General features: G+C 35.2%; 29 protein-coding genes across 36 annotated transcripts; 18 read left to right on the forward strand and 11 right to left on the reverse strand.

Moving 5' to 3' along the window:
- Window positions 1-71,957: 71,957 nt before the first annotated feature.
- Window positions 71,958-83,535, reverse strand: LOC136812272 (ATP-dependent RNA helicase DHX33-like). The gene is made up of 9 exons (XM_067068761.1): window positions 83,283-83,535; window positions 82,831-82,975; window positions 81,340-81,541; window positions 79,861-80,166; window positions 76,931-77,019; window positions 76,224-76,406; window positions 75,327-75,512; window positions 74,762-74,904; window positions 71,958-72,968 (listed from the first exon to the last, which is right to left on the reverse strand). The coding sequence occupies exons 1-9, from the start codon at window positions 83,475-83,477 to the stop codon at window positions 72,300-72,302; spliced, it is 2,118 nt and encodes a 705-aa protein (XP_066924862.1). The 5' UTR covers window positions 83,478-83,535; the 3' UTR covers window positions 71,958-72,299.
- A 3,403-nt stretch (window positions 83,536-86,938) lies between these two features.
- Window positions 86,939-94,625, reverse strand: LOC136812273 (tyrosine-protein phosphatase non-receptor type 2-like). 2 transcript variants are annotated; one of them, XM_067068763.1, is made up of 12 exons: window positions 94,481-94,625; window positions 93,157-93,259; window positions 92,666-92,730; window positions 92,189-92,224; window positions 91,898-91,996; window positions 91,048-91,179; window positions 90,403-90,554; window positions 90,029-90,083; window positions 89,167-89,344; window positions 88,493-88,642; window positions 87,580-88,015; window positions 86,939-87,234 (listed from the first exon to the last, which is right to left on the reverse strand). In XM_067068763.1, the coding sequence occupies exons 1-12, from the start codon at window positions 94,541-94,543 to the stop codon at window positions 87,033-87,035; spliced, it is 1,671 nt and encodes a 556-aa protein (XP_066924864.1). In that variant the 5' UTR covers window positions 94,544-94,625; the 3' UTR covers window positions 86,939-87,032. The 2 variants fall into 2 exon arrangements, with proteins under 2 accessions (XP_066924864.1, XP_066924865.1); XM_067068764.1 differs by having other exon boundaries at window positions 87,048-87,234; window positions 87,585-88,015.
- A 6,818-nt stretch (window positions 94,626-101,443) lies between these two features.
- LOC136812264 (F-box only protein 21-like) lies at window positions 101,444-124,466 on the forward strand. Its single transcript, XM_067068752.1, has 16 exons — window positions 101,444-101,493; window positions 110,247-110,444; window positions 112,580-112,819; window positions 113,270-113,382; window positions 113,768-113,857; window positions 114,191-114,336; window positions 114,808-114,885; window positions 115,068-115,126; window positions 116,185-116,290; window positions 117,237-117,301; window positions 117,720-117,837; window positions 118,060-118,182; window positions 118,465-118,535; window positions 119,135-119,292; window positions 120,414-121,591; window positions 124,277-124,466. Exons 2-15 carry the CDS (start codon window positions 110,290-110,292, stop codon window positions 120,569-120,571), a joined length of 1,680 nt encoding a protein of 559 aa, XP_066924853.1. The 5' UTR covers window positions 101,444-101,493; window positions 110,247-110,289; the 3' UTR covers window positions 120,572-121,591; window positions 124,277-124,466.
- Window positions 124,467-127,645: 3,179 nt separating this feature from the next.
- Window positions 127,646-161,293, forward strand: LOC136812274 (Bardet-Biedl syndrome 4 protein-like). The gene is made up of 16 exons (XM_067068765.1): window positions 127,646-127,858; window positions 135,288-135,491; window positions 136,503-136,582; window positions 140,218-140,281; window positions 141,081-141,192; window positions 141,722-141,813; window positions 142,244-142,406; window positions 142,661-142,715; window positions 143,154-143,222; window positions 143,653-143,805; window positions 154,889-154,980; window positions 156,025-156,104; window positions 156,635-156,704; window positions 159,504-159,630; window positions 160,312-160,410; window positions 161,047-161,293. Exons 1-15 carry the CDS (start codon window positions 127,798-127,800, stop codon window positions 160,375-160,377), a joined length of 1,488 nt encoding a protein of 495 aa, XP_066924866.1. The 5' UTR covers window positions 127,646-127,797; the 3' UTR covers window positions 160,378-160,410; window positions 161,047-161,293.
- LOC136812234 (uncharacterized) lies at window positions 149,068-150,714 on the reverse strand. The gene is made up of 3 exons (XM_067068711.1): window positions 150,493-150,714; window positions 149,910-150,085; window positions 149,068-149,307 (listed from the first exon to the last, which is right to left on the reverse strand). The coding sequence occupies exons 1-3, from the start codon at window positions 150,698-150,700 to the stop codon at window positions 149,068-149,070; spliced, it is 624 nt and encodes a 207-aa protein (XP_066924812.1). The 5' UTR covers window positions 150,701-150,714.
- A 1,207-nt stretch (window positions 161,294-162,500) lies between the features above and the next one.
- On the forward strand, window positions 162,501-169,136 carry LOC136812265 (uncharacterized). Of its 2 annotated transcripts, none has more exons than XM_067068753.1 (5): window positions 162,501-162,629; window positions 166,069-166,125; window positions 166,895-167,060; window positions 167,874-168,100; window positions 168,505-169,136. In XM_067068753.1, exons 2-5 carry the CDS (start codon window positions 166,072-166,074, stop codon window positions 168,841-168,843), a joined length of 786 nt encoding a protein of 261 aa, XP_066924854.1. In that variant the 5' UTR covers window positions 162,501-162,629; window positions 166,069-166,071; the 3' UTR covers window positions 168,844-169,136. The 2 variants fall into 2 exon arrangements, with proteins under 2 accessions (XP_066924854.1, XP_066924855.1); XM_067068754.1 differs by lacking the exon at window positions 162,501-162,629 and adding an exon at window positions 163,937-164,082.
- A 1,432-nt stretch (window positions 169,137-170,568) lies between these two features.
- LOC136812266 (serrate RNA effector molecule homolog) lies at window positions 170,569-173,494 on the forward strand. The gene is made up of 4 exons (XM_067068755.1): window positions 170,569-170,637; window positions 171,039-171,152; window positions 171,371-172,006; window positions 172,344-173,494. Exons 2-4 carry the CDS (start codon window positions 171,102-171,104, stop codon window positions 172,674-172,676), a joined length of 1,020 nt encoding a protein of 339 aa, XP_066924856.1. The 5' UTR covers window positions 170,569-170,637; window positions 171,039-171,101; the 3' UTR covers window positions 172,677-173,494.
- A 4,583-nt stretch (window positions 173,495-178,077) lies between these two features.
- On the forward strand, window positions 178,078-200,295 carry LOC136812267 (centrosomal protein of 89 kDa-like). 2 transcript variants are annotated; one of them, XM_067068756.1, is made up of 18 exons: window positions 178,078-178,094; window positions 178,470-178,574; window positions 180,414-181,419; window positions 182,224-182,297; window positions 182,783-183,044; window positions 183,330-183,559; window positions 184,157-184,224; window positions 184,512-184,627; window positions 185,103-185,283; window positions 185,728-185,791; window positions 186,043-186,085; window positions 186,406-186,466; window positions 187,071-187,170; window positions 194,745-194,876; window positions 195,500-195,546; window positions 196,515-196,637; window positions 197,105-197,228; window positions 199,932-200,295. In XM_067068756.1, the coding sequence occupies exons 2-17, from the start codon at window positions 178,497-178,499 to the stop codon at window positions 197,187-197,189; spliced, it is 2,670 nt and encodes an 889-aa protein (XP_066924857.1). In that variant the 5' UTR covers window positions 178,078-178,094; window positions 178,470-178,496; the 3' UTR covers window positions 197,190-197,228; window positions 199,932-200,295. The 2 variants fall into 2 exon arrangements, with proteins under 2 accessions (XP_066924857.1, XP_066924858.1); XM_067068757.1 differs by lacking the exons at window positions 178,078-178,094; window positions 178,470-178,574; window positions 180,414-181,419 and adding an exon at window positions 179,093-180,350.
- LOC136812268 (ankyrin repeat and sterile alpha motif domain-containing protein 1B-like) lies at window positions 188,448-189,742 on the reverse strand. Its single transcript, XM_067068758.1, has one exon. The coding sequence runs from the start codon at window positions 189,657-189,659 to the stop codon at window positions 188,619-188,621; it is 1,041 nt and encodes a 346-aa protein (XP_066924859.1). The 5' UTR covers window positions 189,660-189,742; the 3' UTR covers window positions 188,448-188,618.
- Window positions 200,296-202,889: 2,594 nt separating the features above from the next.
- On the reverse strand, window positions 202,890-206,189 carry LOC136812224 (solute carrier family 66 member 2-like). Its single transcript, XM_067068702.1, has 4 exons — window positions 205,945-206,189; window positions 204,339-204,472; window positions 203,851-204,067; window positions 202,890-203,061 (listed from the first exon to the last, which is right to left on the reverse strand). The coding sequence occupies exons 1-4, from the start codon at window positions 206,187-206,189 to the stop codon at window positions 202,890-202,892; spliced, it is 768 nt and encodes a 255-aa protein (XP_066924803.1).
- A 2,998-nt stretch (window positions 206,190-209,187) lies between these two features.
- LOC136812278 (uncharacterized) lies at window positions 209,188-486,229 on the reverse strand. 2 transcript variants are annotated; one of them, XM_067068769.1, is made up of 14 exons: window positions 486,200-486,229; window positions 222,365-222,502; window positions 217,450-217,561; window positions 215,734-215,829; window positions 215,459-215,561; window positions 214,409-214,645; window positions 213,685-213,847; window positions 213,001-213,096; window positions 212,473-212,567; window positions 211,190-211,411; window positions 210,779-210,951; window positions 209,954-210,466; window positions 209,620-209,686; window positions 209,188-209,317 (listed from the first exon to the last, which is right to left on the reverse strand). In XM_067068769.1, the coding sequence occupies exons 2-14, from the start codon at window positions 222,448-222,450 to the stop codon at window positions 209,253-209,255; spliced, it is 2,028 nt and encodes a 675-aa protein (XP_066924870.1). In that variant the 5' UTR covers window positions 222,451-222,502; window positions 486,200-486,229; the 3' UTR covers window positions 209,188-209,252. The 2 variants fall into 2 exon arrangements, with proteins under 2 accessions (XP_066924870.1, XP_066924871.1); XM_067068770.1 differs by lacking the exons at window positions 222,365-222,502; window positions 486,200-486,229 and adding an exon at window positions 218,059-218,250.
- On the reverse strand, window positions 244,162-246,042 carry LOC136812270 (ras-related protein Rap-2a-like). Its single transcript, XM_067068759.1, has 2 exons — window positions 245,899-246,042; window positions 244,162-245,028 (listed from the first exon to the last, which is right to left on the reverse strand). The coding sequence occupies exon 2, from the start codon at window positions 245,006-245,008 to the stop codon at window positions 244,247-244,249; it is 762 nt and encodes a 253-aa protein (XP_066924860.1). The 5' UTR covers window positions 245,009-245,028; window positions 245,899-246,042; the 3' UTR covers window positions 244,162-244,246.
- On the forward strand, window positions 257,814-261,666 carry LOC136812271 (craniofacial development protein 1-like). Its single transcript, XM_067068760.1, has 7 exons — window positions 257,814-257,969; window positions 258,498-258,744; window positions 259,090-259,948; window positions 260,115-260,173; window positions 260,536-260,608; window positions 260,818-260,897; window positions 261,119-261,666. Exons 1-7 carry the CDS (start codon window positions 257,861-257,863, stop codon window positions 261,207-261,209), a joined length of 1,518 nt encoding a protein of 505 aa, XP_066924861.1. The 5' UTR covers window positions 257,814-257,860; the 3' UTR covers window positions 261,210-261,666.
- Window positions 262,094-271,512, forward strand: LOC136812225 (sodium- and chloride-dependent GABA transporter 1-like). The gene is made up of 10 exons (XM_067068703.1): window positions 262,094-262,368; window positions 263,098-263,275; window positions 265,742-265,908; window positions 266,330-266,500; window positions 266,771-267,036; window positions 267,467-267,705; window positions 269,047-269,171; window positions 269,542-269,783; window positions 270,192-270,439; window positions 270,978-271,512. The coding sequence occupies exons 2-10, from the start codon at window positions 263,103-263,105 to the stop codon at window positions 271,216-271,218; spliced, it is 1,872 nt and encodes a 623-aa protein (XP_066924804.1). The 5' UTR covers window positions 262,094-262,368; window positions 263,098-263,102; the 3' UTR covers window positions 271,219-271,512.
- On the forward strand, window positions 271,835-280,263 carry LOC136812277 (uncharacterized). The gene is made up of 7 exons (XM_067068768.1): window positions 271,835-271,984; window positions 272,512-272,643; window positions 273,072-273,221; window positions 274,198-275,768; window positions 275,919-276,915; window positions 277,633-278,046; window positions 278,556-280,263. The coding sequence occupies exons 1-5, from the start codon at window positions 271,870-271,872 to the stop codon at window positions 276,438-276,440; spliced, it is 2,490 nt and encodes an 829-aa protein (XP_066924869.1). The 5' UTR covers window positions 271,835-271,869; the 3' UTR covers window positions 276,441-276,915; window positions 277,633-278,046; window positions 278,556-280,263.
- On the forward strand, window positions 276,829-280,263 carry LOC136812226 (probable basic-leucine zipper transcription factor R). The gene is made up of 4 exons (XM_067068704.1): window positions 276,829-276,915; window positions 277,633-278,046; window positions 278,556-278,666; window positions 278,818-280,263. The coding sequence occupies exons 1-4, from the start codon at window positions 276,829-276,831 to the stop codon at window positions 279,910-279,912; spliced, it is 1,707 nt and encodes a 568-aa protein (XP_066924805.1). The 3' UTR covers window positions 279,913-280,263.
- LOC136812283 (large ribosomal subunit protein uL3-like) lies at window positions 290,686-293,880 on the forward strand. Of its 2 annotated transcripts, XM_067068776.1 has the most exons (7): window positions 290,687-291,091; window positions 291,715-291,831; window positions 292,293-292,392; window positions 292,633-292,693; window positions 292,961-293,072; window positions 293,187-293,264; window positions 293,591-293,880. In XM_067068776.1, the coding sequence occupies exons 1-7, from the start codon at window positions 290,723-290,725 to the stop codon at window positions 293,819-293,821; spliced, it is 1,068 nt and encodes a 355-aa protein (XP_066924877.1). In that variant the 5' UTR covers window positions 290,687-290,722; the 3' UTR covers window positions 293,822-293,880. The 2 variants fall into 2 exon arrangements, with proteins under 2 accessions (XP_066924878.1, XP_066924877.1); XM_067068777.1 differs by lacking the exon at window positions 291,715-291,831 and having other exon boundaries at window positions 290,686-291,091.
- LOC136812285 (transcription factor Sox-17-beta.1-like) lies at window positions 294,274-307,565 on the forward strand. 2 transcript variants are annotated; one of them, XR_010847334.1, is made up of 4 exons: window positions 294,274-294,376; window positions 294,662-294,717; window positions 295,755-295,843; window positions 307,498-307,565. XR_010847334.1 is itself a non-coding variant. In XM_067068779.1 (4 exons), the coding sequence occupies exon 4, from the start codon at window positions 301,309-301,311 to the stop codon at window positions 302,230-302,232; it is 924 nt and encodes a 307-aa protein (XP_066924880.1). In that variant the 5' UTR covers window positions 294,274-294,376; window positions 294,662-294,717; window positions 295,755-295,843; window positions 301,275-301,308; the 3' UTR covers window positions 302,233-302,673. The 2 variants fall into 2 exon arrangements, 1 of the variants encoding a protein (XP_066924880.1); XM_067068779.1 differs by lacking the exon at window positions 307,498-307,565 and adding an exon at window positions 301,275-302,673.
- LOC136812293 (uncharacterized) lies at window positions 307,717-309,352 on the reverse strand. Its single transcript, XM_067068787.1, has 3 exons — window positions 309,267-309,352; window positions 308,788-309,044; window positions 307,717-308,460 (listed from the first exon to the last, which is right to left on the reverse strand). The coding sequence occupies exons 1-3, from the start codon at window positions 309,267-309,269 to the stop codon at window positions 308,313-308,315; spliced, it is 408 nt and encodes a 135-aa protein (XP_066924888.1). The 5' UTR covers window positions 309,270-309,352; the 3' UTR covers window positions 307,717-308,312.
- On the forward strand, window positions 335,579-338,013 carry LOC136812287 (membrane-spanning 4-domains subfamily A member 8-like). Its single transcript, XM_067068781.1, has 4 exons — window positions 335,579-335,741; window positions 336,197-336,455; window positions 337,012-337,223; window positions 337,613-338,013. The coding sequence occupies exons 1-4, from the start codon at window positions 335,633-335,635 to the stop codon at window positions 337,894-337,896; spliced, it is 864 nt and encodes a 287-aa protein (XP_066924882.1). The 5' UTR covers window positions 335,579-335,632; the 3' UTR covers window positions 337,897-338,013.
- Window positions 342,782-350,177, reverse strand: LOC136812281 (uncharacterized). Its single transcript, XM_067068773.1, has 6 exons — window positions 350,063-350,177; window positions 349,601-349,815; window positions 348,085-348,191; window positions 345,051-345,808; window positions 344,105-344,249; window positions 342,782-343,446 (listed from the first exon to the last, which is right to left on the reverse strand). The coding sequence occupies exons 2-6, from the start codon at window positions 349,794-349,796 to the stop codon at window positions 343,180-343,182; spliced, it is 1,473 nt and encodes a 490-aa protein (XP_066924874.1). The 5' UTR covers window positions 349,797-349,815; window positions 350,063-350,177; the 3' UTR covers window positions 342,782-343,179.
- LOC136812291 (uncharacterized) lies at window positions 366,210-371,852 on the forward strand. Its single transcript, XM_067068784.1, has 4 exons — window positions 366,210-366,509; window positions 366,967-367,220; window positions 368,014-368,218; window positions 371,620-371,852. Exons 1-4 carry the CDS (start codon window positions 366,422-366,424, stop codon window positions 371,766-371,768), a joined length of 696 nt encoding a protein of 231 aa, XP_066924885.1. The 5' UTR covers window positions 366,210-366,421; the 3' UTR covers window positions 371,769-371,852.
- Window positions 376,177-382,481, forward strand: LOC136812286 (uncharacterized). Its single transcript, XM_067068780.1, has 4 exons — window positions 376,177-376,435; window positions 379,096-379,354; window positions 381,334-381,551; window positions 381,936-382,481. Exons 1-4 carry the CDS (start codon window positions 376,270-376,272, stop codon window positions 382,199-382,201), a joined length of 909 nt encoding a protein of 302 aa, XP_066924881.1. The 5' UTR covers window positions 376,177-376,269; the 3' UTR covers window positions 382,202-382,481.
- Window positions 387,985-389,169, forward strand: LOC136812294 (uncharacterized). Its single transcript, XM_067068788.1, has 2 exons — window positions 387,985-388,187; window positions 388,583-389,169. The coding sequence occupies exons 1-2, from the start codon at window positions 388,091-388,093 to the stop codon at window positions 388,852-388,854; spliced, it is 369 nt and encodes a 122-aa protein (XP_066924889.1). The 5' UTR covers window positions 387,985-388,090; the 3' UTR covers window positions 388,855-389,169.
- LOC136812280 (nuclear receptor-binding protein-like) lies at window positions 400,956-459,278 on the forward strand. 2 transcript variants are annotated; one of them, XM_067068771.1, is made up of 17 exons: window positions 400,956-401,105; window positions 412,512-412,634; window positions 413,120-413,161; window positions 413,364-413,423; window positions 414,108-414,197; window positions 416,446-416,486; window positions 416,615-416,712; window positions 417,159-417,239; window positions 418,010-418,066; window positions 418,346-418,410; window positions 418,769-418,861; window positions 419,370-419,453; window positions 420,013-420,064; window positions 421,171-421,270; window positions 423,925-423,975; window positions 457,866-458,016; window positions 458,206-459,278. In XM_067068771.1, exons 1-17 carry the CDS (start codon window positions 400,986-400,988, stop codon window positions 458,434-458,436), a joined length of 1,539 nt encoding a protein of 512 aa, XP_066924872.1. In that variant the 5' UTR covers window positions 400,956-400,985; the 3' UTR covers window positions 458,437-459,278. The 2 variants fall into 2 exon arrangements, with proteins under 2 accessions (XP_066924872.1, XP_066924873.1); XM_067068772.1 differs by lacking the exon at window positions 417,159-417,239.
- On the reverse strand, window positions 464,208-472,614 carry LOC136812282 (RING finger protein 212B-like). The gene is made up of 16 exons (XM_067068775.1): window positions 472,484-472,614; window positions 471,979-472,043; window positions 469,199-469,282; window positions 469,002-469,058; window positions 468,835-468,881; window positions 468,285-468,377; window positions 467,799-467,890; window positions 467,552-467,612; window positions 467,166-467,310; window positions 466,833-466,893; window positions 466,442-466,469; window positions 465,992-466,042; window positions 465,613-465,692; window positions 465,316-465,368; window positions 465,145-465,176; window positions 464,208-464,880 (listed from the first exon to the last, which is right to left on the reverse strand). The coding sequence occupies exons 1-16, from the start codon at window positions 472,593-472,595 to the stop codon at window positions 464,847-464,849; spliced, it is 1,095 nt and encodes a 364-aa protein (XP_066924876.1). The 5' UTR covers window positions 472,596-472,614; the 3' UTR covers window positions 464,208-464,846.
- A 5,077-nt stretch (window positions 486,230-491,306) lies between the features above and the next one.
- Window positions 491,307-493,543, forward strand: LOC136812284 (uncharacterized). Its single transcript, XM_067068778.1, has 2 exons — window positions 491,307-491,837; window positions 492,337-493,543. Exons 1-2 carry the CDS (start codon window positions 491,322-491,324, stop codon window positions 492,844-492,846), a joined length of 1,026 nt encoding a protein of 341 aa, XP_066924879.1. The 5' UTR covers window positions 491,307-491,321; the 3' UTR covers window positions 492,847-493,543.
- A 3,162-nt stretch (window positions 493,544-496,705) lies between these two features.
- Window positions 496,706-510,391, forward strand: LOC136812292 (core-binding factor subunit beta-like). Its single transcript, XM_067068786.1, has 6 exons — window positions 496,706-497,123; window positions 499,305-499,391; window positions 501,321-501,434; window positions 503,905-504,021; window positions 505,400-505,546; window positions 510,000-510,391. The coding sequence occupies exons 1-6, from the start codon at window positions 497,046-497,048 to the stop codon at window positions 510,045-510,047; spliced, it is 591 nt and encodes a 196-aa protein (XP_066924887.1). The 5' UTR covers window positions 496,706-497,045; the 3' UTR covers window positions 510,048-510,391.
- Window positions 510,392-515,990: 5,599 nt separating this feature from the next.
- On the reverse strand, window positions 515,991-518,294 carry LOC136812235 (uncharacterized). The gene is made up of 6 exons (XM_067068712.1): window positions 518,274-518,294; window positions 518,014-518,095; window positions 517,605-517,618; window positions 517,233-517,528; window positions 516,611-516,707; window positions 515,991-516,488 (listed from the first exon to the last, which is right to left on the reverse strand). The coding sequence occupies exons 1-6, from the start codon at window positions 518,292-518,294 to the stop codon at window positions 515,991-515,993; spliced, it is 1,008 nt and encodes a 335-aa protein (XP_066924813.1).
- Between the last annotated feature and the right edge of the window lie 7,076 nt (window positions 518,295-525,370).

Below are 525,370 nucleotides of genomic sequence, written 5' to 3' on the forward strand. Positions count from 1 at the left end.
GACAAAAATCTGTTACTTGTATATCCAGTGTATAATAAATCCTTGTTATAACCATAGAGGTATAAAGAAAAACAGGAGTTGAATGTGTCGGTAATTGGTCGTTAAAGTCTTTTGATTTCTTTTATAAAATGTATCAAATGAAATTCTAAGCTCGCCCGATGAAATAAGACTTTTTAGTAGAACTCAAGTTTGCTATGAACATTCTAATAATCAGTTTTGAAGATTCTCGCCTTTTAATATACGAAAATTAGATAAAAAATCGTCCACGAAGCAAGTTTATGTTCCATTTCGCTATCCGTTCAATTTTGTTTCAAAAATATATTTTCTCAAGTCAGAAAATGAAAAGTTCTTTATAAGCACACACGATTTCAGACTCAATGTGTAGACATAAAATCGCTGGAGGATTTTGGAGGAAAGTATCAAGCAATAGAGTTCACCTTAAGGAAAACATTGGTCTAAAAATCTTATCATTTGATGAAGGATTGCCAAGTTTACAGGCCTTTTTTTAGTCCAAATATTTTCTTACACTGATGTCAGAAACAATGAATCACGTCTCATCTAATTTCTAAAGCTTAAATGAGCCAATAGGATTTCACCTATGGATAAAAGAGCTCATTAAGAATGCACGATATATGAGATTATGAGCATGCATACACCGTAATTTTTTTTAATCGTAGGGCGAGCTTGGTTACAATAGCATACTTCTCCTGTTTCTTTATACCTCCATGTTATAACTATGTAAAAGGTCAATGGCTTTAATAAAAAACACCTTGTCTTACGCCAAATTAAATCCTTGCTAAATTTTCAAAAATCGTTCATTCGCCAAATTAAACCCCTGCCAAATTTTACAAAATTGAGCATTTGTCAAATTAAATCCCCGCCAAAAATCGCATTTTGATCATTCGTCAAATTAAATCCACGCCAAAACTTATTCACCTAAGGTAACTCTCCATCTTGACCTTGAATAAATATATCATACATCACATCTCTTGAAAGTAGTAAGGACACGCCCAACATTCATCCTGTTTTTCTCACTGCTTGAGTTTACACTTTCTCTCGTCTATTACTTCTAAAGCTGTTGTAGATAAGGCTAGTCAGGTCTTTTTGCATGAAAAAGATTATTCTTCGATTTGATTTCTTGTACAAAACTTTTCATTAGCGCCCCTTTACATGTAAACTAGAACCTGCATTTAAATAAATCTCGCTGCTCTTCGCTAACTCCAGTAAACATATTTTGAAGAGCTAAGAGTGTGATTTTTCCGTGCCTTGCGTGCCTTCGTGCCCTTCGTGTCTTTTGAGAGAAACTTCGTGTCTTTGCAAAAAAGGTTCGTGTCTTTTTAAAAAAAAAAATCATGTCTTTACAAAAAGGTTCATGTCTTTTGATAAACTTCTTGCCTTTTGAAAGAAACTTCGTGTCTTTTGAAAATACCTTGGAAATAGTTTGTGCCTCTTTCTTTCTCTTTTGCGTGCATTAATAAATTGTACCTTGGATGATCATATACATAATCTTCTATTTATTTCAACCTTCAAACAAGCGATTCTTAAATTTTTTAAACCTTCTCCAATAAGGAGGGGTGTTTATTTGAAAAGCATAGCTGTAAAGAAGTCTAGTATGAAGAAGAAAACTTTCAACTTTTTCAAAAAATGGAAACATCAAAGACAAAACCCACAAAACGAAAAGACATGACAAAAATCTAGAATGAATATTCACGGAGAATCTATGAGGTTGGAGTGGAAAGGGAAAATTTCATGACGTTGAATTCGTTAATGCAAAACTAGTAATCTAAAACGATTACAAGACATCCCTGTGCCGTGAAAAAAGTTCCACCGAGCTATGAGACGGGGGAGTTATTGAAAATCTTTAGCTTTATTCTTCTCTAAGGCGAAAATTAAAAAAATGTAGTGTTTCCGGAAACTGGCTGGATGCAAAAACCTAATTTTCTGACTCGGCCGTAGACTTCGTTAGTAGTTGATGCATTAGTATCTAGGGCTTACTTCATACTGTTTGTACATAAAGGTTATCTTTAAAGTTCCATTTCAATTATGTTAAGTTATCAAAAATAGAAAAAACAGTTTTTTTCCGGTCGGCCGCATGAGACCTTTTCCCCTTGACCCGTATTCCTGAAACACTGCATTTTTTATTTTCGCCTAAGCGCAAAACACTGATCATTAAGTTAGCCAAAGCAATCGTCGAGTTAGCCAAAAGAACATACACCGCTGTATCATAGACCCGCTGTCATTGACCCGGTCAGATTCATCCTGGTGAATAACCCGGTGGAAAAAATTACTAAAAATGGCCTAATTTTCAAGCCCCAGTGGAAAAGTGAGTGTCCCTGGTCAAATTTAGTTAAAATTTTCAAACGTAGTCAAAATTCAGAAAGTTATGGCTCAAAACCAGGGAAACCTCGCACTATTGAGATCATCCTGGTCAAAAAATGCAACAACAGTATAATCCTGGTAAACCTCCAACATTTTTATCGTTTCTTTCCTTTAGTTTTTTTTTTTTTTTATATAATATAGGTTACACGGTACACTAACGAACAAATAAGACGAAATACTACTGACAAAAAATAATAGCCTTATCCCCCCGCTAGGCACCAAGAAGGGATATCGCCAGAGGTTCCATCAGTTTATCAACTTCACACGGTGAAGTCTGTTTTAGGCTATTTGACCTTTTTCTGCTTTTTATGTGGCCTTATTCTTGCTAACTTTGAACTTTATAAAGCCTCTTTTATGGCAAAGAATTTAATGCAAAGTCGTTATCGTTAATTGTTTTGCGAGACAATTAAGCCATAGGCTTGTCTTTAGTGATCATCAGATAACCAGTGAATAACTTATTGCTTAAACAACAAACTGTTCAGGTTGTACCTGATGCAACAACCACAACTGTTTATGTTATCAACGTAATACCATTTTCATATAACAACAAACCCAGATCATAGTCATTATAAAGAACCCCGGTCTGGTAATGTATTGTTTTAGCTTTTTGTTTAATTTTCTTTTGTTACCAACAAAAGACAAGTTGCGATTTGCATACTTTTTGATCACGTTACCAAAATCTCCTCTTGGGATTGGTCTAATTTATAACCACATGATCGAAAAGTTTGCAAAATAAATTGATTTTGGTACGTAAGCTCCATCTTTTAACAATAAAAAGATACAAAAGCCTTCCAGACCAGTGTTTTTATAATGACTATGCTGAGATAATCAGTGGAGTACTTCATCGCTTAAACAACAAACTTGAAATTTAACGCAGCTTGTGTCTTTACTTAAGATGCAACAACCACAAGTGATTATGTTATCAACGAAATACAATTTTCATATAACAACAAACTCAGATAATACACCCCTGTGTCACAGACCCACTGGGACCCCATCCCCACTGGAAAATTTGACAAAAATTTGGTCCCCGGTGGGAAAATACCCTGGAATCTCAGCCCCCTGGGAAATTGACCTTGATTTCACCCCCACTCGAAAATCAATGTCTAAATGCACTCCAAAACCATTCCCACTGGATTCTTTAACCATGGAACAAAATAATTTCCATCCCCATTGTGATTTTGATAAGGATTTTTATCCCCGCTGAAGAAAAAAAGTTCCACCGGGGCTGTGAGACAGGGGTGTGATAATCAGTGAAGTACTTCATCGCTTAAACAACAAACTTAAAACTTAACGCAGCTTGTACCTTTACTTATGATGCAACAACCACAAATGATATGTTATCAACAAAATGCAATTTTGATATAACAGCAAACTCAGATAATCAGTGGAAGGAAAAAATTAACGCAGCTTATATTTTTACTTAAGATGCAACAACCACAACTGATTATGTTATCAACGAAATACAATTTATTATATATTTATTATATATTAAATTTTTTATATAACAACAAACTATATAAGAACAAAGGGTATCAATGACTAAAATATTAAGAACAATTTAAGAACAATTTTAAGAACTTTGCGGACTCAAAAACACCCGATTTCTTAGGAAAATGGGTGAAAATACTAAAAAAACACTGAAAATAAGATCATGTTAAGAACATTTTTAGGCTTAAAACTCAAAAAGTAAGAAAGTAAGAGTAAGACAAGTCCCAAATTTTGAAGATCATTTGAAGATACTGAAATCCACATATACCGCACAAAAACATCAATAAGTTTATAAGGGCTCTGACCATAGTCGAAGAATTGATTTAAATATTTGAACATAAAATTTATCTTTTAGGTCCTTTAACACTTTGGACAAATAATTGCCTTTATAAATTGCTTTTTGATTAAATACCTTAAGAGTAATTAGGAATTTGATTGCAAAAATGACGTTATGAACTTTAAAAACACGTTAATAATATGTTGCATCAGCTTTTATGGGTAATTATAATCAACCTTTTTGTTTCGAAGTTTTTTCAAACTGTCCGCAAAGAATTGAACTGTTTTAAATTTTTTGGAAAATTTTTCTAAAATTATGCATAAAAAAAATTCTGTTTGCACTGACAGCTAGAGTACATACCCTTTGAATAACTGTTTTAAAAAACAGTCCTTTTATCAGATTTGAGTTAAGTTAAGTTTGTTTTAAGTTGAAGATGTCTCAGATAAAAGATTGATTAATTAATTAGATAAATAGAACTTCGACTCTTTACTTTTTTCTTTATATAGAAATATTGGGGTTGTTTTAACCTTATGGTCTAGCCTGATTTCTCATTCCCACAGCATGATAACTTACCTATCTTCGTATATAAGCTGACTGTTCAAATACTCTACAATAGCAATAAAAATGGTTGCAGAATAAAATTTCGCTGAAAAAACAATATTTTCTTGTTTTGTATACAATACGCAGAAGAATATCATGTAGCGCCGTCGTTTCACGAAAAATCTTTGCACAGGCTTTGAAATTTGACAGACTAGAAAACGTATTGTTTACTTTATTTCCCGATATTTTCCGATTAGGTTTAGACAGCCTGCTTTTTTTGCATCGAAAGACCACATGTGAGTTTCCATCATTTTGATTGGCTTGGTCAAAGATTACATAATTTTAGACCAATGAAATTCTTTTAATGGCATGCGGTTGGAGAAGGAATTTTTCGTATTATTTTACAGTCTGGTCTGTAAATTATTTTCGGGATAGACCATAAGGTACACCATTGGGATACCCCATGGTACGGCACCATTTTTTAAAACAACCCGAAATATTGTATAAATTGTATAAATAATTGGTATAAATTTTTTTTAATTTTTCTGGTATAAAATGTTTAAAGTTTTCTTATGAGTTTTCTTATGAGTGCTAAGGAACAATGCTTCTTACCTCTATGTTATAAACCTTGACAGGTACGAGCCGGGAAGTATCTCATCCATTTGGTGGACTAACTTTCTTGGGGTTTTTCTTGTTCCTTATGGTAATAAGAATATTTTAAGCTTCTGGGCCACCTGGATTTCTCACCTGGGTATCCATAATGGTGGATTTTTGGCCATGTGACCCCTGTAGGCAAAACTGAAATTTCTTCCAACACAAATACAGGCTTATCATATATCAAAATTTTGATACTGATTAATTTTGAGATACAAAGTTGGGTCTGAAAACTTTCCTATCTCGGGATATAAATCACTTTCGTTTTCTCAGGTTTGGCTGCAGTTGTAGGCGGGCTTTCATGGAGTGATGCAATTCTTTTAGTAATATCTCAAGAAATATGCTTTCAAACATATCAAAACTTTATGTGCTCTTAGAAAAGGCATGAAAAATAGTTTTTGCAAATTTTCAATAAGTTTGCAGTAAAAATGTGTATTTTACAGACCAGAGTACAATTTCCTTACCTTACCCTGTTAATATCGCTATGCGGAAACGTCTTGGAATGTGGAAACACTATAATATTCATAGCGTGATCAAATCAAATAAATAGAGCTATTGATGCGTTAAATAAACATGATCGTCTAATACTTTTTCTTTTTTCTCTCTCAGTCTCTTTAAACATTGTTGGTTTAAGCTCTTTTCACACTCGCCACTTTTGTTTCATGTTTTCCTCCTGTTAAAGGAAATATTGGTTAAAACGGCTTTTCTCTAACTTTTTCAGTGCTAAGATTTTCCAACCTGAGATCACAATAACGATCACTCTCTCTTTCTAATTCGAATGATTTTCTTTATTGATCGCTCTCTCTAATTCGAATGATTCTCTATACCGATCTCACTCTTTCTCTAATTCGAATGATTTTATTCTCTCTCTCTCTTTCACTAGTTTGAATGGTTCTTTTTGTCAATTGACCACTCCTTCTAATTCGAACACTTAGAATGAAGGTTTCCGCATTACAGAATAGCATATAGGAACACTTAGAATGAAGGTTTCCGCATTACAGAATAACATATATACGTTGAATAATGGTTTCCGCATTACAAAATTGCCTGGAATAGTGGTTTCCGCATAACAGAATACCCTAAAATGGTTTCCGCATAACAGAATAATCTGGAATCATGGTTCCCGCATAACAGAATAATCTGGAATGGTGGTTTCCCTATAACAGAATAACCTGGAATAGTGGTTTCCGCATAACAATAATATGAAATGATGGTTTCCGCATAACAGAATAACCTGGAATAGTGGTTACTGCGTAACAGAATAGCATAGATACTTGTAATAATGGCTTACGCATCATAGATGTACCTGGAATAACGCACAATAACGGTTTCTACAGGATAGCATAGAAAAAGCCAAAAGAGATGGTTTCGATGTAAGAAAAATAGTCTAGACATGATCTGAATAGGCTAGAAAATGTTCAAAAAATCGTTTTTGAATAACAGAATATGTTTAGATTATGTTCAGAAAAAAGGTTTCTGCATAACAGAATAGTCTAGAAATGTCTAGAAATATGGTTTCCGCGTTACAGAATAGTAGGAGGAAAGGAGAGGGGCCTAGAAATTCAGACCTGTTAAGATGTGGGATGTTAAAAACTTCCATCCACATATTTTTCCAACGGAAAAACAGGAGACTTGTAACTTGAAAAATCTCTCAGAAGGGGCCTAAGAAATTTACTGAAAACTAAAATATTGATAATTCGATTTTCACTCCACTTTTCAATGATTGCCACGAGATTTCTACTCCCTAAAACGTTCAAAGAAGTCTTTCGTGATGTACCGAAATTTTACTCCTGAGACAGGGGTGAACGACAAAGGAAGAAAACAATCTATAATTGACTAGTGTAGATAGGCCTTTATGTTTCGTGATCAATCATGAGTGTTATTTACTTTTCATTATAAAAGGAAGAAAGTGTTGTGTAAACACAATTGATTTTTTTTCTTAGGTTTCCACATTCCATGGAGTTTCCGCGTAGCAATATTAACATACCCTTTTCTCTCAAAATTGGCCTTTTTGTCTGAAATGAATGAATGAAATGATTTTTAATAAGGTTAAGAGTACTTGGGGAATATATAAGGGCTAAATGTGTCTGGTCAGCACTTTATAAGCATGTTTTGTTTTTGGTAATAACTATATCTTTATTATTCATGCATGTAACGAGAAATCTGTGTAGCCTGTCTTTGAGACTTCGAGAAGTGCTTAAAACTTCCAGAACTGTGTAGCTACCAAAGCATAAAATTTTGATAAAATTAATCTGGCTTTGAGCTCACCAAGCCTGGATAACCTTGTACGCGCAAGACGTCAGACTTTGAATTATTTTCCAAAAAAAGAACAAAGCCTGAAAGTTTTTATTTTTTGCATGCTTGCTAGACACTAGCACAGATTTGTTACACAGTCGCTGAACGGCCTGAAGAGTTTTTGTCCACTCAACGACCCTCACGTGGTATGGGTTAGTCCTAGAAAAGTAGCATTATTACTTTTCATTAAGTGAAACACAGCATCAAGTTGGAGCTAGTCCTGATCTCCTAGACGACGGTCAATACTTGGTACACTACTGCGCCTTCACATGGGATAAATCATAGCTGGACGTCTATCTTCCATTGTGTTTTTGAAATGAGCTTCGTTGCCGCCTGCATTTTAAAATTGGTATAAAAAATCCGATAATATTCCGTCACAATGCTATTTCTTAGAATTACAGGTAAAATGATTAATAAATAGCTTGATAGCTTGAAAATCTATACTTTAATCGTAGAAATTTTAGCGAGACTAATTTTTGCGTATATTAGCGAGTCAGGGAAATTTTTATTTTTTTGGGTTTATTTTAGCGAATCACGATTTCGCGTAGATAAATTTTAGCGAATACTCGTCTGATAAAAATTTTGCGTGGAGTAATTTTGACAAGGGCAATGATTTTGGAGAAAAAACCAATGCACGAAATATTTCCCTGAAAAAAGTTTCATCCTTTTCAATGCATTCACATGTCTTTGTAACACATTTCTTGACTGAGAACGGATAAACTCGGAAATTTACGCCCCCATCCCCGGTTACTTGGAAAATTATGAAAATGATAAAAAATGAAAGAAAAACATTCTGAATTTATTTTAGCGCATCAGCTTTTCGAAAAATTTCGCACGGATAAATTTTAGCGATCTGTCGATTCGGCATGTTTTAGCGAGATTTACTTTAGCGAAAATAGGGAAAACTTGCTAAAACGCTAAAATTAGTCTCGCTAAACTTTCTACGATTAAAGTATATTAATACACTAAAACGTGTGTGTTTACAACGCTTTGTAAAAAGTTTTCGAAAATCTAACAAAGCTCTACAAAGCCTCCTCTTCATGACGTTGAACTTTTTTCTCCTTTCTTTTATAAAATCAAAATATTATCATCAATCGGCAGCTATCTTTCTGCCATTAGGGTTTTTTAGATGTATAGCGATTTGCTGGATATGGACACGGAGCGTGTGACGCTGCGCATACGGCTAGTTACTGCGTGTATACATTTGAATCACTTTTGTCATTCCAATTAGTTTTTTTATTTTATTTTTTATTTTTTTATACTCTCGATCCTATATACTCAATATTATTTTCATATTTTTGAGTCAAAATTTAGAAATATTAGTCGGAGTTTTAACAAATGACGATGATTTCGCATCTGTTATCTTTGTTATGATATAGATAAAAGACTTGAGAAGAGTAGAACAACAGAGACTTTTGTCGAAGTTTTGACGTTGTTAGCAAGGTATTCCCGAGGAAGATCATCAAAATTTATTGTTTCATTCTATGTTTTAACGAGGTGGCTACGAAGGTAGCAGTGCTTTCTACGAAAATATGTTCTGATGAAGCCACAGAAACCAGATGATTAAATATAAAGCCTTAAAACCTCATAAAGGGGAAGGAAAATGAAATCACCATCAGCAAGCCATGTCCGAAACAAATAAGAATTTTAAAATCAATATTTCTTAATATTATACTTAGATTTTTGTAAGAAAACGAGGATAATTTTGACATGTAGCTTAAGAGGAAAAGACAAGCATTATTTTATGTGGCAATAATAACTTCTTGAAAGCGCTTTTAAAGTATATTCACGATAAGTGTGCACTCTTTTTTCTTTAACCTATAGCTTTTGAAGGAATTCTTCGATCTTTATAAATTTGGTATCGTTGGAGAGATATTTGTGAGTGGAACAATTTGAAATAAAAAAATCTTCAAAAACATTCTAAAAATGAAGTTCAAAATGAAGAAGAAAAAAATGAAGATCTTGTAGAAAAGTGCTATAACTTTTATTTTCACTTGAGGGATTTTTTTATCTTTGGAGGTCATCACTGTGAAGAAATTTCACTAAAATATTTATTCAATACAAAGTTATGATACAAAGTTAATAAAGTGATTGACCCGAAAAAACAGCAGAAAACAGCGTTTTTAGACGTCGATTAGCTTATAACTTTGTTTTATATCTTTTGACTGAATGATTATTTTGGAGAAATTTTTTCACAGTGATGACGTTCGATGATCAAGGTTTCACTTCGTGAATAGACTTTAGTTAGAACTTCTAGAGTCTTGCTTCTTCTACTAGCTGAGGGTGTTGTGTTGCATTCATGTAGTTAAAGCGGATATACAATGATGCATTGGACCTGGACCATTCTACGCCTCTTATAATTGTAACAGTAACCAGCATAGCCCCGAGCAGGTTCACAAATATAGCTCTATCACTAGGCTTCCATTACAATGGCCTAGGCTTATCGCCTCTAGAAGCCATATTATGCCGAATTTTTGTGGCCCTAAAGGCAACACAGATTCTAAGCCCTCTAAATCTCGTTACATGCATGAATAATAAAGATAAAGGAATTGGCGCATTTTGACGGATTAAACTCAGTAAATTCTCAAGATCGGGGATTTCTGTAGTAATCAAAAGCCTTTTAGGAAAAGCTCCTAGAAGCACTTAAATCGATTTACGATTAACATTATTCATAATTCTTTGTATGTGTCAATCTAAAGAACATAAGGTTCTCGTTTAATGTTGAGATGCAATGAGAGAATTTTTCATTAATTGTTTGGAAATTTCACCGTTTTCGGGATCATGTCTTATCGTAAATCATACTTATAAATGCTGACCGGACACATTTAGCCCTTTTGTTGCTAAGTACCCCTCTGAGTGAGATTACGAAGAAGTGATTGGCTCTAAACCCTGTTGGGAAACATTTCACTCATTCATTTCAGAGAAAAAGGCCAATTTTGAGAGAAAAAGATCTTTTTTCGACGGTAAGGAAAATGTACTCTGGTCTGTAAAATACATATTTTTACTGAAAACTTATTGAAAATTTGCAAAAACAATTTTTAATGCCTTTTCTAGGAGCACATAATGTTTAAAAGCATATTTCTTGAGATATGACTAAAAGAATTGCCTCACTCCATGAAAGCCCGCCTACAACTGCAGCCAAACCTGAGAAAACGAAAGTGATTTATATCCCGAGATAAGCAAATTTTCAGACCCAACTTTGTATCTCAAAATTAATCAGTATCAAATTTCTGATCGATTGATAATTATATGATAAGCCTATATTTGGGTTGGAACAAATTTCAGTTTTCCCTACAGGGTTGCATGGCCAAAAATCCACCATTATGGATACCCGGGTGAGAAATCCAGGTGGCCCAAAAGCTTAAAATATTCTTACTACCATAAGGAACAAGAAAAACCCCAAGAAAGTTAGTCCACCAAATGGATAAGATACTTCCCGGCTCGTACCTGTCTATAAATCTTGAGTTGAAAGTCTTGATTTGAAAGTCTTGAGTTGAAATGGATGGTATTTTAGAATTCTTGGGGTTTTATTGACATTCTAATTTTATTGTCTCTATTTTCTTTTTAGATGTCTATTGTGTTATTGTTTAAAACATTGCTCTGTTTATCTCATTGGCTAAAATTTCTTCTTCATGTGTGTCACGTGTTAATATAACAACCATAGTGAATTTTAATATTTTTCCTGTATAAAATTTGATCTGATCTACGCAGTAAAAGCATGGCATATTATATATTTTCTGTTAGGCCAACTATTCTTGAATCTAAAAAGGTAAAATTCGCGATGAAAAAAATTGATGAAGATGAAAATTAAGACTTTTGTGAAGAAGAGTATTTCAACTTTAAAGAGCTTATTTTCGGCAAAGAAACAACATTTTGAAAGATTTATTGGACTAAATGAGGCATCTTTTGCCCAACAAAAAATAGATTTTCGGTAAATTTTTATAAAAGCCTCAAAATCTTGAAAATAGTGGTTTTTGACCAATTTTTCATCCCAATTTTTCGTAAAAAAAGAGTGATCATCTATTTAATTTTACAGACAATTTAAAAATAAATTCGAAACTCCGGACACCCTGTATATTGTACATAATGTATAGACGACTGGATATAGAAAAACCATATTTGCATTTCGTGATAAAATTTCAACCAATGAGAAAGCTTTGATAAAATCAATTATAACTTATAAGAAAGGAACCATGATAAAATCAAAAGGATACACCAGAGAAAAAGGGTTGTTAGGAAAATCTGCAAAGGAGGTTTGCGAAATGAGTTTTGCTCTTTTTAACTCCGGGCCAATATGTCATGGATCAAATCCTTAAATGTTTAAAGAGGAAGAAAATTTGAATTTGTCAATGGTCATGGACAGTATGAAAAAAGTTTCTTCTGAAGTTTTGTATTATATATCTTGATTTCAATTCAACTTACACAATTTTGTCGATTTTCTTTTGTTTGATTTTGAGTTTTTCTTTGTAATTTTTGAAAAATAACTTTTAAGATATTACTTTGATATTTTTCTAATATTTTTCTAAGTATGGTTATTAGTTCCAGAAAATATAATTGTGAGATGTACTCATTTTTTTCTGTTGGTGTATTGGTTTGCTTTCCTTTAATTATTTTGTAAACTGAGGCCTTAGCAAATGTTTAGGTACTGTTTAATTTTTGGTAAGATTTGAGCTTACCTTATGCTCATTATAAAAAAACATGTACTCAAACAATGTTGGTCTGTTTTTCGATGAGGAAAAATTCGGTATCGTTCACATTTGTGGCTATTGTGGGTAATATTTTCCACTGTATTGATTAAAATAGATACTTCGATTCGCCTTTTGCTATTGTGTGCAAGCGTTATTTCAAAAAGTTAAATCGGAAATTTAAAATACATTCATTCTTGCACACTTGCAGTCAGTGAAAGTCTCTTTTTGGGTTGTGCGAAGTACGATATAATGTCTTTTTATAAAAACATTGGTTAAACAGTTAACAAAAACAGTTAAAAAAATTCACTCCATTAAGATTTAGTGAATATAGACCAGCGATCCGATCTTGAGATATTTCATTTATAAGGTGGGTAAATATGCTGAAAAACTGATGACTCAGCAAAAAATATCGGCCGATAATTTTCAATATTTAAACCAAAATATCTCGAGATCTAGACATCGAAACCTAACAAACCATACCATTTTTGGATACTACTAATTCAGGGCTATCCAGCTCTGAGAATATTTTTTTCTGAAAATACCTCTAGGAAAATGCTGACGTCATCGGAAAATGCCAAAAACGTCGATTTTTCGCCTTAAAAATGCCATTTCTCGGCAACAGGTGATCGAAACTTAACAAAAAACCCCATTTTCTTTATCTACTTTTCACGCTGAATCCGTTGGTAGTCTCAAATATTTGATTTTCAGACTTCGAAAAAACCGTTAGTAAAGGGGGGACCCTTGATAAGTTCTATCGATTAACTAAAGGGGGGGACCCTTGATCAGTTCTATCGATTAACTAAAAATCGATTCACTCAAAAACTGCAGAAGATTCGAAGGGCAAATTCTTTTTGTCAATTCTACACCCTATAGGGGCATAATATCAAAATTTTGCCCTGATCTAAGGGGTACCCTACGCAGTGACACAATTCAGTACCTCGGCCGCTGGTCTAATAAGTTGTTCTTTCAGAAATACTAATTAAAAGAAAGGGTGTGGTGGACACCTGAACCGGCATCACAAGGCCTGTTAAGCCACCACACCCAAAAGAACACACGAGAATCAACATCTTGAATGACGAAATAATGTAATTGGTATTGACTACAATGTTGATGGTGTGGTCCTTTGTTGGATACTATATGGGGGGGTTTTCAGGGGTCTTAAATACCGTCATACCGACCAAATTTTGGGTCAAATACCGTAATACCGTCGGTGAAGGAAGCCTAATACCGATACCGATATTATATTTATGTTTTTTTTCGAAAATAATGAATTTTCAGTTATCAAATCTATTGTGTAGTAACAAATTAAAAACTGTACAAACAAGTCTTGTACTTTATGAGGTCCCTGATTTTGCTTTTACATCTTTGGTTAAACGATTGTGACCTTATTGGGCTAAATTTAACCTTTTTATGGTCTCTTTTAAACAGATTGACCTATTCTTATACCATTAACATATAAACGACTGGACATCTATCTCCTTTGTTTTTTTTGTAGAAAGGGCTGTTAGCTTCGTTGCCGCCCCGTTAAAAGCATAAAATGAAACAATAAATTTTGATAATATACCGCTTGGGAATACCTTGCTAACAACGTCAAAACTTCGACAAAAGTCTCTGTTGCTCTACTTTTCTTAAGTCTTTTATCTATATCATAACAAAGATAACAGAGGCAAAATCATCGTCAGATTGTCAAAACTCCAGCTGATATTTCTAAATTTTGACTTAAAAGTGTCGAATAATTTTAGAGAGTGTCGCATTCTAATTTTGATATGCTTATAACATAGGCTCTCAACTTTGGCAAGCTATTTTTTTCTAGCCATAAAAAAATTATTGGAGTGACAAAAGGGATTCAAAAGTATACACGCAGTTGAAACTCCGCATTTCAGAGTTGAAAAACGCTGATGGAATATATTGCAAACTTGTGAAAAAAATCAAGAAAAATCTTTTTGTGCGTTACGAGTAATGTTCAAGCTCTGTCAATCCTTTTACCTAAATAATTCAAAGAAACAGAATTATGACGGAATATTCATGCTTATACCAAACATTTTCGCCAATATATAAAGTTTTTTTGCTAATTTTGTGACCTTATTTTCGATATTGTCGACCTTTTAAGGCCTCTTTTACAGCTATTTGAGCTTTCATAAAGCAATATTTTAGGTCTGCCGCGCCAAAGTTACTTGCTTGTTACGGGAGGCAAATGCAAAATGAAGCCTTTCCCCCAATAATTTTTTCCTCGCAGACCCGTAAAATGTCTTTTATATCTAGAATTAATTTAAAATCGAGGTTTGGGCCAATCATGGTGTTAGAAGCCGTAGACTTCAACACAGGCTTCATAGAGGTGGCGCTGTGGTGCAACTAGAGGACGTGAATTTTAAAGTTTAACCCCCCTATCGGAGGAAAGAAAATAAATGGGATAATAAGAATGCGAGCGAAGCGATCGCGAAAATTTTTCGACAATTGTCACTCTCCTTTGAAAAACGGCCTTAAAACGCTATTGTTAGCCAAGTATGCCTTGTTTGGTCACACAATTTCTGATTTTATTTAACACTGACCATTTGTTGACAAAAATATGGTACGGTGAGCGACTTACCTGCCGTACCCGGTGTGGCGTTCCAAGAGTTTCGCCCAAGAAAAAATTTAAAATCGTGATGTGAATTATTTTTTAATCGTTCGATGCTGCACAAGATGATTTAAGAACTACCTACTTTTACTAATTATTGAAGGAGTAAATACCGCCTTTACTGTCTCTAAGTCACTGCAGTATTAGTGTATTGTATTCATGATATGCACCACTGCAATGTCTTCTGACATTACGTCATGGAACCAATAGCTCATTGGTTGGAAGTGACGTAAAAGCAGTCAATACGTCACTTTCAACCAATCAGCTATTGGGTGGAACGGAAGACATTGCAATGGTGCATATCATGAATTGTAGTAGCAATATAAGTGAATACAGAGAGACGACCATATCATTTAGTGCTTACGGAGAAAATTTTATCTAGACTCATTCGTTGGATGCAGTATTTGCATCACAAAAGTTGTCATTAAAAAAATGTTCCCGCAGAAAAATAACGAAAATATTTGTTTAGATATTGTAAAGTTTTGCTTATTTCAAGGACACTTGTATAGGTATAGCGTAGCTGGACTGAGCACAAATTTATTTTCTTTGAACCATGTGTGTCGTCGTAATAATAGACATTGTCTTTCTTTGACCAATAAGAGGTCGTTCTTCATGTTTTTTCAACCAATCAGAAATACTTTTTAATAAAAGTACTTCACAACGAAAAACCATCGTCAGACAGATGGATTTTGCACGGAAAGTTTGTTGCTAAAGATATTTTATGAAATTCCTTTGACATGATTGCAATAACAATCAAACAATTACTTTATGATGAGTTTTATCACACCTTTATACAATCAAATCATTAAAAAAGAGAAAATTTTCTTTCTCGTGAATGATGCTTAGATTTTGCTTTTAGCAGCTGTAGTATAATGTATTCCGTTCCTTGTTCGACATCTTGCTATAGCCATTATAAGATTTGGGTACTTTGGTGAAAGTTTAAGCGAGTTTAGGCTATTTTTTACTCATTTTTTCTTCGTCATTTTCAACTTCAACTTTCTAAGAGTTGTTTAAAATATTTGTTACACCTTGAAATAAGTTTTAATCTAAAAAAGTTGAGACTTTATTATAATACATTTTTTTGCTCAGTTTGAAGAGCTCTATCACGTGGTATAGGTTTTTTTTGATTTTGAAGACCCCCCAAAAATCACAAATTTTCAGGGCTTACAATTTTGCCTAAAAACGCAAAAAATCGCAAATTACGCAAAAACTGCGGGTTTTCAAGCTTGGTAACATTCAAATTCCGAATCAGCACCCTCAAATTGACCAAGAAAGATATGAAAAGATTATTCACCGACATTTTGAATTTTTTCTTTATTTTTGAAACAATAACAATCCACTGGCCACGGCCTAAGAAGTGTTCAATGTTAATAACTTTAAATTTATACTGTATGGTTTGAACCAACCTGATCAATCTCGTAGAGGATCTCAAGGTGTTGGCTTTATACTCAATCAAAAAGCTATAAAAGCATGGAAAGACGGTGGCTGTGAACTCTACAAAATAAGTGCCCGTATAATTGCTTTGAGACTGTTGCTCGAAGAGCATCAAAAGAAAAGCGTTGGCCTCATCCTTGTTTCGGTATATGCACCCATTAGAGTAGCCGATGAAGCTCAATGGAGTACGTTCTTTAACCATCTTGAACACTGTGTATTAAAGAAACACCCAAATGATTTGCTTTTAATCGGCTCAGACACCAATTCGAGTATGGGTAGTGTTACCAGAGCTGATGACAGTCCCTCATTATGACATTTCGGCATACCATACGTCAATGACTCTGGCCATATATTTTCATCGTATCTTGAGATTAATAACTTATTGGTAATTACAACATGTTTTCGTAAACGAAGGTACGCTACCTGGATTCATCCAAGATCTCAACTCGGTCAGATAGATCACTTCATTGTCAAAAAGTCAAATACACTCTTCTCGAGATGCATAAATCTATTGTTGTCCTCGTTTTCAAACAGATTTCATTGCTATAAAATTACATGTTCACAATGATAACTCATGATAACCTCATGAAACATTTTGAATTTCAAGTACGTTTGTTTTAGAGTTAATGTTATCCTTTTGGGAATTTAAATTGGTTTAAATGTATAATTTCATAGCTTAAATAATATATTTCCTTGACAAGTTAAAAATTGTACATAACTCCAAGTTTCATGCTCTCCTAGCAATCGTCAGATGTGAATAAAATCAAAACATACTTCTCTTTTTCTACAAAGGTTAAAACATTGAAAAAATTGAAAAGTTATAAAAAGTTAAAAGGTGATAACAATATGCGTGCCAATTAAAAATTAATTTGTAATTGTGAAATAAAATGCTATGGTGGATCCGGAGGGACCTTTTTAAAGTTTTTTAATAGATATTTATTGACGTGTCTGCAGGTTGAAATCAGTTCAGTTCTCTTGTTAATTAGTTTTTGTTTTGACGTAATGATATGGTATTTTTCCGTTAAACATAAATTGCAAACTTTACCACCATTGTTGTATGGGCGGGCTCGGTCGATTATCTTCCAGTGGAGCGTGAAGGGCGTGTTTTGATTTTGGAGACTCCACACGTATTTTGACAGTTCTGCTGAGTTTGCCTTGTCTTCGTGACGAAACGTGAAGTTATGTTGATACCAACGTGTTTTAAAAGAATTTTCCGTTAGCCCAATGTAGTTGACTCCTTCTTCATTCTCTTGAGATTTTACGGTACACTGGTATATTACTTGTTTTTCTAAGCATTAATTAATATTCTCATAGCAATGAAATCTGTTTGAAAACGGGGACAACAATAAATTTATGCATCTCGAGAATAGTGTATTGATTTATCGACGCTGGTGTTACACAAAGTGTTGTTGATTCCGACCAAGCTGTTATTTGTAAGCTTCGTTTGATCGTCAAATTGAAAAAATACTCTGGAGCTAGGCAACGACTTATACAAATTACAACGATTTGAAATTTAATGAGGTCAAAGACAATTTTTGTAACAGAGTTTTCGAGAACTTTAACAAGCAACCAGACGATAAAAGTAAATACAATCGTTTGGCAATCTCTGTTACATCTGCTGCAAAAACTTATCTCTGCCGTAAACCAAAACCGTCACCTGGCTGATTTGACTCCTCGAAACACAACCTGTTACCTCTAATAAATTGAAGGAATCAAGCTCTGACCAAGAAGTTTCTGTACCCAGCTTGTTCTTGCGTTAAAAATCTCAGTCTTGCCCACAAAGAACTAAAGGAGGGGGCGTACGGGGGTCGCAGACACCGAAATACCGACGCATATTTCTTGGATTACCGTCAACACCGACAGCAAAATTTGGTAAATTCCTTAATTTTGTCACCGCATGGCATGTTTGACACCGAAATACCGTCACTTTTTTCTTCAAACACCGAAACACCGATAGAAAAAAGGGTTAATACCGTTACACCGTCAAACCCGTACGCCCCCCCCCCCTAAAGCAGGCAGTTATCAAAGCTAAAAATGACTGGATCCCCACAAGTCTGCAAACGATGCTTGTATCTCTAGAAGAGGTACGAAACGATTTTGGGACAGTGTCAAAAATCTCAAAGCTGAATTAACAAAACTTCAATCTAGCAACGATAGAGCCATGATGAAGAGTGATCGGTAGATTTGCAAAACCCTTGAAGAGAATGCAGAAGTATTTCGAAGTCATTTTCAACAACTGTACGGTAGGGAACCTTCATTTGATAAATCCGTTTTTGATTCTCTTGAGCACAAAGAGCCCTTCTCAAATTGCGATCACACCCCCAATGAGGACGAAGGCCCCGGAGATTCAGGAATTTACCCACAAGTATGGAAATCCCTTGTACAAGATGAAAACGGGATGCTTTTACTGAAATCCGTCATTATAGATTTCTGGAAAAAGGAAGTTACACCGGATAAATGGGAAATCGGATCACTCAAAGTCCTCCCCAAAAAGGGGGATGTCAGACTCCCAGGGAATTACAGGGGTATTATGCTATTGGAAACAGCTTACAAAGTAATCGCCATAATATTACATAATCGCCTCCGTCCAATCGCTGAAAACTTAGACCACGAGGGCCAGTGTGGTCTTAGACTCGGCAGAGGATGTAAAGACAGCATTTTCACCGTCCAAATGGCCATGGAAAAGAGGAGGGAGCAGGGTCAAGAGTCTTGGATTCTTTTCTTAGACTTGGTCAAAGCTTTCGATCGAGTACCACGGGAACTAATTTTGGTTAGTTTTAGAAAAGTTTGGAGTTCTAAAGAAATTTATAATACTCCTAAAGTCGCTTCATGCTAATGTTCAAATAAAAATTTATTGTTAACGATGTTCCTAAATCAATTGAAAGTATAATCGGTGTAAAACAGGGGAATATCCTCGGTCCCCTGTTGCTCATATTTTACTTGGCCGCAGTGATGCTGACTTGGCGTTGAAACCACGATCGTTCTGTCTCCATCTTTCACACAAAAATGGACGACATCTTAACCGGTAGGAAAAACAACACCGTCAGAGATTGTGAGAAATTTGATCTTCCTGACTCCGAATATGCAGGTGACACGGCCGTCCTGTTTCCACCTCGTGAAGAAGTAGAGCATTCATTGCCTCCCCTACTCGCCCACTTTCTAAGATTTGGTCTTGAAATACATGTGGGTACACCCGAAAAAGTATCGAAGTCGACTTTCTAAGATTTGGTCTTGAAATACATGTGGGTACACCCGAAAAAACATCGAAGTCGGAAATTTTGTTTGTATATGCCCCAAATCATACCTACAAAATGCTAACTTCATGGGTCCGGGAAAAACGTCGCAGAGGTGCCCCAGATTACACTTATGGTCGTGAAGTGTATAAAAGCACTCAAAAAAGTGAATGTTGGTCGAAATGAGTGGTATGATTGTGCTAAGGATAGAAATGTTTGGTGTAATGTGATTAATCGTGCTACCTAGATTTTTACTAATAGTTTATTGTTGGTATTATTTTAGATTATACAACTTCCTTTCTTTATTTGTCTAGAGCTGTGATCCTTTTCCTTAGGACAAGACCTATGCCCTATGCTCAGGGTAGGCTCATCTTCTTCTAGCAGAGGGAGGGGCTATATTAATGTCTAGTAGTATTTTGTAGTATATGTTCGAAGAGTACCTTGTGTTTATGTTTCAATGAAGTAAAGAAAATGTGTGGAAAATGTGCTCTAAGAGTCACTTTTTTGGCTTGTCTCGGGTTGGTCTAAAATGCAGGGTAGCCAATTGGGCTAGGTTGTGGGGTACCTAAATATTTTACAGACCAGAATAGAAATACCGAAAATGAATGCATAGAACCACATTTTACTGACCAGGGAGCATGAATCTGATTGATACTTAGATTGATCATGTATGATTCCAAAGATAAGCAAAGATATAAATTACCACGTGTTAATGCACGAGGAGTAAGAAATAGAGCTTCATTATAATAGAGCTACAGGTTGTTTTTTTAATAAGGAACACGTTTATAAGGAACTCGAGACTGAAAATGGTCCAAAAAATGAGGAATTGTTAAGGAACTGCTCAGCCTGAGAATAAGAAAACAAGTTTTAATAAATCCAATTTTTGCGAATCCAAACTTAGCAGCTATGTAAATAAGGAACTCGATAAGGAACTTTGAGGCTGAAATTCTCTGTAAAAATAAGGAACTCCAGGCTCAGGAGCAAAGTTAAGGTTCCTTATAAAAAAAACAACGTGTATTTCAAAAGACCTTTTGTACCTATTATAAGCTGCCATATTTAAAAATTTTGAAAGGAATTAATTGTTTGAAACATCTAAACATGATTTAAATTAAGTAATAGATTCAATAACAAAGGATTGTTAAGATATGACAAGATTAGAGATCATATGGCCCAAAGGCGATTCCAAAGCTATTATCATCGAATTACAGCTTCACGGAAATGACAATTAAAAACATAAATAAAATCTAAATCTAAAATATTAAAAACTGTTTTGTGTATATTTTTTATTCGGGTCTGTAAATTTTCAAACGAAGCCAAGAAGGAAGACAAAATGGCGCCAGGTCTCTTGAGAAGTAACAAAGTTCAGTTTGGACCTTTGGAAAAAAGGCTATTATGGCTGAAGTTTGAAAGGAATCTTAAATTTTATTACATGGAATCATTAACAAGATGTTGTAATAGTTATTTCCACATTAAACAGGTTTCAGACTTCAAAAGTTTAGGCAAAAAGAGGTACCCCATAACTTAGCCCAATTGGCTACCCCATTACCCTGCTTTTTAGACCAACCCCCTTGTCTCTCTAGGGGTAACTTTATTCTCTGCTAGGGCCAGTTTTCTCAGGTTCAAATTGATATTCTCCAACCCTAGTACTCCCACTATGCGAAATTTTCGACTCTTAGGCGCCTCATTGTTACATTTTCAATAATCAAATTGCTCTATTATATTTAGTAAATGGGGAAATAAGGCTGGAGCTCATGCTTAGCAAAATTTTGATTTCCAATTTAAAAAAAATACAATGTGCTTATGCTTTTCGATTAGAAAGTTTTCAAATTCTTCCCAATTCCATCTTCTTTTCGGTAGTAAACTGTTGAAAATTCTATTGAAAGTTTTAGATATTACAGTGAAGAGCACAGGCCAAAATCGACCTTTGCCGACCAATCCAGATTCTATTCAGCGTGCAATCGACGCAGAGAAAAGTAACCATGTCGAACATTGTCAGGGGAAGCTGGGGGCATGCCCCCCAGCGGAGTTTTTTTGAGGGGGCGCCAAAGACCAGGGGTGACAAATCAATAAATGAGACTCGGACAAAATAACCTTTATTTCTTTTCCCAAAACCTTTGCGCCCTTAGCTTGCTAGCTAGCACCCCATAGAATTCAGAAGCAGAAAAATCTTATAGTTACTGCATAAACTATGTGGCCCCAAAACGTCGATTAGATCTAAAATTTCTCTAGATCCAGAGAAAAGGAAGTTTTACAAAATTTTTTGATGTATGCAAAACTTTAACATCTTTATTTACCTAAAATTATTTTTCAAAATTTTTATATTGAACAATATTTTTAGATTGCTTAAAGATAGGTAGCTTTTTTCTAATGGCCCCCAAAACGGAGGTTTGAACATTTAGCGATTTCTCAAGATCTCTTTAAAATATGAACACAACATTTTGACCATAGTTTGGAAACGTGAATTATTAGAGGGTTTATTAGTTAAAATCTAATTACAGTATGAAGCCCAGTGATAAAAGTGGGAGAAATATGAAAATATAATAGTTGAGTGTTGTGATGAGAGAAAGAACACAATATTTGAAAAATTTAAATTGCAAAATGTGTGCCAAAAAAGAGAAGAAAAGTGGAAAATACAAGAAAAGAAGACTAGAAGAAGTGACAGCTCTAAGAATAAGGATGACGAAATTTCTGAATTTCCTGATTTTCACCTTGATGGTGGTAATGCTTATTAGCGGCTCGGCCAGTGGTGTCTTCTTTTCCTTGCATGAAAGTACTCAGCTCCTCCACATCCAATTCAATCAAAATTATTGCACATGTATTAAACACTTGCGCAAGACACCATTTGAAAAAAAAATTGAGGGGGTGCCATATTCGAAATAATAGGGCACCATCTAAAAAATTGACTTTGGCCCCTGCAGAAATATTTTCCCACAGCCCCACTGATGACGACAACCCAAGATCTTGGACTAAGTTCAAAGTTGATATTTTTTTCGCGTCGTTGAAAACACAACTCAGAAAAGTCATACAGGGTGTCCCTAATTAAAGTATCGAGTTTGAACATGCGATTGAGTAGAAAAGTTTTATGTGCGTGTTCACAAAATTGTATTTTAAGCTCTCCCTCTTTTTCTTTGTCATTACGATTAATTTATACGTTGTAACTACCTTTTGTAATAAGCCTGTGTGATGGAGAACGTTCTTATATTTTAGCGATAACACACACAAACTTTTCTACTCAATCGCATGTTCAAACTCGATACTTTAATTAGGGACACCCTGTACAGGGTGTCCCTAATAAAAGTATCGAGTTTGAACATGCGATTGAGTAGAAAGTTTTAAGTGTGTATTCACAAAATTGTTTTTTAAGCTCTCCCTCTTTTTTCTTTGTCAGTTATACGTTGTAACTACCTTTTGTAATGAGCCTATGTGATGGAGAACGTTATTATAATATATTTTAGCAATAACACACACAAACTTTTCTACTCAATCGCATGTTCAAACTCGATACTTTTATTAGGGACACCCTGTAGAGTGATAGAGAATCATAACATAAAGATTTGTCTATTATTTTGATTCCATTGAAGTAACATTACCATAATTAATCGTTTAGTAATTACTGCATACATTTGGGAATCATGTAGAAGAAACTCATTTCAATTACACTTGGAGGTGTCTGGGGAATTCGTCAATAGTAAACATGTATATTGATACAGTCTGCCTAGACATTAATATGGTGATATTGCTATTCATCTTCGATTCTTTCTACAGTGATTAGATTGAAACAAGAATTTCTTTACTTTGTCTTTAGAGGTTGATATATTCTTTGAAAACTCAAACTCTGATACTCAGAGTATTTAGATATGGAGTATACCTAAATATCTTTAAATCTACAAATAATTTTCAAAAATTATTGCTTTCGAAAACCCACGAAGCTTCTGATTGGTCAAGCGCTGAAATTCTATTGTAATGGCACGTGACCTAGGTAGGATTTCCTACCTTACCACGGCACACCTTTCAGCAAAAGTACGCCATCTAGCCCTTCGGGCTTTATAAATCTATAGGTAAGTCTATCAGCAGTTTGCTTATTTATAAGCATCCAGGTTGCTAAGGCTTCAGGGCTCAATTTAGCCGATATTTTCCCTATCTCGTAAAGTAAATGCTTTAAAGATAATCCAACCATGACAAACGCTACAAGCATAAATAAAAGTAAAATATTGGAGGTGGTCAAAACAACTTTCCAGAAAATGAGCCATGGGCCGAAAATTGGATATGCTTAAAAAATAAATGTGTATTAGCCTGTCTTATAGGATTCGTGTTTTGAGTACATGGTATATTTCTACCTCATTGTAAATTTTTATGGTTGAAATCTCTTTTGCGAATCGATATTAAAAGTTTTACAAAGGTAAAAACAATAGGGAAGAGTTAGTGAATTCCCGAATTCAATTTCTTTCAACGTCATCCTCGTCATTCCCTCTGTAAATTGAATATAAAAAAAGCATGTAAAAGATGCACGAAACTCACAAAATACCCACTCATTTCTACAGACGGACGTAAAAAATTTCATCTTATATTTTTCTTCAGATATGATCCAATCGAGTTAAAGATCCACTTTAAATCAGTTTGATTTTAGAGGCGTGATGGCATACCGTACATTTCCATATTTTAATTTGTATGTCAAATGAAAATTGTTATTTAGGTGTATGGCAATGGGTGTGTGTATTACACTAGGCTTGGATAGTGGTAGTATTTGAGCATTCGTTTTGAACTATTCCTATCGATGATCTTTACTATTGATTTTGTCGTATATATTTTTTCTATGGATTGATTTACTAGTTTTGGGTTCAGTTAAACTTTTCCTTTTGAAAAGGTAGTTTCTGGCCTTCATTACCAGCTCTGTATTGCTTTCTTCATATTTCAACGCGCACTCAGCAAGAATATAAGATGTCAATCATCCAGGATCGTGGGTGAAGGCTGAACCAATCAAATCACAACTAACAAATGGTAAACATCTAGCACTGAAGATGGTTTTACCGAAATAGACCAGCAGCCGAGGTACTGAATTGTGGCACTTCGTAGGGCACTCCTTAGATCAGGGCAAATTTTTGATACTTTACCCCTAATAGGGTGTAGAATTGACAAAAAAAGTTTGCCCTTCGAATCTTCTGCAGTTTTCGAGTGAATCGATTTTTAGTTAATCGATAGAACTTATCAAGGGTCCCCCCCCCTTTACTAACGGTTTTTTCAAAGTCTGAAAATCAAATATTTGAGACTACCAACGGATTAAGCGTGAAAAGTAGATAAAGAAAATGGGGTTTTTTGTTAAGTTTCGATCACCTGGTGCCGAGAAATGGCATTTTTAAGGCGAAAAATCGACGTTTTTGGCATTTTCCGATGACGTCAGCATTTTCCTAGAGGGATTTTCAGAAAAAGTTATTCTCAAAGCTGGATAGCCCTGAATTAGTAGTATCCAAAAATGGTATGGTATGGTTTGTTTCGATGTCTAGATCTCGAGATATTTTGGTTTGAATATTGAAAATTATCGATATTTTTTTGCTGAGTTAGTAGTTTTTCAGCATATTTACCCACCTTATAAATGAAATATCTCAAGATCAGAACATCAAAAGTTAACAAACCATACCATTTTCGGATACTACTAATTCAGGGCTATCCAGGAGGCCCCCCAGCGGTTTTCGTGATGGCGTGATTGGCGTTTTTTAAGTTCGTGATTTCGTGATTTGAGATTTTAAAATGCGTGATTGCGTGATGGGAGGAACGAACGTGATCGTGATAAATAAGAAATTTAACTCATGATTACGTGATTGAGACTGTATTTCGAGAGCGTGATAAACATTTTTTATCCAAAAATCATTTTTGTTTACTTTATAAGAATCCGAGGCCGTAAATATACGTCTGGGTAAACTAATTCGAGATGGACAGATCCCAAAAGATCGAATATTTTATAAATATCTTGATAACATGACAAGAATATTTTACGAGTCCAAACATCCTTATGATAATGATGTGACCGAGTTTTTCGCATCGATCGTCCATCTTGGTGGTGAGAGCACTTACAATTTTCTTCGAGGGCCGATGGGTTTTGGTAACAAGAAAGCAAATACGAAAGAGACCTGAATGAATTCTGGAGGACCTTCTATTGAAACTTTAAGGTATGAGAATTGTTCTTGCGTAATTCTTTTTGTTTAGTTACGGGTATTCAGCGTATGTAAACCAGGCACTTCAGGCAAAAGGTTTTCTTAAGTGGCGTCAAATTTTTGCTTTAAAAAGAGATTTTAAGTCAAATTTTCGTCGGTGGCAACATTCTGCCAAGGGCAGCTCGCAGTTTCCTTATCTTTAATTTTGAATAAAGCAATGCCTTTTAATTTTTTCAACTCGCACCAGAAGACGTTTGACGATCTTTCACGGTCGTATACGCAAAAGCAAAATTTCAGTTTAGGGAGTGGTTTGGTCATCGATACAGTTCGATGAAGACCGTAACGTTAATGTCGGATTGGAATCAACTGATTTAAATTATGAATATTGTGCATCCAAACCTTTCATTGAGAGAAAAACATTGGTAGAAAACATTGTTTGCGAGGCCGTGGTTTCATCTGTCACTAGCTTGGATAACGACGTCTCTCTACCAATTGCTGTCAATTACAGCTCGAAAAATGGAAAGTCAGGTGATAGAGTTCGTTCATTAATCAAGTAAGACTGATACAAATGTAAACTGTGCAAGAAAAGTAGAAGATCCAGAAATGATATTAGCAAACGATACATTCAACATATGCGAAAGCTACTGTGAAGAGTGCTTCAAAAATGACAACGTGTGCGCTGAGTGTACATTAAAAGGGCAGACACATGTTGTCCCGTCGCTCAGAGCCTGTGAAAATTGTCTCAAGTATGACATAAAATGTATTAAACGGGTAGTACTTGTTATAACCGTCGATTGCGAATCTGGTAATAAACTTTGTTTAAAACAGCTTCAGCAAGGAATCACTGACAAATCTATTGATCCGTATCTTTTACTGCTTTCACTTCTTCCAGACGTACCGCATGTACTTAAAACATGCAAGGCTAGTTTCGCAAATTGGTATCTACAATTGCTCAATGAACGTGGTTGCCTTTCATTGTTTTATACCTTGAGAAACAGGGCTGATCCTGAGGTTCGAAAGCAAATCCAATCTCATCTCAAAAGTAATGACTTTGTTCGCAACAGGGACCGTCAAAATCCTTCAGCTGTTCTCGCTCTCTGTAATCCAGCTCTCCTGACATATATTGAAAGTTTAGGTATGTTATTCCATTTGATCGAAGCCAACACCTATAACTATTGGTTTTTCCTTATTAAGGACAACTTTTTTCAAATCAGGACAGGTTTTTTCGGAACAGGTTTTTTGTTGAAACTCTTAAGAAAGTTAAAAACATCTAAAGGCTTTTGATATAAAACATATAGCAACACCTTTTAATAAAGTAGTTTTCACTTAACATGATTCAGAAATTTTTGATATATATTCTCATTAAAAACTTTCAGACTATGTGACGCACACAATAGTCCCAGAAACAATCCGTTACACGCAGCTGGATCGTAAAGAAGCATATGCAAACTTATCGTCGGTAGCAGTTGGTATGCATGGATATTTATTATTCTTATGTGCAAATGAATCAACAATATATAAAGTTAAATTGCATAATCCTATCAGTGATATTATCAAGCTGTTTGATGTTTGCGATGGTGACAGAATCCGGTTATCAAAGTGGTATTGTTTATTGTTTTGGCGGGGCGGATCCTCGGTTTACTTCAATCCTGCCGATAAAGCTTCTGATCCAAAAGTAGCAGTAAATAAAATTACTTCTAAGAAAGCTATTTCTGAGAAAATGGCTCTATTCAATCTTCCTTCTAATGGCACCCTCACATCTTGTAGAGAACGTCTACTGAGACAACAAAAAGCTGTTTACCAGCAAAAGTACGAACACCATAAGGAAAATGAAGTGTTGTTTTATGACGGTGAAGAATGTGTTGGTTATCAACCCGAAGCTCTATCATTCATCAGTTCTGATGGAGTGTATGTCGCTTTTGGAGATGTGAAATTTATTTCATTATGTTCTATGAAATCTAATTCGATTGGTATGGAGGCAAACATCAGCCATAAGATAACTTATCTCTTTGAATGGAATCAAATAGTGGAGATTGAAGCAATGGATACTGATCTTATTGTATCTCACAACAGAGGTGTATCACTGTTGAACTTGGAGACAAATTTGATCAACCAAATTCTTGTGGATCAAAGTCCTAAATGTATCGTTTCATACAAAGATGGTTTTCTGTTCCCTTCTAAAACTTGCCCGGGGGGGGCACTGACCTTGACGACCGACGGGGACGTGCCGCTGGAGTTTCAAAAGTCGATCCTGTCAGAAATGAAATTTGATGAAAAATAGACCCTGTCAGAAGAAAAATTCGATGAAAAACCTACCCTGTCAGATTCTACTGTGAAAAACCTACCTTGTCAGATTCTATGTTAAAAACCTACTCTTTATACACGTTTTTCGCGTTTTTCGTAAAATATAACGTGATATCAACATTTCCAGGCTTAAAAAGCATTACAGCATTACTACAGCATTGCATAAACATTAAACCTCAATACCTGGAAAACCGACCAAAAGAATCGACGACGAGAGTTATGAAATTACAAAGTAAACATATCTTTAATATTATTCAAAATCATCACTCTCTACTTCCACAAAATGTGTTTCAAAGCTAGAAAGGTCATACAATATTATAGATGTACAAGAACAAATAGAACGCTAAAGTTTCAAAAAACGTAATAATGAACGTAGATAAATTTCAGAAATCCGTTTCCAGGATTACCGTAGGATCACATAAGATTCCGATTCCCGCTCTAGCATTACTGGCGCTTTGTGTGGGAGATGCACGATCCCTGCAAGACTCAGAAGTCTTCGATTTCGAACCACAGATATCTAAGCCCGAAGGGCTAGATTTGCAACTTTAAGCTTTCTCCAGCAAAAAAAAGTGAAGCAAAAATTTGACTTTTTAAATTTCATGCCGATGGATAGGATCTAGCATTTTAATTGTTTTCGGAGCGCGAGATCAAAAAACGTAGGCGACAAACGCTATTTCAAATCTCTCAAACCGGTGAAATTGCATATTTTAGTCACGTGACTCTGGTAGGAAATCCTTCCAAAGATGAGCTTCACTTTTTGATAAAAGCCGCAAATCTAGCCCTTCGGGCTTTACAGATATCTGTGTTTCGAACTCGAAAAGAATACAATTTTCAAAAAAAATTTCCGAAAACAATGTTGTTAGTACCACTATTCAGCTGAACATTTATTCTAAATAGTTCAATAGAGGTATCTTTGAAATTAGCATCGATCCCTTTAAGAGGGCGCAATGGCGGGCGTGTGTGCGAGACAACAGCAGCAAAGCGCCTGTGTTGGCCGTGCGATAAGTATTTGCAAAAAGCTGTTTGCCCCTCGCAGGAGTCTGCTCACCGCCGCGTCAAAACGATTTGCAAAAGAACTCTACATGCAAAAACGGCAAAAACAGACCCTGTCAGACACACATCATGAAATTGCGCCCCTGTCAGATCAGGATTTTGCAATTTTAGATACCCTGTCAGTAATTCTGCAACACTGAAAAAGGTACCCTGACCAGCGGCACGTCCCCGTACCTAATTTTGCCTAAGTGCCCCCCCCGGGAAAACTTGCTTGTATTATTGGAACAAAAGTGGTCTTGAAATCTTTGCTGGAAAAAAAGACACAGAAGGAAGCCGGGATGGTACTACCGCGTACTGCAGGTTTTACGAATGCACTGGGATTGCTGTCGAATTTGATCACGTCATTTACTGTGCTGACAAGCGTGTTGGGTCAATCAAAATGTTGACAACCTTAAAACAAACTGCACAGTTTCTAAGGGGCTTGGAAGAAATTGCCGATGCATTTTCCGTTCATGAGAAGCATCAAACTTACTCCTTAAAGTAAACAGGCAATATCATTGGTTACGAGCTGTGATGAAATGATTTCTACAAACATCGAATCTATTCGGTCTGTAGTCGACCATCAAAAAAGCCTTAATGGTCCAGAAGGAAGTCTTTCAGCAGCAACAACAGAGTCTATTAAGATCTTGCTGTGTGGATTGAAGAAATTGAAGGAGAATGTTGAAACATACCAGTATCAAAGAACCAATCTATTAAGTTGTATGACATTGGCTGTTGAAAATTTGCATGCCACCATCAACAAGAAACAAGGAACACAAACCATGGTACAATATGCACAATCATTTTCTTCTTCTATCAAAGAATCTATCAAGGCTATTTCAAACTGGAGCACTCACTATTTTACAAGCAGGGAAAGATGGTATCCTGTTTCCGAAACAGCAGTGAAATTGGAAGATATAACATTTCCAAAACGAGGAAATAATACCAAAACAAAATTATCTCGAGATCAAAAGCAAGAAATGAGAGAGTGGGCATCAATTAATGGTGCATGGAGAAGAGTGAACTGTATACCTCTTGTGAACTGTATATATTGACAAACTGATTAGGACTATACGTCCTTGTACCATAATTATGGCCTCATAGTTTTTACCTTATTTTTCATATTTCTTCTTGTCTTATATTTTTAGATCCAAACATTCTAAAAATTAAGAAAACATAAAAGTATTAATCAAATGAATGACTTTTGTCCATGTTTGGATCTTATTCACTAATTTTTAATGGAGTGAATTTTTTTATTTGTCCATGTTTGGATCAACTTAACTTGATTGGATGAGTATTTTGTATTACTGAACACAACAAACACCATGGTCGTACTTTCCTGCCCGATCCCAAACTGTGGTTACACCACTGAGGACGTAGACGTAATTGGTTCTGCTGCCTTACTGAATGCGCACACCACCATACACGCAATGAATGCTGCCCAGCCACGTGCCGCACCTGTCGTACGTGCCCCAAAGCTTGAACGTCCAAAGCTCCATATGAATGCCACAACTGAGGATTGGAATGCATTCACACGACGTTGGCAGACCTATCGTACCGGTTCCCAAATACCCGATGTAGTTGCGTCTGGCCAGCTCTTTGAGTGCACAGAGAAACAGCTTGGAAATATTGTGCTCAGAGCTAAACCAAACTTCACTACGCTTGCCCTTGATGAAGCGCTTGAAACATTGAAAAAGCTAGCAGTTATTCCTGTTGCGCTAGGTGTTGTACGATCAGAACTGTTGGCCATGCACCAAGGTTCCGACGAACCCTTCCGAACATTCGCTGCCAGGGTTCAGGGTAAAGCAGAGACATGTGAATTTAAAACACTATACGATGGTTCTTGTAGCAACTGCGATACTGCTTATCAAGGAGAGGTTTATTATACCGACGAAGTAATCAGAGATGTTCTCCTGAATGGCATCGCGGACATTGACATTCGGCGTGACGCTCTTAGTGCTGATGATATACAAACTAAACCTGTAACTGACGTGATCGCTTTTGTTGAGAACAAAGAGACAGCACGTAATGCAAATCCCATGTCCTCGGTGACAGCACTTTCAGCTTACCGACGAGGCTATCTTCCAGATGACCAGAAACGAAGCACCGACACGCGTCACCGCAATCGTGTACCCTCCCCGAGTGAGGCTGACAAATCGAAGACTGCCAATTGTCCAGATTGCCACAAGGTGTTCAACGTATTCAAGAAGAAACCAAGAGGTTGGAACCGTAAACCCCACACTCGATGCGAACCATGCTAGAGAAGGAACAGAGACAACCAACAGAACCAAACCAGCCAGTCCAATGCCATCAGTAGCTACGACTCACTTGGCCAAATCTCAACCATATCCCACTCCGAGTCCTCAAATGTTGCTGCCAACTTACGTCCACAACCATCGAAACCGCTCGAGCATCAAATTTTCACAAAAGGAGAATGGCGACGTGCTCGTATGTCATCCCACCCAACAGTCAACCTCCGTCTTACACTTGACAAAAAGAACTCCACACCCGTTGACGTTACAGCCGTTGCTGACACTGGCGCTCAGTCCGACATATGGTCCCTAGAACACTTTCTGAAAGCGGGATTCAAAATGTCAGACTTATCACCTGCTACACTCTCTCTGAACGCTGCCAACAAATCGCCCATTCAGATAAATGGAGTTTTCCGTGCCAAAATGACAGGTGCAGTGGGAAGTCAAAATGAGATATCTTGTCGTTCCATGATATATGTTAGTCGAGACATTAAGTGCTTATATTTGTCATATGACTCTATGCTTCAACTGGGTATAATAAACCGAGACTTCCCAGCCATTGGATCATTCAAAAACAACATTTCGAACAAGAAAGTGTCTGCAGACCCTCAGGCTAACGTAACCCTGCCTGTGGGATCCATCTGTGGTGCAACCAACGATGATGGGGGCATATGTGATTGTCCGATAAGAACTATACCACCACCCCGTCCTGATGAATTACCCTTCCCTTGCACCCCCGAGAACAGTGCTCAAATGCGTGATTGGCTTCTTAACCGCTATGGGAGCTCTACATTCAACACATGCCCACATCAACAACTTCCTCGTATGGATGGCCCACCCGTTGAGATTCACATCAAGGATGATGCTGTCCCCGTCGCCCACCACAAAGCGATACCTGTGCCAATCCACTGGAGAGATCAAGTGTACGCCGACATTGCCCGTGATGTTGCTCTCAATGTGATCGAACCAGTACCGCTTGGGGAACCATCCGATTGGTGTCATCACATGGTTGTGGCAAGGAAGCATGATGGCTCTCCACGTAGAACGGTTGACTTGTCTCCATTGAACAAATTCTGTAAACGCGAGACTCACAACCCCGAACAACCATTCCACATCGTCCGTCGTGTTCCTCGTGATACCTGGAAAACTGTAATAGACGCTTGGAATGGCTATCACAGCCTTCCTTTACGTAAATCTGATCGCCACTTGACAACATTTATAACACCAATCGGTAGATTTCGTTACAAGCGTGCACCGCAAGGCTTCTTATCTTCAGGTGACGGTTACAACCGACGTTTCGACACCATCCTGACAGACTTTAACCGCAAAGAACGTATTGTTGACGACACCCTTCACTATGACACTGACTTAAATGAACATTGGTGGAGAACTATTGACTTATTGACTCTTATTGGAAACTCAGGTGTTGTTGTTAATCCTGAGAAATTCCAATTTGCACAGAAAGAGGTTGATTTCGCTGGCTTTCGCATTACGCCAGACAGAGTCGAACCTCTCCCAAAGTATTTCAACGCTATTCGTAATTTCCCAACACCGTCATCAACGACTGATATTCGAAGTTGGTTTGGTCTGGTGAATCAGGTATCCAACTACGCCCAGCTTCGAGACCTTATGGAACCATTTCGAAAGTTCCTCTCACCACGAACACCATTTGAATGGAACGCAGAGCTTGATGCAGCTTTCGAATCATCCAAACGAGCAATCATCGATGCCATCAAGGAAGGTGTAGAAATCTTCGACATTGGACGCCCGACTGGTCTTCGCACCGACTGGTCAAAGAAAGGGATTGGATACTTCTTACTTCAGAAACATTGTTCATGTGACGATACCGACCCAGACTGTTGCCCCGGTGGCTGGCGCATCACGCTGGCTAGTTCCCGATTCCTCAAACCGTCTGAGAAACATTACGTTGCGATTGAAGGTGAGGCCCTTGCCATTACATGGGGTCTAGAGCAAAGTAAATTTTTCACACTCGGCTGTCCCGATTTGACCGTCATTACCGATCATAAGCCTCTGGTAAAGATATACGGTGACAAGAGGCTTGACGAGATCAGGAATACAAGACTTGCTCGATTAAAGCAAAGAACACTACCTTGGTATTTCAAGATCATTCACCTCCCGGGAAAGACCAACCCAGCTTGTGATGCTACATCCCGCTATCCAGCACCTACGGAAGAGCAAGATGACATCACCGAATCCTTGGTACTCGCCTCCATCCAACGTCAGACGAATAGCATCACATCAATCACGTGGGATCAGCTCGTCGAGGAAACCCAGAAGGATGACTCATTGCAATCGCTAATCGAAGCCATCCATGCAGGATTTCCACCAGAGAGTCGGAATTCCCCTTTATTATCGCAGTTCTGGCAGTATCGTGAAAGCCTCCACGTGTCTGATGGTGTAGTTATTTATGATGATCGTGTTGTTGTACCATTATCACTTCGCCCATCCGTCCTTGAAGCGCTGCATGCTGCCCACCAAGGCGTGTCAATGATGGGATCTCGTGCTCGAGCCATTGTTTTCTGGCCTGGAATGACAGCTGACATCGAACAGGTACGAAAGAATTGTCGAGAATGTATTGTTAATGCCCCTTCACAACCAACATCATCTGTTGTACCCTCCCCACCACCCTCGACACCATTTGAGAAAGTATTTGCAGACTTTTTTGAAATTGCTGGACAACACTACCTTGTGGTCGGTGATCGCTTGTCAGCTTGGTGTGATGTCTTCACTTCCCCTCATGGATCGCCACAATCTGGTGCTGCTGGACTGATATCGTGCCTTCGAAATTACTTCGCCCGCTTTGGTGTGCCCGAAGAGATCACCACGGATGGGGGACCTGAGTTCATTGCATCCGCCACTGAAGAATTTCTCAAGCGCTGGGGTGTATCTCATAGATTGTCATCTGCATACTACCCACAATCGAACGGACGTGCCGAAGTAGCAGTCAAATCTACCAAACGACTCCTCCGTGCCAACACCGGCCCATCAGGATCACTGGACACCGATAGATTTCTTCGAGCGATGATGCAGATGAGAAACACACCCGATCCTGATTGCAACATCTCACCAGCACAGATTGTCTTTGGCAGACCCATCAGAGATGCCTTCGCGTTCGTCAACCGTCTGGTCAAGTATGATAATCATCACATTCGTCCCATGTGGCGTGACACATGGGAAAAGAAAGAGTTATCAATGCGAAAACGTTACTTCCACTCCATCGAGAAGCTAGACGATAAGACAGTGAAACTTCCTCCTCTTCAACCTGGTGACCGTTGCTACATCCAGAACCAATCAGGCAACTACCCTAAACGTTGGGACCGCTCTGGAACAGTTGTTGAAGTCCATGGATTTGAGAGCTACACGTTAAAGGTTGATGGCTCTGGTCGAACTACTAAGCGTAATCGAAAGCATCTTCGTCGTTTCTCACCCATCGATAGTGGTCCAAATCACAAATCAACTCCACCATCGTTGCCAGCCCCAAAATCAACGCGTTTATCTTCGATTCCGCCTTCCGTACCGTTACAGCCTTCATCGATAGCGACTCCGTCATTGCAACCAACTGCATCTGTACCACTGCAGATCCCTTCTCATAACGACAGCCCACCAGACGGTCAATTCCAGATTGATACCACACCGCCTGTGGTCGTCCCATCGACACCCAACCCATTTATGTCCCCCATCCCAACGGGACAGGGTCAAGTAGATACTGTGCCATCCCCCCAACCTACTGAACTACCATCACGACCAACCCGCGTCAGACGATCACCAAAGAAATATGAACCCGAATCCGGTGAATGGGTTTAATTCGACTTCGTCGAACTGGAGGGGGATGGAGAAGAGTGAACTGTATACCTCTTGTGAACTGTATATATTGACAAACTGATTAGGACTATACGTCCTTGTGCCATAATTATGGCCTCATAGTTTTTACCTTATTTTTCATATTTCTTCTTGTCTTATATTTTTAGATCCAAACATTCTAAAAATTAAGAAAACATAAAAGTATTAATCAAATGAATGACTTTTGTCCAGTGCAGGCGTAAGACAACGGAGTGGAAGGCAAGAAACAACGATGGCTCAAGCAGGCACTCTACCCGAGAATGCATATTACGAAGAACTCACTCCCAATTCTGAAACAGTTAAAAGAACTACTAAAAATACAAGAGATGATACAAACGAACAAGTACAAGCAGATGACCGAGATGAAATCCCAGAATATGAATCCGAAAGTGATAATGATGACAATGAAACAATTGTGAATGGCGATTCAAATCATATTGATTCGATTTCAAGTGATGCAACCTTTTTACTTGGACGATCTTCTCGATACGGCAGAAGTATTACATTTAATAAAAAATATATTGCTTAGGTTTACAAATTGTATTTTTTCATTTTTCATTTATGTATTTCGAACAAAGTCTAACTTTGACCATCGCACGTGGTTTGCATGAAGCACTGTAAACTAAACAAAAATTATTACAAGGTTACCATCGAGTTTACATTGCCTTTGATACTCTTTTGATAGTAACCGAAGTAACAAGTTTGGTGTTAGTTATACTCCCGTTATATCTAGCCATATAAAAAAAAAAGGTTGGCGTGATCGTGATTTAAAGAAAAATTTTGCGTGATAACGTGATTTGGACATTTTTTTTGCGTGATTGCGTGATTTGAGAGGTGACTGGGGGGCCTCATCCAGCTGTGGGAATGAATCTTTCTGAAAATGCTCCCAGAAAAATGCTGACGTCATCAGAAAGCGCCAAAAACGTCGATTTTTCGCCTTAAAAATGACATTTCTCAGCACCAGGTGATCGAAACTTAACAAAAAACCTTATTTTCTTTATCGACTTTTCACGCTGAATCCGTTGGTAGTCTCAGATATTTGATTTTCAGAATTCGAAAAAACCGTTAGTAAAGGGGGACCCTTGATAAGTTCTATCGATTAACTAAAAATCGATTCACTCGAAAACTGCAAGAGATTCGAAGGGCAAATTTTTTTTTGTCAACTCTACACCCTATTAGGAGCATAATATCAAAAATTTGCTCCACCAACGTTAATTTTGTTTGAATCTTACACACTATGTATATTACTAACAAAAAATACACTACATAATAAAAATAAAACGTAAACACAAAAGGGTTATATATGTACTGTAATTTTCTACTTATATTGTTATAATTTTTCCCGTACAGTATATGGCCCCCAAAACGGAGACGGCCCCCAAAACGGAGGTTTTCATTAAAATGAAGATTCTGACTTGTAGATTTATCAGAATTAAACGATTTTTGTTTATTTTGAAAGAATGATGGTTATACTTAAAAATGAGCATGTTTTTGCTGGTTTGAGACAGATTCAAAATAAAATATTTGCGTCTAAAGGATATATTTTAACACCAAAATTAGATAAAAATTGCATATAACTCACTCTAGCTCCTTGGATATTGAAAATAAGTTATGAAAACGGGGTATAGGAAACTTTCTACACCTAATACCGTTCAGAAAATGCAACTACATCTGTGACTTTAGAGGCTGGGTAAAAGATATAGCATCTTGAAGGTCAACCAGTATTTTGGAGCCCTAGAATCAGCATTGACAAAACCGAAAATTCTAAATATGAGAAAAAGCAAAAAATCTTGGAATTCTATTCCTATCACCTTGAGTTAATAGTTTATAACAAAAAATTACCATTATATATAAAATTTTTCGCTGAATCAGCAAAAATGGCAAATTCTGTCATTTTTTTGCAAAATATAGGAGAAAAATATCTTTAAAGCTTAATATTTTCAGTTTCAGTTAAGCTTTTTTTCTAAAATTTTCACAGCTTATTCCATACATGAATGGAACTATTTTCAAAAGAGATTTGTTTTCAAAAACTTGATTAAGACGTTGTTAAATCAAAATTGTCATTTTGAAAATTTCTAAATTTTCAGTTTGGACTTTGCAATATCGAAATCTTGAAATATTTCATAAAAATCATAAATTTTACATCCATCGGGTCGTAAATTTAAGGGAAAACACAAATATGTTCATAGTTTTCCTCCTATTACCACTGGGCTTAATAATTTGATTTTAAGTACACCTCCGTTTTGGGGGCCCCAAACCTGCATTTTGACAACCAGGGGTATACTGTAAAAATTTTATCAAATAAATTTATGCCCGAAACCGTCTAAATCATATTTCGAAACTATGGTCAAAATTTTGTATTCATATCTTAAAGATATCTCGAGAAATCGCTAAAATTTCAAACCTCCGTTTTGGGGGCCACTAGAAAAAAGCTACCCATCTTTAAGCGATTGAAAAATATTGTTGAAATTGAAAATTTTGAAAAAGAACTTCAAGGAAATAAAGTAGAGATGTTAAAGGTTTTCATGCAGCAAAAATTTTTGTAAAATCTCTTTTCCTCTAGATTTGAGAGAAATTTCAAATTTGATCGCCGTTTTGGGGGCCACATACTGTATATAAAATGTTTACATCACAAATTCTGCTCGCAGGATTTTAAACTCTAGAGGTTATCTAAGATAACAGCTCGCGATCGCGAGCCTCGCACGTATTGTTGCACGAAGGAACAACAACGTTAATTGCGTAAAAACGCTTGCTACGTCTAGGATAGGCTAGTCGTCACAGGTTGAATTTTAGAGAAAGTTCATGCTGTAGTGGACTCTAAAAGAGAACAATTGTCAATTTCCAATCCATAAAAAAAATTATTTCTTTCAAAAAATCCTATATATATTTGAATGGCCAAAGATTTAAATCAACTCTTTCCAAAAAGATATACATTTTGTATTTGTTGAATTTTAAATTTCTTTTGAAGTTTAATTATGTAAAACTAGGCACATCAACTGTCTAGATAATCAAATAGTTCAAATAAAACTTCAGATAGTGGGAGTGTCTAAGTTAGCCCCAAATCTCATTTCAATCAAGTTAACCCATATACTTGTCAATTCTGGAAATATCTTCCCAAATATTTTCCAATAGCATTGTAAGCGATATAAGAAGAAAATTGTTGCATTGTCATATTTCTGGTGTCTTTCTCATAACTGTTTCTCACCAGTTCTTTACTCAATTTATTGCTTAAATCTTTCGTACCATGTAAAAGGTTATTTATGAAATTATCGAATTCGAATTTTGAGAAATGACAAGGACTATGCCAGCAATGAATATGATATGCTTTCCAAATACTTTCTGTTGAGCATGAGGAATCATCAAATCTTCCTTGATTTTGGTCGGAAATTTGTGGTAGCATGTGGTTGATCGCTATTTCTCCACCATATAGCAAAGAAACTGGTCTCCACCAGCGGATCCATTCACCCTCGATATTTTTAGTAAAATTGATGGTTTCCAAGCCTTGAGCCTTTGGGTTGAATTCGTTCAACCAAACATAGCGGGTTGTATCGTAAGTCTTATTGGCGATGGCGATAAACTGTTTTGTTTCGGCGCACCAAGTTGAGCCAATACCGTGTCGTCCACGATGGGTCATTCCAAGTCGCTTAGAAACTTCTTTCAATCGTTTCATATTGAACGGATCACTATAACCTCCACGGCCAAACAAGAAATTGGTCGGTTTTAATAAAAACAAAGCAGGGCTTATAAAAACATCGTTATCCGTTCGAAGAAGATATTTATACTTTTTTGACAATTCAGCGACGTCTCTTCTCTTAAACATGATGAATGAGTTTAGCGGGCCGTACCGGATATCCGTCTCAAAGGGTTGTTCAACGGCCCAGCATTTTTGTTTGACAGCATTATGGACTTTTGAGATGTTGGTGATTTTAGTGCAGAATTGCTCAAGATGGGGACAAATAGTAGGGTGACAGAATGCAAGAAGATCGATGCTATTGCGCGATTTTTCTGGAATGTTTTTGTCTAAAAGTTTCTCCTCTTTGTCTGTGATATGTCTCCATGACGCATATGCGAAAGCCAAAAATTGTCTGGCATGAGATTCGGAATTCGGGATGTATAAAATTGCACCGAGGTAATCCCGAGATGTGGTTGGATCGTTAGTGGTCGGAGTTTTAGTCGTTGTTGCTGTTGGTAATTTCTTCGTCGTCGGTGATTTCGTCGTTTTTGGTATTTTCGTCGTTGTCGTTGTCGTTGTAGTTGAAACTTTTGGTGTCGTTGTCGTTGTAGTTGAAGCTTTCGGTGTCGTTGTCGTTTTCGTTGTCGTTTTCGTTGTCGTTGTCGTTGTCGTTGTCGTTGTAATTGAAGCTTTCGGTGTTTTAGCCATTTTCACATTGACTTTCTTAGTTGTTGACAGCATCAATTTTTGCTCGTTTGGATTTTTAAAGTTTTGTTTAATACTTTCTTTCATTTTTTTTTTCTTTGGAAGTGAGATTTGCACCCTCTGTTCTTCTTCAATAACGGCAACAACTGTGTCACGTCTATTGGTTAACACTTTTGGTTCTGAAATATATTATAAAGACGGTTTTTTACTCCTATGTTCGGGGGGGGGTCGAGTAAACGGGAAGTTAGAAAATTTTCGAGATTTTGATAAAGGGGGGAACCTAATTGCCGGGGAGGGGGTTGGAAATTGCAATTCTGTAAATCCAAAAATAAGGTAAATATAGGTTAATATCAGGCTATTTAGAGCAAAAGGGCCCTTCTCTGATTTCCTGACTTCTCTTGTCAGCAGAAGAAAATATTCTTAAAAATTAATAAACGGGGGGGGGGATTTTAATAAGGTTCGGGGGGATTCAAAAATCTTCGAAAAATTAACAAGTGGGGGAGGACCTGTTTATTTGGAACCTAAGAGTATGTGACGATTGAGCTAAATATCAAAGATTCTTGAAATCTTTGGAATTCTTTTCGAGTTTATCAAAATGACAACACGAAAATAGTTCAACGATCTTAATCTAATAGCAAATCATTAAGGATTGGAACAAGTTCCTCAATTAAGTAGCTTGCTACTAAATGGGTGTCATTTCCCGTTTCTTGTGTGGGTATGTGATTTGTGCATAAAAATGGGGTTAAGCCAAATAATATTATTTTATTTTGATACAGATTTTCAAATGTTTTTGCTTTGCAGCATGAACATATAAACGACTGGACGTCTATCTTTTATTGTCTCTTTGAAGCGAGCTTCGTTGCCGCCTGTATTTCAAAATTGGTATGAAAAATCCGACAATATTCCGTCATAATTTTATTTCTTTGAATTATTTAGGTAACAGGATTGATAGAGCTTAAACATCACTCCTGATACACAAAAAAACTATTTTCGAATTTTTTCTCAAGTTTGCAATATATTTTATCAACATTTTCAACTCTAAAGTGCAGAATTTCAACTGCGTGTATACTTTCAAATCCCTTTTGTCACTCCAATTATTTTTTTTATGACTTGAAAAAAATAGCTTGCCAAAGTTGCGAGCCTGTTTCATAAGAATATCGAAATTAGAATGTGACACTTTCTAAAATTATTAGACACTTTTAAGTCAAAATTTAGAAATATTAGTTGGAATTTTGACAAGTTGACGATAATTTGGCCTCTGTTATCTTTGTTATGATATAGATAAAAGACTTGAGAAGAGTAGAACAACAGAGACTTTTGTCGAAGTTTTGACGTTGTTAGCAAGGTATTCCCAAGTGGTATATCATCAAAATCTATTGTTTCATCTTATGCTTTTAACGAGGCAGCAACGAAGCTAGCAGCCTTTTCTACAAAAAGACAAAGGAGAAGGATGTCCAGTCGTTTATATGTTCATGTTTGCAGCAATCATTATAACAAACGAAATTGTAAAAGATGTTACAATTTAATTTAAATTTCATTAAAATCAAGAACATTAGGACTTTTTGAAAAAAAATCGCTATAAATTCATGGTCGAACAGGCTTGGAGAGCTGAACGAAGAATATCAGTTGCATATTCTATACGGTATATTCTTACAGTCCCGGTAGGATATTTCCTCGGGTAACTTAGGCTGCCCACATCCCCTCCGGTTGGTCCGAAACGCAGGAGACAGGACGCAGGAGACAGGACACAGGACGCAGGTCATACAAACTACAGACCGGAAAATTGTAACACACTCGTAACATATAATGTATAAAATGTTTCTAAAAACATTATACGCAATGGAAAATTATATATTATACAAAATACGCTATTCAAAAGATTTTTAAATGACATGAATGACACAATGCCATCAATCCTAAATATTGACAAAATGACATTTAAATTATGTAAATGATGACGCTAGCACAAAATACAAGGTGTGTACATCAGTTTACAGCAAAATGTTTTTTCATGCTCAATAGGATGCGGATGGTGCAAGTAGATATAGATTTTATATTTTGAAACATTAAATTGCTCCAAGAGAGCTGTTTTAGAGATATGAAAATAGTGACGTCATTTTCATCAAAAATACGAGATAGGAAATGAAAATATTGATATATTAATAAAATACAAACCTTTGACGCTATTTTAGTCAATTTTTGTTATCATACCCAAGGTGATGCGGGAGATATAATGAGATATGATATAGCGATTGTGAAATAGCTATTTTCCTGTTGGGGCTGTTTAAAGATGAGATAAATATTTTTAACACATGTATTTTGTGTATAACATATATGTCACATTGAAAAGATAACTGCTACTATACATGCGTGATTGATGTGTAATATATAATACAAGTATTACAGGTCCGTGTTATACACGGCACAAAATACAAAAGCACAGGGCAAGCATGTGGATAGATTTTGACCTTTAAAAAGGTTCTAGACCAATAAAATACCTTCAGAATGATATTTCTAACAATTACAAGTGTTTTTCAAACATTTTCTTTGTTTTTTTACAGCAATTAAAGCTGACCTGTCAGCACTGACCTGCGTCCTGTGTCCTGCCTCCTGGGTCCTGTGTCCTGCGTTTCGAACCAACCGCATCCCCTCTGATAAGTTTTGATATAGGGGATGCGAATCAGGCTCACAAAACCGTTCCGAACTTAGCAAAAAATCTGCTAACCAAAAAAAGAGTTGAATGATAGAGAACTTTGATTGACAGTTTGTCATCTTTTGTTATCTTGAGAGTTTTGTTTGCTAATTCAATTAATTTCGATAAACAAAAAGAAATAGAGGAGAAAGAGAGATTTCTAGCCATATGTTCTTTTTATTTGAATCTTTATTTGATTTCTATTTACGTCATCAAATAACTCAAACAATACACATCGAGTTTTTTGAAAAATACAAGTCGCCAAAATCCTGCAAAATACATAGCTATTCGGTAATTTTCTCGGAAGCGATATCAGAGCCTGATTCGCATCCCCTATATCAAAACTAATTTGGGGATGCATGCAGCCTACGGGTAACTTAATGCATGTCCCAAAATTGCATTAATTTTTCGCCCCCAGTTCCAGCTCATAAACCATAACAAATTATATATTTTAGGAGCATAATTGGATGTAGAATATCGGTTTCGGAGTTGCTTAAATTTTTTCTCAGTATAATTAGAGATATTTTAAGAAAACCTGCTTATGACGTCATGATTGATGACGTCTCAAATACAAAAAGTTGAATAACTCAAGCAATATGAATCAAAACTTTATGAAATTTGGACCAGTGATAGAGCACATTGAGATGATTGAAAAAAAGTTCAAAGTATTTCCCAAAATTGATGATGTCAGTAGAAATTACAGAAATTCGAATTTTTACAATAAAATGCTGACATCAGCTAATTTTCATTTTTTTTGAAACAATTCTCCTCTCCTTGGTGATTTCTATTATTGGTCCAAATTTCATAATGTTTTAAGCATTAATTCTTAAGATATTCAACTTCGTCATGAAAAATGACGTCATAATTAGGTTTTCTTAAAAAAACTCTAATTATGATGAGAGAAAAGATTAAGTAACACAAATCCAACATTCTATATCCAAAATAAATAATTTGGGACATGCATTACCCGAGTTACCCGAGTTCATTCATTTGGGATGGGAAAAATAGTAAATATTTTGCATTAAGGATTGGTTTATTTGATTATTTTCAATGATGATATTTTGGCTAATTTTTTTCAGTGGGAAGTGGTCCAAGTGGGTCTGTGAGAAGGGGGTGTCATTGTTAACTCAAGGATCCAGGCAACTTACTCGAGCTATAAAAATCAATAGAGACTTCACTGTAAAAGCATAAACGCTGGTCTCTACTTGCGCGCGCCGCGATTGCACTTTATCTGGTTGTACGCTATTGGTCAAAAGAAAAATGAAGCTTTTCCATTGGCGCGATCTGACGTAATGGTTGAAAAAAGTGGAAATGTATTCAACTTCTTTTTCGAGCGCGAGCTTCATTTTTCTAATGTAATCTTTTTTTTTTCTAAGCAAAAATGATTGAAGCCAAAAACTGTGCGATCGCAGCGCGCATAAGTGGAGACCGGCCTTAAAACACAAATGCCAACTTACCGGCGTTCGAATAAAAGACTAGGTGATACGTCACTTTCGTTGCAAATACTACAAAGACAATCTTCAGCAAGTCTCTAGTGTTCAACCGAGGCATTATTTGTCTATTTCCTTTCCTGTTAAAATAAATTCAAGAGCATAATGTTAAATTTTTTTAAGAAAGAGACCCTCTGAAATATTCCGCGAAGACTCCGTAATTTTCTACTTGATAATGCCAGTCAGGTCCGAAACTACAGGGGGGCGTGAATGACAAAATATGCATTACATTGAGTTTCTTTAAAAGCACTGGCGGATTTGAGACAATAGAGCAAGTACGTCGGGAAAATATGCGAAGGAGTGCAACGCTCGTCAATTGACAATGAAATTACAATTACAAGTCTCTCCCCTGATAAGTTCAACAGGTTCTAAAACCACCTATGATAAAGGGTTCCTAGAACACGAAAGAATTTAAAATAAGTCACCCAAAGTGTTCAAATTCCCACATATCTGTCGATTTCAAAATTTTAATATAAACCCATGTCTCTGTTTTAGCGGTTAAATGTGTCTAAAAATAGAGCCTCTTCGTACACTGTAAGGATTTTCATCATCATCATCCTTCGACCTAGGTCCGAATGGACCTAGGTCGGAAACAAACAATAACCCTCCCTCCACACCTCTCGATCAGCCATTGCAGTGCCCAGTTCCTCAATCTCTAGCCCTGTTTCTCGTTTCAAAGTATCAAGAAAAGTGCGCTTTCTCGAGCGCCTAGTGCCCGCAGGACACCAAAGTAAGATCTCAGACACCATTTCGTTTTTCGCACGGAAACAGTGACCTGAGAAAGAGAGCATCCTGCTAGTCAGGACAGAGGAAATTCTTGGGAGTCCATGATATATCTCTTGAAGGGTTGGGTGGTTGCGCCAATCAAGATTCTGGACTCTTTTCAAAAGATTTGTATAGCAGCCATCAAGGCTCTTCAGCATGGTTTTTGTCATGGTCCAAGTCTCCGAGCCATATAGAAGAATGGGCTCGACAGGACTTCTAAAAGTTTGAAGTTTAAGAGCGTTAGACAAATTAGAGTGCCATATCTTGTTTAACTTATTACAAGCTTTCCAAGCTAGACCTTTCCTAATTTTAAAATCGTTTTCAGAGCTGTTAATATGAGAGCCAATATATTTAAAATCCTTCACAAGTTTGATATTGACACCATTCTTGGAAGTTAAAGGGAGAACAATCCCAGAGGAGCTGATAAATTCAGTTTTTCCAGCATTGCAATAAAGACCGACTTGACTGGCCGAAGTTTCAAGTGAGTGAAGAAGACTTTCAAGATTTTGAATACTCTCAGAAACTAAGGCAAGATCGTCAGCAAAGTCAAGATCGGTCAGAAAAAGGCCGCGGTTACGCTTGCACAGGGGAACTTTAATTTTGATTCCCTTGTCATTAGATAAGTCAACAGAAATTCTTAAAACATAATCTAAAACAATGATAAAAAGAAAGGGAGCTAAGGTGTCACCTTGTAGAACTCCAGCGTGAATGTCAAAAATATCAGTGTCTCCGTCAGCTGTAATGACCTTTGCTTTGGTGGACACGTAGAGTGCCCTGATGGCTGAAATGAGTTTCTCTGGAATGCCGTACAATTTAAGAATTTCAAACATTTTTACACGAGATATGGAATCAAAGGCTTTTTTAAAGTCAACAAAGCAAATAAAAGCATCTTTGTTAAGTTTTCGCATTTCTTCCAAAATACGCCTGATGGCTAAAATCTGTGTAAGAGTACTTCTTCCCTTCCGAAAACCATTTTACTTTTTACAAGGATTTTACTTTACCCCATCAGTGAACTTCCAATTTTGCTGGTCCAAGGCACGAAAAGAATGACGATTCACCGGCCTGAAAATTCAGTTTCCTGCCTTAAGTACTCATTCTTGCTTAATGATACACTTGGCTCAGAAAATATCCAAGAAATTTCAAGATGCACAAAAATCAAAGGGTGCGCGAAATACCTATTTTACGTGTTGCGCGAAAATAAAAAGCGCAAAAATTTCAGGCACGAAAATAAAAGGCACGCAAAAATTCAATGGAATTAAGATTTCTTTAAGGGCTCTGACCATAGTGAATGTTTCATAATTGCCGTGTTTAAAATGTGTTTTCTGACTGAAGTAACCAACAAAACTATGGCATGTTATACATTTTCTGTTAGACAAACTATTCCTGAATCTGAAAATTCTAAAATTGCATTGAAAAAATTTGATGAAGAAGAAAATGAGGACTGAGTATTTCAACTTTGAAGAGCTTAGTTTCGGCGAAGAAAAATCATTTTGAAAGATTTTTCGCAGTAGATGGTGTATCTTTTACCGAACAATAAATATTTTTGCGGAAAATTTTTGTAAATGCTTCTTTGTCTCGAAATCTTCAAAATAGTGGTTTTTCATCAATTTTTCATCTGGATTTTGCTTAAAAAAACAGTCATAACTTTTGACACATCTTTTTAGAAAAATTTTCCGCAAAAATTATAATAGTTCAATTCTTTGCGGACAGTTTGAAAAAATCTCGAGGCAAAAAAGTTAATTACCCATTAAAACTAAGCACTTTTTGTAAAAGAGGGTGATGCAACATATTATTAACATCTTTTTAAAGTTCATAACGTCATTTTTGCAATTAAGTTCTTAATTACTCTTAAGGGATTCGATTAAAAAGCAATTTATAAAGGCAATACTTTGTTAAAAGTGTTAAGGAACCTGAAATATAACTTTTATGTTCAAATACCAAAATCAATTTTTGGACTATGGTCAGCGCCCTTAATTTAACTTTAAACTACAGTATATGGCAAACCCTTGCACAAAAAATCGGGTATAAACTAAAGCTCCTATTAAACTTAATTTTCTTTATACCAATCATTCGGGTGGGTACTCGCTGTCATTTAGCAGTATGGATAAGGTCAGTGTAGTCAGTATCGCAGATTTATAAAACCCGAAGGGCTAGAGCCATCGGAGACAAAAAAAGTGAATATGGCAAGAAATATAGTTTGTATTGTTTTTGAAAATCTGCAAAGCTTCTGATTGGTCAAGTGCTGAAATTTTATCGTAATGCCACGTGACTTAGGTAGGATTTCCTACCCAACCTCGGCACACTTTTCAGTAAAAGCACAACATTTACAAATCTGTGGTATCGCTTAAGGGCTCTGAGCATAGTGAATTTTGATATTTGTCATGTACAAAATATAACCTTCTGCCTCGTGTAGCTAACAAAACTTTGACATGTTATACATATTCTGTTCACCGGTGATTCTGTTAGGCCATCTATCCTTGAGTCTGAAAATTTAGGAATCTCAAAGAAAAAAATTGATGAAGAAGAAAATGAAGACTTTTGCGACGAAGAGTATTTCAACTTTGAAGAGCTTAGTTTGGTCGAAGAAGAAATATTTTGAAAAAACGTTTGTGGTAGATGGTGTATCCTTTACCGAACTAAAAAATATATTTTCAGAAACTTTTTCTAAAGCTTACTTGTCGTGTCTCAAAATCGAAAAATTTAAAACAGTTCAATTCAATGCGGACAGTTTGAAAAAAAATTCAAAACAAAAAGGTTAATTACCCATAAAACTTAGCCCTTTTATAAAAGAAGGTGATGCAATACATATTATTAACATCTTTTTAAAGTTCATAACGTCAAATTTGTAATTAAATTCTTAATTACTTTGATGGGATTTGATCAAAAAGCAATTAATAAAGGCAATTCTTTGTTAAAAGTGTAAAGTAACCTGAAACATAACTTTTATTCTAAAATACCAAAATCAATTTTTTGACTATGGTCAGAGCCATAGAGTTTAAAGCCCGAAGGGCTAGAGTTCAATCTCTGACCTTTCTCAGGCAAGAAAAAGTGAAGCCTTAAAAAATGTGCCGCATTTTTGACGACAGATTGAATCTAGCAATTCCTTTGTTTACGATTGATGTTTTTTTTGAAATTTAGCGGTAAATTTTAGTTTTAATCTGTCATTTGTGTAAAAACCAGGCGAGCCGCTCAAGGCTGCACAACTTTGGTAGGATTTGTTGGCTTCAAATCCTACCAAGGAGATTGACTTCTAGCCCTTCGGGCTTATACTTCATTGGTCAGAGACCTTAATAAAATGTCGGATCAAACAATTTCCGCACGCGAATGTAATCCTTCCTAAAAGCTTTATTTAAACATAATCTAGTAATAGAAATCATTATTAAAAACAATGGATTTTAAATGCCATACAAATGAGCAGATCAATTATGTTTTATTTATCTAGGGTTTAGTGATGCTTTTGTCGTAAACTCGACATTGACTTTGAATGAATGAACTATATGAGCTTGTTGAAATGATATCAAGATAAAACTTTTGGGGCAAAAAGACGATGGTTCAACGCCGGTTCAACGCTGGTTCGACGAGGCTTTGTAGAGCTTTGTTAGATTTTCGAAAACTGTTTACAGAACGTTGTAAACACACACGGTTTAGCGTATTAAAAAAAGAGAAAGAATAAAAAATAACCTCATATATTTTGTGATTCTATTTATAAATAGACTGATTCGGCTATATCCAGTTAGGCACTATCTTCAACCAAATCTCAAGAAAGCTGCCTGTTCCTAACTGACTAATTTTCGCCAATGAAATAAAAGCAAACAAGAAACTATGCTCAGGTCCAAACGGGTACACTATATAAGCTAAGCAAAGTCTTACTAAATCATCCTGTACCTAATGTTTCTGCCATTTCTTAGAAAAATCACACGGAGTCGGTCTATTTCAATGTAAGAACTTATTGAAAAGTATACCACCGTCTATCCAGAGTTATTTATTCCAGTCTCATAAAGCATATGCTTATTTTATGCCATACTTGGTTTACTAAGAACTAATTTTAAAAAGGAATATACAGTTATCGAAAAGGTAAACTGGTTATCTGGTATTAGATACAGAAAATCTCATCCGACACGCTAAAGCTCTGAAGATCTGGAAAATTTTCAACAACTGAGAGATTTAGAGATTACGTAATTTCGCAAGATCCTGTCAAGGATTTTCCAGCGGGAGACTTGGTAAGAAATCCCTCGTTTTCGTGGATTGGCTGGTCCAACCGAAATATTCTTAAGTTTACGCGCAAGGGCAGTTGAACACTGGGGATACGGCACATCAATCATCTCCGATGGGAAAATGACCCCCCCCCTTTTTGAGCGTTAGTCTGGGCGGCCACCAATCTACCATTAGAATATCAAATAAGTAAACTCGGCAATAAACAAAAAATAAACGGACATACAAAAGAAATACTTTCCAGTATATATTCGTGAGGCTACAGTGACTTTCAATCTCACACGCTAGAAATTATTTAGCAACCATGCCACCATGCAACCTCATACTCATTTAACAAAAAACTTTCCAGTACACATCTCTTTATTAAAAGTGATTACTCATTAGAGAATAGTTCAAAGCATAAAACAAAAGCACAAATGGACGCCTGCTAAAAAATGCTTAAAATCATTCCGCCTTGTTGATTTGCTATATATTTTGCTAAATGAATTGTAATTTATGCTTTACTGAAAAGTACCATATTATAACTTCGAACTAAAAGTTGATTAACATCTAATTAATATCTAAATATCGCCATAGCAACAAATTTTATTTTAATAGCTTTAAAGCAGTCCCTCCAGAAGATTAAAACTTTTTACATTTTACAACAGCATTTTAAACTTTTTATTATTTCTTATTATCTCTACTCGGGTGAAACAAGGCATATCCAAAATAAATTTTGCGTGACGCGCATCGCTTCCCATTATCCCTTAACTTCCATATAAAGCTCAAAAGAATCGTATCAACGATAGGATTTCGAAAAGTGCTGGGTCAAAAATTGATATTAAGCCAATCTCAAGATATCGGCCAAAAACAAGTTTTGACGTTATGAAGTACATCGAAAAAACACGTCAAAAAGACAATTTAAATGACGTCATTATTGAAAATATAATAATTCCGATTAACTTACTACAATCAAAGAAAAATTTTGACTGAAGATGTTGATTATTTATTCTGAAATATTTCATAAAAGAAATTGAAAATTCATGATGACGTCAGCATTTTTTGACGTACTTTAATTTTTCCCGACAATAAATGACGTAATTTAAATATTCTGAAATTGTTTGAACAAATATTTCAGAATCATTAATTTACAACTCCAGTCAAAATTTGGAGTTGATTGCATTAATAGAATTAAAGTTATCACTGTTTTTCAATAATGACGTCATTTGAATCTTACTCGTGACGTGTTTTTTCGATGTATTTTATAACGTCAGGTTGACTTAATGTAAGTTTTTGACGCAGCGCTTTTCGAAATCCTCTCGTTGATACGATTGTTTTAAGCTATATATGAGAGTTAAGGAATAATGGGAGGCAGTGCGCGACACGCAAAATATATTTGGGACGTGCATTGTTTCACCCGAGTATTTTGAATTATTATGTTCCCTATGGGAACAAACAAATTCTACTTTTTGTACATTTTGTTGAGATTTTTTTCGAAGTAGTTTTACACTTGACCATAGTTGCCAAGTTTCAAAATTCTGAATGCAGGACTAGGTGTACGAGTGAAATGAGTGAAAAATTGAGCTTGGCATTTCCAATGGGGTTTTGGGGGCAGAGAGCCCGAAACCCCATTAGAAAAATTTCAATTTTTTATCATTAATCAATCTTTTTCCTCGTTATTGGCTGTGTTTCTTCATTTGTGTGTGACTTTGAGCGTGATTGTACTGAATATTTTAAAATACAGGACAAATAGATGATGCGGGCGTTCAGTGGGACAAAAGGTCGATTTGCGTGCATGTCACTTGGTAACTATGCTTGACAATCGTTCAGCGATATATTTTTTACTTTTACCATGGAGATATTTTTTTAATATCTACATGCTTTTACAAATAAAATTATGAAATTAAATGAATACTATAATAGCTATTGTATGCGAATTACTCACGTCAGCAAAAAAAACATCTTATAACTGTGACCTTCAAAAGCCCTATGGACGGTTAGCTAATTCCATCCTTTTATATATTGTGATAATCAGACTTAAATGGATTAAGGAAATATGATCAAGTTAGCTTCTACAAGGCTGGATATATCTTAATTGCAAGTAATCCTTTTAAATGTTCAATTGAAAGTCTCCAGAAGTGAGGAATAAATACCTATTAATGATTGAAAAAGATAAAGAGAATTTTCAAAGATTGATTTATGCACTTTTTCCTCAATTAGATGACAACTTTTTTAATAAGAACAAGAAAGCCTATGCGGTGCAAAGGCCCAGCGGTGTTGGCACTGTCAACATATTTTTTCGTTGCAGAACCGGCATACAACAGGAGCGAATTTTTTCAATGTAAAAGTATAGACTCGAGTCGGGCGAGTAAGCTATATATTAATACGCTAAAACGTGTGTGTTTACAACGTTCTGTAAACAGTTTTCGAACATCTAACAAAACTCTACAAAGCTTCTTCTTCACGGCGTTGAACAATCGTCTTTTTGCACCTCATGCAGATTTCCTACTGCTAGGAAATTTCCTACCACTAGACTTTCAATCCATATAGCCCAAGTTCCCTAAAGTTGTCTTATAATGCGCAAAAGCATAATTGTTTAGTAATGCATTACATTGTATTGCGTTTTGATATTCTCCAAATATTAGAATATAAAAAACGAAAGCTGGATATTGTTTCTTAAACAATTTTTGAACAATTTTGACGTCTACTCTTGTCTCCGCTAATTAAATTTGAATAATTAAATTTTTTATTACAGTGTAGATAGACCTTAAACTTCTTAAAATTTTCCTTTTTGTTAGTATTGGTTCTTATTTTACGTGTTCATTTGTTAAAGTTTCACTTTTGTTGTTGAAATTGATATCAGTTAAAATAAATTATGTCTTCAAATTACCCCCCCTCTTATTCCATTCACCCCACTTATTAGAATTAAGAAAATTTTCCTACCCCCCTGCTTATTCGGACCCCCCCGTCTATTCGGGAGACAAGAGTAGGTCTGGTTTTTTACTTTTCGTTTTTCTACGTCAGTTTTATCATTTTGTTATGTTTTTGATTATACATGGTTGTTATTAAAATTGAATATCTTGAGTTTCACTTAAGCTTTTGAAACAAAACTTTCAGCAGCACTTACTTATATGCTAAGGATTAATTCGATGTAAAAATACGTCAAAAAATTAAGTTTAAAACATGTTTTGCACAATCACCAGGAAATGAAGAAACCTGGTAAAGACACAGCAATGTTTTTGCTATTGATAGTTGGCCCTATTTATCAGTTACAGATTGGCAAAGTTTCGTTTGAAATCCATAAACCGTTTAGAAGTTAGATATAATTTAGTAAACACAATTGACGTCAAGAAATATCGCTAGTTTTGCATTCTGGTCCTTAAAATAGACACTTACATCAAACAAGTACATTCAGAAACTTCAGACACTTCAGTGCTACATGATGATATATGTTTGCACGTGCCTCTACGACTGTCATAGTTGACCTCCCCCAGCTCCCGGACTACATGCTTTTCACTTGCATTTTGATCTACCATTGAGTTACGGTCCATGTAAAACCCGTGATCTACAAACGGGGTGGAAATATTTGACACAAAAGGGAAATTCCCTTAAAACCTTAAACAGCAAGTGATTTTTAAGTGCTTTGGTGTACGGTTAGAAAGTAGAGTTTTAACTCTGAGTTTTAATATTAGACTTAAGAGGACTTTTGGATTTATAAGCTTATAAATGTTCTAATAAGGCTGAGAATAGCCTGGAAGCCACTCAACCCCTCCCAAATCAGAAAATCCAATGAAGCAAAGTGGAAATACTGCAATGTACTCCAAGTACTGCAAAGGCATCACTGCAATTCTCGCCCGACCTTTAAATTCTGAAAATAATCCTTAAAATACCAAAATCGCCACTATATTTCGGTGCTGATTGTAGATTAATTTCTGCTAATCCAAAAAAATAAGATTTCACTTCCAGCTCTTTGATGGCAATTTAGTTGTATTCTTCTATGCTTCTTTTGTTTCCAACGGTTCAGGCCCAGTGGGCACAGAAAGTCCGGAGGACGCCTATATGACTTCCAAATCACGTCCGTCCGTCCAAAGCCCGTCCCCGTCCAATCGCGACGTCCTTAAGACGTCTTTAATGGACTTGATTTTTTCAGGACATCTAATAGGCGTCCGTAATACGCCCAAAATTATGTTATTTAGACCGGTGATTGGAAGTCTGGTAGCGAGTGTATAAAAGCATGACTGTAGGTGGTGCAATATTTCGTGACATTGATTTTGTAAATGCAAATAATGGAGCGTTCAGCAAGAATTTCACAAATATATGAAGTTCATTTTCATATCTTTCCAATTCAGACATTAAAAAATGTTCATAATATTTTACTTACTGTCAGTTAATAAATAGTTAGTTCGAATAACCCCCCGACTACTTCTTGAAAATAAAAATGAAATACGGTGATCTGATTGGCCCGTTATAGACAGGTACGAGCCGGGAAGTATCTTATCCATTTGGTGGACTAACTTTCTTGGGTTTTTCTTGTTCCTTATGGTAATAAGAATATTTTAAGCTTCTGGGCCACCTGGATTTCTCACCTGGGTATCCATAATGGCGGATTTTTGGTCATGTGACCCCCGTAGGCAAAACTGAAAATTCTTCTAACCTGAATATAGGCATATCATATATCAATCGATCGGAAATTTGATACTGATTAATTTTGAGATACAAAGTTGGGTCTGAAAACTTTCCTATCTCGAGATATAAATCACTTTCGTTTTCTCAGGTTTGGCTGCAGTTGTAGGCGGGCTTTCATGGAGTGAGGCAATTCTTTTAGTCATATCTCAAGAAATATGCTTTTAAACATATCAAAACTTTATGTGCTCCTAGAAAAGGTATTAAAAATTGTTTGTGCAAATTTTCAATAAGTTTGCAGTAAAAATGTGTATTTTACAGACCAGAGTACAATTTCCTTACCGTCGAAAAAAGATCTTTTTCTCTCAAAAATGGCCTTTTTGTCTGAAATGAATGAGCGAAACCCGGGGGGGGGGCACTCGATCTGAAAACGACCATACGTTCGGCCCAAAATTTGGTTTCTAAAATCGGACCCTTACAGTGCAGTGAATTTCCATGAAAAATCATACCCTTACAGTGCACTTTTTCAAAATTTTCCAAGAAAATGTGGAATTTTTCCTCCAAAATTGACCAATTTTGTGCCAATTTTACCAAAAAAATAGCCTTTTATCACAATTTCCTACCCTTACAGTGCAGTTCAGTGCAGTTTTGTAATTTCTTACCCTTACAGTGCACTAGCTGAACTATGAAAAACCTACCCTTAAGGGCCGAACGTCTGGTAGGTCATTTACCTTGAGTGCCCCCCCCCTGGCAGGCGAAATGTTTCCCAATAGGGTTTAGAACCAATCACTTCTTCGTAATCTCACTCAGAGGGGTACTTAGCAACAAGTAAGGGCTAAATGTATCCGTTCAGCACTTTATAAGTATGATTTACGGTAAGACATGATCCCGAAAACGGTGAATTTTCCAAATAATTGAAAAATAATGAAAAATTCTCTCGTTGCATTTCAACATTAAACGAGAACCTTCTGTTCTTTAGATTGACTAATGCAAAGAATTATGAATAATGTAAATCGTTACAGTGTGTATTTTACAGACCAGATTTAAGTGCTTCTGGGAGCTTGTCTTGTTCTAAAACGCTTTGGATTACCAAAGAAATATCCGAACTTGAGAATTTACTGAGTAATCCATCAAAATTCGCCAATTCCTTTATCTTTATTGTTCATGCATGAAACGAGATTTAGAGGGCTTAGAATCTGTGTTGTCTGTAGGGCCAAAAAACGTCGGCATAATATGGCTTCGAGAGGCGATAATCCTAGGCCATTGTAGGAAGCCTAGTGATGGAACCATATTTGTGAACCTGCTTGGGGCTATTCAGGTTACTGTTACAATTATAAGAGGCGTATAATGGTCCAATGCATCATTGTATATCCGCTTTAACTACATGAATGCAACACAGCACCTTCAGCTAGTTGAAGAAGTCAGACTGTAGGAATTTTAACTAAAAGCGCTTTAAAGAAGTTATTGCCATCAAAATATCCCCGTTTTCTTACAAAATCTAAGTATAATATTAAGAAATCTTGATTTTAAAATTCTTATTTGTTTCGGACATGGCTTGTTGATGGTGATCCCATTTTCCTTTCCCCTCATGAAGTTTTAAAGTTTTAGAATCATCTGGTCTCTGTGGCTTTGTCAGAACATGAACAAACGGCTGGACATCCTTCTCCTTCGTAAGCACTGCTAGCTTCGTTGCCGCCTCGTTAAAACATAAAATGAAACAATAGGTTTTGATGATCTACCTTGGGAATACCTTGCTAACAACGTCAAAACTTACACAAAGTCTCTGTTGTTCTACTCTTCTCCAGTCTTTTATCTATATCATAACAAAGATAACAGATGCGAAATCATCGTCATTTTTCAAAACTCCGATGAAATAATATCGAGTATATAGGATTGAGAGTATAGGATTCAAATTATGATATTCTTATGACACAGGCTCACAACTTTGGCATACTTTTTTTTTCAAGTCAATAAAAAAACTAATTGGAATGGCAAAAGTGATACACGCAGTTGGAATTCTCCATTTCAGCGTATAAAAAAAAATTGAAAATAATTATTTTGTGACTTGAGAGTAACTAGCCGTATGCACAGCGTCGCACGCTGCGTGTCCCAATCCAGTAAATCACTATACATCTAAAAAAAACCCAACGGAAGAATGATAGCTGCTGATTGATGATAAGATTTTGATTTTATAAAAGAAAGGAGAAAAAAGTTCAACATCATGAAGAGGAGGCTTTGTAGAGCTTTGTTAGATTTTCGAAAACTTTTTATAAAACGTTGTAAACACACACGTTTTAGCATATTAATATATAGATTTTCAAACTATCAAGCTATCTATCAATCATTTTACCTAAGTAATTCAAAGAAATAGCATTGTGACGGAATATTGTCGGATTTTTTATACCAATTTTAAAATACAGGCGGCAACGAAGCTCACTTCAAAGACACAATGGAAGATAGACGTCCAGTTATGATTTATCCCATGTGAAGGCGCAGTAGTGTACCAAGTATTGACCGTCGTCTAGGAGATCAGGACTAACTCCAACTCGGTGCTGTGTTTCACTTAATGAAAAGTAAATACTACTTTGCTAGGACCAACCCATACCATGTGATGGTCGTAGGGTGGACAGAAACTCTACAGGCCGTTCAGCGACTGTGCGACAAATCTGTGCTAGTATCTAGCAAGCTTGCAAGAAATAAAAACTTTGGGGCTTTGTTCTTTTTTAGGAAAATAATTCAAAGTCTGACGTCTGGCGCATACAAAGCTATCCAGGCTTAGTGGTCTCAAAGCCAGACTAATTTCATCAAAATTTTATGCTTATGTAGCTACGCAGTTCTGGAAGTTCTAAGCACTTCTCGAAGTCTCAAAGACAGGCTACACAGATTTCTCGTTACATGCATGAATAATAAAGATATAGGAATTAGAGGATCTTGACAGATTTTACTCAGTAAAATTCTCCAGCTCGGGTTTTTCCGTGGTAAGTCTAAACATTTTAGGGCAATACCACCTAGAAGCACTTAATTCTGGTCTCTAAAATACACACATCGATTTACATGTATTCTTGATTCTTTGCATGTGTCAAACTAAAGAATAAGGCTCAACTTTGTTTAATGTCGAGATACAATGAGAGACTTTGTCAAATATTTGAGTAATAGCTTTGGAAGTTTCACCGTTTTTTGGATCAAATCTTACCAAAAAAACATGCTTATAAAGTGCTGACCAGACACATTTAGCCCTTATATATTCCCCAGGTACCTCTCTGAGTATAACATGAAGAATCGAGTGGCTCTAAACCTTATTAAGCATCATTTCACTAATTCATTTCAGACAAAAAGGCCAATTTTGAGAGAAAAAGATCTTTTTTCGACGGTAAGGAAATTGTACTCTGGTCTGTAAAATACACATTTTTACTGCAAACTTATTGAAAATTATTTGCACAAACAATTTTTAATGCCTTTTCTAGGAGCACATAAAGTTTTGATATGTTTAAAAGCATATTTCTTGAGATATGACTAAAAGAATTGCCTGGGTTATATAAAGGTCAGTGGTTTTTACCCGCGGACACTTTCCGTGTATAAATAAGCCTTCGGAAACCCCCATAAATAGCGGGAATGCTATTATTATTAGGGAGATAATTTAATGTTGTGTTCTCAAGACTCTCACGCTTACGATTTTATCCCCCTTATATTTCTTTTGATGAAAGAAAAGAATCGGAATTTTTTTTCAATGTAAACAAATATGGCGGAATCCGAACCAAGCAAGAATATTTTACCTAGTGCTCTTTTGTCTAAAACAGAAAAAAATCAAAAACGAAAATCTCACGGTTTTTGCCTGAATCTCAAGGTTTTCTGAGGAAAAAAATAAAAGTCTCAAGGTTTTGGCCTTTCACAGGTTGGCAGGTCTGCTGTACTTTGTGTTGTTTTTCAGGCATTTTTAGTTGGGTTTAATTAGCAAGCGGTTGGCCTTTTCAATTTTTAGAAAAATATTTTCTCTAATGTGTAATTGATTCAGAAACGTTCTTTTTTTAAAAACATTCGAATACGAAATTCATTTTGAACATTCGAATCGCCAAAATTTCGAATGTTTTGTTTTGATTCTTTTTCTTGAAACTTTTTAGTGAGCCAAGTATATAAATGTGGTGCTCTTCAGTTTATAGAATGTTGGGATAAGATTATTATTTTTGCCAATTTCATTTTTAAGGAGTTTATGCTGAAAAGATGGAGCAAAGACTTTTGATTGATCATTTTCTCAGGTGAGTGAAATTTCTAAGACGATCTTTTCTCTAATAATTGGCTAGAAAATTCTGAAGATTAACTTGCATCATAACATATATAATGAGTTTCTAAAGTTTCATTTTTTTGGTAAGTTCTTTGGGAAGCAAGTACAAATTTTTTTTTCTGAAAGAACAGAGGAGACAAAGGAGACACAAAAATATTTCTCTGGAAAATGCAAAAATAACTGATTGTTCAAAGCAAGGTATGCTATTCTTTGGTGTGTTTTAGGTACCACAAGTCAACTTTATTATTGACGAATAATACACCCCTCTTTCAGTGACCCGGTGAGAAATTCTTAACCACTTAGGAATGAAATAAAGGAGGTAATTGAGATCAGATTAAAGTTTCTTGACCCTCAACCCTCAACCCTGCTTTCTGTTTTTATTTTAGGACGAGATTGAGATATTTCAGGCTCTTTATCTAATTTTACTCTTGAATTTCTTGCAATTCAATTTCAGCTTAGCACTGTTCTTAAATTGTTGTAGCTTCATTACTATCTATTATAAAAAAGAGCTTGTAGTTATAAAGGTTTTGGGGGTTTTCTACTCTTTCCCAAAATCAAAACTTTTCTTTCCTCATTTTGTTTTCCAGATTCGATCAGCACTATTGCATAAATCTAACTCGTCAGTCCAGCTGAACAAAAATATCATCAACATGTTACAGGTAAACCTCATAGATATTAATGTGATAATCGGATCCATCGGATCTGGGATCGTAGTTTCTAAATACCCTCTTTATTAAGTACCAAGATTTTGGGTAAAACCTTTCAAGGGAGAAACCTGTACCCTCAGATTTATATTAGGCCGTGGCCAGTGGATGTTATTGTTTCAAAAATAAATAAAAATTTCAAAATATCGGTGAATAAACTTTTGATATCTTTCTTGGTCAATTTGAGGGTGCTGATTCGGAATTTGAATGTTACCAAGCTTGAAAACCCGCAGTTTTTGCGTAATTTGCGATTTTTTGCGTTTCTAGGCAAAATTGTAAGCCCTGAAAATTTGTGATTTTTAGGGGGTTTTCAAAATCAAAAAAGACCTTTACCACGTGATAGAGCTCTTCAAAGGAGCAAAAAAATGTATTATATCAAAGTCTCAACTTTTTTAGATAAAAAGTTATAGACGATTTTAGGGTCAAAAATTGATTGAAAACAGGGAATTTCCCCACAATCTGCATAATTTATGCAAAATTATAGCATTTTTTTACCACAAAAACGCCCATAACTTTTGATTAAGAAAAGAAAAAAATGTTTTCTCTTTCGAAAAGTAAATATTATGTCTTGGGAAATCCCTCTGATTGGAATGTTTACAAGAAACTCTTCTAAAGAGGTTTTCGCTGTTTTAGCCTCTGCAAAGGAGAGTTTTAGAAAATATAAAATCGTTCTGTAAATTACACAATACTATTATGCATTATGCAATATGCATCATGTTTCATGCATTTTGTACCTGCCGTAAAAATAATGGACTGAAACTCGATGGGAATTACTATTCCCATATTTTTTATGGCTAAGGATTTCAATTCTTTTGTTTTTAAGTCAGAAGATTCAGCGGGGAAGAGAAAAATAAAATAAAATTTTGCAGTGAGGATCGGTTTATTTGATTATTTTCAATGGGGACAAAAATTAGAGGATGATTTTCAACCGGGGCCAATTTTTCCAGTGGGAAGGGGTCCCAGTGGGTCTGTGTGAAGGTAAAATTAAGGAAGGACAAATTAACATCCTTCGTCCCATAGGTTAATAAGTTATTTTGGCACACTGCTATCCGGAGGGTTATAGTCAATAATTATCCTAAAAAAAAAACATTCCTTTGTTTGATTTTGTCATATTATTTGTAATTATTTTCATAAATTATTATTTTCCTTTCAAACGTGTGTTCGCAGATCGATTTTATCAATGTCTGACTGAGCCGACTTGAAGGAAAAGAAAGAAACCAAACTTAAACACAAAGAAAAGCATGTCAAACTTTAATGCCACCAAGTATTTGAAGACGTCCGATGTATTCACAAGTAATAACCAGAGTAGAAGTTAAAGACTGTTATTAGACTTTTTCAAATTATATATATTTCATCACGGCGTAAAATTTGTACGTAGTTTTTTTTCACCCTGTTCAGATACTCGCTTCAGTTGTTTGCTTCAGAAGATAATAGTGAGGTTAAGTATACCGGGATAATCACGACGACGGACGAAAAATGTAATAGGCTAGTGGAAATACGAAATTTGATTGGTTGAAACTCACTAGCCTGTTAAATTTTCGTTCCTCGTCGTGATTTTACCGATTTACTTAACCTCACTAATAGTTTCGACAAAATACAAAATCTTTCTGTTTATTTTTCTGATACCTTTGTTGTTATGTTGACGAGAAAACTAACTGAATTTAGTGATATATTGTCAACTTGGAATAATTCAATAAACGAAATTAAAATTATTTTGAAAAGAAACATAAATACTATCTCAACAAACTCTAAAGGCCGTAAAAGATAAAACCTTCCAAGGAGAAAGTTCTGACATCTAAATGAAGTCTGTAAAAAGGTCAAAGTGATGAAATCACTCACTCGTACTTGCGTCTGACAGGTTCAATAACCTAGAAGAATATTAAAACTTAAGTCGAATTTAAGTCACAAAACGCTCGATGCTGGAATTTTTCAATTGTATTTACACAATAAATTGAAGTTGAGATAAGAATTGTTTGATACTCAAAGTTTCACGCAACTTTTCGTCACGATCTTTCAATTGTATTTATAAGATAATTTTGAGTTGTAAAAAATTGCGTAATACAATGTCGGTCAAAATATATTGGGAATTTTGGCTAATTCCTCGTTTTCAGCAATTTAAAGTTCGGGCGAAAAAGTCACTTTTGAGCAAACTGATAAATCTATTCGAATATTTTAATTCGGGAGGGGTTTATAGACTTCCAGGCTATATTCTGAGCCCTATTGGACCAGTCTTGGACTTTTGGATCCTCAGATCCTAAGCTCCAAAGTCGTAAGTCTGAGCGTTAAAACTCTACCTTCCCAACCTAATTTAGAGCGCTTCCAAATCGTTTTTTCTCAAATATTATGACTTTGATTGTATAGTTGTAAGTTTTTTAATCGTTTAATCAAAGTCGATGGAAAAAAGAAACCAGAATGTCTACTATGAAGTCTGTCTCAAAAGAGTGTGAACACATTATGTACCCTTTTAGCAAAAAAGTAAAACATAGAAGCTGAAAATAGGATTTTCTACGACGTTCTCGCGACGTCGACGACGTTTATCAACGTTACTCAAGTGACGGTTGAGCAATAGGCTTCTGCTTCTGCTCATCCTCTTAGCGAAAAAAGTTTCTTATAGCCTTTCTGCGGTTATCTTAGATAGGAAATGAGAGAAAAAGAGGTTATATCTGACATATAGTGGATGCTTCAATTTCAGCCCATATAATGCACATGCGTAATTTATCGTTCTTTAAACAGTTAGTGGTTTAAACAGCGTAAAGTACAAAGAGTAATGGGGTCTTTACCAGTTAGGGTCACGGTTGGACTTGAGAGTTACAATTTAGGGCCGAAGGCCCTCTTCTTAGAGGCACTGAGTAATTGGGAGTGAGGAGTGAATGGAAGAGAGTGAAGTGGAGTGGAAATTGGAGCTTACACACTTCCTCCTGATGATCTGGTTTTAGAGGAGCTATAACACAAAATTCCTTAAATTTCTTTTCAAATCGCAAAATGTAATAGTCTTTCAAAATATGGGCTACCGTTTGCTTGTGTTCTCTTAATTTAACTGCCATCCTTCAACGAATACTTCAATTCTAACAAACAAATTATACACCGTTGAAAAGATAATTTAGAGCACTTTAATTTCCTGGAAAAATATAAACAAATTAAAATGAAAAATGAATTGGAAAGAATGAACTTTTCGTCCTTTAGAGCTTCATTTTTGGTTACAAAGGAGCCTACCGATTTCAAAAAGTTTTTACATCGAAGGTTACATCGAAGGTAGCTCATGTGAGTGAGTGGAAAAACCCATTCTTTGTTGTTTTGTTTTTCACTCAAACGGCAAACCTTCTAAGACCTATAACTTTCTATTCAATAAATCCATTTGAAAAATAAGTTATATCTGAAATCAGGAGGCTTCAAAGTAACCAAAGATAGTCTTTTTAAAGTCTTTCGAAAATTTTTGTCATCAAATCACCCCTTGAAGTGAACCAAAAAGATATTTCATCGGGAAAAACTTCACTTTAGCCCAAGTTTCCACTGTACAGTAATGTCTTTACACACACCCTCTTCTCACAGACCTACTGAGACTCCTTCCCACTGGAAAAATTTGCTAAAATATCGTCCCTGGTTTTTGTACCCACTGAATATAAGCAAATAATCCTCATTGCTAAATATTGTGCTATTTGTTCGATCTCCGCTGAATTTTCTGACTTAAAAATGAAAAAAGACTCCAATCCCCAGCCATGAAATTATATATTCGCAATTTCCTTTGTGGCGACGATATCCAACTCTCACCAATTAAATCAGAAACCTATTCCAAATTGGCCATGATTGAATGACAAATTGCTGGCAATTAAAGGCTAATTATATCTTTATCGATCCAAATTAGCTAAAATTAAAGGCTTAGTAATTTTACATCGCCTTTTTTGAGCCCTGCATGTTTTCTAAATTACGTAAGACAAAAAATTGTTACTCAGTTATTATGAACAACTAGCCGGTACCCGGCGTCGCACGCCGGTTAAGCTGTAGCTGAACGCACTAAAAGTCCTTTGGATGTTGAAGCTGGCTTAAAAAAACGATCAAATCAACAAAAAGATATCTTCAAAGTTTGACTCTAACCCTCCCCAGGAGATCTTTTTCTCGCTTCGCTCGTATTAAATATATGACGTGCCGCGCGTTGCAAAATTAAAATAACGAAAGGTGAGAAATGAGCTAGATCTTCGCTTCATCGCGTAAATAATTTTTAATTGTTCGCTTTAATAGTTTCAACCTTTCGCGTCAATAATTTCTAACTTTTCGCTTCAATAATTTTTTAACTTTTCGCTTCAATGTATTTAACACTTTCGCGTCAATAACTTCCAACTTTTCGCTTCAATATTTTTTGAACTTTTCGCTTCAATGTATTTAACACTTTCGCGTCAATAACTTCTAACTTTTCGCTTCAATATTTTTTGAACTTTTCGCTTCAATGTATTTTACTCTTTCGCGTCAATACGTTACAACTTTTCGCTTCAATATTTTCAACCTCTCGCGTCGATAATTTCTATTTTTTCGCGTCCAAATTTTCCAAATGTTCGTCAAAATTTTTCTATTTTTTCGCGTCAATAATTTCAAATTATTCGTGTCAAAATTTTTCGATTTTCGCTTCAATAATTTCCAACTTTTCGCTTCAATGTTTCTAAACTTTTCGCTTCAAGTTTTTTTAAACTTCTCGCGCTTCTAAAAAAAGACTGAGACCTAGAAAATCTATGACGTAAGTTTTTCGCGGGCTAGCCCAGTCCTCAAGGCTAGCTCCGTCCCGTGTGCGCTACATTTTGGGGGTTCTTGTGCAAACTACACCACGTGCAGGTAGTCGAAAGAAGAGTCTGGTTTGCTCGAAATTTTTTTGAGAATACAACCGAATTTCAAGGGATAACCGCTAAGTTTTCACTGGTAAGGCTTCAGTTTCTTGATCGGATAATAGTACAAAGACCTCACATTTTACTTTAATCTGACAATGAGGAGAAGACCCTTTTGTGCATCATGACTTGATTGGGCCATTCCTTAAAATTTATACAGGGGTATTGATATCTTTTTTCACTACCCCCCCCCTGGAAATTTTGAATAACAAATTATCCCCTGGAAATCAGGGGTAGACCCCTTCTGGAAAGAGAAATTTAAAAAAGGGGGATGAAAATAAGTATCCAGACGATCTCAATTGAACGGAATGGACGATCGAACCAAATCGACCGATTGAGATTCTAGGTAAAGTTCGGTTGGTTCGATTGCCATTTTAGCGTTCGATGTTTGTTCGATGTCCGTCGATTACGTTCGATGTCTTCAATCGAATCAATCGAATCTGAAAATAGCGGTAATATTCGATTGAGTTTTGATTGCGTTCGACAATCAAATTTCAATCGATTAATTGCATTCAATGTTGCTCGATTGGTTCGATTGTCGATTCCGTTCGATTGAGATCATCTGGAAGTATTGAAGTCAGTTTATGAATAGAGAACCCCCTGCTGGAAACCTTCAATCTCGCCTTCAATAACCCTCTTGGAAAATCTGAAAAAGGAATAAAAACCCCTTGGAAAACCAATGCTCAGACCTCCTTGCTTGGAAAAGTTTGTCTATACCCCTGATGGTGTGGTTTGAAAATGGAATAGCCCATTGAGACCACTTGAGCAAAAAGGTTTAATTCCTGGGGCCAGGGGGTGCCCCTTACGGAAACTAAATGCTTGTATTCCATTGAAAACGAATATAAAATGCATTAAAATAGAATAAAATTCTACGTTCAAAACTTTGATGAATTTCTAATTCATTGGGTATCAAAATGTATTTAAATTCTAGACTTTAAATTACATATAAATGTATAATAAAAGATTACGTTGAACTTGAGCAAAGAAAATACAATTCAAATGTTGTTTCAATTGAATTCATTTTCCATTAACTTTTTTAAACGTAGTAAAATTATATCTTTAATGTGAACCACGGATTCACTAAAATAAAATGCAATTCAGATGCTCTCACAAATAAAATGCATTTTTTATTCGATTTTTTAAACGCATTTAAACTAAATTTTTCGATATGCTGATGAATTGACAAAAAAAATGCAGTTCAAATATTTTTAAAAATAAAATGCACTTTCCATTCGATTTTTTAAACGCATTGAAACTAAATTTTTCGATATGGTCATGAATTCGATAAAGTAAAATGCAGTTCAAATAGTTTTACAAATAAAATGCACTTTCCATTCGATTTTTAAACGTATTGAAACTAAATTTTTCGATATGGTCACGAATTTGATAAAATAAAACGCAGTTCAAATAGTTTTACAAATAAAATGCACTTTTCCATTCCATGCTGTTTTAATTTTTTTTAAATCAAAAAATAAGTAAAAAGATAAATTAGTAAAGATTTATACCAGAGTAAATAGTCACGAGACTAAATGCAACCTAATATATTTTAAGTAAAACTATAGCCAGTCTATTTGGTATTCAGAAAAGAGATAGAATGATTAATGGTACAGGGATTACCAAAAATTTCCATTTTCACCTATTTGAATTCATTGCAGAATGGAGATTTTTCGCAAGCTTTCAAATAAAATGTTACCAAAATTCTTGAAACTTAATTGAAATCCCATGTTCTTTCTTTCAGTGTAACTTTCAATTTCAAGCTAACCTTTTCTGTGGTGAAGTGAAAGACCCAGCGTTTTTGTAATCTTAAAACCATATTTACCACAAAAGAATGCGGCTATCGCGAAATCGCACCCTTACAATGAAGATCGTAATCGTCAAAAATAAGGCACGCTGATGACAGTACAGTATTTCGCCATCAATTTTAAATCTTTAATCCATGTTTATCATGTTTTGTTAAATCTCCTCCTTGATTAACTCTCTCGCAGCTGTTCACAAGCTAGAGGAAACAGCCCCTAGAAACAGACTCGGTGGGACCCCTCCTCACTGGAAAAAACCGCCAAAAATGGTCCCGGTGATAAAAATACCCTGAAATTTCACTAAATTTCATCCCCATTGAAAAGCTACAAGAGCTCTCATTGCCGCTCGGAAAAAAACACTGAGGCCATCCTCACTGGATTTTTGAGCTGTAAACATTAGAATTTGAAATCCCCACTCATTTAAAAACAAGCGGTTTTCCACTCCCATTGGCATAGCTCATTTTATCTTCACTGGCTAAATAACTTTAACAGGGTCACTGAGACAGGGGTGTCAGGAAATGGATCTGAAAATAATATATAATGTTATATTTCATTGAATATGCTATTTTTCATGAGTTAAAAATTACAGTTCATTATGGTAGGTTTCAAAATTAAATGATGTCAGAAAGTACTTTTTAGGAGTTCTGTCTTTTTGAGAGCACGACCAGTGCACGAGTTTTAAAAAAATCAAATACAGCTTTTTGTGCACAATCCAGGGCGGGTCGGAAAATCATTTAAAATTTTTAAATTTTAGTGACCCAGCCGCCCTCACGATTCATAACGAAACTTTTTTTCTCTGAACCAGATAAACTTTCGATGAGTTTTTTATCGGATAAAAAGTGAATATTTGTCTAACAACAAATACTTTTAATATTCGAAAAAAACTTGGAAAAGCGAGCGCGTAGCAGCCATTCTAGAAGCTCTGCGCGCAAGATAACAGAATATGTTAGCTTTTAGTTGCAAGTAGCGCATGATCCTGAAGTAGGATGAATTCTTCCGCAAATTATGAACAAAAGTTTTTTATGTTATTATTATCACATATCATAGTATTTCAAAAGAAATGGCGCAACTTTTTTTCTGATTTTAATCATAAGTTTTTTGTCTGACAAAAAAAATGAAAATCTTGGGTCAAATTTTCTGTCTTACTTGTAAAAACGAGACTAGCACAGTATTTCCATGGATTTGTAAGTTGAGTTAGTTCACAATAATAAGGACAGAAATTTTGTTTTTATCACAAAAAAATGATCGTTTTTGATGTTTGATTTATTCTTCAATGCAGAAGAAACTTAATCAAAATTGTAAAAATTTGTGACAATTTTTTTACGTTTAAAATTCTTAGATACGTTTAAAATACATTTATTTTTTTCGAATAATTTGCGTAAATTGCTCTGCTCCATTGAGAATTGTAGCAAATTAGTTAGCGAAATTGTTTTGTGTATTGGCGGTTTAGTTTGATTAAATTACGAGCAATTAGAACACAAAAGATTTGAGAAAATTGATGTTTAAAAGTTTTATTTTAACAAGCCAAGTTGTCAGTTGTGTCAGTCACATGTCCGTCAGGCCATGAGCTATGTTTAGAAATGATGTTAAGGAAGAGTCTCTTCTTGGCTTAAGTTTAACAACTCCAATCTTATTTCCAAAATTTATTCATTAATATTTATTTTCTTTCTAACTTTCAGGTAAAACCATAATATACCGACGGAATACTGACACACAATTGAAGGATGATTAAAATCACGATACCAAACAAAAGACGAAGACGCCATCTTATTTTTCAGTTTTTTAATTTTTAATCTTTTATTAGAATTTTCGTTGTATTGTAAATTTCAACTTTAACTTCTGTTTATTCTACTAAATAAAAAATTCCATTTGCAACTCAAACGATTAGACTTGTATCCTGTATCTCAAAACGCAGTTAATCTGAGTGAATATTAGCCAATAACCCATCGAATACAGCTCAACAATGTATACCCCTTAAAAAGCATCGATAAACCTCGGAAAATAATCAGAAAATGCCCCGATAAAATCCCTATAAGGACCCGAATACTGGTAGTGGTATTCTTACAAATAAAAGAGAAAAATAATGCATTACAAATTCTCAATTCTTATGAAAAATCTTTCCTATAAGAAATATTTCGGATATTGAAAAGGCATTTTAAATTTGGATTTTCAATTCATTTGAAATCTTGTCCGCTATTTAAATTGCATTTTAATTTTGACGCCGTTCATTAAAAATGTATTTATAATTCTCCTCAATTCTCTTTTTCATGTTAAAAATGTATTTGTAATTGTGAAGTATCAAAAAATTATAAAATTGTTCAAAAAATTAAATGCATTTTAAAAGAAATCCTAATGAATTATATATCCTATTTTTTCAAATGTTATTTCAATGCAATTAAAGTGCATACTGTATGCTATTCCATAATGCATTTTATTTGCAAAGTTTTTACTCTAGCAATGCGATTTAAATTCGTTTAACATTTTTGTCCAGGTCCAGGTTTCACTACATTTAAATTGCAATTAAACTCAAATTTCAATGAAAAATTCGATGCATTTAAAACGCGTGGAAGTTCCGTAAGGGATGGTACTTGAACAAAAAGGGGTAGGGGATGTTACGCCGGTCAGTGTACAGAGGCAGTCAGGACTAACCGCCTAGATAGGAACAAATTTCTTGATTTCTAAAATACTCCTATCTAGGATATATGGTACTTATATAGGTATTTATCTAGGCATATTTTTTATTCTAAGCGAGGAACATTTTCTTTCTTCTCCAAATTTTTCATTTCAAAACAAAATCGCATGTTCAAGCTATGACTAATAGTTGTAATAATACAAAGTGGTTTCTTCTTCCAAAAATCAGCACCTTTGTATGGCAAGCGAAAATCACAATTTCGAGAAAAACTAGGTTTTTCTGCCAGAAACCTGGGTTTTCTGTCAAAAACCTGGTTTTTCGGGTGAAAACCCTAGTTTTTCTAAAGAAGACACAATATCTCAGAAAATTCAAGTTTTTTGATAGAACATGTCTCCTTTGGTCATTGTTGTTTTGATGAATTACTAAAAGACAAGAAATCTCGGTTGACGAGAGATAAGATTTGGAAATACTTATAGAATGACAAAAAAGACGGGGGTAATGTTATTATAATATGGGTAAAATTGCCCCTTTTTTAACCTGACTGAAATTCGAGCCGTTACTAGCAACCCTGCGGGACCCAAGGCGCCGAGTATGCACCCGGCACAGTGACAAGCCGTTACCTAAGCAATTCCAAACATGAAACAACAAAACCCCCGGAAATTTAAAATGTCAGAGAATAAGCAATAGACAAACATAACCATGAATTTCTGGAAAAAAAAGACCAATACGCTTCTTTTCAGAAAATCTAAGTTACTTATTCGGATTTTACGGCAGACGATTTTTCGATATTAAAAGTGATCATTTAAAAGCGCGATTGACAAACCAGAGTTTTCTCTTGAAAATTTATAAGCTCTGGGAAAACCGGGAAAACCTAGGTTTTCTACAGAAAAACTAGGTTTTTCACCCGAAACCCAGGTTTTCTGCAGAAAAACCTAGTTTTTCTTGAATTTGTGATTATCGCTTGCCATACCTTTGGGGGGTGGAAGGGTGGAAAATCTTAGATTTTGTAAAAAAATATCCTGAATAGGAACATTTTAAGGCTCTTTTTACTAAAAAACGGGATTTGATGTGTAAATAGACGCTTAATAAGCAGTGGAATCTGCCTGGAAACTTAAAAATGCAATAACTCAATACTGCATTGATGAATCTTTCTGAAATTTGGAACACAGTTGGAAAATACCTAAATGAAGACATAGATAATAATTGATACATGCAATTTTTTCTAGTTTTAGTGTAAAATAAAAATTTTTATTCGTTATACCATAAATTGGTGATAAAAGAGATGATAAAAACGACGTTTTCTTATCAAACACCCATTTTTTAATCTTCTCTCGGCAAGCTACACTGCGATCTGGCCTTGGAGAAAATCGGATTCATGATAACTCTTTTCTCTCACTTGACTAAAAATGGTCATTTGATGTATTTTTTTATTGAAATGCGTCATGAGAATACAACAATTTTGGCTTCATTACTATTTCCTTTGAATTAATTTTTAGCCTGAAAATAAAAATTTCCTAAGGGATACACGAAAATCGGAATCCATATTATGAAAAATCGGTTGAATCAAAAAACAGGAAATAGCGATTTTTATCAACATTTTAATGATATTCAAAGGATAAAAGTAAAAAAATGAGGTTGTTTAGGTTTTTCTGAGTTCTAGGGCGACTTTAAAAAAAATATTGCCGGGCCCAGATCGCCGTGCTAAAGCAATAAAGGTCGGGAAAATTTCAAAATCCTGGGGGTGATGGGACTTGGGCAAAACAGGTGACGAGCCATAAGGGTCCCCTTTTTCATTCCTAAAAGGTTTCTCTAGGGGTACAAATTCGTAAGTTATTTTCTGAAAGGGTCCCAAAATCATGAAAATCAGAAATTTCTCTCTAAAAGAGTTGCGACTTCCGAAAAGTCGACCAAATTATGCTAAAAATCAACAAAATTTGTAGAAAATCGATCAAAATTTGGGGTCCCAAAAATGTCCAAAATTTGTACTCACTTGTTAAAAAAAGTGGCGTTTAGCACTAGTCGCAGGCGTTTAATTTTTTAGCCATACTAGCAGCTTTTTGAACAAAAAATGGACAGGCGTATAACACTAGTCGCCAGCGTCTAACGAGTGTACTATACATAGGAAGAAGTCTGCGAATCAGACTAACTAGAGGTCTCAAACACTTAGACGCGATTTTTTTAACAAGTGAGGAAGGTCGTATTTTCGAACTTTTGCTCGTATAGACCCGTCACCTCGCAACCTTATACTTTTGACAAAATATATTCAAATAATCTGCGATGAAAAGCTTGTATAGAATGTGTAAATTGAGTACTTGTACGTGGGTTGTTTAAGAAATACTTAGTTGCATCGGGAAGAGGAATTAAAGATTGAAGCAAAAAGTTAAAAACGTGAAAAAAATATTGAAGCGAACCGGGCCGAAAACCTCGTTGACTGACATCTTCAACTAATGACCTCATCATACGGTTTAAAAACAACTTCAACAAAAATTCATAACAACAACAATAAAATTCTAACCAAATTTGAGGATTACCCTACACAGAGCCATTGCACTTTGCTCGAATATGTTAAATAATTTCTTAAAATATTGAAGCGAAAGTAAGAAGCGAAAAGTTAGAAATTATTGACGCGAAAGGTTGAAACTATTAAAGCGAAAAATTAAAAATTATTTACGCGATGAAGCGAAGATCTAGCTCATTCCCCCCCCCCCATTTCGTTATTTTAATTTTGCAACGCGCGGCACGTCATATAAATACGCCGTCCAGTTTTCGACAATTTGAGAAAATGTCATGGTAAAGAGGAGTGAAATGTAAAAATGACAATTCTTTAGGAAAAAGCGGGGAAGCCACATCGTCTACAAAGAATAGTGCAACTTTGTTTTTATCCCCGTTTTTAACAGAATTGAAAAGATAAATAAGTCAATTCTAAATTACTTTTTTTAAACCCTTGTCATAACTTTTCGAATTTAAACATGTAATAAAATGACGTACACAGTTTTTAACAGTATCAACCACTTGAATGTTTTTATATGAAGAAAGAGATGGACTTATTTCTTCTCTTGCTTTTTATCGCCCTTTGAATGCTGTTATTGTTCGAACGGACAAACTTTTTAATTTTTATGTTTTGATTTACATTTGAAATGTTCTTTTCTATAATAAAAAAAACTTGTTTTGTTTTGAAAAGAATTCGAATGTCATTAATAAATACGATCGTTAATTACATTCGAAAAGAATTTAAACAAAAGAAAAGAGAAAAACAAAAAACGGGCATGCCTAGGCAGAAATTAAAATTACTAAATGTAGACGGGCCTTAAATTTCAAAACAAAGGCTGAATAAAGTCTAAACCAGGCTCTATCCGATCTGTCAATCAAAACAAACTTACCGAGAACAAAACATTGCTTGCGAAATCGAAAGTGACACACAGACAGAAAACAAAATGACATACGCGTTATACTATTAATATATAGATTGTTATTATTATTGGCAAAACCATTCATTGACAAAATTAGGTAGATTTTTTTACTATACACTTTTTTTTTAAAGAACCAGTAAAATTTTGCTGAGACTCGGCTGTTCTTATTTCTTTGGCACTTTGAGCCTCAAATTTTTCTTATCCTGTTCTTAATTAGGGTTGTAATTGAGTTATTTTAGGCGCTATACTCAAGTTTTACTACTTTGCCCCTAAATTGCTTGAAATTGAGTAATTTCAGGCTCAGCATTGTTCTTATTTTTTTGGCGATGTTGAGTATCATTGTTCTTATAAAAAAAGAACATTTTAAGAACATTTTAAGGCTTTGCAGACTCGAGAACACCAAATTTCATTGAAAAATGGACACAAATACTCAAAGAATGGCGAAAATATTCGAGCTTTATTTTCCGATCTTTTTAAAATTTTTCTTTACCATAATATTCCACTCCTGTTTGTTTTTTTCAACAAGCACAAAACCACTATCGAATACACTCTTTTCGAGATGCATAAATTTATTATTGCCTCGTTTTCAAACAGATTTCATTGCTATAAAATTACATATTCACAATGATAATTGTGTTTTTACACCTCATGAGACATGTTGAATTTCAAGTACTTTTGTTTCAGAGTTAATGTTTGCCTTTTGGGAATTTAAATTGGTTTAAATGTATAATTTTACAGCAATGAAATCTGTTTGAAAACGAGGACAACAATAAATTTATGCATCTCGAGAAGAGTGTATTCGAATCTTATATTGTCTCCACTGCAAATTATATTGAGACAGACTTTAAACTCTATCATAAAAATACTATAGCACCTGAAGTTAACTTCATTTTAATTCTTACAAAGCATGGAAAGTTCAGTACTTCTTGTATGATTGTATTTCCTAAAAAATTCTACAAAAGTCGAAAATACCAATACAAGAACAATATAATATCACCGACAAAGAAATCAATTCAAAACAAATTATCATCATTATGGCTTCGTGATTATGTCTCTTGAGAAATTAAATAACTTTTTTATAAGTAGGAAGTAGTTTTAATAAAATCCGCTGGGAGTTAACAGTGCTTATTTCATCCCCAACAGTGCTTATAGTCCTTTATATTATTAAGATTGGTTGAAAAATTTAGGTGGTATACAGGGGGTATATATTGTTTTGAAAGTCACTTCGTCTTCGAATTACAGTACTTTATAGTATAATGCAATCATGAGGTTATAGTCTCAGGTAAAAGTTTACAATTCTCAAAACGCGATGGACAAGCTTCGATCAACCATAGCGGATCAACAACACACAACCCTCTCATGTATCTTTTCGACGTTTCAACCAATTCGTTAAAAACAACAAAAGAAGGTTTCTCTCGAAACAGAACAGACGAAGGATGGATGTGAACAATTGTTTTTTGCATCAGAGTCACGTAAGTTCCGTCAGATTGCCTCTCCGCACTATTGAAAAATAAGCCGGAACAAAGTGATTTCCGTAGCGATTTGTATTGATCTTGCTTACTACTCGTTAACGGGATTTCCAACTTATGACAGAGTTCTTTTAACTGATTTCTGATTTGCCGCACAGTCTTCATAGTTTTGCCGTCGATGAAATTTTCACGGCACCACATTTGGTTACCTTTCATTTTCTTGTATTCGCGAAACAATTTCAATGCCGATACCTGGTCACCCTCACTAGCTGAAAACCGTTGCAAAACCTTACGACCACGCTCTCTTTCTGATGGTGGAATGTAGGTGAGTGAGTCCACAGATAGGATGGATAGAACCGTGACCATTTCCTCTACACAATCGTTCTCTTTGGCAGCTAAGATACATTTGGAGAGAGCTGGATCGAGTGGGAACGTAGACATCTGTTTTCCTTGAGCAGTTATCTGAAAAATAGTACAACAAAGAAAAAGTGTGAATATTATCACTAAAGGCTTCCAAAGAAGATATTTTAAAAAGTAAAAGAACGATAAAAATAAATGAGAATATCTACATCATGAATATTGCCCTTATGTATTGCAATGAAGTGATTGTGAATACAGTCGCTCTCATGAATATCTACATGCTTTTTTATAAGAGCATCCAAAGTTTTTGAAGCCTTCAGATGTTCTTAGATTATTGAGTTTTAAGCCTAAAAATGTTCTTAACATGTTCTTATTTTGACCATTTTGTGAATATTTTTGACCATTTTCCTAAGAAATAGGGTGTTTTTGAGTCCACAAAGCCTTAAAAAGTTCTTAACATTTTGGCCAGCGAAGCCTTATGTTCTTATATAGTTTGTTCTTATAAAAAAACGTGTACATAATATACTCTCACGTGTACTGATAAATAAAGTAAGACGATTGGTGAATTTTTCAAACCTGTAAGAGGGGGCTGGAAGGGCCCATTTGAAGAAAAAGAATTTGCTCATGACAGAAAAAATTATTTTGAAAAAAGTAACACCCAAATCTTTGACATAAAGTTTAATAGTGTCTTTTTGAGCAGTGGGTGCATCTTGCAATTCCTGCATTAATAACACGCATGCGTAATTTGTCGTTCTTTTAAACCACATGTCGTTAATTCCCGTGATAAACAAAGAGAAATGGTAGGGTGGTACAGTCACTTTCGGTCGGGGTTGTGGACGACAAAATATGAAATTTGTCGTTCTTTTTGTCTATTTTTAGTAATGCAGGAATTGTAAGATAGAGCCTCTCGAATATTAGACGCTTCACTCGGCAAATGAGCAGACCTGTGTGGGTTACATGTTTATCTGATATTCCGATGGCCCGCGCTAAAGCTCTACATGAGTGGGCCAATTTCCCAACGGAGAGGAATGATGACCGGCCTTTGATGTATCACATCCCCAGTCGGGTTTAACTGCCCTTGGTCGTAATTCTAAAAATATTTCGGTTGGACCCCCCCCCAATCCCCGAAAACGAGGGCTGGGTTACCAGGCCTCCCGCTGCAAAATCCTTGACGCGGTCTTGCAAAATCCCGTAATCTAAACCTTCCAGATGTTGAAAATTTCCCCAACCTTCAGAGCTTTAGTCGGATGAAAATTTCTGCACCTGGGTGCCAGATAAGTTACATGTCGGTTATTGTGGTGTGTGGTGTGTGGTGCGGGGAATCCCGTTTTACGCACGCGATGAGGTATATGCACTCGCGCAAAATTCAAAGTGTCATCACAAATCAAAATGTACGGTATCATAGTATCTGTGTGTCTTGCTTACACAGAACTGGCGGTGTCTAGACAGCGCTATGCATTCCTTCTTGAAAGAGGCAGTGATCCTACTATGTAAAGAGAAACTATTCACCAGTGGGGAAGGCTCATACTATAAATACCCGGGGGTACTAGGTTTGCAAGGTGATGGGTATGTCTGGGCCAAAAGTCGAAAATCGACCCTTAGATAGAGGAAAAATTGGCATTTTTGGGACCCTTAGAGAGACTTTTCTCAAAATTTTTATCGATTTTCACTCGATTTCTGTCCAAATTTGGAAAATCACGAAATCCTTTGAAAGAGGAAATTTCCAATTTCGTGATTTTTGGATCCTTATAGAGACTCGACTTTCTTTTTAATGGTTGTTTTACCCCTTTGAGAGACTTTCGAGGGTGTAAAAAAGGTAACCTTATGGCTCGCAAATACCCGGCACCCATTTTGTCTAAGTACCCCCCCCCCCCCACCTCGGGATGAGTACTCACTTGTTGGCTTTCGATAGATTCAACGGCGCTAAGTTGAACGAGTTGACGAAGAGCATCTTTCAGCGAATCTTCAGAGGGTGGACTCATAAAATCGAACGAGATGACGTCACGAAGGCCCATTGCTAACAGGTTCAAAACAACACCTTCAAGAGAAAAATAATCAAAAGATACATATTAACCTAATTAACCTAATTAAGCTAATTATCGCAAATAATGCATTTTTTTATTTAGGCAAGAACAAATCTTACAATAAAAATTGGTTTTAAGGGTTTTAGTCTAGCTTATAGAAATTATCAAAGAAAACACATTTTGCAGCAATTGCAAGCTTTTTAAAATTTGGCAAATTAAATTAAAAATCATGTATTTTATCAATTTTTACATTATAATGCGATCTTATCACTGAAGATGTTAAATACATTAAGAGAACTAATTTTAGCGAATTACGGCAGCCAAAATGTAAGAATTGACAAAATACATGATTTTTAATTGGTCCACACAAATAGAACACAATCATGGTGGTTATTATCTCACATTCCTACACGACAGTTGAATTTCAATCACTTACTTCTCAGATTACATCTCTTAATCTCTGGCACCGTATTCTCATCCAAATAACGAAAAGAATCTTCAGGATATAACCGGTAACATATGCCAGGACACTCGCGGCCCGCGCGACCATATCGTTGACGCGCTTGAGCTTTGGAAACTGGTTTGACCTTCAATGTCTCCATACCAGTTGTTGGGTTGTAATCTGTTCGAAAGAAAAAGACTACAATTGCAAAATGGGCTTTTCCAGAAAAAAATCGTGCACCCCCTGATGAGGAGGTCCATTTCCGTTCCAAGGGGGTAAGGTTTGAAATACAGTGGAATTCCATAAGGGTAGACGAAAATCCGTCAAAAATAAGCGGAATTCCTAGGGGGTAATGATTGAAAATTTGTAAAAATTCGGAATTCCAGAGGGGTATGATCCTAAAATTGCCTGGAATTCCAAGGGGGTAGGTCACAAAAGGTTGGACATCCTCGACAGGGGGTGCACGGATTTTTCTGGAAAAGCCCAATACCTTATTTTCTCTATGAACGTCTCTAATCATATACATACTAAAATATTTGCCAAATTTTTGTCAGCTGAAACTAAAAAGGTTGTATTTTTAATAAGGATCACATAAAATGTGGTTTTGCAACCGCTGAAAAGATATTAAAGAGTAGAAAGTTCTCGAATGAAAAAATTAAAAATGAAAAAAATTAAAAATGAAGATAAAGAGAACGTCATATATAGCTCGTGAGTATTTTTAAAATACGGGTTTCCTTTGGCAAGATTACTGTAGTATTTCTGAATCAATATCAAGATCGGTCGGTATCTTACCAAAGGATGACACGACTTTAGAGTAGACTGTCTGGATTACGCAAAACAAACCCTGGAACGCCCATGTGAGTTAGAGAAATTTGAAGCAAATGACAATACCTTTGGCTTTGACCATACCACAATCAACAACATACTTGACGTTTGGAATAGTGACGGACGTCTCGGCTATGTTGGTGGAAAGAATGATCTTACGAACACCGTCTGGTGATGGGGTGAACACTCTCATTTGTTCACGGTGTGGTAAAGAAGCGAACAGCGGACACACTTGAAAATTACTGAAATCTGGAAGAATTGCGAAACGTTTTTAATTCAGTTTTGACTTTAAATGATTTGTTTAAGGGTAGTAGAGTCGATAAGATTCTAAAGTAAAAATCGTTGAAATGATGCCACTTTAGAGGATCGTATAACTTTCGGTACCAATTCTGACTCGAATCTGTCTGTTTTGGGTGACATCTGAAAAATGTTCGTAGACTGTCCATAATTTAAACAATTAGATTTCTAGACGTTATTAAAGTATACGGAAGAAAAGGGAATTTTCCAAAAAAAATATTCATGATTTAAACTATACATATTAGTCTTTAAACCAAATGAAAATGCGTTTCATTAGAGGAATTAGATAGACTTTCTCTTGACAGGAAGAATTGAAATTAGACCGCTCCAACTGGCAGGTTGAGGGAACAGTTAAGTCAATCCTAGTTTTTTTTCTTCAGTTTCAGAAGAACGGCACCTCCATACTTGAGTTTTTCAACAATAACAATCACAACAAAACGTAACAAGACTCAAAAACCTTCTCCAGATGTACCTACCATCTTTTACATGCTCGGCAATCTCTTTCATTGTTTTGGCGAGTGATAAGATTTCCTCTTGTCCAGTCAAAAACACCAAAATGTCTTGCCTGAAGTAAAAGTATATAATTAATAATTCAACTGAAAAAGATGACAAAAATCTCTCAAAATGATGAAACTTTTACATTGAAATTTCTTTGTTTTTTGTTTAAAAGTCAACAAGCTAGATGGACCTACCTGATGATGAAAGTTAGATAGCAATGCGAGGAGAAAAATGAAAAGAAATCAGTCAGAAAATATAGCGTTTAGCGAAAATGCATAACGCAATAAATTCATCATTGATTGTTGATGGGGGGGGGGGAGGGAAGGGTTGTAGGTAAAAAATAAATAGAAAGTTCTGGTCGCAAAAATAAATTTTATTGACAATTGAATCATTTTTGTGTGAAAAACATAGAAATATAAGGAAAAAATCCAATGAAAATATGCAAAAACGGCGATTTCCGGCGAAAATAGGTTGTTCCGGCGATTTTTAAATAGTTCCGGCTTCAAAAATCAATTTTATTGCAAATTGAAACATGCTTGATGGTGGGCATTGCTATTAATAATGTTTTTGAATAAAAAAACAACCAATTATAAGGAAAAAGTCCAGAAAACCCAGAAAAACGGCGATTTCCGCCATATTATCGAACTCGGCCATGTTTTGAGCGTTGCGAATACGCATCTTTCTGCAAAAAGTCAGAAAAAACTAAGGATGAAAATTCGAGAAAATGTCAAAAAACCGGTCTTTCCAGCATATTTCCGGCATTTTCGGCCGGAAAAAATGTTTTTCGAAAATCAGGATCCGTGACATTTTAGGTATTGTCATTTTGCATCAGTGTGCAAAATTTCATAAAAAATATGAAGTACAGCTCGAGAAATTCAAGAAATACTGTCTTTCCGGCGAAAATAGGTTGTTTCGGCGATTTTTAAATAGTTCCGACTTCAAAAATCAATTATATTGAAAATTGAAACATGCTTTGATGGGCATTGCTATTAATAATGGTTTTGAATGAGCAAGTGATACTTTTATGGACCTACCTGGTTATGCATTTAACAAATATAATTGATATCTACGTGAGCATGACCGTTAAACAATCATTCAAAACACAAATAGTGACGATCTATTAAAATTAGTCATTTGTTTCTTATAAAAAAAACTTTTAGAAACCAAAATTTCATGCTCTTGAAATAATCTTTCATAATCAAGACTTCGCAGGAAAAAAAAACATATATCTCATTAAAAAATTGAGTAATTTGGCTAAGAACATTGATGTATGCTTATTAATAGTGATTCTTATAAATAAAGATGCGTTTTTTGAGCTGAAAAAATCTTTTTTTAACAAAAATCTGCTTGAGCCATCTTTTACCTACTTTCATGTTTAAAAATCAGAAAAAAACAATGATCCAATGTTTCACAACAAAGTCCAAAAAAACCTTTTTTTAGCCGTTTTGGCCCAAAAACATTTTTTTTCGAAAATCGGGCTCCGTCTCATTTGAGGGTTTAAAGTTATGCATCTTTGTGCAAAAAATCATAAAGAATAAAAGAGCCAATCTCGAGAAAAGCTAATACCTAGTAATTGATAATGTGCTTATAAAGAAATATCAAATTTGGCCAGTTTTTCTATAAAAACACGCTAAGCAACCAAAATTTCCTGTCTAAACACACATACTCTCTAAAAGTAAGCCCTCGTGAGCAAAAAAACATCTATCTCATAATTAAATTGAGTAATTTGACTAAGATAAGAACATTGATGTATGCTTATTAATAGTGATTCTTATAGATAAACATGCGTTTTTTGAGCCAACAAAATTTTTTTTCAAAAATCTGCTTGAGCCATCTTTTACTTATGATGGTACCCTACTTTCATGCAAAAAATCAGAAAAAATTAATGATCCAATTTTTCACAAAGTCTAAAAAACCCGCTTTTTAGCCGTTTTTTGGCCCAAATTTGCCCAAAACATTTTTTTTTCGAAAATCGGGCTCCGTCTCATTTGAGGGTTTAAAGTTATGCATCTTTGTGCAAAAAATCATAAAGAATCAAAGAGCCAATCTCGAGAAAAGCTAATACCTAAGTAATTGATAATGTGCTTATAAAGAAATATCGAATTTGGCCAGTTTTTCTAATAAAAAAACAAGCTAAGCAACCAAAAATTCCTGTCCAAATACATATACTCTCTAAAAGTAAGCCCTCGTGAGCAAAAAAAACATCTATCTCATAAAGAAATTGAGTAATTTGACTAAGAAGATTGATGTATGCTTATTAATAGTGATTCTTATAGATAAACATGCGTTTTTTTGAGCCAACAAAATTTTTTTGCAAAAATCTGCTTGAGCCATCTTTTACCTATGATGGTACCCTACTTTCATGCAAAAAATCAGAAAAAATTAATGATCCAATTTTTCACAAAGTCTAAAAAACCCAATTTTTAGCCGTTTTTTGGCCCAAATTAGACCCAAAAATTTTTTTTTTCGAAAATCGGGCTCCGTCACATTTTAGCCACCACCATTTTGCACCTTTGTACCAAAAATCAAAAGATTCCTATGATTCAATCCTGAGAAAAGTTGGTAACAGACCAACGAACGAACGAACGAACGAACGAACGAACAAACATAGGTTAATTTATAGGACCTCCACCGGGGTAGGTCCAAAAAACAACCAATTATAAGGAAAAAAGTAAATGAAAATTTAGAAAAACGGCGATTTCCGGCATTTTTGGGCATTGTTAAAATACGCATCTTTGGAGCAAAAACTCAGAAAAAACTAATGATATAATCTTCTGATTCAAGACTATGGTAAGAATCCAAAAGCAAAAATTTTAAAACATCTGATTATCCTTTTAATGTAATATAACAAGGAAATTCAACATTAAAGGACAAAACTGAATCGGTAAAAGCAAGATTAATTTGTTACCCTGGTGGTTTTTCACGATGCAGTTGCATGGCAGTGACCAAGGTTGCATGCGCATAATCTTTTTGAATCTCTTCTGTATACTTGATTTTGATTGGATGTCGTCTTCCTTCCAAAAAACAAATTTTGGCACCACTAAAATATCGTTCAAATTCTTCCGCTTGAAGTGTGGCTGACATGATTATAATTTTCAATGGTTTCAAACCATTTTGTTTTCTCCGTTCCTGTTGAGCTTTTTTAACGACGCCGAAAAGAACATCTGTTTGTATGGAGCGTTCGTGAGCTTCATCTAAAATGACCACTGAATAACTGGAAAAAAGAAGATCAAAGAAATTATCTTAGTATTGATAAGGCGAGACCAATTTAATTTGTTGTTCTATGGGCAGATCGTTAGCAAAATATGAGTCGGTCGGTCGGTAAAATAAAAACTAGGTCACAGTTTGCTTCAGAGCAAACTGGTGCGACCGCTGTTTTACAGAGCAATTAACACTATTTTCAGCAGTCAACAGAACAACATCCATCACAAATCATGTATGATACTTCATAAAAAATGAAAAAAAGCAAATGTAAAATGCAATAACTAACAATGTCGAAAATAATTGCAGAGGACCGAAAGAAGTTATTCAAAATTACTCCAAGAAGTACATCTAAAAACAAAGACTGCCTCTGAAATCAAAACGCTTGCATCCTAGCTAACACGCTGAACTTTCTAAGCCACCGTACCATCCACCTATACCTCTCTGGGCCACCGTACAAACGGGATATCTCTTCGATATTTGCGTGGTTATCTCCCTAATATTCAGCCACCAAAAATGAAAATTAAAGATGGTAACTCAAGCTGCATTAGTTAGATTCATTTCAACTTTTTTTAGACGTACATTTTTTTAAATGACTAGTATTAGAATATGTGGCATAGGAAATTCAATATTATTATTTTTTCGTTTGCAGCAAATGCTGGGTCAGTTGTTCCCGTAGAACAACAAATTAAATTAGTCTCGTCTAACAAAAACGTTTGCGTGTCAAAATAATTGTAGATTTCAATTCAAGTTAACAAGTAAGGAGAGTCTGGTGGGGTGCAGGCGGTGGGGTGCAGGCTTATCTACACACTGCCAATGATTATGGAATGCCCAACACACTTTGAGCCCTTACGTCACATCAACAGCCTTCACCCCCACCACCGGGAAGGATACCTTGTTAAACGCCAGCCATAGCTAAGGTCAGAAAAACACAGGATCAAAAAAGTCCCTCGCTAAGTATTTTTCGTTGAAAGATTAGAAAACATTTGAGGGATATAATTCCTGTTTAGGGTCCTTTTTCATATCTACTGGTATACTTGATATGAAAAACACACGAAAAACACCGGGCATTTGCCACCAGTTTCATTGTTTAAATTTGAAACTTGTGGCAAACGCACGATGTTTTTCGTGTGTTTTCGTAAGTCATGAATATCAAGAATTTCATATATATAGTAGTTAGTCATACCGTTTTAATAAAGGGTCCAGCAACGCTTCCCTCAGCAACATACCATCCGTCATGTATTTCAGTTTCGTTTGCGGACTAGTGACATCTTCGAAACGAACAGTGTATCCTACCACGTCACCCAATGGACAGCCCACCTCTTTGGAAACTCGTGATGCCACTGAAATGGCGGCAACCCTTCTGGGTTGGGTGCAGCATACTATACCTTAAAACGAAAAAATGGTTAAGAAATGATTTGGGAAGTCTTTTTGAGCAAAAAAAATAATTTGAATCGTTACAGTAAAGTCAGTAAAGTTATAGTCGTTTGGGAGAACGCGACGGTCTATTGAATAACAAATTACTCCAGTATACTTTACTTTCCTTCAGCCAGTACAAATGGTAAATGGATAAATGATCTTGTCCCTAGGTAACACCTGTGTTGTAAAAGATAAATCAATTATATGACGTTATCATCAACAAAAATTTCTGCTGGAGTAATAACTAGTTATTCAAAAGACCGTCGTGTTCTCCCACACGACTATAGAAGGTAGGGTATTAATAAACTACCCGAGGAAAATTGTGTAGCACAATATTTCTTTACTTTAAAAATACTTTGAGTTGTACGGATGCCAAACTTGTTAAACAATCAGCATAATGATGAAACAATAACGAAAAAATAACAATAACAATAACGCCAACGTCAAAGAAAAATTGCTCACAGAATGGGAAAAAGATCTCCATAAATTGTAAAATGTTAAGCATGATTATTTCATAGATGGTAAATATATTACTGTAAATAGAAAAAAAAACAACGATGAAAAATTAGCGTTGGTATATTGCTGTCTATTTTATTATGCCTTCATACGTTGACTCATCGACAAATAGTGGCGAAGGAGTTGATTGAGAACTGCATCATCAGTATGCTTATACAACAACAATACATTCTTTCAGAGATACATAAAATGATTACAGGACTCTATTTCATTAAAATATAGGCTACGTCATATCTTCCTTCGTTTCATAAAACTCTTACACTTCGGGATATGCGCACTGCTCTTGTTTTGAATATTGAATTTCTCCGGATACATCGCATGCGCACTGAGATTTTGATGAAATAATAGAGAGCTTCGAAACCTAAGCCAATCAGCTGTGTTTTAAACATTCTTTTGTGTTAAATCTCTATCGATAAACTTCTTTTGTTTAAAATTTCTATTATGTTTAATCCCATTAAAAAGCGAATTCCCGGTGGGGGGGGGGGTCACTAGTGGCCGCCCATAGCAGTGCCTATAGACCAAGAGTAAGGCCTAAAAGCCTGGAGCTGTCTATTAGTGTAGACTAATTAAAATATTGCTCCGATTTTACTCTGATATTTCCATTTTAAATGTATTCTGAAAAGCCTTTATCTATTGCTTCAAAAAGTGATAAAAATTGAAATTTCTTTGTAACAAAGTTTTGGAGAAAAAAAACCTGGAAAGTGTATTAGTAGTACCCGCGAAGAGAGTATTTCTGACAAACCTCTACCAGAATATTGGTTCAGGATGTATTGAGGTAGTTGTGTTGTTTTTCCACTTCCAGTTTCCGACATCACAATAACCGTCTCGTTTCTCGCCACCTCTTGTATCAACGCACCTTTGCCAAAGAAAATGGGCAATTGTCGAACCTAAAAAAATAAAAATGAGTCAAAACAAAAAATGAGAAGCGCATCTGATAGGAGTGATACTAATTGCGTATCACTTTCAACGAATCGACAGTTTCCCGGAGAGAGTTAATCTAAGGAAACCTACATTTAGTAAAAATAGACAAAAAGAACGACAAATTTCAGAAATAACGACAAATTTCGTCGTCCAAAGCTCCCGTCCACTCAGATAATTTGTCCACCAACACACGCGTGTTACAAGGCAAAACTTTCCAATTTCAGACTGCTTTTGCCCAGCAATGAGCTTGCAAAAATTAAATTTCAACTATACCTCTCGCATTAGTTCTTGACGCTTTTGATCTAAAACTGCTTTCTGTTCATAACCAGGCGGTGTTTGCAAAAATCGTTTTTTGTGATCTTGGTGATTTTGGGCGTTTCCGCCATCATCGGGTGTCGCATTTTTCCGTTTGTTTTGATTGAAGTTTTTGGCAACTTTCATAAAATATGGATGATTGTTTCCAGCCATTGTGATCGTGGTATATTGTGTTATTTTTTAAATCTGAAATTTTCTATATGGTATCTAGCTGAAAAAAAGAAAGATATTAATGTCAGTTTACTTTAAAAGTATCGTCCGTCTTGGGGAACGCAGAACTGCCAGAAAAGAAATACAGCATGATAGACCTTTTCATAAATTACGTCACGAAAATCACTTGCCTCGTATTCAAACAATTTCCATGGTGATCATGTCCCTTGAGACATTAAATGATCATTAAAATCACTATGGCAATAATTTCAAAACGAAGTAAATGATGTTCATGACGTAATTTATGAAAAGGTCTATTACACGCTTTGATCAATTTGACAACTCTTTGCAAATCCACATCACGAGTCTTCCCAACCATCCAATTCCAACTATCAATTTTATCGCAAAGCACAAAATGCAATATATAAGACACTGAACTGAGATTCAACCGTCCCTCTTTTAAAAGGTAGACGGCAAATTTGTTCTATCGAGACCATTCTCTTCCTTCCCGCTATTTTTTGTTTTTATCGTACAAAGTTCCAACACCGAACTGTAGTCTAATTTGTTGATTTGCCGGACTATTTTTCATTACAAATGGTCTCTTGAGAGAAAAAAAGCTCGATCTAGTGTTTTGAGATATCTGTGGATTTGTAGTTTATAAGGATCCGATGGTCTATTCATGATATGCACCATTGCAATGTCTTCCAAGGATCCAACAGCTGATTGGTTGAAAGTGACGTATTGACTGATTTTAAGTCACTTACAACCAATCAGCTGTTGGTTCGTCAATTCAATGACTTCATACATCTTTATTCTTTCTTTTAAACTCGAACCCAGTCAACTTTCATCAACCCACACATCAACCCATTATTATGAAAGGTGTAAGAAAAAAGTCAGTAAACTTTTTCATCTTTTATATTTTGAAACTACAAAAATTGTATTAAACCTAATTTCTCTTACACGATTTTCTTAAAATTCAGGATTAAACGTTATTTTCTTAAATCTAGTATTCCAAATTTTAACCTTGATAAATATTATATTAGAATAAAACATAAAAAAAAACATACGTAGTACAAGACCATGTTCGCATGTGACGGTTCAGTTTCGCTCAAAAACGGAATGTAGCCATTCTATTGGTGAGAAGTGACGTAACACTTGAATGTAACCATTAGAATGGCTTCATTTAGTTTTGGAGCAAAACGGAACCGTGAACATGATCTCAGCATAAAAGATACTTTATTTTGAATACTACGAACATGAAGACTAGTATGAGAAAAAGTGGAAAGTTAAACAAATACACCCGGGTTGCAAAATTATATCAATGCAGTCAAAACATGCGATTACTCGAAAAAGTTCACGTGATTTTATTCCCATGTTACTTGCTTTACGACTTACAGCTGATAACTTTAGTAGTGTCAATAAATTCGAACCAATCAGAAATAAATGTCATGTAACAAGCACATAAAAATTTCGAATAAAAGCGTGATTTGTCTTCAGACTTTAACTTTGCAATCTGTGTATTTATTCTCTAAGATTTTTCCGACAAAGCAAAGATTTCTTAGAATATTCAGAATAAAAAGTTACGGAATATCTTCTTTGCCCCGAGCGTAAAACTCCTTCTCTTCCATCCAAATGTATGAGAACTATCGTTAAAACAAAATCAACAAAAATTTTAGAAAAACAGAAAAATTCTTAGATTAACATAACAAAAGGACCAGTAAAATAGTTTTAACATAAAAAATAAAAATGCTTTTTTATGAGAACCGTGTCATAAAGTATAAAAAAAATGCTACAATGTAAATGGGGAATAAAGCTATCATGAATATAAAAAACTGTTGGAACGACAAAACAATAAAATGACGCGTTAGTGAAATATACATAAAAATAATGAGACATCAAAAGGCGTAGTGGTATAGTGGTTATCATCCTCGACTCCCGCCTGGGGGGCCCGAGATCGATGCCCAATCCTTCGTGGGTAGGACCCATCCCGGATGCATTCGGAGGGATCATATCTATCTATCTAATGAGACATCAATTGACTTGAAATTCGGTTTTCAAATTACAAAAATATTCGAGTTACGAGTTGAGGTAATAAAAGAGGATTGACTATATTTTGCACTCAGGGCTCATTAAGATTGTTTTGAAGAGAAAAATTCTAATAAATACCCCTTGATTGCTTCCCTATAATACCTGTGTTTTCAACCATTTCAGAAGCTTCATCATTATAATTGTTTAAAGGAGACAAAAATAAAATGATGATGATTAATTGCTGCGAATAGATCTTTTCATAAATTACGTTACGAACATCACTTGCCTCCTTTTTCAAATTATTGCCATAGTGATTAAATCCCAGCAGATTTTATCAAAACTACTTTCTATTCATAAAAAAATCATTTAATGTCTCAAGGGACATAATCACCATGGTAATTGTTTGAAAACGAAGCAAGTGATGTTCGTGACGTTATTATGAAAAGGTCTATCTAAGTTCTGGAGAGAAAAATGTAATACGAATCAATGCTGGCAAACAAAACAACCATTTCCTATATTAATAACAAAATTATAATTATATAACTCTATAAAATAAATCTTCATTCCCATTTATAAAGCAATAGGGTTCTATTAGTTAAATTATCCAAAAAGCACGGTACACGTTTTTTTTGTAAGAACATCCAAAATTTTTGAAGCCTGCGGACGTTCTTAACTTTTTGAGTTTTAAGCCTAACAATGTTCTTAACATGTTCTTATTTTGATCATTTTGTGAATATTTTTTACCATTTTCATAAGAAATGGGGTGTTTTTGAGTCCACAAAGCCTTAAAATGTTCTTAACATTTTGGTCAGCAAAAACTTATGTTCCTATATAGTTTGTTCTTATAAAAAAACGTATACTATGCTATGCTAAAAATGCTAAACTATTTAAAATTAACATTTTAACATTCGCTCATAATATGTCTCTGTATATACACACTCACTTCTGAAACGTGTCCCTTTGTACATGATGTCCCCTTGGATTAATAAATTTTAGGCAATTTTTAGTGCGAATGTTCTTACCCGTAAGGGAATCTTGGTGGGGTGTAATTAAATATTTTGTGGAGCAAAATGTGGGTTGTTAAAAGTGTAGGGGGGATTGAAATTTTTCATTTTAGGTATTGTGAATACTGAGGATATCGGTGGCGTAAATGAAATAGATTATAGATAGACAAGGGGTGTGGTGAGTAGGTTGATGGTAAAGCACCCGGTCAAGCTTAATTCATTTTTTGATTATTTTCAAGAAGGGTGCAGTACGTAGTGAAGCAGAGAGGGTGGATCGTTTCTAAATTTGTCTTCATTTCCAAGCAGCCAAAGTCTCGTTTTTGTCGTTGACACTTATTACAATCCATTATCGAAAAGACCTTTAACGTTTTTAAACTCACCATAACGACCAAACAGCAGCTCTAGAATCACACTACAGTAGAAAAAAACTAACACTGTTCAGCGTGGTGGTGGAGAAGAAAGGAAGGCAAAATACGGTAGAAGACACTTTCCCAAAATCTCTCCATTTCGTAAAAAGACGATTTCTTCAACTTAACCATTTGTATGCCAAGACGACACAAGAGGTGACGACAATAGCGACACCGACATATAGTAGCATTGTATTGTTCTCAAAAGCTCCCTTCTTCGCCTTGTTCTCGCTATCCTTCATCCGCTGTTTTATGTTGTTTATGAGTTCTTGTGTGGCTTCTTTCTTCTCGCTCCTCTCCCTCTGCCGCAACTCGTTTTCTCTGTAGAAAATAAAATTATATGTGTGAAGAAGGAGATTTGGGTGGCAGAGCAACATACGCATTTCGTCCTTATTAGGACTCGTCAGGACTGCATATTGCACCCTGGCTAGGCAGATCGAATTGCCTAGCATGTAATTCAACTGATAACAATTTGTAAGTAAACAATTCTTGTATCAGAATCATATCAAATTGGAAATAAATCTTTCAATGATAAATTCGTTTAAAATATTTCAAAAAGAAGAATAGACAGACAGATCTAGGAATGCATACAAATATATACATAGGTAAACAATTTTCAGATCTTTGCTCGGGAAAAAAGAGAAGATGAAACAATAAAGTAAATACCTTGCCTTGGATCCAGCAGCTGTCGAAATCTTAGATTTCTGTTGAGTTGGTGGTTCAGGTAAGGGTGAATCTTTATCAGTGGTGGTTGGCGCAGTAGTTGAAGATTCTGGTAAATCAGCCACTTTATCATCTTTTTCCATATTAGATTGTGATTCTGATGTATCTGTCTTACCAGTATTGTTCTGATCAACTTTGGTCAAATCTAACTCTTGGTAGACTTCGTTATCATCCTCCTCTGAATCTTTACCTGTCAAATCCAATTCCTGGTAATCTTCTTCATCTCCATTGGATTCAACCACACCATTGCTTTGTTGTGGTTGTTCTTGGGAATCTATTGGTGAATCTGGTATAGTGTCTTCGTCCTCCTCATTGTCGTCAGAAACTTCAGAAAGATCGATCACTTCATCTTCACCACTACCATCAGATGATTCTAAATCTATTGTGTCGAATTTTACAGGTTATCGTTTTCTTTTACACATTTAGGATAGTCTAACTTGTTTACAGATATCGCGTGAAAGTGTGACCACAGTTTTAGAGCCAACTAGTACGCCATTTTGTTTTCTATTTTACAACATTTTTCCGAGCCTTTCAATTTCAAAACGTCGACCCTGGTCGACCAGAAGTGAAAGCAAGTAGCGAACTAGATTCAGATTTCTAAAACCGCTAAAACTGAATACACTACAGTTATAACGGTCAAAATAACGGTCAAATGTGGGGTTTTTCAAAGTTTGAAAGCAACCAATGATGATCTAATTTTTCGAAATAAGGAAGATCAAGCTGAATAAAACGCGAATAAGCTTATCGAAGTAAAGATTGTTTTGAATACACAACTGCGACGGCTATCACATAACTTTTAGTTGAACTCTTTTGACTCTAAGTAGAGCTGGTAAGATTAAAAGAATCGAAAAGTTACCCGTGATTTGATTATATTTGCGGACGTCATCCTCAGGGGTGGGCGTGTTGGTGGCGTGTGAGGCACGTGGTGGTTTTTTGGGCGGTACTTTGTTATGTTTCGATTTTTCTGGTAAGGCTGGTGGCTCTGCCTCATCCTCATCACCCTCTTCTAAGAAAGAAAGGAAAATTATATCTTTCTATACAAAAGTAGACAATAAGTGAAAACCAGCAGGGCCTTTTAATTGTGTCTCTCTCGGCCAAAAGTTTTTAAATTTAATACAACAATAGTATGCAAAATATCAGAGCAAAAGAACAATTTGCAGCATTAGCATGTTTATTTTGAGATAATCCACCCTACAAAAGGTCAATCTCATAAACAGATCATCTTGAAAACACCACTCTCCTTCTCCACTAGGGACGGTCAATGTGATAATCTGCTTTAAACCAAAATATTTAGTTTTAATATTTAAGTTTTTTGTTAAAAGATCAACTTTTAATTTTGGTTACATTGCTTTGCTTTAGACAATCAGCTCAAAAGTTTGCTGTGTCGAAGAATGGATAGTTTTTAAGGCCAGGATAAATAGATTTTCACTGAAATGTGTTAAAGAAACTTTCTATAATATGGCATCACAAAGGATCCATTCCTAGCTCTCATTCAATAAGGCCTATTAACAGAATTACACTTTTTCTTACCAATTTCTTTGGGAACATCACTGAACAGTGAGGGGAACTTATCATGGAGACCTGTCAATATTGCCAAGTGAGCGAATCGGAACTGTTGAGGTGTTTGAACCAAGCCACAACGAAATTGACGCAATGCTAGCAACATCTTTCTCACGTCTAACGAATTTGGACTGTTCTTATCCTCACACTAAACCAAAGAAAGAAAGACTTAGCCCTATCTTAGACAGCGGAATTTCCACCCTTGTTGATGATTGAAATTGGTAGAAAATTGTTCAACTAGAGCTTTCAAGATGAACAAAGCAAAACTTAGGTTAGACAATTCAATTTGAAATTAATTGACGGAAAATTTTAAGAATATCATATTAACCCTATGTGTACTAGGGGGGGGGGCTGTTTCTGTTCGACGGTGAAACTTATGAATGTTAATCACTTCTTAAATAATTGACCTTTTAGTATGATATTTTCTGTAAATTCGTAACTTTTTTTTGCTTCAAATAAAAAAATTTGATACCTAAATGATTTCTACACATTGAACATGATGACATTTCTGACAGTAAAAGGTATCACAAAAATTGACACATTTCCAATTTTAGACTAAGGGTACTTTTTTCTAAAGCCTTTTTGTTAGAAAACAAAAGAACAAGAAGGAACAAAGGAAATTTTCGATTTTTGCTAACTTTTGGCATGATGAGTGACGTCATCAGCCTCCCTAGTTTTGAACCATCCCTAAAAGCCTGGTATGAATAGGGTTATTAAGAGCGTTTTGATTGTCATACTAAACATTGTCAAGGTGAAACAACGAAAAAATTATTTTCATATTACTGTTGTATAAAACATCTCTTTCGAACAAAAGGGATAAAGATGTTCTTACAAGTTTAAGGGCAGCATCCACTAAAATTAACGTTCCTGAACGTCCAATACCAGCACTGAAAGAGGAATAAGCAGTTTGAGAGAACAGATAGTCATTTTACAGTTTAATAAGTTAATATTTTGGGAAAGACGACACCTTTTAAAAATAAGCACAGAATGTACGTGTGAGCAAACATTCGACTTATTGCTATGTTGCTGGGCCTTCGTGTCGTTTCGGCTTCTTGTCTAAATAAGTGCTGATGCTCTCGTCTGAGGGCTTAACAGTCTCTTAATGTTTCTCTGGTCATCCAAACAAAATCTACGTTCAGCAGGGAGTTGAGAGCGATACACACTAAACTCCCCCGCCACTAACGGGGGACGATTCTGAAGGTTTACCTGCAATGTATAACAGGTGGTCTTTGATTTTGAAAAACATCATCCCTTCTTAACGTATTGAGAAACTCAACAAACGAATTTGCATCATCTGGTACACCAAAATCGGGCCAAGTCATAAAATGGTATTGCTTTATTGATTTCGTTTCTCCCGTCTATAAATAGGGAAAGAATAAGCTTCTAATATCTATCTCATAAAACTTTTTAAAACTTTCCTGTGTGAATTTCTATACAAATTGCTTATCCTTTTGTATGACTTATACTTAGAAAATCAGCCAAAATCCTCCAGCTTTATTCTGGAAATCTTCTAAGATCATTGATGGGAGTTTCACAGAATCAAAATTTAAAAAACCTTTCTTTTTTTCGAGAATAAGGCTGAAGGATTTTGGCAGATCTTCTAAGTAAAACCCAAGACAAGGATTAGCAATTTGTATAAAAATTCACGCAGGAAAATTTTAGAAAGTTTCATTAGATAGATAACAATGTCCGTAATGGCAGGAGACTTAGGCATAACATTTTAATCCACTTTAAATGCTATTTAAAAAAATAAAAGAAACCATAATGGGTACAGTTCCTTATTTTATAATCTGCTATAATAATGATCACAATATGAATCGAATGAAAATAGAAGATATCTAATTCTGTTACCAAGACATAAGTCAATTGTAAATCTCTGATGACATAGTGTTGTTTCATGACCGTCTGTACATTTTGAATTTGGAAGCTTCCAAATTCTACAACTTCATCCTCACCCATTGGCCAATATGGATGACATTTTATCTGTAGAAAAAAAAACATTAATAAGTTCAACTTTTTGTTGACATTATTGTAAAGTCTGACGCTATGAATTGTTAATTAGAATCCCCTTAGAATTGATTTAGGAAAGCGGTGAAAATTCTGAGCACTTTTTTGAAAATCAATATTTGAAAAATTCCATTTATATATCACAAAAAATGTTGGAAATAATATGTAGATGGTGAAAAATGTCAGAATTATTTTCTCTTTATGATTAAAATGGGGGGGGGGGTTTGTAGGGGTTCGAAATACCATTTTCCCGTCAAAATTTTTGCTGAATCCCGGAATCCCGAAAATTGAAAAAATAATAACACCGTCACACCGGCTTGTACAGGGCAAAAATGTACCTAAATACCGTCACCGTCTGATTTTAAAATACCGTTTTCCCGTCTCTTTTTTCGTCAAATCCCGTAATACCGTACTAAAAAAGGGCCAATCCCGTCACACCGTAAAAGTACAACCCCCCCTAAAATTCCTTGAAAATAAATGTTTCATGAAAGGTTAAGGGACTTCCCTAACAAGTTTCGAGGGCCTTTGACAGGCATCGACCACTTATGGTGGTTACTCAGTTGGTCAAAACTTAAGTTTTAATCCAAAAAACGGCTAGTGACTAAAATGCTAGGAATTTTGCCTGGAAAGTATTCTTTTTGAGGAGAGAGTCAAATATTATTTCAACGATAAAAAGAAGACATGTCATACAAACCATTTGCTTCTCAACAATACGACAAAGCATGATGACTGATGTACTATCATTTTCCCAAATCATCCGCCAAAAATCCCCAGATGTATTTTGAAGTGGACCCTTAAAATGAGATATTAAGCAAGGAAGGTGACAAGATGTATCAATTACTTGTCTTCAAATTTTTAAAAAGTTTAGAAAATTAAGTATTATTCAAAGTTCTCCCAATCAGTAAAAATAACTACCCGTATGACAAAATGCCTTTTTGCTTTTTAAAAGATAATGATAATACCAAAAAACTTGAAGGATCCTAACCTGTGCCAAAATGTATTTTCTGTCAACGTCTGAAACCTAAATTGAAAGAAGATTTTATTGGTTGGTTGGGTCTAGAATCAAATCAAATCTAGAACAGAATTCAAATACAAATGAATGAAAAGGAATGTTTTTGTGCTTCCCAAACCGTCTTGAACTGTCCCCCTTTGTAGTTACTAACGTCAGGAACGTTCCAGAACATTGAATGCTCACAAAATGATCCTTTGAGTTCAAAAGTTAAAATTAACTCAATCGAAGCATCGCTTTGAAACATTCAAAAATGTTCATGAAGGTTCAGGAATAGTCATGATTGCCCATGAAACACATCCTAATAAAAAGTAAATGCAACATTAGGGAGCTTTCTCTAGTATTCTTAGAATATCCAGTGATGTTGTTATTTCAGTTCATTTCATTTTTATCTAAAATGTAGAATCAGAATTTAATCTGGATATCTAATTATTATCCAATAAATAAATATACCTCAACATAATTAGCATTGATATAGTCAGTGTTTCCTGTTTTTAGATGTACTCTTGTGTCATCGTCTGAAAGCAAAAGAAATGTGGTGGACCGTTTTTTTTCTATTAGCTTGTGGTTATATCTGACCATTTCCAACTTCAAAACTGCCTCTTTGAGGCGACTACCACCAGCCATTCTAATTCGTGTCGGCATTTGGCTATGTCGACGCAAATGCTGATGTAAATTTGGCTTTTGCCGACATAAAAGTGCTTACTGTACTATAGAACCCAGAATTTTTGCCGACGCAGGTTAATCTGAATAAGAAAGGCAGACCACTGGGAGAGGTGTCTTCTTTGCCTGTCAGTGGGTTCTAATGCCCTTTAAAATTATTGCACTGAAATTTATGTTAGGGAGGCTTATTCAATGTTATGATAACTGAGGGTTATCTTAAAAGCCCATCTCGCACTATATCATTATTTTCTCATTGATATGTATTAAGATGATAAACTTACATGGTAAAACATCTCTATATCGATTGAGTGAACGGTTTTGTGGGGCTTTGGCTGCTTTCAATGTTTTGTGTTCAATTTGCTGACTTGTCTCCAAATGCATCATCTATATGGTAAAAATATTCAAAAACATTTTTGCAAGGGATTGAAATTTAGAAATACTACTTTAACTATAAAAAGGTGGGAGGAGGATACTTAGTAGGTTATATTATAAGGGTATCGTCCTTTTTACTTACAGCTTAACTATTCAAAGAATGACATCTACACAGCCATATTTTAGCTAAAAAACTTTTTTTTAACTAACCCATATTGCTTGACCTAGAGAGGGATGAAAATTTTTGACAACAAAAATAAAAGACTTCATGAATCAAAAATCAATGAGCAAACAGTAAATAAATTAATCAGAAAAATGAAAAGCCTTTACATAGTGTGCACCCCCCCCCAGAATAGTGGGGGGGGGGGGGGTTTTGCTGATTTGGGTCGAAAATTTTCAGGTGGGATTTGGGGTTTTCCAGGTTTAAGGTGGGAGAAACAAGTTAAGGTGGGAGTTAATTTCTTTAGGTGGGACTTTGGGTGTTTTGGAAAAAGTTAAAGTAAAATTTCTTATTTTCAGTTTTTATGATTTTATGATATATTTTTTTATATACTTCATAAATGTATATAATAGACATAATATATTTTGGATTTAACACACAGGTTAAATTGCGGCTTAACTTTTATTTGATAAGCGCTATATACAGTATTCGAATGGCAACTGAGTCTACTGAGTCTACTTTGCTAATAGCCATGTGACATCATGTTCAAAATGGCCATCACATCTCCCTGTTAAAGGCGACGCTCTAACTGAAAGCTGACAGGATGAAATATTTTACCTCCCTCCCTCCCTGCAGTTATGGTTGTAGGCGATCCTCACTTATTTATACTAATATTGTAGTTATCGGGACAAATTTTCCCCAAAACTTCTTATTCGAGGATTAGCCATAATTTCATGCCAAACTTATATCTAACGACTCACACTTACTTCTAAGCCGTCTGACTACTTGATTGGTTTCTACCCCTAATGTAGGTCATAGGCAAATGGAACGTTAAACATATGTAATATATTGCATCTTCATATTACGGTAAAGAAATTTTGTTTTGTTCCTCGAATTAGTATATATTTTTTTGTTTTTAGCTGGGATCTGGGAGTCTGGGCTGAAGGTGGGAACTTTAGGATAAGGTGGGACCTGAATTTTCAGGTGGGACCTGCAACCCCCTTGCACACTATGCTTTATACATACAATAGGAGGAACTTATTATTGTGCCACATAGCGATGTATTGACTTACTTGAAACATTGGGTTCCATTGTTTGTTTGTATCATGCTCTCTTACTTCTTCCAAAAGAAACATTTTGCAATATAATAGTTGGCCAAGAGCTTCAAAACATAGCAATTTTCATAGATAATTTTATGTTTTACTATTTTTTTAATCACCTGAAGAAAAAAGAAAGATATATTTTGTTTTGACCAATAGATAAACTTTTTCATCTTTCCATCCCCATATATGGAAATAATTACCTCTATTATTCTACAGGTTTTGTGAATATGGACGGAAACCTTTAGATGGTCATTTGAACCAAAAACCCTCTTACTGGCAAGAGGGAAATGATATATTTGTATCTCAACTGGACGGATATCCGTCTACAGACGGAAAAGTTGCAACACTGAATATAGGAAGTAGCATTACAACAGAGCTTTTGCTAGTCAAGATGTCACACTGAATAATTAAATTGTCAAATGCAATCGAACAGCCAATTCATGGGTAATATTTGATTGTTTGACCTGTTTAATTGATAATCAATTGCATTTAATAGAGCTTTTACTAGTCTGTTCATCCACATGGTCATCAATTACATTTGATTGAATTGCGCCCCCGTCCAAGAAAATCTTTCTTTTGTTCTTAGAAAAATCTTTTGTTTTACAACTGGCAAGCTCTGTTGTGTCCGGAATGAGCTCCCATCACATGGGAGTCCTTCATATAAAATGAGATTAACCCAAACAATTATGGCATTGTCATATTACTACTGTATTACACAGATTATAAACGTTTACCTTTAGAAGAAAATATATAAGCTCTTTTGTGCTTTTATTAATACACCCTTGAGAGTTGACAGTTATGCTAGGCAGTTAGTAAAGTAGTTGAATTGTTATTGTAATCAAAATTAGTTTTTATCAGACACAAACAAAAGTAATCTATAAAAAAGACTCTCATTTCAACAATACAATATGCTTACATTAGTTGAGTCATAATATAAAACACATCAAAAAAAATATTCCCCATGCAATATTTAAGAAAATCTGCAATAAAAACAAAAGTGGTCTCTTTGACTCAATGCTTCTGTAGTAAGTTGCTCCAACGAAAAGTCTTCTTCGTCGCAACTAATTTGGAAATTTATTACCTACAAAATAAGTTTTGTTAAAATTGGCACGTATTGGTGCACATTAGCATTCTATGAATTAGTTTGCCATAACGCTGGGAATCTTCTCTGTATGGCGTGCTATAAAGTATATATAAAGTGTTATTTCTGTAATATGGAGCAGTTCTGGCCTGAATGATATTCTAAGAGCAATCTATACTTTATGGACCTTGACCTTGACCCTGACCCCTTGAAAAAGGCCGACCCTCTACTCCTGGAAAAAAGCCAACCCTCGACCCGGTCCATGAGCGGCTTTCTGCCTGATTAGGCCGCTCGGGCTGATATTAAGGGCCGATAAAAGTCTGCTACAGAAAGTGGCTTGTTAAAGCGGCCTTAGCAGCTTTATAAATCGGCCAAGTTACCAGGCTGCTGTTTTTCGCTGGCCGCTTTTAGTCTGTTTTCGTTTGCCGGCATTATGTATGACTTGACAGCAAAAAGTTTTATCATCTAGTGTCTTTACCCTTTTATTGACTGTTGAGAATATTTACGTTTGAATGTTTTTCATAACATGCGAATCTCTTCAAAACGTTCAAATAATGACACTAAATATTCGAAATTTTATAGAATGTTGTGACTAGACATTTTTTGAAATAAAAACAAAAATAAATGACAAAGCGAAGGTAGAAGAAAAAAGTTCAAAGAGTAGTGATTGGTTATCTTTTTTGTGTTATATACGTGGGACTTTTAGAAAACCAGTTATTTGTTAGCTCCAAAGTGAGATTAATTTACTATGAAGAGTAAAAAACCCTTTCATCAAAGATAAAGAAGAAAGGTAAAGTAATCAATTTTTATTCTATATTGTTTTGATTAGAATAATAGAAGGCTGTAAACAAACGTGCAATAAAGAACAGTTGGTCAAACAGAAGAGAGCCAAACATGCGGGTCAAATTGAGGCAGGGGTAATTTATAGTTGCGAAGGACACATAAAATAAAAATATTGAGAATATAAAAGGAGGCCAAAGAGAAACAGGGGTGTCTCTTTGTTACAAGAGAAATCAAAATTGGAGGAGGTCAAATTGAGACAGGGACATTGTGATTTAAAGGGAGAAGATAATCGTGATTAAAGAAGAGGTCAAACTGAGACAGGGGTGTCTTTTTTGCAAGGAAAATATAAATAGAGGAGGTAATATTTGGACAGGGAGTCTTTTTGTTAAAACAAAAGAGTAAATAAAGACAGAATAAATTGATCACAAATGAAAACCACAAAGGAAAGGAACAGTCTTGCTTATAAATGATTTAGAAAAAGAGTCCTTTCACTACGATAATGATTAGACAGTTGCTTAATTTAATTAAAAGGTAACATAATTTTGGTATAATTAATTAATAATTACAGTAATTAATTAATAATTACTGATTATAAACGTTTACCCTTAGAAGAAAATATATAAGCTCTTTTGTGCTTTTATTGATACATCCTTGAGAGCTGACAGTTATGATCAAACCAGTAGAACAACAATCAAACCAATCGAATATTACCCAGAATTTTGACGTTCGATTGAGATTCGATTGCGTTCGACAATTGAATTTCAATTGGTCGATTGCGTTTGATTGGGTTCGACTGGTTCGATCGTCGATTCCGTTCGATTGAGATCGTCTGGTAATGATAAACAAAGTAGTTAAGATGCTGCGAATGCGCTAGAAATTGCTCACAAAAATCGGCAATGACAAAATTTTTGAGCAAATGAAACGTCATCAAAAGGAAAAGTCCAAAGAATTTACTGACTCTCCGACTCAATTTTACTCTCAATTTTCAGGAGAGTAGTCGGTCGGGCGACGCGAAACGAAGATATTTGTGATTGCCGCCTAAAGCATAAACCTAGGTTTACCAAGCACAACAAACCGACTTCTAGACTTATTTCATCAGCAAAAAGTGTTTTCAAATTCAAGGTGGTGTATAGATGTTCAGCAAAACCCCAGATTATCTTTTAGCATTCTTACCGTAGGACGGGGTGAATCGGATACCCGGGGTGAATCGGATAATTTGTTTAATCGCCTCTCATACTTCACTGACGATGTCTTTTTCCATTCTGTTTTCAGATCCCGTTCACTGATCGATCAAGCTATCGGAAAAATATGGCTTCGAAGATTTGGAACATGTTCTTCGGAAATTGAAGAAGAAAACCTTCTGATTTTCGGACCCTTTTTTGAAATACCGAATAAGAAATAATGAAGCGACCGTGATTAAAGATTCCTTTGGCATTGTGTTCTACGAAAGCCAGTTGTATACAATCTTTGGTTCACTAAACGAAAAGCAATGACTATTCTTCGTATTTTCATTCTAAAGTTAGGGCGGAAAATTGTTCGCGTTAAAACACGAATCGCCCATTTGCGCCCCAAGTTGAAGGCGTTGTAAAGTGATACGGAACCGAGAAATGAAAAGGAGTTAATTATTGAATAATTAAGAAATATCAAATGCCATCATCATGTCATTTTTAATTACTGCCACACTATCCCAAGAGGCTTGTTAGTGTTCAGAGTAGCTAGGAATAAATGTTAAAATGTTAATAGTCACTCATTGTTCATGTGAATACAACGTCTTTGTATATTTTGTATAGTGATAATTTAGCAGTTAATATGTTATGTATTATTTTCCCGAAGAAGATAGTGGAAAGGGTAAGGCTACAAACACTTTACAACAGGATAAGAACGTTTATTAAAGAAATGGACGCCTCGATCTCTCGTCCTTCCTAGAAAATGTCTTTGACGAAAGGGATTATTTCTAAAGGCTTGATAATGAGACAGAGTACAGTATGAAGCAAGACATAATTTCCTGTTCGTTCATATGCTGTTCATTCTCTCGGAGGTCTCGCATCCCCTGGCTTAAATCATCTCTGAGACAGGGGGTGCAAATATTTCTGCAAGCGGAAATTGGAAAAAGGGGCAAACAAGTATGACACGGTGGAGCCCTTTCCTAGTGGAACAATTGGCAATAAATAATCGGCCCGGTGAGAAAATATGCCCCAGACATTTAAGAACCCGAGAAATTTTTATTTTCTATATTCCTTACTTACCGTTTTTTTGTCCTTCATTTTTCCAAAGGGTATAAAAGTTCTAATCGGGCACTGAGAGAGACAATGTTATAAAGTTTCTTTCGCTAAAAAAATAATTAAAAAGTACATATTTTCCAAATAAGAGCTTAAAAAGTTTGCTGCCAACTACGAGTATACTAATGCATCTGAGCATTGACTACCATATAGAATTAATACTCTTTGTGTTCATGGCGAGTCCACGCTGGTTCTGAATTCTTTAAGTGCCACCATAATATACCCCTGTCTCAGTAACTCAGTGAAAATTTGAAATCGACCATCGCGGAGAATTTATGAAACAAGTAAAACTTCACACATCGAGTCTGTATTTGTAATTGCCGGAGTACGGGAAAATTCACTTTTTTCCTAGAATTCACTAATATATTTTTTTCAATTTTGACTGGGTTGACCTAGTTGTAGTATAGGTGTCAAAATACCGACAGTACTCTAAAGGGCCATAACCTTTAAAAGAAATACTTTTTTTTGCTTCGTTTTTGCATTTTTAGAATCTTCCTCAAATTCTGCGTCGATCGGTAGGCAATTTGCAGGCACTTAAAGCAGAACCAAGGCCGCTGGAGCCTTTGAAATGCAAACTTTCGATGAAATTCAATGAGGTCAAAATTCTTAAAGTGGCTTGGCAGTTAACGTGTACGTGTCAATTTGTACGTGCCGGTTTTTATCGGGACGGATCCTTGACCGGGTTACTGAAACATGGGTGTATCGTACGTCTTCTTATCATTTTGTCAACAAATCTTAGAGGCAACCAGAGCGTTATTGATAATCTTCTCCCGTCTCTGAAGTATCTGAGATTGTTCAGTACATGAAATAAGGAGAAAACAAAAATATACGATGATCGGATTAATTTCTTTATTCTTTTTATCGACTCAGCTATCACACCCAGTATCGCTGCGAAAGTAGAAAAAGTTAGCTTTTCACGGGGCATTTGTAGCGGTGGAATGATACTTGAGACAGGGGTATTCAATGGACGATAAAGTCAAAACAGTGTTCATTTAAAATGTGCATAAACAACGGGATATGAACACTGGGTTTTTGCCGAGCGTATTTTCTATTAACCTAACATGGCCTGTGAAACATGGGTGTGGGTATGGATGTGCTAGACTCTTCTGAGGTAAAAAAGAAATACGCACCTGCTGGGTGTGATAATTTTCTGCTTTTAGATTCAACGCTATCTATCGTAACCGCGGAAAATAACGACCATATAACATGTGTTTGACTCTATCGATCGATGCTTCGATGAAAATTTGATATTTTCGTAAGTTGTCCAGTTTCTCTAATGCTTTTCTTTTTTAATCATTTATTTACTTCTCCCTTTTCATTTTCTCTGGAACGAAACGCAAGCGTTAGATAAAAGAAACAAACTTGGATTTAGCTAAATGTAGTCGGACCTTTCAGATACGTTTCATTTTCTTACATCAGTCAGGCACATCCTGGCAAATGAACGGGGTATTTTTCACTTGCGACCATTGGCAAATGAACGGGGTCGAAAATGAAAGTGACGTAATGGCGCCGAATACCCAGTTTAATTGAACCGGTTTGGAAATATTTTGCTTCATTTCAAAGAACTGCATAGATGAAATTTTTTTTCCATGGGTCAATTTTGTCTTCGAAGATTGAAGAAACTTTTAATGAAAAAATAAAGTTCCCAGTTTTCTTCCTTTTTCCCCTTTTTCAGTTTGAAGTTCATTTTTATTCATTTTCACGCTTTTAGCCTGAGACGTCCTATCTCATTTACACTGGGTGACGAATACCCCATGCAAATGCTCACCCCGTTCATTTGCCAGGATGTGCCTGACTGTACATTGCACTTTTCTATCGTGCATTCAACCAACACTTTTCATAGCGCACACTAATCAAAATTTTATTATCAATGATACTAAACGTACTACCCAAATGTATCTCTTAGGTATTAAATTTTTATGACGCTCCATCTAATGAATAATTATATTTGTGAGAATTGCATAAATTCAAATTATAACTTCGGCAAAACGTAATTTTTGAAAAATGGTATTGCTCCACCACAAAATATAAAGAGTGTTTGTTTATGTTTGGAATGGCGCCCCGTCAAATTCTATCCACTTCACCCCGAAACGAGTGACTCGATTTTCTTGTATTCGATTGAAGATTGTTCCTCGTAGAAGAAACTTTTGAAAATGAAATTTTCTAAACTCGCGAATTAGACCCCACTCGTCAAGTTCTGCGGTATAATTAGGTGGTAGGTCTCGTCTGGAAGAGGCATTTTGCCCAAAACCTTCCAATTCTATCCGATTCACCCCGTCCTTACGGTAGTGACTTTCTAGTATTTGTTGATATATATTCAATAGACTGCATTCTCCCACAAACAAAACAACTATACTAAAATCTTACCACTGTTCCTGTTGGGAGCTATTATTGACCTGTCAATAATGTGAAACTAGCTAATATTTATGGTTGTACTTTCGGTACTTTTCTTTTCAAACTTTTATACCTTTTAAAAGATTTCCAATGAGGCATATATCTTTTGAGTAAAACGACGCCGCTAATTCGAGGAACGTCGAAGGGGTTCGACAAATCTGTGCCTGCCTCTGGACGTGTCTCAAACATGGCTCAAACTTTAGTAAAACCGTGTTTTGAAAAAACGTGTTTGGATCGAAAAAGTGTAGCTTACTGTCTCAGTTGCATGACATTTTTCACGGGTGTGTAGAAATCCGGATACCTAAAACAGCGGAGATCTTGTTGCCGCCATATTTGTTTACAGATCAATAGTGGTACTGCAGAAAATTCAACTGGATACTGGTAAATTTGGAATAAACAGCACAGGGCCAAGCAGCCCAGACCAGATGCCAGAGCAGAAAAATTAGGTAAATTTCATACTTCTCATACAAATAAGCCAATGGATGAATCATTGATCAATAGGATAATCTATTGTAGGAGATTTTTGATAGGGTTGTACAGTCAACGGTTCTAGCTAACTTGGGTAGCAACTCCAGAAGATTTTTCAAGTTTTAATTTTTTTTTCAAAATCTATCCTATCTTGTAGAGCTTTGAAAAAGAAAGAAAATGAGGGGTCATAGGCCATCAGAGGATTAGTGGTTGTAAAGATATTCAAATTTTAGTGTCAAAAATTTGACTAAAAATGTCAAAAAAAAGGTTAGGAAAATAGCTTGGAAAAATTCGAAAAATGTGTCAAAAAAGAAAAAAAAGAAATTTTCCAGTCATGCTTCTTAAATTTTGCATATCTCTTTTTCTAGTGTAGCTAGAGACCTCAAATTTGGAGGGAGAATTCTTTGATGGTGTTAAAATATTATTATATAAAAATATTTGTAAAATATTTAGCTATATAGTATATTTATCAAAATAACGAAAGATATATCTTTTTTTGAAAAAAGAAGACATTGCATTGTTTTATTTTTGTTTTTGAAGAAAATAGCTTGGAAAAGGTTGAAATGAGTCAAAAAAGGTGGTAGGACCCATTTTCAAGGGGCCTCTGGAAATGGAGGAACAAAAACTTATGAGTAAAGAATAAGTTTTTCTGAAAGGAGAAACCCCAAATGAAAAGAAAATCCATTTCGGCAAAAATAAAAACTTTTTTTTGGGACATTCCCATGCTAAAGAAGCAAAAAAGTTAAAAAAACTACATGAAAATGAAAGAACTAGAATTAGCGATTGTGATTTTTGAATTCCTCACCCTTTTTCTGATAAACATACAAAGTTTCAGCCTCCAAATACATTTTCCTCTGTTTCCAGACACATTTGTTCTTCGATAGTTGCAAATTTTTTTTCTCCCGTCGGCAAACAATTTTCAAAATGTTGCAAAACGTTCGGCATTTTACCAATTTGCCGTCTACCATGTGTCCACAGTGTTATATACCGCTGGAAAGCTAAGATCATGGGCTTTCATTTAGTAAAAACCGGAACGCTTTAGCATACATAGAAAAAAGTGCGAAGGGTTCAAAGTTCACGGAAAAATGAAACACTTGGTTTGACGTCAACAAAAGTTGCATGACTTCTGGAGTCGCTAACTTGGGGGGCGATTGGTTGATTGTATGTTGAAACATGGGATGGGATTATTTGTTGTTGATATCTCTCTGGTCTGAAAGACCTGTCAGTCTAAGCTTAAACTCCTATATCAGCATTAGAAATTAGGCTAGTCTTACCTCTTTTATCTTTCCCTTTGTTCAATACAATGCTGACAAAGTTGACACAACACATTGTATTGACAAAAAGCAGTCTATAGCTTACCTGAGATCAGATTGTGGTTGTTTTCTGCACATCACACTAAAGCTCTAAAGGGATGTGTGAAAACATAACAATCTGACGAATATGCAATCTCGAAATCGTTAGGACCGTGTTCGTCTAAAAGGACTAGGAACGACAACAAAGTTGTGTGATTGTGTTTATGAATAGGGCGCCGTATCAGTTTTTGAGTTTCCAGCGCACAGCAAGATTCTTGTTGTAGAATTTTCCGTGGGAGGACTAATTTCCTCAGATGTATAATTTTCAAGCACCTTCAGAGGTTTACCGTGTGCGTAAGAAAATTACGAACAGCTGTTATCAGGTTATCTATAGCAGAATGTTAATTCTTCTTTCAGAAAAAAGAATACCATAATTTGGTCTAATGTCAACATCCGTCTTCTAATTCAGACACCCTCTTTTATAGATAGGAATAATAGGAAGGTTGAAATCACTGATAGACTAAACATTTTTTCCTCTCATCGCGCTAACGAAAGTCAATCAGCGGTTCTGACCTTCCGCAGTTTCTATTGTTCCTATCTCTAAAGAAGGGTGTCGAAATTAGAAGACGGATGTTGACATTAGACCAAGTAACGGTACTTTGCAGCCTAGAACAATGTTAAATTTTGTTTCCACACAAATTCGTCACATTTGTCTCGGTAGCCTCATACCTCAATTTCTACGGGAAATCGAAATTAATTTCATTCAGCTTGTGATGTTTGAGAGCTTGGATGTTGGGAAGCTGCAAGGATAAAGGTAAACAAATTTTATACCGTAAGTTGGTCACCTCTCACCGACACCTCTCTTCTAATTCCGACACCCTTTTTTTCCGCTGAATTTTATAGAAAGGTTGAAACTGTTTTTCTTTGCTTAGTGGTCAGAGAGGAATAATCCTTTTTTAATGCAGTCAGGACCTCCTTTCACTTTATCGATATTACGCGAACGGCAGTGTGCGTTAAATTATTTTGGTTTCACTTTCGATTTCAAGCAAAGGTCTTAGCAACAGGACGCCCGTACATAGCAACCGGGCTGGGTAAAAAAATCTAAACATAAAATCCAAAAAAAATACCGATCAAAGTATAGAGCACTAAAAAATACCCCCTTTCTATATTTAGTTTGTTCTACCTTGGATCAGGGAGGTAATAAAAACTAGATGGAGTAACAACTTTTCTGTAATAGCCAGAGAAGTCATGAAACTCTTTAGAAATTTCTTTCAAATCGGCCTCCTTTGATTACCAATCCTTGATAGCAAAAATCAGTCAAGATATAGATTATAAGAACTAAAGTAAAGTTATTCTGTCCAACGAAACCTTGTATTTTTAGGTAAAATGCGATTTTTTTTCGAGTTATAATTTCTTTATAATTTTAAAAGAAGTTTTTATTTTATCGGGAAACTTTCGAGAGGTAAACTTCTTCAAATTTTGCGAATTTTTTGTTGTTTGTGGAAGGTTCTTTGCTATAAATATCTTTAGATCTAAAATAGCAGCTGCTTCAAAATTTTGATAGAATATATAGTTGAAAGATTGACATTAGTAAATGTGTAAAAATGACAAAAATTGCCGAGGATTCCCTGAGCAGCAAACATTTTAAATTCTCGATGTTCTGTGCTTATTCTTGCAAGGTTTTCTTATGTTTTATAAACAAAACTGTCATCACACAATGAACAAATTAAAAATGTAGCGTGATTTTATTCAAATTCTCTTCGACTCAAGTATTCCCATGAGCGAAAGCAAAATTAATGGCTTTTTCCCAAAGCAACAAAGCAACAGTTTGCTATCAAGGATACAATACAATAGAATAGTAGGAGTGGTATCTCCATCTATATTTTTATTACCTCCATGCTTGGATTATAACTGAAAATATCTTCAAATAACCTTTGTCCGCTATCAGCCCGCTTGGTAATCTTTGCCCGTTCCGTTCTTAGATAATGAATAAGAGAGGTGCGCTTAGCTAAGCCGTGCTTGCGGGCGATAAAATTATGTTTTACACTTGTCTTGTATATTTAAGTGGTATTTATCGTATTTATCCAATGAAAAGTATGTTGACAGAATATGCACGGCGCTGACAAAATATGCACGGCATTGATTATGACATCGATTGATTCAACGCCCGTTAAAGAAAATAATTTGTAAATAGTTCTTTTTATCGTGAAGTTTAGAAATACGAACAAAAAAGAATCAAATTTAATTATTTGTTTCCTATTGAAATTATATTAGCGACTAGCGTTAGAATACGGTAAATTTTCACGAAAAATATTTTGCAATGGCTGTATGCCCAATCGCGCCCACAGGTAAGTTCCAATTTTTAATTATTGGGAAACCGGTTCACCACGTGGATAAAAAACGTACGGAATGGAACCTGACAGAAGGTTTTCAACCAGATTTATTCAGATAAAGCTATAAGAGGTTATTCATTACTGTACTTGTGGATTTTAAAACCTACATAAGCTGACATAAGCAAAAACGAAAGTTGATGGGAAGGAAAGAGTAAACGCAAGACAGAAGATTTGGTTGTGTTGGTCAGGCATGTTTTTATTCTATCTGAACTAATATTATAAAAGACCAAGGAGGTCCCGACTGTTTCAACCAGTGATTCAAGCTTTCATATTATTTCTTTCTCTAAAGAAGGGTGTCGGAATTAGACGAGGGATGTCAATATTAGACCAACTTACGGTAATCCCTGTACTGTAACTCCTTCGCAGTTGTTTAACAAATTTCAACCAACGAGATTGCCGCATTTCACACGGCACTTCTGTTTGGCACCTATGGCGCCTTTGTGCCTTTCACGACGGGCAACTGTAAAATCCCACCCTTCATACATTTGTTTCAATCCGTGATCCGTAGCTTAGGTTTTTTCTCATCTTCAATTTACTGTAGAAAGTCGGAATTTGATGCGAGAGTTAGATTATCAGTGCTGAAAGAAATCATTGAATAAACGAAGAACTTAAAAATCTTATATATTTTCATTTTGAATTGAAGAATAGGTGCAAAAAAGTGAAACATAGAAAAGTTTCATTTTTAATTGCATTAATCGAAATGGGGGATTTTGAACATTTTCTATGTTTAGTTTTTTGCACTTGTACACTCCTGTAACTATGGGCGAGCACCCCGTTGCTAAGATGTTGGCTTGAAATCGAAAAATGACCGTAAAAAAATTCACCGTAATCTTGATATATGAGTTTAAGTCTATATATACTGCCTGTATTTTCACTTTACTTTTATATCTCTTTGACAACAAATTTGTTTTAATAATTCCACCAAGTTTATCAATCATACTTTCATGATAACTTTCTCTGATAGCACGCCCTTTTTAATTTTTTGTTTTCATTCAAAAAATGGCCAGACGCCGATTGGAAAATCAGGTTCACTTTTTTGCACCAATCCTTCAAAATACCAATATTTAAGATTTTTAGTTTGTCTTTTATTCAATGATTTATTACGCCACTTTATTGACAATCTAACTCTTGCATCGAATTTGTAAACCTTTTGTCCTGTTCCACCATGGTTGGGCGACAAAGAAAATTTTTGTCCTCTAAACGTCCTAAATAGGTGGTTTCTTGCATCTTAGTAGCCTATAAATTCTAACTTGATTATGAAAAAACTCAACTTTTACCTTCGAAAATTATTTGTTAGACTCATTACCTTCATTTCTCTATCTTGCATTATTTACCTTTCACATTTTTTCTTTATAAAATTGAGTTTTTGCCACCGAATAACGGTGGTAAAAAAGTGCTTGGAAGTTACCCTGTCTTGGCTTGATGAATTTTTCGCGGACTTGCTTTTATCCTTCATTAGAAATAGTCTAGACCTTAGGATCACGGATTGAAACATATGTATAAAAGAGGTGTTGTGAAGGGTGATATTATATATTACATATTACAGCCGCCCGTTGGGCAAGGCACTGAAAGGCCATGGGCTCCAAAAAGAAGGGCTGTGTGAAATGCAGCAATCTTATTGGTGGAAATTAAATAAACAGTCCGCAAAGGAGTGCCATAAAGCAACAATCGGTAGAAGAGACCTTTCGTTTTTGCTGCAGATTTCAATATAAACTTCCCTCACAGACTGACAGACATTTTATCAATGTGTTGTGTCAACTTGTCAGCATTGTATTGTTGCAAATGGAAAGATAAAAGAGGAAGACTAAGCTAGTTTACTAATTATCCTGATACAGGAGTTTAAGTCTAGACTGTCAGTCATTTGATGGCTACGCAAGTGTTTCCCTCCACTGATGCAAGTTACCCGACTTCACGGTATTTAATACTTCTTTATTTTTCCTTTGTTCTTTCCTCTTACCAGGAACGTAGTGGTCTAAGAAAACGGCTATTCTTTTTTAGAATCAACCTTACAATCTAGTTTTTATATTTATAAAAACTAGATTGCTGACGTGTGGAAAGGAATGGCGGCGTGACTGATCCTTTTGTTTCGATAATAACATCAAAGCGGGAACTAATTTTCTTCTCGTTTCTTTCTTTCCTTTTTCTTTCTCGTAAGTTCGCGCTTTCCCTCCAAGTCTTCAAGAGTGGTTAGCTCAATCGGTTAGAGCGTCTATCTCACAAGCATGGGCTTCCGAGTTCGATCCCACTGGGTGTCAAATTTTTCAATTCTTCAAATTTCTTTTTTTAATTCTCTTTCTATTATAATGAAGGTCAATCAAACAAGTAACTAGCATATTACCTCCGCTCTCTGTGTAAGGTTTAGATAAGCTATGATAGCATCACTTAATAAGAACTTTTTGAAGTTTTTTTTTTCTTCAACCTTTTTTTTACCACAAGCGATTATTCAAGGCTGAGATATAGAAGAACGGGAATAGGCGTTTGCGCCTGCGTTTGGTGACTGACAGTTTCAGTTTCAGTTTCACTACTTTCACTTTCACTTTCAGCCAGCGAGTGAGTGAGCGATTCTTTGTAAGAGAATCGTCAAATAACTTCTTTCAGAATCATTCTCGTTTTATACTTTAAAGACAGAATGATAATTGATTTCCGGGTCAAAATGTTTGACACTTGATCCAATCGTTTGCTTATCTTTCTTGCGTGGTCGTCATTTGAATTTCAGTATTCAAGTCTTATAAAATACGGTTGTTATAAGGGTATTAAACTCCTCACTAGGAGGGAACAGATCATAAATTCGAATTGAACGCGTAATTACTAATAGCAATTAACATTACATAACGCATCGATATCTCTTCACTCTCATGAATTGTGATTCAAAATTAAAGTGATGAGCACAAAAACAAAATCAAGAATTGGAAAATTTGTCACCCGGCGGGATCGAACTCGGAAGCCCATGCTTGTGAGATAGACGCTCTAACCAATTGAGCTAACCACCCTTGAAGACTTGGAGGGAAAGCGCGAACTTGGGAGAAAGAAAAAGGAAAGAAAGAAACGAGAAGAAAATTAGTTCCCGCTTTGATGTTATTATCGAAACAAAAGGATCAGTCACGCCGACATTCCTTTCCACACGTCAGCAATCTAGTTTTTATAAATATAAAAACTAGATTGTAAGGTTGATTCTAAAAAAGAATAGCCGTTTTCTTAGACCACTACGTTTAAAGTATTAGTCAGGTAGAATTAGATCATAAACCACCAAAACCGGGACAAAAATGGTGCAGAGATGAAATTTTGCACATAGGTCCAGGAATATAACGAAATATAATGATTTAAAAATCGAAAAAAAGTGCTGACTCAGCAATAATAAGCGTTTTAACGATTTTTATAATCGTTATATCTCGCCAACGGCTGATCTAAACATATTGAACCATATATTTTTCTGAAAGCCCGTGATCAGGGCTACATGATGAGCATGTCGTTGTTCCAATTTATTGCTCTTAGTAAAAATGCTGACGTCATCAAAATCGTCATTTTTTTGGACTTTAGAGGTCATATCTTGGGACCACGTGGTCCAAACTTCAAAAGTGACCCCAATTTTTTCATCTACTCATCAAGAGGGTGTTCCCTGTCTAGTTATTTTTGACATTTGAAAATCATTAAAAATCAGTTATCAAGGGTCCCCCTTAATTAATTGTAGAAAAAAGTACAATGCTCGCCATTATGGATTTAAGGGTGTTGCCATCTTCTTGAGGGTAGGGCTTTTTTTTTGGTGAATCCTGACATGTTCCTGGACCTCTGTGCAATATTTCATCTCTACACCATTTTGTCTGGTTGGGGTAGTTATGTAATTCTACCTGACTATATGTTCACTGTATTTTGCAAGGAAAGTATTTCTTTTTTAAATTTCGCTGCCTCTCTGAGTCAAGTCCAGAGTACGCTTGAGCTGAGGTGAAATTTTTTTTTTAAGTGAATATCTTGTATATAATATAGAAATGGGTTCAGAATGGCCCAATCAGCTGCGATGTTAGTTATTTCTCTTTAAAAAGACAAGGCAAGTAATTTTCCTTTAAAAATACAGAAATCAGACGTTAGTTATTTTCCTTCAAAAATACAAGACTGAGATGAAGAAGGAAGGCAGGGAAACTGGTGAATTATACCCTAACCCCCCCTGCTGGGAATTCTACAAAGTTTCAGGCTATATTTTTTTGGGTGCTGGCAGGCATTATGGATGGAAAGATCCATGTCAAATTTCAAGCTCGTACCTTTCCTGGTTAGCTCACAAGTCGGCTATTACAAGAATACTAACCTTGAGGGTGATCTAGTGGTCTTCAGTGGGAGCATTGTTTGCACGGGAGGTCGTTGGTAGTCCGACACTTTCTAGTCCGACAGTAAAAATGTCCGACATTGGATTTGACGAATGCGTCAGTATTCCGACAACAATTTTGTCCGACAACGAGTAAAAAAAAACATATTCATAAAACGAAATATAAATCGGCGAAGAGGGGGTTCATCTTTTATAAGCAACCACGTGCTTATAAAAATCCAAAGTTCAGACTTATTTGAAGTTCGGCCCCTAAACCGGACTTTTCTTAAATTTTGGGAAGCTTTTTAGGATTAGGCTTCCAAGAGTCAAGAAATTGGATTCAGCTGTTTTTACGACCCTTCTTCTTTGATTAAAGTTTGTGTTTTAAAACCCTTGTAATTCTGAACAAGCGAAAAGGGACCCTTAAAGGTGGTGCATTCTTTTTGTTATAAATTATCTTTACGCAAATTTGATTGGTCCTTTGTTTCTAATTATGCGAAAATGCCGCCAAAATGAACATATTAATATTATCTCAGTGAAAAACCCTTATTCAACATTCGACACTCTAAAATCTTTCGTTTTCGGACAAAACTGACGTCGGAGAAAAGACTTCTTAATTGTAAATTTATTTTAAAGATTCGGACTATTTTACTGTCGGACTAGAAAGTGTCGGACTAGTGACATGCACCCGTTTGCACTCTTTGTGCTTTGTGTCGCATTGTATAAAATCTGATTCTTTCTTTACCTTTTAGATATATATTAAAGAGAAAAAGTAAAGAAAGAAAGAAAGTATAGATGGACTTGCTGGATTTTTCAGATGAAATTATTGAACAAATATTTCTTACCCAGAGAATCTCTCATCAAGATTTGGGAAATATTTGTCAGGCATGCAAACGTTTAAATGAGATAGCATCCAGTAATGAATTATGGAAAGTTAAACTGTACAACAGGTAATGTAACCTGGATTCCAAGGTTTTTAACTCTTTTTTTCTTGTCAATTCGATTTTGTTTCTGGATTGCCGAAAGGTCTCTGTTAATGGTTATTTCTCAGGATCTTATTGAATATTAAATGCACAGTCAACTTTAAAAAATAGTTGATTGCTGTTTGTTTGCAGTGGAATAAAATCAGATTTTACAGCTGTGTACAGGGCCCGGTTGTTCAAAAGTCGATTAGATTAAATTCCAATTAGCGCTAATCGCGATTAGATTTCGATTATTTATTTATTTTTTTATTAAAGGATTGAGGTTCATGGCACGCCGTGGGCCTCTAAGAACCTGTCTTTTTACAATTGCTTGTTGTTACAATTTTCTTTAGGTAAACTTTTGTTCTGGGGGTTCCCCTGACTTTAAATTGAATATTTTTGTCTTTCATTTGAGCATTGAGCTCATGTGCTCTCTTGCACAATTCTTTGATTGCCAATCGTTCAATAATTGTGAGGCCTTCTGTTACTCGATAGGATGAAGGAGGACCTTTGTATGTCGTGATGGCTCTCAAGACTTTGTTCTTGTCTTCTAGTTTTCGGACACTACCTTGATTGGTCGATACCTCCCTTCCTCCTCTCTCTCTTCCGTGAATACTCCAATCCTCTGTGTGTTTATAAGTTTTATGTCCTTGATACCCAGTTGTAATCCAAGGATTCTGTACTTGATAAATTTCTCGTCGTAGATTTTCGTTGTATTCTCGGGATCCTCCAGATGTTCTTTGATTCCATGGAAAATTAGGTTACATGCTGTGGATCTTTGTTTGCCGACTGTTTAACATTGAGTTATTTTCTCCACCTTATTTGATTTACGATTCATCTGCTTGGATACAGCTTCAGCATAACTAACATCTTTCGCCTCTTGCTTCTTTTCGATTAAGATGTTCTCGATCTTTGTTTCTATCTTTTTCTCGAGTATGCTCATCTTTGTTTCCAGGCTTTCTTTGATTTCTTTTGTAAGAAAGTTCACATCATTTGATTTCAGTTGGAAATTTCTTCATTTTGTACTTTCATGATGTTTTCACATGCTTTAATTTCCTTTTGAAGTCCTTCGATTTTGCTTTGGTGTTTTAGCATGTTTCAACTCGTTCAATCAGCTCTGGCGTAGCCTGGAGATCCATGCTATGATTTTTTATTCTATATACTGATGGCGAAATATATAGCATGGTATGGGCTGACAGTTTGAATTTCCCATATCCTAATAACGGTTGAAAACACAGCCAATCAAATCCTGTTATTGTTTCACTGGTCACACTTTCTTAAAGAAAGCGCGAGTTCCGAAATTTGGTTTTTATTTTAGTAAGTGAGGACAGCGCTAAATTAGAATTTCCCACTGTAATTTTTTTGAGGCCAAAATCAGACTCACAGCTCTGACCCGTCAAGTATTCATCAGATTTTAAAAAAAATACGCAGATAGGTTCCTGTCTAGCTCTGGCGAGATCTTAACTCAACTTCGGCATTGAAAATTTCGAGATTTAAACGTTAAGCAAATCTGTATTTGGTAGATTGGTAGCTCAGAACAATCATACTGAACATCTCGGTGGCACTTCCTACAGGTCAGAGTGTCTTTTGTCTTTTGGTGTTGTTCCTTCTCTAATAATGCATTTTTCTGGGGTGCAAACCTCATTTTTAAGCGGCAATTCTTGGTCATTTTCATCGATTTTTTCCTCCATTTTCCTGGCGAGTTAATCACCAATTAGTTAATCCCTGTGATTAACTTCCGTTGTTCGAACGCCAGATTAACTAATCGTGGACATTTTGCCTGTGTTTTCAAAAATCTTAATCTTGACGTCATTTTTCGAATGTTTTCGTTCAAATTTCTCACTTCTATGCAGCGACTTCACTTATTTTGTAGGAAAAAGCTTCTTAATCCTCGTTAATCCTGGGTCAGAGCAGGATTAAGATTTGGCTGATTTAATCGGAATTTAATCCAAATTTAAGCCTAATTTTTTCGAACAACCGACGGTTCTGTGCTAATCAGCTCTAATCGAGATTTAATCGAAAATTAAGCTAATCGGCCTTTTGAACAACTGGGCCCAGGTGTATAGTTGTTAAAAAATTTTATAATGCACGCTGTATCAAATGTGCATTTTTTTCTTTTTCAGATGGCCTACTCAATGGGTCAGTATTCCCAAAGAATCTTTCAGAGATGTATACAAAGAGAGAAGCGCAAATGACGCAATGATAATGATTGAGTTACGGAAGATTATGAGAGGATCTTTCCATCTTAGAAGTATTCCTCATAAACTCATGAAAGAAATTTCTAGAGTGAGTGTCTCTGAAAGATCTTTTATCATTGATGGATTACTAGCAATCATTAACAATGCAGACCTGAAATATTTAAGGTATTCATCATTTTGGACACTAATTTTTTAACCTTAAAGGATCCAATTTAGGCAAGAACTAATATTGCGAGCAGCAAAAAAGTTTTAAACTGAATTTGGGGATGTCTTGAAAAAACATGACAAAATGTAAATTTGGTGAGAAATTTATTTTATTTTTGTTATTTTGGCAGCATTTTTCAAAATTAGTTTCCTTTTAAATATATTTCAAGATTTACATTGGTAAGGGCTACTAATTTTGCATTGTATAATATGTAGATAATATTCAAGATGTTGCCAAAGTTCAGAGAAAATCTACCAAAATCCGAATTTGAAAATGGGATTATAACTTTTACCAAACTATTCACAATCGTTATTACTTAATTCGTTAATCAAAGGGCAAGAAGACTTTGTGTCTTTTTTTCAAAATTTTATGTGCAGAATAAAAATAATATGATAACAGGAAATTCTTAGGATGGACTTGGTATATTATGCAAGAAAAGTGTACGATTATGTAAGATGTCAAAAAGCAACTTCTAATTTGATGAATTGTGTCACTAGGGATGGTTTTCATGATCTATTTGAAGGTATGGTTTCTTTAATGATAAAGCTCCAACTGGCTGCTTTTAGCACTTTATGAAAACTCTCAAAAGTTATAATTGGAAGTTTGTTGTGTCTTTGATTAAGAGATTTAACGTCAGCTATGTACTATGAAAGATTCTTCTTCAAACATCTGGCAAGGCGGAAAATGCTTTTTCCACAATTTTGCACTAAGACATCTTGATTACCCAAAATTATTAAATTGTAGTTTCCAACCATCCTAAAACTTGATGTAGTATACTTATATCTGGCTTGTTTCCAAAAAGAACATATTATTCTGGAAATCATTTTGATAAGTCAATTTAGGTTCAGAATTTTTTCATTTTTAAGTTTAAAATTTTCATCATTTAAAAGCATTTTCAATCATTTAAGGTATCAAATTTCTTGCCATTGGTCTTGAAGTAGATTATTTGGACAACATTCATCAAATTGAGGATTTAAAAAACATGTTTGACGAAAAAGGTAACAACATATCGATTAAATTCGTAATTATTAACTAATTTCTTTTCTCAGGTTCTGGAGAAGTAATAAAACAAAACGTCTGTAAAAACATGAAATATTTCGAAAATCTAAATGGCGTGTTTTGGAATGTATTGATGATTATGATTTTGGGGCCCCAATTGGGGTACCCTACCTTTTTAGGAATACCCTTTTTGAAGGGTAAGTAAGGGTCATAAAATGCAGTAGCCCAGAAAATAGTTGATGTAACCTGTTTATTCTCGCCATAGCTCTGTCGAATTCTAAGCTAATCAATACCACTTCAAACGTAATCTTTTTTTTTTGTCGATTTTTTAGTTCTGGGCACCAAAGAATACGAATATCCATCAATGTCAACTCAAGAAGACATCAAACGAATTTTGTGGATGTTCAATGATTTCTTACTCAAAGATGGTACATTTGCACAAAAAGCTTTTCTTCTCATGTCGGATACAGACCGTAAGGTAGTCCTTCTTGGTAGAAAATTGATACTTTCTTTAAAATGTTTTCATTGATGATTAAAATGTTTTCAATGATTTCTTACTCAAAGATGGTACATTTGCACAAAACGCTTTTCTTCTCATGTCGGATACAGACCGTAAGGTAGTCCTTCTTGGTAGAAAATTGATACTTTCTTTAAAATGTTTTCATTGATAACTGAACGTTTGTTTTGTTGTTCACTAAAGCTATTTCTAGATACTCTTGAAATGGATTTAATCAAGATTAATTAAGATAAAGTTGTTTTTTGAAACGCCTGTCCAAGAAATTCAGAATTCAACTCCTGTGTTGAGATCATTGGAAAAAGTAATCTAATAATTGATTCAGTAGGCGTTTCCAAGAATTGGAAAGTTTGTTCAGTTTATCCAACTTTGACGATGTGGAGAAAAAAGTTAAAAAAACCTCATCTTTATGTTCCTAGTGTTCATCTGTTTCAGTTCTCGTCTTCGGCTCTAAAATGTTGTTTTTACATCACACTGGCAAGAAAACTTGGCCTCGATGTCAATGCTGTTAGGGTAAGAATAAGATATTCATAGAATATTCTAAACTGGCGCTCAAATGAAGTGACTATTCGACCCCATCTAGGTGACATTCATGATTCTAGAAAAGAAACATTCTCCACAACCACAGCCCTTCGCATGTCTCACAAAGTTTCAACAACAAAAAAACATAACATAATTTACATTTTTTTCTTTAGATTGATGATACCAGTGCTCGAAAAAGTCAATTTTTTACATCAATAAAACCAAGCATCGGGTATCTAATTCTTGTTGACTTTATTATACCTACTGAGTGCGCCAAGAGAAAGTATAAATGTTTGTCAAGATATTGCGAGCTTACGGTTAAAAATTTTTTATTGATTCTTTTTTGGACCTACCTCGGAGGTCCTTTAAATTAACTGCATGCCGGAAATATGCTGGAAAAACCAGTTTTTTGGCACTTTCTCGAGATTTCATCATTAGTTTTTTCTGATGTTTTGCAAAGAAAGATGCGTATCAGTAATGCCCAAAACATGGCCGAGGCTGATTTTTGAGAAAAATTTGCTGAAAATCCCTGTTTTTGCAGGACTTTTTCTTAATATGTCTTTGTTTTTTTCACACAAAAACATTATTGATAACAATGCTCAACATCAAGCAATTGTCAACAAAACTGATTTTTGAAGCCGAAACTTTCTAAAATTCACCGGAACAGTTGAGAATCGCCGGAAAAACGGTTTCTCTTGAATTTTTTGAGCTGTACTTTATATTTTTTCATGAAATTTTGGACACTGATGCAAAAATGGCAATACCTGAAATGTGACAGAGCCCGATTTTCAATAAACATACATATTTCTTTTTTCCCTACTCCCCTTCCCTCTCCCCCAACAACAATCAATGATGAAATTTAATGCATTTTCGCTAAACGCGGATTGTTTTTATTTTTCTCCTTGTTCTGCTATCTAACTTTCATCGTCAGGTAGGTCCATTCAGCATCTAGCTTGTTTATTCTATGAATGAAAGCTCAACTTAAATTTTGGTTTACAAAACTTTAATCACTCAATCAAAAGTTATGTTTAAAAAACTGGAAATTTTGAAAATTTTAACTACCCAAAAAATTCATTAAAAATTTGGTGGTTAATTGGATGAAAGGTTATAATGGTATTTTAAGATGAACGAAAAAGTCACGTTCAGAAGTTGGTAAAAACGTCAAATATTGACCTTTCAAAATGAAATGGATGCGTATTTCAAGACTATAAGAGTTGGGGAAAATTTTCTTCAAAGAGAAATTTTTTTTTGTGGCGCACCTATTAAATTATTATTTTTTCACCATTCTAGAGACACAATTTACATTGAATTTCGTTCTGGTATGTTAAAGATGGTTGATGAACAAAGTAATCTCCTTGCTAGACTTAAAGCAACTGAAAATGCTACCAAAAAAGATGTAAGGTCCTACTAATAAATGTTTTTAGATTAAAAATTTGAAATATGCTAACCACCTTTTTAGTATGTCAGTCAGTCACCTCAAAACTTTGGGACAGGCTGGTAACCTCAAAAATGGTCGGATTCGGCTGAAATTTGGGTGAATATCTGGGGGTATTTTTTTTTCTCCAAGATTTTGATTTTTAGGGGCTTGGTCACAAGTTTCATCCTCAAAACGAGGCTAAAAACTTTTGGGCAGGCTAGAGACTTCAAAAATTGGTCTTGCACACTTGTTCATTGGGTGAATATCTGGGGGTGTTTTTTTTCTTCTTTTTTTCGGAATTTTGATTTTTAGGGGTGTGGTCACGAGCTTTAGCCTCAAAACGATGCTAAAAACTTTGGGGCACGCTGGAGACTTCAAAAATGATTTTGGTGAAATTTAGCTTACTGTTCCTTGGGTGAATACCTGAGGTTGATTTTTTCCTTTTTTCGAAATTTTCATTTTCAGGGGCGTGGTCACGACTTTTTCACCAAAACGAGGCTAAAACTTTTCTTTTATCAAAAATCTTATTTTTTAATTTTTTTTCTTATGTTTACAATGGGCCTACGAGTAATGCGGTTAGCACGTTCGACCATGGATATAAGAACATAAACTAGAAAACAAAACTTATTTTACACCTGCTCAATTCTTTAATTTACTTGCAGCATATACAAATATAGTACGTGAGACGTGAGACGTAATAAAATTATAGAGTGTACAATTCAATCCCTTGTTCTGATAAAGTTTGAAAGGCGACTTTCCTATGTCTGTTTGTCTGAGTAAAGTTTTGACATATGCTCACTCAAATAATCGCAATATTATTGCTTGGGTAGTTTGGTTGAAAAATAGTTGTTCGTAGTGAGACTGATACGGTGAAAATTAAAGGTAATTAGTTTTGAAATGTTTTTTGTGTTTCTTGTTTTGTCAGATCTTCGTATGTTTACTGCACGATGTGATTGAGTTTTATAAACACGGAGGACAAATTAGTGGCAGGTATGTGTACGATTTACAAACTTTATTACTTACAACTATTCTTCAAAAATAATTTCATGAAAATTGGCTTCTTACACCGTTCTTACGTTGAAATGAATCCTCTATCTTTGAGGAAGCCGTACACGTTTCCTTTTATAAGAACAAATTATATAAGAACATAAGGCTTCGATGGCCAAAATGTTAAGAACATTTTTAAGGCTTTGTGGACTCAAAACACCCTTTTTCTTAGGAAAATGGTCAAAACGAATACTCACAAAATGGTGGAAATAAGAACATGTTAAGAACATTTTTAGGCTTGAAACTCAAAAAAAGTTAAGAACATTCGAAGGCTTCAAAATTTTTGGATGTTTTTTAAAATTTTAGGCAAATCCAGAAGATACAATGTAACCCATTTGATGATTGTTTTTTAACATTTTAGGCAAATCCAGAAGATTCAATGGCTCATTGAAACACTTTTACAACTTTCACCTACAGAAGATGAATCTAGGTTGTTTTTGACACGGATTTATTTACACCAAAACTCCAACATAGATGAGGTTAAAAAACATTTCTAGAACTTGTCATGCACTTAAAAATGTTTTCTTATATATCTTCATTCTGTTTACAAAGTAGCAGGAAAGTCTGGTTTCACGCCAAAATGAAAAAAGAGTAAAGATGAATCTTCCAATTTTTTGAGAAATAGTATAAAGAACCCTGTTTTAGCAAAAATAGTCTTTTTGTTTTAGTTTGCTATTTTTAACTTTTAATTCCTTTTCCAGACATTGGAACATTTGACTTATTTAATATCTCATGGGAATTTGCCAAGTGAACCAATACACCAATTGTTAACTGTCACCAAACGTCTCGAGGAAGAGAAAAAGAACGAAGAAAAAACTCAACCAGTTTGTATCAGACAAAGTTTTTACCATATCATAATTCTCATTTTAAACCGTAGTCTAATGATCACCAATCACCTTTATGCGAATTTTTGCATTCTTTATTGATTTAATATTATCATTTATATTTAAGATTTCAGTTAAAATAACCAATTTTGAATTCGAATTTGGACGACTCATTTTGATATGAATGTTTCTGTCATAGTCCTTTGAAAGTTTTAAGGAACCTTTTTCAGATTGTTACTACCGTATATACTATTTTTCATACTCCTTACATTTCTCTTTCAGAAACTGAGATCGTCTACAGAAGACAACCAAAAGGTGGTGTACAAGATCGGAATGATCATGAGACATCGAAGGTAACTGCAAGTTTTTATATTTAGCCCCACGTGGTTAGGTCTGGAAAACTTTCTATTCGTAACTGCAATCAAAGAGGCTTTAATTTTGCGCAATTAAAAAAGCTTTAATTTTGCGCAATTAAAGAAGCTTTAATTTTGATTTTCAACCCCTCGGCGATTCATGATATATGCACTATAGCAATGTCTTCTGAGATTACATCACGGACCCAAAAGCTGATTGGTTGCAAGTGATGAACTGAGAGATTTTACGTCACTTACAACCAACCAGCTGTCGGGTCTATGGTGTGATATCGAAGACATTTCATTAATGCGTATCATGAAGAGGACCAGGTGCCCGGATTGAAAGTTGGAAGCCAACACCCCAATTACTTGAGGGTAATTTAATCTTATCGCTACATGCTGCCGCTGTTGATAGTAAAGAACGAACATTTTTTAGTTCCTCTCCCCTCCATGTTGCCTCTTTAATGCCTATTTTCCACATATCTTCCACATAGCATTTCTTAAAATGAATTTTACTATAAGGACTGGTAAAAACCTAAACATTGACCTTGCAAATATTTTATATATTTACTGGTTTTACTTTCTCAATATTTTTGCAGGCTTGGGTACATGTGTGTTATATACGGTTGGGACAATTTTTGTGATATGCCGTATAATTGGCAACGTCAGATGGGCGTTTTAGATATGTTGAATGGTCCTAATCAACCTTTCTACAACGTCATGGTCAATGATGGTTCCAACAGATATGCAGCTCAAGGTATCCTTCCGTACTACTGTAACTTCAACAGCTTTAATACCTTTTTATATTTTTATAGAATATTTTCAAAAACATCATTTATGTACGTTCAATGGTCATTCTTCATATAATTTTTAACGTCAAAACAATGATCTCAACTGAACGTTTGTAAACCTGATGAAGACCTCCACTGAGGAGGTCGAAATATTGTTTAAAATGAAAATTTATATGAAGAATGACCATTTGGGCGTACATAAATGATTCAATAATATTCTCATCTGAAGTATGACAATTCAAGAATTTTCAAAAACAACATCGGATTTTACCCCATGTTTGTTGGAATTGGCTTTCGTATTCGACCACGTGTTCTATTTTTGACGTTGCCTGATCTCATTTATCAATATTATAAAGAAAAGTAATTCTTACGTAACGCAGTCACTGACCTTTATATATCCCTGGACCAAGCTATATCCACCATCTTTGATCGAAGTTTTCTTTGAATTGGTACCCACAAAGAAGCCATTGTAGTGTTGAAATTAACGTCTACCGGCGCTTCATCATCAAAAGTATTCCAGGGAACGTAGATCTAGCGCTATCGATGCATTTACACCACTATTGAGTAGTGTCGCCATTAGGGTACCACTTATCAAAAAACTCCGATCAAAGTTTTTGCCTGGCCATTATTGAATAACTTGGTCCAGGGATATATAAAGGTCAGTGAACGCAGTGCGTCCGGGAGAAAATCAGTGATCGAGTTGAATTCATGTATAGGGAAATATCAATTCAATTTATATCGCCTATTTATTATACTTGATTTTGTTTTTTCAAAAACGTGTTTTATTACTTTGGTAATTGCTTATCCATTGATAAAAATTTCTCTCTCATTACAATCAAAGTATTTAAGATCTCCTCTGCTTTTTTCCGGACAGACTGTAGAAAGGAGTGATTTGGCAACAGCTCTTTTTATTCATGTTATTCGTGACGTAATGTTTTCTCCGGAAATACTCCGGTTTTAGCCAGTAGTGACAACTTTAAACAAGACAAAACTTGTATAAAATTTGCCACTACTGGCAAAAACCGGGTTCTTTTCGTAGAAAACATTACGTCATGAATATCATGAATAACATTTTTTAAACAAATAGAAAGTTTGATGATGCACGCAAATCCTGGTGAAATCGCTCACGAAGAGATTGGCAAATACTTCTGCTCAATCATCAATAGCTGTTACTATAAACCCACTGAAATGTTGAATGAAATGTACCCTGAGGATTGCGATTGGTTTGGATGCCCAGATGTTTGATTAATGGATTAGCATGATGCTTCCTGACTTTATGTAGTGCAGTATCTTATGATTGATGAGATATCTCATTTGAGGACAAAAGTAATCATCTTAAATGATTGTATATTCCACTCCCTGTTGAGGAGCTCCAACCTTTTTGTGAACTACCCCTTGGAATTCCAAGCAATTTTAGAATTATACTCCTCTGGATTTCCGAACTTTTCCAAATTTTTAATCATTACCCCCATGGAATTGCGCTTATTTTTGACGGATTTTTGTTTACTGCTATGGAATTCCACTGTATTTCAAACCATAACCCCTTGGAATGGAAATGAACCTCCTCGACAGGGGGTGCACGGTTTTTTTCTGGAAAAACCCGATGAAAAGAATTAAACCACAAGGCTACGGATGACGTAACGTAACTTTTTGGTTGAGTATTATGTTTAACGGGATACTTTTCTTGAAAACAAGTAAAAGTAACTCGCATATGGCATAAATAGTGAGTTTATGCATGTGTGTTATTCAGCGACGGAGACGGTTAGATTCTGATTTGTCTAGACCCTGATCAACCGAGAACGACGGTAAACAAGCATATTTACTGGTCCACGAATTAGAACTGCGTATTATTCCAAATCGCTTCAGTCACAACGCCGTCCTCAAAAGTACAAAACATGAAATTGGTAGTGTTTGATGGCAAGGTCTGTAAATTATGTTTTCAATGTTAAAATACTAAGATATGGTTTATAATAATGAATACGAGATTCGTTTCGCCCGAGGACGAAATCATCAAGTAAAAGTGAATGTATTACACAAAATGAATATAAAAAATGATTGATTACAATTAGTTTGGTTTAAACAGATTCAATCATTGAGCCTTCCCTTCGTATTAAAAAGAAACAAGCCAATAAAAACCTTTCGTTTATTAAGAACCGTTTGATATGGTAAATATTTGGTATAGATTAACCCTATAAATGATTTTGGTAAAAAATTTTGCAAGTAAAAAAAATGAACTAATATGAACACCAACAAGAAGCCCGTTGGGCGTGAAGGCCCAGCGAAAAGTAACGTGTTGAAATCGAGCGTACAAAACAGCATATGTATGACCCCGTTGACAATGGATCAAAGTGAAGACAGGAAAAAAATTTTCAAAATAACAGCGGTACTTCTCATTGGTTAAACGCTTGAAATTGTATTGAATGGTCCCCTACCAACCGGGACTACACAGGCGAATAAGGCTCATCCGGTTGAATACTCTCCTCGGGTACCTAATAGCTGGGGGTTTTGGAACAAGCGGGGGGGGGGGGAGGTTGGAAAAAATCTCAAAACTTAATAAGTGGGGGGGGGGTTGGAATAAAAATGTCTGTGGTGGGAAACTTTTGAAAAAGAGGCTACATGTTTTTTTTATAAGCATATGTTTTTTTGGGAAACAAGCTCAGTTATGCTTAGAGATATTTTAGACTCAGGCTTGAAGTATCTTTATCATATGCTTATTTTTCCGAAAAATTCTAGTCTCCAATTTTTCCAAAATCTGTCATTGCTATACATGAGGATAGGGAAATAAGTAATGACACTAAGATTTGTCATTACGTTTTGCAATAGAAAAAAAAATTTTCACTTACACACCTCAAAAGCAAGCTCAGTAATATGCTTGTAATATGCTTATTTTTTAGACAAATTTAGGTCTTGGTATGCTTATAAACGTTATGCTTATAAAAAAATATGTAATACAGCAGAATTAGGACAAAAGAGGGAACTATTAAAAACATTTTCGCAAAGATCAATAAGCGGGGGGGGGGGTTGGAATAAGAATGTCCTGGGTAGAAAATTATTTTCGAAAAATTTATTTGGGGGGGGGACAGCTATTAGGTACCCAAGAGTACGATCGTTTCAAAAATCGTCAATTTTTTTACCCAAATTTTGCCTTTACATTTTTGCCTGTAACGTCAGTCTTTGGCCAATAAAATATTTTACCAGACCTTAGCAGCGGACCCCCCTCGCGAAAATGTCTTCAGCTACATTCAACTTTCCAATAAAATTCTAGCCTGGGTATCCAGACTCAAAATTTCAGAAAAAAAAAACAATACAAAGTTTCTAAAGTTTTGGTGTAACTAAAAAAGTCGGGTACAGTTTGTTTGATACTGCCTGTGAGTGAACCCTTGTTGACAGACTATCAAAACTTTGAAAACCCAGGTAGACACACATAATTAACTTACCATAAAACCTCTTTCACAAACTCAAAAAACTTTCAAAACTACTTTAAACTACATCAAAACATCAGCCACATTTTATAAAGGCTACTTTCCAGCGGCCATTTTGTTTAGAAATGAACCTGTATTTTCATTTTCGTTCGTTTATCTTTTTTCACAAGGTCAGCTTTTTCCATAAATTATGCGCACCCATAGAAAAACTGGAAAAATATAAAAAAATCCCGCAAATATTCTGCTTGGTGAGTGGGCTCACCTGCAATCACATATGCAGGGAGAAATATCCCTGCAGGCATGTTAGTTGGACCAGACCGTAAACCAGAAAAATAATCTTAAAAAAACTAGACGATAAAATAGTTTACAGTCTGCATATCCAGGCTAATAAAATTAATGTGGTTAATGTTCGAGTTAACAATTAATGTGACAGATCCAGAAATGACCATTTTCACTGTTCATGCATTGCAACCATGAAAAATGTTCCAATCTAGTTCAAATTTACCCATGAGCTGCATTTAAGTGTCCAGTAACAGATTCCAGAATCAGTTTATATACTTTAAATAATTATGTGATCGATGTGAGTCGAGTTTGAAACCGACCGACCGTTTTAATGCGACAGATCCAGAAATGACCATTTTATTTAATGTGTAGAATCATGAAAAAATCTTGTTAGTCTCCATTAACATATTCCATAATCAGCTTATTTGAAATAATTCTATGTCGAGTTTGAAAAATCAAGTCACCGCACCTTTCGCCAAACGAGACAGATCCAGAAAAAATAATTTTCACGCACGCGTAGCATCATGGAAAAAGTTCCAATCTTGTTCCAATTTACACATGAGCTCCATTTTAGTTTCCATTACCAAATTCCAGAATTAGTTTACTTGAAATAATTATGTGTTGAGTTTGAAAATCATACCACGTCCCACCACTGTATGTTGTACTGACCGTTGTTAACATCGACAGATCCAGAAGTGACTGTTTTCTTCTGTAGCATCAAGAAAAAAGTTCCAATCGTATTCAAATTTACACATGAGCTGCATTTCAGTTTATTTATTTCTATATCAGAATCATTATTTCCTAAAAATAAAGTCTTTTTGAATACAAGAAACTAAAAAAATGAAAGTGATTTAAGGTAGAATTTCACTCATAAAACTTTATGAAAACTTGAGCAAAGACTATAAGAATGTTGAAAAAGGTTTATAAAGAAAATCTTTACAAAATTTCTTTGGTTTGAAAATCTCTTGACCACTAAGCAAAGAAAATGTTCAAGAAAGTATGAATCAACCTCCTCGCTTCGACCGCCATCTTGTTTTGTTTTGAAAATTGTTTTGAAGGAGCGCGGAATCAGAAAATATATCTTTTATAGCCAGTATCAGACTTTAGCAAGCTTTTCTATCCAGACGGCAAAAAGTGTGGTACTGGTTTTAAGCGCCGTTTCTACCAAAACGGACGGACACACGAACGAACAGAACGTTGCAAATGAAAGGCCCACTCGCTTAGCGCTGGGCCAATAAAACACTAGATGGACCTGAAACATACCATCTTTTACTTTGATTGGTGATTGACGATTCGAATGGGTTGTGATAGTTATTTCCCTTATGATAATTAGACAACATTTTCATTCAAAATTTGTATACCCCACGAAAACTTTTTGTAAATTTTTTACATAATGTAATTAAAGTATATTTTCTGATAAAAATTGACTATACTTGAAAAAGGGGTTGGGTAAGGTCATGATATGAACCAAAGAAGCTTTTTTTTTTTGGGGGGGGGGGTAGGCGAAAAAAATATCGAACCAGTTTTTGTTAACGATCGTGACGCGACGACTTTCCTGTGATGTTTTAACTTATTGGTCCTTTTTACGTCGACCCTTATTGGTGTTATTTTTGCGAAGCTGGCGTAACAAGGGCCGATGTAAGGGATCAGAATTAAATTAGGACCGGGCTAAAAATGTAAAAGGAAGTGAGGTTTGGCGTAATAAAGTCCGGCGTAATTAGGGCCGATGTTAAACAGGCCATACGTCCTCTATAAAGTTAAATTTATAATTGTTTTAATTAGATGAAAGTGTGGGAAAGAACGTTCTAAATGATATCGTTAAGCAGACATTATGCCCCCAGTATGTTTTTCGTTACGGATAGGAAGTGTTTAAGACCGTGTTCAGACATTACGGTTTAGTAATTGATTTTACGAAACGGAGCAGTTCCGTTCCGATGAAAATAGTGGAGAAAAACCGTTTTGATTTTTTTTTGCTTTGCAACATTTTCTCTTTTGTTTCGAATTTTGACGTTCACACCATGTTGCGGAGCGATACGAAACCGTAACGCTTGAACATGGTCTAATCATGGAATTATTATAGAGACTCTGGATAAACATCGAATGAAACGGTGGAGAGCGAAGTATGTTTTTCAATTGTTTCAGAAAACAATCAATGTACAGGCTTTGTCCGCAAAGGACAACTGTCATGGCTGCTCGAAGGACTCTGATTTTGAAAAATGATTAATACTGTTATTTCTAAAAAAGTTCTCTAACTTTTTCTGATCGTACTTTTGCTGGCTAAAAGTTTGAAAATAAATGCTAGAATACCAAGCGAAAACATTTATGAAATCTGGTGTGAGAAAAACATCGTCAGACGAGTAAAATCAAACAAAATGCTTATAATGACACAAAATTTTGAATTGGGAATATCTTTCTAATATTTCTCCGAGAAAAGCTGAGATTGACATATATTTGGTCTGAAGATCTTTTGGTGGCACGTGGTGGCGCGGTGGATTTTTTCAGGTTGAGGTTTAAAAATTTCTGGTGTCAATATTCAATTTCTTATACATGGCATGTTTTTTGCATCTTTCTCGGAATTTAAAACGTCATAACGACGTATAATTAGTAATTAACTAGATGAGTTTGAATCTCGGAGGAGAACTTAAAGTCTCTTTTGGGAATTGGATAAGTGTATTTTGATGAGAACTGCAATTAAAATGCTACGAAAAATCATTTAATGGTGGAAGGAGGGTAAACAGTAATGTCATTTACTGCGGACAAGGCTTGTACATGAGAAATTGGCAAAAATCAGCCCGTTGTTTTTCCAGTGTCTATAATAATTCCATGGTCTAATAAAGTGGTTTTGGGACATTTTGGAGCAGTTCTACTCTTGTAGAAAAGTGAAATTGTTTGACCTGGTATTTTGGAACTATTTTTTCGTTTCGACTGTGAGGTTTATATTACGTGTCGTAGGAAGCATTTTGATTTATTTCTTCGGAGGGTGTTGCAAAAGCTTAGTGACACTGCGAGGGCCAAGCATGGTATGTCCCGAGCTAAAAATAAATATACACCAAAGGCAATTAATTCAAGCAAACAATTTGTATTTCCTCTTTAATGTTTTGTTTTAGTCGTTTTTTAAGAAAAAGCCCTCCATCTTGCAGCCCCAGATTGCTACGGTACTGAATTATGATCTGCAATAAAAAAAATTCCTCCAATTGAAATATTCTTTTACCCTGTTGTTATTTTGTCTGTTCAATGATTCAAGTCATAATGTCTAATAATGACTCTAAGTAAACTTGCCAATACTTGCCAAGTTTATATCTCAAATTTACTTGTTTTCCAATTATCTTTCGAATAAGCCCAAGATCCTCGATTTTCGAGTACTTTCGTTTTAGGCTAAATTGTACACTTTAGGACCAAAGTATAATGCCCAAAATGAGCAATTTGGGGTAAAATTTTGAAAAATCGGTCGATGGCTTGAGAACTTTCTAGGGTTGATCTGCCGAAAACCGAAAAAAAACAGAGATTGGAGTGTTTTTCCGGGCGGAGCATGGCTATGTGACTGACTAAACAATATTATTCAGTTTATTTGCTATTGTTTTCTCGTTTAGATTATTGAATTGAACACAAAAATAAAATAAAATAAAAAAATAAAAAAAACACAAAAGTTGAAGTTACAATGAAGATACCAGCTTTGGTTTTGTGTGTTTGTATTTCCATTTAACCATTGACGAAAAAGGTATATTGGTAGCTTTAAAACAGATCTGGAGCCTTGAGGTATCCATAACTTTCACTTTTGTTTCATTATCTAAATGGTCTATGTAAACGGTAGCTCCTACGCTGGCCATTAAATCTGCCTCTGCCTAATTTTATAGCTTTTGTTAATGAGCTGTTACTCTCCGGGTATCTAATAGCCGGGGGGTTTGGAGTAAGCGGTGGGATTGGAAAAAATCTCAAAACATAATAAGCGGGGGGTTGGAATAAAAATGTCCTGGGTGGAGAATGTTTGAAAAGGAGGCTATCTAGTTACAGAAGAATTAGGGCCAAAGAGGGAACTTTCAAAAAAAACTTTCCCAAATATCAATAAGCAGGGGGGGGTTTGGAATAAGAATGTCCTGGGTGGAAATTTTTTGGAAAATTAATTAGCAGCCCTCCCCCCGGCTATTAGGTACCCGAGAGTAGTTATTGGTGCGCTGTAAATAACGATAAAGCTATTTAAAATTCAAGATTTGATTCAAAACAGTTAAGATGGACTAATTTTATTCAAGAGCGATGCTTGTAATATTTTCTTTTCCTAACCATGCCTGAAAACGGTCCAAATTAATGTCGCTTTTAAGATGGGTAATATAGAATACCACGTATTTCCTATTAGTAGATTCATATAAAAAAGTCACGAAAAAACGTCAAGTAAAGCTCTGATTGGCTGAATATTGCACAGATTATTATTACCATATTTTTTTCAAAATTCCCCAGAGTATGAGGTAATCTTTGCACACCCCAGATAGAGAATGCACACAAGAAGTGTGTTCTATGTTTAGCAAAGTATGTAAAAAAACACTCTGGTGCCAAGTATTCATTTCTCTGAATAGTGAAAATAACTAATTTTTAACAATAATTCCAATGTTTTTATTCTTGTTTAGATTATTTAAAATTGAAAAAAGAAAAAGAAGAAACGAAAATTAAAAACTGACCAAACACTTTTTGGAAGCGAGAAAAACGTTGAAGATATCTGCAGTCTTAATTTAAGTGATATTTTGACGTTGTGTCAGATTCGATTTTCATCAAAGTATGGATGAGGGAGTTGACGGAAGCCCAAGAAGAGATATGGATCAACCACAACCGCCTTCAGGTATCATTCGTTCTCTTCACCGACTTTTAAATACCCCTGGACCAAGTTATATCCGACATTTTTGATCGAAGTTTTTTTGAAAGTTGGTACCCGCAAAGAAGCTATTGTAGTGTTTGAAACTTTGCCTAGCGACAAACAGCGCTACATCATTAGTGTACAAGCGAAACTAGATCTAGCGCTTTCTCCGTGGGTACCGATTTCAAAAAAACTCCGATCATAATATTTGCTTGGCCGACATTGAGTAACTTGGTCCAGGGATATATATAAAGGTCAGTGGTTCGCTTTCACTTTCGTTTTGTCAGGTTTGAATGTAAAAGTTAATTGAAGTCGAAATGAATCATGGGTAATCAGGACTGATTGCGTTTTAATAACGGCTTCCCGTTGGCGCCAGATGTAAAAACATCCAAAAATTTAGACGAGCACTACAGGAAGTCGTTATCGAATCACGATGGTCTTGATTACCCATGATTCCTTTCGATTGTGAAAATGAACTTCTTAACATCAAATTTTCGAATACTTTTTTATTACAAATGCACTCACAAGGCCCAAATAAGGGATCTGCAGCTTTCGATTCTTTATTCTAGTGAGGTTTAAAAGCAGGTCAGTAGTGGTTCTTTTTTTTTTTATTTTTTTAAATATTTCCTTTCCAGAAGGAAATATTTATTAAAACGGTAATTTTTCTCCTTCTCCTTCTCCTTCTTCAAGTCTAACGCCGGTTTTGGTCAATTTCGTGAGTTTGTACATGAGTCTCTTTTTAAATCAAGCTCCGGTGGTAAAAACAGTAGAATGTTCTTTTTTTGACGCGGAAGACGTCATTTCTTTGAGAAACTTCTGTGGTAAATATCCGTACGGCGCTCTATTCTCCTTGTCGATCCGGCAACGTCGGCCGTTTCAGAAGGTCGTGTGTAGATTGTAAATGACTCTCCAGGATTTTTTCTACTTTTTCTACTTCCTATCTTCCATTCTATCTCTTCGTCTTTTCTATTTTCTGACTTTCTGAGACTTGTTTTCTGATGGTTTCTACTATCAAACTTTCTCCAAATATCGACCCGACCGGGATTCGAACTCACCAAATGAAAGAATCTCTGATCAGAAACCCAGCGCGCTATCCGTTGAGCCACACTCGCACAGCAGAACACAAAATTTGTAAATACTTATAGAATGACAAAAAAAGACGGGGGTAATGTTATTGTAATATGGGTAAAAGTACCCCTTTTTTAACCTGACTGAAATTCGAGCCGTTACTAGCAACCCTGCGGGGCCCAAGGCGCCGAGTATGCACCCGGCACAGTGACAAGCCGTTACTAGCAACCCTGACCCTACCTAACTGATAATAACAGAACCCCCGTCTCAATGGAACCACCATACCCCCGTCTAAACGTTTCCGCAGTTTGAAAAAATTTTCGCCTTGGTAGTCATTTACAATATACCCGACACCGTTTCAGAAGCGTATTGTTGATTGGACCATACTGCTTTGTTTCTAACTGTCAAAACAAAGATGGCAGAAAATAGACAACAACTTTTGCTCTTTCGCTACCTTTCTTTGCTGTTTATATGCTTTGATGAGTTGAATTGGATCATGATTTTTGTACGATTGTCACAAGGAATGGTCGATAGTGAACTTTTCTTAATATTCCTTTCTGGATTTGATGTTTTGTTTACATTCTGTTGGTTTGGCTGGAATGAGAGATGATACAAATCTCTTGGTCTTGGAAAAACAGGATATTTTATCAACTTTTATAACAAAATAACTTCAATTTTGTTTGTATATTTACATAAATTGTACGAAGGCAAGTGACTGTTAATAAATCTGACCATGTTATACCTGAAAAATTACATACTTGCAATATGAAAAAAGTTTGCACCCAACGAATGCAAATGCAACAATGGGAATGGTTGATGAACTGATTTTAGTTAAAAATTTAAACGTGGAGCAAAATTGACTGGTTAATGATTGAATTTCCCTTGGTTTTTTATCTACAACAATGAATTAACTGCTGGGGTTAGTGACAGTTAGTGAAAACTTGTTGCGGTTATAAATTTCAAATTTTAAAGCTGATATACCGGATCCGGAACACCACGGCCCCCTTAAAATGTTTATTGCATTGAATATGGATGTAAATAATTTGAAATCACCTCACATGTACAATTAAATTTTTTTTTGAACTTAGAGATTTTCTTCCCCGCGTGCATTTTAAAACGTGGAAAACTTTAGTTGTGAATTTAGAGATCTTTTGCAACTTGTGTTTTAAACGTTGAGATTTTCTTACCGTCAACTGCTCTTAACTTGGGACTGACATAACATGGGACGGCAATTTGTCCACCATTTCACCGAACCTCCAAAGTTATTTGATTTGAGTTAATGAACGGCGTATTAAAAAATGGCAAGTTACACACGCGTAATTTTGTTAATCCCATCGGGCGATAGGCGGTTAGGCAGCAGGCGTTCTCTAATTCTCCAATCGGCGCTATCAGTGAAAGTTATCGTGACATGTTATTAAAGGAAGTATGATTGATAAACTTGGTGGAGTTATCAAAACAAATTTGTTGTCAAAGAGATTTAACAAGTTAGTGAAAATACAGACCAGATATCAAACAGTCCCATGTTTCGACCAATCGTCCCAAGTTAAAGCAGTTGGCGGTATGTACTGTATGTACATTTAATAAAACGTGGAAACTTTTGTGATAAATTTGGAGATTTTCTTACACGTGCATTCAAAACGTAGAAAACATTTGTCGTGAACTTGACATTTTCTTCCACATGCATTTAAAAAATGAAGAAAACTCAAGTGATTTCCTGGCATGACAATTTATTTTATTTTCTGACATTTTTTTGGAAATTTTGATTGTTTCCAAGTATGTGAAATTTTTTGCTCTTGTAGCATGCTTTTGGAAATCATAAAATGGCTTCTGTTAGGGGAATTTCTTCCTATCAACATTCTTTCAGATTATGAAATGTTTCCCAGTATATAAAAATTAGATTTTTTTATTTGCATTCTGTCGGAAAATATATGAAATTGTTTCCCTGTTTTGAAAGATTTTTACTTTTTAGCACGTACATTATTTCAAAAAACTCCGAAAGTTACTGTATATACTTTAAATTTTTACATTTTTTACAATATTTTATATGAAAGTATAATGCAAAATATTTCATCTCATTTTGAAAATATATAAAATTTTCTTTGGTTTTCTTACGGTGAAATATTCTCCTTTTTGTCATTCTTTCCGCTTAAAATAATAATTATATAATCAGGTCTTTTCATGTGTTCAACAACACTCTACTTGGTGACCGCTAGTATAATACTAAAATCCATTTAAAGTCCACCTAACGAAAATTAAAGTTCCAGCCAATTTGATTACTGCATTGTTGTTCTCAGTCGGGTTCAGCTTGGATATATTTCGTGATCCGTAGCTTTGAACCTACAGTCATCTTATGAATAATCCTGTAAATACTGGCAATATCATAAATATGGAATTTTGAAATTCTTAGGGACTTGTGTTGCTTGATGTTATCTGAAATCTTTTTAGGACATCAATTATTATTTTAACATTTGTAAAGGAAATATTTATCCGCATCTTTGCGGCTCTTGTTTTCTTTATTGAAACATAAACATAGGGTACACTGCGAACATATACTACAAAATACTACCAAACATTAATATAGAGAGAGCTATGGTTGGAGTAGACAAAAATAACGCACCACTGAACCTTCCAGATTCATGGATATATGTATTCAACAACAGAAATGATTATAGTTTGATTTGAAATTGAAATCAAGCTTTCATTACTGTATAATAAAAGCCGACAAAAATAACGGTTTAGTGGAAGAAAAAAGAATACTTAAGTCTTGTAGTTTGTCGAACAGAGATTGTCTCGCATGGGAATATATAGAGCAGTGCAGAAAAAAGTGCTGAGTGTTTTCAACTGAGTTAGTTCGACAACCACAAAAAGAGTCTAAACAAAAGTATCACGAAAACCATGCCTAAATTTGTGCTCGTTGAGAAGACTAACCCCTATCCGAAGTCGATTTAGAAGGACTACATCTTGATTGCCAGAAACATCAAAAACACGAGATTGTTTGGGTCTCAAAAATTGCATTCTCAAAGGTCTCAACAGCAGGTAGATTTCTTTATTACCGTCCAGGACATTCCACTCGGATATGCAGTGAGGAAAAAAAGTATTACGAAAACGCTCAGTTCGTATATTAAGAGGATAAATAGGATTTCTTGTTCTTATGCTAACTGGCGCTGTAAGCCTTGCTGGCAGATAGTTACGTAAGTAAGACGGAGCTTGGCTATTTATGATTTTATAGAAAAATATTATTCTTCTGGCAAAGCGTCTGTCAGCAAGGCTTTCAAGGCCAAGTTTAAGGCTTGAAATAACGACTTCAAGTGGGTCGGACAAAATGTCCGGAGAAGTGTCATTTTATCCGTTTTAATCAATGGGTCGTCTAATCGAAACAAAATCAGTAAAAATGATCTGCGTTGAACCGAAAAAAAAACAGTAAAACGGGACCTTGAAAACCTTGAAAACCTTGAAAATGAGCCCCCCAACCTTAAAACCTTGAAAACTATCAATTTTCTGGGAAAAACCTTAAAACCTTGAAAAATCGTTAAAAACCTTGAAAAGCACTTATTCCTATTCATCCTTTTTATCATACAATCTTTTCACTAGGGCATTGGCTGAGTAACTCCTATAGATTAGTTTTGAGTTTGAATGTTCTTAGCTTTAAGTGCTAGGCTTTTTCATTCATTACTGTATGCTATATTATGTTGGTTATTATCATAAACATAAAAGTACTGGACATCTATCTCCTTTGTATTTTTGAAATAAGCACTGCTAGCATCGTGGCCGCCTCTTAAAAACATAAAATGAACAATAAATTTTGATGATATACCTAATGCTAACAACGTCAAAACTTGGACAAAAGTCTCTGTTGTTCTACTCTTCTCAAGTCTTTTTTCTATATCATCCGACTAATATTTCTAAATTTTGACGCAAAAGCATGGAATAATTTCAGATTTCAAAAGACACACAGTTGAAATTTTAGCGTTGAAAAATGTTTATCCAATATGAAAAGATTTCGTCAAATTTCGCCTTCTCGATACTCTAAAAAAATCTATTCGCCGACCAATCAAATTTTGCAGCTAACTTATTTCTATCCAGACATTCAAAAAGTAAGACTAAGTAAGTACGTTCCTAAACTGTTTCCATGAGGAAATTTCCAAAAAACCGCCTGCGGCGCTAAACCTTTATAACATTTAGAGAATTCCATATTCACCTGTTCTGTTGCGATTCTGTCACAACGAATGCAACATATTCTTTTATTATTAGCTGAGTTTTTTTCACTATTAATCGAATGTTCCCCAATTTTCAAATCGCTTCAAGGCCATTATTTCATTCATATTACGTCACGTCACGCTATTTAAGAACTGGGTCTCCAGAGTATTCTGGTTGACGTCTTGGAATAATGGCCGTTCATCAATGAAATTCGAGGATCGGAAATAATTTGCTTAAAACAACTCTTTTGACAATTGATTTTTGTAGAAAAACAATCAAAAACGTTTTTTAGCAATTTGATAGAGTCAAAATTAAAATTTTCTTTCGTCGGTGCAAACCATGATTGAGCCTCCTTGACCACTGTAAACATTTGGTTTTTACTTCTGATTCTTTATTGAGACAGTTGGAACACTAGTAAATATTTATTTTTGTGGTATCATTCTCGAGAGGGAAATAGGAATTTCACTGGGGAAATAATTCCCCGGCCACCAAAAGCGAATAAATTTTATTGCCGTCCTCTATTTTTCTTTCGCCTACCACTCTGAAATAAAACCAAACCCATGTAGAGCTAGGTCAACTGAGTATCAAAAAACCTTGAAAAGTGCGAAAATTTCTGCGAAAAAACCTTGAAAACCTTGAAAATCCCGAAAAAAAATCTGTAGACAACCTGTAAAAATGTTTTGAGGGGACCTCGAAAAAATAAAGTTAGAATTTTTTCTTCCTCCAAAGTCGAGACGAGATATTCAAGCCAGATATTCAAGCCGCAAGTTTTTATTTTTATTTTTGTCAGAAAAACAATAAAATTCCAACATAATGCGTTGCAATTCTTTATTCAGATATTTCAGATCCTTATCAAAATAATCAAATTATGTAGTAAGGTCACAAGATTTTGAGGTTTTACTTAAGATAAGTATTTGCAGAAACCAAGAGATCTCGATAAGTAATCTCGATAAGAAATGAACCTTCAACCTTTCCAACAGTACGCAAGCAAAACTGATGGGTTAAAATTTGCCCTGCATTTCGGACGGCGGGTTGAATCTACTTGTGTTTTTGCGTTTTTTCATTTTTTGCAATCTGGTAGTAGGTACTACTTTCAGTCATTTAGATTCATCTACGGTGCGCAAGGTCGTGAGTTCAATCCCCGGTCGGATCATACCAAAGACATACTTCAAGTCTAGCGTCTGTATAAAAATCACTTGAGCGGCGCAACCGATGTAAGAATTAACAGACTTCAAATCTTAAATAGGAGATTCAACTTTAGTTTCCGGCTATATTCTTCTAGTCTCACACCATCTGATTATCCCTTTAAACGCATGCAGAACAAAACATTGGTATAATTCATAAGGTAAAATTCAACCTGATAGCCTGAAAGTTTAATTCCTCTAAATTTTTCGTGAGTACTAAATTTTGCGAAAATTGCCAGAATTCGCAAAAATTGGGAATCTCAACCAACGCAAAATTTAATCAACTTTAATTTCTTTTAGTGTTTTGTTAAGTCTGAAATGAAAATTCTAACAAAATGATAATAAAAAAATATATTAATGCTTCGAAAAATTCAACAGCTTTAGGCAGGAATGAGGAATTGATTCCACGAACAAAATTAGAAATGAGAAAGAAAAACAGAAAGATTAAAATTGATTATTGAAAGCATTGAAAGAAATGACAAAAATTTGGTGGCTTTAGATTTGAAAGTAACGATAGATTGGGTTTGACGGAGATCGTTAGGTAGATTATTCCAGACTTCGGTACCATTATGAAGAAACGTTTTAGAGTTATACACGCTTTCTTTTATAAGAATGTTGTAAATCCATTTCATCATGGATATTCTTAACTTTTTTTGGGAAAATCAGTTTAAAATATTCTTACAGCATTCTTAGGTTAGGATCCTAATTCAAACTAGATTTAACATTTAGTACATACTTCTCAAGCATAAAATGGCATTTTTGTGAAAGGAGTGAGCCTTAATTTATAATTGAAAATGCTCTAAAAATGACATTCTTAGTTTCTGTTGCCAAATTCCATGATCACAATATTCTTAGCATATTCTTTTGGCCATTTTCATCATTGACATTCTTATAAAGTGTATTCTTATTAAAAAAAAGCGTGTATTTGTTTCTCTTGTTTTTTTTAACTTACTTTTTCATAATAGCGCCACCAGTGGATACCAGTGTAAGTGATCTTCTAAAAGCGGCTGAAGAGGGTGGAGCCACCCAGGACAATGGAGGAGGAGACGGTGTAGCCAGCGCTGATAATGTCGGCGGCGGTGTTGGTGTTCAACCACAAATCAATATTGCTACTGGCGTCAATAAAAAACCAACCGAACAAAAAGTGAGCACCCGAAGACCTGGTAGAGGTAATAACTGAAATTATTTTTCACGAACCATATTGGTTTTGACTATATGGAACGGTTGCCAAGGCGTCTAAGGTGTCCGGCGCCACAAAAATAGTGTATCTGAATTTCAGTTATTCAATTTCGGTAATTGAAGTTCTACGCTATACGGATTCTCAATTTTGTTAGTCCAAAAGTTGTAGTGTCGACGCTCTCTAATTCGATTTTCAAGGGGAATTGGATTTCCATCGAACAAGGGAATAAATAGTATAGCGTCGTTTACGAAAGTTTCTTGTCGAGGGTGACTTTTAATTTCATCGAATAATGGACCGTATCGAATGTTAGAACGTCGTATTAAAGAGTGTCATTTGTATGTTATGTATGTTAGTCCAGAAATTGTAGTATGTATGAATTAATGATTTCAGAACTCATCAAAACGTTCATCCAGAGTTGAGATTCAAAAATCATTGTTGGACTTGTTTCCAGGACTACCCTTAACAATAAACATAATATTTAGACATAATTAGCATGGGGTAGTGGTTTGGTTTATAACTTAGGGTTTAAGCTTGATATTGAAATTGGTCTTTTAAGGGATGTATTGGGCCGTTCTATTTTATATCCATACAGGGGGGTGGACGAACATTTCCAGGAGATAATAGGAGAAGAATTTCCAGATGGTGTTGTTTTTCATTTTTCCAGGGTATTAAAAAAGTTATACTAAAATTACCAGGGGTTAAAAGACCGATTTTAGTTCGTCCAACCTCACTTTCAACGTATGAGAAGAATTTTTCCAAGGGATCTTTTGCAATCTTTTGTCATTTTCCAGGGGGTATCCACACATTTCTAAGAATTTTGTTTTGGTTCGCTCACCCCCCCCCCCCCCCCCCTCCTCCTGTATAGAAATTTAATGAAGCAGCCCGTTTAAAATGCGTGAAAGTTATAGTTGAATTGTGAAAAATAAGATCCACGACTCCCGAGAAGGTTGTTTAGCCAGGATAAAGAGAGAAATTTTTATTTCATATTTTCGTTTGGCAGCACCTGATATTCCAGTTTTCGAGAGACGTAATTGGTTGATCCACATGCATTACGTACGTAAAGACTATGACACTTGTAAGGTACGCTCTTCGACTTTTTTTCACACTCTTTAAGGACCCCCCCCCTTAAGTGCTACCCCCTCCCCCTTAAGTGCTCCCCCCCTTAGGAAATTCATTTAAAATTTCACTCCCTAGATATCGCCTGTAAATATTGCTGCTACCAAACAAAGCTATGTTCTTTCAGGTTCTTTCGGAATCAGGTTTCAAAAACTTACTAACTACATCAGAGGAACGCAGGGAGTTTTTTTGGACCTACCCCGGTGGGGTGGAGGTCCTATAAATTAACCCGTGTTCGTTAGTTAGTTAGTTAGTTAGTTAGTTAGTTAGTTACCAACTTTTCTCGAGATTGGCTCATTCAATTTTTCTGATTTTTTGCACAAAGGTGCATTACTATAAACCCTCGAATGTGACGGAGCCCGATTTTCGAAAAAAAATTTTTTCCGGCCGGTAGAACCGGAAATGTCCCGAAAAAAGCGGTTTTTTGAGATTTTCTCGAGATTTTATCATTAGTTTTTTGCGATTTTTTGCACATAGATGCACATTAGTACTGCCGAAAAGGTGTCGAAAACCGTTTGCCGAAAAAAAATTTTTTCCGGTCTGTAGAACCGGAAATGTGCCGGAAAATCGTCGTGTTTTCACATTTCCGTCACATTTTTTCAACTTATTTAATTGTTCTTTACAGAAAAATGTTTCTTTATGATGATTGCCCAAAATTTAGCATCGTTTTGATTTCCAAAAAATCATCATTTGAATCCGGAACTCCTTAAAAATCGCCGGAACAGCCGAAAACCCGGCATATAAAACGGTTTTCCTTCATTTTTCAACTTATACTCGACAGATTTTCATGATTTTTTGCACAATGATGTAAAATGGCAATGCCCAAAATGTGACAGAGCCCAATTTTCGAAAAAAAAATTTTTCCGGCCGCTAGAACCGGAAATGTCCCGAAAAAAGCGGTTTTTTGAGATTTTCTCAGTTTTAATTTTCTCTGAATGATTGATTAAAGTGTCGATATTATTTTTCTTTCACCCGTTAACATCGATGCGTTTCTTAATTGCTTTCTCCGTTCCAATAGATATATAAATCGAAATTTAAAATTATACATTACTTCCATTAAATTCTAATTATTCGTTTTATAAATAGGTAGGTCCATTAAAGTATTACTTGTTTCATGGGAAATTTAATTTGCAAAGTCTTTATTATAAAGATTGTATTAGGTGACACACGATTTATTAAAGGTTACATTTAAGGAGAAGCTCCTATTTAATCTCATGCTGTCTTTTTATGTGACAGACTGTAATATATATCGAAACTTTAATTCTATTATAATTCGAACTAATTTTAAATCATCATTGGTACAAGTCCTTAAGGAATGATCTACAATACGCCATTTCAAAGTCGAAATGGATCATGGGTAATCAGGACTGATTGCGCCCCGATAACGGTTTCCCGTTGGTTAGACGGAAAAAAATCTTCAACATTTTTCAAAACATTGGACCAGTAGTAAGTCGTTATTAACACGCAACGGTCCTGATTACCCATTACGCTTTGCGACTGTGAAATGGCCTATTAAAATCTTTCTTACCGTCCGTCCGTCCGTTAGTTACCAGCTTTTCTCGAGATTGGCTCATTAGTTTTTTCAGATTTTTTGCACAATGATGCAAAATGGCAATACCCAAAATGTGACGGAGCCCAATTTTCGAAAAAAAATATTTTGGGCCAAAAAACGGCTAAAAAACGGGTTTTTTGGACTTTGTGAAAAATTGGATCATTAATTTTTTCTGATTTTTTGCACGAAAGTAGGGTATCATCATAGGTATAAGATGACTCAAGCAGATTTTTGCAAAAAAATTTTGTTGGCTCAAAAAACGCATGTTTATCTATAAGAATCACTATTAATAAGCATACATCAATGTTCTTAGTCAAATTACTCAATTTTTTATGAGATAGATGTTTTTTCTGCTCATGAGGGCTTACTTTTGAAAAATATGTGTGTTTAGACAGGAAATTTGGGTTGCCTGGCGTGTTTTTATAGAAAAACTGGTCGAATTCGATATTTTTTATAAGCACATTATCAATTACTTAGGTATTGGCTTTTCTCGAGATTGGCTCTTTCATTCTTTATGATTTTTTACACAAAGATGCATAACTATAAACCCTTGAATGTGACAGAACCCGATTTTCGAAAAAAAATGTTTTTGGGCAAATTTAGGCCAAAAAACGGCTAAAAAACGGGTTTTTTGGACTTTGTGAAAAATTGGATCATTAATTTTTTTCTAATTTTTTGCATAAAAGTAGGGTACCATCAAAGGTAAAAGATGGTTTAAGCAGATTTTTGCAAAAAAAAATTGTTTGCTCAAAAAACGCATGTTTATCTATAAAAATCACTATTAATAAGCATACATCAATGTTCTTAGTCAAATTACTCAATTTTTTTATGAGATAGATGTTTTTTTTCTCTCAAGTGTTTAGACAGGAAATTTTGGTTGTTTGGCGTGTTTTTATAGAAAAACTGGCAAAATTCGATATTTTTTATAAGCACATTATCAATTACTTAGGTATTAGATTGATTGGCTCTTTCATTTTTTACGATTTTTTGCACAAAGATGCATAACTATAAATCCTCGAATGTGACGGAGCCCGATTTTTGGAGAAAGAAATTTTGGGGTAAATTTCAGCTAAAGAAACGGCCGTAAAAGTGTTTTTTGGACTTAGTGAAATATTGGACCATTGTTTTTTTCTGATTTTTTGTATGAAAGTAGATAAAAGATGGCTCAAGCAGACTTTTGTAAAAAATGAATTTTTCAGCTCAAAAAAAGCATCTTTATCAATAAGAATCACTATTAATAAACATACATCAATGTTCTTAGCCAAATTACTCATTTTTTGGAGATCTCTTTTTGCTCACGAAGTCTTGAATATGAAAGAATATTTATAGAGCATGAAATTTTGGTTTCTAAACGTTTTTTTTATAAGAAACAAACGACTAATTTTAATAGATCGTCACTATTTGTGTTCTGAATGATTGTTTAATGGTCACGTCACGTAGATATCAATTATAGTGTTAAATGCATAATCCAGGTAGGTCCATCAAAGTATCACTTGTTTTTTCAATCAATGTCTTAACACAATCTCTCTTATGATGCAATGATTGGTTCTGCTATGTTTTTGCAAGCACAGCATTTTCTTCTTAGCGCTATAGATCTCATTTTTATACTATCAGTCTGACTTTAAAACAATCACAGCCTTAGAATTTAAAAATGGTTAGGAAAATGTGGGTTTTAAATATGCGCAAAAGTCATTAGCGACCGTAGTGCAGTGGTAGAGCATCCGGCTACGGTGCGTAAGGTTGTGGGTTCAACCCCCAGCCGGGTCATACCAAAGATTTCCAAAATGGTACTTGATGCCTCTCTGCTTGATGCTCAGCAATTCAGAGAAGGATCAAGGGTAAGTGGAGCAATCCAGGGAGAAAGAGTGGCGCCCTCCCCCTTCCTTTGGGTAGATAGCTATCGAAAGAGGAGCCTTCGGGTCGGCTCCGACTGCGGTCGCAGACTTACTTACTTAAAAGTCATGTAAAGTTAAAAGAACAGCTGAGTCTCAGCCGAAATTGTCTGGTTTTCACGAAAAAATGATACAATTTATCTCTTATCTTAAAGGCTTTAATTGAAGAATCACTGATGGAATCACATGGCACTTGTGAATACGCATTATACGTCAAGGGTATAATTTATTTCGTGCTACTCTTTTTAACGCAATTACTGGTTGAAATCCCAGTATAAAAAGCCCTATTGGTTATTGGTTCATTTTCAACAGACTGAAAAAAAAGATTCTCTTACTATTAACTCGCCCAGATAAAATCAACTTATCAATGCTATTTTTACTGAAAAAGTAATCTCTGTAATTGAACAAATTCCTGAGCAACTTTTTATGCTACGGTCCAAAAATAGTGATTTATTTCAAACCGATTAATTAAGTGACTGACCGTTTTAGTGTTGATGCAACCATTATTTCGTGATAAAATTTAGGAAAATGCCTTTTATAAGCATAGGCGTAGCGAGATACCCTGCAAAATCTCGCTACGCCTATGAAGAAGAGAAATATAGTAGTGTTGTGGTTTTATCAGCCTTGGCTACATTGCAGATGGTCAGAGTTCGATTCCCACTTAACTGGTGAATTCTCTCACAAGAATGGGCTTTTCCAGAAGTTTTCCGTACCTACAATATCAATTTTTCGAGTTGAATAGCTCCCTGGATATTCAACCTGAAGCAGGATCGCCCCCTGGATATCCAAGTGAATAGATTGGATAGAAGGGTTGAGTATATCCATGCATTCCGTCCTGCACCCCCAGGATAATAAGGGATTTTGTCTTGTACCCCCTGATATCCTCTCCTTCTTATAAGATATCCCCCTGGATATCTAGATAGCATTGAACCCACTGGATGTCCGATATCCTCAACAGGGGGCATGGACTGTGGAAAAGCCCAATCAGATTACAGACTTTAAACAATTCTTCTTTTAGCTTTGATTCTTCGAGAAGAGGGTGATATCCAGCAATCATTGGACGTTTTCCAGATTTGCGTTCAATACAATTCCAACAATCCGGATAACCTTAAACAAGTGGCCAGGTCTTTGTAAGTAATGTTGTTTTAAAGGTTTTGTTTTTTAAATAGCGGTGATATCGTTTGCTTACTCATCAATTTTAATAAGCTTTTTCGCATTCGATTGAGTCGGATGTGGAGCAAAATTGGTCAGAAAGAGGAAAAGGAAAACATTTTTTGCTTATATCAGCATAACATAACAATAGGAAGACACTTTTTCAATATGAAATATGTGTCTGATATGAAACGGGAACACTTACGTAAAAACAAAACCTTTAAATAATACGATATCTAAAAGGATTAAAAAAGTAGATTTTTGCTAATTAAAGGGTTAAAAGTTGCTCTTCTGATTTCATTTTTCGTTTTAACACTTGTAATGTTTTCACAAGTATTCCTTACCAATCCAAAACAGGGCGGCATCGACGGCGGTGCTTCTAGGTCCAGATCTACGGTGCATAACCGAAAAAATCAAGCGATCTCACGAATTGCCAAAATTACTCTTACTGGGTTAAAAGGAATATCTTTAATGAAACTAAGCTACGATCTATTTGGTTCATTATAGATTTTTATTGGGTCGACACAAAGCATCACTTCAGGTGTATAAAGAAGCCAGCAAACTTTCCATTGACGATTGGGAAATCTTCCATAACCAAGGTTCGTTGTCGAAAGTTCTTAATCTCTTTCGTGACCAGGCCGCTATAGCTACAGCAATTTTTAATTTAAGTTCTAGCTAGGTCACAAATGCAAATTTCAAATTCAAACAAATGTGTTTCAATTACATATATCATATTCACTAGATAGACTAACTGTGTGTGGAAGTGTGTCCCAGTTTTGAAACCGACTAGTCTGCCATGTTTTTTTTTCGATTTTACCTTAGATTTTCGAACGTTCGAATTTAAAACATTCGAATAGCGCTGTTGACGAATTGAAAAAATGGCAGTCTAAACCTAGACACGCTGTAAATATACGGGTAGCCTGATCCAGTCAAAAAGTTAGAGATCAGTGGTTTCAATCATAAATTTATATCATAATGTGTAGATGTATGACCACCACTACCATTAATTTTTTTTATGTCCTTTTCTAGGTGTTTGTCTGATGTATTTGAAGCAGTTTGAGAGAGCGAAAGAATTATTACGCAAAGCCTTACATACCAGCAGACATGATATCACATACATGATGCTTGGCAAATGTTACTTAATGGAAAATGATTTAATGGGTGCTACTGAAGTCTTCAAGAAAGCTATCGAGTATGTTCTCAGTCCCTGTTATTAATTGTTTTCATCATTTTGCCATTAGGGGTCTTATTTAGATCTGATTGTTCGTTTTCACCAATCCCTTGAGAGCTTCGTAACGCGGTGGGTAGAAAACAATCTAACGATCTGACCTTATGTTTTCATTTGAAAACTGTGGAGGGTCAAGGATATAAGTTGAGAAGTTCTATACTCTAAAACTTTTATCTATAGCTTGAGATATATTGTGTACCATATTCATTATGTTTCAGATTTTCTCCAGAGAATGTGGACTTGATGACCACACTGGGTGTCCTGTACCTTCAGGTAAATCTTGTCTATTAATATTTTAAATACAGACGGACGACTTTCTGCCTTGCCTTTCTTCATTTTAAATAAAGTTAACTTAAAATCGACTGCCAAAAGTCAATACGGTGGCTTCTTATTTTGACGTTAATGTAGTGGCTTAATTCAACCTTGTTTTTAAACAAGAATTTTAAACTGCAAAGTTTCTGTCTTTATTCTGCCTTTTTTTATATTGAAAACGGAAAGGAAGACAGAGAGATGGCTGTCCAAATTTGTTTTTACGACGTTAACTTTTCCTATGGAGCTTTAGCACGAAAGGACAATAATTCGGTTGCCTAAACCTGCACAATAACGTTAACGTACTAAAGTTTTTGTAGACCTTTATGTTAGATCGGGAGCACATCATATCTAATTATCATAATATTTGGAAATATATATTTTGTTATTGATTGCTTTCAGACTGGGCATAATCAAAGAGCTTTCGATCAATTTGGAAGTTCTTTGACTTATGAAGTCACAAATGTAAAGGTAATGAATGGTCATGTCATTTTTTATTTGTCAGCTTTCATTGGAGATATATATTTGTCATGCAGGACGATTTTCATTGCTGGCTTTTTACGAAGTTACCGTGAAATTACCAAAACTCACGTTTTAGAAATGGGGCGTTTATGAAAAAGCGTCATGAATTCGTAGTTTTAAATGTCTTCATGCTGAACTTCGCTTATTTCTGTTCTTAAAGTACAATGAATCGATTGGTTTTAATGGTAAATGATGAGATGAAAATCATCACACCGCCATAGCACTCTCTTTATGTTAGATTCTTTTATTTTTTGGTTACCTGTTTGACAGAACACAGACTCAACATTTACTAAAATACTAATCGTGTGTTATTATTTGGGATTTTGGGATTTGGGATTTTGACGAAACCTTATATTTCATTCTTTCCATCTTTTTATAGGCCATTTTAGCCGCGGGAGCTATGATCCAAGATAAAGGAGATTTTGAGGTGGCGTTGGTCAAATACAGGACTGCAGCCACTCAGATTCCCGAATCACCTCAGTTATGGAACAATGTTGGGATGTGCTTCTTTGGAAAGAAAAAATACGTTGCAGTAAGAAATTTTCTTTTGCATTATTATCCTAACAACGGCCTAAGCAAGATGTAACAAAATATTTATGGCTAGTATTTTAAGGGAGTCGAGTTTGCCCTTCAAAATTGAGACAAATACATGCATGTAAACATGTGTTTTTTTTATTTCGGAGGAAATTTGCCACTATTTCAGAGTTTGATGATTAGGCAGGGGAAGCACTTGATGAACGAAAAAATAACCCTTTCACATTTCCGAAAACCCCAATTCATGTGAAATATTCAAAGCTTTTTTAATTGAAAAATACCTCCTAAATTCTGTATAAAACAATCAAAAGCTTGTCGAATTTATTGCCAAAACATGCACCCACATTCTTGAATTGTCATACTTCAGATGAGAATGTTATTGAATCATTTATGTACGCCCAAATGGTCATTCTTCATATAAATTTTCATTTTAAACAATATTTCGACCTCCTTAGTGGAGGTCTTCATCAGGTTTACAAACGTTCAGTTGAGATCATTGTTTTGACGTCATATGACATATCCACACAAATTGATGAAGTTCTTCTCTTCTCTTCTCCTATTTCATCTCATCTCTCTTATCTGAGGAAGGGTCGGTAAATGTAGATATACTTTGACAGTTAAGTGTATTAAAGAGATTACTAATAATATTATTAAAGTAATATTAATTAATTTACACCTTTTCGACCGTAGCTGCCAATTGCCTAGCCTATCTCTATCCCAACACGCGATTTTTTGATCACTCTGTTGGTCTATCACTTGTTACCACTTTCGCGTCTACGATGGAGAACTTGCCCGAATTTGTCGATGCCGTGTTTTTTTTATAAAATTCGACGTCACTAGCGACGAAAAAAGATGGCGGCCGAAAACATAAACAAAGAAGGGCGGGTGGAAAGGAAAAGAAAAAACTTGAATGTTGAGACTTATTGCCGAATTTTTTTTAAATATTGTGAGGTGTGTCGCTGTGTTGATTGTACAAAATGTTACAAAAATTAAACACAACAAAAATGTATTGAGTGTTGTTTATAAAATTTCACTGCCTAAAAAGTAAAAAGCAGATAAAGTAACATTGAAAATAAATTGCTCAAATTTTTTGAAATAGAAAATATAAAGCTTACCACCATACATAAAAACGGAGGAATACAAGAATTAAAAAAAAAATTATGCACCTGAAACGACAAAAGATTCCTACCACTTTGTAAAAAATATGCAAAATTCCCTTGAAAAGAGTAAAAAAAGTATAAAATATATAAATAAGATTTACTTTGATTTCTGGATTTGTACTTCGCATTTATCAAGCTGAAACATGTTTTGATTATTTCGAAACTTTCAAATAATTATTTCTATACTCATAGTGGTCTCCGGTAGAATCCACAAAAGGAAAGAAAAGGTATCTTTTAAAGGTCTCCTATCTCGAGGATTATTCTGTTAAAGATTATAAATAAAATAATCCAGCTGTAGACCATCAGCCACATTTCCTTATGATTTCATCAAAATTATTTGGTGGACCTCTCGAATTGTGCTTGCCACCACACCACCCACGTAACATATATTCTCTTTGTTAACATTTCTCATTTATGAAATACACTACCATGCATTCTGTATGTCCACTGTCTGAATAGAAATAGAAATGACCACGATAGAAACGATCTGAAAAGTGATTAAAAACAATGTAACTCAAATCTTTCAAAATGAAAAAATAGTGCTTTATTTTGGTAACAAAAACAAGGAGCTTAAAAGTATATACTCCTGTACTTCCAAGTTTGTTCGAAGCAGGGATGATCCATGGAGCAATCTTTAACAAAAATCCAACCACTATCATTCCAGCATACAGATATGTTTGATTAATTTGTGTGTCTCACCGCACCACTGTCCATTCTTCGACAAATTCATAAAACCATTCGTCAATCTTTGCCCATTTTACCAAAATTAAAGTCTTTATGTAACAAAAATAATCCAACATAAGCAGTGCTCCAGAAAAAGTTTCTTGTAGTCATCTTTCTGCTCTTTCCCTTTATAAATTCGTATCTATTAATTTCTGGATAATTCTAGACAACTAGTGACTAGCCATTCCAAAAACTTTTTGAAGAGTGACTCTTCAAAGTTCAAAGCACAAAATAAATAAAAACACAACATTCTGCAACATTTCAAACTCTCTTGGTACGTTTTAGAATGTTTCTAAAGTCACATAATTTTCGAATGTTTTCGTTCGAAATGTAGCAAAACATCAGTTCCTACTCTTCCCGCCTCTGTTTTTGAGCTTTGTTTACAAAAACACTCCTTCGCGGTGACAAATTTTATTGATAGAGTTTTTGCTGCAGTCAAAAGCTACGGTCCTTTGGCTTGAAGCCGAGGATTTTTATTCCCCCACGAATCTCTGGGGGAATAAATGTAAAAAGTTACAGACGATACGGTGTCGAGGAAAAAGCCGTGGTCGTCTGGTACAGGCTACCAATTGCCGCGCGGGCATTTTTTATCGGCTTTATCCCACTAAAACCGTCCCAGTCCTTTTTTCGCGCCTATAGAAAAATGTGTCAAAAAAAGATATTTGAAACGAGTTTAGAGGTGTATTCTAATAATATTATTAATAAAGTCTTTATAATACAGTACTATAAGGTATTATTGTACCCGTTATCATTTCGTGATTTTGGGAGATATTTGCGGTCCTGGGAAACACGTGCGTTCTTTGTTTTACGACGATCATGTTTTCGTTTTGTAAAACCTTTCATACCCTTCGTCAATATTGTCGAGATAATCATGAAAAGTATTTGCCACTTTCTTTGCCACCAGATTTCGGAAAAAGGATTTCCCCATTATTCCTCCATAGTCGTTGTTCGATAACGCAAAGACGGAACATGTTTCTTCATCCTAATTTTTAAAACATAATAGCGAGGTTAAGCACGGGTTTATTTTGACCGTAAAGTGTGATACCGCGGGCCTGTACATAAGATTTCACTTGCATGGTTTGATTTGGCAAGTTATGTACAGGCCTACGGTATCGCACTTTACGGTCAAAATAAACCCGTGCTTAACCTCGCTAATAAAAAGAAATGGCGTAAGGCGAAACTAAAAATATGTAGTGTTTCCGGAAACGGGTGGGGTGAAAAAAAACATTTTTCTGATACGGCCGCAGACTATGGGTGCACCTATATGGTTCATCCAAGGAAATATTATAGACACTGGAAAAACGACTAGCTGTTTTTTGCCAATTTCTCATGTACAAGCCTTGTCCGCAGTAATGACATTATTTTCACCCTCCTTCCACCATTAAATGATTTTTCGTAGTATTTTTTTGCAGTTCCTCATCAAAGAGCACTTATCCAATTCCTAAAAGAGACTTTAAGCTTTCCTCCGAGATTCAAACTCAGCTAGTTAATTGCTAATGATATGTCGTTATGACGTTTTATATTGCTAGGATAATGCAGAAACATGCTATGTATAAGAAATTGAATATTGACACCAGAAATTTTCAAACTTCAACCTTAAAAAAACCACCGTGCCACCACGTGCCACCAAAAGATTTTCATACAACAGTGGAGCTATTAGACTCAAGTCTAACATATGTCAATCTCATCTCTTCTCGGAGAAATATTGGAAAGATATTCCCAAATCAAAATTTCGTGTCATTATAAGCATTTTGTTTGATTTTACTCCTCTGATGATTTTGTTCTCACACCAGATTTCATATTATGCATTTATTTTCAAACTTTTGGCCAGTAAAAGTACGAATAGAAGCAGATAGAAGTACGAAAAGTTAGAGAACTTTTTAGAACTAAGAGTATTAATCATTCTCCAAAATCAGAGTCCTTCGAGCCGCCATGACAGTTGTCCTTTGCGGGCAAAGCCTGTACATCGATTGTTTTCTGAAACAATGGAAATACAATACTTCGCTCTCCACCGTTTCATTCGATGTTTATCCAGAGTCTCTATAATAAATCCATGGTTCGTCATAAAGGAAATCAAGTTGACCGTTCAAGCTATCAAACGTCATTTGGTTAGATATCCCCGCTTGTAAATCAAGTTTTGTTCGTTAAAAAAAAATCAAAAAAAAAAATTTTTTTCCGGCCGACCGCATCAGAGTACATCACCTGACCCCGATAATGTAGATTTCTCATTTATTAGTATAAAAATGAAATGAAATTCCGCTCTCAACAACCAAATCTTTTCACCTATATTCTGGGTGTTAAAAATCGAAAAAATCTAATTTTCAGGATAACAAAATGCATTTTATAAAATGGTTTTGCTACAAAATATTTAAAAAACTTACTGTAATGGTTAACCCAATTAAAAGATACCAACATTTTACTATCACTTAGATCTAAAGCCATAAAACCAAACCTACATTCTGGGGGTTATAACGAAAATGGGAGTCAACTTCAAGGACCAAAAGAATGAGCTTAGCTATGAAAAGTAATAAATCTAACCCCTGGAAAAGGATTTCGGTAGTTCAAAATTTCGTTGAAAACGTTCAATGTTTTTTAATATGCAAACCTAACTACATCTTTCAGGTCTGATTCAAATTTCACCTACATTCTCGAGGTCAGGTGGTGTATGATAGTACTTGATTTCATAAAAAAGGGATTTAAATTGATGATGCACTCAGTCGTTTTACTCAAAATAATTTATGAAAAAGTCCATCGACGTCAAATTTCATTTACACGCTTTTTTTTATAAGAATGGTATAAATCCATTTCATCATGGATATTCTTAACTTTTTTGGGAAAATCATTCTAAAATATTCTTAAAACATTCTTAGGTTAGGATCCTAATTCAGACTAGATTTAACATTTAGTAGATACGTCTCAAGCATAAAACGGCATTTTTTTTTGAAAGGAGTGAGCCTTACTTGGGGTAATTGACAATTTGTAATTGAAAATGCTCGAAAAATGGCATTCTTAGCTTTAGTAGCAAAATTCCATGATGGTGATTATTCTTAGCTTTATTCTTATTTTTTTGGCCATTCTCATTATGGACATTCTTATAAAGTGTATTCTTATAAAAAAGCGTGTAATCTGCATTGCATAATGATAGGATTCTGAAGAATCGACAGGGTATATTGCTTTTTTGACTTAAAATTTGGCGAGAACTGATTTCGCCCTAAGGCAGGTCTCCACTTGCGCGCGCTCTGATCGCACTTTTTCGAGCAACGCTTCCACGCTATTGGTCAAAAGAAAAATGAAGCAACTCTATTGGCGCAATCTGACGTAACGGTTGAAAAAGTAAAAATATGTTCAACTTTATTTTCGAGCGCGCGCTACATTTTTTATGACGTAATCTTTTTTTCCAAGTAAAAAGAATTGAAGTTAAAAAGTGCGATCGCAACGCGCGCAAGTGGAGACCGGTCCTTAGCAACACTTGAGGTATATCTTCTTACCGTAGGTGTAACAACGTAGAAATTGCCACCGTTTGACGCGTGTACGAAACCTTCTGCTTGTGGGAGAGGCTCATCCCATTTATAATTGTGCACTGTATTCACATAAGACTTCTCGCCATACCAATCAACCTTTTGTTTAAAGTAACAAACAATAGAGTTATCTCTAGAATCTTTTATTTTCTATGAGAACCAATTTGTAAGAAAACGAGACTTGTTTTTTTTTGAAAAACATAAACTCTAAGAACAGTATGAGGCTCAAATACCAAAATTGTCAAAAATGTATACATTGCTGCTTCAATGAAGAATAATCAAAACATTTTTTTTTTGTAAGAACAGCTGTGCAATATATAAGCAAATTAATGGCGAAGATAAAATAGGGTGTAAGCCTAGATATCTAAATTTTGCCTAATTAAAAAAAAAGGAAATAATGTGCGGATGAAAGTCCCAAAACATTGGAGCATAAAAAAACATGTAGTCAAACTCATAGATTTATAAAGCCCGATGCTAGATGTCAAGCTTTAAGCCTTCGCAGGCAAAAAAAAGTGAATATTGGAAAAAATATTGTTGCTTTTGTTTTCGAAAACCCGCGATGCTTCTGATTGGTCAATTACTGAAATTCTATTCTAATGTCACGTGACTAACCACGGCACACTTTTCAGCAAAAGCTTTACATCTAGCCCTTCGGGCTTTATAGATCTATGGTCAAACTAGGTCTTATGATTTATAGTTACCTCATGAGTGTCGTTCCCGAGAAGAGTGAAATATCGATCAGCGAAAGGAAAGGATAGTGGTGCTTTCACATAAATTACATTGCCAACTCCTTCAATCTTCTTCAATTGTTCTGTGTCTTGGAACGTTTTGTCCCATTTCTTACGGAAGTCTACGTCTTCGAAACTCAACATTCCACCTTTAAAGAAGTAAAACAAAAGTTTCTTTAAAATATGATTATTTCTAACATTTTCTTTCCCTTGCCTGGGTGAAATTCACAACTAAAAAGGTTTGATCATATAATCCAGTCATGTGCATACAGCTTAAACAATCGACTCTCGATTTTCATTATTTGGGAATATTGCCTGACAAAGTATTAAGAGAAAAAAACATTCTCAAATCTAATTTTCAGATTGTACTGTAAGCTTATTCCCTGGTGCTCTTTTGGTTCTTTTACGATACTTGAGAAATTTTTTCTCCTCTAACACTAACGAAGAGGTACAGAGCGGATGAGTTTGGTTCTGTGAAAAAGACCTCGGAAACTTCCCATTTTTATTCTGGACCCTTCTATTTTATTAATAAAAGTTCTTTGACGCTAATACCTACTGAAAGCTTTTGCCGGCATATTCAATTTGAACGTGAAAACCACTTTCAAAGGTATGGTAGATTCTGGGAACATTTTCTTCCAATAGCAATCTTTTTCGCCTTTCATTATTCGGATCCAGCCCTCTTTTTTGTCAAAATCCTCTTTCAGAAATTTGATTCGCTCATATTGTTCTTGGAACGATGGATTTTCACTTAAATCGATACTCATTTTGTAATGTTTCAACTGAAAATAAGCCTTAAAGATTTCAGAACGTGTTTTGTGTAAAATTGGATTTTTAAATAAGAAATCTATGCATCAGCATTTTATATATATATTCTAGAAACATAGCCCCCACCTTCACAAAGCAAAATATCAAAGAAATTTTGCATGCAACTTGATAAATTTATTGCGCCGCAGACAAAAGTTTTTTTTTCAAGAGGGATAAAACCTTCCCCACAGCATAGACTTTTAACATAATTTATTAAAATATCTTCAACCTATCAGCTTTGCCCCAGTTCTATTACACAACACTCACCCCCCCCCCCCCCCTTAGCAAGCTAGTCCCTAGTATTTTTTGAAAAATACAAAAGGTGATGGAGTGCGCAGGATGGATAACCCACAAAAACTTTATAATAAACATATTTGGATACGTCAAAAATAGGTCGGTCTAAAAAGCATGGTAGCAAATTGGTTGTGGGGTACCCCTTTTTTGCCCAGATATTTGAAGCCTAGTGCTTTAATTTGTTAGAATACAATACTAGAACCGTCTAACAGTCATTTAAAGAAAAAAGGATTAAATTTGCTCCGTAACTTTAGTTACTGTAGTTATTTTTGTATAAAGTACTAAAATCTACTTCTGTTTATACTGAGTGAGATCATCTTGTCTTCCTTCCTTCCAAGTTGAAGACCAGACTTTCTAATTTTTCCGATCCTTAGAGAGACTTTGAAAGGTGAAAAAACCGACCCTTACCGTCCGCACATACCCAGCACCCATGTTTGCCTAAGTAACCCCCCCCTGGTTCAAAGCCAAGAGCAACGTCAATATCATGTACACGCTTTTTTTTAATAAGAATATCTTCTATAAGAATATCGTAAGAATACCCTCTAGGGTGAATTTCACAGAGTTTGATGAGAATACAGCATTTTTTATTTGGTTAACAGAAAAAACTGCATCCTTTGTTAGAGATATATTGAAGCTTTAAGGAAGAAATGTAATTTTAACCCGAATGTTCACCCAAATGTCCAAAACTCTCAAATTGATCATTTCTCATGATTGTAAAAAATTCAAGTCTAAAAAAGTAAGAATACGTTAAGAATATTTCACCCTCAATTTTGATACTTTCTTAAGAATACTTGACCCTCATCCAAAGTACGTGTAAACTACTCAACTCGTCAGACACTCTACAGCTTTATAGAGAAAAAATCACATCTTGTTGTACCATTCCGATTGATAAGATAATTACGGTTAAATATTTTTAGAATAACATTACTTTGTCTTTTCCCAACAACAAAATTGGACAGACTTCCATAATAATTATATACAATTAAACGACATTAAAATCACACCTTGTAAAGGAATTACATTTGATAATTACATGTGATCAGAAGGTCTAAGTTCAAATAGTGGAGAAAACAAACCCTGACCATGTGTTAAGTTAAATCTCTGAATATTTTCAGCATCATAAAGGAAAATTAGAAGATTTTTTTTACAAAATTTTACCCCCTGGCTCCAATAAGGATTATTATCTTTAAAAAAAAAAAAAATTCTGGTCCGTGAAATGCACGTCTACCCCATAACCTAGCCAAATTGGCTACCCCAATTGGCTACCCTGCTTTTTAGACCAACCCCATTAAAATGATAATTTCAGTCAACTCTTTGGTCGCATTCGACCAGAAAGCTTAAGTACTGGGCCTGTTCACATTGCTTGATTTGCTGTCTTGATATGATTAGCAACAACAAAGGTTAATCATAAACAACAAAGTTTAATCATACACTTTTTTTATGAGAACAAACTATATAAGAACATAAGGATTCGAGGGCCAAATTGTTAAGAACACTTAAAGGCTTTGTAGACCCTAGAACACCAAATTTCTTAGGAAAATGGACAAAACTACTCAAAACTTGGTGAAAATAATGTTAAGAACAAACATTTTCAAGCTTCAAAAGAACATCCGAAGGCTTCAAAAATTTTGGATGTTCTTATAAAGAAAATGTGTATGATTATCTTTCGCCAATGTGAACGGCAAAAAAAAGAGAGAATCTCATTTTCAGCGGTCGATAATCAGAAGGTCTGGACGCTAGTAAAATTCTTTTGTCTTTTTCTGCAAACGCTAACGCAGCTTTTTGATTTGATTTAGACTCTCGAAACAAAAATCTTTCAACAATTAATCTTTTATTTGACGTTAGTTTATACACGTTTTTTCTGGGCAAAGATTCTCTAATAAGAGAGTAATGGTGCAAAAATTAAGGAATTGTTAAGGAACTGCTCAGGCTCAGAATAAGAATTCAAGTTAAGGACCATTAAGTAAAGCGTTAAATTTGAACTTACCCACATTTACAATAGTCTGGAGTCGCTTATAATGCGTGTAATACAATAGCATAGGCGTTATAATGATAATACGATTATTGTTACGGGATTTAGTTTGTATAAACGACTGAAACAATCCGGTGTTCCGGCCTTATCCCTGGCTAGCTACGGAGAAACTTTGCGTAGCGAGAAAACAATTTATCAAGCAACAACAAACTCTCAAAATAAAATCAGCTCAAATGAAAAAAATTTTAACACACAAATCCACACACACTGTTTTTTCAAGAATTTTTTTTGAGCAGGAAGAAATTATAATTGCAATATTGCCATTTTGCTTTTGTTTGGAGTTAGTGCACAAAGGTTTCTAGACAACTAAAATTGTTCCCCCCATTACTTTTTGCTTTATTTGTACTATGTCTGAATTAGTCGTCTAGCTTGCTAGACTACATTTACAATAACCTAAACAAAAAATATATCGCTGAAACGACATTCGATGTCTTTGATGTGTCAAAAAGAGAAAATTTACAAAAGTTATACTGATACTGAATTTACATACTAAGCAAATCCTAACTTAGGATCTAAGAAAAGAAGGAACTCGATAAAGAACTAAGGGGCTGAAACTCTCTGGAAAAATAAGGAACTCCAGGCTCGGAAACAAGTTAAGGCTCCTTATAAAGAAATCTTGTAGTCAACACGCATTTTGTGTAGCTCTTAAAAAGTTGTTGAAATTTAACAAAATCGAAAATATGAACAAAAACACCGACAAAAAGCAAAAAAAGAAAAACTATTTATAGAAGCTACACAAAAACCAAATATGCACTCTCACCTCCTGCTCAGATGACGATGACCAAAACCGTCTAAAATGCCTAAACTGCCACCGCAAGGTGCACTACGAGTGCACACAATTACAGCTTTACCAGTTACAAATTTTTGCCAACAATTTTTGCTATAACGATTAATATCTATGTCAGAACTGGGTGCGGATAACGCGATCTCTAATGAGTAAAATCTGTGAGAACTCGAGTATCATATAATACAGAGGGAAATTCAAAAAAAAGACAACGTCATTAAAAAGCTCAAAAACCAGTAGCAAAGAACCGCTACCTTGAAAACGATCTAGAAAGTATCTTAACCAATAAGATGGCTGCTCGCTCCCTTAGAGCTTTAGCGTGGGCGGCCGCCAATCTGCTTTAAGATTTACGCCGCGATCGTGACGATCCATTGAATCAAGTGTCACACTTCCTTTTATAAGAATATCCAAAATCTTCGAAGTCTTCGGATATGCTTAACTTTTTGAGTTTTAAGCCTTTATTATGTTTTAAATATATCCTTTATTTTTATCATTTTGTGACTATTTTTTGCCTATGTTATATGTTTCTTCCTTTTGGTTTTGGCTCGAAAAAAGCCTTGAAATTTTCTTTTTAAAGCTGTTCTTGATATATTGATCATCGACTTTGATAACAGCACGCACTCGCCCGTGAATTCAACAATTGTGTATACCGAATATATCGGGGATTCCATAATTTTAAGCTCTCCAAATCTTAGGATCACACGCCTGATAGATATAACCACTAGAATTACTACCATGAATTTTTTTTTCTGGCTGTGGGAAATGCCATACAAAGAAGGTCACAATAATCGCCACAAACTTTTCTAAGTGTTCACTCGGCCTAAAATTCAAAAAATTTCTTATACCTTATCAGCCAAAACTTAGCCTTAATTTTAGTCAGCCTTAATTATTAGTCGGCCTTAATTATTAGTCGGCCGACTAAGGGCCGACTAAGTTTTGGCCGATAAAGTAGCTAATAAATGACTCTCGACAACCAAGTAAAAGCAAAAAACGATCCATGTTATAATTTAAATTTTCCGTCTCTTCTCCTTTTTACAGGCGATCAGTTGTTTGAAACACGCAGCCTTTTTGGCACCTTTTGAATGGACCATCATGCATAATCTTGGATTGGTATTTTTGGCAATGTCACAGTATCCTTTTTAATTCCCTATGGGAATGCAACGTCTTATGGACATTCAATGGACGGCTTCAAGACCTTTGGACGTCCTAGAAACGTTTGAAAATCAACCATTAGAGAGACCGATTTACGAAAATTTTGTCAAAGATTTTAGTCGAAATTTCAAGAATTTATGACTCTTTGAGGAAGCCAATTTTGTTTTTTTTGTAATTTTGGAACCCTTACAGAGACTCAATTTTTTTTTTCACCCCTTTGACGGACTTTCGAAGGTGTGAGAATGGGACCTCTATGGCTGGCACATACCCGGCATCCATTTTGCCTAAGTATCCCCTCCCGGATGACCGTTACTGTTTTAAAACAGAATCGCTAAAATTAAAGAAGGCGACACTTAGAGACTTTCTTATCAAAATGTCTTTGTTTTTAAGAAATGTTTTACTATTGCTGCATAAAGAGACGAGGCAAAGGGTAAACTTACTCCAACGCGAGGCTTGCTCTAATGCGCACACAAACCCACCACCTTTTTCTGCCTTAATATCCCACGGTTTGACATGGTCAATTCTGTTTACTATTTCACCTTTGTACCAAAAGCAGCATTAAAGGGGTCGGGGTTCGATTTTTGGTAAGATTGAATGGTGTCACATGTCTGAAGCCGATTGCATTTTAACGTCATTTACCCCATGTAGACTCGAACCCAGTTCTTTATTGACGTAAGGGTTATAAGTTGATTTAATAAGGACAAAAAGTTGCCTGAACCTTCAATACACCTTTTCGACAGTAGCCGCCAATTGCCGCGCTGGTATTTTTTGTCCGCTTTATCCCATTAAAACCGTCCCAGTCTTTTTTTGACACATTTTTTTACTGTCTATAGGTGTGAAAAAAGGACTGGGGCGGTTTTAGTGGGATAAAAATGCCCGTGTGGCAATTGGTGGCTACGGTAGAAAAGGTGTATTCAAATCATTGCTTCTGTATATCTTTGTATATCTTGTATCATATGTGTAGTCTATTATGACAGAATTATTGAAATATTTTTCCTTGACGCCGACCAATCAAAATGAAGATATGCTTCAGCGTTCCATTATCTCAGTGCAGCTATCACACTTAAACCAAAGATCGCTAAATTGTTCATGCTTCTTGCAGGTACACGTTTTTTTTTTTATAAGGAACCTTAACTTTGCTCTGAGCCTGGAGTTCCTTATTTTTACAGGGAATTTCAGCCTCAAAGTTCCTTATCGAGTTACTTATCTACATAACTCCTAAGTTTGGATTTGCAAAAATTGGATTCCTTAAAACTTGTTTTCTTATTCTCAGCCTGAGCAGTTCCTTAACAATTCCTTATTTTTTGGACCTTTTTCAGCCTCGAGTTCCTTATAAACAAACGTGTTCCTTATTAAAAAAAAACGTGTATACGACTCTTAGAATTATTTTTATATCCCATGTCATCCATTTTGCCAGTACCGGGCTCTTCTTTGAAAAGATAACGTCTATTATTCTGCTTATTTGACAATTGATTATTCAGCCGATTCTTGGAAAAAGCGCTGCAATCGGAAGCACCCGCCCCGGTTTTGAGTATTTTCTTAGCCATTTCTGAAATCTGAGGCTGGGATTTTTTTCTTAACTTGTTATTAGATCTTTGTCCACAGATGCATTTTGTTTTTTTCTGCTTTTAGTGGCTTTAACGTATCTCGACTCGATGGAAGATGCTCAAAAAGCTTATGAACAAGCCATTCAGCTAAATGGGTATGTTTTGATATTATAGTGGAATCACAAAAACCTTCTTCTAATACACGAATTTTGAATTAGATTTTTGCGTAGCTTATGCTTTGATCCCATTTAATTTGCACGAAAAAAAATAAAGTAAATAAAACAATAAAATTGACGTGCGACAAGCAATTTTTTAGCTCATTATTTTGAATAAAAAGAGAAATATCAACATTATATAAGGCGTTTCCATTTGTCTCTCGTTGTACTTACTTGATATTTTTTCGCGTGCGTAGTTTATTCGAAACCCGTGTATTCGATCTTCAAACGACTAGGAACTTTCTTTCAATTAAAGAAATAATTCGAAGTTTGAATCTAAAAAAAACAGTTGCCTGGTCGTTTTCATTTTACAAACAAAACAGAGCTATATACCATATTATAATTAAACTAATACGTACTTGATGTTTCCTCAGCTGAGAGAGCTGAGATATGTCATTCCCCGTACCATAACTATGAAGTTTTGCAACAAGAGGCTTCCAAGATAAACGAGTCCATCAACATAGCTTCTATTTCATTGCGCTGTTTTTACTTCTATAGATAAATTTTGAAAACTATAAGTTCTATTCCAACATGTGATTCAAAGTTGATACACAAGCTATATAATAAGTTTATCGATAAAATCTACCGTCGCAAAAAAGTTTTCATCAATGATGTTATAAATCTCTTTCATTATATAAAAGTTAAGCCATTATTATTTTTATGGCTTGCATAAGCTCGTCAATTGGCACATAATAAAATGAACTCATTTGTTTCTAACCCTAAGAAACACGATTCGTGATGTTACGAAAAAACTAAAGTCTATTCACGATAAGTGTGCACTCTTTTTTCATTTACCTATAACTTTTGAAGGAATTCTTCAATCTTTATAAATTTGGTATCATTGGAAAGATATTAGTGAGTGGAACAATTTGAAATAAAAAAATTTTTAAAAAAATTCTAAAAATGAAGATGAAAATGAAGAAGAAAAAAATGAAGATCTTGTAGAAGAGTGCCATAACTTTCATTTTCACTGGAGAGATTCTTTGATTTTAGGAGATAATCACTGTGAAGAAATTTTATTAAAATATTTATTCAATATAAAGTTATGATACAAAGTTCATAAGTGATTGACCCCAAAAACAGCAAAAAAACTGCAGAAAACAGCGTTTTTAGACTTCAATCAGCTTATAACTTTGTTTGATATCTTTTGACTGAATGATTATTTTAGAGAATTTTTTTCACAGTGATGACGTTCGATGATTAAGGATTCACTTCAGTGAAAATGATAGTTATAGCACTTTTCTACAAGATCTTCATTTTTTTCTTCTTCATTTTCATCTTCATTTTTAGAATTTTTTTAAATATTTTTTTATTTCAAATTGTTCCACTCACTAATATCTTTCCAATGATACCAAATTTATAAAGATTGAAGAATTCCTTCAAAAGTTATAGGTAAATGAAAAAAGAGTGCACACTTATCGTGAATAGACTTTAAGCTGAAATCAGATATGGAGCTAGCCCGGATATCCAAGCTCAAAATTTTAGAAAAAAGAAAATTTACCTCAACATACAAAGTTCTAAAATTATAGAGGTTGGTCTCCCTAGAGAATGAAAGTGCAAACCAGTGTTTCCAAAACTTTCCTAGCCAACCCAGGGTAGCAAAACATAAATCAATAAAAAGCAGCCTTACAAGATCTAAAACCATTTAAAACATCCAAAGATTACACCAGAGTCCATGAACAAGTTTGCATGCATTATCATGGCCAACCATGTTTTCTTGGAAAATAATCTTGCCTCTGTTTTCTTCTTTTTCATGTTTTCATGTAACAGAAAGCTGTATTTGTGTTTCAGAATTGCTCCGCGCCATGTAGATCGGCCCTTACGGCTTTAGCGAAGTGAGCGCAAGCAAGTAGATTGCATTCTCATATGAGAATGCAAAACGCTCTAGGGAGACCAGTCTGTAAACCAGAACATAAAATATCAAAAACTAGACTGTGAAACAGTTTACAGTCTGGATATCCAGGCTAATATAGAGCAAGCAAACAAAACCAATATCCCTCCCGATTTTATGATCCGATTATTTCTAAAGATATCAATTCATTCGCCAATCACGAAACTCCTAAAGTGGACGAGGTTTCGAGTGAAACTGAAGCAATTGAAAAGGAATTGTTATGTGTTCAATATAGGGGTAGACTATCAGAGAAGTTTGAAAATTCTCTGAAAAGAATCGAGGCACCTTGTAAAGTTGTATTTACTTTGAGAAAGGTGAAGACTTTACTTCCTTCACTGAAACCACCAATTACAAAAGCTCTTAAAAGTGGTGTAATTTATCAAATTTGCTGTCCACGATGTAATTCGTGTTTTGTTGGGGAAACTACCCGACATTTTATTACACACTTTAAGTAGCATTTGAGAGCATGAAACCCAGTTGGAGCACACATCACACGTCGTGACGTTGAATTGTCATTAGACGACGTCACATTTTTGACATCATCATCGAGTGAGGATGTATTGTTGATTCTACATTGTTTATTAAGGGCATACCGGAAAGGTGGGAGCCGGGAGGCGTGAGGCTGAACCGGGAGTCGGGAGGCTGAAATGGAAAGTGGGAGGCGGGAGTGCTGAACCGGGAGGCGGGAGGCTGAAAACGAAAGTAGGAGGCCCCTTGAACAAAAAAATATGACCCCCTGAACATGGGAGTAATTTTTCTTGTAGAGTAGCTAATGATGCATGAAGGCGTCGAATTTTAGGGAATTCCATCTACAACACCAATTAAATATTTCCCCATTCTTTTTGCAGCGATCACATGGTGCATTTAAATTATGCTGTTTTTCTGAACAAAATTTCAATGCAGCGAGCGGCATCACAACAATTATCAATGTATAAAAAGAAATTGGAAGCGACACAAAATATCATCGACCCAGAGGTTTGAAAGGATTTCTTGCATTTTTCCATCAAAACTCGGAACTCCCAATCTTATCTACGTCTCTTCTTGAAATAATATATTGTTTATTTCTTTGGATATCAATAATGCAGACTGCGGATGATTATTTTGGCATTGGCATTGTTGCCTTTTTGCTGCTGCTCTGTTTATTTGAGGGGGGTTAAAAAAGGGGGCGTTTATTAAAAGATTTATAACCAAGGCCACTTTAATAAAGTGAATGGGAAACTTATTTTTTGTTATTTTTAGCACAAATTTGTCAATTCAGGGATGTAGAAATAGGTCAAAATCAGTTCGAATACCAAAAGAATACAATTATTGTTGTATATAGAGGGGATGCGTTCTTTTGAAAGTGAAGTGAATTCGAAGTAAAACGGTATCTAACGAAACATTGAAAGGACTGAAGCCTGTACTGTGAGGCTGACACATGTCGCTTATAATATTTCATCTATTTAAATTAAAAGGAATAATGTTTATTAATACCATTTCACACACTTAATAGTTCGGGATGGTAGGTTTGTACGTGTTGGACTGCCGAACCTTGACCCTCAGAGGTTTTGACAGAAAAGTTGACTCTTAGAGAAACAAAACAAAATGAAACACACCAGCACCCATTTTTGCCCATGGATATCTCATGATCATTTAATTATTTTTTCTTCTTTAAAGGCCAAAGGTGTGGCGGCTAGATTGGAAGTTGCATTGCAGGTGGGAGAAGTTCACGATGCCTGTTAAGCGGATTTTGATTGTCAAATCCAAACACTAAGGGTATATGAGATTTTTAAATCAACTTTTTATTGGGCTTTTCCAGAAAATATCCGTACGTGGGTAATGGAGGATATAGCGTCCGGGGGGGTAGTGAAAAATCTACAAAATTTGCCTTGTCTGGGGGGTAAACTTGCTCTATTTTTGGGTAATTTGTTCTGTTTGAGAGTAATTTTGAATGTCCAGGGGGGCCAACTGATGCTTGTCCGGGGATTACACCTGCTGTCCGGGGGATCAAAAGTCACAATGTCCGGGGGTAAATTTCCAAAAATATTATATCCCCCACCCTCCATATTCAATTTTTTTCTGAAAGAGCCCATTTCCCTCTTCGCTATACTATCGGATAGGAAAATCCATAAAGATTTATCATGATATAAATAGAAAGACCAGTCTTCTTCAGAAAAATACATGTATTCTGAAGGTATGACCAGTAAAGTGGAATTCGTCATTTGCAAGCTTGCTTAATATAGCGTCAGTTCATGTATCCTCTACTAAAGCGGAGATTCGAAGTAAAGGTCAACATTTTTGGTTGAATTCCATTTGACGCTCTCTAGCTCGGTTTTAATCAGGATTTGTTTGTGTACCATGTTTAATGCCTTTGTCAGGGTTTTAAATACCTTTTTTTTTCCTTTGTTTCAGGTTTTATACTAAATGCAATGATTGGTATCATGCACAGCGTGGTCAATAATACAATAATATATACACGCATTCGCTATCATAACCCATAATGCAGAGAATGTGGCGGAATCATTTATGTTGCATATTTTACGGATAAAAGCGTGAAATTTTTAGAATTTTTAATTTATTTGAAGATTAGAAAGCACCGTCCTCTATAAAAATGTAAATAATGGAATTTTAAAGGGAAAGATAATGTACATTCATTAAATTTAAAATGTTTATTATTTAAATAGCTCTTGGTAATTCGAACTCGAACAAGAATTACGATTTTATCTTTGGTAATCTCAAAATTTATTGCCGTAAAACGTAATACGCTATAGTATACATGGCATACACGCTGATATAAAGTACCTCGACGGAAACTGAGTTTTAGTTCCAATTATTGAAAGATTTGAATAATAGAAGTTCGAAATAGAGAGAGTCCACTTATTAATTGTTCGTTTCTAACAAGACACTTTTTTCGAGATTAGATATAAAGAAAGATACACCTTCTAACACAAAAATTGTTTCGAATGTTTTTTCTTCGCCAAAGATAAGGTCTTCATAGTTGAAATACTGTCATTTGCAAAAGTCTTCATTTTCTTTTTCATCAATTTTTTTCATTGCAATTTTTGAATTTTCAGATTCTGGAATAGTTGGCCCAAAAGAAAATGTGTAGTATGCTGCCATAGTTTTTTTTGGCTACATTAGGCAGAAATCTATATTTTGTACAATCAAGGTCATAATATTTGAGAAAAAAGGAAAATACACCGGGAAGTTTTTGAACCACAATCGATTTGTAAGTGCTCTAAAGTAGGTTGGAAGGGTAGAGTTTTAACATGAGAATTAAGACTTAGGACCTTAGGATCTGAGGATTGAAAGGCTCAAAAATAGTCCAATAAGGCTCAGAATATACCCCTTCCAAATTGAAATATTCGATTAAATTAAAGAGATAGCCCAAAATCGACTTTCTCGCCGGAACTTTAAATCTTGAAAAACGTTAGAATAACCAAAATTATCAAAATATTATGACCTTTATTGTACATGGCAAATATAAAAAATTCCCTATGGCCAGAGCCCTTAAATTCAAATTCAAATAATTATTCCGAAAGAAATCATTAAAACTTAATCTTTTCGAAAGCATTCGAATATTATATCGATTACAAGCTCTAGAGATAAATACTAGAAGCCGTTTTGAAATTAAATATTTACGACTGATAGCCTCATTCGAATGTAAATCGAACGTTTATTGAACGTCCTATGAATACTAAACACAGATTTTTAATATGAAATTTGTTTTTGTTTTTCGAACTTTTGAAAGCAGCACGCTTTATTCACTCATGCGAAACTCAAAAACAATCAAACATTTTGTTTTCCCGCCTAAAATATCAAAACATTCGATTTTCGCGCGCGTTTGAATGCCGCTGCATATTTCATTTCACACAGTTTTCTTCTATGGTCATTGATTTATTACTACTTTTTCACAGTATCTTTGTAAATTTACTTTTTTTGGTTGGTTCCCGTATTGAATATTTTTTGGAACGTTGAAGACTTGGTGAAAAAAGGTAAGATTTTTGTTTCTTTTTATTTATCTTATTATTGAGATTTTCACCATCGTGAGCTCTCGTTTCAGTCGATGGGTGGATGCACTCAATTTAAAAAGGACTGAATATCTTTGAGTAAAAACGAAGCAAAAACACTGCAGCGAAAATTTAGCCAAATTTGAGGAAATATTTGCACTCGTTGTGGAATATGAATTTTGTTCAGGGTAAAAAAATTCAGATCTTCAAAAAGGTTACCCTAAAAGAACCCTTATTCTCTCATTTTAAATCACTCTCTCATATCGACCCTTACAGTGCATTTTATTCTATCAAACAATCTATCAAACTAAAACTACGGGCTGATTAAATAACTATAGTGGTGGCGCACTACTAATAGAAGGAAATGAATTTCCTTGAGTCTTCTGCCGCGTAAAAATTTCGAAGAAATAGTTTATCTGCGCTAATTTGGAGAAAAAATAGCACGGTAGGCAAATTTCGTTCCAAAAAAGTTTTTATTCTTGATGCGTGTGCTATAACCAATAATATAAATACCACGGGTCCTTCCTTAGTCAGAAGTGGATCTCTTCAGGAAGAAACATCCCAGGAAACTAAGGAGGATTCCTTTGATTTGTAAAGGCCATAAGTAAAATGCTGTAACCGCAGTATTTTTATGGTGCGCACTATAATTAAAGGAAAACCTAAACTTTTGCTTCATTAAATTAAATAGAAATAGGAAAATAAGTTAAAAGTACTGTACTAACATTTCAAATAATAAATCAACGAGAAATTTCAAGAATTAGCAGATAGCATTAATTGGAGGACGCACTAAAATTACTGAAATGACGGTAACAGTAATCTGATCCTCAACTGAAGTCACTAGTGTTTGGACTATTGACATTTTACTGTTTTCATAATTTTGTAGTTCTTTTTGGCCTTTCACTAGGTCAAACACAAGGGATTGTTCAAAGGATCGCATTCTTCCTGGTTCTTTTAAAAGTTTTATTTTTCCTCAAAATAATCATATGTAAATTATTCTTGTTTGAAATGTTTCAAGTTTCAAACTGTTTAGCTTATTAAAGTGCGTTTAAAAATGTTAGTAAAGCTCACTCACCCTTATAAACAGTAATTTGCAAACAGCTTTAACTGGAGTATAACCCCCTATTTTAGATTTAATATACGTAGGTTTTCTTCTTTAATTTCTACATTTTCAGGGGGCTTGGTTTTTTAAACGACGAAAACAGAACAGTGTTTAGCCATTAAACCGTAACGTTATTCTTTCGAAACTTTTTTCCCAAACTTGTTTAATTTTTGATTTTCTTGAATCTTATTTTTGAAATTGTGTTCTGGTTGTATGGGTTATTTTGGTTGAAAAAGTTTAAAAAACAATTTGTTGTTTTTTTGAAAACTGTGTTTCATTCTTCGTCAGAAAAAAACTTTTAATAATTTTGCTGGAACTCAACGCTCATTTTAAGAGAAGGTATGAGGAATTATTCCATTCTTTTTTGAAAATAAACGGAGAAATTTTTTTTCCAAATAATTAAAGTTTCTTGATTTTTCAAGGTATGATGCCACTCTGTCAATTATAAAATTTAGTACTCCGTTGAATTTAAAGGTAAGACGTCTGAGAGTAGGGGATTAATAATAATGCCAGAAATGTTTTATTCGTATTCCTTCCATGTATTGAAATCAATAATATCTTCCATCGTTCTTTTTAAATCAATCTTACATTGGGCTATTCCAGAAATAGTTTGCAAGGAGGCTTGACGTCCAGGGTGGTCTGGAAAATAAAAAATCCAGGCGTCTGGTATGGTTTTTCGCGTGTAAAAATCCAGGGTGTACAGTTAAAATTAAGTGCAAAACTAGGGTGGTCAGTAAAACGGAGTCGAAAATCCAAGGTGGTCCAAAAATACAAAAGAAAATCATAGGGGGCCTTGAAAAATTAGAAAAAAAATCCAGGGGATCAAATGGAAGATTAAAAATAATACCAGGGGATTAAAAACAATACCAAAACTGTTTCATCCATACTCTAAGGTCCAGAACAACCTGGTTTTAGTCTATAATCACCCTTTTTTGGGTGGTTAGAGGTACAATTTCCCGACAATTTCCAAACCCTAGGCAATTATGCCCTCCCTCCCGTTTATTATGTTTTGTAAAATTTCGGACATCCTTACTATCAGTAGCGTGGCGGGTCGACTAAAACTTAGGAGGCAATTTCGAAAGTTGGGATTTTGGTGCCCCCTTTAAATTAACCACGAAAGTTTTTGGGTACTTTTCTCTTTTTGGCCTAAAACAGCCTATTCTAAGTTGTAATATAAAGCAAAGAGGCAAAAAAATGAGTAATCAAAGGTGCCTTTTTCCATCCCTTGAGGGGAGGGTTGCAGTTGCCCCGTTTAGAGCAGTTTAGCTTTTTAGAGCAGTTTAGACCGGTTAATTACAATTTTTTCATGCCTTGTACGACCCAATTTCGCCGTTTGCCGGCTAAATAAGGTCCCTGAATAAATGAATGAAATGCCTTAATCCTGGCTTTGTGTTTTATATCTTGCTTAAGTTGGATAACTGACTACTCTTGTCTCCCGAATAGACGTTCTTAGAAAGGATTATCCTTTAGAGACCGAGGAAAACAATCAAATTTTTCTGTTATCTAACTTTCCCAAGTGGAGATAATGAAGATTTTTCAAAAAATGGATTTTAATAACGTTCTTCAATTGATATTCCATTGTTTGTTTGTTAAAATGGAATGAACCAAAAATTAATTCGATGATAAGATTAGAAATAACTTTAGGAAATAATTGTACATCGAATAGCTGAGAGTTGAATCAGCGCAGATCAAACGAAGGCTACCAACATACCATCCCCTCTAATTAATGTGAATAAATATATGTGAATCAGCAAAGTGTTTTGAGGCGGGAATCTTTGAAATCATCATCAGAATCTGAAAGGGGGAAAATATACACGCTTCTTTTTTTTATAAGAATACACTTTATAAGAATGTCCATGATGAAAATGGCCAAAAAATTAAGAATTATTTTAAGAATATCACCATTATAGAATTTGGCTACCAAGCCGCAAGAATCCCATTTTTAGAGCATTTTCAATTATAAATTGCCAATTGCCCCCAAATGAGGCTCACTCCTTCACAAAAATGTCATTTTATGCTTGAGACGTATCTACTAAATGTTGAATCTAGTGTCTAAATTAGGATCCTAATCTAAGAATACTGTAAAAATATTTTAGAATGATTTTCCCAAAAAAGTTAAAAATATTCATGATGAAATGGATTTACACCATTCTAATAAAAAAAGCGTGTACCACAAAGACCTGCTTAGCAAATTGTTTTGGGGTCTGAATTGGCTCCCTCATGACAATAACTCTTTTCAGGAATGAACGCAAACTAGACCATGGAAAATTATCTTTTCGAGTAACCGGGAGTTTTTTCTACTAATTTCTTTCTTTTATTTTTTAGGCGATGACAGGTCAAATATTGTGTAGCTGTTTGGTGCTTAATCTAATAGTGCTTATAGTAAGTGTTTTCCTTATCTTCATGTCCTGAAGGTTGGGAGTTGCTTGAGTAAATGAATGGATACGGGAATGTACACTCAAAAGGCTAAATTCCAGGAAAAAGCTCCGATAAGGGTCTTAAAATTCCTAATTTCTCCTCGATTTTGGCCCATATTTTCCAATATTTTTTATTTTTCCATATTTTCTAAAGATTGTATACAAGTACTATTTAACTTCAATCAATGTCATAATATTTGAGAAAATAGAGAAATTCCCACGAAATCTTACAACCACAAACGATTTGGAAGCGCTCTAAATTAGGTTAGAAGGGTAGAGTTTTAACATGAAACTTAGGACTTAGGAGGACCTTAGTATCCGAGGATCCGAAAGTCCAAGAATTGTCCAATAGGGCTCAGAATATAGCCTGGAAGTCTATAAACCCCTCCCGAATTGAAATATTCGAATACATTTATCAATTAGCCCAAAAGCGACTTTCTCGCCCGAACTTTAGATTGCTAAAAACGAGAAATTAACCAAAATTCCCAATATATTTTGACCGAGATAGTTGGCAATCTACTGATAGTGCTCGTGTGAATTGATATTAATGATTATTTATAAATATTATTATTTATAAAAATTCCAAATATCAATAAGCGGGGGGGGGGGGTGGAATAAGAATGTCCTGGGTCGATAATTTTCGAAAAATTAATTAGCGGGGGGGGACGGCTATTAGGTACCCGAGAGTACGAATTCTTTTTTAATGAATTGACTGAAATTTAATCTTGTTTAAGTCATGTCACCCAGCCAAAGCACCAAAAGAGCGTGATAGACGTCAACTGATGATGATGCAAGACCCTGGGTTGGTACAAGAAGAGGTAGCTTATATGAAAGAATGGGCTGACCAACCTGTTGAACTTGGTTTCTTTGTCAACTCTCGCCCAGCTGGTGATTCCGATGGTAAGGTTTTACTCTGTGTCTTTTTTTATCCATTAACGTGATTATCAGATGATTTTTGATATTTGGCTTAGAGATAACTTTTATGGTCCAGAGAGACCCCTCTAAATCTTTTTTGATCCAATTTTTTTCAACCAATTTCAAATTCAACCTAAAGAAAGTGTACCCAGCTGGCACACAACGTTGTTTTAACGTTCATCTAAAGTTATATGGAGGTTGTGAGCGTTATATAAACGTTGAAACAACGTTGTGTGCCAGCTGGGTAAAGACTCATTTTTAGAGATTTCAAAGTCTCAGCTTTGGAAAAAAATTGGGTCAAAAGATTTAAAGATGTCTCTCTGGACCATAAAAGGTATCTCTAAGCCAAATATAAAAAATTATCTGATAATCACGTTAATGTTATGTTTACGCCATGCCATAAAGCTTGTATTGGCAAAGCTTGACTCTAATTACATGTTGCTGATTTAGAAATAACTTTTTCTCGATAACTCAGTAACAAGAGTTCCTTTGCATTTTTCTTATCAGAAAGGGGAGGGGTACACTTTACAGCAAAACAGTGGTCTTTTTTAATGTCAGTGTTGTATACCTATTCTAATGATTTCAACTCGAGATTGTGGTCGAAGAAACTCGTTTTTTATGCAAACCGTTTCTTTTAGTCAGTGTTCTCAGGCTCTTAGTAAATTGATCTAAGAAAGCTCTTACTCAGCCCTGAAAGTATAGCTCAAACTTAAATTTGTCATTTTTCGGTCAGATAAAGTTCACCAAATCTTGCCCAGGTATTAATGAATGAATGTTCATTCGATAACTCTATTTTAGAACCTGCTCAATCAGCTGCACGCCGTAACCTGATCACTGATAAACCGTCAGCACATGACGAAGGAAGCGGTGCTGGTTCAGAATTCCGTCGTGACGAGATCTTAAAAAAACCGACGGCACCTTTGAATAATGACGAAATGAACACACTAACTGGTGAAGTTAGGAGCAAACTCGAAAAATCCAAACCCATCGAACAATCAGTAGAGGACCCTGGAGATAGAAGAAAGGTATTAATCAAATTCTTATTTTTTGTTGAAACTAATTAAATCTTAGATATTTATTGGTAGTACCTCTTTCAGGTTATAACGCAGAGTTTTACATTTGACTTTTGTTAATTCGAACTTGAACGGGGAATCTTAATTTTTCGTCGAATTACAGAGTGATTCGAATTATAGAAAGAATTGAATAATAAAGGTTTGAATGAGCAAGAGTCTATTGTATGTTCTTTTATACAAGGTACACGCTCACAAAACATTTTCTCTTTTTAAAATAGCTCAAGTAGAAGAAAAGAGATGAAGGCTTAAATATCCCTTCCCTGAATTGCTAAAACACACTATTAAGATTAAACCAGCAAGTTAGCTTCAATATATCTTTTTTTGAATGCCGTGAATTATAAATTTGTTTATTTTAGGCACGCTCTAGTGTCACGTGTCAGGGCCAAAAGGAATGGATTCAATGTGACGGCCCGTACGAACTCATTAAAATACAAGACGCATTTTGGGGCCGCGATGACACGCAAACTTGTACCAAAAGTGACGTAGCACGTGGTTTCAAGACCGGTCAAAAGTGTGTTCAAGAAAGTGATAACGTGATGAAGAAAGTTCGTGAGGCGTGCGATAATGAAAACGTGTGCGAAGTCGTCGCTTCTAACATTTATTTCGATCAAACAGACTGTCCAGATGTTTATAAATTTTTAAGACTGAAATGGCAATGTGCTCCTAGTGAATCTAGGATCAAGGAAACAGCATAGATTACATAAATTACATAATTTTATCATTCACCAATGTTAGACGTGTACACTCTTCCCTGCAGAGAGAGAGAGTCAGGTCAATTTTGACGATGCGATGGACGAATAAACGATTTGGAATGAAAATGTTTTTGTGTCCCACCACTGCACTTTTAGTTTTATGTATACAATCTGACGAATTACCAAATGGTATCAAAACAATTGAATGTTGGTTAAGTTATAGACTTTTTGAAAAAAATTAGACGTTCTTGGATGTTCTTGAAAACTACTTTACTTTTTTATTAGAACGACCAAAGCCTTTAGATGTTCTTAATTTTTCGGGTTTCAAGCCTAAAAGTTTTCTGAGCAAGTTCTTATTTTCAGCATTTTCTGAGTATTTTTGTACACTTTCCTAAGAAAACAGGTGTTTTAGAGCCCACGGAAGCCTTAAAATGTTCTTAACTTGTTCTTAAGATTTTGGCCACCGAAACCTTATGTTCTTAAAATAGTTTATTCTTAAACAAAAAACGTATACTCTTTATACAAAGTGACGGTGACGATGAAAAAGACAAATTTAATTATAAATAACTTTACTCATGACAAGTCCCACATTGACATTGAAAAAGACGCTTTTTTCCTGTTCTCTAAGCTTTTGTACGTTGACAAAAAAAACTCAGAAAAATGAAAAACCACTTGTAGACAATAACTCTTGCTGTGACGCTTGTCAGAAGTATATAATTGGGATTTACTCAAAGTAGAACCAAAGATTTTGAACGAATGAATAATCATTTTAAAGTCACTTTAAAACAGTAACGAGGCCTTCAAAATCAACCAGTCCAATTCTCAATACTGTTTTATGCTGACTTTCAAACGATTAAACAATTTTATTTATTTTATGTGTAATATAGAAAATTATTGACAAAAATTTGACGATAAGGAAGATAAGTATACTCCAGAAGAATAATTATTATCACTGTTTGATTTTTTTTTGTTCAGGGACAGCGAGGGCTCCCAACTAACACATAACGTTGTTTCAACGTTCAATTAATGTTACTGTGTGGACATTTAATGGACGTTGCTTTGGCGTTGCTTATGACAGTTTGTTGAAAAGGGTTCAATGGCCTACTAAATCTTACACTACAATCAGTTCAATAATATATTGGCACCAGCCTAAAAAAGACACTGTGTTTACTCCCTTCCCTCTCCTAAATCCCATCCCTTCTAATTTCAATGATTGAAGAAGACAACAGGGCTGCAGACTCAACCATTGAAGCTTGGGGGGGGGAAGGGTGATAAGCTTTAACATCAAAAATCAATGTTTACTACCAAATATTTTTGCAGTAATTGTAGTATTTTACCTTTTTAGACCCTGGGAGTCGATCTGATCTGATTTCTTAATAAACTAAATTCAATATTGTTGTTTAGGAAAAAATAGACAGCCATTATTGAAAAGCAGCTGTATCAAAATTCGAAATTCGAACGAATCTTTAAATCGAATCCATTGTTTTTATTGTGAACATTCGGCATGGAAATCACTCAACCATAAATATGACATTATTCGAATTATGCTAAACAGTAAAAAATAACAAAGGCTAGTTTTTTCTAGAGACGGAAAAAATAATTGAATTTTTATTTCGAATTATCAATAAAAATTTTATATTACGTCTTTGTTAAATTAATTTTTTGAAAGTGTTAAACGGTTTTGGATTGACTGAAAATTATTTATAGAGTTTGGCTTATTTTTTACAGAAAATAAAGAAAATACAAAATATTTCATATTTCCTCGATGGAATTTTGAACCAGACGTTTTGGTAACAGGTTAGTTTACTTAAAACGTTTGTTTAACTTGGTTGCGGTTTAAAGAAATGAAAAGGTTTGTCTGGTTGGGTTGGTTAGGATCTCAAATACAAATAAAAAACTTTATGATATATGATATACTGTATACAGCTTCACCGCTTCTCCTTGCATTATAACCTTGATTTTTTTGTTTTGGGAGCATTCGCATTGAGGATTTTTTCTTTCTTTTTCGATTCATATCATTCGCGAAGAGATATTTTTCAATTAAACTATCAACTTAACTGGTGTTTCTTTTGTAAAAATTTGGAAAAAATACAAAGACAATGGAGCGGTCTTTAGGGGAATTTCTAAAATTTAACTTTCAGTGCTAAGGGGTAAAGACCCTATTACTAAATATATCTCTCTTTTCTGTCTCGTTTTAGTTGACTTCAACTGAATGCATAACTGACAAACCAACAAATTTACAGAACTAAAACGACACAAGAATGAAACCTGTACTACATTTGATCTTTCTGACTCTTCTTATTTCTTGCACCGTGAGTAAACCTTTTCAGAACTTTTATTTCACAAATTTACAAATTTATAAATTAATTTCAGCATTAGTGTTGGACCAGCTACGTTAACTAAGCACTTGAAACTAAAAATATTGCTATATTTTTTAAAAATAAAACTGATTCGATGGATTGATTGAAGGTTTTTGGTAGAGTTTTAAGGTACTCATCTCTTGACAAAGCTTTCTATAACATTTTTACAGTACGCAAGTTTACTTGACTTTTTACGACTCGAACGAAAACGACGACAATTTGACTGTTGTTCACCACCTGCTATCACCACATGCTGTGCTGCTGAAAATAACGCCGCTATGATGGCGGCACCAATGGCTGAAGCTGCCACTCCATTGAGTTGTTGTGCACCGCCAGCAATCACAACTTGCTGTGACACAACAGGTGCTGCAGCAGCCCCAGCGGCTCCACCGACCGCATCAATGGACGAAGAAAGTAGAGATATGTTTAATGCATGGAATGCACCAGTCAGTTTAGGAGTCTTCATCAATCCAGAAGCTACTCCAGATGACACCGGAAAAGCCTCAAAACGTACGGAGACACCCTTCCATCAAAGTGAAGGTAGTGGATCAGGCAGTGGTGGTTCTTTTTTCGCTTCCGATAGCGCTAAAAGAGATGAAGTTCCAAAACCAGTCGAAGATAAGAAACCAGAGGAAAAGAAAGATGAAAACGTTAAGAAAAGCATCATTGAAAGCGTTCCAACTTCCACCAAAAATATTGCCATTCAAGCTGAAAAGAAAACCACGATTGAGAGTAATGAACGGAAATCAGAATTGAGCGCCAAAGCTTCCAAAATTGAAGAAGTGCAAGGTGAAAAGAACGAGAAGGTGAGATAAAGCTTTTTCTTTTCGAATCTGTCATATTGAATTTTGTTTTTTTGTTTCTCTCCAAAGCTAAAGCGTAAGTCAGGTGCCAGAGTTCGTGTAGGACAGAAGACCTTGTGTGTACTTTTGAATGAGAATTAATTGTAAATTTGGTCATCACCATCTCGTGTGTTCTTGTGTTAGAAATTTCTTAGAGCAATTTTCTTTGGCTTTTCGATAAAAAAGGTATACTCAGGGTAGCTGTTGCAAGTCTTAAGCCTCTAAAGGTTATCTTATAATAATTTTAGGCTAATTTTGCTGAAGATATTTCACCTAAAACTTTCTATTATTTTACTTCCAGCGCCAAACCACAGTCACGTGTCAAGGTCAAAAAGATTGGTTACAATGTCCAACATACCAATTAATCAAGATCAAAGATGCTTTCTGGGGACGAGATGATGAAAAAACCTGCACCAGGTCACATACCGAGCGTTCAATCTCAGCTAACAAAATGTGCGCTCAAGACGAAAGTAACACCATGGCTAAATTACAGAACGCATGTGATGGAGAGAGCGCGTGCGAATTGGTCGCTTCGCCTGTTTATTTTGACCGCACGGACTGTCCAGATGTGTATAAGTTTTTGAGAGTGGATTGGGAATGTGACCATAGTGAGTCGAGAATCAAGAGTAAATAAATTGATCATACTTTATCAGTACAATTAAATAGATCTTATACTAAATCCTTGGACATTAATAGAGTTTGGTGTGTTAGATTATGCTGATTCATCATATGACGTAAAGCAATACAAGCCAAACGTAAATTTCCTCCAAATATTGAGATCTGGGAACATGTAGGCAGTCTACTCTCTAATTAGTTTACGTCAAATGAAAATTTGGGGTTTACACAAAACGCTAAAAACACTTTGGGGAACGGAAAAAGCTATTCATTTTCTCCCCTTTAAAGAGTATCTAAAACCATTGATTTCAATGCCCCGAAGGGGCTAGATCCGAAATGAAGCCATTTAATTCCCATCCAGAAAACTTGACTCGTGTGTTTTTCTTCTAAATGCGGGGTAAACTTAAGGCTTCATTTTTTTGCTTGAGAAAGGTTAAAGATCTCTCTCTAACTCTCTAGCCCCTTCAGAGCTTCAAATTCAATGTCTAAAAGTTGAAGAAGTGGATAATTGAATAGACTCTGTCCGTTATTCTAAGATTACCCAAATTTTCATAGTGTACTACACTAATTAGAGATTTTATTGCATGTGTTTTGTGCATGGATGTAAAGAAAGTATGGCAAAACATCGGAAGAGATTTACTATGCGAGTTATGCCTCTTCTTGACATGAACTCTGGTGGAAAATTTGCCCATCTCTTTATGAAATGAATTTTTGTTTATAAAAAAAGTCATGAATAAATATTTTTGGTAGAAGTTTTTATGATAAAACCCCTTTTTGTATAACATTTGTAGATTATTGTGTTTCCATGAAAAAAGATTTTATAGTCCAGAGTGAAAACATTGCTGATATTCGATTACAGTCCGAAGGGCATTCATATGGTCCGACCAACGGCATGTGCCTCCCTTAAGGGTAGGTTTTTCGAGACCCTCGAAATGCATTGTAAGGGTGTACTTTTGATAGAGCGCACTTAAAGTGTCTTCTTTTAGCTGTACACTGTAAGGGTGTATCTGGGGATTGCTGAGTCGCAAGTCTAACTGTAAAAATCTTATATATCTTTATAGTTTTGACTCGCACCCATTTTGATTTGTTTTGCACATTGTGTCGACATTTCAGGCTCATTTTTGACTGGCATTAGAAAAATAAGATATACAACCAAACAACACTGTAAGGGTCAGAAACGATCGGTAAAATGCACTGTAAGGGTCTCTTTTCACTACTCAAGAGCTGCACTGTAAGGGCCGATTTCGAAAGCCAATATTTTGGCGGCAGATGCCGTTGTTTAGAAATCGAGAGATCCCGCACCCCCGGATTACAGTCGAGCCTCTTACGCTGATAGAGCAGGACAGGATTAACAAAATGGTTTCTCAAATTGTAGGGTAGTAGGAAAAGGTTTGTTTTTTTTACACAGCATATTTTATTCAAATGTAAGCAAATATTAGAAGATGCGTTAGTTAAGTGATGTTCGTGCGTTAAGTTAAAACTCTAACAACCTTTACTTACCGTGAAAAGCACAGGTCGAAATCATATATCGACGCTGTGCCGACGAATCGAGATTCTATTCAGTGCGCAATCAACGAAGGCAAAAGTAACCATGACGACCATCCAAGATCTTGGATGAGATTCAACTTGATATTTTTATTCCCGTGATATTGGGCGCTGTTTCATTGAATTTTCATACAATGGGAATGGGAAAAACGGCAAAATTTGAAAAAGAGCCCTTGGGAAAGCTTCTTCTAAATGAGGGTGGACGAGCTTAATTTGGTGCTTCACCCCCTTGAATTTAAGAGTAACTTCTCACCCCCTGGAAAATGAAAAAATACTCGTTTAGACCCCCTAGAAATTCTTCTCGAGTTCATGATTTGCTCCCGGGGGGGACTAAAGGTAAACAACCCACCGTACGTGTGCGGCCCTTTACCTTTAGATTCCCTTTTCCAAGCCGTGAGTGTCCCCTGGAGAGAGAAGCTTACCATAGTCTTGCCATTTCACGCTAAGTTCCACCACAGCCATTTTTCTATCGAAAAAAGGAACAAGGTTTTCCATACCTTATCGTGGAAAAAATGTCAGGGGAAAGTGATGAAAATTTTGAGGGGGTGACGAAATTTTTCCCCGACGAAATATCTCCCCGACATTTTATCACCCGACCAAAACTTGTACCCAATTTTTTTATCCCCGACCAAAACAATTACCCGAAATTTTATACCGTAACCAAAATTCTAATCTAATTTTTTTACACCTTTATTTACCAACTAAATGAGGGCTTTAAACGTCGAATTACAAGATCCATTTATCTTCCTTATTTGCCTCTACAGTATAACAACAATCCAAAGCAAAAGTTCCCTCAACAATATCAAAAACGCCCCAAAATACTCATAGTCATAATCGCAAAAATTCGAATACCTTATCGGGGAAAACTTCGTCGGGGAAAAGTGACGAAATTTTGGCCAAGTGACGAATATTTTTCCGCCCTGACGAAAATTCTCCCCGACGAAGTTTTCCCCGACAATTAAAAGGTATAGTACTGCGCCGGTTTTATAGAGGTCAGTGCTTTTGTTATTGTTTACCCATGATGGTATCCCAAGCTTCGGAATATTGAAAATCTTGAACAAATCGCTGCACTCATTCAACAAACAACATTCAATTTGAATGTTGGTCTATGATGGGTTAGTGTGTAGTACTTTTTTCTTTCGAATCATCGATTGACGATCATTGATCTTTTTTTATTTTACCTTTGCACCGATTTTTATTTTTTCTTGTACTGTAGCTGTTGCCTGGTGCCTTGAAATATGTTTTTTTTTCTTTTAAAATGATTTGTGGTGACAGTAATTAACAAATTAACAAATGGTAATGACTTCCTTTTACCTAATTTTATTTTAAATGGTTGCAATACTTTTTTGCTTGCTAGACTTTGTTTTTTACTGTTTACTGTCCTGTTTTATTGTCTATACCATCTAGTATAGAGTTCATTCAGTTCTTATCTTGGATATTTCATTATTTTTAAACCATACAGAGGTGCAGCAGGCCAGCCAGGGAAAATAGATGAGACGACTGACTTTTGTTGCATTCATAATGGCACTCATTATGAAATTTTGCATAATGATGGCTAAAATTTAAAATTTTATTCCGTCAACACTTACTGCTCTTACTTGCCTTGGGACTATCTGACAAAACATATATGGGACGGTAATTTAGCCACAATTTCACCCGAACCTCCAAAGTCATTTGATTTGAGTCAATGAACGGCGTATTAAAAAACAGTGTAGCTGGAACCTCGATATTCCAAGATTAGAAAAAGCTATACCTGTTATCTTTTTTCTTTAAAGAATCAACAAGCCATCAACATCGATTAATTCCACACATTTCCTCAGAAACTTTTAAAATCATCTGCCATTATGACTTTCTTGAAGCCGTTCTGAAATGAACCAATCAGGTTATGTATCGGAATTCCTATGGGAGTTCTTTTCCGAAATCATTGGTTTTTTATTTAACCAGAATTTTAAATTTGGGCTCATAAATACTTAAATAAATAAGTTAATAATATTCAATATACTATTTGTATCTCTTAAAAAATAAACACTTACAGAGCGACATTGTTTATCATTTGGAATACCCCCGTATTTGGACCATTCTATTGTGGGCGCAAAATAGGGCGGAAACTAAGTAGCACCCTCAGTGCAAGATTGCCGCCTCATCTCTATTCGCCCGCACGAGAATGCGAGCTAATCATTTTTTTCTCGCGCGCTCGAGGGGAAAAGGAAAGTGATCGATATTCTTTGAAGGAAAAACTTCAGAAACAAACCCAAAGACCAAAAGATGTATTTTGTGTTTAGAATCGATCCTGTGAAGATGAAAAGATTTTTGCTTTGCGTTTTTTTCGGAACGCTGAAAAACTCTAATTTCGATTTTCCTTTAAGGTAAAGAGGTTGCGAGATTTGGGTTAGCGAGGCAAAAATTGCTAAAAAGCTGGTAAAATCGTAATCCCCTAAAATTGAAGTTCCAGCCTCACTGAAAAATATATACAATTTTTCTCTTTCGCACTGATCGAGTAGGCTTTTAAATTGAAATATGAAAGTTGTTCCGTAATGGAGCACACATGAGTGTCTGGAACGAAGAAGAACAAATAAGTGGCAAAACGATGAGCGTTGTTTGACGTCACGTCACTCGTTATTTGTTAATCCCACTGAATCCCATTGGGCGACAGGCGGTTAGGCGGCAGGCATTCTGTAATTCTCCAAACGGCGTCCAGTCATTTTGAATGAAAACAAAAAAGTTAAAAAGGGTGCGCTATCAGTGAAAGTTATTGTGACATGTTATGACAGAAAGTATGATTGATAAACTTATTTTTGAAGTTATCAAAATAATTTTGTTGTCAAAGAGATTTAACAGTAAGTGAAAATACAGGCCAGATATCAAACAATCCCATGTTTCGACCAATCGTCCCAAGTTAGAGCAGTTGGGGGCAATGCTAATATAATAATTATAATTTAGGATGGAGAATGTGATGGTCTAACAAATTGCTCTAGCATATTACAATTGTCAGTACAGTACAAAAACAGGATAAATTACCTTATCCTTAGCACCTACGTAACCGCTGTGTCATGTACACTAACATTCTCCCAAATGAGCACGCGATAACGCTGTAAATCTTCCAGCATGACATGCTATAAAGTATTGGGGTTTTATTTCCATTATAAGGAGCAAATAATTTTTCCTTCCCAAATGGCTGGAGTATAATTGAATATGTATTGAACTGAGTCAATAGGTTGTTGGGTTCTCCCAAATGACTACTTTAAAACTAATTTACTCTGATTGGTGAATGCATTGTCATCATTTGAGGTTATTCACAAGTTAATTATGTAGCTATAAGTTCTGAGTAGGTAACAAACATATCCAGTACCGATAACCTCTAATACCCAGACCATCCATTAATAAAAATACATAGTAATATCAACTAGAAACAAAAGTTCGGTTTCTATGAAATTACGCTCCATTCAATAGTCCACTATTTCTAAATCTCTCAAAATTCTGTACGCAGCAGCACTAAGCCAGTGAGTTGTAGGGGAGTTACACTCATCACTCAAAAAACTGATTTGGTAGGGAAACCATCGCATGCGAGATGACGTCATTTAAATGAACTCCTTCTTAAATGTTTTCACTGAAACATGATCATTATAACATTGAATAGACCTTTTTTTAAAGAGGCAGCCATGTTGAATAATTATGTACTCCAGCATAAATACAATGATACAGATGCATAATTTTTAAAATATGCATGATACAGTAATTATGCATGGCTATATCATTGTTTTTATGCTGGAGTACATAATTATTCAACATGGCTGCTTCTTTAAAAAAAGGTCTATTGGTTGATTTATGCATGGCAGTGCTTTTATTATATATGATTTCATCATAGTAGAATTTGTGGATTTCGTAAGTCAAGGTTTGTTTTGATTAAATTCTTTTTTTTAATTAATTTTAATGATCAGAAAATTTTGTGGTTTGAAGGGGATAATTGTTGCTCCTCACTTATGAAAATAACCTCATTTGATTGTATCCCTTTAATCTAAATACCATATTGCCTCCAAAATTTTTTGATACCGTAACTTAGTGTAGTGGTATATTGCCTTGTCTAATTCCTTCATAGCAACTATCTTTAAATCTCCTAATACCATGGAATACTAGAAAGCTAAAAAAAGATTTTTTTATACTAATTTTTTCTGAATTCTTTGCAAGTTTCATAAAAATCACTTAAAATCACTTAATGTTATACTGTACTGTTTGAATCATTCAAATATTAGATCAATTCCAATGTTAGGAATAAAAATATGAGCCATTTGGGATTATGGTGAAAGATAGACCTCCACTGCCATCAAAGAATATAATGGAAGATGATGCAATGTATGCATCCATTCAAGACATGGTAAGAACACTTTCCTTAATAAAAACCTGATATCTGATTTTACGCCTGGGATGAAGTTGACGTGTCCATACATAGTCTGCAGTAATGATTAAGAATTTTTTTTCATCTTTTATTTTGGCCAACACCTTCAAAACAGATAGATTTATGCTCCTTTATTAGGCGAGCAAACCAGTCTTTTTTCTGAATATTATAAATTTTTGTTGTAATCCCTTTGACAAAATGAGCAGCTCACAGTTTCTAGTCTTGACATTTCTTTTTCAATCAGTTCAATTCAGAATGAAAATGTAATAGTTTTCACAAACATATTCTTTCTTTCAAGTCAAATTCTAATGAATGGTATATGAATTCATTTTTGAATTGCATTGAATAGATTTCACATTTTATTTGATTTTCAAGATTTATGAATAGATATTTTGAATGTTTTGTATTCAGGATTCTATAATGCACAGTCCTAACATCAATAATGAATGATCTCAATTTGCAGACAGAGTGAAGAAGGTAGTGCAGCATGTCAATATGCAGTGATTTTGTTAGCTTTGAATCAGAAACATTACTTATATGAGCGAATTGTTTTGTATTTTCTGGAACATTGAATCATACTTTCGTTACTTGGAATATTTGATTGGGAGAAATTGACAAGTGTATGTTGCAGACATTATGTTTCTGGTTCCTTTGATCGATTATTGATCATTTTGTTGCTCATTTTTTTGGAAAGTTGTATATTAGTGATATACTGCTAGACAGTTTGATTCAACTGAAGATTTTGGTTTTTGAAAAGAAATTTGTGACATCTTAACCAAATAGTAATTTTGATTTGTAAATTGTAATCTATACAAAAATCAAATCTTGACGTTTTTTGGTCAAACAAATTGAGTCATCAACAATCAACAACTTTATTTGGGAGGAGCAATATAATATAAACAATGGCAGCAGCACGAGGTGCAATGCGGCGAATGAAAGAGGAAAAGGAAAGAAAGGAAAAAGAAGAAGAAGCATTGGATGGTGGAAAAAAGAAAAAGAAAAGCAGCTTCAGAAACAGTTTCAAGAAGAAGGATAAAGACAAAAAACCACCAAAAACAAAAGAACAAATTGAAAAAGCTTTAGCAAAATCGAAAGGCATAGAAATGCCATCACCAGAGAAACCGAAAAAATCGTTAGCTGATATTTTAGGTGAATTGAAAAAAGAGAAAGCTAAATCAGAGGGAAAAGTTCAATCGCCAGATCAAGAACCTTTGATGGTTAAAAATGCTGGCAAATTAACTCCAAGTCAAGGTACACCGAATGTAGAGCAATCAAAAAAATCTAGTGCAACTGTAGTTCCAAGAGATTCCATGAAAAGTAATAAAAGTGATGGTTTTTTATCTCCAAGTCCGATATTGAATTCTCGTATTAACAGTACTGGGAATGTGAAAAAATCATCAAATCCAATGATTAGAGTATCTAAAACTCCTACAACTCCTCAAAGAAGTTCCAGTTTGGATAATCGAGATTTGATCCCACAACGAGAACGTGATCTCGATAACCAATCAGTACAACGTTCTCAGAGTCAACGTATCGAGCGTAACCATAGCAACGGTAGTCAGAATCGACCAATGAGTCAACAGCAAGTACAGCGAAATGAAAGTCAGAAAAGTTATTATTCGCATGGAAGTGGTTTTAGTTTTAACGGAGATGAATGGACACCAAGGGAACCAGAGATTCGGAGTCGTTTTGATAGCTTTGTTGATGACGATGATGATTTTGTTCAGCAAGGAAACAAGAACAAAAGAAACAACTGTAAGTTCCATTTTAATTCCCATACTAATCCCTATGTTTCTCTCTTCTTCTGTCTCGTTTCAGAAAATTTCACCTAGGCGATCTACGGGTAATCCTGGTAAAACCAAGTCACAAAAGACGTCGAATTTTGAAATTCCAACTAATAGCACAAGGAATAACAAATCCTCCAAAACCGAACACGATAATGCCTCACCTAGGAGATCGTCTAAAGGTGTTGGCAAGAATCAATATTTGACAACGGATAAAAACAACAACAGATCCTTCCAAAGATTGAACGATATTGCTCTCAATGATGATCCAATCTCCGAAGGCGAAGTCGTTATGCAACAAAGACAATTACAAACACCTGATAATGAACTATTATCAACAAACACTAGTTTAGTCTATGCCTCAAATGAAAGCTTGGATCGAGACTATCTAGCAGATCGCGCGAAATCAATGGAAGATCTTTACGCAACAGTTAACAAACGAAACCTAAAATCCCCAATCAACAACACTAACCAGAATCTAATTACATCCTTGAATAGTACCATTACAGCATCAAACTTCATAACCTCTGAAAAATTAATGGAAAAACTAGAGAAATCGAAAAAGAATCAGAATACTACTCATTATCACCAACAACTGAATAATTCAGATTCGAAACCAAGAAAATCAGCTTTAAAGAAATCACCACGGAATCAACAACAACCAACTAAAAGACAACTCGATTTAAATGACCAATCTTCACAAACATTTGTTAGTAATCAAGTATTCTCCAACACATCGCCAAGACGAACACCAGATAGATCTCCAGAAAGATCACCATCTAGAGATTCGTACACTCAAGTCAACATCCCTTTCACCACATTTGATATAACCTCCAATAAAGCACCAAGGAAAGCTAACTCTTCCCATAACACAAGCTTCGATACTGAACACTTATTCAATCACCAACAACCTTCAGAATCACCAAGACATCAACCGAACAACACTAGCAGCAAAGTCGAAGAATATGATAACCTTCATCAATCTTATTTGTTTTATCTTTCCAAAGCAGTAGATACTTTGTCTCTCATGATGTCAGTAGGTATTAAGCCAAATCTTAGAGTTTTTTGACACTTCATTCTTATATGGTATTATATCACCTATATTGATCGTCACTGAATTGCTAAAGTGTATCAGTTCTTGAAAATTCTTGAAAACATGAAAATAAGAAACAGGCAACCAAAACTAGTGCCACTTTTTACAGTTTTTAAACTACCTGAAGGGAACGGATTTTCTTCGAAATTAATCAATTTCTCGTTTTTGAGTGTAAGTAACGCCAAAGCCACTTCTGGATAATTAAGATTACCGTAAGATGGCTTTTCATTCATGGGGAAACATACCTGGCGCCGGGGAAAAGTTGGTCATGTATGCATAGACAACAGATAACGATTCTGAGACTGATTGTCCAGCCAATTGAAGCAAATTTTGTACCTACCCTGAGTGTTGATCTTTTCGCTAAAGTGTAAACTGCGAATAGGAAAGATTCCCCGGGAAAGTTTAGCCATCATACGGTACCTAATGTTGCCCATCTTAATGTGTTATGATCATAATTTATAAAGTCCGAACGGCTAGATGGAGTGCTTTTGCTGAAAAGTGTTCCAAGGTTAGGTAGGAAATCCTACCCAGGTCACGTGACATTACAAAAGAATTCCAGCACTTGACCAATAAAAAGCTTCGCGGGTTTTTGAAAACAATAGCAGCAGTATTTTTTGCAATATTCATTTTTTTTTTTTTGCTAAGAAGAGCTTAAAGCACGACATCTAGCCCTTCGGGCTTTATAAATCTATGGTTATGATATCCACGTTTTCTAAATAGTGTCTATGTACTGATATATTTTTCTTCTCAGCTTATTCACCACATCACAGGTTGAACGGTATCAAAAACATGAAAGTTATTCGTGGCATCATTAGAGATAACGAGGTAACCAGTGAATTTTATACAATGTTTCTATAAAAATGATGAACTCTCGTGGATAAATGCATGTTTTCGCCTGAATAATGCCTTCTTTTAAATAATTTATATATTTTGATTTTTAAAACTGACAGAATCACGTCGTGCGAATATCAGATAATATACTAGGAGATACATACTCTGTATCAGAGTGTTTCCACTCCCCTCTCTCACCCGCACTCCATCACAGCGGTCGGTTTGAAAAGTATCAAATCAGAAAAAGACAATGACAACAGACCCTATCTATTGCAATGAATTTTGAAATTAGCCGAAGATGTCGGATCTGTGTACAGACTAGGAGATACATCGAGTGATAACATTTGTTTTTTTTTGTAAATACTGTTATGAAAAAAAAATACTCTTTTCATTTTAACAAAATGAAGTCAACATAAAGTGGTACACTGGATGGTAAATCTAAATTTCAAACAAATAACCCTTATAAATTACATTTTCAGATATTGCAAGAACAATTAGTGGACAGTAGTACTGTTGCCGCCCCTTCCACCATCATTGATGATCCGCCCTCCGCCCTCATGGAAAATTCAAAATTGGATCAAATACGTCAACCTTATTATAATCAAGTCTTGCAAAAACGTATTCAAACGCTGGATGCAGATCGGGAAGTGTTACGACAATTAAATAAAGCCTTAGTTGAGGAGAATCAAAATTTGAAATTGAAAAATCAATCACAAATCAATAAAAGCCAAGACTTGAACGGTATGGTTGATTTTTTTTAGAATTATTATTTACTTCTTTTATTTTGAATTTTTACTGAACTGTTAGCGTTTCAATATGTTTTCAATAATTATATTGAGATAAGAGGAAAAAAATAACAGTCGACGCTTTTTGGAAATCTTCAAGAAAACAAGATTTCCTTCGAAAGATATTCGAACGGTTGATTTTTTTCTTACCTATGTTTTAGTTTGAATTACTAAGATTCTCAGAAAAAATAAAGGTTCGAATAAGAGAGTTGACTACCATTAGTTATTTTCACGATTCTAGATTCGTCTTCTCCTCGCCCGAGAGACGCAAAAACATCTACGCCCACAATACAAACATCCTTTTACGCCCAAACGCCCCAAGATTCAAAAATGAAAAATGAAATTGAAGCGCTGAAGAACCAAGTGACGTCATTAAATGAAGATTTGTTAGATTACAAGAAACAATCGGTTCTTGCTACTGAAACTTTGAACGGTAGTTACATGGAACCAACCCTTAACCTTTACAATAAGGTATAGCTCTAAATTTACCGATCTACTACTTGACTGTATTGGGCTTTACATTAGGCTGCACGCACCATTGACTTCCAAGCCCGAAGGGCTAGACTCGAGACTCCTGGATGGGAAAGGAAGTACTTATTTCCCATCCAGAACGCTCGTGCGTGGTTTTTACACAAACGCTGGATTGAAAGTAAAATCTATCGCTAGAAAAATCCAGTCCTCAAAAACAAAGGAACCGCTAGGTACAATTCTTCGTCAAGATTGCGGCGCGTTCTATGCGTGTTCTGGATGGGAAATAAGTGGCTTTACTTTTTGTTGCCTGGGAAAGGTTAGCAATTCTACTCTAGGCCTTTGGGTTTTAAACTCAATGGCACGCACTCCCTCTGATATGTTTTGATATAGAGGATACGTATCGTATATAAAATTCCAGTCCGAGATCCGTCTTTGCGTTTTTGAGGGGTATATTTTACCGAACAGGCTAAGTAAGCTTTACATTTTATGTGTTTCTTTGCTCGAAAAACGAAGAAGAGTCATTATCAGTCATTAGTCAGGAGCATAAATGACGATATCCTTCATAACGTCATGAACTCTAAATTGTTTTTCTTTTAGCGCTCCCTGTCACCAGCTTTCCCCATATTAAGACGATCTGGTAAAGGAACAGTTCCCTACGAACAATGGTAATTATAATTGTGTATTTCGTATTTTATATTAAATTTGCTCTTGAAGCCTGGTTTTTTAAACAAAAAAATGATTTCTTGAGCCTTCTCTGGGACCAGATGGAGTTTTTCCAAGCTCTTATTTGATTTAGTTGGTCGTTAACCAGTAAAACAATTTTGTTACTTTTTCTAAAGAACGCGTCATTTTTTTTACTTCAAATGACCAATTATTAAAGTATCTTATAAAAACTCCATCTCGTCTGCCTTCTCTGAGACTGCATGTTATAACTATATTCTTCTTTTCTCAGGGAAAGTTTATGTGAACAATCCAAGTTGGTCTTAGAAGAAAACCAATTACTATCAGATCAAAAAGCATTGTACAAGAAAACCATCAACGATTTAAGTACAAATTATCAAGCAGAAGGTTCGGAGACTTTCATTATCCTTTATACCTAACGTACTGATAAATTGCCTGTACCAGACGACCACGGCTTTTTCCTCGACACCGTTCAGAGTGATAAAAAAATCGCATGTCGAGATGGAGAGGCTAACTGATAAACTGAGCACGGAGGTCTATTTAAGAGGATTGGAAACAGGGAGATGAAATAAGGCACACGCAATGTCTTACACCTTTTTGTATAAGAACGAACTCTATAAGAACATATAAGGTCTTATGGACTCTCTATTGACTCATTTTAAGAGCATTCTTAGGCTTCAAACTCAAAAAGTTAAGAATATTCGAAGGCTTCAAAATTTTTGGATGTTCTAATAAAGAAAAACTTGTAGTCATGGACCGCCATATTTACATATAAAGCTGTGTTGAATGGTACAAGCAAAATGTAAAATTTGTTTAGTAGGTGTTTGTATCAAGATTCTCTTTACATCTCTCTCTTACTTAGTGAGCCGTCTGACGGCCAAACTGAACAGCGCCACACGTCATAAAAAGACCGTCGAACAAGAACTTTCGGAGAAAGAATGCGAACTTACTCTTCTTCAAGACAGATATGCAAATTTGAACGAGCGTGTTGAACGAAGTGTGGAGATAGTTGAACACGAAACTAAACTAGAAAGAATCCATAAGTAAGTAAAAATCAGACCTTTTGTTATCTCTCGGTTACGGGCATCAGCGGTTCTATTACAAATAGAGAGTTCATGTATCTACCCTTTTGACGGCAGTGGTTTGACTGAGGAGATTTGGAACAGCTCACAGTTCTAACCTACAATCCGAGGACGGTAAAAGAACTGATTTACCTTCGTCCTCAGTCAATCAGTCAGTCAGGATCTAGACAAATCAGAAACTAACGATCTCCGTCGTAGAAAACCACATATACATAAACTCGCTAATTACTGCATTTTTATCGAGCATAAATTATAACTAAACTTGTTTGAACTTTATATTGATTTCGTGCTCATTATACGTTATAGTTAAAATATTTTTCGTATTAAAAAAAATGGCTACATTGCAAAACTTTTTAGCGAGGAGTTCCTTAGTCTAATAAAATTTCCTGTTTCTTTTTCCTGTAGAAATTATATGAACGAAATCAACAATTTGAAAGTGGATATCGATGACCTTTCTTCCAAACTTGAGGTAAGATCCTATTCATTTGTATGAGAGAAGCCCTTTTTAGGGGAGCTCGCCATAGTCTATCGCTTTTGAAATAATGGTCAATTGGATAGAATTTCTTAATAATAGTCAAGTTAAAAAGGAGTTTTGGATTGAGTATTTTTGCTGGTATATAGACATAAAAAAGTGCTATTATGATATTTCTCCGCTCAATTCATAGTTTACTATTTGATTTTGATCATTTTGATCATCTTTCACTTATATATCTTTTTCAGGCTGTCAATACCGAAAAATCGAAATTAGCTATCCAAGTAACAGGTAATTAATATTAAATCTTGAATTCTTTTAGTATCCCCTTGGTACAAAGTTTGCAGGGTGATGGGTATGTGTTTCAGGGGAGTTTTGACACTCTTACAGATTGGCAAAAACAGGAATAAGCCGAATTGTTTCATTTTCAGGAACTACTTGATTTCAAGAGATTTTGAGTTTTAAGGAAATCGATTCGTTCAATGAGGTTTTTCAAATCTAAGTTGAAAGAATCGGTTTTGTGTTTAGAGTGTACTTGATTTTGATTAATCCTGCTAGCGATTTAAGCCTCGTTTAAGCAACAACTATCTATTATCGTTTTCTGTTTGCAGATCTAACCGCCACAAACAGCCGTTTAACTTTGGAATTGAAGTTAGCTGACAAAAATCTAAGGTAAGCTCTTCCATACTTCATTTTTCAAAAGCTTAATTCGTTTTTTTTTTTGACATTGTTGTCTAGAACATGCCTTAAGTCTTTCTGAAGCTAATAATGAGTGATAACGAAACTTTATTGATCTGTGTCAATGGAGTCCTGCTCCCTTCCTTTAATGTAGCTTAGAAGTTGAGGAAATAAGAAAATAACAGTCTAACTGTTGTACTTCCGAGTTCAAAAATAGTATTATTGATTGTACATATTCTTTTGAAAAAAAAGATTGTTTTTAGGGCCTGTGACAAGCTTATCGTAAAATCTACAATTGAATCTGTTCTTTAGTATAAAAATGCTAAACTAAAGTAAGTAAGTCTTCGGCCGCAGTCGGAGGTGACCCTAAGGCTCCTTTTTCGATAGTTATCTACCCGAAGGTAGGGGAGGACACCACTCTTTCTCCCTGGATTGCTCCACTTACCCTTGATCCTTCTGTTAATTGCTGAGCATCAAGCAGAGAGGCATCAAGTACCATTTTGAGAATCTTTGATATAACCTGGCTGGGGGTTGAACCAACACAATGAGCACCGTAGCTGGATGCTCAACCACTGCACTATGGTATTTTTCTCTTCAGGCGTTCTGACAAACGTTTACACTATTGCATGAATGAACTTCAAACTTTGGCTCAACAAGAATCGACAACCAAAGGAACTCTTTCTGAAGTCTTAAAGCTCGTAAGTTTCTTTTTCTTAAAATGTCTAATTGTATTACAAGTAGAATATCTGAAATTTGAAATGCTTTGAAGGAATTTTTTTTTTTTCGTTTTGAAACATTTGGACAATTAATTATTAAAGTCTGTCCAGATATAATTGGCAGTGGAAACAAGAATGCCTGTAACTTTTGATAGTCAAATATAATTATGGAAACTTTTTTTGCTTGTTTCAGAGAATCAAAAGCGCTATATTTGAATGTATTTTTGGTTGAAAAATTCGCGATTTCTAGCGGTTAAATTTGCGATTGTAAAAATTGAGCTTTTTCTCTACTTATGCTATAACGTTCATTTTTACACCAGTGGTAGTTCAACCTTAGGTTAAGAATTTTGCTAAATTTCAAGGCGAACAGAAAAGTCCTCCGGAAGATATGGGACCCGAAATACCCCTTAGTAGCACTTTTCTGTGAAATATCGAATCTCCAACTTATTACTGAAAACGGGGGTTATGTTATCTTTTTTGAACAGTGCAATTAAAAGTTGGAAAGTGTTGAGTGTTGGTGCATTGGTATTATTGGTATCATTGATTATTTCGAAACGAAGTGTAAATCACAGTATAATTGTTTTTATGGAAAAGATAAGCATGAACTTATATTGCCTTTGCTATTTTTAAGTCATTAAAGAACTTTGCTAATTCCCAAAACACTAAACACAGTTTGGCTATGAGGTCATTAAAGAGATCGTAACATGTGTTATGATCGAAAAACTGTTTTATCATGTCATTACCCCTGTTTTTAGTAATAAGTTGGAGATTTGATATTTCACAGAAAAGTGCTACTGAGGGGTATTTCGGGTCCCATATCTTCCGAAGGACTTTTCTGTTCGCCTTGAAATTTAACAAACTTCTTAACCTAAGGTTGAACTACCACTGGTGTAAAAATAAATGTTACAGCATAAGTAGAAAAAAAGCTCAATTTTAGCAATCGCAAATTTAACCGCTAAAAATCGCGAATTTTTCAACCAAAAATACATTCAAATATAGCGCTTAGATTCTCTGAAACAAGCAAAAAAAAATTCCATAATTATATTTGACTATCAAAAGTTACAGGCATTCTTGTTTCCACTGCCAATTATATCTGGACAGACTTTAGTTTTGATTCGCCAAGCATTAGTCTTAAGATTTTTAACGAAAATCAACTCTAATTGTCTCCCTAGAGAGCGCTCAAGGTATAAGAGGTGTCTATGTTATCGGAACCTTGGAAATGAAGACATACTTTCGAAATAGCTCAACTAAACAGAAACTTCATGAAAAAGCAATCTTAGGAAAAAAGTATTTTCGAATATAACTAAAAAATTCAATATTTGAAATATTTCTGAGTGAAGTCTTTTATAATGATGTCCGTGTATAGCATATTATTACATTGCCAGCCATAACAAACTTGACTGTAATAGTCAGATATAATATTCCTTCACTTAATAACAACACGGCAAAGCTAGCCTTAATCTGGATGTAAAAGATCCTGCAAAAGGGATAAATCTTGTCCAAGATGAGCTCCCACCTTTCCCTTCGAGTTTGTTTATTTTTTTCTGAACTTTGTTTTTCTCGGCTCGTTTATCTTTCAATTTCTTCATCACCTCACGGTGGCGTTTAGCTAGCTTAAAAACCTGTTGTTTTTGTCTCTCAATCTCCTCTTGTAGACTGGTCGCCTCCTCTTGATAAATGGTTATTTTCTCGTCTATTTTTTCGACTTTTTCTTTGAGTTGGCCCAACTTTTTCTCTTCTTTGCTAACGAAAACTTCATCCTCTTCAGGATCATCTAGGAGAGCTTCTTTTGAGGCTTCCTCTTGGATATCACCCAAATGTGAGCTTATTCTACTTCGCCTTCGTTCCGTATCTAACAAATTCCGTAAAGCAGTAGCCTTTTCCGGTTTAATGGTATTCGACATGTTCAAGATTTCAAGAGGTCGAACACCAACTTCATTTTGAATCTTAGAATCTGCTCCAAACCCCAAGAGCATTTGAACGACGTGGACTTCTCCATTCATTACCGCTATATGTAATACGGTGTTTCCGTCTTTATCCGTAATATCCGGACTGATTCCTTTCGTCAAAGCAGCATTTATGATTCCGGTATTCCCGATTTCCGCTGCTAAATGTAGAGCTGTTCGTTTATCATCGAAAATCGGGTTCGCTCCTTTCTCAATCAAAAACTCAGCTGTTTGAAGTTGTTTAAAATCCATGGCGAGTTGTAAGGGTGTGGCGCCTTTCCCGTCCGTTTGGTGGATATTGATTCCGGGCGCTTGTAAAATAATCTCGCAAATCTCCTTACGGCCCGATAGAGCCGCCCTACATAATATGGTTGTAGGTTCTCCATAATTTGATAGTTCGATTTGTTTATTAAAGTCTTTGAGACGTGAAAAATTAGATTTAAACGAAGGGATGTCGTTAGCATCGATGGCTTCCAAGGTTACGATGTAGCGCCGTCTGTCAGCACCTATTGAAATACGCCTCATGATTGGTTAAGATTTCTATTGTCGAATCTGTGAAAGAAGTCTCCAAAGTAATATAAAATCTTGAACTATTTACAGTTTCGAGTGCTTTTTTTACGAAACTCTATATTTCAATCAGACGAACGATTGTATGTGCAAAGCTGACTCAAAGAAATAAGTTGCAATCTCGCTCTTAACATTTTATCAACCCACATCTGTTTAAATCAGAGCTCTCTATACAGACATGTGTCTTTAATGGCTAACAGTAGTTAACAAAGTAAGAGCTCGGTGGGCTGACTGTTTCGCAAAAAAACCTATCGAGGATAAGAGAGTGGTTTATTTATCTTTCATCACAGATTTAAACTGTGGTTTAAGAATTACACCTTAACTTCTTACTCCAATAGACCTTATCGGAGTTATTTTTTTTAATCGTCAGCCGTGCAAAATTACTCGAATCTGATTGGTTTAGAGGAGTGCGATTAATCGTTAATTGCACTATTACCACTTTTTGCACTCTTCGGCGGGGGGACACTTTTGTCCCCTTATTCTTTTCTCTCCCAAGTCCTGTGTCAGAGATTTTTTTTTACTATATAATAAAAAACAAAGACATTTTTTTTCTTCAATATAAAAAAGAACAAAGAAATGTTACGTTACAATAGCTTCTTTTAATTGAAAACAAAGAAAAATTACACTGCAATGTTTTCTTTTTAAACAAAAGAAAAAAAGGAGGTTTTCGAATGTTTACAAAAAAACCTATGATTTACTAATGATTATTTACTGACGATTACCTCGGAATCGTATGTTTTGTCGTGCAATTAACGATTAATCACTCGTAACAAAGGAGAAAATACCGTAATTTGCACTCGTCCTTCGGACTCGTGCAAATTACTCTTTTCTCCTTTGTTACTCGTGATTAATCGTTAATTGCACTCCAAACCATACGATTACTAGTACTAAGCGATTGTTTTGGGGGTATTACAATATAATAGTGAGAGCTACAATGTTCTTCGTGTGCACAGACTTGTTAAAAGCAAACTAACTTTTTTAAATGATCAATTAGGTCTATAAGATCACAAAAACAAGTGGTGAGAAAAATTTTGACCATTTTGCTGGTCCTCATGTGACGTCATCACTTTTGCTGGGGCTTAAAAATGAAAGTGAAAATTAGAAGCTCATATATGGCTCAAATGAAAGATATTTATCCAAGGATTCCAAAAAATATCACAACATATACCTGAAAATCAATATTTGAGAAGCTATGAAGGAAAATAGCTCAAAAATGACGTCATCGATGACGACGTCATCGGTAATTAAAAAATCGTCGAAATCGAAAAATTTTTGTTTCATTTGAAAGAGGACCTGCTTGGGAACAAAAAATATTACTACTGAAAACCTTGAATTTCACTTGATAGGAAATTATTCTGTGAAATGCGTTTGACTTGACTCTCAAGCTTTTTAAAGATTCCTGGGCGTGCCCGAAGCTAACCTTTCACAGGCAAATTTAATGAATTACAAATTTGCTGACAGGGGCTTTTAAGGAGTAATTCAGATTTTTTTGTAGTAATATTTTTTGTTCACTAGATGGTCCTCTTTCAAACGAAACGAAAATTTTTCGATTTCGACGATTTTTTTATTGTCGATGACGTCATCGATGACGTCATTTTTCAAGCTATTTTCCTTCATAGCTTCTCAAATATTGATTTTCAGGTATATGTTGTGATATTTTTTGGAATCCTTGGATAAATATCTTTCATTTGAGCCATATATGAGCTTCTAATTTTCACTTTCATTTTCAAGCCCCAGCAAAAGTGATGACGTCACATGGGGACCAGCAAAATGGTCAAAATTTTTCTCACCACTCGTTTTTGTGATCTTATGGACCTAATTGATCATTTAAAAAATTTAGTTTGCTTTTAACAACTCTGTGCACACGAAGGATACTTTTAGAACATAGTGGCTCTCACTATAATTCCCTCGAGGAATTCCTAAGAGATTTCTATTGTAATGCTCCCGAAACAATCCCACAATGCATCGCTTTTTTAGAAAAATGAAAAACTCCGATAAGATCTTTAGAATCCAAACGGTTTTGTCTGCGAAGCTCCAAAATCACATTATCGTTTTGATTGTATACAGAAATCCTTGGATGAAAAGCATTACTCGAAATCACTTTTCATGTATGAAAGACATAAAATATCTTAATTAATCATGGCATTGAACTATTTTCTTAGTTTCGAGTTCCTTTTTACAAATTTTTTCTTTATTTTGTAAGCAAAACGAAAGCAAAGAGCGGAGCCATTAAGAATAACTAAAATGAGGTTGAGCTGAACCCAAATTATTGTGTCTTCTAAACAAGGGTTGGATATAATAATGGACTATAGGATAACAATGCTTTTGTAAATAAACAAACAAGCTTTATGCGAGACAAAGGTTGTTAAATAAAGCTTCAGATCTAAAGAATCAACTTATCCAACTAGTCTCGATAGACCTTTCCAGAGGACTCATTCGAATTTGACAAATTATATACATACCCTTTAGTCGAGATGCCTGTTTTGTTTGAACCATGTTGATAGCTGCGAAGCCTTGTCTTTAAGCGCAGTATCTGTCACACGAGGAGTGCGAGGATTTCAGGCTATGTACAACGAAACACCCACAGTGTAACTGTTTATTAAATCATCTCTCATTCTTTTATGCGGTCTATCTGTGTTTTAACTCTTATATATTATATGTATCTATTTTCTTTGCTTGATACCCAGTGCAGCAAAACTCATAAAGTTGTCTTTGAAAGTAAAAAAAACAATTTATTTTTCTTAAGTGACTCCTCCTTTAAACTCCTTGAACATACAAAAATGTAAGTAATTATTGGGCTTTTCCAGAAAAAAACCGTATACCCCCTGTTGAGGAGGTCCATCATTTTGTGGCTGGAAATGCTGCAACCCCCTGGAATTCCAGGCAATTTCAGGCTTAAACCCCTCTGGAATTCTGAATTTTAGTAGGATTTAAAAGACTACCCCCATGGAATTCCAGTTATTTTTGACAGATTTTTGTATCCCTATGGAATTCCGCCACATATCAAACCTTACCCTGTTGGAACGGAAATGGACCTCCTCAACAGGGGGTATACGGTTGTTTTTTTCTGGAAAAGCCCATTCCGATTTACGCTCCTTTGTTGATCTTATTTCAAGAACTAGTAAACTTTGAACTCCATGTATCCGATGCCAGGCTTATAATTTCAATCGAGTTTCAATGCGACAATAACTTAATCATCAAAACCCCCGTGGGCACTCGATTCCAAAACGAAATACGTGCGGCCCAAAATTAAGCCTTTGAAATCGGACCCTTATAGTGCAGAGAAAATTTTACAAAATATGAGCAAATTTGAGCGAAAAATCGACCCTTACGGTACATTTTCTTGAATTTTTTGACCATTTTCAGGCAAAATATGGTCAGATTTTCGAAATTTTACACCCTTTGAGTGTACTTTTTCTCATCTATGCTGATTTCGATCCTTACGGTGCACGTTGGGAAGCTTGGAAAATATACCCTTAAGAAGGGCCTCAGGTATGGTAATTTACCTTGAGTGTCCCCCCCGGGTCAAAACCCCATTAAGACTGTACTAAATTAGACTTATTATAATTGTAATGGCATTCTTTGTAATTAGTTTTGTAAGTGATACAAGTAATTCCATAAGCATTGATATTTTATCAAAATTAAAAACTTTTTGCCGAAAGGAAAGAAATTAATAGGCTCTTGGAATTCTAAAATTCTAGGTATAGACAAGACCCGATCAGTCGAACTAATCGAACCGGTCTTGATCGAACTTGATTCACCGAACAATTAAATTTTGATTAACGAACTAATGGGACTCTTAGATTAAAGAAATGGTGATTGTTATCAAGTACGATAACCCAATTTTGTTCGATAAGCTCTTTCCCTCTACGAAATCAACTCTTGTTTCCAAAGCCAAGTTCGGAATGTTAATCGGGAAATTTCTTCCGATAACGGATTACACACTTCCTGTATCCTCTCAACGCCATCACGGCTGTTATGCTAGGCCGTAGTATCTCGAAAGGGACAACGTGGTGATTTTATTCTGGATAGATAATTTTCTGGTTATAAATTCAGTCCGAGTATCGTCAAAATGGTAACTTTTCAAGGATCATGCGTGCGGCGATAAAATCTTTGCAAGTGATTGAAGAGGTGAGGGTTGGAAATCATCGAACTAATCGAATTTTTTTGCTAGCCGAATTAATCGAACTCCTACTGCTTTTAAAATTGTAAATGTTCTTAATCGTTCGATGGAGTTTTATCAAGCTCGATTAGAATGGGTTCGATTAATTAGGTCATTATGAGATTTAATAGGAATGGTAGTATAGAAATGATTTATTAACAGCAAATCAACATTGAGGATTATCATAGTGAAAATCTGGCGTAACAGATGTCGTAGCACTTTATTAGATTTCGAACTTATGATATATTTTTCGAAAATGGCGCCCTATTATGAAATTACGACGTCTTTACAAAAAATTATTTTAAAACTGAAAAAATTATCAGTCGATTTTTCTCACTTTAAATCAAAATACCAAGAGGTTCTATGTGCCATAAAAATCTATGCCACAAGTGGTTGCAATCAACTGTTAATATATAAATTTTGAGGGAGACAAAAGCCCTAAAAGGTGATTGGTCCCATGTTTCCGGCATGCTTCACTAAGCTTCAGCTTCCAAGTCTCTCTTTTCAAAGTTTTATTCAAAGAATTTTTCCTTTTACCTATTAACCTACATGTTACTCCATTTTATTTTCGGCCGTCCTTTTTACTCAAAAGCTATACAGCCGAACTTCTTCATCGGGCGCCGAAATCAAAGGAAAAGAATACGACAACAGCGAGCGGCAGCATCTTTTTTTCTTGAACCTCTGGTCCGTTGTAGGGTGACTTTTTCTCGTAGAATTGACTGACTCTTTAATTGGTCCCAAAAACGTTGAGGAAAGACACGATACTGGCACGTGTGGATAAGTAACAAACTAGAAGTCGATTTGACTAAATAACAGGTCTGTTTCAAAGTTGTAGGCTCGAAAAAAATGCCATTCTATATGTTGGAGCTTCAATATTTCAGGCTGAAAAGACGGCATTAGAGAAACAACAAATGGCCGTCATGGTTGAATCACAACGCGAAAAAACACAAGATGCGCTTCATCAAATACACAAAGACGATGCTACACTACAACAACTTCGTCGCGAATTAAAGGTACTCTCTTGTGATTTATTGCGCTAAACTTTTGGATCAGCACAAAGTCGTTATCAGAGCGTGGTTTTCTGTGATTCCTTTTGACCCTGAAATGGCCGATGTATACTTTAAGTTTCTGCCAATTAAGAAATTACGAGAAAGTTTTTTTCCGCAAAAAATACGCTTTTTTTGCAATTTTATACTCAGTTTTCAGTTTTTGTGTTTTTTTACCTGCATAATGAAATGATTCGTTCAAAAAGTAAAATTCGCGAAAGTTAAATTCACGAAATTTCACGATTTTGTAACCTTGCGAAAGTTTCTGCCCGCGAAAGTTTCTGCTTCTTAAAGTAAAAAATATGGACAATACCTTGCATAATTTCATGTAAACCTAGCTTTTCAGGTTCGATTGCTTGATAGCAAAATGTGTATTCCTTTTTTGAGTCGTTGGCACATGGCTTATTATAAATCTGCAGTACTGAAAATAGGTTGCCAACCCTAAGGACCAGTAGCATCTTTCGTGGACGTAACTGCATGTGAATTGGCGATTTTTAAAAGTTAAATTCAACGAAAATGACAGAAATTGCCATGGATGCTATTGTTCCTCTACTATAATGTTCTGATTGTTTTCTCTCTTGTTTCCACAGAACACCAAAGAGCGTAGGAAAAATCAATTCGGTAAAATCAAACAACAGTAAGTTTATCTATGGAGGATTTCATTTTTTTCATTTCGTGTTTGTCATTCGGTACCACTACATGAAAAAGGAAACTGTTTCCAGATTGAAAATTTCATCACTTTTCTTTTTCCCGTTTTGGTCAAGAAATTTTCATCGTCCCCGAACGGGAAATAAAGTTTTTGTAAACAAAGTAAATTTTTTTTTTCCCGATCGAGAAAAAGTTTCCAAATAGGGAAGATTCTAATTGCCTGATATTTCCCGATTGGGAAACTGGTGAACTTCCCGATTTGGAAAGTCTAGCCATTTCGTTGAGGTAATAGTTGCCTTTTCCATGTAGTGGTCCCGACTGTTTGTGATTGTTAATTTTGTACTTTTTTGGTTTAATGAAAGAATTCCTTCCGATTATTGTTGATTTTGATTCTTAATAATGTTAAGGAGTTATTATAAGTCTGTTACCGCAGTCGGAGGTGACCTGCAGTCTGGCTCTTCTTTCGATAGCTATCTATACTCAAAGAAAGGATAGAGCGCCACTCTTTCTTCCTGGATTGCTCCACTTCCCCTTGATCCTTGTCTTTTTAATTGCTGAGCATTAAGCAGAGACCCAATAATAACATTTTGGAAACTTATGACTCTGTCAGGCATTAAATTCTTGATTTTGGTAACCGTAGCCAAATACTCCACACTTTTGCTACGGTCACTCAAGGAATTTTAGAGAACGGAAGTGACGTAGGGCGACGGGTATTACACATTTGGAAGAGCAAGATTCATATCTCCTATCTCATAAGATCTCTTAGAATGCCTGTTTAGGTATTGTATTGTTTTATTTGGCATAATTACAAAAGTTTCAACTTTACGCTAAGAACCTATTTGACCAAGAACAGGTTGGCTTTCACCTTTAGATGGGAATTGCTATTTTGAGATTCTTAGAATCTAAAGTTTGGAGTTCGTTTTCTAAAATATATGTCTTTTGTTCGATTTTCTTCAGCATTGTTGATCAAGAGGAAGAGGTCAGCGGTATCATTACACAATATCAAGACGAATTGAAAGGATTACGTAATGTTGTTCGTGAAAAACAAAGATTCATTGAGAAAATGCAAACAGACAAAGAGTAAGATTTCTTTCGGTAGATTAGCCACTTTCGGACACACTCATTTTCGGAGAATTTATGTGTACACAAATCTGATGTTTACTCTTGAAATATTCTAGATTAGGCTTTCATCATGTACCTGAATTTCTAGCGAATGGTTTTATAAACCGGTATTAGGTTTTGGAGGGTTTTTGAGGGTACATATAGAGGTTTTTCATGTTCTTTTAAGTTACGGAACTTCCATCATTATTAAAGCAAAACGTTCAATTTTTGCGAAAGGGATTGCCTCTACAAATTCGAACGGTAGCTTCCATTATGGAACAATAAAATATGGAAATCCTCTGTTCTCTCGAAAAAATAAAAACCATGATTATTTATGAAGGTACAAATAGATATGTACTTCCCATTCCTTTGGTAGGTATAGGTAGCGGAAACAGAAAAGCCAAAGCCAATGTTATCAATATTTTCACCCTTCTTCTTTCTCGTAGAATGACAGAATTGCGTTTAGATGAGATGTGGAATTCATTACATCCTCCCTACAAAACGATACGTGGTTACGATGGCAGAAGGTGACACACGCATGCGCAAAAAAGATCAGGATTATAGAAGAAAGTAAGTTCTATATTTTTGTTAAATCCCCCAAAGCAGTAGGAATCGATATACCTGAATAGGTCTTCTCAAGTCTTCTTTCCCAAGTGAATAGGAAGATTGTATTTTGTTTTAGTAGACTGTAGGGTTCATGCACAGATCTGTAAAGCCCGAAGGGCTAGATCCGCAGCCTTTATCGAAAAATGAAGCAAGTTTTGGTAGGATTTCCTACCAAAGAAATCACGTGAAAACAAGCCATTTCACTGGTTTGAGAGATGCGAAATAGCGTTTGCCGCCTACTTTTTTTGATCTCGCGCTCCGAAAAAATTAAAATGCTAGATTCTATCCATCACGAAATTTAAAAAGTCAAAATGTTGCTCTAATTTTTGGACCTACCCCGGTGGAGGTCCTATAAATTAACCTTTGTCCGTCTGTCCGTCCGTCCGTTAGTTACCAGCTTTTTTCGAGATTGGCTCATTAGTTTTTTCTGATTTTTTGCACAATGATGCAAAATGGCAATGCCCAAAATGTGACGGAGTCCGATTTTCGAAAAAAAAATTTTGGGGGCAAATTTGGGCCAAAAAACGGCTAAAAAACGGGTTTTTTGGACTTTGTGAAAAATTGGATCATTAATTTTTTCTGATTTTTTGCACGAAAGTAGGGTACCATCATAGGTATAAGATGGCTTAAGCAGATTTTTGCAAAAAAATTTTGTTGGCTCAAAAAACGCATGTTTATCTATAAGAATCACTATTAATAAGCATACATCAATGTTCTTAGTCAAATTACTCAATTTTTTTATGAGATAGATGTTTTTTTCTGCTCAAGAGGGCTTACTTTTGAAGAATATGTGTGTTTAGACAGGAAATGTGGGTTGCTTGGCGTTTTTTTATAGAAAAACTGGCCAAATTCGATATTTTTTTATAAGCACATTATCAATTACTTAGGTATTGGCTTTTCTCGAGATTGGCTCTTTCATTCTTTATGATTTTTTTACACAAAGATGCATAACTATAAACCCTTGAATGTGAAAGAACCTGATTTTCGAAAAAAAATGTTTTTGGGCAAATTTGGGCCAAAAAAAAGGCGGCTAAAAAACAGGTTTTTTGGACTTTGTGAAAAATTTGATCATTAATTTTTTCTGATTTTTTGCACGAAAGTAGGGTACCATCATAGGTATAAATTGGCTCAAGCAGATTTTTGCAAAAAAATTTTGTTGGCTCAAAAAACGCATGTTTATCTATAAGAATCACTATTAATAAGCATACATCAATGTTCTTAGTCAAATTACTCTCAATTTTTTTATGAGATAGATGTTTTTTTCTGCTCAAGAGGGCTTACCTTTTGAAGAATAATGTGTGTTTTTAGACAGGAAATGTGGGTTGCTTGGCGTTTTTTTATAGAAAAACTGGCCAAATTCGATATTGTTTTATAAGCACATTATCAATTACTTAGGTATTGGCTTTTCTCGAGATTGGCTCTTTCATTCTTTATGATTTTTTACACAAAGATGCATAACTATAAACCCTTGAATGTGACAGAACCTGATTTTTCGAAAAAAAAAAATGTTTTTGGGCAAATTTGGGCCAAAAAAAAACGGCTAAAAAACAGGTTTTTTGGACTTTGTGAAAAATTTGATCATTAATTTTTTTTCTGATTTTTTGCACGAAAGTAGGGTACCATCATAGGTATAAAATGGCTCAAGCAGATTTTTGCAAAAAAATTTTGTTGGCTCAAAAAAAACGCATGTTATCTATAAGAATCACTATTAATAAGCATTCATCAATGTTCTTAGTCAAATTACTCAATTTTTTATGAGATAGATGTTTTTATCTGCTCAAGAGGGCTTACTTTTGAAGAATATATGTGTTTAGACAGGAAATTTGGGTTGGTTGGCGTTTTTTTATAGAACAACTGGCCAAATTCGATATTTTTTTATAACCACATTATCAATTACTTAGGTATTGGCTTTTCTCGAGATTGGCTCTTTCATTCTTTATGATTTTTTACACAAAGATGCATAACTAATAACCCTTGAATGTGACAGAACCCGATTTTCGAAAAAAAATGTTTTTGGGCAAATTTGGGCCAAAAAACGGCTAAAAAACAGGTTTTTTAGACTTGTGAAAAATTGGATCATTAATTTTTTCTAATTTTCTGCATAAAAGTAGGGTACCATCATAGGTAAAAGATGGCTTAAGCAGATTTTTGCAAAAAAAATTTGTTGGCTCAAAAACGCATGTTTATCTATAAGAATCACTATTAATAAGCATACATCATCAATGTTTCTTAGTCAAATTACTCAATTTTTTTATGAGATAGATGTTTTTCTTTTCTCACGAGTGTTTAGACAGGAAATTTTGGTTGTTTGGCATGTTTTTATAGAAAAACTGGCCAAATTCGATATTTTTTTATAAGCACATTATCAATTACTTAGGTATTAGATTGATTGGCTCTTTCATTTTCTACGATTTTTTGCATAAAGATTCATAATTATAAACCCTCAAATGTGACGGAGCCCGATTTTTGGAGAAAAAAATTTTGGGGTATATTTCAGCTAAAAAAACGTGACCTAACTTATAAACGTGTTAAATGCATAATCCAGGTAGGTCCATCAAAGTATCACTTGTTTTTGCTAGAGAAAGCTTAAAGTTGCCATCCAGCCTTTCTGGCTTTACAGAGATCTGTGGGTATATGTATCTCAAATTCATATTTTCTTATCTTTAGATGAAATTTGGTCATTTGAGAATTTGCGTTAACAAGTGCGACCGTTGGTCCATTGATGTGTCATCAAATCCATGGATAAAGTATGACAAGCATAAAGCATTTCAATGTTTTCATCTTCAATCAAAAGGGATTGGAAGCGACCATTTTTTTATTGCCAACGAAAGTTAAGACTCTTCGATGCTTTTTAACATTTAAAAATTTAACATTTGCTATCTCAGAATTTATGACATTCTGAAAATGAATTTTTTTTAATTTTTAATGGCATATTTTTTGTACATAAACGAATTTTGTTCATATTGTATGAACCGTAAATACATTGAAAATCTTCATCCCTGCAGTTGGGACACAACTCTAAAAATTTTAACCCTCGTTTTACCTCTGTAACTATATACACTGTACACCCCAGTATCAATGACCCGGTCTGATCCGCCCCGTTAAACCCGGTTAAAAATATTTGCCAAAGATGGCTTAATTTTAATCACCGGTAGGATAATGATTAAACCCGGTCAAAATTAATTGAAATTACCTACCCTGATCAAAACTTATTATGGTCTTACCCCGATCAATATTCATATCAATTAGGTCAAAACGGTAAAAAAGAAGAAAAAAAACAAATCTCGTCAATGAACTCAATGAAAACCAGCCTCGCTAAAATTTAGATACTTTACTAATTATTTATTTGAAGTGATAAAAATGACACATTCTTTAGAAAAAGTAACAAAATTGTTTTACTACTGGTTAACGACCAACCAAATCAAATAAAAGCTTGTAAAAACTCCATCTCGTCCCCTAAAATTGAGTTAAAAGTTCTCACCCCAGTGTGTTTTTGACATCTCAAATTCAAACCTAATGAAATTTTCCTTTTTTCATAGCCACCCCAATGGATTACAAAACTTCCCGGGTCACTGAGACTGGGGTGTATTCGTACGTTTACAATTCAGGTTCATTTCCTTACAAAGTGTTAAGAGCTCAAATTTTCAAAATTACATGCATGGTTGGCCCTCGCGGTGTCACTAAACTTCAGCCCCCCCTCCCCCAATATGAAAACGGTTCCTACGGCACTGTTGTCTAAACTTGAATTTCATCATATTTTGATCATTACTAACACTATACCATAATTCGAAATTTCCTTGCCTCGAAAAAATTTATGTTTGTGTCGAGTGTAGCTTCGAATTCTGGACACACTAGTGTACTTTATGACATCAACACCAGTTATGGCGTCATAAAGCAGTTTTCCCTAATTATTTCTCCAAAAAGAGAAAATAAAATTATTAACAGCGATTTCTGAAAACTTTACAAGCTCCTTTTTAAGTATGAATAACCATAAATAAGTTAGTTACACAAGGAAACTGAAACCCTTGTTATTTCAGGCTTCCAGGAGACAAAAACGAGAGTAATAAAATAGGAGGTTACTAACGTAATAATGATATTTTATCTTTATAATAAAAAAATGGCTGATCAAATATACAAAAATATACGAACAGAGAAGCTGTAACGTACGGAGGCTTCTATCCACCATTTGAAAATGTTTCACTTTTTTTCCAAAAAGAAAAAGTCGACGATTTTTTTATCGACTTAGCAGGTCTTAACTGAGAAATTTCTGAGATAACACGCTTATGTCGACAATTTCCTACTTAGCAAATGTTATCTCGACATTTTCCGACTTAGCTGAAGTTATCTCGACAATTTCCAACTTAGCAAATGCTATCTCAACAATTTCTCAATTAAGACCTGCTTATCTCAACAAAAAAATGGTCGACTTTTTCTTTTTAGAAAGAAAGTGAAACATTTTCAAATGGTAGATAGAAGCCTCCGTAGTAGCGAGGGGAATAAGATTTTCGTATTGAAATAAAACGTCGACATGAAAGTTCTTAGAAAACGTGTGCCATCTATAGAAATGGGTTAGATGAAAAATGAATAACTAACAAAGTTAGTTGGTCCCAAAATGAAAATTTCACGGCACAGAATTGGGTTACTGCAAATTCAAAGTTTATCCCTTCTTAAAACCTTCTCATTTTACAAAGTGTGACAAAAATTGACCTGTCATCTACCGTCATTTTACATAAGATTTCCCAGTACTTAAGATTCCTTTGCCACTTTTCTAGCGGAAAAAGACCAAAATGAGCTACGGGAAATTGAGTAGTTTCGTAAGTAATTACAAGATTTTCCATTTCTTTAGAAGAAAACCCTTTCCAATCTCATGCCAGCTATCCCGGAAAAAATAGCAGAGTAATCCCGGAAAAGTCAGGAGAAGGAAAGGGAAACTTATGTAAAACGACGGTAATTTTCACTTCCAGATAAAATCAAAAAAGCAACTATAAATAATACAGCTTTTCGTAAAAAATACAAATTTTTTTAAGACTAGATAAAATTGATTAAAAATAAATAACTGCCACCTATATGTACCTCTTGAAATTTGAATATTCTTTGAGCAAAAGAATTTCAAAAATTGAAATCTTTATTGCAAAAAGAATTTCAAGCATTTCAACCGATCAAAATGTTAGCTCGCTATCATTTAAAATATTACGTCTACAATAAAGTTTTAAATTATATATTATGATTGCATTTAGAAAAATAAAAGAAATGCTGTTATTTGCATTTCTTGCGTATAAATATTAACAAACCTAAAAAAAAGATTTATTTTGCCATAAATTTATCAAAAGCTACGTCAAAGTTTCCAGGAGGGCTAAGGATGAAATGGAAAGTTGTATTTTGGAATTTCTAGAAACCTAATTTAATGTGACTTACTTTATTTTGTTTAAAGATTTGCCTTTTCAATTTGAATATTTTCCTTAATAATGTTACTTCCCAACCATAAGTTACATGACTTTGTCAAAGCCTGGAAGAACTTTATGAAAAAAGACAATGCTATACCAGCACACCATATAATCAAGTTTGTACAAGTCAACTGAACAGTCCATAAAAAATTAAAAATCTTTTTTCTCTACACAATTATCTCTAATCTTTAGTCGTCCTTTTCCGTCCATAATGAAAGACTTGGTACAGAATTGACATATCAATAGTCACTTGCAGCAAACCACATATACCGAATTGAACGGGAGCATTCTTGATCACAAAATATCCCGTTTTGAATGTGTCGCCACAAAACCACATGCCAACCATTTTGACGCTAAAAGGGAAGAAAATGGCCCAATCTTGCCACTCATAGAGTGCCATTCATATCCCCGTGTTTTTGTTCCCAAAGGGTTCACCTCGATTGGGCTTTTCCAGAAATAGTCCGTGCCCCCTCCCCTGTTGAGGATATCGGATATCCAGGGGGTTAACAATTTTTGTTCAAAAGTGGATATCCAGGGGATTAAATATCTACAAGGGAGCGGATATCCAAGGGGTAAAGTGTCTTTTCAAAAAAAAAAGAAAATACGATATCTTAAGCACCTTTATAAGAGTGGATATCCAGGGGGTTGAGCATAGTTTTAAGAGTGGATATTCAGGGGGTCTTTACTAATAAAGTAGGATATCCAGGGGTTTCGATACTTCAATACGAAAAATCAATATCCTCAACAGTGGGGGTAAATTTTTTTCTGGAAAAGCCCATAGCAGTGGCCATTTTTTTATGTACACCATTTTTAACGCTTTTAGAATCTTGGACTAAGGAAATTTCTACCAGGCATAAATAGAAAAGGGGCTAGACTCTCTAACTCCACTCCACTGACATCCACCAGATGAAGATAATTAAACGTTCTTTTCTATAAGAATAATCTCATAAACACAATGAGGTCAAAAAACGCCAAAAAATAAGAACAAATTTAAGAACAATCTTGAGTCTGGGAGGACAGGGGAAAGACAAATTTGTAACAAAATAATTAGAACAGTCAAGTCTCAGCAAAATTCACTGGTTATATAATAACACTGGCTGTTAGACATGGCTATTTGTAAATTATCATTGAAATACACTCACCTCATGCCAGTTGTGGATTTATTTTTGAAATTCCGATAAAATTGTGGAGCACCGAGCATGGCTTCCGTGAAAACTGAAACAAAACCCAGGGTTTCCAAATAAACCGGGTAGTTGGCGAAACAAAAAGTTATAATACATCCAAACAGCGAGAACAGAATTATTGATTTCAAATAATCATTGAAATGTGTCCAATTCCAAAAATGATTCATATCGAAATCTGGAAAAAAGGGAAGAAAAATTCATATATAAAAAATAAAGAACAATTAGTTTCAAAATGAGGTCAGTCAAACTGCATTTTTCCAAGTGCCTAGTTTATCTCGCCTAAACACTCTCCTAAATTGCACTGATCTTTAGCATTCTAACTGGGGAAAACATTTCAACCTCCAACAAAAAGAAAATACTACACAAAAGAACAGAGTTGCTAAAGTCACTTAACCATCACCAGAAAACTGAGAGCCAGGGTTGTAATTTTCAACACGGGATTATACCTGTAAATTTTCTACGTTTTGCGGTGAGTTCATTTTCTCGTTTGATTCTTGTGCACAATTCAAGCATGACAAGCATAGCGAATATCATGATCACACTTTGCGCAAGTAACGGCAACTCAAATGGATGTCCAAACCTTTAGAAAGAAATATTTTTTCATATTATCATATACTGTATATACTGTATCGTTTCATAACTTAATTCTACAATACACGTTCTTTTATAAGAGCGTCCAAAATTTTCGAAGAATTGTTTTAAGATGTTCTTTTAACTTTTTGAGTTTTAACCGGGGGGGGGGGGGGGGGGTCAAGCAGTTGATCTAAAACATCATCCGTAGTAACTGATTTTGGATGATTTTTAGGACCGACCCACCCATCCTGACACTCAATCCACCCATGGATTAACTGTTTTTCAATCACAATCTTTGTATACCACCCCCTAAAACATTCTACTAGAGCATTCTGACATTCATTCTGACATTCAAGTTATTTTAATTGATGTTGATCGACTTTCTAAGTAATTTTCGATGGATTTCTTTTTGAAATAATCAAGAAAGTAATATTTCTATGAATCAGTATGAATAACTATGAAAATATAAAATCTAGAGAAAATAAATCTAGTATGAACAGGTAATTATATTATTCAAAATGATAAAACAAAAGGCAGTAAGACACAAAATTATAACAAACGTTATTGTATGCCTCAGAAAAGATTCAAATATCTCTTTTTTAGAATCAAATAGAGGTCTAGGTATTGATAGAGGTTATAGATGGGATTCATTCCAGCAGGTGCCAATACCATACAGTTTCAAACTAGTTCTGTACTATCATGTAGCGCAATTAAGCTCTATAACCATTCAAAGTCAGTTAGATCTTGTGGTTCAGGCCCAGTCCTACCCAGCCTTTAAGTGTCCCCAACGATGTAGAAGCAAGACTTTGTTGATGCAGTTTGACATTTTAAAGACAGAAGAAGAGGCAAAACTAGCACGAATCATAATAAATGAATTTTACAGAATGACATTATAAAGCAGTTAAAGTCCAAATTTTTCCCAGAATTTTTTCACTCAGGTAAGTTATGGCATGTCTCAAAAACCTGAAAATTACCATAGTTTTTGAAGACCATTAGCCGGCAGAATATGAGGAAACCAATGATTTGCAACGAAGGATACCATGATGAAGTTTCGCTGTAGGGGTGTTACCTAATTGTTCACGCCCTTATTTTCGCGAAAAACCGCAAAAACCAAAAAGTGTCGAAAATGGCCTTCAAAAATTATGGTAATTTTCAGGTTTTTGAGACATGCCATTACTTACCTGAGCAGAGACCAACCCTTTGGCAGTTAATCCACTCTTGGATTAACTGTTTAATCCACTCTTGGATTAACTGTATTTATAGAAATTTGAAAATTTCAAAACAGGCATAGTGTTTTGGATCAACTGCTTGACCCCCTGGTTTTAAGCCTAAAATGTTCTTACTTTAGATATAATTTTCATGTAAATTAATGAAAATAAGATGTTTAAAGAGTTCCCAAAAATTGAATGTCCTTCATATTTTGGCCATCAGAGCCTTCGTTTTCATATGGTTTATTCTTATAAAAATTCCTATACTCACCAAAATAATATCCTCAGGATGTTTGCAACCAGTAAAGCCAGACAAACATACGTAGAAAATCCTTCAGTGTCTTTAGAAATATAAATATCATAATATTGAGGTATGTAGGGTACCACGCCACCAAAGATCATTGCACCAGAGGCTGTCCATGACACCAGAGTCATTAGATTGATTGCTGACCAATCTTCATGACTAAATCGCTCTTTCACAGCATGTGCAAACTCAGCAACCTTGTTTGATGCCATTATTTTTTTTTGAAATTTCAATTTCAAGTGTTTTTCATTTGTTTATTTTTTCAGACTAAAATGATCCAAAAATGACATTATGAATGATAGAAAACATTTATGAATTGCCAAATGTTTTTTTCCAAAAAAAAATTCCTTTCCACACGTCAGCAATCTACTTTTTATAAATATAAAAACTAGATTGTAAGGAAGATTCTAAAAAAAAAAGCTGTTTTCTTAGACGACTACGATATAGATAGTCCCAGGCAGCCTTATCCCTCCTTCAGTAAAGCTTCCTATACCTTTTTTCCCTTCAGAAAAACCAAACATATTGGCCTTAATTGTTTGCTTTTAATTGTATTTCTATTTTAAATATTCCGCGCATGTTTTTCAATAGAGATGTCACATGACTCAAATCCTGCAGTCTTATTGGACTAGCGAAAGTGAAATTGCGCGATCTGATTGTATGAAAAAAGACCGTGTGAACTGGAACCGAAAATAATTCTCATTCTAAAACAAAATGGCAGCGAGAAAAGCACGTCTATTACTTTGGACAAAAGGCTGTAAATTCTAATGGATTTTAAGGTTTTATCTTATCTTATCTCATTTACTTTAATTAGTAGAGGCTTCTTTTCAACGTTTGGGGAATGTAAGTCTATAAAAGTTATTTATTTTTGAGTGGAAAAAAGTGTTTAAAAAAGCATTTTTTGTGCTCAGGGTTTATTTTTCTTCGCAAATTGTTGTCTTCAATCTTAAATAGATGAGCGAGCGATGGTTATGATTTTTTCACAGAACATAGTAAAACTATTCAGGAACTTAGACCTTTTTACAGAATTTCAAAAAATCTATTAGTTCTGGAGATATATTGAAAAGTTTAGACATTGCATTGGTAGTAGTTCGCGTTCGCATTTCGAGTTCCCAAACCAAACGCACGTGATTAGCACAGCTAGCGTATATCATAATTATATCGCAGATATCTTCTCTGGAACCTTCTGAACAAAGACCAATCGCCGAAAATCTACCTCCAGAACACTGGAAGTGCTCCGGAATCTTCTGGTGTTTCAGAGCATGAAAAAAACAGCACTTTTTGCTCCGGATGTTTCCGAAGCAAGCGCTGGTAGGATCCTCACTCACACATCACTTCAATGTAAATTCCTTTTACTCGTGTGTATTCAATATATTTTTTTATTTCTGCACATTTAAAAACTACTATTATACTACTAACTACTACTTATATAAATAAGAACAGATGCCAGAAGAGAGCAGAACTGAGAGAAAACTTTAAGTTTAGCTGCACATCAGAAGTACTGAAGACAAAGCCATGCATAAAACATAAATAGGTCAACTTTCAACATATTAAGGAAAATTATGTTACAAGATAAACGATACTTTCCTGTCCAGCACAAAGATATAAACAAACCCTTTCCTCCTGAAAATGGATACAAAAACCATAAAACAAACACAACAACACGTCGGTAAAAATTTTCAGTTAGAAAATAAAGTGACCGTTGTTGAAATTTCCCAATCGTGTGTTTCATAACAATATATCCCCGAAATTCCGAATCGGACTACAATCTGATGGCGGGGAAATTGCAAAAATTCACGCCCGTCGCCCGGTCTACGCCCTGAACAACCATTTAGCCAAAAAATTGAAATACTTCTGGTTTTTTAAGCAATTCTCTAATCATTTGATGCCACAGGTTTTAACAAGGTCCAGTGTCCAGAGAGTCGTCACACTTACAGTTTAGAGATTAAAACATTTATACTTATAGAAAAATAGTTATGATGGGATTTTTTGTGAAGCTAATTGGAGCAAAAATTAGCCAACTTTTACTGCAGTCTTAGTTAGCCGATTTTGCAACCTTTAAGAGGACTGGAATTAGATTTTGTGATTTTTACGACCCTTAATGGGATTTTGAAGATGCGACCTTCCCGGGGAGAAAACATAAGACTTTGTAGTAGTTTTACTCTTATAATATTGGCGTAAAAATACAGGACAGCATGAGTATGGGTGCTTTTACATCAAGATCTACAGGTACGAGACCGAAAAAGAAACTGAGCCATCTCCCAGCATGGCATTTAAGGGCTCTGTCAATAGTCAAAAGATCGGTTACGCAGATTTAGAGACAAAACTTCTGTTTTGAGTTCCTTGACACTTTTAACAAAAAATTGTCTTTATAAGTTGTTTCTGAATTTATTCTATCAAGAGTAATTAGCAATTTAAATTATAGCAATTTAATCGCACGATGGCTTATTTTTTCTTATTTGGCAAGCCCTCAAAGAGAGCAATTAATCGTTAATCTAGTGCAAAAAAAAATTTTTAAATCTTTTTCCTTCGCCGAAAATAAGCTCCTCAAAGTTGAAATATCGCAAATGTTTTTTTCAATGCAATTTTTGAATATTCAGATTCAGGAATAGTTGGCTTAACAGAAAATGTATAACATGCCATAGTTCTGTTGGTTACATCAGTCAGAAAAAACATTTTAATCACGACAATTATGAAAAATTCACTATGGTCAGAGCTCTTAATTGGTTACTCGCAAAGAAAAAATGAAAATAAAATAACTTTTATGATTGGATCCCCTAGAAAAGACGTTACTGTGATTTTGATTTCATTACTGAAACGTAATCGAATCGGTTACAAAAATGCAATTGTTCACAAACGCAAATTAATAAGTGAGTTGGAATTCTCATGCATCCCGATAAAACTTGGCATTTTAATCGAAAGTCATACAAAATAACATTATCAAAATTTCAAGTTAATAACAACACATTTTTTCATCCAATTCCTGTTATTATCATATTATTTACATGAAAATGAAATCAAAAAATAAAATATAAAAATTTTGTTTTTGTTTTTTTTGTCAAGTGGTTATTTTCGTTTTATATATCATAATAAAGCCAAAATGATCAAATATATAAAAATAGTGGCAATGCGTTAATGTTAGTAGAAAACAGCCTGCCAATAAACTATGAGTTTAACAGCATTTCAACACTGTTATAAATGAAGCATTATAACTACATGTTAATGTATATTCAGTAGTGTCTTTTTTGTGAAAAAGTTTCTATATAGTTGTTCATTGTCTACAATTTCATAGTTGTACCACGTCCTCGACCGCGACCCTTTCCTTTACCAGCATTCCCAACTCCTGAAATAAATAAACAAAGAATGCAATAATCGATGTCATTCTATCCCCTGGATTCTCTATAAAGAGAGCACCGAACTGGAGAGATATCAAGGACTACTTTCAAGTCCTTAGTAAGACCCAATTTCAAGGAAAACGAGGCGGTAAATTAAAAAAAGAATCATCTCGTGGATACCTTCTAAATAACGAGGGAATCGGGAATGTTTTGAGTGGAAAAGAAATTACGGGAAAAAGGGTCTTTCAAAAAAATTGATTAGCAGGCAACGCAGACTTAGAAATCATAAGCATACAACGAGATCACTCACCATTGCTCTTCTTAGACACGGTTGACCATTCGTTTTTGGGTGCACCACCACCAAGTGCCGGAAAGTCCTAAAAAGGAATTTATTTATTCTGTTGTATCCAGTAGAACGAATTTAAATTTCGAGGAGAGGATGCCAAACTAAAGTGTACTAATTTTTAAATGACAACAAACAAACAAGATCTCAAAGCTGAAATAGTTTATGGTGTGTTAAAATCACGAACAAACAAAAACTAGAAACATAATTCGGTCTAGAAATCTAGCCTTTCAGATGTCTAGAAATCTAGCCTTTCAGATACTGCAAAAATCCGATAAAAATAAATAAGAATGAAACATACATCTTGCATGGTCATTTTTTGCATTCCGTTCACAAGAGAACCCGATTGTTGACCCCAACCCCCTGCAGCTTGTTGCTGTTGTTGAGGTTTTTGTTGAGTTGGTTGTTGTCGTTGTTGTTGACCCCAACCCCCTGCAGCTTGTTGCTGTTGTTGAGGTTTTTGTTGAGTTGGTTGTTGTCGTTGTTGTTGACTCCAGCCCCCTGTAGCTTGTTGCTGTTGTTGAGGTTTTTGTTGAGTTGGTTGTTGCTGTTGTTGTTGGCCCCAGCCTGCTGGTGTTGATTGTGGTTGTTGTCCCCAACCTTGAGGCTGCCTATTTTGTGTTTGATTGGTAGCTGGTGTAGCTGCCTGTGCTTGTCCGAAACCTGGTTGCGGGGTTGAGTTGCTAGGTTTTTGGCCCCACCCTCTAGTTTGCTGAGACGGCTGTTGTTGATTTTGTTGAGGCGGTTGTTGGTGTTGTTGTGGTTGTTGTTGAGGTGGCGCGGGTGCGGGTGCAGGGGACACCACTTTTGGACTCTATAATGTTAGCAGAGTTTTATGTAACAAATCAAAGAAGCTGAATCATTTTATGTATTAAACAAATGCAACTAACTCATTGATTTTTATAGTACAAGCGGCAACCTTTTAACTTTTCAATAAAAATACAGAATATTATTACAATATCTCTTGGACTGTCAAGATGGTAGCAAAAGGATAACATAGTAATAAAAAAATCCGAAGTGGGTCAGATATATGGTTAAGCCTGGAAGAATTCAGAACCTTTTTGTAAAGAAATTTTAACAAACCAACCACAAGAAAGCGGCGAGAAAACAATATTTTGTAATTTACCTGTTGGATATTTGGTTGTCGTAGTGGAGTTACATTTTTCTTTTGCATGTCATACATATTTGAGGCCATCAGACGGCCCACTTCGTCAGCTTCTCGCTGCTTTTGTAGATCAGCCGCCAACCTGGGATGAACTGGCTTTGATCGACCAGATTGGCTAACCTGTTGCTCATTGTCTGAAAAAAATAAGAAACAAAATAGGAAATTTAAATCATGGAAACTGCTTCAGCGTTTCTTTAAATCGTTTATCAGCTTGTGATCTGCTTGCGGTCGAATATTAAGTTTTGTCTCGACTTGATTGCAGGTTCAAGTGAAAAAGATTTGGAAAATTTTTCAAAAAAGTACTAGGAAAGGTAATGCGATACAAAAAGAAGACAGACGAAGGATGTGCATAAAAATTTTAAAGAGGCTTACCGATGCCCGGGACCTCCATTCCGAGGAGGGCCCATTTCGAGCATTCATGCTTTGCATCTTTCTTCGTAGTACAGAAATCCATGCCTTGGTACCAAACTTGTCCGACGCGACATTGATAACCGAAACCTCCGCTAAGACCAGGACATTCTCGAAACTCTGGCAGGTGGATCCGACATTTTTGACATACGATGTTTAATAGCGAGGAATAATCAAATTTAGCAGCTGAAAAAAAACAAAACAAGTAACACCTTTAAGATGAATAAATATTTGAGCTAGAACTGCTAGAACCGAATGCTGCGGTGGAGTGCCACAACTCTCGGGTCTAAGCTTCTTACCCTTTATGGAAAATTACTCACTCAATCTTAGCAACTCATTCGCTAACCGGGGATCAAAACAACAACCTATTATTGAGCTATCCAACCTCAAAGTTTAGACTACTAAACAAGAACCGTATCAAAATAATGATAAGAGTAACGGCTAGCAGAGACGCCGCAGAAACAAGAACAAGCAACAGGCTGAATGGACCTACCTAATGATTAACATCAGATGAAAATAAGAAAAAGTGACAATAATTTTACAAGAATTCAGAATGGAAAAATAAAGCTTGTGTTGAATAATGTAAAATGGTAAAAAGGAATTTCCCCGAATAAGAAAATCACTTAAACCATTCAGGCCCAAAAAACCTTTTAAGCTGTTTTTGGCCCAAATTTGCCCTAAAAAATTTCCCTTAAAAATCTGGCTCCGTCACATTTTGGGCATTGCCATTTTGGGCATTGCCATTTTGCATCATTGTCCAAAAAATCAGAAAAAAATTATGAGTCAACATTGAGAAAAGCTATATTTTCTTATTTGGTTAAAGGGAATTTCCCCAAAATACGAAAATCCGTCTTTTAAGAGCGAATAAGAATTTTCCAGGAAAAACCACTTCAGCCATTCTTTAGAGAATCTTGCCCTCCATCTTTGTACAAAAAATCAGAAAAAAGTAATGACAGGATTTTGCACAACGTCCAAAATACCCTATTTTTAGGTAGTTTTTGGCCCAAATTTGCCCAAATAAATTTTTTCTCAAAAATCGGGCTCCGTCACGTTCTGGGCATTGCCATTTTGCATCGTTGTACAAAAAATCTGAAAAAACTAATGAGCCAATCCTGAGAAAAGCTGGTAACAGACGGACGGACGGACGAACGGACATGGGTTAATTTATAGAACCTCCACCGGGGTACCCGGAGGTAGGTCAAAAAAATCTTGGCGTAAAATATAAATATTAGAACTTTTGCTCTTACAGTTTTGCTTATCAGGTGCAAGTGGGAATTTGGCTTTGATGGCGGCTAGTTTTGCTTCCCTCCTCTCTTCCGTCCAATCGTGTGGGTCTTTTGATCTAAAAAGTAGAAACATTCTTCTTGTCTGAGTCTTTCGAATATTATTTTGTCGTTGCTAGCTTGCTTGATATTATATTGAGCCAATGATGAAAAAACCTGAAAAACTATGGAGTTAGTTAGTATTTTTTTCCGAACAGAAAATCCGTTCAAGTCAAATTTTGGTCCAAAGATTTTCCGATTTTTTGAGATTTCGGGACATAAAACTTTCTGAGAGAAGATTGGTTTGTGTAACCCGGGGACATAATTTTTGACTTAAAAATTCACGACTCGTCCCTGGTTAATCTGAATGTTATACTGTAGGTCTGAGAGTGAAATCTCTACCTTTTATAACGGTAATAGCCCAATTATTCAAGAAAAGCCCAAATCAGTATGGGAGACAAAGCAAAACGACTTTTTTCGAATTAGATCCTGTAAACATAAGCGTAAACATACGGCTTGAAATCTTCCTCCGTAACTCCCTCTTCTTGCATTCGCTGTCTTTGTTTATTGTATTTCTTTTTGTAATTCTTCTTGGCTGTTGATGACATCCTGAAGTGAAAAGTCGAAATAAAGTAAAAACATTGTAGCAGGGAGTTCGATTGACAATTTATTTATTAATAACACGCATGCGTAATTTGTCGCTCTTTTAACCATATGTCGTTAATCTTCGCAAAAAACAAGGAACATTTGAGTGGACAAACTATCGGAGTTGGGGCTTCGGACGGCGGAATATGTCGTTTCTTTAATTTGACGTTCTTTTTAGCTAAGCAGATGTGGTTAAGTTGAAGCCCGCTAGACTTATTTTATAGGGAGAGGGTAAATTAAGTTGCATTCCTATGGACATGGTACATCTAATTAATGAAGTCTTTAAGAGCGAACGGACCATTTGTTAGCATCGATGATACCGGTCAATTTAAGGCCATTGTTTAAGTTTTCTTTTAAACGGCCGTAAACAAACACAGTTAAGACTTCAAAGAGTTCAAAAAGTTCAAATGACCCTTTGTAGAAAATCCCCCTGATTTTTAGAAACATTCTAAGTCCCACTCTTATTTTTCAATGTAAACATTTCATACTTTCATTTCATTTGTATGTTTCTAGGTGGCTAAAGATCGTGACATGACGAAAAAAAATTCATACTGTTCCCAGTTTGCTGGTCTTTCCAGCAACAATTCTTGGTTCAATACACTTTGCCGTTGCGGCGACGCAGGGACAGGAGCAGCAACAACTGGTGCTTGCTCCCCATTTGGACCTTCAGTGTAACCTTCGCCGGGCACATAAGAACCATCCTCAGCCGTGTAACCTATGTTTCAAAGTATGAAGTAATAATTTAATGTTTTTTGATTTATTTGACTAATCTGTTATTCTTTCTACTTTTTAGAATAGATAATGCTCAAAGAAATGAGCGAAAGATCCTGTAAATGTACGGTGTTTTTCCCTGTCCGAAGTAATAATTAAATTTTTTTCTTTGTTATCGTAAATGTAGACACGCTTGCCCTCTGATATGTTTTGATGAAGGGGATGCTCATTGCGTATAAAATTCCTGTCCGAGAGTTACCCCCGTCTTTGTGTTTTTGAGTTTTAAAAACTTGATTAGCTTGATTAGTAAGTTTTATATGAAAGATCTTTAAATCTCATTAAATGCGTGCAGCCTAACAGAAATGAGAATTAGGATTCAGATGGCCTCTCGATTCTCAACTTTTAATTTTTAAGGGACAGGGGATCTATATCGAATTGAGATTATTTTATAGCATTTTCAAGTTTTTTCGAAATTTACTTTCGTGAATTTGAGGAAAAAATGTTTTTCGCGAGCATAAACTATCGCGAATCATAGGATAAAAATGAGAATTTTCGCCTAAAGTACCTCCATATTTGTCATAATAATATCCGTCCTCGTCCCAATAGCCGCCATCTTTATCATAGTATATCCCATCCGCCGCAACATGGCCGCCTTCTGCGTCATAGTAAAATCCGTCATCACCATAGTAACCACCGTCGTCGTCGTCTTCAGTCGGAGCCTGGTCTTCTTTGGTGTAAAGATGGATCGGCATAGCTTTACGCGCATCGATTGAGAAACTTGCTTGAGGTGACTCTTCAGCCTCTGCGTAACATAGGAAGAATTGAAAATTGGTGTTTTGAAAAGAATTGAAAAATGTGTTTTGATAAAAGGTTTTTAAAAGAAGAAATACAAAAATAAAAGCGAATGATAATCGATGTTCCATATGAAATTCTTGATACTCATGACGTAATCTTTTTAAACGGAAATACCCGAAAACACTAGGCGTTCACCATCACTTTTGAATTTAAAAAATGAAACTGATGGCAAACGTCCGATGTTTCCGTTAGGTGTTTCCGTACAAAAAGATTACGTCATGAATAGCAAGAACTTAGGTTTAATGTTCCAAAGAATTGAATTGTAAAAAGTACAAAAAAAGTTATGTTCAGGTAAACTCATTTTCAGGGCGCAAAAACAAGCGAGAGATCGTTTATAAGCTTTTCAGTTCAGTTCCAAACAAAAAGTGCCAAAAAAAGGATACAATCTAACAATACAAGGGAGGTTAATATGAGTGAAGGTAGAGAGTCTGTCACCATATTTCCCTAACACCCTGCCTGGAAGTGTTTGGGATTCGAACACAGTCCATTGCGGTGCAAGTCTGTGATCGAAATGTTCATACTACCAATCGGCAGAATGTTAGTGAGACACAGGGATAGCCTTATTCAGATGGTGAATGAATGTATGCCAAGTTTATCGTTCTACATCTGCAATTTGAGCCTTACTAAGCTCATTTGACGTCAATCGATAATTTGATTATTAGCCGGATTGAGAAAGATTGATAACGGTCGTTAATAGTTTAGAATGTAAAGAAAAATCTGTTTTAGAAAGGTACTACAGAATGTCATTTCTTTGTCAGACCTTCATCCCAATCTTCGTCGCAATCTGGTTTGACCCAGTCAGGATTGTGGTTGACCGTGGTTGCCATTGGTCGCGCAGCTGCAAAGTCTTGTGCGAGGTTGTGCTGAAAGATGAGAAAAAGTTTTATGTAAGAATATAAACGATTTCCATTTTGAATTTAACAGGAAAAAAATGACTCAGAAAGAAAATTTCTGAACAAATTAATCATAAAGACAAAAATTTAAAATAAGTAGAAGACATATTGGAGTGAAAATAAATAAAGTTAAATAAATTACTTTATCTAAACATGTCATCATATGCCATTCATATTCTGGGTAAGGAACGTGGTGCAGAGCATTGTATTGGCAAATCTTGGTCGGAAAACTGTGAAGCTAAAAAGACAAAAACTTTCCTGAAATCAATGATCAACCTTATAAATAATATATCTTATTACAAACAACTAATTATGATGGCTGATTACATTTTAGCTTAGAAATGTAAGGGAGGAGCGGGGTGATTAATCCGTAATTGCCCTGTCCGCGAAAAGAGAAAAAGGAAACCTTCGAATAGCCCTGCGACTTTTTTAAAAAACTTATCGATTTCATAGTTGTGCAATTCGAATATTTTGATTTAAGTTGTCATTTGAACTTTTATTGAAGTGACAAAAATAAAAAGGAACTTTGAAAAAAATATGTGAACAAAATAAGTAAAAAGGAGGAGTGGTTGAATTTTAATTTATTCATAATAATTAACGAGGAATAACATGGTCGTTCGGATGATTTTGGGAATAATAGCCCCTTGTTTCATTGAAAACATTTCAAATAGCCCTCACTACAAGGCTATTTTGAAATGTTTTCATGAAGCTCGGGACTATTATTCCCAAATCACCCTCCAAACTTTTTGGTAGCCTTTAAAAGTTTGCTCCACGAAAAAAGGGTTATTCAATGTAAATTGTGTTGCTGTTTGAAGGTTAAGATAAAATATTTTACTCATTTTATATAAAAATATTGCGTCGCAGGCGAAAATCTTTTAGTTTCATGAGCTTTAATTTGAGAAGCCAGGCATTAAGAAGTTAATTATTCAGCCCTACGTTAAATGATGAGATTGCAGCTCCCCCAAGTATATTAGGTCCCCAAATATTTGAAACATCTTTAGTCCCCACCTTTTTTGGGCTTTTGGTGTAACCCCCCCCCCAACTAGCAGGGGGCTGATGCTATGATATCAGAGAGCATCTCACTTGCGACATTGTTGTATTGTATCAGTTTATTTTGTGTTGACTAAAAGGTAGCGCAACAAAGGCTTATAAAGACGTCAATACTGCTTTACCATTTAAAATTGTTATAATTTGAACATCATTCTTTATACACCTTTTCGACCGTAATCGAGCGGTCAAGCGCGTGCCACTTTAATTATTTAATCATGGCGTCCTCCAGCTTTTGGGTCCCCCCTAATAAGAGCTAAAATCCCCCATCTGGCCTTTTCCCCCCACCTGTCTTTAAAATTCGTGCTCACCCCAATTGGGAAATCCCCCTAGCCGTATTGTATAAGGGTTGCGAAGTGATGATCCAGACTTGCCTCAATTCGCAAGCTACTATAGCATCAAAAAGACGCTCATAAGCCTGAATGCCCAAACACACCAGGAAGGTCTGTATTTATCCTATTACTCCCCCCACTAGGTAGATGACTGAATATCCCCCCTATTCGCCTTTCTCCCCCCATCAAGCTTGAAAATTTCACTCCCCCCTGGCACCAAAATCTGATCCCCCCCCATCTTCCTGGGGGGGGGATGATCCCATGTTAATTATTCCCCTATTGACTCGATCCAATCCTGTTTTGATCCACATTTAATTCTTTTGTCTATAGGCGCGAAAAAAGGACTGGGACGGTTTTAGTTGGATAAACTACAAAGCGGACAAAAAATGTCCGCGCGGCAATTGGCGGCTACGGTCGAAAAAGTGTATTCCTGGTTACTTTTTGCAAGACGAAGCTGCATAGGTTGTAAATGGGAGTACCTTGCTGCAGTTACGAATGTGCTTGGACCAGGTTTTGCTGTTGACTTTATGGTCTGGGTTGTACACACAAACGAAAAGCTCAAATTGATCATTCGAGTCCTGTGTTGGATATCTAAAAATAAAAATAAAAATTTGTAAAGATTTGTTTCATTTTGTAGAAGGTTCTAGTTCTTCCTCGAAACCCTCGAAAGTCCCTCAAAGGAGTACAAAAACCATTAACAAGTAATTGAGTCTGTGTAAGGGTTCCAAAATTACCGAAGCACATTTTCTCGATTTTAAACAAAAAGGATAAAACAAAATAAATTAGTTGAAAACACACAGCACAGGATGTTGTTAAGAGGCTGGTGAAATAAGGTTGAAAGCACAAAAGTAGGTGTAGACTCAAGATAATTGAAGGCCAATGAATGAGCAAAGACAAGATAATGATTAGCTTGAGTAGAGAATGGTGAGGTAGTCGAATGAAATGGCAAGAAACGGAAAGAAAATTGTTTTCAACATTAATACAATAATGACCGGTTAGTGAGAGATGTACTGAAAATATTTATTGAGATCAAATAAACGACAGAGCTTGAAAATATTAAAGTTCAGACACATAAGAGCTTCTCGTACCCTCCCCGCACCCTCTTGATAACGTCATTATAATTTTCATTATTCATCTCGTCTGCTCTCCTTTTTCATCCTTTGATTTGCTCCCTCCCCATTTTTTTCAATCGTTCACTGATGTTTTAAAGTACTTCTCGTAATGTTTTTTTACTTCAGTCAACTTCTTCATAAAACGGTAGTTCTCTACGGCTCTCTCCTAATATGACTTTACATACATGAATGATCAGATATCAAACCTTTCAAATTTTAACGATTTAATATTGCAACCGATTGCAATTGTGCTACACGTTTTTTCATAAGAAACTATATAAGAACATAAGGCTTCGATGACCAAAATGTTTAGAACAAGTTAAGAACATTAAGGTTTCGCGGATTATAAAAAACACCCGACTTCTTAAGAAAATGGACAAAAATACTCAAAAAATGACGAAAATAAAAGAACATGTTAAGAAAATTTTTAGGCTTAAAACTCAAAAAGCTAAGAACATCCGAAGGCTCAAAAAATTTTGGATGTTCTTATAAAAAAAACGTGTAATCTAATAGTCATTACCAAGTCGTAATCAGTTATTTTTTTTTAACATCTCTTTCATCACCAAAGATTTGGTATATCTAATATATGTTAAAAAATATATAATAGACAACTATGGTATATGTAATATATGTAAAAAATATATAATAAACAAATAGACGGTTCCCGTCGTCGCAAACGCCGGTTTAGCTTGCACATCTAAAGCCCTTAGGATGATAAAAATGGTATTTCTGATGCTCTTTAATTTTCTTTTTAAGGGGAATTCGAATTAGTTTTCATCTACCACGGGAGTATATCGAAGTATTTGGAAGATTTCTCGTAAATACCTTTTTATGATTCAAATTGAATACGAGAATATGATTTGAAATCTTCACCATGAAATAAGCTAAGTAAACAGTAAACTTTTAATTATGAGTTTCTTCAGGAAGTTTGAAGGCGATTTCAATTTAATCGAAAACGGAAACTTATTTAAGCAGTAAAACGTCAAATTGAGAGCGTCAAATGTATCATCAGTGTATAAGAATGGAAAATATATAAAAAATGTTCAACAGAAGTAGCCTGAAATGTCATCTTTGTTTTATCGAAAAATTTGAACTCTAGATCTGAACTCATCTCAAAATGCCAACACATCAACAAACACTTACTCGAAAACTTCGATTCTAATGATTGACGTCAATTTTTTTATATGAAGACGCTGTATTGAATTTTTTTTAAATAAACGTAGAATTTTGTTTTTGATAGTTATTTCTAATCAACTGATGAATGCGTAAGCAAGAAACTTTAAGCATTGAGAAGAAATACACCGTTTCTTAATGTTTATGTAAAAAAATGTTGCTGTATTTCAAATTTGAGGTCGAAATGACGCACTTTAAAAGAACAAATAATAAATACTTTGATTTCAAAAAAATCATGGGCATATTCGAACTTACAGGACAACATTTTATATCCACTTCTCGCGTGGAAGCCTCCTAGCATGTGCATTGACTATTTAAAAAAATCAAATTTTACTAACTTTTTCGTAAAAAGTGCCACGCCTTCTAAAATTCGAAAATTTACGTCACATGATTTCTGAATAATTGATTTCAGAATTATTGGCCCATCGCTAGCGAGTGGGCCTTTAAAGAGAGTGTCACTATTTTTTTGTCCGTGTTTCCTTCTGTCTGTCCGTTTTGGTAGAAACGGCGCATAATACCACACTTTTTGCGTCTGGACAGGAAAAAGCTTGCAAAAGTCGGATACTGGCTAAAATAGATATATTTTCTGATTCCGCGCTCCTTAAACAACAAACGTTTTCAAAACAAAACAAGATGGCGGTTTCATACTTTCTTAAACATTTTCTTTGCTTTAGTGGTCAAGAGACTTTCAATCCAAAGAAACTATGTAGTGATTTTTCGTTGCAAACTTTTTCAACATTCTGTCATATCTTATAGTTTTCATAAAGCTTTCTGAGTGAAAATTCTACCTTAAATCACTTTCATTTTTAGTTTCTTGTTTTCAAGAAGACTTTATTTTTAGGAAATAATGGCTTCTAATATAAAAATGAATAAACAGAAATGCAGCTCATGTGTAAATTTGAACAAGATTGTAACCTTTTCCATGATGCAACGTGTGAAAATGGTTATTTCTAGATCTGTCTCGTTTAACGAATTGGTAGTTTAATCTTGCAAACTCGACACAGAATTATTTCAAATACCGATTATTAAAGGAATATGGCAATGGAGACTAAAATGCAGCTCATGTGTAAATTTGAACAAGATTGGAACTTTTTTCATGATGCTACACATTAAATGAAATGGTCATTTCTGGAGCTGTCGCATTTAACAGTCGTCGGTGGCTAGGATTATTCAAACTCAACTCACATAGTTGTTTTCAAGTCGAATTGACCTTTATTGAGGAAAGAGGGAGAAGATGAACAAAGACATTACAATGAAGAAGCTCAATAAATCGATGTGGCACCATTTTTGCATTTTTTGACGTTGTTCGTTATGGAAGTTGAATTGGATGATATTTTGGATTTGATTGTTTACCTTCGGGTAGCAAGTTTCGAGCTTTCAACATTCAATTCATTTTTCATTGACTACATTATGTTTCGTTTATTTTTTCACTTCCCTATTCTAAGAAATGAAGAAAGGGAGAATTATCCTTGTCGACTTATTTTTCATTTTGTTTTGCTCAACGCAGAATTCCGAAATTCGCGAAAATAACGAAAATCTCGCTTTTGCTGGGCCTTCACGCCCAACGGGCTTCTTGTTTTCGTTAAAAAGTCACTGTAGTGGCATCGAACGTCAAATCCTTTTTTGGACGGGGGTTTTATCAGAAGGTGGTGTTAATTTTCGCGCTCAATCATAGATGAAAATTAAAGTTTGAACATGAGATTAAAACCACAACGTATCATCAACTCCTTATTCGAAAGACAATAAGATTGCAGTCTCAACACTGCACGAAATCCCTCTTTCATATTCGACCACCCCCTGCCCTGGCAAAATTTGAGAATAACAACAGCTCAGCTACCATCTTGCGTTACACACATTTTTCATAAACTCATTTAGTATAGTAAGATAGTAAGATATAGCTATTAACAAATAGTACTTTTCGTTTCACTCGTTTCTGTTGTTATTAAAAATAAATATTAATCTTACAACCCCTTACACAAAACAAAAAGCAAAAAAATCCCAGAGCAGAACCTTGCATCAATCGGTAACTGAAAACGAGGAAGAAAATCTGGTAGTTAAATACAAAATCTGGAGTGAAACCTAGCATAAAGGAGGACGCGAATAACCTGAGAACAAAACCTAGGCTTGGCCGAGCTGAATGTAAACAAAACATCAGAAATAGGCAAGGTCTAAGGGCCAAGGTAAATGAAAATGTGGATGGTGACAGAAATGTTAATGGCATAATAATGACTTTTGGAGCAATGGCAAAGGTCCATTAGAACTAGAAGAATAACGGCATCAATTGACGAAGGGGATAACAAGCTTAAGGACTTAGCCTGAAGCTCAACTCAATTCCAAGTACTCCCTTCACAAGGCGTCTACTCTTCGGAGTGAATATGTGTGACTTGGCTTTAAGAAAATTGAATTTCCGTTTACATGCCCACTGAGGTTTTAATGAAACAATGAAGAGTTTTGAAACCTACAGTAAGCCAACCAGCCATCCATGAACATTCTTTTACTTGAAAGAAATCTCTTTTGATAAGAGTGAGGGTCACTAGTGGCTGCCTGTAGCAGTGTCTTGTATAGACCAAGAGTATGGCCTAAAAGCCTTGAGCTGTCTACTATTGTCCATCTATTCATCGAATCAAACGAACTAACAACAAGAATTTAGATTTGGGTGTTATCTTTTTGAAATATTTTACACAATATTTTATATTCAAAAGGAAGAATACGAAATTGTGAAGCTTTAAAATTAAAATTAATCAAGCGTTGGGTCCAACTTCTTACATTTATAGAGCTTCTCCGGGGCCGAATATTCAACGAATTTCTCTGCAAACTTAACTACTAAATATTTCAAACTATCAATTACACTTCTTAAAACCAGCCACAGCTCATTTTTTTGAGGTTCTTCACTACCTTTACTATTTAGTTATCATTTTCTCTACTCAGGGAGAAATTTAGGCAAATATACACCCAAAAATACTACGTTAACCTTTAATTTACGTGAACTTGACTCATTTCAGATTGAGCATGGTTATCCTTACATTGCACCTATTTCTTGGCATTTTTTATACCCCATAGTTCTTATAAAAAAGTAAAAGTAAAAGGAACAACTTATGGATAAAAGTACCTAGTTCTTGATAGCCTGTACTGTTTTTCATGACTTTCATTGATTTGATGGACATCCATAGCGGGTAACATACGTTCAGCACTCATTTTGATTGTTGAATCTGTAGTGGCAGCAAGTTTATGATATATTTTTATTTCGCTGAAGAAAAAAAAAACAATGAAATGAATTTGACAGATTAAGTGAATTTTCGCCATGTTAAGTTGTGAAGTAAAATATATTTGAAAAATTGAATAAAAAGCTTTTCGGCTTACGCCATCATCAGTTATCATACAAGTAAAAAGAAAGTAACAAATTTATTGAAAAAATTGGAAAAAAATGTGAGTAATTAAAAGCAATAAAAATTTAAGTGACGATAAAATATATTACAGTATAGGGAATTATTAAAAAGCTATAAATATCATTAAGTCTCACGTGACTCCATTTCTGAAAAGCATAAGGCTACGAGTGTCTATTTGGTTATTCAAACTAGAAAAATCTTGGAGGCATTCTTTATTGCTACCAAAGGACCTAGTTTGAATAACCAAATAGACACTCGTAGCCTTATGCTTTTCAGAAATGGAGTCACGTGAGACTTAATGATATTTATAGCTTTTTAATAATTCCCTATACTGTAATACATTTTATCGTCACTTAAATTTTTATTGCTTTTAATTACTCACATTTTTTTCCAATTTTTTCAATAAATTTGTTACTTTCTTTTTACTTGTATGATAACTGATGATGGCGTAAGCCGAAAAGCTTTTTATTCAATTTTTCAAATATATTTTACTTCAATTTGACGGATATTATTACTGATTATCTGATGATCTTTTGTTGAAAAAGAAATACGGATTGAAGCAGTTATTTGCTAGAGGTTTGGAAATTTCAGATGTTTTCAGTTTTTTAAGATGTCATTGATAAAAAGATAATCTTCATGCACTCTTCTTGTGAAAAAAGAAAAAGAAAAATTGCCAAGAACCATTATTTTTCTGAAGGTTCACTATTTTATATGCAACTTTCTTTCTGGAAAATAGAACAAGCAACATGCTGAATGGACCTACCTGATGATGAGAATCTGATAAAAATAGGACAAATAGCAAGAGAGTAAAAAAGTGTAGTGAGCCGCTTGAATAGATTACAGCTCGAATTAATATTGGCCTGTGAAGTATAGTTAAAGTCGTATGTATGACTTATAGTCGTAGATACTGGGGTGAATAAATATTTTAGCGTGATTCCCTATCGACAATAAACTGCTTGTAATTTTCAAATCATATACTTCCATTATAGAGTAACATTTTTACATAAAATTGACAAGAATTTAGAAAGCCAAATTTAAAATTGAGTGGTAGGAAGACAGGCATACGCGTGACTTATTTTTGTTAATATTTCAAAGACGAAAATAAATATAAAAAGTGACTTATAGTCCTGACTGATGCTTTCTGCCTCTGCCACAGTACCAAATCCACAAAAACTTAAGCTCTAATACCTAACACATCCACTTCTATGGTAATTTGAATAGACCTTTTCGCCTTTCCATCTGCCATTTTGAATTGTATGCAAATATTATGGTTTACAGCGGCTTTTATTAACATGCGACCGTAGTGCAGTGGTAGAGCATCCGGCTACGGTTCGCAAGGTTGTGGGTTCAGCCCCAGCCGGGTCATACCAAAGATTCCCAAAATGGTACTTGATGCCTCTCTGCTTGATGCTCAGCAATTAAGAGAAGGATCAAGGGTAAGTGGAGAAATCCAGGGAGAAAGAGTGGCGCCCTCCCCTACCTTTGGGTAGATAGCTATCGAAAGAGGAGCCTTCGGGTCGCCTCCGACTGCGGTCGCAGACTTACTTACTATTAACATGCTGGTATATCAAAATTGGGGTTTTAATATTTTCTTGCACGGGAAAGAATGTGTGACGTCATAATTACTGCTTTCAGTTTGCGTGTTTTGAAAGTTGATATGTGTACTCCATCTTTGTGGAATTTTTCAATGGCATGAAAACAAAATATGTTATGTCTTTAAGAACAAATTTCTAAAAGGCTTTTGTTTTTCTGTAAATATTTCTTTTTGGATTAAGAAATTCCATCTTTTAAATGTTCTAATGATTATAATATTACTTAAGATGCTTTGTTGTCTTTTTAATCTTTGTGTAAACTTGCATATGTTTTGCATATTATTTTCCAACTAAATCCAACCACGGCTTTTTTGTTCCTATATTTTTGCATACAATTCAAGATGGGGGATGGAAACGACCCACGGCATGGCCTGAACATGTTCAGGCATGTTCGGGTCATGTTTGGACCACAAAAAAATAAAACCACATCGGCCCGAACCTTCAGTGTAATAGTAGGGGGAAATTTGTTCGTTTTTTTGAGGTCGCTCAATTTTTTTAGTCAAAGCACTTGTTATACATTTTTGGAAAGCTAAGGGGTAGGGGAATCAAACTAACTTGGGTGCCAATTATTTTTCGGACACTTTGGTTTGATTTTCGGACAAATACGACGGTCTCAGGCAAAAATCATAGGGTGAAAAATTAATAAAAATTTTAGCTTGAGAAAACGGAGACCTGTTGTTTATTTTTGGAAAGCTCTCAAAAAATTAAGATTATTGATATATTGCGAGTATAGGTGATTTCTTTACCTAACTTGAGATATTAATCCTTAAAAACAGTGTTCTTCAGTGTTTTTCAGCCAGAAACAGCTGTTTTGTCCAGTTTTTGCGCTTTCGGAAGCTCAATATCTCGCGTTAGGTACTGAAATCACCTATACTCGCAATATATCACTAATCTTAATTTTTTGAGAGCTTTCCAAAAATATACAACAGGTCTCCGTTTTCTCAAGCTAAAATTTTCATTAATTTTCCACCCTATGATTTTTGCCCGAGACCGTCGTATTTGTCCGAAAATCACACCAAAGTGTCCGAAAAAAAATTGGCACCTAAGTTATTTTGATTCCCCTACCCCTTAGCTTTCCAAAAATGTATCACAAGTGCTTTGACTAAAAATATCGAGCGATTTTACAAATTTCCCCCTACTATAAAGAAAGTTGCCTTTTTGCCACTTTTTCCCATTGAAAACAAAAAACCTTTGGATATTAATTAGACTCTCAAAACAATGAAGAATCTTTTGATTATCAAACTAAGAGAAAAGAGTTTTAACCTTTAAATCTAATCATATTTCCTTCGTGTTTAAGTTTCACAAAGTCATTTTCCCTCATGTTCCGCCATCTTGAATTTTGAATTAGAAGCATGTCAGAAACTAGAACCAAGTTTATCTCACCCAATAAAAACGCACGATTCACAAAGGAAAACCACTTTTGTTTGCTCCCACCAATCAGAATGCCAATGTGAGTTATTGTGGAAACCCAGGGTAAACGCGCATATGAAGACACCCATGGCGGGAGAAACAAATAAAATAAAGACCGTATGTTTTTTTCACTTTGTATCATTGAAAAGAGTTTTGATGATAGTATCTACATTAAGAATGACTATTAATTAAAAATAAATAATTAAATTAATGATATCAATGAAGATTTTCAACATCAATTGCTAAACAATAGATTAAAATATATAAAACATGAAGTCCTGAAATTACACATAGGATCGTAGAAACTTTCCAAAAAGCTGGTCCGAACATGTTCGGGTCTGCGCAGGCCATGTTCGGGTCTGCGCAGGCCATGTTCGGACTGCTCTTAAGAAAACAATAATCGCGTGGCCTGAACATGTTCGGGCCATGCCGTTATGGTCGTGGATGGAAAGGCGAAAAGGTCTATACAGTTTGCCTTGTTTACAATACAAAACCATGGCACAGATTTGGCGCAATTCACCCAATTGTGTTTTAACTGTTTCCTATGTATTTTTTCTGAAATTTGACTGTACTGGTGAAAGAGGTCTCCTACCCCGGGTCTAACCACCAAATGCAAGCAAATTTGGTTTAATTGTCCAATACCTAAACACTTGTGCAGCCAAGACACAGCAGAACACTATCATTCGCAAATATTTATCGTATATAAATTGGTCTAATGTTGACATTTCTTTTCTAATTTCGACACCCTTCTTTTCTTTAGAGATAGGATTAATAGAAAGGTCGACATTACTGATATAGACTAAAGATTTTTTCCTCCCTGATTGCTAAGCAATAATGATAGTTTCCATCAGTGATTCCGATCTTCATATTACTACTATCTCTAAAGAAGGGTGTCAGAATTAGAGGAGGGGTGCTGACATTATACCAAGTTACCACTGTACTAAGAAAGGCCTTAGGCGGCAATCACAATTATCTTCATTTTGCGTCCTCGTTGGGTCTAAAAAGTGAGTTGGTCTATTTGTGGTAAAAAACTGATGGAAAACAGGGAATTTCCCCACAATCTGCATCAATTTATGCAAAATTAAACACCTTTTTGACCACAAATAGGCCCATAACTTTTAATCTAGAGAAGTTGGGACTTTGGTGTAATACACTTTTTTGCTCAGTTTGAAGAGCTCTATCATGTGATATAGGTTTTTTTTAATTTGAAGACCCCCAAAAATCATGAATTTCCAGGCCTTGCAATTTTGCCTGGGAACGCAAAAAATCGCCAATTACTCGTTACTTGCACGATAATATCGTGGAAACTTTTTGATTTTGGAGTCTACATAATACTAATTCGTGAGTTTCCATCAAAAAAAGTTAGTTCTAAGATGTGTATCACGAAAATTGTTTTCTAGCCACTTTTTTTTATCTCAGTAGCGGGACTAACAATTCAAGATGGCAAATGGAAAGGCGAAAAGGTCTATTGACAGAAAAGTCCGACAAATTTACCGACTCACCGACTCAATTCTACTCAATACACCTTATCGGAAATTCCACAAAAACAATTGCGCTAAAATGGATCCGTTGAAAGTGGGAGGTAAACATAATAAATGGTAGTGCGAGTAGTGCTAAAAGTTCCTGGCGTAAAACAAGAACTCATTTGCTTATATCTGGCTTTTTTATGTTCTTAAAAATACACTGAATTTGAAAAAAACAAGCAAAACAAAGCTTTCAAGATGCTAGCAGAAGCTATTAGAAAGGGAAAAACAACAACTTCGGTGGTTCTTCAGTTGATTTGGAGGCTCTTTTGGCATTAATATTTTGGGTGTTTTGTAAGGCTTTTTGCCTGAAAACCGCAATATCGCGCTTTATTTACCTCCCAAAAAGTATTGCATAGCAGCAACGCGAGGAGGTATGGAATTTCCAATAAGGTGTAATTTTTGAGAGTCGGTCGGGCGACGCGAAACAAAGATATTTGTGATTGCCGCCTAATGGCGTTTTTTTGTGACTCTCAAGCTCCAAACACCCTAACCCTGGTATGGCGCGCGCAAGCGCCAATAAATACTACCTTGTTTAAAACGAAACTATGTCATTTACACAGATACTATCTCATTTAAAAAGAAACTATGGTTCATTCAGGGGATACTATTTCCCTTAAAAAGAAACTAAGTTCATTTCAGGAGAAACTATCTCATTTAAAACGAAACTATCTAATTTAAAACGAAACTATCTCGTTTAAAACGAAACTATCTCGTTTAAAACGAAACTATCTCGTTTAAAACGAAACTTTGTTTCATTCAGGGGATACTATTTCCCTTAAAACGAAACTATCTCATTTAAAACGAAACTATCTCATTTAACACGAAACTATCTCATTTAAAAGGAAACCATCTCATTTAAAACGAAACTATCTCATTTAAAACGAAACTATCTCATTTAAAAAGAAACTATCATATTCATTTAACTGAAACTATCTCAGTTCGTCGGAAACTTACGCCCAGAAAAGGCGAGTTACAGTAAACGAGTTATAAATACGGTTTTATAAAAAAGACGAGTAAGAGTTGTAACTTAGGCTTGTAAGAAAAAAGGCGTGCTTTCTCTTCTTTCTCTGAAGTAGCCAAAAAGTCAAAATTTTAATGAGTCATTTAGTCACGTGGGTCGCGTTTTACTGTCTGGTCCGTATTTTACCTAAATTTACTGAAGAATCACCTGTCCACCCGAGGTGGGGAGTGGTACATAGGCAAAATGGATGCTGGGTATGTGCTCGAGCTCCTGGGGGAGGGGGGTACTTAGGCAAATGGAGGGGTACGGTATGTACCGCCGGGTACCTTTTTTGGACTTCCAAAGTCCCGCGAAGAGTCGGAAAATCAGAAAATCAGATTTCAGTCCCACACTAAGGGTCGGGAAAAAAGCAAAAATTTCAACTTTTTACTCCCTGAAAGATCGAAATTTGATCAAAATTGGTCAAATTTGTCCCGCAAAGGGTCGTAAAATTCCCAAAATTTTCCTTTGATTTCTCCTTTTTAGTCCCAGTAAGGGTCCAAAGTTTGAAAGTCGGGCGGCACCCCCCGTCAGCTTGCAGCCCTAGAACCCCCCGGGCTTGAGCCCCCCTCCTCGCCAAGATGCACGAAGGGTCCAGCCCTATTTTGAAAAAGCGTTGTTTGTTGAAAAGGAGGAATAGACACTTGGAAGAAATGGCCTCTTTGTCTAGTTCTTAAAAAAGCACGCTTTTTTCTTCTAAACTCGAGTTACAACTCTTCCTTACTCGGCTTTTTGATAAAACAGTATTTATAACTCGTTTACTGTAACTCGTCTTTTCTGGACGTAAGTTTCCGATGAACTCGTTTAAAAATGATAGTTTCTTTTTAAATGAGATAGTTTCTTTTTAAATGAGATAGTTTCTTTTTAAATGAAATAGTTTCGTTTTAAATGAGATAGTTTCGTTTTAAATGAGATAGTTTCTTTTTAAATGAGATAGTTTCGTTTTAAACAAGATAGTTTCTCCTGAAACGAACTTAGTTTCTTTTTAAGTGAGATAGTATCCGCTGAATGAAAGATAGTTTCTTTTTAACAACATAGTTTCGTTTTAAAATAGTATTTATTGGCGCTTCCGAGCGCCATACCCTAGCTAACTGATAAAAATCTAGCCCCAGGTCCACAGACTAAAAACTTCACTCAGGGCAAAAGCAGCCGCCGGCGGATTTTTCTGAAATATCTGTTCTTTTTTTCCAGGAGAGTAAATTTTAGAGATAAATCTAGGAGATACTTGCCTTAAAACACCCAGTTAAAATCCAGGAGTCGCCTTAAAAACATCTGTTCTTAAAATCCAGGAGCACATGTTACGGAGAAACACATGTAATTTTCCAGCAGACAATCTGCTCAACAAATCCAGGAGCTAAATTGTGAAAAACACAACCAGATGCCAGATTTTTTTTCCAAGGGAACTTCGTAACTTTATTAATAAACAGTCTCATTTTCTAGGGATTGTAACTTTCTTAGGGAATAGCTGTTATATTTTTCCAGGAGCATAATCTTTCTAGAGAACAGATAAACATTTTCCAGGAGGCCCGTTTTCCTCCAGAACAGATGGTATATTCTACCAGGCGTACCCAATCGATGAAATCGATCCAGGAAATCAATCGATATTAATCGATTTTAATCGATAATAATCGATAGTGATCGATAATTAATCGATAAACAATCGATAGCCAATCGATACTAAGACTTTACGTTCTTATTGATTGGATTCGATTGTTATCGATTGCTATCGATTAATCGCTGATTGCTTTCGATTGTTATTGATTAATATTGATTTCTTTATATTCGCTAAAAACGCAACCCTACCGTGGTTTTTCTAATTTTAAACGCGTGGCAATAAATAATTATTTTCGACGCTACGCGTGAAAAACTAGAGTACAATTAATTACGATATTCAAGTGTTTTAAGTACGCCTTAAAGGCTTGTGTAATATATATTATATATAGATCGTATAATGTATTAACAAGCATTAGCTGATCGATTTAGATTTTAACGTTTTCACTACACTGTTTCTAATCCTGTAAATTTTGTTTAAAAGAAAACTTAAATGAACTCTAACCAAATAGTTGAAAATACTGAATATTCACTTTATTTTTCGAGTCCTAATTTTATCCCCTCTATTCTAAGGTCCCACCACCCTGCTTCTTAATTTCGGAATTTATGTTTGTGACCCCTAAGGCCGACGGTCGTCGAATAATGCTGAGTGGGTGACCTCTATAATCCCCGTATTGTTTTTTCGGGAAAATCCCTCATTTTACTCTAGCCTTTATTTTAGCCTTAATTCACATTATCAGGGGCTTTCATCGAGTTTCAAGCCCGAAGGGCTAGAGGCCAATCTTCAGGCAACACAAATTGAACCACTTATTATTTCCCATCCAAAACTCATCATTAAGACAGATTATATCTAGTGGTTCCTTTGTTTTAGAGGACTACGCTTGTTGAAATCTAGCGATAGATTTTAGTTTTAATCCGGCGTTTGTATGAAAACCACGCGCGGGCGTTTTGGATGGGAAATAAGTGGTTTCATTTCCCATCCAAGATTCTCGACTCTCCCTTTGGGCTAGAACTCAATGAATACCCAGCCTTCTAATTTGTTAAAAAAATTGGTACCCCTTTTATACATTTGTATACCTCTTTGGGTAGCTTATTCTCACATTCCGGGATTCACTGAGGAAACAAGACGCTAATAATAACCTCGAATAACGACAAAACGATGATTTTTGGCACTGCAAGCGGATCATATAGTCTGTACACAAACCCGATTTCTATGGATAATTTCAAAATTCATTGTCGTACTACCTTAAGGGAAGAAATTTTCACGGAACAAATTTTCGCGGAATTTAATTTCGCGGTTTTTCGGCAAATCCGCGAAATTAAATTCCGCGAAACACGACTATTTTCAGGATTTAAAAAAATCACCCGAGAATTGGTATTTTTGGGGCAAAATAGGCCATATTATTATGAACAGAAAATTCTCTCAACCGCAAAATTAAATTCCCGCGAAACTTCAACATTTTGAGCTGTGAACCGCGAAATTAAATTCCGCGAAAATTTCTTCCCGCCAAAATTTCTTCCCTTAAAGTACGCTACGATATTATCGTGAGATACACTCTGGTACACAGAGTAGCGATCATACATACAGAAAATTAGCACAATCGATCGCAATCGATCTTAATCGAATCGATGGCTAATCGATAATAATCGAATTTAATCGATGAAAATTGATACCAATCGATAATAAAATTTTACGTTCCTATCGATTGGCCATCGATTAGTAATCGATCGATCATCGATTACGAACGACTTTTATCGATTGACATCGATTAAATCGACAATCGGTGTTATCGATTGGGTACGCCTGGATTCTAGGAGAGTCCAGGATACAAAACAGTTCGTTTTTTCCAGGAGAAAGGGACCTCAAGAACAGATATTTCATATTTTCTAGCCGGTGGCTGCTCTTGTCAGGGTTTGGAAACCGTTAAAAATCACCTGTAATTGTTTCTTTGGTGTTCTTTTTGTTTTGTGAAACTTGAAAGCACTTTCAAAAATTAAAATCTTTTATTGTGAATCATCAATCATCAATCAAAGCATCATAATATATCTAAAAACAATTTTAAAGCATCTTAAGTAGGAAGACAATAAGACTACCAAATGAACCGTTAAATTTCAAACCATTACCATTACCTATTACCCCAGAAGGTCATTATTACCTGTTGTGATATTATCAAAACTCAAAAATTTATGGCGCGCCAAAGCGGAAATAAATACTATCTCTTTAAAACAATACTATCTTCGTTTAAAACATACTATCTTTTTAAAAAAATACTATTTTCGATTAAAACATACTATTTTCGTTCAAAAAATACTATTTTCGTTGAAAAAATACTATTCTCGTTTAAAACATACTATCTTCGTTTAAAAACATACTATCTTTTGTAATGATACTATCTTTTTTTAAACATACTATCTTTTCGAAAACAGTCTGGAAACGAGGTTGGCACGTCTTGGCTCGCTCATTTTAAAGTTTGCATGCATGACCCGCGCATGGTGGGACGGCGGAATCATGCTTGCTGGATGGTCCAATAAGATCAGCAATTTCCTTCCATTTGAACCCTATTGTTTTTAGTGCAAGGACTTGGTCTTCGTTGATATCTTTCAATGGTCTGCCACGAGTAGCCATTTTACTGTGAGTCAGGTCAGATCTTGTAGGGAGCCGGACGCCATCCTTGTTATGTTGGTCCTGATGATGCGGATGGGCGGATGAGGCCATATAAAATAAACACGAAAAACCAACGCCCATTACACGCCCCTCAAATGAAAATTACACAAATTTGAATAATCGAGGCAACCTATATTCGAAAAAAGATAGTATTTTTTAAAAAGATAGTATTTTTTTAAAAGATAGTATTTTTTTAAAAGATAGTATTTTTTAAACGAAGATAGTATGTTTACAACAAAGATAGTATTGTTTTAAAAAGATAGTATGAAAGATAGTAAAAATAGTATTATTTTTTAAAGATACTATGTTTTAAACGAAAATAGTATTTTTTAAGCAAAAAATAGTATGTTTTAAAAAAGATAGTATGTTTTAAACGAAGATAGTATGTTTTAAAAAAAAGATAGTATGTTTTAAACGAAGATAGTATTGTTTTAAAAAGATAGTATTTATTTCCGCTTTGGCGCGCCATAAAAATTTTCATTAAATTTTTTTCTACCCACGCTTTTTATAAAGGTGAAGGCTTCTTCGTAAAAGCGAAAGACATGTATCTATTTTTCGGATCCGGCATGAGGGAATAGTGTCAGGACCTGCAGGCGACCTGGTAGGGTTGGGTATGGGTGTGGTTTGGGTGTGGTTACGTATCAGATTGGCTAGGAATTTGGTTATTATCAGTTAGGGTTAGGGTTGGAGCTCGAAAAAAGCACTCTTTTGTGATTTTCTCTTAATACAGTCTGGTCTGTAGTTTGTACAATATAAATAGCCGTGACATACGCTATTTCGGCCCCGATTTCGGCATGAATCCGTGGCGCAGTGGATAGGGCATTGGGTTTCAAAACATGGGAGCTTTGCATCTAGTGGGTTCGAATCCCACCGGTGGCGATCTGTCGGTATACTCTAGGGGCTGAGTTAGGTCCCGTATGCGCATCGGCGTATAGTAATTTTTTCTTTTGATCATGAAAGTATAGTCCTTGAAGAGTCAGAAAACGTGTGTGGCGTTATTTGGATCAGGCTCAAATTTCCATAATGGCGGATTTTAGATTTCAACCCTTTTTAGCCCTCTTGCTTGAAAAGAAATTTTTTTTTGACTTTAAACATACACATATTATATACCAATCGATCACAAATTTTATGCTGATTAAGAAAAAGGTCAGAATCATGGTCTGAAAATTTTGTTATCTGGAGATATGAAGCACTTTCGATTTCGATTTTTTGAAATGACTACTTTTGGTTCCAGATTTGCGTGGCTTTAACATTTGATTGGCTTACTTAATTTACTTGAAATTTTCGGAGGGTCTTGCCTACCGTTCAAATAATAAAATTCAGGAAAAGTTTTTTTCTACATGAATTTCGAAATCCATAATGGCGGATTCAAAATTTTCTTTCGTCACATGGGCTCTTAGGTACTCTTAGGCTCTGCTAGCTTAAGAAAAATATTTTTTGAGCTTAAAACCCTGCATATTATACACCAATCGATCAGACATTTTATGCTGATTAAGAAAAAGGTCAGAACCATGGTCTGAAAATTTTTCTATCTCGAGCTATGAAGTACTTTCGTTTTCAAAACTTAGAAAACGTAAGTACTTCGTATCTCTTGATAACGAAATTTTCAGACCATAGTTCTGACCTTTTTCTTAATCAGTATAAAATTTCTGATCGATTGGTATATAAAATGCAGGGTTTTAAGCTCAAAAAATATTTTTCTTAGCCTAGCAGAGCCTAAGAGCCCATGTGACGAAAGAAAATTTTGAATCCGCCATTATGGATTTCGAAATTCATGTAGAAAAAAAAAATTTCCTGAATTTTATTATTTGAACAGTAGGCAAGACCCTCCGAAAATTTCAAGTAAATTAAGTAAGCCAATCAAATGTTAAAGCCACGCAAATCTGGAACCAAAAGTAGTCATTTCAAAAAATCGAAATCGAAAGTGCTTCATATCTCCAGATAACAAAATTTTCAGACCATGATTCTGACCTTTTTCTTAATCAGCATAAAATTTGTGATCGATTGGTATATAATATGTCTATGTTTAAAGTCAAAAAAATTTCTTTTCAAGCAAGAGGGCTAAAAAGGGTTGAAATCTAAAATCCGCCATTATGGAAATTTGAGCCTGATCCAAATAACGCCACACACGTTTTCTGACTCTTCAAGGACTATACTTTCATGATCAAAAGAAAAAATTACTATACGCCGATGCGCATACGGGACCTAACTCAGCCCCTAGAGTAGGAAGTCATTCAGTAAGTTAGAAAACATTATAAATAACTCACACAGAACCAGAAAGTCAGAAAAACTACGAAAAAGAGACTGGAAAGTACGAAATAAGTCCAGATCTGTCTTTCGTCTTTACGAAGAAGCCACGACCTTTTATAAAAACTAAATAAATTTGTGCAACACGAAGAACGATAGCAGAACGCAGACAGGCATAGAGCGCATGCGTGGAATCATCGAAGCATCGGGCCTGTGCCGACCACAGATATCTGTAAAGCCCGAAGGGCTAGATTTGCGGCCTTGGTCAAAAAGTGAAGCTCATCTTTGGAAGGATTTCCTACCAGAGTCACGTGACTAAAATATGCAATTTCACCGGTTTGAAAGATGTGAAATAGCGTTTGCCGCCTACTTTTTTTTATCTCGCGCTCCGAAAACAATTAAAATGCTAGATCCTATCCATCGGCACGAAATTTAAAAAGTCAAATTTTGGCTTCACTTTTTTTTGCTGGAGAAAGCTTAAAGTTGCCTATCTAGCCCCTCGGGCTTAGATATCTGTGGTGCCGACCATACCAATCCAGATTCCATTGAGCGCGCAACCAACGCAGAGAAAAGTAACCATGACGACAATTCAAGATCTTATTCCTGTCGTTAAAAACAGAACTAAAAAATGTCATCGATGCTTTTAAAAAAGAGTCAGTGATAGAGAATCATAACATAAACCATAAAGTCGCTGTCTTATGTCTATTATTTCGATTCAATCAAAGTAACATTTAATGGTTCAGTAATTACTGTTAATTGTTATAAATTTGGGGATTAAAAGATTTATTTCGAAAGAAACTCATTTCAATTACACTTGAAGGTTTCTGGGGATTCGTAAATAGTAAACTGCATACTGATCACTCGGGTAAATCAATGCATGTCCAAATTTTCGTTAATTCTTCGGACCGATCATCACCTATCATCACCCCTCCTAGCATAATAAACTATACCTTTAAAGAAGCGCATTACGATGTAGAACATGAAAATCGGTGTTACTTAAATTTAGTAGGTTTTGCCAATTTTGCGAAAAACTGCAAAAACCAAAAAATGCTGACGTCAGCAAAACTTGTTTTTTAAATAACTCCAGTTTGCCTAATGGTATAAACATGAAATTTGGACCAAAGCTGTTGAAGCTGCACATTATTAAAAGGATCATTTTGAAAAAAAAAATTTTTGAAATTTTGCTGATGTCTGCACTTTATTGCAAATTTTCGTATTTTGCTGATTTCTGCTGACGTCAGCAAAATTTGAAAAATATGATTACGCAAAAAATTTTTTATTACTGATATGCAACTTTGGTCCAAATTTCATGTTTATACCATTAGCCAAACTGGAGTTATTTCAAAAACAAGTTTTGCTGACGTCAGCATTTTTTGGTTTTTGCGGTTTTTCGCAAAATTGGCAAAACCTAAATTTAAGTAACACCGATTTTCATGTTCTACATCGTAATGCGCTTCTTTAAAGGTATAATTTATTATGCTAGGAGGGGTGATGATGGGTCCGAAGAAATAACGAAAATTTGGACACGCATTAATTTACCCGAGCAGTTCTGCTAGACATTAATAAGGTAATATTTGCTCTTCATATTTGATTCTTTCTACAGTGATTAGACTCGATAAGATCGACACATGCGAAATAAAATTTATATTATTGGTCTTCAGAGGTTGATATTCTTTGAAAACTCAACCTCTGATACTCAGGGTAATTTTTCTCGCCGCGCACACACCGCGCACTACCCCTCCCCCAATGGCAAGGAATCCAAGGAGAGGGCACTTGATTCAAGAACGCAAGTTTTTGGACTTTTTTAGCCTTTTCAGGTAAAATATGATTGCGTTTTGTAACAGAGATTAGTTTAGGCTAATAAATTTTTATTTCTTATAACTATTTAGTTCTTATATTAAATCTTAAACTAGATATCCAAAGTAGCTTCTCGCTCTCATCTGCTTAAGTATAGTTCTTCGCAGCTTCAGGCATTCCGGAGTGCCGAAGCATGGCAGTCAATGAATGAGTCATAGTTTATGATTAGGTTGTTATTCTTATAATTTATAGGACCTTTAATCAAGTCTAAAACTCAAAAACACAAAAGAAAGAAGGAGCTCTTGGATGGGAATTTTTTTCACGTTAAACCTCCCCTATATCAGAACATACCATAAGACTTAGGAGATGAGTGCAGTCAAAGGGGGTGGACGTCCTTGGTGCAGTCTAAACTGATCCTGGCATTGACGCTCCCCCATCGCTACTCATATTTTCGATGAAAAATCGTTGGATAAAATATTTGTAGTCAAATAAATTGGATTGAAGCCTTTTTAAAGAGGCCCCCCAGCGGCACCCCTAATCACGCCATCACGCAAAAAAATGTTCTCCATCACGCATCACGAAAATCGCTAAAATTTGTCATCACGCAAAAAATAGCGAAAAATAGCCCAAATCACGCATCACGCCTCAAATTTTTGCCCTCTCAGGCAAATTAAGGCACGTCCAAATTTACCATAATTTTTTATCACCGTTTCCACTTGTCATAGCATATCACTTCATACATCGAAAGAAGCCTATTGGAGTGTAGATCTCTGGAATAGCTGTGCCATAATTAATTTTTTCGCCCAAAAAAAGATATTAGACAAAAACCAAAAAATGCTGACGTCAGCAAAACTTGTTTTTTGAATAACTCCAGTTTGGCTTATGGTATATTCATGAAATTTGGACAAAAGTTGCATATCAATAATAGGAACATTTTTGCATAATTTATTTTTTGCAAATTTTGCTGACGTCAGCAGAAATCAGCAAAATTTTCTTTTTCAAAATGATCCTTTTAATGATGTGCAACTTTGGTCCAAATTTCATGTTTTTACCATAAGCCAAACTGGAGTTATTCAAACAACAAGTTTTGCTGACGTCAGCATTTTCTGGTTTTTACCTAATATCTTTGTTTGGGTGAAAAAATTAATTATGGCACAGCAATTTCAGTTATCTACACTCCAATACGCTTCTTTCGATATATGAAGTGATATGCTATGATAAGTGGAAACGGTGATAAAAAATCGAGGTAAGTTTGAAAAATCTGGACAGGCCGTAATTTGCCTGAGATCACGCATCACGCCATCACGCCAAAAAAAATCCCTAATCACGCCATCACGCAAGAAAAAAGTCCCAATCACGCCATCACGCAAACCGCTGGGGGGGGCTCTTTAAACACAAGTAAACTGAGAAATCATTGCATTTTCTTTATTTTCTACATAGACTCTATGGTGTAATCTTTTTTTTCTTTTCGAACGAGAAAATGATCAAAAGTATTCAAAAATGCCAATAATATACACGTTCTCTTTTTATAAGAACATCCAAAATTTTTTTGAAGCCTTCGGATATTCTTAACCTTTTGAGTTTTAAACCTGAAAAAATGTTCTTAACCTGTTCTTATTTCACATTTTTTAAGTATTTTTGTCAATTTTCCTAAAAAATTGGGTGTTTCAGATTCCGAGAAGCCTTAAAATGTTCTTATAACTTGTTCTTAGCATTAGCAGTTCTTATATAGTTTGTTCTTTAAAAAAAACGTATAATCATGGTCAAAACTAATTAATAAAACGTCCGCTAAACATAAAATTTCGAGTTTGCCACAATTTCGGTCGACCATATGCTAATTTTATCTTCTGGTGAAACTATTTTCAACTTCAAGTAGGCATTCAACATGAACATGTTCGCCCAACAAATTAGAAAAAAATCATTCACAAAACAACAAACAACTTGGATAACATACTTTTTTACTTTTTATAATAATAACAAGAATCGCAAAATTGCGACTAAATATTTCCTTAAAAATGAAGGTCATTATTGACATATATAAAAAAGCATACATAATAAAGTAATGATGAGTCAAAACTTTTTTTAAAAATGTAGAACTTAAAGTTTCATGCTTACAATCATCAGCTACATATGATACAAGTTTGATCTAATTGAAAAAATTTCAAAATTCAAACACTGATAGAATCGACAAGTCGTAAAAATTAATGAGTAATTAGAAAAAATAAAATTATACTTCCCATGTGAGCAGCTATGTCCAGTCTTTTGTTTTATAATGTTTGAACATAAACTTATTCATGTGACGACATTTAGAAACGATTTCGGATCTTTTGTTAAGCAATTCGTCTTTGCTTTCGAATCTCAGGATTTCTAATTTTTCTTGTAAACAAAGGCGGCACATTTTAGAAGTGTTAGAGTAGGATTTGACCCGTTTTTGGATAGACCATTTTAACGTCGGGGCAATATTCTTTTCTTTTTTTTAAGGCCCAAATATACGTAGACAGGGTTGTGCTGTTTTTGTACTTAGCGTTGTTGATAGATTGCTTGTGTTCATTATATCGCTGCTTGAATTCTCTTTCGGTAAGGCCAATGTATGATTTCTTATCATGGTTAGGTGCAGTAACTTCGCATTTATATACAATGGGTTTGGTTTTGCATTTGTTTTGTAAGGGACATGCATTTTTATTACGACAGTTGCAATGTTGGTCGCTGTCTTCAGGTTTCAATAAAATCTTTTTATTGTGGGAGTTTATAATAGAACGGACGTTTTCGGTACAAGAGTAGCTCACTTTGACATTGTTTTTGTTGAAAACTGAATAACGTTTGTTTGCTTTTGTAAAATGTTTATCAATGAGTTTTAGGAAGGTTTTTCCTACATTTGTTGAGACGCTTTTGTTGTACGGGGGGTTGAACCATATAATTTTTCGCTTTCTTGATCGACGGTTTTCTGTATTTTGGTAGGTATTTTCATATGATAAGTTGATGTTTTTGTAACCACTTGCTTTTAAAGCTTCTTCGTAGATAGGTTTGGCTTGATTGAAAATAGTTTCATTTGAGGAGTTTTTTGAAAGTCTCTTGTTTATGGAAAGTGGCAGTTGCTTTATAATATTTTGAGGATGGTTTGAAGATGTGTTTACATATGAAAGGGTATCATTCGGTTTTTTGAACGGTCGGTAAGTACCTGTGTTTAGATCAAGTGTCAAATCGAGAAAATCAACGGTTTTCAAGTTAATGTCGATTTCAATGTCAAATCCTATGTTTTTGAAAATTTCGACAATTTTTTGACGGGTAGATTCAGCGTCTTTTCTTGTCAGGTTACGGAATATCATTAAACCATCGTCACGATACAAACCAATATTACGTTTGTCAGTGATTTGCGAAAGGTTGTTCAAAATTATTATGAAGGAGAAAGCCCGTTTTAACAAATATTTCCCTTTTGGAAAACGGGAAATATTTAATTTTTCACAATCATTCGAACTCCAGAGGATTGGTACTCACTTGTTGAAAAAGTGGCGTTTAACACTAAACGCCGGTGTATAACTTTATACGCGCGCGTCTAAAACCATAAGATTTCTAGTGAGTTTAATTTATACGCCGGCGTTTATCGAACTTAGAAAAAAATATTTAAACGCGCATATCAAAAAATTTTGATATGTGCGTTTAAAGTTCAAAGGCACCGCAATGTAAACAAGATTAAATCTTTTTAATTCTTTTGTAATTTTTGGTTTTTACTTTCGATTTCGTTTCACTTTTCCCCTCTTTTACTATTTCTCTTTGCTAAAGAGCTCCTAGTGAGTACATAGATGATCTGAAAAGTTAAACCCCTGCGTTTATCATTTAAACGCCACTTTTTCAACAAGTGAGTACTAAGCTTAAGAACATATAAACCGAAGCTTTAGCGCTCAAGTTTTAAATTTTCGAACGAGAAAATGATCAAAAGTACTCAAAAATGCAAATAATATACAAGTTCTCTTTTTATAAGAACATCCAAAATTTTTGAAGCCTTCGGATATTCTTAACCTTTTGAGTTTTAAACCTGAAAAAATATTCTTAACCTGTTCTTACTTCACATTTTTTAAGTATTTTTGTCCATTTTCCTAAAAAATTGGGTGTTTCAGACAACCTCGATTCCATGGCGAACAGTCAGCGGCCGCGCGGGAAAATATAGTTGCTAGTCTAGATGAGAGGCAAATAGGAAGCTGACTGTTACCTAAGCGTCCTATCTAATATCAGAAAGCTTATCGCCCTGGGTACGAGGTTGTGTTTCAGATTCCAAGAAGCCTTAAAACAAAGTCTTTGCTTAAAATGTTCTTAACTTGTTCTTAGCATTTCAGGCCATCGAAGCACTATGTTCTTATAGACAATCTGTTCTTTAAAAAATCGTGTAATCACGTTGTTACTAAAAGTGGAAACGGTAGGTAACGATAGGTAACGACAAGTAACGATGAAGTAACGGTCGGTAACGATGAAGTAACGCAAGTAACGAGGGGTAACGAAAACGTAACGAAGTAACGATAGGGAAAAAGCTGAAAATGGTGGCCCTGAGCTGTCGAACTATCAAAATTTGTAAATTTCTGCGCCAGAGCTAATGGTCCCGGTGATTTTGGGAGAATCTAATGACTCTGGTTAATCTATTCAAGAATTATGGAAATCTGATAATTGTACAGCAGGATCTGATCGTTCTGGTGAATATGACTATGGAGATAATAAATCAAATTGTTTTTATTGTAAATTGGTGTTTGTGAATAAATTGAAAGATTTGACGGCTTTGGTGAATCAATGGTGTTGGTCAATGCAATGATGGAATCAGTGGTGATGGTCAATGCAGTGATGGAATCAATGGTGCTGGTCAATATAATGATGGAATCAATGGTGCTGGTCAATACAATGATGGAATCAATGGTGCTGGTCAATACAATGATGGAATCAATGGTGCTGGTCAATGCAATGATGGAATCAATGGTGCTGGTCAATACAATGATGGAATCAATGGTGCTGGTCAATGTAATGACGGAATCAATGGTGCTGGTCAATGCAATGATGGAATCAAGGGTTTTGGTCAACACAATGCTGGAATCAATGGTGCTGGTCAATGCAATGATGGAGTCAATACTGCTGGTCAATACAATGATGGAATCAATGGTGCTGGTCAACACAATGCTGGAATCAATGATGCTGGTCAATGCAATGATGGAATCAATGGTGCTGGTCAATGCAATGATGGAATCAATGGTGCTGGTCAATGCAATGATGGAATCAATGGTGCTGGTCAATTCAATGATGGAATCAATGGTGCTGGTCAATGCAATGATGGAATCAATGGTTCTGGTGAATTCAATGGTGGAATCGATGGTGGTGTACTGGTGGATACAATGCTGCACTCACCAATGGTACTGTTGTGCAGGTGAATGCAAGGTTAGGGATTGTGCATTTTTTGTAAGCATTATCTTTATAAGAATACAATCAATAACTTTTGATTCAAGGGGTATTAACTTTCGGCGATTGCTTCATTCAAAGCAATTTAGGGGTTGTGCAAAATGTGAGCATATTTATTTTTCTTATAAGCATCATCTTTATAAGAATACAATCAATAACTTTTGATTCATGGGGTATCGACTTTCGGCGATTGCTTCATTTAAAGCAAGTTAGGGGTTGTGCAAAATGTGAGCATATTTATTTTTCTTATAAGCATCATCTTTATAAGAATACAATCAATAACTTTTGATTCAAGGGGTATTAACTTTCGGCGATTGGTTCGTTCAAAGCAAGTTAGGGATTGTGCCAAATGTGAGCATATTTATTTTTCTTATAAGCATCATCTTTATAAGAATACAATCAATAACTTTTGATTCAAGGGGTATTAACTTTCGGCGATTGGTTTATTCAAAGCAAGTTAGGGGTTGTGCAAAATGTGAGCATAATTACTTTTCTTATAAGCATCATCTTTATAAGAATACAATCCATAACTTTTAATTCAAGGGGTATTGACTTTCGGACCTGATTTTTCGTAGTATTTTTTTGAAGTTCCTCATCAAAGAGCACTTATCCAATTCCCAAAAAAGACTTAAGCTTTCCTCCGAGATTCAAACTCAGCTAGTTAATTGCTAATGATATGTCGCTATGACGTTTTATATTGCAAGAATAATACAAAAACATGCTATGTATAAGAAATTGAATATTGACACCAGAAATTTTCAAACTTTAACCTCAAAAATACCACCGTGCCACCACGTGCCACCAAAAGATTTTCATACCGCAGTGGAGCTATTAGACTCACGTCTAACATATGTCAATCTCAGCTCTTCTCGGAGAAATATTGGAAAGATATTCCCAATTCAAAATTTTGTGTCATTATAAGCATTTTGTTTGATTTTACTCCTCTGATGATTTTGTTCTCACACCAGACTTCATAAATATATTCGTTTGGTATTCTAGCATTTATTTTCAAACTTTTGGCCAGCAAAAGTACGAATAGAAAAAGTTAGAGAACTTTTTTAGAAATAAGAGTATTAATCATTTTCAAAAATCAGAGTCCTTCGAGCCGCCATGACAGCTTGTCCTTTGCGGACAAAGCCTGTACATCGATTGTTTTCTGAAACAATGGAAATACAATACTTCGCTCTCCACCGTTTCATTCGATGTTCATCCAGAGTCTCTATAATAATTCCATGATTGTCCAAACCTTTATACTTGGGCATACTATTTCTTTCAAGTCATAAAAAAAATATTGCGGAGTGACAAAAGTGATTCAAAAGTATAAACACAGTTGAAATTCCGCACTTCAGCATGGAAAAATGCAATTTCAATTTTGAGGACCTTTCTTATTTTCATTCGGCAAAAAAACATTTTGAAAAAAGATTCAGCATTAGATGGTGTATCTTTAACCATCTTTAACCAAACTAGAAATAGATTTTCGGAAAACTTTTGTAAAGCTAAATAAGCTGCTTTGTATCACAATCCTTAAAAATAGCGGTTTTTGACCAATTTTTCATCTCAATTTTTCGTAAAAAAACGGTTACAATTTTTTACACATCTATTTCCGAAAAATTTTAAATAGTTTAGTTCTTTGCAGACAATTAAAAAAGAATTCCAAATGCAAAGTTTAATTACCCTTTGAAAGTTAACTTTTTTTTAAAGAAGGGTATTTTAACATTTTCTAAGGTCTTTTTAAAGTTTATAACGTCATTTTCTAATTAAATCCTTAATTACTCTTGACAGAATAAATTACCAAAGAACTCGTAAAGGCAGCTTTTTGTTAAAAGTGTATCTAGGAACCCAAATGAAAGTTTTATCTTCAAATCCCTTAATAACATATTTTTTGACTGTGGTCAAGGCCCTTAAAGTGAAGGCCGGAGATGTGATACCTACCCCGCGGTTTTTTCGTCATAAAATCATTTTCAAACGCATAACAAATATAGTGTGAATGAATTTTATATTAAAGTCTGTTCACGATAAATAAGTGTGCACTCTTTTTTCTTTTACCTATAACTTTTGAAGGAATTCTTCAATCTTTATAGATCTTGGCATCATTGAAAAGATATTCGTGAAGTGGAACAATTTGAAATAAAAATATCTTTTAAAAAATTCTAAAAATGAAGATGAAAATGAAGAAGAAAAAAATGAAGATCTTGTAGAAAAGTGCTACAACTATTAATTATTTATTCAATATCGACAATTAAAAATAGAAACTGTTGCATTCCCTCTCCGACAATCCATAAATTTTTCAGGGCTCAGACAAAAATGTTACTTTGACTTTGTAATGCTTTCTTTTTAAGCGTCCAGTCGATTAATTTTTTTACGGCAACCGACGATCAATTTGATCAGTCTATTTCTTTGACATTCTCTTCCCCAGTCTCTTCAATAGTTTCTTCATCTTCATCAAACACGTGCGAACAGTTGACTGAAAGTTGTTTGAAAGCTTCTTGGATACCTTCATTTTGCATTGCAGATACATCAAAGTGTGGATATTCACCCAAAACTATATGCTCACAATCTTTCACTTGCAATGTTTTAATATCATTCAAGTCTGATTTATTACCAACAATGATGATTGGAAGCTCGGCCATCTTTTTGATTTTTCTAATGTCTGATAAAAGTTCGATTAGCCTCATGTAACTTTGCCGATTTTCTTTTGAGTAAACCAACATGAAGCCGTTCGTCTGACTGATTCTTTCTTTGTATCCGTTGACTGTTCCATTCCAATAAACTCCATTCGGAATAGCGATTTCCAAATCGTATTGCTTAATTTTCCTGTTAACAGAACTCAAATAAATACAGCTTGTAAAGAGTTCGTCGCGGGGCTGCCTCTCTCCACTCTCTTCATCAAATGCTTGTAATATTTCTTCATCCACTGAGGTGTATTTGGCACAAATTGAACTTTTCCCCACACCTTGATCTCCAAGCACCATCAACTTGAACGTCCCACGATATTCAATACATGAACATGACTCTCCTCGTGATGTACGGCGGTTACTTCGTCCGCGCGAAGTCTTCCGAAGTCGTTCCAGTTTCTCTACTGATGTCTTCCGAATCTTCTCGATAGATGTTTTCCGAAATTTCTCAATCATTTCACCAACAACCATAATGTCAAACTGTTTTAGCTCTAGAGAGCAATATAAAAATGTAATTTATAGTCAAGAAGTGTGAAGCCTTCAACTATTAAAATGAAAACACAGAGAATAGACTTTACAAAACTAAAAGACAGAGTCCAAAAATGAGTTATCACTTCATTAGATGATCACCACATCACACAAATCAGTAGAGCAAGAAAAAAACTTATGTGAGATGAGACTATTTTACTTGGCATTGGATTGATAGTGGAAAAATAAACAGAGACAAGTGGTCAAAAATGACATCATAGCTTGTGATAGTTTACATCCTGCTTTCAAATACAAGTCGACAAATCAAGAGTTTCTGACAATAAGCTTCATTTTCCTTAGTGAAATTTCAAATCTACATGTTTTTTTTTTATAAGCAAGTGTATGCCCCTTGGTCAGGCTCGTGTATGCTTAAGTTCTCAAAGCATCCAGGCATAGTTTATGCTTATTACATGCTTAAGAATTATGCTTATGATTCACCCCGAGCCAAGTTTTTTAATGAAATTTCAGAAATTTTGTAAAAAAATTGTTCAGATTTTGGGAGCAGTGGAATGTAGCTAGCCGTGGAATGTCTTATTTTTTACTTGACCTCTACCAAACCAGATAAAAATGAAACAAAAACAGATAAAAATGACCACTTGAAAAATATTTTAGGCTGACATATATGCTCATGTTATGCTTAGGAATTCTGCAAATCTGAGCCTTCATATGCTTATAAGCGTTATGCTTATAAAAAAAAAACATGTAGCGGAGTTATTTTGAACTTCAAAAACGAGAAACAGATTGTATCATGAAAAATTGATATCCATCCAATTTTTGTTCATGCAGCTTAAAACGCCATTTGACAAGGTTAGAAAAAAGAATTAACTACAAACCTCACTTTACGATGCTCTTCGTTTCAGTGAAGAAGAAGATATTGGTTTGATTAGGTAATTTCCATACAAAGTTGTCTAATTAACAGCTTTAATGACTTTCCGTTGTCATCAATTACGAAAAATTCGTCACTTTTCATAACTTCCGTAAAAATAGTTGTATCTTCTCATACTGTGAAGTAAAAATAACATGTTATAAAATATTCTTTCCTCTTGGAATTGAATATATTAGTTTAGTATCATAGCAAATTTGCCAACCTATCCATATGAATAGTATTGCAACCTGAGGAATAAAGGAGGGGTTAAAGCCAACTGAAAATAAAAAGTTTTCCTTAGGGATTTACTTATCAAGCTATCACAATAAACATTTTTTGGTGAGAAATATAATATAGTCATACATACAATATGATCTTACACAGTAAAATACTATATCTTCTTGGTCTCTGCGATTGTTCTACTGCAGATCCTACATTGAAAGATAAGTTGTTATACTACTTTATCGGCCTTCAAAATTGAGCTTATTTGGCAAAAAAGGACCGATCAGCGTTAAAAAGGCCGATGAGGTAGAAAAAAGCTGAATTTGATCATTGAGCATATAATTTTTTCCGATCAATAAGCGTACATTAGATCACTTACCGTGAGTGTGTGAGTATCACAATGGATGAATATTACATTTCTCGGGAAAATTAAAGCATGTCCAAATATTCCATTTTACAGCATGATTCTTTTTCAACATTTTCACCCACTAAAACATGTTGGTTTATACACTAAAAGAAGCGTATGCAACCTCTTCCCCGTGTATCCCAGGCTTTATTCATGTACTGATAGCGCTACCAGCAATTATCAAAAAGCTGATAATGTGCAGGGAACGAGGTTAAAGTGTTTGAACATGTAGATTGTGGCAGATCGAAAGTGATCAAGATACGCCCAGTAAATGCACCACTTAACTTATTGGGAAACTCAAGATAACTCAAGTCATCTTAAAGTAACATTCTGAAGAAATTATGGATTTTCAACAGGAAAACTTTGGTCAACTAAAATTTAAAAGACACGCTGCCTGGTCAACGTGAGACAGCGAAGCCTGGTTGTAACGATCGGGAAACCTAGTTGAAATGGATTATTTTTTCACTCTAATGCCTGTATGATTCGAAATGCTTACTTTACTCGGAGGTTAAATCCACCTTGTCCTCCTATGATTCACTTTAACAATCCAGCAATTACTATTCACAATCACCAACATCTTGGTTCAAAAGTAACTAAATTCAATAAAGCTAATTAAGACATCGGTATAATTCGTCGACTTTGTGATTTCAGCCCCCATTTCACGTGCGATTTATTACGATTATATACAAAGCTCAAGCTAAAATACACCTTTATTATAAGAAGATATTATGCACATGATCGTTCTAATAATTCCACCTTTTCTGAAAAACGTTTGTTCATTCAATTTGATATCTCTCTTACACTAACTGGATCGAGAACTGGATGCTTCAGGAACATCCAGAGAGAAAAATTATCTAGGTTGAAAGTCTAAGGAGAGGTGGCTCCGTGGCCCGGGGGGTACTACCCTATTCCACTGAGAGGTTCAAAAAATAGATCCTATACGTGGAACTAGTTTTCTCGAAGGTAAAAATTTGCGAAAGAAGTGACCCTGAATGGAACTGAAATTCCAAAATGTTCTCAAAATTTTCCACCTAAAATATAAAAGGTTTCCCTACGAGGGACTGAATAAAAATAACGAGGGGTAAATCACTGAAAAAAATCACGTACACCTTTTTGAAAAATCAAAAAGAAATCAAAAATCAATCAAAAATCAAAAAGAAATCAAAAAGAAATCAAAAATCAAAAAGAAATCAAAAAGAAATCAAAAATCAAAAAGAAATCAAAAAGAAATCAAAAAGAAATCAGAAATCAAAAAGAAATCAAAAAGAAATCAAAAAGAAATCAAAAATCAAAAAAAAATCAAAAAAAAATTAAAAAAAAAATCAAAAATCAAAAAGAAATCAAAAAGAAATCAGAAATCAAAAAGAAATCAAAAAGAAATCAGAAATCAAAAGGAAATCAAAAAGAAATCAAAAATCAAAAAGAAATCAAAAAATCAAAAAGAAATCAAAAATCAAAAAGAAATCAAAAAGAAATCAAAAATCAAAAAGAAACCAAAAAGAAATCAGAAATCAAAAAGAAATCAAAAAGAAATCAAAATGAAAATTAAAAAAAAAATCAAAAATAAAAAAAAAATCAAAAAAAAAATCAAAAATAAAAAAGAAATCAAAAAGAAATCAAAAAGAAATCAAAAAGAAATCAGAAATCAAAAGGAAATCAAAAAGAAATCAAAAATCAAAAAGAAATCAAAAAAAAATCAAAAATCAAAAAGAAATCAAAAAGAAATCAAAAATCAAAAAGAAATCAAAATCTCGTACACCTAATTTTTAGTGGTTTAGGTTTACCCCTCGAAAAATAATATATTTTCGTGTTTTGGGACTGGGACTTCAGAAATCGATAAATTTGAAATCGAAATCGATAAAATCTCTTGGAATTTTAGCGAAAGTTTGATTTTCACCTCAGTCACAGGCTCCTGAGTAGACGATCCTATCGTCTACACAAAATCACTAAAAAGGGAATAGTTTAGGAGAGGCGTGATAAATTCGGGTGGAGTAAGCAGTGGCGGGGATGTGCTCTACCGCCACTTTTTTCCCGTAAACCGCCCTCACGCCCTAACTCTTTCTCGCATTTACTTTAAACGGACGATAGCATCGTCTAGCTCCTGAGCTGAGAGAGGGGGAGCTTGCATCAGCCTACACCATCCGTATTATTTTCTGGCGTCAATCAAAGGCTGTGTACACGGGGACGAGGTTGGGAGGGGGTACTTAGGTAAAATAAGTGCCGGGTATGTGCGAGTCATGTGGTGTGGGCTCTGCTCTTCTCTTCATCTTCCAAACAACACTGCCGGGGCGGCCTCAAAAACGCCATGTGTGGGCGTTCTGAAGAGAAGATGATTTTTCCCATGTGTCAAAGCCTTGTTTGAACCTAGATAGGCTCAGTCGGGTACAACTATAATATCGATTGAGAATTTCATTCAATGAATTATAGATTATACCAAACCATTATTGGCCAGCTAATACACGAACAAGTTAAAAGAAAGTACCTACTACAGCTAGGCGCGACTGAATGATTCAAAGGTGGTATTTTTTTATTTTTGACTTTTCTATTTCTATTTTATCATCTGCACGAGGTTAACAAAACCTATTCTCGCAAATGACTGGGAATTCTGTAATCTCCTTGGTTTTCAATTCTTGTTTGGTTCAAGTCCAGTTTGTGCAGAGTGTGGCACGGTGAAGGCTTCTTCATATAGACGAAAGACATCTATTAATTTTTCGGATCCGGCATGCAGGAATAGTATCAGGACCTGCAGGCGACCTGATAGGGTTGGGTATGGGCGTGGTTACGTATCAGATTGGCCAGGAATTGGGTTATTATCAGTCAGTTACATCAATATGCCAAAAACATTTTGTTCAACCACCTTCTTCACTTCAAGATAGACCACCAATTGAATTCAATTCAATATAAAAGTAAAAATATTTCTTATATTCATTATTTTGTGTCACTATTAATATTATGATAATCGTTTATTCATTTGTTCTTTAGTTCTGTAATAATTTTTCAGTTTCTTCTAGGTTCCCCATTGTATTAGAGAAATCTATTTTTTTTTTTGTAAGGGGTTATCCTGCTGTGTTGCAGCGAAAATATATTCAATTCAATTCAATTCAATTCAATTCAATTCAAAACATATATTTACCCGAAGGAAGGGACACCAAGTTTAGAAACCTAGTTAAAAATGGTGCAACCTAATAAAGAAATGAAAACTATTAAAATAAAATAAAAGTTTTGTAAAATCTAATCTAAATAAAATCTAATGTTAGTCGTATGTTTTTTAAATATACTTATGTTAAATATTTACATTTTTAGTTTTTTAGTGAAAAATATATACATCTAAGAAGCATTCTGTGTGCAATTACTGTTCCTGATGAGGGGGTGGTTGAGGGGCGTATTTATTAAGGTAGAATTTTCGGACATGTGATATACTAAGTCTAGTGGTTCAAGGTTTTGTCATCGTGATGCTCTTGTAAGTTATTCCACTGTCGTGAAGCTAGCCGTGTAAGCGAGTGAAGGCCAAAGGTTGTTGTGTTAACGTTTTTGATGAAGAGAAGGCTGATATTGTTAGCTCTAGTCTCAATGTCATGAGGGATTAAGGAAATGGAGAAAGTGGAAAGGCAATCGGAAGGCAGATATCTGTTGAGATAGCGATATATAAACATGATGTTAAGAGTTTCAACAAGATCGAAGAATTTTAGGATTTTGAGTTCAGAGTAAGTTACGGTAACCGATGCTCTGGGTTCTTGAAAAGTCATAAGCCTGATTGCTGTATTTTGCAGGACATGGATTCTATGTGTCACAGTATTATCACAAAGACCCCATGTTTGACAAGCATAGCGAATGTGAGAAGAGAAGATAGCATGGTATACATTGATAAGATTTGGAAGAGGAAGGTAGTAGCGAAGTTTGGAGATAGCTTCATTAGCTCGACGTAGTTTAGTGGCAACAACGGCAACATGTTGTTTCCAAGAGAGATGTTAGTCCAGATGGACACCTAGGTATTTTATGGTTTTGCTTGGAGTGAGGCGTTGACCTGAGACTATCCTTGGAATAGTGTCAAGGGGACGCCTGTTCGACCTAAAGATAATATATTCTGTCTTGCTGGCATTTAGAGATATTTTGTTTGCATTGAGCCAGCTGACGAGAACTCTGAGGTCAGAGTTTACTCTACCACAGAGAGACCAAACGGTTTGGGAAAGATTTAAGGAGGTGTGTGTCATCAGCAAAATGATAGGTCTCAGAAGTTCTAATGCAATGATGGAGATCATTGATATATATAAGAAAAAGCAGGGGTCCGAGAACAACCCTGGGGGACACCATGTTTAATAGGTTTTAAGTTTGATTTTATTCCTGAAATTGAAACAAACCGGGATCTATCGGACAGGTATGAACTAAACCAGACTTTAGTAGATAAACCATAGAATGAACTTCCTTTTATAGGATGCATGAACCATATTCATGTGGCTTTCAGCCTTGCACTCCATCGCAGAGGCTAATCAATTTTAATGACTTTTTTGACTATAATGACCAAGTTACAATTTTTTAATTTCTTTATATTTGAGTATTAAAAAGGCATGCATTCAAATAATAAAGGTTTAAAATTTTTCTCTGGGTTAGTTAGTAAAATATCTCAAATAGGCTCTGTGATGGAGTGCAAAGCTGAAAGCCACATGAATAATGGTTCATCCTATAAAAGGAAAAGTTCATTCTATGGTGGTCTATCTTGAAGTGAAGATGGTTGAACAAAATGTTTTTGGCATATTGATGTAACTGTCAGTTAGGGTTAGAGTTGGAGCTCGAAACAAGCACTCTGTTGTGATTTTCTCTTAATACAGTCTGGTCTGCAGTTTGTACAATATAAATAGCCGTCAGAAACACTTTCCCAGCATGAATCCGTGGTGCAGTGGATAAGGCATTGGGTTTCAAAACATCGGAACTTTGCATTTAAGTGGGTTTGAATCCCACCGGTGGGCGACCTGTCGGTAAGTCATTCAGTAAGTTAGAAAACATAGAAAATAACTCACAAAGAACCAGAAAGTCAGAAAAACACCAAACAAGAGACTGGAAAGTACGAAATAAGTCCAGATCTGTCTTTCGTCTTTATGAAGAAGCCACGACCGTGTGGCACGATATTGCTCGAGATCATGACTTGAGTGCACAACTGCAAAAAAGTTGAGTGCAGGCAGACAGGTGCAAAATTTGAGGTTTTCAAGTGCATGTGTTGATGCAGAGAGTTTTTTAACCCCAAGTGCAGTAGTGTTGCTCTATTTTCTCCTCATGTGCAGCTAATCTTAGCATTTTTTTGCCTTTTTAGGCCAATTTCCAAGGTATACCGTGAAGTCAGGTAACTTGCATGCATCAGCAGTGTTGCTCGAACCCCTCAGATCCTTGGTTAGAAAAAGCTATACCTGTTTACTTTTTTCTTGCCAGATTCAACAAGCCATCAACCAACAAAATTAATACTGACATCAAAAGATTCACACAACCTTTCCACTAGACACTTCTAAATTATCTGCCATTATGAAGATGTTCCGAAATTAACCAATCTGGTTTACAATCGGAATTCCTCTGGGAGTTAGCGAGTTGGGAAATGAAAAGTTATGAATAGATAATACATAATTTTTCCGGGGGTTAAACGTATAAATAAAATTGAAATGGTTTGTTTTTTTCTTCATTATATATTTAAAGTTTCCATTATCAAAATTCTAGAAATGCTAATTTGTAGACCATATTAGAAAATGGTTATATATTTTGCAAAATAAACACTTACAAAAGCTATTACTTACTATTTTTACCCCCGCTTTTTAAACAGCGTCTTCTGTGGGCGTAATATCAGCCGGAGACAAAACGCCCTCATCGTAAGATTCTCGGGTCGTCTTATTGTTTGTTCCTTTTGTCGAGTCTGTCGGTCCTATTGTTCATGCTAAATCATACACGATGACGTCAATGTTTGGCGGCATACCTGAAAATAAAAACAAAAAGATTGTCATATTATTTTTGCATGAATTACGCTACCTTATACGTCATTATAAAATTATACAAAATGAAAGCGAGTCTAGGCCGCCTGCCTAGAGCGCGGGCCCTAATATTTTTTCTCTTGCGGTCTTCAGGGGAAAACGAAAGTGATCGATATTCTTCGAAGGAAGAATTTGCCAAACAAACCCCTTGACAAAAAGATTTATTTTGAGGTTGGGAATGGATCCTGCAAAGATGAAAAAATTTTGACTAGGCATTTTTTTGGCAAAGCCAAAAACTCTAATTATTATCTTCCCTCATGCTAAAAAGGTTACGGGTTTTGGGCAATCGAGGCAAAAATCAGCAAAAAGCTGGTATTTTCCGTAAATCTGAGAATCGCGATGAGATCCTCACTGATCAGTGGAGGCTAACGCTGCATAGCCCTCAAATGAATGACCTGTCTGGTCCTTAAAATACAAAGTTAAATCAAAACAAAAATGGTAGAGTAGAGCTGCGAGCAAAGCTGCGTAGTTCATTTGTTTTGAAATTTTGCTGCTTTGATTGGTCAGTCATTTGAGGTCTATGCATGTTAGCCTCCACTGATTCAAGTTACCCGACTTCACAGTAGCTAGGTGCACCTTTTCGGAGGGACCAAAATTTATCAGGGGGGGGTCAACATTTATAATACCAACCCATAGCCCAAAAACCTGACTTTTGACCTTTTGAGCTAAGTTAACACCACCACCCCAAAATTGGTATCGATACCAACTTAGAAATCATGATTTTCAGAAAAAGGGGGGACCCACCCCCTTATTTTGGTATCGATACCAGCTTGAAAATCATATTTTCAGAAAAAGGGGGGACCCACCCCCTTAATTTGGTATCGATACCAACATGACTTTTTGAATTTGACAAAATATCATGGGACCCACCCCCTAATTTAGTACCAATACCAATTTGACAAATTTGAGTTTAAAGCTTTTTAAAGGGGACCCACCCCCTCCCACACAAACAGGCTACTAAGAGAAACTTCAAAAAAACTCATTTTTGAAATACTCTTATTTCTTCAACGGAACACAAAAAATGTCATATGCTAAAATATAAAATGACTGGAAACTGATAATATAATAAAAACAAACCCAATGAAGCTAGCAAAATCAATCTGAATTAATATTATCTGAATATAGTAATTGATGTGCAAAAACAAGGAGAAGAAGCAACAAAACAAGAAGCTATTATTAGTACCGTGAGATTGAGTAACTTGCATCAGTGGAGGCTAACATGCATAGCCCTCAAATGAAAGACCTGGCTGGTAATTAAAATACAACTACGCAGCTCCGCTCGCAGCTCTACTCTACCATTTTTGTTTAGATTTAATTTTGCATTTTAATGACCAGCCAGGTCTTTCATTTGAGGGCTATTCATGTTAGCCTCCACTGATGCGAGTTACCCAATCTCACGGTAGAACAGAATATATTCACTCATTACCAAATGCTATCACAGAAAAAATGTTTTTGCTTCAGGCTTGATCAAAAATAAAACTTGAAAATATCGAAAAAGTCCAAAATAAACAAACTTCAAAGTCATTTATACTTATTACTCATTTACAGTCATTATGTATACTCAAAAGCTAAAACAAATCCAATTGAAACCTGTTTAGACTGTGCCCCGGGGTATTATCTAGCTATAAAGGCAAAAATTAGGAAAGTTTTGCTGTCATTTTGATATGGATACCAACATCACCAACATCATATTATTTAAAAAAAGGGGTACCCACCTCCTATTTTGGTATCAATACCAACTGAGGATAACTCTTTTTTTCTAAAAAAAGGGGGACCCACCCCCTTCAATACCAACTTGACTTTTCAGACTTTTAAAGGAAAAAAAGACACCACCACCCGGCTATGGGTCTGGTATCTGGATGTTGACCCCCCCCCTGAATTTATCAGGTGCGCTCTCTTCATCTATAGATTATGGATATTGATTGTAATCGATATATATCAAATCAAGTGATTATCTATCAAAAATCGATTGTGGCCCCCTGGCTAGAAGCTTTAAAAAATGGGTCTGTCGGTCGGTTGGTTGCTAAAATAGCTAAAAAAGGAACCTTTTTTCAGTTTTTAAGCAATCGCACATCTCAAAGCAATGTCAGAATTTAAAGGGACATAACAGCACTTGCGAAAATTGTAAACAAACTGTATGCAGCGGATACAAAATCAAAACAAATGTCACATGTCAAAATAAAAAATCAAATAAAATATGGCTAATTTTGATTGTTCAATTGTTTTACAAGTTTGTTTTGGACACGTGATTTTAATTGTTCTCTTTACACGTGGTTCGCGCAATGCTTACATTTTACTTCTTTTATGTCCCTTTAAGACTAGCCAGGGGGGGGGCCAGTGTACCAGAAGGTGGCATGTATCCTGGGGTGGGTGGGTGTTTGAGAAAAAAATTTGTCATGTACTACCTGTGTACTATAATTGGGGTATTGGGTCCAAAATCGATTTCGATTTTTACTACCTGTGTACCAAAATAGAGTTGTTGGGTCCAAAATCGATGTTAACAGTGTGGAAATAAGAAGGTTCAGAAATTATCTGCTAAAATAGAAATGTAAAGTTGTTCTATTATAAATTGATCAAGCCAAGTTTGTCCAAAATCATACTTCCAAACTTATTGGAATGAATTGAAATCCTACCAGATCCCACTGAAATAAAGGTTTATCGAGTCAATGTAAACATTCAAACATTTGAATTCAAACATTCAACATTCGTACATTAGAGGTGCCAACTCTCACGCATTGTTTGTGAGACTCATGCATTTCCACATGGTCTCACGTAATTTTTGAAAAGTTTGATTTCTCACGCATTTTGGATTTTTGAGAAAATTTTTCCTGTTTTTCTGATTTTTGGAAAAAAGTTTTCCCAATTTCCCGATTTTCTGAAAAAAAGGTTTCCCGATTTCCCAATTTTTGGAAAAATGTTTTTTTTGAGCTTTTCTTAAGTTATGTCGAACAAAGTCCCCTCAAATTTTAGTATGTTGAATCTATTCATGATATTATATATTATACCACCCTGAAAATATTTTGCCAAAAGAAGATCGCTATCAAAAGTTAGAGGCTGAAATCCCACTTTCCCCTAGCCCCTCGCAAGCAAAAATGCGTTTTTTTACCTCCCAAACAATTTTATACACAACGGTGGAGCACACATTTTCCCGGGCCATTTCTGAGAACTTTAAATCACGGGAAAGATGTATTGGCCCTTTTGTTTTGTCAACGACGACATTTTCAAATTTAATAATGATATTTTAAACATAATTATGCATGACACATAGTGTCAACTCCCCTGACTTTGGGGGGGGGGGATTACACCCAAAAAATGCAAATGAAAACCAGGAGCTAAAATACAACCAAATATTTGGGGGGACCTGATATGTTTGTGGGGGGGGCTGGAATTTCAATGGCAAAAGTGGGGGCTGCCCCCCCCCCACCCATGAGCGGAGGTTTTTCAAAGGGGTGACGAAAAACAAAGGGCACGAAAAGATGCCACTGATTATTATGGCAGTTTTTGGCCAAAAAAGAGAGAAAACACTCCCAAAAAGTTGCTTCGTCGTCTTATTTTTAAAGAGATTTTTACTTATCGTAGCGGGTGTCAGAATCTTCTAAAATTGCCCACCCAGTTTGCCTGAATTTTAGTTGACCCACCACGCTATACGCATTACAGTCATTTTCATCTACGGTATTTAAGATGAAAAGAGTGAGATACCCCCTTTCACAAGTTCTTGAAAGTCAGAAGTTTTGCAATACTTACAGTTTTAGCAGCCATCAGATTATCAATGTCAAGGCAGTTTTTTTGGCAATGATCAGAAAGGCAACATAAGGGGAGGATTAAAATTTACTCAATTACTCAATATTGTTTTGTTCACTTTTTTACAACCTCTTATAAAATGTACTTTCATAAAATACCTAATTTCGAGAATTTCAATTATCGCAAAGTGTTATAAAATTCAAAGTTTGTGGTCTGAGAAGGGCGACGGGAGTATACAACAAAAATGTGCCTGTTTGGAACGATCTTTGCAGGTAGTTCAAACTAAAAATTGAATACAAAAGAAAACTATCAAAATGGACGAAATGCTAGGCTATGAACATAGACTAATGAATGCTAGAAAATTGGACTATAAACATAGAAAATTAAGGACTTAAGGAAAAATTGATTAAGACAAAAACAGACAAAACTAACTTAAAAAAGGCTAAGCAGTGCAGTGAAAGGACACAAGCAAAAAGCAGAGAAACAAACAAAGAATAGAAGCTTACCAGCATGCACAACCAGAGTTGTTGTTGTTGATGATGGAAACTTGAATTATGCTTTACCAAGCATAACTTAGGCGACCAAGTTTCTTGGAGTCGAAAAGGCGTTTTGAAACGTGTAAACACACACACAACCTTTCTCATACGTCTCTTATTAAAAACTGATTTCATTGAGCAAGAAAGTTTCACTGCACATCGCTTTTATCAAAATATATAATTACCCTAGAGACATAAAAATGATACTAAACTGAGATGACGTCATAATTGCTAAACATAAAATGAAAACAAATTGCGAGCGTAATAAAATTGATAATTACTTTAATGAAAAGATATAATCATTTCACAAAGTTATCTAAATTTTATCAAGATTCCCTTCAAAAAATTAAGTTTTTCGGACCTAGAAATTACACAATTGAATTTAAGGTCATAAAACCTGTACTTTTTTGGGACCTATACTTATAGTAGGTATGAAAAAAATTATTTTCTTCTTCATGGTTAGACCCCAAACAAATCTTACGGCCCTCAAAGTTTCCCCTCTTTCTAGCCAGCCAAATAATTTTTTTCGAGCAAAAACAGTTATCTATATTTGATTAGGAAAATGGAAACTTCCGAATTATATTTTTTGAAAAGATCTGTTTTGAATAGAGAAGGTCTAACTGAAAAAATCCAGATAGTAGTAGAGGATGTTAATGCTTCCACATACAGCAGCTTATGCAAAGGGATTTTATGATTGATTTTTTTTCCTGTGTATATAACAGAAGAAAATCAAAATTTGATCCCTGTTGTTGCCGTAGAAAGAAAGTTGACAGGTTACCATTTGCTTTTGTACCAGTCCAAAGAATTTAGAAATCTGATCAAAAAAAGTTCACAGCCTGTGTCTGAAATGTATATACCTCCGGGTATGAAAGAAGTGAGTATCAAAGACGTCATAATAATGATGAACGCTCATAATGTAACTTACCATTATAGAGCCTCTTGACGTTTGTTCAGATTTTTCTCTATGTATCATAAAATCAATTTTCTGTTGCAGCAATAAAAAACATCAAGAAAAAAATGGATGATTTGAAAGAAGATGATCCACTCTTAGACACAGATGAAGAAGATGAGGATTTTATTCCTGATGACGACGACGATGATGATGATGAAGACTACGTTCCAGATGGTATGTTCCTCTACACATTCTTTTTATAAGCAACAAAGTTGCTAAGAGGCTCGAGCCCTGAAATTAGCCAAATTTTTTAGTATTGCAAATGATAGGCCATGACCCAATAAACATAATATCATAGTGTCCTAGTAGGTTGATTCCCCTCCCTTGAAAATTTCTTTTTTGATTTTTTGCTCATAACATAATACTGCTTCTATTCATGTTATCTCGTCCCTATATACAAAGAAAAATGTAAATTGTCACCACCTCGAATATAAAACACTATAACATGTTTTTAGCTTGAAGTTGAACAGATATGTTTTATGTTTTATGTTTGACACCAGAGAACAGAAAATCTTTTCCTCAGATTTTTTTCTCCCCACCCTTGACTTTTTGGAGCTATCTTCCCCCTCCTTTTGATTGCCCCCCCCCCCTAGAATTTTGAATGAACCCTTTTCCCATTTTCTGAAAAAAAACTCCCCCCCCCCTTTTTAAAAGGGGGGAGGACACTGAATATGGTATAATATCAGGGGTGGTTTTTTTCAGGACATTCCGATTCGGACCCAGACTTTGGTTCAAAGAAACGAAAGCGCAAAACTTCTTCGTCTTCATCACCAAAGAAACGAACTCGAAGTTCTTCCTCTGCCGCTGCCAAAAAGTCACCAGGAAGAAAAAGAAAAAGTTCTTCCAAATCTCCAGCCAAGAAAACTCCTGCGAAGAAATCACCAGCCAAAAAGAAGAAAACCACAAGAGGTTCAGCCAAAGCAGCTCCTTTGTCACCCTCGCTTAGAAGGTGAGAAAACTGCTTCTCAAACAAGTGCAAATTGTATTTGCAAGATTTTAGGTCTGGTTCTTAGAGCAAATAATTTTATTTTAATCTAAGAAAGCAAGTTTTCGATTACGTCTGAGGGCGACCCAAAGGCTCCCTTTTCTCTAGCTGTGTACCCTTAGGTAGGGGAGGGTGCCACTCCTTTCACTGGATCGCTCTTTATTTTAATACTAGATCGTGGAAGTAGAAGAACAACCATAGAAAAAGAGTTATGACAATGTTTTTTTCAACACAGTTTAGATTGTCTAATTTCATATGTCCCAGCCAGTTGGGAATTTTTTTCATTGTTCCTTTTTTATTGTACACTAGGAGTTCACGTAGCTCGCGCGGACGGATAGTTTCGTACGCGGACGCGGACATATCAGAGGAAGAACACTTGCAAGATTTGGAGGCGTCTAGTGACTCTGAAGATGAAGTGAAACAGATAAAGAAAGCGAAGAGAGAGTCTGCACGAAAAAAACATGTGGATGACTTGTGGTCGTCCTTCAAAACTGATACTGCTGACGCTGGTTCGAAGAGGAGGACGCGAGGAGCAAAGAAGGAAGAGGAGAAGAAGCAGACAGAGAAAGAGGAAGAAAAAGAGGAAGATAACAAAACACAGAGTAAAGACACAAAGAAAAGCGAAGCGTCAAAGCAGGAAACTTCTAAGGACGAACCCTCGAAAAAAGAAGAAGAAATTTCAGAGCCACCAAAAGATGAAGTTAAGGAGGGTGAAGCAAAGGAGGGCGAAGCAAAGGAGGGCGAAGGAGAGTCGAAAGAAGCACTTTCTAAAACGAAAACTGAAAATGAACAGTCGAAAACAGAAGATGATAAACAGAAAAACGGCGATAAAAAAGAAGAAGTGAGTAAGGAGGAGAGCAAGGAAAAGAAAAAGGAAGATAAAGGTGAAAACAAGGAAACAACAGAGGAGAAAACTGACTCCAATCAAAAAAGCGAAAAACCAAAAAGCTCCGAACAAGTCAGCGAAAGCACAAAGGAAGCGAAACAAGAAAGTGCCAGCGCAAAGGGCTCCAAACCGGAGGAGGCCAAGACTGAGGAAAGGAAGCCTTCTGAAACGCCTTCCACCACGACCGCCACCGCCACTCCTTCAACAACGCCATCTGAAAACAAACCCATCTCCTCAACTTCTTCTTCTACCGCCAACAGCATTGCCAATAACAATGAAATAGTGAGTCTTGTTTTGTAACTTTTTTACCAGTGCCCTGCAAAGAGGAGGGTGATGATTTTCATTCTTTTTTCTTGCAGAAAATGAAGACCGAGCTAATGTCAACTATTTTAGCAGCGAGTGGTTTTGAAGGTTTGCTAACTCATACAATTTCTTTTCGCACTTTCAGAAACCAACTCTACCAAAAGGTGTAGCAGCTGCTTCAAATAGTCTCCCGAAAGGTTTAGGGTGAGAGATAACTTCTAATTTATCAGTCTAGCATGCTCGACTACTAATTCATACATGTAAAAGATAAGCAAAACATAATGGAAGGAACAAATTTTACTGTATACAAACTGATATTATATTATCCCATAACATATTTCATGTTATCATATAGCACCCATATTATACGGATTATAAACGACTCAAGTCTACTAACTTTTCATTGTGAATAAAAGTTTTGACTGTCGCTGATCAATTGATTTTATGATTATATTGTATTTAATTCAATTTAATTCTGTCTTTTGTAGCTATTCTTTTAAAATTCTTTAAAGGTACCTTTAAATTTTACCAAGGATTTTTACAAATACTCCTTTTCTCTTTTACAGTGCATTTCAGAAAGGTGGTGGCTTGTCCTCCATCGTTGGAAGTATGAAAGAGAAAAAGAAGACAAGCATCTTGGTTAGTTCGTGTTATTAATCATTTCGTAATTATTTCAATTTCCCAAACCATCCAATAAGAAATATTTATAAACACCCACCTCTTCCAAATTGAGTTTATTTTCCTTGGGGTTTAAGATTTTTTCAGCAAAAATTGTATTTTGCGAACAAACTTTCTTGGTAGACGCCTTAAGATAAGTCTTTTACCTCCCTTCTCTTCCCTTCTTGCAGGACCAATCAAAGAGCGATTGGAACAGTTTTAAGAATGATGAAGGACTGGAAGATGAACTGAAAGCGAATCGAAATGCTGGGTAAGTTTCCTATCAACCATTTGTTCACTATTTTGACTAATCCGACCTTAAAAGCCACATCAAGTTTTACGATATAAATTTCTAGCATCTGATATCTCTTAAAGACACGAAACTGAAAGTCCTTCGAATGACCAATGCATCACAAAAAAGGGGAAATCAGTAAATCATTGTCTTTATCTACCATTGACGCACTAAACAAATTGATCTAATTTTTTTTGAAGGTATTTGGACAAGCAAGAATTTCTTCAACGAGTTGATTACAAACAGTGGGAAAACGAACGTGAAATGAGGCTGTATACAAACCACAAATAAAGTCATCGGTCCTCGTAACATGGCTGTAAACAAACCGTAGATAAAGTCTTTCCTCGTAACATGGCTCAAAACAAACCGTAAATAAAGTCTTTCCTCGTAACATGGCTGTATTCAAACTGTTAATAAAGCCATTTTCGAAAAATGGTGGCACATTCCAATCTCTTCAGATGCATTATTTAAAAGTGGTGTTGGTTGCCCATTCCATGAGAAGGGTTTGATGTGTATTTGATGTCAAGCATATGATTTTTACTTTGTTTTTAAATTACTTAGTAGGCGCTCTAATACCCTATGTCAAGGGAGTGTAGGAGGAAAATTATCGAAATCATTTTTAGCTTTTTTAAAAAACGTTTTTTTTAGGTTTATCTTAAACTTTTTTGTATATATTATTACTAAAATGTAGTTTTTTTTCTCATTATAGATCATTGAAAAATAACACGACTGTATATATTAGAGGAAAGAGCTTCTTCAGACTTTTACTTTCCACCTGTTTTATGAGAAGGGCTATTTTAATCTCTTCACCTGATTGAAAACAGTGTTTTTGCTCATCATTTTGTATACATTTTATTTCGTTTTGGAATTTGCGCTCTCTTTCATCTCAGTTGAGCTGTTAAATTATTTTTTGGTCCAAAATGAAAGTAGGGGAAGATAACGATTTTACTTTCTGATGTATCCATAAAAACCTTTCTCTTAAGAAAAGTCTGATAGTTTGATATATCATTTTATATTCTTTATCTTATATTTAGTACTCTTTCAATGGCTTTGTGTGCTAGAAGCCTCGGCACGAAGTTGATATGACGAAGTTGTGGTTGATGATTCCCTCGAAGCGTGATTTTTTTCACCTTTCTATTTTCATGTTTTTAATCTTCTTCATCAAAAAAATATCACAAAACTTCATTTTTATTTTAGAGAAGTTTTTATCAGCCTTTGACTTGCGGTCAAACTTGATGAAGCCCTTTCGTTTGGTAGAAGTCTTATTTTAATGCGAAAGGTACTTAACAAAAAAAACACCTGCTGCAGTACCTTCTTTTGGTCCATCATTCCCTCACTCACACCATCAACTCAACTTCTTCGCTAGAAAGATCAAGTCAATTGGAAGAAAATCAGTGTCTTGAATATGACTGTATTCTTCAATGTTTAGTAAACTCACTTTTCATTTGAGGTAAGGTTTAAAAGTTTTTTATGTATCCACTTGTTCAACAGGTATAACTCTTTTCACTCTTTAAAGACAGGTATTACTTTATTACAATCTCTCTTTACCCCTTACGTTCTTTACGCCAAAGGGAAATACTCCTTTTTATCTTTTTTCCAATTTTTCATAACAAAATTTTTGTTTCAGTTACAAGAACATTTGCTCAAGTGGAACAATGTATTCATGATATGCACCACTGCAATGTCTTCTGACATTAAATCACGGACCCAACAGCTGATTGGTTGTAAGTGACGTAAAATCAGACAATACGTCACCTTCAACCAATCAGCTGTTGGTTCCGTGAAAGACATTGCAATGGTGCTTATCATGAATTGAGTAATCCTTTCATTTTTGAATCTGTCTTTTTTTACTTATGCATTCTTCTTTGAAGATAACTGGTTAATAAGGATGAATATTTAACATGGTAAGGTATTGGAGCATGAGTATTGATTTGTGGTATATTTATTAATCGCTCATGGGAAATCTGTAACAGTTAGTCTGTCTTTTGTGTAGGGGAATATAATAGCTGTAGTCTTAAGTATGAACTCTGGTATGTTTACAGGTAAAAACTGGCTAAGAACTCAACTCGGCCTGTCTTCCACTTTTGCTTTGAACATCATACCTTATTATGAAAATTTGACCACTTCTTGGAATTTGATGAGTCAGCAATAAGCAATCAACTGATATCTTTTTTTCCAGACATCATGTCGTCTACTGTGGAGAAAATTCCTCTCACCAATGGTGCTAACGAACGTAACCATAGCAACAGTAATAACAATACAGCTAGTGAGAAGACAGAAAGGGAGACGTGGGGACGAAAGTTGGAATTTATTTTGACATGTGTGGGCTATTGTGTCGGTCTTGGTAATGTTTGGAGGTAATTTTTCGAAGTTTTTTTCCTTCTTCACTAATAAAATTGAAAGGTTTTGATCACATAGAGGAGATTTGGCTTTTTCAAAAATTTCTTGTCGCTATACCTGGTGCGCCACAAAAAAGTTTCTCTTCTTTGAAACAAATTTTTTCGAAATCTAAAAATTTTAAAAGAACCATTTCTATTTCATTGGAAAGAAAGAAAGATAGACTTAAATTTTGATGGATTATTTATTAAAATCGATTCATTAAATCAAAAGTTATGTTCAATTGAATAGAAAAGTTACTTTCGAAAAGTGCTGAAAAACGTTAAAAATTAACCTATCAAATCAAACAGAAGCATGATTACATGATACATCAGTATTTTCGTTTCAGTCATTAAAGATGATAATTAGCTGTCTAAATGACCTTAGTTGTATAAAAGAAGGTTGAATTTCAATGAAATGAAGAAAATACGTCGGAAAAGGCCAAAAAAATCTGGTAAAATTCATAAAAATACATCAAATACGGGTTCGAGGTAGATCCAGCCTTACTTAGACTTTATCCAGTCTAGAACCAAAAATCTGAGGAAAATTTCGGTAAAAGTAAATTAAAGTGATTTTGATGAAGATTTTAAACCCTCTCGACCCTTCAGTTTCAAAATTTATGTGCGTTTAGTTACTGAAAAATGCTCTTAATCATGTAAAGGCTATTTTGTGATTGCCAATTTTAAAATAAAAATTTGATAAGTCGATTTTAACGATTTCGAGCACATTCTGAAAGTAACTTTTTCATTCAATTGAGCATAACTTTTGATCTAATGAATCGAATTTAATAAGTGACCCATCGAAATTTAAGTTCATCTTTCTTCTTTTCAATGAAATGGGAATGGTTCTTTTAAAATTTTTAGATTTCGAAAAAATTAGTTTCAAAGAGAGGAACTTTTTTGTGGCGCACCAGGTAGTTATTTGAAAGAAACAAAATTTTGTTTCAGAAGTGTACAGTAGTAGCTCTGCTTGCCTAAGACCCCCGGGGGGGGGGTACTTAGGCGGTACGGTATGTGCCGCCCTTAAGGGTACCTTTTTTGGACTAAGGGTCGGAAAAATCAGAAAATCAAATTTCAGTCCCGCTAAGGGTCGGAAAATTAAGAAAATTTCAACTTTTTACCCCCTGAAAGATCGAAATTTGGTCAAAATTGGTCAAATTTGTCCCGCTAAGGGTCGTAAAATTCCAAAAATTTCCTTTGTTTTCTCCTTTTTAGTCCCGGTAAGGGTCCAAAGTTCGAAAGTCGGGCGGCACCCCCCCCCCTCAGTCAGCTCGCAACCCTAGTACCCCCCCCCCCGGGCCTAAGACACAATTTCGAATAGTCTATCCTCACGCTGAGTATAGAGCAGGGTAATTAGAGTTCTCCGGTCGGAAAACAATAGCGCTATTCATGATCACAGGTGTTTGCTATAAGCAAAAGTTGGTAATGCAAAGTCTCACAAAATCGCATTTAGCAAACGCAAAAAAAAAATTCCATAATGGCGGCATCATGCGAGAGCAATCAGAATACCAAAATAAACAAATTTCAAAGGCTCATTGTAAGTGATTGAGTGAAGCTATCATCAAAAAATAAAAATAAAACAAACCTTTAACCTTTCAATAATCCAAATAAACAAAATATGTCAAATGAATTGATGTTTAAGTTCGAAAACAAGCACCATTTCCACCATACACTTTTAGAGCAAAAAGCAGTATTTCGCTGAAATCTGCTGCTCTTCCCAGGCAAATAATTTCTCAGAATGTCAGAGAGTCTGGTGCTGAATATATAGTTTAGTGGGTCAAGCTTGTTTTAGTTCTCTATCTTTATATAAAGCCTGAAAACCTCATCTGAGACGGGGGTCATAAACGATCTTTGTCTATTTTGAAGTCGTACAATCTTTTACTTCTCAAAACCATTTAGATTCAGGTTTTATATATAATAACAAAGATATTTAACCAAAATTTGTTTCATTAAAGTTATTTTCTTTCAGCGAAATAAGCCTTTAGTAAATATTTAAACCCCCGGTTTTATTTAGATATTTACAATGTGATTTTATAGCGGGAGTTGGAAACCGGCTAGATTGTGTGATCTGATTGGCTAAAGGAGCAAACGCGGGACTCGGCCTAGGACTTTTTACCCGCGTTTTAAACGCGTTTACGGCAATGTTTATTCTTTACACTTTCGTTTTCAAAATCTGTTGAACATGGATTTTGGCTTGTGACGATTACCTCGCGTAACATCTGTGTGATATGCACCACTGGAGAGTCTCCCGTGAACTTTTCCACCCAATATGTCACTTAAAGAATAGAAAAAGTGAGGTATTGGGTGGAAATTTTTGAAAATTCTCGGACGCCTCCAGAGGTGCATGAATTGGCTATAGCTCGTTTCTAGACTAGTGTTTCTTTCATAGAATAAAGTATTGGGATTTGTAGAAAATAACAGGTACCTTTTCACTATTTTACTCTGCAGGTTTCCATACTTGGTGTTCAGTAATGGAGGAGGAGCTTTCATTGTCCCCTACTTCATCATGTTGTTCGTCTGTGGAATGCCATTGTTCTTAATGGAGCTGGCTTTGGGTCAGTACTTTCGTCTTGGACCTGTCACGACCTGGAATCTTGCATGTCCTCTTGGAAAAGGTATGAGATATTATTTTTACAGATATGCTTTTTTCAAACGTGCCTAAATCGATGACTTGGTTTCTGACAGCTCTAACAAACTGTTGGAAACCTAGACTTCTTGAAAGTTACGTTTGAGTGAAGTTTTACCTTAATGAATCGTTAACGTCTTGATAATGCGGATACATCTTAAGAGCCCAGGAAAAGCAAGTGGTGTTAAAAAATGTTTGTTATAATTCAACATTCGCTTTCGTTTTATAACTTCAGTACCAAGCACTAGCTTGAAATGAATGAATGATATATACCAACCTCCACCCACCTTGAACTCTGTTGTACTAACTTTTTTGAGATTTGAAATTAGACACCACCACATAGTTATGGGTCAGTACCCTGCGGCTGTATCCCCTTCCTCATTATAAACATCAATACTTTCTGCTTTCAGGGATAGGGTACGCAATGATCGCCGTCTCCTTCTTATGTACCATCTACTACAACGTCATTATAGCTTGGGTGCTCTACTTTCTGTACGCATCCATGAAACCACAAGTTCCTTGGAAAAGTTGCTTCAATTCGTGGAATACACCTAATTGTAGAGAAGATAACCATAAACCGAGTTAGTGTTTGCCAGAAACTGTTAGAGTTAAGATACACAAATCAACTACATATCACATTTCTCACGATAGCTCCTCATTTTCAGCTTAACAGCTTGATTTTGTTCACTAAAGTTCCTTGGTTTACTATAAAATTGTTATCAATTTTAGATATTTTAACAATGTTTTCCTTTATCCTGGGACTTACGCGTTATATATATTAGTTTTCTTGACTGATCTTGACCTGTCCATCCTGAATTCCCACACTTCTTAATTTACTTTTATTTTCAAAGAGCTTGAGTGGTCATGCCCTTCCAGCAATGGTACTTGGTACAATTACACAGTGGCCACACTTCCCAAGAACTCGTCATTGTGCAACAAATTCCTGGTCCACGAGCCAACCTCGCCCAGTATTGAATTCTGGGAACGTCGTGTTCTGCAAATTACAAATGGACTGGATGAAAGCGGTGATGTTCAGTATGAATTGTTGATTTGTTTGGTGGTTGCTTGGATACTTGTTTTCGTGTGTTTGTTCAAAGGAATCAAAACATCCGGCAAGGTATTTTAGCCTATTTTATCCACTTTGTGCAAAATCGCGTCGTTAATACGTCGAAATATCCTAAAGCCACGTATACTTTTTGCAATAGTTTTATTTTATTCTTTAGGTTTCAAAACTTGATAAAGCGGGGGGGGTTAGAATAAAAATTTCCTGGGTGGGTGTAAAATTTTTGAAAAGGAGACTAATACAGCAGAATAATTATAAAGAAATATATTTCATCAAATTGTTTGGTTTTTTATACCTATTTATCGCTATTTCCTCTGCAATGAAATACACACCTATGAGAATTAAATCGCTGATTCACTGTGATAATCATTGAGTCGGGATTTGAGACAGAAATACTGGGTCGTCCCAGCTGTGCTCCTCCGTCAAAAAGAAAGTAAAAATACTTGGAAAATATAATAATATGTGCGCTCTTTCTCCTTTTCAGGTGGTATATTTTACAGCAACATTCCCTTACATAGTAATGTTTATTCTCCTTATTCGTGGCGCCATTTTGGAAGGAGCATCCGAGGGTATCAAATACTACCTGATGCCTTCATTTGATAAACTGAAAGATGCCAAAGTGTGGGTGGCTGCTGCAACTCAAATCTTCTACTCCCTTGGGATTGGTTTTGGTTCGTTGATCGCTTTTGGAAGTTACAACAAAGTCAATAATAATATTGTGAGGTAAAAAGTTCATCTCTGCTACTGCTACTGTAATATCCTTTATCCCGCATCAGTAAGATTCTAGTGATTTCATTGGTCAAAAGACATCACGTGGAGGTGGGATATAAACCGTATCCTGTCTTCTTCGCGTTCGATTGAGAAAAAAAGAAGACATTGCATATTGACGAATGCGCTTTCGAATGTTTTGTTTTGAAAAGACTTGAAATCGAAATTGAAATGGTCGGGGTTGAGAAAGTCAACAAACAGGAAATCTTTGAAGTTATTTTGATTTTTACTTTTCTTGAGTTTATATGGATACAACAAGACTTTTAATTGCGATGTTATAAAATGTCACTCTCACGGATCCCACAAACTCGGCAAGCCTCGCCACCAATACAGTTTTTACTGACCCTGTATATCCCGTATCCCACCTCGAGAAGACCGTGTAACTAATATTATCCCGCATCAGTGAGATTCTAACGATTTCATTGGTCAAAAGACATCACGTGGAGGTGGGATATGTACCGTATCTGTCTTCCTCACGTTCGATTAAGAAAAAAAAGAAGACATTGCATATTGACGAATGTGCTTTCGAATGTTTTGATCAAGATTCGAATGTTTTGTTTTGAAAAGACTTGAAATCGAAATTGAAATGGTCGGGGTTGAGAAAGTCAACAAACAAAAAATCTTCAGTTATTTTGATTTTTACTTTTCTTGAGTTTAATGGATACAGCAAGATTTTTAATTGCGATGTTATAAAATGTAACTTTCACGGATCTCCCTTTCACTGTTTGATTTACTTTGTAGCTCTTTGTTGATGTAAGTATTTACTTGGATTTTTTCGTGGTTTTGGAAAAGATGCAAGGGACTTCAACGGGATAAATCCGTTGCACGCGGTCGTCTCGAGAAGCCTCGCCACCAATACGGTTTTACTGACCCTATATATCCCGTATCCCACCTCGAGAAGACCGTGTAACTAATAGAATTCTTTACCTTTTCACCCAAGAAATAGTGAAAACTTAACATGTACTTAAAAGACGAACTTAATTAAGCGATTCCTTTATTTTCAACTTGTACATTTTTGAAGTCTGGCGATAAATTTTATTTTCAATCCGGCAAATTGTCCCCATCAAGAAAGCAAGAAAGAAGTTTCTAGCTTGTGGCCGAAGTCAAAGAAAAAAAATGTATTAGTACAAGTTTTGCCAGAAGCTAAGCTCACTCATACATTGATTATTACCATTTAAGTAATTCGACCGTGAGGTGCTTGTTCGAGGAAGTACGGTAATTCTAAATATAAAGAACTTGCGTTTACGAGGGAATGACCCAAAGTTTAAATTAACCTTTCTCTTCATTTCATTTCAGAGATGCGATCGCTCTTTCATTGACGAATTGTATGACGTCAGTGTTCGCTGGTTTTGTTGTATTCAGTGTTCTTGGTCACATGGCGCATAAAAGCAAGCTCTCCATACAAAAAGTCGCAACCCAAGGTATATTACACCTCAACCCCTTATTCGTGCAGCTCAAGAATCTATCTAATCTACCTGAACATACTTGGACAAGTAATGGTCGAATGATATTTTTTTAAAGATACATCCGATTCAAGTATATACCGAGACTCGTAGCTTTATAGAGTGTAATTTCCAAGACCATATACTTGGACAAGTATTAGTCGAATGATATTTTTTAAAAGATACATCTGATTTAAGTATATACCGAGACTCGTAGCTTTATAGAGTGTAATTTCCAAGATCTGCAAAAGGTTAATCCAGAGACTTTAAATTCAAAATTTAAGAATTTTCAAAGCAACTTTAGATTTAAAATCAGACAATAACACAACATATTGATTTTTTGTTTCAGGACCTGGCTTGATATTCGTGGTTTATCCAGAAGGCCTAGCCCAGATGCCAGTCTCCACTCTGTGGGGCGTCTTATTTTTCTTCATGATCCTGATGATCGGGTTAGATACGCAGTTCGCCATGCTAGAGGCTGTCATTGTTGGCCTGTCTGATGAATACAAAGTACTGCGTCAGCATAAAACTACTTTCATTTTCGTCATTTGTTTATTAGCTTTGTTATTTGGCATCTCCATGGTTACTCAGGTACGTTTCATTATACATCCAATTTACTCTCTTTTATTCAAATCTTCAAAGACCAGGAATTTTCCTTAAAAGGTAAAAAGACATAAGTTACGTACACTTCATCACTTCATTATGTCAGCTAAAATTACTGACCTAACCTAAACAGGGGTGTGAACCTAAACAGGGGTGTGATTAGCTGTAGTTTTTTAAAACCGGGTGAAAAAGAGTCTTCAATGAATTAGTTTATCAAGTGATGGGAGATTAACATCTCAGCTAACTTTGCATTTTTCAGGGCTAAAGAATACTGTTCTAGGACACTGCTGTTCAAGTTTTATTTTTTAAAGTGTAGACAAATTAGTATATCAAGCGATGTTAAAATTAAAACTCTGCTCCAAATCAAGCATTCTAAATTAAATTTATATTTTTCAGGGTGGTATGTACATCTTCAACATTTTCAACTGGCAATCAGGGGGCGTTTCCCTTCTCATTCTGGCTTTCATAGAAGTTTGTGCTATATCTTACGGATACGGAGCCGATAGGTTTGAAAAAGACTTGGAGTTAATCCTGGGAAGAAAACCGTCCCGTTGGTGGAAGATTTGTTGGAAATATCTTTCGCCTTTTGTGATCTTGGCAACGTTGATTTCAAGCTTGGTGCAATGGAAGGGAATCACTCCTTAGATTCTTAGGTCAAGATTACAGCTCTCACTATTTTCTTTTTAGCTGGGAGGATTATTTCTTATGGACCCTTACTTCAACGAAAATCATTTACGATCAATTTTGCTGGTTTTTGTAAAACCTTGTACCTTTAGCCTTTCTATTGAACGATATGAATTTTATGATAGCCCAATGTATTTAGTGGTCTTACAGTAATGTAGCTTTTTGGATTTACATATAGAATATACAGTAGTGTTTCTTTAACTCGAACCTCTGTTACTCGAATGCCTCCTTAACTCGAACAAGTTGTCTCGTCCTTCAATTAACAATGCCTTATATATCTTATTCAATAAATGGAAATTTGCTTAACTCAAACAAGTTTATATTCGTGCGTGTTCAAGTTAAGGAGACTCCACTGTACATTAAAGTCTCTTTAACTCGAATTTCTATAACTCGAATTTCTCCATAACTTGAACTAATTAACAATGCCTTATAAACCCTACTCCATAACTCGAAATTTCCTAAACTCGAACAAATTTGTGTTCCCCGTGCGGGTTTGAGTTATGGAGATTCCATTTGTACCATCTTTTTCAGTTATCCAGTGTACGGTGAAGTTATCGGATGGTTCCTCGCCCTAACATCAGTCATTTGGATTCCACTCGTCGCTCTCTATAAAATGAAATTCTCTGCTTCTGGTTCAATATGTAATCGTTTACGTCATCTTTTAACACCCAATATGGCGGAATTGCGTCAGGTTGCCCTGGACAATGGTTTGAATACAAGTTTTGATGCAAATGCTTGAAGTCTTTTGAATGCTAGAGACGTAGTGCGATTCGGAAATACCACCTAAAACTAACTACTATAAAAGGCAATGTTTTTCAAGCCTGTCGTCGATAACTAGCTACTATGTAAGACAATACTCAAGCAAAAACCAAGCTAAATACCGTTTATGAGAGACTTTTCTGGTCACGTAGACCAAAATGAAGACACGTATCTATGACGGCATTGAAAGTTAATATTCCTACGCAAAAAATTAGGACCAGTTTTTTCAATACAATGCTGTGTTAATAAAAATTTTGTTTGTGATTATGCATGATTATCCTTTGCGTTGTTTATTAATTCCTCGAGTTTCGTCCACACAGCCTTTTGGCAAAAGCCTCCTGCTTTTCCAACGTAAGACCTTTTGATCGGCTTCAGACTTTATTTGTTATAAACATCCTTTACAGTTGCCTCACGGTACTGTGTGTACTCCACCCTTTTCTTTAGTCTTCTCTTAAGAATCGATCTTGCTGATTGACTGCGATCATACTGTTTCTTCGTTACACCTCTCTGCCGGAGAACATATTAGCTATAAAAAATATGAAATAGCTCTCCATCGGCAAGTATTTCTTTCAGCTTATAAATAGTGTTGATGGTCGGTCAACATCGACATTACCATTGGACAAGCATCAATATGAAGACTCTACTTTGCATCCAGGGTTTGTTGGTGATATTATGTTTTCATGCATCGAAAGCACAAACAAAGGATTGCAATGAACTGATAACCAACCCTGATGCTTTCACAACAAGTATGTTTCAGTATGGGAAATTTGTCCGCCCTTATTTTCTGTTTAATTAGGTCTAGCGTAGGCTTCTGACTTGTTCTTGAAACGAGTTCGGTTTTTTTTAATCAACACTTTGATGGGTATAGAATTAAGTTTAGATTGAATTTGTTGATGATCTGTCTGGAAATGAAACTTCCTTACTGTATAAACTTTAGCTTGCTGGTTGTCATAATTCGTATATTTTAACAAATCTTTGATATCTTAGGAAAATTTTACCGCAAACTATTGTAATTATTTTTCTTTTGAATTAATTTCTCAAAATATTTTGCAGACAATCTTATATCTTTCTTTTGTGACTTCATTTTAGCAGAAGACAACTAGATCTGCGAAATTTTATACCATAAAAGTAACATTTGCGGTTGTACTTTAAATTAGTCAAAAAGTTTTTTTACTTAATAACAAAAGCTTATCAATTGGACTATGTTCTACTGTCTTGCAAGGACAATTTGACTTGTCTTTGCAGCTTAGTGTTTAATCATTTTCTTTTACAGGCCGGCAGTGTCATTTTCCGTTTTATTACCGCCGTAAATGGTATTACACTTGTGCCAAGTCCAAGTTGTACAATTTTTGTTCCGTCGATCGTGTTTATCGTGGAAAGTGGGCTGCTTGCACCAGGGCTACTCGTAAGTATATTACTTTACTTGTTGGTGAATAAAAAGGAAGGTCTTAAAAACAAAAGACGTTCTTCATAACCTGAAATTTTCATTTTGCAGAACCTTGATTACGAATACTCATGTAATAAGATAGCAGTCCAGTCAAAAAACCCTGACTCGCTTGGAAGAATCGGATAAGAATCGAAATATTCTGCAATTCCATCCAATAAACCATATCATACACTACACTGACCACCCCTCTTAACCGGGAAAACACCTCTAAATTCGGAAATTCCCAGTGACTTTTTTAGGTAGAGAATAGAATAAAATATAAGTCCGTCTCTAAATTTAATAGTAAATGTGTGTTAATCTTCTTCGGGGCTCTCGCAAACCCAACCGCGGCTTTTCACAAGGTCACTGGCGAAAGTGTGTCAAGCTTCTTATTATTTCTCTTTCAGCGGACCAATGTCAGAATCCGTTCTTTTACAAAGGAGTAAAGTATGAAGGGTGTTCAACAAGATTCAGTCCAGTCCCTTGGTGTTCATTGGACCGAAATCATAAACGAGGGAAAAGTAAATTCGCATATTGCCCAAAGAACCTTCCAGGACGTACGTAGTAAATTCTTGTTTTATTTTTATCCTCGTTATGTGTATTCAAAGACAAAATGTCGTGATATTTTTAATCCTGTGCCAGGCAAATTTCCAGGGTTTTGAGCTGCTACCGTCTTTATTTCAAAGATTAAGTTTGAATTCAGTTCGAAGAACAAAATAATCAACCCAGGCTCTGTTTAATTAGTTGGGAACTATTAAAACACAAAGAATTAACTTCAGAATGGGCTTTTTCTGTTAATAAGGGCCTAGGACCATGTACAAAAATTAGGATTGAGTTTCAAAATTCAAGCAAAGAATGAGTTTTTGCCACCGTTGTCTGGTAGCAGAAAAGGCCTGGAAATTGACCTGTGTGCAAACAAGGTTCAAAGTGCTACTAATGTTTCATATTACTTTTAATAGACTTAGTTCGACCTTTTTATCAAAAGAATTTATTCTACGTTATATAAGCAGTTCAGTATTCCCCAGCAAGGCTATTACTGAAGCGTTGCAAGTGGCTTGCTTAAGCACTGTGATATAGTGCGCAATATCCCGTTAGGCTTTTATAAAGACTTGACACTGTTGTTCAGCAGCATACTTGTTGGTAAATACATTGAAAGTTTTGCATCATTCTCAGCTTGAGATGATCACAACGGGACGTTTCACGTCACACAGTTATGTTTGTCACAAATTAAATTGTATGCACAGTTTTGCTCCTACCTAGAAAGCATCGAACCTTCAAAGACATACTTTTTCTTAGGATGATTAAACTAAGAAATGTTAAGTCACATCTGGTCACAGTTGTTTCTAGACATCATTGTCATACAAAAGCAACATTTTCAAATGTAAACGTGATCAAACAATACTTTTATCAACCCTTAAAGTGTTAGGAGAATTTAAGGGTTGATAAATGTATTTTCCTAATTCTTCTGCTTTTTCCTTTTACTCATTGTTACTCCCTAACTGAAGCAAATTCTATTTATCACCAAATTTTCAGGAAAGTACGCCCGCTTACATCTACAAAGAGGTTTATGCAGGAAATCGTTGAGTTTGACATTCGACAAACCTGTCACTCAGTTCAGATCAGGATGTTTGATCTACAAGTCTAAACGCTTGAATACGCTGAATTTTGTTGTCTCCAAAAGATGTTGCAGAATCAAGTCTTTTGGCTTCTACGTTAGTTACAAAGGGGCTCCACCCAAACTCGTCAATGTCGAAATCCATGGTAAAAGTATCTGCATGAAACCCACGCTCCCACCCTCTCAAGATTGCAAGGACTTCGTCAAACTGAAGCCAGTCGACGCCAATCACACAAAATTGAGCTTGAAATTGACAGCCAATGACGTTGCAAAACCAATCCTTATTTTGAGGTTCAGTGAGATGGTTCATATTGAGAACACACGATTCGTCGAAACATTATCACCAGGCGTTTGGCGTCGTGAATGGTCCGTCGTATTCACGAGTCTTGTTTACAAATTACTCGACCACCGACACCCTGATTCTGTGGAAATCATTCTGAGTCTCAAAACAAATCCTGCTCTCCCTCCTCCAGTTGTCCTTTTTGTCAGGTTTGGTTCTTTTTCTTGTCAAACTATTGTCATCACCACAACGACCACCACTACTACAACTACGACCACTCCAACAACGACCACACCTACTACGACAACGACCACCCCAACAACAACGACGACTACCCCGACTACAACTACGACTACTCCAACAACAACAACGACAACAACGACCACCCCAACAACAACAACGACCACCCCAACAACTACAACAACCACCCCAACTACTACAACGACCACCCCAACTACGACAACGACCACCCCAACAACTACAACGACCACTCCAACAACAACAACGACCACACCTATAACAACAACGACCACCCCAACTACTACAACGATCACCCCAACTACGACAACGACCACTCCAACAACTACAACAACCACCCCAACTACTACAACGACCACTCCAACAACAACAACGACCACACCGACTACCACAACTACTACCCCTACTCCTACGACAACAACAACAACCACTACTACACCAGTAACATTAACACCAACGGTCGCCAATACATGTTCAAGTGTTTCTTCTCTTCTTCCATTACCAGCGGGTCGATTCGAGTTAAAAATCTTCCTAAACCGAAATTTTGGGACAGACAATCCAATCATCCTCATCGGGTTTTCATCAGAAGTCAGCATTGACGTCGAAAACTCTGCCACTATCGACAGTGTACAACGGTCTTTAACCAAAAACACTTACGCGATGGTTCTCTCTTCTTCAGCTATTCAAGATCTAAAAGACGGAGAAAATGAACTCCTCATCAACGTTGCCGTCCAACTACATGACGTCAACATGACATCACTTCAAGTGACCTTCTTGAGGTTTGGTGTTTTCTTATGCAAAGAGTATGTTCCAACAACTCAACCACCAACAGTGACCATTGGTGGAAATTGCATGAATTATGTTTACCCTGACCACTATGAAGCCGACTTTGAATCTGGCTCCATTGAACTTCCAATCGCCAAAACGTCCAACGTTTCATGGCAGTTAACGGTAAATTTGCTTTTATAGATTTTGTTTGAATTTTTCAAGGCATTTCATTATTATTGGGCCGCTGAACAGCACAAAAAATGGAGTTCTACATATTACTACATACTACTTTTTCTTTATCCATTACATGTTTCTTCTGATTTTACTTTCTAGATTGGTGTTAAAGGAGCTTTCACAGACCTTAGGTTGAGTAGTACCATCAAGTTACCACTCAATATTCCTGAAGAAAAATGTATCTCCATATACCAAAGTACAGATGCCAACCAAGCCTTGGTTGCCAGATCCACCCTCAGGCTGCGTTACGTTCTTCTTTTTGATGAAGAAACAGAGACCAACCCCACAATCGCTTACATCAATTTCAAAGTTGGTGATGAGGAAAGCTTTTGTGGAAAGATTCCTGATTGCATTTTCCAAACTACCACCCCTTTACCAGTCACAACCACTCAGGAACCAGTCACTACCACTCAGGAACCAGTCACTACCACTCAGGAACCAGTAACCACCACTCTTGAGCCCGTCACTACCACTCTTGAGCCAGTCACCACCACTCTTGAGCCAGTCACCACCACCTTTGAGCCAGTCACCACCACCTTTGAGCCAGTCACCACCACCTTTGAGCCAGTCACCACCACCACCTTGAGCCACCACCACCTTGAGCCAGTCACCACACTTTGAGCCAGTCACCACCACCTTTGAGCCAGTCACCACCACCTTTGAGCCAGTCACCACCACTATTGAGCCAGTAACCACCACTCTTGAGCCAGTAACCACCACTCTTGAGCCAGTCACCACCACTCTTGAGCCAGTCACCACCACTCTTGAGCCAGTAACTACCACACTTGAGCCAGTAACCACCACTCTTGAGCCAGTAACCACCACTCTTGAGCCAATAACCACCACTCTTGAGCCAGTCACCACCACTCTTGAACCAGTAACCACGACACTTGAGCCGGTCACTACTACTCTTGAGCCAGTAACCACCACTCCTGACATCTTCACTACCACTGAGCTTATAACAACCACAGAAAAGCTGATCAATTCATCCGTTTGTGATAACTTTTTGATGCCACCGCAAGCTTTCGTTGTCGGTCGAGAAGCTGGGACAATCAAATTTCCTGTTCAGCAAAATGCCTCAGTCTGGTTCATGCAGGTATGTTTGAGATCTTGGATTATTCTTAATTTGCTACTCTCGGGTACCTAATAGCCTGGGGGGGGGGTTGGAATAAGCGGGGGAGGGGGTGGGTGGAAAAAATCTCAAAACTTAACAAGCGGGGGGGGGGGGGGTTGGAAAAATCTCAAAACTTATAAGTGGGGAAGGGGGGTGGAATAAAAATGTCCTGGGTAGAAATCTTTAAATTTTCCCAAAAATTAATGAGCGGGGGGATAAGAACGTCCTGGGTGGAAAAAATTTCGAAAAATTGATTATTTGGGAACCCTTATTAGGGACCCGAGAGTATTAGACTTCTACAAAATTAAATATTCTTATAAAACTATTATTATAAAAATCTCCAGCCGTTTTGTTCATGTGTTGTCTTACTAAAATGGGCCCTTCCATAAAAAAAATTTTACATGGGGGGTGGAGGATATATTGTCCGGGGGTAGCAAAAAATCATCAAAATTTGCCTTGTCCGGGGTGTAAAATTTGCTCTGTCCGGGGTAATTTGGTGTGTCCGGGGGGTCAGCAGATGCTTGTCCGGGGCAAAGATCAGCTTGTCCGGGGGGGAGGGGGGGGCAGAGATCAGCTTGTCCGGGGGGTAAATCACTAAAAATTGTTATATCCTCCACCTCCCCATGTACAATTTTTTTCTGGAAGAGCCCAATGCAAATGAAAATGCTTTTCATTACAAATTATAATTCCTTGTTTCAGATTGGCATTGAAGGATTATTCACCGATTTTCAACTCGAAAATTCACTCGAAGGACCTGAAGTCACCGATTGTGTTCTGTCTTTCTGGAGTTCCTCAGAAAACAATCTTCTGACAGCATCGACCGACTTTGAAGTGAAATATACTTTAACGTACGAGCCCCAACAAAGACCTTTCCCACAGGTCACTTTTGTGCAATTCCTTTACGCTCAAACAAACCAACGTTGTGGAACAGAACCCGAATGTCCTGAACAACCTCGCACCACCATAGAGCCTCTACTACCAGGAGAACTTACCACACCAGCTCCTGGTCCTCAATGCGGTCCCCTTCTCTCCAATTTGAATCGAACATCCACAGGATTGACAGGAACTGTCACCTTCCCTATCTCTTCGAATGCTTCAACTTGGTATTTGAAGGTATATTTTAAAAACTTTTTTGAAATGGTCGAACCTGTAAAACCTTTTGGTTTCAGTTGAAATTTCTCCTGTAATAAAAATCATTTTTTGTTCAGCAAAGGATCATCATATTCATTGATAGGTTTTATTATATCCTGTCATCTAATAAATTGATTTGAAGTTTCATCTCTGACAGTCTTTTCATAATGGAGCTTAACGTATTGAGTTTCAGACCGAAAAATGGAGGCGAATCTTCAACCTTTCATAGGCAAGAAAAAGTATTTTGGAAAGCAGATTAAACTTTCTTGTCGTATAAAGATGTTTCTGGCTCCGGCGTTAAATGCTACTTTCAATCTATCCTTTGTATGTGGGAAATAAGGATTCTATCTTTCGGCTATCTAATCGACTTAAAGGTCCTACTATTTAAACAGGGTTAAAAAAGACTCCTTATTCGTTTACTTATCCGTTAATATATCCGTTAATATCAACATCGACGAAATCCAATTTTGTTCTTTCTATCGTCTTCATAGGTTGGCATCGATGGTGCATTTAAGAGTTTGACGATAGAAGGTACAACTGAAGGACCAGATTTCAATGAATGTCTGCTCTCCTTTTGGAGTGGAGATGATAACAGTGTTCTAGTAACAGGAAAGGATTTGGTCTTGAATTTTCAATTGATGACGAATGAAGGTGCATCTATCACCCATTTCACTCTTTACTATGCACAAACAATGCAGAATTGTGGAACCGAGCCTACTTGTGGGTTCGAAACAACCGCATCTCCTCAAATAACAACTGAAGCTCCAGAACAAACGACTCAAGCTCCAGAACAAACGACTCAAGCTCCAGAACAAACAACTCAAGCTCCAGAACAAACAACTCAAGCTCCAGAACAAACAACCCAAGCTCCAGAACAAACCACTCAAGCTCCAGAGCAAACAACACAAGCTCCAGAACAAACCACTCAAGCTCCAGAACAAACCACTCAAATTCCAGAACAAACAACCCAAGCTCCAGAACAAACCACTCAAGCTCCGGAACAAACCACTCAAGCTCCAGAGCAAACAACTCAAGCTCCAGAACAAACCACTCAAGCTCCGAACAAACCACTCAAGCTCCAGAACAAACAACTCAAGCTCCAGAACAAACCACTCAAGCTCCGGAACAAACCACTCAAGCTCCAGAGCAAACAACTCAAGCTCCAGAACAAACCACTCAAGCTCCGGAACAAACCACTCAAGCTCCAGAGCAAACAACTCAAGCTCCAGAACAAACCACTCAAGCTCCGGAACAAACCACTCAAGCTCCAGAGCAAACAACTCAGCTCCAGAACAAACAACTCAAGCTCCAGAACAAACCACTCAAGCTCCAGAACAAACCACTCAAGCTCCAGAGCAAACAACTCAGGCTCCAGAACAAACAACTCAAGCTCCAGAACAAACAACTCAAGCTCCAGAACAAACCACTCAAGCTCCAGAACAAACAACTCAGGCTCCAGAACAAACAACTCAGGCTCCGGAACAAACAACCCAAGCTCCAGAACAAACCACTCAAGCTCCAGAACAAACAACTCAAGCTCCAGAACAAACAACTCAAGCTCCAGAACAAACAACTCAGGCTCCAGAACAAACGACTCAGGCTCCAGAACAAACAACTCAGGCTCCAGAACAAACAACTCAAGCTCCAGAACAAACAACTCAAGCTCCAGAACAAACCACTCAAGCTCCGGAACAAACCACTCAAGCTCCAGAGCAAACAACTCAAGCTCCAGAGCAAACAACGGAATCAGGCGGCGAATCGACCGAAGGCATTGGAGGAGAGACGACGGAATTCACAGAAGCATTCGGCTCAGGGTCCGGAATAGATCTTGGTTTCAATAAACAATAACGAATTGTTCATCATTAGTCAAAATTGAAAGCTCACTTTCAGAAGAGAGACTCTTTTTTATTTATTACCTAAAAGATTATGCACTGTTATTTTTAAAGTAATAATTCGTGTCGACTTTTAAGACATTATTTTTTAAGTCTATTGGCTTTGAGTATGCACTCCTTTAGGTACCATGTGTAAACTAGGTCACTGTAATTAGATTAATTCCTCTGAGATCGGTTTCCACATGATTGAAGGTAGAGTGCACTTTTAAAGCGAATTGACTTTAGTTTATTGATATTAGAAATGTTCATTAAAAATTGAATTTTGAAACTTAAAAAAAAAACACCTTGAGACATTTCCACTACCATATTCCACTGTATTTAAGATATATCGAAGGTTGGTTGATTTGTAGGTCTTTGAGTCAAACACGTGATATAATCGTATGTAACCTTTGGTAATTGCTATCAGAGTCATTGCGTAAACTAAGTTGTCTGACTAGATGTCTATGTAAATCCGGGGGGGGGGTACTTAGGCAAATGGAGGGTACGGTATGTGCCGCCCTTAAGAGTACTTTTTTTGGATTTCCAAATTCTCAGGGTCGAAAAATCAAAAAATCAAATTTCAGTCCCACTTAGAGTCGGAAAAATAGGAAAATTTCAACTTTTTACCCCCTGAAAGATCGAAATTTGGTCCAAACTGGTCAAATTTGTCCCGCTAAGGGTCGTAAAATTCTCAAAATTTTCCTTTGTTTTCTCCTTTTTAGTTCCGGTAAGGGTCCAAAGTTCGAAAGTCGGGTGGCACACCCACGTCAGCTCCGCAACCCTAGTACCTCCCCCCGCCCCCGGATGAGAATATAGGTTTTTGAGGAAACTTCTCAAGAAAAACATCCAAACTCAGGCAACTGCGAACTAGAAATTGGCATATTTACTCCCTGATTTGACACCTGTATCCCTGATGACAGATAATGAAAACCACAGATTGCTTTCCTCTATTATCTATCAGAAAGTATCAATGTCTCCAGTAGTTAGAAATCAAGTTTCGTACACATACTTTTCTATGGGTCAAATGGGCCCAAAAATCAATAAAAATTGATAAAAATCCACTAAAACGGACAATTTTACCACCTTGTTTGTCCAGTTGCACTCTGAATGTGATAATATGGTCCAATAGGGCTCTGAATATAGAAGTCTATAAACCCCTCCCGAATAGAAATATTCGAATAAATTTATCAATTAGCCCAAAAGCGACTTTCTCGCCCGAATTTTAAATTGCGAAAAACGAGGAATTAACCAAAATTCTCAATAAAATATTTGACCGAAATTGTAGAGGATGTACAACCGTAGATAAAATACTTGTTTGAGACAAAAGAGAATTCCCTGCAAAGTTTCAAACGCCACAATTGATTTTTAAGTACTTTAAACCAAGGTTGGAAAGTAGAGTTTTAACTCTGAGTTTTAACATGAGACTATAAGTTATATAAGGACTTCTTAAGATCTCAGGATTCATAAGTTCAGAATTGTTCTAATGAGACTGGGAATATAGCCTAGAAGCCAATCCATTGAAATAAAGTTAAATTACTAAAATCACAATTATCCTCTCGCCTGAACTACTTTAAATTCTGAAAAACATTAAAATACACTCTGGGGGGTGACGTACTTATGTACTTATATATTAAATTCATTCGAGCTGTGATACTCAGGGTAGGGGGAACGGGCATGCATTTGATTAAGTATAGAAAAATTTTAGCGAAAAATCGACCCTTACACCGCCTTACACAATGGTGTCGTAGATTTCAAAAATCACTGTAAATAATATACTCTTAGGTTCCAAATAAACGGGGGCGGGGTCGTTCTAATAAACGGGGGATCGGAAAATGTTCGAGATTTTAATTGCCGTGGGGTTGGAAATTGTACTTCTTGAAGCCCAAAAATAAAGTAAATATAGGCTAAAATCAGGCTATTAAGAGCAAAATAAGGGGCCTTCTCTTTGACAGCTGAAAATATTTTTAAAAATTAATAAATGGAGGGGGGTCCCAATAAGGTCCGGAGGGGTTGGAAATTTTTTAAAAAATTAACAAGCGGGGGGCCGTTTATTTGTTTTGTGGAACCTTTATAACATTACAACATACAGAGTAAAGTTTCTCTTGATTGTGACGTGAGAGCGGGGGAGCTTGTCTGTACACAAACCCAGTATTATTTCAAAATTCATTGCCGTATAGGACTGTACTACGAAGCGATAAACTAAATAAACGTGAGATACACTCTTATCTGTATTACAATCATGGTCGAAATATATTGAGACTTTATTAGTGTATTTTAACGTTTTTCAGAACTTAAAGTTCGGGCGATAATTGCTACTTTAGCACTTCCACTTTCTTTCATTGAATATTTCGATTTTAGAGGGGTTTGGTGGCTTCTAGGCCATATTCCAAGCCTTATTCGAGCAAATTTGAGCTTTTAAATCTTGAAATCCTATAAGGACTAAGGTCTTAAGTCTCATGTTAAAACTCAGAGTCAAAACTCTACTTTCCAATGATATTCCGTTTTGCTTTGGGGCGTATTGGCGTCGGCCGCCCACGCTAAAGCTCTAAAGGGGGGCGGACCAATATAAAATATACCCGACCTTCTGAAGTTCAGAAAAAAGCGTGTTGTAGCATATTTCTACACCTGGGTACCAGATAAGATACACTCTGGTGCTGAGTAGGGGGAGCGGGCATGATAATGGAAAATTCTTTTGGGTAGTTACAGGCCAGAGCGGAATAGGGCGTGTACGCCAAGGCAGACGGGCGGATAAAGATCTCTGGTCGGTCGGGGTTAATTTTTTTCCATTAACCAAAAGCACATGGATAAGAACATGGCGGCCATGTGGTTTCGTTTTCAGTACAATTTATTTTCTGCACAGTGTTGTTCTGCATGCACACCCAAAGCTGAACTGTTGGCTGTGATTCATATATCCACATCAAATCAAATCTCTTGCAGTGGTTTACCTTGAATTCTTAGATAATTTCCTTTCCTTAAAACCATTAGCTGATAAAATAAGAATTTCCATCCATGAACTACCGTGACCGTGCATTGCATGAACTTGGGTAACTTGCATCATGCATAGCCCTCAAATGAATGACCTGTCTGTTCCTTAAAATACAAAGTTAAATCAAAACAAAAATGGTAGAGTAGAGCTGCGAGCGGAGCTGCGTAGTTCATTTCCGATCTCACGACACGGTATCAGTCTACTGTCTGTCTGTTTCTCTATGCCTATCCTATGGGCTCTTCCATCGTCTGGTTATTTTGAATGAAAAAAAGAATTAAAAAGGGCGTGTGTGCTATCAGTCAGGGAAATCCCTCAATTACCGTAGTAATTTTTTACTGCAATTGTAGCCATATCCTGGCCCTGGATATCCAGACCGTAAACTACCAGAGAGACGATCTCAATCGAACGGAATTGACGATCGAACCAGTCGAACCAAATCGACCGATTGAAATTCGATTGTCGAACGCAATCGAATCTCAATCGAATATTACCGCAATTTTCAGATTCGATTGATATTCGATTGTGTTCGATTGATGTTCGATTATGTTCGATTGCGTTCGGATTGCGTTAGGACCCTGCCGACGCACCGGACTGTCCGGTGTATTTGTCCGGTGGCAAAAAGTATCCTTTCGCTACACCGGACGCAATAAGTCCGGTGTTGCATATAGGGAATTTTGGACGCCGGACATTTATGAAACAAAAAATAAGAAACACCGGACGCACCGGACTGGTCATGTCCGGTGTTTTGATTGTCCGGTGGGAAAAAATATCTTTCTCCGACACCGGACATCCGACTTCCTTAAGTCCGGTGTAGAAATTGTCCGGTGGTAAAAAAAATTCTCATTTTACACCGGACTTTCGCGTGTCCGGTGTTCGTTAAGTCCGGTGCGTCGGCAGGGTCCTATTGCGTTCGATCGTCGATTCATTGACCCCTGGATTGTTCATCGCATAATTTCTACGGGAAATCGAAAGTAATTTCATTCGACTTGTGATGTTTGAGAGCTTGGATGTTGGGAAGCTGCAAGAATAAATAAAGCCAGACGATCTCAATCGAACGAAATCGACGATCGAACCAGTCGAACAAATCGAATATTACCCAGAATTTTGACGTTTGATTGAGATTCCATTGCGTTCGACAATCGAATTTCAATCGGTCGATTGCGTTCAATTTGGTTCGACTGGTTCGATCGTCGATTCCGTTCGATTCAGATCGTCTGGAAACTATTTCACCGTCTAGTTTTTTATAATCTTGTCTCTGGTCCAAGTAACTCGTCTGCAGGGATATCTGTCCCTGAATATGCGAGTGTATCTAATTGGCTAATTGGTCAGTACGCGCCCAGTCACTGAGCAGAATATTCGCGGGGTTTTCGATATTTCTCGATGCGCACGCATAATTTATGGAAAAATCTGACATGGCAAAAAAAGATAAACAAATGAAAATGAAAACACAGGTTCATTTCTAAACAAAATGGCTGATGGAAAGGAGCCTTTATGAATGTAGCTGACGTTTGGATATACAGTGAGGCTGGAACTTCGATTTTTGAGGATTACGATTTTACCAGTTTTTTGCCTCGCTAGCCCAAATCTCGCAACCTCTTTACCTTTAGGAAGATGGAAATTAGAGTTTTTCAGCGTTCCGAAAAAAATGCATAGCAGAGATTTTTTCATCTTCACTGAATCGATTCTCAACAACAAAATATATCTTTTGGTCTTTGGGTTTGTTTCTGACGTTTTTCCTTCAAAGAATATCAATCACTTTCCTTTTCCCCTTGAGCGCGCGAGAAAAAAATGATTAGCTCACATTTTCGCGCGGGCGAATTAAAGATGAGGCGGAAATCTTGCACTGAGGGTGCTACTTAGTTTCCGCCCTATTTTGCGCCCATGATGGAATGGTCCAAACAGGGGGGTATTCCAAATGATAAACTATGTTGTTCTGTAAGTGTTTATTTTCTGAGAGATACATAGGTATAGTATATTGAATATTATTAACTTATTTATTTAAGTATTTTTGAGCACAAATTTAAATATATGGTTAAATAAGAAACAAATGATAACAGTTCTGTTTATTCCTGAAACCCCCGGTAAAAGTTTTTTTGTCGACTTAGCTATTTTACAAATTCTTGATATGCGAAAGTCATTTTTCTAACGGAAACACCCTGAAAAATCCGGGATTTGACCTCTCTCTGCTACTAAAAATAAACACAGAGGTCAAAAACCGGCTTTTTGGGGTGCTTCCGTTGAAAAATATGATGTCATCTTGACTTACGCATATCAAGAATCTCGGAAAAGAACACCCATAGGAATTCCAATACCTAACCCGATTGGTTAATTTTGGAACGGCTTCAAGAAAGTCATAATGGCAGATAATTTTAAAAGTTTCTGAGGAAATGTGTGTAATTTATCGAAGTTGATGGCTTGTTGATTTCTTAAAGAAAAAAGATAACAGGTATAGCTTTTTCTAATCCTGGAATATCGAGGTTCCAGCTACACTGATATAGTCAAAGTAGTTTTGAAAGTTTATTGAGTTTGTAAAAGAGGTTTTATGCGGTTTGTGTAATTTACGATGCACGATCCAACGATTCACGATGCACGATGCACGATCCATGCATATATTATGTTAATTATTCTAATTATGCATTTATAGGTTTTAGTAATCACATATTTTAATTCCTTCTTTTGTATTCCTGGAGAATCAATGTAAAGTATGTGTGTATAAATTTTAACCTCAACAATCAAATCAAATCAAAACATAAACTTTTTTGCCCATGCTTTGAATTGAATATCTTATGTAACCTTTTTGCTCTCTTTCTTAAAAAAAACAATGTTTCTCCGATTAAAGCCATTGACCTTTTACATAGTTATAATGTATGTTGATTCAGCAGATTGAAATATATAGAATCTTTTGTAATGAATAAAGAAAAATGTGGAGCAAGATTTTTTTCTTCCTTTTATTTACAAATTTGAAAGGACTCTTTTATTAAAATTTTGCTGACATCAGTTTCAGACGAGTCGGGTGTATATAACACCGTATAATTCCTTTAAACCAACCAAATGCATTGGATTGAGACAGGGTTATAAACAAAAATTTACAATGTTGTGGTAAAGTAGGGGAACACGTTTAGCGTGTGTATAAGCTCACCTTTTTTGAGAAAGATCAAATAAAATGAATTAACTTGATCATCAAACAGAGAAAAAATCAAATAAATAAAAACACCAGTTGCCATTCTGTTGGTAAAAGGCTTTTATAAGAACATGCCAAAAGTAATGTAGCCAATGATTCCTTATTTACCTTATTCACTGTTCTTAAAAAAATAATAAACGTACAAAAATGAGTTTTCTTTTAATAAATTTTTCGCGCCAAAACTTTTCTATGACGTCAAGGCTTTTTCTTTCATTTTAAAAACAAACTCTCGCTATCAATTTTTGGTTTTTCTACACAGAAGATATAGAAGAAAGTTATTTTAATCATTCTGATTATGATAAATTATTTCCCCTTCTTTTTTTAATTTTTTTTCGTTATTGTTATATGATGTTTGTAGCTAGCATTACGAAAACTTATTTGTGCATAATTAGAATAATTAACATAAATCGACATGGATCGTGCATCGTGCATCGTGAATCGTTGGATCGCGCATCGTAAATTACACAAACCGCATTTGGAACCTGAATTTCCCAAATTTTCAGTAAAAATCTTCAAAAATCATGTTGCTGAAAGTGAAATTCCAAGGATTGATGACATTTTATGCCTAAAACTTGAATTCTGTTAAAAATAATATCAGATAAGAAAACTTTTCCAATATATTGAAGTCTGATTTAGCTTTCCTTTCTGAAACTATCAGGTTTTTTCATTTATAAGGATTTTGGTCCCTTGATTTTGTCCCTTCCGTTACGCTATCTAATTTTCATGGAAATCATCTCCATATGTATACTTCCATTGCTGTAATATGCTATACCATCGTAAAGAAGCACTTTTAGGCCATTTTTAATGCTTTCATCTTACTTGTGGGATAGATTTTTTAAATTAGGTACTTTAATTGGGGATGGTCACCAATTTTGTCCCTTCCGTTACGCCTATACTTTTATTGACAGATCCATGACAAATTAATTAATCTAGGAAACTTTTCTTTTGGGAAGTTATATAGTAGTCATGTTCATACTGATTTTTACCAAAGGAATTTAGTATAGCATTTGACTTGATGGAATTACAGCCATGTGTATCTAGGTGTCCCCTTCGTTAACGTTTCTTGTGTCCCTTCCGTTACACTTTTTTGGTATGACCAACTTTTTGCTAAAATTTTAAGGGGACTCATATTTTTTCAGTACTGTTTGATATTTTGGGTCTCCCAGAACATTTGTTTGACTTCTGGGGTTTTCATGTATTCATATACACGAAAATGAATTTCCGTAACGGAAGGGACAAGTTTCCACGAGGAGAAGTTCAGTAAAATTTGATAAATTGGAGAAATATTTGAAAATCTATCTTAGAAAAAAGATAAACAGCAATGTAGATTCTTTCCATGTTCATTCCTCTTGTTACACTTTAAAATTTGGGACTTTTTATAATTACATAACTTATCAAATTGTAGTCTAAAGTGATGGTGGGGAAGAGATTTGGAATAGTATAATTGACATGCCAGTTGTACAAGATCCATCAGTTGGATTGGTATATCTTATTTGAGTTAAAGCTATTCAATGCTACTATAAAAACAATATCCACTATCCAATATGTACTCAAATACTACACTTTAAACCAATCCAGTCAATTGATCAATCCAGTGTTGATCATTTTTAGCCTTTCAACCACCCAAAATTTAAAATAAATTTTGAACAAAAATTCGTGATTTTGATCAAAGATTTCAAATAAAAAGCTGGAAACTTTGATACTAATCTCTCTAAGAAAGCTCGAGTAGATTCATTTACCCAAATTGAAACAAAAACATTTACTAACCTGTATCTTTGAAAATAGTGATTCTGATAATTTCAATTTCAAGTTTCTGAAAATCGGATATTTTGTGCTCTTTCTGTTACGCTTTTGAAAGAATACCTCATTTGACAAATACAAGCAGCTATATATAATAAAAAACACTGCCTATAAACCAGCTCTCCTAATAAGATAGAAACAAAAGTTCTTCATGATGATAATGCTGATTATCACTAACATAGTGGGAAAAATATAAAGATTTTGATGTCATGACTAGGGTTTGTCCCTACCAACTGATTTCTAACCCTAAATGTACTACTTTTATTAATAGGAAGTTATTACTTTTAAAGCCTCAATGAAATAGTTTAAATGATAATGGATTCAGTTACTCTAAAAATAAGTTAAAAATGCGAGCGTATGACACATTGAGGCTGAAAAAGATTTCCAACCTAAAATTTTGAGGGGCACGAAGTTTATTTTCATGCGATAGGTATTGTTGAGTCAGAAAAAATATGTTTTGAAGCTTTTTGGGGATGAAAATTTTTTGATGTAACGGAAGGGACAGGTGTACCGAAAATGTGGCCTTTACCCATGTGTAATTTGTCATTCTTTAAACCATATATACTTAATTCCTGTGATAAACAAAGAGGAATGAATGTAGGGGTGGTATATAGTCACTTTCGGTCGGGGTGGACGGCGAAACTTGTCGTTCTTTATGAAATGTGTCGTTCTTTTTGTCTATTTTAGTAAATGCAGGATTCTTTAGATAAACAGAGATAAACCCCCTCTCTATATATTCACTCAGCTCAGGAGATTTGGGGGTGGCAGAGCAGCATATGCATTTTGGGCTCATTAGCACTGTGCACTGTGTACCATACGCACCCTGGCTGACCAGGTCGATTTAGCCAGCATGATCTCTAAACCACAAAATCACTTGTGGTATATATCACTTGTTATAGGACCCTCCCAGCGCTGCGGAAACGTCCAAAGCAAAAAGTGAAGTTTTTTTTTCGTGCTCTGAAACACCTAAAAATTCTGGAACACTTCCGGTGTCCCAGAGCACGATTTTCGGCAATTGGTCTGCACCGGAACTGCAGAACGTTCCAGTGCGATATAATTACGATAGGGATCACTGTGCTAATCATGTGAATTTAACTGCGCATGCTCGTATTTTATAAAAATCAGCCGACCAGTGATGCTTTTGGATATAATGTGACAAATTCAATTTCATTAATGGCTGAACCATCATCCTCAAAGACTGTATTTTATTTGACCAAAGTACATCACCTGGGGACAAATATTTTTTTGTAACCATGTTTAAACTGTTTTTTAGAACGTGTTTTTAAAAATCACTTGCTCTGGAAGCACCGGAAGGGCTCTGGAACTTTCTGGAGAGAAAAATAGTGTTTTTTAGCTGAGAGGGTTCTCTTGTTATATAGACATAGCTATAAAAAAATAGCTAAAAAGTTTATATCTATATATATATAATGCTGTGCCATGAAAATTGACAATCTTTCCAAGCTAGAGTCCTTGACAGTATTCAATCAAGATTTTTATTGATTTCGGCTTTTTTACATTTTGTAGATTCCTTAAATCTTTGGGTACCGTAAGTTAGTCTAATGTCGACATCCTTCTTCTAATTTCGACACCCTTCTTCGGAATAATAGGAAGGTTGGAATTGCTAATTGAAACTAATTTTCTAAGCGATCAGAGAGGAAAAAATATTTTGTCTATCAGTGATTCAGACCTTCCTATTTTTTGTATCTCTAAAAGAGGGTGTTGTAAAGTTTCAAATCCAGAAGCAGAGAAGTGATGACAACACTGTGGAAGTCATTTTTAATCATTCCCCATTTGGACTAATCGTCTGTTTTGGTTAACTTTTAAATGAATCATAAAATTACGTCATTAGTCCAAAATATGGTTGGTTGATAGATAAAAGCCTGGTTTTGCTATCCACTTGGTAAAGTATTCACCACCCTCTCAGCTGCCCTGGAAAAAAAGTGAGAAAGGCATGGGGTGAGAAAAAAATAAAGGACCGGTTTAAAATGGGCTCAACAGGTAATGGCCAATATCCCTTTCATTCTTTTAGTAGACATCCTTGTTGAAGCCACCCCATTTTTTACATGTTTTTAAATAGGTTGCGAACAGGGGTGAGTGTGCAGAGGAGAGCAGCCAAAAGTTATATACACTCTCGCTCTTTGAAATTTTGTTGTTGTTGTTGTGAGAAGAGAAAAAAGATTATGTATGAGCTACGATTCTCATGTCAAGAATTTTGTCATTATGTTTCCATGTCACTTTGACTAAGAGAAGTAGTTTCCCTCCAGTGATGCAAGATTTCACGGTAGAGCTTCAATTTGTTAGGCCTTGATTACAGGCTAAAGTAAAAATAATTCTGCACATGTAAATATAATAGGTCAGTGTTTGAGTTCTGGTAAAATTTCTGGGAAATAGCCTATCCGACAGTGCTTGTCCAAGATCCAGATCTCACCTGGGTCTCCCGTAGATCTTTTTCTTGGGAGGTTATTATTAAAATTAGTTTTCAAGTTTGGCTTGGTTCAAATTTTCTCATCTATGGCTCAAAGTTTAGGTAATTTTTTGTAGTTTTTTAAAATGTTAATTTGATTAAAAAGCACCAGTTTATTTTTTCATGAATCTTTTAAGAATTTTTGTAGGGCATTTTTTTGCTTATACAAAGTTAAGTAAACAATCTAGTGCTCTCGAAGCATTAATCTTTGATACACATTTTGGCAGTAGGCTAGTGTGACTAACTGCTAGGGTAAAAAGAGTCTTGTTTCCAGAAATGAGAATGACCAAAAAAAAACTCACTCCATTTTGTTAATAGTGAAACTTTGTTCTCATTTCATAAAAAAGAAAAGAATAATGCTTTCACGATTTCGTAATGTCACTATTAGACATGGGAAGGAAAGCAAAATAATTTTCACATCAATCAGAAGTTCTTCACAGGATGCACCAAAGAATTTGTTTGAAGTTTATGAAAAGAACTCTCATTGGATGGGACAATATGAACGAAATCCTGTCATCAAGACCAAAATTTCACAGAATGAACTTTCAAACTTGATTGGTAAGGAAAGTAACCGACTTGCTCCTTTGGATTTGGAGCATTACATCAGTGAACACAAAAGGGAGTGGCAAGCTGGTGATCTGAGAACTGGTGCTATTGGAAGGAAGTTGGGAATGTCAGTATTGTGGACTAAAGAAGGTTTCAGACATGCTGTCACGTTAGTTCAAGTATGACTTTGTGTTAGTCTTGTACCTTTATTACAAGAATAACTAGTCAAGTTAAAACCTCAAAGTTAACTCGCACCTCTTTAGCTCAATGATATAATACGTGGTTTTAATCGAGGGTAAATATAAAGACCAACTAACTGTCAGCTCTACTGTGATTTGACGTCAAATCTTGTCTTGATCGTACTGACGTCGGTATGTTTTTTAACTTTAAGAGGCTGTATTTCTTTTTGAGTTTGAGTCAGAGAGTTGCTGTAATACATTTCTTTGCTCAGAATTTCATGCTCTTTTAGATGGTACCAATCATTTTCGTTTATTTTGACTTTTGAAAATCAGCTATTTTCCTACTATTTTCCTCATTTTCCCTTGCAGTTTTGCCTATGGCATCACTATTATGGTCATACTCATAAAAAGTTTTCCCGGGCCTAATCCGCGTCCTCCCTCTCAAAAATATCTTATAATATACTGTTCTTTGGAATGGACTAAAAATGGCTAGGTCGTAAAAAAGATGTCACAGGACCCTAGGCTTGGCCCCTACTATAATGTTTGCTAAAAAATACTAACACTTGGTGAATGGTATCAATTTTTACACTGATTTATTAACATAATGTTTTTCCTTTTCTCAGATAAGCGATTGTCGAGTGATTGACACACAGATATCTCGTGAAGACGGAGGAAAAGATACAGTCACTCAAATGATCTTGGCTTCTGGAGACTACACAAATGTAGATTACATCGCCAATGTAAAGTCTTTTTGTTCAGCTGATACTATTTTTACCTCACTAATCTTTTAGCTTTATCTTTGAATCTTTTGTAAAAGGTTTTTTTTTACATGAGTAATGTTCCCGTTCATATCAGGGCACTTGCCTGTATATTTTTATATTGTGCTGATATAAGCAAAAAATGTTTTTCTTTTCCTCTTTCTGACTTGTTCCACACCCGTGTCAATTCAATATCAAAAAGCTTGTAAATTAAAATTGATGAGTAAGCAAATGATATCACTCTTATTTAATAACAAAACCTTTAAAGATTGAGATATTTTGTTTCTGATAGCTTGGGTGTGTTGCGCATGCGTTCCTTTCATTCATCATCAAATGAGAAAAGTTTTGGACACCATACTAATCTTGCTGTTCTACAGTATCACATAATTAACCTTTGTTGCTAAGACGTTTAGAAAAAGCTTTAATTTCGCTTTCATTTTCAGACATCCAGAGAGAAGTTGAAATGGTATTTGGAACGTGGTTTGTTTCCAAAAGAATTCTGGGCAGCCTTCAAAGTGACCAACAATGCACTGCTCATGCCAGGTAAATTGAGCTCATATATATATGTGAAGAAATAAGAATTTCTGTCCAACTATATTCACTCAGGAGATTTGGGTGGCAGAGCAGCATATGCATTTCGTCCTTATTAGGACTCGTCAGCACTGCATACTGCACCCTGGCTGGCTAGATCGATATTGCCAGTAAAATCTTTAGAGAGCAATAATATTCAATAACCCAAGGCCTTTTTTTTTGTTTATCATATTTGTTTTGATTTACTTTTAGGCACGGAGATAAATGCATCACATTTCAAACCTGGACAATTTATCCATCTCCGAGGAACAACGTATGTCACCATTAATTTCTTAATTGGGATTCTGATCGGTCTTATGGACTTCTGTATTCATAACTTCCAAAACCCATACTGTATCAAAATGATTCCATTTTGTACTTTTGGAATTTTCTTAAATTTCTCATCATTTCTTAAATTGTGACAATAAATAAGTCGAACTGTGTGCTTTAATATTGGTCTACTAACCTTTCAGTTTCACATAATACTACATAATAATACTAAGTTAATAGCAGCAATTGATATTTTTCCTATTATTAACAGGATATACCAAGGATTTCAAGGTGTTATGAAACGCTGGGGAATGAAAGGGCAACCCAAAACTCACGGACAGAGTAAAACACATCGTAAGATGGGCGCCACTGGAGGTGGACAGGTGGGTGCTGATTTCTTTTCTTTTTGAGGATAAGATTTAGACATCTTTTTTTTTAATATTTTATGACAGACTCTGCTTTATTCGTGAAATGTTTTTTATTCATTTAATTTTTAGGATCCAGGGCGTATTTTCCCCGGCAAGAAGATGGCAGGAGTTGTGGGAGGGAAGAATAGCACAACTCCTCCTTTAAAAGTAAGTAATTTTCTTTGTCATCAACTGTAGAACGTAACAAAAAATAATCCCCAATCAAGCATTTTTACTCCATTGACAAACATTTCTATCATGGTCAAGGTATTGGTCACTCGTCGTCCCTTTTCCGCTCAATGTTAAATTATTCAAACTTCTGTGCCTTCAATTTCAAAACAATTACCTCTTCTTATTGGTAACATTTTTCGACATTTTTCTCCAGACCAATGGAAAGTATTAATTTCAACTGTGAAATAGTCAATTTCCTGTCCCTTCAAGAATACTTAGACTACAGCTCAGTCAATTTTCACTTTCCACTTTCCACCCTTTAGATCTTTCGCATCAATACAAAATATAACATCTTGTATATCAAAGGGCACGTCCCTGGAGAAGTAGGAGGGTTCCTACGCATCCATGACAGTCGTTACAAGAAATATCCCAAACCTCCATATTTCCCAACCATTGAAGAAAGCGAGATGGAATCTCTGGAAGAAGATCTATTCGAAGATCACGTGGTTAGGCCGACTGACCTCTCACTAGAATTTCCGCCTTATAAACTGTAAATTAATTTTTATAACGAATTTCTATAGAAAATATTGTGTACATAAATCGAAATGAAAAATCTTGTGTTTTTTTGTGTATTGAATCTGAGAAAATGTTGTAATCTGCTTAGCTATTCTCCTATTTTCCTTAGCAATGGTCTCTGACTGTACCTGAGAACTTTAAACTAAAAAAGCCTGTTGGTGACTAAGACTCGTATTGATTTAACAGTACATCGTCGATTAGGCTAGTTAGAGTGCACTAGGCTCTGCTCCCATCCAAAAACTGTGAGTAAAAACTTTATCGTAGACAGTTCTAACGGGATGGTTCTAACCACTTAATACTGGTCCACTATTGTAAAGAGAGGCCAGAGGTCATGATATTGAATGCCCAGGAAAGATTATTAAGATGCAATATTCTAGATTGACAATTTCAAATTGCTCTCCTTTGTATAAATAACGAACTTCTTTCTTTTAGTTACAATAAATGCTAAAAATGATAAACATGAGTTGAAATATAAAGACGGTATTGAAATTTGCAACATGAATAGGAATTTGTGCTGCGATGTTTTTTGTAAGGTAAATTTTTTATTTCTTACTCGAAACACCATTTTGCCCTTTGGCCAGTACAAATTCTTCGCCAATTCAAACCTGAAATAAGTCGGAACTTATTTGGCGTGACAACTTGATTTTGATAAAGATTTACTATTTTGTTTGTTAGGATTAGGGAAATTAGGTTTTTTTTTCATAGGTGGTTTCAAAAAGTTTTTAAGTGGAGTTGACACGCCCTTCTATATTATACTGGAAAGTACCTTTTGATATTTGTTTTTCATTTTCAATTTCTATATTTTTTCTACATTATAGGTTTGGACTTTTGACATGCTGAAAATATGAGAAAGTGCTAAAGCCTTTAGAAAATAGTAAGTGACTAATTTATTTGTTTACATTTCAAGTTGGAGAGAGATCTGTCTCACGATAAAGATGCAACTTCTGAAACCAAAATAAAGTTTCGTTAAGAATTCGTGATGCCCCTTCGAGTCTCCGCCTTGATGCGAGGTTAAGAATAACTTTTGTTTCGTCTAGACAAAACCACTTTTCTGTTTTTCTTTGCATCATTTTTAAAGGGTACTTTCAAAAATAGACTTTTAATTTTATCTGGTTTGTTTGATTCATACCAAAAAACCGAATGGAGCTTGGCTGTTCTATCCTGTTCTTATTTCAGGGCAAGATTTCGATTATTTTAGGCTTTATACCCAAATTTTACTACTTTGGTCTTTAAATTCCTTGAAATTCAACAATTTCAGGGGTAAGAAAAAGCTTTTTTTTAGAAAGAGGGGTAAAGATTTCTGAAGTGAACTAATTTTGGCGACAACCATTAGTTAATATTCTAAAGAAATTTAACTAGTAATTAATTTTGGAGAACTAATCTTGGCAAATAAGAGGTGAATTGGTTCTGTCTTGCCTAAAATGACAGTAATTTGGACAGTAATTAGTAGTCATTTTAGAAAATAAAAAAAAAACTTTTGTAAAATTCGCCAAAACCTTAAGGAATTTACCTTAAAATATGTTTTTCAAAATTACAAGTATTGACCAGTAAAAACAATAAAACCAACTTATATATACCTTCAAAAGAAAAAGATTAGAATTAGGGGCAATATTCGCTATCTTAGATAAAAATGGTGCTTCTCTGATTGCGTAGCTACATTTTGCGGAAAGGGGTAGTAGTCATGAAGGGAGGGGTGAGTCTTAGAAGGGAGGGGTAGACACCCTTTTACACATTATGGCCCATTATGTGAACCCCCTAATAGAAAGAGTGACCTGTTTTAAAAAGTATATAGATCCTGTCTATGCCAATTTTATGATAGAATCAGGCTCAATATTTTGACCGCTACATCAATGAGATTCATTATTGCGAAAAACTTTGTCTATAATTATCCAATTCTACGAATTATTTTAGGTTGCGTAACTTGGTTGTTGAGACAATGCAAGCTGGTGCTGTAGTCATGAAGAGATGCACGTTTGTTGATTACTTGTCTTTGTCTGAAGGTTTGTTATCTCTTGTACAAGTGTATTTCTTCTTCAAAAAAAGCCCTTTCAAACGAACCGCACTAAAGGTTATTTTTGTTAAGTGTCCGCTCTACTAAACTATGCGAGACCAAACCGGCCAAAGAGGAAAAAATGTTCAATATCAACTTTGATCATTACTGTATGCCTTGTATGTTCAGACAAATATGATTGCTGTTCGTAGTCTGACTCAACTAAGCATGAGTGAATTTGTTTGGGGTATAAATAGTAATACTCCATTAATAACGGTATCATAAAGCTGAAATACCATTTATGTATCCTAAAGGTTCAGGGTGGTGGTTGGGTTCTGTTTTGGTCTGTTGATTTATTTAACACACCTTAAATACCTTGATGACCCTAATGACACCGATACACCACCAGCTATGACGCGGTAACATAAACTTTCGCGATGTATGGCCTCTTTCGCGAAAATTAATGTCTTTGAAATTTCTTGGCAAGGTAATTAGCGAAATTAATACAAGCTAACAATTCTTAAAAATATCTGGTATATGTGAAATGTTAAGTATAATTTATCTCGAGTGTCGCCCATTCAAGAAATATTTTGTTTTAAGATGATTCTTTAAAGGAAAATCTGAGTGTTTAAATTGTTTAAAGGCGTTTTTATTGTACAGAGTCTTAATGAGGGTAAAGTTCGGGATAATTTTTTGGCTTAGGGCCCGAGAATCTTTGAACATTTTGTACCTATCGACCTTCGTTGTATTCTTTACGGTTGGTTTCCTTGGCTAGGAGATAACTTTCAAAGCTAGTTATGAAGGCGGAATGTTTTGACAACTTGAAGTTACCTAGGGTGACCTAACTACCCTCTCAACGTTATAGAGAATAGTAAAAAAGATGAGAGTGAGTCCTTTTAGATTGCGTGATGACTCTCTCAAGAGGGCTTTCGTCATCATCTAGTTTTATTTTTCACTTTTTACTTTTTCTCTTAATGTTAAAGTTTAATTATAATATGTTAAGAACTGCCAATTTTTGTCCATTTTCCTTTGTTTATTTTCAATAATCGACCAATCAGCATCCAGCTTGTTATTTTTGAGGGTCCCTCTTAACTTGAATATTAAAGTGGCTCAGGCTACTTTTTAGATCTCATTTGCTCTTTTACTTAATTTATTTCGACGTGAGATTTTTGGGTGAAAAACAAAAACAAACAGTCAATTCACAATCAATGCACTTTAATCAGTCATCTTGCTGCAAAATTTCAAAACTCAATTCAGTACTTTATTCAATTGATAGCCTTCCCTATTGAGCTGCGCAGAATGGATCCGCAATTATTTCGAAAATTGTTTTGTAGTGAGAAATTTGGGTGCGAAAGACAACAAACATACTAATCTTTATTGAATATAATTTTGCGTAACTTGCACCCGCCGCAATGAATTTCCAATTATTTCAAAATCTTTCGCTGCGTCATTACATTCTTTTCTTCATATTTTAACCCTTGAAGTACCTTTTCAGGTATTTTCAAGTGAATGCATCTAAATTAAACTGTAAAATTTTCACTTTTTGGTATAGTATAATTTAGACAGAATGAAAATATCCTATAGGTCAAGTTTAGTAAATGTAGCATATTACAAGGTGAACGTTACTTGAGGGCCTAGCCACCTCACATAGAATTTGAATCGACACTGGCTCTGAAAGGGTTAAAAAGTCCATCTATTTCAAAAATTGTTTTGTTGTGAGAACTTTGGGTGCTAAACACTAATAAACACAAAAACTCGATGAACATTGATATTTTAATATGACGAAATTATCCTATGACACGGTGCTTTCAGCCTGAGGCGGGCGTTAACAACATTCAAACTGTTGTATCGGCGGAGGGTGGTGCTAGGTTTGAGGATGACGGATGGCTTGACTTTTCGGGATTTTTCCCTTTTTAGTAATACTTTGGGAGCTGAATTTATATTTTTTAGTTTTACGAACCTTATCGGGATTTTACCGAACCTTACCGACGCATACCCGTATGCACGACCATTTTACTAAGGCACCATTCTGTAATTCTATACAGAAGTAAATACCCTTGTGCAATTTAAATTCACACCACGCGGGCAGTTTTTCAGAATTATTTCCACATCTTTGGACAATGGGCTGTTCCATTAAAAATCCATACAGGGGGGGGGGGACGAATCTTTTCAAGTCAAAAAAAATTATTTGAAATGTGTGGATACCCCCCTGGAATATAGCAAAATTTGCCAAAAATTCCTTGGAAAAAATGGTAACCCCTGGAAATTTTAGAATAACTTTTTACCTCCTGGAAGAATGAAAGAAAGCACTCCATTAGACCCCCTGGAAATTCCTCTCAGGTTACCCCCTGGAAATGTTCGCCCTCAGTATGCATACACAATGGAATAGCCCAATAACCACTCATTGACACTTTTTGTCCAAAAAAAAATTACAACAATTTCTAGTTGGGTGGCTGGTACTTTGTCTTACAATGTCACTAAATTCGATAAAATATATGAATAGAAAAACTTGAAACTGCTCTCAGACACTAAGCGGCTTATTTTGTTCCATAAATAGGTGCACGTGGTGCAATATCAATTCTGAGTCTTGTTTTTACTGACAGTTTCCTAAAGTTTATATATTGTTTTCCGCGAACTTTCAAAAAGCAAAAAGCTGTTGTTCAAAACCGAAACCTAACCTTAGGAAACGTAGGAACAAAATCATCTTAAATCGAGTCATTTTTGTCCAAACATATAGAATTTGATAGAAAAATCTTTTAAGGATATTAAATGTACTGCTGGAGTAAGAGAGGTGGGACCAAGAGAGCCTTCTATATCCAAAATTTATGAATTATGAATATATCCCTATAAACTGAGGATTCAGTTTTCCTGAGTAATTCCGGTAATAAATGATCGACTTCGACTCCGACTATGATCCTGACCCTGGAATAAGGCCGACTCCAAATTTAAAAAAAGGCCGACCCTCGACCCAAAAACAATAAAACCCTGCATAATAAACCAGTTCTTCGGCAGTTTTTATAATTCATAATTTGCAAGGATGAGGTACAGGAATTATCCTCGGCGCCATAGTCGGCCAAAATTGAGCATGCAGGTAGGGGCAGTCCTAGTGGGGGTGTTAAAACAATAAAAGCATTCTTTCGAGAAAAAGTTTACAATCTATACCTTTAAAAAAGACGAGGAAATAAAAAAAACGGACCCGATCTAGCCTTATCTTTCACCTCGGTATTGTTACCCCAATTACAATTACCCCATGTTTAATTTTTTTGTTTTCCAATTTTTAAGTTGGTCTTACATAGCTGTAATCAAATTCTAATCTATCCAAAAGGCCGAAGGCATTCTAACTTTGACAAGGCTTGGAGCAGAAGGAGAAGAATATTACGAAAAATCGAGATTCAAGTTTCGAAAAAATTTAAAATATAAAAACTAAAAAAATCGTTCTCGGAATTAAATTTTGATTAATTTTAAATTCATAAAAACTAATTTTTTCCAAGACTTTGTTCCTTTTCTTAGCGTCCGTTCGGAAATAAAAATACCCCTGTCTCACAGCCCCGCTGAAACTTTTTTCCAACATTGGGGATAAAAATTTCCATCGAAATCCCGATGGGGATAGAAATTCCATCTCAAAAAATCCAGTAGGGACTGTTTTGGAGTAGATTTTTTTTGCTCTGAATTCCGAATGAGGATAAATCAGTTTCAATTTTCCAGTAGGGCTGAAATTGTAGCTCATTTCCCACTGGGGACGAAAGTTTGGCCAGATTTGGCGGAGGTCCAACCGGGTATGTGACGCAGGGGTGGATAAAAGAAGAGGGAAGTGAATATCTAGAACTTTATGAAAAACTGTTCGACGCTGGGACGGTTCCTTTGTTGTTTTTCATCGTGCAGATATGTATTCGAAAAAAATAAGAGTCGGAAGGTAGCAATGCAACAAAGAGTTGAAAATTCAAAACAAGACAAAAATGACATCCATCGACGCTATCATCTTCCTGATTCTCTTTTTCACACAGGACATCAAATATGAAAAATATTTTGAAACAAACTGTTGCAAAGCGTGGGCTTGCCTTCTCCTGTTATCTGCATCCTGAAAAAGAGATTCGCTAACCCCCTGGAAATATTTCTGTTTGCCTCTTTCAGATGCTTATATGATGGTATCAAAGATGGGGGTCTGCATGAAATACTTTCATCACTGTTCTAATTAAAACAAAAGTTTCAATTTATCAAAACAATCATGCTGTATGCAAAAGAGTTGATTTCCTGGACATTTTAGAATTCTTTTCAATGTCCAATATCCTGTCAAGGACGTTACTTTTTAACAACTTCTTGTCACAAAAAAATATGGAACGTAATGTGACGTCATAAAGTGTAAATTTGGTAGCTATAGTTCTCAAATGAACAGTTTTTTGTGGAACATATCGTTATTTCCTTTTGAATTGACGAGTAGATGCAAAAACGGAAATACTTGAGCAAAACAAATCTAACGATCTTCTCCAGTATAAAAAGAACGCAGTTGAACCCTAAGACCTTTTCTACTCCATATATAGCACTTTGTCTCGTTTTCACTCTCATACTGCTCCGCGCTTGATGGCGCTCACTGCACTGTTGTTGAAAATGTTGAGTGGCTGTTGTCTGGTATATGAGAAAGGTTACATACATACTCGTGCTCTTCAAAAGCTGCAGTGTTTATGGCTATTCAAAACCACAATGTAGACTAAACGAATTTTCCTTTCTTTCATTTGTGTATTATTTGTTTATTTTTTTCTATTTTTTGCAATGCACTTCACCTTTTGATTTTGGTTGTTACTTTGTGTGATGTGATGATGGTGATAGCGGGGTCGAGATCGTGTTTCGTCACCAGTCCCTCCGTATAAAAGGCAGGGTTGGTTCACTTCTCATTCATAATTGAATAGAACTTCTAAAGAGTAAAGATTAAATACTTAAAACGGTGTATCTATCTCTGGTTCGTTGTCTTGATTGATGTACGCTCAACCTGTAGTTGACAATGTCGTTGATAATTTGTTGCTTCCAAAAATTGTTGAATAAATTGTACCTCTGTCTTCTGCTTCTAACACGCGTATTGCGCTGACGGAAACTCTCAAACTATCATATTATATCCATAGCTCTTTACGGTTTTATCAAACTAACCTTTTGAATGTTGGTCTAGTCTTATTGAATCTCTTCTTCGTCTCACCTCATACCAGCACCGAATCTAGTCTGTAACTAGTTTTAAAATATTTAACAATCAATGTCTTATAAGGGAACTATTTCATCACAAAACAAAAAGTTGACAACATTTCTTTCTTGATGTGGCTGCGCCTGTTTCTCGACCCAGACTTCATGGTGTGACCGTTCGTTTGATGTGGCCTAATAATTTTTTAAGTTCTTATGTTTATCATTCCTTTTCAAACCTTTTTTTTCATTATTTCGTCATTTTTTCACAATTTCAGTGAAAAACAAAACAAACAAACAAAACTATCGACCATGACGATGTCAAATGGACCTTTGTTACATTACCATCCCTCAGAAGAACATCAACAAACATTTACTTCTCAAGCGCATCCGTTGAACCATGAAGGTGGTAACACGCCTCCATCCACACGACCAGATGTTTGTTTCAACAATTCAAATAATTACACCACTTTTTTTCACGACCATCATACGTCACACTCAACCTTGATGACGTCACTGCAAGAAACAGATGAAGATGAGGTTAAACGTCCTATGAACTCTTTCCTTCTATGGGCCAAAATTATGCGTAAACAATATGCCAGTAAGAACCCCAACATGCATAATGCTGAGATCAGCAAATTGTTAGGCAAGATATGGAATTCTATGACAACAAAAGACAAGCGGCCGTACGTCGAACAAGCGGAACGCTTACGCGTTGTTCATATGAGGACGTACCCCAACTACCGTTACGCACCTAAGAGACGTAAGGAGCGCCGCAACCATCGCATGATCTCGCCAGAAGTTGCAGCCGCCCTCCATAACACCCTCTTTGATGTCAATAACATCATAAATGAACAGATTTCTCAAACAGACGTCCTCTCACAAAACTTAAAAAGTTACGGCTATCTCCGTAGCGCTTTTCAACAAAACCGTAACAAAAACATCGGAAACGTTTCTGATTCGCACTCCGACAGCTCATTCTCAAGATGTAACACAGCCAGTCCTTTACCGTGTTCGGAACAAAGCTTTTCTTCAGCCTTCATCGTGCGAATATCAACTCCAATTGCCGGCAGAAAATCAAATAGCTACGGAACCGGCCAAAAACCACACGGAATCAATGACATTACACTACCGACCGGTCACAAACACAAACTATGCTGCAACCACTTTCACACAACAAAGTCAAACACAGACTGTCGACTATTTTTCATCTTCAAGCAGCGAATCGAACGATAGTGGTGCGGAAGACGACACTAACTCCTCAATCGAAGACGAATTTTCTAATTATCTAAAACATATTACGTCATCAAGAAATACTGCAAGTGGATTGGTGGAAAATGATGACGACTCGTTCTTTTGGAATGATATCACTGACATTATAACTTCTGGATCTTTATAAATTATATCCAACTCATTTGACGAAACCATTTATCTATACTTAAAATGATATAACCATCATTAAATTAACCTCATAGTTTAAAAAACGAACGCCTTCTAATTTATGACTTATATTTGCACTCCCATATATAATGACACGAACCCTCTTGTACATAAAAATAACTTTGTTATGTATTTTACTCAAACCACCCTGTACATAGCGATGTGGAAATAATCTTGTATTTTCTATTCTTATTGTTTTTGAGCATTTTACTGAAATATTATATTTTTGATACTAAACCCGCCTTCGGATTTTGTTCTTATTGTCTGCTACTGTATATTGCAACAATTTTTTGATTTCGAATTTGAACGGTGAAATTTTAACGATTTGAAGTTTTCTTTGAAAATAATGGACGTGTTAGCAAGGTGGCATTTTATTTGTCACCCACAGTTTTGATTGAACACAATTTTTAGTATTGCAATACAATTGTTTTTCATTGGTTTTGTTTGACGTATGAGAGATAGCATTAATTAATTACTCATCTCTTGAAAACTATCAGATCAGATCATACACTGGCGGGTTTAATACGATAGAGCGGGTACGTCTGAAGCATATGAAGGAGTGCAAGACTCGTTAAAAGACAATGAAATTACAATTACAAATCTCTTCCTCTGATAATAGTTTGACGTGGTCTAAAACCACCTATGGATCAATGTTTACATCGGCTCTGAAGCCTGGGTTACAAGAGGGTTTAAAGTAGCTGAGAAAGGTTAAAAGCAGTTTCCTAACTTTTCACTGGTGATTTGGGTGGTTTAAGTTGGTTAACAACCGATTATTTGCCCCTCTCGAAAACAAGGTTTAAATGAATTGTAGAGTTCATTGTAGGTCTTCGACCTTTCAAGGACTTCACTGTGCTTCTCTGAGCTTTCGAAATAATTTCTAAGTCAGATTGAAACTACAAACAGCTGAATATAGTAAAAACTTGAAGAACTGATTGGTCTGTGTTTAGGGATAGTTGGATATTTCAAATAGAAAAACTAAAGTATGAATACATATGTATAGAAGTTCTAACGGTTTTCTATTGAGAACCTACTTAATATTTCGCCGATCAAAGATAATCTCTATTTTCCGACCAGAAGGATAATATTTCGCCCTTTTCGTCCATATGTTTGCTTTAATAATAATGCGATGCACTCACGATTGTCTTTTAACAATTATATTCACCTTTCAGAGTTTTTAGAAATTATCAAGGTTTCAATTTAACAGCTATTTCGAAACGATTGATTGACCCAGAAGTTAAGGAATGGTAGTTGCCTTAGATTCGAAAAGTTGTTGAATTAAAATCAACAGCCTATTGGCATACAGATAGATTTTATCAATTTCATGAATCATTCGGTGAAGAATTGCTCAAAAATGCCTACTTAAAACCTTCCAGCCCCTTCTCATGCTTTGATGAGGACGTGATTAGAGTTGAGAGCTTTTAAACTGAAGAGGACTTGCTTGTGTTTACTATTTAGTTGCCAAGACAACAAAATGAAGTGTCGTCTCAAAGTCGATGTATTTTTTTACTTCCTATAAAGCTTTTAACATTTTGGTCAGTTATTTTTTATGTCTGCATTTTTTACTTTTTTTCATGACGAGATTTAGCTAAAAATTTGATCAACATTTATATGATGGTGAGATTTGTTGGTTTTGAGGTTTTCTGATCTGATGTCAAGTATTCAAATCTCGTGATCTTTAGAGCATGCAGTGCTCTTACTATAGATAAAACAATTTCAAATTTGTTGGGCGAAAAAAAAGTTGTTCAGCATCAGTTGTTCTAATGTTGACATCCCTCATCTAATTTCGACACCCTTCTTTTGAAATGGGATACTGTAATAGGATGGTTGGAATTGCTGATGGAAACTCAATTTGCTTAGCGATCAGAGAAAAAAATTTTTATTCTGTCTATCATCAGTGATTCTGCGACCTTCCTATTATTCTGAAGGGTGTTGGAATTAGGAGATGGATGTCGACATAAGACCAATATACGGTATATCTCCATATTAGAGAGCAATGGGACCAGCTGCAATAATAAGGTGGTTTTTTTGGGCCATTTCTAATCTGCCAGTGCTTGCTTAAAAATACCAATCAAGGCCATATCCACCCAAAATTAAGCTTAACCAATCAGATCTCACTTCCACTCAGCCAAAATACCACAACGCAGACCTTTTCATTTTGATTGACAACTCCAGTGTATGAGAGATGACGTGTCACACCGGATGCTACTTGTCTTGTTTTGAAGTATTCTCCACCACCGTCGCCACATCAAAGAGTAACCTCTCCACTAGAAATCTCAACGAGACAGACGTTCTCCAAACCAAACAAAATTATCTAGTATTTATGGTACTTTTGTGCAATCTCATGTCGTAAGATAATCTATTTTTATCCATTGGGTGAGAAATCGTTGCTAAATATTCTCTCTTTTCTTTTCGGATGTGAAGCCCTTTCCTACACAATAATCAATTAATTGATTGTCCTCTACTTACAAAAGTAGTCCATACTTCTTATATTCTAAGTCGATTCGGAAATGGGGTATGTTTTGAAAGTCATATTTATTTAAACTTTGTAAACAGCTAGACGACCCCTCCTCTTTAACTACTGTTTCAAAATATCAGTCTGACGAAGTTTATAAGAAAGCTTACTCGGGCGAGTTGGGGGGGGGCTTTATTTACAAACGAGTGGAGTAAAAACGAAAGGCGAAAATTGTTTTCCCCTAAAAAATATTTTCTCTTTTTTTACACCTTCGATGTGCACTTTATCTTATTTCCACCCTAACGGTCAGTCAGGACCACTATATGGAAAAGGTGACTGCTTTTTAGACCAACCCGATTGTAAATGATTAAATTGTTATATCAAGATCATTTGAGGCAGGTTCCTTATTACTATATATTTAAATGTTTTTAAATAATATCGTTTGCTTACTCATCAATTTTAATTCACAAGCTTTTTCACATTGGATTGTCACGGATGTGGAGCAAGATTGGTCAAAAAGAGGGTCTGATATCAAACGGGAACACTTATGTAAAAATAAAACCTTGAAGAGTTTCAGAGGAAAAGGCTTGCTTTGTAGCCTCTGAATCGACAGTGGATTTGATGTTTGATAAAGGACAACAAAGTTCTCTAAATTTATACTTTTTTACAGTTATTTACATTATCTAACTAAAAGCTAAGTAATTATTATATACAAACCTAACATATGTTTAAAATTGCATCGCGGGCTTAAGTTCTGTGCAATCAAAAAAGTTCGAATCCCCTTTTAGAGAATGCGCTCGGAGTATTATCATTAAATATTTCCCTCCAAAGTTTGTACTGGATGTGGATGGATAGACTTCCAGAGTTTTCTCATTATCCTTCCGCGCCATCTTGTTTCAAATTTTCAGTCATTCCCTTCAACAATCAGCCTGGTTTCCACTCATTCTTTTGAGCAATCAGTGTGGTTTCCACTCTCTTCTTCTTCTACCTCATAAAGTAAGCATTTTTCAAATTCGTTCAAGATGAAACCTAAACACCCAAAACACAAAACTTTGGGAGCCATGGAGAGCGCACGATGATCAATAAAGTAAAGATCACGCGACTTTTGATCCTTTTCGACGTCAAAACATTTACTACACATGCGCAACTTAACGTTGACGTAACCGGCGCACGTGAAAAACGAACTGTGTGTATTACGTAAATTAAACTCGTTCATTAATGCGAGAAAACCATCATTCGCTTCGTAGTAGTGTCGATGAATCGATTCGCTATCGAGATCGTACGATATCTTACGGATATTTCGCCCGAAATCTGATCGATGTTTTGCTGCTAGTTGAATGTTTCCGTTAATGTCGAATCGAATCCGTTCCTGCTTCTTCTTTTTGGCAGGTTTTTTGAAGAATTGTGTTTCTTGAAGTAGACTAAACATCGTCCCGCCGGTAATAAATTGGAAAAATTATGACAAGCAGTGCTATCAAATAATTGAATAACCTCGGTTTTCCTTATCTACTTTTAGTTTGGGTTAAGCTTTATCAGATGTGAATTCTCCTAACAGATCATAAATAATGATAGAATACATTTAAAACATACATTCCTTGCATGTTATCTATAGTAATATTATTTTGCAGTGACTTTGTTGATGAAAAACAATGTTATTCCCGCCCTTTGTATTTGTTGAAGTTTTTTAAAACAACGCCCCCCGCACGCGAGTTTGAACGACTCCGATTTATAAAGATAGCAGTGTATGTTTTCACGTGGTTTCTACTTCAATCAGGGCGTCAACACCCGTGTGTCTGAGAGCTATCAAAACCCCGCCCTAACGGAATCTACCCTTGATCAACACTATTATGTGTCTCGACTCCATTCACGTTTTGTGGGGTTGGGGGGTTGTCAACACGGATATACCAACGCATTTTTCTCTAGTTACCGTCAATACTGACAGCAAAAATCGCCAAAATCCTTGCAACCGCATGTCAACGTTTGACACCAAAATACCTTTTATTTTTTCTTCGTTTGTTGTGTTTAGATTCAACCAGGCAAGTTAAAATATCATTAGGAAATTCTCGTCGGGTCTCTGTCTGTTTCTTTGAATCTCAAAGCTTTTAATATGTTTCATATTCTTAGAATTTAGATTTAACTAATTATGCTAACATGGCTTTGCTAAAGTTCAAGTAAAGCCTCCATCTTAGATATTGGGTTGGGCACTTAATTAAAGTTACCTTAAGTGGATTCATTTTGGTGATTGGCAAAAATGAAATTTTTGGCGGGGATTCAATTTGGCGAATGATCAATTTTGTAAAATTTAGCGGGGATTTAATTTGGCGAATGGGAAGGTTTTAGTCTCTAAAAAATACATGGTATTTTACTAAGAAATGAATATTCTCAATAGAATAAAAGATCGAAATCTTAAAAGATTTCGTTAAATTTGGCGGGGATTTAATTTGGCGATTTTTGACAAAATTCGCCAAATTCTCTAAATTTAATCCCCGCCAAAATTTATCCACTTAAGGTACTGGTTGCCGAAAAAAATCGTTTAAATAAAGACAAAATTCAGCAAGATGGTGTTAAACAAGCCAATCCTGATCTTAAATTTGTTTTTCCATTTATAGATTACAAGACTGCAAGTAGTTTACCAACTGAAGGCAAAACGAAGAGAGTGGGAGAAAGACTGATTGATGTAAGCTAAAAAATCTTTAATACTTTATCGAACTGCCCTCAAAGTTTATACCCACCCGCCTTTTAACTTGCTCGCCTTTTGACTTAAGCATATTTGGAATAGGCGATATGGTCTTGGTTATCTGTGGTTATTTAAGAAGGAAGAAGTGATATCCGATCGTAAATTATATTTTCTATGTCTATAAATAATTTCAAAATAAATTAAATTTTACCTAACAAAATAAATATAACCCCCTACAAATCTAAATGTCAGCATTGAAATTAGGTAAAAAAATATATAAATCAGATAAAAGGATAATCAGCTCGGCCGCAAGGAATACTGGAGCTCGTGACCTTGAAGTGCATGTCGGGTAGAACACGCAATGACGTGTTTGCGTCTTTTTAAGACGTTTTTTGACGTTGTGGATTAAAAACTGCCTATTCATTAGTACTGTTTTTTTCAATCAGATGGACAGACATGTTGGTGTCATTTCGGACGTAAAAATGAAAAGCGAATAAGGATAGAGATATGCTTACATCGCTCGGCAAGAAAATATGTTTTTACACATTTCTAATCTGTTAGAGTGTCACTCGGTTACAATTATTTTTACTATTCATTAACCTTTGATTATCTAAAAAATGAATCTAAAAGCCGACCTCGGTTGAAAATCCCCTAAAACTAAAAAATCTCAGAATCCTAAACCCTCTGAAAATCCATCATGGAATCACATGAAATTTGGGATTGTGAATAAAAAAACTTTAGTAGGACCTATTCAACGAATTGCGAAAGTGTTTTATAATCGACATCTTCCAGATAGTGAAGATCGATTCTCTTTGCTGTTGGAAGTTTGATGCTCAGTTTGTGGAATGCAGAAAGATGGTCCAATTGGTCTGCTAGGCAAAACGAGTCAGGACTCCTGAAAGGAGAAAACAAGAGACGAGGTTCAATAAACTTATTGATGGATATTGAAAATAATTTCAATTCAGCGTGTTTTAACTTCGTCTTGGGAAATTAATTTTGAAATTAAATGTCTAACTGGCAAGGGTAAAAAGGGTTTTGATGCATCTTCTTGATGAAAAGTGCTCAGACATTTATTAATTGCTGAGCTTGATATTTTGAAAAATAATTAATGAAGCTAAACAGGTGAATTCACACTACCTCGGCTTATTGGAGAAATCAATTCAGAATCTAACAGGTGCTTTTGCCACAATTTGAATACTTTTTGGATTGAATAAAGACTCACCAGTTTAAAGCAACAGTACGCCCTTTCAAATGGAAAACTGCAATAACGCCCTCATCTGGATTTGCCCGGATGAACTCCTTAACAGCATGAAAGTTGGCTGGCGTCCCGTCACACTGACCTGCAGCTTGAGTTTGACCCCTCAAAAACTTCTCAGCAATCAAAATTTCCTCATTTGGTTGCAGTTGGAAGATGACGTAATCGAAAGCGAATTTTCGAATGTCTGCCAAAACTTCGAAAACTTCAAATGTCATTTTAACCTGGAAGTTGGTGGATGAAGATTATGAAGTAAATTTAACCTTGGCATCGTAGAATATAAATCCCTAAAGTAAAATTCAAGCTCAGCGTTTCTCGTACATTTTTCTCAGTCGGAGGTTTCTGATGATTCTATATTATAATTGCCTCCTAGAGAGAAGCTGTTGATTTTGAGGTCTACAAAATCCTACGTCCTAAATCTTTGGTTTTGGTTTAAACGCACTTACCATGTTGGCGATTTTTTGTGTCTTTGGTGAAGAATGTGTGTGGAGGTGTGATCAGCTTGGTGTCTTTTCAGAAAGTGTCCATGTATTGTAAAAACTCTATATTAAATCTTTATTTCCTGTGTCGTAACAGGGTTCGAATACAGAAAAGCTATTGATTGCTTGATTATTCACTGTGAAAACAACTGATACAGCTTGTCAGAACCATTGAGTTGAAAGCCTCGTAGGGGCTGGATTAGAAACTTTTAGATGAGAAATGAAGCTATTTAGTTTCCCATCCAGAACGCCCGCGCGTGGTTTTTACACAAACGCCGGATTGAAAGTAAAATCTATCGCTAACTTTCAAAAAATGTAGTCCTTCAAAACAAAGGAACCGCTAGATACAAGCCGTCGTCATGATTGCGGCGCGTTCTCGACACGTTCTGGATGGTAAATAAGTGGCTTCACTTTTTCTTGCCTGAGAAAGGTTAGAGATTCTACTCGCTAGCCCTTCGGGCTTTAAACTCAATGGTTAGAACATTTTTCTAAAAAATCTATGAGTTATGCTATTTTTCATTCATTACTTTTCTTTTGAAATCTTTATTATTCGACAGGAAATTTGCGATTGGATTTCGCTAATTGTACTATTTACAGCCAAAGAAAATTTGGCCTTTTTTGGTCCAGATAAACGAAATTTCTGATTTCGCTTAGAAAGTCAATATTTTTGGAATTTTCAAGAAAAAGCTTCAGTTTAAAGAAGATTCGGTGGCGGTAATTTGATGTTCGTTTAGATTGTGAGGAATGAAAGACAATTCAGAAGCGAAATCGTTAGTTACCTCTGCCGAACTGAATTTTTTTATCATTTAGCAGTTTTTTTGTACAAAAATCAAAGACATGACCTTCACTTTCTCAATTCTATGTTTTTTTATAAGAACAAACTATATAAGAACATAAGGTTTTCATGGCCAAAATGTTAAGAACATTTTAAGACTTCGTGGACTCAAAAACACCCGTTTTCTTAAGTAAGTGGGTAAAGTGTGACCACAATGGTGAAAGTAATAACATTTGAAGAACATCCCAAGGCTTCAAAAATGTTTGATATTCTTATAAAAAAAACGTATACTGTTTTTTTCCCCGTCAGGGAATGTAGTCAAAACGTAAAGTCCACTTAGCTATTTTTGGTCGCCGAACAGAGCACGGCTCGATTATTGCATAAATTAAATCAATTAAGCCTTGAAGGCTTGTCGCAATAAACGACGTGAGCTTTTTTGAAAGTTAAAAAATTTCAACTTTTTGCGCAAAGCTGTGCGTCATTTTGAAATAGCCAATCAGCGAGAAGATAGACATACTGATTGTCACTGGGCAAAATAAGAGATTTCCAATCCTGGAAATATCATATTTCATGATATTCCCAATATTTCCAAAAGTTAGAAATATTTTGAAAATATGGTGTTTCAGATTTGGAAATATATAATGAAATTAGATGTTTCCTCAAATTTGGAAATATAGAAAAGTCATATTTCCATATTTCCAAATGTACATGGAAATATCATATTTTCAAGATATTTCCAGGATTGGAAATCTCTTATTTCACACAGTGTGTGTGTTCATTTTCATTATGTACAATTGCTCAGCGACCAAAACGCTCGAGCTCTGCGCGTTGTTGGGCGACCAGTGAACCACGAGTTTTAGTTCAGTCCAGACATGTCTTTTATTCTTCTTTCTTTTATTCAGGTCTTTGGTTAGTTGAGACCATTGATTCATCAATTTTTTTTCATTCAAAACAAATAGTTGCGTTTTGGTTGTCACTGTGTGTATCGTGTGTTTCATCTTCTGTTGTATGTTATTACGAGAGAATTTGTCGAGTGAACATGAAAAAACATGTAAAGATCGAACTAATTTATAAATATGATAAATACAGTTGACTCTCTCTCTAATTCGATCTTCATGTTAGAGAAAGATTCGAAATACAGAGAGTAATTTAAACCACTTTCCAGCCGAGGGGACGAATGATTTATTGTAAATTACTGAAAGATTCGAATTAGAGTGAATTGACTGTGAAGTCGTCATAAAAAAAAGAAAACACAGAAATCAAAACCTTGGGTATTCATCATCTCTCGCTTTTCATGAATTTCATAAATTTAGTTTTACTGATGGTGATGGTGTTTATTGATAGTAATGAGACTACCGCCTACCAAAAATGTTATCCAAAAAATGCCACAATTATCCATGAACGCTGTGACCATAGTAGCTCCCCAACTAAAAACCCTTAAACTCCCATGTCCAAAGAAGAAAAAAACACAGTGTTTTCTTTGTAATCTCATGGTTGATTGAAATTCTATTGACGTTTTTGCTTACGTTAATTTGTAATTTCCCGCGAACTTGTAATTTCCCTCCTAGCTTTTGTAATTTCCCTCCTAGATTTTGTAATTTCCCGCAAAAGTGAAATTTCCATCGTTTGGAAACTCATCACTTTTTTCGAAGTTCTTACTAACTTCAAAGGGTTAAGTAAATGGAATACTATCCTATTAAAACTCGATTTGCGTTTCTATGACTTTTTTGAGACCTCTTTTTAAAGTTTCAGATTGATTTCCAGTGTTGAATTGACGTCTTTCAGAAATGTTAGAATTTCAATCCAAACCATGAGATTAACCAGGAATCCCATGCTTGTTTTCGTGAAATTCTGGATAAATTACCCTCGGTCAAATTTCGAAATGTTTTAAATTTCCCTCGTTACACTCGGGAAATTTCAAAAAATTTCAAAATTGACCTCGGGAAATTTATCCCGAATTTCCCTCGCAACCATGAGATTACTAGTACTAATTTGGAGTTAGGGTCTTTCAGCACTGAGGATACTCTGGACAGCGGATATAATACAGTGTTCGTTCAGTGGTTATATAATAAACTTTTAGTTTGCATGTTAGTGTTACGAGTGTGTACAATGTAGAGCGGGAGACAGAGGGCACGAAGTGAGATCGCTTTTAGAAAGTGTGCGAATCGCCCTTACCGAGATGAAAACCTGTCGTACTCTTTATGGCCAAACAGGTTCTTTTGCTTTTTTCGATCAGGCGAAACCATGGATTACCTCTCTGCCTACCCTATAGTATCAGAGGTTGAGCATATTTCAACCTCTGAAGACCAATAATATAAATTTTATCGCGCATGTGTCAATCTAATCACTGTAGAAAAAATCGAAGATGAAGAGCAAATATTACCATATTAATGTCTAGCAGACTCTATCAGTATACAGTTTACTATTTACGAATTCCCCAGAAACCTCCAAGTGTAATTGAAATGAGTTTCTTTCAAAAGAAATCTTTTACATGATCCCCAAATGTATAACAGTAATTACTAAACTTTTAATTATGGAAATGTCACTTTAATTGAATTAAAATAATAGACAGACTTTATGTTATGATTCTCTATCACTGACTCTTTTTAAAAAGCATTGATGATATTTTTGAGTTGTGTTTTCAACGACGGGAATGAAAATATCAACTTTGAACTCCATCCAAGATCTTGGATGGTCGTCATGGTTACTTTTCTCTGCGTTGATGGCGCGCTGAATAGAATCTGGATTGGTTGGCACAGCGTCGATATATGATTTTGACCTGTGCTTTTTACCGTACACTCTGCCCGTTACGCTGGAATGTCCATACATTTCAATGTTTATTCGTTTTACTATATCTCGTTTGTTCGTTCGACTGCGTCCGATGGTAATTATAGAATAACAATGTCCGAGTTCCAGTATATTATCGTATCACGTCGTTTCGTAAGTTCAGAATATGCTCAGGGTCTTTTCTGCAGTATGGTGACGATCGTAAAACTGCATATTAAGTACGTTTCGTTTATCGTCTGTCCGATTTTTGAATTCATATCTTGGCTCGTCTTCTCCGTTTATCGTTGATACATCACATGAAAAGAAATAAGATTTATGTTCGAGGGTGAAACTATTGTTAATAGCTTCTGAAATAATACAGCTTTTCGCATGAAATTTTCTGTAAATTCCTAACTTTTATTTAGCTTCAAAATAAATAAAAATTTGACACCTAAAAATGTTCACACATTTCAGCATGATGACATTTCTGACAGTAAGGTGTCACAAAAATTGTCACATTCCCAACACAATACAAATTTATTTTTTATGTCAAATATATCATTTAAACCGTAATTTATTGAATATTTAGGATAAAATAAGCATTTTAGCAGAGATTTGGGAAAAGAGGATAAGAAATGCGCTATTCATCTATTTGAAGCTAGGCTGTAGAATCTTTTGTTTCTATTGAAATGTCTGCGGCCGATCGATTGTTTTTATTCTGGACCAATCAGAGCGCTTGATTCGTTATGCGCACAAGACTAGAAGTACAAACAAAAAATGGCAGCCGTGATTGATATCGAAAGTGAAATAATTTTTTTTATTAAATCGCAGATTTTGATATTTTTTATAAGCACTTTTCACTTTGAACGCAGTGTTTCTCAAGCCTTCGTCGTTGTGCCTGAAGGGGAGAATTTCCCAGCTTTGACCAAAATATTTTCCTTATAGAATGATCGAATCAATTTGATCAATTTATACATACTGTAGCTAAAAGAATTGAAATTCACATTATAAAACCAAAAATGATAAGCTTGTAAAACTAGGATAATTTTTGGTTATTTCTTGAACTAGAGTTTCTAAGAAACAATATCATGGAGGCCTCTTCAGCCGGGTAGTGATGTTGGGTATTAGAACAAATTGGAAACATGACAAAAATAGAGCTCAAAAGAAAGAAAGAAAAAAGAAGCGATGATAATTCATGATATCAATGCTAGAAGATCACAAATATCATGAAATCTTTCTTTTAAGAGCTTTATATGAACTCGAAACAATAAAGCATAAAATAATCCAAAAACATTTTTGAAAAAAATACAATAGTTATACAAAACAGCTCCATCTAGGGATTTTTCCCTCGATATAATGAAATATCTATCTAGCAAATAAAACAGTATAATAAAAGTGCATAAGAATTAAAAATTAAAAATATCCTTCTCTTAAGGCCCCATTACACCTAAGAATAAGGGGGAAGAATATATCTCTGCAGCTGTTACGATTCGTAAATTCTTGTTCTAGATACACGTAAAAATATTCAAAAATGGAAAATCTCAGAGTTTTTCCAAATTTGCCATCTGTTAATTTTTGTAAATTCTGCCGTAAAATTACACGGAAGAATGTAAAAAATTTATCAGATTAATTTTATTGCAAAGGGCAAAACGGAAGTTCTTTAATTCGATATTTTTCCCTTTTTTCGAAACCCCCCAACTTTCGAAAGGGAAAATCCTTTGTAAAGTTTGTTTGCACAGTCTACACAATAGCCAAAATTCCACACTAATCCCCACTTCCAATAGGCTGCTATTGTTGAATATTTTTCATAATTTTCCATTCCTTTGGACACCTCCAAAGGAATAGAAAATTATGAAATTAATTAAACAATAGAAACTGAGATTAGGGAGATAATTTTTCAGCGAATTCTTTATACTATTCTTTCAACTGATTACACAGGAGAATTTAATAAAATTGCTCCCAAGTGTCAGGTGTGCAGTAAATTTCACATTATTCTTCCTTTATATTCTTAGGTGTAATGGGGCCTTTAGTAGAAAACATTTATGCAACTCTTTTAATTTGTAAATGCTGCTAAAAAATGGTTTGAAATTTTTCTAAAAAAGATTAAACCCAAAAGGGTTTTTTTATGATTCACCTTCATTTATAACACCTGGGAAAATAAAGATGTATTGCATGAAAAATATAAATATCACTCATGACTTTCCATTGAAATAAAATTGAGAAGACTATAAAAAAGACTAAAACCTTCCAACTGATTTTAAATTAGTACATTGATTCAGATTGTATAACTTGAAAGCTGGACTAGAAAATTATATCATTGCTCCATAGAGGACTAAATTCAACAGGTGTGTAACTCATTGCTAAAAAATTAAATACATTTACATTTGGAAAAAATATTGGAAAATAATATCAGCCTGTGCTCAGAAAAACTTGTTACATAACAACAAGTGAAAATATGTGTTCAAGTAGAATTGTAGAATTTAAATAGAAGCACTTTTGGGGTCTCCTAGTTTGTTTACATTTGGTAATTTTGGCCCACATGTTTTCCTGGCTCTGATGACTTGTTTGGACCATCTTTCCAGGCAGCCAGGGACAACCTGGATACAAAACAAACATCCAAATAAATACAGATTCGATAAAAATTCTCCAGACTGATCAAATTTACATAATACGTATATGGAAATCCACTTTTTCCAGAGAACATTTTCCAAGTATATGCCCAATTTCAAAGGATATGTAGGCGGTGCTCAACCAGGTTCTAATTGTTCATATCCACGGTTGTCCAGAAAACATTTACAAAATATTAACATCCTCTGCATATATTTATTATTCCATTCTGTTTTGGTCAAGCTAAATAATGCACGTAATATAGGTTCTGCAGGTTTAATTTCATTTTTTAGCAGACTTTTCCATGCCTTAACGTGACGGTCAAAATGCAAAAATGTTGAGTCATCCTGAGTCAATCTTTACTTCATTGCACCAGTGCTTGGATGGCCAATGGCCCATACTTAACTTTCTGTGGAATGGTTTTTCTGGGTAGTGTTGTTATAAACAATATTTCATAGAGAAATGACGATAACTAGCCCTGAAAATATATAAAATGAAAATCTACTGTAAAACTAGGGCTTTTTTGTTTTTGTATAAGCAATAATCTGCATGAATTACCTTAACACAGACTGTAAAGTTCACCAATGAAATTATGTTCTGGCTGCAAAATTGTCCAAGCCTTGTGAGTCAATCCACTGACCGGTCAAAATCATGGCCCATCAATAGTCAGACTTTATAGATATCACATGTCGAGGTTATTTGAACTTTACAATGTTTTTGTTAGCCGAAACTTGAAATTTCTAACCCAAAAGTCAATGGTTTCCCTAGATAAAGCTAAAAGTACCACAGAGGAAATCAAGTATACTTACTGAATCTCAAGTCCATTATCATGGAGGAAGTTTTTCTAAGATATTACACAATTTTTTTCATCTAAAAGTTGAAAAAAACAACAAAATTATCAATCGATTTTGCCCATCTTAAATCAAAATGCCAAGAAGTTTTAGAGAGTGCCCAGGAAAACTAAGGCATAGGTGGTCACAATCAACCTTCCTACTACCCATAAAAATTATGTCTGCAACACAAAAAATTCATTCAGAGCAATACAAGCCAGAAAGAAATTGGTCCCAAATTTTCAAAATTTCAAGCATGCCTCATGTCCGCCATCTTTACTCCCAGAATATAGAATGATTTTCCTCGATTTTCTCATGGGAAACCCCCAGAAGATCAAAGATTCACTCCCCAGTCTCTTTTTCACAAAGAACTCACTGGAAAGCTTTATTCAAGGACTTTTTTCTTGAACATTGGTTAACCTGTACGTAACGCCATTTTGTTTCGGCCTTCCTTCTTGCTCAACTATTCTACAGCCTTGCTTCATCAAAGGGTGCCGAATTCAAAGGGAAAGAATAAGAAAACAGCGAGCGGCAGCGGCGTTTCTTATCCTCTTTTCCCAAATCTCTGATTTTAGACTCAGGGAACTTTTTTCTAAGGCCTTTGTTAGAATACAATAGCTATTCAAAAGAACAAAGGAAATTTTCGATTTTTACTCACTTTTGGACATAATGAGTGACGTCATTATAAAAGGTTTTTGTCAAAAGTTACCTTATATGACAAGGGTCTTGTGTGCCAAATTTCATCCAAAGAGACTCACTAGATCAAAAGTTAAGGGGTGGTACACAGGAAAAGCCCCTCCCTAGTTTTGAACTGCCCCTGAAAGCTTAGTATGAATAGGGTTAAGGGAAAAATTAGTACTAGTAATCTCATGGTTGCGAGGGAAATTCGGGATAAATTTCCCGAGGTCAATTTTGAAATTTTTTGAAACGAGGGAAATTTAAAACATTTCGAAATTTGACCGAGGGTAATTTATCCAGAATTTCACGAAAACAAGCATGGGATTCCTGGTTAATCTCATGGTTTGGATTGAAATTCTAACATTTCTGAAAGACGTCAATTCAACACTGGAAATCAATCTGAAACTTTAAAAAGAGGTCTCAAAAAAGTCATAGAAACGCAAATCGAGTTTTAATAGGATAGTATTCCATTTACTTAACCCTTTGAAGTTAGTAAGAACTTCGAAAAAAGTGATGAGTTTCCAAACGATGGAAATTTCACTTTTGCGGGAAATTACAAAATCTAGGAGGGAAATTACAAAAGCTAGGAGGGAAATTACAAGTTCGCGGGAAATTACAAATTAACGTAAGCAAAAACGTCAATAGAATTTCAATCAACCATGAGATTATGGCAGGAATTAAATTTATCGGATTGCAAAAAAAGTTTTTTCATAGGGAATTGAATTTGGCGGATCTAGGAAAAACTAATTTCGGCGAGTCCAAAATCATAGGGTAAAAAATCATAATAATTTATCCCCACCTAAAATTGTCGGTATGAGAGAAAATATGATGCCAGTGACATCTATTGTGAGCATTGACCTCGTTAGGCTCGGAAAGAAAATTTTGATGGTAGATGGCAGGCAGCTGAAACTTTAGAATCCAGTCACTTTCGCTGTTATTTTTAGGCAAAAGACATGTTTTAAATTATAGCCGAACTACCAGTTCAGATCATCACATTGCTGCTTCTGTTTTGAAATTGAATCAAACCACACTGCTAATTTAATGCTTGAAAATAAACTCTTCTGGGTAAATAAATCATGGAGTTTTTATCTGAGTTAAGTACCTAAGCAAATAAAAGGGGAAATATATTAGATTTCAAACATGTGGAGGTTAAAATAAACGGGATAATATCAAAATTTCGTCAAAAGAAACTCAAAAATTCCTTACCCAAACACAGAAATCAAGAGGTTCAAGACCAACACATTTCCAACGAGGGCATAAATGAAGATCTATCCCCTCCCTTCGCTTTGTCAGTTGCCAACGCAGTCTTATCACCTGAAAAAAGAAAACGGAAAAGTTGAGAGTTTTTTAAGCAGTATTTACTTATTAGATGCCATCCATCAGCATGTACCATCCGAGCAGCGCAATAGCGAGTTTATATATCTGTATTTTTCTGCAACGGAGACGGTAAGCTTCTAACTTGCTTCTAATCAGCACTTTTACCGTCTCCGATTTTGTGGGTCAGAACTCGGATTTTTCCGAATGGTGCAAATACACGCTTTTTTTAATAAGAATAGTGTACTTTGGATGAGGGTCAAGTATTCTTTAGAAAGTGCAAAAATTGAGGGTGAAATATTCTTAACACATTCTTACTTTTTCAGACTTGACTTTTTTACAAACATAAGAAATGATCAATTTGAGATTTTTGGACTTTTGAATGAACATTTGGAACTAAAATTACATTTCTGCCTCAAGTTCAAATTCAAGTCTAACAAAGGAAGCAGTTTTTTTCTATCAACCAAATACAAAATGACTGTATTCTTATCAAATTCTGTGAAACTCACCCTAGAGGTTATTCTTAGGGTATTCTTACGATTCGGCCAATTTTCACCCTGATATTCTTATAAAAGATGCTCTTATTTAAAAAAAGCGTGCACATAAACTTGCTAATATTTTTAAACAATTAAATGTTATATAAAGGAGCTTATTAATACTATTGCTGCCATTTGCAAGGTCAAAATTTTTTTGTACTTGTCCCATAGTAATCAGGAAATATGGTCTTATTAAAATGATCAACATTTCTTTGAACTGAAATATGAAGGGATAAGAGACCATAAGATGCTTACTAAAAATCTTATGGTATATATTTGAAAATGTTATCTTAATTGATCTCGATTTGGATTAAAAAATTGTTTCGTTTTTTCCTTACACGTGGCCGAAAGATGCGCTTCCATAAAAAATAATGACTCAGAGAGACTTGTACTTGCTGCTGACTGAGGTATGCTCTTTAAGTGTGCAATCTTCTTTCTACTATGTACCGGCTGATTCAGAAAAAAAAGTATAAAGGTTTGATGGTTAACTGTGTCCAAAATAATGTGAATTTTTACCATATTCTTTTTTATATAATTGTAAAGAGGAAAGGCAAACTTAAAATTTGGCATAGCTTTTTAAAATTGGTACAGTGGTTCTCAAGTTATACCCCGGGGGGAGTTATACCTAAGCTTTTGAAGTCAAAATTCACCTCAAAGTTCTCGAGTTATGTACATTATATTTTTATAGTAGATACCTTAAGGGAACTAATTTTAGCTGCCCTTAGTATCAGAGGTCAAGTTTTCAAAGAGAAAATATTAACCTCTGAGGACGCAGGGGGGGGGTCTGTAGTAAAATCAGACATATATGAGTAGTAAAAGGATTTTTACGAATTTTTACATACCACCACCCAGACTCTTGGAAGAAGTATTTTACTACCCTGGGAGTAAAAGTTTTTGGGACAATTTGTCATACACGTTTTTTTTTTTATTAGAACACCTAAAACACCTAGGTAAAATCCCTTATTGCTTATTGCTTAATAAATATTAAGTTCATAAAGAAAGCTTGGAATTTTCGTCATAACTCTGGGCCAGTGCAACTATTGAGTTTAAACCCCCAAAGGGCTAGAGTCGGATCTCTAACCTTTCCCAGGCAAGGTTAAGTAAAACCTTACGATTTGCGCCAAAGTCATGGCGACAGATTGAATCTAGTGCAGTGGTTTCTTTGTTTTTTAGTAAGTACATGTTTCTAATTCTGGCGATATATTTTACTTTCAATCCGGCGTTTGTGTGAAAAACACGCGGGGAGTGAGTTTCAGATGGGAAATAAGTGGTATCATTTCCCATCCAAGAGATTCGAGTCTAGCCCCTTCGGGTTTTCAAGTCAGTATCGTAACAATAAAAGTTAATTTTTACTTTTCACATTAAAAACATGTGACAACGTTGGGCCATTGTGACAATAAAAGTTGATTTCAAAATTGATTTAAGTTTTAAAGATAGTTTTAAAATGCATTTCTATTTCCAAATGAGATAAGACGTGACAACGATGGGCCAATATAACAATAAAAGTTGATTTCAAATCGACTTTAGTTATGAAGATGGTTTTAAAATTCATTTCTATTTTTAAATGAAATAAGACGTGACAACGATGGGCCATGTAAAAATAAAGTTGATTTCAAATTGAATTTAGTTTTAAAGATCGTTTTAAAATGCATATCTATTTCCAAATGAAATAAGACGTGACAACGATGGGCCACCATACACCACCACCGTAGTAAACGTCATTATGTCTAAGATTTTACTACCGACCCCCCCCCCCCCCCCCTGGAGGACGAGGTTGGGTTTTCCAATCGGAAGGCGCTGCATTGCAAAACGTTCGAAAATTGTCAATCGAATTTTGTTTTTAAAACCCAGAACACAGAAATCGAATCAAAATATTTAGAAAGAACGAAAGAATTTCGAGTGAAAAAAATAAAGTGAGATAGGGACGTGACCCGGGGGGGGGGCACTGGGTTTGCGGACTGACGGTATGTGCGGGCCAAAAATTGGCTTTTAAAATTGCACCCTTACAGTGCAGCAAAAATCAGTGAAAATCATACCCTTAGAGTGCATTTTCCCCAAAATTTTCGATCCCTTTCGTGCAAAAAATGGTCAAAATTCTAGCATTTTTGGTCAAAATATTTAGATTTTTCAAGAATTTTCTGAAATTTCTACCCTTACAGTGCATCTCTAGTTTTTCCGACCCTTACAGTGCATTTTAAACATATTGGAAAAGGTACCCTTAGGACCCGCACATACCCGTCGGTCCTTTTGCCCAGCTGCCCCCCCCCCCCCCCCCCGGGGGACGTGATGATCAAACTGATTAAAAAAGTTTTCTTGTTATATATATATGAGTTTGTTACCTGATGGGGCAGATTTGTGTTAAATATATCAACAAATAACTCGAAAAGTAAGTTAAAAGCACGAAAAAAACGAGTTAAAAAACACCAAATAACTCGAAAAGTTGAAATCTCAAAAATTACTCGAGTTGTGTGATGACGTCATAATGACGTCACAAAACTGAACTTATGACGTCACATGCAAAATAACTCGGAAAAAATAACTCGCGAATTCCACGCCCCTACAAAATAACCATTATTTTTTACAGTGTTATTTAAAATAGGTCTTAAAAAAATAGGTAAATAATGGTTATTTTGTAGGGGCCGTCACCGTTTACACCGTCGGTGTCATTTAAATCCTTGGTTATTTCTGAGAAAAGATTACGTCATTTTCAAATTATTAAACAAACGCCATCATGGTTGGTTGCCCCTTAAACTAGTCGTGCTCAGCTGAAGTGTAATATGATATCGACCTCGAAACGTCCAAAGCCATAATATTAGTTCTAGTGAAGTAAGTTTAGAACGCCATACTATGAATGGTATACGAATTATGAGTTTCATCTCGGTCAAGCCCGAATGTGAGCAAAAACAAGGAAGGAATTCCAACAAGGAAGGCAAGTTTAAGTCAAAAAGTAAAAGCTTTGATAAACAACTTCAAATAGATCGGCATCACCAACACCAATCATCATCATTTGACCAGGTAATGTGCCTTTTATCTATTCCAAATAATTTCAGACCAACACAGCTGTAAAGTAAAAGGGGAAAAAGTAAGATACAAAACCTCGCTCTCGGTAGTAAGTAATATCGACATCCCTTGTCTAATTCCGACACCCTTCTTTAGAGAAAGGAATAATATGAAAGCTTGAATCACTGATAGAAAAAGGATTATTCCTCTCTGACCACTAAGCAAAGAAAAACAGTTTCAAGTCAACCTTTCTATAAATTTCAGCTGATTTTTTAAAAAGAGGAGGGGGTGTTGACATTAGACCAAGTTACGGTATGCCTTTTAAAATTTTAGAAAAAACAAAATTTACCTCAACATACAAAGTTCTAAAATTATAGAGCTTGGTCTCCCTAGAGAGAATGAAAGTGTGAACCCATGTTTCTAAAGCTTTCCTAGCCAACACAGGGCAGCAAAACAGAAATTAATAAAAAGCAGCCTTACAAGATCTAATACCATTTAAAACATCCAAAGATTACCGTTAGTGGTCCTAAATCCGACAGCCCTGCCTAAATCCAGACGGTGTCAATCGAACGAATCGAACGCCGAATCAATCGAACGCAATTGAACGCAATCGAATAATTGCAATTCGATTGTCGGACGCAATCGAATCGCAATCGAATATTACCCACGATTTACTGTTCGATTGCTTCGATTACGTTCGATTGTATTCGATTACGTTCGATTGATTCAATTGTATTAGATTTTATTCGCTTTGGTATGGTACTTAAGCACTCGGTCGTCCACGCTAAAAAGCAGAGTGATCCAATTTGATTTAATCGCAATCAAAGTCATCAAACATAATCGTAATCGAACATTAATCCAATGTAATTGACAATCAATCGAACCAATCGAACATAGTCAACTATCAATCAAACATTACTCGAACGCAATCGAACACAATCCAATATTACCCAGGAATCGGCCGTTCAATTAGAGAGATTACGTTCGACAATCGAATCGCAATTATTTGATCGCGTTCGATTACGTTCGATTGGTTCGATTGCGATTTTTGTTCAAAGTTGTTCGATTGACACCGTCTGGCTAAATAAATCCGATGGGGTCTTTCAAAGATACAAACTAAAATAAAAACAAACCTTTCGTTGTGACACAGGAAAGATACCAAAGTGTCAATTAAACTGAGAGATTTGATATATACTGAACCAATTGAACCAAATTACAATAATTACTTCTTATACAAAACATAATTTTTTATTACATATAAATTGTTAACGTTTTAAACATACGAGCAATGAATTCAGAATAATAAAGGTAATTATTTTTACAACTCACACTTTTTCGATCACATTACTGTAATTGACATCTTGAAATTATAGCCATCTTGTTAGATGTTTTGTTTCAAGAGTCCTTGCAATTGACCTTTTCGCCTTTCCATCCGCCATATTGAATTGTATGCAAAAATTATGGTGGCCGAAATGCCGTGGTGAAATTCCCTTAGAAAGTATGCAAAACATATGCAAAAAGAAAGTATTAATATAAAACTTACATGCATAATTGGCATTATATTACATTATATTATCTTACTGCCCTAACATAGTATTCCGCCTTCTTCAAAAAAATACCCCTTCGAATGTTTCTAAAGAAGGCGGAATACACTACTATACTATGAACTTACTGCCCTAACATAGTATTCCGCCTTCTTTAAAAAAACCCTTTCGAATGTTTCTAAAGAAGGCAGAATACACTACTATGGACTTACTGCCCTAACATAGTATTCCGCCTTCTTTAAAAAAAACCCTTTCGCATGTTTCTAAAGAAGGCGGAATACACTACTATGAACTTACTGCCCTAACATAGTATTCCGCCTTCTTTAAAAAAATACCCCTTCGAATGTTTCTAAAGAAGGCAGAATACACTACTTTGGACTTACTGCCCTAACATAGTATTCCGCCTTCTTTAAAAAACGTCTTATTTAAATACGTTTTCGAATATTTCTGAAGAAGGCGGAATACACTACTCTGCCTTCCTTGATCAGCGGGGGGGCGGCTATTAGGTACCCGAGAGTATTACAAACACGGACAATCATTTCCAAAAATTTAAACCGGTATAGTACTTTTCTGGGCGTGTTACAATGACGTTGAAATCGGGTTCCGGCAAATTAGAATGGACTTATTTTAAACGCATAATAACGGAGAGAAGAGGAAGAGAATCGATTCCAAAGAAAACCTAAAAAGGTATCTAGACATGAATGATTTATGGTTAAGTACAAATTCGACGAAAATCCCTTGTCTGAAAAGTCAAATCCCACTCGGGACTCAAGTCCAATTAGGCCAATACATTCAAAAGCATTTTATAAGTACAAAATTTAATGAAGTAATTAGCATTTTAATTCCTCACTCACATTTCTCCTCTCGACGCTATCATTGTGTGTGCCTGCTCTCTCTTGAGACCTTTTTCCGGTGTGCGTGATTAAAGTCACCGTGTGCAATACAGATCTCATGATCCTCTTCGAAATAACAAACTTTTCATAAATCTGTGCTGGGGTGGATGGCAAATGTGCGCAGTCGCATTTCAAGCGTTTCTCCTTATGAAATTCTGTTCCTTTTGCAGAGTGAAAGCCTACCCAGTGAGAGTAGCAAATTATTTGGGTAAAGGCCACATTTTTGGTACACCTGTCCCTTCCGTTACGCTTTTGACTTTTACTGCTCATATCTTGAAAACTAGCATTAAACTTGCAAAACTTCAAATTGATTATTGATCTGGGGTATAAAGTGCCCTTACAATCAGAGTTTGGACAGCAATAGGACAGTCTTTCCTCTTACAGACCCTGCAGAAGTCTAAATTTCACATTTTTCTACGAAAAATGCAAAAAAATAAGATTCAAAATTGTTTTTTCTTCAACTGGGATAAAATAGTCACTTTCAATTTTTTTTCAGTCTACCTAATATTGATATAGGAGTGAGTTTTCACAATATTTTGAGTAAATACTTTTTTCACTGTTGCTCAGGTTTTGCATTTTTCTAAAAAGCATGTTTTGCGACTCTGATCTTGTCCCTTCCGTTACGCAAATTCATTTTCAAGAAAATCTTTGTCAAATAGCTATAGTTTATGTTAAATTCTCACAAGTTACCATTGGGATTACTCCAAATTCAATTTGCAAACCATTATCCTCTATTTTTGACATGTTTTTTCATTGACAGTCCTTCCCATTGGAAATGTGCCTTGGTTTTGTCCCTTCCGTTACGCAAACATTAAATTGAACAGCATCTCAAGTCTTCGACTTAAAAACTTTTCCTTTTGGTTGACTACTACCCTCATTAGACTTCTTACTTGCAGGTACATTTAAACTTTATATTAACAATGTGGTGGGAGTTATCTCCTTGGAAAATTTGATGTCCCTTCCGTTATGGATGTCCCTTCCGTTACGCCTTTTTTAAAAGGGAGTGTTACAGGGACTTGGATGTTCATTAGTGTTTCTTTCTTCAAAGCCAAGATATCTGAAGTTATTGCATTGTTGAAAGACCTATTGTAGACTGTTCTCACATTTGCTACACTACAATGACTTCTTTTTATCTCTTAACCCTTAGCCTCCATAGGACGCGTTTTCGCGTCTTGAAACAGCCAAAATACCAAGTCCTAAAGCTGGGGTCCCATCTCCCTAGGACTTTATTTAAAGGGGAATAAACCCAATGCTTTTTGAAAAAGTATAGAATTACCTTTCCAATGGTTGGTACCAAAACGAGTGTCTGAATCAAAAGCTACAAGCTTTTATGCCATTTTGAAGTTTCAAATTTCAAAAAAAAATCATTGAAATTTTTCAACATTTTCAAAACTACTGCGCGCTCAAAGGGTTAACCAAAAAAATTTTGATTTTTTTGAAGACTTCAAACTGCTCAAAATGCCTGAAAATGACAATTAGGAGTTATTCGAAGTTGTTTTGACCATAAAAAATCTTTACCAGGGGTCTCATTAACCCTTAGGCTCCATAGGACGTGTTCTCGCGTCCTGAAACAGCCAAAATACCAAGTCCCAAAGCTTGGGTCTCAGCTCCCTTCGACTTGATTTAAAGGGGAATAAATCCAATGCTTTTTGAAAGAGTATAGAATTACCTTTCCAATGGTTGGTACCAAAACGAGTGTCTGAATCAAAAGCTACAAGCTTTTACGCCATTTTGAAGTTTCAAATTTCAAAAAAAAATAATTGAAATTTTTCAACATTTTCAAAACTACTGCGCGCTCAAAGGGTTAACCAAAAAAAATTTGATTTTTTTGAAGACTCCAAACTGCTCAAAATGCCTGAAAATGACAATTAGGAGTTATTCGAAAGTTGTTTCGACCATAAAAAATCTTTACCAGGGGTCTCATTAACCCTTAGGCTCCATAGGACGTGTTTTCGCGTCCAGAAACAGCCAAAATACCAAGTCCCAAAGCTTGGGTCTCAGCTCCCTAGGACTTGATTTAAAGGGGAATAAACCCAATGCTTTTTGAAAAAGTATAGAATTACCTTTCCAATGGTTGGTACCAAAACGAGTGTCTGAATCAAAAGCTACAAGCTTTTATGCCATTTTGAAGTTTCAAATTTCAAAAAAAAATCATTGAAATTTTTCATCATTTTCAAAACTACTACGCGCTCAAAGGGTTAACCAAAATGATTTTTTTTGAAGACTCCAAACTGCTCAAAATGCCCGAAAATGACAATTAAGAGTTATTCGAAGTTGTTTTGAACATAACAAATTTTACCAGGGGTCTCATTAACCCTTGGCTCCATAGGACACATTTTCGCGTCTTCTTTTTTGAATGCTCAATATAAAATTTTAAAGAAAAACTGAAATGCAAGTCACATTTTCGGTTTCAGGGGTCACCTACAGTGGGTCACCTAAATTTTAGGGATCATCTAAAACTTGGGATGAGGCTTGGATGGCCCAAAACAGAGCTATTTTCAAATTTTGAGTCCCTTCCGTTACGCTTATTCTATACCTAATATTTACAATTTTTAGGAGTATTTGTAAGTTTATATAGTTAGTTCTGGTTAGTTCTATCATTTTAGGTTAAAAGATCATATTTGACTATTAAAATTCAAACTATCTTTTGAAACAAGTTTTTTCCTAGTAAAGATGTTAATTAAAAATTTGAAAGTTGTCCCTTCCGTTACGCAAATTAGGCTACCCCTCCAACCCGAAAATGTAAATTCATGAAAAACGATTAGGAATTGGTTAAAACACTTTGTAGAAACATTTTAAGAGTAAGTTTAGTCTTATAAGTGTCTCTTTTTTGTAGAAATAACAAGTTTTTAGTTATTGGTTGAAAATGAGAAAAAAATCAACCACAACAACTTCTAGGGTCCTACAGTTCTGCAAAAAGGTAATATAGAGGAGCACATACTTGATTATCATCATAGAGGTATATACACATCCAAATAAATAGGTTTTAAGCAATTTTGAGGATGAATTTTTTTTAGCGTAACGGAAGGGACAGGTGTACCAAAAATGTGGCCTTTACCCATTTGCAATCTATGATTCAGCCCTCGAATTTCAGGTCGGCATTCGGCAGTGCCGACCTAAAAGCCGACCAAAGAGTGCGTATGGTCGGCAGTTCATTGTCACTATAATAACATACTGTTAAAGACCTGGAGTCACTCTAGACACTCAGTTGACTTATGAGTTAAGCATATCCAAGATCAAATTAAAAAAGTAAAAAATATAAGTGCATGGATATACCATACCGCACATTCAAATCAATTTGCAATCTAAAAGCTGTCAATATTATACACAAAAATATCTGGAGACCAATAAGAGATTTGACAAACTGCCCCAAAGAAGTATTCAAAAAACATACAGACACCACCTTCCTCGCAACTGTTCCGGATGAACCTCTGCTTGCCCACCATTTCAACTTTAGGCAAGCTGACTCCAACAGCCTCAAGGAAATGTCGAAGCATTGGACTCAACGAGTTGGATGAGCTCTTCAAGCAGCTTCAAGCAGAAGCCAAAAAGAGGTACAAAGAGGTTAGTCCAAGAGCTGGAGCTCAACTACTTTTTGCCTTTGCTAATTCTGATGGGGGGGAAAAGTAGAGAGTCCAGTGGAACATGACTGTCAAAGCTTGAAGAAGGAGAAGGCGTCAATGTTATATCTCGATTTTTCAAAGACATTCAATAAGGTTGACCACAAAATACTACAAAACTGGAATCACCTGGAGTAACTGGAAAACTGCTACAATGGATAAAATCTTTGCCCATTTCTGACAAAAGGAAGTAACTGACATTTTTATGAATTATCATTTTTTTGCAAAAATGGATTCTTTGGGTCAAAACTTAATTTTTTTTAGCTTGGAAAAAAAATTTTGTGTTGTTATCTAGAGAAAAAATTTTAAAATAAAGAAGCAACTGACAGGTTTCTGTTTTCTGACAAAAAGAAGTAAATGACTGTTTTGCTTCTATTTGTCAGAAAAACGTATCACTTACTTCCTTTTGTCAGAAATATTCTTCAAAAAACTGGCCAGTTTACTTCTCTTCTTCAATTTCTTTTGGTTGAGGTTTACAGACAAAGCAAGGGTCTTGTTTTTCTCTGCAACAATGAACATAGTGAGAAAAGCAGTGATGCTCAAAACTAATCTTCAATGAGTAGAACAATAAGCAGTCATTTGTTTTTTGATATGTACTATCTGCATCTGATGCCAGCATAAAACGCGCTTGGTCAATTTTCTCAATTTCGACTTCATGTCAGTTACATCCTTTTGTCAGAAATGGGCAGATCTTTCCTTATAGATAGGAACCAGGTTGTATTTGTTGATGGACACAAATCATACCAAGCTAAAATCATATTGGGAGTGCCCCCAGGAATCAGTACTTGGGCCATTATTCTTTATCATAATGCTATCTGACATTGGCGAAAAGACAAAACAAGCTGAGCTGGTAAGCTTTGCTGATGATGTTATTGATCCGTCCCACTTACAAAATGATTTAAACAAAATATACGGATGGTCAGATGTAAACAACATGGTGTTTAACAGGAAAAATTTGAGCGCCTCCACTATGGAATCAACCACAATACTTTACTGGTGAAGGAAAAATTATTGAATCAAAGCCTAGGTTGAAGGACCTTGAAGTAGTTTTCAGATGATGCAACATTCAAACAACATATAACAAATAATGTAAAAAAAGTACAAATTATGGTTGGTTGGATCATGAGAACATTCAACTCAAGAGAGAAATATGTTATGCTTACTCAATGGAGATCTCTTGTTATATCACATCTGGACTAAGTGTTCCCAGCTATGGTCACCAAATGAAGCAAAACTAATTCAAGAAATTGAGGATGTCCAGAAATTATTCACCAGAAGGATAAAAAACCTCCATTACCAAGATTACTGGGAACGATTGAAAACACTCAAGTTATTCTTTCTTCAAAGATGCAGAGAAAATATACAGGCTGCATCATTTTAGGCATGCAATAGCACACCTCCACACCTAAAATGTCTGAGGAGTGCCTTCAATCACACCCCAGAAAGTAAGTTACACAACTAAAAGTTAGCATACCACTCCTTATCACACGCCTAAATTACAAACATTAAGGTTTTAGGAGTGTGATTGAACATCTGTATGCCATCGCAATCCCAGATAAGGAAGAAAATGCCAAATTCCATTAGTAAAACAGGGACCCTGGCAAAGAGCCATCTATGCAAGTTTCAAAGTGCAAGGACCAAGGCTATTTGACACACTACTGGGTTACTTGAGGGATCTCACAGGTTGTGGCAAAAATATATGTTTAGGATTCCAGACGAGCCACTCGTGCCTGGGTACACCAGAATGAGAAGATCAGATTCAAAAGCATCATTACATGAAACAATACATTTATTTGTCAGATGTAACAAAATCGGCACTTTCATCAAATGTATCTTTAAACATGTCTTCAAACCTAACAAAGCAGGAGGACACGATTGTGTAAATTCTAAAATAATGAGATCGGTGAAGAAGCTTTAACTGGTCTTCACTATATTGCAAAGAAAAGTTTTGAAACAAATAAATTTCCAACCAAACATAAAGTGGCAAAAGTAACTTGTATTTTCAAAAATAAAGGGTCAAAAACAAAAAGCGAAAATTACAGGCCCATCTCCCTTCTTTGTTTACCAGGAAAAATGCTGGAGGCTATCATAGCTTCAGAAGTCGATGCTCATGTTTACCAACACCAACTCCTAAGTAATCAGCAATGGGGTTTTAGAAAGGGACGATCTCCAGAACTCATGCTTTATAAGAATGTGTAGTAGATGGCTCTCATTACTCGACAAAGGGAAATTTATTGGAGTTTTGCTAATTGATTTTAGTAAAGCCTTTGACAGCGTCTGCCATAAAACTTTATTAAAGAAAATCACTGCTATTGGAATCTCAGGAGACTTGTTTGAGTGGTGCAAAAGTTATCTAAGTGAAAGGCAACAGTTTGTTAAAATTGGAAATAGTAAATCAACCATCAAACCAGTAGAGCAAGGAGTTCCACAGGGCTCCATCTTAGGCCCTAGATGCTATTCCTACCATGCGAATGACCTTCCAGATGCAACAAATTCAGACGATACTCTTGAGGATGAGAATCAAGATGAAACGGAAATGTTTGCTGACGATACTACAGAATCCAGTGCTGCAGATACTATTGATGAATTGATACCAAAAATCCAAGCAGCTGCCAATAAACTGCACAATAATTGGTCAGCTTTGAATGAAATGATAATTCATCCTGGAAAAACGAAAATCATGATCATTTCCAAACGTAAATTTATTGGTCCACTGCAGAAAATCACCATGAATGGAAGAAACCTTGAAATTGTGGATCACCAGAAGGTTTTGGGAACCACCATTCATGATTCCTTATCCTGGAGAGTACAAATTGATAAAAACGAAAAGCACTATCGCACAAAAATCAAAATGTTGAAACGTATGGTTATTCTTGGTAATGTTGTCATGTCAAAATTTTACTTTGCAACGATTATCCCATCCGTTACTTATAATATAACAGTATGGGGCAACAATAATGTTATCTTGAAAAAGCTAGAAATTCTGCACGTACGAGCTGCTAGACGAATATTCCAACCACCGGACCATTTGTCTGACGATGAGGTACTAAAGGCAGCTGGATGGATGAGTATTGAATATTTTGTATAAACGAAGACTGTTATGTCTTATGCACAAAATATTTTACAGAAATATTGATTCAGAACTATCAAATATGTTTTGTATTTTGAACTCAAAATCTACTCCTCAACGGAGGGACAATCAAGTAAAAATTGCTAAACAATTCAAAACAACAAATCAAAATACTTTTGTTGTTAGAGCTTCCAAGATATGGAATGTAATGCCGAATGAACTTACTAATGTATCAAAATTTGACATCTTTAGGAATAAATTGAAAAATTTTAAAGATAAGATCAATAAATTTTCTTTTACATATAATTCATACAATATTAGAGATGACTATGTATTTATTTAGTTAATCTTTATCAAACAACTTACACATCATTTCCCATGAACTTTGCGTTACATTAAATTCTTTGATTATGAAACATAAACTTTGAAGTCCTATCTTAGCTATATTCTTGGTAAACAAAACAATTCGTTTGCTTAATTTCCCTATCTCACTTTGATGACCTAGATTTTAAAATTTTATTTATTTTTTTAGATACATAGCTTTTAATTTTATATTGCACATGCGTAGGTTTTTATGACTCATAGGTTACATTAGGTTAGCTCAAGTCTAGTTCAAATTAACTCCTATAACAAAACTAAATCTCACTTAAGCCACTCAACCCCCAACAAGCTTATCAAGCTTTTACTTTTTTTCTCTGGTTAACTATCCTTCAGAAATCTCTGCACTAATAATTCTTTTATCTCTATTTACAGCATATACATAATTTTAATACATTTTAACTATTTTTCATTTGTAATATAGTCCTTAGTTGCAGGTCCACATCAGCTTAGTCTGCGTTTTTTTAACCTGCTTTATCAAATAAATAAAATAAAAAAATAAATAAATAAAATAAAACCAAGCGAATGAACTTTAATAGTCATAATAATTCTTTTACCTTTTACCTAAGAATGTTCTTGCATCATCCTTATTACACGAATATTACTAGACACTTTATTAACACAAATTGAAAAATTTTGTGTTAATAAAAAACCCCTTATTTAAAACCAGCCATGATGTCATTGTAAAAGCAATAAAATCCGTGTTAATTTTTAGAGTGTTAATTTCAAGGCCGTTGAATACTTGCCTAATAATATTCGTTTAATAAGGTGATTTCGAGAATTTGAACTATCGCAAAGTGTTATAAATTTCAAAGTCATCAAAATTTAGAGATTACACAATTGTATTTTATATGGTCATAAAGCCTATACTTTTTTGGTACCTATTATACTTATGATCTCAAAGTTCTAATTTAGGTTTTAAGGTGTATTTTGATTTTAACGTGTAGTTTTGACAATATTTAGGTCCCAATGATCCAATTGCAACATTAGATACTTTGCAGTGAATCACTGTTTAAAATTTGAGACCAAAATGACTATTTTATAAAAAGTTATTGGAGAATAACCATTTTGTAGGAACCATGGACAGGGTACTTTCAACACAAAAAGAAGGTACCCTGCACTTCTATTTTTTGCAGGTTTTAAGCGGTATCCACTGGTAATAATTTTGCACTTGCTTATTACATTTTCCAGCTGAAAATACCTGGAAAATGGATGTTTATGACCAAATAAGCTAGATTTTTCATCTAAAATAAGCGTGGCCACCCTGTATTTGGAGATCTTGTAAACACCTATTTATTTGGTTTGATTTGTTATACCGGGTACACCAATAAAAAGTATACAGGTTTGTCGGGATATTTTGAGCTTTAGGATTTAAATTTTTTGTTCATTCTTTTTTTATCGTTTAGATGATGCTCTAACTTAAAAATTTTGAGCTATCATTTTGATGATTTTTTTGAAATTTCGACGTTAAAAAAAAGTCAAGTTTTTTTTAAATAACTTTCGAACTACTTTTTCAAACCTAATATGATAGCTCAAAATTCACAAGTTAGAGCATCCCCTATACGAATAAAAAAGAATGAACAAAAAACTTAAATCCTAAAGCTCACGAAAAATCTGTATACTTCTTTTTGGTGCACCCGGTAGTCTAAATATGTTTAAAATGATTGTCTATTTAGCCCACCCCATTTTCGTTTATGTTCTGTTTATTTTATTGCTATATATTTTAAGCTAATATATTGAACATTATTCAACAAGAATTCGATTATTTCAAGACATGAATAATTTATTCCATGTTATTTTTTTGAAAAAAATTATCCCACTTTTTCAATGGTTTTTAAAACATTTGCTAAGTGAATAGATTTCGACTTAATTCAATTTTGTGAAAGTTTTTTGACTTTTTGGTTTTGATCAATTTTATGGAAGTGATCACTCTTTTAATGTATGTATACTCTTCTCTATATTTTTATTTCTCAATCCTAATAAATTGATTATTCTAAATTGATGGGTATACTCTGGAACACTCTTGATATAGTCCAGCTTAAAAGATGCATACATACATTGCCATTTTAAGCTTTCGAAGTTATTGTTGTATGAAGAAAGAATTTTCGATTCTGTTAATGATAGCCCAGATAGAAGGTCTCATTCTGTGACTCAATCTGTATTTGAATAATTTTTTTTTTGCATTAAAAATCTTGTTGACCTTTTCTTAGATACCTTGAATATGAACAGTAGGGATTTATTGAAGGCACAAAAGGCCTACGTTAGACGTTCTCAAGATAATCAAGCTTCAAATGAATTTTATCAGTTAATCTATTATGTAGGTTTAATCCCATTATATTTGAGTTATTGTTGCTAGAAAATGCATTCTAATTGAATAATAGTGAATGACGATAAGGTCGAGTCTCTAATAGATTCTTTAAAAAAATAAACAAGGCTTGTGGATGGGACGATATTTCTACACGTATGATTATGATTTGTGGTAAATCTATAGTTAAACCTTTGTGTGGCATTTTCAATCTTTCACTCCACTCAGGTATCTTCCCTTCCCAGTGGAAGAAAGGCAATGCTGTTTCTGTTTATAAAAAGGGGGACAACTCTAACACTTTCTTTTGCACTCTATTTACTCTCAGGCAGGACGTCTTTTGTTCAACACACTTCAGAACATAGACATAAATAATATCCAGCCCTAAGCTCTTGATCCAGCATTATCTTTCAACATAACTCAACAATTAATCTTACTATTGAATTTACTCTTGACTCTGAGAGGTTTAGTGGTGCCTTATTTTAGTTTTATGATCTTCTTACATAGCTCTTATATTTAGTAATGGATTTTCCTTTATTTTACAGCTTTCATATATCATTTATTGCCTTGCAGGGGGACTATTTATTTTTCTGTAAAATATCGAGTCTAATTTTACTACACTTCCTTAAAATTACTCGTGGTTTGTCAACTCTTATATAAAACGAGATTTTTTTTACATCTCCCTTTTTTTCTTTTATACTCTATAGATGTTCTATTGATAATGGTCCCTCTCTATCAGAAGAGAGTCGAACTTTTTAAGGATGTTCTTATCATGGTTTGTGGAGCAGGAGAAGGTTTCTCCCTTGAGAATTTCGTCAAGCTTTAAATGGTAAATTAACTGAATTGTACTGTGTTGTTATAGAGCTTCGAATATTGCAAAAGAACTTCCAATTATCAAGTACGCGCTGTATAATTAATATATTTTCGAGTGATTAATGTGATTATTATTATTTTCGGATGTGATTTTCTTATTTTAATTAGATTGCAATTTCAACGTGCTTGTAAGGAATTTGTTTTGAAAAATCCACCAACGCGAGCTCTTTGATGTTTTTTGTGATGGGTAAATTGATAAAGAAATAATGTTTGGAAGCTAAGCCTGGGCTTCGTTTCTACGTAGCGATTGTTATTGATAACTGAAAAAAAATTGTGCATACCTGTGTTTTGATTTATCTTTTACAATACTGTCTCGTCTACTATGTCTTTAACACGTAATTCTATTAACTTTTTTTTAAACTGCATGCATGTACAGAATTGTTGCTTTCTTAAATTAAATAGTTTAACTATATAATACTATGGAATTGTTGCTTTTTTGATGAGATTATCGAAGTACTGTATGAGGCCGTCCATATAGTACGTACGCAAAGATTATCCAAAAATTTGATACCCCCTCCCCCTTTGTACGCAGAGAACAATAGAAATGATGTCATTTAAACAATAGATGTACGCTTTTGCTAAACCCCCCCCTCTCCCCCCTTCACTGCGTACGTACTATATGGATGGCCCCTATGTTCATATTCCCAGATTTATTTAAATTGCATTTTGAAAAGCTCCTTCAATAAATGACATTTCACTTCAGCACTTTCAATTTCTTCGTGATGCTTTAGAAACTTGCTTCGTCAGCAATTTAAATTGTCGAGTAGACAAACCACAAATCGTGACGTCAGTGGTACCTACTATAAACTATGATAGATAAACAGAACCTATTATAGATAAATAGAAATTGCTCATCATAACATATTGAGTTTTTTTTCATGTTAATTTAATTGATTTTTCATGTTTATTTGTCTGAGTGTAAAAATGTGGGAACTGGATGTTTTTTGAAGTAAGATGCTATCCATTAAATTAATTTTTTAGACATCTTGAACTTTATGGTATTTGGTATATTGGTTACTAGTTACTTAGAGTTAGTTACTCCTGTTTCATAAATTCCTTCATCCTCTTCCTCCTTTAACAGAAAATTTAATTTTCTTGCTTTGAATTTCAGTAAAGAAATAAATAAATACATAACAATATAAATATAATGGCGACCACAGTACAAACTGTTGCCTACCCGACTGTGGCTCAACCACAAATCGTGGTTCCGGCAAACAACCCACGTGGTATGAATGTCAAATCTATCCGTGGACTAGGTAAGTTCTTCTGTATACTTTTTTTTCTACGAACAAACTATATAAGAACATAAGGCTTCGATTTGCGAAATGTTAAGAGGCCTCAAAATTGTTGGATGTTCTTATTTATAAACAAAAGGTGTAGTCTTTTTCTGCCTATCAGCCCCAGATTATTGAAAAGCAGATCTTCTTAGGTATATTCAAGATAAGTTATAATTAAAATTCCTCTGCCAAGCCAGTTCACTAATGTTATCTTGTGGATCAAGTTTTATATGCTCTTTTTATTTTGGAAGCTTCTAAACAGAAAAAGTCAGGGAAAAGGAACTAGATAACATAACCTGAGAGCTGCACTGGCATATATATTCAAAAAATATATTCAAAAAACGATCAAAAGGTCGATCTCTCTGAGTGTGGTAATGCAATGATGAGAAAAGACGAAAGGCATAACTAATTAAATCACGTGTTATATTATTTAGGGATCACACAAATTGTGATCGGAGCATTAACTGTTCTTTTGGGGATTATCGCTATCGCTGTTTTCGAATATGGATACTGGGTGAATGGTAGTGGCTCTGGTATTTGGTTTGGTATCTGGATTCTGATCACCGGTATTATTGGTGTGATGTCGGCCAAGAATCCTCAACAAACATCTTTGAACGGTGTCAACATGGGATTCAGTATCGTGTGTTGTGTCGTCTCATTTTTTGTTGGTATCTTCTATATCGTCGCCCTTGTGTAAGTTTTGCTTTTTTTTTTTAATTTTGATCTATTTTGTTCTATTGGTCTAATGGTCTTTTCTTCTTGACATCCCAATCAAAAATATAAAGCCTCATAAATGACAACGAGGTGACTGATTACAATGGGGTAAACTTCCCCTAGTTTAGAATTTCCCTGATAAGAGGGATAGCAAAGAAGGGAAAGGTTAAGAAAAGGGTTGAAAACCAAACTCATTTTGATGTTGAGGGTAGATAGAATCGATATTTAACTTAGACAGCCCAGTAATTTAGGAATTATAGACAATCTTTTGTTTTCACGGGGCCTACGACCAGCCGGCTTGGCTTTCTATGAACTGAACAGAACATTAGAAGGAACATCCCCTAGTTTGCAACACTGACGCCTTAGACTACCCAACCATCGCTAGGGGGTGTGCAGTAAAGTTACTTCTAAAGTGTTCTAATTTTAAATTAAGTAAATGCAATGTCACAAAATGATCGTTATATATCATTAAGCCTAATCTAGTAGTAGGATTTTATTGGACTTCAAAGTTGTGATATCTGTTCTCCCTATCCAGCTATTATAGCAATTGTGAAAGTTATTGGAGTTACAACCACTGGAACAGTGGTGGCAGTTACCGCTACTACGATCCGTGTTATAATGATAAAGATTCCGGCACCGCTATTTATGCCATTCTCATGATACTGATGATCGCTGAATTCTTTATTTCCATGGCTGTTTCGATTGTCTGTTGTCAAAACGGATGTTGCCGATCATCTGCTGCTGGAGGTAAGTGGTTTTCTCACTTTCTCACTGGCTAAACAAAATCTTTGATCGTAGCTTTTTTTGAAAAGCTCAATGTAGGGTAAATGCACCGAAAGTGTATTGATCTTTTTTTTCTTAAACACATTGTGATGTAGCGCCGTAGAACGTAAAGGCAACATAACGTTGATTAGGGTAGTTTTTTTCATTTTTATTTAAGCGTATAGATATCACGGCCAAAAGTGAGAAGTCCTTCATTTGGATATATCTTTTTACAACTTCTTTACTTTCGTCGTTTTCAGTAGAGGAGAGATGATATTTTCACTTTAAAGTTGTTTTAACGATTATCCAAATTGAAAATAAATATATATGCTGCAATCGATTTTGATCATAACTCTCGTGACATTTTCTTTTAGGCGTGATCATTCAACAACAACCTGGTCCTACCATCGTTTCATCCACTGGTGTTGTCATGTCTTCTCAAGCCCAATACCCTGCTCAACAAGTTGTCTACCCACCTCAATCTGTTGCTGGCTACCCACCCCAATCACAAGTCGTCTACCCTGCTGGTGGATACCCGAACCAACAATATGTTACAACTGCAGCACCAATGGGAGGTGTCCCACAGCCTGCTTACTCCAACCAGATGCCACCCCAGGATCCATCAAAGGTAGCCCCACCACCTCCATACACTAGCTAGGCTACTGGCATTGGAAGTGGGTTGTATCATCGATAACGTATTTTAATGTACGTGGTGATCGTTTATCATAACTACAACTCTTGTCTAAAGAAAGTATGTAATGTTATAACAAACTAAGTGATGATTTGCTGGTGTGTTGTTTATGCGAGAGCTTTGTGACTCAACTCTCCATTATGATAAGTTATTATTTAATTGATGTAAACTTAACGTAACCTGATTTGTATCTGCGTCGTGGATTTCAGTTTTTGGTCTAATATCTACTTAACTATTGAACAATGTATCGTTTAACGATTTCCGTCGATTACTTCTTGCTTTGCCACACATTTTGTAGGACAGGAAACTAACCAATTATTCCGGCAACATTTATAATGTTCTGCTTGAATAATGCAGTACAGTTTGTGAATGTCGTGTTGATGAGTGCATTTCCAAATATTACGCCTTATTTTTAAAAAATGTATAACAAATTCTTTTGAATACATTAGTGGCATTACCACTTTCATCTTTTTGGATAAATTCCCATCAGTATTCTCGAAGAGACCTCAATTACAAGTTAACAGAGTTAACAAACTACGTGTTTTTATAAGAACAAAATTCTTGAACTTTTAATGTTTTTAACGCCTTCCATTTTTCTAAGAAATCGTCCACAAAGCTTTAAAAAGTTCTTGAGTTGTTCTTTACATTTTGGTTATGGGAGCCATATTTTCTTATAGTTTTTTTCTTATAAAAAACCTGTACGGATGAATATGAAACAATGCCTTTTATATAAGCAATACCTTTATTCTTTAAATTATATTTCTTTTAGAAAGAGTTTTAAGATTCTTTCAAACGGTCATAATTTTCTTTCATTATGTGTAAATAAATTACTTTTATGTGTCAGATTAATTGTAGCAACGTAACAAATGTTTTTTACCTTAAAAAATGAACAATGTTTTTATTTGATAGCCTGTAAATTGGGACTAGAAATATCTTCACAATTGTGTGCCCTTTACTGCCAAACTGTGACACCGAAATCCGCGAAATCCCCGCGAAAATTTAACCCATTAAAGGTTTTGATTTGATTGAAAGGTCTGATGATACTGATGTAGTAAAAACAAATGCAGAAAGATTAGAAAAAGGTTTTGAAAAAATGAACATACATTGAATAAAAGAACCTAGGGGATTTTACTGATACTCTTTCGAATGTTTTTATGTTTATAATATAATTTTCTATGTTATAATCAAAACATTCGATTGTAAATTTTCTCGAAATCAACTTTGCTATTTTTTGTTTACAAAAGCAATAGAATGCGAGGTCACATCTCAAAACAACTTTCGATCTTTCACTTGTTTGCAGAATATCGTTGCGTAACAAAGTAGCTTTAATCTATCTGACTCAGCATTAAAACACTGCCTAAAATAAGCTCCTTTTATTCCCGTAGAAAGCCTTAAAGTATTTGAGGTACTTTTGCATCAAAATTTCGCTTAAAACATTTTTCATCAAATAGAAACATACAAAAATCCATAATGGCCATCTCACGGCTCACTTGCATTAGACTTTTAGCTTAGTATATAGATGCCATTGTTGTTTTGTTTGTTTGTTGTGTGTTTTTATCCAGGAATCTGTTGTTAGTTATTACCATCTTTGATATACCATTTATCTTGAATGTCTTTGTAACACGATTAATATAGTTTTATTAAACAAGAGTACACTCTGTATGGAATTTGGCAACTTACCTAAAGTCTATTCACGATAAGTGTGCACTAAATTTTGCTTTGCTTGTTATTTCTCAACCAATGCTTCAATCTTAAAAAGTTTGGTATCGTTGGGAAGGTAGGAAGAAGCTTTTTAATTTACTGTTAGTTTTTTCCGTGAAATTTGAAAAGAACATGAAGAAAAATGAAGAGGACCAAATTCAACTTTTTATAGATAGGTCGTATAAACGTTATTTTTACATCTTTGGAAAGCTTAAAGCTTGGCGATTTCAAAAATATATACTTTTACTATGAAATATAGTTTGAAATTTGCAATATTCCATAGATAAGATAAGAAACGACTTTTTCATCCCCGGAATTTTACATTGTGTAAGAAATTTCTTTTCAGAAAAATGAGTTAATCTGCTTTTACAATCTGTTGAATACTGAAATTTTTTAATTATATTTTCTAGCTAGTAAGCTACCTTCCTACCTTCCCAACGATACCAAACTTATAAAGATTGAAGCATTGGTTGAGAAATAACAAGCAAAGCAAAATTTAGTGCACACTTATCGTGAATAGACTTTAGGTATGCCTTTTACCGACCATTTTACCATAATTTGCCAATTATTCCCCACCAGTGCTAAAATGTTCCACAAAAATGCCAAATTTTTGCTTGAGGAATGAATTAAATGCGAGATTTTGGCTGGGTTTGAATCCAAACCTCTAAGAGTACCATAAGATATTTACTGTTGACATTATACCGTTAGATATTTACGGGGGAAAAATTGTCGGGGGAAATTGACGAAATTTTTTACGATTTTTTTATCCCCGACCAAAACTTTTACCCAATTTTTTAGACCATGACCAAAATTAAAATCTAAATTTTTTACTCCTTTATTAACCGAAATTAGTGCTTTAAGCGTCGAATTAAAAGATTTTTTTCCGAGCTACTGAAGGAAACCATTTCATTTGGACAATTTAGTTGGGTGAAAGTGACTAAATTGTAAATTTCGTTGGGGAAAAATGACGAATTTAAAATTTTGGTCGGGGAAAAGTGACGAAAATGCCTCTAGGTGACGAAATTTTTCCCCGACTAAATAAAACTCCGACATTTTTTTCCCCGATAAGGTATAAGGAAATAAACACTCTCCGTAAAAAAAATCTTTAACTGGGAATGAGTAAAACAGTAAGCAAGGCATATAATTAAAGAACGTTACATAAAGCAGGGGACATCAGGTCAACATTCTATGAAGCTCTAATCTTAATCACGCTGAGTTCTCTTATTGATCGAAAGTTTTGAAATTTAAAAAGTAAAATTTTCAGAAATTTTTACTTTATCAAATATCATACACCAGTGCCGTAGCAACTGGGGGGGCAAGGGGGGGGCTATGCCCCCCCAATAATTTTTTCAAAAATGGTTATCTTGCAAAATGCACAGTTTTTCTTTTTTAATTTGGTCATAATTGTCTTTTAAGTGCATGTTTTGAGTGCATTTTCAAGCAATCTAGAGCTCAAATTTTCAAAATTTCCCCCCTCGGGCCAAACCATGGTCGGCCCTCGCGATGTCACTAAACTTCAGCCCCCCCAATATGAAAATGCTTCCTACGGCACTGATACACTATTCAAAAGATCACCTAGTTGGGGATTGTGAAATGTGTTGTACAGAAAGATACAGACAAAAATGATTTTCCCACAAATTAATCACTATGATGAGGTGTAGATAAGTGTAGAATGGCCTTTTAGCCTATTGCTGTCACATAGATAAAGGTACTCATTATGTCAACTTTGTGCTGATTTTATCACAAATTTTTACAGCAACTGGATCAAATCTTTATAGCCGCATATCCCACAACGACCTCTACGTAGAACCCACAAAAATTTAAATTAACTTTTAAACTAATTTTTTATAAAATTTGAAGTATGCTGAATTATTGACTGAGATCTTCGGACAAAATTTTACTATTGTAATGTAAATGATGTTACAACGAATCATCGAATCGTCAAGGTCATCGAATTTTGAAACTTTCAAAAAAAGCACTCTTTAAATTCACTTGTAAACTCTCTTCAAACTAGACACCCCTTCTCACAGACTGACTAGAACAATCGGCCAAAATATCGAAAAATATTCTTGCAACTTTTGTCTCTGCTGAAATAATCAAATAAACCTATCATCGCACTGCAAAATATTGTGCTAATTTTTGCATCCCCACTGAACTTAGTGACTTGAAAAAAAATGGATTTTAAATCCCCACTGCAAAATATTGTGCCAATTTTTGCATCCCCACTGAACTTAGTGACTTGAAAAAAATGGATTTTAAATCCCCAGCCATAAAAAATAAGAGACTATAAATCTCCATTAAGTTTCAGTCTGTTATTTTTAAACCCACTGGCTAAGAAAATCCTTCCAGGTCTGTGAGAAAGGGGTGTAACTAAAGACGAAAGCTTATTTTAATCTACCAAATATCTTTATTTTTACCTACTGGCCGAAACTGGTCCAATTTGGGCTTATTTTCTTAAATCATAGAATTGAGAAATGTTCTTAAGACTTGAAATTCTGACCAGTCTGTGCTGAAGCTCGCTGAAGCTAACCGGTCTGTAAAATTCATTTATTAGATGGCAAAAGTTGACTCTGGCCCATTTATGAAGTAGATAATTCTGCAAAAATTAGCAAAACTTTGAAACTCTGCAAGTTGACTCGGATGGTCAAGACCTATGACTGCCATAAATTTCTGTCAGCATTTTATTGCAAAATTTTTAACATGCTGATATTTGCTGATGTTAGCAAAATTCAAAATTAAATGTATCGAAGTACTCCTTCTAATGTCTTACAGCTTTGATTTAAATTTCATGCTCCCAGTAACAGCCAAACTAGATTTATTCTAAAAGAAATGTTGCTAAACGTCAACATTTTCTATTTTTTCCTTTTAATATCTTTTTTTGGCTTAAACGAATAATTCATGATATTCATGACGTAATGTTTTCTACGGAAATACCCTGGTTTTAGCCAGTAGTGGCAAATTTAACTAGGCAAAAGTTGTATAAAATTTGTCACTACTGGCAAAAACCGGGGTCTTTCCGTAGAAAACATTACGTCGTGAATATCATACAGCCATTTCCGTAATCTGCATGTCAAAACGCTTACTTTGAGTTGATGTTTTATTTAGCAGGTGCTAAGCTAAGGGTCCTAAAAAATTAAGGTAAATTTGGACGTAAGTAAGTAATGAATATATTTGCCTTAATAAGCGAGACGAGCGACCACACTCATAGACATGAAGGCTAAACTAAGGAGGTGGCCGCACGCTACTGTTACAAGATAAATAGTTTCTAAGATCTTACTACTACTAGGATACATTGAAAATAAATCTTTTATAATATAGGAATAAAGAAATGAAAATTCAGAACCAAACTCGAAAATCGTGAGAACAAATATAATGACTTAACGTGCTTTAATTAGTTTCCCGAGTAAATTGGGGGTGATACAAATGTTTGTAAAATTTATTCCCTAGTCAACTTTTCATAAAGAAATCGGAAAAATTCAGTATTAATTTCATGACACTTTTCTTATAACATTAAGTATGTTTTCTCTTGGTAAATTCTTCTCTTTGAGATTAATATTCTCTAAGCGCCATCTCATCATGTAAAGCATCTTCTTCCATAAACTGCCAACGTTTGGCTGACTCAACACGCTTAAGAACAGCATCATTATCCTGAGATGGCTCATCTTGAACATTATGATAAACCGTTTTCAACTTCTTTTCCACACCTTGTACTATATTCTTCCATACTGGGAAGTTCACGAAAATATTGGCGTTCCAATAATTCTCCAATGATTTTAAATCTTGCTCCCGGTATAAACGAAATTCTGGACCCATTCTCTGAAGAAAAAAAAGAAGAAATGTTTTAAAACTTCAGACGGGTAACCTTCCACTCATTTTCCAGGAGAACCTCTAAAGAATAGACTACCTTAAGAGAAGAAATATTGGCGAATGAGCCCGCTCGCCAATTTTGGTGCAATTTGGCGGAATTTATTTTGGCGATTTGATAAAATTTATAAATTTGGCGAGAATTTATTTTGGCGAATGACCTATAAATTTAAATTTCTTTCCGCCAAAATTTCTTCCCTTAAGGTATTACCTTTCACAAAAACCTTCAAGGGACAACCTCCGAGGAGTGGAATAATATTTTATTCACACTTTTTAGAAGCAAATTTACAATATACGTAAGCAAGATTCAAAGAGTACATGTTTTTCTATAAGTATAACGTTTATAAGCATAAGTAGGTTCATTTTTGGTACCTAAACAATGGCTCTTTTGTTTAAGAGCAAATATAATGCAAAAGCATAACGCGAGCCTGAAATCAGAGTAGACACTGTTGTTGCTTAGTAAAAAATCATCGTTTGTGTTAAATTTAAATTTTGAATTAAATCCACAATGTTGACTGCCATATTTTTTTAAATTTCTAATTCAGTTATTGGTTATTACAGCTCTGTGACCGATTTTTATCTATCCCGTATGACATTATTGTTTATATACCTTGATGTTAAAATTCCATAAAGTCATTACGGAGGCCCATGTATCTGCATTTGATCCGTATTTTACCATTGGACATAAAGGTGTGCTTGTTTTCCCTGCGTACATGTCTTCCATTGATCCACTACATGGACAGTTACCTTGCTTCCTGGAAAAGTTAAGAAGAGAGAATTCTCACAACATATACTTTAATTGACACGTACATAGTTGTCATTGATATCTTATTTAGGACACTGGACGAAGCTTCTTTGGCGATGAAGCAAAGCTACACGTTTTTTTTTTTTAAGAAACTAGTTTTACCAAGCAGCCTCAATGTTTCTTAAGAAATCGGCCCTTTGAGCCTTAAATATTTCTTGCATGTTTCTAAACTTTTTGACATAATCAGCCATATGAAAGGCTGGATTGGAAGGTTCTTAAAAAAACCGAATTAAAAAATGTTATTTTCTCATTCTCAGCCTCAGCATGTTTCTTAGATGTTTCTTAGTTTTTAGACATTCTGAGCCTCATGTTTCTTAAAAGTGTGTTTCTTAAAAAAAAAAAAACGTGTACCTTATCTTTAACTTAACTGACTTTTCTTCGTACTGAAACTGAATTGAAATACCAAAAATGAATAAGAAACCGAGCCTAAGCCAAAAGAAAAGCCTAAATCTTATCAGTTATATTTGTTACACGTTTTAAGAACAAACTATATAAAAACATAAGGCTTTGATGGCCAAAATATTAAGAACAAGTTAAGAATATTTTAAGGCTTGGTGGACGCTAAAACACCTAATTTCTTAGGAAAATAGACCAAAATACTCACAAAATGGTGAAATTAAGAACATGTTAAGAACATTTTTAGGCTTAAAACTCAAACAGTTATGAACATCCGAAGGCTTAAAAATTTTTGGATGTTCTCATAAAAAAAGCTTGTATCACTTTTGTTCTTTAACACAAAATCTATATTTACCTCACGTAACCATCATGCCAGCATCTTTCAGGTTCCTGAAGAAATTCCGAAAATCGAGATCCGCAATTTATTGCATCCCAGGTATGAACTGCAACCAACCATCCTTCTTTAATTGTTCGTTGATATCGTGTGGTACATTTTTTGGTTTCTGTTAAGTAGTCCCAATGTGTGTTATGTTTGTTATAGATTTGGGTGTAAGTAAAGTTGGCATAATCCATGAATTCTTCAATGTCATTCTTCAATTCAGTCAGGTAGGTTTTAGCTGCTTTTTTATTGTTCGTAGTTTGCTGCTTGCGCTCGTACATGGCACTAAGAGAAAGTAAAATCATGATTCGGAGATCGGCGTAATCTCTGAAAATGATGAAAATAGCTTCCATGCGTTTGACGTCATCGACTGATGGATTCCAATTGGGATTCGATTTATGTTCGAAGAAACGAAGGAATTTGGCTGAGTCACTACCGGATAAACGATTGACTGCTTTCAAACAATCCAGCATGTCATCTTCAGTTATCTCCGTCAAGCATCCAGTATAGTAGCTGTAATACTGTTTGTAGTTGAGGTTCATGAGGAGTTTGTCTTGCTGGATGATCTGTTGGTCAACATAATCTTTCATGTTAGAGAATTGATCATTAACTTCATCTGTCAATTTTTCAAGAGCAACGTTACAAGCATTAATTATATCTGCTGGTGTGGGTGTAGCTTTATCTGCCGCGATTCCAACAACTGATCCGAAGACGCCAAGACCTACTGACATCACCTAACAAGCAAATTCAGTATCTGTATATTCAACATTACATTTTATAACAATCCTCAAAATTTTCATGTGAGTTTTAAAACTCAAAATTTAATAAATACACTTTTTTTCTGGACACCCTGTAAAATCTTTCATACAATCATTTTTTTCCGACACTCTACATGTGATAAAATAACTTCCCAATTTTTAATTCAAGATAGTATGGTTTCATTGCCTTTGATGAAAATTGACTGAGCAAAAAATCTCCATTTTATTATTCTAAACTCTATATAAATGATTATGAGGATTTTTATTTATCTTATTGGCCAAAACTTATTCGGCCCTAAGTGACTAAATTTTGGCTTGGTGACTAAAATTGGGGCTGACTAAAATTTTGGGCCGACTAAAATTTGGGCCGACTAAAATTTGGGCCGACTAAAAATTTGGGCCAAATTAAAGGTTATAATTAAGCTTTCCTTATTTTCCAGGGCCCGGTTGTTCAAAAAATCGATTAGATTAAATCCCGATTAACGCTAATCGCGATTAAATTTCGATTAGTTAATCGCAGGGATTAACTTCCGTTGTTCGAACGTCAGATTAAGTAATCGCGTGGGAAAACTCTGGGAAAACCCTTTTCGAATGTTCCGTGACGTCATTTTTCAATTTTCGAACGTTCCCTGCGAAACCAAAACAAACAATTTTGTAAACAAATAATATTAGAAAGTTTGAATGACTGTGTGTGGTCGGTGGTGTGTTGTGTCGTTTGTAAAATGTAAATTGATAATATTTTTGATAAAGATCTTATGTATTTGAACATGTTTTTTAAAAGAATGTATTTGCAATATGATCGCGTATTGCACCACGATTTTGATCGTCTCCATCATAAGGTTCTGCCTCAAAGTCGTCTGGGTCTTCTTCATCGTCAAATGGGTCTTCATTTAACATAATAGCAATGTTATGAAGGATAAAGCATGTACCAATTATTTGACATGCTTTTATAGGGTCGACTCTCAAACCAAATCGTAACGCAGGAAATCGTGCTTTTAACAAACCAAAGCTTCTTTCGACTGAACTTCTAGCTCTCTTTTGGCATCGGTTGAATCGTCTTTCTCGTGGTGTTACAGGGTTATCATAGGGGGTCAAAAGGTAGCGTGATAAAGCATATCCAGAGTCTCCAATAACCAAGCCATCATCTATCGAGTTGTTGTTATTATCCAAGTGATTTTTGACTGCAGAAACACGAAAAATAAAACTATCATGTGTCGACCCCGGCCATCTTGCATCAACATCGAGGAAACGATAATTATGATCAGTCAGGGCTTGAACATTATAGAATGATAATTTTTTCTGTTTACAAAGTCCTTTTCATCTTCATGGGGGCAAGAAATTCTTACATGTGTGCAATCGATACAAGCAATTGTGCTTGGAAAGCCAGCCATTCTGTAAAAACCTTGCTTGATCTCTGTCTTTTGTTGGGCAGTGGTAGGGAATACAATGAATTGGTTTTTCTTGCGATTGAGAGCTTGACAAAATTGGGGAACAATCCTTGAAACAGTTGATTTATCCACTCCAATAACATCTCCCACAACTTGTTGGAAACTTCCACATGCCAAAAAACTTTAAAGAAATCAACACTTGACTTTCCACAGACAAAGCGTGGTTTCTTTGTGTAGGTCTTTGCAGATCTTGTCTGAGAAGATTGGTTAAAAACACAATGCCTTGTCGTGAAAAGCGAAAGCGCATCCGAATGTCCTCATCTGAAAAAGTGTTGTTATGCATAAAATCTTTCAGTCTGTATGTTCTTGGACGTCTTCTTTGCAAATTTCCATATAAAATCATGTTCATGGCGGCCATTTCTCACTTTGTTTTAAGCTTAATCTTTCCTTAATCCACCTCCCGAGCAGGATTAAGTTTTGGGGTGTTTAAGTCTAAGTTAATCTCTTTTTTAATCGTGATATTTTTTGAACAACAGACAAATTTTCGTTAATCGGCGCTAATCGCTATTTAATCCGGACTTAAGCTAATCGGCCGCTAATCCACTTTTGAACAACCGGGCCCAGTATTTTAAGCTTTCTCCTATTTTCCATCTGCTTGTAAATTTAAAAATGGCCCAAATTTTTAGTCGGTCTTAATTATTTGTCGGCCCTTAGTGACTAAATTTTGACGAGGTGACTAAAATTAGGGCCGACTAATAATTAAGGCCGACTAAAATTGAGGCCGACTAAGTTTTGGCCGATAACGTATGCAAAGTCTGTTCCACTTTTTTCCCAGACACACACACATCGTTTTAGTATAATTACCTCAGCATATTTTGCGAAGTTCTTTGCCAGAGCTGCTACGTCAACCTGAGCACTTGTAGCGCTGAAAGCATAACCAAGATATGTACCATATGTTGCAACTGCATCCACTAAAAAGTAACAGGGATTTTCATTAAAGTGGTGCAAGGTACAGAGAAAACGTTAAAAATCGTACTGTAAAATCTTTTCCATTCCACGTTCACAGATTTGCAAAATAAAATTGTCACTCAAAGAATCTTAAATTGAAATCATTAAAATGTCTCATTGAAATGTCCCATTCTTTGTCTGAAGAAACAATGTGTCCTGAATGAAGCACAAGCAAACTGCTTTAACCGCCGAAAATATATTTAAAGACAAAGTGTGTGAGATTCAAAAGCTTTGACGAGGATATATACCAGCAGCAAGTTGCCAAGTTAAACAAAAGGGAATACACGAGAAGGAATCATACTCTAATGGCGATCGATACAAAATACATCGAAGGGACCTAACCCTTCCAAAATCCATACATCCAAAATTTTTGACGCCGCTTCAGATGTTCTTAACTTTTGTTCTTAACATGTTCTTATTCTCACCATTTTTTGAGTATTTTTGCCCATTTTCCTAATAAATTGGGTGTTTTTGAGTCCGCGAAGCTATAAAATAAAATGTTCTTAGCTTGTTCTTAGCATTTGGCCATCGAAGCCTTATGTTCTTATATAGTTTGTTATTATTGGAAAGACGTGTATGGGTCTCGATGTTTCTAGGTCCAACCAAATCGGTTTAACTCATATGATGCCAGTGACAGATAATGGCAGTTACATCAAAATGCCTCGAAAATGTCAATATGAAAATTGCGCAATCAGAGAACGTATGTCTCGCTCATTATAAAAAGGCTGAGACAAACTTTCAATAATTGGATTGTAACATCGAGTTAAGTCTCTTTTGTTAAGTCACCAGGGGGTAAATAAAACAGACCTTGATACATTTATCGTTCGTTTCAACTTGACGATTCGTTTAAAACTCAGCCTCCTAAATATTTGGGGTAGGTAAAATATGTACAAAGAAATTCATACTTTTCCAACCCGGCGAATCTATAAAAAAGAAGCGAACAATAAAATATAATTACCCTTTCCAAATAAACCTCTTCGGTGGCGAGCGTAGTCTACTCTGACGTAATTGTAAAATTTATGTGATGGGAGTTTGACATAGTAATGTAATGTTGTTTGTAGGCTGCACGCATCCCCTCTGATATGATTTGATATAGCAAAACTATATAGCTATAACAAAATAAATTCTGGGGATGCGTGCAGCCTATGTTGTTTGGGGAATTACGAAGTGCTCTGGAATTTCGATTGCATTTATTCAGGTTGATTTTTTATGACTTCTAACGGTACTTTTTCTAACGAGTTTGATTACTCTGTTCTCACACTTATGTCTTTTTTTTCCGCGTCCTTTTCCGTGATTACTTTTATTTATATTTTCAAAGACATGTAAGAAGGCATATTGATGTAACTGAATGGGTTAAAAGTGTTGAACTTACTCTGCAAATTAGCTACAGGTGCTCTGATAGGTCTCAACATCACTTTCTTTCCTCCTGGTACGTATCCTTGATAAGTGCAATATCCTTGCAAAGGATTTGATTTACAGCAGAAATATCCTGACTTGCATCCTCGTTCACTTTTGACCGTAATAATCACGGCAAGAAGCACCAGGCTTGTAAGTAATTTGTAATTCATATCTGAAGTCGTCAGCTATCTAATGAAAAATGACAAATGCTATGTATGTTTTTATGTTGAAAGTTTTGGATTGATCGTAAAATAATGTATAGAATTTGAATGTATCCCTAGGGCCATAAATACAAATGATAATTCACTAGAGACGTTTTATATGCCTGAAGATCAATCTTTAGGGTGTATTCACCATTGAGTTTAAAGCCCGGAGGTCTAAAGGCGAGAGTCCTGGATGGGAAATGAAACCACTTATTTCCCATCAAAGAGAGTACCTTTATCAGTAAGAAGACAACCATGAAATGTGTTGTATACCAACATGAATTCGTTCGTATTTCAAAAAGTTAGGTAATTTAAGTTCACTGTCTAAACTTTTCAAGTTGCTTCAAATCTACGCCAAAGAAACAAAGGTAATTATTACTATCGCTTGAACGTATGATATCCTTCTTTGTTAATTTTCAAAAGCGAGACATAAAGGAAAAATAGCAAATATCTTTGGTTTAAGTTTGTGTGATTCCCAATCATTGATTTAATCATGTTATTTACCATATTTACCTATTATGCCAACGCAAGATCTCATAAGAGCGATTAAATACCTGTCGGTTAAAGTATTGATATATTTTCTATTTTACTGAAGCTAGACTATCAACTACTCAAAACACACATTTTTCACGCTTCAATGATCAAGAAGCAGGAGCTACCCAACAATAGGGATATGTTATATCGACAACATTGCTTTGTAGGCAATCAAAAAACTTTTCCGCAAGTCTCTACTGCTAATATTACAATACTATCTTGAAAAAAAGATGGAATAACTTAAAAGGGAAAACTTCGAGTCAGGTAAAAGAGACGAATTTTTTCACCAAGTAACAACCTCGACCCTAAAAAAAATTAACGTGACGAAATTTTAAAACTCAAAAAACTGCTTTGAAAAATTTTTGTTACGAAAAGGATTTTGTCTATATTTGGATAAAACCTTCTTGTTTGCAAGATATTCGATCCATTGAGTTCAAGGCCCGAAGGGCGAGAAAGGGCGAGATTCCTGGATGGGGAAAAAATCACTTATTTTCCATCCAGAACGCCCGTGCGTAGTTTTTATATAAACGCTGGATTGGAACTAAAATTGTGGCACTCGACGGTTTTACACTCGACCTAATGAACTCATTTCAATAAAAGATTCCATATGGATGCAAACTTTGGGTCAATCCTAAATTCCCATGGACTAAAATGCAATGATTACTATCGCTTGAACGTTTCAGGTACATCAGCAAGAAGTAGTAAAAATTATTTTCTTTTCTAGACTTTTCTCGTTCTACAACAAAATATTTTTAAATATTTCCCGTTTTCCAAAAGGGAAATATTTGTTAAAACGGGCTTTCTCCATCATAATTTCCAGTGTCAAAACGCCTTCCGTACGCCCTGACTGACGCCCGTTTTAGCGCCTAAAGAAAGTCTACTTTATAAGAATCAAATCAATATCTCTTGATTGAAGGCAATATGCCTTTCGGTAATTAGTTATTAGAAAGTAAACAAAGAATGGCAAAAAAGATGAGCATATTTATTTTTATTATAAGCATCTACTTTATAAGAATCAAATCGTATTGTTCCTATTCTTGACCCCCTCCTTAGGAGAAACCAAAACGGTTTCCGGAAGGGCAGGAGCACACTCTCTCAAATTTTATCTATCAGACGAATTCTGGAAGAAATGAGGAAACTCAATAAAGATGCTTTTATATGTTTTGTTGATTTCAAAAAGGCCTTCGACTCCATCCGTCGAGAAAATATGTTTCAAATTCTAGGTCTCTATGGTATCCCTGAGAAAATTATAAATGCTATTCAACAGTGGCGGCCTGGAAGGGGGTGCAGGGTGTGCAGTGCACCACCCAGAAAGATCTGAGAGGGGCGCCAAAAGAGCTTTCGAAGGGGGCGCCAAAATTGTTTGATGTTTAATTGGGCAATTTGGCGCCCTTCGGCACGTTTATAGCGCCTTCTATGAGTACAATGTTAATTTTTTTTCGCATGCGGCGCTTTATTTTACCCTCTTGCATCCTTTCTCTCTTTAGTTTTTTCAAAACTTTTATCAATATTGAATCAGAATAGAGAAATGTTGTGTATCCACCAGGGGTTAAAGAGAATGCTCACCCCCCAAAATGAGAGATTGCCAAAATGATCAAAACTTGTTGATTATCGCTGACTGACTAACTTTCTCCGTTTTAGAAGATCTTTTAAGCTTTTTAACCTTTCTTATACCAAAATTTTTTGCCTGCGGCGCCACAATTACAAGGAACCCTTCCTCCCAACTTCGGAATTTTTGGGGCCTCTTTCAGCCATTGATCTTTAATAGAGAGTAAAGTAAGACCAGCGGCGAAAAAGTTTAAAGATTATCTGGTAATTTTTCTGATAAGAATTTTAGAAAGCAAAAACATAGACTAAATCGACTTACCAGGTATAAAATTTCCATTTCAAAGATTAGGGGCGTTACTTTCAAACAGTCACTGCTCTTACAGTTTAATATTTTCACTTAATGATGAAGGGCGCAAATAAGGACAAAAATACCAGGGGCGCCAATTTCATAGTTTGCACCACCAAGAAATTTAAGCCAGGCCGCTACTGGAGTCGATACATAGGCGTAGCGAGATACCCTGCAAAATTTATGAGGGAGGTGCAGACGTTTATGACATATTCATTATTTTTTGATTATAAACAAAGACAATAATTACAGTGTCGTAAAAACCACTCTCATCCATAAATTTTGCAGGGTACCTCGCTATGCCTATGGAACATCCATTTTCGTGGGATGTGGTCAAATGCAGGTGATAGGTCCACGAATACCAGATAAAGGGGTAGCTTTTACGGTTAGAGATTTGTTGAACACGCTTGATAATTTGTAGATCCCATCTGTCGCTCTTCGATTCTGTCGAAATCCGTTCTGCTCATCGGTCAGTTGTTCCTCATACCAAGGTTGGAGTCTGCTTAGGGTAATGTTCACAATTAGTTTGCTTATTGTTGAGCCGATACTCAAGCCTCTGTACACAGTAGGATCTTTCTTAGAACCTTTGCCTTTCCATAAAAGTCTTCAATCTAGAGTTTCCCCATGCTGAGGGAATATCGAGATTTTCCCATACATTTAGTTTCATTTTGTGAATAGTGTCACTCACATTTCTTTAGGAGCTCAATATCAAAATTTTGTCAGGGAGACACATAGAAGAAGTAGCAAACAATGTTGAAGTGTTCAAAGTCTGTCTTTTCACAGTAGCCAACAGTTTATCAAGTTTTCTCGTTGCAGCGAGAGTATTCACCCAGCTGGCACACACGAACGTTGTTTCAACGTTTATCTAATGTTCATAACGTCCATATAACGTTATATAAACGTTGAAACAACGTTGTGTGTCAGCTAGGCAGTTTCAATGCGACCACCGTCCGAGATTCAAAAAACGCCTTTAAATTGGTTTTCGTAGGGCACCCTTTAGATCAGGGCAAATTTTTAGGGTGTAGAATTGACAAAAAAAATTTGCCCTTCGAATCTCCTGCAGTTTTCGAGTGAATCGATTTTTAGTTAATCGATAGAACTTATCAAGGGTCCCCCCTTTACTAACGGTTTTTTCGAAGTCTGAAAATCAAATATCTACGAATACCAACGGATTCAGCGTGAAAAGTAGATAAAGAAAATGGGGTTATTTGTTAAGTTTCGACCACCTGGTGCCAAGAAATGGCATTTTTAAGGCGAAAAATCGGCGTTTTTGGCGTTTTCCGATGACGTCAGCATTTTCCTATGAGCATTTTCAGAAAAAATCATTCCCACAGCTGGATAGCCCTGAATTAGCAATATCCAAAAATGGTATGGTTTGTCAACTTTCAATGTATAGATCTCCAGATAATTCATTTTTAAGGTGGATAAATATGCTGAAAAACTGCTGACTCAGCAAAAAATATCGATAATTTTCAATATTTAAACTAAAATATCTCGAGATCTAGTATTTTATCACAATTTATTAAAGCAGGTCTAAAACGGCCAAAAATGACCAAAAACAGCCAAAATGTTCACAGTGCTGTAACTTTTATCTAGGAAGGATACAAAAATCTGAACATCGATTTGAAATCAGCGAGGTTTAAATATTCTAAATACCTTGATTTTATGATTTTTTGACCAGTAGAAAAATTCTTCATTTTTTTCATCTCCATTTTTCTTCTTCATTTTTCAATTTTTCAAAAAATTTTTATCCTTTGGATTATTATCCTTGGAAATATCTTTCCAACTGTGTATAACTTTCAAACATAGTATGAATGGATGCTGAGAAAATACTCAGAAACTCTAGTGTCCACAGTGTTTACCAATAACTGCATCCGTCAACAACGCTGCGTGCACTGTTTCGAGATTTTTTCTTCCAGTCATCCGTGTTTGAAATTGCAAAACTTTTTGTTCATTGCACGCGTCCTTTTTTCATGCTTCATTAATAAAATCTTTTGTTTAAAGGGTGTTCCTACTCATTGAGTTTAAAGCCCGAAGGGCTAGAGTAGAATCTCTACCCATTCCCAGGCAAGAAAAAGTGAAGCTAGAACGGATTGTATCTAGCGGTTTCTTTGTTTTTGAGGATTGCATTTTTTGAAATCTAGCGATAGATTTTACTTTCAATCCGGCGTTGGTGTAAAAACCACACGTTGGCGTCCTGGATGGGAAATAAGTGGTTTCATTTTCCATTCAGGAGTGTCGTGTCTAGCCCTTCGGGCTTGGAAGTCAGTGCTCCTGCCCCCTCCCTTTAAGACAATAGAGGTTACGACTCTTAATTAAGGAAGATCGATTAAAAGTAACAATGCAATGCGTTCGATTCTTTACAAGCACTTAATTTTCATTATTTTTGAAAATGAAAAAAAGAATTGTCATTTCAAAGTCATTAACGACGATTAGCCAAATGAAAATGGATGGACTTAGATAATGATTATCTTCCCTTTTGGTAAGGAGGGACTTTTTGATTCTTGGAATTTTTGTTGGCCCATCAAATGTTTTCTAACTACATAGTTAATAGCTTGTTAATTATGCCGATGAATTGGCAGAAAAGGTATCAATTGTTAATTTGATTACAAAGCTATAATTATCCTTTATTAGGCTACATGTCATGCAGGCTATGTAGTTGCTAAATAAATTTGTGCTTTTCAGTTATGAGATTCAACGATTTTCAATAAAACTATGGCGAATAAATTTAACACACATAGATTAACTTTTTGTATAGTAGTTTTTTTTTGGTTTTGCAAAATTTTCTGGAGGGGACACGTTTCCAGGGGCAGATTTCCCGGGAGCTACTTTTCAGAAGGCTTATTCTTTCGGGGGCAAATTTTATGTCAATATTATTTTAATCTTCATCCTCGTAGTTTTATTTCTCTTAAGAATACAGCTGTTACACAACGTCGCTTTAACGTTCAGCTAACGTTGCAATTGTATGAATGCCATTGATGTTCATTTATGTTGTTTTGAACATTTTTATCTGCTGGGATGCAAAAAGTTCATTGGAAATTTAAAGTCTAAGAGTGCAATGAAGTCAATTAAACCTATAAACAATATCAGAGTTGTTGAAAAAATTCCAGCTACTCAATTCCATATAGCTTATATTAGACGTCACCCGCGCTTTTTCCACGCAATTAACACGCAATAGACGATATCGCGTTTAGAAAAATGCAATGCATTCTGGTTTCTCGGGGACCCTCAAGGGAATTATAATCTATTCCAGATCATTATATAATCGACATTATAATTCCTTTGAGAGTCCCCGAGAAACCAGAATGCATTGCATTTATCTAAACGCGATATCGTCTCTTAACGTCTATTCCACTTTGCGACTTTTTCGGGCTCTAAACATTCGACTTTTTGACGTCACCTATAGCATGTGAAGCTCTAGCCTATACTATACGTCACGGCTTTTTTTCTACGCTGTAACTTCTATTCCACTTTGCGACTTTTTCGAATGTTTTGAGCCCAGGTTTTTCGGGCTCTAAATATTCGATTTTTTGACGTCACTTTAAACGTTTGAAGCTCCTGCAGTAACAAAAAAATCGAATTTGCGTCAAAACACTTGAAAGGCTTCTATTTTTTGAAAATCGTCAAAGTGGAACTCAATAAGAAACGGGATGAAAAATCCCGGTTTTTGCTGAGGTACTCGCTAGCGAAGCTCCTGCACTGAACTGCCACTTTACCAGATCCAGAAATGCTTGTCATACAAATCAAGAAGTTTCCAGTGTCAAAACTGTACCAAAATCGCACCACAGGTAATGGAAAGGTATAATTCAAATGAAACATCAAAAATTGAAGGATTCAAAAACGAAATCAAAGCTTGTGAGAATATAATGAAAAGGCAAGACGAAGAAATAAACCATTTGAAAGCACAAGACGTCAATGTTATGGTCAACGAAATGAAAGAAACTATCGATACCAGAATAACCACGCTTGAAAAGAAGATTGAAAGCATCATCGAAAAGAAAGAAGAGAAAAGACCACCAATGAGCTACGCTAAAATCACATCCAAACACATCGAGAAAAACATTGGAGATGCGATTCGAAAAGAAAAACAGGAGGAGCAGCTGATTCGATCTACAGCACGCAACCTAATTTTTTCATGGGATTGATGAATCGACAGATGAAACTGAAGAAGAAACAAAAAATCAAGACGAAGATTTATCCATGACAAAATTATTGGTCAGCGGCTCCATCTGAGGAATATAAAGATTACCGAGACGCAGCGGATCGGGAAATTTACGAAAGAAAGAGAAGATAAAGCGAGATACCGACCAATTAAAGTCACATTTACGAACGAAGAGGACAAGAACACAGTGTTGCAAGCAATAACAAAAGAAAAAGGCTTTCCTTACCGAGTGACAGAGGATTTGACCAAAAATGAAAGACAGATAATTAAAGAATGGTGTAAGGAAGCCGAAAAAATGAATGCTAAAATCAAGGAAGACAACACAAAATGGAAAGTCCGGGGGAGCCCGCGAAAAAAACTCTATTTCTATTTCAAAAAGATCATTGTAAAAAGTACGAGCGGTTTATAGAGGCTCATGTGTCTTCACGGTGGCCTGCAAACCTGTAAAGCTTTATTATTAAAAAGCAAAAAAATTGAATTTGCGTGAAAACATTTGAAAGGCTTCTTTTTCAGAAAGTCATCAAAGTGGAAATCACCAAGAAACGGAATGAAAATTTTTGGTGTTCGGCGAGGTGCTCGCTAAATTCCATAAAAGTGACGTAAAACTCTAATACACATTCGGCTTGCACTAAACATCAAAACAACGTCTATTCGACGTTCTTAACATCCATATGACGTTGAAACAATGCTTTTTAAAGTGGCTTCTTCCTCAAACACAGGAAGTTTAATTTACGCTTTTTTAATTTCGCTTGGCGAAAGAATTAAAATTGCCTTTCTGCGGTGGGACTGAATTTGGAGGAAAAAATCTTCTGTCTATAACTATAAGTGATACCAACCTTCCTATTATTCATCTCCGAAGAAGGGTGTCAGATTAGACGAGGGATGTCGATTACCGAACCTGATCGAACACCTATCGGGCTTTATAAAAGATTTTTGATAAGTTTAATATTAGTTTTTTGTCCAATAAAGTTTGATTTGTGTTCGCTGAGTTTGGTATGTAAACGATCCAGCTTTTCCCTTGTCTGTACACAGACCCAGTATCTACGGCTTATTTCATTGCCGTAGAGGGTCTGTTGTCATTGTCTTTGCTCATGACCTTTTTTCAAAATACCTGAGATATATTACGGTATCTAAGAAATCCAAAACAATTGGGGAATACAGAGACTTCTCCTAGTCCTTGGCATGTGACTCAATGTGGGAGGGTCGACAGCTTCAGTAGCTTTAGTAGTATGGCATTATAGAAATGCCATTACTTTTCCTTCTGTAGACGGATATCCGTCCAGTTGAGATACAAATATATCATTTCCGTCTTGCCAGTAAGAGGGTTTTTGGTTCAAGTGACCATCTAATCCTAAAGTTTCCGTCCATATTCACAAAACCTAGTTGCAACACTGTTTAATATATGACATATAAAGTTATTATTTGAGAAATATCCTATGAAGCCTCTAGGATGAACTCAACTGGCAAGTTTAATTAATCCCATTTAAAAAGTTTCAATGGAGACATTGTTGTGATTTCCTAAAAGGGCCATTAATCGGTTCGGTAATAATACATATAATATTGATTCTTCTTCTTATGTCAATTTGTAGCTGGTGGGAAAATTTAAGTGATAGGTGGTAAATAAATCCCCAAATTCTATCTTGACCGAAGTCTTGTATATTTTGTGTAAAACTCTATTTATTGGCATCACATTTCACGCGTCTTCGTCGTATAATGTTCAAATATCAAGCGAAATTTTCTACTTTAAGTCGTCTTGTTGTGATTTACATCGGGTTAGTTTTCCACAGGACGTCGCATGTTTCGTCTTATAATAAATTTGTAGCATCAACAATCAGATTAAAATTCGATTTATGAAATGATAAGACCAAAAATAAAAAAAGTTGGTCGATGTAGGAAGTGTAATATGTCTTGATAATAGACTCGAAAGTAAAAACACAATAGCAGTCTTTATAGTATATTATTGCTGCGCCTATAGATAAGGTAGAAAGCTGGTTGTTCGTATTGTACGTGTAGTTTTTTTACTTGAATCTTTATAAGTTTGGAGTTTGAGCAGACAATTTCATAAATCATTAAAAAAATTGACAATGGCGTATGCTGCATAAAAATACCTCGGTGGTGAAATTAATTTTGATTTGAAGATTTACAGAAGCGGTATTTTTTCAATAAATTCAAAACTGAAGAAGAAAAGTGAAAAGTAAGAACATGGAGTATAATGATAGGAAATCCTCTTTCTCGAACTTGCGAGGGGGAGTATTCGTTCCATATCATGAAAGCCAAAAGGAGTACTAGTTTGTGAGTGGTGATGGGTGTGTCCGAGCTAAAAAGCAAAAAATAAGAGATAACATGACACGAGATAACATTTTTTGATGTTTGTGGGACCTTTCAAAAAATATACCTTTCTTCCTTACAGAACTTTGCTCCAATTTTCAGGGAAACATGACTTTTGGATCCTTTCAGAGAGTAGATTTGATTTTCGTTAACCTTTTGAGAAATTCCTAAGGTTTGAGAAAAAGGTACGCATACCACTCGCACATATCATTTGACGCTATTGCCCCATTTGCCCCTCTAAAAGAAAATCAATCTCTAATACCCAGTAGTAGGAAAGACATTGTGACGGATAGAATTATGTTGCTGGAAATTTTCATTCTTTTATCTTTAGGGATCGCTCTGGATAGTGACCTTTTTAGCCTCAAAGAGATTTTAGAGTAACCGAAGTGGCTGTGGGCTAGATTAGCCTTTGAAAGCACTATTACATATGGATTCATTAGAAGAGGCTAGAGATGATAAATACAATGAAAAACATATTCAAGATCGAAAGACTTGGTTTATATCAGAGTAAGTTTATTATCATACAATTCGAAATAAACATGCATGGTAGCTATCACGTCTTAAACACCCCTGTCTCACTGCCCTGGTGAAACTCTTCCACACAGCGGGGATTAAAATTTCTATTGAAATCTCAATTCTATCGTTCCAAGAATAAAAAGTCCAGTGGGGATGGTTTTGGAGTGCAATTATTAAAGACTGAATTTCGAATGGGGATGTAATCAAAGTTAATTTGCCAGTGGGGCCAAAATTCTAGGGTATTTTTCCCACCGGGGGCGAAATTGTTCCCAAATTTTCCAGTGGAGTGGGGATCCCAGCGGGTCTGTGACACAGGGGTGTTGAAATAAATCAACGTTTCGATGAACCTGAATGGGACTAATATGCCCTTATTACCGATTTTATGTATGTGTATTTTTCTGCGACGGAGACGGTAAGGTTCTAATTTGTCAACATCCTAATCAACTGAGGACGACGGTAAATCAAACCTTTTACCGTCCTCGAATTTTCAGGTCAGAACTGCGGATTGTTCCAAATCGCTTCAGTCACTTTATCGTCCTCGAGACTAGAGAGACTAAACCTACCCAAAAAAAAAGGCATAGGCCTCATAGCTATGAGGATCACAGCGCATAAATTAAATTTAAATGCTAAAGAAAATACTATACTATCAAAAATAAATAATATAGTAAAGTCTTAGTGGAAAATACTAGTCGAAAATAATATCATCAATGTAAACAATCAAGGGGCAATTTTCACAGAATAAATCAACTTTCTCCATTCCAATTTATTCATAGCTAAATCATGCCAAACATTAGGATCTATTCCAGATTTTTTCATACATTTATTCAAAGATCGACCGTAGGTGTACCTCGGAGCACCACGAGGACGTTTCGCACGAACCCAACATGATAACATTTTCCTTGGAAGACGATTCCAGGGCATTCGTATAACATGACCAGCCCATCTAAGTTGTTGACGACAAATATAGGTATCGATAGACTCCAACGAGAGCCTTTCTAACAACTCTGAAGTGCGTTTATGATCACGGAGGGACACGCGACATATATTTCGAATACATCGTCGATGAAACGATCTGAGCTTATTCAAAAGTTTCTCGGTCAAACACCAACATTCAACACCATATAACAAGATGGGCAATATGAACGTTTGATAAACATTTGCTTTCACTCGAACGTTTATTTTTGAAGATGAGAACAAAGAATTTCTGATCATGCCGAACGCATTGCTAGCCTTTTGTATTCTGCGATCAACATCAAGGTTATCTGAAGAGTCACAACTGATAACACTTCCAAGATATGTGAATTCCTGTACGATGGGAATGAATCGGTTACCGAATTCTATGTTTGATAGGTCGACTTGATCAAAGGTAGACGGGTCTTCATACAAACAAGGCGGCTTGGAACAGAAAAGAACGACAGACTTTGAGTCGGGAGGTCCTGAATGGACTTCCATCCCAAACCTTTGAAAGTGAGTCATGCAGAGCGGTATCCCTTGAGTGACGTCTTCTCTTGTATCAAATATAAGAGCTGTATCGTCAGCGTACTCTGAATCATTGACTTCATACTCCTCCCCGTATGCGCGATAGCTGCGACCAGTCATCTTAGCCAGTGGCGGCCTGGAAGGGGGTGCAGGGTGTGCAGTGCACCACCCAGAAAGATCTGAGAGGGGCGCCAAAAGAGCTTTCGAAGGGGGCGCCAAAATTGTTTGATGTTTAATTGGGCAATTTGGCGCCCTTCGGCACGTTTATAGCGCCTTCTATGAGTACAATGTTAATTTTTTTTCGCATGCGGCGCTTTATTTTACCCTCTTGCATCCTTTCTCTCTTTAGTTTTTTCAAAACTTTTATCAATATTGAATCAGAATAGAGAAATGTTGTGTATCCACCAGGGGTTAAAGAGAATGCTCACCCCCCCAAAATGAGAGATTGCCAAAATGATCAAAACTTGTTGATTATCGCTGACTGACTAACTTTCTCCGTTTTAGAAGATCTTTTAAGCTTTTTAACCTTTCTTATACCAAAATTTTTTGACTGCGGCGCCACAATTACAAGGAACCCTTCCTCCCAACTTCGGAATTTTTGGGGCCTCTTTCAGCCATTGATCTTTAATAGAGAGTAAAGTAAGACCAGCGGTGCAAAAGTTTAAAGATTATCTGGTAATTTTTCTGATAAGAATTTTAGAAAGCAAAAACATAGACTAAATCGACTTACCAGGTATAAAATTTCCATTTCAAAGATTAGGGGCGTTACTTTCAAACAGTCACTGCTCTTACAGTTTAATATTTTCACTTAATGATGAAGGGCGCAAATAAGGACAAAAATACCAGGGGCGCCAATTTCATAGTTTGCACCACCAAGAAATTTAAGCCAGGCCGCTACTGCTATTCAAGCATTGTATACTTCTTCCAAAGCAAAGGTTGTATCGCCTGATGGGGATACAGATATTTTTAATATTCAAGCAGGAGTTCTTCAAGGAGACACTCTTGCTCCTTTTCTTTTTATAGTTGTTTTGGATTATGTTTTAAGAATTTCTGTTGATACTTTTAACAAAAAAGGAATTCAAATTAAAACGCCCAAGGGCACACGTGACCCTGGCTTGTTTGTGACTGATCTGGATTTTGCTGATGACCTCGCACTTGTTGCAGAAAGTATTCAAAATCTCGAAATTCTACTCCATTCTTTAGAAACTGCAGCAAGTCAGGTCGGTCTTTACTGTAACGAGAAAAAAACAGAATATCTTTGCTCCTCTGAAAATTTTCTCCCTTTATTTTCTTTGAAAGGTGTTGACATTAAAAAAAGTAATCGATTTCAACTACTTAGGCTCTCTTATCAACAGTTCTGATAGCGACTTTAAAACCAGGAAAGCACTTGCGTGGAAAGCTTGAAATAAGCTCAACAAAATCTGGCAATGTGATCTTGACAATAACCTCAAGCTGAAAACTTTCAAGTGTCTTGTGGAGCCCATTCTTCTTTATGGTTCTGAAACCTGGACCATGACAAAATCTATGGAGAAAAGTCTTGATGGGTGTTATACCAATCTCCTAAAAAGGGTTCAAAATCTTGATTGGAGAGATCATCCCAACCTCGCCCAAATCTACCAAAGTCTCCCTAGAATCTCTTCTGTTCTTTTTTCCAGGAGGCTAACTTTCTCCGGCCATTGCTTCAGAGCAAAATCTGAAATCATTTCAGATATCTTATTGTGGTGCCCTACTGGTCTTAGACGCTCAAGGAAGCGAACTTTCCTCGACAATTTGAGGCGGGAAACAGGGCTCGAGTTAGAAGAACTGAAAACAGTTATGTCAGACCGTGAGCTGTGGAAAGAGAGATACTCGGTATTTCCGACCTAACGGTCGAAGGATGATGATGATGAGAATCAAATCAATAACTCTTGAGCAAAGGCAACATGCCTTTCGGTAATTAGTTCTTACAAAGTAAACAAAGGATGGCGAAAAAAATGAGCATATTCATTTTTATTATAAGCATTTTCTTTATAAGAATCAAATCAATAACTCTTGATTGAAGGCAATATGCCTTTCGGTAATTAGTTCTTACAAAGTAAACAAAGGATGGCAAAAAAATTGAGCATATTTATTTTTATTATAAGCATTTTCTTTATAAGAATCAAATCAATAACTCTTAATTGAAGGCAATATGCCTTTCGGTAATTAGTTCTTACAAAGTAAACAAAGGATGGCAAAAAAGATGAGCATATTTATTTTTATTATAAGCATCTACTTTATGAGAATCAAATCAATAACTCTTGATTGAAGGCAATATATCTTTCGGAAATTAGTTATTAGAAAGTAAACAAAGGATGGCAAAAAAGATGAGCATATTTATTTTTATTATAAGCATTTTCTTTATAAGAATCAAATCAATAACTCTTGATTGAAGGCAATATGCCTTTCGGTAATTAGTTCTTACAAAGTAAACAAAGGATGGCGAAAAAGATGAGCATATTTATTTTTATTATAAGCATTTTCTTTATAAGAATCAAATCAATAACTCTTGATTGAAGGCAATATATCTTTCGGTAATTAGTTATGAAAAAGTAAACAAAGGATGGATAAAAAGATGAGCATATTTTTTTTATTATAAGCATCTACTTTATAAGAATCAAATCAATAACTCTTGATTGAAGGCAATATATCTTTAGGTAATTAGTTATGAAAAAGTAAACAAAAGATGGATAAAAAAATGAGCATATTTATTTTTATTATAAGCATCTACTTTATAAGAATCAAATCAATAACTCTTGATTGAAGGCAATATATGCCTTTCGGTAATTAGTTATGAAAAAGTAAACAAAGGATGGATAAAAAAATGAGCATATTTATTTTTATTATAAGCATCTACTTTATAAGAATCAAATCAATAACTCTTGATTGAAGGCAATATGCTCTTTCGGTAATTAGTTATTAGAAAGTAAACAAAGGATGGCAAAAAGATGAGCATATTTATTTTTATTATAAGCATGTTACTTTATAAGAATCAAATCAATAAACTCTTGATTGAAGGCATATATCTTTCGGTAATTAGTCTTAAAAGTAAACAAAGGATGGAAAAAGATGAGCATATTTTTTTTTATAAGCATCTACTTTATAAGAATCAAATCAATAACTCTTGATTGAAGGCAATATATCTTTAGGTAATTAGTTATGAAAAAGTAAACAAAGGATGGATAAAAAAATGAGCATATTTATTTTTATTATAAGCATCTACTTTATAAGAATCAAATCAATAACTCTTGATTGAAGGCAATATATCTTTAGGTAATTAGTTATGAAAAAGTAAACAAAGGATGGATAAAAAATGAGCATATTTATTTTTATTATGAGCATCTACTTTATAAGAATCAAATCAATAACTCTTGATTGAAGGCAATATATCTTTCGGTAAATAAGTCTTACAAAGTAAACAAAGTATGGCGAAAAAGATGAGCATATTTATTTTTATTATAAGTGTCTACTTTATAAGAATCAAATAAATTTCAGAATTTTTGGCGTTTTCACTGTGATAACGTGTGAGCGATAACTTCTCTTTTTGAGATGTGAGCGACCGTCTATCCCATGTCATCTCAAAAGTAAAGTTGAAACCAAGCTTTCTTCCTCCAACTTAAATTTTATCGATAAAACGAATTTAAAATCTACACATGCGTAGTTTTGCTTACTTAGGGATATTTCGATAGGAAGCTCTGCGGCGCATTCTTAGCGACAGCTACTTGCTAGTATATGTCAATAATGACCTTCATTTTTAAGGAAATATTTAGTCGCATTTTTGCGAATCTTGTTTTGATTTAAACACGTTAAGGCCATTCGCTTGAAACTTTCAGTGTAAATACACCCTTATAATTACTACAGGAATGTCATAAAAGCTTGAAAAGTTTTGAGACTGGGGTGTCCGGAAAAGTAGTGTTAAATGTGGCCTGGGAAATAAATTAATTGTTGCTTGCACTTATCGGTAAAACAGATTCATGGTAAAATTTGTGGGTATTTAAATAACCTTTGGTAAAAACTAAATAGAGTTTTACGCCTTTTTTATAAAATTTAAAGGTCTCAATTCTTAAGATGCGTATGTCAAGATTACTTCTTTATTCATATCGGAAACACCCGCTACTGTTTTCGGGTGTTTCCGATAGGGAAAACGCATATTAAGAATAGACTGTTTCATAAATTACGTCACGAACATCACTTGCCTCGTATTCAAACAATTACCATAGTGATTATGTCCCTTGAGACATTGAATGATTCTTTTATGAACTGAAAGTAGTTTTAATAAAATCCGGGAGACAATCGCCATAGCAATATTTTGAAAACGAGGTAAGCGTTGCCCGTGACGTAATTTATGAAAAGGTATATTGAGGGTTTTTTCCTTTTTTGTTTTAAAACTTAAACATGTGAAACAGACTCGGTGGGATGCCCACTCTGCAGGAAAGTTTAACTCAAATTTCGTCCCCGTTGGGCAGTCCTTCTGGAAAATTGATTTTGTTTTGACCCCCACCATTTAAAATTCAATGTAAAAATTTCGCTCCAACGCCATTCCCCCTTTTTGGTCTGAGAACAAAAGAATCTCAATCGAGATTATGATAAAATTCCATCACCACTGTGGGAAGAAGTTTCACCGAGGCTGTGAGACAGGGGTGTCTTATGATCTCAATTTATTTTGCAAAAGAGTGTGTAACCATAAAAGATCGATAACTGAAAAATATCATGAACAATCAGTGTCGAAATATATTGGGAATTTTGATTAATTCCTCGTTTTCAGCAATTTAAAGTTCGGGCTAAAAAGTCGCTTTTGGGCAAATTGATAAATTTATTTGAATATATCGATTCGGAAGGAGTTTATAGACTTCCAGGCTATATTCTGAGCACTATTGGACCATTCTTGGACTTTTAGTTCCTCAGATTCTAAGGTTCTAAGTCTTAAGTCTAGCGTTAAAAGTCCAACCTAATATAGAGCGCTTCTAAATCGTTTGTGGTTGTAAGATTTTGTGGGAATTTCCCTTTTTTCTCAAATATTAAGACTTTGATTGTACTGAAATCTGAAAACACGAACTATATGAAGTAGGCTGAAAAGATACAAGAATGTGTTTAGGTTAATCTAAAGACTTTTGAACTGAAAGCAACGCTCGTCTGACCATGATAGCGCCGCAAGCTCTTGTCATCGTTCCGAATGACAGCAAAACACACACAGATTGAACTTTCAAATTTTCTGATAGATAGGCAAGCTATTTTGTATAATTATTTTGCTATATTTGAAAAAATTCCATCAAACATCTTGTAAATTGGTGATTAAAGCTTCGAACTTCTCTTTTTCCGAGACCACAAATGATTAAGAATAATCTTGGAAATGTTCCAGAGCAGCCTAATTCATTACCTAATAAGCTTCAACTAAGCAGATGAGATGGAGTTTTAATAAGATACTTTAATAATTGGTCATTTGGTAATAAAAATGACGCGTTCTTTAGAAAAAGTAACAAAATTGTTTTATTACTGGTTAACGACCAACCAAATCAAATAAGAGCTTGTAAAAACTCCATCTTGTCTCTTCCCAACCAAGAAAGAAACTTTCGTTTAATAACTACGTAAAATGGAAAGAGACGAATTTATGGCTACTGGAGATTTAATTTCAAAGTAAGCAAATCATTTACAAGAATAACAATGGACGAATCTCAAATACAACCGATACAACATCGCACCACCATTAAACCGAAGCATGACACATACAATGACGGGCTTTTTGGACTCGGTGAGATTTTTTTTCTGCGTCATATTTAACAATTACTTTATTTAACTTGTCTCGTGAAGCTACTTTAAAGTGGACTGGGCTCTAGGCCATCAGGGTCAACGTGCCAACTTGATGAGGCTAAATGAAGAACAACTTAAAGAACAACTTAAGAACAATACTAAGTCTGGAATGGCTTATGATTTTAACAATTTAAGGGTCAAAGTAATGAAATTGGCTAAAAAGCCTAAAAACCACAGCCTTGCTCTAAAAATAAGAGCAGGATAAAGAAAATTGAAGCTGGAAGCGCCAAGACAATAAGACAAACCGAGCCTCAATTGAAATTTACTGTTTCTTTTTTAAAAAAAAGTGTATATACGTGTGAGTGAGATTTGATTCTGAAAACTCGAATCCTTGATTTCATATTTTCATCTGCTTAAATAGCTTTCCACTTGAAATGATCTCTTTGAAACGTTTTCAGGTCTTCTTCAATTCTACATCGCAGTGGTTTTAATCGTTTATGGCATATCTGCGATTGCAGCATTTCGTACCTTTGCTGACGAGATGAGCAAAATATGTCTCATCTTTGCATTATGGGTAATCATTACTGGAATCATATCGTGTTTATCAGCCGAGTATCCAACGAAAAAACGATTGAATCAGCAAAATTTTGGATTTAATTTGTTGAGCATTTCATTATGTATTGCTCTTTTTGCTGGCTTCTTTGCTGGGATTGTAAGTTTTACCACTTTATTATCTTACCAAAGCTTCCATATTATTCAAAGGAGTTATAAGCTCTCTGGACAAATGGTTGCCCTTAATCCTTTAAGTACCAATGACAAGCAACTAGACATGGGCTATATAGGAGAGCGAAGCCCTCCGAAGTAATGCTCAATTTGAGTTAGAAATCGTTATTTTTGGTCTAACTCGTAGGAATTGGATTTGGGTTTCATGGTCAAGGAAAGTGAGTCTTTCCAGCGAGATTTAAGCCAAAAATCCAAAAAAAGAAATAATTTGACAAAAATTTGACAATTTGACACTTTTTTAAGATTTTGACCGTTTTTTGACCATTTTTGATCAACGAGTGAATCAAGAACCTCCAAAATTGGCCCTGCTCTACTTTATTCTGTCCTCTAGCGAATTAATTTCAAGTTTACTACTGGGCACCTTTCTATCATTCAGGCAGGTCTGCACAGCTTCTATTTCCTTTTAGATCCAGAGATATAAGCCTTTCAAGTTTGAACTAACTCTGGGTTGGTTGGCAGATGATGGGTATTGGATGTGAGGACTGGATCGAAATAAAATTTCCTTCAAAAATAAAAGATCCTTTTTTATAGTTTTCCTCTGGAAACTTTCGAAACTGAAACTTTTTCCTACAATAAATCGTGATTTTTCGATTTATTAAAGAGATTACTTTTTAAATTTTATGATCTTTTTAACCCTTAGAAAATTTTTTGAAGGTGAAGAGCGGTACTCGTCATCCACGTTCCATTTAAATTACATAATATTTTCTATTCATCTGTTTTAGATTGGTGGCATATATGATTATACGGATTGTATACGTACGCTTTCTGATTCATGCATGAAAATGCGCGCTACTGTCATTGCAACATTTTCGATTGTTTTGGTATTCTGTCAATTCATTATAGCGCATGCGCTTTGCATTATATGTTTCACGCGGGATTGCAATTGTCAAGAATGTCTGGATGATACAAAACCACCACATCTAGATCGTAAGTTTATTAAAAATGTGCTGATTAAAATCAATACACATGTGGCGTTTTGGTATAGCGGTCCTTGATCTTACTTACTGATGTTCGATTCCCATAAGCAGCGGCTCACTTGGTAAGACAATGAACCTTCTATCGGGTTAACCTATACCATGCGAGGGGAATCGAGTAGCCATTTCAAGGTGCTGACGGGACGCTTATTGAAAGCGTCTATAGTTACAAAAATGGGTCTCAAAACCTCCTGCAACTCAATCAAGTAAATGAAGATCTATCTATCTTCTGATCTATCAGCCTTCGCGACAATAAAAGCTTGGTAAGAGGTTTAAAGGGTTGAATGAGTTAAAATGAAATCGACCAATAAAGTGGCTTCAAAAGTCATTCAACCTTGATGAATTCGACCCCAACTCATTTTATTAATAGTTGATTGCGGTGCAGTGGGATTGATGTCTCTTAGGCGAAAATAAAAAAATGTTTCCGGAGACCGGCCGGGTGAAAAAAAAATTTCTTACCCGGTCGCAGACTGTGGGTTCATCTATATGGTTCATCATAAAGAAAATCAAGTTGACCGTTCAAGCTATCAAACGTCATTTGGTTAGATATTCCCGCCTGTAAGTTTTGTTCGTTAGTAGTTGATACATTAGAATTCAGGGCTTACTTCATACTGTTTGTACATAAAAGTTATCTTTAAAGTTCTATTTCAATGATCTTAAGTTATCAAAAATAGCAAAATAATCTTTTTCCGGCCGGCTGCATGGGAGCTTTTTTCCATCACCCGCATTCCGGAAGCACTACATTTTTTTATTTTCGCCTTATTTCGCTTTTTATGATTCTGATAGCACTCGCCAAATGATTGTACAACACCCCTCAGTAAAAGTGGTGCATGGGGTTCTGGGTACGAGATTGAAGGCTAGTTGTTATTATTATACCATTTTCCAAATTGAAAGACTCACAAAAATACGGAGTGTACCCACTATATTGTGTCACGATTTCTGCAGCACATTTTACTCTACTTTATATCTGTTTCAAATGTGAGCTAATTCAGATTTTGCCTCATCATGGTTAGCCTTCCAAATATCCTTATTGTGCTATTTCCGGGGGGGGGGGGGGGTACTAGGGCAAAATGGGTTACGGGGATGCTCCGCTGGTCAGGGTACCTTTTTTAACCTCCACGAGTCCCAGGTAGGGTCGCAAAAACACCAAAATAGAAAAATCAGTCCCTCGTAGGGTGCCTATTTTTGGAAAATTTGGGGAAAAAGTAGAACATTTGAGAAAATTTTGGAATTTTAGTCCCATTGAGGGTCACTTTTTTGGCAAATTTCGAGTCCCACGTAGGGTCCATTTTTCGAACCTCAGCGGAGCACCCCCGTCGGTCGACAAGGGTAGTACCCCCCCCCCCCGGGGGCTATTTGAGAATAAAATTTCTTTCATTTTTTAGCGTTTTACTGAGCACCCTCGATTCTCAACCTCATTTTACTGACCACCTTATCTTTTTGTCTACTCTGGATTTTAGCACTTGAAAAAGCAGACTCCCGTGGACTTTTTGGCCCAGCGCTAGCGATAGGGCCTTTCATTTGCAACTTTCCGTCCTCATCCTTCCGCTGTCTGTCCGTCCGTTTTGGTAGAAACGGCGCTTAAAACCAGTAACACACTTTTTAATTTTGCCGTCTGGAGAGGGAAAAGCTTGCTAAAGTCGGATACTGGCTATAAAAGATATATTTTCTGATTCCGCGCTCCTTCAAAACAATTTTCAAAACAAAACAAGATGGCGGTCGAAGTGAGGAGGTTGATTCATACTTTCTTGAACATTTTCTTTGCTTTAGTGGTCAAGAGACTTTCAAACCAAAGAAATTTTGTAATGATTTTTCTTTATAAACCTTTTTCAACATTCTGTCATATCTTATAGTCTTTGCTCAAGTTTTAATAAAGTTTTATGAGTGAAAATTCTACCTAAAATCACCTTCATTTTTTAGCTTCTTGTTTTCAAAAAGATTTTATTTTTAGGAAATAATGGCTTCCGATATAGAAATAAATAAACTGAAATGCAGCTGATGTGTAAAATTGAATAAGATTGGAACTTTTTTCTTGATGCGACACAAGAAAACAGTCACTTCTGGATATGTCGCTGTTTTACCAAAACAACAGTCAGTGGTGGGACGTGTGCGTGGTATGATTTTCAAAACTCAACAACAATAATTATTACAAGTTAACTGATTCTGGAATTTGGTAATGGACACTAAAATGGAGCTCGTGTGTAAATTCGAACAAGATTGGAACTTTTTCCATGATGTTACGCGTGAAAATGGTTATTTCTGGTTCTGTCTCGTTTGACGATTGGTGGCTTGATTTTTCAAACTCGACACAGAATTATTTCAAGTAAGCTGATTATGGAATTAAGTTATTGGAGACTAAAATGCAGCTCAATGTGTAAATTTGAACAAGATTGGGACTTTTTTTCATGATTCTACGTATATTAAATAAAATGGTCTTTTCAAAAATGGTCTCGACTGCGGTCGAGCAATGATGATGATGATGAAATAAAATGGCCCTTTCTGTTCTGGATCTGTCGCATTAAACGATCGGTGGCTTGATTTTTCAAACTCGACTCACATAATTATTTATTGTTTAAAAAGTATAAACTGATTCTGGAATTTGTTAATGGACACGAAAATGCAGCTCATGGGTAAATTTGAACTATATTGAAACATTTTTCATGGTTGCAACGCATGAACAGTGAAAATGATCATTTCTGGATCTGTCACATTAAACTGTTAACTCACATTAACCACATGAATTTTATTGGCCTGGATATGCAGACTGTAAACTATTTCACCGTCTAGTTTTTTAAAGATTATTTTTCTGGTTTACAGTCTGGTCCAACTAACATGCCTGCATGGATATTTCTCCCTGCATATGTGAGTGCACCTAATTGGTTAAAAAGCGCCCACTCACTATATATTTGCGGGTATTTTTTATATTTTTCTATGGGCGCGCATAATTTATGGAAATTTTCCACCTAGGACATTTTTATTCCAACCCCCCGCCGCTTATTAAGTTTTGAGATTTTTTCCAACCTCCCCCCCGCTTATTCCAAACCCCCCCCCCCCCGCTATTAGGTACCCGAGAGTATCAACCGTGAACCTGCGCCTGTAGACCCGGTTGGAATGGAGACCATTCAATAAAGTTTCAAGCGTCTAACTATTGAGAAGTACCGCGGTGACTTTGAAAATATTTTTCCTGTCTTTGATCAACATGGTCATACATTTGCTGTTTTGCACGCTCGTTTTCAACACGTTACTTTTCGCTGGGCCTTCACGCCCAACGGGCTTCTTGTTTATTTTCCAAACCACCCTCAACATAGAGGGCACAGACTATTTCTGGAATTCTCTCCAATTCTCCTTTTTTAGTTATTTTGAAGAAGAAGGTCAACCAGATACTTCAAAGCTTGCATTGGCGTAACAACCACTCAAACAGAAGTAACTGTGACGAAATGACAGAAGTTGGAACTTCACAACCAACTCAAACAGATTCACAAGATCGATCACGACCATCTTAGGACCCTAGCTGAATATCGATTGTATAGACAGAACCAAAGTTACAAATTAACAAAACGAACTCAGACACAAGTCTATAAACAAGACCAACCATGGTCTTCTGATTGGAGGGGGCTCCCCCAGGGGATGGCGTGACGCGTGAATGACCCTTTTTTCTGTCGTGAATACGTGAATTGGACTTTTTCAACGCGTGAATACGTGAATTGGGATATCCGCGTGAACGTGAAAGTAAGATTTTACCAGCGTGAATTCGTGAATTGAGATTTTTAGCGTGAACGTGAAAAACAAATTATTGTCTAAAACAAAACTGAATAAACCTAAATATGTAAAATTTTATTCTTGCTCGCTTCGCTCGCATAATCCTTGATATCATATTGACCTATTGCCATTGTAAAGTTATTCAAAATAATCAAAAATTGAAACAGAAACAAATATTTTTTCCTTATTTTTCTAAGGGCGCATTTTGTGATGCAAATATTGCATCCAGTGAGAGTGTTTTGAGCCAAAACAAAAAAGTCTAAATGAGAAAATTTTCTTCGTCGGCGCTAATGATGGTCGTCTTTCTGTAATCGTTTATATTGTTACTAAATGCAGTACACAAATGATACCGCATGAACTTGGAGACAGTGAAGGGTATTTGATTAAAATTCGATAATTTACAAAAGTAGATAGATAGTTCTAAAAAATTTTATATGATTGCATCATCGAACATTCAGAAAAAAACTCTTGTGACGCCGCACCGTGTAAGGCAGGTACGTCACTCGCCGTACCAGATTTGTACCAGTAAATGGTCAGTGTTGAAAATAATCAAAGATTCTGAATGAATTGTTTGACCAAACAAGGCATATTAGGGTAACAATAGTGTGTTAAGGCCGTTTTCTCAGACATGAAAGAGTGAAAATTGTCAAAACATTTTCCCGCTCGCTTCGCTCGCTTTTTCCTTTCCACAGCTTTTCTTCAATGAGACAGGGGGTCAAACTTTGGAATTTGCGTCCTCTGGTTGTACCACCTCTTTCAAGCTCGCGACTTTCCAGACCATGAATTTGGGCCAAACCTCGATTTAAATTTATTCTCAAAATAAAATATATTTTGGGCCTGCGACGAAGAAAATTCGGGGGCAAACCTTAAAGCTAAGGCTTAACTTTGCACTTACCTACCTTAAAAAGCAAATTCAGGCAGGGTTTATACCACCGTACGCCAGAGAGGTAGTTTTTTGTAACTTTGGCGTAATAGACGTGATAGACAGACCTTAAACATTGCCCTATGAAAGCACCAATAATTGTAGAGGTCTTAAAAGGTCGACGCTGTCGATAATAAGGTCAAAAAACTGCAGAAAACTTTACGTTGGCCATAAAAAGGTCAAATTTAGCCCAATAAGGTCACAATCGTTTAACAAAAGAATTAAAAGCAAAATCAGCGCGTGAACGTGAAAATGGTTTTTTTCGCGCGTGAATACGTGAATTGGCAAAAATTTTTGCGTGAATACGTGAATTGAGGGTCGGCTGGGGGGGGGGGCCTCTTGGAGGCATTCCTTAAAGATCAGCAATCTTTTTTGACGTGTTTTTGCACATTTTGGAAAGTTAATTTTGACTTTTAAAAGCTAAAACCAAAACTCTTAAACCACTCAACCAAATTTAAAGAGTTAGTTAGAGTTAAAAGTTAGACTATCCTCTTTCTAACAAAAGTATTTTCAGGGTCGTTCAAGTATCGATTTGGTCTCAAGAAGCCAACAAGTTCTCAGATGGCTCTCTGTCATTGAATTCTTTCTACGTTTCTGCCTTTTAATTTGATTGGTACGGCCTTTATCTAAGATCTCCGGTAATATTCATAGTTACTTTTTAGTTTGTCGAGTGCGCGCTGAATACACCTTTTCGACCGTAGCCGCCAATTGCCGCGCGGGCATTTTTTGTCCTTTTTACCACCCTAAGACCGTCCCAGTCTTTATTTCGCACCTAAAGACAATAGAAAAAAGTGTAAAAAAAAGTTTGGATCGAGTTTAGGGAGATAATCAAAAAATAATGTGGCACGCGCCCGACTGCGTGACTACGGTCGAAAAGCTGAATAGACTCCTTATATCTGTCTACACAGTACATATTTAAGTGGTTAACGGTGAGGACCTTGTGCATCATCCAAATATGGATGATTACCAATTATTCCCAATGCACAATCAATGTTTGTGGAATACACCGTATTTTCTCTACTTAGCGTTGCCCCTTAAAGATGAAGATGAAAACTTGAAATTAGTGGAGTGTTCAATTAGCACATCCCACTCTAAGGAGCGCCGCATCCTAAAGAGCGGCACTTTAATAAAAAAACACGGCAAAACTTGTGTAGCGTACAAATCCAGAAGTCCTTGAAAACAAAACTTTCCAATTTTTGAAAGAATGTATGTTATAGGACGTTTATAACGGGTACCTTACCTAAAATTATAAAACAAATTTTAAATAATGTAATATTCTTATCTTATCGGATCTTTCTGAGGAAGTACGGAAAAAATCCCTTATATAACCTCTCTATTTTCGAAAAAATATATACTAGATATTACAGAATAAAAACCCCTTAATTTTCATTTACTTTTAAGTGATCGTACCGGAATATTTACTTACATATTTGTGAGTTCTTGGAGCCTCCTACATAATAAATCCTCATGTTGCCAATAGCTTGTTTAATTGCTTGTTTAATAGCTTCATTGACGTATGTTGATTGAAGGAAAGCAATTAGCGAAGAAATAATGCACGTTGTAAAAGAATTTGATTAAATTCCACCACATTTGTTTCTGAAGAAGCATTTCTATTGGCGATTGCTTTTATCTCTTTCTTTAAAATTATTGTGTTGGAAAATAGTTCTGAATTAGTTATACTTCTAAATAAAGCAAAAACGTTTTGGATAAAGTATTACTATATTTCAGTCCTTTGGAATTTCTGTTTCCGAAAATTATCTGATGGAGCCGAAATCCAACATATCTAAAAGCAGACAAGGAAAAAGTTTAATGGTCAATGCGATACAAAGCAGTCATTTAGATCTAAGGACACTCAGGTATTTTAAGGCATGTCCAAATTTTGTGTAATTTTTAAACACCAAAAGCACTCGCCAAGAGGTGTTTATTCATACCTTTTTGGAAGCATATTAGGGTGTAGAATATGAAAAGTGCTGTTAAATAATTGTTTTGCTTGCCTAAATAAAGATATGAATAAATATTGCAAAAAATGTAAAAATGCTGACATTAGCAAAACTTATTTTTTGAATAACTTTTGATTGGCTTAACTTTAGATGCTGACATTTTCAAAATGCAAGAGAATATTGAAAAGCACATTTTTAAGTTTTGCTGACGTCAGCATTTTTATTTTTTTTGCATTATTTATCTATATATCTTTATTTAGGCAAACTAAACAAGTATCGAGCAGCACTTTTCATATTCTATACCCTGATACGCATCCAAAAAGGTATGAATGAACACCTCTTGGCGAGTGCTATTGGTGTTTAAAAATTACGGAAAATTTGGACATGCTTTAAAACGCCTGAGCAAAAATTATTTTATGGCAGGTGCAGGTCTAAATCAATGTTTGAAGTTTCTCTTTATTTGAAAGAAAGAGGGTTTTGTAACGTGTCATCGTTGGAGTTTTATTTAGATAGAGGGGGTAGAGAAAATTGTTTTGTAGACAAAATTTTAAGAAAGAAAAGAAGCATCCGGCGAGCCATTTTGAAATATCTGCCGTTCTTTGCCAGGTGGTTGATTCTTCTTTGAAACTGACCAGCACATCCCATTTTCTAGGATGGCTTGTTTTATTCAAATTATCTGCTGTTCGTTTACAGGAGAAGAGATCGTCGATGAACAACAGATAATATTTTTTTAGATGAAAGATATCAGCCTGTATTGTCTGTATCACCAGATAATAATTTTTAAATGATGGCGTATTCGATGGATAGCACATCGTATTTTCTAGGTCAGGTTAAATGAAAAACACTAACAGATAAACTTTCAATAAAGCGAGCCAGCAAGCGGTACAACAGATAAGAGAATGTACAAGGGTGGAACAGCAGATGAGAAAAGCGAAGGAAGGACAGAACTGCAAATTGAATACACTTTTTCTAGGAAGAGGAGGTTGATTTGGAACAACAGATTCAAATATCTATGAGAAGGGATCCTAAATTTAGTTTGACATTTTAAGAGAACAGCACATTGATATTTCTAGGAGCAAGAATTCCAAAGAATAGATCTTTTCATAACTTACGTCACAAACATCACTTGCGTAGTTTTGAGATTATTGCCATGGCGATTAATTCAAAGCGGATTTTTTTCAAACTACTTTCTATTCATAAAATAATCATGTAATATCTCGAGGGACATATTCATCTATTCAGAACAATGAATCCAAAAATCAATAATCTAGGTTAACAGTCAAACAGCAGATATTCAAAAAAGGTCGTCGCCGGATGCTTCTGAAAAAGGCGTTTTTGATTGTACAATCATGTAAATTTTTTTTTAGTAAATAAAGAATAAAAATGTTGGTTATAATACCTATTGGGTTGATCCGCAGTCTCTGCTGTCCAGAAAGAAGCCCTTCTTATTCCTATCACGGACCACCAACTGTGATAGGACCAAATGGCATGACTACTGTACCGGCTCAAAGAACATTCAGTATGAATGTGAAATTTATCTGTGGGCTAGGTAAGATCTTTATTCATGTTCTATGGACTATATGTTCTTGGCAATGCACGATGAGTAGACTAGTTTCCATACATATAAACTTTATTATTTTTTGTTTTTCCTTGGACACCTGGTAAGATACTTTAAGTGCAGTTTAAGTCTAGGTGTCAGGCAGCCATATTTTATTTTCGCTCACCTTCGGTATGGCTAGCATGCCGAAGGATATTTGATAAGGAGCCTGCAACTTTCAAGATGGAGAATTAATATATATTTTATGGAGTAAAGACATGCAGATAGTGCATACTAAAAAGTAACTTCAAATTAGTCTCGATCAATTGTTATCCCCGGAACAGTAATGTCAACCCTCGGCTGACATTTGGAGGTTCTACCGAGATCCTAATGGGTCTCGGACCATTGTGCTGTTCTGGGGAATGTAATAGAAATGAGAAAATCTGAAGATTCTTTAACAAAGAGATCAATATTGAATGAATTCTTATCCCCGGAACAGTAATGTCAACCCTCGGCTGACACTAGGTCAAATGGCATCGACTCATTGGCGGATTTGGGACAATGGTGCACTCGGGTAAGTTATGGCATGTCTTAAAATTACTAGTCGATCATTTGAAAAAAAAAATTTTTCGAAATTATGATTACGTCAGCAGAAATTAGTGGTGGATTTGAGACAAAAATGCAAGTACATCGGAAACATGCGAGGAGTCCAACGCTCGTTAAAAGACAATGAAATCACAATTATAAGCCTCTCCATGTGATCAGTTCTACACGGTCTAAAACCACCTATGCAACTGTCTGGTGTCTTATAAGTAGTAACTTTTTCTTTAATCTCAAACGCAAAAGCATTTAGTCTGAATCGTAGACCTATACAAAACCCACAAAAGTAGCAGGAATTTTTTTTCTCGATACGGATAAGCTCTTACCTTTTGAAATCAATCAAAGTTTGCTTGCAACATTTTTAAAACGAAAAGATGGCGCAGAATTGACGTTGCGTTTTGTGTCATGCGTTGAAATCCGGGGGTTTGACGTCACTTTTTTACGTCAAAAAGAGAAGCTTTTTAAAATGTTAATGTTTTTAGCACTTTTGTATCATCACTATCTACAGTCTTTGAATTTATTTCAAAGGGCTAAGTTTGGTATTTTTGAAACCCTAAATTTTTCCTCTTTTGATTGATATTAAAATTACATTACGAATGAGTTATGACAGAAAATTCCAAGTTATTTTACAACCAAAACCTTTTTCAGCTATATCCTAAGAAAAGGCAATTTTCTAAGTGCATTTAATGTAAGAAATATTTGTCTTGTAATTTGGCACCCCTCTCAGAAGAAACTTCAGTTCTTTTTCTTTCCAACGATGTATAAATATCTATGGGTTGTAATGATTTTTCTTTACGCTAGCTTGGCTAAAAGATTTGTCACTCCTCAGACCCCCAAAAAAATCCAGCTGGTAAAAATTGACGTTACTCACAAAAAAGCTTGTATTGAAAGGGTCACCTGGACCCAAATTTGGCACCTATCCCTGGAGAAAGTAGATAAGAAATGCCAAAAAATGATGTGTAAAAGCTTATATCTTGTAAGGGAATTTTAGTACGCACTGGTCCTCTGAAGTTTCATGAAATGCAAAATGCAAAGTTTTATGTTGTTTTTTCTCGAAAGCATTTTGTTTTGAGTGCATTTTCAAGCAATCTAGAGCTCAAATTTTCAAAATTTCTCGCCTCGGGCCAAACCATCGTTGGCCCTTGCGGTGTCACTTACCTTCAGCCCCTACCCTGAGTATCAGAGGTTAAGTTTTCAAGGAATATATTAACCTCTGAAGACCAATAATAGAAATTTTATCGCGCATGTGTTAATCTAATCACTGTAGAAAGAATCAAAGATGAAGAGCAAATATTACCTTATTAATGTCTAGCAGACTGTATCAGTGTGCAGTTTACTATTTACGAATTCCCCAAAAACCTCCAAGTGTAATCGAATTGAGTTTCTTTCGAAAGAAATCTTTTACATGATCCCCAAATGTATAACAGTAATTACTAAACTATTAATAGTGGAATGTCACTTTTAATTGAATCGAAATAATAGACAGACTTTATGTTATGATTCTCTATCTCTGACTCTTTTTAAAAAGCATTGATGATATTTTTTTGTTGTGTTTTCAACGACGGGAATAAAAATATCAACTTTGAACTTCATCCAAGATCTTGGATGGTCGTCATGGTTACTTTTGTCTTCGTTGATTGCGCGATGCATAGAATCTCTATTCGTCGGCACAGCGTCAATATATGATTTTTACCTGTGCTTTTCACGGTATTCAGCCCCCTCAATATAAAAATGCTTCCTACGGCACTGTATATATTCATAATTAATTCAACTAGAACTTTGTACGAGTTCCAATCCTATCATTCATTTCGAAATGATTGGAAAACCGTGAAAGTTATAACCATCGATGTTATAACCTTTCTTTTGATATTGTAATTAATTAACGCAAAGGGGGATGGGATTGCAAGTCGTACAAACGAATAAATTTGGGCAGATTTATTGCTATTTTTAGATTCAGTGCATTGTGCTATAGGGGTGATATCATACAGTGTACGATTTGGAATCTCTGATCGAGTCAAAGCTCCTCATATACTATTCAAACTTTTTCAAAATCTTTAATTATATTTTTCTAGGGATTACGCAAATTGTGATCGGACTATTAACTGCTGTCTTGGCGATTGTTGCAAAAGCAGTTTTCCATCATAATTATTCGGTGAATGAAAATTGTTCTGGCATCTGGTTTGGTATCTGGATTTTAATCACCGGTATTGTTGGTGTGATGTCGGCCAAGAAGCCTAAACAAACATCTATTAATGGTGTCAATATGGGATTCAATATCGTGTGTTGTGTCGTCTCGTTTTTTGTTGGAAGATTTTTCTTAAGTGGCTTTGTGTAAGTATCCTAATTCATAAGATTCGTGTATCTGTTACAGTATATGGCCCCCAAAACGGAGACGGCCCCCAAAACGGAGGCTTTCATTAAAATGAAGATTCTGACTTGTAGATTTATCAGAATTTAACGATTTTTGTTTATTTTGAAAGAATGATGGTTATACTAAAAAATGAGCATGTTTTTGATGGTTTGAGACAGATTCAAAATAACATATTTGCGTCTAAAGGAAATATTTTAACACCAAAATTAGACAAAAATTGCATATAACTCACTCTAGCTCCTTGGATATTGAAAATAAGTTATGAAAACGGGGTATAGGAAACTTTCTACACCTAATGCCGTTTAGAAAATGCAAATACATCTGTGACTTTAGAGGCTGGATAAAAGATATAGCATCTTGAAGGTCAACCAGTATTTTGGAGCCCTAGAATCAGCATTGACAAAACCGAAAATTCTAAATATGAAAAAAAGCAAAAAATCTTGGAATTCTATTCCTATCACCTTAAGTTAATAGTTTATAGCAAAAAATTAACATTATATATAAAATTTTTCGCTGAATCAGCAAAAACAGCAAATACTGTCATTTTTTTGCAAAATATTGGAGAAAAATATCTTTAAAGCTTAATATTTTCAGTTTCAGTTAAGCTTTTTTTCTAAAATTTTCACAACTTATTCCATACATGAATGGAACTATTTTCAAAAGAGATTTGTTTTCAAAAACTTAATTAAGACGTTGTTAAATCAAAATTGTCATTTTGAAAATTTCTAATTTTTCAGTTTGGACTTTGCAATGTCGAAAATCTTGAAATATTTCATAAAAATCATAAATCTTACAACTATCGGGTCGTAAATTTAAGGGTAAACACAAATATGTTCATAGTTTTTCCCCCTATTACCCCTGGGCTTAATAATTTGATTTTAACTACACCTCCGTTTTGGGGGCCCCAAACCTGCATTTTGACAACCAGGGGTATACTGTAAAAATTTTATCAAATCAATTTATGCCCAAAACCCTCTAAATCATATTTCAAAACTATGGTCAAAATTTTGTATTCATATCTTAAAGATATCTCGAGAAATCGCTAAAATTTCAAACCTCCGTTTTGGGGGCCATTAGAAAAAAGCTACCTATCTTTAAGCGATTGAAAAATATTGTTGAAATTGAAAATTTTGAAAAAGAACATCAAGGAAATAAAGTAGAGATGTTAAAGGTTTTCATGCAGCAAAAATTTTTGTGAAATCTCTTTTCCTCTAGATTTGAGAGACATTTCAAATTTGATCGCCGTTTTGGGGGCCACATACTGTACATGCTATTTTTTATTCAATTTAAAGAGAAAGAATGCACAAATCTGTGCATATTTCACTTCGAGAAGGATGCTCAAAAAAGTTTTTGTAATCATTCAAGAACTCAATAAGAACTCGTCATTTTTATAGAGAAAGATTATAAATAATCTCACTTCTCAAAAGAGTTTTCAATGATAAAAAAGTTGATTACTACGGGGTATAGGTAAAAAACTTTGCCATCAGTATCATAGGTTTTTTCTTAGTCACCGTAGGAAGTTATAAAATACTCGAAAAAATACTCATGAGTGAAGAACAATGGTATTGATAAAGGAGCCCCCAGTCACCTTTCAAATCGCGCAATCCCGCGAAAAAAATTCCAAATCACGTTATCACGAATTAAATTTCCTTTCTATCACGATCACGTTTGTTCCTCCGATCACGCAATCACGCACTTTAAAATCTTAAATTACGAAATCACGAACCTGAAAATGATGCCAATCACACCAGCCATGATGAAAATAATCATTTTCTCATAAAAAAAGACCGTCTCTTCTGTAACCCATACTGGCAACCTGACAACTCAGTAAAATCATCCCTAAGTTGTGCATTTCCCATCCCCAAGTGTCCCCTATTGAATATTTAGTCAAAGTTAGCCCGTTGAAAATATCAAAAAATTTCTTACTTCTTCTTTGTAGTCATTACAAGGATTGCAATTTGTTAGATGTATATGACAACTTAAATGACACGTACGATTATCAGCTCTTCCGAGATTGTTACGACGATAAGAAAGTTGGTGCACCAATTTTTGCCACAATCATGGGTCTGATGATCCTTGAGTTTATCATTTCCATGACCATCTCAATCACTTGCTGCCGAAACTCAGGTTGTTGTTGTCGATCAAATACCTCAGGAGGTGAGTAAATGGGCATTCACTTGCAACATAACCACATTACTGTCTGGAGTACCTGGGTGAGCACTCAAATCGAGAAACAGTATATGCAGGCAACAATCAGGGTCTCGAAATTGAACCCTTTGAAAGTGAAAATTTAGCAAATATTGGGTTAATTTGGGTGAAAAATCGACTCTGTCAGTTTCTTGGAATTTTCTGTTCATTTTACGACAAAAGATGGTCAGGGGGTCAGATTTCCCAAAATCTCCGTTGTTCTCACTTTTTACACCCCCTTAGACTGCTCGTTTCGGTCCTTACAGTGCATTCTAGAAAGCCTGAAAACGTACCCTTGGGCTCATAAAGCACTGTAAAGTTCAATTATGAAACATTTTAATGTTGTCATTTAAGCATTGGTTATGAACGAGCACCCAACTCCTACTGATCTCGTCTCACCTAATGGTGTTGTCGTTTCTGGTCAATGTCAATACCCTGGTCAACAAGCTTTTTACCCACCTGCTGCAGGCTACCCACCACAATCACAAGTCATCTACCCTGCTGGCGTCTATCCAAATCACCAACAATGTGTTACAACCACAGCGCATATGGGAGGTGTTCAGAATCTTGCTTATTCTAACCAGATGACACATGCCCAACTACCTCCATATGCAAAGTAGATTGTTTGAAAGTTTTGTTCAATGGAAACGTCTACCACCACAAGTACCTGACAACATATTCCAATATTTCTGATGACCGACCTCGAACAAAAAAACTTGAAAATGTAGAAGCAGAAAATTACCAGTAAAAAAAGCAACTGTCAGTAAAATAACCCAATAAACAAATGAAGTTTGGTAATGTATTCCAACGAAAATATTATGTAATTGTTATCATATCATTGTATTTAAATACTCTTTTCCTCACTTAGACTAGTAAACTAGTCGGTTATTACTTATAACCTTATAATAAAACTGTCAATCAAATAATGTAAACACTAATTAAATATTCAGCGTGCATGAGAGAAAAGGAAAATAACCGACTAGAAGCTACTTCCAACGCCTTTTTTTCTTCACCTAAAATCGTAAGGAGAGACATACAAATTTCTGTGTGTCTGACCCGTGCGGGATTGCATTTATTTTCCTTTCTGTTTATTGCGTTTTTAGAAATGCTTATATTTATTAATATGTTCCCATGTTCAATGTTACTATGAAATATCATTTAGTCAAAAAAGTTGGATGGATTCTCAAAAACCTAAAAAAAGTTGTAAAATTAAACAACGTTTTTTGAGGGAAATAGCTTCTAGTCGTTGAAATTCAGAAAAGAGAAGCAACTTCACCCCTTCGATTCTTTTTATTTGGAGCTTGATTTTTTGTATATGAGTCTGTTTTCAACGACTAGTTTACTAGTCTATTCCTCACTATGTAGTTAAATATGTATTTTATAGGGTTGCTTTCTATCCGTGAATCCTTTCTGTATGTATGATTAAATAAATGACCAATTTAACCTATTTTGCTTTGTATTAAACCATATATCGTTTATAGAGTCGTTTATACTTATCGTTTATGTGATATGATAATATACGAGTTGCGAGTTACGAGTTACCAGTTACGAGTTGCATTTAGAACCACGAGTTGCGAGTTACTTTTTACAAGTTACGAGTTACGAGTTGCATTTTAACAAAATAAAATCGCGAGTTACGAGTTACGAGTTGCATTTTAATTCACAAAATTCGCGAGTTGCAAATTGAAAGTGCGAGTTGCAAATTAAAAGTGCGAGTTGCAAATTAAAAGTGCGAGTTGCAAATTAAAAGTGCGTGTTACAAATTGAAAAGTCAGTAAGAGTGAAAATTTCTATTGATAAAAGGAAAGATATTTTTTAAATGATTAAATGATTATTGCTGCTCACTATTATACATAAGAAGAGCAAATATTTGGTGGAGAAAGAAAAAAAATGTACAAAAAGTATTTACGAGTGTAAAGAACTGTAGAGAAAAGTGTCCCGGGCGGGGGTAATAGGTTTGGATGCGTTGTTACTAAAAAGGGTAACATGGGGTAACACGGGGTAATAGGGGGTAACAAGGTAACAGGCTGAGAACGATGGCTCTAAGGGGTTGTTTCACCTACAGTAATTATAAGATCACATGCAAAGCGTGTACAATCATGGTTGTAATATTTTAGAAAAAAGGGAAATTCCCACGAATTTTCAAAACTAAAAACGATTTGGAAGTGCTCTTAGTTAGGTCGGAAGGATAGAGTTTTAACGCTAGATTTAAGACTTTAGGATCTGAGGATCCAAAAGTTCAAAAATGGTCCAATACGGCTGATTATGACTGACTATAGCCGGGAAATCTATAAACCGGTGCCAATTTGAAATATCCGATTATATTTAAGAGATGGCCCAAAATCTCGCCCGAACTCCAAATTTTGAAAAACAAGGAAATAAGCTAAATTCTCAATAGATTTTTAACATGATTGTAGAACAGCCATTTGAAAGCTATTGAAGCTTGAATAGGTTGTCGATTTCTATCCTTTTGTGTTACACGTTTTTTTTTTATAAGGAACACGTTTATAAGGAACTCGAGGCTGAAAATGGTCCAAAAAATAAGGAATTGTTAAGGAACTGCTCAGGCTGAGAATAAGAAATCAAGCTTTAAGGAACAGTAAGAGATGGTTATCCAAACTCAGCAGCTATGTAAATAAGGAACTGATAAGGAACTTTGAGGCTGAAATTTTCTGTAAAAATAAGGAACTCCAGGCTCAGAGCAAAGTTAAGGTTCCTTATAAAAAAAAAACGTGTATCAGCATCAAATTTATAGGTGACAAAACCCCAAATAAGTCCTTCGTAGAGTGCCTTTTTCGAAAGTTTTGGGGTAAAAGCAGAAAATTTTAGAAAATTTTGGATTTTCAGTTCCAATCAAGGTCACTCTTTTCGCAAATTTCGGCAAAATTTTTGAAAAACCAGTCCCATGTAGAGTCATATTTTGGAACCTCAGCGGAGCATCCCCGTCAGTCGGCAAGGGTAGTACCCCCCACCCCCGGGGACAAAACCTTTGATGGGATTGCTTAAAGAAGCTTTATATTTGACCATCAGATCATTATTTCATAAAAATAAGTGATTTTATCAACATAAGGACAATAGAATAATTGATTAGAATCTCTAAAACTGCCCTTCCCAAAGTTTGTCTCTTGACAATATTTATCCATTTATATCAAAGGCATCTCATTCTGTACAATTAAAATATTTGGTTTAATAAAGCTTGCAGGTATCACACTTAAGTAGCCTGTCAATAATTTTGTCAAAAAGTGTCACTTTGTCTTGAAAATGACAGGTAACGTCCACTTTATTAAAAGCAACATTAAAGATGTTTCTCGATAGGAAGAAACACGCGCATTTCCTTTCAAAACTTAAAGTTATGTAAAGCTCTGTTTTGTTTTTATACAAAAATGAGCGAAAAAAAGTGTGATTTGAGTGGTTTCACAACTTTAGTCACAAAACGTAAACAGTTTGGCTGAATTTTCCATGCTTTGCTTTGGGTTTAGCTTTTTTTGTGCTGTTATTATTTAAGATAACAATCTCAGACTTGATTTTAATTTGCAGCTCGCACTTTTAATTTGCAGCTCACACTTTTAATATGCAACTCGCACCTTCAATTTGCAACTCGCACTTTTAATTTGCAACTCGCGAATTTTGTGTGTTAAGATGCAACTCGTAACTCGCAACTCGCGATTTTATTTTGTTAAAATGCAACTCGTAACTCGTAACTCGTAAAAAGTAACTCGCAACTCGTGGTTCTAAATGCAACTCGTAACTCGTAACTTGTAACTCGTATCTCGCATATGAAAAATCCTCTCGTTTATAGTCTAAATCGCTGAGCTTTAGGTAGTGGTCTGTAAGGAGCACTCGCAAATCTGTTAGAGGTTGCGAAATATGAGAAACGTTTCTGATATGAAACAAGAACACTTATGTAAAACTAAAACTTTTAACTTTTCGTAATCAGGCACGACGCAACGGGTACGGCAGGTACGGCGGCCGCCGTACCAGATTTTCAAAAAAATACCCGAAGTTTTCCTCTTCGTCGGTCAAATCGCTATAAAATCGCTTAAATTTCCTCATTCGCCGTACCAGATATAAAAAGCTTCCGTCGTGCCTGCGTAACGATGTCGGTAGATGCCGATTGTTATACCTTTTCATACCTATAATCATGTAAATTCTTTTTAGTAAATAAAGAATAAAAATGTTGGTTATAATACCTATTGGGTTGATCCGCAGGCTCTTCTGTCCAGAAAGAAGCTCTTCTTATTCCTATCACGGACCTCCAACTGTGATAAGACCAAATTGCATGGCTACTGTACCGGCTCAAGGAACATTTAGTATGAATGTGAAATTTATCAGTGGGCTAGGTAAGATCTTTATTTATGTTCTATGGACTACACGCTTTTTTTTTTATAAGAATAGTGTACTTTGACTGAGGGTCAAGTATTCTTAAGAAATTGCCAAAATTGAGGGTGAAATATTCTTAACGTATTCTTATTATTTCAGAGAAAAATTTCTTTCCTGGACAGCTTATGTGAGTAACGTAACACACACGAAAGAAAGTACAATATCTCTTTTGTTAAATTATCTGTGTAACTTTTGTTTTACCATTTTCTGAAAAATGACAGTCTTATTCTTATCAATTGACTAAAACTCACCCTGGAGGGTATTCTTAGGGTATTCTTACGATTTGGCCAATTTTCACCCTAATATTCTTATAAAAGGTATTCTTATAAAAAAAAAGCGTGTATATGTTCTTGTTAATGCACGATGAGTAGACTAGTTTCCATACATATAAACTTTTACTATTTTTTGTTTTTCCTTGGACACCTGGTAAAGCTAGGTATTAACTTAAAGTGCAGTTTAAGTCTAGGTCAAATGGCATCGACTCACTGGCGGATTTGAGACAATAGTGCAAGTACATCGGAAACATGCGAGGAGTCCAACGCTCGTTAAAAGACAATGAAATTGCAATTATAAGCCTCTTTATCTGATCAGTTCGACACAGTCTAAAACCACCTATGCAACTGTCTGGTGTCTTATAAGTAGTAACTTTTTCTTTAATCTCAAACGCAAAAGCAGTAAGTCTGAATCGTAGACCTATACAAAAGCCATAAAAGTAGCAGGAATTTTTTTCTCGATACGGATAAGCTCTTACCTTTTGAAATCAATCAAATTCTGCTTGCAACATTTTTAAAACAAAAAAAAAGAAAAACTTTCTCTTTCTCCTGCATCGCGTGAGCACAAGTTTTTTTGTTTATTCTGCCCTGGTCAGCGTAAGAGACGCGCCTTATCATACAGTATATATATATATCAGTGCCGTAGCAACTGGGGGGCAAGGGGGGCTATGCTGCCCCCCCCATAACTTTTTTAAAAATCGTTATTTTGCAAAATGCAAAGTTTTATGTTGTTTTTTCTCGAAAGTATTTTGTTTTGAGTGCATTTTCAAGCAATCTAGAGCTCAAATTTTCAAAATTTCCCCCCTTGGGCCAAACCATGGTTGGCCCTCACGGTGTCACTAAACTTCAGCCCCCTCAATATAAAAATGCTTCCTACGGCACTGTATATATTCATAATTAATTCAACTAGAACTTTGTACGAGTTCCAACCCCATCATTCATTTCGAAATGATTGGAAAACCGTGAAAGTTATAACCTTTCTTTTGATATTGTAATTAATTAACGAAAAGGGGGATGGGATTGCAAGATAAAGCAAGATAAATTTGTGCAGATTTGTTAATATTTTTAGATTAGGTGCGTTAGGGGTGATATCATACAGTGTAAGATTTGGAATCTCTGATCGAGTCAAAGCTCCTCATATACTATTCAAACTTTTTCAAAATCTTTAATTATATTTTTCTAGGGATTACGCAAATTGTGATCGGAGTATTAACTGCTGTCTTGGGGATTGTTGCAAAAGCAGTTTTCCATCATAATTATTGGGTGAATGAAAATTATTCTGGCATCTGGTTTGGTATCTGGATTTTAATCACCGGTATTGTTGGTGTGATGTCGGCCAAGAAGCCTAAACAAACATCTTTCAATGGTGTCAATATGGGATTCAATATCGTGTGTTGTGTCGTCTCGTTTTTTGTTGGAAGATTTTTCTTAAGTGGCTTTGTGTAAGTATCCTAATTCATAAGATTCGTGTTTTGTTCCTCCGATCACGCAATCACGCACTTTAAAATCTTAAATCACGAAATCACGAATTTGAAAATGATGCCAATCACGCCAGCCATGATGAAAATAATTATTTTACATATAAAAAAAGACCGTCTCTTCTGTAACCCATACTGACAACCTGACAACTCAGTTGAATCATCCCTAAATTGTGCATTTCCCATCACCACGTGGTCCCCCATTGGAACATTTAGTCAAAGTTAGCCCATTGAAAATAGCAAAAAATTCTTGCTTCTTCTTTGCAGTTATTACAAGCATTGCAATTTGTTAGATGTAAACGATACGGCATACGAATATCTGCTCTATCGCGATTGTGACGACGATAAGGAAGCTGGTGTGTCAATTTTTGCCACAATCATGGGTCTGATGATCCTTGAGTTTATCATTTCCATGACCATCTCAATCACTTGCTGCCGAAACTCAGGTTGTTGTTGTCGATCAAATACCTCAGGAGGTGAGTAAATGGGCATTCATTTGCAACATAACCACATTACTGTCTGTAGTACCTGGGCGAGCACTCAAATCAAGAAACAGTATATGCAGGCAAAAATCAGGGTCTCGAAATTGAACCCTTTGAAAGTGAAAATTTAGCCAAATTTGGGTAAATTTGGGTGAAAAATCGACTCTTCCAGTTTCTTGGAATTTTTTGTTCATTTTACGACAAAAGATGGTGAGGGGGTCAGATTTCCCAAAATCTCCGTTGTTCTCACTTTTTACACCCTTAGACTGCTCGTTTCGGTCCTTACAGTGCATTCTAGAAAGCCTGAAAAACGCGCGTACGTACGTACCCTTGGGCTCATAAAGCACTGTAAAGTTCAATTATGAAACATTTTAATGTTGTCATTTAAGCATTGGTTATGAACGAGCACCCAACTCCTACTGATCTCGTCTCACCTAATGGTGTTGTCGTTTCTGGTCAATGTCAATACCCTGGTCAACAAACCGTTTACCCACCACAATCTGCTGCAGGCTACCCACCCCAATCACAAGTCATCTACCCTGCTGGCGTCTATCCAAATCACAAACAATGTTTTACAACCACAGCGCATATGGGAGGTGTTCAGAATCTTGCTTATTCTAACCAGATGACACATGCCCAACTACCTCTATATGCAAAGTAGGTTGTTTCGAAGTTTTGTTCAATGGAAAGGTCTACCACTTCAAGTACCTGACAACATATTCCAATATTTCTGGTGACCGACCTCGAACAAAAAAAACTTAAAAATGTAGAAACAGAAACCAGTAAAATAAGCAACTGCTAGTAAAATAACCCAATAAACAAACGCAGTTTGGTAATGTATCCCAACGAAAGTTTTATATAATTGTTATCATATCATTTGTATTTAAATACCCTTTTCTCACTTTGTAGTTAAATTTTTTTAATGGGGTAGCTTTCTATCCGTATGTATGATTAAATAAATGACCAATGTAACCTAGTTTGGTTTGTATCAAACCATATATCGTTTATAGACTCTAGTCTAAGTCGCTGAGCTCTAGGTAGTGGTCTGTAAGGAGCATTCACAAATCTGTTAGAGGTTGCCAGAGACCAAACTTTTTTGGTGTAATATTGATATAAGTCGTTTCAAAAATATTTTACATCTTTGATTTGATTTTACTTGACTTTGATTTAAATTATTCTATGGGTACACGTTTTTTTATAAGAAACCTTAACTTGGCTCCGAGCCTGGAGTTCCTTATTTTGCCAGAGAGTTTCAGCTTCAAAGTTCCTTATCGAGTTCCTCAGCTACTTAGCTGTTAAGTTTGGATTTGCTAAGTGTGTAGCTTCTTTATCAGCATTTTTTGTTTTCTTGACATATTGAAAGGTGTTTCAGCAATATTTTCCGTCTTTTTATTTAAGTTGTTGTAAATGTGTGCAAGTTCAAATTGAACTCTTGCAGTTTCTTAACTTGATATTTTATTTTCACCCTGAGCAGTTCCTTATTTTTCAGACTATTTTCAGCCTCAAGTTTCTTATAAACGTGTTCCTTATAAAAAAAAGTGCGAGGAGCAAAAATTTTCTTTAAGGGCTCTGACCATAGTGAATTTTTATCTTCAAATCTCATAACCGATCTTTTGAATTGACTATGGTAAGAGCCCTTAACCCTTTAAGTCCCAATGTCGTATATATCAGACATGGGCTATGTAATGCCCTGTAATGCCCAGTTTTTGCAGTTTGAGTTAGAAATCGTCTTCCCTGTTGTATTCCTGGGTTCATTACAATATATTTCTCATAGATGCCAGAAATACCTTGGTGTTGGCTGATGCTAGGTCCCCGCCCGCCCTGTCGTGTTCTCAGCTTTTGATAACATGAACGTGAGAAAATTTCATACTGCCTTGAGACACATCCGCGTCACATGTGGGAACCCTACCACTTGAAAACTTGGTGAAAATCCTAAGTGAAAAAGAAACCCTTCAATTTCAGCCTCACTGGGAAATTGGCTTTGATTTCATCCCCATTATTTTGAATTTCAATTGCAAATATCTCCAAAACCTTTCCCACAGTGAATTTTTTAACTGGGAAACATAGAATTTATCTTCCTTTTATAGAAATCTTCCTCCCCAATGTGGGGAAATTCTCACTGGGGCTCTGAGACAGGGGGTCTAGAGAGATGCCAGTTCGACAGATCACTGCTCTTTTACTCCTTTTACTCACTCACTCACTCACTCAGTTTTTATATGGACTATGGAATCCTGCAGTGTATCTTGTTTGGACATCCCTATCTCACAGAAAGTCTTGACGCGAATAAGGGGTAACGCGGAACAAATTGTAACAATACTCATGCTTTTAACATGCTAACCTGTAAAACAAAAAATACAAATGGTCTCACCCAATGTAAAACATTATTAGAATATTTTCTATCTATGATGGCTCATTTAAAGACATTTCTATCATATTATCTATAGACAATTTGTGATCATGACTTTCTTTCGAATTCTCATCCTTATTTGTTTCGTCTCCTGAAATTGCTTCCACAATGGCTGTGATCAAGCTGGCAACACAAGCAAAAATATTCACAAAACAAAAGATTACAATAACAGTTGTCAAAGGCCAATCATCATAGCTAGCCATCTCTTCTGTATCATAAACAAAATCACCAAAGCCTATAGTCAAGATGGTAACAACCATGAAATAAATTCTCTGTATTACCGACAGATGATCGGTATATGGCTTGATGTACATTCCAAATAAAAACATCGATAAGAGTGTCAATACAAACAAAGATATGATGATTTTACGATTAAACCCAATGATTTTCTGACGTTTGAAGACTTTTGTTTCGATAAGGATGATGACGATTTTCAAAGCATCGAGAATGACTCTACCAGCGAACATATGATTGAGGGTACAGACGGTGATTGCAGGGACGGCGTATATGATGGTGGCGATCATTCCTGTATTGGAACGTGGTACGATCCTCCCCCAACCTACATGAAAGTTAAATGGGCATAAGTTAAACATACATTAAAGGATAGCATTTAATCTTCTACCATTTATCTACTCAGCAGCTAAAGCAAGAAGAATAACTTTTCTCAGTCCTCCCGTATCGTCTGAGCACAAAGTCTTTTGTTTATTCTGTTTAGAGAGGCATACCTGCTTTCCATATTAGAGAAGTTAAGCACGGGTTTATTTTGACCGTAAAGTGCGATACCGGAGGCCTGTACATAACTTGCCAAAACAAACCATAAAAGTGAAATCTTATGTAAAGGCCTACGGTATCGCAATTGACAGTCTAAATAAACACTTGCTGCGCTTCGCTTTTATAAAAAAAAGATTATTTTTAATTCAACTATATCAATATTGTATGGTATCTACTAGTCCTTACTATGTATGATATTAGTATGTTAATACACCTTTTCGACCGTAGTCGCGTAGTCAGGCGTGTGCCACTTTTATCCCACTAAACTCTATCTGATCCTTTTTTGACACATTTTTCTATGTCTATAGGTGCGGAAAAAGGACTGTGACGGTTTTAGTGGGATAAAGCGGACAAAAAAATGCCTGCGCGGCAATTGGTGGCTACGATCGAAAAGGTGAATAATGCTAAAGGTTGTGATATATTCTCCTGCCGGACCGGCTGTACGGATCGGAGTTTCTCAGCTTAACTAAAACGTAAGGGTCAGTTTTTTTTCAAAGATTTGGTCTCTTTGGAGGTCTATGCTGCACACTTTCTCCATTCACTTGGTACTCTTTGGTAACACTGGTTTGATTCCACAAAATGGAAAGTAATTGACCTACCTATTGTGAAATGTATTGTAAAAGTATATTCTAACCATCGCATAATGTTTTTGGCTGAAAAATTACATCCATTCTTCTTCTGAGAAACATGAATAAATTCTTTGCAGAAAGATTGAAAATCAACCATGAACATATCCGAGAACATACAGTTATTCGAAATTATAGATTTGTTTACGTTTAGTTGTCCACTTGAATTCTTGGACATATTTGTCGAATTATTACAAAGTTTCGTCAATTTTAAGTCTTGTTTTGAAATTTCTGGAGGAACCACGTCATAACAATATTCGATATACAGGAACATAAAACCACCGGAAAATGCAAGACCAAAGTTCAACAAGAAAAATATAAAGTTTCTTTTAAAACTATGCTTAAAATCTTTTTTATACGATTCCAAACATTTCGTTGTGTCGGTGATGATCATATTGTTGGTGCGTTTTCAATCAGTAACAGAACAAATTATGGTAAATCTAACTTGTAGCCCTTCAAATGCGAAAAAAGATCAAATCAAAATTTTCATGATAATATATTTTACAATTGATATAATGAATTCTAACCATATTGAGTATATATCCAGCAGATGTTTATATGAATTGATATTTTTTCAATTTTTTCGGAAAAATAATTGAAAATGAATAGTTAACATTTAGGCTCATAGTAGGGGGCCAAGCCTGTGGTCCCGTGACATCTTTTTTAAGGCCTAGCCATTTTTAGTCTATTCGAAAGAAAAGTATATTACTGAGATATTTCTGAGAGGGAGGACGCGGATTATAGGCCCGGGAAAACTTTTTATGAACAAAATAGTGACGCCATAGGCAAAACTGCAAGGGAAAATATAATATGAATTCTAATCATATTGAATATATATCCAGCAGATGTTTGTATGAATTGATATTTTTTTCAATTTTCTCGGAAGAATAGTAATTTCTAGGCTCACAGTAATTGTTACGTCGATCTAGCTATCTAAGATCTAACATTAATACACGTTTTTTTATTAGAACCCAGTTTATAAGAACATTGAGACTGAAATTTGTCGAAAAACTAAGAACATCGTAAGAACATACCCAGCCTCAGTTTGGAAAACTACACTTTTTTTTTCTTTTCAAGCAGTTTTAACCGAACTTAGAGATAGAGATTTTCTAAAATCGAGAGTCAATTTATTGTCCAAATTTTACCAGTCAGGGTCGGATACAGGAAGTAGGCTATCTTATTCACGGAGAGTAATTAGTTTCCATATAAGGCAATACGATAATAAAGTGCACTCTCCTCCATTGGTTATAGCCTCCCTCTGTATCCGAGCCTGCCAGTCTTTATTTTTGCATGATATTTTCGATTTAGAGTAGTCTGAAAAATTAAGAACGCATTTAAGAACATTTTAGGTTGAAAATTGCTAAAAAAATAAGCACATCCAGGCTCAGCCAAATTTTAGGTGTTCTAATAAAACAAAACGTGTAGACGACCATATTGATTGTTGGGGACCCCCATATTGTCATCGTATTATTTAAATGGAAAATGACCCGGTTCTTCAATTTTCTTAATGAAATCGAAAAAATAAGATTCGAAAAGTTCTATATTGACCTCTGTGAAACTAATATTAAATTTGCAGTTCATCGATAACGGTCTTTTTACATATTTTCTTAAAGTGGAGCTTAGCCCGAGGGCTGTCTTCACGCCATTCTTTGATTGTTTCACGTTCTTTCTTCGAAAGAATATTATTTCGTTCGTTTAGTTTATATGGACTTTTTTTTTGATTTTGAAAATCGTTAAAATTTACTTAAAATTTAAAATTGTGGAATTCAATTAGTACCACTGCCCCTCTTTTCAGGGTAAATGTAATCCACATATTTCAACATCCAGCATCCTTATTATAAAAATAATGCAAAAGTACTTTTGCCTTCAGTGAATGAAAAGCCATTCTATAACTACGCTCATCAAAACTTTCCAAGTTCTTACTCAAAAACCTCTACACCTAATTTGGTTTGGTTTGTGCTTTATTCGGTTATTAAATTCTCGCCTCTTAGTGTTTGATCCTGGAGAAATCACTTCATGTAGTAACTCAACTAGATAGTGTGGCCAGGGACTGTTCTTTTTCAGTTTGACCCTGTAAAGATATAATGAATGCTACGGTAGTCAGAGTTAAAATGAGTTCCGGTGCTCAGAATAACGTAGGTGTTTATTTGAGCGTATAACCCTTGCAACATTCTCTCAGTGTCTTTGCTAAGAAACGAATCATAATGTGAGTAATAAACGTATCCTTACCAGGAACCTCTTTACTACTTCAAATCAAATATCTTCTGCAATCGTGATTCAAGATTTGGTATGCACCAGAACAGTTCTCTTGAACATTTGGGTCAGTTCTAAATGGTTTTTATATCCCTGCATCTTTATAGTTTTTGGTTAATAGCGATACCAGTGAAATGAAGAAATTTTTGTTTGACTGTTACATAATAATAAGATAAGATATGAAAATGGTATTATTATCGTATATCATATTGGATTTTCAGATTATACACGGTTCATAAATAACTGAAATATATTCAATATATATGTATCCAATTTATCTTCCTCCCCAGTGACGACTTTTTGATTGAGGAGGGTTTTCTTATTTTAGAGGATCCCTTAAAATTGCAGATGTAAACGATAAACTCGGTATACAGATCCCTTGATGGTTAAATCAGAAAGAATTATATTTTGCATACCAAACAATATCAATCTCTAGACGGTTTTCGAAAGAACATTGCACCATATTTTCTTCCGAAGCTTCTTATCAAGTCTACAATCATTATTTTGTGGCAGCCATGCAACATTTTGTTCAGGCATCAACTTCTTCATACATATCATAGATGTTGATTGCTGACAGTGTTCTTTTGTGTTTCCACAAAATCCTGTCGATTCGCAGCAGCAATGTGATATTTGATTCTGTTGTATTGCATAATGCTGCTAAATACATATTTTTAGGTTGTGTATGAGAGTTGTTTGTTTAAATGTAGGTGAAGATTTTTAGTGAGAATGGTTGACTTGATAATTCTGTTGGTGTCCTTCTCCTTCTGCTTGTGTTGCCGGTTTTAAAGCATCCAGCTTGAGCTTGATGTCAACCACGAGTAAAACAAACAAAACAGCTACAACTATTCCAACCATATAAATAGTTGACTTATTCAAAGTCACTTTTGATTGGCCAGCTCCTAAAAAATGAAAAAGGAAAGTTTGTGATTATACCTAGCCCTACATACCTTCTAAACCCCAAAGAGAACAAAAATCTGGGGAAAATGTCTTTGAGGGATTTCCCTCTGATCTATGCCGTAAGGGTTGATTATTGATTTTTAGTTAGCAAGGACATACACATCCTTCGTTAACCTGAGGGTTTATAATTTGATATCATAATATTCTCCTTCCATCGTTTGACCACGATCTTTTGTTGATATCTTTCCCTCCAAATTTGTTTTGCACTACCTTTCTTACCCGGGGGGGGGGGGTACTAGGGCAGGATGGGTTACGGGGATGCTCCGCTGGTCAGGGTACCTTTTTTTAACCTCCACAAGTCCCAGATAGGGTCGCAAAAACACCAAAATAGAAAAATTAGTCCCTCGTAGGGTGCCTATTTTTGGAAAATTTGTGAAAAAAGTAGAAAATTTGAGAAAATTTGGGAATTTCAGTCCCATTCAGGGTCACTTTTTTCGCAAATTTCGAGTCCCACGTAGGGTCCATTTTTCGAACCTCAGCGGAGCACCCCCGTCGGTCGACAAGGGTAGTACCCCCCCGGGCTTTCTTATATTTGCCGGGATGCGACATTGTAATTATGTGATTTTAGTTTTCAAAGAGCTTCAGATCACTCAAAAATAACACCAGTGTGAAAACCTCTAAAGATATATATAATACGCTATATATAATATTTCAAATTCACGATACATATATCATAGACCATAATGATATATGTCCCTTTGTTTTAATCTATCAAGCAATGATTTTTAACCAATTTCCCCCTGCGATTTGATTTTCAAATGATTCCCATTTGGTAGTCTAGCAAGGTAGACGACTAATTTATACATAGTAGAAATAAAGCAAAAAGTAATGAATGGAACAATTTTAGTCGTCTAGAAACCTCCAAACAAAAGAAAAGTGTCAATATTGCAATTATATTTTTTTCCTGCTCAAAATAATTCTTGAGAAAAAAAATATGTGTGGATTTGTGTATTGAAAGTTTTTCATTTGAGTTGATTTCTTTTTGAGAGTTTGTTGTTGCTTGATAAATTGTTTTCTCGCTACGCAAGTTTCTGCGTAGCTAGCCCCTGTATCTATAAGGCTGGAACACCGGATTCTTGCAGTCGTTTATACAAACTAAAATCCCGTATTATTATTATTAGTATTGGTATTATTAGTATTACACGCATTATAAACGACTCCAGTCTACCCATTTGGTTACTTTCGCAGAATACACGTTTTTAATAAGAGCAAAGTATATAAGAACATAAGAACATAAGACTTCGAAGTCAAACACTTAAGAACATTCTAAGTACATTTTAATTTAAGTTTTTACAGATTAAAAAAAACGCCATTTTGGGAAAGCATATTGGCAAGATCCAAGCTGCTTCCATGTTAAAAGAATCCTCAGAGGAGTTCAAACCGAAATCGGACAAATTAATTTGGTAAAAACTTCTACAAAACTTTGAAACACAGATCCAAAGATCTCAAGCTGTCAAGATCACTAATCCGGGACTTAAAGAAGAAGCCCAATCGACAACGCCCCTCTGGCAAAGGGGCATCCTCATTACACCACCAGAACCGTGCACAAGAAGAAGGTCAACGACCCCAGAGAGAGGACCGTCACAACAACAGAAATAGAGGTGAGATAAAGTCCAAAAGAGACTCAATCTCCCTATCTCAAAAGTCCTGTAGCTCCAAGTCTAAACTTAATGAAAAAAAGAGATCTCTCAAACACAAAATCAATAAGAGGTCTAAAAAATGTACACCCCTTGCGGGAAGATTAAAATATTTTTCGGAAAACTGGGAGAAACTTACAACAGACCAGTGGATATTACAAACAATCAGGGGAATGACACTAGACCTAATAAATATTCCAAGGTAAAAAGCCTCTCCAAAAGACATAAACATGCCAAAAGAACAGAGAGAACTTGTAGACCTGGAGATAACAGAACTTTTGAGAAAGGGAGCAATTTACCCTGTAAAAGGAGAGACAGGCCAATTCGTGAGCACAATCTTTCTAAGGGAAAAGAAAAACGGGAAGCAAAGACCAATAATAAATCTAAAGAATCTAAACTCCTACATTGTGTACGAAAAATTCAAAATGGAGGGGTTAAAACAAATGACAGAGATGTTAAAAAAGGGAGATTTAATGGTGAAGTTGGACATGAAAGATGCCTACTTCAACCTTCCAATCCGCTCAGATTATCGGAAATTTGTGAGGTTTACCTGGAAAGGTTGCCTGTACGAGTTTGCCTGTCTCTGCTTCGGACTTGCACCAGGCCCAAGAATATTTACAAACATTTTGAAAGTCCCTGTTCAGTTTCTACGCAGACTGAACATCCGGCTAGTAATTTACTTAGACGACATACTGGTCATGGAGGAAAACCTAGAAACCATACTCCAGGCCAGGGATACGATCATTTACCTCCTTCAAAACTTGGGGTTTGTAATAAATCAGGAGAAATCAGTGATGGAACCTACAGCGGAAATAGAATTTTTGGGTATGTTAATAAATTCAGAGGAAATGACTTACCAGGGGAAAAAATAGAGAACATAGTTGGACTCTGCCAAAAAGTTTTGCAGTCAAAGGAAATAACCCTCATGGAACTTTCGAAACTGATAGGAAAATTGACTTCCACTTATGCGGCAGTTCTCCCTGCCCCATTGAATTTGCAAGATGAACCTAATAAAGGCCTTAAAAAATCAACTGAGCTACGAGACAATAGTCAAGTTAGATCGGCAAGGGAAATTGGAATTAGATTGGTGGATAGAGAACCTAAAACTCCAGAACGGGAGAAAAATCAATTTGGGCCCACCAGACCTAATAATTCAATCGGACGCGGCCAAAACAGGGGGATGGGGCGCCCATTGCCAGGGAAAAAAGACAGGGGGCCAAAGGAACCAATGGGAAAACCAGCAACACATAAACATTCAAGAAACGATAGCAGCGGAACTTGCAATAAGGACTTTTACAAAATTGAAAAAGCCCAAAAGACTGCACCTTCAGATAGACAACACAGTAGCCTTGAGTTGTATATTGAAGATGGGCAGCACCAAAAACGAGATTCTGACCTAGTATGCGAAAAGGATTTGGGATTACCTTCTAAAACACCAGATCATGATTACTGTGGAGTACCTCCCAAGTCGCCTGAACAAAGAGGCGGACAGGGAATCCAGACGGGGTCTGGACCGCAGCGAGTGGAAACTAGACCCAAAAATGTTTAGGGAAACATGCAAAAAATTTCAATTCCAACCGACAATAGATCTGTTTGCCTCCCGACACTCATTTCAAATGACCCCTTTTGTGTCCTGGAAGCCAGACCCATACGCACTAGCAACGGATGCAATACAAATATGTTGGACCCAAAGGAAACCTTACGCATTTCCTCCATTTTCACTAATTGGAAGGGTATTAGAAAAGGTGGACCAAGAGGAGGGGAACATGGTACTAATAGCCCCTATTTGGCAAACACAGACATGGTACCCGAAGCTAGTGGAAATGTGTGTCAGAAGACCCATTCTTCTTCCAACGACAGGGGAAATCCTGAGAGACCCAAAGGGAAACAAACATCCATTGGGGGAGACCTTGAGACTAGGAGCATGGCTAATCTCTGGGGTAAACATCTTAAGACAGGAATTTCAGAAGGGGCAACCCAGCTTATTGCAGATGCCCGATCTAGAGGTACAAAGGCTGCTTACAAATCGTCCTGGAAACGGTGGAGCAGCTGGTGTGAGCAAAGGAAGGTTGATCATATTCGATGTGCTATAGAAGAGATCCTAGAATTTCTCACAAAATGCTTCAACGAAGGTCAACAATACAGAACCATTAATAAACATAGATCAGCAATTTCAGCCCTCCATGAAGAAATAGAAGGGGTGGCAGTAGGGAAAAACCCACTTGTATGCAAACTAATGAAAGGTGTCTCTAACAACCGCCCACCCAAACCCAGACTGGTGTTTGTGTGGGATGTGAAACAAGTGCTAGATTTTATCAAGGGTATGGGCAAGTCCTGTAACCTGAGCAACAAGAATCTGTCCCTTAAATGCGTGACTTTACTGTCAATTTGCCTGATAAACAGGGGTTCCGAAATAGGGAAACTAAGAAAGGAATACATGTTTGAGGCTCAAGATTGTCTAGTCTTTGGAATTGAAGGACGAGTAAAACACTCACAAACAGGGAAAGCTAGCTCCAACATCAAAGTTTATAAGTTTCCAGAGGACTCAGATCTGTGCCCAGTCGAAACTTTGAAAAACGTACTTAGAAAGAACAAAATCCTGGAGGAAAGAAGAGGGTAGTGGGATTTTCCTAAGCTATGTAAAACCCCATGACCAGGTTTCGAAGAAGACGATAGCTAGATGGTTACTAACGATGTTAGAAAAAGCAGGGATCCCAACATCAAAATTCACGGCACATTCTTTTAGGTCGGCTGGATCGTCTAAAGCTAGAGCCCTAGGGGTGTCATTAAAAGACATTTTGAAACAAGGCAGTTGGAAAAGTCAAACTGTTTAGGAAAGACATTATGATAAGGCTATTATAGATCTCTCATCATTTCAATCTTCCATACTAAAATCCTCCAATAACAAACTTTAAACAGAGGCGAATTTACCGGCAGCCGAACAAGATATACTAAGTTTGACTGCATCGTAAATTCGTTCGTGTAATTTCCGGAATGAAATTACAAAATTACCTTAGGGCATAGCCTGACAGGTAATTAAGATTTCATAAGGAAATTACACGAACGAATTTACGCCCACCCGCTGCAACCCGTGGGATTTCATATGGAAGTCTTATTAAACAAATTTTGTTTCTACAGGTTCGAATGGTTCAAACAGAAGAGGTCGTGGAGGACCACGTAGAGGAAGATAATTTACAGTTTACTTCAATCATTGTTTTATTACATGTAAAATACATTTGAACAAAGCATAAATTGAATAATGTCTATTTTCTTGGTCTACTTAAAAATTTTCAAAGGCTCATTTACCGGCGCTCGAACAAGATATACTAAGTTTGGCTGCATCGTAAATTCGTTCGTGTAATCTCCTTATGAAATCTTAATTACCTGTCAGGCTATGCCCTAAGGTAATTTTGTAATTTTCAGCCAAATTTTTCCTGCACTGTAAGGGTCCGATTTTAGAGACCTGATTTTTGCCGAACGTACGGTCGTTTTCAAAATCGAGTGCAGATCTCCAAAAGGTACATACTCAAAAACAAAGAAATCGCTAGATTCAATCCGTCCGGGAATCCGTCGCGCGTCATATATTAGAAATACGGCGCACATTTTAAAGGCTTTACTTTTTCTTGCCTGTGAAAGGTTAAAGATTCACTTCTAACGGGCTTCAAACCCTTGGGACTTATACTTCATCGAGTCTAGGGAGGCTGGACCAAAATCGAAATCGAAACCGAAAGTGCCTAGGATTAGATTCGAGTTAAAAAGTCCTAGAAAAAATCCAAAATATCCAGAATATCTCTTTTATTTTTGAAAGCCCGGCCTTTGAAAGAAATTCTCCATTCATCATAAGCTTATGTGTTATCTCTCACTTTATAAATAGTTCAGCTAGAGCTACCTTTTTGCACCAAAACTACCATAAAGTCGAGAAAAAAAAGCTAATATTTAGTACGGACGTATTCTCAGTCTATCGAAAACTTTTAAAGGAATTTTATTTTCATATTCTGTCGAATCTGTTAAATTTTGTTATATCTAAAGTACTGACCTAAAAATACCTATTAGTCAGTTCGGTCTGAATATTATACTTTTTGTATTCCGACCTAATTATAGCATTCTGAGCGATTGTAAAATAATAAATTACAAAATCAAAATGGCGAACCCAGTTGGAGGACAAGGAGTTACTGATCCTCCTACTCTTGATTCTGAAAGTGATGATGAAGAGGTTATAGAAACAAGCCCTTGTGGAAGATGGGAGAAACACAAGAAAGAGGTATTTTATTTCATATTACTACTGACTTCTAAAGGTTCAAATCAACGCAATAGAATACCAAACATCAAGTTCTGGAAGTTCAAGAGCAGAGGAGAGGCCAGAATCTCTACTCCTGCTCCTCCTCTCCTCTCCTACTTCAGTCGTTGTGTTTAACTGTAGTAGCATACTAGGACCTAGACAGGAGACATATCCTGTATTTTTATAATCTGATATGGACAGAGTGGGTTCAACCTTTGATGTTTGAGGCAGATTTCTGGCTCAAAAACTTACAGTAGGAAATTTGAATTTAGCGCTGTTCAGTCATCACTCGTCAATGGTACAACTACAAGACAACCCTGCTGAACACACCGGAATGTTCAGTGTTTTTGTCCACAGCAGAGTAGTGAAACAAGTTGAATGATAAACTATAATCAAGACCTTTAATGCTCTGTGTTTTAAAAGAAAGTGTTTAGCTCATTTGGAGAAGGAACTTTGTACAGTAAAAACATAACATTATTTTAATGGCAGTTCCCAGTTGTCAGAGGCATCATCAGGTATTAGAACTTGTTCCAGACATTACCAATCGAATGTTCTATTGTGACCAAAGTAATCAATAAAATGATCGATAACAATCAAAGGTGGTGGGCCTTCAAGTTGAGTACCGCTCGGGAACAAAGTTCTTGTACAAACGTTCAAAATATTTGAACCTCGTGTAACATTCCGAAGCTGGACAAAGCAAGTTTTTTTACCTGTAAGATAGGATCCATCTAAACGATTTTAAAGACGAAGTATAATATTGCTTATAATCTTTCAAAAGAACGCAGAATACTCAGATATTATAATTCCTAATGTAATTGCCCTGGTAAACTAACTCGCGTAAAACTAGTAGGGTAAAACTCAAGTTATTGACGTGAGGTTTACCTGAGAAATGTAATGAGCAATTTATTCGAGTATTTCAGGTGGAAAGATTCCAAAAATAGAAACCCGTCTTACCCGGGTAAGTTGGGTTCTTACTTGATTTACCCGTTTACTCACGTCGGCTTCTTTACAGTTCAAACTCAGGTAACTCAGGTTTAAATATCAATGGTTTTCGCGAAATATACTCCAAATAGACCTTTTTTTAAAGAGGCAGCCATGTTGAATAATTATGTACTCCAGCATAAAAACAATGATACAGCCATGCATAATTTTTAAAATATGCACGATACAGTAATTATGCAAGACTGTATCATTGTTTTTATGCTGGAGTACATAATTATTCAACGTGGCTGCCTCTTTAAAAAAAGGTCTATCGTTTTGTTAAAATAAAGCAAGAAAAAAAAGGAAGCATCACATTTTGTGTTACTTGATATATTTCCAAAATAATCACATAAGAATTCACAAATATAGTTTAACAGCGTAAGAGTAACGGTTAGTTCGAAACACGGGTCACGGGGCACGGGGTGACGGGGCAGCTCAGATCAAAGTAATTCAAACAGAAAATGTTTTAAAAACACTAAAAATTATCGAAAAAATCAATTTTAAGGTATTTTATCCACGTATGACTATTTAAAAAGCTAAAACCTAATCACGTGCTTTCCACGTACTTTCGAAGTTTGCGTCGTGTATAATGCAGACCAGAAAACACCGCAACATATTACATACATATAATAAGCTTATATTATCAATAATACACTTTTAGTGTTATATGCATGTTATATGTTATACGTAAGTAATATACATATTACAATTCCCATCGCCTGAAAAGCGAGCTTTCTCACGAAAATGATAGTACGGCTATTGTTAAATCATATCTCATTATATCCCCTCCATCACTATGAGTATGAATATAATTTCAATGGATAATAACGTAGAAATGATGGTATTTTATAAATGTGTCAATATTTTCCACCTACCATTATGAATTTTTAATAAAAGTGACGTAATTATACTCATATCTCTAAAACCACTATCTTGCAGCATTTAATCGTTTTAAAACATGTCAATCTATATCCAGTCACATGATTAGCATCCTATTGAGTATGAAAAAACATTTTGCTGTAAATTGGTTCAGAGGCCTTATATTTCATGATTTTGACAATATTTTTGTCATTCAATATCATTTTGTCAAAATTTGTGGGTGACATATTATTTAAAAATTTTCATGATAATACTATTCGTATATAATTGTTTCAGACATACTATACTAGTAGTATTAGTACTATTATATGTGTTATGTAGTACGTGTAATGAATTATACGTCATGATATCGTTATATTTTTTCCGGTCTGTAAATTGTATGCCCCGTGCCCCGTGACCCGTGACCTGTACCCCGTGCCCCGTAACCTGTGACCCGTGTTTCGAACTAGCCGGTAAGAGTAATCAAATAGTCTAGCTTCGAATTACACGATTTACAAACATAGACTATCAACCATCTTCTTGGGAAAAGATTTTGTTGCCTGGCTCTTTTATCAACTTAATGTAACGTCTGTCCCAACTAGTTCAGAAAAGGCATGGACAAAGGGGGAGCAAAAAAATTACCTTTTAAAAAAGAAGAGATTTTTGTAATTTTTTTAAAATAAGGGAGGATTCTTTATCAAGGGCTGCAAGAATCTATTAAAACAAGAAAAAAGAGGGGACTAAAATTTTAAAATTGTTGATTGAATTTCAGATGTTATGTCTTTGGTTTTATTGATAATAATTTTCTCTATCTAATATTAATAATATGTTCTTTCCCGTTTTCGTGCTCACAATTTCATGCCCAATTTTTTGTAGACCATGCTATATTGAAACTTATGTACATTATAAGAACAACTTTTAATAGACCAAATAAAACCATAAAAACTGTTATTCTCCCTAATTTAATGAGGGTGTAAAAAGTAAAAAATTTTCTTCGTTGCCATGGTGGGCGACATTTTTTCCAAAATCTTGCCCTCCCCCCCCCCACTCAAAATAGCTCGTAGGGGCCCATGAATCTGCATCCTTTCTTCCCTCTCTATCTATTGTAAAAAATGTTTGCTGAAGTGCTGAAGGGTACAAAGATTTTCTTTAAATAGTTGGTCGACATCAATGATCTTTGACATTTGCAGCAGAGACCTATTTTTACAAGTACTGTCACATTTAAAAACAATGTCATAAAGTATGAAATCTTACTTGTGTTTTACTGCCTAAATTTTCTACTTGGGAAGACCTCTTGCTTGACCTAACTTAAACTAGGACTACAATTAGAAGACATTCCCAATTCAAATCTAATAATAAAGATAATTTTCAAGGCCTAAGATATTAGCAAAACACAACTGTATACCAGATACTGCATCTTTTGATTGGTTTTATTCATAAAAAGTTTTATTTGTATCATTTGATTATAGGATTCAGCTTATTTCCAATTTATGATTTCTTTTTTTTTCTTGAGTTTTATTTATTTAGTTGGATATCATTATAGGTATAATGTTGATGGCATTGATATCAAACCAATCGTTGTACTTCGCTATTGTCAAACTTTAAAGAGAAAAATCTGAGGGTGGACTCCTTTTTTTATTTTAAGGGGGACATTCTAACAAGGGGAACTGGTAATTTTTGTTCGATTTAGGGAGGGAGTTTTCTTTAAGGGCAAAATTGCATTTTAATGGGGAACTGAAAAAGTAGGCAAAAACCATGAAAGGCATTTTCTAGTTTTTGAACATTGTTTTCAAGGCTCGAAATAACAATTTCAAGTGGGTTGGACAAAATGTCCGATCAGGGTTACTTTAGCTTGAAAAATTTTGATTTTTTGGGTCGGACATGAAGCTATTTGGGTCGGACAATGTCCGATGTCCGACCGTTATTTCATGCCCTGGTTTTTAAGGCAAGAACGATGGAAAGCTCAATATGAAAGTAACAATTCGTCTAAAAGATATGGATTAAGGTATGTCTTAGTGATATACTGTTAATTTGAATGGTCAAAAATAATTTCAACAAACCTAGCAAACTCAAACCAATTCGTTCAAAATTATCTTTTCAACGCAAAATTACTTTAAAATATAATATGTAATACTAATGTTTAAAAATGTGACTTGCAACTAACGAAAGTCTGCAAAAATGAGAATCTTTTATGAAAATTGATTTCCTTAAGGAGGCCCCCCCAGCGGTTGGCGTGATGGCATGATGGAGGGTTTTTTGTGGCGTGATGGCGTGAAATTTTGAAAAAAACGGCGTGATGGCGTGAAAATGAAGTGCCGGCGTGATCGTGAAATCGAGTTTTTTTAAGCGTGATGGCGTGAAATTTGCAGTTCAGCGTGATCGTGAAAATTATATTTATTAGTTGAATCGTATTTCTATGTCCATTTTAGCCAATTTAGAGGGTTTAAATTTAAAAATTTTCTTGGTCGGCCCCAACTGGTGGGGCCTCCTATAGATCTCATTTTAAAACATAAAAGAAACGGTGCAAACAGTTCTATTCATCTGCCATTTATCCTTGTAACTTCCGATTGTTTTTTGCAGTTGTTAGCTAGTCTTTAAAATAATAAAGTCGAACGCTATCAGAGGGTCGAAAATTGGAAATTTTCCCCGCCAGCGCAAACCATGGTTGCGCTTCCTCCGTAACTAATATTTTCCTCTCTTTCTTACATGCTTATTCTTATAGATGCATCAAAGACAGGTCCTTTATTTCAGGAAAATATACATTTGTAGCAAAGCCTTAAACAAAAAGAAGCAACAGGTTTACACGCTTTTTTTTTATATAAGAATACACTTTATAAGAATGTCCATGATGAAAATGGCCAAAAAGTGAAGAATATGCTGAGAATATCACCATCATAGAATTTTACTACTCAAGCTAAGAATGCCATTTTTAGACCATTTTTTAGTTAATTAGGATCCTAACCTAAGAATGCTGTACGAATATTTTAGGATGATTTTCCCAAAAAAGTTAAGAATATCCATGATGAAATGGATTTACACCATTGTTATAAAAAAAAAGCGTGTATTATGAGGTGTAAATTTAAGCAGATTAATCAAAGGAATCCTATGACGTTTAAATAATATTTTGGGAAAAAGAGAGTAAATGAGGGCGATTTTAGCCATACTAAATTGAAAATTTCTCCCGTCGGCGCAAACCATGGTTGCGCCTCCTCGTTCCACTTTTGAAAACTATTCATGCTAATTCACAATTAATGCCCATGGGTCCCGTCAACGGGGGACCAGGGGGCATGGCCCCTCATGTTGCTTGTACTTTTAAAAGATTTCCATTATTTTTACATGAATTATTTTTCCAATTGAATTGAAATGGGTCCTAAAATAGCACTTTGAACCCTTCATAATTCAAAAATTTTCTCCGTTACCCAACCACGGTGAGCTTTGTCAATTTATTCAAATATACCTCAGCCCTCAAACCGGTGTCCTTTGATGTGACCAGTTGTCCAACAATTTTTGATATGCACATGTCAAGATTACGTCATTTTTACTATCGAGAACACCAAAAAAAACTGGAATTTGACCCCTTTGTATTGCTAAAAATAGAAAAACAGAGATCAAATTTCTTCCAGATTTTTCGGGTGTTTTCAATAGGAAAAATGATATAATCTTGACTTATGCATATGAGAATGCCCAAACACACATATATGTGGGCAAAAATTAAGTTTATACAACAAAATATGAGCGTGAAAACTAAATTTCTAGGCGTAATGGCGGGAAATCGAAAAAAATTGGCGTGATCGTGAAAATCAAATTTTTCAGTCGTGATGGCGTGAAATTGAAAAAAAATTGGCGTGATGGCGTGAATTTTGGGTCCGCTGGGGGGGCCTCCTTAAGGCAGTGTCTAGAGGTTAACCTTTAAAAATTTTTGATTTAAGATAAAATTTTTAGGCCAAATTTCGCGAAATTTAATACCGTATGAATTTTATCACCTTGAAGATTAAAACAAATAATGATGTCATGGAAATTCAGAAAGGTTTTGAAGCGTTGTGTCCTTTATTGTATACATTTAATATACATTTAATTTCCCTGTGGAGGGTACTGACGACAAAGTCCTATGGGGGCATGTCACTGGTGTTCAAAAATGGATCCTAGACAATTTTTAGCAAAAGCTGGACTTGACAAGCAAAATTTGAACCCTATGAGGTGTGATTTTCGAAATTTAGTGAATTTTAATAAAATATTCCAAGTACTTTTTGACTTATAAAAGGGACTCTGGCCAGCGACACATCCCCATCTTGCCTGAGTGCCCTAGGGAGTCCTTCAACAAATATTTTAAACTCTCAGAACTTGAAATGACTTCCCTAAAGAAAAGTATACTGGAATATATCACGATATGGTTGACCTGTTTATTCGCCTTGCATTAAAAAATAACACTTACTTGCTAAAGGGGGATGAGTTTTCATCAGCTTCCGAATTTTGATTCAGTTGGTACTATGGTTGGAAAAGCCATGTCTAAAAAAATCATTAGAATTTCTCATTACTACTGAATTGCTTTCACCAAAAACTCCATTTAAATCTTAAGCAACATTCAAATGACTTTTTTAAGAATTTACGTAAGGCTACAAATTCTTGTTCAAAGCCTTCAATGTATTGAGCTATACTGACCAAATATTTGTGATTTTTACAGTTTGGCCATCTGTTTAACAGGCATCTTTCAACATCTAAATAATAGTTAAACAGACATTCGGTACTTACTTGACTTGCAGTGTAATCTGAGTTAATTGTCAATTTTGAATTCTTTGTGCATTATAGCTCTTGTTGGGGTTGAACCTGTCAAAAAAGAATGAATATCAAAAAATATTTTTCATTTCATATCGTTCTTTCCTGAGTGAGGGAAACAGGGTACGCATGCTCTTATTGGATTCTCTTTCTTGAGCTACACCCATCCAAAAACCTATCAGTTATTCGCTTATGAACCTATATAAGTAAAAAAAATTAACTACCTGAATGACACACAACCTAAGTTCAGAGGTTTTTAAAGCATAGTAAGTAAGGAAAATCTAGTTATTAGGCCGGCCCAAAAAAAATTTTGTTTCCTATCCAATGAGTGCAATAAAAAAGAGTTATTTGAAAGACAAAATTGGAATTGAAGCATTGCGTGGTGCACTTTACGTATCTAATGAAAGATTTTTTTATTGTTCCAGTGTAGAAAAAGTTGAAATGGAGAAAATTGTAAACAAAAATTGCAATAAGGTAAAAAAGTTTTTAAAAAGTGTGGTCAGATGATGGCAAAGAAAATTTTCATTCAGCCAGTTAACCAAAAATATAGCCAGTAAAATTGCAAGATTCTTGTTCATTTTTATGAAATTTTTTTGCAAATTTTAAGTTTAAGAGTGTTTCAGAGATCACACATCAAATTAATTTCTTCATAGCTTTTATGAGTGTTTCTAAGATCATTTCTGTAAATGCCGTAGGCCAAACTCATGGACAGAGACATTTAGGTGAGTAGGTTTTCAACGCGTTCTTCTGATAAGTAACGGCTATAAAATAAACACAAATACAAAGTCAAGAAAAAGCTCATAGCAAATGAAATAACACAAGAAATTGTATAAATCTAAGACTTGGTACAGAAAAAGGTAGCATAGAATATGTACAAGAAATATCAAAAATATATCACTTACTAAAAACACTGTCACCTCACACCATAACGTACACAAATACAGCTTACAATAAGTGATCCAACATTACACACAAACATTTATAACATACAGAACGGTAGACAAGACTCCCATGAGACTTACGAAACGTTAACAATACACAAAGGACAAAACATTCCTAATAATAATACATAATTATCATATAATTAATACATCAGGGACATCAAAATATGATCACAAACCAATTATACCTATACATAATACAAGTGCTCATCATCATCATCATCCTTCGACCTAGGTCCGAATGGAATACAAGTGCTATGATACAAAGGAAACATAAAACTAATATAACAAAAACTACTGTCTAACGGCAGTAACACATTGTATTAATTTACCACTTTCTTTATTTCTGTAACAAGTTGTTGCAAGGTTACTCTTATCTATTAGCTTCCTATGTAACTTTCAAAAACTAGCTTCTTATTGCGTTTAGAAAATATATACATGAAAAATGATAATTTTCAAAAATAAAGACTGAATGACCAAGAGAATTTTGAGTTTGACCGACTGGATTTGATTGCACTGAGAAATAATGTTGGAGTGACTTATAATAAATAGGATTTTTCATAAAAGAAAAGTTTTATTTTAACCTCGTTCTGAAGAATCAAAATTTTGAAAAAATGAAAAAAAATACCCCCAGATATTCACCCAAGGAACAAGTATGCAAAATTTCAGCCAAATCGGACCATTTTTGAAGTCTCAAGTGTGCCTCTAAGTTTTTAGCCTTGTTTTAAGGCTAAAACTTGTGACCATGCCCCTAAAAATCAAAATTTTGAAAAAATGAAAAAAGCGCCCCCAGATATTCACAGATATTCAAAATTACTTTGGTATTGGGTGTCTTTATACAAATTATACATCTGCCCCACACTTCCTTGACTTCAAATTCAAGCCTCCGTGGTCCTTCTTTTAGAAACTTAAAAACAAAAAACTAAAAATAACTAAGATCATTATTGAAAAAATATATCAGTTTCTAACTTTAAGTTGAGTCCTGTCACCATCCTTTTCGTAGGCAAAAATATATCAATTTGGTACCTACCGTCCGGTACTCAAGAAGTCCAGATGTTGTATGTTTGTGTACACCTCATACCTCCTAATGACTACCCAGGACTTCCTGGAAGAATCCTGGAACCACCCTACAGTACTTGCCCTAATTAATACCAGGTACTACCTAGTAAAATCCTGAAACCACCCCATACCACCCTATTTGCTACCAGTAAATTTATCTTAAATTGTGTAAATTTTGCGTGTTACAACCGCAAAATTTTTTCGAAGAAACATGTTTTGTGTGTATTAAATTTTGCAATTGCCGCCAGTTTCTGGAAATTTTTAAGTGTATATATTAAATTTAGCAATTCACTAAATCGGGCATTTTCAAAAAGTGGAAATTTGGTACAGACAATCTTTTACATAACACTGAACATCCCTCAATATTTGACCTGAAATCAGATTGTGATAGTTTTCTACCCACCACGCTGAAGCTCTAAAGCGATGAGTGAAAACATAACAATCTGAAAAAAAAAAAAATTTTAGATGATAATCCTCATTGTGTTCATTGGAGCCAGGGGATAAAAATTTGATATATTCTAATTATTCATTTATGATGTAGAACTAGTAGACCATGGCCAGTGGATTGCTAAAGCTTCAAAAATAAAGAAAAAATTCAAAATGTCTGTGACCAACTTTTTGATATGTTTCTTACTCAATTTGAGGGTGCTGATTCCGAATTTAAATGTTACCAAGCTTGAAAACCCGCAGTTTTTGCGTAATTTGCGATTTTTTGCGTTTTGAGGCAACATTATAAGCCCTGGAAAATCATACCACGTCATAGAGCTCTTCAAACTGAGCTAAAAATTGTATTACATCAAATTCTCAACTTTTCTAGATCAAAAGTTACAGACGATTTTGTGGTCAAAAATTGATTGAAAACAGGGAATTTCCCCACAATCTGCATAATTTATGCAAAATTATAGCACTTTTTTTACCACAAAAATGCCCATTGACGACTTTATAGCAAGATTATAGGAAGACCCAATCGATCTTTATGAAGCAACAGACCCAACCTACACTTATCATCATGCAACCCTCTCAAACAAATCCTATATCGACCATATGATTGTTTCCATCAACATTATGGACAAACTTACAGACACAGCTATTCACCCACCATCCTACCTAAACACTGGAGACCATCTTCCCATCTCAGCGATTTTACATGTCAATCACAGCAATGTAGATAGAGTACCCACAACAAAACCAAATTACAGACGAATTCTTACCGAATTACGTATGGAAGAGTCAGCAATTCCTTGAACATTTCAAAAACATTACAGACAATAGTTTTGAAGACTATACTCAAAGCAGTGACCTCTCGAAATGTGTTGCTGATATACAAACCACCCTTAAACAATCAGCACTACAAGCTCACACTGAACTAAACAATTCAAAAAATGGTGGAATCCGAAACTCTCTAGGAAGAAAGAAACTTTACACTACTTTTTCAACATTTGGCATTCTGATGGATTCCAAAAAGATACCCACATTCACGCAAGGTACTGTTTCGTCAGGAAAGACTTCAGAAAATGCATTAAAACGAGCCAAAACCAAGCGACAAGAAATCATTACATTAATGCTGAAAAGATTAAGAACTTTGAGCCAAGAGGGGAACACTATAAACACTATAAATATGCATCTCAAAGCTGAATTCCATCCTAGCTAACATTACCAATCGAGTCATGATGACCAGAGATCTACCAGTCGAATTGACCACTTCTGTCATTATCCCTCTGGTAAAATCTCACAAGAAATCCCTTCGTGACGTAACAATTACAGAGGTATCAGTTTAACCCCCATTATAACGAAAATCATTGAAAAGACTATATTGAATAAATGTCCGAACGTTAAACATCATAATGATATGCAGTTTGGTTTCGCTGAAAATGCTTCCACTGTTCATGCGGAATTATTCTTCAATCGAAAAGTACAGTTCCGAACACAGTCCAGTTTATCTTTGTAGTTTGGACGCCGAAAAGGCATTCGATACATGTAATTGATTCAAGCTATTTCAGACATTGTATGAACAGAAAACTGTTCCGAACATAGTCCTCAAGTTTCTCATCCAATCGTACCTCCAGGGGGATGCTACAGTGAAGTACAGGAACCACTACTCAGACAGATTCGTTTTCTCACAGGGTGTTAGACAAGGCTCAATCTTGTCACCCTTCCTTTACAATCATTACACCAAGTCTTTACTAGAAAAAATTCAAAACATGAACGTAGGAACAGTAATTACTGGCAAGGTTAACACATCAGTTGTTACTTTTGGTTTGCTGACAATATTATTTTGTCCAGTCCAACTCTAAAACAACTTTAAGAAATGCTAGACATGTGTGTTGAATTTGGAAAAAATCACAGACTAAAGTTTAACAAAACAAAGACACAATTTATTATATCCAGACCCTGTCCCTTACCAAGAAATCCATAGTACTGGACAACAACCATATCCGACCCCAACTAGAACTTAAACACCTTGGCTTCAAGTGGACCCAAGCAAAACAACTGACCCTCGCTAACCATATTCAAAGCGAAGTAAAAAGTAAAAATCAAAATCAATTTTGGACCCTAATCACCAAATTTAGTACACAAAAAACCCGACATTGATTGAAAATTTTGAGCTGAATATATGATAATCAAATCTTTCCTAATTCGTCCCAAATTTAGCTGATAAATGTTTACTTTCTGTCAGCAAACCTGACTAATTTGAGTTAAAATCGAAGAAGGTGAGGTTGAAAGGATTATTCCTGAAATTCATTTAAAATAATTTAACTTTTTCAATTTTTTTCAGCTAAGCCAAAAGAATGGGCCTGGAATTGATAGCTCTTTTCTTGCAATGGACACAGAAGAGGGAGTGGAAGTTGTTTGGAATGAAGTTCGTTTCTCAGAAAGAAAATCCATGAAAAATAAAGAGGTAAGCAAATCCCTGTAAAATGAGTTGGTTTTATTTATGTCAGAGTCACTCTTTTGGTACCTGGAGTTGTATTTTTGACATTAGCCGTACAATAATAGATAAAAAAGAATGATCATTTTTGCAATCTTTGTTTTTAAACCAACAACAGTCATACCACACGTTCTGTTGACCATTCTGGTTTTAGAATCAGCTTAAAATAAGAATAAGAACTTCTAAAAAATGATATTCAAAGACAGTAAAACTAAAACCTCACGATTGAAATGTCAAATTGTAGGTTTTTATAAAACGCTTTAAATAGATAGATTCAATAGTTTTTCCAAAATATTCTTGATTTTGATATGATATAATATCATATGATATTATAGATAATTGAAATGGGCCTGTGCCCCTTTATTTGAAAATCTTTTCCCGTGTGTTTAATTTTAATTTTTTCTGACATTTTCTGACACAAGATAATGTTGTAACAAGTACCATCTTGATTTCAGGAAATGTTCAAGAAAATCTTTGAACGGTTGACACAACTTGATGTAAGTTTTGTATTAGCAATTTTGTACTTACAGTTTTCAATTTTCATAATTTTACATTGTCTTCTATAATTTCTTTTGTATCTAGCTTCAAACTTTTGCTATCATCATGTTCACAAGTTTCAGACAGCGTTACCCTACAGCTAAGCATTAAATTTTGTCTTTTTTTATGGTTAATGTTTAAAATCGAACTTTTCTTTTACAGCATGCCAACATTGCCAAATTTCATAAATATTGGGTTGATTTAAAAGGAGACAACCCAAGGGTATGCTACATGTTTTCTTTATTTCATATTTTCCCTAACAAAATGAAGAAGAACATTTTGAAGGGCATAAAAGACCCTTAACCCAAATTTCATTCAAAAAGACTAATTAGATCAAAAGTTAAGAGGTGGTACAGGAAAAGTCCCCCTAGTTTTAAACCGCCCCTAAGAGCCTAGTAATCTTAGTCATTTTAGTGTAAATTACCAGGTAAAGAAAGAGTATTTATTTTGGAATCCAAAGTTGACATCTTTATAAAATTATAGTTAGGATAGGCCTTAATCTGAGACATTAGAGGTTACATTTCTCAAACCAATGTAAGTTGTAACTCATAACAATAGACATTTTCTTTTGTACTATTTGAAATTTTACCTCGACTATAGTTACCACTAAATTGGGCCCTACCATTTAATTTCCATACAGGGGACTGAAAACCTTTTAGTCAAAAAACATTTCTTATAAATGTCTGGATACCCTTTTAAAAATGGCAAAATTTGCAACAATTCTTTTTATACCTTAAAGTGACGATGGACGAACTAAAATCAGTGATTTACTCCCTGGAAAAATGAAAAGGCACTCTTTTAGACTCCCTGGAAATTATGCTCGAATTGCCCCCTGGAAATGCTTGTCCACCCCCTGTATGGATATGAAATTGAATGCCCCATTTTTGTAAATCCTTTTCTTTTTAGCTTATTTTCATCGCTGAGTATATGACCTCAGGTTCCTTACGTCAATTCCTCAAGAAAACACGAGCTAATGTCAAATCATTCAACATTAAGGTATGATGGTTTGGTCCTGTTTGGTCTTTTATTGAAGATTTTCTGTCAAGAAGGAACACTTAATTAATCATTACTTTGATTAGTCACTATGTGTCTATGTTTAGTTTTGGCTAGTGTCTTTATCGTATCTATAATATGTTGAAAATAAAACATAACACATTTTTCTTTAACGATATTTCGACCTCTTACGTGTCTTTTTCAAGTTCTTGAAGGTAAGAGGTCGAAATATCTTTAAAGAAAAATGTGTTATGTTTTATTTTGATTTGGATGCACATCACGGCCTAGGAGCCTTTAATTCTCTCTTCCGACAACGGTCAAGACATTTTTTTTTTGTTTATCTAATCCGATGATCTATTCCGATTAAAAAAAACGGATTATCCGGATTCTGATAATATTGTGATTTGAAAAAAGATGGCTGCCGAAAGTGAATCTCAGTGAAAAATTGATAATTTTCGTCATTATTCATGATGTTTTGGACATGATTTATGAGAAGTTTGATGCATACTGGTTCTCTAACAATGTGGAAAGACTTTGGAGAAATTTTGACCATGAATCGTCAGCTGATCGAGTGCTTAAATCTTGCATTATGGCTAACTTCTCTTCTAGACACTGAAAATCATAAAACTCTAACTTGACAATGAAACTCCCAAACACACAGCTATTGGAATTCAAAAGAAAATACTAAAATTACAACATTACAGTGCACATTTGAAAACGATCTGAGTAGTTTTTGTGGTGTTATGTGTATGGCTGAAAATGATGTAAAATGATCCTGTTTTGTGTATTCATCATTATTGTTGACTGGCGACCCGTTCCTTTTGATTTTTCAAACCCGACACAGATTTTTTACAAACATAACACTATGAGAATTCAATAGAGAATACTAAAACACAATTCCTGTGTAAATTTGAACAAGATTGGAGAAATTTTCACAGTGTTATGGCTGAAAATGATCGTTTTTGGACTTTGTCGTAATTTCATCGCGGCTGGCGACCGTTCCTTTTGATTTTTCAAACCCGACACAGATTTTTTACAAACATATCACTATGAGAATTCAGTAAAGGATACTAAAACACAATTCCTGTGTGAATTTGAACAAGATTGGAGAAATTTGAACAGTGTTATGGCTGAAAATGATTGTATTTGGACTTTGTCGTAATTTCATCGCGGCTGGCGACCGTTCCTTTTGATTTTTCAAACCCAACACAGATTTTTTACAAACATATCACTATGAGAATTCAGTAAAGGATACTGAAACACAATTCCTGTGTAAATTTGAACAAGATTGGAGAAATTTTCACAGTGTTATGGCTGAAAATGATAGTTTTTGGACTTTGTCGTAATTTCATCGCAGCTGGCGACCGTTCCTTTTGATTTTTCAAACCCGACACAGATTTTTTAAAATTATATCACTATGAGAATTCAGTAAAGGATACTAAAACACAATTCCTGTGTAAATTTTAACAAGATCGGAGAAATTTTCACAGTGTTATAACTGAAAATGATATTTTTTGGACTTCGTCGTAATTTCATTGGTTGGGGCGACCGTTCCTTTTGAAGATTTTTCAAACCCGAAACAGGTTTTTTCCAAATATACCACTATTTATTACATACACACTATTGTACCATTTTATTTGGATTGTCCTACTCTCCTCCACCAAGTATTATCCCAACAGAAAAAATAACGCTTAGCTAAAAGCTGTGGCCTCTAATTTAGGCTATTTTTCTCCTCAAAATTTTATCCGGACAATCAAATCAACGGCGCATCATAGCTTTGCTATTGGCAAGTTTAGAAAAAAATAAATTTATAAGAACTTGGAAATATTGACTTCTAAATGTTTATCTCCTTTAGCTCCAATTTTTTAGTGGAGGATGAGTGGGCGAGGGGTGGGGTTGGTTCTTGAGGCAAGAAAGTACATGTGTAATCACTTAGAAGAGCTAAACTTCCAGCTGGTTTATTTATTCGTTAAGATTATTTCTCATACTCGCTCTGCAATAGAATTATTACTTTGCTTTCTGATCTGTTCTGATTACTAGTTTGTGGGCAACGTTCTAACACAACTAACTCAGCAAACTCATCTTTCACATCTTTTAATCTCTTAAGCCGGAGCTTCCAGCGCAGCTGGTTTATTATGTTTCACTTATTATATGGTGAAAAGATTTATAAATTGAATAGCTCAGTAAAATTAACTTTTTCTTTTTTTAGGGTGTTTTAGTACTGAATTATTATTATTATTTTTTTTTTTAGGGCTGGAAACGATGGTGTAAACAAATTCTTTCAGCTTTAGAGTAAGTTGGTTGTTTTCCTGTTATATTTATGGCATTTCTTATTAAATCACCATGAAACAGAGAGCAGCTCTTTTGATTGCAAAGTAGTATCATGCAAATATTTTTTTAAAGATTCCTGTTTTTCATAGCTACTTACATGGACACAAAGATTATCCGATCGTTCATGGCAACTTGAATTGTGACACCATCTTCATCCAACATAATGGTCTGATGAAAATTGGTACAGGTAAGATATTGAAATGACATTATTGAGGTTCTTGATAAAATTACTTTTTGATAAATGTAGTAGAATAAAGGAAATACAGAAAAGCAATGGGTTTTCAACTAGAAAGCAATTTTTCAGCGATGCATACTGGTTCATATGGTATATCTTTAAAAAATCAACTCATAAAGTGAATGTTTTGGATCTCATTGCAGTTGAGCATACAAGACAGAAGGTTGTCCAGTAGCTTTCTCAGGGGTGTCGGAAAATTTGTGTGGAGAGCACAATTCTGTTATGAAGTAGTTAACTTTTAATGTTATGAATAGATAATTACAATGTCATAGAAATTTTCCGACACCCCTGAGAACGCTAATTTTGACCACCTATGTTAGAACTTAAGTGTTGTGTTGATCTAGCTAATTCTAATTCTTCTTCAATGCTTGCACATGAATCCAATTTGCCATCTTTAGTTGCTCCAGATGCAATCCATAATTACGTTCGAACATACAAACACCATCGACGGAACATGCATTTTATTGCCCCTGAATATGGTATTATTAATAACGACACCTCTTTTGTTTATAAATATTCTTTTTTTAGAAATTCATTTTTCACATTATTTCTCACTCTTTTTTGTTCAGTAATAATTACTTGATATTAATTTCTTTATGAATACATATTACTTTGTGAGTTTTTTAACAAATACCTTGTACATATGCATGACTTCACCATTTTTGACCAGTAACCTTACTTGTTGACTTTGAATTGACATTCTTGACGGTTATTTACTAATGTCTGTCCAGATATAATTGGCAGTGGAAACAAGAATGCCTGTAACTTTTGATAGTCAAATATAATTATGGAAATTTTTTTTACTTGGTTTAGAAAATCAAAAGCGCTATATTTCAATCCCCCGTTTTTAGTAATAGGTTGGAGATTTGATATTTCACAGAAAAGTGCTACCAAGGGGTATTTCGGGTCCCATATCTTCTGAAGGACTTTTCTGTTTGCCTTGAAATGTAACAAACTTCTTAATCTAAGGTTGAACTGCCATTGATGTAAAAATGAAAGTTATAGCATAAGTAGAAAAAAAGCTCAATTTTTACAATCGCAAATTTAACGGCTAAAAATCGCGAATTTTTTAACCAAAAATACATTCAAATATAGCGCTTTTGATTCTCCGAAACAAGCAAAAAATATTTACATACTTATATTTGACTGCCAATTATATCTAGACATACTTTAATTACATGACAATAGAACCAAACGATCTGATTCGAACTAATCTTTGTCTTGATAATGTTTCATTTTTACTTTATAGATGGTGAATCATTATTTTCTGCATTGTCAGCATCAGAGGATAGTCAAGACAGTCAAGGTAATTTAAAAAGCTTGTCTTGCTTTACTTGCAATGGTGGAAGCAACATAAAGAGCTTTCTTGCATCAATTTGATAGTCCTTTAGGAGATCGCACTATCATTTTCATGGTTGTGACGGAATTTCTCTAAAGTAAACTACAAAAGAAAAAAAAACTGCTGGAGTAACCGTCAGTAAAAATGGAATTGCAATCTCCTAAAGGACCATTACTTCATGTTACAGTAGCATCAAGTGTGAGATTTTTTCCTAACAAACTTCTGTCACTTTTTATTGTCTTGTAGGTTTGGCAGGAAGACATGTTAACTGTGCTGCTGATATCTATTCTTTTGGAATTGTTGCTTTGGAGGTTTGTCAAACAATTTTGATATAATTTGTTTTAGTCTTTAAATGTTTCTGTTCGACGTGGGAATTAGCTGGGAGCATCTGTTCAATTTCGTCAAAATAAGGAAAGATCGATCGTCGACCGTCTAAAATAGAGTTTTGCACACGATAATATGGTATTGTGTTTCTGAACTCTAGAATTAGAATCTAGAATTACAACGAATAGAACTTGGCAAAATTGAATTCAAGATGTTAAACTTTTTCGTGGTGCACCCGGTACATGTTTTAACTTCAACGGAAATCTTTCTGAATTCATGTCAGATGCAGCAAAAACAATAGCAGGTTAACATTGTTATTTAATGAAAATTAATTTCCTTCCTCAGATGGCAACATTACAATGGGCAGAAACTTCAACTTCTGTCACACCTGAAATGATTGAGAATGCTATCGACAGTCTGGAAGATCCTTTACAACGGGTATGAACTTCATGTAACACAACAATTTGTTGGTTTACCTGAAAACCAACCTCGTCCCCGTGTATCCCAGGCTTTATTTACGTTACTGATTGACCCCAGAGAATTATCTAGCGCTATCAGTAAGCGTCAAAAAGCTGATAATACGCAGGAAACGAGGTTGTCTGAAAACAACAATTTAAGAAGACGAGTTTGATTGATCATCATGAGCTCTCTCTGCATAAAAATCTTCGAATTAAGTGTATTTACCCTCGTGCCCTTAAGCATTTTAAAAAAATATGTCAATACGTCAATCTGGAAATTGTCCAATTCCTTCAGTATGCAAGAAATAAGTTAATGAATAATGATTGAAAAATTTAATTTATTTCTCATTGATTTCATTAAGAATTTCCAATATCAAATCAAAGAGGGAAACTTATTTCTGGCACACCCGGTAGTTACTACCCTCAGGTATCGAGTTGCTAAAAATATTATTTCTATGTTATCACCCGTGATACTTTCTATTTTGCAGGATTTCATTCATAAATGTCTACAGAATAATCCGGCTGACAGGCCGACCGTGCGAAGTCTACTCGTCCATCCAGTCATGCTAGAGGTAATATGAACACAAGTATTTTTCAGGTTTAGCTGGCAGTAAAATTACGAATGCGGATAACTTCTAATAGAATTCGAATTAGAATATTGCAATTTTGTGCTCTTAAGTTAATCGTGATTGGAATATCATCTTATGAAATTTTTGAAAAAAATCTGAAAATGAAGATAAAAAATGAGGAGGGAACAATCAACTCCTGGTAGAACGATAGTATAACCTCCATTTTTACGTGAGTGAGTCCGTCAGTGAATCAGTCTTAGAACATCGTTACTGCGAAATTTCTTTTGAAGAAATAGCTTTAGATTGGTTAACTGAAAATAAGGCCATTTTTCGAATAAAATTGTTTTTTTTCTTAAAGGTTTTTGAAATTTTTGAAACCATCACCAAAGTGAGATTGTCGCATTCGAAAGTGCACCAAAATCGTTTGATAATGAATTGCCATTGCGCTAATATATTATCGTTTTGCAACTTTTCTGTCTGTAAATAGAAATCCGTTTAGTTGAGATAGTTGAGAGGGTTCTTTGGTTAAATCTAAATGACAGTATCTCTCTTTTTGTTTTAGGTTTATTCATTAAAAATTCTATCTGGACATGCTGTCGTCGACGCTGATCTAGGTAATGTTTTGATCTGATTGGGCAAATCGTTATTTGTCATACACATGTTTTTAGACCTATTGGTTATATTCTCCTCTTTTAGCTGTTATAGATCTTGGCACTCACTCAATATATTACATAAGTTCATTAAGCTTTAAATTTTATTTCGACTTAATTATTAATGATGACATCCTCATATAATGCTGGTCCACAAAACATCTGTTAGCGTTACTAAATAATAGAATTTTCCTGTTAAATATTTCCCTTTGAACTCACCAATACCGATACGATTCAATGAGATCATCAAAGAAACAGATTTTCGTAAATACCTCTATGGCCTACTTTCACACCTATTCAGAATTATTAAGCTCCTATCAAAAGCGAATTAAAAGTTTTCACGAAAACTTCCAAACTAAATGAACACTCGATGTTTCATTAATTTGTACCATTCAGTTTTCCTTGTTTTTCCTCTGCAATTCGAACGTCACATTCGCACGTTTCTCATTTTCCATACAAAAACTTTAGTATAATAATTTTGCAAACATGTTTATGACTTTAAAACGAGTTTTGTAGCTTCTTAACAAGGTACGTGGAGATTTTAAGTCGAACAAAAAAAGTTATTTGACCCAGACAACATTATTATTAAAGCTTATAACAAACTCTAAGGTTTACTGTTACTAGCTGCGTGAATTGCGCGTTTTTTTTTTCGGTTTTTGTTTAAAGTAGTAGAAATTTACAAACTTATTTAACTCATTTTTGGCATGATACTTTGATAAGTTTATCATACGATTTTCTTGTTTCAAAATATGTGGAAAAGTCTGTTTCATCAGAAAAATAATCAAATACAGTTATGATGGGCTGACCTAAACAGAAAGTGCTTCAATTGCTAAAAGAGAAACTTGGATGCTTAGGCAAAAGATTAGGAAATTCTCTCAAAGAACAATTTACAATCTTTGATCTTCTAATCAAGAGCTACGAGAGAGTTGAATTTTAGCCTTTTTATATCTTTGCTTTTTGCCTCTTACTCTCGTAATACTATTGCAAGAAACTATCAAGGATAAAGAAATGAGATCAGGTTATATTCAAGGATAGGCTATCATAATGAGAAATTTCTTTTCGTTTTCCAGTGAAACAAGTGGACGAAGTAGAAGAACAATTACAAGAGCATGATCGTGTGATGGCCGAAATCACCTTCAAGGACCAAGACAAGAAAAGCATATCATTCAAGTAAGTCCTCTTACTATCATTATACTTACTGGTTTCAAATGCACTTTTTTTTCATAAGAACAAACTGAGAACATAAGGCTTGCATATTGCAAAAATATTAAGAAGATGCTCAGAACATTTTAAGGCTTTGTGGACTCTAAAACACCCGATAGAAATAAATGGATAGAAATACCCACAAAATTGTGAAAATAAAGGAGGGGCGGGTTTAATTTGTGGCGTCATAGGTTTCACCAAAATTCGCTATACGAACCCCCAAAGGCAAAGAAGTCAAAAGGGAAGTCAGGATTGTAAGAATAATGCCTTGATTTAATCGCGAAGGTATAGACATCGCTGTAGATTTAACGTACGTACGTACGTATTTTTTTAGTAAATGATGCTCTTCTGCTATACTTAGATGTAGGAATTTTATTTGAGGGAACAAATATTAAATTGGGAGCTAGTCTTTTATCCTGCGCATTGAATTTCTTCTACATAAATCTATGTCCCTCCCAGCAGGTGAATTTTCCTTCAGCTCCCAAAAAAATATTCTAAACGCGTGAACAAAGTTTTCCTTTTATTCGATTTCTCTAGCGAGATAAATAATATAATATTCAATTAGTTTTAATAAGTTTTTTTTCTCATGTTTTGGACCTAAAAATAAATGTGTTTGGGCCTGTTCGTGAGCCTGTTCGTGAGGTCAAACTGCTTCATTTCTTTACAACCCTTGGAGCTCTTTTGAAAGCAGATCGAGTAGGTGGAGTAGCTTTTCGCTCGTTTATTTCTTACATCATTCGATGTTTTTCTTGTGCTAGCTTATCTGCTCTTACTGTATGATTTTTGTGCGGGTTTTTAAAAAGTAAATAAAGTTCGGCTCTCGTTTCTTTTCTTGGCTTTCAGCCAAATCTGGAAAATCCTCTGGCATGCATGAGAGCGATATATTTTTGCACATTTGACTTTTCAGTTACATTTGTTTGGGTAACTTAAGGATCCTTGGGTCTATCAAGACCTTAGCCTGCGTCTTCTACATTCCAATATCCCCTACATAGCACCATATACTAATGGCAGATGGTTTATGTGTGAATTTTTCTCTTCATCTGAAGAGTTTAAATACCTTCATTTGTATAAATATTGATTATCCCTTGTTCTTTATTCTTTATCTTCATGTTTATCTTTTGTGTGACCTCTCTTCTTTGAAAACTGATTAAATTATTTCCCTCTTTTACCCTTTTTTGAAAAATTCCTTTTTTTGCTTGATTTTGGTTTGATAAATAGCAAGCATTTGAGATAAGTGGAAGTCGATTTGCTGTTGCCGCTGAATGTAGCGGTTGCCCGCTCTCCAAGTTATCCCAATAATGGTTCTTTGCTCGAACCTCTGCTTTAGCCCTATGAATGCCTCTTATCAGCCACTTTTTGGGGATGAGTAAGCTATCAACTACTACAGCTGTACTTCAAGGCTTTCCAATGATGTCCGTTTTTAAGCTGGAAGGACAGAAATTGCTAAAGTAGTCATTAATTTCCTCTTTTGACTATTATAGTACTTTCGATCAAGCAACAATATTGTTCATTTAAACTTTTTAAGATATTCACCGAAAGCTACAGGTTCCTCGGTGTGTGATTTATACTGTATCCATGGTAACTAGCGGAAGTCATTTGTTTGGGGTTCTCTCTCTTCCACTCAATATGGTGTAACTTCTTGCCAATCGACGTCAAGCGAATGAATTTTCCTTAAAAAACGTGTTTGCTTTTAAATGGAGTTGTGAATTTCGTCTTATCATTTTTAAACTAAACACGAGAAATTCTATGACGTTATCATTTTTCTGATTTATCACCTCATACTAGAAAGTTGTTCTCAGTTTTTTGTCATGGGGTTGGAAACTGGAAATAGTATGAAGTTTTGATAGCTTTTGACTGGATTTGTTTTTCTTCTTTCATACGATTTCTGTTGTTCATCAATATAAGTACAGTTCTACAGATTCCAGTGAGCTTAAGACTGTACTGCTACTTCTAGAGTCCATTAGGTAATAATGAGCTTCCAAGGTTATGCCACTTGCCAATTTTTCTAAACAACAAGGATCTAGGAAAAACTTTTTAAAGTTTGAAATTCTCATCGGCCGAGGTTGAAGCTTATAATCTTGTTGTGAATCTAAAACTGTTCTTTATAATCCTGATTGACGTCTGTTACTGTATTTTTAGCCTGATAATCTCATTCTGACCGGTCTTATGTTACTCCGAAACTCTTTTTTGGCATTTAAACTTGTTTTCAGTTTCTTTATACCAGGTATTTGCGTAAATTACTGTTACGTAACGCTTACGTCATAGATAAATTCAGATAATTGCGCAGTGTCAAAAAGCCTTATAACTAACTTTTACTATAAGTTTATATTTTTCTAACTATCATCTGCAAAAGTAATTTGCATTTGGTATTCAAAATTTATTCTAGCAACTACCGGCAACCAACCCCTCGCTCCTAGACTGGAAATTTTTGAGGATTTCTGATTAAGACTAAAAACATAATTTTGCATATTATTCCAGTCAGTTGCACATGATAGTACATCTCGATCTCCATTAAGAATAGTTTTTAAACCGAATCACTAAGATCGACAAGGCCTCGTACTTTAAACTGCTTGAGCTCTCAATTTCTTAATCTCAATTTGTTCATTATTGTTATTTTTTAGATATTCAAACGCGAAACCTTTGGAACTGGAAAAATTTCTCGAAGAAATCAAGTATGTCATTCTCTTATGTGTTTTTCATCTATTAGAATCAGAACTAAGACTGTAAATTATTGATCTCAAAGGCAAAGCCCTCCTTCAACAGTAGGTATGAAAGAACCTATCCTTCTCCCCATTAGTTTTTCTAAATCTTGAAGAGAAGTCAGGGCCTTTTATGATATTTCTGAACAGAAAAATATTGTATGACACTCCCAGGAGTCATCAATGTGGCTCGGGTAAGGGAGCATAGACTAATGTTGTGTGTGTTCAAAGGATCAACCCTGATGCCTTTATCGAGGAAGGGGTTAAGATCTGTCTTTCTTTTGATTGGTTGATTTGCTAGAAACAAAAACAAGGAATCATTGGTAATGTTTGAAAATAATATTTATTGGAAAGGCAAACAACACTTTCCAGTGACTTCCCACCTCAAATACTTCATTCTTCATTGGGGAGGAGCATTTGAAAGTGATTATTTGATCATATTTGGTCATCATAACCTTTGAAGACTTGTCGTATTATTTTACATTTATCTTTCTATCCTTATGTAACCTTCATGTATACCTGTCAATCCAGTTTTTGGTGTTGCCTTCTTGTTATTTTGTCGAAAATCGAAAACCTCAAAAGCCTGTCTAATACTTTCTTATTTGTCCTATCTCGAATGTTATCTTACCGCAGATAAGTTTTAACGATTCAGTATATAACTATCAGACATATCATACGATACTTCCCTAAAGAATATTGTTTGAGTAAAGATGTGTCAAACTTAAACAAATTGCTACGTCAAAATCCGTCCAAAATATTCATTTTATGCGTTGTTTGTAGTGAATGAACGAAGAAATATGCAGTATAACACTCGTATTCATGGCAATGAATAGTTTTGGTAGTTTTAGGGTCTCCAAAGATTCTGAGATTTTTTTCTTTGATTTCGCTTCTTGTTTCCAATTTCTATAAAGACCTTCCCATTTTAGAAGATGTAAGCTTTCCGCTTCATCTTTGGGTTCTACAGATTAGAGTATACTTTGTTGTTCCAATAGAAATGATAATTTGAAGTTTTTCAAAATAATTTTTCAACCCGTGATCTAAAAACAGGTATATCTGGCGAAAAAGAAACCCACAGTTACATCAGAGTTATATAACTAGAGACCACCTACGAAACAATTCAAATGAAATGTCGTAGCATTTTCTTTTTGACAGCATTGTTTTAAAATTTTAATATTGTTTTCGGTAACAAGTTAGTGGCCTGAATTATTCAATGATTTCTCTTTTTGATCATTTTAGCAGCGGTGTAACTAGATACTCAAAGGAAAACTTCCGCCTCTAAATATAGAAATCTGCCTGGAGCTTAACTTTGAGAGAAAAAAAATCGCTTTCTATTCATTAGCGAGGTTTTTGGGATGAAATTTATAAGATTGAGATATAATTATCATGAAAAAAATTATAAAATGAATTACTTTTAGTGTCGCGGAAACCCGAATAAAATTTACCTAACCTTTAATCGTATATGTGTTACGTTTGAAGACTTTGGTATGCGCTAATGACTATATGCCGCTAAAAAGATTCACAGCTAACTTCGAACGCTCTGAGAATAAATTTTACCCCTTTTTGATACCCAACAATACCCTCATTTTGTAGAACATTTTTGTACGTACTTTCAGGTCAAATAAAATCTTACTGTTACAAAATTCTTGACAGTTGTCATTAATACTGGAATGATTCTCTGCCACATTATACCACATTAGTCCAAATAACAAGATGATCCTTTTTACTTAGACTCAAAACCCCGTATTATTATTATGCAATTTACAACAGTTATTGATGTGTAAAATTAAAAACAATCCTTTCGATTTCCGCACCCAAAAAAATGTAATTATATATCTCGTCTTTAGGATACAGTATTGGAAAGCTAATCGTCAGCCGTGCAAAATTACTCGAATCTGATTGGTTTAGAGGAGTGCGATTAATCGTTAATTGCACTATTACCACTTTTTGCACTCTTCGGCGGGGGACATTTTTGTCCCCTTATTCTTTTATGATCGTCCTTCGGACTCGTGCAAATTACTATTTTCTCCTTTGTTACTCGTGATTAATCGTTAATTGCACTCCAAACCATACGATTATTAGTACATATAAGTTTTAATTTCACACACTCACTGATTTAATGGATGATTCTACAAGTCCGGACTACGACAATTTGTCAATTTATCGCACGAGAAATATAGTTATAGGTAACATTAGCAATCACAAGGGGGATAGTTATCTTTCGCAAACACAAGGAATATCTCCAACAATACTAATCCTTATAACCCTATTAGCCCCAGGGGGGGGGGGTAGAATCTACCACGATGGAGTTCTTTTGTGTATATCTCAGAGAAAAAATTTTCAAACGACTTGAAACTTTCCGACTTTTAATAAAATCTTATTAGGAGTACTTATGCAGAATTTTAGGGTCATAGGTATTCTAGATCAGGTTTTATGACTTTATTGTGAAACATGACAAAAAACCCAGCTAAAATCGCTTAAAACTCAATATTTTAAAGTGCTGATAACTTTTGAACTATTTATTCAATCATTTTCAAATTTTGACACGTGATAGGCATTAACAATATAAATTAAAAAAATAAAATTTCTGATTTGAAAATCATCACATCAACATTTATGACGTCATCAAATATTGAAAATTTCACTCATCTTCAGCATAGATTTTAAGAAAAAATCTTCATGAAAAATGCAAAACCAGCAATTATGTTAAAGGGCAGCCTTTTATCTTTCAGAATATTCAAACAGAATTTAAATATCTTTATTTTTATAAACCAAATATTTGGGCTTTTTTCCGACAGGTGGAAATTTTGTGATGATGTCATCGGTTTTTGAGTGACGTCATCAAATTTTTTTTTCTTCCTGGAAATTTGTGTCGTGATGGAGAACATCTGTACCAAATTTCATGGCCATAGCTCTTCTAGATAAAAAATAATCGAGGGTTTCCCCCCTGGGAATACAAAAATCAAAAAGGGGTTAGGCTATAAGGATTAAGTCTTCCAAGGTATATTGAATAGCTCAAAGAAACAATCTTAGCACGTATGGAGTAGTTGTTTTGAATGATCACTTTCAAAGATAACTTTATCTTGGTTTGTTCCTTTTACCGCATTTCTTGTTCAGAAACCACTTTTCACTCCTTTAAAAAGATCATACGATCCTCCTTAAAGGTCTGTCTGTCAGACGAACTATTCCCTCTCTATAATATGTCAAAGATACTTACAAATTCTTATCTCACTTTATGATCTTTCTGTTGTTCGTTTTCGAGTGTAAAATGCCATCTTTACTTTACTTTTGCTTTCGAAACCTGATGGATCAATGTTACATAATTCGAATGGATTTTGTCATGTTTGGGGAATATTAGGTTCAAAAAAGACCAAACTCTTCATAATACAACACTTTCATTATTATGGAAAACCATTTGTCAAACTTCAACTTATAAAAACTTGTGGTATTGAGGTATGCTTTTTGGGACTTACACCGGTGGAGGTCCTTTGAATTAACCTGGAGCTTTCTAAAAATCGCCGGAACAGCCCATAATCGCCGGAATAACAGGTTTTTTTTAATTTCTCGAGCTGTACCTTATATTTTTTCATGAAATTTTGCACACTGGTGCGAAATGGTAATACCTAAAATGTGACGGAGCCTGATTATTGAGAAAAAAAACTTTCCGGCCAAAAATGCCGGAAATACGCCGGAAAAAATAGTTTTTTGGCATTTCCTCGAGATTTCATTATCAGTTTTTTCTGAATTTTTGCTTAAAGACGTAAATTAGACGTCTAAAATATGACCGAGTCCGGCGGTTTTAGAGGAAAATTTTTTTCCGGCCGAAAATGACGAAAATATGCCGGATATCGTAGACCGGAGTCGTTTATAATGCGTGTAATACCGTAGTATAGGCGTTATATGATAATACGATTATTTTTACGGGATTTAGTTCCCTCCATTACTTTTTGCTTTACTTCTGCTATGTCTGAATTAGTCGTCTAGTTTGCTAGGCTACGGAAAACGCCGTTTTTGCAGATTTTCATTGGATTTATATCTTGGTTTTTTTAAACAAAAACATTGATGATAACAATGCCCACCATCAAGCATGATTCAATTGTCAATAAAACTGATTTTTGAAGCCGGAAATTGTTTTTGCCGTATGAAACAAAAGTTTTTGTTTGTAAAATTATTATGCAGTTATACTTTGTAACAAACTAATTGAAACAATGGATCATTACAACTCAAAATATCATACATTTCTTTTATAAATCTTTTTGCCTACCCTTGTCTCAAGAATTGCTAATAAACTATTTCTCGTATTTTTGTCGAATTTTGATGACCATTTCTTTATTTTTTTTCAGTTCCTATAAGTTTCTTATTTTACTTTCTTTTCTATTTCCATTCTATTATCATTAGGTTGGTCCAATATATGCATTGTGCTTGTTAAAACTTTTTTCCAAAAAGGAAAATATAGACCCCTTCTACTTTTTCTCATTTCGGTGTCCGTATTTAACATCTTTGTGTGATAGTAGAATTTTCTTAGTCTTGTCCAGTCAGATACCTCGCCCTTGTGTACTCGATTTTCCCTTGATTCTTACCTAAGAAGTAAGACACTAAGTACCCATTTTAATCTTTCGTAGCCCTGGGGCCAGGAATTCAGCCCATGTGGTCTTGTGCATTATCACCACAACAATACCACTGTTGACATGCTCAAATATAATGATTAGGATATCCCAAGTAGGAATCGTTTCGTTCTCTTAATACTTTTCACATTTTTATCTTCAGACTCTTGCTTATAAGTCCTTGTGTAGTCTTTCAATCTAGAATACCTGGTCTGTAAAATGCACCAATCTACTGGCAGGTGGTGAGAAGAAGCCGACCCCATTCCCTTAAATCTTTTTCAACACATGTAACAGGCCTCAAAATTTGATGATCTTACTTCAGGTAATGATGTTGATTAGGTCTCAGACACGTTGGGTCTTGGTGGTAGCTATCTTTGTTTTTTACTCCTTACCTCACTCCAAAAGAAATTTTCTTTAAGTTACATCACACAACGTAACATTATTTCGGCATCTTGTGAGCTCTTTCGAAATGACGTCTCCAAGGTATTAAGGTCAATTCTCTGCATTTTGCATCCCTTTTCTTTTAAATGGAATCTGGTTAATTAATTTTTGCATGAAAAGTAATAACATTTAATAAAATGCTTCTGTTATAACGTCAGCACTCCTGCTAGTTATGATGACGAAAATACTTCTTTCAGAGCTCCCTTTTTCAGAGGTACTCAGTAAAAGATCTAGCAACTAGGTCACTCTTCTTTTTTTCATGATTTAAATTCGTTAATGTCTTTCATATTTTATTTTTAAACGCTCGGGTCTGCCTGGCTAAGATGTTACAAAATTCAAATGCAAACTCAGTCTTTTTCACTCTAAACTTTTTAGTTCTAAACCAAATTGATTCAATCATTACCAGCCCAAACCAGCCTTGAGATACTTTCACTTTTTTATTAATATCAAACGATGATGAAGATGAAGCTGACCCCCTTTCCAGTGCTTTATTACCAAATTTAGGGTAAATTTCAGTTTAATTTTTCTCTCACCTTCACCGGCAAATCTGTGGATCGGCAAACTTTTATGCAAATGAATTATCAGCAAATAAATTTCTCTTTGCATGCATTTGAGTAACTTTTTTTCTAACTCCAACACCTGTCAGCCGAGTCTCACAGTTTGCTGTGCTGTCTTGTGTAATTGTCTAAAAAGCTAGAACGTCATTTTCGTTTTGAAAATCTAAAAATATACTGAGTTACAGCAGGGACCAAGGGATCAAGTTAAAAATAAACCATTTTGTATAACTGGCACCTTCATATTGTTTTAAACGAAAATTTCCAAATCTCCTAGGAGGTCGCGATAATTCGAGCTTTATTCAAAAATCGTTAAGGAATTTCCTATGCTATTAATTGTAAAGAGATTTCATAGTTTGTCCGTATGGATAAAGCTGGGCTTGAATTTATTTTTCACTTTTTACCTTTGGATGACCTCTGTAGGGGGCAAAGACCATTGATACACTATAAATAGCTACCACACCTTCTTTCCCTTGTCACTTACACAAGATTCAACTGTAATAGTCATTTATAAATTGTGTTTGTGTTGTTGTTTTTTGGAGAATAAAGCAAGATATTTTCAAGATGATTATGACCTCTTTGGTATTTCTGTAAGTAACAAACTTCATATCTGAAAATACGTCAAAACAAGAATCGAGTCGAGACTCGAACTCACGCCCCTCTCTTTTCTATATTCTCAAGTGTACTATTCTTCTAATATAATATATTTGCTGGCATCTACTTACGGATTCATGTTGCTTTTAAAGGATGCTTAGTAAGCGATATACACGCTTTTTTTTTATAAGAATACACTTTATAAGAATGTCCATGATGAAAATGACCATAAAATTAAGAAATGCTAAGAATATCACCATCATAGAATTTTGCTACTCAAGCTAAGAATGCCATTTTTAGACCATTTTAAATTATAAATCGTCAATTAGGATAATAACCTAAGAATGCTGTAAGAATATCTTAGGATGATTTTCCCAAAAAAGTTAAGAATAAAAAAAAAGCGTGTATCCTTTGTCGAGAGATTTGCCGCTTTTAGTCGTATGTCGGCTAAAGACATTTTCAGGTGACAAAGGCTCACAAAATATAACTTCGATTCAGACTATTATGTTGAAATGTCTTAAGATTGGCTAGTGGTATCTTAGTCTGGCTCGCAGACCTCTATAGATATACTTCCAATATTAGCATTCGCCAGCTAAAATAGACGGTCTATCGAATATTAAGTAGCCTTTAAGAGAAACTTTTTCGCTAGAGGAATAGCAGAAGCCTAGTGGTATCTTGGCAAATTTCGTTGCTTTGCAGAAAGAATTTTTCCAAGAGCTAATTATGTATTCCATTTATTTTTGAATATTTTCAAATCCCATCGTGCTGTTTTGATCACAAATATATATGGACTGATTATCACCCTGGTAGTTGCTGAGCATGCGCAGTTCTCAGTGTAAAGGTTGTAATGAGAAACCGTTCCAAATAAAAATTTGTTTTGACGTTTTCCAGCTCTCCGTTCTTTTGCTGTGATGATTTCTATGATTGATTTTCCATCTGACGTTGATGAATTTTTATTGAAAGCGAGTCGGCTTGCTGGTCAGTTTTCACTTGTTAAGTTATTTTCATTAGCAACTTTCATTGTGAACTGGGTTTTTAGTTTCCACAATGAAACTGTTCTATTATTGGCCCACTTCTTACGTAACTTTGTCTGGAAGAGTTTTGTAGTATATAAAAAAATTGTTATCTTTGTAGGTCAAGTTGCAGCTCTTTTACCCTATATTCCGCCTATTAATGCTTATTTTTACGATAGTATATCCAGACTGTGGCCTGTGTGTTCCTAGAAGCTAAATTGATTTATTTAGTAAAACTCTACCGCTATTTAGTTTTAATTTTTTCATTTTTTTCCCTGGAAAGGGATCTTCAGAGAATCCTGAAGAAATAACGTTTAAATTTCCTATAGCTTTAATATTCTCCGAATAAGATGTCGAAAATCTGAGACGAGAAATTTTTGTATCTTTTGCAAAGATTCTGTAATAGTTTATTGTCTGTTTGGTATTCGGGCTGCGATCCTTCTTCAAAACAAAAGGGAATTTTCTTTGGAGTTTCTCCCAAGATAAAATAATGCTTCTTTTTCCTGTATGGTCGGTCAAAATTATCAAAATGTTTATATTTTCGGTATTTCTTTCTCGCTATCTTTTTTCTTCAATTTCTTCTTCGAATTTCCTTTTTCGAGAAAGGCAAGTCACGTAGGTCGAATATTTTTAAACAGAATATTTTAATGTGTTATTTCCTTACTTAAGAAGAGTGGTTTAAGGTTTCATAAAAACATTATAACATTTTATCCAATATGATAATAAATGAAAGGGAGAAATACGGAGTGAAGAATGTTGATGAAAAGATATGAAAAAAGTGAAAACACTGTCAATGTCTCCCTCTGCTACGATTACGTAATTTATATTGTGTCAGATAATGTTTGAAAGAAAAATGATTGTAGTAAGAACGGGACAGTTTTAGTTTTGGACCCTTTTTGGTATAAAAACTTTGGATAGTCTGGACAGGGTAAGAACAGCCAGTCGGAAAAATAGATTTTTGAAAAATGATTTTTTACATTAGCCTATTATACATCTTTGTTCCTTATTTTATTTTAATCACTATTTTATGCAATAGTGGTTCGAAGTATGATTGCATGGACCATGCACTGGCAGCACTTTTTAAGTTAGGACAAGGAAAAAGATGAACAGTCCATGGTTAATGAAGAAGGTCAAAGTCCATTGCGTGGTGTGTTTTCTCAATACTTCCACATATTTAATTCATCACACTCGCTTTGACAGCATCAATATATGAATGTTGTTTAAAATAATAATTTCAAAATATCCCAATCGAAGAATCATGTCAACATAGTTTTGATTGTCCCGTGTTTCTATTTTCGAACCCTTCCTTTCTTTTTGTAGCAAATTATTTAAAGGCTTTTGGTTTTTTCGGGCCGTTGGGTTAGATTTTGATTGACATTTTCCTATTTTTTGCACACTTTGATTTTAATATGATTTTCACCGCAGAGTTCGACCGGTAGGATCTCCAAGTTGGTTGTTCGAGCTCATTGTATAAAATCATTTAGCTCGAAATTTGAGTAATTTTGACCGTTGAAAGAGTTCTATGCTGGTAAAACTCGAAAATTACGCTGAAAACAAAATGTTTTTTACACAAAGGCGAATTTAGTCGAGAATGTTTTGCTTTTAAGCTTTCAAGGTTATATAGGACTCGATTTCTTCTCGTTCTTGTAAAATAGTTGTTAAATACTTTATTCCTAATCTTCAATGCCATTCAATGTTTGGGTGTGTTTTAGCATAAATGGTATAAACGCTGTAAAGAGTAAATAACTATTGAACATATACGGTGAATATTAGCGACCCAGACTATTGGATTTGAATATGTGACTCCCCAAGCAATTTAAAGTACCTGAAAATTGGACCGGTCTTTAGACGGTCTTTTAAGGGCCGGTAAATTACCGGTAAAAATTTATCAAAAGACCGCTACAAGTTTAGTTAATTTAGCTGCCGCTGCGAAGCGTCCGGTCCCAGACCGGCCCCGATCGCCCGTTTGACATCCTTTTACAGCAATTTTTTGATGTAATCGTTACTAAAAATCACTAACTAGCGGCCTGTACCGGTCTAATGAACGACCTGGACCGGTCCAACGAGCGGTCAGGACCGGTCTAACGAGCGGCCACGAGCGTCTAGAAGCGGCCAGGACCGTTATAGATCACATTTCTAGAAGGTCTGGAGGCCGATCTAAAACAAAAATTTGACCGCTACTAGACCGCTCGTAATGCCGGACCAAGACCGGTCTGATTTTCAGGTACTTTAAATCGCTTGGGAAGTCACATATTTGGCAAACTCCAAAAGTTTTTAAACCTTTAAGTAAATTAAACCTGACCTCATACAGTGCCAGTCAATTGTAAGAGACGTTGAGATGTCTGTTAAATTATGAATAGTGTTTTGAACGAAGTTTGAAAAACAACCCATACTGTGTGAACCTCCAACAAACAATTTTTCAACTTTGAATACTGTTCAATACATGAAGGAAAGACGTCTTTGAATCTCTTGACACTTCCAGAGGGAAGCTAATCTAGGTCAAATATGCAAGCTCCATCTCCACTGGAGCAGAAATATTTTATTTTCAAAATTTTGGTGTTGGATACATTAGTAAAGCATAGAAGTGGTTAGATGAAGAGTCTTTTTTTGGTTAAATATGTTTTTAGCTTAAATTGCAACTGATCGATATGCTAATGCTCTTCTAAAAAGCTAATCGAGGCTTTGCATGGAAATTTGTGGTGTGCCCTTTATTTAACAGATGATTTATATTACGAGCTGAGAAGGGTGGATAGTGAGTTGCTCAGCCAATCAACTTGTAGTTCTCCCATAATTTCCATAAAGGGGATCCCTATTGAGAGTATCATAAATTAATTGGTTCTACTAATTACTTCGTTATTGTTATCTTTGACAGGTGGAAAATATGAATGTTTTTATTCTTTCTCGGGGCAAACCTCTTCGCATGACCTATAACGATGTTTACCCTTTTCATTTAGCTCGCTGTTGGAATATTTTCAAAACTCTTTCACTTTTTTTCATTTTCAAGTTTCAAAAAGAAAAATATTTTAATTAGAAATACAAGCAAATTGGCTTTTGAAATGAAAAGATTTGATTTCATGTTAAAACGACATTGAGATTTTATTTGCAGAAATTATCCACACCATCTACTGTAGCCTGGAAACCTGATTTAAAACTTAGCCTTTGGGACAGAATGTTACTGGTTGAACAGTCTACTGGTTGTCAGGCTAGTGCAGAACCAGAAGAGTAAGTAATTTGAACGAAAATTTCCAAAATTTGAGGATTATTCAGAATTTAAAGTGAATAGCTTCGTTAACTTGTTTCTTGGTCCTCAGATACACTCAAGTAAAGTTGTCATCATATGTTTTCATATCTTTTTATTGTTCGTGATAACTTTAATACAATAATGACCGGTTAGTGAGGGCTGGACTGAGAAATATTGCCCGAGGTCAAGTAACGACCGAGCTAGCGAGGTTGTTGCTTGACCGAGGGCAATATTTTCAGTGCAGCCCTATAAAAGCGATTGAATTTCGATTGACTTTTAGCGCTTTATCCAGGAAAAATAGCGAAATTAAGTGGAAATAAACCAGCTGCGCTGGAAGCTCCGGCTTAAGAGATTAAAAGATGTGAAGGATGAGTTTGTTGAGTTAGTTGTGTTAGAATGTTTCCCACAAACTACTAAAATAATCTTTACAAATAAATAAATCAGCTGGAAGTTTAGCTCTTCTAAGTGATTTCATAAAGAACCAACCCAACACCCCGCCAGCTCATCCTCGACTAAAAAGTTCAAAATTGGAGCTAAAGGAGATAAACATTTAGAAGTCAATATTTCCAAGTTCTTATAGTTATAAATTTATGTTTTTCTAAACTTGCCAATAGATAAGCCATGATGTGCCGTTGATTTGATTGTCCGGATAAAATTTCCGGGAGAAAAATAGCCTAAATTAGAGGCCACGGCTTTTAGCTAAGCATTATTCTGAATTGGGATAATACTTGGAGGAGAGTAGGATAAACCAAATAAAATGGTACAATAGTGTGTATGTAATAGTGGTATGTTTGGAAAAAACCACAAAAAAACACTGAAAATTTCTCCGATCTTGTTCAAATTTACACAGGAATTGTGTTTTAGTATCCTTTACTGAATTCCTACAGTCGTATGTTTGAAAAGAATCTGTAACGGGTTTGAAAAATCAAAAGGAACGGTCGCCAGCCGTGATGAAATTACGACAAAGTCCAAAAACTATCATTTTCAGCCGTAACACTGTGAAAATTTCTCCAATTTCGTTCAAATTTACACAGGAATTATGTTTTAGTATCCTTTATTGAATTCCTACAGTCATATGTTTGAAAAGAATCTGTAACGGTTTTGAAAAGAATCTGTAATGGGTTTGAAAAATCAAAAGGAACGGTCGCCAGTCGTGATGAAATTACGACAAAGTCCAAAAACGATCATTTTCAGCCATAACACTGTGAAAATTTCTCCAATTTTGTTCAAATTTACACAGGAATTATTTTTTAGTATCCTTTATTGAATTCTCATAGTGATATGTTTGTAAAAAATCTGTGTCGGGTTTGAAAAATCAAAAGGAATGGTCGCCAGCCAATTTGGTGATGAATACGACAATAACAAAGTCCAAAACAGGATCATTTTCAGCCATACACATAACACCACAAAAACTACTCAGATCGTTTTCAAATTTTCAATGTAATGTTGTAATTTTAGTATTCTCTTTTGAATTCCAACGGCTGTGTGTTTGAAAGTTTCATTGTCAAGTTACAGAGAGTTTTATGGTTTTGTGCATCTAGAAGAGAAGTTAGCCATATGCAAGATTTAAGCACTCGATCAGCTGACGATTCATGGCCAAAATTTCTCCAAAGTCTTTTCACATTGTTAGAGAACCAGTATGCATCAAACTTCTCATAAATCATGTCCAAAACATCATGAATAATGATGAAAATGATCAATTTTTCACTGAGATTTGCCCATTCGCTACACAGTCAGCTAGCCCACTTTCGGCAGCCATCTTTTTCTAAATACTTTCGGCCAATCAAATCACAATATTATCAGAATCCAGATAATCCGTTTTTATTAAATCGGAATAGATCATCGGATTAGATAAACAAAAAAAAATGTCTTGACCGTTGTTGTCGGAAGAGAGAATTAAAGGCTCCTAGGCCGGAGCAAAAACAAGCGAAAAGAGATGTCAACGCATTGTTCATTTTCCTTTGAAAAAGTGACGTCACAATGAACTTTCCTGACGACGGGCAACTCAGGCAGTGTAGGCCCGTCGTCATGCGAAAAGAACCAATTGCATTGCGCAAAAAGTCGTGTAGCCCGCTTTGAGAAAGTAACCGGTTAACAATACCGTAGTTTGAATAATAAATTCTTGGAAGCTCTAGTTGTAGAATTTCAATAATAGTGCGTTGCTTATGACTCAGCTCAATTATTTTGCACAAAGTTTTTGTGTTTTAATTGCTTTTTACCAGGATAACCTATTTGGAAGTCGTTTAACTGTTTAATACATCTGCACTTTACAACAAACACCTAAACGAGCTGTTTCAATGTGCGTAAAACGGATGTTGTTTAGTGTTGTTTATTTCCTCAATCACACAATACATCTCACGTCAACCACCTACTGCATAGTGCAGAATTTGCTTATCGATATTGAAAATTCGATCTTCAAATATCTGCCCGTATTTAGACGTATATCTCACTCATATGTTCTGTGAAGATATTTCTAAGTTCATTAACTTTATTAGCCTATACCATAATTTTTGGCGCGGTAGTCTAAATCAGGCTACTTTACCACGTTAAGAACTTGGATGATCTTTACACTCGATTTTAACTTGGTCCACAAGGCTTAGATATCAAAACATTATCAAACTATTCTCCCAGAAGCAAATGCACTTTGCACTTTTATTGATTAGATCAGCACGATTTTGGAAGCTCGCAGTCATTTTTGACGCAATTGATCAATAAAGCATTTTTTGCGTTAATTAGTGTCGCTATTGAGGCCATTGGGGAGAAAAGAAATTAAGTCTGTTTTCAAGTAATACCCTTTTTGATGTTTGACTAATTTAGTCTTCTATTTATCCGTTTCCATGACAACACAATGCATTTACCGACAAAATTAATCGTTTTATAAATTTGTTTGTTCTGAATGTGGTATTTTAATGAGGGGAATCTTTTCTTTTTCAACGGTTGACGTCAAATCATAATTTACAGTGCAGTGGCAGAAATTTCCAACACGTTTCTGAGCTTTTTGTTTGTGAGGTCTTTCTTGTGAATTTCACCCACGTATAGTAATAATACGCCCATCAACCATTCGTCCTCTTAAAAAATCATAGAGGTTCCTGCTCAAATCTTTTCTGGGGTTAACTTGGCATCGTTTTTTGTGTTCTTATTGAGCTACATGCTTTTGAGTGGATTTTTGTACTTGGTATTTCCCTGTTCGTTTACTACTTAATATGTGCTACTTTTGTAAACCGCAATTCTAGACACAAAATATAATATTTCCAGTCAGCGTTCATGATTTGTTTGTTCCCTTCAGACGGCCATCAATCATTCGCAGATTAACGACAATTTTTCACCACGCTTCCGACAAATCGCGCGCTTTAACCCTTCCTACCTTAGCTGTCTCAGTCAGTCACGTTTTTAGAGTCTTTTTAGTTATTTTTGGATTTGCTCATTCAGACGTTCGATCGAATTTGTCATTTGTACAAAATTTGTAATGACCTGGCCTCGTTCAAGTAAAAATTCGATCTTCAAGGTTGAAATCAGCAAAACAAACTGCTTTTTTGCCTTTATGTATTATAAAGGGAATTTTTGTGCTTTCGTGCATCAGAGCATTTTGTCCCAAAAAGGGCAACTTCCCCTAAATGAACAGTAGAATTCACAGTGAAATTACCAGGGAAAAAATGAAAAGGTCAATATATCTTGAAAGCAAGTAAAGCATTCTAGAAAAGCTGTTCTTCCCACCTCTTTCGCTATGCTTCTGAATAATTAATAGGTTGTCATAACGACTTTCTTTTGTTGTGATTGATGATGTCATCAATTTTTATTTCATCTTCAAACCGCAAACGGGTAGGGTCTTTATTCTTCTATTTCTTCATTTTCAAAAATTCTCTTTTTATTTCATCTCGAACGTTCTTCACACTAGTATTAATTTTATGAAAATTTATTGTCGGTCAAGAAAGAGAAAAGTTTACGTAATATTTATCACACATAGTAACTTACTTTCAAAATCAGAGACAGTGTGATACAAAAAACGGCTGACCGAAGCTGAAAATTGAGGTTAGATTTAAGAAGACTACTTCATTGAAAGAAAAGTTACAACTTGTTTCGCCGTCTCTTGTGGCTTTGTATTTACTTCAGTTTCGTTTATAGCTTCAGTCGATATTGCTAAAAGAGTGTGAAAAAAAAGTTTGAAAGTGTTCAATACACTTGTCTTGATTGTGAAATATTGAATTTTCCCTCTTTTCTTGTTGAAGAAAAAAAAAACATCAGAAAAAAAGTTTTGAAAAAATTACCAATACTGGGAAATGGTTGCATTACAGAGTGATGAATTGACTTTGTTGGACAAAGATGAGAGGTAATGATTACTTTAAAACACAATCTGATATTTTTTTTTAAGAACCAGCTAGTTTTTGCGGAAGCATGACTGTTCTTATTTTTTTGACTTTTTAAGCCTTGAATTTGGGTTATTACTGGCATGAAGCCCTTTTTTCACCGTTTTTTTCACCAAAATTTGCCCGAAATTTGGTCATTCCAGGCTAAGGATTATTCTTAAATTGTTCGTATGTTTTTTTACCTTTTTGAGACTCAGGTGTTATAAAATTGTTCTAATAAAAAAAGTTCACTTTCACCTTTAACTGACTTTACCTCAATTGCTAAGCACTCCTCTTCTTACTCTATTCCTTTACGTTGAAATCGTAAGTCTTGCTGTCAATTATGTCTTTGAGGTATTAGGGAGATGCCATCCAAAATGGTTCAAGGTTTATGTTGGGTACTAATGATGTTGTTACCCCCCCCCCCCCGATACAACACGTGTGAACGTTACATACATGACGTGCAAAATACTGTGTTTGTTTCAGTTCTGTTTCAGCTTCCCACGCTTCTGGTAACACCCTTTCCGCCTATACACGGTTTAAAAGCAAATCAATGACAAAGTTTCTTGTAAGCGTATTAATGACTGTAGAGTTGACTTAAGGTTTCACAAAAGAAAATTCATTGATTATGTGTCAATGAGATTTCGCAATACTTTTTCATCACGTTTGAGTCTGACAAGAATAATTTTCACGGCAACACTATTTCGAACTTTTCCTTTATTTCGAATACAAGTAGGTACGGAGTTGTTGGGTAAAACCCTCGCGTTTTGTTCGTTTATAATACTTTAATTCAAAGTGGACCCTCATTTTACTCCGTAAGTGTGCTTAATGACAATCCCCTTGTGTCAAGTCAAGTTTCTTATAAAGAAACATTTTAATACCTGAAAGCTTACGTTTTGTCGTTTTAGAACAGTCCAGAATTCTCTAACCAACGAATTTTTTATATATGATATGAATGAGGATATAAATCTTCTTTAAGTGAATAATTTTGATATGTAGAGTATATTCTATGGTACTGGTCCCGATTAAAATGCTTTTGTAGCTCAAGCATTGGTTTTCGACAATGAAAATGGATACATTTGACAGGTACCTCGTGTTGTCTTTCATTTTGCTCATTAGTATCCCAAGTCTTCTTTACTTACTGTCTATACCGATGCTTTTAGATAGTTGTGTTGTAGGTAGCGAAGAATAAAAAAGAACTTTAACTGTTCCAGAACCAATACAGGCTTGTTGAGATATCTGATCCCAATGTTATCAACGAATCGAAATTTGAAACTGGACAATAAATATGCCCCTGTATGTTTTCGTCTTAAATTTCATACAACCACGTCTTCAGGCGGATTTTCTTTCCAACATTTTGATCTCCTCCACACCTCATTTAGAGTGATTTGGTTTCATAGAGTTCTCTCCATTGTTGTTCCAATTTCTATATTCCATTCCATTTCTTAGTATCAAACTTTGTACTTTTAAGGAGTTTGTCCTTTGAATGAGTCATGATTCTCGGTCTCAAGTCCTGGATTTTGATTGTCATTTCAAATTCAAGATTCATCCTATCTTAATTAAACCTTCTCTATATGCTACTTATTGAGATCTATTTATTGTAGAAAATATGTACTATTAACTAATCTTTCATTGCGTAATCTTTGGAGGCTCGTATTGTGAAATGTTACTATTGCAAGTTAATCTGGTTATCTTACTTCATAGAGATACCTTGCAATATTATCAGGATTAGACATGAAATGACTTTGGATGTAAAATCACTGTCTACCACTCTCATTTTATTCATTGGCACAGGGTCTTCTTGGACCTGCTTTTGTAAGGGTTTTGCTCGTTTCATATCGATTCATATGACGTATTTTACAAGGATACAATGCGAATTACCTAAAGTAGAAATCTTCCTACTATTTCGTTAAATTTCGATACCCTCTCAGAAGTATTTCTATCATCGTTTGACAATAATTGCTTTTTGGGGAATATTTTTGGTAGGTTTCCTTCACAGCCTCAGCATGCGTCTTTTCTATTTTCGACAAAAAGTGTCAAACTCTTCATCTCAAACTACGAAAAAAAAACATAAAACACGACCTAAAGATCTGTTTGACAGGCACTCATGCAAAAAATTTATATTCAGAAAAATATCAATATCATATTGTGGTTTATCAGAGAGGTTTTTGTGAACCCTTGGGTTGATGTTATTTTACTAGTACACTTATAATTTCTGTCAAATCCCCTTAAAGCACGCGACTAAACGCAGATAATATCTATGTAAAAACCCCCCTAAAAATGCTCATGACTTTATTAAAACCTGTCTTGATGAAGATTTTATCTGGGGTTTGTTTTTATTTTACCATTTTGCAAATTCCTTACATTTTTTATCACGCCCTTAATGGATACATGTTGAGCTGTTTTCATTGGGAGGAAATTATACTTGAGATCCAGGAATCTGATTGATGACCTCATCAATACTTATAGTAATGTCCATGTATTCGAAACAATTCCATGCCCAATTCGAAAGGTCTAAAACTCAAAACTATTTTTGAACAATCAGCCTTTTGTTTCAATGTATCGTTCTCGAAAAATGTCAGGAATTTAAAATGACTCTTTAAAAAGTCCCTTTTGAAATTTAAAAGTTTAAAAGAAGGTCAAAAACTTCTTTAGAAGTCAATTGGTTCCCTTGTTTGGTCTTGACACACACGGACAACACATGAACGAAATTCTTTGTTTCTAAATAATCATTTCCTGATGGACACTCCTCAAACACTGTTTCTGAAACATCAACAAAAGATCTTTCCTGTAACTCACGAAACTTCCCATTTTATGCTATTTTATCTCCTGGGAAGCTATCTCTCTAAACTTTCAACCAACACTGTTAAGTTCATTGATATTGGCAGGGATTTGTGACGTCATTAACGAACTTTCTGTTTTGATTTATTTAGATGATATTATATGCAACAAAATATCAAATAGTGTCAAACGAACTTATTATTAGTTCATCATGTTCGTCACCAAGCCAGCTTGCTTGAGCACGTGTTTTGCACGTGATGACAACGGGGAAATTTCAAGAGGCGGATTGAAATATCATGTTCGTTGTAGATCCACAAGCAGTTTCTAATCTTGCCAGTTATATTTTTCGATGTAATGCTGAATGGTGGACAAGACTGTCCCATTATAATACCACTCAGTAAAAAGATTTCGCATTTATATTTAGCATTTTCAAAGGTCAACTTCTTGGAGGTACATACTTTCCAATTAATAGATCAACAAGGTTTGTAAAATCAGTAAGACCCTTATAGTCGCATTTCAATGTTCAATGTTCTTTTTTTCATATTGACTCAATCATTTACTGACACGTACTAGAGGTGCAAAGGTTCAAATTTGCTGTCGAAAATCTTCCCTTGCTTTCTTAAGATGTTCTGTGACCAACTTCGTGTCTATTTTTGATACCCTCTTAATGTGGGCGATATAAGGTTTCTATAAATATCACCTTTCTCTTGAGTTGAGAAGAGAGTGCGTCAAACAGTCTAACATAAACAAACGCCAACAATATTATAAGGTCTTTGTTTTTGTTTTACGGTAGTATCATAAAGCCTAGTTTTAATGCTAGATAACCCCTAAACTAAATGTTCTTATAGAACATATTCTTGTAAGAACTTGTTGCCTCATGTTGCTTCACATGACAAGCTGTAACAGGGTTGTTGTTTGACGTTTTAAGCCTTTGACAGTCTATTTGATTTTACCCCTCTCTGTTTTATGCTGTTTTTCGCATGTGAGAACTCTGATGTCAATATTCCAGTTCAATTTACAAACAAACCCTGTCTTTGAAATTTAAGAACATCAAAATGCCCTAAACGAAAAAAGCCTGACCAAATACTCAGGTTACCCAGAACAGAATCTTCATTGAGATACAAAGCTCGGCTCTTGGCTAGATGTTTATATTTTGATTAAACCAGACTAGAAACTTAACAATAGCTTCTATACTTGATCCCAGAAAACAACTGAGGAGAGGGTGCTTCAGTTTTGTGCCAACTTGCTGCAAAATTAGATTACTTAAGGAACTTTGTTTGCGAGGGCGAGTCTAAAATCATTGTGTGACTCATTTTCTCAGAGTGTTTGTTTGAGAGTCCGGCCAAAAGTTTGTTTTTGTTTTTGCTCAAAGAGGTCAAATGTTGCATAAAAAGTTTTGATTGCTTCTCTTAAATCGACCTCTTTGTAGCCCTTACATAAGGGTGGATTTACACTTGATACAAGTTGTTGTTGTTTGTTGTTTTTTATTTACTATCCGTCCAATTGAGTACTATGATGATCAAACTCTGGTGCCACACGCAAATTTAACGGTTGTAGTTTATGCAAATCGATTTTGATAATCGTTCCAAAATTTTATGTGAAAAACAACTATAAACAACTTCTTTGTTCAACTGACTCATCAAATTCAACTTACAAACTTTTTACGTAATAAGTCAAAGTCGATGACTACTTATCAACATCGAAAACTAAAAATCAAATATAACGGGTTTTTTACTCTTAATGTTTTATAACTATAACTTTCTTTGAAGCACGTTCGACTCATTATTTTGATCGAATTCTCAGATTTCAAAGCGACTTGTAATAACGCAACGCAATAATGCTTACAACAGATCTGTCAAAAATTGGATAGTACAAAGTCGCCATCTACCTGTAAACGAGTCAGCTGTTTTTTATTGGACTTTCGGGTATATTTCACTCGAAAAACGTCTACAAGCGAAAGCAAAGTCCTTTACATTATCGTCGAGAAAGATAATCGTACTTAGAAAAAACTCGGTCAGCTTTTACAAAGATTTTCTATTCTCTACCTTTAAAACCAACTTTTCAAGTTAGGCCTTATGACGTAATTTTGAAAGTAGATTAACCTTTAGAAGTCTACGTGCTCGGAAAGTTTTCAAAAAGAGAAGTGCTTGTTGACAACACCTTCAAGAAACTGATACTGCTTTCAACGTATGTATTACCGGCTAGTTTTCGTCATCCCATATGCCATGAGTAAATATATACCACAATTCATCAGATGTCATGTTTCCATGGGAAAAAGAAAGGGCATTAAAACTGAAACATAGAAAGTGCCAAACGCTTATGATTGCCATAGCTTGATAAATAAAGGTTTTGGGTATCAAATATGCCTCAACTCTGTATTTGTGTAGATATGAATAGCTGATCTGCCCTGATTTACAAATCAATAAAATGTGTCAATTGGGGCTCATAAACAAAGTTCTTTCAATTCTAGTACTCTTCCTTAGCCAAGAAAATTATTCGATATGTCTTCTTTCTTGGACAATTTTTCCTTGTTGTGGAAATATATTTCCAAAAGGTTAAACAGTAGTTATTAACCTCTTGATGATTACTATAGTACAGTATCGGGTGTTTTAATACTTTTGGATTAATCATGAACTCGTTGGCTCTCTTCCTTCTCTAAGCTGAGGTTAAGTTTTTTTTATTGCTCGGTTTTTCTTCGACTCCAATTTTAGGTGTGGTTACTTAGACTTTCAGAAATGACGCTCGTTTTATAGAGGAATTCTTTGGGGAGTCTGACGTCCTTAGACCGTTAGAACCGTCGTTTTTCTCTCGTGGTTTGTGGGATCTAAAGATCTATTGACTCGTGCTTGAGAGAGAGTCACGTTTTGTTCATTGCGGAAGAAGTTAAATATTTCGTTTCTTTCACGGTACATTGACTTACAACAACCAGTAGCGTAGCCAAGAGGGGCGCAAAATTTGTGGAGGAGAGAAGATTTTTATGATTTAATTTGTAATTATCTATTCATACGCTACTGACAACGTGTAACCAAAAAATTAATTTTCAAATTCCTAAATGTTAGTCGGCGCCAACATTTCTTCACTTGCAACAATGAGTGACCGAAATATAGCTTAACATGGAAATTAAATAAGTCCAGAGAAAAGGTAGCTAGTACAACTCTTCCACTCCTTTCCCATGTTTGCTTTGCTTTGATTTCTTCTTCCTCTAATGGTTTCCATGTTTTCTTTTTAACAACCCTTTTTGAGATTACCCCGTCTTCTTCAAGTCGTACGATTTATCAAACACATTCTTCTTCTTTCATTTCTCTTCCGTTTTCATTTTTTGGGGGCTCGTTCCACTATTAGGGTCAAATACTTCTGTTGTTAGTAAATTTTCAATGATTTGGTGAAAATTTGTTTTGAAAGGTTTGAAATTATATTAATGTGCTTTGCTTTGAATTTTCTAGACTCTAGTTGCGAGAAGAGTTTTGGAAACTGCACTGAAATGCTGACATGCAAAAGACTGATGTACCTCTAAATTCATCTTTTGCAACTTAAGAGCCTTCGTAAATACAATTATAAATATACAGGTATTTTTTCAAAAAGCTTTTCCAGGTCATTATAATACGTAACGCACCAGTCAAACTACGTCAAGGATAATCTGTGACTGTGACCACCAACACCTAGAAACTTGCAGCGATAACACCATAAATTAATCTGATCATCATCCAATTAACTCTTTACTGATACATTTCACATTGGATTAAAAAGAAGATGCAATTTTAAAATGATAATTTCCAGTGACCTGAACTTCAATTTAATCCCAAAGTTACATCACATTAGTTTACATAACATAACATCAACGCCCATTTTCTGTTCGACAAAAATTTCTGAACGTAAAAATGGACAACCTAAATATTGACAGATGTCTTACGTTCAAACCAGTCATTATGTTGACAAAACCTTGTAAGAAACATTTCACTGTCTGTCTGCCTTGTATACTCCTATTTTGTGTGTCTGAAAATTCTCTGGTTTTCTAATCTAAACTATTAGGGAAGATGTCCCTTCTTCTCTGTTTTCTTAGGTTTGCCAACAATCTTCTTCATCGAAGACTACTATATTATTCGTTTAGTCAACCGTTTTAAAAATGCTTATAACTTTTATCTTTGTTGCAACTATCTGTAGCTTGTTATTGCATGCATGGATTCGAGTGTTGAAAGGTATTAAATACCGGGTGCAAAGTTTTTCTTTATCGTCTATTTGGTACAGAAGGTCAAAGTAAGGGATGGAGGAAATTTCTCACATTGTCAACCAAAAGATTGGTTTAACAGATTCTTCCATTCATACCCTCGTGTATATTGTTATGGCGCCGTCCACTTTTACTATTTTTACTACGACATTCCACTCACTTCGTTAATGGATTCTACCCTGTGCTTAAACCTGTCAAGATCTCCTATGCCACACCAAAAAATGTCATTATACTGTAATCTTTTTTTGTATACATTCTACATATCAGGGAGTTCAGGCTTTATATAAGAACTTTATATAAGAAGAACCAGAACCATTGGACCCTTTAGGATAAGTGGCGAAGATTCTTCGTAGCCACCAAATCACCAACGTCAATTCTAGCAAATTTATGTTCTATGGATATCATTCTTTTATGGGTTTCTTTCTCAAAGACTCTTTTGAACGTCTTATTTCTCAGCTGTTGATCTTATCAATGTTATTCTCACAAAAAGCATGATCACTTTTGATGCACGAGCAACCTCTCATAGCTGTGGTTTTGCAATATATTTAGCGCTCAATGGTCATCTACCCCTTTCAGCTGTGTTTTCCCTCTCGCCCTATGTACTATTACAAGATGCATGAATTAGTGGCAATACTGCATAAATTATGCAATGTCTTGAAATTGTAATCGCATTTAAGATAAAGTTTTAATCGATAATAATCTGACATCTTTTCTCTGTAAAAGTTGTTTTGTTGACTTTTGTTGTAAACTTTTCTCTCTTTTCTCACTCACTTGGTAGTCTGTCGCTATAAAAGCTCCAGATAAGGTGAAACATTTTAGCAGAGTTGTTGTTGTTTCTATTGAGTTGTATTAAAGAATATTTCAGATATTGTTGAAATATCCCGTTCATTTTCCGAAGAAGATATAATTTGTTTTTCCTGGCTTGTTTGTCCACAAATTCCTGGCTGATATTGCGAACGTTTCCTCCATTAATAAAGAGTAAATAAATAAGAAGAATAACGTTTGTGTATTTTGCAGAATGAAAGATCACAAAGGAAAAATGAAGAATATGTAAGTCTGCTGAATATTCATTCAATTTCTCTCGTTATGATTCTTTTGATGTCCATTACTTTGCAACTATCTCACCTCCTTCCACTTCAGTTTTTTCACAAGCTTCTGTAATTTTAAGTCTTTGAAACGCGAGTCCTGGTCATGAGAATGTATCAGTAAAATTACTGGAAGCCTCATCTTTACCTTCGAAAGTCCTTGGAATTCTTATCACTCCAACTATTTTGATAGTTTTTCCATCATACCATTTCTTTGGTAAGTTGGTAATTGAATCAAGGTATTATGATTTGATTACAATCTTATACTATCTGTGAAAATGTACATTCTTTCTTATTCTCAAATTGATAACATTCTTATTTCGATTCTCACATCCACTCTCTAATTTGACCACTGATTGAATTTACGGACCCTCTCATCGTCTCAATTGCGTTAGATAACGGCCGCATTTTTGTTATTGTTTTGTAGATTGAATAACTTTCTAATTTTCATCTTCCTTCATCGCTCAATTCATCCGGTCTTAGCCTCTGTTTTCATAAGTTGTTTGTTTGTGCGGAAGGAGACAGTCTAAGTAAAGCCGGAACAAAGGCTAAATATAAACATATCCATACTACGCCTACTCCAGTTGTATAAATTGTTACATTGCTTTTGCCATTTCTGTTCAACTTGTCGGCTTTCTGTCATGCAAAGCCCACTCAACGATTGACAAGCATTTCACAGACATTCAAAATGTCTTTACTTTACACTATAATTCTTAACATTTGATAACCTTTTACATAAGTTCGCTTTCTCAAAACTGTAACATGTCAGAGTGTAAACAAGGTCGAGCCTTCCTTTAGAAGACTTAATCTGTTTCGTAATGAAAGTTGCGATATGATCACAAAACTTAAAAGCTTAATTTCAAAACAGTTTATGAAAAATGAAAAAGTCTTCAAAATAAAAGTTTTTCCGCATTAAATTAGATTTTATAATGTTTTCGTGCAACCCTATTCTGTAGCATGACTCACGACCAACAGTATGTAAGATTAATACCACAATTACCATATGTTTAAACTAAAGTAATGAATGAATTAATTCAACATACGGGTGCCGGAAATTGGCCGCTTAGCGGTTACTGTCCCTTATTTCCGATTTGCGGTATCCAACCGGTAGTGGATGCTTTCCAAAATATCATTGATCTGATTGACCGCACACTTTCTATCTGTCTGTCTACCGTCCAAGAATCAATTATTAACCTACTTAGCGGTCTTTTCTTTGTTTTGAGATGTAACTGTCCAGGAAATAATCCGTATTTTTCGGTTATCTAATGCCAATTTCTTTAATTTCGATATTGTTGTATGTTTTCATACTATTTTTCAAAATTTTAGTTGCTATTTTACGTTTTTTCTGGTCCTGTTTTTTTTTTGTGTCTTTGTGTCCAGTAATTTTACTGATGGCTAATGGCCTTCAGCTGAGCTCACGCGATATTGGCCCTAAATTTGGTTTAAGTACTTGTATGCTCCTCTTCGTGAAATCATAATAGTTACAGCTGGCAGTCTTCCAAGTCTCTATTTCTTACTAGTACTACGTCTTTTGCCCATTTGCCTTTTTCCTTTTAGTCAAAGTTTGGAGTGGATTTTAAGTTTATGACTTTAAGTGCGTACTTGAAGGATTTTCATAAATCTAAGCAATTTTATGTGACTTGAGTTTTGAAATCTTGACATCCTGACAGAGCTCAGGTTTCCGTTTAGTTTCTAATGTTTTAGTTCTTCAAATTTCAAAGGGGCAGCAAAAAAAACTTTTGTGTGGGTTCGACAAAAATTTTTGGTTTCATATTTCCAGGCACTGATTGGAAAAACAATCAATTTCAAGCAACTCAGTCTGGGTAGTGTCGTAAAAGTGTCACTTAAAGTTTGGATGATTTACTGGGAACTAAAAGTTGAACCCAAATAGGCGGATACAATCTCAAATTACAGTTTTTTTAGTCTATCACGTCCTCACTGGTTTGTTACTAGTAATTTCCATCTAGGACCAAAAAGGATCTACCCCTACTGTTTCAAAACCAAATTTCGCAACAGTGTTTTAGATATATTTTAAGTCTCATTTTAAGACATATATTTTGATAGAAAACATACCCTACGCAACTTGTTTCTATATTGGGTTCTTGAACTACTAGTAAAGGTTTTTCCAAAGATTTGCGTGTCTCATCCTCTACCCTCAGCGCGATTAAAAATAAACCATTTACCAACATATTTACTTTTTTGATGATTTTCCGCAAAAATGTTTATTCTGAGACTAAAAGATTACTCTGTCGATGGTTTCATGCATCTTAGGATTGGTCAAACTTTAAACTCGATAAAGTCAATATATTGCTAGGATTTAAAGTTTTAAGTAGTTTTAAGAGCTTTCTCTGGTGGAAATTCCATCTATCCGTTTTAAATAAGTTTAACCTTTATTTGTTCATAGGATCCCTTTTAGACCTCTTAAAATCATCCATTCGAAGGTTTTGCCATCTTCAAAATTTTCTAGCTTTTAAAAGAGTATTAATTTAGCACCATTCAACCCATGATATCATATCCTTCTGACAAAACCACTTTCGGCCATACTAGAATATCTAAAATTACATTTGGGAGACAAAAGGTCAGCCTTTGATTCGGTCTAAAACCTCCTTTAATACTCTTTTGAAGTCGACGAAAATCCTTATGAAATTTTGACGAAGCAAAACTCTTAAAAATACAAATCTCTTAAACGTTATAAAACATTTTTGCAGAGATAAGCTGATATTCAAGAATTTCAAAATTTAATACTCAACGTAATTCAGATATACAAAGCTCTTTAGCTACCTAAGCCTAAATGTTTGTCTGAACTCAAAAATAGTTTTTTCAAACTTCTTCATCATTATGAAAGTTGTTTTGAATCTAGAATGTTCAAAACGAAACTTCCCATGCGAATTTTCCTCGCTAATAACCTAAGCTTAGATATCTCATATATATGTTTTAGTGTGACCACAGCCTGATCAACCAAAAAGTTGGTGTACATTTCCTCCCACTTTTAATTACCCTCCATGGTTAACCTTACTTTATTAGCTGTCAACCGTTGGAAAAGCAACCCAAGGTTTGGTTTGAGGAAACCACTACTGGAAGAAGTAATAAAAAGCTCAAAGTGCTTCGAAAAATGAATTTAAAAAGCTTGAAACTCTTATCCCTGGATGTATCGTCGGATCTAAGAGGCTTATTTGCATCAAGCTTTCTCAAGATCAGCCTAGCATAGCAGCCTAACATCATTTTATATCCATCAATTTGAAGCTCCTGTCGTCTTTTTTTGCTTATGAAAAATAGAAATTGTTGTGGCTTAAGCTCAGCATGACTGATCTCATTGAACATGCGTTGTTCACGTGATCTCTATAATGATATCTTTATCCTTTGACTGAATCTTTAACGTAAATAGAACACAGCATATTGACTAAAAAAATCCTCTATCCGTAACAAAATCTTTTTTGTTATTTATTTGTGTATTTATTTGCCAGATAAAATCAAAATGTCAACACTGGATTGCTGATCGAATGTAAACATACCCTTATGTGGGTGTTCTTCTAATCTTGTTAGGTACTTGACACATTGCATGACAACAACTGTGAAAGAAGACAAGAGTGTATACATAGCGTTCTTGTTTATTTGATCAAGAGGGGTAGATAGGTGGAGGTTCTTAAAATTTGATCATCCAGTGAAGTGCCCTACTTGTTTTTGCAGGATTTCTATTCGTCGACTTTCATATTAACTGTGTCTTGCTACTTTGAAAGGTCAATTTTGCAGCAAATTTCATCCCTAAAACTGCTATTTAGTTGTTTACGTCTGACTGAACGTTCAGGGTTCTTCGGTCGTGTTTTTCTTTGGACGACCCTTTCTTTCCAGTGAGCCTGTTTTTTCAATTTTAATGTTTGCTATGCTTTGTTTTGATTTGATTTGGCTCGAATCCCTACCTCTTGTCATTTTACACATGACAAAAAGTTGTCATCGACAAATAGTCTATTAGACTTTCATCAGAGCGGTCTGTCTATCGCTCAAAACGTACGTTGCTCTACTCAAAGAAACTTTTTAGTGAAAACAGGAAACTCGAACATCCCTGATTCAGCTTGTTTATTCCAACTGCTCAGCATGAGTCATCAGTCGTTTATAGTTGTCATGCCGACTCGCTATGACGTCATCAGCCGTCGATTTCCATATATGGTCAAACAAAGCAAAGTCGTCTTTTTCTCTTTCCAACGGATTATTATACTGTTTATTGAACTGTTACAAGTTTTCTTTGTCTTCAAACTGGTGAGCGCTAATATAATTTTAATCAGATTAAATTGAATTTTGAAAGTTCATGGTATTTCATAAATGAATCGTAACATCTTTCGACAGAATGTGTGACGTCTTTATTACGATAGAAATATTTAAAAGCAACGTGAAGTAACTCCCTCCTAGCCCCCCTCCCCTCAAATCCACGACGTCTAATACGTTTCATATCTTACGTCAATCTAACTTTCCACTGACATTTTATGTCCTTTCTTGAATTATTATCTACCATATGAAAATAGTTACTAAAACACCCTCAAAAACTCTTGAGTGAATTCTCAGGGTGAATTTCTACGAAGAGATTTAGTGGGTCGAGTTCAAAGTATTCATGTGACTTTTGCGTTTCTTTGGTTGTAGTGAGCGGAAGCAACTTCAACCTACTTAATCCTCTCTCAAAGTACTCAAGATTTTATGATAGACCATTTAGGATTTCGAAATTTTCAAGGGCCTTTTCTAAATTTAAAACGTCAGCCCATCCTTTCGTGTACATATTACCTTAAAAGTACCAACCCCCTGGTCAATTTGAGAAATTCAACCTGTTTTTGATGCGTTTCCGGGGGTAAGATTTTGGCGCTTTGCGTCAATGTGGTTTGAGGTCAGCGTTTATGATATCCGGAAGATTTTCTACTTTCAATAAAGGATGAGTCATATCGAACCATTATGTTGATCGTGCACCTGCTAAGTAACAAAATTGGTAGCCATTTTGATACCAATTATAAGGAGGTTTAAGAGCTGATATTTACACGTCTTTTTTTTTTTAAGAAACACACTTTTAAGAAACATGAGGCTCAGAATGCCTAAAAACTAAGAAACATCTAAGAAACATGCTGAGGCTGAGAATGAAAAAATAACATTTTTTAATTCGGTTTTTTATAAGAACCTTCCAATCAAGGCTAATTATGTCAAAAAGTTTAGAAACATGTAAGAAACATTTAAGGCTCAAAAGGCCGATTTCTTAAGAAACATTGAGGCTGCTTGGTAAAACTAGTTTCTTAAAAAAAAAAACGTGTATATGGTTACAAATCCGATAATCACCAATATGAATAATAGATCCAAAGATGCTGTTAAACTTGGAAACAAACAATTAACTTTCGTCAATTTTTCAGAGGTATGCCTCGCATTGAAAATCCGTTTACGTTAAACATGATCTACTTGACGCACGGATAACGGATAATATAGATATGCTTTTACTAAAATTCAATGCGAAAAAATTTGATAACCTACGTCAAAAGTTTTTTGACGTTTAAGCTACATATCCTGAGATGATCAGGCACATTGATCCCGATTAAAAAACGATTCTTTTGAATGTAAGGCGCGTCTCGACGCAGGGAGGTTTCATCATGCAGTGAGCGTCGTCTATCTGTACAATAGGCTTGTGCAATTCTATATTATAGAATGATCATTATCAATGAATAATTTTTCCCATCTTATCGAATAATTTTCCTCTCCCCATTAATTTTAGCAGGAAAAACCAACTATTGATTATCAATCAGTGAGGTCTGAATGCTTTTTAATCACTTACAATTAACATTAAATAGGTCTTATCTATTCTTAATGAACGGTTACCTAGGAGATGTTTCAGTAAACAAAATGACCCAGCCCTGTTTTAAATTCCTCTCCTAATATATGCTGACCTACCAAAAGCCTTTTCCAGCCCCCTGCAGTGAATATCTTTTTAAAGCTGAGATGAACTTTGCACTATCCATTGCTTTTACAAAGAAAGATTTATTTTCAAATACGTTGTATTTATTTGTAGTAAAATTATTTTCCTCTTACCTCTAGCTATGCGTACAAAAAGAAGCCTCTAAAAATAGTGGTCAGGATTGCAAAACAACCTGAAAGATTCTCACCATCCATCAAAACCAAAACAAATGCATGAGCTGTATTTACCGATACACCTTTTTAGCTCCATAGTGATTGACATTTGCATAGAGTTTAGCAAGACCGCTTGACTTTCAAAACAACCCTTTTAACCAATATGACGTCAATCTTTGTTGTTTTTTCTTTGAGGAGCGTGTGAAACAAACTTACTGTATACATCCCTCTCCACCAGGCACTACCGGATGTCTGGGCAGCGGATACAGGTCATAAACAACTGAGTTCCGCTGATCGCACTTTCCCGCATCTTGTTGTGGTCAGTCATGAGGTTGACTCTTTGTTTATATCTTTAAATGTCGGGTCAAACCATTTTAAACATATCAAATTCAAACATACTAAATTCATATTTGCCAAAGGTATCTCTAGCTTATGCTCCAAATTAATTACTTTAAAATCTTTTAATGTTATTGTCTCTTGTCAAATCACCACGCAGTTTCCTAGATACCACCATCAAATACAAGGTGTGTTGAGGCTTTTTGATGGAATTAAACAACTTAATTTCAGTTTATCATGATGAAAAGTGACCTATTAAAAATGTTAATCGGGTTTCCTGGAGGGGTTCGTCCATTTAACTTGAAGCGAAATAATCTTGTCTGACACTACCTTGGTTTTTTAACTTTAGTATAACGTTGTAATGTATAAAGTTGTATAACTTAACAAATTAAAAAAATAGCTTTTCAACTCGATTACCACTGCTGGGCAAACTGCTGCTTATTGACGTGTATGCCTCAAGAGAAAGTATCTTTTTCAATATACCTCACATTACATAACATTAGCTTTATTTACATCTATTTTCATTACAAGGTCAGATCGAGCCATTCATGTAATGTACTTATAATTTCACTGCTATATGGCTTTATGGACTCTTTTTCCAAAACTGTCTCGGTTTTTCTACCCATCTTCGATGCACATGCCTCCTCGTTTATTTATCGGTCTGTCTGTCAGACCTTCACTTAACTGTCATCCTTCGCACTTCATTGAACACTCGTTGTATCACAGGGTTACACAATAAGCGAAACTCGTGACACATTCATCAATGAATTCATTACTATATATCACTTCATCTCGTGTGGGAACTACTTCATCTTGTGAAGGAAACAATCACAGTTTTGAAGAGTGAATATTCATGTTTGCGCAATCCCTTCATTATCCTTCTGTAATGTGTTTGTTTTTGTCAGCCCGTTATATTACCTTGTTTCACAAGAGGTATCTTTGTGCCGGTTCCGAGAGTAGTGAAGTTTTCTATAATGTTTGTTGATGTAACGACTTTTCAGGGATTCATAGCAGGTCATTTTGTGACTGCCAATCTATTTTGAGTCGTTCTACTCAAGGATTCTCTATGTCTAAGTGAAGGTCTTCCGGTTAAATTACAAAGTGCGATTATGGTCATCTAGCAATTTATCTATATCATATTTTCACATGGATGATGAGTGCCAAAACGTGGCCTGTAGTTTGAGGAGTTTGCGCTACTCTTTATTAATCATCCCTTTATATAAAAGAAAAATGTTTTCGATCACAGACTTGCACTGCAATGGATAATGTTCGAATCCCACTTCGAGCCCACTTATGCAAGGTGTTATAGAAATATGGTGATAGACTTTCTACCTTCACTCAAAAGAAAAATGGTCGAAAAGAGCTACATGGTCTGATTCAAGGTGCGTGTGGTTCGTTCGACTGACGAATCGAGAATACCGGTTTAACCTGTTTAATCGTTTCATATCGGCATCATTTCCTATCTCTGAATTGACGAATTGTGTATTATTGAATCTATTTTCGTATGAGATCGGAAGTCCTGGTTGCATCAGCAAAACATAACATTCATTACGCAGTGCTAGATCAATCTAAAACATAAAATATTCTTTGTCATTTGAGGAATTTCGTGATGATCGAATTCATCCAGTTATCATGTCTTTATCCAATTTGCAAAATCTATTTCTCCAATACTTGTTTGATGATTCCCCTTGGAAACTTCCAATCCCTAATTAGCTAACCTCATAAACCTCACTTGAAACAAACTATACCCCTTTGATTAAGTTATGAAATTTTCCTGATTTTTAATTAATTTTCATAATTTTCATTAATTTCTTTACATAATAATAATAATTATATGCTATCCCCATGGCAAAACATCAAAACTTTGATGACAGCGAAAGAATCGTCGGCCTTTTTTTTCACAAATACTCTTCAACCGTTTTCCTGTTGGGCAAATTCTTTTCCTAATTGTAATCTGATGAAATTGAGTAACTCGAATGTGCCTACTGCACCCTTGTTTTCCCTATAACCAGCGATACAGAAGAAAATAGAACGAACGTGCTTGACGTACTTGACCTACCCATAAGAAGGTAATGAGCATTCTGATTGGTTTAAACATTCGGTCGTCAAGACGACGACTAGTTTTGCGTTTTTGTTTTTCGTCAATACGTTTTGTTATGTTTACGGATTGACATTAGCATCGTTATATTTGTGTGAAGTGTCACCTTACAAAGTTCTTATTTGTATTTTAGTAAACTATTTTCCTATCAGTCCATGTCAAGCTCATGAGAATTACGTTTTCGTTATTTTCTTCTTTACTTTGTGTAAATGACGTCTAGTTACCTTATTCTATTATATCCTGTCTTGCACCGTGATCTCGAATGCCCTGAACATCTCATTTAGGGTCAGTTTTGTATGTATTGACACCAAAATAAGGGTTTTACGCTATTAATTTTTATTTGACCTGCGCATGTTGACCTAAGTATGATTTTAGGTACAAACACGTACAGGAGCTGGCTGTTCGTCATTTTTGTTACTATGTCAATTGTGTGTTTGGGGCGTTGTAATAGATTTGACCTAGCGACAGACAGCATTAGTATTAGCACCTTTTTTATCATTTCACAAACGTGCAAGACACTCATCAAATATTCTTGAACCCCTTTTCAAAACTTCATTTCAGTTTACGTAAATCTCAAAAAAAGTTTGTTATTTCAAGAGTTTGTCTATTTAAGGTGTAGGCGTTTGCTGCTGAAGTGGTGAGAGGTGGATCCTTCCATTCATCTGATGGTAGTCAAACTTACTCTTTTTTGCGAAATGTTTTGCTACTTTTCCACCATTCATTATATGTTCTGTTATGACTCATTTGGACGTTTTTAAATGTAGCGCGACGTGAGCTTGAATTCTTTGATTCATTGAATCATTCTCAATTTATGTGCTCATTATCGTCAATATGGGGGGGGGGGATATTTTTCGCGGTTATAAAACTTTTTTGCGATTCTCCTATTGTGTTTATTGGTATCAATCCAAAAAGATCATCATGCAGTGTTGATGTTACGTCAATTCGCACAGCAAACACAAGCACTAACAAATTTGTTTTGGTTAAAATTAAGGAGAAAAAAACTTTCCTGTTTTTCCGCCTACTAAACAAATATTGTCACGACATTCCGTTGACTGGTCGATCCATTTTTCCAGACCGTTCATATTTGGTGGTCTCTATTTTTTAATTCCATTCGAAAATCCAATTTCCAATCGACCAAAACTAATAATTAAGCGAGACCTATATTTATCTGCTAATTTCATTTCAAAAAATTTTAATTGTTTTTTTCTCTGCTTGCTTTCTACCAGTAATTTCCCGTCTGTACTGCAAACTATTCCACTTATCTTTCGATAGTACACGTGCCTTATTATGAACGTTCAGGGAGTGTTTTGAAAAAGTTAATTTCAGATTAAAATCGGACGATGAATCGCTATCAAGTCTAACTTTGCGAAATTTTATCATCGACCTCTTGTATATTTAGAATATTGATAAAAACATGGAAAAGCTTCAAATACATTAAATAGTTTTCCCGTGTTTCAACCCATTTTCCTCATTTTGTCTTCAGTGTTATTGAAAGATCTTTCTATATTCCTTGTCGATTCTATATTCCGGTTCTCGCAACTTTTTCCCTCCTTCTCAATAAACTTGTCATAATTGTGTTATGTAGCTTAAAAAGTTTGGAACGAAAATTGTAGAACGACTGTCGAAAACAAGAGTGGTGTGAAAGTCCCAATCGTTGAGTCTTGGGATTTCCATCCTTGACCCTTTCATCCATTTCTGACGCATTTCATTTACGCTCTTGCGATCGATTCCACTTTTCCCTAGTATTCTCACAACTACGAAAAAACTGATCCAATTTTCTCTTCTTATAATTTATGTCAATCACGTGATCATAATAAATTTTTCCTCTATTGTAATTGACGTCATTTAGTTGCATTGTTCTCTTTGATAACATTAATGATTATAAAAGTGGTCAGATATCAAACGAAAAGCTTATATCAAAATTTGACATTCTACAAAACGGTCGTGTCACAGATACACATTGTCGAAATCACAAAAATCTAAACACGCAAGAAAAAATATTATATTTATTTATGAACAAAATGGCACCTAAAGATATTGGATACGCTCGTATTTTTATGAACGAAGAAGCGCCAATGCCGCATATATTACCTCACCATTTATTTGTTTTAGCTGCTGCTTCGGCTTCCAAAGAGTACGTGTTTTTTGTTGTTTGTTTTTGTTGGATGTAGCGGCACCTGTCGTATTTTTGGTTCAATGACGAATCTTTCTCCTTGTGATATTTTTAGAACGATGTTGACCCTGTGTGACTGTTCGTCAAAACCTTTCGACCTCCTGATGTTTTAACCTTCACTTCTCTTCTGATCTTACGATTGGTTAAATGAACTTCAGTCAAAATATTAAGAAAATTTGATTGATACTTTATACTTATATTATAACCTATGGTGAGATTGTTAGACACTTCACAGACAAGGTGTGGTAATATCAGTTGTTTTAACCAATTATATTCTTTTCTCTACAGAACTGGCCTCTATCCACTGACGGGTATGGAAAACACCAAAAGCAAGAAAGAGAACCGCCCACCATTGAACCTTTCACGCCCTAAGTCACCCGAAGACGCACAAAACAGTAACCAAGGCAATGAAGAAGAAGAACTTAAAGAATTAAGACTGGTAAGTTAAAACTTGAATAGATGAAAGTAATTTTTTCATTTGTCAAAATACTTGATGTTTTGAAATTTTAGTGGGCTTAATGCTGTAAGAATCTTCAACTATTTTAATATTTTAATACCCCACGCATAGCCTTACTTAACAGAAGATGATATCACAAACTCTAACCCTCTCTTTTTTACCAACCATTAGATTATCCAGATGAACTGTACAATCAAGACACTGGAAGATGGTTCAGGAAAAACATTGAGTTTATTACTCAAACTAGAAGACAAAATGAATAGACAATTATCCCGTAAAATTGCAGACGACGAAAACCCATTGGAACTCGCAAATGATTTAGTACATCACGGTCTTATCAGTGAGTTGGACGCGCAAAAAGTCGCCACTAAGATTGAAGAATCGTTGAAAGCGGCTGTTTAAGGCTGTCCAAGTCCGCCGCAGATTCGGAGGTTTTAAGAGGTGATATGCGATACCTTATGGAGTTTTGAATGGAGATCCAAATTTGAGAGTAGTTTATACCAACGTATTACTACACACACTCAACCACATCGACCAATTGAAACAACGCTTGGTTTTAAAGGGAAGATTTACTGACCAATCAGGAAGTACCTAAGCCATCACATGATGTGAGAACGCTTGTTTCATTGGTTGCAAAGAATGCTGAATCAGCGCTTTGCGTCACATTAATACAACGAGAAAAAGAAGGATTTATGTTTTAAAGAACTTGAGAGTTATTATTTATATTGCAAACTATTTTACGAACATCGAAATGTTTATTTCGAGCAAACACAGTCGTTTACGAGCAGTTTAATTTGCGTGCCACGTGGAGTTGCCATGAAAAGACAATGTATTGATAGAGACACCTAAAAACTTAATTTAACTGAATGTAGGAAATTTTACCATTGGCTAGAATGTAATGATTTAAACCGAACGCTATTTGCCACCGCAAATTTTTAACCATAGTTTAAAAGAACGTTTAAAAGCTTGATTTAAAAAACTTGAATTATTCGAGGCTGAACTTTTTTTAACGTGAAATGTTATTTGATTGTTTGTTTGTTGTTGACAAAAAAGATTTTTATGTTTTCTTAAATCAGAAAAGCAAAATAATTTTGTATAAATTTATTTGGAAGAAAATTGTATATATTTAAAGTGTTTAAAACAAATTTAGAAAGTTTTGATGGTTCCTATTTAGTTGATAGAATGTCAAGAACATCCATCAGAACGATGGAAGATATCAGTGAAATTCTCACAATGAAATTTTATATTGTTTGTCATTATTGGTCTGTCTACCTCGTCCTGCCAACGCTTTTAAGGCTGAAAATTGCTCAAAACTTAAGAATAATCTCAGCCTTTTTTAAAAATTACTATGAACTCTTTACATATATGCCTGTTGTTAGTCAAAAACATTTCCAAGTCTTAAAATTTGGATAAATAATAACAAGGAATTTTTAAATGACGTCACAATGACGAATTTCTCAGAAAAGTTCAGCTAGGTACAATTTCGTCCAACAGTACATTGGAAATTGAAACTATTTGTGATAAATCTTTTAGGTTTTCCCCTAAAAGCCATGAAGTATCATATTCTGAAATTGTTAAATGAAAATATTACAGTAAGCCATTAACCGACGTCACAATGTTTAGGTTTCTTCGAATTTCATTCAAATAAAAACGATTTGAAATTTATTTTTCTCTGTACTGTGTACTGTACTATATTTTCTGTAATGTACATTGAGCTCGAGCAATATTTGTCATACTCTATTGCTAAACGCAATCTCGTAATCCTATTTTAAAAAGTACAAAAGTTGTCAAGCTTTCTTTAGGAAAGTAATGGTCATTGAAGAAATTCTCTTCTCAATCTCTTTGAATGTCAAGTTACAAAAACGACGACGAATTGGGTTTTTTCGGGTGTATGCTTCATATAACAATATTGTTGGTGACAAAAATTGTCATTCGAATTTTCCTGATTTTCGGCAGTTTTTGAGTGCTGAAGTAATCGAAATTTGCGTAACGTTAAATTATCTCTTAACAAAAGAATGTGCTTACTAATTATTATTACAACATTCCAAATAATTAAAAAGTAATTAAATCGCAACCCGAAAAAGGCTGATTTGGGAATCAGTAACACCCACTTGTCAATTTACGAAAATCTAAAAAAATTACTAGTTAAAATTTTGGGAAAATTCGAGAAAATATTCTACGTACACTGACTTCGATTATTGTCTTTGTCAATATTGAAACAATTGAATAATGTAATGAGGAAAGTATAATAGACGATATCGGCTTAACATGAAAACTCAGATTTGATCCCCGAGAACTCCCCACAATGCTTTGCGCGTAAAATATTTCACCGCGAACATTTTTCCGCGCAAAGCATTGTGGGGAATTCTCGGGGATCAAATCTGAGTTTTCATGTTAAGCCGATATCGTCTATACACTCTTCTCGAGATGCATAAATTTATTGTTGTCCTCGTTTTCAAATAGATTCCATTGCTATAAAATTACATATTCACAATGATAATTGTGTTGTTTACACCTCATGAGACATTTTAAATTTCAAGTACTTTTGTTTTAGAGTTAATGTTTGCCTTTTGGGAATTTAAATTGGTTTAAATGTATAATTTTATAGCAATGAAATCTGTTTGAAAACGAGGACAACAATAAATTTATGCATCTCGAGAAGAGTGTATTGGCGAGCTAAAAATTTGAAAAAAATAGTAGAGAAGCTACTAGATCGAATAATTTTATTCGGAAAAAAAAGGGGGGGACTGAAGTTAAGTGATCTACCGTAGGTACAATCATGGTCGAGATATATTGAGATTTTAGTTGTAGTGCATTTTAATGTTTTTCAGAATTTAAAGTTCGGGCGAGAATTGCTATTTAAGCACTTCGACTTTCTTTCGTTGAGAGTATTTCGATTTTGGAAGGGTTCGGTGGCTTCTAGGCTATATTCCAAGCCTTATTTAAATCCTGAGATCATAACTTAAGGGCCTAAGTCTCATGTTAAAACTCAGAGTTACAACTCTACTTTCAAACTGTAGTTTAACACGCTTAAAAATTATTAGTGATGCTTAAAATTTCGCAGGGAAATCCCCTTTGTCTCAAATATTTTGTCCATGATTGTAGGCGACCCTTTAAGAGTACGTTTTTCAGGCTTCCCAAAGTGGGTGTAAAATATGAGAAAGAAATTTGACCATTTTTTGCCTTGAAATAGATTAAATAAATTTCAAGAAAATGCAGCGTAAGAGTCGATTTTTTGCCCAAATTTCCTCCGCATTGCAAGGGTCTATTTATTATTTTTCATTTTATTTTTTTTTATTAAACGATATACAGTCCATGCATACTAGGGCCTCTTAACCGGTCTATCTACATAATAATTATACAAAAGCGATCTTAAATCGTAACGTAACGGGTGCTTTATCCATACCTGAGTCAGTTCTTCTTTAAATGCTTTGATTGACTTAGCATTAACAACATTCTTTGGGAGCTAGTTCCACGCCGGTATGCGGATCAATTCGTAATCGTGTTTACGATAGGGACGAGTTCGGCGAGAAAACTTTTTGACGATTGTATTTTTGTCATAGAAGTGAAGGTGTTTGTATATTTGAACCATGTCGCCAAATTGTCTCCTAAATTCAAGAGATGGTAAGTCCAGTTTTCGCAGGCGCTGCTCGTATGTTAAATTTCGTAGACGACGGACCATTTTTGTTGCATGCCTTTGTACCCCTTCAAGTAGGTTGACGTGCTTACGCAATCTAGGTGATCATACATATAGAGCATATTCTAGATGAGGTCGAACAAAGGTGGTATACAGTGTGTAAAATGTCACACCGAGAATTTTTCTCGACCATTGATGTCCTGTTGGATTGTCAAAGAATCTTCGTATCATCGGCAAATAGGAAAATAGATGAATTGCTACACGCTTTTTTTTATAAGAATGTCCATGATGAAAATGGTCAAAAAATTAAGAATATGCTAAGAATGTCACCATCATGGAATTTGGCAGCTAAACCTAAGAATGCCATTTTTAGAGCATGTTCAATTATAAATTGTCAATAACCCCCAAGTAAGGCTCACTCCTTTCACAAAAATCCCATTTTATCCTTGAGACGTATGAACTAAATGTTAATTCTCGTCTGAATTAGGATCCTAACCTAGAATGCTGTAAGAATATTTTAGTATACTTTAATCGTAGAAATTTTAGCGAGACTAATTTTAGCGTATATTAGCGAGTCAGGAAAATCTTGATTTTTTTTTGGATTTATTTTAGCGAATCACGATTTCAAAAAAATTCGCGTGGATAAATTTTAGCGAATACTCGTATTACATTATTGATTGATTTCGTTTTATAGCATTTCTTTGCAGTGAAACCCTTCATATTGATAAAAATGTATCAAGGCAATATAACCAGAAATTTAGCGCGGATAAATTTTAGCGATCTGGCGATTCGGCGTGTTTTAGCGAGATTTATTTTAGCGAGAATAGGGAAAACTCGCTAAAACGCTAAAATTTCTACGATTAAAGTAATTTTCCCAAAAAAGTTAAGAATATCCATGATAAAATGGATTTACACCATTCTTATGAAAAAAAAGCGTGCAGACTATAATTTTTGTCCACATGAGCAGCAGCAGTAGTAGTGCTGGTTATGAAAATCCTCTGCTGACGCCATTTTAAATCGGCCTTAAATATCTTTCAAATCCACAAACATTTCTGCAAAACTCATTCATTCATTTGTGAGAATTTGGAACACTCCAAGTGATCCGTCAAAAATTATAACATTATCGTAAATGGCTTCTTGCTTTCAAAATTATAACGTCTTAAGAATGATGAGTTGACTAAACGAAGAACGCTGTCACTTTCATTGTGGTTACAAATTATTTCGATTAGGAATTTCCCTGTAACAAAAAAATAATAAGAATAATGGGAATTTCCCAGAAACAAAAAAATAATAAGAATAAAAAAACACTTTTTTTTTGAATTCCATCATAAAATATTTCAGCTTTATAACAAATTGTAACTCAAGTAAATAACTATTTACAACAGTAAAAACAACAATAAATACAACTCAAAAATTTCTATTTACAATCCAAAAGTTAATTCTTTCTTTTAGTCTAAACAATAGACAACTCCAGGCTTTTAGTTAGCCTAGTTAACTAAGCCCGTATTCACAAGGCTAGGACACACGGCTTATGGCAATATAGCGTTTTTATTATCGATCGCCTGAGGGCGATTTTAACAGTGTAGATATACAAGTCAAATCTCGTTTTTGAAATCGAAAGTAAATGTTTGACTCGCTTACCTTTATAAACTCATTAGTTTCCTTACATTTTGTCTGAATAGGAGAGATTTTAAATTTTTTTCAGGCTATATCCCATCCCCTTCCTCGAAGTGTAACTTTTTTCTCTAGGGTCTACGCTTTACTTTTGCTTTGATCATGTGTTATGTACTGACTAATAATGGCAAAAGTTGCAGATCAAATAAAATGTATAACAGCCTTAAGTAGTCTATTGTATTCATCACTTTTGTATTGTTTATGACGTCATTCCCCTATCATTTCAATATTCGTCTCATTTATCCATGTTCATTATGCCACATTATGCTTAGAGCTGTTAAATTGATTTACTTCGTTAAGCGAGACAATAATTTCACAGCTGTTTTAAAACGCATGCGTAAACATTTTGTTTTTTACTACAACAATTTTGATAGTGAAATAAGTCTCCTGAATTGAAATTGCATGGCCTTAGTAACAAAAAAACGATAAAGTAGCTTTATAAGAGGTAAAGTTCACTCGACCATTTTACTCGACTTTATGATTTCGTCTAGCTGCTCTATTCTTGGCATAATTTATCAGAGACAGATCCGCATCGCAGGGTGTAAAGTAATAAACCTTGCCTTCTACGACTAAACGAATAAATGGACAAAGTGAAAATTAATTTCTTAGTGAACACTACAGAAGGTTCTTTCTCCGATGATTTTGTCGGAAATAAGCGATCGCCAACAGTGTGTTTGAAACACGCTGACCTAGTATTTATTACATTTTTTATATTTACGGGTTTTAAGTTTGCCTTGGAATAGTTATTCAGTCACAACTGAACCATCAGATTTATCCAAGTGACTGAATCAAACTAGCTTAGATTTCTAGGCTAGCTTTTAGTAGGAGTTTTACGCTCGAAACGAAGGAAGAGACTATATTGATGCTATTGTTTTCCAAAACCCACGAACCTTCTTATTGGTCAAGCGCTGAAATTCTATTGCAATATTACGTGGCCTAGGTAGGATTTCCTACCTAACCTCGGCACACTTTTCAGCCATAGCATGACTTATAAATCTATGGTATGTCCGAGCCAAAGTTCGAAAATCGACCCTTAGAGAGACTGAATTTTGAAAATTTTGTCCTTTTTTTGACGTTCTTGCCACCCTTATTTCCCCAAAATTCCAGCCAAAAATTTCAAATTTTAATCCAAATTTCAAGAATTTATGACCCTTTGAGGGAGTCGTTTATTATTTTTCGTAAATTTTTGAGCCCTTACAGAGACTCGATAGCTTTCAATGGTTTTTGTACCCCTTTAAGGGACTTTCGAGAGTTTGAAAAAGGGCCCATCATGGCTCTCGCACATACCCGGCACCCATCTTGCCTAAGTACCCCCCTTGGGTTTCAGCCTATAACTTCCAAAGATGGGAACATTGGTATAGTGTGAGAACCTCTGATTTTCGTTCTAAGATGATCACTGTTACACTCAACCAGAATATCACTATACATAATTATTTTCATCTCGAATAAACTATTTACCGACAGCAACCAACCGATCATTTATTAGTGCAAAGTCTTCCGGTCACGGTTTCGGTGTTGAAGCAAAGTCAGGCCTCCTGAAAGACAAAATTTAAGAAAAGTTTGATCATAAATTGAACGGATTTATTCTTTTGGTACCTTCAGTTTAAGTACTGTTAAAGAATATTGGCAATTATTTTGAAACTAATTTTGGTGAATTTGGTGAGTTTTCAAAGATTAGCCAATACTTTAATTCTCGTTCAAATAAAAAAATTACTTCGCTGTCAAAATGAGATCCTGTATAATAATCATTTGTAGAAAAATGTAAGAATGAGCAAACAGAATGAGCGAAAGTTACTAACTTGATAGAGCTGGATGATCGTGCAGTGTTAAGCTAAAAAAAAAAACAGAACAGTCAAAATAGGTTTCTAAGTTGGAAAATTTTCATGTGGACTTTTCTTTGCAGATTGGGAAAATAGAATTTAACCAAGCGACAAATTTAAGTGAAAATTCTTGAAATACTAAGTACTTACTTGAATTGGTCTTCGTTCGTCTGAAGGCGGCCTCATCATCGATAGACTACCACCTAAAAAGGGAAAGGAAAGAAAATCCATATCGACAGTTTTGGGATTCAATTCAATTCAATACCACACATAAAAAAACATAATGTCGATCGATCAAAATAAAGTCATATGAGTTTTTTTGTCTTGGTCAAAGTGGTCAAAGTTCTTCAGGATTGACGATCTATACTATCAGCAGTACTCAAAACCAAACAATTTTCAAACATGACGGACGTGTTATTCCAAAGATAGATTTGTTGAGAAACAAACCTTTTACGAGATTCTGTCCAATTTTACTGGATGAAGGAGGCGGCTGTGACGAGAACGGAGGAGCTCTGTTAACAGGTGTTCTGAAACAAATGAAAAGGAACAGATTAAGAACAGTCAGCAAGTCAGCTGAGGGCGATCCGTTGGCTCCTTTCTCGTCTACCCGAAGGTGAAGGGGGACGTCACTCTTTTCCATGACCAATCTCTTTAGATACTGAGCATCAAGCAGAGAGGCATCATGTACATATGACCCGGCTGGGGTTTAAACCCACAAACTTGCGCACCGTAGCCAGATTCATGACCTTCATGCTATGATCGTTAGGAAAAGATATAGGTTATATTCATTGAAGAAAAGCCAAAAAATGTTCACAAGCTAGCTAACCTGTTACTGATGATCATTTGACTTGAAGCAGGCGAACGAAGCTGTTGATTGCTATGGAAGAAAAATAGTTCCATATTTAAGAGGAAGATTTAAGAAATAAAAATCTAGACTGGAGTCGTTTATAATGCGTGTAATATAGTACTATAGGCGTTAACGATTATTGTTATGTTACGGGATTTAGTTTGTAAATTATTCCCTCCTTATACTTTTTGCTTCCCGTGAATCCTCGAATAAGCTCCCTGGAGGGGGTGCTTATTGAAAGGGAAGGGCACTTATTCGAGCGGGGCGCTTATAATAGTATTTAACTAAAAGGGGACGCTTATTCGAGCAGAGCGCTTATTCAAGCGGGGCGCTTATTCGAGGATTTACGGTATGTCTGAATTAGTCGTCTAGCTTGCTAGACTATCGATAGGTGGATTTGAATGAAAAGTTGGAAAGATTAAAACTCACCTTAGGTGAGGAGATTTCGAAATCGGACCTGTAAAACAAAAAGGAAAATTAACGAAATCAATAAAACAGAAAAGAAGAAAAATACCAACGATTGAAAATGATCTTTTCTCCGGGTGACTGTCTTCAGAACAAATATCAAGATAGAAGTAGCGAGTTTATGTATCTGTATTATGTGTTTTTTATTTAGATCTAGTTCCTAATTGACTAAGGACGACGGCAAATCAGCACTTTTACCGTCCTCAATTTTGTTGGTCAAAGCTGCGGGTTATTCCAAATCGCTTCAGTCACTCCGCCATCCTCAAAAGTGCAAATACTCAAATACTCGCAAGTAAGTAAGAAAAAACAGTGGCAAGTTCAGAAAAAATAGAATCGATGACAAAATCATGTTTACCAAGTTTTCCATTGATCGGGGGTGTTCTCATAGTGATTCTTCCTGAAGCGACCACTGATTTCTAGAAAGGAAAAAAATCACGGAGAAAATTCTAGAAAGATGAATCCCCTATCCTAGTCATTTAGACATTTAAAACACAAATAAATTGTAATCACGATCGAATATTCTACTGAAGTAGATTAGGAAAATGAGTTGAAATATAACAAGCACCAATAGTCTGTTCCTCAAAGCATCGTCATTAAAAACAAGGTTGAAAAGTTAGTTTTTTAATTGACAGGCTCTAGAACTATGGTTAAATTTTAGTTTAATTGACATGAATGAAAAGTAACGAACTGGTGTTCCATTTGTGGCGTTGTTGCCAGGTGTTCGACTTCTTGACATCATACTACCCACAGGACTAGGTTGCATGTGTCGATGTGAGGGGCTCTGTTGCATGGGACTACTACCAGGTCGAGCTAATGGTTTACCAGGTGCCACACTGTAAATGAGTATAGATAGAAATAATAATATAATAATTTTCACGAAGAATACTTGCATTGAAGTATCGCCGAAGTGATTACGTCATTTGAGACTCGAACATTGTATCTCTAATAGTCCGTTACTTTACATTACTGCAGAAACAGGGGAAATTGATTGTTGCCACCGTGACTCATCAAATTAGAGAAAATTTCAGATAAAATAACAAATAAAAAAGCAAAGTTTACAACAAAAACTTTTACCGGTTATTTAAAGGCGATGGCCTTTGAGGGTTGACTGACACCATTGATTGATTAGAGTGCGCTTGAAAATAAAAACATGATATGCATTGAAGACGAAACTAATTGGAGGTAACCTGGTCTTATAGATACGAAGATAAAATATTCATTTACTAAATTGTATCGCTATTCTCTGCTCGGATAATATTCTAGCTTTGTGTGAAGTGTTTCAGAAATAAGTCTCGCTAAAAGATCTAAAAATGTTACATACTTCTTTTCAAGCCAGGAGTAAAACCAGGTGTTACAGGAGCCTTGGCTACACCAGGTGTAGCTGGAGTCTTAGGGGTCATCGGATATGATTTGCTGCAAAAAAAATAAAATGAAGAAAGAACCAATATTATTGTTTCTGATAAAACTTTTATTGTACTGGATTTTAGAACATATAGTCCGTATAAAAAAAACCCGGTCTGGAATCCTTTTGTTTCTTTCTATTGTTTCTTACTTGAACCAAGTTTCTTGCTTAACTCGAACTAGAGATTTGTGTCCCCGTGCGTGTTCGAGTTATGGAGACTCCACTGTAATTTTCATACAGATCTGGTCTTCATTGAGCACTGCAACATTCTATCACAAACTTTACTAGAAATTCCAATACATATTTTTAAGAAACAATTACAATTGGGTTTCTAGAAGAAGATAATCTTTCCATTCATCTATCAACATTCAAAATAATAAATTACAACAACTCATAACTACATACCTTGCTCTACCCAAGACGTCTTGGACTTGGTAACCCATCGAAAGAACAAAGTTTTTTAGTTTGTCATTCTCCCAAAGGACCTCTCGGTATTGTCTACAAAAAAAAGACATTATTACTTGCTGGTCAACCAGACCTTAATACATTCATTGTGCTATAAAGTAGACAAGGAATGTTACAAAAACACTTTGATTTTAGAGTACCTTTAGGGAACTAATTTTCGCCGTTTTTCGGCAAAAGTGCAAAAATTAGAACACACATATCATAAATTTGGCTATTTTGCACCAAAAAAAATTAAAAATTCCAAGGAAAATGAAAGAAATGTGTTCAAAATAGGGCAAAACCGCGAAAATTGATTCCCGCGAAATGTGATTTTTTTGAATTTTTTTCGAACACGAAAATTAGTTTCCCGCTAAAATTAGTTCCCTAAGGTAAGTATAAACTAATTGAATAAAGCTGAATTCTAAACAAAAACATCTGAGCAAACAAGCAATGACTAAAATAGCTTAATTTTAATAACTTGCTTTAATAATCAAACCCCTTCTTTACAAACCTTTCTAATTCTCTAGCCTGGTGCATCATTTCAGTCAATTTACGAAGCTAAAATAACACAAAAATGAAATACAACCTGTATACTCCTAACACTTCTGAAAATATTTCTCGTTATATGGAAATAAAATACAACTTGAGATTAGATTAAAGAACTTTCTTTGTCTTTACCTTTTGTTTCTGGTGCGAGTGCAAACGCTGGGAGTGTCCCTTTTGAAATTCGGATACCTTAAAGAAACACAAAGAAGTAATGATTGGATTTATAAAAATTAGAGTCTTTTTAGAGGAAAAGGTTCAAAAACAATATTCAAATTTCAATATTCAATAAAATTTTTCCATTTGAGAGACGAAATAATATGTTAGCTTACGAGTTGAGCTTGCTGGACCTGCTTCGTAATATTTTTGCAGACATCCTTCATGTCCATGAAATATAATTGAACATCTGGTTTCAACTAAAAGAGAGAATCAATTGATTATGAAGCCGCATTATATCCACATAAAGCGATACTAAATTAATTTATTGCTCAAACGACCCTGTTCTTTCGAAAAAAATAACAATATTGAAGCTGGAAGATGGGCTATTTTTTTGCAGATATTTCAACTGAACAAGTTGAACATCACAGAACTTAGACGAATTTAAAATCTCCCAATGGAGATGGCACGAAAGTCGCTCATTGATAAAGAGGAGTGGTCTACTGCTTCAAAACGTAAAAAGATTATTAGATCTTGATCTTTCCATTTTTTATTATACCGACCGACTGACCAATATTTTTCTGAAGTTCTTCTCAAAGAACAATAATATTGAACTAGCCGTCACGGCGTCGTCCGAGACTACTCTTTACCAATAGTGATTAAGCTCGCTTCGCCCGCTGCTATTTTTGAGAAATTTAGTATTTTTTACTTTATGAGAAATAGGTAAACGGTTACTACTTGTATTTTATAAGGAAACAAACAAATTTTGTTTCTTTTATATTGAATGGAACACTAATTAAAACATTTTTCTGTATTTCCCAAGGAAAATAATGTCGAAAAAATATTTGAGGGAAATTAACTAAAATTAAATTTGTTGTATTTTCAAAGGACAATTATCTACAGTCTCTTGTCCATTGAGTTTCAAGCCCGAAGGGCTAGAGGTCAATCTCTAACCTTTCTCAGGCAAGAAAAATTGAAGCCTTAAAATATGCGCCGTATTTTTGATGACGGATTGAATCTAGCAATTCCTTTGTTTTCGAGTGATATATTTTTCGAAATTAAGCGGTAAATTTTAGTTTCAATCTGTCATTTGTGTAAAAACCAGGCGGGTCGCTCAAGGCCGCGCAACTTTGGTAGGATTTGTTGGCTTCAAATCCTACCAAAGAGATTGACCTCTAGCCCTTCGGGCTTGAAACTCAATGCTCTTGTCTCTTGGAAAATTACATTAGACAATTGTTATGGTTTTTAAGAAAATAAACTAAAGGAATTTCTTGCTACTTTCATTAAGTCGCTCTCTGTCTTAAAAAAGGTAAAGAATAGCAGTTACTTTGAAAGCAAATCGAATTGAAACTGCCATTTTTTCAGAACCTATTATTTGCAAGGAAAGAAGATCTTGCATTGCTAAAATCTACCACCACAATCAAGAGTATCTTGTAATTAACTATAGCACATTAACCATCGTGGCTAGTCATCGGGCGTAGGCATTCGAGGGTGACTTTCAAAATGAAGGGACACAGAGTGTTCAATTTCAAAAGGCTCTCAAAAAAGGCGGCAAAAAGAATTTATTAATTTATTAAAAATAATTCATGCGAGAATGAGAGTGTTCGGATTTAAGCGTGATTCATTTCGCCTAACAGGGGAGGAAAGTCCCTTAGAGTGATGTACATCATAGAGGTTTGGAAAAATGCATTTTCATACAACCCCCGTTCTTCGCACCCCAAAAAACTCATTGAGCGAACAAAACATTACAATAATACTAGAACAGTGCTCACATCACTGGATAACGACCGCCTTAAATTTGATGAAGAATTCATCGGTTTAGGCAATGATCCACTTTGACACTCTCGTTTGCGTGATTTAACTTGAAAATATGGACATTTTTTATAAGCATTGCACTTATAAGCATATCTAGGCTCAGATATGGGGAAAAATTAAGCATATGGCAAACATTACTTGAGCCTACGAAAAATTTTTTTTCCCTGATTTTGACTGGAATTTTGCAGATTTTCAGTATTTCCCTAAATTTGTATTTTAGATTTCAGCATCCCCTCAAGCATTTTTCAGCCTTATTATGCTTTGAACCTAAGCATCTCTGAGCCTGTTTTCGGATTTTTGTATACTTATAAAAAATAACATGTATAAGCTAAACCACTGTGGCAGTTTTGCTATGTTTCTTGACGAGATCAGTGATTTTGATGAGCTAGTATATTTTGAGTTGTTTAATCACTTGTGGTTTTAATCAGAAGCTGATAAATACTTCAAATTTTTTTATTTACTTAACATTTATCTTCCTAGCGGGGCGCCACAGCATGTTTTCGACCGCCGGAGGCGGTTTCTTTCATAGTGGTACGCTAATCTCGTTTTGCCTTGGCTCATTACTTCGTCTACCATTTACTTTCGGTTTTTTTAACTAGATTACCCAGGTGTTTCTCTTTTTTTTCGCTGAATGTCTTTTATTCGGAATTGAATAATCGAGACATGAAAAATGTCTATATTGTAATCTGTTTTCAATGAATAATCTAAAATGTACTGGAGATGACATGTAGGCGTTAATAATGTGCGCGCGCTCTTTCGGGAGCGTGATGCGTGATGGAAGGCGGTCGTTTCAGTGTGGTTTAGATCCACACTGTGACCTAGTTCATATATTCATGATTAACATCGTTATCTCCGAAAAAATGCTTTTTTTATCTCCGTAGTAAAACGCCACACATTTCAGAAAACCAGCGATTCTACAAATATCTCAAATTTGTCTCAGCTGCTCAAACCTTTAACCGACAAAATTCTGCAAAACGTGCAGAATAGGCATTAATGAGCGAGTCAAATTTTAAAATATTCAAAAGGATAGCACAGTTGTGACAAATTTTGAATCCAACTTTTTTACCCGTATACAGCTCGGAAGATTAACCGCCTTCGGCGGTCGAAAATATAATAATTATGCAGAATTATGAATACTCACTTTACTTGAAAGAGGAATGGCACCTGCATAAGTTTGACCGCATGTTTTGCATTCTTTATCCAAATCTAAAAAGTAGAACAAATAATTAGATGAATGTGTCACACTTGAAAATCAGTGATATTATTCATACAGTGATGTTATTCATGCAGGGTGTCCGGCAAAAGAGTATCGAGTTCGAACATGATTCTGAGTAGAAGGTTGTTGCGTGTGTTTAATTAAATGTAAGAATATATATACCGACACTATAATTGTTTTTACGACAGTCATTATGATTAAAAATAATTAACTTTCTTTACAATTTTCATGACGTTAAAGTTATTGAGAATTGTTTTTTTGTAAAAGTTATTCATAAAAGATGTCTCATGAAAATAATATGACACAGAGAGAAACTTTGATAAACTTTGCAAATTTGTGAAACACACACAAGAACTTTTTTTCGGGACACGTACAGTAAGCAAAAGGCTCTGATCTCTGCATATAATTACAATAAAAGAAAAGAACTTACTTTTGTTGAGGCAAGTATTACAGAAGATGTGGCCACAACTTGTCAGGTGGAATTGCACACTTTCTCCATTGGGGAGATGAAAGCATGTGTTGCAATGAAGCCATGAATCCATTTATATTTTGATATATTTAGTTTCTAAAATTAGTACAAAATAATTTTTACATTAAAGAAAAATCTACCAGATGATCAAACTGAAATCTGCTTAAATATTTATAGCATTAGCTTGATCCTGCAAGGCCAAATTGATGCATCAACAGTTTTTTTGTGGAAGCCCCACTGCAATTTTTATTGCAACTCCTATACAAGAACTTGCCAAATGTTCCTGACTAGTAGGCCGGTCAGTGGATGGATCCTGGCTTGATATCAACCAGCTGATCTAAAATAAAATTTGTTTATCATTTGAATTTGAAATTAACACTGATTCTGCCAAATAACGTTTTCATATTGATAATAATATGTATCCGGATTGGTACACATACAATATTGTAGCATTATAAATACTCCAAATAAATATTCCAGCAAGGGCAAGCTATTTGGTTTCCTATTGGTCAAATATTTATTACTGTGATTTGAAAACAAAATTTTTCGGTTGTGTATCTTCAACTCAACTGAGCAAGTCAGTAGATTCGGGGGGGGGGGGAGTTTCATGCTGTTGGTCATTTTATGTAGTAAAGCTGGTAACTCAAGGTAAACTTCTAGGCTTCTAAAATCTACCAAATTATTATCGAACAATAATTTTGGGCAACTTGCAGCTTTTCTCTCTAATCTATATAATTTTGTTATTTGAAGGAAGTATTTAGCCATGCTTTCTTCTGAGCTCACCAAGTCAAAGAGCCTCTGGAGCACGAAATTAGCATTAGAATAAGAATATATTTTCACTACCTTAGCAGCAGGCCAACCCCTAGCAAGAAAGGATTACTCTAATACAGCGGGGAACCCTAGGGAACCTATAAATAAATAAGAGAAACAAAAAGAAAGGTATAGAAAAAACCTTACCACATTTTTAGGTGAAAATAGTTTGTACCAGTCAAGCACAAAATCAAAAGTAGACTTAATTAAATCAAAGTGTCAAAAAATCAAATAACACACAAGGACTTTTCAGGAATGATTAAGTAAACATAAAAGTCTTTACTTGCTCTCTGAATTTACTTGTAGGGGCTTGCAAACAAAAAAATCTACTGTAGGGAAGACTAATTCGACCACCTCAAAAAAAGTTGTGGGAACCGTTTGTAAGGGACCTCTGGAAATGGAGGACAACAATTATAGAATGAGGTTTTCTGAAAGGAGAAACTCTAAACAAATGAAAATTTAGATTGGCAGAAATAGGAACATTCTGATGCTAGAGAAGTAAAAATATGAAAAAAGTAAAATATTGTAAAAAAACTAGAATTACAAAATGTGATTTTTGTATATCTCACCCTATTTCTGATAAATATAAATTCAAGCTCTTAACCATTCTTTCAAGTTTCTCAATTCCCACCATGGTGGATCTTAAATTTTTGATCCTGGGTGATTTTTTATAATCTAACCATTTAGTTACCCTTGATTCTGTCGGCCAGAAACAGGCCAAAAATACTAGCACAACAAATTTGAGATTCTAAAATGGTAGAGTAGAGCTGCAAGTGGACCTGCATAGTTCTTGCAATGTTACATTTTTTTGTTTTGAAATTTTGCTTTTACTGCTGTCAGCCATTTGATGGCCATGCAAGTTTCCTTCAACTGATGCACAAGTTACCCAATCTCAGGGTACTTAGATTACACATATTCAACATATTAATGTAATGATTCAATCCAAGCATAGAGGTGGACGCTCATGCAAAAGCCAATTAATTGGAACAATATGACTTGATAACTGCAAGTTGGCCAACATCCCTCATCTTATTTCGACATCCTTCTAATTCTTTATAGAGATTGAAACTGATTGAGAGATTATTTTCCCCTCTGAGTGCTGAAAGCAAAGAGATATGGTTTCATTCACAATTCTGACCTTCCAGCAATGGTCCTATACCGGTGTCTTTTAATGAGTAGCACCTTTTAATTAATTGGTCATTAAGAAACAAAAGAATGGCAAATTTTTCTCAGGACTAAGGAAATGGTAAATTTTTAGATTTATGGCTGCTTTTATATTTACTCTTAGGTGCCAAATAAACGGCCCCCCCCCCACTTGTTAATTTTTCGATTTTTTTCCAACCCCCCGGACCTTATTAGGACCCCCCCGTTTATTAATTTTTGAAAAAATTCCCAGCTACAAAAGGAAAATTCCTTGTTTTACTCTAAAAAGCCTAAATTTAGTCTATTTTGACCCTTTTTAGGGTTTTTAAAGGTCCATTTTCCAACCCCCCGGTAATAAGGTCCCCCCGGTAATTAGGTCCCCCTGTTTATTTAATTTGAAAAATTTTTCCAACCCCCCCCATTTATTCGAACCCCCCCCCCGTTTATTTGGCACCTAAGAGTATAGAGTGCGCACTCGTTGGGATTTTTTGTGCAGAACGAGGAAGAATTTACCAAAATGAACTTCAATGCCTAAAATAGAACAAGCCTTTGTCATGCTGTCTAATTACAAAAACCTCAAATCACAACTTCCCTGCCATCTTGTTTCACTTTAAATGCCTTGTTTTAAAATTCCTCAGCTACATTATATGTAGGGATAGGTTTTCTCCAGGTTTTTCCAATTCCGGGATTAAACTACGAGGGCGGTTCCACTGGCTTATTTTCCTTTCATAACGTTTGAGCCCTGGGGATACTTAACAATAAAAGATATTTTAAAGATAAATGTTGAAATGTGTATTTTCTTGATGAATTTAGGGGATACTCAACAAAAAATAAGGTGGTTTTGAACAAATCTTTGACAAATTGGTGTTTTTTTCTGTTCTTATACCATGGCTTGGCCCCCCACTTATTTGGGGGGAGGGGTGTAAATCTAAAACCGGCCTAAAAGTGGGCGGGAGCTGTCTCATTTGTTTAACTCAGCGGGGCCTAAAAAAGTGGGGGGGACCTGAAGGGCTGCACTAAAGTTCTGGGGGCTAATTACAATAATTAAGAAATTGTAAAAAGATTTTTTTGTTTGGTTTTAATGTTGTTTTTAAATATTCTACCGTCTTATTTTTATCTACGTGCGAGAGGGGGTGGTACACACAGATTTCAACTGGGACCTGAAGCTTACTGAAAAGTGGGGGGACCTATAACTTAGGGGGGGGACCTAAATTTGTTGGGGGGACCTAGAACCCCATTCCGAGCCATGAATACTATATGGAGTAATTTGTTATTCAATAGGCCTTCGCGTTCTCCAAAACAACTACAGTCAACTGCTCTAACTTGGGACTATCTGACAAAACATGGGACAACAATTCTGCCACCATTTCACTGAATCTTCAAAGTCATTTGATTTGAGTTAATGAACGACGTATTAAAAAATACACAATTTCTCATTTGCACTGAGTAGGCTTTTAAATCGAAATATGAAAAAGATCCGTAGTGGAACACATGCGAATGTCTGGAACAAAGAAGACCAAATTAGCGCGGATTAGTGGCAAAACAATGGAGTGTTTGACGTCACTCGCGCGGCAAGTTACACACTCGTTATTTTTTAACCCCATCTGGGGATAGGCAGTGGGCGTTCTCTAATTCCGGTTATTTTTAATGAACAAAACTAAAAAAGTTAAAAAGGGCGGGCATCAATGAAAGTTATCGTGACATGTTATGACAGAATTATGATTGATTAGTCTACACAATAGACAGCTCCAGGCTTTTTGGCCTTACTCTTCGTCTATAAAGGCACTGCTTTAGGAGGCCACTAGTGACCCCCACCAGGAATTTGCTTTTTAATAGGATTAAAGATTGATAGAAATTTTAAACAAAAGAAGTTTATCCATATAAATTTAAAATAAAAGAATGTTTACAATATACAGCTGATTGGCTTACCCGATCTATTGTTTCATCAAAACCTCAATGCGCATGCAATGTATCCGGAGAAATTCAATATTCAAAACAAGAGCAGTGCACATATCCTGAAGAGTAGGAGTTTTACGCTCGAAACGAAGGAAGATATGACGTGGTAGCCTAATGATTGATAAACTTGGTGGAGTTATAAAAACAAATTTGCTGTCATAGAGATTTAACAGTAAGTGAAAATACAGGTCAGATATCAACAGTCCCAGGTTTCGATCAATCGTCCCAAGTTAGACAGTTAGTGGAAGTACCTCGATTTTAAGCAGGTGACTCAAAGTTCACAATAACAACTTTCTTTTCATTACGGAAACCAAACGAGTGAGAACAAGTCATAAAACTAAAAGTCAGCGCTTCGTGGTTGTGACATACCGTAAGTTGGTCTAATATCGACATCCCTCGTCTAATTCCGACACCCTTCTTTAGAGACAGGAATAATATGAAAGCTTGAATCACTGATTGAAAAAGGATTATTCCTCTGTAACCACTAAGCCAAGAAAAACAGTTTCAACCTTTCTATCAATTTCAGCTGATAAAAAGGGTGTCTGAATTAGAGGGGGGATGTCGACATTAGACCAAGTTATGGTAGTTTACGAGATTATTAAGATAAAATAACATACTTTTTAACAACTTTTTTCTACTTCCTCTTCGTAGGAGAATGTGTCTTTCTATAAGGAATTTCATAACACTTCATGGCAGATTAAAAAGAGGATTAGAAAACGAAAGCTTCTTTGTTTTTAATTTTCGCAAATATGGGGAAGAATGTAATTTTCAGAAGATGCTCTCTATTCCATATGAGGATTCCCATTTCTGTAAAATCGTGATTCCCCATGGTTGCAAAATGGTGGCTATGGGTAATTCCTTTGTTCTTTTGCAATTTTCTTTTGTTTTAAGTGATGTAAAGACGCTTCACAAATCAAAATACTTCCACTAACTTTTAGAGCAGTTGACGGTGCCGTGAGATTGGGTAACTTGCATCAATGCCTATGGAGGCTAACACGCATAGCCCTCAAATGAATGACCTGGCTGGTCATTGTTGACCAAGTTACGGAACTGACTGAATAAGTTTGGTTTTCAAAAAATGAGGGGAAATTTTTGCCTTCCCTAACTCCTAACACAGTACAAAAAGAACAATATTACCTATGTCCTATCTAGCGGGGTTTATCCAACAGTCAGTGCCTTTAGCCAAATTAGGAACATTTTTATTATTTTTACTAGTATTCCTAATTAGGAAGAAAAAAATTCCTAATTAGGAATATGAAGTAAATACCTATATTTTCTCCAAAAATAGAAAAAATCGCACGTTAAAAAGTACTTCATAAGATTCTTACCATTCCATTTAGGTGGGAAAGAAAGATTGACCTCTTGACTTGCTCGGGGGACCGAGCTATAATCCCTGAGAAAAAACTTCACTTCTCCCAGTATAAAATTGACATTTATAAAACGAGGGAAACTCACTTTCTGTTTTTCTTCGTGATAATAAAAACGGCAGTTCGTTTAATTCCTAATTTGGAATTATTTTTTTGGGGCGTTAATAATTCCACCATCCGCAAATGAAATTTTTCAATTTTTTGCACAGTTATCATACAGTATTTGGTATATACCGAATCTATTGTATTGGTCATACTTGGGATTTGCGAATGTAGCTCATTTCAGAGATGTTAAACTTTTAAATATTTCTTCCTAATTAGGAATTTTTTTCTTCCTAATTAGCCTGGGGGGGGGGGGTACTAGGGTTTGCGAGCTGACGGGGGGGGGGTGCCGTCCAACTTTCGAACTTTGGACCCTTACCGGGACTAAAAAGGAGAAAACAAAGGAAAATTTTGCAAAGTTTACGACCCTTAGCGGGACAAATTTGACCAATTTTGACCAAATTTCGATCTTTCAGGGGGTAAAAAGTTGAAATTTTCCTATTTTTCCGACCCTTATAGTGGGACTGAAATTTGATTTTCTGATTTTTCCGACCCTTAGCGGGACTTTGGAAGTCCAAAAAAGGTACCCTTAAGGGCGGCACATACCGTACCCTCCATTTGCCTAAGTACCCCCCCCCCCCGGGCTAATTAGGAATAATACTAGTAAAAGTAAAGAAAAATGTTCCTAATTTGGCTAAAGGTACTGACTGTCTAAAGAATCCTGCATTACATTACTAAAAATAGACAAAAAGAACGACAAATTTCATAAAAAACAACATATTTTGCCGTCCACAACCCTGACCGAAAGTGACTGTACCACCCCTACTACAGTCAGGGATTATACCCTAAATAAGAGAATACCCAAGTTAGGGGATTACCTTATTTAGGAGATTTTCAGTCTCTTATTTAAGAGAACGTTACTCTCGGGTGCCCAATAAACGTACATGTACGTTTATTTTTTTCGTGTCAAATTTCCCGCCTGTACGCACCTTATTCGGACCTATACGTTTAATTATTTTGAAGAATTTTCCCGCCTGTACGTTTATTGAAAAGGGTGTGACCAACAATTTTATTTTTATTTTCATAATATATTTCGGGAGATTCTTCCCATCATCAGATTTAATATCTAAAAACAAATATAAAAACAGTTTAAAAACAGTAGAAAATTCAAAACATATACAACTTCGTAAAAAGCATCCTCATACAACAACCTTCCCATAAATACTAAAAACATGTTTAAAAAATCGAGAAATCAAAAAATTAGAAACCAATACATAAAGCGAAACGAAAAATTAAAAATGAATAAAAGAACAATTATATTTTTAGCACTAACGTGCGGCTTTTGTATTCGTCCTTTGTGTTCAATTCAGGTTTTAAGTCTTTGATAAACAAAGCTTCCAGTGTCATTAAGTGTTGTTCATTCTTTGATGACATACCAATTATAGAGACATCCTCAAGGCAGCTCAAGGGATATCTCTCTACCACAATCAATGAAATGTTTTCCCACTTGACTCCTTGTGTGCTCCTTAAAGCGTGTAATCAGATGACGAACGGTTTGTCCGACATAGCGCGAGTTACATCGCGGACATTTAAAGAGATAAACTACACTGCTTCGTAGATGCTTTTCGACCTTAGGTTTTAATGAAGGTAGGATCGTTTTTAACTTGCGTGTGGTGAAAACAACTTTACATGGTGCATTTAATTGCCTTAGCGATTTTTCGAATTTATCAGAAACTTTTCCACGGTATTGAATATAGAACTTTGTGAGATCCTTATCATCTTCTTCTTTTTCTGGTTTTTCGATGATTTTATTGAGCGTCTTTTCAATGATAGGATCATAAAAAGATCGAGGATATTGATTGTTTATCAAGATTGTTTTGGCTTTTTCTAAACTCTCGTGAAAAGATTTCCAAGAGCTACATGCCCGGTAAATACGGTGAATCATTCCCGAAACAACAGCTTTTTTGTACCTAACTGGAGCAAGTGCTAGAAAATTCATCATTAAACCTGTATCAGTTCTTTTTGTGTACCAGGTAGAAGACAGTTTTCGCGCGTTACGTTGAATCAACATGTCAACGTTTATTCCCTCCTGTACGTTTATTTATTTTGACCCAATATTGCCCGATTCTTACTGGAAAAAAAATGTTCAAGATACTTTCTCTTCTAAAAACTGATAAAAAGTATTGACTCGATTCATTTATTCGTTACTTACAGTAATAAAAGATTATTTAAGTACTTGTCATTGATTTATAAGAGATATACCTATACTTTAAGTCAGTCGTTTCGACCTGGATGTTCTACTTTTGAAAAATTGATAGATTTTTCCCTGTACGTTTATTTTAGCCTGTACGTTTATTTATTTTAGCTCTGATTTCTCGCCTGTACGTCTATTTCAGCCTGTACGTTTATTAATTCCAATTTCACCCCCTCCCTGTACGTTTATTTTGGCCTGTACGTTTATTAGGCACCCGAGAGTACCTTAACTAGGAGAATTCTGTACGTTTCACCGATTTATTTCAGAGCAGACTATTTGCGCAATATGAAAATAAGATCGCGTGAAAGATCACGTTTCCGTGATTCCGATGACCCAAAAACCAAAATAAAATACCTTTTCATTCTTTTTCAAACTTCGAAAAACCATAAATAGCCTCATTTGCATGTGTTGACGTAATTTTTTTAATAATGAAGAAACACGCTCCACCTTCAAAACGCGTTTTTTCTCAAACTCCCTTATTTAGGAGAGACAAGAGCGACTCACTTTCTGTTTGACCCGCGTTTTGACCGCACTTAAACGCGTTTCTTAAATAAATATGGCCCGATCTATTATTACTTTTCACGAAATTCTCATGATGTAGATCGGCCTTTAGATTGATAGACCTTAACCATCCTAGGTCCACAAAACAAAAGCAGAACTCAACCAAATTTTGCTAGAAGGGAGAAAAAACGTGCTGAGTCGATCTATGAAGCTCAAAACTTGCGCAAAATGATGAGAAGGCCAAAAATTAACGAAGAAAGAAAAGTCTCCTAGTTAAGAGAAAGAAATCTCCTACTTAAGAGACCTTCTCTTAAATAGAGTATATCTCTTATTTAGGGCATAATCCTCGACTGTACTAGGGGTGGTACCCTAGCCTAGGGGGGTCCTAGCTTAGCAATTTATTTATCACGGGGGAATATTACAGTCAGGGAAATCCCTCAATTGCGGTAGTAATTTCTTACTGAAATTGCGGTATAAACGTCACTTTTAATTTTTTCATATACCGCAATTGCAGTATATTTAAGAAACAGACAGACAGAATTCAAGATTCAAGGAGATCATATCTTTTTATAATAACGCACAGACAAAATATTTTTTCCGTAGATCAGATTCTTTTAAATAAAGAAAAGCTATTTTCTTGTACGATTTTTTACAGTCGATGTTTGTTTATCTTTGTCGACCAGCACTATATGTAGCTGTTATAAGCCTTTGTAGGCTAATCACGAATGAAAACTACCTCTGCAGGGATTTCCCTGCTGACTGTATAACTACATTTGTGGTTTAAAAGAACGACTATAAATTACGCATTACATGCGTGTTACAATGCAGACTGCTATGAAATGATTTTATGAAAAACTTCCCTTTATCCACTCCAATTCAGGACAATTGTCTTGTGTGTTTGGGCAAGCTCTCTGTTATCTCTCTTCTGTCTTCTTTTCTTAGGAGATTTTTTTTCAAAAATAAAATTCAAAATTTGCCGCCATCATGGCTGACTTACCTAATGATGACGTACATTTTGTGTTCAATTGCGGCGTTCATTACCAATTAGGAAGTTCTTTAAATTAAATCTCGCTTTTTGTTACACAAAGTATTAGACCTTAAATGTGCTTTCGATAATTGAACAAGCGAGACGAAAATAAATAAAGGTTTCCCAGACACCGAAAGACTTCATTTTTGCCCAGCAAAAAGTTAGCTCTGACATCTGATGTTTGACTTTTGATCCATTTGCATTTGATTCGACCCACATCTTCACAGTTTCTTATCTGGATAAATCAGTTCTTGTTGTAAGTTCTCAATTTGGTTTTCTTTTTTGACCAACATTTTACCATAGGATTACTAAAAAGAAACGTTGCCAAGTTGTTGGTGACCAAAATTGGGCCATTGCATTATTCCAGAAAATTTTTGTTAGAGGGGGGTGCCCAGTGCACGAACGGCAAACTTACTTTTCTCTTTTCTCATTTACTTTTGGTTTTTACATAAATCCTTTTTGACCATCTCGTAAACAAGCTTGAAGTCCTTCTTTCAGTTTGTTTTCACTTTATTTCAAGACATTATTCAAGGCTTCTTCTTGGAATACTAGGTTGTTAAAGCAAGCGCTTTTCGGACCCTGTCCACGAACGAGGAACCAGTGCGTAAACAACCTTTTGAAAGAAAAAATTAGAGCTCGGCTCGCAGGTAATATATACTTTAACTCTCTCTTCCGAGATGATACATACATACAGTACAGGGGTATTTGAACTTTTCAAACCACGCACTCTTACATGACCTCATAGTCTAGCTAACTCGAAAATTCCTAACTCAAAAATCTGTAACTCAAAGTATTCTAACTCGAAGATTCCGAGCCTCTCTTGGAAATTTTGAATTTTGGTGAAAACCTTTGCCCTCGGAAATCGTGTCGTCCGCCCCCCCCCCTCCTGTTACAGACAAATTCTGGAATGGCCCATTTTTCCCAATCTGGAAAGTAAGGCATGTACGCCGGATGTCTCCGGCGCAGACTTTGGATTTCATAGGCTTACACAAAGGCTACACCAAGAAATCTCTGTCGTAAATATTCTCTTCTTTCCAGACTGGCATTTTTCTCACATTTAATTTTTTTGAAAATCCTTTTTCACCAGCGTTTAGACAATCTTGAACACTCATCATGTCATAATGTTTGTTTTGAATTTTTTTTAAGGAAACCTTCTACCCTAAGGATACCTTTTCGTGGGGAATTAAGATGAGATGTGGCAGATTTTGAGAAAAAAAGGGGAAAATTTGGAATTTTAGCCCCATTCAGGGGTCACTTTTTTCGCAAATTTTGGCAAAATTTTTGTAAAATGAGTCCACGTAGGGTCCATTTTTTGAACCTCAGCTGGACACCCCTATCTGTTGGAGTTTAATAGATTGATTTTGACCAAGGATTTAGATACAGTAGACTAAAGTATAGAGCTGAAAATCTTTTTTCAGTAATATTTTCAAATTTATATGTATCATTTCTCATAGTATCTTAAACTCATTTGCAGTTGTTTTAGAGCTACAGCACTTCCGAAACTTGATTTTGCCATTTTTCAGGCTAAAAAGCCTTGAAATTAAAGCTTTTTAGCCTAAAAATCAGCCACAGCCATATCACAAAAAATACAATGAATGTCGCAGTTTTAGTTATTCAAAATCCAACATAGGCCAACAATTGATCAAGAAAACTCATTTACAGCATGTTTGGCCTTCCCTGGATTGAACGGTTGAGGATTTTATTTTCCAAAAATCTTGGTTACGGAATGACGGAAAAATTAAAAATGCTGTAAAGTTTTAAGGAAACATTTTCAGAGTAAAATATTTGGCAAGTTTCTACCTCTTACTGAGTACTTTCAAACCAGGCATAAATTAATTGCCATTACTTTTTGAAGGCTTTTTTGTTCGTCTCAACAATCATCCAATTTGAGAAATCCGATGATGGACCATGACTTTGATGCTATTTGAATCAGCTCTCCTAAGAGGAAAGTAATTCGGCAGCAGTGGCTCGTCCGGTAGTGAATTGAGAAAATGGTCCAATTGATGTTTAAAATTAGTTTTGGAGCAGTTTTTGAGGTTACGGATGGATTGTGGGAGGGCATTAAATAGTCTGGGACCTTCTTCTGACAGGGAGTCTCTCCATATGTTTTTTTGCCTTATGTTCACCTCTTTTAGATAACATTTTCTACCCAGTCTCTGGTTATCGTAACTGAAGATGCCACCTTTGTATTCAGCATAGTTAAAATTTGGTACAAGCTGTTCTAGGATGCTCCAGGTGTAGATAATCCTGTATCTTTCTCTGCACCGCTCCAGGCTGTATAGTTTAAGTTCTTTGAGCTTCTCCCAATAGTTGAGATGTTGAAGTGTAGGGATTCCATTCAGGTAAGATTTTTGAAGTGATTCCAGTTGTTGGATCAGATATCTTTTTGAAGGTGACCACAGCTGGGAGCAATAGTCAATGTGTGGTAGTACCAGTGACTTCCAAAGAGTTAGCATTACTTGACAATCTCTTGTTTTGAACGTTCGATGGATCCAAGCAATGATACTTTTGACTTTCTCGATCTGGTTTGTGATGTGTTTGCTGTATGTCATGTTAACATCCAGAGTGACTCCTAAATCCTTCACGTCCATCTTGGTTTCAATAGGAGAGCCAGTGTCTGAGAGGTAACTTGAGTGTTCTTTCAGTTCTTCATTTTTTCCGTATTTAAGATGTTCAAACTTCAAGCCATTGAGCTGCATGTTGTTTAATGATGTCCATTGATACACCATATCAAGGTCGTTTTGTAGAAATTGAACATCAGTGTTATTAGAGATCTCCTTCATTAAACGTGTATCGTCGGCAAATGAAGATAGAAATGAATGTAGAATGTTAGTGTCAATATCTTGGATCATTATCAGGAAGAGAAGTGGACCAAGAACTGATCCTTGGGGGACGCCAGAAATGACTTCTGCTTTTTTGGAGAGGATGTAGTCAACAGATACTTGTTGGGTCCTACCGGTAAGGAAGGATCTGATCCATTGCAGTAATTTGTCAGTTATACCATTTCTCTCGATTTTATGGAGTAAGATTGTATGATCTACACGGTCAAATGCCTTGCTGAAATCAAGGTAAATAACGTCAACGTTACGTCCTTTTTCAATGTGATGGATGAGTCGTTCTGTGTGCGAAAGAAGTTGGCTAAGACATGATCTTCCAGACCTGAATCCATGTTGATTATTGTTAAAGAGGTCGTTTTCTTCTAGATGATTTTGTAGCCGTTTTCTGACAATCTTCTCGAAGATCTTTGTTACATGCGAAGTTAATGCTACAGGTCAATAGTTTTCAGGTAGGCCTTGGTTGCCTTTTTTAAAGATGGGTGTGATGAAACTGGTTTTCAAAAGTTGAGGTGTGTAGCCTTTGTCAAGTATATTTCTCCAGATTAGAGAGAGAGGGGCTGCAATCTGTGACTTGACTTGTTTTAAGAAAATTGCAGGGAAGCCGTCTGGTCCTGCTGCAGCATTGGAGGATAAAGTGTCAATCTCCTCTATAATATTTTGTTCTGAGAAGTCGATATCACTTAGATTTGGTTGATTTTCAGTGATTTCTGGAAAGTTATAGTTGGGTAGTGATTCCATAAAAACAGAGGTATATTGATCTTGTAGAATGTTTGCCATTTTTTGACTGTCATTTGTCAGTTGATTGGTTTTTGGATCCTTCAATGGTCCAACCTTCGGTTTGTGTTTTGAAAAGTGTTTCGCGTACGAATAAAAATATTTTGGATTGGATTTTATTTTCGAAGTAACATTTGTTTCTTGGTTCTTTCTTTCATTGGAGTATGATTCTTGAAGTTTAAGTTCAATATCGATAAGTTTTTGGTGAATCTTTTGAGTTGATTTCCTTTTCTTAAGCTTTAAGCGTTTTCGCATCAGCACTCTTCTATCTCTGGGTATAATGCTTTTTGTTGATTTCTTTGACATTCTTGAAAGGACTTGATTTTCAGTGATAACGTTTATGCATTCATCAAGAAAAGTATCATATTGTTCGTCTTGGTCTGAAATGGGGTTTGAAATAGCATGCCAGTCAATATTTATACCAGAGACTGGGTAGGTACTTAACTCAGTGATTCAGTAAAATTACATTGCCAACAGGAGAACTAGTTGAACGAATTAGTTGGACGAACAAAAAAAAGCAGATAATTCAGGATAAAAGATACCTGATCAGCTGCACATGGGAAACCATTCACTGTCATGTGCAGCTGCTCCTCAGGATTTGGCTAAATGCCTGGGTGACCAGCCACAGGACCCTTGTATTGAGACGTGAGATTGAATGAAGCGTTGGACGGAAAGAAGCAAAAAGTAAAGTAATACCTCAATAGTCCAGGGCTAACCTGGTGTGTTTAAGCTATGCGGTCTTTGGTCTTTTGTCCAGGTTGATACTTGATAGCCAGCACAAGCCAAACAAGTTCCGCTTGATCGGCCACTTTTGAGTATAAAACAACTCAGGTGGGTTGGGCTACCTTTGGCCTAGGCCCCGGGATCAGCAGCCTCTACCCGGTATTCGTTTTCTTCTTGACTTTTGTTTATGTTTATGTTTTTTTCTGTTGCTCTGAAAAAACAATGGCCTCAGCTCTCCAAGGCCTTATTCACTAATTCTTAATGGAGTGAATTTTTTTATCTGGGGGAAGACTGGTTTTTAATTGAGAAATCATTTTTGGTTACGGAATGACGAAAAATTATCTTACTTTACTGAAATAAAAATTATGAAATTTTCACTTAACCATAATCACCTCAAACATTTTTTAAGCTGATACAGTAACTTTGTATCAAAATCTAAGCATTTGATCCATCTTGAAAACCTTTCCATTAACCCTCTATAAGGTTCTAAAGTTGAATAAGGTTTTTACAGCCGATTCCGTTTCATATCATGTGTACTGCATTCATGATAAATTTAAAAAAATTGTTTGAGTGTTACCAAAAATCTTTTTGATTTTCTCAAAGTGTTATCGTTGCTATGGCTAAAAATCATGACTTTGATAGCATAATCATCAGTCAGTGTCAATTTATTAACCACTTTAACAATGCTAATTTTTGGGTGACACTTAGTTTCATGGAAAAAATCGGCAGTTTTTGAGCTTTAAAATGTCATAACTTTAGTTTCGCTTGTGCTACAGACTTGTATGAGCTCTCATTTCTCAGCATTTTTTATTGTACATCCTCTGAAATCAAAATCATTCAATGACAATCTCCACTTTATGCACAATATCCTTTTGAAATCAAGGTCTCTGGTTCCCTTTGAAATAATTTTGCCCAAGTTCAAATACCCCTGTATCATCTTGGAAGAGAGTTAAAGTATTACCTGCGAGCGGAGCTGTAATTTTTCTTTCAAAAGATCGTTCGCGCACTGGTTCCTCGTTCGCGGACTGGGTCCGAATAGCGCTCGCTTATTATTCCAAGAAAGAAGCTTTCAAACAAAGTGATAACAAACTGAAAGAAGGACTTTTTAACCTTGTCTACAAGATGGTCAAAAAGGATTTATGTAAAAACTAAAAGTAAGTGAAAAAAGGGAAAAATAAGTTTGGCGTTTGTGCACTGGGGACCCCCCTCTATATAGATGCCGAATGAGATGCCTTTGATATCTAGATACCTTTAAGGGACGAGATTTTTGCAGGAAGATTCAGAGATACAATTCTCATCATCAATTATTGTCCTTATGTTGACAAGATGACTTATTTTTACGAAATAATTTTAAGTTTCTTTAATAAATTCCAGCAAAGGTTTTGTCCATTATTAATTTGATACTGATAATACAAAAGGATAGAAATTGACACTCTATTCGAGCTTCAATAGGCCTTTCAAATGGCTGTTCTACACGTTTAGTATGTGTTTTTATAATTACTGTATGTGAAACAGGGTTGAGGCTTTACTCCTCAATTTTTCACCACTTAGAGCCACCATTATCAACATGCTACCTTGTTTATTACCCTGTGTTACCCCCTGTTACCCTTTTTAGTAACAAGGGATTGATAATCAACTGGGGAGGGGACTCTAATATTACCATCATTGTTTAACCCATTCCCTCGGATGCTTTAGGATTAGGGAGGCCCCTCCCTGTGGACCCAAAGTTCATTCATTAACGGATATTCCTGGATATTCCAGTCTTCTTCCGGAAAGGTACGCACACACGCCATACACATCTTAACCTGTTTAGGAGTGTGAAGTAAAGTACGTCTAGACCACTGTTTTAGACATAACGTCGCACGTGCAAAACTTATTCTTTTAAAATAATATTTTTGATTATTTTTGTAAACATTATAGTTATCATTATTTACTATTTACTAAGCTCTATTAAGCTATAAAAGCAAAAATAAGTGCATTTTCAATTGGAACAAAATATACACCTGATTTACCTAGGTTTTTTGTCAAAACTGATCGTACACTTGAAATATAAATCAAGAGTACTTCATACATCTCAAATCTCTTGGAAGTACAAAATGCAGTATTGTCCAATTTATTCAGGGCAAAGACTGATACTTTTCGAAAATCACAATCACAAATTTTTTTTGAGTTTCATGCAAACCTGCGCAAACCCAATTTCTCAGAAAATGTGGAAATTTTTCAGAGAAAGTCAAGGAATAATTTGAAAATTCAGTGTTTCAATATTTTAAATCCCCGAGTAGATTCTGCTTGCTCTGAACATTGCAGGTATTCAGTTTAAAAGCCACAACCTTGTTGGCCCAGCCGCGCAGCACAAGTGGGCCTTTAAAAAGCAACTGACCGCAAAGATTTTGGCTTTGTCAGGGCCTGTGCGTGCAATAAATTAACAAGTCCAGTAGTCCAGGCTAAACCAGCGGCCAATTTAGAATTTTTGCCTTGCCTACCCGCACGATGTTTGACCTACTCTTATATTGGATTGAATTGGTAATAAAGTCAAATTTCATTCTCTTTATAGCAAAGTATTTTTTAAGGTTTTCAAGATGGATGGAGTGAGGTCAGGGAGCAAGTGGGAGCATTTGGATGTTGGAGTTTTATATTTCAAGCTTGACAGAGACTTTTTTCAAGTAAACTTATGTTGTAAGACATTTAAGGATACTAAAATGCAGCTCATGTGTAAATTTGAATAAGTTTGGAATGTTTTTCATGATGCTACCCGTGAAGATGGTCAATTTTGGATTTATCGCTCTAAACGGTCGGTGGCTGGATTTTTCAAACCTGACAGAGAATTTTTCCATGTAAACTTATGTTGTAAGTTATTAAAGGATACTAAAAGGCAGCTCATGTGTAAATTTGAATAAGTTTGGAATGTTTTTCATGATGCTACCTGTGAAAATGGGGAATTTTGGATCTATCGCTCTAAACGGTCGGTGGTTGGATTTTTCAAACCTGACAGAGAATTTTTTCAAGTAAACTTATGCTGTAACTCATTAAAGGATACTAAAATGCAGCTCATGTGAGTGTAAATTTGAATAAGTTTGGAATGTTTTTCATGATGCTACAGGTTAAATCGATATTTCTGAACTTTGGCGGTCAACATTTGACATTTGAAGTTTGTGAATTTATTTAAACCAATATTTTCTTTCATACTAGTAACAAAAACATAAAGTAAATCTATTATATACATATATTGCGTATCATTTATCATCAGAATTTTCCCAAGTAAACTTATGTTGTAAGTCATTTAAGGATAGTAAAATGCAGCTCCATGTGAGTGTAAATTTGAATAAGTTTGGAATGTTTTTCATGATGCTACAGATTAAATCGATATTTCTGAACTTTGGCGGTCAACATTTGACATTTGAAGTTTGTGAATTTATTTAAACCGATATTTTCTTTCATACTAGTAACAAAAACATAAAGTAAATCTATTATATACATATAGTGCGTATCATTTATCATTAGAATTTTCCCAAGTAAACTTATGTTGTAAGTCATTTAAGGATACTAAAATGCAGCTCATGTGAGTGTAAATTTGAATAAGTTTGGAATGTTTTTCATGATGCTACAGGTTAAATCAATATTTCTGAACTTTGACGGTCAACATTTGACATTTGAAGTTTGTGAATTTATTTAAACCAATATTTTCTTTCATACTAGTAACAAAAACATAAAGTAAATCTATTATATGGGTAAAGGCCACATTTTTGGTACACCTGTCCCTTCCGTTACGCTAAAAAAATTTCATCCTCAAAATTGCATAAAACCTATTTATTTGGAAGTGTATATACCTCTATGATGATAATCAAGTATGTGCTCCTCTATATTACCTTTTTGCAGAACTGTAGGACCCTAGAAGTTGTTGTGGTTGATTTTTTTTCTCATTTTCAACCAATAACTAAAAACTTGTTATTTCTACAAAAAAGAGACACTTATAAGACTAAACTTACTCTTAAAATGTTTCTACAAAGTGTTTTAACCAATTCCTAATCGTTTTTCATGAATTTACATTTTCGGGTTGGAGGGGTAGCCTAATTTGCGTAACGGAAGGGACAACTTTCAAATTTTTACTTAACATCTTTACTAGGAAAAAACTTGCATATATTGCGTATGATTTATCATTAGAATTTTCCCAAGTAAACTTATGTTGTAAGTCATTTAAGGATAGTAAAATGCAGCTCCATGTGAGTGTAAATTTGAATAAGTTTGGAAAGTTTTTCATGATGCTACGCGTTAAATCAATATTTCTGAACTTTGACGGTCAACATTTGACATTTGAAGTTAGTGAATTTATTTAAACCGATTTTTTCTTTCATACTAGTAACAAAAACATAAAGTTTTCGAACTTTTTTAACTTTTTGAATGTTCTGTATTTCAATCTCTGCCGAAAATGTGTGCATTAGGATTCTGAGATTCAATGTTTTCTTTCAAACCCTAAAATTGCAAAAATACGATTCCGCAAACATTGGTTCTCTTAAGGTATATACCCAATACAAACGACATTTGGTTATTGCCACGTCAGCTGGGCCTTCATGCCGCTTCGGCTTCGTGTTTAATCTGGTAAGGCTGACAAATTGCTTTGATCTTTTTCATCTGGTTGTTTTGTGATGAATATTAAATTAGTTTAATTGAGCATAGTGTAGTTGTTGGTTAAAAAAATACAATAGAGCCAAAACAAACACCAATCAGAAACATAAACATTGGAATTTAGTTCCAGTTCACCACATTCACCACAGTTTTTTAGAACAAAGTGTGTGTGCCCAGAATGAATGATCTGAGTATAAGATTAATTTTTTTATAAAAATTATGATTTCCAATCTAATGAGTGTAAGAAGCCTTAAAAAATCTGGTTCTCTATAATTTGAAAAATATGAACTCCTTATAATAGACTTCTATCATTAGGAGTGAGATCAGGGAAGAAGGAAATGGAAACAGGATATACTTTTTCTCCCAAAAGGGTTGTTTTTAGAACGAATTATTTTAAGAGGAACAGCGCCTGGTTACTGGATATCTAAAAGGTATGAAAAATTGCTTGGCAAACATATTTTTTCACAAAGTATATAAATTAATATAATATTTCATGTTGGTATACTCAACACATACTGTACACAACATAAAAGTCATTTGTACACAGGTAATTGATAACATTTATCAAATCCCTATTGTGACATGGTAAAATGGTTATACTCTGAAAAATAAAGTTTCAAAATATCTGCAAATTATTTTCACAATCCTTCCTTTTCTGGTATTGAATTGAAAACAGTTAGATTTTTTTGTAAAACTATCATTCTTTAAAATTTTTAGGTATTAAAATATCATATTGCCAGACATGGTTAATAAGAATCAAACAGATCAAAATATAGAGAGTCTACATTTACGTAAAAAGAGACAATCATGGATAAACGAAGATCTGCATCAACTTCGTCATGAAGATGTAACAAAACAATTAGGAGTTTTGTTTGGTGAGGATGAAGCTGACCATTTTATGAACCCAAAAGTTCAAGAAGAATCTAAAAGTAAAATCAAAATTGTAGAATCAATGCCTAAAGTTTCCTACCAACAAGGCGCTCACATGTTATGGAACCATCTGAGATCAAACTCTGAGAAAAAACTATTACATGAAACTCGCAATATGAAAACTACAGTTGTTCTCCCATTGAATAACAAAAAGCAACAACAACGACTGCATCATGTAGAACAATACCGTCAACGTGTTGAACTGATGCACAAAATAGCTCAATTGAATGCCGATAAGACCAAACAGCTTCTAAAAACAATTAAATTGCCAGCTATTGCTCCTGAAGATTATTATGTATCTAATTCTGTTAGCTCACTTGTGAAAAAGGTTAGTAAATTGATTATACCATATAAATTTATTATAGAATTCGAGTTTTTCGTCACTTCAGCCCTTCAGCCATTTACATTTTCCTATTGGTTATGATTTAAAGTGTTGTAAGATACCAAAGACAAGTTTTAATACATCTATTTCATTTTGGTGCAATTTAACCTCATGCATGGTATATGAGTTTTGATGTACATTAAAAGAAGAAATTCCCGCCAAATTAAATTCCCGCCAAATTTAAGTCGCTCTATTTATTCCCCCAAATGTGTGATATTTCAGGCTTCAAAACAGGTTTTTCCTTTTTTAATGGCGTTTTTTGGACAAAAATGTTCTTCCTCCGCCAAATTTAATTTTTCAAGTTAACAGCCAAATTGAATTTCCTCTGAAAAAACTTTTTCGGCCATCTGCCAAATCAAATTAAATTCCCGCCAAAATTTCTTCCTTTAATGTAGAAAAAACTTCAAGAATACAAATACTTTTTCGTCAATTTGATTTTCTTCAGGAAAAGCCAAAGAAACTGCAATCAACATCAAAAAGGATATCTCCGGACTATAGTAGAGCAAGTCCAGATCTTTATGCCACACCCATCATTCAAGATCGTCCAATAAGTTTCCTTACTGAAAAAGACTGTGAAATTCCAGGATCATTTAAAAGAAGACTTCAAGAAAATGGTATTATACCCAAGGTGGGTATTTCAAGACCGCAGATTTTGTATCGTTCAAACTCAGAAATCAGATCTGAGCCTATAATCCCAAACAAACGAAACCCAGTATTTATATCCTATAAAAATGAACAGTCTAAATCTTCAAACCCTAATGCAAATAATGTACCTAAAAGTTATACATGGCAACCTTTGACTTTGAATGCATTATCAGAATATGCGTGCTCAATACCTGCACCAGGTTCTGGTGATTTTCATCATGGTTCTGCAAGAGTGTGGAGACCAACTACTTCAACAATACGGACTGGAGATGTTCCAAAAACAAATTCACTTGTTGCAAATACCTCTTGAAAATAAATTGAGAACGATTTTAGGTCTTCTATTTGTTGATTTAACTTGTTGTTGATATTTGAGTTGATTGTCAATGGTTTGTGGCAATGGCAATGGCACGTGGCTGTTGAAATTGACGATGTAATCATCCACACCATAAAGCTGGTTTTCGAACTCTTTCAATATAACACTAACTACCTTATGTTGATATTCGCATATCTATGTTATACTAATTGACTCAAAAGAACTTTAGAGGTTTGACAACCTCCTCATATCAAACAAAGTTTTGGCTGAGTTCACGGTTCTTTGAAGAAAGATATAATCCATATAATTTTGAGATATAGTTATTTGGTACAACTAAATATTTGAATGGTACATTCGGACATTACTCCAATAACAGCGAAACTTAAATAGTTATTTGTGTCATAACAAAAGCACACTCCTTTCTTGTGTAAAGCTGAAAATTAATCTGAATTAATGGTTATTATCTTAAAAATCAGACTTTCATGGAGGAAAATTTAATACTTTGAAACTTTGAATGTGTAAAGTAAATTCGACGTAGCCCAAGTTAGCCAATCACCCTTTCCAGTGGCAAAAGAAATATTTTTAGTTTTCCCAAATTCATGTAGACTCACTGTGAAACATCCAGTAAGTATGATACAAATTTAGATTAGTTAGCTTTTTCCATACACTCTAATGACACATTGTGCAGATACTTAAAATTGAATTCTTTTTTATCTATCCTTCCATATTGTTTCATCGCCCAAAGTGAGCATTTTCTTTTCTTCTCATGTATTCTTTTTAACCTGGACGTGGTTTTTACCATTTTTCTTTGATTAAGGTGGTCTGTAATGCAGGTTAGAATGTTTACAAATTGCACAGAAAGTTGTCTCCTAGCTTAGGGTAGGTTCTTTCGATCTTTAAAGTCTATGATTATGCTTCTTAATCATTTTCTCATCTTTATATTTTCCAGATAACTATAAAACACAACGAACTAAACTGCATACTTAAAATTAACGACATGAAAACCAAAAAATTTTGACATCAATTAACACTTTGAAATCCTGTGGTTTTTCACTCGTTAGTACAAACAAGGAAGACAGCTGGTAAGAATTGATGACTTAATTTTTTGTAATTTTTTTATTTCATCAGTTTTAATAAAGTAACCTATTTTATAGGACTTTAATTAAGAGTTTGAATTTCCTAGTATTTCACACAAGCCGATGGAAATTTCTTTCGAAAACATCTGAGTGCTTATTTACTTGCCTTCTTGGGTAGCTAATATGGGTATGAATCCTTAATATTTAAATGAAAATTATTTGATAACGTAAATTATTTGATAATTCGTGAATTCTTTCTACATACCTTCACATTCTAGCCAAATCCCTGAAAAGGATTTGCATATTGCGAAGGTCGGTTTAAGAAGCAGCTGAACCCTTCCTGGATGTGCGCCAAAATTTTAGAAATCCCTAGATTTTTAGGACTCGGAGGTCTCGGAGGTCCTTTTAATTAACCTTCTGTCCGTCCGTTAGTCTGTTATCAGCTTTTCTCGGGATTGGCTCGTTAGTTTTACTTTGTGTGAAATTGCTTCATTAGTTTTCTCTGATATTTTGGAGAAAGATAGAGGGTAAGGTACTCTAGAAGTTGGCTGAAGTAATTTGTGGAAATTCCCATCTACAATCTATACACTGTGCATATAACATTTAACCCCTATATCGGATAATATCATGATTGGACAGTGCTATGAACTTTGTCTGCATTTTCCTTATTGCTGCCATTTTGCTATTTTCTCGTATATCAATCTTTTGATTGGTCCATTCAGCATGTAGCTTTAAAGTAACTGTTTGGAATGTTGCCGAAATTTTAGATATTTTAAAGGGGAATATTTTGTCTGTTGCTATGTGATCACCCCTGGATGACTTTTTGAGATGTGCCACCGCCCCCTCCCCCCTTCAGAGGAAATCTTCCTCCTCAACAGGTATTAATTCTTTCTGGAATGACCCAGAACATGTGAAAGTTTTGATTATAAAAAAGGTTCAGAGAACACAAAATTAAGAGCACTGCAGACTCTTTAGAACGTGTAGTTTCTCAGAAAATTACACTGGATAACTCAAAATGCTGAAAATAAAAAAAAAATTTTAGGCCGAAATCTCAAAAATTAAGAACACTCGAAGTCCTCAAAAGATATCGACGTTCTTACAAAATAACGTGCACATGACTTTTGAAGCAGCTTACTTTATAAATTCAGTAGATGATGTTTATTTTGATTTTTGTGCTCCTCATTACATTATTAAACACCTATCGCATTTAAAACGAGAAGTTGTTTGTTTTCTCACTTTATAAACACCTTGAATAGCAATGGGATCAGTCATTGATTGGGCTCTTCCAGAAAAAAACCATTCATGGGGGGTGGAGGATATATTGTCCAGGGGTATTGAAAAAACCCTGAAAAACTGCCATGTCCATGGGGTGAATCTGCGATGTCCAGGGGTAAATATTTGTGTCCAGGGGGTCAACTTGATGCTTGTCCAGGGGTAAAACACGTGTCCGGGGGGTGAAAAATCGAAATGTCCAGGGGTAGATCACAGAAAAAATAATATATCCTCCACCCCCCATGAACGAATTTTTTCTGGAAAAGCCCATTTCTTGTAACTAAAAGATCATATTGAATCATTATAACATATAACATAGGGCATGTTGCTATTTGCAATGATAATTATACACTTTTTTATAAGAACCAATAAATTATTGCCGAGGCTCGGCACTTTTAGCCTCAAATTGGTCTTATCCTGTGTTTATTTATAGGTCGAAATTAAGGTATTTGGGGCTTTATACCCAATTTTTACTACTTTGACCCTAAATTGCCTTTAAGTAATTTCAGGCTCAGCATTGTTCTTTAATTGTTCCTATTTTTTGGCGATTTCGAGCCTCATTGTTCTTTGATTCTTTGATTGATAGCCTCACATGATGGGTATACATATTCATAGTATTCCACTTTGATTTTTAGGCATTTTTAGAATTATAAGTGAAATCTAGTATAGATTGCAAATGAGGAAAAATTCAAACTTTTGACCAAAATTTGGGTTATGGTTCACTTTTTAGCTTTAAATATGTAATGAAACTTGCTTGAATCTTCTAATGAAAATTCTAGTTTGTTAGATTTATAAACACACTTTAAAATCGCCTGTATATCGTTTTAGAATTTATGTTGATTCAATCATTCAATTCTTGAACCTACAGGTTTTACCTCTATTTCAAAAATTTCTTTTTGCCCTCTTTTTGCCTAAAAGAAATCTTGAATTAGTGTTGAAAAATTATTAATGCCATGTTTTTATTATATTTTGCATAATTTATGCATCAAGTATATGAACCAATAGGAAGTCGTTGCCGTGTAGGGGATATTAAATAATCATTAGTTTGAATAGAATGGTGGTTAACCACAAAATCTATTCGTCGTTTCAAATAACAATAAAAAAACAACAATTGAAAAAATAGTTTTGTATCACTGAATCAATTCTAATGTTTTTTTGTTCTGTCGATGACTTCATAGTGTGTGTTTTATGGAGAGTCAGCAAGCTCACTTTCTCTACCTCAAGAAAAATGTCAAATTGATTTTTTTATGACAAGCAAACAGCATGCGATCATTAAGAGATTTGTTTATCTCAGTCTCGAAGGAGGATTTAAGAAAATGTTGATGTATTGTTTTTGATTGCTTATCTTTTGTTTTGCTTTATTATTGTTAGGGTTATTGATATACCCTCTGATTGGTTGATATTAGCAAGAGGTTTTTACTTAAAACCATACCCATTCCCCTTCAAGAGGGGTTTAAAAGCTTCTATTGAGGGACGTTTTGTATGATTTATTCATAAATTCTCCCTTTATTTTCGATCTTATAGTTCTGAAACAGTAACATAAAAAAAGAAAAATAGGTGACTAACAACCAAGCTACAAAACAATAGGTTTATTAAATGTGAATCAAAATAACTTTGGAAGAATAAAAAAAGAAGAATTTTTAAGAGACAGATAAGGAGAAAATAGAGAAACACCTTTTACTGTGAAACATCTTTTTGTCTCTTCTTCTCTCAGTGAATAAAGAAAACTTTGAAGCTCTAAGTTAGCCTGCTGTGTAGATGAATGTAATATTCTTTTGGGGGAGTAGATTTTGAAATTATATGAAATTGCAACATTAGAAAGATATTGATTGATATACCAACAACATAATGACCAGAGTGGTACCTGATCAAAAATCGAAATTTGAATCGGATGAACTTTTTCGGAAATTAGCACGAGAGTCTGAGGTGAGTGATATTCCTTTGTACCAAACAACCACTTAGACTTTTTGGTAAAGTAACTCCGACTTATTAAAGGGGGTGGTTTCATTGTGTTTGTTTGGTTCCAAAGCTTTGGATTTCAAGTTTGATTCCTTTGTGCTAAATAACCACAAATAACCACTTGCATTTTTCGGTAAAGTAACTCTGAAGATGTTTATGATTTAAAAGTTACGTATTAGTAGGGGTTTCATTATATGTGTATTTGGTATTTCAAGCTTGATTTCTAGTAGTTTCAGGGATCTTTTGTAACGTGATAAAAACAATATATGGATAGTATATGTATTTTGTTAGTTCTCCCCTCCTATCAGAGTCGACATTAGATTAATTATAAACATAATCATCCGGTATATACTGCTTTGATCACCGGAAACTGGCAAACACACAAGATAACCGGATATGGTTTGCAATCTGATTACCGGAAAACCACCTTTTGGATTTCTATTCAACTGTTAATGATTACACATGCGCACGTGTTTAGTTTGCGTTTTACACTCTTTCTTGGATAACGTTGATGCGGTTTATAGTAGACCAAATTAACGTCAGCATGGTTTGCCAATGATTGAAGCAACCATATCGTTTTTGATAACATTGTAAACGTTTTGTTGTTGAAGCAATCCTTGATGAACATAATGCATATTATGTATAATATAATATATAACAAACGTATAGAACATAATGAATACACGTTTTTTTTTTATAAGGAACACGTTTATAAGGAACTCGAGGCTGAAAGTAGTCCAAAAAATAAGGAATTGTTAAGGAACTGCTCAGGCTAAGAATAAGAAAACAAGTTCTAAGGAACAGTAAAAGTAAGAGTTTTCACTTGAACTAGCTATGTAAATAAGGAACTCAAAAGGAACTTTGAGGCTGAAATTTTCTGTAAAAATAAGGAACTCCAGGCTCAGAGCAAAGTTAAGGTTCCTTATATAAAAAAAAACGTGTATTATGTATAATATAATATATAAGAAACGTATAGAATAATGTATAAGAAACGCTCCCTCGGTTGAGCACTCTTATAAACATGTAAGCTGGACAACTTGATATGTATAATATGATATAATACTTAAAATTTACTCTCTTTAAAATGCTTGATGAACGTCTTCTGGCACGGTGAATTAAGTAGGAGCACGACATTGTTTTCACGTTCATCTAACGTTATTTTTACGTTGTATGCCTTGAGGCTGATATTTTCTCGAGTTCTTACAGTGACATACGTTGTTCGGCTCCATATTCTTTAATTGGACATAATATACTGATTTTGAGAAATCTTATTTTTTGGCAAAAGTAAATCTCATTATCTCTTCGAGCTATTTTTTCTGTTAGTATTCATTCAAATATTAATCTTTCCAGCTAAGAGTGAGAGTAAAATCATGTTCCGAATTATTTTTGGAACCGAGAGAAAAAAATCTGACAAACTGTTTCGTAGCTTTGAAATCCTTGGAACAAAAGAAATGGGTACCCCACGCCACATTATAAAAACTAAGAAGCCTCGTTGAGAAAAACACAATTTAAAATGTCTTCTTTTGGAACAGTCCTGTTGTTATTTGTTTATTTACTTTAACAAATCATTTTTTTATTTGCATAATATTTAAGATTAAACTTCCGTCATAATATTAGAAAGACCCTCAGCACCTTCTTAAGTGTCTGGCGAATCATTCGTTTTTTTGTTGTTGCTATTTACTGAACGACTCAATCCTCAGCAAACACCTCAAAATTTCCCAGGGGCCATTTTGATCCAAGAAAGGTTTTTCAATTAGAAAGAACAAAACTACTATGGTTCTTCTTGATGTGAGATAATAATCCCTGTCGCTGGCGTTCATACAATTTGGGTTATACTGCTTATTCTGAATGCCATATTAAAGGTTTTGTTTTTAAATAAGAGTAATATCGTTTGCTAACTCAACAATTTAAATTCACAAGCTTTTTCGCATTGGATTGACATGGAGGATGAGTAGCAAGATTGGTCAGAGGGAGGAAAAGAAAAACATTTTTTTGCTGATATCGGCAAATATAACAATAGGCAGACACTGCCCTGATATGAAATATGTGTCTGATATGAAACGAGAACACTTATGTAAAAATAAAACCTTAAATTTATAAGAGTTTTCTATTCTCCTCTGATTATTGTTTTTAAATTATTTTTATCAGGTCCGTTATACTGGATACCGTGATCGCACTCACGAAGAAAGAATTGTTCGTTTTCAAACAGAATGTCGCGAGGGAAGATGTCCAGTGGTAAGTCTTTCGGTCACATTTTACTCCAATTTACTCTTATACAACACGTTATAGTATCAATGATTATGAAGTAGAGAACTGTATTTTGTGGATGCCTTGGAGTTTTTACAAGATGCTTAACTGATTGGTTATTTTTAAACAATAGGGATGACGCGTTCTTTAGAAAAAGTAATAAAATCGTTTGTCTCAACATTTAACGACCAACAGAGTCATCAAAGAACTTGTAAAAACTCCAGCTTGACCCTATTTTGTAGACCCCTACTGACCAAAATATTGTTTTTACCTCAAAATAAACTTTTCGGAAGACACACTCTACAAAGATTTACATCCTGCACGATATTGCCTTCATCTATTCTTAGAAGCAAGAAGTCCAAAAATATATTTTGGTCATATGTTACATTACTAATTAATCAGTTTGATATTGGAGTGGCTATTTTTAGCTCTCATCATACCTTCAATACAAATTTAGGCATTTACACCAAATTAGCATGTGTATCATTTCATGTATTTTTGAAGGAAAATTGTTTGTGTATTTTAAAGGGATATTTTCAAAGAAACGATCTGTCTGCATAGTAGAAATGATGTCCTTTTTCTTAGTCCAATTCTGGTAATTTCATAATATTATCGCTTCTAAAGGAACTCGAGGCTTACGATTTAAAGTTCACCACCATAAATTGACGAGCCATTTTTCCTCGCCTCTGTTGATATTGACGTCAAAAATGCCTTGAGAGTGTTTATACAACAAAGTACTTGAGTTTTAATTTGAAGTGAGATTTCCAGATGAACTTCAAAATATGTAAATAAAACTTTAGTGGTTTCTTTCAATGAGCACTTAAAATAGTTTCGATTTGGCATAACAATGTTTTGATTTGTCTCATGTGAGGCCAGTAGTAAGCTATTTTTAACTTCATTTTGACCAGTTCAGCCAAAATTTTCAATATGCTTTGTAAAAATGGTGCAACCCATTTATTAATTTTTCTATAATATCGCAAGCACGTAGCAACCGGAGGGGGGGAGTAGCAAAAGACATTTCCCTCCACAATAATTCTCCTAAAAGCTGAGGCACTGTGAATTTCAAAATTATTGTCCTGTATTGAGTTATACTATCGCAAAATTTTCTGGTTTTGTAAGGATGGCTGAGCATTGGAATTAAATTTCAGCAGAAATTAAATATTTCATAATTCTCTCGTGTTACAATTTGTAATGAGAGATGACTGACTCCATTTGCTAGCCAAAACTCTTCACCCATAATGACTTTGAACTATTAAATACACATTAAAATTAATGACCCATAAACCTTCATTAATCATTCTGTCAATTCTTTCGATTTCACGACGATTTTTTTGTTCCAAATTCAGACATCACTTAAATTCGGGAAACCAAAATTAGATTCCGGAAACCAAAAACGGGTTTGTTTTGATTGTCGAATGGTCGTCTCCTATTTTCATAGCTTACACTTGGTAAGAGTAAAAACAACTGAAAATGATGGATATTACATTGACTCGTGGGAAAAGGTTTGAGTATGCCAAGAAAGCTATTCAAATGTGAAGAAATTTTAATTTTTTCTACCAACTACTCCGGAAATCCTGTTCAGAGTCAAGTCCCTCCCATTTAAATTCGATAAAATCTTATAAACACTGAAAATGATATTGAAATTGGGTTAGCTTGATTTGACCCTAATCGACTTAATTTGACCTGTAAAAAAGTGTACCAATATACTAACAAGTTATGTCAAAACTCGAGAAAATGTACATCCCTGTCTAGTCTTGTGACAGATCATCCATTCGGCGCACAACGCGCTCAGTTTTAAAGGGAAGTGAATTTTGCTTACGATGCCATAATCAGACTCCACTAGGAGATAAGTCCCCGTTTAACATCCATCCAATGTCAATCACGTTCAAATAACGTTGCGTTAACATTTTTTTCCAGGCATTCACATCATCTGGGACAAACCTTGTATTATATCTTGGTCCACAACATTATAAAGATAAAAAGGAACAGCCTCCTCGTGAGTTTGTCGACTTTGACAAAGACCCTGGAAAGGTAAGGTTCTTTGTTTTTCTGTATAGTATAATTTGTTGCAAAGTTCATTTTCGTCTTTTATGCTATTATGCCATTAAACGCCATCACTCCCTAGCTGCAAATTATCAAATTTCTTGATTTCAAATTTACGTACATACCCAGCTAAGAAAAAAATTTACTCTAGCTATCATTGATTTGGGTGGGGTTAGAAAAACAGGACGACATGGGTCACGGCGTCGCGGCGCTCCTAGGTCCATAACCTACCGATGCATAAATGTAAAAATTAGCCTTTCAAACATAAAAAGCATTTATTATTTTTCGGACTCTAATATCTTTGTCACCACGTAAATGCGAGTATAGCTTTTCGCACTTTGGCCATAAGTAGGGCAGATGGCTGTCTAATCTAAAGATGTTGGGGTCGAATATTATGATTATCATTTATAACAATCTTTCATTTCTATTCATCACGAATGTCTGTCTCTTTGACACCAATAAACTATAAATTTAATAAAAATTTTAGTGAAAATTTCTCTTCCACGTTTTGAGGGATTTTGGTGTTTTTTTTCTCATTAAATAGAGAGAAAAGAGTCTGTAGTTATGTTGTAATTATTTTGAGCAAAATACAGGCACGTAAATTTATCCACGAACTTTTTGAATTTTTAAGGGGAGATCTTTATCACTTGCTCACGAAGGGAAAGTTCGTTGAGATGGAAAAATTGTATAAGATGTGTGGTCGAGTTTTGTGGTTTTACATGTTATATATCATCAAGGTAGTGATGATAACATCAGAATTGGATTTCGTTTCGTTTTAAAAAAACTTTTCTCAGACTTTTTTTCTTCAAGGAGGTTTAGATAAGCTTTTTTGGACCAAAATAAACTCCATAATACTCTAAGTTCTACTTAAAATTAAAAAATTTAAAAATCTAAAAATTTCTTTTCAATAAATTCCACATCTAAAAATTTGCGATCATGACAACAGTAATTTCGATATCTGTGATGTTTGGTTCCTTCAGCTCATTACAACATTTCCCCTTTATATCCTAGAATGGCAGAGCTTTTGAATGAATACGTTCTTCTCAGGGGTTTGAATGCATTATTTTATGAGACCAAATCTATCAAGGCAGAAAAAAACAGAAACATTTGGATTGTCGAGTTTTTTTTACTTTTAATGTACGTACAAATAAAAAGCGAAAGGTTTGGTCACAAAAAAACCTCATAATATTTACATACTTTTTTAAAAAACCCACATCATTTAGGTGAGGTTTGTCGAGATTCATTTCATTTCCTTAACCAAACGCAAAACCGAAAGACGTGGTTAACATGTCGGTAGATCTGGACACTTTGGTCACGCACCTTTTAGAAAAGTATATTCTGCTCTCTTGAATGCTATATAGAAAAAGTATCGCATTAAACTTGTTATTACCATTGATAGCAAATGATATTCTCCCGTCCTTTACGTTTCTAGATCTAGGAGCGCAGTAACCAGTGCTTATTTTTTTGGGTCGTCCAAATAAAATCGTCAAAATAGCAAAAATTATTTTTGATGCATCCTTTGGAATTGGTGAATATTTGAATTTGAAATTGTTGGCAGCATAAAGTTTACTAAGGGCCTTTGGCGTTACTATAATAACTCGTTGTTTTAAGAAATGTGGATTAAGTCCAGTTCAAACCCTAAAACTTCGTTTAACAATAATGGTGGGTGCTAAGTTCAGCGCAAGGGCCAACAAAAACGAGAAACTGCCAACAAAAACAAAATTTTACTCCGGATATATTACAGGAGACAACGTTAAGATTTATTTATATGCAACACTCAAGCTTTCTGTCTCCAACTTTTTGTTTTTGTTTTAAAATTTTTGGTATGCAGTTCCCAAGTTTTTGACAGCTGAAGTCATTAGTCATTGTTTATTGTTTAGACTGTATAACAGAGCTCTTATTTTCCGCTTTTGTTTCAATGGTTTTAACATTAGAAATATTTATTATGAGTCCTAAAAGTCCTCCTTTTCAAAAAATTACCCTTCTGCGAGCTCTCTGTAATTTACATTGGCGGATCTAAGGGGGTTCAAAATGTATGACCATTATGACGGAGAAAGTTTCTTTTAGCCATAATCTGTATAAAGGGAATGGGACTCCCGTTATAAATTTTGAACACCTCTCAGACTCGCTGTTTTAGGAGATCTAGATCTGAATTATCTTCTCAGTACAGAAAAAAATATACTGGAAATCTACTTGGTAAAAAAACTTTTACTTCAATTCTACGATTGATTCAGTTCACAGTTTTTCCCTCTCAGATGGATCTCCGTCCCATTGAAGTACAAAAAGAGGCTTTTCTGCTACGGAATTTAGCATTCCCCAGTAAAATATATTGAAAACCTGGGCTAATTTATCGTGTGAGGCCCATCTTCAGTCTAAGATGAAGAACTCAACTTCGACCACTGTTGTAGTGGGACAAGCTGGAGTTTTTACTGTTGTAGTGCCACTTATCACGTTTTAGGTTCACCTGAAGAGTACGTTCGTTATGAATGGAGTATGTGTCATTTTCAAAGGAATGATGGACTTGCAACGTTTAGATGGAACTGCTTACCTTGAACTTGATAATATACAATCGAAAGTAAGTACAGTTGGCGCTCTCTAATTCGATCTTCAATGGGAATTGGATTTTCATCGAATAAGGGAGCTTATTGAATAAGGGAGCGTCGTTTATGAGAGTTTCTCGTTGACGGGGACTTTAAATTTCATCGAATAAGGGAGCATATCGAATAGTAACACGCCGAATTAGAGAGCACCAACTGTATTTAGAAACCTTCACTGGCACAGATTATAAAGTACCGTGGGTACCACATGTTGGGCTTGATCTAATTTCCTGTAATCTTGATACTTTGGATCAAATAGAGGAGGAGGCAGAAATTATCGAACATTTACGGGTTTCAGTATTTTAAATTTAGCAGTAAGACCATAAATTCTTCAATTGATTTTGAGATGCATCTGCTATCAATTACCGAAATTTATAACGGTACTGTGTCTGCTCAAAATGGCTGCATCTTCGCTCGTTCAACTTTAACGGTGGGAAAGAAATGGGTTTATTAATTAAATTTACGATTGACATGTCCAATTACTTCATCAATAAAATGAGCACATTAACATACCAAAATTTCAAGCTGTGGCTAGGTTGTAATCGAGTTATCAATTATTTTAGTCGTGTAACAACTTTTAACTTGTGTGCTACGTGCTGTTCTGTGACTCATTGCATAGTTTAAAAAAGGGTGGACCAGAACTATGAACCAAAGTGAGGTCAATTAGTTGGGTGACTCGGAATATTGTTCTTGAAATTTTTGTGGTTTTTCAAGAGTTTTACGCTCAATTCTTCATTTTATTCATGAATTCGACTTTTTCCTTTTTTTTTGGATAGCTTGGCCCGTAAAGCAACAAATTAAATTGCCTTCGCCTAAACGAAGAATAATATTTTCTTACAATTAATTTCAGACAGACAGATATCTAAATTGAACTAGTATTATCATGCAAACACTATATAGATATACTGCCCTTTTTTACAGTTCGTATTTGGGTCACGTTTTTTGGAATGTTTTCAAACGAATAACTGAAATTCTTTTTATTCTCGTGTATTGTTTCCGAGCCCGTATGCAACTTGAGGGGGAGGGTCAGTATCGGCTGTCATGTATCTCAAACATAACACCCCTGTGTCACCGACCCGCTGAGACCCTCAGCCCCACTGGAAAATTTGGCAAAAATTTCATCCCCGGTGGAAAAAATACCCTAAAATTTCAGCCCCACTGAGAAATTGACTTCGATTTTATCCAAATTCGAAATTCATTGTTTAGAAATTGCACTCCAAAACCATCTCCACTGGATTTTTTAACTTGGAAAAATAGAATTTTTATCCCCATTGAGACTTCAATCGAAATTTTTATCCCCGTTGTAGGAAAAAATTTCACCGGGGTGTACCATAGTAACTCCAACTTTATTTATAGATCGAAGATAAGATCATGCGAGATACGATCGAACAATCGCGATTACGTTTACAAGAGTTCGAGGAGCGACAACGAAGAGTGAAACAAGAACCCATGGAGAACCCAGATGTCGTTGATTATCGTTCATGGCAACTCTCTTCCGCTGAGGTATAACCATATATTTGAAAGGTTTTACACGTTTTTATAAGAACAAACTATATAAGAACATATGGCTTTGATGGCCAAAATGATAGGAATAAGTTAAGAAAATTTTTAGGCTTTTTTGACTCTTAAACTACCAAATTTTTTAGGGAAATGGACAAAAATTCTCATAAAATGTTGAAATTAAGAACATTTTAAGGACATTTTTAGGCTTACAACTCAAAAAGTTAAGAGCATCGGAAGGATGTTCTTATAAAAAAGCGCTGCTTGATTATAACAAAAAGGACCCATTGGGGTTAAAGTTTTTATCAAAATTTGGACCTTTACTAAGTAGAGTTTCTTCTCTTAATTTGCAATTGAAGTCAAAATATTTTATGTTCTTTTTTATTGGACTACCCCGGTGGGGTGGAGGTCCTATAAATTAACCCGTGTTCGTTAGTTAGTTAGTTAGTTCGTTCGTTCGTTAGTTACCAACTTTTCTCGAGATTGGCTCATTCAATTTTTCTGATTTTTTGCACAAAGGTGCATTACTATAAACCCTCGAATGTGACGGAGCCCGATTTTCGAAAAAAAATTTTTTCCGGCCGGTAGAACCGGAAATGTCCCGAAAAAAGCGGTTTTTTGAGATTTTCTCGAGATTTTATCATTAGTTTTTTAGTTTTTTGCGATTTTTTGCACATAGATGCACATTAGTACTGCCGAAAAGGTGTCGAAAACCGTTTGCCGAAAAAAAATTTTTTCCGGTCTGTAGAACCGGAAATGTGCCGGAAATCGTCGTTTTTTCACATTTCCGTCACATTTTTTTCAACTTATTTAATTGTTTCTTTACAGAAAAATGTTCTTTATGATGATGCCCAAAACTTAGCATCGTTTGATTTCCAAAAAAATCATCCTTTGAATCCGGAACTCCTTAAAAATCGCCGGAACAGCCGAAAACCGGCGTAAAACGGTTTTCCTTCATTTTTTGCCGCCCGTAGCGAGCTTGCGAGCGTAGGGTGGCCTACATAGCTTCACGCAAGGATATTGGACAGGAATCTCGATTTTTGCGTTTGTTTTGTAATCGGTCTTCCGGTTAATTAGTGTTCCGTAATCATCCGGCAACGTTTATAGCTTACCAAACTAGCAAGTAGCTTTCGCTAAATGCGCGGCGGACGTTTTTCTTTATTTTCCCTTCGGGGTTTTTTGTTTTTTTTTTCTGTTGTGCGTTAATTTGTGGATTAAGTTTTCAAACGCACATTTTCGATGAACAATTATAGGCATCTACTTTATAAGAATCAAATCAATAACTCTTGATTGAAGGCAATATGCCTTTCGGTTATTAGTTCTTACAAAGTAAACAAAGGATGGCGAAAAAGAAGAGCATATCTATTTTTATTATAAACATCTACTTTATAAGAATTAAATCAATAACTCTTGATTGAAGGCAATATATCTTTCGGTTAGTTATTAGAATGTAAACAAAGGATGGATAAAAAGATTAGCATATTTATTTTTATTATAAGCATCTACTTTATAAGAATCGAATCAATAACTCTTAATTGAAGGCAATATATCTTTCGGTAATTAGTTATTAGAAAGTAAACAAAGGATGGCGAAAAAGATGAGCATATTTATTTTTATTATAAGCATTTTCTTTATAAGAATCAAATCAATAACTCTTGATTGAAGGCAATATGCCTTTCGGTAATTAGTTATTAGAAAGTAAACAAAGGATGGCAAAAAAGATGAGCATATTTATTTTTATTATAAGCATTTTCTTTATAAGAATCAAATCAATAACTCTTGATTGAAGGCAATATATCTTTCGGTAATTAGTTCTTACAAAGTAAACAAAAGATGGTGAAAAAGATGAGCATATTTATCTTTATTATAAGCATTTTCTTTATAACAATCAAATCAATAACTCTTGATTGAAGGCAATATATCTTTCGGTAATTAGTTATTAGAAAGTAAACAAAGGATTGCGAAAAAGATGAGCATATTTATTTTTATTATAAGCATTTTCTTTATAAGAATAAAATCAATAACTCTTGATTGAAGGCAATATGCCTTTCGGTAATTAGTTATTAGAAAGTATAAAAAGGATGGCAAAAAAGATGAGCATATTTATTTTTATTATAAGCATTCTCTTTATAAGAATCAAATCAATAACTCTTGATTGAAGGCAATATATCTTTCGGTTAGTTATTAGAAAGTAAACAAAGGATGGATAAAAAGATTAGCATATTTATTTTTATTATAAGCATCTACTTTATAAGAATCGAATCAATAACTCTTAATTGAAGGCAATATATCTTTCGGTAATTAGTTATTAGAAAGTAAACAAAGGATGGCGAAAAAGATGAGCATATTTATTTTTATTATAAGCATTTTCTTTATAAGAATCAAATCAATAACTCTTGATTGAAGGCAATATGCCTTTCGGTAATTAGTTATTAGAAAGTAAACAAAGGATGGCAAAAAATATGAGCATATTTATTTTTTATTATAAGCATTTTCTTTATAAGAATCAAATCAATAACTCTTGATTGAAGGCAATATATCTTTCGGTAATTAGTTCTTACAAAGTAAACAAAAGATGGTGAAAAAGATGAGCATATTTATCTTTATTATAAGCATTTTCTTTATAACAATCAAATCAATAACTCTTGATTGAAGGCAATATATCTTTCGGTAATTAGTTATTAGAAAGTAAACAAAGGATTGCGAAAAAGATGAGCATATTTATTTTTATTATAAGCATTTATTAAAATCAATAACTCTTGATTGAAGGCAATATACCTTTCGGTAATTAGTTCTTACAAAGTAAACAAAGGATGGCGAAAAAGATGAGCATATTTATTTTTATTATAGGCATGTGCTTTATAAGAATAAAATCAATAGCTCTTGATTGAAGGCAATATGTCTTTCAGTAATTAGTTCTTACAAAGTAAACAAAGGACGGCGAAAAGGATAAGCATATTTATTTTTATTATAAGCATCTACTTTATAAGAATCAAATCAATATCTCTTGATTAAAGGCAATATGCCTTTCGGTAATTAGTTATTAGAAAGTAAACAAAGGATTGCGAAAAAGATGAGCATATTTATTTTTATTATAACCATTTTCTTTATAAAAATCAAATCAATAACTCTTGATTGAAGGCAATATATCTTTCGGTAATTAGTTCTTACAAAGTAAACAAAAGATGGTGAAAAAGATGAGCATATTTATCTTTATTATAAGCATTTTCTTCATAAGAATCAAATCAATAACTCTTGATTGAAGGCAATATATCTTTCGGTAATTAGTTCTTACAAAGTAAACAAAGGACAGCGAAAAAGATGAGCATATTTATTTTTCTTATAAGTGTCTACTTTATAAGAATCAAATCAATTTCAGAATTTTTTGCGTTTTCACTGTGATTAATGTGAGCGATAACTTCTCTTTTTGAGATGTGAGCGACCATCTATCCCATGTCATCTCAAAAGTAAAGTTGAAACCAAGCTTTCTTCCTCCAACTTAAATTTTATGGATAAAACGAGTTTAAAATCTACACATGCATAATTTTGCTTACTTAGGGATATTTCGATAGGAAGCTCTGCGGGGCATTCTTAGCGACAGCTACTTGCTAGTATATGTCGATAATGACCTTCATTTTTAAGGAAATATTTAGTCGCAATTTTGCAATTCTTGTTCCTAATAATTTTCGAAACTTTCACTATAAAGCATTAAAAAGCTTTAATCAGCATTTAGTCGTTATAAGCATTTGTAGCGGGTGGCAGTTAGTGAAAGCTATGGCTAGTTCAACTTATACTCGACAGATTTTCATGATTTTTTGCACAATGATGTAAAATGGCAATGCCCAAAATGTGACAGAGCCCAATTTTCGAAAAAAAAAATTTTCCGGCCGGTAGAACCGGAAATGTCCCGAAAAAAGCGGTTTTTTGAGATTTTCTCGAGATTTTATCATTAGTTCTTTGCGATTTTTTGCACATAATGCACATTAGTACTGCCGAAAAGGTGTCGAAAACCGTTTGCCGAAAAAAAATTTTTTCCGGTCTGTAGAACCGGAAATGTGCCGGAAATCGTCGTTTTTTCACATTTCCGTCACATTTTTTTCAACTTATTTAATTGTTTCTTTACAGAAAAATGTTCTTTATGATGATGCCCAAAACTTAGCATCGTTTGATTTCCAAAAAAATCATCCTTTGAATCCGGAACTCCTTAAAAATCGCCGGAACAGCCGAAAACCGGCGTAAAACGGTTTTCCTTCATTTTTTCAACTTATACTCGACAGATTTTCATGATTTTTCTTTCACCGTTAAACATCGATGCGTTTCTTAATTGCTTTCTCCGTTCCAATACATATATAAATCGAAATTTAGAATTATACATTACTTCCATTAAATTCTAATTATTCGTTTTATAAATAGGTAGGTCCATTAAAGTATTACTTGTTTTGTCTATAATCTTCAGGCACAATATGCGAATCCAGAATACAACCCGAACATGGTATTTAACTGAACATTCACCAAGAGTTTTCATGACCAAGAACACTGTAAACCAGATTGGATGAGAGAATGGAGAGTTAGTTTTCTGGTCTGTGATATTGCTCTCTGACAATTATCGTCGGCTCCCCTTCAACTAAACTGCTGTAAAGTATGCCTTCTGTCGAGACTATTAACAATTTTGGTTGGACTAAAATACACTAACAATACAACAATATTATTAAAGAGCACATGAACACTTTTAGTGGCATCAAAGCTGGCGAGCGCCAAGGAATTGTATTATCTCATATCCACCTTAAATGTCTGGAGATTTTGGAAAACAATCGACTTGAATAGATTACTGAATGTGTTGTGTTGTAGTGCCCCTATAGCCACAATCATAAAAAAAGATCTAAGGATTGGGTTAGCATTCTTCTACTGTGCATTTTTTTCAAACATTTGAGCTGAGACTTAGTCAAGGTTGATTTTCTTTTACTCTAACAAGAAATTCTAGATTTGTCATTTTATGAAGGTAATGTTTATTTGAATGAAATAGAAAAAAATGAAAAGGGCTGTACCAGTCAGCTATTATATTGTAGAATTTTATTAAGGTGTCAATTTTTTTCATACTCTGTAAGAGAACGTTAGGGAACAAAATTTAAAAGCAGATAAAACATATTTATTTGTACCATAACAGTTTTAAATAAATTAGGACTATGTATATTTAGGATCAAACGAATTTTTTTGTCTTTTTTTTTTTAGTTGTTATCTTATGGTTTTTTGTCATGAAATATAATATTTTAGTCATTTTATATCGCTGCATTATAACAAACTTCCGACCCTAACCTTACCAACGCCCACCAACGCCCAAAGTCTGTTAGTGAATGTCCTAACTACGCATGTGGAGGCCCCCAGCGGTTTGCGTGATGGCGTGATTGATTGCGTGGGGATTGGGACTTTTTTCTTGCGTGATGGCGTGATTGGGACTTTTTTTTTTTGGCGTGATGGCGTGATCAAGATTTTGGCGTGATGCGTGATAGTTTCGTGGTGCGTGATGGAGAAAAATTTTTTGCGTTATGGCGTGATTAGGGGTGCCGCTGGGGGGCCTCCATGTGGGCATAGAGGTATAAAGAAAGACTGGAGATGAATTTGTCGTTAATTGGTCGTTAAAGTCTTTTGATTTCTTTAATGTAATAAATCAAAAGAAATTCTAGGCTCGCCCGATGAAATACGACTTTTTAGTAGAACTCAAGTTTGCTCTGAACATTCTTACTATCAGCATCGAAGATTTTTAGCCTTCTAAAATCTATTCACGATAAGTGTGCACTCTTTTTTCTTTTACCTATAACTTTTGAAGGAATTCTTTGATCTTTATAAATTTGGTATCATTGGAAAGATATTAGTGAGTGGAACAATTTGAAACAAAAAAATCTTTAAAAAAATTCTAAAAATGAAGATGAAAATGAAGAAGAAAACATTGAAGATCTTGTTAGAAAAGTGCTATAACTATCATTTTCACTGGAAAGATTCTTTGATCTTAGGAGATCATCACTGTGAAGAAATTTCATTAATAAAATATTTATTCAATATAAAGTTATGATACAAAGTTAATAAGTGATTGACCCTAAAAAAACAGCAAAAAACTGCAGAAAACAGCGTTTTTAGACGTCAATCAGCTTATAACTTTGTTTGATATTCTTTTGACTGAATGATTATTTTTGAGAATTTTTTTCACAGTGATGACGTTCGATGATTAAGGATTCACTTCAGTGAAAATGATAGTTAAGCACTTTTCTACAAGATCTTCATTTTTTTCTTCTTCATTTTCATCTTCATTTTTAGAATTTGTTTAAAGTTTTTTTTATTTCAATTGTTCCACTCACTAATATCTTTCCATGATACCAAATTTATAAAGATTGAAGAATCAGGGCCGGCGAACCGGGGGGGGGGCTAGGGGGCTTAGCCCCTCCACTTTTTTGCAAAAAAAAAAAAAAAAGAGAGTGAGAGAGAGAGAGAGAAGAGCGAGAGAGCTGAGAAAAAGACTTGGCTACGTTCACAATAAGCCAAAACGGTTTAACCATCTTTCTTTTGCTCCCATCCATAAAATGACGGATAAACTTGATCTACAGGTGTCCTAATAAAAGATCGAGTTTGAACATGCGATGAGTACAAGTTGTGTGGTGTTATCGCTAAAATATAAAACGTTCTCCATCACATAGCTCATTACAAAAGGTAGTTACCGTATAAATTAATCATAGCCCTTTTTTACTATTCCCCTGTTGCATAATAACGTCTTTAAAAAAATCAAATTAATAAAAATTCAAATTCTCTCGGGGTAGTAAAAATAGTTGATTGATGTTTTTTAGCATTTCTACCGCTGCCTAGTTTTACTTTTTATTGTTCAACTTCCATTTTTATTTTTTCATAGTTTTACATTACGATCTTTACAACATTTTAATTGTTGCGTTTTCTCATGATCGTAATTTCGTTGCATTTGTAAACAGGCAGAGTATGTTTTTATTGTTACGTAATGACAAAGAAAAAAGAGGGAGAGCTTAAAATACAATTTTGTGAATACACACTTAAAACTTTCTACTCAATCGCATGTTCAAACTCGATACTTTTATTAGGGACACCCTGTAGATGAAGTTGGTAGAGAGTTTGTGTCGACTCGAGAGCATCGCTTTAATTACTTTGGACAATTTTAATTTTTATTACTGTATGCTTACTGGCTGCGTTTAGACCAGCCTGGCATTTGTAATTGCTTGCAGTATTCTTTTGAATTCTATTGTTCCACGCAATTGTTCGGTTTGTCAAATGCCTAATGATGCCAGCGTGTTGGCATTTCGTTGGCATTTGAAAAATGCCATTTTGAGCAAAGGAATCCCCTTTTCTGGCATTTCAAATCAAACAAAGGAACCAAAACAAAGAGAAAAAATGACATTTTTGATTTTTTAAAGTATTTGCACGTTTTTTATTCAGTTCTTTCTATAGATTGTAAAATTTGCGAGATTTGCCATAGCCTAGCCCTACGGCAAAAAGTTTCAGTCTTAATGACTGCAGTTTTTGAGAAATTCCATGCTTTCCATTGTTTGATATGTCAAAGTTGAACTTGAGGGAATCACCTTTTCAGTAATGACTCTAAAAAGGCGATTCCTTAAATGCCATGACAGAAAATACAATGGAAAAGCTATTAAAATCGAATCCCTCATGAGCAAATGCCAAATTACAAATGCCAGTTGGTCTAAACGCAGCCACTGTCTGTTAAAGCATACTCTCAATCTACTTTTACTTATGAAAAAACGCCTAACTTCTTTGATTTTTTCAATCCAATAACTTAATAAAAATTTAATTTAGACCACTTCTAGGCCAATCAAATATTTTCCGGCCCGTCGGCCCCAACCATGGTGGGGCCTCCTTAGTCACTTTATCATTTAGCCCCCTCACTTTTAAAAACGATTCGCCGGCCCTGAGAATTCCTTCAAAGTTATAGGTAAATGAAAAAAGAGTGCACACTTATCGTGAATAGACTTTAATATACGAGATTAAAATAAATTTAGCTCTGCGAAATAAGTTTGCGTTCAATTTTGTCATCCATTAAATTTTGTTTTGAAAATATATTTTCTCCAGCCAGAAAATAAAAAGTTCTTTATAAGCACACACAATTTCAGACCCAATTTGTAAACAAAAAGTCGCTGGAGAATTTTGGATGAAAGTATTAAGCAATAGAGCTCACCTTGAAGAAAATGTTGATCGAAAAATCTTGTCATTTGATGAAGGATTGCAAAGTTTACAGGCCCTCAGGTGAATTAAGGCAAGTTCCAAACACATTTTGCGTGACGCGCACCGCTTCCCATTCTTTCTTAACTTTTGTATATGGCTCAAAAGAAGCATATTAACGAGAGGATTTCGGAAAGTGCTGGGTCAAAAATTTAAATTGAGCCAATCTCAAGATATCGGCCAAAAACTGATTTTTACGTTAGGAAATACGTCGAAAAAAACACGTCAAAAAGACAAGTTAAATGACGTCATATTTAAAAACAGCGATAAATTCCATTACATTACTACAAATAACACCAAATTTTGACTGGAGACTGGAGACTGATTGTTGATTCTGAAATATTGCATGAAAAAAATTTGNTTTAAATGAAGATATTTAAAACCAAAAGCTTCAATTCACTTTTTTGAAAATATTTCTTTTCATTGAAAGCTAAATTTACGAAAAGAAAAATCTCCTAATTTGTAACTTATAGAATCTATATGAGGCCCCCCCAGCGGACCCAAAATTCACGCCATCACGCCAATTTTTTTTCGATTTCACGCCATCACGCCTGAAAAATTCGATTTTCACGATCACGCCAATTTTTTTCGATTTCACGCCATTACGCCTAGAAAATTTAATTTTCACGCTCATATTTTGTTATATAAACTTAATTTTTGCCCACATATATGTGTGTTTGGTCGTCAATCAGTTTTTCGGCATTCTCATATGCGTAAGTCAAGATTATATCATTTTTCTTATCGAAAACACCCGAAAAATCTAGATAAAATTTGACCTCTGTTTTTCTATTTTTGACACAGGGGTCAAATGCCAGTTTTTTTGGGTGTTTTTGATAGGAAAAATGACGTAATCTTGACTTGTGCATATCAAAAATTGTTGGACAACTGGTCACATCAAAGAGCACCAGTTTGAGGGCTGAGGTATATTTGAGTAAATTGACAAAGCCCACCATAGTTGGGTAGCGGAGAAATTCTTTGAATTTTGAAGGGTTCAAGGTGCTATTTTAGGACCCATTTCAATTCAATTTGAAAAATAATTCATGTAAAACTAATGGAAATCTTTTAAAAGTACAAGCAACATGAGGGGTCATGCCCCCTGTACCCCCCGTTGACGGGTCCCATGGGCATTAATTGTGAATAGTTTTCAAAAGGGAAACGAGGAGGCGCAACCATGGTTTGCGCCGACTGGCGAAATTTTCAATTTAGTATGGCTAAAATCGCCCTCATTTACTCTCTTTTTCCAAAATATGGGTTAAACATCACAGGATTCCTTTGATCAATCTGCTTAAAATTACACCTCATAATAAACCTGTTGCTTCTTTGTGTTTAAGGATTTGCTACAAATGTATGTTTTCCTGAAATAAAAAACCTGATATCTTTGATGCATCTATAAGAATAAGCATCTAAGAAAGAGAGGAGAATGTTAGTAACGGAGGAAGCGCAACCATGGTTTGCGCTGACGGGGAAAATTTTCAATTTTCGACCCTCTCATAGCATTCAGACTTTTTTATTTTGAAGACTAGCTAGCAACTGCTAAAAACAATCGGAAGTTACAAGGATAAATGGCAGATGAATAGAACTGTTTGCACCCGTTTATTTTATGTTTTAAAATGAGATCTATAGGAGACCCTATAGGAGGCCCACCATAGCTGGGGCCGACCAAGAAAATTTTGAAATTTAAACCCTTTTAAATTGGCTAAAATGGACATAGAAATAAGATTCAACTAATAAATATAATTTTTACGATCACGCTGAACTGCAAATTTCACGTCATCACGCCTAAAAAAACTCGATTTCACGATCACGCCGGCCGGCACTTCATTTTCACGCCATCACGCCGTTTTTTTTCAAAAATTCACGCCATCACGCCACGAAAAACCCGCCATCACGCCAACCGCTGGGGGGCCTCCTATATCTTCTATGAATCGCCTTGGTATTGTACTATGGAGCACTCTAAATAGTTGAATTACACCACATTTATTGATTGATAATTTGTAACTTATATCAACATTATATATACTCTGATTTCTTGCACATGAAAATTTGTACATAAAAAAATCATAAATTGACTGAATGTAAAATATCATAATTAAGGTCTAAAAAAGTGCTATAAAAAGTACAAAAAATAATTAAAACAAAAAATAAAAAAATCACAATAACCTTTACCAGAAAAGCAGAAAAACATGGACATTAATGCTCCCTAATTATCGGACTTTTTGAAATTGCATAAAGAGTCATTTTGTACATCCCAGTCTCGTACATGTCCCTTGATCCAAGGAACCATTGTTTCTAAATTCTTGAACCTGTTTTGTTGAAGCTTTTTAAATTGGATCGTAAGCGTTTTATTAGGCTCACTCGAGAAATTGTTGTTGTCTCCAAACTCTTTTAATACTGATTCGAACATTTCATTTTTGTGTGTGTTTGAGTGGTGTCCAGACGATTGTAAGACATCTACATTCTGGAGCATCGAATCACAAATTTCTCTGATGCCTTGGTATGCTTTCGAAATCTTGTAAACATTGGCATCAGAAATGTTTTGCATACCTTGAGACTTGATCATTTCTTTCATGAATCTATTGATATGTTCTAGCCTTAGGTCTCTTAAAATGTTCATTCCTGCACCTCCATTTCTGTTAAAAAATCTATTCCATATCAATTGGTGAGCCATCTTTGGTGTCAACAAAGCAAGTCTGCATGCCTATGACTGCGAAATAAGACACGCGAGTTTGTTAAAACATTTACGTTTGCGTATCGTATACGTGCATTTGCAACAAGGTTTTGGTTGAGAGGTTCTTTGGATATGATCTTAGCTGAATTTACTGGAACGCTTTTGTCAGTTGATTCATTTTGTGCTTGGTTTATAGTTTCATCATTTTCGTCAACATCTCCTTCCTTCTTAATTGAGCCTATCAATGTTCTATAATGAAAATTGAAATAATGCTATGTATTGCAAATTTAACCAATGACTATCTACACAATTTCTTTATGGGAAACTCTAATTTTTAGCTCAGGGCTAGAATTGCTAAGGATTGTTAAGATTTCAGCCTAAAAATTGCCAATGAATTTTGAACTAAAATTGCTACGCAACCCCTAAAGTTTTGACTTTTTACCTCACTTTATGCACAAAATACGAAAAGTTAGCTAACAAAATGTCTTTGTTAGACATATTGATGCCAAATTATGCAAAAAAATACCTGATTTTCAGCTAACACTCAGTTACAGGGATGTGGTTGCTAAGCCAAATTGCTTAATTTTTTGGCCATTTTCAGGGCTGGAGCCTTAGCAATTTGGTTGCATAAAGACAAAAATGTGTAATTCACTTTTATTTAGTGTGCAAATTTATCTCCTAAAGGCTCAAGAGATGTTTGTTAAATCTTTGAATATTATTTACACCTGTAAAATTTCCTTGTATATAAAAAGAAAAGAAATATTACAAGCTTACCTGAAATGTGGTATTACGTATGTTTCCAACATCATCGAGATTCGACCATTGAGCCAACGTTTCTTGGCATTAGCATCTTGTATGTGTTCAGGTATACAATCATCATTCACACTTTCCATGTTTTCTTGCTTCATGAAAGCACTTACAACCAGAGCTTCTAGCTGCATTATAAAAAATTCTTTGATTTGCTCATATCGTTGTTTGATGTCGCCAAGTGCTTTAGGATTACCAGATCGAACTGTGTTACACTTGTAAGTACCCTTGTCCATACTGGATAGATGCATTTTGATCACCGACTGAAATAAAAATTTAATGGTATGTGTTATTGAGAGCAATAGTAAATATCATGATAATACCTCCTGCTCTAAGTACTCTTTTTTCTGAATCTGTAGAAAATTATTTTCATTGCAGAATAGTTCCCTAATTGACAAGCAAAAATTTGAAAAATAGTTCTGTTTCTTACATCATAAGCAGTCCTAATACAATGCCAATCTTCAAATTTGGCAAACAAGGCTTCAAGTCTCTGTTCCTTTGTTCTGCCATTAAGTATTGCCTTCAAAATGTTTCTTGCTCTTTCCTCAGTCACCTGATAATTGATAAAAAAATTATAAATTAGTGTTGATTTTTGTTTGCTTAAAGGATAGGTCCAACAAAAGTTTCTCAAACATTTTGTCCCTCCAACTAAGATTGTTATTTTGAATATAAGCCTTTGTATTCACATTTGCATTTACCTGATCACCACCAAGAAAGATAATCTTTTTATTTCCTTTTGTATTTTGGCCATAATTCTTGAATAGGAATTTCAAAATTTCTAACATATCTTCATTTTTGTTTTCGTTCAATGTTAGTACACCAAGTGGAACCTTAAATAGAACTTACAAAAATATTTAATCCTGATTTTCGCTTACAGACAATTACTCAATACAAAGAAATCTAAAATTTCTTTATTAACTGAAATTTGAAAAGTGGAGTTATGCCTAATAACTCTATGATAGTTGAATAAATTTGAATGAAAAACGATGAAAGGGAAAAATTTTTAACCTCTTCAGATTTTTCAGCCATTTTTTCTGAGTAAAGGTGTTTGATATGATGATTGACCGAAATACTTTTAAGTTTGCTGATTCTTTTGACCAAAATTCTGGCACAAAGGATGACGAAATTCTTTTTGAGCTTTGGAATCACTGTTGCTTCTGTCGGGAAGAACTCGTTTACTTCCACCTTCAAAAATAAAATAAAAATCTAAAACTTTGTACTAATGAGAAAGACCTTAATCGACTAATACTATCCGATTTGAAGCAAAAAAAAAGCTTAAGATGTATGTGAAAAACCCCAAAAATAAATGGTGAAAAGTAAATCAAAAATTTTTGAAATATTTTGTCACACCAATTAAAAGTGTTGGCGTTGAATTTTTATAACAGTAAATTTGCTTACATCCTTTAAGTAACGCTGATGGAAGTCACTTAGGTGATCACCAGATACTGGATCAAGGATCACAATCATGTTAACCCAATGGTAAGTGGATGTCTTGTTTTTGTTTGTTTGGTGCTTGACACCTATGTTCAAGTCCAAGTTGTCAATAATCAGTTGGAATGTCTTAAGCTGGAAAAAAATTATTTTTTTCATAACTAGTGCATTAGTCTTTAAATATATGAATTTTCTATATATGAGGTGGACTAATCAGCCATTTTTTATTTTCTAAATAAATCCATTTCTGAAGATATAAGTTAGAAATCAAACATACCAATTCAATCCATTTCAAAAGTCTTGCATCGTGATTGATTCCTTGATCGTATAATTTCTCTCTGACTGTTTTCGGACAACTTGTTAAGCCAATATGATTCAACATTGAAAGACCCTAGAAAAATGTTGATGGATAAAATTTTCAGTTGCTGCATTCAAAATTTGAAATTAAAAGTGATTAAACTCTATATTAAAAGAAAACCATGAATCAAACACAACATTATATTTTTCAATTAACCAACAACGAGCAATTATTTTATTTTTTGACAATATATTTCGATCTATTGATCATCTTCAGGTCTAAAATTAAATAAAAACAAGATTACAAAAATCTCCGATAAAAAATGTATATGTCGCTCGTTGTTGGTTAATTGAAAAATATATTGCTCATGCCACAATGTTTTTGCCAAAACACAACATTTATTGTTTAAAGTAAGTATGACAGTTTGAAATATGAATCAGTTTCATTTAATAAGTTAATTTAAATCCTGCAAATCTAATGTGTTGGGTGGTAAATAATTATTTTGAGGTTACAAATTACACAAATAAAAAGAATCAATTTCAAATTGATTGAAAAAAGCTTACATTTTCACTCATTCCACATTTTCGGGCTACAAGTCCAAGTTTATGTGCAAAGGCACAAAGATGTTTATTTTCAAGATGAACCAATGTTGCTAACAGAATGATTGTTGCTTTTTCATTAGATTTAAAAACTTTGGTTAGAAGTTGGAACATTACTGGCATTCGACTGCTGAATTCAAATTTAAGTTTATCTATATATTGAACTTCGTGACCATATTGCAGAACCACTATCAATCATAATGAATAAAACTCTCGAGGAAGGAAACTTACCTAGTGACTGGAAACTAGCATATGTGACACCAATCTATAAAAACAAAGGAGCACACAACCTTGCTATTAACTATCGCCCCGTAAGTCTAACTTCAGTAGTCTGTAAGTTGATGGAAACAATGATACGAAAACATATCATGGAACACATTATCAGCGAAGAGCTTCTATCGAACAAGCAATACGGTTTCATCAACAAAAGGTCAACAGTCACACAGCTTATCTCCTTTATAGATATGTGTTGCGAATCAACTGCAAAAAGTGAAGTGGTCGACTGCATATACTTCGACTTTGCCAAGGCATTTGACACGGTACCCCATCGAAGACTTATGATGAAACTAGAACGCTACGGGATAAACGAATTAATTCTGAACTGGATCAAATCTTTTCTATCGAACCGCAAGCAATTAGTGAGTGTTAATGGTGCAAAATCATCTTTAGATCCAGTGATAAGTGGCATTCCTCAAGGGAGCGTGCTCGGTCCTCTGCTTTTTGTTATTTATATTAATGATCTACCAGAACATGTTCTATCAAGCATTTTCTTGTTTGCAGACGACACGAAGATTATAAAGGAAATCAATTCCATTCTTGACTCCTTAATCGTACAACATGACATTGAAGCACTTGAAAGATGGTCCCATGAGTGGCTGTTGAAATTCCACCCCGACAAATGCCACGTTTTAACGATAGGTAAATTCGAGAACATAAAGCATGCACACCCGTATCAACTAAATGGAGAGCAACTTGAACATGTCTTCACAGAAAAAGATCTCGGTGTTTTGATAGACTCAGATCTTTCATTTGAAGAACATATCGCTAAGCAAGTAAACAAAGCTAATTCTATGTTGGGATTGCTCAAAAGAGGATTTCAAGACACTAGTCCTCACGTATTCCAGACACTTTATACCACCTTTGTACGACCACATTTAGAGTATGCTCAATCAGTATGGCAACCAAGATTACGTCGATCTATCAACCTGATCGAGAGTGTCCAAAGACGTGCGACAAAACTAGTAAAACCAATCTCACGGTTACCATATGCAGAAAGACTAAGACGCTTGGCGCTACCATCCCTTGAGTTTCGAAGACTTTTCTGTGACATGGTCCAGGTGTATAAGCATATCCACATCTATGATAGTAAAACAACACCAAAAAAGTTTATCAAAAGGACGCGACCATGTAGAAAGCATATACACGAGCTTCAGATGAATTTCCCGGACGATGGAGTACGTGGTGCACAAAGCAAGTCCTTCTTTTATAGAACTATCTCAACATGGAATGCGCTTCCAAAATACGTGGCAGAAGCATCATCGATAAAATCGTTCAAGAATAATTTAAACAAAGCATGGGCAAACCATGAACTACGCTATTTATTGTAAATAAACAAAGACCAGTTCTAGAGGCCCACGGCGTGCCTGAACTTTGTATTCGTTGTAATAATAATAATAATATATTTAATGTTCGAATGTGCTCTGGCGAGATGTCTCGAAGAACACTGGGCTTTTTCAATCCACACAAATCATTGATCTCCTTTTGGCATTTCAAAACAACAAAGTTTATTATTTCACTGAATAACTTCTCTGAGTCGCAGATTGCTTTTGCAGCCAACTTGATTAGATTATTGGCAAGATGTTTTGCAATTTTGGCGTGGTCTTTTTTCAACGTTCTTTGCACAATTTTTTGACTTTCATTTGTTTCAATGATAACCTAAAAATAGAGAAGCAATGATTTTATCACTTCAAAACACAGTTGGTCTTTAATACATATCAAGTCAATAACAAATAAATAGTCCTGTCCATCATATACAATAAAAGAATAAATAAATACCATATTTAAAATAAATCTGATTAAATCAGATGATGATTTTGAATGAATTCTAATTTATGCAAGATCCTTATGATCAAATTTATACCTGGTAACTGGTAGATAAATTATATGTGAAAACATTTGAAAATATAATATAATGACAAAATTACTTTTGCTTAGTTATAAGCTATTGTTCTTCCAGTTGACGTCATCTTTGTCTTCAAAACATCTATATTCTATAATAAAATTACATTTTATTTTCATATTTTTTATTTCAAAAATTCCTCTGAAGCTCGCACAATACTTTTAGTGGTTGGAAATTTTTAAATGATTGAAATTATTTTCAATCAAATCAAATCTTAAGATCATTTCAAGGAAATATTTATGGACATGGCAAAAAGGGAACAAAGGACCCCATTTTAGGAGAGAATATTTGAAAGAATACTTCACCTCCTTCTCTGCTATTGGTATGTGGGTGTTTGATTTTCCTTGAGAAATGATGGATGTTGCTTGCGGAGTTACTGTTGTTGTGATTTGTATCCTTTGAGGAATTTTAGATGCTCTTGGAGAGGTTTGATTTTGTTGAAGGGTGAATTGATTTAATTGAGAGGTGGTTTGATTTCGCTGAGGCGTGGTTTGATTTTGTCGAGGAGTGGTTTGATTTCGTTGAGGGGTGGTTTGATCTTGTCGAGGCGTGGTTTGATTTCGTTGAGGGGTGGTTTGATTTCGTTGAGGGGTGGTTTGACTTCCTCGAGGCGTGGCGGTTTGATTTTGTTGTGGCGTGGTTTGATTTCTTCGAGGAGTTGTGTATGTAAAATTTATTTTCTTTCTTGATGAGGGTTGATTGCCAGGTGTTAAGGTTAGCAGATTATTTGATGATGACGACATCCTTTTAGTTTTTACTTTTTCATTAAAATATTTTGATTTTGTTTCCAATAATTGTCTATTCATCATTTCCTGTTCTTTCAACTTTGCATCAACATTTTTCAATTTAACTTTACATTTCATACAAAATCTCATCTTTTTAATTTCAGGACATTCCAGGAGTGCATCATTATGTAAAATATTGTCAATAAAATCTTGATTTGAAGATACAGTCTCATAGTTTCTTATTTTTTTGTCTTGGAAACTAACACCACAAAAAATACAATTTTCCCTACATAATTTCAACTTGATCTCAGAAATTCCTATTTCAATGATTTTCCTTTTAGGTGTTGCCATTCTTCATGATACAATACCTCTTGCCTTTGGTTTTTCTGCTCTTGCTGTCTGCACTACGTGTTTTTGTAGTTTTTGCTCCATATGGAGTCGAGAAAAAAAATTTTCCAAAGCTAATTTCACTTTCTCTCCCCGCCAAAATGACAACATTAGAGCTCATCATTTTCGTGCAATCAATTTACCGATTTTACTCACGTGATATTGTTTTTACGCACCAGGCTTCCACGCAGATTTGCAAAGATTGGCTGATAAAAGTATTCAGGTCATCATATGCCGTAGCAATGGTGATCTGTTATGAGATTACAAAGTTCCTTATCTACTTTGGTTTACGGGTTGTTTCAAAATATGGGTTTTAGTTCCATGACAAGCGAGCAAAAGTGTAAACAAAATGGAAGCAAGTTCTGTGACTTTGCAACTGTATTTTGTTGGTGTAAAACCATTTTATTTGCATGAAATGACATTGCTGATGGATTATTCTTATTTTAATTTGTTGTTGAAGAGTTCTTGGATGTATTTGGACAAGCTTTTGTGTTGTTAATATCCTGAAGAGGTTGGCTATCCGGTACAAAACCATTTGTCGTTATATGTGATTTTCTGGAACGATTTCTGCAGCTCTTCTTGACATTCAAACTATTTTGTGATATACTATGAACCACTAGTTAATTGGAGTAACCAGAAAATTCCATTGTACCATCAATTAGACGTCCACAATACAATAAATGGTGTATATACTTATATGGCTTCGCAATGGTTGAAATCTGGTATGAGCAACCGGTCGCGCAGACCTTGCACCTTGACCGACAACATAAAAAACCCTAATTGATAGTCAGAGACTGACTCCATTTGATTGAAAATGCATGATAGTATTTTATTAAGTGAACTGAAATGAAATATACCCAAGATTTGGTGAATAAAGAGTCAAAATGGACTTTGCGCAAGCCAAATACATGATTTTTGTTAGATTGGCGCAACACGAAATAGGACAAAATGCAAGGATTTTGGACGTTTTTGATGATTACACTGGTTATGTGATATAAATTATGGATTGTTTTACAAATACAGTCAAAAGGCTGAAAAAAACTAGGTTAAAAAATACATTTTGTCATAAGATATTACTAACGCCTTGACGGATATTTCTCAGGATTGGAAAGTGAAATTTTCAGGGAAGGTTTCTTTCACCATTTGCCAGAAAACTAATGAAAAATTTTCATGAAAAAATGTTCCACTCCTTCAAACTCAAAAAATCTACATATTTTAGGTTCCAGACCCCCTGGAAAAAAATTCAAAAAGATTTTTCATTAGTTTTCTTTGTTTTTTCATTACAAAGCTGTGTGACAAAAATCTTTAATTGAAATGATCTAGAACTCTAGAAAAGCCTGTCGAAAGAAAACTATAGAACGTTACCCCCTGGCCAATATTACCCCCGTCTTTGCTATTTTTAGAATTTTTTTATCATTTTTGACATTGTTAATAGTTGTGTTACATTTGTGGAAAGTTTCGTCAATATATCTTTGATGTTTCAAAAGTTATGACTAAAAAGGTAAAAAAATGACTTTTTCCATTTCTCAGGTAACTACCACCTTAATATTAGATCTCTTAGACGAAAGTCTGCTTCAATCAGGAACTACAAAGAATTGGTTGATTCTGATGTGTTACTTTTTGACTTGAAATATATTTTACATTCATGTACAGGAATATAAACTAGGAAAATAAAACAAATGATTACAGGAGAACAGTATAGTAAATAATGACACAATACAAACATATAGGTATATAAAATCAATGAGCCAGCAAATGGCAAATACATAGTATAGACTGTAAAAGAAACGGTTCACATAAAGAAAATCTAAGAAAAATATCAATATATTCGGTGTCCTAAGCATTAAATGAAATTGGACCTAGGAAAGCTTCCACCAAGATGCTGGGGAGGGAGGTGGAGCAAAAAACAGCAGTCTGCACTGAAGAACTGAAGAACTGAAAAAGGCCCATGTGGAAAATCTGAGGCCTTAAATAGGGCATGAAAGTGAGGCTAAATCAAGAGTCCGGATTAGGACCAAAACAAACCAATTGCATCTAAACCCTGATATACAAAAACATATATCAGACACTTAAACACAAAAGGCTATAGGCAAGGATAGGTAGAAAGCACACAGATATGTCTACATGGTATTTTCAGTTCTTGACGGAATAAACACTGTGAAAACGGCACAGACAAAATATGTACAGGAATATAAACTAGGAAAATAAAACAAATGATTACAGGAGAACAGTATAGTAAATAATGACACAATACAAACATATAGGTATATAAAATCAATGAGCCAGCAAATGGCAAATACATAGTATAGACTGTAAAAGAAACGGTTCACATAAAGAAAATCTAAGAAAAATATCAATATATTCGGTGTCCTAAGCATTAAATGAAATTGGACCTAGGAAAGCTTCCACCAAGATGCTGGGGAGGGAGGTGGAGCAAAAAACAGCAGTCTGCACTGAAGAACTGAAGAACTGAAAAAGGCCCATGT

This window comes from Clytia hemisphaerica, unplaced genomic scaffold (assembly GCF_902728285.1).
Source record: "Clytia hemisphaerica strain Z4C2 unplaced genomic scaffold, Clytia hemisphaerica genome assembly, whole genome shotgun sequence".
Lineage (NCBI taxonomy): Eukaryota > Metazoa > Cnidaria > Hydrozoa > Leptothecata > Clytiidae > Clytia > Clytia hemisphaerica.

Excerpts from the sequence above, each read along its gene's own strand:
- LOC136812266 (XM_067068755.1), top strand. The coding sequence starts at position 171,102 with ATGAAACCTGTACTACATTTGATCTTTCTGACTCTTCTTATTTCTTGC. Across the intron at positions 171,153-171,370 it reads CTCTTCTTATTTCTTGCACC|TACGCAAGTTTACTTGACTT; the intron begins GTGAGTAAACCT and ends ACATTTTTACAG. Across the intron at positions 172,007-172,343 it reads AAGGTGAAAAGAACGAGAAG|CGCCAAACCACAGTCACGTG; the intron begins GTGAGATAAAGC and ends TTTTACTTCCAG.
- LOC136812267 (XM_067068756.1), top strand. The coding sequence starts at position 178,497 with ATGGTGAAAGATAGACCTCCACTGCCATCAAAGAATATAATGGAAGAT. Across the intron at positions 183,045-183,329 it reads TAAAAGCCAAGACTTGAACG|ATTCGTCTTCTCCTCGCCCG; the intron begins GTATGGTTGATT and ends TCACGATTCTAG. Across the intron at positions 185,792-186,042 it reads ACCTTTCTTCCAAACTTGAG|GCTGTCAATACCGAAAAATC; the intron begins GTAAGATCCTAT and ends TATCTTTTTCAG.
- LOC136812270 (XM_067068759.1), bottom strand. The coding sequence starts at position 245,008 with ATGGTTGTTGGTGAAATGATTGAGAAATTTCGGAAAACATCTATCGAG.
- LOC136812292 (XM_067068786.1), top strand. The coding sequence starts at position 497,046 with ATGACCAGAGTGGTACCTGATCAAAAATCGAAATTTGAATCGGATGAA. Across the intron at positions 499,392-501,320 it reads GCGAGGGAAGATGTCCAGTG|GCATTCACATCATCTGGGAC; the intron begins GTAAGTCTTTCG and ends ATTTTTTTCCAG. Across the intron at positions 505,547-509,999 it reads GGCAACTCTCTTCCGCTGAG|GCACAATATGCGAATCCAGA; the intron begins GTATAACCATAT and ends TATAATCTTCAG.
- LOC136812283 (XM_067068776.1), top strand. The coding sequence starts at position 290,723 with ATGCTTTCACGATTTCGTAATGTCACTATTAGACATGGGAAGGAAAGC. Across the intron at positions 291,832-292,292 it reads ATGTAGATTACATCGCCAAT|ACATCCAGAGAGAAGTTGAA; the intron begins GTAAAGTCTTTT and ends TTTCATTTTCAG. Across the intron at positions 292,694-292,960 it reads ATCCATCTCCGAGGAACAAC|GATATACCAAGGATTTCAAG; the intron begins GTATGTCACCAT and ends TATTATTAACAG.
- LOC136812294 (XM_067068788.1), top strand. The coding sequence starts at position 388,091 with ATGGGTCTGATGATCCTTGAGTTTATCATTTCCATGACCATCTCAATC. Across the intron at positions 388,188-388,582 it reads TCGATCAAATACCTCAGGAG|CATTGGTTATGAACGAGCAC; the intron begins GTGAGTAAATGG and ends TTGTCATTTAAG.
- LOC136812264 (XM_067068752.1), top strand. The coding sequence starts at position 110,290 with ATGGACTTGCTGGATTTTTCAGATGAAATTATTGAACAAATATTTCTT. Across the intron at positions 110,445-112,579 it reads AAAGTTAAACTGTACAACAG|ATGGCCTACTCAATGGGTCA; the intron begins GTAATGTAACCT and ends TTTCTTTTTCAG. Across the intron at positions 118,183-118,464 it reads ACGAAGAAAAAACTCAACCA|AAACTGAGATCGTCTACAGA; the intron begins GTTTGTATCAGA and ends TTTCTCTTTCAG.
- LOC136812286 (XM_067068780.1), top strand. The coding sequence starts at position 376,270 with ATGTTGGTTATAATACCTATTGGGTTGATCCGCAGTCTCTGCTGTCCA. Across the intron at positions 376,436-379,095 it reads GAAATTTATCTGTGGGCTAG|GGATTACGCAAATTGTGATC; the intron begins GTAAGATCTTTA and ends ATATTTTTCTAG. Across the intron at positions 381,552-381,935 it reads TCGATCAAATACCTCAGGAG|CATTGGTTATGAACGAGCAC; the intron begins GTGAGTAAATGG and ends TTGTCATTTAAG.
- LOC136812273 (XM_067068763.1), bottom strand. The coding sequence starts at position 94,543 with ATGTTTCTTTTGGAAGAAGTAAGAGAGCATGATACAAACAAACAATGG. Across the intron at positions 89,345-90,028 it reads TGGATGCTGCCCTTAAACTT|TGTGAGGATAAGAACAGTCC; the intron begins GTAAGAACATCT and ends TCTTTGGTTTAG. Across the intron at positions 88,643-89,166 it reads TGATGTTCCCAAAGAAATTG|AAGAGGGTGATGAGGATGAG; the intron begins GTAAGAAAAAGT and ends TTTCTTTCTTAG.
- LOC136812226 (XM_067068704.1), top strand. The coding sequence starts at position 276,829 with ATGCCACCGCAAGCTTTCGTTGTCGGTCGAGAAGCTGGGACAATCAAA. Across the intron at positions 276,916-277,632 it reads CCTCAGTCTGGTTCATGCAG|ATTGGCATTGAAGGATTATT; the intron begins GTATGTTTGAGA and ends TCCTTGTTTCAG. Across the intron at positions 278,667-278,817 it reads GAGATGATAACAGTGTTCTA|CAACTGAAGCTCCAGAACAA; the intron begins GTAACAGGAAAG and ends CTCCTCAAATAA.
- LOC136812281 (XM_067068773.1), bottom strand. The coding sequence starts at position 349,796 with ATGAATTACAAATTACTTACAAGCCTGGTGCTTCTTGCCGTGATTATT. Across the intron at positions 348,192-349,600 it reads ACCTGTAGCTAATTTGCAGA|TGGATGCAGTTGCAACATAT; the intron begins GTAAGTTCAACA and ends GTTACTTTTTAG. Across the intron at positions 343,447-344,104 it reads TATGGAATTTTAACATCAAG|AGAATGGGTCCAGAATTTCG; the intron begins GTATATAAACAA and ends TTTTTTCTTCAG.
- LOC136812274 (XM_067068765.1), top strand. The coding sequence starts at position 127,798 with ATGGATGAGGGAGTTGACGGAAGCCCAAGAAGAGATATGGATCAACCA. Across the intron at positions 141,814-142,243 it reads GGAAATCTTCCATAACCAAG|GTGTTTGTCTGATGTATTTG; the intron begins GTTCGTTGTCGA and ends GTCCTTTTCTAG. Across the intron at positions 143,806-154,888 it reads GAAAGAAAAAATACGTTGCA|GCGATCAGTTGTTTGAAACA; the intron begins GTAAGAAATTTT and ends TCCTTTTTACAG.
- LOC136812280 (XM_067068771.1), top strand. The coding sequence starts at position 400,986 with ATGGCGAACCCAGTTGGAGGACAAGGAGTTACTGATCCTCCTACTCTT. Across the intron at positions 416,487-416,614 it reads CAAATTCTTTCAGCTTTAGA|CTACTTACATGGACACAAAG; the intron begins GTAAGTTGGTTG and ends TGTTTTTCATAG. Across the intron at positions 421,271-423,924 it reads AAGAAAAGCATATCATTCAA|ATATTCAAACGCGAAACCTT; the intron begins GTAAGTCCTCTT and ends GTTATTTTTTAG.
- LOC136812224 (XM_067068702.1), bottom strand. The coding sequence starts at position 206,189 with ATGGCATCAAACAAGGTTGCTGAGTTTGCACATGCTGTGAAAGAGCGA. Across the intron at positions 204,068-204,338 it reads AAAACGTAGAAAATTTACAG|ATTTCGATATGAATCATTTT; the intron begins GTATAATCCCGT and ends CCTTTTTTCCAG. Across the intron at positions 203,062-203,850 it reads AAATCCACAACTGGCATGAG|CGTCAAAATGGTTGGCATGT; the intron begins GTGAGTGTATTT and ends CTTCCCTTTTAG.
- LOC136812271 (XM_067068760.1), top strand. The coding sequence starts at position 257,861 with ATGGATGATTTGAAAGAAGATGATCCACTCTTAGACACAGATGAAGAA. Across the intron at positions 258,745-259,089 it reads TTGTCACCCTCGCTTAGAAG|GAGTTCACGTAGCTCGCGCG; the intron begins GTGAGAAAACTG and ends ATTGTACACTAG. Across the intron at positions 259,949-260,114 it reads TTGCCAATAACAATGAAATA|AAACCAACTCTACCAAAAGG; the intron begins GTGAGTCTTGTT and ends TCGCACTTTCAG.
- LOC136812291 (XM_067068784.1), top strand. The coding sequence starts at position 366,422 with ATGGACGAATCTCAAATACAACCGATACAACATCGCACCACCATTAAA. Across the intron at positions 366,510-366,966 it reads TGACGGGCTTTTTGGACTCG|GTCTTCTTCAATTCTACATC; the intron begins GTGAGATTTTTT and ends AAACGTTTTCAG. Across the intron at positions 367,221-368,013 it reads CTGGCTTCTTTGCTGGGATT|ATTGGTGGCATATATGATTA; the intron begins GTAAGTTTTACC and ends CATCTGTTTTAG.
- LOC136812265 (XM_067068753.1), top strand. The coding sequence starts at position 166,072 with ATGACAGGTCAAATATTGTGTAGCTGTTTGGTGCTTAATCTAATAGTG. Across the intron at positions 166,126-166,894 it reads TTAATCTAATAGTGCTTATA|TCATGTCACCCAGCCAAAGC; the intron begins GTAAGTGTTTTC and ends ATCTTGTTTAAG. Across the intron at positions 168,101-168,504 it reads ACCCTGGAGATAGAAGAAAG|GCACGCTCTAGTGTCACGTG; the intron begins GTATTAATCAAA and ends TGTTTATTTTAG.
- LOC136812234 (XM_067068711.1), bottom strand. The coding sequence starts at position 150,700 with ATGAGTATCGATTTAAGTGAAAATCCATCGTTCCAAGAACAATATGAG. Across the intron at positions 150,086-150,492 it reads TATGCCGGCAAAAGCTTTCA|GTGGAATGTTGAGTTTCGAA; the intron begins GTAGGTATTAGC and ends ACTTCTTTAAAG. Across the intron at positions 149,308-149,909 it reads TCGGGAACGACACTCATGAG|GTTGATTGGTATGGCGAGAA; the intron begins GTAACTATAAAT and ends TTTAAACAAAAG.
- LOC136812293 (XM_067068787.1), bottom strand. Across the intron at positions 308,461-308,787 it reads CGTACTGTTGCTTTAAACTG|GAGTCCTGACTCGTTTTGCC; the intron begins GTGAGTCTTTAT and ends TTCTCCTTTCAG.
- LOC136812225 (XM_067068703.1), top strand. The coding sequence starts at position 263,103 with ATGTCGTCTACTGTGGAGAAAATTCCTCTCACCAATGGTGCTAACGAA. Across the intron at positions 263,276-265,741 it reads GGTCTTGGTAATGTTTGGAG|GTTTCCATACTTGGTGTTCA; the intron begins GTAATTTTTCGA and ends TTTACTCTGCAG. Across the intron at positions 269,172-269,541 it reads ACAAAAAGTCGCAACCCAAG|GACCTGGCTTGATATTCGTG; the intron begins GTATATTACACC and ends TTTTTGTTTCAG.
- LOC136812268 (XM_067068758.1), bottom strand. The coding sequence starts at position 189,659 with ATGAGGCGTATTTCAATAGGTGCTGACAGACGGCGCTACATCGTAACC.
- LOC136812235 (XM_067068712.1), bottom strand. The coding sequence starts at position 518,294 with ATGGCTGAAAAATCTGAAGAG. Across the intron at positions 518,096-518,273 it reads TGGCTGAAAAATCTGAAGAG|GTTCCACTTGGTGTACTAAC; the intron begins GTTAAAAATTTT and ends GTTCTATTTAAG. Across the intron at positions 516,708-517,232 it reads TACGTAATACCACATTTCAG|AACATTGATAGGCTCAATTA; the intron begins GTAAGCTTGTAA and ends TTTTCATTATAG.
- LOC136812278 (XM_067068769.1), bottom strand. The coding sequence starts at position 222,450 with ATGAGTGCTGAACGTATGTTACCCGCTATGGATGTCCATCAAATCAAT. Across the intron at positions 213,097-213,684 it reads AGACCAGCAAACTGGGAACA|GATGTCATCAACAGCCAAGA; the intron begins GTATGAATTTTT and ends TTTTCACTTCAG. Across the intron at positions 209,318-209,619 it reads CGTGTCTAAGAAGAGCAATG|GAGTTGGGAATGCTGGTAAA; the intron begins GTGAGTGATCTC and ends TATTTATTTCAG.
- LOC136812284 (XM_067068778.1), top strand. The coding sequence starts at position 491,322 with ATGGTTAATAAGAATCAAACAGATCAAAATATAGAGAGTCTACATTTA. Across the intron at positions 491,838-492,336 it reads TTAGCTCACTTGTGAAAAAG|GAAAAGCCAAAGAAACTGCA; the intron begins GTTAGTAAATTG and ends GATTTTCTTCAG.
- LOC136812282 (XM_067068775.1), bottom strand. The coding sequence starts at position 472,595 with ATGGATTCATGGCTTCATTGCAACACATGCTTTCATCTCCCCAATGGA. Across the intron at positions 467,311-467,551 it reads CCATCGCCTTTAAATAACCG|TGTGGCACCTGGTAAACCAT; the intron begins GTAAAAGTTTTT and ends ACTCATTTACAG. Across the intron at positions 466,470-466,832 it reads CCCGATCAATGGAAAACTTG|GTCCGATTTCGAAATCTCCT; the intron begins GTAAACATGATT and ends TTTGTTTTACAG.
- LOC136812287 (XM_067068781.1), top strand. The coding sequence starts at position 335,633 with ATGGCGACCACAGTACAAACTGTTGCCTACCCGACTGTGGCTCAACCA. Across the intron at positions 335,742-336,196 it reads CAAATCTATCCGTGGACTAG|GGATCACACAAATTGTGATC; the intron begins GTAAGTTCTTCT and ends TATATTATTTAG. Across the intron at positions 337,224-337,612 it reads CCGATCATCTGCTGCTGGAG|GCGTGATCATTCAACAACAA; the intron begins GTAAGTGGTTTT and ends ATTTTCTTTTAG.
- LOC136812272 (XM_067068761.1), bottom strand. The coding sequence starts at position 83,477 with ATGGCTGGAAACAATCATCCATATTTTATGAAAGTTGCCAAAAACTTC. Across the intron at positions 82,976-83,282 it reads GTCAAGAACTAATGCGAGAG|GTTCGACAATTGCCCATTTT; the intron begins GTATAGTTGAAA and ends TTATTTTTTTAG. Across the intron at positions 76,407-76,930 it reads TGCCGAGCATGTAAAAGATG|ATTTCAGTAATTTTCAAGTG; the intron begins GTAGGTACATCT and ends CAATTCTTCCAG.
- LOC136812277 (XM_067068768.1), top strand. The coding sequence starts at position 271,870 with ATGAAGACTCTACTTTGCATCCAGGGTTTGTTGGTGATATTATGTTTT. Across the intron at positions 272,644-273,071 it reads TGCTTGCACCAGGGCTACTC|CGGACCAATGTCAGAATCCG; the intron begins GTAAGTATATTA and ends TTTCTCTTTCAG. Across the intron at positions 275,769-275,918 it reads ACGTTTCATGGCAGTTAACG|ATTGGTGTTAAAGGAGCTTT; the intron begins GTAAATTTGCTT and ends TTTACTTTCTAG.
- LOC136812285 (XM_067068779.1), top strand. The coding sequence starts at position 301,309 with ATGACGATGTCAAATGGACCTTTGTTACATTACCATCCCTCAGAAGAA.